The sequence below is a fragment of the Homo sapiens genome, chromosome 6, assembly GCF_000001405.40.
Source record: "Homo sapiens chromosome 6, GRCh38.p14 Primary Assembly".
Lineage (NCBI taxonomy): Eukaryota > Metazoa > Chordata > Mammalia > Primates > Hominidae > Homo > Homo sapiens.
In genome coordinates this window covers 27,156,638-27,640,506 of record NC_000006.12, presented here as the reverse complement: position 1 = coordinate 27,640,506, position 483,869 = coordinate 27,156,638, and the positions used below count along the sequence as shown (strand labels likewise).

Below are 483,869 nucleotides of genomic sequence, written 5' to 3'. Positions count from 1 at the left end.
GATGGAAAAGACTATATTTATGCTCTGGATAAAATCACTTAGGGGAGCATTTTAAGGATACAGATCTTCTCAGTTTATACCAGAAATAGAAATGGAAATAGGGGTGAACAAAAGTAAACAAACAATAAAGAAATCCAGAAGATCAAAATGGAAAAAAAAAAAAAGAGGGAGAAAGAAAATTTTTCTACTATTGAAATTATATTCCATAAATAATCTAAAAAATTATTGGACTCTGGCCGGGCACGGTGGCTCACACCTGTAATCCCAGCACTTTGGGAGGCCGAGACGGGCAGATCACAAGGTCAGGAGATCGAGACCATCCTGACACGGTGAAACCCCGTCTCTACTAAAAATACAAAAAATTATCCGGGCGTGGTGGTGGGCACCTGTAGTCCCAGCTACTCGGGAGGCTGAGGCAGGAGAATGGTGTAAACCCGGGGGGCAGAGCTTGCAGTGAGCCGAGATCGCACCACTGCACTCCAGCCTGGGTGACAGAGAGACACTCTGTCTCAAAAAAAAAAATTATTGGATTCATTTTCACATGAAGATAAAAATTTTAAAAGTAGAATACTTAGCCCCTTTTGGTGGTGGTGTGATATCTCACAGTAGATGTTACCCAACATGGGGACTAAAACAAACTCATTTCAAATTCTAGTTGTTAGCCAAGCATATATATCAATCTTTCATTTGGCAGGAGTATATGCCAAATCTAGGAGAACCTTGGAGTTTTTAATGCTTAAAATTTCCAATATTCTCATCTGGAATAACCAAAAAGAGATACATTTTACATTTTTTTCCCCTTCTCATCATCCACATCCAAATCACCTTATTTTTTCCTCCTTTCCTTTCTATTCTTCTTATCTCTCCCCATAGTTCTGACTTTACTCCGCTGTACTGTTTTGACCTTCTAAGAATATTTTTGAGCATCTACTAAGTATCATTACATTGGACTAATTATTTGAAAGGTTTTTTTTTGTTTTGTTTTGTTTTTGTTTTTGTTTTGAGACAGAGTCTCACTCTGTCACCCAGGCTGGGGTGCAGTGGTCCGCTCTCAGCTCACTGCAACCTCTGGCTGCCGGCTTCAAGCGATTCTCCTGCCTCAGCGTCCCGAGTAGCTTGGACTACAGGCACACGCCACCATGCCCAGCTAATTTTTGTATTTTTTTTTTTTTTTAAGTAGAGATGGGGTTTCACCATGTTGGCCAGGATGGTCTTGATCTCTTGACCTTGTGATCCACCCGCCTCAGCCTCCCAAAGTGCTGGGATTACAGATGTGAGCCACTGCACTCAGAAAATCATAAGCGTTTTTAAGATGCTTTTCAGATCCTGAATTCCAGCAGAAAGGCCAACACCAACTAGCGCTGACATTCATAAAGGAACTGAATCAGTGTGAAAATGCAGTTTCAGGCAGAGCACAGTGGTGCACACCTGTAATCCCAGCACTTTGGGAGGCCAAAATTGGAAGATCACTTGAGGCCAGGAGTTCAAGATCAGCCTGGGCAACATAGGGAGACTCTCTCTCTAACAATGACAGCAACAATTTTTTAATTTTACAAAAAAGGGCCAGGTGCGGTGGCTCATGCTTGTAATCCCAGCACTTTGGGAGGCCAAAGTGGATGGATCACTCGCGGTCAGGAGTTTGAGACCAGCCTGGGCAACATGGTGAAACCCCGTCTGTACTAAAAATACAAAAATTAGCTAGGCGTGGTGGCCATGGTGCCACATGCCTGTAATTCTAGCTACTCAGGAGGCTGAAGCAGAAGAATCACTTGAACCTGGGAAGCAGAGGTTGCAGTGAGCCAAGATGGTGCCGCTGCACTCCAGCCTGGACAACAGAGTGAGACTCCTTCTAAAATTAAAAAAAAAAAAAAAAGAAAATGCAGTTTTTTCATCTCCTCATCCCATGACTTTACCCTACACGTTTTTTTTTTTTTTTTTTTTTTTTTTTTGGAGACAGAGTCTTGCTCTGTCACCCAGGCTGGAGCGCAATGGCGCAGTCTTGGTTTACTGCAACCTCTGCCTCCTGGGTTCAAGCAATTCTCTTGCCTCAGCCTGCTGAGTAGCTAGGATTACAGGCACCCGCCACCACACCCGGCTAATTTTTTTGTATTTTTTTTTTAGTAGAGAAGGGGTTTTACCATGTTGGCCAGGCTTGTTTCGAACTCCTGACCTCAAATGATCCTTCTGCCTCAGCCTCCCAGAGCACTAGGATTACAGGCCTGAACCACCACGCCTGTCCCACCCAACACTCTTGGGCCAATCAACGATCCCCACTCCTTGATCCACTCCAAATCCCTTAAAATCCCTACTTCAAACTCCTCAGGGAGGCAGATTTGAGGTTTTCCTCCATCTCCTTGTTGGGCTGTCCATGATTAAACCTATTCCTCTGCTGCAATCTCATGTCTCAGTGTATTGATTTGCCATGCACTGGGTAACGAATCTGATATGGTTACATTCTTCTTGATAAGCAAACTAGTAGGAAAGGCAGTTCTATATATAAATATATCTTTTTTTACAGTGAGATAAATGTGAATTAAGTGTAATGAAGTTGTTGTTGTTGTTTTTTTCTTTGAGACAGAGTCTCACTTTGTTGTTCAGGCTGGAGTGCAGTGAGAGTGATCATAGCTCACTGCAGCCTTGACCTTCTGGGCTCGAGGGATCCTCCCACCTCAGCCTCCTGAGTAGCTGAGACATGCCCAATTAATTAATTTAGTTTTTGTAGAGATGGGGTCTCCCTGTGTTGCTCAGGCTGGTCTCAAACTCCTGGGCTCAAGGGATCCTCCAATCTAGGCCTCCCAAAGCACTGGGATTACAAGTGTGAGCCACCTGAAGTATCTTATAGTAAAAAACAAGAATTCATTGATTTTTTTCCCCCCGGACTATGAAAAATGAGTAGAAATCTGTTGTGTAGACAAGATGAAGAGCATTCTAGGTGCAGAGAAGAACTGGAGACAGCGCGGCTACTGCTACTTTATTATCTGCAGGAGGAAGCCCCTTCTCTGACCTTTGACCTTCACAGTCTTCAGTGAGAACCTACACGATAGACAACACTCTCCTTTAATATTTATTTCTCAGTACCTATGCTTAACCTTTAGTTTGCTAAAAATAAATAAAATTGGCCGGGTGTGGTGACTCACGCCTGTAATCCCAGCACTTTGGGAGGCCGAGGTGGGCGGATCACAAGGTCAGGAGATCGAGACCATCCTGGCTAACATGGTGAAACCTTGTCTCTACTAAAAATACAAAAAAATTATCCGGGCGTGGTGGCGAGCGCCTGCAGTCCCAGCTACTTGGGAGGCTGAGACAGGAGAACGGTGTGAACCCGGGAAGTGGAGCTTGCAGTGAGCTGAGGTCATGCCACTGTACTCCAGCCTGGGCGACAGAGCAAGACTCCGTCTCAAAAAAAAAAATAAAATAAAAAATAAAAATAAATAAAATTAATGTTCATCCTAAGAGGTGAAAATGGGGGAGACAAAAGATGTAAAGCAGTGGTCCCCAACCTTTTTGGCATCAAGGACCAGTTTAGTGGAAGACAATGTTTTCACAGCCTGTAGGGGGCGGGGGTGGGGTATGGTTCTGGGATGAAACTGTTCCACCTCAGATCATCAGGCATTAGATTCGCATAAGGAGCCTGCAACCTAGATCCCTTGCATGCACAGTTCACAATTGAGTTGGCACTTCTATGAGAATCTAATGCCCCGGCTGACCTGACAGGAGGCAGAGCTCAGGCAGTAATGCTCAACCGCCACTCATCTCCTGCTGTGTAACAGGCCATGGACCAGCACCACTCCGCCGCCCAGGGTTGGGACACCTGGTATAAAGGGTGCAAACACTTCCTGATATCACAGGTAGAGAGAATTCTGAGAGTTACAATCCATTCAGAGTCAGAAATTGAGCTTGGTACTTAAGAAACAAACACAATTAAGATATCATCTTTTTCTTCCCCACCAAAGAGCTCATGATCCAATAGATGAGAGAGTGAAGTAAAAAGAAGATTGAAATAACATATCAAGTACCTAGCACAACAGATGAAGCTCACAGGAGTGTGTCTGATCCAAACTGTTGGATGTGAAGTTCCCACCATAACCTGAAGGATAAGCAAGTGATCACCACTGGAAGAAATGGAGGCAAACAAAGAGAAGAAAAGGGGAAAACAAAAAGTTCTGTCCCTCTGGAGAACCCTGACTAATACAGATTTTTGTACCAGGAGTGGTTCTAGAGGAACAGAATATTAAGGATGGAGTTCTTTCATTGGTTTTGGAGTTTCTGGAGTTGGCTGCTTAATATGGTTCAGCCCAGAAATGCTAAGGACTCTACTTCTGATAGTATGGCGAACACTGGTAGTCCTTGGCATGAACTGTTTAGACAGTTATGCAAAATAAATACATTTGACACTCCTGATTCACCACTCCTGAGAAGCAAGTTTAGCGACTTTATACGTAATACCTTTGACCATATGTGGAGAACCAAGGAACATAATGAGACTGGTTGGTTGCTTCTAAGTTCAGTGGACAAAGTGATGAAAGAAAATGATGAACTCAAGGATTCTGTCTCCCGGCTTCAGAAGCAGATACTGAGCCTCAAATCTGCTAAGATTGCCCTGAGTGAGAGTCTTATCTCCTGTAGAGAAAGAGCTGACATTGTGGAAAAACAGACACAAGCTCTTACCATGCAAGTGGCTGACCTGCAATGAAAGATGCATGCGTAGCCTCACCAGGTGTCTACTATTAAAGTGACAGCATTGACTGGAAAAGAATGGGACCCTGAAATTGGGGATGTGTAAGAAGACCCTGATGAAGCTGGGGGCACTGAGTTTGTAAACTCTGATGAAGCCGGGGGCACTGAGTTTGTAAACTCTGATGAACCTATTTTGCCAGAAAGAACAGCTTCTCCAGCCCCAGTAGTGGCAACATCCCCTCCCCGACCCATGCTGCCATCAGCCTTTCCACTTTTGTCTGAGGAAATAAACCCTGAGCTGCCTGAGGCAATAGGTGGCCTCCCCTGAAGCAGTTGCCAGGCAAAATAATGTTGATTCTCCTCAGGAGAACCCCCAACACCCCTGTTTGCTTCTGGACCTATAACTAGACTAAAGTCCTGGTAGGCCCCTGGAGGTGAGATTGAGAGTGTGACCCATGAGGAGGTGCACTACACTTGTAAAGAACTGTTTGAGTTATCTAATTTATATAAACAGAAATCTGGAGAACAGGCATGGGGATGGATATTTAAAGGTATAGGATGATGGTGGAAGGAACATAGAGTTGGATCAGGTGGAATTGATTGACTTGGGTCCACTAAGTAGGGACTCTACATTTAATGTTGCAGCTCAGGGAGCTAAAAAAAAAAAAAAGGGTTCTAATAGTTTATCTGCTTGGTTAGCTGAAATATGGGTTCAAAGATGGTCCACTGTGAGCAAGCTGGAAATGCCTGATCTCTCTTGATTTAATGTAGAGAAAGGGATCCAAAGGCTTAGGGAGATTGGGATGGTGGAGTGAATTAGTCACTTTAGACCTACTCATCCCAGCTGGGAAGGTCCAGAAGATCCACCCTTGACCATGCTTTGCAAAATAGATTTGTGAGGGTAGCACCTGCATCTTTGAAGAGCCCTATAATTGCTCTTCTCTGTATGTCGGATCTAACAGTGGGAACTACAGTCACTCGACTACAAAACTTAAATACAATGGGAATAATTGGATCCTGAGGTGGCAGGGGCCAAGTGGCAGCACTCAACTATCAAAGGCAAGGTGGACATTGCTACCATAATGGACAGCAGAGTCAAAGCAGCAATCAGAATAGTCTGACTTGTGTAGAGCTCTGGCATTGGCTAATTAATCACAGTGTTCCTAGAAGTGAAATTGATAGGAAGCCTACTGCATTCCTATTTAATTTATACAAGCAGAAAACTTCTAAGTCGAATGGACAAAAGATTAATTTGAATTATAAAAACCAGAATCATGGCCCCTCAATCAATTTCCAGACTTGAGCCAGTTTACAGACCCAGAACCTTTTGAATGAAGGTCCCCTCGAGGAAGGACCCCACTACATTACTGACAAATTATGCAGTGAATCTTTCTCCCATCCTTCCTCAAGAAGACCCCTCGCCTTTTACCAGGGCAACTGTGCATTGGGGAAAGGAAAATGATCAGACATTTTGGGGGCTACTGGACATTGGCTCTGAGCTGATGTTGATTCCAGGGGACCCAAATCGTCATTGTGGTCCTCCAGTTAAAGTAGGGGCATACGGAGGCCAGGTAATTAATGGAGTTTTAGCTCAGATCCGACTTACAGTGGGTCCCTGGACTCATCTTATGGTCATTTCCCCAGTGCCAGAATGCATAATTGGCATAGACACACTTAGCAGCTGGCAGAACCCTCACATTGGCTCCATGACTGGTAGGGTGAGGGCTGCTATGGTGGGAAAGACCAAATGGAAGCCATTAGAGCTGCCTCTATCTAGAAAAATAGTAAATCTAAAACACTCAGTCATCAAAGGAAAGGTGAGTGTAGTGACCCTGATGAACTGAGGAGTCAAAGCAGCAATTAGAATAGTCTGACTCTCATAGACCTATGGCTTTGGCTAGTTGATCATGGTGTTCTCAGAAGTGAAATAGATAGGAAGGACACTAAATTCTTTTTTTTTTTCCTAGCAGAATGATGTTTTTATTTTACCATCATGCATAAAAGGGAAGATAAATATGCCAATGGTGCACTTCTAATTTGTCAGAGCAATTTCACAATATTTATGCAATTTAGGAATGAGACACATCAGTTATTAAGTTGTTACTAGGGCAAATTATCAAGTAAGACAATCAACTACTTGATCTGTATAAACAGAAAACTACCAGATCAAGTGAAAAAAAGTCTAACTTGATAAAAACAGAGAGTCATGGCTTCTCAGTTCCCAGACTGCCACAGTTTGCACGGTTACTACGGGACTGAACTAAGGAGGATGAACACAGAAATGAAAACTTAAAACAAAAGAAACTGTTGTAAAGAAGGGATCCAGGGAAGAAGAAGAGAGCTCCTTGCTTCTAGTGAGCAAAGGCAGCCCTGAGCTTCTACAGCCCTTCGTATTTATTGGGTAGAAAGAGCAGGGAGGAGGAGGTAACGACTGGTCAGCTGCTTGATGAGTCACAGGTTCACATTATTGCTAACAGGCTTCAGATGTGCCTTATCACAAGAAACACTGTGCTTGGGGTGTGACTGCCCTCAGCATTCCTCTGGGTGGCAGACACAGCTGTCAGCTTGCCAACATTCTGCATTTATGAGAACAGTTTGCTGTTTGCTCATATAGCCTCCAGTGGTATACTGAGTTGATCACGACCCTCACTCTTTCAGCTTGCTACACCAGACTTGAGCCAGTTTATAGACTCAGAACCCTTTGAATGGAGTGGCAGTCGGGTCTTCTTGAGGAAGGACCTGGTACGCTACCAAAAATTTATACTATTAATCTTTTTCCCAGCCTTCCTCAAAGGGATCTACCATCTTTTAACAGAGTAACTGAGCACTGGGAGCAAGGAAATAATCAGACTCATTAGGGACTATAGTTCTGAGCTGACATTGATTCCAGGAGACCCCAGATCACTGTGGTACTCCAGTCAGAGTAGGGGCTTATAGAAGTCAGGTGACCAGTGAAGTTTTAGCTCAGGTCTGACTCACAGTGGGTCCAGTAAGTCCCTGAACCCATCCTGTGGTTATTTCCCCAGTTTCAGAAAGCATAATTGGAATGGACATAGTTGGCATCTGGCAGAATCCTCACATTAGTTCCCTGACCTATGGAATGAGGGCTATTAAAGTGGGAAAGAACAACTGGAAGGCATTAGAACTACCTCTACCTAGGAAAATAGTAAATCAAAAGCAATACTACATTTCTGAAGGGATTGTAGAGATTAGTGCCACCATCAAGGACTTAAAAGATGCAGGGGTGATATTTTTGCTTTCCCACATCAGAGCTCCCTCCAGGTTCTCAGGCCTTCAAAATCTGGGACTCCAGAGGAGTCTCCCTTCTCCCTGGCCCACTGCTTCCTCAGGCTTTGGGATGCAGACCTAAATCACACCACTGTTTTTCCTGATTCTCTAGCTTGCAGGCAGCATATTGTGAGATTTCTCGCCTCCACAATCCTGTGAACCAATTCTCATAATTCCTCTTATTTACCTTTATATATCCTAGTGGTTCTGTTTCTCTGGAGAATCATGACTAACACAGAATGCGTATATCACTACATGTGTGGAAAGCTGAGGACAGAACTGGGGGAATATCCATATTTAAGGAACAGGAGGAAGATTCTACAAGACCAAATGAAATCCAGGAAAGACTGGATAAAAGCACAGCCACCTGGAATCATGTATTTCAGACACCAGCATCAAGATGAATGTGTTTTTCCAAACAAGGCAGTTTGTTTACTTTTTGATGAAATTAGGAAGAAATACATACCCAGCCACTTATGTCTGATGTTTCACTGCTGGGGGAAAATTAGCATTTCTTGTTTTCTAGTCAGGTTTTTGTAAAGTAGACAGTGGAGCTCTACACAGAACACATTTAGGTTTCACAGGTGGAGTTCAACAACTTCACTGCCAACCTTGTAGATATCAAAGCTAAGGTACCTGGGAGCACTTTCTGCACATTGATGAACCCCGGTGACAGCTACACAAATCACAGAGAATAAAACCCAGTTTTTCCACCTCCTTGCTCAGTCCCCAAAGAGCTGAAGAATAGTTTTTAAGTGGAGGAGCAAGGGAGGGAGGAAGCTTCATTGAAGCTGTACAGCCTGGCTGTGAGGCCTTCTGACTGAGGAGAAATGAGTTTGCTGGATGAGTTCAATTTGGGTCTTGCTGGATTTCTTCCCTTCTCTGAAATCTGCCAAATATCCCTCCTTGATCAAAGGAATTTTTATGGGCTCACCATGGAAAATTTATCCATTTTAGCTTTTTACTTTAAAGATAAGGGAAAAATGCATTATCGTGAAATGTCTGAAATCGCAATTGGAAGAAAACATGCTCCAGGTGAGGCTCGAACTCACAACCTCGGCATCACCCGCACATATACTGTTGTATAAGTACCGCGCGCTAACCGATTGCGCCACTGGAGCATGCTTTCCTTTGCTTGGCCATGCGCACTCTACAGAGCCATGAGCTACTGAAGCGCTCGACCCCGGCCTCGCGCCGGAGCGGCAGCGCGCTGAGCTGCCCGAGATCCTCCCTTCGCAGCCCCTCGCCTCTTGCATAAAACACAATTTGATCAAGATATCTCCATCTCTCCTGGAAGATGAATGTGATCCTCCCCCATGCCATCAGGAGCCAAAATTTCCTGGGAATATGCAGGTGCTCTTTTCAGAAAGCCCGAGAAAAGCCGAGGAGAAAAAGGAGAGACTCCGGCTTCTCCTTGCCAACGTTCTAGCAAGAACACGGTTTTTGTAGAAGACGCGAGCTATTTGGCTTCTTCGTAGCTTCACCTAGCACCGCCCCGCTGGCCTGTGGTTGCTTTCAGAGCCAGGACGCGAAGAAGCGGAGCCCGCCGCCTGCCCCTCCCTCTGCGTGTCTCCCGATACCCGCAGCGCTCCTGGCGGCCCTCCCAGCCTCGCCTGCAGCGCGCCTGCATTCGCAGTCCAGCATCTCTGGGCTGTCTTTCGGGATTCCCCAAAACTCTCCCAGAGCCTGCCTGAAAACTGTATTCGAATTCACAGAGCCAGCTGGTCAGGCACCTCTTCAGGGAAAACTGGCACAGCAACCACTCCTTATTTGTGCAGCAGGTTACAAAGGTCAAGGCGGTGTTCACCCCCAGCGCTCCTCCCTCTGTCTTGATGTTCTTTTCCAATTCATTGCAGAAAGTTTGGCTCTGTGACATATACCCGCTCAGTAACCTCATCTCTGGGGCCTCAATTTTAAGGCCAACTTTGTTGCTTGATTGTTCGATTTTGGTCTGGGGGAAAAGGCAGCTGCCAAAGTACACATACACACAAGATATGAAGTCTGTTGGCTTTTATAGAATAATTTCTGTCAACCAGAAGAATTGTGTAAAAGGAATAGCGTGCCTATTCCTGACCACGGAACACTTAACAAATAGGACTGAGAGTAACGGACCAGCGACTAAGTTTCTCCATACTTTTAAAAAAAAGGGGATGCTTCCATATCTTGATGTCTATTACATAGCTGTTTTGAGATCATTTCATGTGTTTAAAATAACACCTTAAGGTGAGGAGCAGGGAGAAGCAACACAGGCTCCTTGGTAGATGACCACCTCACCAGAGAAGCTCCTACATTCTCACTACACAGTCCCAGAGGGAGCAACAAAGCTCTGCCTGAACCTCTAGAGATTGCTCCATCTAAATAACAGTAGCTCATAACAGTAGAGCTTACCATAGTGCTACGGTTTGAGTGTTTGTGTTTCTCCAAAATTATATTGAAACTTAACCTCCATTGTGATATTAGGAGGTGGGGCCTTTTGGAAAGTAATTAAGTCCTGAGGGTTCTGGCCTCCTGAATGGGATTACTGCCTACGTAAAAGAGGCTTCAGAGGGCTGCCTGGCCCTCTCATATCTTCTGCCCTGTGAGGATGCAGCAAAAGGCATCACCTTTGAAGCAGAGAGAGCATCCCTCACCAGATACCGTATCTACTGGAGCCTTGATCTTGGACTTCCCTGTCTCCAGAACTATAAAAAAAAATTATATTCTTTACAAATTATCCAGTCAAAGGTATTTTGTTAATATAGCCCTAAAGTACTAAGACACAAGGGTCAGGCACTGTTCTCAGTGAGTTCTATAAACCTCATAACAATACTAATGATTTTATGTTCCAAAACCAGATCTAGATATGAAGAACCAGCATTTGGGGAATTATTGTTCTTAAGGGATGAAAACTTATAGGACTCACAGTATGTCACTGGATATTAAACAACTCTTATCAGGAGGCCAGTCAGTGACATAATATAGGATTTATAAGCACAAAATTATGATCGGAGAAAAAGGTGGATGGAAAGCTGAATGTTTTGAATTGTTGATGTTAAAAAAGTGACTGTCTTCAGTTCTCTACCCACTGTGCCATAGAAAACTGACCTGTTACGATCTACACCAATAGACACCCCGGGCCTCTGGCTTCAAGTTGAATTTTTTTTTTTTTTTTTTTGAGACGGAGTCTCGCTCCATTGTCCAGGCTGGAGTGCAGTGGCAATCTCAGCTCCCTGCAACCTCTGCCTTCCAGGTTCAAGTGATTCTCCTGCCTCAACCTCCCAAGTAGCTGGGACTACAGGCACGTGCCACTATGCCCGGCTAATTTTTGTATTTTTAGCACAGACGGGGTTTCACTGTGTTGACCAGGCTGGTCTCAAACTCCTGACTTGTGATCCACCCACCTCGGCCTCCCAAAGTGCTGGGATAATAGGTGTGAGCTACCATGCCCGGCCTCAAGTTGAATTTCATTAGTGGGAGCACAGCATAAGATCAGAATGAGATTGGAGAAAGAGGCTAGAGTATTTATCTGAATCTCTTTCTGTGGGTCAACTCTGGCTAGTTCATCAAAGTGGACCTTTCCTCCAAATTTCAGTAATGGTTTTTTCCTCTCTCCTTCAGGTCTAGGGGTGTAGACCACTCTGCTATCAGTAACCCTAGAGTACTGCCCTCTTCTTTCTCCTTCCCCCAGCCTGCCCATACCCTTACTAGACACCTTTATTAAACAGTCCCTTTATTAAATCCTTCTAAAATTATTGCAATTAGAATAAGACATCTGTATTCTCTTGAGATCCTGACTGATAGAAATCATGATACTATTGATAATGTCATTATGAGTGATTAGAAGTAGTTTGGGGAGGCCAAGGAGGGGGTGGCTCACGCCTGTAATCCCAGCACTTTGGGAGGCTGAGGTGGGCGGATCACCTGAGGTCGGGAGTTCAAGACCAGCCTGACCAACATGGAGAAACCCCATCTCTACTAAAACTACAAAATTAGCTGGGTGTGGTGGCGCATGCCTATAATCCCAGCTACTCGGGAGGCTAAGGCAGAAGAATCGCTTGAACCTGGAAGGCAGAGATTGCGGTGAGCCGAGATCGTGCCATTGCACTCCAGCCTGGGCAACAAGAGCCGATCTCCACCTCAAAAAAAAAAAAAAAAAGTAGTTTTGGGAGTAGTAGTTAATATTACGTTTTGGCCAGTTTTGGGATGCCGGGTGGGGTGGCTCAGCCTGTAATCCCAACACTTTAGGAGGCTGAGGCAGGAGGATTGTTTGAGGCCAGGAGTTGAAGACTAGCCTGGTATGGTGAGACCCCATCTCTGCAAAAAAAAAAAAAAAGTTTTAATTAGCCGGGTGTGGTGGCAGTCACCTGTGGTCCTAGCTACTCAGGAGACTAAGGTGGGAGGATCACATGAGCCTGGGAGGTCGAGGCTGTTGTGCGCTGTAATTGTGCCACTGCACTCCAGGCTTCCAGCCTGGGCCACAGAATAAGATCTTGTCAAAAAATATGTATATATATGTTTTAAGTAGGGGAACAAAAACATGAAGGTAAACATGCTGTTTTTGCAATAGTTATACAAATATAGAAAAATTACAAAGTCTTTACTTTTCAAGGAGATAGAGATCTGGTAGCAACTGATATGTCCTATTTAAACTCATCTCAAACAGCAACCATAGGTAATATACTCAAATTCCCTCTCAAAAATATTATGCTCTGTGCAACAATGGCAGGGAATTTTTTTAAAAAAAAATTATTTAAAAAAAGATGATTCTCAAGGGTCCAAGACTCAGTGCTCTAATCATTTTGTTCCAGAATCAGACATGGCGGTGCCTCCTTTGCCATTTGAGAAAAGTGATAAACCTTTTTACAACCTGAGAAAAATGGTGTTTACCTTTTGGTGTATTCCTCATCACAAATATTTAAGGATATATTAATAAAGTGAAAATGTTGAAATAGTATTTTAAACATTTCAGGGTGTACAAAGTTTTTTTTGTTTTTGTTTTTTGTTTTTCACACTCTGTCACCCAGGCTGGAGTACAATGGTGCAATCTCGGCTCACTGCAATTTCCGCCTCCCAGGTTCAAGCGATTCTCCTGCCTCAGCCTCTCGAATAGCTGGGATTACAGGCACTGGCCACTACGCCTGGCTAATTTTTCTATTTCTAGTAGAGACGAGGTTTCACCATGTTGGTCAGGCTGATGTCGAACTCCTGACTTCTGGTGATCCACCCACCTCAGCTTCCCAAAGTGCTGGGATTATAGGCATGAGCCACAGTGCCCAGCCCAAATTGGAGGATATTAGGGCTTGTTTTCAGTTTTTTGTCTAATGAATGCTTAAATGCATTCATTTATAGAATCAATGTATCACCTGAGAACCTTGAAATATATGTCAATTCTTCAGAACTTTTTTTTTTTTTTTTTTGAGACAGAGTCTCACTCTGTCACCCAGGGTGGAGTGCAGTGGCGCGATCCCGGCTCACTGCAACTTCCACCTCCCGGGTTCAAGCGATTCTCTTGCCTCAGCCTCCCAAGTAGCTGGGACTACAGGCGTGTGCCACCACACCCGGCTAATTTTTGTATTTTTAGTAGAGATGGGGTTTCACTGTGTTAGCCAGGCTGGTCTCGATCTCCTGACCTCGTGATCTGCCTGCCTCGGCCTCCCAAAGTGCTGGGATTACAGGCGTGAGCCACTGCACCCGGCCAATTCTCAGAATTTTTATTCTAGATTGTTGCCCTTAATAGTTCATTCTTTGGGTGATTCTTTCAAATTGTATGTATATGTTGGGGATTAGAAAAGGATACCCCAAAGTATGGTGCTTGGGCATGCTGAGTTCTTAGACTTAAAGGAAACTGGAAGGCTCTTAGAAGCGGCCTCAAAATTAGGGTCTCTCTGGCCTTCCCTTGTTTCTCCCCTCCAAGAGCAAGTGCAGGGAGGGGCTGTATCTGAAGTTCCCCATACATGACTGAAGGAAGTTCTTCCAAAATGAATGCAATTGTCTTGAACTTTTTTCCTAGGAATCTCATCAAACAACCAGAGAAAATTAATCACTGAGAGAAGAGGAGATTAAAAGTCACCATGGCCAGGCACGGTGGCTCACGCCTATAATCTCAGCACTTTGGGAGGCCGAGGCGGGTGGATCACCTGAGGTCAGGAGTTCGAGACCGGCCTGGCCAACATAGTGAAACGCTATCTCTACAAAAAGTATAAAAAAATAGTGGGGCATGGTGGCACATGCCTGTAATCCCAGCTACTTTGGAGGTTGAGGCAGCAGAATTGCTTGAAGCTAGGAGGCAGAGGTTACAGTGAGCTGAGATTGTGCCATTGCACTCCAGCCTGGGCAACAAGAGTGAAACTCTGTCTCAAAAAAATAAAAAATAAAAAATAAAAAAATTCTCCACTTTGGTGCTTGGAATGAAAATAAATCTCAGGACCCCAGAACCACTAAGACAAAGGGAAAAGTCAAGCTGGGAAATGCGTCAGGCAAACCTGCCTCCTATTTTAATCCCAAATAAGATAACTACAAAGATGAAAAAGCTACATACCTCCCTCACAGTTTTCCCACAAAAAAATTCCTTGTGGGCCTCAAGATCTTTACCCTAAAACAGTTCTGTTGAATTTTATCCTGGCAATGTAAATTGATAGCTTATCTTCACAGATGTGAGACAGAAAGTCATCCCTCTGCTCACCTGGGACAAATGCATATCTGATTGCTTCCTCTGCCCTATTGTTTATGTAAAAATGCAGTTTCCCTGAGTGAGACTAAGGCATAAATGACAATTTGCTGCCCCCAGGTAAATTGTGTATTCAGTGAATTGAGTCCTTGATCAAGGACTCAAAAGAATGCAACTGTTTGTCTCTTATCTACCTATGACCTGGAAACCCCCTCCGCTCAACTCCTTCAAGTTGTCCCTTTCCAGACCAAACCAATGTACATCTTACACATATTGATTAATGTCTCATGTCTACCTAAAATGTATAAAAGCAAGCTGTACCCTGACCACTTTGGGCACATGTCATCAGGACCTTCTGAGGCTGTGTCACAGGCATTTTCTGAACCTTGGCAAAATAAGCTTTCTAAGTTGATTGAGACCTGTCTCAGATATTTCAGGTTCACAGGTGGTATGTACACTGTGTAGGGCAGGGGGTGAGGGGGTAGGGGGAGGAGTGGAGGAATGCAGACCAGGAAAAAGTTGCACAGTATCTCTCTATACTAGAAACCCCTCTCCTGCTACACTAAAAAGGGGTACTTGTCACAAGATAGAGCTGTCAAACTTCACTATTTTGGCATCTCCTCTCTGTAGGATACAGTTAGGAGAGTCTCTGGGAGTGATTTTGGAGTCTACCCAGAATGAGTGATCTCCAAGAAATAATCAAGGCTTGGCAAGACACAAAGAAAAAAATAAAATAATGTGGAAATAGGGGTCAGTTGCCACAAAGATGCCCAGAAAGTCACACTAAAGCTCCCTCTCATCACTGTGGAGTAATTAGCGTCATATAGAAAGCCAAGTATTAGTCAGGATTCTCCGAGAAACCAGACGAATAGCAAATAGATAGACAGGTAGATAGATAGATAGATACTAGATATATGAGAGTAGATTTATTCTGAAAATTAGCTTGTGAGGTTACAAAGGTCAAGAAGTCCCATGATCTGCTGTCTGCAAGCTGGAGAGCCTGTAAAACCAGTGGTGTAATTCAGTCTGAGTCCAATGTCCTAGGACAAGAAGGGAGGCTCTAGTGTAATCCTACAGTCTGAAGATCCCAAAGCCAGGAGCTCCAATGACAGGAGAACATGCATGTCCCAACTCAAGAAGACAGAGCATTATCCCTTCCTTCACTTTTTGTTCTTTTCAGGCCTTTAATGGATTGAATGATGTCCAGGCACACTGGTGAGGGTGGATCTGCTTTACTCAGTCTGCTGATTGAAATGCTAATCTCTTTCAAAAACACTCTCACAGACATCCAGAAATGACATTTTATCAGCTTTTTTGGGTGTTCCTTACCCCAATCAAGTTAACACACATAATTTGCCATCACAGACCGTAAGAACACTAAATCCACTACACCTTTCTCTCTCCAGAAGGAAGGTGAGGCTGGTGATCGGAAAAGATAGGGTTAGTGGAAGGATATGGTCCTAAGGCTAATTATTTCTGACAACCTCATGTTAGAGTAGGCACTAGGCAGACATGAGCATGGCATGTCTGCCTAGCTGCCCCAATCCCCTGCCCCAAGAATGTCAGGTCACCAGCAGGTGATGATCAGGGAGTTGTTAAACTGTCTCTCTGGAATAATAATTGGTCAGCTGGGCGCTGTGGCTCACGCCTGTAATCCCAGCACTTTGGGAGGCCGAGGCAGACAGATCACCAGGTCAGGAGATCGAGACCATCCTGGCTAACACGGTGAAACCCCGTCTCTACTAAAAATACAAAAACTAAATTAGCAGGGTGTGGTGGCAGGTGCCTGTAGTCCCAGCTACTTGGGAGGCTGAGGCGAGAGAATGGCCTGAACCCGGGAGGCAGAGCTTGCAGTGAGCCGAGATCACGCCACTGCACTCCAGCCTGGGCGACAGAGCGAGACTCTGTCTCAAAAAAATAAATAAATAAACAAATAATAAATAAAATAAAATAATAATTAGTCATAGCCAGCACCAGGGAAAGGCAGTCTCCCAGTAGAGGCAGTCTCCCAATAGATAGAAAACATTTGGTGTTGGTGATCAGCAGCTTCCCAGTAAGGTCTCGGGAGCTGGGCGAGGGGGTCAAGCATGTGCACTAAGAGGCAAAATGATGGCGTTTAACCAGTGTCTGACCTTCCTCTAGGAACACTAGAAACACTAGACTGCTAAGAGAAAACACCTCAAATGAGCATGTGCACAACTTCAGTAAACACACAATGCATGTGGCCCCTCCCAAGGGCTGGCAGGCCACTGAGCATGCAGATAGCCCACCTTAAGGGAAAAATCAAAAGAGGAGAAACAGAAACCCCGGAACCATGCCAATGTATAAAACCCCAAGGCAAGGGCCAAAGAGCACACGGATCTCTCAAGTTGCATGCTTGGCCTTCTTCCAAGCTCTAAAACTTGCCTTGGTCTCTTACTCTACCTTATGCCCCTCGGACAAATTATTTCCTGCTTGGAGGCAATAACTGAGTTACTGCAGACCCGTATGGAATCACCACTCCAAACACTCAGACCAACAATTTCACCTAAGCTAGAAGAACAATTTAAAACTGGCAAGTTAGAGTTCTTCCGGTATGACAGTCACTTTGAAATGGCTAAACCAGCTCTACTAGAAGTACATAAGGCATTCACTAAAGATTATAAAGTAGTTCATAGAACACCTGAGTAAGCCAGAACACCAGGCTTGTAGACTATACAGCTAGAAACAACACCCAAAATCACACTACAGAACTGCTCACACTGTTGCCACTACAAGGCAATAGTTCATGGCTTTTACAGGAAAATGAACATATTGGCTACTACCACCACCAGAATGGATGCCTTGTACTGTCTGCTTCTTTATGTCCACAATTTCATTTCTTTTCTTTCTTCCTTCCTTTCTTTCCTTTCCTCCCTTCTTTCGTTTCCTTCCTTCTTTCTTTTCTTTTTTTTTTTTTTTAGATGGAGTCTCACTCTGTTGCCCCAGGCTGGAGGCGCAGTCTCAGCTCACTGCAACCTCCACCTCGCGGGTTCAAGAGAGATTCTCCTGTCTCAGCCTCCCGAGTAGCTGGGACTACAGGCGTGAGCCACTACACCCAGCTAATTTTGTATTTTTAGTAGAGATGGGGTTTCACTATGTTGGCCAGGCTGGTCTCAAATTCCAAACCTCAGGTGATCCACCTGCCTTGGTGGCTGGGATTACAGGCATGAGCCACTGCGTCCGGCCTATGTCCACAATTTCTGAATCAAAACCTGATGTGGATGAACTTGGTTGGTGAATTCTTTGTCATATGCTTATGCTCTGGATGCAAAGAAAATGAGTTCAAAGACAAATGAAGGGGGCTTTGTGCTGTGGCTCACGCCTGTAATCCCAACACTTTGGGAGGCTGAGGAGGAAGGATCACTTGAGGACAGGAGTTTGGGATCAGCATGGGCATCCTACTGAGACCCCGTCTCTACAAAAAATTTTAAAAATTACCCAGGTGTGGTGTCATGCACCTATAGTTTCAGCTACTGGGGAAGCTGAGGTGAGAGGATGGCTTGAGTCCAGGAGTTCGAGGCTCCAGTGAGCTATCATCACACCATTGCACTCCAGCCTGGGTGACAGGGAGACCTTGTCTTAAGAAAAGAAAAAAAAAAAAGACAAGTGAAGGGGATCAAAATATGGCATCTCAAAATATGCTACTATAGCATAAGAATTATTTTTAGCTGAAGGCAACTGAGTGAAACACCAGATGCCAGAAATGCTCTCTACCTTCCCCCTTTCTGTCTAAGAGCAGAGCATAAATTTACTTTTGTGAAGGTCTTCCCTCTCCCCTCTCACATACTGGGAAGAGGAGACAACTGTTATCATTGGAAATGCATCATCTACAATCTGCTTAAACAAACCTTATTTCCATTAACATCTTCCCCCCATCTGTATATTTACCTTACCTTACCTAAAAGCCTAAATGCTTTTCATTTGTCTTGTCAGTTCTCCAGAATTTATCACCCTTTGTTAAATAGTGCATAAGTTCTCAAGCCTAAACACTTCTTTGGGTTTTTACTTTCTTTTCTGTGAGATCCCTGTGTACACATTAAAATTAAAATAATAGCATCAAACAAAGTTTGTATGCCTTTTCTCCTATTATTGTTTTTTGTCAGTTTAATTTCCAAGACTCCACTCACTAAACCTAAGAAAGTCAAGGAAAAAGTTTTATTTCCCCCTATAGAAGATAACAGAATTGAGTGAAAGCAGAGATTGAAGAGCAAAGAAAAGAGTGTGCTATAACAGTAGCAGAATTAACAAATTAGAAACAGCAAGTAAAGGAGTTTGTGGTCCTTCCCCAAAAAACCGAGTGGCAAGAAAAGGTTAGTGAAAATTTCAAATAATTCAAAGAAAAAAGACAAACATATAAAAAGTTATAAATTTTATTGAAAGATAATGGATAACTAAGCAAAATCAGGTAACGTGTGTCTGAAGTTGAGAATAACTTCAGTGGAAAAGGAAATAAAACTTCAATAGAAATATTTGTAAATATTTATAAAGAAAGCCATGTTCCATGAAAAACAAGTACTTTCAATCCATCAAAACCGATACCTTGGCTGGGCTCTGTGGCTCATGCCTGTAATCCTAGCACTTTGAGAGGATGAGGTAGGCAGATCGCTTGACGCCAGGAGTTCAAGACCAGTCTGGCCAACATGGCGAAACCCAGTCTCTACTAAAAATACAGAAATTAGCTGGATGTGGTGGCACACGCCTGTAGTCCAGCTACTCAGGAGGCTGAGGCACAAGAACCTCTTGAACAGGGGAGGTGGTGGCTGCGGTGAGCCGAGATTCCCCCACGACATTCCAGCCTGTGTGACACAGTGAGACTCTGTCTCAGACAAACAAACAAACAAACAAAAACAAAACTGAGATACCTTTTAGGTCACCCCAGAATTTAGAAAAAACAAATAGATAAACAAAATGGAGACACATCCTCATGGTTACCAAACTTCTAAATGTAATTGCCCAAAAGGTTCGTCCTGCCAGCTGCCCAGGTGGAGCTGATTTATCAAGACGGGGAATGGCAATGGAGAAAGAGTTTAATACACATAAAGCCAGCTAAATGGGAGATTGGAGTTTTACTGTTACTCAAATCAGGCCCCCTGAAAATTCAGAAGCTACGGCTTTTAAATGATAGTTAAAAATTAAATTCCTCCCAAAGTTAGTTCCACCTACACCCAGGAATAATAAGGGCAGCTTGGAGGCAAAGGCCAAGATGGAGTCAGGTCAGATCTCTTTTATGGTCATACTTTTCCCACTGTTATAATCTTTGCAAAAGTGGTTTCAAAAATACAGAAAGAGGCCAGGCGCTGTAATCTCAGCACTTTGGGAAGGCAAGGCGGGCAGATCACCTGAGGTTAGGAGTTCGAGACCAGCCTGGTCAAAATGCTGAAAGCCCATCTCTACTAAAAATACAGAAAATACCCAGGCATAGTGGCGGGCACCTGTAATCCCTGCTACTTGGGAGGCTGAGGCAGGAGAATAGCTTGAACCCGGGGGGCGGAGGTTGCAGTGAGCCAAGATCGCGCCACTGCACTCCAGCCTGGGTGACAAGAGTGAGACTTCCTCTAAAAAAAGAAAAGAAAAAATACATTATTATTTACTAGATATTATTCAAATATAATAAAGGAGTGCAAATGGTGCTATGAAAAAGCATCTCTCACCTAGATTGAGGGCAAAGTGATACATTATTTGAAATCTGAATTAGTAGGACTTAGCTAGAAGAAGGGATGAAATTATTATTGCATGCAGAGAAAGCAGTATCTATGAAGTCATGGAAACATAAAGTACCCTGAGGGCTTTCAGAAAGGAATGATAGTCCTAATGTGCAAGCAACTAAAAGCTGCTCTGGCGGATTTTAGTGGAAATGAATAATCTGTGCCTGTCCTGATTCTTAAGCAATTTAAAGTAGATTTTCCAAACTTAGTACAACAAAAAGTGTTGGATTATTTCAAGAATCCAAATTACCATTTTGAGGAGTGTATTTGTGGCTTGTGGACATTATTATGTTATTCAGTATTTAGAACAAATGTGGTGGAGAGAAACTCCATCATTTTAGTCTCTGATATAGATTACTGATTTTAACAATTTATGTGAGCCACTCAGATGTTATCTTTGGGTGTTCAATTTTGCAGGCAGCTCAATTCCGATTCTAACGCATAAATTGAGACCAGGAGGATTGGTCACTTTACATTTAGGTAGAATCTTTATCAGGGCTTGCTGTGTTGTTTTCTTTGTTCTATATTTGCTGACTTTGATTTCTCAGGCTTCAGGTAAATTTTCTACCTCCTGCGGTATTTACAAACTCATTACATTCTGATTGTCTCTTTCTTTCTTTTTTTTTCTTTCTTTCAACAGGGTCTCAGCTCTGTCACCCAGGGGCGTGACCATAGCTCACTGCAACCTTAAACTCCTAGACTAAAATGATTCTACCTTGGCCTGAAATTACAGGCTTGAGCCACCGTGCCCAGCCTGGTTGTATTTCTTTAGCTGTGCTTCATTCAAGAAACTGTTACTTAGCAGAGACCAGGGTTCATACTCTGCAAGGCTCTGAGATACAATATTAAATAAGATATGATGCCTGCTATCAGGGAGCTTACAGTCCATTAAATAAGCATCATAAAATCGATAATTATAATGTGGTTTCTTTAGGCCTACAATGACTAAATTAGTGGGGACTCCTTAGGTTGCAGGTGACTGAGATTTGATACAAATTAGTTTATCAGAAAGAGACATTTATTAGCTGGTTTATATTGCCACTAATTCTTGTATTGGTAGATCTTCAAAGATTCCCACAGCTGAATTTCGTGTATCATCAACAGTTCAGATAGCACAGCAGTTTCATTTCCATCTGTTATGAGGAATTTTAATTTTAGAATTCCTTACGTTTGGTGATAATTTTGGTGCTGTGTATTTAGTTTTGGTTTTCAGTAGGAAGCAGTGAAGCCAGCTTGCTTCTGCCATTTTGGAACCAGAGTGTATTTCTAGCATTTCCTACTTTTGCTACCAGTACATTCCTGTATTCTGAGAAGGTGGGCTAAAATGGGTGCTTATCGATTTGAATAATTTCCAGTTTTAGGTTTTGGCATCTAATAAACGCACCCTTCGGCAGGGCGCGGTGGTTGACGCCTGTAGTCCCAGCACTTTGGGAGGGCGAGGCGGGCAGATCACTTGAGATCAGGAGTTCCAAACCAGTCTGGCCAACATGGCGAAACCTTGTCTCTACCCTAAAACACAAAAATTAGCCGGGCTTGGTGGTGCAGGCCTGTAGTCCCATCTACTCGGGAGGCTGAGGCGGGAAAAAATCGCTTGAACCCGGAAGGCGGAGGTTGTATAGAGCCGAGATGGCGCCACTGCACTCCAGCCTGGGTGACGTGAGCGAGACTTTGTCTCAAAAAAACATAAAAATAAGACACAAGAAGTGTAGGTAAACACCAGAACCCAAAGGGCAGTCTGTTAGGCCCTGGTGAGATTTGAACTCACGACCCCTAGGTTTACGAGACCAGCGCTCCAACCGCTGAGCTACAGGGCCACGATAGAATTGAACTTAATTCCTCTTACTAAAGCTATTTTCACTCTCGACCCAGTTTTGTTGCTGATTTTTCATTTTTCTCCCTCTTCCGATTTTCTGGCTTATGGTCAAACAACACAGATCCCTGCATTCTCTAATAATTTTAGCCTCCCCTCCAATTAGCTTTCGGCCATTGTTAGCCACGCCCCACTGTCTGCAGTACTTTTCACTCTGCTTAATGCCCAGGTATTCTGAACTTCAGTTCTTAGCGCCTTGGGGGAAAAGTGCCTTCATCTGTCTCAAATTCCCCCAAATCATAAATCAAAAGAGCCACACTGACAGGTGAGGGTAAGGGTGAGACAGTAAAGAAAGGGGCAGTGAAGCACCTCCCGGGGACAGAAGCCCAAGAGAGGCTCCGCCTGCTCCAGTCGTCTTTAAGATTGTATCATTTTGGATCCTCCACCCAGGGAGTAAATCCTTGCCATGTTTCTACTTCTCCACTGAGCGACACCGAAATCCAAATAAAAGAGCTCCATCCAACGGCGCTGTAGCAAAGAAACCAGAAATTTGTTCTCTTCCACAAGGGGAAAGGGGCCGGGAGGGGCATGAGAAAAGCTATTTGAGATTCGGCTCGGACAAGCAGACCGGGGTAGAAAAGTAAACTAAACCATAAATCTGAAGTCTCCTGTCCCAAGTCGGGGGCCCTGTGCTCATAAAGAAACAATATCCCTTAAAAAAATAAAATAAATAAAAACTTAAAAAGTCCTCGACTACTGACAAATACAAGTAACATTAAAACAACTCAGAAAAAAATGCGAGCCACTGGTTGGGAAGCGGGGAATCCAGGCTCTATGCGCCTGTCTTATCCCGAGGACGCAGCTCTCCCTTCCAGAAGACAGGCTGTGAAATCTGCTGTTTAAGAGCAATCCAGCCAGCTGTCCCAAAGGTCTTAAAGGGTAAAACAATCACATATTCCGCATCCCCACCTTCATCCCCCAAAGTCATACCGGCAAAACAATGCCCGTGTGACCGGAAGTGGTATAAACGCAAACAATAGGAAAACAAAACAAGAAATGGAAGGGCATATTAACGCGGCAGAGAGTGAGAGCGGAGAGAATGCAAGGTCAATTTTATCACTGTTCTCCATCCTGAACTTCTTAGAATCAATGGTTCGCCTCCCAGAGGAGCCAGTTGTTTGTTTCTATTTTCCAAAATCCTAAACTTGCCTGGGTAGAAGGGACCCTTTCTCCTGAAGCTCCTTGTCATCACCCGAGTACCAGAGAAGAGGGGGATGCAGGTCCAAGAAGGATCGTGAAGTCCCAACAAGCCTGTGCAGGGCAGTTTTTGAGAATGTCGTTTTATGTTTAGGTACAGTGTTCGCCTCCTGATTTCTAGTGCCTAAAGAAAAGTATAACCTCAGTGAAACACAGGTCTATTATGTTCAGAGGAATCGCTTGAACCTAATTTTTTTTTTGGTGTGTTTTTTTAATGCTCTTAAGGTATCTCAGTAGGCTCTTTTTCTTTCCTTGTCTGCTGAGATTAAGACTTCTGATTCTTAAAGGTATTCATTTAATACAGTATTCAGTAAAGCATGAGCAATCATGGGAAAGGTACTGTGGATGTCACTTCTTTATCTCAAGGAGTACACAGTAGTTAAGAGTAGGCAGGGCATGCATTCAAATCTCTACCACATAAGGCACTTGTGACACAATAGTTAACCTGCAAACACACTATTATATCGCAAGTGTTTTGGCAGCTACGCGAGGGCCTGCAAGGACTGAAATTCTGGAAAAGTACCAGCCTTAATATCTCTTACTTCTCACTTCATTTTCCACAAGTCAGCAGAGGCTTGCACCAGGGAACTTACATGGAGGGTGTCTGGAGCCAAAAGATAAAACAGACCTTCAGTTCTTGATAAAATTAGGTATGGCCTCTTTTACAGAGCTTTTCTCAACTTGGGCTCCTTCAGAATTAGAGAAGACTCATAAGTTAGGGGGTGGAGGGAAGGGGACAGTGGTGAGAAAACAGAGACATAAAGGAAAAATAATAAAGATGAAAGGGAGAATGCTGAAGGGGCGGGAATTAGGAGTGGATAGGTAGCCTGTTCCTATACACATTTCCTCTACCAAATTTGTTAGCCACATTCCCAAAGATGCCCTGACTCCACTGCCATCTCCCAGGCTCAAGTCTCTGGCTGTGAATCTGGATTTTAGAAAATAGGTAATGAACCACTTTTCAACTTATGAACACCACATTATATACTATATACTATATATAGGTATATGTAGGTACATATATGTGTATGTGTATAGGTATATATTGTATATGGAGCTTGTGCCAGAAGGCAAATCAACTATATCACTAATCATCTTTAGTTCCATTGACTCACTGATTGTAGGAAGAGTTCCTCAGTAAAGGCAGCAGTGCATTTAATTATACTTTGGTGCAAGCTTATCTTACCATACCATATCCATATGGAATATCATGCAGCTCTTACAGGTTTTTAGAAGAAACCGGCATTTAATAATACAGAGAAAGTTCATGAACTACCATTGAGTGAACAAAGCAGAGGACAAAACTTTATGAATGATCACAATTTCATTCTCAGTGTATTTGCAGAGCAAAATCTTAGAAGGAAATAAATCAGCATACTGATGGCTATTGGTTGACTTTTGAATTTATCTATAAGTCAAATGATTATATTGCAATACTTTCTAAATTATAAAAAAATATGCAAAAGTAATATTTCTTTGTATTTGGTTTAACCTTCAAATAAATGTGATTTGAGGAGCTGAATAATTCAGGATTTAGTAAATGTAGGATCTGTCCCTTTGACTCTGTGACACTAAATTAAACAATTAACTTTATTGTTTTTATTGTTATTAATTTCTACTTCCGGTAGGAAGCAGTGGCTCACGCTTATAACCCCAACACTTTGGGAGGCCAAGGCGGGAGGATCACCTGAGGTCAGGAGTTCGAGACCAGCCTGGCCAACATGGTGAAACCCTGTCTCTACTGAAAATACAAAAAATGGCCGGGTGGTGGCTCATGCCTGTAATCCTAGCACTTTGGGAGGCCGAGGCGAGCGGATCACGAGGTCAAGAGATGGAGACCATCCTGGCCAACATGGTGAAACCTCGTCTCTACTAAAATACAAAAATTAGCTGGGTATGGTGGCGCGTGCCTGTAATCCCGGCTACTCGGGAGACTGAGGCAGGAGAATCGCTTGAACTCGGGAGGCGGAGGTTGCAGTGAGCTGAGATTGCCACTGCACTCCAGCCTGGGGACAGAGCGAGACTCCGTCTCAAAAAAAAAAAAAAAAAAAAAAATACAAAAAATTAGCCGGACGCGGTGGCGTGCTCCTGTAATCCTAGCTACTCAGCAGGCTGTGACAGAATTGCTTGAACCTGGGAGGCAGAGGTTGCAGTGAGCTGAGATTACACCATTGCACTCCAGTCTGGGTGACAAGAGTGAAACTCCATCTTAAAAAAAAAAAATCCTACTTCTATTGTAGTATATACCTTTGCCTAATTAGAATGTTTTAATGAATGTTTTCAGAGCACCCGTTATATTGATTTCTAATTTCAGAGTTATCTTTAAGAGGGAAAATCACAAATGCAGGGAAGTTACTATTCAGGCCGTGGACCTTGATGCTCTTATAGACTCCATCTTTCTTTTTTTTTTTTTTTTTTTTGAGACGGAGTCTCGCTCTGTCGTCCAGGCTGGAGTACAGCGGCGCGATCTCAGCTCACTGCAAGCTCCGCCTCCCGGGTTCACGCCATTCCCCTGCCTCAGCCTCCCGAGTAGCTGGGACTATAGGCGCTCGCCACCACGCCCCTCTAATTTTTTGTATTTTTTAGTAGAGACAGGGTTTCACTGTGTTAGCCAGGATGATCTCGATCTCCTGATCTCGTGATCCGCCCGCCTCGGCCTTCCAAAGTGCTGGGATTACAGGCGTGAGCCACCGCGCCCGGCCTAGGCTCCATCTTTGAAGCGCCTCCCCACACTGCGGTCAGGAGAGTAAGGATCAGAAGTGGGCTTGGGTAAATCTGGTTATATTCATCAGGTGGATTGAGGAAAGATTATTGGAGGGCTTCTTTATAGAATTAAGGGAACCAAGAAGATGTGAGGAAATCTTCAGGGATCAGAACAGTGGGAATCTTCACTATTCCTAGGCATTAAGGGAAAAGAGAAGGGGCAGAATTGCCAGAATTTGGCAAGAGTTCCAGCAACGGGAGAGGAACCACCCACTAGGAGCTGTGCCCATGGGAGGAACACAGGCTGTCAGGGAGCAAGTAGGAGAAATACTGTACATGCATCTGCCTCTCTTCTTTGTGCCCTCTTATCTCCTGCTGCTGTCTTCCATTGGCTGAATCCAAACGGGAGCCAGGGGCCAAGTGATTTCTTTCCAGGGAGAAGAAAGGCAGATAATGGATCTGGAAGTGCAAATGCAGAATAATCTGCATTATCTGATTGTTCTTATAATTATAGTGATATCTTCCAGGAGTTTGTTGGGTGATGAATTTCTGTACTTTTTTTTTTTTTTTTTTTTTGAGACAGAATCTTGCTCTGTTGCCCAGGCTGGAATGCAGTGGGGCGATCTCTGCCCACTGCAACCTTTGCCTCCCGGATTCAAGCGGTTCTCTTGCCTCAGCCTCCAGTGTAGCTGGGATTACAGGTGCCCACCACCATGCCCAGCTAATTTTTGTATTTTTAGTAGAGACAGGGTTTCGTCATGTTGGCCAGGCTGTCTCGAGCTCCTGACGTCAGGTGATCTACCCGCCTCAGCCTCCCAAATTGCTGGGATTACAGGCGTAAACCACCGCACCCGACCGATGCTTCATAAACTTTGAATGATAGGATAAGTTGAAGCCTGAGTAGCTGATAAAAAATAATATTTACCTCAAGATATTTTTTATTTTCTCACATTGGGAGCACCACCACTGCAAGGAAGAGTATGAATAGGTTTGCCATAAACTGCTATGACGGAGGAAGTCTAGGTTCTTCCCAATAGATGCATCTCAGTGAGACTAGTATATAGAAGGCTCACCTTCTGTCAAAAAAGGGTGAGGAGGCATCTGGCCTGGGGAAGAATGCGATGCAGCTTCTGGCTTTAAGCAATAGCTTGGTTCATTCTAAATAGCCTGATAAGGCTGCAGTGATATTTTCTGGCTTTGTTATCCCAGTTTGTTTTTCTTGGAGACTTCATGAACTATATAAATAATATTTCATAAATATTTTTCTAATTATACCAATAGAATGAATTCTCTTTTAAAAATACATATGCTGGGACAGGCACAGTGACTCACGCTTGTAATCCCAGCACTTTGGGAGGCCAAGGAGGGTGGATCACGAGGTCAAGAGATGGAGACCATCCTGGCCAACATGGTGAAACCCTGTCCCTACTAAAAATACAAAAATTAGCTGGGCGTGGTGGCATGCACCTGTAGTCCTAGCCACTCGGGAGGCTGAGGGAGGAGAATTGCTTGAACCCGGGAGGCAGAGGCTGCAGTGAGCCACGATCTCGCCACTGTACTTCAGCCTGGCAACTGAGCGAGACTCCGTCCTAAAAAAAAAAAAAATGTTGACTTCCATACAAGTGTTGGAATATCCCTCTAATACTAGTGGTGTGCAAAACTGTGCAGGGAACACAAGTTACTGGTCTACAAAAAGACAAGCTTGCACCAAAGTATAATTAAATGCACTGCTGCCTTCACTAAGAAACTATTCCTACTATAATCAGTCAATGGAAATAAAGATGCTTAGTGATATAGTTATTTGCCTTCTGGCATAAGCTCCATATCTTGAAACAGACCAGACTATTAACTAACATTTATAAATTAGCACTGGGTTGCAGACCACGCTTTGAGTGGCTGTGCTTTACAGTCTTATGCCTCATAGTTATTTACGCCAAAACAGAATGTATCCACTGACAATATCTACATACATTAGTACTACCTTGGATCAGTAGACAGCTAACTGGTTCTGTTGGACTAAGAGTTTACATAAAAAGCAAAAAGAAGATTCTGATTTTGTAAATTTTGGTGGCCAGTGCCTGATAAACAAGACTCAACTAAAATTCATAGCATTTGTCCTTACAGCTAATGCCTGATGAGGCTATTGTAATACTAACTGTGTTGACCTTTGAAATACCTAATAGGTAAAATTTTGTGGAACAAGTACTTTTGCCTCCTTCTTTGTAGGATGAAAAGGGGGCCGCAGGAGCCGAGGAGACATAGATGCATTTCTAGCCAGGCATAAATAACTGAAACTAGGGTGAGGCGTGGTGGCTCACACCTGTAATTGCAGCACTTTGGGAGATCCAGGCGGGAGGATCACTTGAGGCAAGGAGTTCAAGACCAGCCTGGCCACTATGGTGAAACCCTGTCTCTACTAAAAATACAAAAAATTAGCCAGGCTTAGTGGCAGGCACCTGTAAGGAGAATCGCTTGAACCCGGGAGGCAGAGGTTGCAGTGAGCCAAGATCTCACCATTGCACTCTAGCCTGGGCAACAAGAGTGAAACTCTGTCTCAAAAAAATACAAAAATACAAAAGTTAGCCAAGCATGGTGGCACATGCCTGTACTCCCAGCTACTCGAGAGGTTGAGGCTGGACAATTGCTTGAACCCAGGAGGCAGAGGTTGAAATGAGTGGAGATTGTGCCACTGTACTCCAGCCTGGGCAACAGAGTGAGACCCTGTCTCTAAATAAATAAATAAATAAATAAATAAATAAATAAATAAAATAACTGAAACTGGGTTCAAAGAGCTTGGAAAGTAAAGTGGTTAGGGAAGTTCATTGGCAAGAATGTCAGGGATTCTATAAATGAGGCATTTTATCTCAGTTCCAAGAAAAGTCAGAACAGAAGAGCAATTGGGCCATGAAGCTCACTTGTATGGGAAAGAGACTGTCTTTATAACCTGCTTAGGTAAATAAAGAGAAATAAGTACTTTACCATCCAAAGAGGAGGCTGATGGAGCCTCCAGCACATGATTATGGTGGAGGAAAGTATGCCTAGCTCTCTGCTTTCTGTAGATATCTAAACCCCAAATTTATATCCCACCCCACTCCAGGCCATGCTTGCATGTAAGGGGCAACTTGTACAGAATAGAGAAAAATTGTTAGCCCAAGCAGTCTGTAGTTGGTTCCGACTCCTCACACTTATATCACATAAACAACAAACATATGGAAAGACATGGAAGTTCTAATCATCCTCCAGAAGAACAACAAAGAACTCAAAGTTATCAGTGCATACAGAATGAAAGGTACAGAACAAAAGAATAGAGCAATAAAGTCATGCCCTTGGCTTCATCTTTAGACCATGTTTTGCTGACAATGCCTTGGGTCTGATGTTTTCCTAGAAGACTTTTTTTTTTTTTCCAGCTAATGTGCCGTGGCAGAAGCCTTTTCTTTTCTTCTCTCTTTCTCTCAGCAGAATCAAAGCCTTTTCTTAATTACAGCATTATCTGTCATCTTGACAGGCTGGTAATGAGAAGCAGTTTTATTTTTGAATATCCAACAAGTCCTAAAGTATTCTTTCTTTAGTTTATCTCCCTGCTCTCTTATTTTACTATAGGCAGCTAGAAAAAGCCAGGTGGCATCTTCAATATATTGCCTGGAAATAACCTTAGCTAAATAAGCAAAATCGTTAGGTATATTTTCTACTTTCCACATTTTCTTTCTTTCTTTCTTTTTTTTTTTTTTTTTTTTTGATATGGAGTCTCACTCTGTCACCTAGGCTGGAGTGCAGTGGCTTGATCTCGGCTCACTGCAAGCTTCACCTCCCGGGTTCATGCCATTCTCCTGCCTCAGCCTCCCAAGTAGCGGGGACTACAGGTGCCCGCCACCATGCCAGGCTAATTTTTTTTTGTATTTTTAGTACAGACGGGGTTTCACCATGTTAGCCAGGATGGTCTCGATCTCCTGACCTCGTGATCTGCCCACTTTGACCTCCCAAAGTGCTGGGACTACAGGCGTGAGCCACAGCTCCCAGCCTCTTTCTTTCTTTTTTCTTTTTCTTTCTTTCTTTCTTTCTTTCTTTCTTTCTTTCTTTCTTTCTTTCTTTCTTTCTTTCTTTCTTTTCTTTTTTCTTTCTTTCTTTCTTTCTTTAATTCATTAGGTATATTTTCTACTTTCCACTCTTTCTTTCTTTCAAATTCATTAGGTATATTTTCTACTTTCCACATTTTCTTTCTTTTCTTTTCTTTTTTTGAGACAGAGTTTCACTCTTGTTGCCCAGGCTGGAGTGCAATGGTGTGATCTTGGCTCACTGCAACCTCGCTCCTCACCCCCATCAGGTTCAAGCGATTCTCCTGCCTCAGCCTCCTGAGTAGCTGGGATTACAGGCATGTGACACCACACCCAGCTAATTTTGTATTTTTAGTAGAGACGGGGTTTCACCATGTTAACCAGGCTGGTCTCAAACTCCTGACCTTAGGTGATCCACCCACCTAGGCCTCCAAAAGTGCTGGGATTACAGGTGTGAGCCACCGCGTCCGGCCTACTTTCCACATTTTCACAACAGTGTTGCTAAACTTTCTGTCTCTAGATAACAAAAGTCCGGTTTCTTCCAGCTTCTAGTAACATTTTCCACACTCTCCATTAAGCATCACTGACTTTGGGACTTAGTGACAGGCAGCAGTTGTCTTCAGGTGTTTTTACTCATATTCTCCTCAAGGTCTTTTCAGTTTCCACTTGCTGTCAAGTCCCAAAGTCACATGGTTCAGAATTTATTAATTATGGCAGTATCCCATTTTTAAGTAAGAAAATCTGCATTTGCTTGTACCCATTCAGGATTTATTGCCTCTCAGCTCCAAATTCACCCTTTTTGCCTGCTTCGTGGAAATGAATCTTGAGTCCTTGGTTTTCTTTTGCCAATTGGCATTGAAGCTTTGTCAGTAGAGGGCAGTGGAGAGACATTGCGGAAGAAAGTGAGTTTTGCTTCTTTCTTCCCATGTATTACTTGGCCTGCTGCTTCCCCAGTGCCTAGCTCCTACATCACGCATGCCTTTCCCCTGCATCAGTCTCCTGCAGCACCCAGCAACAACTAATTTTCCCTGGCATCTTCTTTGAGTGTTTTGTAGTAGAGTGCCCTCAGTGAGAGACCTCTCCACGAAGAGCTTTTCAAGAAACCCTTGAAGATTAATTTCCAAAAAATTCCAGAGGACAGATTTCAAGCAAATTCTGCTGGCATAGCACCATGAGCATTTCTCTGCTATTCCGTGAGTCACAGCCATGCTCTCCCCAACAAGGTCTGGATCTTAGCCAGGGGTGGGGTGAGAGGTAGAGGGCACTTCTTTTAGTGCTTTGTTTCAGCCCCAGGTGAGGTCACTTCTATGTTCAAATAACTGTGTAATTTCTCTCTCCTGATTGCACCAAGACTGATACATACCTAACTATTGTTACATAACAAATCATACTAAAATGCAATGGCTTAACTTAAACAACAATTATCATTTATTCTCTCTCACAGATGTGTTGGTCAGGAATGTGAGCAGAAAACAGTGGGGACAGCTTGTCTCTGCTCCATGATTTCTTAGGACTCAACTGGAAGACTATAAGGCTGGTTGCTGAAGGCTGGGCATGGTGGCTCACACTTGTAATCCCAGCACTTTGGGAGGCCAAGGTGGAAGGATCCTTTAAGCCCAGAATTCAAGACCAGCCTGGCCAACATGGCAAAACCCCATCTCTTCAAAAATTTTTTAAAAATTAGCTGGGCATGGTGGTGCATGCCTGTAGTTCCAGCTACTCAGGAGACTAAGGTGGGAGAACTGCTTGAGCCCAGGAGGGTGAGGCTGCACTGAGCCATGTGCATACCATTGCACTCCAGCCTCGGTGACAGAGCAAGACCCTGTCCCAAAAAATGGAGGGAAGCTGGTGGCTAGAAATAATCTGAAGAATCATTCACTCACATGCCTGGCAGTTGCTGCTGGCTATGGACCGGAGGCCTTAATTTTTCTCCATGTGTTCTGCTCCTATGTCCTAGTTTAGGCCTTCTCAGAGCGCCATGACTGAGTTCTGAGGGCAGATGTCTTGAGAGAAAGCTGGTGGAAGCCTCTACCACGTTTTATGACCTAACATTGGAAGTCTTGGTGTATCACTTCCATCATGGTTACAGGCCTATCCAGATTCAAGGGAAGGGAATGTAGACCCCCACCCCTCAAGGAAATGTGTCAAAATTGTATTAAAATAAGACAACGTGTGATGAGATATGTTGGTGTGGCCATCTTTGGAAAATACCGTCTGTCTCAAGTATTTTTTTATGGCTGAACCCTAACCACTCAGAAGCCCCTATCACTTCAGATTCAATTTCTTCCTAACTTGTAAAGAAAGATTAGAGAAAATAAAATAAATATTAAGGAGGTTTTTAGAAAATATACTGCCCAGAAGTTCATGAAACATTGACTATACTGTGCCTCACAAGAAGCAGTGTATAAAAGACAATTGGATTAAGACATATTTCAGTTGCAATTTCAGATTCACATTACATTTTTATATTATTCACTGTCAGGTATCCCAATTTTTTTTTTTTTTTTTTTGACACGAAGTCTCGCTCTTGCTCCCCAGTCTGGAGTGCAATGGCACGATCTTGGCTCACTGCAACCTCCGCCTCCTGGGTTCAAGCGATTCTCCTGTCTCAGCCTCCCGAGTAGCTGGGATTACAGGTGCGTACCACCATGCCCAGCTAATTTTTTGTATTTTTTAAGTAGAGATGGGGATTCACCATGTTGGCCAGGCTGGTCTTGAACTCCTGACCTCAGGTGATCCACCCACCTCGGCCTCCCAAAGTGCTGGGATTACAGGCGTGAGCCACCCCACCCGGTCTATCTCAAATATTTTTAACCTACATTTAGAGGTTTTCATTTCCACAGAAAATGTATACATAGACTTCAACAGGAATAGGGAACTACTAGTGCAAATATTCAACATGTGCATATATTAAAATATATACTGCCAATTTTGCATATGATTGAATTGCACTTAGTATATAGGAAAAGTATAGTTGCATTGAAAAGATTAAAATCTACAAACAGTAATCCAATTTTAAAAAGAGATGTTTCCCGTTTAATTTTAGAGTAACAGATGAGGAAATTACAAATTTAAAAATGATAACTCTCCAGGCCAGGCGCGGTGGCTCACGCCTGTAATCCCAGCACTTTGGGAGGCCGAGGTGGGCGGATCTCTTGAGACCAGCCTGGCCAACGTGGTGAAGCCCCATCTCTACTAAAAATACAAAAATTAGCAGGGCATGGTGGCAGGCGCCTGTAATCCCAGCTACTCGGGAGGCTGAGGCAAGATAATTGCTTGAACCTGGGAGGCGGAAGTTGCGGTGAGCCGAGGTTGCGCCGCTGCACTCCAGCCTGGGCAATAGAGCGAGATTCTTCAAATTTGTGTACCATCCGTTTAGGCCCTTATAGTTTAATTATAGAAACTCAGTGGCACTCCTTGCTACTAGAATTTTAAATTGTTTCTCTCTTTCACAGTTCAATCCTAGAAAAACCATTGCAACAAGGTTCTTTTTCTTTTTCTTTCTTTTCTTTTTTTTTTTTTTTTGATGATTTCATTTTCACAGTCCTAGAAACGTATTTTTCAGTCATAAAATGTACACTCTTATCTTTAGAAATAACTGTTGCCGGCCGGGCGCGGCGGCTTACCCCTGTAATCCCAGCACTTTGGCAGGCCAAGGCGGGTGGATCACCTGAGGTCAGGAGTTCGAGACCAGCCTGGCCAACATGTTTAAACCCCGTCTCTACTTAAAATACAAAAAATTAGCTGGGCGTGGTGGTACGCACCTGTAATCCCAGCTACTCGGGAGGCTGAGGCAGGAGAATCGCTTGAACCCAGGAGGCGGAGGTTGCAGTGAGCCGAGATCGCGCCATTGCACTCCAGACTGGGGGACAAGAGCGAGACTTCGTCTCAAAAAAGAAATAGCTGTTGCCTCCCACAGTGGGTAATATTTGCAGAAAAGCATCTGAGAGCTCTAGAGAGAGGAGAGACAGGATTATCACTATAGAGCATAGGCGACCCTACAGGGCAGAAGACAGTGATGTTTACTGAACTGTGTAACGAAATGAAACATGTAAGGATGACTTCCGGTGGTGAAATCACAGTTCGGATAGTCTGAGGAGAAGGGGGAATGCCTAGAAATCCATGTACAGAACAGCCCCACTCTGTTGCTATGGCCTCCTCTTGTCCAGAAAAGTTCCCACTGGCCCTGGGGCAGCATCAAGTTGGAGCTACTGCATCAGGACTTAAGTCACAAAGAGCAAAGTGACCCCACAGGGTCAGGGTCGTAAGCAGAGGTCTATGCGAGTCAGGAGGCCTGGGTCAGAGGGAGAGGGCAGGGCCGAGAGCGGGGAGTTACTGGAGGAAGGGGAGAGGTGACGTGGAAACGTCTCCTTCATATCTTGTTCCTCAATTCCCATCTTGGTCTCCAGTACTGTAAGAATTATTCAATTCCGCACTAACAGTTGTATTCTTCTACCTTTCCATTCTGTAATCAGTGAGTTCGGAGCTCCTGTTTAGTCGGGCAAATTCCAGAGAGAACTTTTGCGGCTGGGATTCAGCCAGAAGGCGAGCCGTAAGCCGTGATTACTCATCATGTATAGTTTCAAGGATTTTTGTCACAGTGTCAGGATGGCCGAGTGGTCTAAGGCGCCAGACTCAAGCTTACTGCTTCCTGTGTTCGGGTCTTCTGGTCTCCGTATGGAGGCGTGGGTTCGAATCCCACTTCTGACACAGCCTGATCTTTTGTTTTTCCCTACCAGATTTGTACCGAAAGTTTCGCCAAGGAATGCCACAATAGTTCAGCCGTTTCTACCTCCAAGATTTCCCTCCCCAACCGATGTTCGCCAAACAGGGTCTCGCAAAGAGAGAGGCATCTCTCTTACATCAAACCAATCGACAAAGGAAAACCCCACATTTACAGAATCCTGGGATATTTTCAGTGCCATTTGGACGCAGTCCCGCAGCACTGTTGGAGATCATTTTCTCCTGCGAGAAAGTAAGCAGCGGATTTCCATCTATTGGTCTGTGAATCCGCTAACATAAAAATTAAACAAACAAAAAAAGAAAAGAAAAGAAAAAAGGCACGAGAAAAAGGTCTCCGTTCTCAGAGAGCCCTGTAGGAATGTTCCAGATTCCTGTATATCGTCTGTCTCTCTGAAAGGGGAGTCGGACATTGATCTGACCAGCAACTGTCGTAAACTCACACCGCTCTAGCAACGACGGTAACACCCAGTTCTTTTCCTTAGCCGTTCAACTGATCAGTCAACTGATCAGTGACTAAAATCTTCACTGCTTTTCTGCACACGTAAAATAATCTGTTACAAACTTCTACCAAAAGATTTCCTAGGTTACCTCTAAAACCTAAGAGGAAAGAACCCTCAAGATTATGACACTGCTGAAAACAAGTTTGGGTCATCAATAACAAAAGAAATAATCATCCTGTTAAAAAGAAACTAAGTTTAAAGCTTCTTCTGAGATTGCTTCTCAGAATTATCTGATTTGGATATCCTTTCTGTCTCTTGTTTTTGAAGATAAAAATTGCATTATATGAAGTATACATAGATTGAAATCTTGGGCTGAAAATCAGGGTCTTAGGTTTTTTTTGCAATATTAACATTACCTGGGTTATCCTCCTGTATAACTTTTAAATTATTACCCAGCAATTCCACTTCTAGGAATCCACCTCAGTGAAATTCCAGCTCAGCTCCATGATTGACCTTGCCAAGTACAGTCCTTCTAGCATTTTGAGGTAGCAGATTGTTAGAGGCAACCTAGATGTCCATCAGGTATACTGCCTATGGTTTTCATACTATGCAGCAGCCACAAGTGACCAAGCAGGTGTACATGTAGCAGGATGAGTGGATTTTTCAAACCGTGTTGAGTAAAAGAAAAGAAGTTAGGATTTATTTTTTTTTTTTTTTTTGAGATGGAGTCTTGCTCCCTTGCCCAGGCTGGAGTCCCATGGCGCAATCTCGGCTCACTGCAACCTCCACCTCACGAGTTCACGCCATTCTCCTGCCTCAGCCTCCGGAGTAGCTGGGACTACAAGCACCCACCATCACGCCCGGCTAATTTTTTGTATTTTTAGTAGAGACAGGTTTCACCGTGTTAGCCAGGATGGTCTTGATCTCCTGACCTCGTGATCCGCCCGCCTTGGCCTCCCAAAGTGCTGGGATTACAGGCGTGAGCCACCACGCCCGGCCAGAAGTTAGGATTTAAATCACGCAAATCAACAACGTATTTTTCAAGGATAGTTTATTATAATTTTGTCCGGGCGCGGTGGCTCACGACTGTAATCCCAGCACTTTGGGAGGCCGAGGTGGGAGAATCACTTGAGGTCTGGAGTTCGAGACCAGCCTGGCCAATATAGCGAAACCCCATCTCTACCAAAAACACAAAAATTAGCTGGGCGTGGTGGGACGCGCCTGTAATCCCAACTACTTGAAGGCTGAGGCAGGAGAATCGCTTGAACCTGGGAGGCAGAAGTTGCAGTGAGCCAAGATGGCGCCACTGCGCTCCAGCATAGGAGACAGAGTAAAACTCCATCTCAAACAATAATAATAATAATAATAATAGGCCGGGCGCGGTGGCTCACGCCTGTAGTCCCGCCCCTTTGGGAGGCCTAGACGGGCGGATCACTTGAGGTCAGGAGTTCGAGACCAGCCTGGCCAACGTGGTGAAACCCTGTCTCTTCTAAAAATACAAAAAAAATCAGCCAGGCATGGTAGCGCGCGCCTGTAGTCCCAGCTACTCGGGAGGCTGAGGCACAAGAATCGCTTGAACCCAAGAGGTGGAGGCTGCAACGAGCCGAGATCGCGCCACTGCACTCCAGCCTGGGTGACAGAGTCAGACTCTGTCTCAAAAATAATAATTTTAAATATTTTAGAGAGGGTGCCTGTATGTTGGGAGAGAGGAAAGGGCTGTATGGTGGGCATGACAAAGAAAAACAACATAACAGTAAAGGAAAAAGAGAGAGAGAAAGAGAAAGATTTCATTGACCGATAACAAAAATGAGCCATGGATAGTTTGATTAATTTACCTCTCCAAACCTGACGCCTCTTCTTCCTTTCTTACCCGCCTCCATGATTAATTCCACTTTTTCACTCTTCTCACCTCTGCACATTCACAAGCACCTACCACCCTTTCTTGCTCCAGGAACCTCTTAAAATGATAAAATTATTAATTATTTTTCTCCATTCTCCACCTTCATCTTTTCCAACCATTCTTTTGAATTGGGGCAGTTCATTTTTCTGTTACTGATTTTATTTCTGCTTCAAAGTATTCACAGTGTATTTTGGGCTAGGTGGGGGAACCGGAAAAGTAAAAATAAAAATATTGCATGACTTTTGTTTCTCTCTACAAAGCACCTGCTTAGGACGCTGAATACTGAGCTTTGAGGGTCCCTCTAGCCAGGAAACTGTTACGGAGCCAGATGGTAACTTAGGAAGCACTGTTCTGAGTATTTGCCACTTTCCCTATTGTTTCATTTCTGAATTAACCCGAAAGATAGCAACATAAGGTATTTTGATGATGCTATGTTTAGCATCATTTAGAATAGCACCGGGCAAAATAATAAATACCGTTGTGAAAACCAGGAGCGTACGCCACCCATCCGAGGTCTTTTCCTCCTTTGTCGGAGTCAGCGTCTGCTGACTACGAGTTACATAATGAAACTTAAGGAGTAACAGTGCGTGTCAGGATGGCCGAGTGGTCTAAGGCGCCAGACTCAAGTTGCTACTTCCCAGGTTTGGGGCTTCTGGTCTCCGCATGGAGGCGTGGGTTCGAATCCCACTTCTGACACAGCTATTTTGCCCCTTTAATCCTAGGATTGGGGGACTGGGTGCCGTGGTTTACACCTGTAATCTCAGCACTTTGGGAGGCCAAGACAGGTGGATCACCTGAGGTCAGGAGTTCGAGACCAGCCTGGCCAACATGGCGAAACCCCATTTCTACTAAAAATACAAGAATTAGCTGGGAGTAGTTGTGGGTGCTCGTAATCCCAGTTACTTGAGAGGCTGAGGCAGGAGAATCGCTTAAACCCGGGAGGCGGAGGTTGCAGTGAGCCGAGATCATGCCATTGCACTCCAGCCCAGGCGACCAAGCAAGACTCCCTCTCAAAAAGCCAAGAGGAAAAAAAAAAAAAAAAAAAAAAGCAAAAAACCACTAGGATTAGGGGACTAAGCGGGGAGGATTGTTTGAGCCCAGGAGTTCCACCCCGTCTATAGAAAAAATGAGCGGTGCTTGGTGGCGCGCGCCTGTAGTCCCAGCTACCTGGGTAGGAGAATGGCTTGATCACTTGAGCCCAGGAGCGCGAAGCTTCAGTGAGCTGTATGATCGCGCAACTGCACTCCAGCCAGGGCGACAGCGCGAGATCGTGTCTAAAACAAACAAAAACAGGAGAAAAGGGCTTGAGATGTAGATTTTACCAAAACCATTTTGCAACTACCACCTTTCAGGAGCTTTCCCCAATGCTTCCGACCACATTTTAACTTAACAAGCCCGTGAGTGGGACTTACGTATTCCCTGTATAATTATTTTCAGCATCTTAATGGTTTCTGCGAGGGTATGCGATAGGCTGGAGTATTATTGCACAATCGTCTGGTTTCCTTCCTCAAGGTCAAACCACCACCACCACTTCCCCCCACCCCCTCCCGCCTTTCTTCTTTCCATGTTTCCCCGTTCTTCCTCTCCCTCGCTTATCTAGACCCCCTTTGATTCTTTCTTTGGTGATGGGAGAAGGGATGTGAAGTGAAGGGACAGGATGTAGGTTATTACGGGACGCATGTAAGAGAAATATAAGACCATGATGGATGAACAGAGAGATCTTCGTCTTGATTTAAAACTCTACCGAGTAATATATATATATATATATATATATATATTTTTTTTTTTTTTTTTTTTTTTTTTTTTTTTTTTTACAAATCCCTCGTTTTGTTAAGGTGGGAGACATACATCCAATATTTACTTTCCATTCTGTTCCGTAGTAATGTTTTCAATTACTGCCCCAAATTAGCAGCTTTCAGAAACTTCATTTCCTACAGAAATGAAACAACGAACATACACGCAGAAGACAATCCAAACATACTCGAATGTACTGGCAAACAGCTATTGCAAGATCCTATTTTATGTACCCAACGATCAGGGGTGAATTGTTTTTTGTTGCTGTTGTTTTTGTTTTTGGTCTTCAAATGGAGAACTTCAAATGTTACCGGGAAGTGCAAAGTCCTCCGTTCTTGTTTTTTGGTTAAAAGAATTTAAGCAAGAGACAAACAACAACGAAGATAACACCTTAAGGCAGTTTATTGCAAAAACGAAAGTACACTGAAAGCTGAGTCAGAGCAGGCTTCTTGAAGATGAGACAGCGCCAGCTGGCACTGGGGCAATCCCCTTTTTGGGATTCTTTTTTAATTTTATTTTTATTTTATTTATTTATTTATTTGGAGTGCAGTGGTGCAATCTCGGCTCACTGTAACCTCCGCCTGCCAGGCTCAAGCAATTCTCCTGCCTCAGCCTCCGGAATAGCTGGGACTACTGGAAAGCGCCACCACACACGGCTAATTTTTGTATTTGTAATAGAGACGGGGTTTCACCATCTTGGCCAGGCTAGTCTCCAATTCCTGGCCTTGTGATCCGCCCGCCTCGGCCTCCCAAAGTGCTGGGATTACAGGCGTGAGCCACCGCACCCGGCCGGGAGTCTTATATGTTTATTCAAAAAGTGGCAGGCAGGAGGAGGTGTGACTAGTAAGCATGTTTTGGGTGATCCTCTGGGTGCACATGCGCTGTGGCTATACATGCTAGTACATCCATTGCATGTCTCATTAACATCTTAAATCTCCACCCAAGGGTATGTTTTTTACTATTATAATGAGCAAAAGGTTACTTTTGGGGCAAGCAAAACTGGAGCAAACTATACTCCTCTTGCCTTCTTGGGGTGGAAAGTCCCTTGTGGTGTTAGTTCCTGCTTGAGCCAGATAAGTTCAACTGCAAGAAGGGTCCAAGGGCTCTTGAAGTCTCAAATGCGGCTGATGTGTTACAACAGTCATGGCCCCCTTCCTGGGTGTGCCAGAGATGGAGGCCAGCCTGGAGCCCACCTCCCTGTTCATATTTAACTGTTGTTTATTATTATTATTTTGAGACAGTGTCGCTCTGTCGTTCAGGCTGTAGGGTAGTGGTGCGATCTCGGCTCACTGCAACCTCCGCCTCCAGGGTTCAAGTGATTCTCTTGTCTCAGCCTCTCGAGTAGCTGAGATTACAGGGTGCCACCACCACGCCCAGCTAAAACCCGACGGGGATTCACCACCTTGAGCAGCCTGGTCTCCAGTGATCCCGTCGCGTCTGGATCCAAAATGCTGGGATTACAGGCGTGAGCCGCCGCGCCCGGCCAAACACAGCATTGTTTTAAAGGCAATGTGCAATAGTAGCAAACATAAGCCTCTTGAATCAGATATATGTGTTTAAATTCCAGCTCCATCACTTCCGAAAGTAAAATGTGTGGTGTTTTATATTATTTAGATCATTTGTGAAACTTTTCTTCATCTGCAAATGTAGGGAAAATTCTTCAAAATTCTTTGGGTATTGGCCGGGCGCGGTGGCTCACGCCTGTAATCCCAGCACTTTGGGGGGCTGAGGCTGGCGAATCACCTGAGGTCAAGAGTTCGAGACCAGCCTAGTTAACATGGTGAAACCCTGTCTCTACAAAATTACGAAAATTAGCCAAGTGTGGTGGCGTGCGCCTGTAATTCCAGCTAGTCTACTCGGGAGGCTGAGGCAGGAGAATCACAGGAACCCGGGAGGCAGAGGCTACAGTGAGCCGAGATCGCGCCATTGCACTCCAGCCTGGGCCACAGGGCAAGACTACGTCTCAAAAAAAAAAAAAAAAAACTTAAAAAATCTTTTGGGGATTAAAAAGAATTTGAGCAGTTACTCAAGAGACCATTCAGCTTCATATTTCTATTTACTGCCTCGGGCATTTTTACCGATTTGCAACAACTCAAATTCTCTGCTCCATCGCCATTTCTGGACCAAGGTGTCCTACCTTCCAAACACTTCAGAAAATGTGCTCGGAGTACCTTTTTCTCTGACAATTAAAATCTTTCAAACTTATACCTCACACCCCATCATGTGCTCGTCATCCAGCATTTGACTTCCCTGTCAGGACTTCTTTCGTCCTCTTTTGAGCTCCCAAAATGTACTGGTGTTGTCAGTCACATGAAAAGCCGAAAACCTGACTTTCATACAAATATAACATGAATGTAGTGTTTAAGATTTCATATATCTCACTAATTACTAAGTCAACTGAGAAAACCCCTTCAAAGATGAATTTGAAGAACAAACAACACACAATAGAAAGGCTGAAAATTGTATCTCAACTGAGTAAAATCTTAGGGTTAATGTAAACATGAATCACTTGCGTTATTATCACTTTTCTATAACTTAACTTCTACCATCACAGAGCTTAGCCTAGTGAATAGAAAGTCAAAGATGCATAGCTCTAAAAAAATCAGACACTTGCTAGAGGGTCTGCCAGACAATGCCAAGCACGTCACTGAAAGGAAGGACCCAGTAATTTCTGTTGTCGATTTTTAAGTCTGACAATTCTTTCTGACACATATGACATGTTATAAAAGTTGCTTTGAAGTAAACATGGGAGATTGTTAAAGGAGATGGAGTCTTGTTGTTTGTTTGTTTGTTTCTTTGGAGGTTATTTAGTTCTGACCTTGGTCTTCAGTTTGCCAATTTATACAACTAGGTGTGTAGATATTTAATTTTAATATTTGACGTCGGGCGGAACATTTAAAAATCTTTTATGCTTTCCTTGGTTTACATTCTTTCTAATGGACTCTTTATATTTCCAACATGAATAAAAATGAATGTATTATTTTACTTTTGTTCTAAATCTTTCTTCTATATCTCCCTACTTGATTATTTTTATTTAAAATGTCAGCTGTATTATGTAGTGTAAAGGGACTCCAAAATCCACAAAGTCCAAATAAGGTATTTCTTAGGCTCAATACAATGTGCCAGTCAGTTGAGATGGTCAAAATCTAGCAGACCAGAGATATTCTCAAGGTTATTAAAGAGCCCAGAATTTGATTCAAGTAACTAACTCCATATTAATCTTTTCGGGGAAATTTTTGAAGCTTTCACTTGTAAAGATGTCTTTTAGGGTAGACAGCAGTAGCAATATATTTTCTACAAACTCTATCAATGCACTTGAAAGAAGTCATTTTAAGAGCTCCTGAAGAGACCCTTTATACCATAAAAAAGGCAGTTTGTGATGGCAGCTGTCTGTGCAAAAGTCACATAATTGTCTTGTAAGCTAGGGGTCAATGGAATAAAAACTCTGATGCCCACCGGCAACCAAATCCTATGAAATCAGTTTGTCTGGGGGGAGGGGGGTAGAAGCCTACAAAAATTAGTACAGTTAGCCCTCCATGTCTGTGGGTTTTACATCTGTTGATTAAACCATTGTGGATCAAAAAAATATTTTTTAAAAAAAAGGATGATTGCGTCTATACTGAACATTACAGATTCTTATATTCTTGTCATTATTCCCTAATCAATACAATATAACAATTATTCACATAGCATGGACATTGTATTTTAGGTATTATAAGTAATCTAGAGATAATTTAATGTATACAGGAGGATGTGCATAGGTCATAAGTGTAGGGAAAAGAGAGATCAGACTGTTACTGTGTCTAACTAGAAAAGGAAGACATAAGAAACTCCATTTTGACCTGTACCCTGAACAATTGCTTTGCCCTGAGATGCTTTGCCCCAACCTTGAGCTCACAAAAACATGTGTTATATGGAATCAAGGTTTAAGGGATCTAAAGCTGTGCAGGACGTGCCTTGTTAACAAAATGTTTACAAGCAGTATGCTTGGTAAAAGTCATCACCATTCTCTAGTCTCGATAAACCAGGGGCACAATGCACTGCGGAAAGCCACAGGGACCTCTGCCCTGGAAAGCCGGGTATTGTGCAAGGTTTCTCCCCATGTGATAGTTTGAAATATGGCTTCATGTGATGAGAAAGATCTGACCGTCCCCCAGCCCGACACCCGTAAAGGGTCTGTGCTGAGGTGGATTAGTAAAAGAGGAAAGCCTCTTGCAGTTGAGATAGAGGAAGTCCACTGTCTCCTGCCTGCCTCTGGGAACTGAATGTCTCGGTATAAAACCCGATTATACATTTGTTCAATTCTGAGACGGGAGAAAAATCGCCCTATGGCGGGAGGTGACACATGTTGGCAGCAGTGCTGCCTTGTTATTCTTTACTCCACTGAGATGTTTGGGTGGAGAGAAACATAAATCTGGCTTTCGTGCACATCCAGGCATAGTAAACTCCCCTTGAACTTAATTATGACATAGATTCTTTTGCTCACATGTTTTCTTGCTGATCTTCTCCTTATTATCACCCTGCTCAACTACCTCATTCATTTTGCTGAGATAATGAAAATAATAATCAATAAAAACTGAGGGAGCTCAGAGACCGGTACCAGTGCAGGTCCTCCGTATGCTGAGTGCCGGTCTCCTGGGCCCGCTGTTGTTTCTCTATACTTTGTCTCTGTGTCTTATTTCTTTTCTCAGTCTCTCGTCCCGCCTGTTGAGATATACCCACAGGTGTGGAGGGGCAGGCCACCCCTTCAATAAGCAAATACTACCTCCTTTTACATAAGGAACTTGAGTTTGCATGGATTTTGGTATCCGTAGGAGATCCTAAACCAATCTCCTACTGATACCAAGGTACGACTCTATTTTTAAAGATCCTGAAGTGTGATTCTAATGTGCAAAGTTTGAGAACCACTGTTCTAGGCTATTTCCGTATCATTGGTTACCCTATTTTTTTAAAAAAAATGTGGAATGCTTCGCAAATTTGCATGTCATCCTGCACAGGGGCCATGCTAACCTTCTCTGTATAGTTCCAATTTGTGTATATGTGCTGCCGAAGTGAACACAATTCTAACTGCTGCTTGTATACATATAGTTTTTCATTTTATATATAAACAATCAAAGCCAATTTTTATAGTGTAAAGAAAATCCCTTATCATATAGTATAAATCATATTTAACACTACCCTCTAACAACGATTAAAGTAACTGTGTTTCTCCTTCACATCAAGAATGCCAAAATGGGACAGGTGCAGTGGTTCACGCCTGTAATCCCAACACTTTGGGAGGCCTAGAAGGGCGGATCACCTGAGGTCAGGAGTTTGAGACCAGCCTGGCCAACAAGGTGAAACCCCATCTCTACCAAAAATATAAAAAAAAAATTAGCCGCGCTTGGTGGCTGGTGCCTGTGATCCCAGCTACTCAGGAGGCTGAGGCAGGAGAATCGCATGAACCAGGGAGACGAAGGTTGCAGTGAGCTGAGATCACGCCATTGCACTCCAGCCTGGGTGACAGAGCCAGACTCTGTCTCAAAATAAAAATAAAAAGAAAAGAAAAAAAAAGGAATACCAAAATGTACAGCGAAGATAGTGTTTTAAATCTCGCCCAGGCGTGGTGGCTCACGCCTGCAATCCCAGCATTTTGAGAAGCCGAGGCAGGCAGATCACCTGAGGTCAGGAGTTCGAGACCAGCCTGGCCAATATGGTGAAACCCCATCTCAATCAAAACTGCAAAAATTAGCTAGGCGTGGTCATGGGAGCCTGTAATCCCAGCTACTCAGGAAGCTGAGGCAGGAGAATCGCTTGAACCTTGGAGGAGGAGGTTGAAGTGAGCCGAGATTGTGCCACTGCACTCCAGCCTGGGCAACAAGAGCAAAACTCTGTCTCAAAAACAAACAAACAAACAAAAACAAAAAATACTTATAAAAATATGAATATTTTCATTGGCATCTTTCTTAGCTCAAATTTATTAAATTATGTGTTATTTATATATAAAAAGCAAAACACATGGTGTTGGTGTTAAGGAAAACATTATTCATGGCAATTGTTAAAGACAGTAAGGAAAACTTTATTAGAGAGGGATTTTGCAGTAGGTGAGAGAGACCGGGCTCAACTTTGCATACAACAAGGAAAAGCGGGAATTTATAGCCAAGGATCAGAGTGGGGAGATGAGGTCACTGGATAGAAAATTACTGAAAGGAAACATCACAGGTAAGGGGGTTTCTGGCTAACCTGGCCTGATAGGATTCTTGAAGGCAGGCCAGGGTGATTACATCACTGGAGCATGGTGGAGGATGAGGAACCTGATCAGATATGAAGGGTGATCAGATAATAGAGGATGAGGGATTCTGGCTAAACTGACTTAACACGATTATTGTTAAAAGTGCGCAATGCAGAGCTACAAACATTTAAGTCCAAAAGTCAGAGCTTTTGTTGAGAAGAGCCTTCAGAGGAACCTGACTAGAGTTTGGTCATGAAGAGAATCTTTGTCACTGTTCAAAAAATGTCTGATAAGTAATTAAATTATTAGAGATTAGTTGATATATTATCTAAATGTGTTAGTAATTTAAATGGTTTGGCATCTTTTCTGACTTGAATTTTATAATATTTAGATAATGTAAAAATAGAAACTTATAGCAGTATTAAGCATTGGGGTTTCAAAATGAAGCCTCCAAATTCTTCCCTTGAGGACTCCAAGCTCCATCTTTAAGAATCCAGGGTCTGATGTTTCTTTCTTTTTTCTTTTTCTTTTTTTTTTTTTTTGAGACAGAGTCTTGCTCTGTCGCTCAGGCTGGAGTGCAGCGGCGTGACTTGGCTCACTGCAAACTCCGCCTCCTGGTTTCAAGCAATTCTCCTGCCTCAGCCTCCCTAGTAGCTGAGATTACAGCCATGCGCAATCTCAGCCATGCCTGGCTAACTTTTTTGTATTTTTAGTAGAGACGGGGATTCACCGTATTGGTCAGGCTGGTCTCGAACTCCTGACCTCGCGATCCATCCGCCTCGTTCTCCCAAAGTGCTGGGATTACAGACGTGAGCCACCGCGCCCGGCCCCCAGGGTCTGATTTTTCAAGTATGAGAACAAGATAGTAAAGAAGCCTGAGGGGAGCCCAGCAAAGAGAACCAAACACCACTGAAATTTGGGGAGCAGAACCAGCTATATATTTTGCAGGGCCCAGTGAAAAATTAAAATGAGGGAGCCCTTGTTCAAAAAGCAGGAAGACAATGCTGTTATAATTATGAATATATACTGATATGGGTGTGAGCTGCAGGCTCACTCCCACCAAGACACCCTCCTAACTCACCTGGGCTCTGCCAGTCTGCCAGCCAGTGTCGGGAATGACAGCCATTATGCCACACCCCAGAAATCCCGGGATTAGGCTGCAGGAACTTAATCCCTCTTCTGTAGACCCCCTAGGGGGCTTTACTGCTGGAGGCAGGTGGGGAAGAGGGGTCGGGAAAGAGAGTGGGGAAGGATGTCAGTTAGCAGGGCAAATTCGTTGCTGAAAACCCATCCAGGGGAAGCAGAGCTCTTGGGAGTCAACTCTTCGGCAGAACTCTTGGGAGCCAACAGACCCCCATGCCTAAGCATGCTACATTGTCATGTTGGCTATAGCTTACAAAACATAAGTTTAAGGATAAAACTATTGAGAACTTCAAGAGAGTCATTACAAAACATTAAACCCCAAGAGTAGGACTGGGTGTGTGTGTGTAGGGGTGCTCGGGGGATGGTGGTAAATTGTGCGACTGCATAGATCTCAGGCCCATGAAGCTCACCCCATTGGGGAGCTTAAATTATACACAGAATCTTTAAAACAGCTTTGCGCAATTCCTTGGCTGGAAGAACCAAGACTGACAAAAACGGGTCCACAGACGCACCTAGAAAGCGATCTGAGCCTCAGTTTTCCGACCCAGTGTCCAAAGGCCAAGTGGACAACACACACACGCTCTCCTTGTAGTTAGGAATACCCATTATGATCTTTGTGAAAGAAGTTTCATTGTGGTGGGGACACGGAAAACTGAATCTTCTTTGAGTAGGCATGTCGTCTCCACGTCTGCCTCAATTCCGCGAGCAACGATTTTCAGAAGTACATGCATTTCCTTCTCTTCCGTTCGCTGCATCTTCAGTTTCTCCTTAGTCCCTCCAACCTGGCCGAGGACAGGGCCACAGGACCACACAGTGCCCTTGTCTTACCAGGGACACGGAGGAGTCAAGGTGTTCCAAATGCAGACAGTGAGTGCACTATGGAAGGCGTGGGAAGCAAGCAAGCAAGCAAACAAACAAGCAAACAAACAAACGAACAAGCCCTGAATTCTAAATCCAACCCTAGAAGTCGGTGTATGAGAGCCTAACGGTTTGAAAATCAAGTTCCTGAGAAAGGATTTCAATCGGTTTTCTTAAGTTGCAAAGGAGCAAACAACAAGTTGTAGGTGACTATGTTGAGAAGGAAACGTGAGACAACTCGAGGATGAAAGACAGAGACTAGAGAAGATAAATGGATAAGGAAGAAAAAAATATTGACGCAGCTGGACAGCGGTGTTAGGAGATGTTTAAGTTACTTGGAGATAAGGCACAACAGCTGAAGGGGACAGCAGAGTGGCGCAGCGGAAGCGTGCTGGGCCCATAACCCAGAGGTCGATGGATCGAAACCATCCTCTGCTAGGTGCCTGTTTTTTTCCTCCAAAACACTGCATCTTGCACTTGTTAGAGGTGCTTTAACACCTCTCATGAATGACTGAAGACCTACAGTGACCGAGGGAGTAAACTCTGTTTTAACTGCCTGGTGCTTTCTGAAACCTAGTGGTTCACTTTCAAAGAACGGAAGCATAAGCGGAGAAATGAGTGAATCTGCAAATGGGAGGTCTGAAAAATAAGGCGGTAGAGGAGCAGAGACCGGTGTGAAGAAGGGAAAGACTGAGGAAGAGGTGAAGAAAAAGAGAGCGAAAGATGAAGACTAGGTTGGGCGACCGGGAAAAAGATATTATAAAATTTTGACGTGTGTTTTGAAGAAGGTAATTCCCCAGACAGAAGCGGGTGTCACTTGTGTGTTGCTCTGGCATTACGATTCCAGGAAACTTCATCTCTTAAAGAGCTAGGAAAACACCGGAGGAAACAACGGGAATTGAACTGCTTCCCTTGTGACATAACAATCTTTCTTTACCCAAATGTTTGATACTTCTGAAGTTTCTTCCCACTTATCGAAGTCATTGTTGAAATGCGTACCTTCTGCCTCCAACCTTCTGGTAAGCTGATGAAGAAGCCTGGGCGTCCGCTCTAAAGCCGCCTTTACCAGCCAGCTACGATCTCTAAGGGCTGCTGTTCGCAATAATGAGCTGCGGGATTATTCACTACCGAAGGGGTCCCACTCTATTCTGAGCCCGATTTTCTTCGTCATTTCCCCTGTAATAAATACTACACAATAATTTTATATTTAACGAATAAACAGTTTGAGGTTGAAATGAATGTTCAATATAATAAAGCTCGGCTGCAGTGCTGAGGCACAGGTATATGACCAGAACGCTTGGAAGAACCTAATAATTACTGAAATCATGAGCCTTATTAGCACTTCTTAGTGAGTTAGAGCCCAGTGTAGAGAGCCTGGATAGCTCAGTCGGTAGAGCATCAGACTTTTAATCTGAGGGTCCAGGGTTCAAGTCCCTGTTCAGGCGAACTTCAGAAGTTTTACTTCAGTTAGGTCTAAACCCATCCCATTTGGGAACATTTTGTGAGGAGAAGGAAATATCACAAAGGCCGAAACAGACAAATGCATCGCTTTCTTCACTAAATTATGCTTTCCCAATATTATTTGAAACGTATCCCCAAGATTTCAAGAGAAGAGGAAAAGGACATGATATAAAAATAATAAACTGGTGATGGAATGACTGGGAAATGGACCATTTTAAAACTCCCTTGAAATGGCTCATTAATCCAGGCATGGGGGAGCACTTTGGGCAGTCTTGATTAAAATCCAAAATCTTTAAGAGCAGTGACCTTTGCATAGCCTGTCTCTGTGGTTCCTTGGAGTTTAGACCAGCTCTTCTTTCACAGAAAATTTGACCACTTTGCAACAGTTCCCAGTTGAAAAACTCATTTCCAAACACTTTTTGAAATAGTATTTTCTGTGTTTACATTATTTCTGTCATTATCCTGGGATTTGGATTATGGTTAATGACCCTGATCATGGGCTTCTAGTGCATGGCTTCTGTGGGCAGCACGCTAAACAACGCCACTATGAAACAAAGGTACCAAGAGTTCAACGTTGTTGATAGTTTTTTTTGTCATGTCCCTTTTGTCTTGAGCCTGACAATATTCAGTCCAAACACTGCATTTGGATCCATTTTGTAAGGTCTCGCCCTTTCTTTTTCAGTTATGTGATTCATTTGAAGTAATCAGGTCCATTTTGACTCTTTCCCCTGACCTTGTTTATTTTTTTATTTTATTTTATTTTTTTGAGACGGAGTTTCACTCTTGTTGCCCAGGCTAGAGTGCAATGGCGTGATCTTGGCTCCCTGCAACATCCACCTCCCAGGTTCAAGTGGTTCTCCTGTCTCAGCCTCCCAAGTAGCTGGGATTACAGGAGCGCCACCATGCCAGGCTAATTTTTGTATTTTTAATAGAGACGGGGTTTCACCATGGTGACCATGCTAATTTTGAACTTCTGACCTCAGGAGATCCGCTCGCCTAGGCCTCCCAAATTGCTGGGATTACAGGCATGAGCCACTGTGTTCAGCCTATTTTATTTTTTGTACATACTTAAAACATAACATCATTTTAAAAGTTAAACTGTGCAAAAGAGACATACTCGAAGAAATATCACTTCCCTTCATTGCTTCTTTTTCTTTCCTTCTCCAGCTTTTTCAACTCATTCTCATCTACCCCCTATAGGTAATCCATTTTACCAGTTTCTTTTTTATCCTTCCTGCACCTCCTTTTGAATAAGCAGGCAGACACATACTTATTTATTTATTTATTTGTTTGTTTATTTATTTTTAGACCAGGCTGGGGTGCAATGGCGCGATCTCAGCTCCTGCAACTTCTGCCGCCCGGGTTCAAACGATTCTCCTGTCTCAGCCTCCCGAGTAGCTGGGACTACAGGCGCGCGCCACCAGCCCTGGCTAATTTTTCTATTTTTAGTAGAGACAGGGTTTCACCATGTTGGTGAGGCTGGTCTCAAACTCCTGACCTCGCAATCCACCCACCTCGGCCTCCCAAAGTGCTGGGATTACAGGTGTGAGCCACCACGCCTGGTGATACATACTTTTTAAAATGTCCTCTTCTTTCTCAGACGAAAAATATTATACTATATTGTATATATATTGATTTACAGTATATAGATATTGATTTGCTTTATATATTGTATATATATTGATATCTATACAGTATCTATAGATATATACATATTGTATATATAGTATCTATAGATATATACATATTGTATATATAGTACCTATAGATATATACATATTGTATATATAGTATCTATAGATATGTACATATCTATAGATAGTATATGTATTGATTTACAGTATATAGATACTGATTTGATTTACTTTTTTTGTTTAGCAATATATCTTTGAAATCTCTCCATGTCAGTTCACAGAGATCTTTTGTACAGCTGCATAAGTACTCCATTGTGTGGAAGTAACAATCTAATCATTCTTTTATGCTTAAGCATTTAGGTTGTTTAAAAAATTTTGCAATTGCAAGCAATGCTGCAATGAGTAAATATGCTGATGTATATTTTCATTTTGTTGGATGTAGATTTTCAGGGTAAATTGTTAGACTTGGGATTTTTGGGTGAAATGATTAATGTATATATAATTTTGTTAGACATAGTCAAATTCCCCTTCATAAAGATTATATTGATAACAATGTGCTTCCTTACCAGAAATCAATGACACTACCTGTTCCTGTATGCACTGACATACTTTTTAAATTTTTACCAAGCTGATAGCAGAGAAACAGTATCTTCATATAGTTTCAATTTGCAATTTTTTATTACAGAATTTAAACATATTTTCATATGTGCAAATATATATATTAATTATCTGTTAATTTTTTTTGCCCATTTGACTATAAAGTTTTGGCCTTTTTCTTCAATTGTTGAAAAATGTTTCTGTATTAAGGATATTAACTCTTTATCTGTGATACACATTGCAAATAGTCTCCCGGCACCCATTCCCACCATTTGTTAACTCTGTTTAGAGTCTGTTTATCATATTTTTTTGTACCATATTTGTAGGTACTTTAAGATACTAAATTTTCTTTTATTATATCTACAGTTTAAGTTATAATTAGGAAACTTTCTATATCCAGGCTACAAGGGAATTCACACATGACTCTTTTTAATACTTGTAGGTTTCAGTGTTTGCACTTAGATCACTGATTCATTTGGAATTTATTCTTGCATAAAGAGTGAGGGCTGAATTTCATTTTAGCTCTAATTGGCTAACAAATTTTTCCTGAACTACTTGTCAAAAAGTCCATCTTTGCACCTATGGCTTGAAATATATGCTTTATCAAATATTAAATACCCATATGTGATTTTGTTTACTTCTGGACTTTGTATTACATTACTAGACTGTTTTTCTATTCATTTGTGAATGCTATAGTGCTTTAATTATAGATGCATGAAGAGTATATTTTAATATCTGATAGGGCTACCCCTCTCCACAGTATCAAAGCTCCATTCTCATAGCTTCAAGGAGTGTTGACTGCTAAAGTGTCATTTCGCCTCAAGGAACAGCGCCCCTGCCAAAGATTGCACTCTCTCAGGACTAGACGCTCTCTCTGGGGCAAACAGTATCCAATGACCACATTTTTGCTTCAATTTGGGACAGTTCTGAAGGGCATCCTACCAGAGCTCCTGTGGCTTGGCTGAAGCCTCTGCTGTAACTGCTTTGCAGTTTTACTTTTTCATCTCTCCAATTCTGCTTTTCTCTCATTCTTCTACATTTTCTTCTGTGTACTCTAATAAATTTTGTGCACATAATCTCTGTCTCAGGTAATCTGTTTCTTGGGAACCCAAACTAAGTCACTCTCTGAGACAGAGTTTTGGCTTTAATATTATTTCCTTTTTATTGGTAGAAGTATTGTTTCCTTTTTATTTTTATTATTATTTTTTTTTTTTTTTTGAGACTGAGTCTCGCTCTGTCGCCCAGGCTGGAGTGCATTGGCGCTATCTTGGCTCACTGCAAGCTCCGCCTCCTCGGTTCACGCCATTCTCCTGCCTCAGCCTCCCGAGTAGGTGGGACTACAGGCACCCGCCACCACGCCCGCCTAGTTTTTTGTATTTTTTTAGTAGAGACGGGGTTTCACCGTTTTAGCCAGGATGGTCTCGATCTCCTGACCTTGTGATCCGCCCGCCTCGGCCTCCCAAAGTGCTGGGATTACAGGCGTGAGCCACCGCGCCCGGCCGTTTCCTTTTTATTAAGTCTACAAGTTTTCCTTTGATTACTGCTTTAGTGTTATCGTATGGAGTCCGCTACGTAAGATTTTCATTGCCTTTGTTGTATAGAAATTTTATGCTTTTTGTTTATATTTTCCCCTTGGCCCTAGTTTTTTGTTGTTGTTTTTTTGTTTGGAGATGGAGTTTTGCTCTATTGCCCAGGCTGGAGTGCAATGGCGTGATCTCGGTTCACTGCAACCTCCACCTCCCGGGTTCAAGCGATTCTCCTGCCTCAGCTTCCCGAGTATCTGGGATTACAGGCACCAGCCACCATGCCCGGCCAATTTTTGTATTTTTTAGTAGAGACAGGCTTTCTCCATTTTGGTCAGGCTTGTCTCGAATTCCTGACGTCAGGTAATCCACCTGCCTCGGCCTCCCAAAGTGCTGGGATTACAGGCATGAGCCACCGTGTCCGGCCGGCCCTAGTTTTTAAAAGAAAGTTTTATAATTTTCAAGGGTCAGAAAATGTTGATTTCTACTATTTCTACATTTTAGAAAATATTGAGGATTTTTTGTGGGATTAGAGCAGCTAATACATGAATAATTGTCATGCATATATTATGCATACCCCATGGGAAATTTTCTCATTTCAGAGAGCAGACTTCAAAAATCTTTGCATCAGGCCTTTCACACATCAACCAATGAGCATCTGAGTTGTTTCCAGGTATATTTAATATTGTCAACAGTTCTATGAGCAATTATGCACATGTGGCATGGTACAGAGTTATAAGTACTTTGAGTGTGTGTGTGTGTGTGTTCCTAGAAGACAAATTGTTAATTTGTTACATTTTGTAAATGTTTAACTTTTTGAGATAATGACAAACCATTTTCCAGGGCTGTAAAAATGGATGCCTCTCTTGGCAATGTATTAGGGATACTACTACATATCCAAATAGTCAACTGCTGTTATTTTTGCACATTTCATTTTAATTTGATCAAGTGGAGGTTAATAGTATCTTGTTGTAGTGATGGTTTGTATTCCTTTATCACAATGAGGTTGAACATATCTACATATGTTTGGATTTGTACCTTTGAATTTTCTTCTAAATGTCAGTTTATTTATCTATTTGATTATTTCGTGTATATATTTGATTTATTTACATGTGGAAGTCTTGCTACATTTTTTTATCTTCCTCCTTATCTAATCATTCCTTGCAATTCAATTATTTGAATGCAGTTTAATCTTTCTCAGTGTAACTTGTGTTTTCAATTTAATCTGTAATTACTTTCATAAATATCAAGGTTTTCTTAAACCTGGAGCATTTTTGTGTCTTGTTTAACCAGTGTTTCCAATCTTTACTTCTTCCAATACATATTCTCATATATGTGGTAACCACTGCCTCTTGCTTCTCAAATTCTTTCTTCACCCTTCTCCTGCACCTTTTTCCCACATCAAAGGGGGCTGAACTCAGACTGTATTTCCCAAGCCTACTTCACATTTATCTGCAGCTCAGTTTAGTCAACAAAATGCAGTGGTGGGTGATAGGAGAGTAAAAGAAATAAAGAAGTCAGATAATTTCCACCACTGTCTGCCTGCTTTGGGCACCCTCTATGGGAACAGCTGCATGTTCTCCTTCACTTTAGCTCTCACTGGACAGGACTAGTACGATTAAACCTTAAGCCAGATAATTTCAATTCCTAGGCTCTAATAATGCTGTCTCTTCCAGAAAGTGTGATGGTACTTGCTTCTCTTTTCTGGGGGAGTTTAAGGATCTCTTCATGTACAGAAAGCATTAGTTTTTAAATGTGAGTTACATATTGGTAAAATGCCGAGATTGGATGTTGAGTAGCAAAAGAGGTAGACTTCACTTAGCTGTTTTTGCTCAGACTTATTCATCACCCATGCTCTTTTGTGCTCTACACTGCAATGACGTTGTTGTAAACTGCGTTTCCCAGACTCCCTTGTCAACTGACTTCTGGCTGGACTTAACCAATGTTAGGCACTGAATGGAGATGAAAGGGAAAAAGAAAAAGTGGAAACAGGGTATTGCTCATCCCTCCTGGGTTTCTGCTACATCTTAATGTGTCAAGTGCCTGACGGGTAAGCCTGCTGTGGCTTCAGGTTCTTCCAGGTGGCGGAGGCTTTTGGCCTTTAGTGATTTCCCGTTCTTGCTAATCTCTGTACCATTTGTCATATCAGTTTCTCTACCACTAGTGTAGCCAATTTATTGTATTAAATGTCCCAATCTTACTACCTAACTAGTGTACACAAGGTCCTGATTGATTTGTATAAATACTACTAAGAAATTGTAAATTTTGTTTTTGACATTTATGTCCTTGATCTTCATGGTGTTAATCTTTTTTTCTTTCTTAGACGGAGTTTCTCTCCTGTTGCCCAGGCTGGAGTGAAACGACATTATCTTGGCTCACTGCAACCTCCACATCCTGGGTTCAAGCGATTCTCCTGCCTCAGCCTCCTGAGTAGCTGGGGTTACAGGCACCAGCCACCACGCCCAGCTAATTTTTTGTATTTTTAGTACAGATGGGATTTCACTATGTTGGTCAAGTTGGTCTTGAACTCCTGACCTCAGGCGATCCACGCTCCTCGGCCTTCCAGAGTGCTGGGATTACAGGCGTGAACCACTGCGCCCGGCTCACGATGTTAATCTTTACTCAATTTCATGTTTCCCCTCTATAGGAATATTACATTCCTGGCTTCATTTATTAAATACCCCCAACTCTCCTCTGATCTGGCATAACCCTCTGTCGATATACCAGAGTTTATATATGTATGGGCTTTTTAAATGAACTCTTTTCATATTTTGTCAACTCAAGATTTTATATCAGTACCTGTTTTAATATACGAATTTCTGGAATGTCTAATAAGTCCTGCAAGTTTGTTGGCAATTCTCTCCTTATTTTTAGTAAGTGTTCTTGCTATTATAGTTCCTATGCACTTCCATATAATTTTACAACCAGTTTATCAAGTCCTTGGAAAAACACTTTTGGAATTTATGTTGAAATTACACTGAATCAATAGATTAGTTTGGGAAGAAATGATATAGTTGAGATATTAAGTCTTCTTTTCTGTAAACATGATATAGTTTTCCACTTATTTAGGTTTTCAGTTTCTATTTTGAAAACAAGCTATTTTGTCATTCTACCTCTTCTGATATTTTTAGAAAGTTTATAGTTTTTAATCTATTAGTTATCTTCATCATTACATTATTATTTAAGGGTTTGGTTATTGTGTTTCTTTGGACAATCTCTTTGTTTCCTTACTTTGAACAATAACAATGCAAGATTGCATATTCTTCCTCCCTACCTCGCTTCACTCTCACCTACAGCTAATTTTAGTCAGTAATTTTGCAGCTCTTAATGTTTACTTTGGTGTAGTTAATTAAGCTCATGCATATAACGCTTCTTCATTCTTAGTTGTAGTGGATTAAATAATGTTGCCCCCAAGTTTGTGTCCATCCAGAACCTCAAAATGTGACTTTATTTGAAAATAGGGTCTTTGCTGATGTAATTAGTTAAGATGAGGTCATACTGGATTAGGGTGAGGCTTAAATCCAATGACGCGTGTCTTTATAAGAAGAGAAGGCATACAGAGACACAGAGAAAAGGCCACATAACAACAGAGACAGAGATTGGAATTACGCAGCTACAACCCAAGGTACACTAGAGGTTTCCAGGAGCCACCAGAAGCTAGGAAGAGGCAAGGAAATATTCTTCCCTAGAGCCTTCAGAGAGGGTGACTGCAGACACTTTGATTTCAGACTCCTAGACAACAGAACTGAGAGCAAATTTTTATTGTTTTAAGCCACACAGTCTGCGACATGTTATGGCACTGCTAGAAAACTTGCTGATTTTCTCTCAGTACACACTCAGATTTCTGATGCACATCAGGTTGCCTTTAATTCCCTGTTACATCAAATTGGTACAATGAATATCTTATTTCTGTGAAGCCACTTATTGAGCTCAGCTGGAATTTCACTGAGGCACATTCCTGGGAATGGGATTTCTACTACTAAACGGCTATGCAAAAATAAACACGCATTTAATGTCACCGCTGCAAAATCTAAAACCTAGACTTTAAGATCTTTCCTTTATGAAAGAAAATGTAGAAATTCATATATGTACGATTTTTATCATGGTAAACAGAAGCAGAGGAAGGGCATCTAACTCACATTGGTCCGAGAAAAAATCCTGGGGGACGGTGACCTTGAGGTAAACCTGTAACGAATAAACTTGAGTTGAAGAAGAAAGGAGGATATTTCGAGCAGAGGAAGCTTTTTAAGTTTACTGTACTCCTTACTATTAATGAACATTTCTTTGCTATTCATGACCTAGAACTATTTTCAGCAAAGTCATAATCTTTTGCAGAACTGCCGTTTTCAGATTTTCGAAGCAACATGGGAAATCTGTTTCATAGAATCTTATAACAACTTTTTAATATGAAGATTAGCATATTTTTAGGAATTCTCTGCCAAGAACAAATTCAGTAGCCAATGTATAAATGCCATTTCAATTGAGTTTCTTTTCACGATTTTTTTTGTTAAGTCTTCCTCGTTAGTATAGTGGTGAGTGTCCCCGTCTGTCACGCGGGAGACCGGGGTTCGATTCCCCGACGGGGAGACGAAGCAGTTGCTTTTGATTACAACATAAACAATACCAATCTTATTGAGGGACTCAGGCCTTAATAAGGCCAGTCTTAGAAAGCAGCTCTTCCTGGTTTTGTTTTTATTATTTATTTATTATTATTATTATTTTTGAGACGGAGTTTCACTCTTGTTGCCCAGGCTGGAGCGCAATGGCGCGATCTCGGCTCACTGCAACCTCCCCCTCCCGCCTCCCGGGTTCTAGCGATTCTCCTGCCTCAGGCTCTGGAGTAGCTGGGATTACAGCTATGCGCCACCACACCCGGCTAATTTTGTATTTTTAGTATTGATGGGGTTTCTCCATGTTGGTCAGGCTGGTCTCGAACTCCCAACCTCAGAGGATCCGCACACCTCTGCCTCCCAAAGTGCTGGGATTACAGGCGTGACTACCGCGCCTGGCCCTGGTTTTGTCATTTGAAGTCGGATTCCGGCGTATTGGTTTATCAATGGGTTCACGCAGCAAGCGATCATCTGATGGAAGTCCACTGCCACTTTCTCTCTGGGAAGAGAGATCACCGAACGCGCCAGGATTCACAGTGTTTTCAGCTGGCTCTAGAAACACGCCAGGATCTCTAACTGGGAATTTTCATTCCTCGATTGTTTGGTTGGGAGCAAGAAATGCGTTTTTCTTTGCCTTAGTGTGTTCCAAGCGTGCTAGTTGTTGAGAATCGTTTGAGGCCTGCCTCCCACGGGAGTGACTTTGAGGCAGAAAGGGCTGAACTTTTGGAGCGGGTAGTGAAGTTTACATTTAGGCTGCATCACTTGCAAATTGGGCGATGTCTTGGGTTATTTTGTCCTCTCCTTTCATCTGTGAATTTAAGATAATTTGTATTTTAGGATTCTTGGGGAAATTAATAGGTAAATGATATGTGGAAAACTGATTAATAATCTATACAGGACAGGCCGGGCGCGGTGGCTCACGCCTGTAATCCCAGCACTTTGGAAGGCCGAGGCGGGCAGATCACGAGGTCAGGAGTTCGAAACCAGCTTGACCAACTGGTGAAATACCGTCTCTACTAAAAACACAAAAATTAGCCGGGCGTGGTGGCGCGCGCATTAGCCGGGCGTGGTGGCGCGCGCTGGTAATCCCAGCTACTCAGGAGGCTGAGGCAGGAGAATGGTTTGAATCATCCCAGCTACTCGGGAGGCTGAGGGAGGAGAATGGCTTGAATCTGGGAGGCAGAGGTTGCAGTGAGCCAAGATGGCCTCACTGCACTCCAGCTTGGGCGACAGAGCGAAACTCTGTCTCAAAAATAATAATAATAATAAAATAATAATAATAATCTATACAGGACAGTAAAATGTAATATCTGGGGTACAGGAGAGTAAAATGTAATATCTGGGGTTATCTTTTCTACTGGAAATTAATTATATTTCTATTAGACAAAATTTATTTGAGTTGGTATGGTCTAACGTCATTTGCATTACTATCAGTTATCTACAAGTCAACTTTTCTCCTGTGGAGTCCTCGAACAGTTTAACAAATAAAAATTTGGTCAAAAGTACACACTCAGAATCAAGTAATTTCCGGAAGTCCATTAGACAATGCCCAACACTTCACTGAAAAGACACCCAATCATTTCCATTGCCCATATCCAAGATTCTGACAATTTTTTGTAACACATGAAACTTTAAGTTGTTATGCACTGTTTCAAATCGAGTTAATGAGGTGTTAGCAGAGACAGAGACACCTTTAACCAGGTCACTTAGTTCTGTCCCTCTGTTTATCCAGTTGTAAATCTGGTCAGTGTATGTTTTTAACTTTAATACCACAGTTGGATGGGATATTTTAAGGTCTTACTCTTTCCTTATACTGTTTCTTAAGGATTCTTCATATGAACAAAGATGAGTGAAAATAAATGCATTCTCTGGCAGTTCTACAAGATCTTTCTTCCATCACTCCCTACTTGCTCTCCCTCATTTAGAAGATCTGTTGTTTGTGGTATGAAGAGACTTCAGCAGGCATCAGTAGATGCCATTAATATTTCAGGATGCATGTTGCTTCTGTTGCCCAGGTCTAACAAAAAGTCCACTGAGTCAACTGAGACAGTCAAAATCTGCCAGTACAGAGATATAGCCAATCTAAGGCTCAGCAATCCAAGTGACTGAAGGAACTCACACTGCAGCCTCGACCGCTTGGGCTCAAGCAATCCTCCCACCTGAGCCTCCCTAGTGGCTGGGACCACAGTCATACGCCACCATACCTAGCTAATTTATTATTGTTATTTTTTGTAGAGACAGGGTCTCACTATTTTACCCAGGCTAGTCTCAAACTCCTGTGCTCAAACAGTCCTCCTGCCACGGCCTTCCAAAATGCTGCGATTGCAGGCATGAGCCACTGCACTTGGCCCTCATTACTTTTTATAGCTTCATATTACACCATTATGTGTGAAAAAATAGTTCATTCAATAAATATCCTATGTTTGGTAGTTTAGGTAGTTTCCAGTATTTTGCAGTTTCAAATAGTCTTGCAGTTAATGTGTGTAGATAGTTTAATATTGTTGGAAATGTATTTTAACTATAAATATTTCAAAGTGCGAGTGCTAGGCTGAAGGATGAGTAAGAAAGCAAGACGTTGATTGGCCTGTGGCTTGAGGTGTCTGTATTTTATAATGCTAAAGGACTATCCAACTATTCTTAAGAGTGTCTTAGAAAGTGGTAATAATTTTGTCAAAGTTCAACATCTAATAATAAAGGAGATAATTATACAATTTTACTTTTGCACATGAGGGGCAATGGCCCATCCCTTTATTGTGAGGTCCTTTGTGAATGTTTGTATGCCTTTTTTTTTTTGAGACAGAGTTTCACTCTTGTCACCCAGGCTGGAGTGCAATGGTGCAATCTCGGCTCACTGCAAACCCCTCCTCCTGGGTTCAAGTGATTCTCCTGCCTCAGCCTCCTGAGTAGCTGGGATCACAGGTGTCCACCACCATGCGCAGCAAATTTTTTTATTTTTAGTAGAGACGGGGTTTCACCATGTTGGCCAGGCTGGTCTACAACTCCTGACCTCAGGTGATCCACCCGCCTCCGCCTCGCAAAGTGCTGGGATTACAGGTGTGACCCACCGCACTTGGCCAAATGTTTGTATGTCTTGAATGAGTGTGTGTGTCAAATAAGTCTCCGCAGAGAAGAATGTCATCAATGTAATATCACACCTGTATTTCTGGAGAAAATTGGATGCAGTTAAGATCTTGCCAGCAAAGATTATGTGCTATGGCAAGCCACATGAGATAACCCATGGTAGGGAGGTAAAGGTGTACTGTGTTCCCTCACAGATGCAGGCAAACTGAGAAGTTTTGAGGCATTGAAATAGCCACTAAACAAAACATAGTAGGCAAGTCTATGACTACAGAGTATATACCAGTTAGCAATTAGATGGAGTCAGTAATTACAATAATATTTGGTATAAGGACTTTAATGTGTGGGACCATGGAATTAAGGTTGCAATAATCTTCCATTAGGAGGCATTCATGCTTTTCAAGTTTAATAACAAGCTAACCTGGGCTGTTCAATGAGAAACTGTAGGGATAATCACCCCTTCTCTAAACAGAGCTTATACAATGGGCTCAATACTTGAAAGTCCTGTTTTAATTTATATTATACTGTATTAACTATTTTAATTGACAGGGGTAAAGGGGAGGTCCACTGGGTCCCATTTTGTCAAGTTAATTGTGACAAAGTCTTAATTATCTTATCTTAATTATTACTCATTGGCAAGGAGTGTGCATGCCTACCATGGACTATTTCAAGGCAATGTGTGCTATAAGCATAGAGAATGTAAGCAAAGCAATAGTTCTGATGGTTAAAGTGAGGCATACCTGTTTGTCTGCTATTTTACGTTTAGTAACTCCCCTAAGAGTATAAGGCAACTTGTTTAAATTTAATGGGATTCTCAGATATGGGGTACCTTGTTTTCAGTTAGTGGCATAACTGTAATTTGAGCAATATACTAGAGCTGTAGTAAGTAATTTAAGAGGAGCACTGGGTAAGAATGAATACAGGATGAGGGAAATGCAGTGCTTCCTAAAGAAGGCAAGGTGAAACAAAGACTGCAAGAAGTCTCTTTTACCCAAACATTTGTGCCTCCCCCAATAATGCCACGTGGCATAATATAAATAAAATTTTTGACAACACAGAATTTAAACCTAAGTTTTCAAATTCTACTAACAGATTAATCACCTGAACAGTCAAATATCCCATTACATGTAGCATTTTTAAAATCTCTTTTCTACCATCTGTTAATACTGATAAAGCAATTTCCACAATACTCACTTTGACAAGGCAAACGCTTACCTGAGCAGAAAAAGCCAGAGAATGTAAAATTTGGGAAGGAAGAAAAACCTGAATCTAGTGTTCCCAGGCTACAGAAAACTCATGAAATCTTAAAATTAACTTGGGTTCCATCTCCCTTTGTATAGCTTTCACCCTTACATGCTCAGAGCTATGCCTATACTCACCCTCACATCCATCTCATTCTTTGGCCAGAGGTTGCTAGTACATAATATTCAGAGAAGAAAGAAATGCAGGAGACTCGTGGGATGAAAGGGAGGGGAATGGAGGAAATGGATGAAAACAGAAGGAAAATAAATCAAGAATGAAGAATAAAATTGTACTTCTGTGTTGAGCTGAACCAATTTATGTGAATCCATAGGACTGTTTTCCTGGCAACTTATGCAAAGTCAGATTGCACAGCAGATGCATGCTGGACCTACAACACAGACCTCGATGGGTGAAACCATACTAACATTTTCAATACGGCACTTGTGGACTCCAAAATTATTCTGTTTTCCCCAACTCTGAATCCTCCAGGAGAGAAGAACAATGCAGTTTAGGTAAATCACAGCCACTGCTTTCTGTTTCCTGCCCTGTCCCATACTTGACAAAATCTAGCCTTTCATCATTTTCCATGGTTTTTATTTATTTATTTATTTAGAAACTGACATTATTGCGGGAAACATTGTGAAGTCTCTTGTTGTCTTGGTTCTTACCTCATTGCTTCCTTTTTTCTTCTGCAAAGGTGCTCAGCCATGTCTCATGCATGACTGAAGGCTGAATATGACTGTGGCAGCAAATATTACTTTTTCAACGTCTAGGTCATTCTTGCCTTTGAATGAGATGGAACTTAAGATGTGATGAAATGTATTAGAAGAGGACATGTATTAATATGGAATCTCTGATGTTCAAGGTGGTGCATTACCAAGTGATTCATTCAACTTTGCCCTTATGGATGGGAAAGGAAACACTTAAGTAGCAAATGAGAGGTAACAGAGAATGAAAGGTAGAAGAAAAGAGAAGACAAGAGGGAAAAGAAGAAGGGCCTAGGGAAAGGTGAAGGAGAGGAGAAAGGAAAAGTTAGCACTAGGATGGGTGTGCTAAAAAGGGAGAAGCACAAGAGACATGGGAGGTGGTCTTCTACGCCTGCAAAACCTTTGGAAGTGGGCAGTCATTCCACTTCCCACCCCCACCCAACCCTAAATAACCCAGGAAATCCCAACTGTGAAAGTGCAGAAAAAATGTCGAAGGGGACAACAGATTTAAATCCTCTGTCTTGTAAGTTATAACTTTCATTCTTCTTTCCCTATCTTTTATTTTTATTTATTTATTTATTTGAGGCTGAGTCTCACTCTGTCACCTAGGTTGGAGTCCAGTGGCGTGATCTTGGCTGACTGCAACCTCCACCTCCCAGGTTCAAGCAATTCTCCTGCCTCAGCCTCCTGAGTAGCTAGGACTACAGGCGCGTGCCACGACGCCCAGCTAATTTTTGCATTTTTAGTAGAGATGGGGCTTCACCGTGTTGGCCAGGCTGGTCTTGAACTCCTGACCCCAAGTGATCCGCCCACCTCGGGCTCCCAAAGTGCTGGGATTACAGGGGTGAGCCACCGCACCCGGCCTCTTTCTGTATCTTTTAATTCCTCTGAAGAGGAAACCTTGTTCACTCCAGTCATTACTAAATTGGACACATCTCCTCAAGTTCAGGAAGAAACATGAGTCCCCAGGTGATTGAGACACGCTTTGGGAGACCCTGAAAGTCTTTGAAAGCATGAATTCCTCTCACTCTTCTTTTTCTTTTCTTTTTTCTTTTTTCTCTTTTTTTTTTTTTTTTTTGAGACGGAGTCTCGCTCTGTCACCCAGGCTGGAGTGCAGTGGCGCGATCTCGGCTCACTGCAAGCTCCGCCTCCCGGGTTCACGCCATTCTCCTGCCTCAGCTTCCCAAGTAGCTGGGACTACAAGCGCGCGCCACCACGCTCGGCTATTTTTTTTTTTTTTTTTTTTTTTTGGTATTTTTATTAGAGACGGGGTTTCACCGTGTTAGCCAGGATGGTCTCGATCTCCTGACCTCGTGATCCGCCCACCTCGGCCTCCCAAAGTGCTGGGATTACAGGCGTGAGCCACCGCGCCCGGCCGCTCTCACTCTTCTTACAGATCTCATCCTTTGACCAGCTGAATTAGGACCTAAGAGAGAGCTGGAGGTTCAGTCTGGGGAACAGCAGACTTTTGACCTTTCAATACCTGTTTCTGCTAAAAGAATACTTTATTTTTATGTCAGGTGCATCCAGGGACTGACGATTCCTGCTGCCCTGCCTACTGAAGGATTTCTGAGGTCCACTTTGAAGGCGGGAAAACTTCCACAACTTTTCAAATACAGGGTTTCTCTGATAGAAATCTCGTTAGCTCTACTCCTCTTCTCCAGGGTACATATGACTTAGTGAAAATGAAGGAACCAGTGATAAAGAATATGCACTTACTATGCTCACAGTATAAACCGGGTAAAAACCTTGACTTTTTGTCCAAAACCCATTTCAAGTCTTATAAAAATCTATAGAGCTGTACACAGAAAAAATGCACAAAAGCCCATTTCTGGGTTTTTTTTTTTTTAATAGATTATATCTTAAAGTGAGGACAGTAGTTTTGTAACGAAAGCGCAAAATGGATGACTAACAATTTCGAAGTCTGTCTGGATTTTAGTTTATAAGTGTTTCTTGCAGGGTTTTGTGTACTACCAACTCTCAGAGTCTACATGCTACTAGGGTCCTCCCAAACTGCAACACCCTCTAGAATGAGGTTGTTATCCCCCACCAGGTAAGGGAATTTGAAAGTGGCTGTCCAATAACTCCAGTGCAAGTTACTTGTTATCTTTACCATAATCCTAGATTTGCTTACAAATATGTGATTTAGTTAGTCTCTGGAGGGTATAAGTAAGTAAAGCTAGTAAAGTGTACGGCTGTTTTGCCGCATGTGGCAGAAGTTTTCTGTTTTGACTTCTCTATGTGGCAGAAGTCAAAACTACACTCAACGCCTGGACAGGGACTTGAACCCTAGACCCTCAGATTAAAAGTCTGATGTTCTACCTACTGAGCTACCCAGGTTCTTTTGCGAAAACTTTGTTCATTCTTTAAATAATGTAATCCCATCAGTAATTGGATCGCCAAGAAAAGCTGCAGGAAATCCATGGTTTCAGAAACTACCAGGGTTGTGGCTCAATCACCTAAGCCATTTTAGCACCAAGCAGATAATTTAACCTCCACACTGTACTTTCATTAAACAGCCTATTAATGTGCACAATTGCAGGGAGAATGAAGATTATTCCTATATTGCCAAAGGGAGTTCGTTGCTCTGGGCAGAGGGATCCTTGGAGACCGAATTTGCAGGCTCCCTTGCCATCTTGGAGAGAGGAACCAGGAGGAGGAGACCGTTTTAAGGAACGATTGGCCTAATTGAGGAGAATGCTCGAGAGAATTAAAAAATGTGGAAAGAAGATGAAGGTTCTCTGTTGCCCCATTTGGTATTTTTCCCACACTTTCAGAAATGGAATGTCTAGGTTCTTCAGAGCTAGGAGGAAATAAAAATACAAGTCCTCCTCTAATTTTCTCTTCGCATTTTGTCTGGAGCCCCAACTCATTCAAAGACAAGAATGGCCTGAGAGTTCAGGAAATAGTGCTCATGGTTCGTTCAGTATTCATTAATTCGTGAGACACTTTGAGCACCTGTAAAGAGGGACCATGGGGACAGAAACCCCACAGCAAATGTGGCAGAAGAGGAAGACAGGAAGAGAGTTGTTCCATGAGGAGCTGTGCCAGACCTGGGACTGCCTAACCCAGGACTATTTATTTTTGAATCAGTAATTCTATTATTTAAAACATTAGGCCGGGCTCAGTGGCTCACGCCTGTAACCCCAGCACTTTGGGAGGCTGAGATGGGTGGATCACTTGAAGTCAGGAGTTTGAAACCAGCCTGGCCAACATGGCGAAACCCGGTTTCTAATTAAAAAAAAAAAAAAAATTAGCTGGTCTTGGTGGTGGGCACCTGTAATCTCAGTTACTCGGGAGGGTGACGCAGGAGAATCGCTTGAACCCAGGAGGCAGAGGTTGTAGTGAGCCAAGATCGCACCATTGCCCTCCAGCCTGGGCGACAGAGCGAGACTCCATCTCAATAAACAAATAAATAAGCTTTTCTTTTCTCTTTTCTTTTCTTTTTCTTTTTTTTTTTTTTTTTTTTTTTTTGAGACGGAGTCTTGCTCTGTCGCCTGGGCCGGAGTGCAGTAAAGCCATCTCAGCTCATTGCAAGCTCCGCTTCCTGGCCTCCTGGGTTCAGGCCATTCTCCTGCCTCGCCCTCCCAAGTAGCTGAACCTACAGGCGCCCGCACCACTCCCGGATAATTTTTTGTATTTTTTGAAGTAGTGGGCAGAAGGGGAGGCTGAGGTAGGAGAATGGCGTGAGCCCGGGAGGCAGAGCTTGCAGTGAGCCTAGATCGCGCCACTGCACTCCAGCCTGGGCGAGAGAACAAGACTCCATCTCAACAACAACAACAAAAAATTACCCCCACTTCCTGACAGTATCCAAAGCATGGCAAAGCCCTACTTTCTTAAACCCTCTCCCAAATCACCCCGCCAAAGTCTAAATTTTATAATTTTTTTTCTAACACCCTATTAGTGAGACACCCGTGGTTTCCACGGTGTGTGTTCTCCCTCACTGCAACATGTAATAAACCCAACTTGTTCAACTCCAGGTGTATCCCTGGAGGCCTTTGATGAGAGTGCGTTGGCACCAATTAGTTTGATGTATTTGTCTGTCTCCCTCCACTGCTCTACTTCTGTATCTTTGGTACCAATTACAGAATCAGAACCTGGCTATGCATTCAACAAATATTTGTGAAATGAAAGAATGAATGAATGAATGAACAAATCAATAAATTCAGCTTTGCCCACAGGAAAGCAAAAGGCTACATTCCTGAGCAGGGCAGGCCAAGAAAGCAGCAAATCTTGCCATATGCCTGGCTTCCAGAAAGGTTGGGTTAGCGCAGCTGGAATAAAGCAGGCTATCATTAGAACATTGCCCTTCTTTCAGCTCTTTTTGGACCAGTGTGGTTTAGAAATCCTTTCCCTCTTTCTTCTTTCCTCTGTCCTTTCAATAAAAATTACATATTTACAAATTTCTACATGGAATAATAGTAATAGCTCAGTCTTAAAATCTAGGTCTTAAAATATAGATAAGGAGAGGACTATAAGTTCCTATTTTCAGTCCTTTAACTTCTCTGTGAGAGTAAGTGGCAGGCATTTTGAGAATTCTTCCATAATTCTGCATGTCTTACCGTCTCCATTGTCCTCACCAGACCTTCTTCTTTTTCTTCACCTGCTGGCCTTTTTCTTTCCTTCCTCACATACCTTCTCCCCATCACTTTACTCTACCGGCCTAGTGGTATGGTGGGTGAAGTAAAGAGATCGATGTGATATATTCTAAGATAAGAGAGATGTGAGAGGCAGAAGAACAAGAACAGTGGTTCTCAACTAGGAGTGATTTTGCCAAAGTCTAGAGACATTTCCAGTTGTCACACTGAGGAAGGGTGCTACTTGCATCTAATGATTAGTTATCAGGGATGCTGCTAAACATTCTACAGCGCATGGGACAGCATCTGCAACCAACTCAGAATTATCTAGCCTAAAATGTCAATAGTGCTGAGACTGGGAAACCCTGGATTAGGAAGAACCTCTCTCTTTGTTTTATAATCACTATTGAGTAATAAGTCATTTATTTGTTTCCTTTGCTATTGCAACAAATTACCACAAACTTGGTAACTTAACACAAATTTATTCTCATACAGTCAGAAGTCCAAGATCAAGCAGGATTTTGTTCCTCCTGGAGGCTTCAAAAGAGAATCTGTTTCCTTGCCTTTTCCAGCTCTTAGCGGCCACCTGTATCCCTTGATTCAAGGCCCAGTCCTCCATTTTCTTTTTTCTTTCTTTCTTTCTTTCCTTTTTTTTTTTTGAGACAGAGTCTCACACTGCCGCCCAGGCTGGAGTGCAATGGTGTGATCTCGGCTCATTGCAACCTCTGCCTCCCAGGTTCAAGTGATTCTCCTTGCCTCAGCCTCCCAAGTAGCTGGGATTACAGGTGCCTGCCACCACGCCCAGCTAATTTTTTTGTATTTTTAGTAGAGATGGGGTTTCACCATGTTGGCCAGGCTGGTCTCAAACTCCTGACCTCGTAATCTGCCTGCCATGCCTTCCCAAAGTGCTGGGATTACAGGTGTGAGCCACCGTGCCAGGCTAGTCCTCCATTTTCAAAGCCCATACATCACTCTATCCTCTGGTTGCATCGTCACATATTCTTTTTCTCTCTCTCTCACTCTTGACTTCCCTTTTATTATATTGGGCCCAACTGGATCATCCAGGATACTTTTCTCATCTCAAGATCCTAAACTTAATTACTTTGCAAAATCTCTTTTGCCATGTAAGGTAACGTATTCACAGGTTTCTGGGATTAGCATGTGGACATCTGTGAGGGGCCACTATTCAGCCTATCACAAATGGTTTCCTGACTTAAGGTGAAAGAAGTTCATGCACTGGTCATTTTTCATACTAGTATTTATTAGCTTTCAGAGGCTTTCATTTCCCAAGAAAGACAATATAAATATTATAAGCAACAATTGGCAGTCGGGTATCTAATTTTACCTATTTTGTGTGTGGTTGGTGATCTGGTGGTGTTTTGTTTGCTTAGTTTTGCCTGCTTAATTAAATTTGTTTGTTTCTCAGATAGAATACCCAGAATATTACTTTGAAACAATGTAGAGAAGTAATACCATGAGAACTTTGAGTCAAATATCAGGAGTTTGAATTCAAGTCCCCCAAACGAACTCCTCTAAAAGGTAAAATATTCTTGTTCCTAGAAATGTTATCAAATTCCAGTAGCTGACAATTTCAACTATTCCTGCCCTACTTCATATTACCCTAGTCCAACATGATCTATGTTATGAGTCAGCCAATGTTTTCTGTAAAAAGATCAGATGGGTCAAGAGGAAAACTCAACGGTATTCTGTAAGTTTTATATTGTAAGAGAAAAAACAACATTTGTTTGTTTGTTTGTTTTGAGATGGAGTCTCACTCTGTCGGCCAGGCTGGAGTGCAATGGCGCAATCTCAGCTCACTGCAACATCCACCTCCCAGGTTCAAGTGATTCTCCTGCCTCAGCCTCCTGAGTAGCTGAGATTACAGGCACCCACCATCAAGACAGGCTAATTTTTCTATTTTTGTATTTTGTAAAGACAGGGTTTCACTATGTTGGCCAAGCTGGTCTTGAACTCCTGACCTCAGGTGATCCACCCGACTTGCCCTCCCGCAGTGCTGGGATTATAGGTATGAGCCACCACGCTCAGCTGAGAAAACAACACTGTTAACAAAATTTAAAATATAACTATAGAATTGAGCAACATTTTTTCTAGTATAGGCCTACTAATGAAAAGAATGAGATTCTTTTGGAGGGAATAATGTTTCAGTTACTTGAAATTCAAAGTTAGCACTCCCTATTATCAAGTAAACTAAGTAGTATTGGTAACATCTATCCATCTATCCACACATCAAGAGCCAGGGGAAATCATTCAAAGGCATTTGCCTTTGTTGCAATTGACTACTAACATTACTCACAATGTTTTCAGCTCTTAGCAGAGCTCTGTTCTAAAGGGTGGCTGTTCAGGTTTCTATTGGAACTAACTCATAGGATAGGATTGCTTTCTCTTCTTTCCTTCTTTCCATCTTATTTCCAACCAAATTTTAGTGTCTCTCACTCTTTGCTTTGGTTCAGTTAAATAATCATAGGCACAGAATATTTGTCACTCTTAAATAATACTTTTTATCTTAGTTATTAGAGATTGTACAGTGAACTTAAATTCTGCAGTATTGCTCCATACTCCTTCAAATTTTTAGTTATATCATCTCTATATTGTCATAGCATATACCATTTACATTTTCTCTAGTTACTGTTATCTTTCTCAGTGTTTTGGTAATCTGCAGTTTAATATATTCAGTGCCCCATGTTAATTCTTTTGTTGTAATTTCCCCAGTCATTTTATTTGTTTGTTTGTTTGCCTAGAATACTTTGTGTAGTTGTTTATTGAAGGAAAGTCTATGTGATCAATATATCCTGACCTCTTGCATTTTTAAGTGGTTTATCCTGAATATTTGACTTAAAAATGCAGCTTATCTGAATATATACAACCCCTTATTCACCCTATATTTCCTTAAGTGTATAGTAGGTGTTGCTCTACTGTCTTTAGGTATTTGATGCTGTTGTAGAGAAATCAGATGCCAATACGATTTTCTTTCCCCTGGTGTTGACTTGACATTTGTAGCTGCTACCCAAATATTTTTTTATCTTCAAAGTCAAATAACAATACTAGAAATTATCCTATTTGAGATCAATTTTCTCTGGTATGCTTTGTGATTTTTCAATAGATATATTCAAATTTTCTTTTAGATTATGAATATTTTATCATGTAGTGCAAATTCTGCTCTGTTTCAATAATTCTTATCTTGGAGGGGGGAATTCCATTTATGTGGGTTTGTTGTTGTTGTTGTTGTTGTTGTTCGAGACAGAGTCTCACTCTGTCGCCCAGGCTGGAGTGCAGTGGCGAGATCTTGGCTCATGCAACCTCCACCTCCCGGGTTCAAGCGATGCTCCTGCCTCAGCCTCCCAAATAGCTGGGATTACTGGCGTACACCATCATGCCCAGCTGATTTTTGTATTTTTAGTAGAGAAGGAGTTTCAGCATTACGGCCAGGCTGGTCTCAAACTCCTGGCCTCATGTGATTTGCCTGCCTTGGCCTCTCAAAGTGCTAGGATTACAGAGGTGAGCCACCAAGTCCCTCCACACATCCGTGTATTTTTAAAATCTCCCTTGCCTATATTCTGCATTAGTAGTTGGCAAAATTTTTCTGTAAAAGATCAGATAGTAAATATTTTAGGCTTTGCAGGCCATATGGTCTGCAGCTACTGAACTCTGGCACTGAGAAGGGTAGTATGAAAGCAGCAACATATAATATAATAGCACATGAATGAGTACAACTGTGTTCCAAAAACCTTTATTTAAATAAAGCTTAATTTGAATTTTAAACTGAAAATAAAATTTTATATCATTTTTATACGTTATAAAATTCTTTTCATTTTTTGAGCCATTTAAAAATAGAAAAAACATTCTTAGCTCAAGGCCACACAAGAATAGGCGGTAGTCTTGATTTGGTCCACAGCTGTAGATCATCAACACCTGCTCTATATCTATAATTATTTTTATAATTAATTTGATTACATTTTTGTTGTTCTTCTATTTTTCATATCTATTCTTACTATCCACTTACATGTTATCAGTGGTACCCGCCTTGCGCTTTTTGTAATTTTAGTCTTCAATCCTGAATATTTTTTTCCTTTGTCTCTATGAGTTCCGTAATTTTCTGTTTCACAGTCTTTATTTTTCTTGTCATGAAATATTTATTTCTGGCAATGTAGTTCCTGAATTCTTGTGTTTCTGCTTTGTGTTTTTTTCTTTATAGACATTATTGCTTCTGTTTAACCCAAAAGTATCTGAGACAGGTCTCGATCAATTTATAAAGTTTATTTTGCCAAGATTAAGGACACACCCGTGACCCAGCCTCAGGAGATCCTGACGACATGTGCTCAAAGTAGTCGAAGTACAGCTTGCTTTTTTTTTTCTTTTGAGAAGGAGTCTCACTTTTGTTGCCCAGGCTGGAGTGCAATGGCGCGATCTCGGCTCACCACAACCTCTGCCTCCTGAGTTCAAGTGATTCTCCTGCCTCAGCCTCCCAAGTAGCTGGGATGACAGGCATGCACCACCATGCCCGGCTAATTTTTTATTTTTTGTATTTTTAGTAGAGACAGGATTTCTCCATGTTCGTCAGGCTGGTCTCGAACTCCCAATCTCAGGTGATCTGCCCGCCTCAGCCTCCCAAAGTGCTGGGATTACAGGTGTGAGCTACTGTGCCCGGCCGTACAGCTTGCTTTTATACATTTTAGGGAGACATGATGTTACCGGAAAGGAGTCCCAATCCAGACCCAAGAGAGGGTTCTTGGATCTCGTGCAGGAAAGAATTCTGGGCGAGTCCATAGAGTAAAAAGCAAGTTTTTAAAGAAAGTAAAGGAATAATGGCCACTCTATAGGCAGAGCAGCAGCATAGGCTGCTCTGCAGCTTATTCTTATAGTAATTTCTTGATCATATGCTAAACAAGGGGTGGATTATTCCATGACTTTTGCTGGAAAGGGGTGGGCAATTCCCGGAACTGAGGGTTCCTCAGATCATACAGACCTCATAGGGTAACCTCCCGAGGTTGCCATGGTGTCTGTAAACTCATGATGCTGGTGGGAGTATCTTTTTGAATGCTAATGAGTTATAATTAGCCTATAATGAGCAGTGAGAACGGCCAGAGGTCACTCTCCTCGCCATGTTGGTTTTGGTAGGTTTTGGCCGGCTTCTTTACCGCATCCTTTTATCTGTGAGGTCTTTGTGACCTGTAACTTGTGGCGACCTCCTCTCTCATCCTGTAACTAAGAATGCCTGAACCTCCTGGGAATGCAGCCCAGTAGGTCTCAGCCTTATTTCACCCAGCCGGTATTCAAGAGGGAGTGGCTCTGGTTCCAATGCCTCTGACAATGAGCCATCAATCAGTATGTGTAAGATGTATATTGGTTCGGTCTGATAAGGCAGGACAACTAAAAGTAGGGGGTTAAAAGTCGGTAAGAGACAAAAGGTTGCATTATTCTGAGTCCTTGATAAGCCTTCCGCTGAAAACACAATTTAGTCTGGCTCAGTGAATCTGCATTTTTACGTAAACAATAGGGCAGATGAAGCAATCAGTTACACGTGTCTCAGGTGAGCCTCAGAGGGAGACTTTGAGTTCTCTCTGTTCTTTGTCCACAAGGAATTTCCTTGTGGGCAAATTGTGAGGAAGGTATGTACCTTCTTATCTTTGTACCTATCTTATTCAGGAATAAAACGGGAGGCAGGTTTCCCTGACATAGTTCCCAGCTTGACTTTTCCCTTGGTTTAGTGATTTTGGGGGTCCTGATATTTATTTTCCTTTCATACCTTCTTATAATTTTTTATAAATTAATCATGAATTATGTTATTTTATATTCTTCTTTGTAGCCATATTTTTGGGCAAACTTGTATATAGAAAGATCAGATTGCAATTTTTGTATTTATTTTTATTGCAGCTATCCGTGGATACCAGCATACTTCTTTTGTGTGTGCGTGTGATGGAGTCTCACTCTGTTGCCCAGGCTGGAGTGCAATGGCACCATCTTGGCTCACGGCCACCCCCACCTCCTGGGTTCAAGTGATTCTCTTGCCTCAGCCTCTGAGTAGCTGAGGTTACAGGTGTGCGTCACCACACCTGGCTAGCTTTTGTATTTTTAGTAGAAATCAGGTTTCACCATGTTGGCCAGGCTGGTCTTGAACTCCTGACCTCAGGTGATCCTCTTGCCTCAACTTCCCAAAATGCTGAGATTACAGGAGTGAGCCACTGCGCCCGGCCCAGCATACTTCATTTTCTGTTCAGATATAAGTGAGACACATTTTCCTGAACTGGTAGCATAGGCCCCTGTGAGAGCAGAGAAGGCAGGGTAACTGTGTAGACTTCAGATGTCAAAGATTCTCTATTGTGTTGTTTCAATAAAAGCCTGAGGCTGGCACCTCTGCAATCATGCTTCTCTTGGCTTTCAAAACCTAGCCCAGGTCTGGAGGGTTTTTGCCCACAGCTCTGAAATACTTAGACTTCTTTTTACGGACAAAAGTAATGAATGGTATTGCCTTGATGTTTGAAGACGAAGTACCAATTCAAACACAAGCATTTTTTTTTTTTTTTTTTTTTTTAAAGAGACGGAGTGGAGTCTCCTTCTGTTGCCCAAGCTGGAGTGCAGTGGCATGATCTCAGTTTACTGCAATCTCCACCTCCTGGGTTCAAGCAATTCCCCTGCCTCGGGCTCCCAATACCTGGGACTACAGGCGCGTACCACCACGGCCGGCTAATTTTTGTGTTTTTAGTAGAAACGGGGTTTCACTATGTTAGCCAGAGTGGTCTCGAACTCCTGACCTCAGGTGATCCATCCGCCTCAGCCTCCCAAAGTGCTGGGGTTACAGGTGTGAGCCACTGTGCCCAGCAACACAAGCACTTTATAAACTTTCCTACCCTCCTTCAGCCATGACATTGTCTGGTATAATCTCAGTTCTATTTGCAGAAATTTCAGCTCAGGGTTGGTTCTCTCCTTCTAGAAGAGAGAGGCAGCTCAATATTTCTGAAGCCTGCTCCCTATCAGATTCCTCTGCGTTTCCTCTTCTCTGGGGACTAACTCCATTTGACTGCTATTTGGTTTCCTAGGCATGCATTGTGAAGTTATCAGGCGTTTAAGGTGTTGTAGATTCACTATTTTGTTCCTACGTAAAAGTTCTTTGTGCTCTTTATGATATTTCGGTGGGGTATCTGAAAGATTTCAAGCTAAGCGGCTGCCACACCCCTCCCAGCTACTGTCCTTGGACCCAGGCAAGCCAGGCTCCTGCTCTTGTCCCTCGCCGGAGGGAGCGCAGCGTTTTGGAACACCTTCCTCGAAATTCCAAGTCTGAGACTCTAGTCTTTAGCATAGTCCCGGCACTGGGGTGGCGACCCGATCCGAGAAAGAGACCCAGCGCGTGAGTCGCTCCTATTGACAGGTGTGGCATTTCTTACATGGGATCGTCAGAAATTTGGCCGCCAAAACGGAACTGACGCACTGATCTGGGGTGACCTTCACTCACATCGGACACAGTTTGGGTCTCTGGGCTACCGATGGGCTACCGCCAATTCTTGACCTTCAGCCGCAGTGTGGATTCATGCGGCGGCTCTCACCACCCGTGTTGTCACCTGGAGGCTACCTCGTGTCTGCACCCGACAGCAGAGGGGGAGCTGTAGCAGGAGTCTTTTATACCCTGTGCTCTATCCCCACTTCCGCCCCTGGCCCCATGGCGGTCGCCCATCCCCGCGACTGGCTCCACACCTAGTGTCAGGTTGTCCCCAGGGAGGGGCAACACCTCTCTTTCTCTCGAGGACTCTTGAGACCGTTGCCTCACAGCGCCAACAGGCCCATATGACTGATGTCCCCTCTTGACGCCAATCAATGTGATGACATCATTCTAGACAAGGGCAGACATTCCTTGCATGAATAGGACCGCTCTTCTAACTCCACCTTCAAGACCTTTGCCTTCTAGTGGCCATGTATGGAATGCAGCGTGTAATGCAATCAACAACGGAAAGAAATCACATTTTAAGAATGTAAAACTTTGTTCTTCGTTTTCGCATTAAAATTCTGACAAGAGATAAATGTAACTCGACCAGAAAAACGAACAATTGTTCATATTATCCTGCATATTCTGGGTAAGACTTGCCTTAGTGGTCATTAACAAAGCACAGTAACAACCTTTCCGAGAGTCACTGTAAACTGGTATTTATTGGTAACAGATGGGCACACTCCTTCACTGGAGGTCACACCTCCTTTTAAGGTAGTGCTCAAGACTCTATCCTCCCGGGTTCAAGTAATTAAACTATCCCCATGCCTTTTCTTATACAGGGGCGATACCCCTACTGTTACTTGTCCTGGAGAACTATCCCTGAGGGTTTTTTCCTACCTTGTAACATCTTTATAAGTACTCCCAACATTAAAAATAAAAACTAATGCATTCTGTATGTCTCACTAGAAGTTCCTTTAGTATCCCTGTAGTAGTTTAAAATGTACAGTATTACTAGAAGGTTTGCTGTGAAATACATAAGCCTCACTGTCCCCTGATTTCTTACGTCACCCTAGGTAGATGCCAATGAAATTAACATTTGTTTTTCTTCTTGGATTTACAGACTTGTAATTTCCTAAATAATATGCGTAACTGATATTATTAATTGATTTAGACAATTAATTGATTTAGACAATTTAGGCCTAACTGGCAGAGATCTGAGAAAGGGTGAGGAAAAAGTGCTAATCTCATCCAGAAATCTCCTCACAGACATACCCAGAAATAATGCTTAATCTGGGTATCCTGTGGTCCATGCAAGGTGTCACATAAAATTAATCATCACAGATATATACTATGAGGTATTGATTTTGGCATTTAAATGTTAGATAAATAAAATAATGATGATTGTGGGAAAAGTCAGAAATGGAATGATATGTACTTAAAATATAATTTATAGAATATAAAAAGACATGCACAAAATATCATTACATATTCTTCTAGAAAACATTATCATAAAATGTAAACACTTAATTCATTAGAATGGTTTCGTATGAAAAAGAATGATATAGGGAATAGGCTATATAGATAAAAATAAATTAATCAATTGATTAAGATAGTCAGATTAAGTAATCAAAAAATTTAACAAAATACTATGAGATATTCAAAATAATTGGTGATCTCTGTGGTGCTTTTTTTTTTTTTTCTTTGTGACAGTCTTGCTTTGTTGCCTAGGCTGGAGTGGTGCAGTGGCACAATCTCAGCTCACTGCAACCTCTGCCTCCCAGGTTCAAGCAATTCTCATGCCTCAGCCTCCCAAGTAACTGGAATTATAGGCATGTGCCATCATGCCCAACTAATTTTTGAATTTTTAGTGGAGACATGGTTTCACCATGTTGCCCAGGCTAGTCTCCTGAGCTCAAGTGATCCAATAGCCTTAGCCTCCCGAAGTGCTGGGATTACAAGCATGAGCAACCTCGCCTGGCCCGTGGTGCATTTTTTGAAAATGAAAATTCTGCTTCCACTCGTGAAAAATGAATTGCTAGGAGAATTGTCCCCCGGCTATAAAAAAATTAGAAAAATAGAAAAAATATATAATACAGCTCTTAGATACCAGTGTTTTGGAAACACAATGCCAGCTTGTAATATTTGAGAGAAGAGAAACAGAAAATGTGAGCCGGGTGATTACATCAGTCAAGAGAATTTTGAAGAAGGAAAAGATAGTGGCATTTACCACACTAAGTATCATGACTTATTAGAAGTCTCAAGACATTCAGAGCATGCATTGTTGGTGCAAGGATAAACAAAATGTCATAGAACAGAGAGCTCAGAAATCATCTGCACATATGTGTAAATTTAATACATGATAAAGTTGGCATTGCAGCTGGAGTAAGAGAGTATAATTTACTGAGAACTCTATACAGGAATAAATAGGGGTAAGAAGCTGCGAATCTATCACAACCCCTTTCATTGCCTGACCTGACTAGATGTAATTTATATCATAAGAAGAGGAGTATGTAGTGGATAATAAATATTCTACATATGGTGAGTCATGACATTAGCTGATCTTAGTGAAATGGTACATCATTTCCAAATTGTTGTGCAAGGTGGGGGGAAAATCCACCATGTCAAATGGCATGTTTCTTTGTTTGTTTGTTTTGTTTGTTTGTTTTTGAGACGGAGTCTCTCTCTGTCGCCCAGGCTGGAGTGTAGTGGTGCAAACTCGGCTCACTGCAAGCTCCGCCTCCCGGGTGCACGCCATTCTCCTGCCTCAGCCTCCCGAGTAGCTGGGACTACAGGCGCCTGCTACCAGGCCAGGCTAATTTTTTTTTTTAATGTATTTTTAGTAGAGACGGGGTTTCACCGTGTTAGCCAGGATGGTCTCGATCTCCTGACCTCGTCATCCACCCGCCTTGGCCTCCCAAAGTGCTGGGATTACAGGCGTGAGCCACCGCGCCCGGCTTGGCATGGTTTTTAAAAAGGGCTTTATTGGGGGATTTATTCTGTTAAGCAAGCAAAGGCACAGGTTGATCAATTCTCTCTTTATTCCACATGGGAGCATGCCAGGCACAGGCATTGCTGGAAATACAGCAGGTCTGTGGTCGACAAGAAGGTATCTTTCCTCTATTTCTCACCCTCCACAAACAGAAGAGCCTTTTCCAAGAACTGTCAGTGACAATGGGCCAGACCACCTGATGGCAGGCAATCTGGATTTAAGGTGCGACGTGTTTGTAATATAATGATACAATCCATGCTATGGCATATTATGTAATTCATATAAAGAATGAAATAACACTACATATGTTAAATGATATCACTTCAGTCAAAGATGAGTGGAGATATACATCTATATATGTATATATGTGTGTATACATATATGCATATATATGCATCTTCCCAGAAATATATTACATATTATTAATGTTAACATACATATAAAATTTCTGGGAAGATGCACAGGATACTTGAAACTAGGCACCAGTGGAGGAAATTAAGGAAGTAGTGTTCTAGGATGAAAAGGAGACATTTTCCAGCTCTATTTGTACAATTGGGTGGGGGAGGACTTTTACCGATCTTTGTTTTGGATCAAAATCGGTGCTGGACACCCTCATCCACAATATTTCATTTAAAAGCGAATTTAATTTTAATTAATTTCTTAGAGCTGAAATATTTGCACTACCAACGATCGCTTATTGAGGTTCAGGATGAGATGAAGAGCAGACTTGAGTTTTGAGTTTTCACCAGCTAGAAAACAGGCGTGTTTCCAAATGGAAGCTGCAGAATTCTTACAGGCACAGTTTAGAACATCTGCCAGCAATTCTCAAGCAGAGGCTGGGATAACAATAAGTTTATCTGCCCCAGAAAGTTGTTTTTCATAAGGAAGAAACAGTTACTGGTATTCATTTTAATATCCAACTTTTATTATTTTCCCTTTGATTTGGTCATCTAGTGACTGCAGACGTCTATATGTGGCAACGTTTCTGAAGAAGCTCCTCAGATGTTAACACTACAAGCAGAAAATAAATTACAGGAAAATGGGATTCGCTGACTGGGAAAAACGTCCAATTAATTAATATAAGGAGAAATTACTGGTACAGGTATCCACTCAGATCACAAAATGCAACATGCGACTCTGGAGGGACTCGAACCCGCAACCTTTGAATCTCTTGATTTAGGCTAGAAGTCCAATGCGCTATCCATTGCGCCACAGAGCCTGCTTGAGCTCCCCCCGTTTTGTCCTGAGGTTGCTAATTAATTTGACTATTCATATAATAAGTCTCCTGAAAACATTCTGCTCCAGTCACCGTGAAAGTTCAATAAACACAAAAATGAGACAACACAAGGGATACGCAATCCCTGACACGGAGGAGTTACTGAGCCTTTCAATAACTATTTTCACTTGTGCCAAGAAATAAAGAATAATTTAGCGAGATTCCGTCTCAAAAAAAAAAAAAAAAAAAAAAAAAAGCGAGACTCCGTCTCCAGAATAATTGGAGAGCTTCCGGACAGCTGAACATGTGGAGGTTTCTGGAGGGTGGCACGCCCAGAGAGTGCTTGGAAGCTCGGCGTCCCTTCTCCCATACCTTGCCCTGCGTGCCTCTTCATTTGTATCCTTTGCGATATCCTTTATAATAAACCAGTAAACCCTATAGCCTGGCGCCCGCAACATGGGAGGTGCAGGTGGCTTGCTCTGAGGATGTGGACTTGCCCTGCACCGTCCCCTCGGAACCGCAGGTGCCCTACATGGTCTCCTAGGTCAAGCTATTGGAGGGCGGTGAAGAGAGGGTGCAGGCACCCCAGGAAGATCTGCGCCTCAGAGGACAGCGCTATCATCAGAAGGGCCAAAATGGCTCTTCTGGGGTCCCAGTGAAAGATCCTATTCCCTGAAGATCCGAAACACTACCAGCTGCAACCCGTGGACATACAAGTGCACTCTGCAGGCACCGGAAGGGCAGAGAAACCTAAGTGGCAAGGTGATCCTGAGAGTGACAGGATGTCCTAAACACCGTAGAGAATTTTAAGAAATACAAAGCTGGAGCCGGGCACGGTGGCTCACGCCTGTAATCCCAGCACTTTGGGAGGCCGAGGTGGGCGGATCACTAGGTCAGGGGTTCGAGACCAGCCTGCCCAACATGGTGAAACTCCATCTCTACTGAAAATACAAAAATTAGCCGGGCATGGTGGTGCGCGCCTGCAGACCCAGCTGCTCAGGAGGCTGAGGCAGGAGATTCGCTTGAACCAGGGAGGCAGAGGTTTCAGTGAGCCGAGACTGCACCACTGCACCCCCAACCTGGGTGATAGAGCGAGACTCTGTCTCAAAAAAAAAAAAAAAAGAAAGAAAAGAAAAGAAAAGAAAGAAAGAAAAAAGAAAAAGAAACGCAGAGTTGGGATTTTGCTGTTGTTGTCTCTGGTTGTTTTCTACTTAACACTCATCATTTTCACTTGTAAGTTTGCATGACTACGGAGTATTTACTCAGATTTTTCTAAACCCGGCATGGAATGAGCTTTTCTCCCAGTTACCTCCCCGAATAAACATTTGGGGCCAGTAACTCTTTGCAAGACAGAACTTGTATAAGTAGGATTTCTACGGATTTTTTTTCCTAAAGCTGAGGACTCAGTGGTGTGTCTGTCACACTGGAGAAGAGAATGAGTTCTACACTGAAGAAGTGTGAAGTCCTGTGAAGTCCTTCATCTGAGTGAAAACACTGGGAAGTGGATCATCCCATCCCATTTTTCTATGAGCAGGCCTTGAAAATCATCACATGACCATATAGCTTGGAGTCACCACTATTTCTCCATGGCTATCTTTTTAGCGATTTATGCAGCTATCCAGTCATATAAAAGCTATGCTGAGATGCAGCTGGAAAAGGGTCTTGGGGAAATACGAAAGCCCCCAGCTGGCCCCGTGACAGATCCTGAGGACAGCTGTCCTCTTCTACATCTGGGGAACATCTTTTTTAATGTACTGTGTTTTATCATACCAGCCCAGATGTTTTATGTCTGGGAAAAATTGACAGATCAAGCTGTGAGACAGTGGGAAATATTTAGCAAATAATTTCCTGGTGTGAGGGTCCTGCTATTACTAAGGAATATTCTGTGTACAAAGAAATAACAGTTCAATGGATTATTCCCCAGCAGGACTGGGGAATTATTCCGGCAGGATTATTCCCCAGCAGGGTGTTTTCATCTGGGAAAGACATCCATAAACAAGCAATAAAGAAGAGTGCCACAATTATTTTTGCATCTTTATGTACTTGTCAAAGAAGGATTTGTATTTTTCTCCTTTTGAAAACTATATAGTTAGATTGCGTTGTGAACTGACAAGCAGCCTGGATATGGAGAGTGAGAAGTCCGAGAAGGTGACAACAGGATAGAGAGGTATTTAGTGATGGGCTGGAAATGCTGGGCCAACCATGCACTGTGGATGCTCGCCCCACTAACTGGCTGTATGATCTAAGGCAAGTTCCTTATGGTTTCTGCTTTCTTTGTTGTAAGTCAAAAGGCTATTGCATGGGCTGATTAAAATACCATACATGAGGCCAGGCGCTGTGGCTCATGCGTGTAATCCCAGCACTTTGGGAGGCTGAGGCGAGCGGATCACCTGAGGTCAGGAGTTTGAGACCAGCCTGGCCAACATGGCGAAACCCAATCTCTACTTAAAAATACAAAAATAAGCCGGGCATGGTGGCGCATGCCTATAGTTCCAGCTACTTGGGAGGCTGAGGCAGGAGAATCGCTTGAACCTGGGAGGCGGAGGTTGCAGTGAGCGGAGATGGCGCCACTGCACTCCATCTTGGGTGACAGAGCCAGACTCCATCTCAAACAAATAAATAAAAAATAAAATAACGTGAAAATGCTTTGAAAAAGTATGAAGCATTATGCAAATTTGAAACTTCCATCTTAAGTTTATTAGAAAAAAAACATGTACATGTTAAGGTTATTAGAAAAACATAAAAATACAATTAAAAAAAGAAACTCTATTGAGTCATTATCCTCGCTATTATGGTGGTGTTCTGGGGATGAGAGGATACCTTTCACTTCTCATGTTTTCCATCATTCCAAACAAAGAAGATCACAAAGAAGCTTTTCCCATAGTCTTCTGCAGGAATTCCTTTGGGGGAAGCTAGGAGGCTAGGTCCATGGTCTGTTCTTGAAGCACCAGCCAAAAGCATTCCAAGGTATGGACATATGGGAGCCACTGGCAGAAGAGACTTCAGTAAATGCTGCACTGCTATTTTAGCAATTGCTGGGTTTCTCAGATCAAGCTTGGGCCCTTCCCCTCCTGTTTTCCAAAGACATTTTATTGCTTTAGTTGTGTGTTCGTTGCCCCCACTAATATTAGGGTGTAAAAGGGATACTAAGTTCATTTTGTGTTTTTGCATCTTTCATAGCTTTCATGTTATTAAATGTATACATGGGGGGAAAAAAGGAATAGTTTGACTAAGGATCAAAATCCATATCTCATTTAATCTGGTCTCTCCAACTCCATGCTTGGGACAGTTGATTTCACAGAATGGAATCTGAGGAACTTCCAACATTTGACAATGGATGGTATTTTTAATACATAGCCGAGCCCCCTAAGTCCCTTTCCTCTAGCTCCAGTCCAGAGTTTTCTCTCGAAAGATAGGCCCTTCTTGTTCGTTCTTTTTCATATCTGTGTTTTTGTTTATGTTTAAGAAGGAGTTTCGTGAGTTTTGTCAACAAGCTCACAGAGCAAACGATGACATTGTGGCACAAATTTACTGCGTCCAGGTGGCTTTAGAACTCTCCCAGGTTTTGTAACTTGGGAATTTTCTTTTAGCGGCTGTTTGGACTGAGATGTAAAAACGCCATTTTCTTTGCTTTTCCGCCTTTCAGTGAGACGGTGTGGCCCAGCGGTACTTGCTCCGTTAGGGGCGGTCAATTAAGTGGCTTCTTGTCGTCCTGGACAGAAAGGAATGAAGTCGTTGAAAGTGACGCTCAAGCGCGGGAGAATCCAAGTTTGGCGAAGTGAAACTGGCGACCATTTGTGGTCTGAGAAACGGGAGGAGAATTGTGGAGGGAAGAGAAGAAATCTCAGGTGATCTGCGACCCAAAGATGGCTTGGTGCAATGTGACAGAAACAAATACGACCGTCACTGGAGGGTTGGAATCCATGCCTCCACGGCGAGATCGAATCCAATGGTTAAGAGCTTTAAGGTCATTCATTCGTCCCTATACGCTAGTTAACTATAGACAGTGAGGAACTTCTCTGGCCCGATGACATCTCAACTTTATATCGCATCCAGAAAAGAAAATACTGTAATTAATTCTGAAATTTGCAGGAAGCAAAACAAAGCAAAATGCGAGCTCTGAACTGTTTGCAAAAACGCAACGCAGAAAGGAGTTTTAAACCGGAGCTGAAGATTGAGCTGGGGGGAAAAGTTCTTGCATCCCTAGAGCCTCGAAGCCCAGGTTACTTATCACGGGTTTCGGGGCACACTCGCTTCCCACTCCCCTCTCCCCTCCTGGCCGGCATCGCTTTCTCAGAACTTGGTTTCTTCCACGGACCACACTGTCCACGGAGACCTTAGTTCCTTGGAGAGGAACCACCCTTCCTTCTTCAGAATTGAAAACCAGCCAATAAGCCTCCGAATCTCTTTTTCTTTTTACTGAGTCTTTTATGAAGCCCACAGAAAGGCTCTCATTCTCTGACGTGAAGGAAGAGGTAGGGAGGGTACAGATTACATCAAAGAATTTCCCTCTGTGGTCTCTACGCTGCACAAGGGAGGCATTTGACATAATTCTTACTAACATGAAATTTGAGGCCAGGCGTGGTGGCTCACGCCTGTAATCTCAACACTTTGGGAGGCCGAGGAGGGAGGATCACGAGGTCAGGAGATCGAGACCATCCTGGCCAACATGGTGAAACCCAGTCTCTATTGAAAATACAAAAATTAGCCGGGCTTGGTGGCCGGCACTAATAGGGAGGCTGAGGCACAAGAATCGCTTGAACCCAGGAGGCGGAGGTTCAGTGAGCCGAGATCGCCAGTGCACTCCAACCTGGCAACAGAGCGAGACTCGCGAGACTCCGTTTCAAAAAAAAAAGGAAAATAAGTTAGAGCTATCTAATTTTTAGTGGATTCACTTTTGCTTGTAGATTTTTAAAAATCCAATTTCTTTCCAATTAAGTGTGGTTTGACTCTCATTTCTCATCAACTTTGGGACTATGACTCTGATGGCATTAACCTGGGCTGCTTCTTCCCAGCTCAAAGGATTACTATGTATTCAAAAGTGCAGTTGAGGCCGGGCGTGGTGGCTCACGCCTGTAATCAAAGCTCTGTGGGAGGCCGAGGGGGGCGGATAACTTGAGGTCAGGAGTTTGAGACCAGTCTGGCCAACATGGTGAAACCCCATCTCCACTAAAAATACAAAAACATTAGCTCGGCGTGGTGGTGCGCGCCTGTGATTCCAGCTACTCAGGAGGCTGAGGCACGAGAATCACTTGAACCCGGGAGATGGAAGTTGCAGTGAGCCGAGATCGCGCCACTGCACACTCCAGACTGGACGACAGAGTGAGACTTCGTCTCAAAAAACAAACAGACCAAAAAACCCCAAAACAAAAGTGCATTTGAACAGGAAAGCCGGCAGAGTCTGTGAAGAGCTGACCAGAGGAGCCTAACTGAAAAAGGAGGATTCTGTGACTGTCTCTCCTTCAGAAAAAGTTCACGCTCTGCTCCTTAGTGAAGGAGGGATGGGTGTTCCAAAGAAGTCTCTTTCCAAGGGAGGGAGGACATAGGAGCCAAAAGAAAACGCACAGTCCCAGAGAACAGGTTTTCCAAGAAGCTAGTCTAGCTCTGTTTTTACTCCTTCTAGATAAGATCTGTTAAGCTATCTAATTACAGAATTCCCCACTGCTTTCAGACAGCATCTAATCAAGAACAATCTCTGCTTCTTTAAAACTTCCCCTAAAATCACCTAACACAAGATATGTAGATCCTGTAAGTATTAATACTTTATAATAATCTTACCGAGGTGCCCTACGCTTCCTTATGGTGTGTGTTCTTGCTTGCTGTAAGGAATAATAAACCTAATTTATTCAACTACAGGTGTATTTCTGAACATTTTTGGCTGGAGGATGTTGGCACACTTTATATTCTATATGACTTCAAAATATGGGGAGAGGAGGAAAAGAGACCAATGTGCTACTATTGCTGGTTTCGGGGAGGTGGGATTATGAGTGTTCTTTCTCCTCCCCTCCACACCCCCAAGTGTGAGTTAGCTATCATTACGCAAGATTTCTTTTTCTTTCTTTCTTTCTTTTTTTTTTTTTTAGAAGGAGTTTCGCTCTTGTTGCCCAGGCTGGAGTGCAGTGGCACGATCTCGGCTCACCGCAACCTCCGTCCGCCTCGCGGGTTTAAACGATTCTCCTCCCTCAGTCTCCCGAGTAGCTGGGATTACAGGCGTGCGCTACCACGCCCAGGTAATTTTTTTTGTATTTTTAGTAGAGATGGGGTTTCTCCTTGTTGGTCAGGCTGTTCTCGAACTCCCGTCCTCAGGTGATTCGCCCACCTCAGCCTCCCACAATGGTGGGATTACAGGCGTGAGCCACCGCGCCCAGCAAATTTTTCTAATTAATTAAGATTAAGACCGGGCGCGGTGGCTCACGCCTCTAATCCGAACAATTTGGGAGGCCCAGGCGGGCGGATCACCTGAAGTTGGGAGTTCGCGACCAGCCTGATCAACATAGAGAAACCCTGTCTCTACTAAAAATACAAAATTAGCGGGGCGTGGTGGCGCATGGCTGTAATCTCAGCTACTCCGGAGGCTGAGGCAGGAGAATCGCTTAAACCCGGGAGACGGAGGTTGCGGTGAGCCGAGATCATGCCATTGCACTCCAGCCTGGGCAACAAGAGCTAAATTCCGTCTCAAAAAAGAAAGAAAAGAAAAAGAGAGAGAAAGAAAGAGAGACATTTATTTCACATATTGACACAAGAAAGATGAACCCTCGAAATGTAGATCCAAGGACTTTGATGTCGTTGAATGTTTTCCTTAAGTAGTCCTTGGTTTGATCAACTGTCTTGTTCAGTAACTTTCACAATCATATGCTTTTTGAATTTGTTAGTTACTGAAATAATTCCTCTAATGAGCATGTTACCTCTAATGAGCATTTAGAGGTTTGTAGAATTCATGAAGCCTTCTTTGTCCTTCTCACCTGAGAATATTTAATAGAACTTTAAACATTATTTTGCATATATATTTTGATTAAAAATTCTTATAAACTTTTTATTCATAACAAAAGATTGCGACTTTCAAATAATTTTTCAGAAACCCTCATGACAGAGGCCTGCTCCAAAAATAGTCCTAAAGGGACAGGCAGAAAATAAATAAATATTTATTTATGTATTTATTTTTGAGAAGGAATTTTACTCTAGTTGCCCAGGCTGAAGTGGCTGGAGTGCAATGGCTCAGTCTCGGCTCACTGCAATCTCCGCCTCCCGAGTTCAAGTAATCCTCCTGTCTCAGCCTCCGGAGTAGCTGGGATTACAGGCATATGCCACCACGCCCAGCTAATTTTTGTATTTTTAGTAGAGACAGGGTTTCATCATATTGGTCAGGCTGGTCTGGAACTCCTAACCTCAGGTGATCTATCCGCCTCGGCCTCCCAAAGTGCTGGGATTACAGGTGTGAGCCACCGCGCCCAGCTGAAAATAAAGATTTAAAATACATTATACAATCTTTTAAAGCAAATGACTGCACGTTTTCCAAAGATGGCCAATAAAAAACACATTAGTAATGCTCTTGTTCGATATAAACATCTATATATAGAAAGTAAGTGTGATGCATTCTTACTTTCCATGACCACATTTATTCTGTTTATCAGTCATGACATAATTAACTTTCTCTAGGTACAGATAAAAGGAAATTATTTGATTTTGAAAAAGATTCAGTTTTCTGGAAAAAAACTTTCTCCGTGATATATGAATTAAATAGAATGCTATGTAAAAGGCACTTTGTTACTTCCGGTTAAATATAATATATTAAAACCAAACAATTAGCTTTCTCAAGATGCATCAAATTCATTTTGTCGATTAACATTTTTCTGACCATAAAGTGGGATCTGTACATCTATGCATCTTGGGATCTGGCATCCACATTTAGAGTTCTTTGTTTTTTGGTTTTTTGTTTTTGTTTTTTTCATTTCATTTCATTTCTATAGAGCATCTGGACATTCTGCTAAAGGAACTGGCGAGTTACAAACGTAAAAAGGAGAACTGGACATGTGCTTTATTGGTTAAATTGGTTTGATCAACCATTGCATTGTTCAGAAAATTAAACCAAGTGTTCAATTTTTTAGAAAGTAACTAGGGTCTGTTAGGATCTAGGATTTTCCAGGAAAAGAACTCACGGGCCGGCTTTACTTGCAAATTTCTTCTTAACCCGTCTGGAAAGTGAGAGCGCGTTGTCATTTGCAAAACAATTTCCCAAACACAATGAGATAAATATTTTAGGTTTACATTTAGGGGCTTAGGGACACCAAGTGAGAAGATCCAGAGGTTTTCTGTATCGTTTTTCTCTCCCTCAGCTTAGCTGAGGGAGCATTTCCTTTTCTGAAATCCATTAAGCAACAGTGTCATTCAGTGAGGAGAGGTTGGTCTCCTGGAAGTTCTAGCAGAAGGTCCCATCGTCTAGCAAAAGGTCCCAGGTTTAAAACTAGGATTAAGGCCGGGCTCCACCTCCGTGGTGAGTAAATTTGTTTTCAGTTTCGAGGACTCCAGCAACCAGCACAGAGCCAAACTTGCCCCCAGGGGAGCTGGTTTCTGAATTGACCCGGTTTGTTCAAAATAAAGATGCTCCTGTGGTGGATACACTTATCTTAGTGCTTCCGAAGTTCTGTCATGTCTGTAGTTGTGCTGTCATGTCTGTAGTCATGCTGTCATGTCTGTAGTCGTGGCCGAGTGGTTAAGGTGATGGACTAGAAACCCATTGGGGTCTCCCCGCGCAGGTTCGAATCCTGCCGACTACGTTTGAAATTTTACCCTAAAATGGGGTCAGGTTAATATAATACGGAAAATACAGGAGAACTTGTATCATCTTTCACCCCTCTGGTTAATGTAAAGCGGAACGAACAGGAGCACTTATATCATCGTTAGCCCCTCTCTAATTCTGCCCTGGCGGTGTATGTGTTTGCTGTCAAAATGTCGCTGAGCTGCCCGAAGTAAATAAGCTAGTAACCACAGTAATCCTCCTTCACTGGCAACGTGCAGTGCTCCAGGGTCTCACCGGGTTTTCTCTCCTCCAAACCCTGCTCAAAATAAACTCTTTCAAGAGCTCGGTGAAAGTGTTTCTCACAGAAACCATGGAGAAGGTACAGTCTATGCCACAAATGGGAGCTATCTGTATTTTTAAAAAGTATTAAGTAAAATTGACTTTTAAAAAGCACTTACATGTATATACACATACCCATTACCATATCAGGATACACACCAGTTCTATCAGTCCATAAGCCTCCCTAGCACTGTTCCTTTATAGTCTCATCCTAATCCCACACATAGCAGCTGACAATCATAAATACTCTTTCCATTTGTATATTTTGGCCTTTTGGAAAATGTAGAAATGGAATCATACAGTATGTAACTTTTTGAGATCAGCTTCTTTTGCTTAGCATAATGCCTTAAGATTTACCCAAGTTGGCTGGGAGCGGTGGCTCACGCCTGTAATCCCAGCACCTTGGGAGGCCGAGGAGGACGGATCACGAGGTCAGGAGATCGAGACCATCCTGGCTAACACGATGAAACCCTGTCTCTACTAAAAATACAAAAAATTAGCCGGGCGTGGTGGCGGGCGCCTGTAGTCCCAGCTACTCGGAAGGCTGAGCCAGGAAAATGGCGCGAACCCGGGAGGCGGAGCTTGCAGTGAGCCTAAATCGCGCTGCTGCACTCCAACCTGGGCTACAGAGCAAGACACCGTCTCAAAAAAAAGAAATAAATGAAGATTTTCCCAAGTTGTTACAAATATCAAAATTTCATTCCTTTTTGCTCTTGAATAGAATTCCATTGCACGGATGTACCACAGTTTATCCACTCATTGAAGGACATTTGTGTTGTGTGACATTTGTTTCCAGTTTGGGGCAATTGTGAAAAAAAAAGTTGCATTTCATAATGGCTAATGATGTCAAACATTTTTTGTGTGCTTATTTGCCATCCTTATACTCTGTTTGGTAAAGTGTTTATGCCTTTACCCAATTTTTATTGGGTTGTTTTCTTATTGCTGAGTTTTAAGGATTCTTTATATATTCTAGATAAAATTTCTCTATCAGATACATGACTTACAAATATTTTCTGCCAGTCTTTATTTTTTTCAATGTCTTAACAGTTTCTTTTGCAGAGCAAATGTGTTAAAAGTTGATTAAGTCCAATGTATTTTTTTTTCTTTTTTGGAAAGTGCCATATCTAAGAACTCATCACCCAACTCAAGGTCATGTGGATATTCTGTTATGTTTTCTTTTAACAGTTTTATAGTTTTATGTTTACATTTGCATATATGATCAATTTTTTAGTTAATTTTTGTATAAATTGTTAGATTTATGTTAGGATATCTTTTCTTTCTTCCTTCCACTTTTCCTTCACTTCTTTCTTCCACGCCTTCCTTACTTTTTTTCCTTCCTTTCTTTCTCTCCTTTTCTCTCCTTTCTTTCTTTCCTTTGCATATGGATAGCCCATTGTCCCAATATTATTTGTTGAACAATTTTAATTTCTTCATTTATTTTATTTGCACCTTTGTCAAAAATCAATTCGCCATATTTGTGTAAATTTATTTCTGGAATCTCTGTTCTGATCAATTGATCTACATGTTTATATTTCTGCCAATACTTTACTATCTTGATTACTGAAGTTGGTATTAAATCTGAAAATCAGGTAATGTGATTATTCACTGCATTTTTTCAAAATTGATTTAGCTATTCTAATTCTTTCATCTATCCATATAAAGTTTAGAATCAGCTTTTCTCTATCTCCAAAAAATTCTACTGGAATTTTGATAGCAATTGCATTACATCTATACTCAATTTGGGGAGAACATATAGGATAATTCTGGTGTTCTTTTTCCATCCTTACACTCTTTTGTTTACTCTTTTATTATCAGAGTCTTCAAATAGTTATTTCATGCATTCTGCCCATAACTTATAGTTGTGTTTGATAGGAGAAAAAATGTAAAACACACTTCATCTCACCTGGAAATAGTAACTTGGGGTACTATCTTTTTATGATAATGAAACAAGATCTCCTAGAAATAAAGAATAAAGTAGCAGGGGAAAAGAAAAACATTTAATGAAAAATTTGGAAGTTACAGTTTAGAACTACTTCAAAAACAGTAGGAAAACATCAAAGATGGAAAATAGTAGTGGAAAGAAAATTGAACAACCCATTCCAGAGATTCAATATCATCTCATTACTGGGAGTTCCAGCAAGACAAAGGAAAAATGGAGGATAATTTTACCAAGAAATATAAGAAAAATTCTCAGAACTGAAGGACTTGAAGATCTAGACGGGAAGGATTGCCCTTTATGACTAACGCTTTTAGCATCAAGTCTAGAAAATATTTCCTTGGGTCAAAGTCATAAAGATATTCCCCGATGTTGTATTCTACAAGCTTTGTTTGCTTACTTTTATATTCAGATCTACAGTCAATCTGGAAATGGCTTAGAGGATAATGTGAAAGAGGTAAATTTAATTTTTTTCCTTGTAGATAATTATCTGATCACTTTTTTTTTCTTTTAGATATTCACCATTTATTCAAAGACTGGATTCTACGTCGTGGTATTGTCTATCTTTGGGCAATGTCATGTTTTTAAAAATTATGTTACCTTTCTATCTTTCTGTTTGGTAAAGTAAGTCTGCTAACTTTGCTTTCCTTTTTCAAGATGAGTTAGGCTACTTTAGTCCTTTTCACTTCCATATTATTTTTTAATGAGTTTATCAATCTCTTTCCAAAAACCTGATATTATTGTTACTAAAAATGCAGGGGAAATGGGGACTTATTGGTTAACAGGTATAGGGAAGATGTAAAAATTTCTGGAGATAGATGGTGGGGATGGCTGCACAATAATGCAACATACTTAATGCCACTTAACTGTACACTTACAAACGGTTAAAGTTATAACTTTTATGTTTTGTGTATTTTATCACAATAAAAATCAAAAAAGATAAAAAGATGGCCACTTTATTGACGTTGTTGATCATCTCTATTTCGTATTAATGTCTGTTGTTTGCATTAATAATGCATTAATATCTGCTCTTTGCCTCATTATTTCTTTCTCTAAAATTCTCTTGGGAGTAAATTATTGATTGGTCACTAATTTCATGTAATACATGCTTAGATCACTAATCTTATTTTATTTATATACTATAGTATTTAAGGATTTCTTAGTGCATTTCTAGCTGCATACTACATATTTTGATATGTACTATTTTTATTATCATTTATTTCAAAATAGGTCCTAATTTTGATGGATATTTTTTCTTTAAACCATGAATTATTTAGAAGTGTTTTTATCATTTTGCAAATAAATACAATTTTTAATTTTTATGTTTTGATTTCTGACACAGTTTTATTGCTGTGAAATAATAGCATGTATCTAACCCTGTTATGTTTTTGGAGCATTGCTTTATGGTCCGGTAAAATGTCAAATTTGAGATAATTCGATGTATGTTTGAAAAAAGTTTGAATCCTGAAGTCGATATGTGCACTGTTCTCTATATATGTATGTTATATGAACTGCATTATTTTGCTTTACAGTTATTTTCCATTTATGCTTTTATTAGTTTTTCAGAGAGGCATATTACACTAAAATATTACACTATAATTGTGGTTTTATCTGCTCCTCCTTTTACTTCCATGAACTCCTGGATTTTTTTTTTCTCCATCTCTTTTTTTTTTTTTTGAGATTGAGTCTCGCTCTGTTGCCCAGGCTGGAGTGCAGCGGCGCGATTTTGCCCAGGTTGGAGTGCAGTGACACTATCTCGGCTCACTGCAACCTCCGCCTCCTGGATTCAAGGGATTCTCCTGTCTCAGCCTCCTGAGTAGCTGGGATTACAGGCGTGCGCCAGCACGCCCGGCTAATTTTTGTGTTTTTAGTAGAGACGGGGTTTCACCATTTTGGTCAGGCTGGTCTCGAATTCCTGACCTCGTGATCCGCCCGCCTCGGCCTCCCAAAGTATTGGGATTACAGGCGTGAGCCACCGTGCCCGGCCTCTTCATCTCTTTATGTCCTAGAAGCCAGAAATTCTGGATGGAGAATGACTTATGTAACAGCTATAATTTGGAAATCCCGGACACTACCTCCAAATGAGCAACTGCAATAAGAAAAGCCTAGGAGAAAAAAATCTTGAGTTCAATTTTTACAGGCTTTAGAATATCCACTGGGACTTTAAATAAATACTGTTACTTAGACATACTTTTACATGTTTCCTTCCTCAAAACAAATTATGAAAATATAATTCAAATACAATTTATCTTATGAGAAACTCTGGATGATGCTGAGTAGAAGTTGCAGTAAAGGTTCCAATCAAACCCTGCTTTAAAATGAGCCTCGTTCTTTTTTTTTTTTTTTTTTTTTTTTTTTGAGACTGAGTCTCGCTATGTCGCCCAGGCTGGAGTGCAGTGGCGCGATCTCAGCTCACTGCAAGCTCCGCCTCTTGGATTCACGCCATTCCCCTGCCTCAGCCTTCCGAGTAGCTGGGACTACAGGCTCCCACCAACACGCCCGGCTAAGAGCCTCGTTCTTAACCTAGCTGACTCCACCTGACCTAGAAATGGCTGTCTATAGTCTCCCAAAATTGTATCATCATAACCTCTCCGAGACCAGGGAGACACAGGGAACCGGTTTGACCAGAATTATAGCTTCATGCGTGGGTGCAGATTTGCCTCCAATTTACAATATTGAGGTTAGTGAATCACGCAGCCTCAATTTAAAGAGTTTTTTTTTTAGCAGCTTTATGCTTAATTTCACTTGAGTAATTTTTTTTCTTAACTGTTACAACTAGTTTTCCTGATAGAGAGAAGGCCAAATTTAAATAATTCTCAGTCGATCGCACGGAACCTTCAATTATTTTGTGAATTCCCTGGAATCAAGATATTAAAGGTTGTTTTCCTAGAGGCAATAAACCTGATAACTCACCTATGTGGAGAAAAATATCCCGTGTCTGAAATTGAGTAGAGTTGCAGATAAGACATGAGTTCTCCAAGACTTAATTTCCCCGTTTTTATGGGGGACTAGAAGCGTCCACTTAATCTAGCTTTTAAGCATTAAATTGCAGAAAGCATAGAAGAAGTTCGGTCCAGTTCAGGTACGTATAAAAGTCGCTCAATTTTTCTTAATGAAGAAAGCAAGGCTCAGGACCACCAAGTTTCTGAGTTAATTGAGGGTTAGGGGAAAGGGAGACTTTATGGATCAATGTAATCGGCAAAAATAAATAAATAGATCCCCCAGGGTTTTCTTTGAAAGGGTGTTCTGAGTGGGCATAAACTAAGGATTTTTGCTTTGATACATTAAATGCGTTTAGTAGAATGCCTATAACCCAGCATGAGCAATATTTGGGTGAAGCGTACCAAGAGGGGTTCCATGGTGTAATGGTTAGCACTCTGGACTCTGAATCCAGCGATCCGAGTTCAAGTCTCGGTGGAACCTGCTCGAAGATATATGTATATATCCTCTTCCTGGACCTTTTGTTTTCCCCAGGGAAAACGCTCTCTACATAAATTACCAAAATCAATTTTCGGCCTGATATATTCCATGAATTCCTACAACTCCCGATAGCACACTTGATCTTAGTCAAACGGCCTAGAAGCTATGCAAGTCCCAATATATCTGCCTCTGGGTAAGGAGGCGGAATAGAATCCACTTTCCGGGATCACAGCTCACTACAGCCTCGACCTCCCCAGGCTCAGGTGATCTCAGGTAGCTAGGACGACAGGTGCGCCCCACCACAGCAGCGAAATTTTTGTTTGTTTGTTTTTTGGAGGGAGACAGGGTTTTCGCTGTTATGCCCAGGATGGTCTCGAACTCCTGGGCTCAGGCTATCCTTCCGCTTCTATCTCCCAAAGTACTGGGATTACAGGAGTGAGCCATCGGGCCCGTCCTGAAGGGATTGTTTCTTTCAATAATTTGTGAAGTCCACGGAAACATTTTGTCCCCTGAACATGATGGAGGAAGTAGGAAGTGCTGATAAACAGAATCTGCTCTTTGGGTCTTTATGCAGGAGAGCAGAGATTTTAATTACTACGAATGCAAAATCTGGGCAACTTTGTAATTCTTTCCTTTGTAGAGTTGTTTTTCTTTTCTTTTTTTTTTTTTTGTCGTTGTTGTTTTTACCTCACTTACTTCTAATATATGCAGCATAAGTACAATTTCTCTCCATCTCTGTGGCGAAGATAGTCTTTTACCTTTCTGTCAAACCAGTCGTACTGTGCATCCAAATGCTGTTGGCTGAAAAAGTATTTTTTGCTATCAGGCTTTAGTGTTCAGTAGCTTAAATGGTCTAATGTTGGCAAGCTCTTTATAAACTGTTAAGAAACACCCTACTCAAAAACAGACAAACTCCCGTAGACTGATGAGCGGTACGCCCTGCATCAAAGTATCGTATGCAAATCTGTGATTATTGGCAGTGTCATCTCTGAGAAACAGATAAATAAAGTTTATTTACGATAGATAGATAGATAGATAGATGGATAGATAGATAGATAGATAACTCAAGCGTCAAACACCCCATGGGCAGCAATATTACACCCCAGGCTAAACCCAGCGGCTTAAATCATACCACTTTGTGGACTCATTACCAGTAGAGACAGGATGAAGTCAGAATAGTGAACCAACTCTGAATGATAGGAGGTAGGTGGTGTTAATTCCCAGTACAGGTAGAAGACTGAGACGCCTGTTGGGTGCCGGGGTCTTGGAGCCAAAATCAAGAGATGAATTCAAGTTACAACTTACTGCCCTCTCGCTGTGAGACCTTGGCCATATGTATATGCCTGTGGACCTTCCAGTCTGTATAATGACTATGTTGTGAGGATTTACAAATTATAAGCCATGTAAAGACCTTGATGGTGATGTGTAGTAAGTACTTGAAAAATATGACCTGCTATTTATCCGTTTTGGGTACTAATAAATCTAACCCTGAATCTGCTAACAACTTGATAATTTGGGGGGTGCCCCCAGTGGAATTTACAAAACTTGAATTCACGACCCCATCTGGAAGTCCTCAGTTAAAATATCATTTCATTGTGCAGCATTGGGTAGTTTCTTCATCTGTAAAATGCAGATAAAAATATGCTGTTGGTGCTTAACTCATATCTTGGAACGTACTAAGTATTTAATGAAAATTACCTGTTAGTGGTAAAGCTTTTTGTGAATCCTGACTTCTTTTGAGTTGACAGTAGTTATGAGTATACCAAGGCGCTATTTGGTGCAGGAGAGGCTGAAGTCTTGCTGGCTGTGATCACAGGGATATATACCAGTTTTGAAGTAACGGCAACATAAGGTAGTCTCCATTCACTGAGTAAAGAGGATATTATCTGAATATGCAGTGGGAGGATTGTGTAGGAGAGCAGCAAATGGAGTACAAGAATTTGGGTAAGTTTTGAGGAAAGGCGGGAACTGCACCTGGTAAAACCGTAGTCGGCAGGATTCGAACCTGCGCGGGGAAACCCCAATGGATTTCAAGTCCATCGCCTTAACCACTCGGCCACGACTACCTACCTACGCCATCGCTGACGGCTGGGGTGAACTTATAATGGTTGAGTGGAGCGCTCGGAAATAGTTGGTCTTCAGTCTCGTCAGGGCCTCTGCTCACGAACGAAAGAGCTCATTCAGAGCACATCAATAACCAGAACATAGTGCATAGTGTTGCAATTCAACACAGGACTCCTAGACAAGCGACTCAAAGTTTCTGGGCGCTGGAGCTTGCCCGCTAGCTGCTGAAATCCGCGGACACCACGTTCACACCTAATTCTCACGAACCCGCAGAAAGGGAGTATTGAATTGAGAGTCCAAGCAACCTCAAGCCTCTGAATACCCATGGGAGAAGCAACGGGAATTAAATGAAGGCACGAGAGTGGGGGGTCATCTGCGTTTACGTACAGTTAAAATCTAAATCAGGAGCTTCTTCGATGACATTCAACTGACTTACTCTTCCGAAGGAACGGCTAAAACCGGACTGGAGCGGGCGTGCTAGCTGAGGAGGGAGCTTGTTTCTGTCCTAACTGGAAAAGATGACTCTGAAGAGGTCTCTGACTCTTCAGGTAAATATAATTCCCGTCAGTTCTGGTGAAGGACGCGAGACCATTCCCAAGAGCCAAGGCCTTCAGCCACCCGAGCCCGGGGAAAAGGAAGAACTCAGAACACAGGTTTCCAAATATCTTAGGGAGAGTCCAGCACAGAAAAACGCAAAAAGATGGAAACAAGTAAATGTCAGGATAAATCTAGCTAAATTAATAAGGTTGATTCTTGCTTCAGATACTACAGTATTGTCAGAGTGGAAAAATAAGGGGTAGACTTGAATCAGATTCCTTTTTAGACAAAAGTTAGGGGGAAAGTCTCGGAATTCTGGGAATGGAAGTGAGTCGGCCCCGCAGATACAAAGGGAAAGTGACCTCCATGACCGAGGCCGGCAATGTCTCTGATAGTGAAAGCGCGCCCACATTTGTTTTTCCCTCTAAAATAGTAAGAAATGTGTTCCCTTCGTTGGACTCTTGCAAATATTATTTGGTCTTATTACTGGGGCATTTGCTATATCTTCAATTTAGGTTAGAAACGGTTTGTAACCTTTGAAACAGTAAATTTATTTTCAAGTTATTTGTCCCTGGGCAGTCTTCGCAAAGTTTTGTCCTCTTACAGCAGCTTGTGCACCACCTGGGAACTTAGGAGAAATGCAAATTCTTGGGCTTGAACTCAGATCTCAGAATCAGAAACTGGAGTGGTGTGGTTCGTGTGGGGGGCGGGCGGGGCGCGGGGGAAGAGGAGGGTGTCTAGCAGTCTGTTTTAACAAGCCATCCTTCCGGTCGCGGAGGCTCACGCCTGTAATCCCAGCACTTTGGGAGGCTAAGGCGGGTGGATCATGAGGTCAGGAGATCGAGACCATCCTGGCTAACATGATGGAACCCCGTCTCTAATAAAAATACAAAAAAATTAGCCGGGCGTGGCGGCACGCGCCTGTAGTCCCAGCTACTAGGGAGGCTGAGGTAGGAGAATCTCTTGAACCTGGGAGGCGGAGGTTGCAGTGAGCCAAGATCGCGCCACTGCACTCTAGCCTGGGAGACAGAGTGAGACTCCATCTCAAAAAACAAACAAACAAACAAAAAACAAGTCATCCTGCTGGTACTGATGCCCACTGAAGTTTCAGAACCGCTCTCCTAGAGAAATAATCTTTTTATTTGTTTGTTTGTTTTATATTTTATAAATAGAAATGCGGCGCCTCACTGTGTTGACCAGCCTGGTCTTAAACTCCTTGTTCAAACCCCTGGTCTCAAGCCATTCTTCCATCTCCGCCTCCCAAAGTTCTGGGATTACAGGTGTGAGCCACTGCACCCAGCCAGGAAATAAGCTTAACCAAAGGAAGACATATACTATGCAGGAATCTTTATTTTTATTTCTAATTGTGATAGTGAAAAATAGATATTAAAATGAGAGTTGTTTATTATTATTATTGCTCCATCTGCCTAATAGGTCATTACCAAGCCACTAGAAACGACATGCTGGAAGACTGTAATAGTTCTGGGAAAATGCTTGTGACATAATGTTCACTGACAAAAGTAGGAGGCAATAAGCGTGACTTAATCTACGCAAAATTTTTGCAGGTAAAATCCTGCGGTGAACTCATAATGGATGCGTGGAGCGCTGAGAAGCAGTTGGTCTTCACAGTCTCGTGCAGGTCTCTCCTCATGAGTGAAAGAGCTCTTTCAGAACACAACAAGAACCAGAATATTGCACTTAGTGTTGCAATTCAATACAGGACTCCTAGACAAGCGACTCAAAGTTCCTGGGCGCTGGAGCTTGCCCACTAGCCACTGATATCCGCGGACATCACGTTCACACCTAATTCTCACGAACCCGCAGAAAAGGAGTATTGAATTGAGAGTCCAAGCAACCTCAAGTCTGTAAATGCCAATGGGAGAAGCAACGGGAAATAAGGGAACGCATGAGAGTGGGGAGTCATCTGCATTTAAGCACAATTAATATCTAAATCAGGAGCCTCTTCGATGGCGTTCAACTGACTTGCTCTTCCAAAAGAACGGCTAAAACTGGACTGGCGCGGGCTTGCGAGGTGAGGAGGGGGGCTCGTTTCTATCCTAACTGGAAAAGATGACTCTGGAGAGGTCTCCGACTCTTCAGCCAAACATGATTCCCGTAAGTTCTGGTGAAGGACGCGAGACCATTCCCAAGAGCCAAAGCCTCCAGCCACTCTAGCCCAGGGAAAGGGAGGAATTCAGAACACAGGTTTCCAAAAATCTTAAGGAGAGTCCAGCACAGAAAAATGCAAAAAGATGAAAACACATAAATGTCAGGATAAATCTAGGTAAATTAATAAGGTTGATTCTTGCTTCAGATACTACAAAATGGTTAGGATCAGCTAATTTTCCCCCAGTTGCATATTTCATATTTGTGGAGTACTCCTCCTTAAAAGGTAACATCCTGGTACATAGAGAAATGACAGTTTGGCTTACTGACAAATATTGGATGATGACAATTGCCTCGCCCTTTTAAGGCTTACTGTTGGCATACACTGCTTACCGGTTTAGTTTCATAAATGGATACCTGAGAAACATGTTTAAAATCTTGTTGATTTTGCTCCTGTAGAGCACTTAGAAATAATGCTGAAGGCACAAATAGAGTCCATGAGCAAAGAGCAGTGAACATCATCTAAGAGGTGTAGGTTACTGATCTAAATCTAATTCTCAGGTGCTGTGTAGGTTTGCATTCTCATCTTAGCCCCTCATTTCCTTATTTATGATGTAAAGACTAAGTGAGGCCAAATATATAAATGAGGGTATTTTGCAAAATGTGAGGTCTTATATACATGTCAGTGACTAACATTATTTTGCTAAAAGTATATCCTGGAGTACATTTCACATAAGCATTATAGAAGTGCACCTCATTCCTTTTATCAGTTGCAGAATCTTCCATTCTATGGATCTTCCAAAATTTATTTTAAAAGTCAAACATCAATGGCCATTTGAAGTTGTTCAAATTGTCGCTATAACTCAGAAATTTGCAGCGAATGTTAGAGCGTGTCCCAGTTGTTGCGGGTGTCTCCTGCATCCCCATCCCCTGAAGGAGCAGGAAGCTTGATCTCTGGGAATGCATCCTGCTTAGTCTCCTTCTGTCAGAACGTCAGAATAAGGGGTCCTCCCAGGTCTGAGGATAAAGTGTTACTTGTCAGTTTGAAACAACAGCATGATAATCATCTAACTAATGCCAAAGAATAAGAAACATTGACAGCAAATACAATTTCTGGCAGAAAATTTGACCTTTCCAAGAGAGCTAAAGTTCAGTACAGTGACTTATGCTAATGGGCAAAGCATTCTTTGTGTAGTCGTGGCCGAGTGGTTAAGGCGATGGACTAGAAATCCATTGGGGTTTCCCCGCGCAGGTTCGAATCCTGCCGACTACGATAACGTTTCCCTTTGCAAAAGGGATATAACACCTTATCAGATGGGATATCCTGACTTTGTCTTCCAGGAAGAAGCCTGGTTGTTCCAACCTGATCAGACTTTTTCTCTTTATATGCCCACTAAAAATACTCCGCCACCTTCCTGAAACAATGAGGAAAATGTGTACTTATTTGAAAAAAAAAAAAAAAAAAAGGTAATTCCACCAGAGTCTTACTGGTGTTTTACCCCCAAGAAAAGCCAAGGTGATGCTATCATGTTTCCTGCAATCGATGCCCTGTTTTGAAGGCAGCTTTCCTTAAAAATTGTTGCTAGGAGTGTTTGTGTCTCACAGAATTGTTCCCTTGTTAGGGATCTACTTCAGTAAAGTAAACATCCTCATTCATACAGAAAAGGAAATTCCAGGAAATCCAGGATCAAATACAAGTGAAAGCAAAGACTCAGATATGGTCGCCAAGATGGGAATAACTTGGGCTTTATTAAGCAAACAACTAAGCAATTAAATATATTAAGTAAGGCAATTTTCCTTGAAATCATATAAAAACGAACTGACGACGTCAAGCCAGACTGGCTTGTCCAGGTGTCCAGGACGATGATGAGGCAAGAGGTACTGAAAAGAAAGTGAGGGTGTTACTATATTCAGAGCACGGAAAGATAATCAGCTCAGGTGCAGAATCACATTGTGTGATTAACAACTATGGTTAAATAATGCATTGGAATTATGCATTATAATTAATTATGGTTAAATAATGCAAAGGAATGCTAGCCACAGTTGAGTACTTTTTAAGGAATTCCTAGGGGAATTCTATCACTGCCTTGGAAGCTTAGTGGAGCTCATCCTCACTTCTTGCCTTGCTGCATCTTCTTTTTTATTTGTTAGACCTCCCATTCTCCATTTTCTATATCAGAGATCAGTTACTTGTGCCTTCTTGGATAAACTCAATCAGTTTAGCCAAGCATTTTGCAACTTTATTAGTTATTTTTTTCCAAACTAAATTTTGGCTTTTTTTTTTTTTTTTTTTTTTTTTTTTTTTTTTTTTTTGCTTATCTCCATCTTATGTTTCAATTTTATTGCATTAAATCAGCCATTTTCTTCTTCATTTCCTTCCCTAAGATTTCTTTGGATAAAATTTGCTAATTTCTAATTTCTTTCAATGGATCTCAGATTATTGATGTTCAGATATTATTTTATTATTAATTATGTATTTAAGAGTTTAAGCATCCAAGTGCATTTTGGACTGCATGAAACATATTTCATAAGTATTATTTTCAATGTCATTCTTTTGAATATAATTTTTATTACCATTTAGATATCTTCTTGGAACCATACGCACATTTTCTTTCTTTCTTTCTTTCTTTCTTCCTTCCTTCCTCCCTCCCTCCCTCCCTCCCTCCCTCCCTCCCTCCCTCTCTCTCTCTCTCTCTCTTTCTTTCTTTCTTTCTTTCTTTCTTTCTTTCTTTCTTTTCTTTCTTGTTTTTTTTGAAACGGAGTTTCGCTCTTTTGCTCTTCTTGCCCAGGCTGGAGTGCAATGGCACAATCTCGGCTCACCGCAACCTCTGCCTCCGAGTTCAAGCGATTCTCCTGCCTCAGACTTCCAAGTAGCTGGGATTACAGGCGTGCGCCAGCACACCCTGCTAATTTTGTATTTTTAGTAGAGACGGGGTTTCTCCATGTTGGTCAGGCTGGTCTCGAACTCCTGACCTCAGGTGATCCGTCTGCCCCGGCATACGCAAACTTTTTAACTTCTAAACATAACACAATTTTTGATTTCTAATTGATGTCTAGCAAAATGTACTGTGGCTAGACCCTAGTATTTATCTCTCAGACTGTTCAAATTTTGGAAACTTACTTGAAAATCGGCAAGGCAAAAGTTTTTTTTGTTTTGTTTTGTTTTGTTTTTAGTTCCATGTATACTTCAAAAAGAAACTTGTCTTCGGAAGTTGAGATGCCACTGGGCGCGGTGGCTCATCCCTATAATTCCAACACTTTGGGAGGCTGGAGTGGGCGGATCACTGGAGCCCAGGAGTTCCAGATCAGCTTGGGCAACATAGTGAAAACTCGTCTCTACAAAAAAATTAGCCGGGTATGGTGGCAGGCGCCTGTGTTCCCAGCTACTCCGGAGGCTGAGGCGGGAGGATCACTGAGCCCGGGGAGGTCGAGGCTGCAGTGAGCAGTGATCCCACCACTACACTCCAGCCCGGGCAACAGAGTTAAAAAAAAAAAAAATTGAAGTGTGTAGTGTTCTTCGTATGTAAGTTAGGTAAAATTCAGGAATAGTTTTGTTTAAAACTTTTACATCTTTACTGTTTTCCTTCCCTCTTCTGCTTTTTGATTAGTTTCTGAGGGATATATATTGTGTTAAAATTTCTAAGTATGATTGCGGCTTTATCTGATTCTTTCTTTCTTTCTTTTTTTTTTTTTAGACATTCCGGCTCTGTCGCCCAGGCTGGAGGGCAGTGACGCGATCTCGGCTCGCTGCAAGCTCCGCCTCCCGGGTTCTGGCCATTCTCCTGCCTCAACCTCCCGAGTAGCTGGGACTACAGGCGCCCGCCAGCACGCCTGGCTAATTTTTTGTATTTTTAGTAGAGACGGGGTTTCACCGTGTTAGCCCACCGTGTTAGGATGGTCTCGATTTCCTGACCTCGTGATCCGCCCGCCTCGGCCTTCCAAAGTGTTGGGATTACAGGCGTGAGCCACCGAACCCGGCCTTTTTTTTTTTTTTTTTTAATTTTTACCTTATATATTTTAGGAGTTCCTAAATTTTACCTCGTACAGTTTAGGAGCTTATTTTTTCCCTGTATCTTTTTGTTTTCCAAAGCAACAAGAAATTCTAAACAAAATGCTGCTTATGAAATATTTATAAATCGGCAATGGCAAGTATCACCTTCAAGTGGCACAACAAACAAGATAACACTCAGTGAAAAAATCTGGGCTTAAATTACACAGAATTCAGAATACTCATAAAGTGTTAAGAAAAAGAGCATTACTTTGCTTTTGTCTCCCTCTTGCTTCTTTTCTCAACAAGAAAGGAAAAATATCCTAAATTGAGGGCTTCCTCTGAGTGGAGGTCTCACAGTAAGGGTTGAAAAGGAATTTAATCATCCCTTAACCAGCCAGGTTTTATTTTATTCCCTTCTGCTGGACCTATATATGTGTCATTCTAATGTCCCAAAGGGTAATGCGAGGAACCAGCACTCATAAGCTCCCTCAGAAAAGAGAGAGAAACTCAAAGAACTGGTTTGACTAGGATCTCAGCTTTGGGTGTGTAATTTTGGCCTCCTAATTTACAAGGCTGAGATTAATGAATCATATGGCCACAATTCAAAGGTTTTTTTTTAATTCAATTTTTTTTTTTTTTTTGAGATGGAGTCTTGCTCTGTCGCCCAGGCTGGAGTGCAGTGGCACAATCTCTGCTCACTGCAACCTCCAGCCTCCAGCCTCTTGGGTTCAAGTGATTCTCCTGTGTCAGCCTCCCAAGTAGCTGGGATTACAGATGTGTGCCACCACGCCTGGCTAATTTTTGTATTTTTAGTAGAGACGGAGTTTCGCCATGTTGGCCAGGCTGGTCTTGAACTCCTGACCTCATGTGATCCACCTGCCTCGGCCTAACCAAAGTGCTGGGATTATAGGGGTGAACCACTGCAGCCAGCCTCAAAGGTAATATTTTTAAAGCAGCTTCATGTTTAAGATCATGTTTGGTGATTTTGAACCTTTTAGTTAAATTCAATTATTTGACATGGAAGGAAATTCAAAAGGCAGGTGATTCCCTGCTCAGCATCCATGGTCTTCCACAGTTTTTGTGAACTCCTTGATAATGATTTCTCCAATTGTTTTGTATCAGGGGGCATGTAAAGTGAGAGAGTTCATACCTTTTTTCCTATTTGGCTTGGACTTTTTATTTTTCTTTTTAAAGAGACGGGAGTCTCTCTATTTTGCCCAGGCTGGCCTCCAACTCCTGAGCTCAAGTGATCTTCTTGCCTCAGCCTCCCAAGAAGCTGGAACTATAGAGACATGTAGTACCTTATCTGGCTGTGCCTTGGAATTTTTAAGAATTTAAAAATCTCTTTCCCAATAACTTCATGACCATGAAGTGGAAGAGAGAATTGCCAACTGCTTTTTGTTGTTTTGGGAAATGCATAAAATACATATATGAGAGATGTCTCTAATTGTTACAAAATTCTCTGAGACAGGCCAAGCATCTGTTTCCCCAGTGGCAAAGCTATACTCACTACTATACCAAGGTGAAAAGGGTTATTGGAAATTGCTGTGCTCAGTGCCATGGTCCAAGTATATTTCTGATATTCACAGACCAATGCAGGCACATGCATACCTAAAGCATATGACTTTCCAGGCTTTATCTGAGCCATGCTGCTAATTTCGTTGCTAAACTTAATCTTTCCCTTTTCTTTCATGTTGTGGCCCTCCAGAATTAATCATTCTCCTTTAATGATCAAGGCCCACAAGCATAAATCTTGTACCCGAGAAATGGTAGACTCACACTTTTCCCCAATCAAACTTTCTAATGCTCATCCACCTGGAAATTGCAGTTTTCATTTTTATTTGTGTATTCCACCCTCTTTGTGCCATTATGCTGCTGGCCACAAGCAGTTTCCTTAAACTCTCCCTGTGTGGGCTTGTTTATATTTGTAGAATATTCCTCCTAATAGACACCAATCACCATAAGGTCAGCAACTGTGCTTGTGTTTTGTTTACCTTTGTGTCTATAGCACTAAGCACAACACCTGGCCCACCACAAAAATTTAATATTTTCTACTGTGTGTGTTTGTGTGTGTGTGTGTGTGTGTGTGTGTGAGACAGAGTTTCGCCTTGTCGCCCAGACTGGAGTGCAACGGCGTGATCTGGGCTCACTGCAACCTCCGTCTCCTGAGTTCAAGCAATTCTCCTGCCTCAGCTTCCCAAGTAGCTGGGATTACAGGCGCCCGCCAACACGCCTGGCTAATTTTTTATATTTTTAGTAGAGACGGGAGTTTCACCATGTCGGCCAGGCTGCTCTTGAACTTCTGACCTCAGGTGATCCACCCGTCTTGGCCTCCCAAAGTGCTGGGATTACATGCATGAGCCACTGCGTCCCGCCTGTTTTCTACTATTTATAGAAAGAATGACCTTCTCAGAGCTCCTAATTGAATGTTTAGTTCACAGTAAGAACCTAGTTTAGTATATTGCCTTACTTGAATCTGCTGATTGTTTTAGTCCAAATTCTTACTCATCTCATTCTTTGTCCTCCTTCTAAGTTATATTCTCTGTTAGAACAGCTCTAAGCCAGTCAAGTGGCTGCCCACAGGGCCACTAGCTATTACTAGGTCTGAGGAGGCAGTTCAATTACTGAAGGAGAGAAAATTGTATTCCTCATGTTGCAATTTTAAATTTCTCTAGTTTTTAAATTTCTATTGGAGAAATTCTTTTCCTTCTCTACATTCTTGGTCTGTATTTATGTAGAATAATGTTTCCTTGATTTGCTAGATCAAACCTATTTATATATTGATTGCAGAGAGTCCAGAGCCTATCCTGTGTAGAAGGTGATGGTTGTAAGCATGTCAGAATTAAATTTAAAATTCACTGTAACCTAAAACTAATGTTAAAATTGATCTTTATATGTTTTTCTCTTTGAGTCTGTGGGTAAGAATGATTAAACTCCTTTGTTTAATATCAGCTTTTTAAAAAATCCCACTTACCAGAACGTCTTCTTTCTACTGTCTCCCTCCAAGTGGGCAAGTGGGCCAAGGTGCTCTGAAGGGATGTATGGACTCTCCCTGGGGTGTGGGGGTGAAGGTCAAGAAGTGGGGTAGGGGAGGGAAGACAGTGACATTTTCTTCTGTTAAACCGGTGACCACTATCCATCGAATCACAGAATACAAATTTCTTTTTGCAGCATAGGTTTTTTTCCAAACAGTCACAGACAGTTGAACACTTGGAAATGCCTCCTTTAACAGTTGAAAATTTACAATGCAATAAAATCGTCTTTGCATCATGGCTATGGCATACACTGGAGTCCAGCTGGGTAGGGTCAAATTCTGAGACCTGTGATTCTTTACTCTAGTAAAAGCCATTTGCTTCTCCCCACTGCCCTTTAGGGTAACAATCTGGGATGGCTACTCTCTCCTACCTTTCCTTTGCCATTGATGGTACAATAATGATCAGTTCTTGGTATATCTTCTATTCTTCTTGGTACCAAGGAAATTTTTTTTTTGCAGCAGAGCTTGGAAGGACCCTGTAGGAGCTGCCTAGCAGTTCGGATCACAGAACACTGTTCCCAAGTAAGTTTCAAACTATTTTAGAAAAGAACTCTCCATAAAACCTGAAATATGAGAATAGTATTTTAAACTCTGTGTTTTCCATGGCTCTTTCTCTAATGCTTTCCCTTTAAGGGTGATGTCCTTTTATCTTGACATCATCACACTCAAAAGCAGGAACACTGTAATCCCAGCGCTTTGGGAGGCCAAGGCGGGAGGATCACGAGGTCAAGAGATTGAGACCATCGTGGCCAACATGGTGAATCCCTGTCTCTACTAAAAATACAAAAATTAGCTGGGCGTGGTGGTGCGCGCCTGTAGTCCCAGCTACTAGGGAGCCTGAGGCAGGAGAATCGCTTACCTGGGAGGCCGAGGTTGCAGTGAGCTGAGATTGCGCCACTGCACTCCAGCCTAGCAACAGAGCAACACTCCATCTCAAAAAAAAAAAAAAAAGAAAAGAACAGAAAAGAAAAAAAGGCAGGAACAACCAGGCAGTTGAGGAAATGACATGTGAAGCCATGGTCTGATTCATGAGCCCCTCTAGTGAAAATCAAGCAAGCAGTGAGGGAGTCCACAGTTGAGGTGGAAGACAAATAAAACCGGAGAGTGTCTTCCATTATTCTGTGAGCTTTGAAGATGGAGCAATGAAAAGTCAGCTTATAGAACTAGATCCCTAAAGCGGTACTGTTTGTTCTCAAAATATAAAAAATATGAAAGAAAAAAATAAAAATAAGTTTGACAATACCCTTAGCAGTATGGGACAGGCAAGGCCTTGAAAGTTATTTGCTTTAGGTAAACATGCACCTGTTTTATTTATTTTTGTATTAATTTTACATGTTCATGATTTATTGACAATTTTTTAGTAGCCAAGAATTCACAGAAGGGAACAGTGGTTTCACTTTATTTTTTATTTTTTAATCTTGTTTTTAATTGACACATAATAATTATACATATTTACAGAGTACAGTGTGATGATTTGTTACATTTATACATTGTATAATGATCAAATCATGGTATTTAGCATATACATCTCAAACACTTATCATTTCTTTGTGGTGAGAACATTCTTGTCTGTTTATTTTGTAATATACACTATGTGGCTGGGCAAGGTGCCTCATGCCTGTAATCACAGCATTTTGGGAGGCCAAGGTGAGAGGATCACTTGAGGCCAGAAGTTTGAGACCAGCCTGGGCAACACAGGGAGACCTCATCTCTATTTCAATTAAGAAATTTTTTTAAAGAGATATACACTACAGTATTATTTACTATGGGCACCATACTGTGTTTCCTTATTTTTCTGCACTGACTGTAACACTGGTTTTCATGACACTGTCCATCAGTGTGTCTCGTTTTCCATGTTACGTTCTTGTCTATAAGACATCTTTTCTCTTCCTTAGTAGTAGGAAGAGAAACAAAACAAAACAAAACAAAACCCTTCTAGAACTCGATGGCATTATTCAGAAACTAGATCAAATGCTGTTCTTCTACAAGGCAAAATTCTGTAAGATCAATCCTTGCTCAAGATCTCTGCTCCAGCCCCAGAACCTGAACTTGAGTCTGCATGGGCTTTCCAGAAAAAAGCATCCAGAAGGAGAGAAGCTCCTATTTATGCTACCAACACTCCTCTCTAAGATATGTTTCTGTTGTTATCATTGTTAAGACGGAGTCTTGCTTTGTCCCCCAGGCTGGAGTGCAGCAGCGCGATCTCGGCTCACTGCAACCTCCATCTCTGGGGTTCAAGCGATTCTCCTGCCTCACCCTCCCACGTAGCTGAGATCACAGGCACACGCCACTATGCCCGGCTAATTTTTGTGTTTTTAGTAGAGACGAGGTTTCTCCGTGTTGGTCAGGCTGGTCTTGAACTCCTGACTGCAGGTGATCCACCTGCCTCGGTGTCCCAAAGTGCTGAGATTACAGGCGTCAGCCACTGCGCCCACCCATTTAAGATATCTTTTTGAACAAATTTATATTTTCAATTTCTGATCATATATGTCAGATGGAATACTTAACTCTACTATTAGGAATTATTTCCTCAAAAGGGCTTTAGCATTTCATTAGCTTTCACATTCTAGAATTCTATTAGATTGTTTTTCCGAATCAAAGGAACCTGCATGCTGGATGTGGGAGAGGGTAGGAGAACTGATCAGGCTCCTCCTCTGGAAACCTGAATCTCCGTACACTGAGACAAGTCTTGTTCCTCCTGCCTGCACTGCTCAGTAGAGGATTTGTGGCAGTTTACTCTCACTGCCCCACTAATTTTGAAATGCAGTGCTCTAAAGAGACACATAAAAGAAGAAAGGATCTGGTATTTTATCAATGAACAGGGCCGGCACTCTGTTTATGAAAAAATATTAGAATCATTCTTGGATGAGGTAAAATAAATCACAACTCTTTGAAGATTTGCAGAAGAGAGGTGAGGACAAGCTCCACTTAAGCTGCCAAGGCAGTGATGCGTGAATTCCCCTAGGAATTCCTAGGAAGATACTCAGCTGTGGTCAACATTCTTTTGGTCAATGCGTTAACCCATAATTGTTCATCACAATGAGATTCTGCATCTGAGCTGGGGCTCTTTCTGTGCTCAGGATATAATCGCAACCTCACCTCGGTTTTAGTCACTCTTGCTTCACCACTGTCCTGGACCCCAGGACAGGCCACTCCACTTGACATGGTTGATTTTTTTTTAATTGGGTTATGTAAAAAATTGCTTTACTCAATAATCTTTTATTATGTAGTGGTTTGCTTATAAATGCCCAATATAGATTCTCATCTTGGTGACCATGCCTGTGTGCCACTTTCTCTTGTATTTGATCATGGATTTCCTGGAATTTCCTTTTCTACGTTAAACCAGGGCATTTGCTTGACTGGAGAAGATCCCTAATAAGGGGACAATTCTGTGAGACACAAACACTCCTAGCAATTTTTTTCTCTAAGGAAAGCTGTCTTCAAAATGGGGCATCTGTTTCAGGAAACAGAAAAACATCACCCTGAGCTCTTCTTAGGGCAAAGGAAAACATCAATAATACGACTGTGATAGAAGTACTTTTTTTTGTATGACTTTTCCTCATTGTTTCAGAGACATGGAGTATTTTTAGTGGGTCCATAAAGAGGAAAAGCCTACAGGTTGGAACAAGCAAGCTTCTTCCTGAGAGACAATAACAGACTTTCAACCTGGCAAGACACCGGACTTTCAATCTGGCAAGGTGTCAGTAGACTCCCTTTCCAACAAGAAAGGGACCGTAGTCGGCAGGATTCGAACCTGCGTGGGGAAACCCCAATGGATTTCTAGTCCATCGCCTTAACCACTCGGCCACGACTACGTGAAGGACACTTTGTCCATTAGCATAAGTCACTGTACTGAACTTTAGCTCCCTTGGAAAGGTCAAATTTTCTGCCAAAAAGTGTATTCGCTGTCAATGTTTCTTATTTTTTGACATCAGTTAGATGACTATCATGCTGTTGTGGTAAACTGACAAGTAACACTTTATCCTCGGACCTAGGAGGACCCCTTATTCTGATGTTTTGATGGAAGGAGACTACGCGGGGAGGCATTCCCAGAGACCAAGCTTCCTGCTCCATCCGCTTCTGATGGTGTTCCAGGAAACACCCGCAACAATTGCGACAAGCTCTAACATTTGCTGCAGAATTTTGAGTTATAGCAATGATTTGAACAACCTCAAATGGCCATCGATGTTTGACTTTTAAAATAAATTTTGGAAGATCCATATAATGGAAGATTCTGCAATTGATAAAAGGAATGAGATGCACTTCTATTTACTGAAAGGAAATGCACTAGTATTTCAGTGGTAGCCCAGTAAGAGGCTACACTTAGTAAGAGGATACACTAGAAATCCACTTATTGTCAGTTTGAGAGCCTGGTATTGCCTCTAAGAAACTTCATCTTTTCCCCTTGACAACTCCCCCTTTGACCTCCAGTAAAGGACTCCCCCTGCATCTCAAATCAAAGGTAGATTTTTACTACCTTTTTTTTTTCTTTTTTAAGTCCCCACTTATTTAAATGCCCTTTGAATGCTTATCTGAGCTTCACTAACGATTCTGGGAAACAAAAAGTAGATTTACTCACTTAGTGTGGTTTCCAGGTAGAAGAAAGAGAGATGAGGAGTAAACTCAAGGTCTTAATTCCTTATTCTGTCAGTTTTGGTAAATCATCTCTTGAAGGAAATCTGTCCTAAATTGTCAAATCTATTTACAAAACATTGTTCATACTGTATTCTTAGTATATTCTTGATGTCTATATACTAAAATGTAATGTTATCCTATATTTATTCCTGGTATTAGTATTTTCTGTTTTCTCTTCGTTTTGTTGAACAATCCTTGATTTAGAACAATAGTTTTGTCAATCATCCCTAAATGCCTGTTTATGGCTTTGTTGATATTCTCTGTTTGTTTGTGTGTGTGTGTGTTCTATCTTTTTATAATCTTGTTTCTAACATTTTAATTTGCTCTTTTCCTCTAAATTATTGAGAAAAAAGCTTTAACATCAAATATTGAAACATCTTTATTCTAATATATGCAAGTAGAACTATAAATTAGACTTTGGGCACAGTTTAGCTGCATTACACAAATTTTTATATATCTTATTTTATCTTTCATTTTAACTAAATGTGATTTCTTTAAGCTATGGCTTTGGATGAGTGTTTTTTCATTTAGTAACATTTTGGGGTTTTCCATTTTATTTCTGATATTGATTTTATTTTTATTATGCTGGGCCCACAGAATATATTCTGTGTCATTTCAATCCTTGTACATTTTTAAAGACTTGCATTAGGGCCCACCAAGGGTATTTAAAAATAATATGTAAATCAACATAAAAAAATCAGTAGCATTTCTATATAAACATAATGACCTAACTGAAAAACAAATCAAGAAAACAATCTCACTTATGATAGCATCAAAAAATAAAATACTTAGGAATAAATTTGACCAAGGAGATGAAAGATTTTTACACTGAAAACTATAAAATGTTGAAAGAAATTAATGACAACATAAATAAATGGAAAGATATCCAATGTTCATGAATTAGAATAGTTAATAATGTTAAAATGTCCATGCCATCCAAAGCAATATACAAATTCAGTACAGTCCTTATCAAAATTCCAAAGGGACATTCTTCACAGAGGTAGAAAAAATAATCCTAAAATTCATATGGAATCACACACACACACACACACACACACACATGCACCAAATAGCCATAGCAATACTGAGAAAGAAAAACAAAGTTGGAGGCATCACACTTGTTGCTTTAAAATTATATTATAAAGCTAAAATAATCAAGACATATTGTTCTGATAGCAGCATAATCATTCCTGAATAGAAACAGAAACAGACCAATGCAACAGAATAGACAGCCCAGAAAAAAACTCAAACATATACTGCCAACTAATTTTTGATAAGGGCATCAAGAGGACACAATGGGGGAAAGAATAATCTCCAGCCGCCCCGTCCGGGAGGGAGGTCGGGGGCAGCCCCCGGCCGGCTAACCGCCCCGTCCGGGAGGTGGGGGGGGGGCCCCGCCCGGCCACCGCCCCGTCTGGCAGGTGGGGGGCGCCTCTGCCCGGCCGCCCCGTCTGGGAAGTGAGGAGCTCCTCTGCCCGGCCGCCACCCCGTCTGGGAGGTGTACCCAACAGCTCATTGAGAACGGGCCATGATGACGATGGCGGTTTTGTCGAATAGAAAAGGGGGAAATGTGGGGAAAAGAAAGAGAGATCGGATTGTTACTGTGTCTGTGTGGAAAGAAGTAGACAGGGGAGACTCCATTTTGTTCTGTACTAAGAAAAATTCTTCTGCCTTGGGATGCTGTTAATCTATAACCTTACCCCCAACCCCGTGCTCTCTGAAACATGTGCTGTGTCCACTCAGGGTTAAATGGATTAAGGGCGGTGCAAGATGTGCTTTGTTAAACAGATGCTTGAAGGCAGCATGCTCGTTAGGAGTCATCACCACTCCCTAATCTCAAGTACCCAGGGACACAAACACGGCGGAAGGCCGCAGGGTCCTCTGCCTAGGAAAACCAGAGACCCTTGTTCACATGTTTATCTGCTGACCTTCCCTCCGCTATTGTCCTATGACCCTGCCAAATCCCCCTCTCCGAGAAACACCCAAGAATGATCAATAAATACTATTAAAAAAAAAATTAAAAAAAAGACATAGAGAATTAAAAAAAAAAAAGAAGAAGAATCTCCAATAAATGATGCTTGGAAAACTGGATTTCCACATGCAAAATAATGAAATTAGACTCTTATACCATACACAAAAATCAACTCAAAATGGATAAAACACCTAAATGTAAGACCTGAACACAAAACTTCCATAAGAAAACAGGGGGAAAGCTCTTCGTCATTGGCCTTGGCAATAATTTTTTTGGATATCATGCCAAATGTCCAGGATACACAACAAAAATAAATAAATGGGACCACACCAAACTACAAAGTTTCTGCACAGCAAAGAAAACAATCAACAAAATAAAAAGGCAACTTACAGACTGGGGAAAAGGAGTTAATATTCAAAATTTATAAAGAACACTTATAACTCCATAGCAGAAAAACAAATAACCTGATTAAAAAATGGTCAAAGAGACTTACCTTCTGAGCACAGCTGGCAGCACTACAGTCTCATGAAAAATGTGCAAAGGATCTGAACAATTTCTTCAAAGAAGACATAAAAGGGCCAATATGCATATGAAAATGTGCTCAACAACATTAATCATCAGGAAAATGCAATATTAAACCACTATAAGATATAACTTTACACCTGTTAGGATGGCTATTATCAAAAAGACAAGAGACAACAAATGTTGGCAAGGGTGTGGAGAAAAGAGAACCCTAGTACACTGTTGGTGAGAATGTAGATTTGTGCAGTCATTATGGAAAACAGCATGGATGTTTCTAAAGAAATTAAACATAGAACTACCATATGACCCAGCAATTCCTCTCCTGGATATAAACCCAAAGGAGATACAATTACTACCTCGTAAAAGACATCTGTACTCCCACATTCACTGAAGCACTATTCATAATAGCCAAGATATGGAAACAAACTATGTTTGTCAATAGATTAATGGATAAAGAATCTGTGTGTGTGTGTGTGTGTGTGTGTGTGTGTGTGTGTGTGTGTGTGTGTGTGTGTATAATATTACTCAGCCTTAAAAAAGGAGATTCTACCATTTGCCACAACATGGATGACCCTGGAAGATATTATGCTCAATGAAATAAGCCAGACATAGAAAGAAAAATACTATGAGATCTTACTTATATGTGGATATATATTTAAAAAAAAAAAAAGGTCAAACATACAGAGAGAATAAAAAATTGGTTGCCAGGGGTAGCTGAGGAGAAAAGAAATAGGGTAATGTAGGTTAAAGGATACGAAGTAGCAGATATGTAGCATGAACAAGTCTAGAGAGCTAATGTACAACATGGAGACTCTAGTGAATTGAATTGTATTATATTAGGGATTTTTGTTAAATGAGTAGAGTTTAGATGTTTTGTCCAAAAAAAATGTAACTATGTGAGATGATACATGTTAATTTGCCTCATTGGAACAATCATTTTACTATCTACATATATTTCATAGCATCATGTTGTAAGCATCAAATATACACAATACAATATCTTTTAATAAATAAATAATATATATTTTTAGTTGAGTGTAGTGTTCTATATTTGTCATTTAGGTAAATAGATTTGTTTAAATAATCTTTATCTATACTGAAATATCATTAAATGTGTATTGTAAAATTTCTGTGGCCATGGAGGTGCGCTGCTCAGATCTTCCTTCAAGGAAGAACTTGTTTTCAGTTGCAAGAAATGCTGTCAGCTGACAGCCTCCAAGGCACTTTTACCATCTTCAGCTACAGCACTTTTACCGTCTTCTACAGTGTTCAAACTGAGGTTGTTTTCTTCTTGGTGAGCAGAGTGGGTGTACGCTAAAGCCTGGCCATTTCCGCTTGACTGGGGTCTTATCTATGAGCAATTTCTATACCAAAGCTGGACGAGACTTTCTCAGAGCTGTGCCAAAACCTCAGGGTTTTTCTACCCAATCCTACTTTCTTCCTTCTCTAATTTTGCCCATGCCAGACCCACATCATGGTCTGAAATCTCTTACTGCATTCATCTTTCCTTCTCCTCTTTGTTTATTGTTATGGGCATTATTGTCAATAACCCCTTGCACTTGTAATGCATCTTAGTGTTTGCTTTCCAGCGATCCCAAACTTTCACAGCTGGTATCAGAAGAGGTCTGTGAAAGCAGATGGTAAAATGTGATTTGACAACTATATTACTCACTGCCAAGCTGGCAAGGAGGACCCCAGCTTGAGTGGTATGAGTGCTCAAGGAGTCTCTGAAACAAAGTGACATATAATTGCTAAAAATTTCTGGTTTTTATATGAGTTCTTGAGATAGATGTTTTAAAAATCTCTATGGTGCGGATGACGTTGTAAAATGTTTGTGTGATGATTCATGTGTTTTTAAGTTGAAAACATGGGTGACAAGCCATACAATAATGATTATCTGGCTATGTAAGCAGAGGGGGCTTAACCTACAGAGCTGTGAAGATAGTTAATACAGCATAGTGTCCCTAAGGGTAGAAAAGGCAGGCCGGGCAGGGTGGCTCACACCTGTAATCCTAGCACTATGAGAGGCCGAGGCGGGTGGATCACGAGGTCAGGAGTTCAAGACCAGCCTGACCAACATGGTGAAACCCTGTCTCTACTAAAAATACTAAAATTAGCCGGGCGTGGTGTCCTGCACCTGTAATCCCAGCTACTCAGGAGGCTGAGGCAGGAGAATCACTTGAACCTGGGAGGGGGAGGTTGCAGTGAGCCGAGATCGTACCACTGCACTCCAGCCTGGGTGACAGAGCGAGTCTCTGTCTAAAAAAAAAAAAAGAAAAGAAAAGGCAGTGAATGTTTGTGCTGCATAATACACAAAATCAAAATAAGCAAGGGCAAATGAACAGGAGGCTGAGAACACTTCCCTAATATAAAATAATCTTTTAGGCCGGGCGCGGTGGCTCACGCCTGTAATCCCAGCACTTTGAGAGGCCGAGACGGGCGGATCACGAGGTCAGGAGATCGAGATCATCCTGGCTAGCACGGTGAAATCCCGTCTCTACTAAAAACACAAAAAAATTAGCCGAGCGTGTTGGTGGGCGCCTGTAGTCCAGTTACTTGGGAGGCTGAGGCAGGAGAATGGCGTGAAGCCGGGAGGCGGAGCTTGCAGTGAGCCGAGATCGCACCACTGCACTCCAGCCTGGGCTACAGAGCGAGACTCCATCTCAAAATAATAAGAATAAGAATAAGAATAAGAATAAGAAAGAATAAGTCTTTCCGGGCGCAGTGGCTCACGCCTGTAATCCCAGCACTTTGGGAGGCCGAGGCAGGCGGATCACCTGAGGTCAGGAGTTTGAGGCTAACCTGATCAACATGAAGAAACCCTGTCTCTACTAAAAATACAAAATTAGGCCGGCGTGGTGGCATATGCCTGTAATCCCAGCTACTCGGGAGGCTGAGACAGGAGAATCGCTTCAACCCAGGAGGCGGAGGTTGCGGTGAGCTGAGATCATGCCATTGCACTCCAGCCTGAGCAACAAGAGCGAAACTCCGTCTCAAACTAATAATAATAATAATAATAATAATTATAATAATAATAATAATCTTTTAATGAGTTATTGGACCAAAGCCTGACTCCCCTTTTTTTTTTTTTTTTTTTTTTGAGACACTGTCTCGCTCCGTTGCCCAGGTTGGAGTGCAGTGGCGCGATCTTGGTTCACTGCAAGCTCCGCCTCCCGGGCTCACGCCATTCTCCTCCCTCAGCCTCCAGAGTAGCCGGGGCTACAGGCGCCCGCCAACACGCCCGGCTAATTTTTTGTATTTTTAGTAGAGACGGGGTTTCACCGAGTTAGCCGAGTTAGCCAGGATGGTCTCTATTTCCTGACCTCGTGATCCGCCCACCTCGGCCTCCCAAAGTGCTGGGATTACAGGCGTGAGCCACCGCGCCCGGCCGAAGCCTGACTCTACTTCTAAAAGTTTTACATTTTTAAAATTTTTGTTTTGTGACTTGTTATTTTTTTTTAGCTAATTTTGTGTGTTCAGTGGAGTTACAAACTCCATTTCTACGGACTTCTGCTCTTGGGAAGCTGGAAGAGGAAAAAAAAAAAAAAAACAACTGTCGTCCAAACCTTCACACACAACAGCAAAGGCAAAGTGGGGAATCTAGACTTCCATCAAGCTGTAACAAGGTGCATTCCCTCTACCTCCAACACACACACACACACACACACACACACACACACACACACACACACACACTTCTCGAAGAAAGCAGAACAGGGAGCTGAGACTTTCATTGCCCCAGGCTGTAAAGAACCCCCTACCCCCATCCCAGAATGAAAGTCAAATAGCCAGATATCTACTTCCATGTTATTTCTGGAATCCTTGAGCCTAATTTTTTTTTTTTTTTTGAGTTGGAGTCTCACTCTGTCGCCCAGGCTGGAGCGCAATGACAAGATCTCTCCTCACTGTAACCTCTGCCTTCTGGGTTCAAGCAATTCTCCTGCCTCAGCCTTCTAAAGTGCTGGAATTACAAATGTGAGCCGCCGCGCCTGGCCCGGTGAACTCTTTTAATGGTGAACTTCAAGTCACAACAGTAACTATCAGTTCAACTACACCAAGGTTACTGAAGATAATGGCTTCTCCACCCAAGCAGGTCATATACAAATTCCAAATAGAATGTGGCATCACCCTGAAGGAATTCCCTTCACAATGTTGGGGAAATTTACCAAGATGGCTTCAGAGTAGACTAACTTTACATAGCACATTTTTCAAAGAGACACATTTATTCAGAGTCATGATTAGACTATTACATTTGGCATCCAACAGCCTAGGTGCAAAAAAAAAAAAACACACTATATTAAAACCCTTTGTTGAAATGATTTATACTTTCCTCAGAACAGAAACTAAAATAACCTATTATACAATTAGTCATAAATACAGTCCTCAAGTTTTTTGCCCATATACATGAGTATTTGTCTAATACATGTCTTCTTTGTAGCAGTTAGGCCCTTCCACCACTGGGCTTGGCTGAGTTCACAAATCGGTTGTAATCTGCAGCTTCCCTGTCACTTCTTTGACTCTCCTTTCCTGGTAAGCTTTGTTTCCTGGCAGTAATTAAAATCTTCTACCACTGCCGTAACTACTGCTGCTACGGAACTGCCATAGCCACCTTGGTTTCATGGTTTGGCAAAGTATTGGCTTCCACCACCATAGGGACCAGAGCTTCTGCCTCCAAAGTTTCCTCCCTTTATGGGTCCAAAATTTGAAGACCGATCGTTGTAATTGCCAAAATCATTGTAGCTTCCACCACCTCCAAAATTGCTTCCATCATTATCAAATCTGTTATAGCCATTCCCACTGCCACCCTATCTACCACCACCACTTCTGCCACCAAAGCCAGCACAACCACTGAAGTTTCCTCCACGACCGAAGTTGTCATTCTCACCAAAACCACCTCCAACGCCACCACCAAAGTTTCCAGAACCACTTCGATCTCTTTGGCTGGATGAAGCACTAAACATCTTTTGCTTTGACAGAGCACTCCTAAAGTCACAGTTGTGGCCATTCACAGTGTGGTATTTCTGAATGACAATCCTTTCCATGGAGTCATGGTCATCAAAAGTTACAAGGCAAAGCCCCTGTTCTTGCCACTGCCTCGGTCAGTCATGATCTCAATCACTTCAATTTTTCCATACTGTTCAATATAATCTCTTAGTTTATGTTCTTCAGTTCTTCTTTAACATCTTTATCACAGTTAAGTGGGCACCTGGTCTTTGAGAATCTTCTCTTGAAACAGCTGTCTTTGGTTCCACAAATCTTCCATCCACCTTGTGCGGCCTTGCATTCATGGCTGTATCCACCTTTTCCATACCGGCATATGTGACAAACCCAAAGCCCCTGGAGTGCTTGGTGTTTGGATCTTTCTTTACTACACAGTCCGTGAGCGTTCCCTATTGCTCAAAATGGCTCCTCAGGCTCTCATCAGTTGTTTCAAAGCTCAACCCTCCTGGCCAGGTGCAGTGGCTCATGCCTGTAATCCTAGCACTCTGGGAGGCCAACCTGGACAACATAGTGAAACCACGTCTGTACTACACACACACAGACACACACACACACACACACACACTTAGCCAGGCGTGGTGGTGCCCGCCTGTAGTCCCAGCTACTTGGGAGGCTGAGGCAGGAGAATCACTTGAACTCAGGAGGCGGAGGTTGCAGCGATCCCAGATTGCGCCACTGCACTCCTCCAGCTTGGCGACAGAAAGAGACTCGTCTCAAAAAAAACAAAAACAAAACCGAAAAAAACAAAATTCAACCCTCCAATGACAATGAAAAGCTTCAGCAGCTGTTCGGGCTCTTTAGGAGACGCTGACTTAGATATGATGGCAGTGGGAAGAAGGGCGTTTAACAGTGCTTCCTCAGCAGTGTCCACAGGCGGAAAAGGCCAGGTTTACTTTTAGTATCTGAATAGTATAGTTGTCTTATTTTATTTATTTATTTTTTAGTACTGTTATTGTTTAGTACAAGAATAAGAATTTTAGCTATTAAGCATAGAGTGAAAATCTTGTGAGCTTTGTTAAGATACTGTCAATCATTGAAATATGAATGGATTTTTACTATTTTAGGGATAAAATGCTTCAATAATTAATAATTTGTGAAAAACTTTATATTTTATGTAATATTAAGAATTAATAAAATTGAAATTAATATAAGGAAGTTAATATAAATATAAGAGTTCTTTAGATTGCTGTATAGGAAGAACATCACATACTTTTATTCTCAACAAATATTATAAATATTTACATTAGAATAAAATGAAGAATAATAAAGTTGTAATTATATCTTAATTCTTCATTTCTAGAATATTTAAAAATACCTTCAAAAACTATTTTCTATATTAGCCTTGAGTCTTTAAACAAAAGTTCTATTTGACAATTTTTTTCATTTTGTCAAAATAACTTAAAAGCAAAATGTCTATTTTGTCACATTAAACTTTCACAAGGGGGAAACGTTCCAAAATTTTGTATTATATCATGACAAATCTTTGTTTATGCAAGTATAACAAAGTCTTTGAAGAAAAGAGGAGATGTTTAGAAGCAATGAAGTCCATCTAAGTTAAAAGTGGGCATCTATTTTTTGGCCCAGCTGTGCTGTAGGGTGACTGAAGAAAAATCTAGTAAATGATATCAATACACAATAATATCAACCTTTGAAATTTTGACTAGTAAAGTTTTGATTATAATACAGTTCTTATAGTAATATATTAATATAAAATATAATACATTAAATATAATGCTAATAATAATTAGTTTTTCAATAAAATTCTTAAATTTTTACATCCTGGCATTTTATTCACAGCAAAGAGGCACTACTGCGTAGCTTTGGCCATGCCCTCAGACAAGTACTAATTTCATAGTCATTCGTTCAGCATTTGCATGAATTATAACTTCAGTAAACAGTTCTAAAAATTATCTTTTATTATGATAAATGACTCCAGTATAATTTGATCCTTATTACAACATCCCATTTTGTGTATTATTGTTATTCATCATTTTAGTTCCATTTTGTTTCTACATCTCAAAATTTAGTAATTATTAACTAATATTTTAACAGATTATTTAACAAATATTAGTTTTGTAGAGACAGGGACTCACCATCTTGCTCAGGCTGGTCACCAACTCCTGGCCTTAAGTGATCCACCCACCTCACCCTCTGAAACTGTGGAAACTACAGGCATGAACCACTGTGCCCGGCCTATTTTAACAGATTCTGTGGCTGAATCATAATGAAAGAGAAAATTGATGGAAAAAGAAAAGTTTAGGAAGAAAAGAAATTATAGATAATCATATTGATGAACATAGTGGTCTAATATGCCTAAGACTTCATATGACTAGGGAGAATTCTCTACCAATGAACTGTGCATCCTCAATGGTTCTGTGATAACTAAATTCCTGCTATGGACTGAATGGACTCAAATGCATATGTGGAAGCCTCTCTCTCTCTGTTTCTCTCTCTCTCTCTCTGTCCCCCCAGTATGTGAGGATAGAGCAAGAGGACAGTAGGCTGCAAATCAAGAAGGGAGGGCTCACCAGACATTGAATCAGCTGGAACCTTGATTTTGGGTTTCCCAGCCTTCAGAATTGTGAGAAATAAATGTTTGTTGTTTAAGTCAACAAACATTATATAGTTATAGTAGTCCAAACTGTCTAAAACAATTTCTTAGGCTTCTATGTAGCTAGGATGGCACGCATGTGCCCTAAGTTTTCCAATCAGATGTATTTCTTCTTTCAGAAGAAACATGTATATAAACAAGGGAGAAAAACTCCAAAATTATGTATTTTATCATGATGCATCTTTATGCAAGTATAATAAAGTCTATGAAGAAATGTTTAGAAGCAAATTAGGTCCATCTAAATTAAAGGTAAGCATCTATTTTCTTGCAACATTTGCCTTGGTAAGGGTAATGAATAGATATCTGCTAAATGCAGGTAGATATTTAAGCTTTTAGAGGCAGTGGTGGCATAAGGCCTAGCAAAGGCATTCCATGCTGGGGAACATAATGCTGCTAGCAGTTAACACTAGAAAATGCATGAGGAATCAGAAGGAATGGGTAGTACAATATAAAAGGGCAAATAATCATTATGTGTGGAAGCATTTGGAAAATGAAAATGACAATTCAAAGTTATAAATTCTCCATTAAATGTATGGTTGCAGAATCAGGAATTTCCTCTGCAGTAAAATAATTTTTAATTTTTGTGACCCAAGAATTGCCATAATTCAAAATCAAATTTATATTATAAACATCTCTTGGTTTCCCATTAATGGAAAGATGAATGAATGAGCTGTGGCATGTTCATATTACACAGCAGCTAACATGAAATCAATGAATGAATGGTAGCTACATACAACAAAAGAGATGATTAATTTTAGCAATATAAGATTAAATGAAAAAAGATTATAACATATAGCCTGATACCCTGTATCCACAATTAAAAGACACAATTTTATAAATACTAATAGATAAAATCAAACTAAGGAAAGCACTTTGGCCTTAATTCTTCAGAGACCCAGTAACTTCTTTGTCTTTCCTTAAGTTGTGACAAATCCAAACATTTACCAGAAAATAAACTAACTTGCAACAAGAGACATTTAGTTTTATGAAGACAAAATAATCACAGAGGCATCCTAGGATACAATTTTAAAGCTCTATCATTCTATGGGACGTATTCAGCATTGACAGCAATTCTGTGTGGCGGGTTAATGTCACAGAAATGACCAACAGAGCACTTAGAAGGTGTATCTGGATATTTACTTACCGTGTTGACAGTGATTGAAGTTACCATGTGAGGATCCAATAGTGTTCAAATACCTAAGAGAGTTTAAGCAATTTTTATTTAAAGTACAGATTTATTTTCACTAATCCTTGTTTCTCAGTGGCAAATGAAACACCTATAAATTCTAGTGATTGCACCTAAAAGGCATTATAAAGCCTCATTCTCTTGGGAAAAAGATACATACAAGAATATTTCTTTTCCCTCAAATCTGTTGAGTCCTTTTTGTCCTCTGAAGTGAATTAACTGCATTTCATAAAGCAATAAATCAAGTAAAAAGTTTAACTCAACTCGAATTATTTTGGGTATTAGAATATCTGTTAGGTGGTGGTGAGGAGGGTAGTAAAATGAAGGAGGTATGAGGGTCTCCTGCTCTGAACATAGAGCAGAGAGTCAGTGGGCCCCGTACAGAGTCCGCGTCATACTTTGGGTTCACATGAACTGGAGATTCCTGCCAATCATATCTAAGAGGGAAATTTATTTTAGAAAGAAAAAAATAGTGAGGAAGCAAGAAGAAACGACAGGTTCCACCGAGATTTGAACTCGGATCGCTGGATTCAGAGTCCAGAGTGCTAACCATTACACCATGGAACCTCGCAATAGCTCGTGTTTTTAACAGGCCTTCCTGAAGGAATATATCTTCATTTCCGAACTCAAGCTGTCTTCCCTTTAAGAACCTAAGTTTCTACCCTAATGTTCGTTATCTGCCGCCATCACACAAGTTCCCTTTTCGTTTCTCACAGGGCTCTTCGTGCAAGATCCAAGAGCAAATCTGTTTCCAGGGGCAGATAAGGTAAGTCCGTGCCTCCCCTGGACTCTTAGCAACAGCCTGCGGGGCTCCCCAGCCTCGGTTCTGCGGCCCTAAGCCGGGCTGCCCCGATACAGGGGGAGAGGGCACCAACCTAGCCGCGCTGACAGATTGCGTTGTTGGAAGAACCGCGAGGCTCGCCGCCTCCCGAGCGTTTGTCCGGCGTTCTTTGCTCCTAACGCTAGGAACACTTTTGAAAGTTCCATTTCGTAACGTATAAATTATGGATGACTTAAATTGAGGCGGCGTGTCAACTAGTCCTGGCACCCGTGGCGTTGCCGAGGGTAAAAAACAAAAAACAGGACACCAAAAGATGCTTTCTGCTTCCCGGGAAGGCTCCACCTCGTGGATACCAAAGAGTAAAGCACTGTTAAAAGCTCGAATATTTGCAAGGCAGGATTTTGTAATTAGTTTCTCACTGATAAAGCTTTAACTTGGTCTTTCTCAATGGGATTAACTGAGAACCTCTCCCAAAATATTCAGCAGTAAAAATTTACTGATACCAAGACCCGGACATGACTTGTCTAGGAGTGTTCATTGCAGGAGATAAAAGCGATCTTATGTTGTCAAACAGAAAGGCTGAGGAAGGAGGCAGAGGGTCTTTAAGAGTAAATAATCTCAGGTGATAGGATCTGAACCTTCCCAACAAGATCACATGAGAGGTATCGGCATCTGCCAAAATTACTTTATTGCTTAGAGACGTCTAGTGTCATGGACAAAAATCCTTCCTGCTTCAATGAGGCGGCACTGTCACTACCAGGTTAAAATGGGTCCCGCCCGTAGGGCCGTGGGCTCTGCGGCAGGAGCTGCAATGGCCGCTGTACAGTGGCAAAGAGAATATCCGTACATATCTCATCCAGTCCATCTTCTCCCAGCCCTATGACTTTCTGATCCACTCACTACCAGAAAGCAAGACAGAATGAAACCCTCTTACCAAACGGGATAACTAAAGGTGGTTTCCAGGAGCCTCGGGAACAAGAAGCATGAGGATCCTAAGCATTTTCAATAAAAATCTAGCCCACTGGAGGCTTTTGAAAAACTGAAGGTCCATGTAACAAATTTAAGATGAGCATTTCTAAGGGCTAGGGCTTGTACCAAGTTCTGTGCTCTCTGAAAAAAAAAATTAAAAATATATGCCTGTAATGGTCAAAGCTGAAACAATTTGAGAAACAATAAATAGAAGACTTCAAACCAATCCCTACAGCTTCCCTGATGTGCAACAAATCTCAGTTTTTCAAGGAATCTCCTGAGCAGAATTCCAGATAACTCCACCCCTTCATTGTGGGCTCTGCATAGTGATTGCTCTACAGAATACAGTATGAAAAAGGGTGGGAAAGTAAGCAGTGAATAAATCCCAAAAGCATTACACCAGCAGTGATAAGCCATGTTGATAGTATATTGTCTTGATATAACGTGATAAAAATGGCGCTTTAGGTCAAGCATGGTGGTTTATTCCTGTAATCCCAGCACTTTGGGAGGCCGAGGCAGGTGGATCACTTGAGGCAAGGAGTTCGAGACCAGCCTGGCCAACATGGTGAAACCCTGTCTCCACTAAAAATACAAAAATTAGCCAGGCGTGGTGGCAGATGCCTGTAGTCCCAGCTGCTCATGAGGCTGAGGCAGGAGAATCGCTTGAACCCGGGAGGCGGAGGTTGCAGAGAGCCGAGATGGTGCCACTGCATTCCAGCCTGCGTGACAGAGGGAGACCCTGTCTCAAAACAAACAAACAAACAAACAAAAACCCTCCACTTTACCTCTGCGGTCTTGCTCCCTCGAACCCCTAACTCCGATCTAATGATGAGAAAAATATCAGACAAATCCTAGTTGAAGGACATTCTACAAAATGCCTGCTCAACACTCTTCAAAACTGTCAAGATCATCAAAATCAAGGAAAGTCTAAGAACTACCACAGCCAAGAGAGCTTAGGGAGTCATGATGACTAAAAATAACATGGAATTCTGAATAGGATCCTGGAACAGAGAAAGGAAATTAGGTAAAAATGAAGGAAATCTAACATATTCATTTTAGTTAATAATAATGTATACATATTTGTTAATTGTTTGTAACAAACGTACCATACCAATGTAAGATTTTAATAATAAGGAAAACTGAGTGTGGGGATATATGGGAACTCTCCTTTATATCTTCCCAATTAAATGGAAACTATTGCTCACGGGAATAAGAACAAAAATGTGACCAAATGAAGTTACTTCTTCAAAATGAATTCAGAACTCTGGCTTGCAATGTGCATTGGTACAATTCTCTCCTGTTTTTGCTTAATGAGCCACATATCAGACCTAGTGGTACAGCTTGCACAGCCTACAACTGACCTGAGAGTATACGGACTTGAAAATAGGAAGGACAAATTTTTGTGCCACACCCACTGCTGCCCTTAGTGCTGTGGACACAGAATTGAGCAGGACACTAAGCACTGGCCCTGCCTGTGGAGATTTCAGTTTGTAGTGATGAGATATTGGCTAAAAACAGTGAATAAAGTAACACCCACACAGAGAAAGTTAGGGAAAACTGCAGGTGACTGGAAGCTAACAGCCTAGATAAACTGAGAAGCTGAAATAAGCTGGATATTTGAGTTTAGGCAGGGATTGAAGATGGTATTTAGAAGACGGTGTTGGCCCAAACCTTTTCACATATTGTGAGATACAAGATAAGGGCGTAGTCTGTGGACTGGTTGTCTGGGTGGCCATACCATAGTGGAAGTAAAAGAAGAGCTGAGAAAAAGTTGAAGGATAGGCTGAGACCATAGATCAGGCCAGGGCTTCAAGGTTGTTTGTTTTAGGAGCACAAGTATCTGCTTTGAACTGTAAACATCAGGGAGCAACAGAAGTGACTTTGAGGAACTTAGGAGATTCTCATTGTCCTTTTGCCCTCAGTATAACTGAACATTTCTTTGTTCCCTGCCATGCTGAAGTTGGTTCTGCACCAGGAGCTACTGGTACCAGTCTTTGGGAATTGGTTTGGGAATTGTCTTCATGTTTGCTCATAGTCATTTTATTTATTTCCCAAAAAACAAAAAGCTGATGGAAAATTCCTCTCCCTCAAATTCCCAATGTCAAGAAGTTAGTAGAGCAAAGATTTGTACAATATTTTTTTGCTCTGGACTCCAGATCATATTGAATAAAATCTAGGAAATCCCTTTCTCAGAAAGATGCCCCTAGATACACACATATACCATTTTGAAAACTATCTCAAGGTGTTCGTGAAACACTTGAGGTCCATGGATCTCAGGCTAAGAATCCTCTGCATTTGATATTCCTCTCTATGTCATCTAGCATAATTTATAACTAATAAAAAATGAATTCTATAAGCAGAAATTAAGCATCATACTACTGAAGTAAAATTGTCTTTTAATTGTGCATGAACATTTAATTAATCTTGGTCTTGTAAATTAGGTCACAGGTGCACCCAAAACAAGCCAAAATACTAGTTAAACCAGTTCTCAGAGGGCTCTTCGGGTGTATATTCCTGACAGAGCAGTTTGGGGATACTTGATGCAGACATAAGTAGGTCAGACAGTGGAGAAGAACAGGCGCATATTTATCACAGGGTTATTGGACCTCTACTGAGATAATTTGTTATTGAGAATTGTACTGGTTTCTGTTTAGTGCTGATTCTATCCTGTTCAAACAAGGAAAGTATAAACTTCAAAATTGCATTATATACATTTATTCATTAAGGACTAATTCTCAAACTTTGAACATCAGAGAGGCAGTCTCTTCCAGGTGCAACCCTCATGACTATACTATAGCTGATTTTGGACCCCATTCTCCCAAATTACTTCTTATGTAATTATTATCATTATAATAAATGTGCACAATACATTATTTTATAAGCCAAATGGATTGGCAAGATGTTTTTGTTTTGTTTTGTTTTGTTTTGTTTTCTATCAAAACACAAAGAAGCAGGGGACTGGACGTGTCAGGGCTGACTCGCGGGCTGTGTAGGGCTCAGAGGGCCAGGGGACCCGGGTCTGGTGGATGGGAGGGCGCGGTCCTGGGGCCTTGGCGGCCGAGAGTGGGAGATGGCGGCGCGATGGAGCAGCGAGAACGTAGTGGTAGAGTTTCGTGACTCCCAGGCAACTGCGATGTCTGTGACTGTCTTGGGCAACATGCAGTGCTTTCTGGCGGCAGATTCTTATACATCGTCAATCTCGATGTCGCTTTCGAAGGTCACCGAAAGATCTGTCGCCAGAGCAAATGGAACATTGGAGCTGTGCAGTGGAAACTTCGTGACAGCTTTGTACACTATTTTTCAGCTTCGGGGCGGAACCACTCTACAGACTGTCTGAGTCTGTTCTTGTCAGGAAAGGCAGTCTGCAGAAGGAAAGCGTCTGAGCAAAGAAAGAAGAGCAACTTCGTTGGCTTGAGAAGGAACAGAAAGCCGCCCTTCCCAGCCATTTCCAAAACAGGGTCTGACTTTTAACCATGGATGTCCGAGGTTGCACTGATTTTCAGGGCTATTCTGAAAGAGAAAGGGAGAGACAGTCTCCTGCCTTTCCACTCTCAACCTCTTTCCTGGGTGATAGAAGGGAGCTCTTTTAATCGGTTTATACCTCAGTGCCCTTATTCCCCTCTCACCCTCAGCCCCTGATCGTCTACTGCAGAGATTTTTAACCTTGGCACTACTGGCAGGTTAGACCAGGTCATTCTTTGTGGTGGGGGTTGTTCTGTGCATTGTAGGAAGTTCAGTAGCATCCCTGGCCCCTACATACTATATCTCAGTAGTATCCTCCCCACCTCTTGTTATGACAATCAAAAATATCTCTAGACCCTGTCAGATGTCCACTGGGAAGCAAAATCACCTCTGACTGGGAACCACTGATTTAGGCTGACACCTCAGTACTTATACTCAGTGGATTAACACTGCCATTTTTCAGGAGTGCTAAGGAAGACAGCCTTTTTTTGTTTATTTGTTTTTTCACAATTTATCATTTTAAAGTGAACAATTCAATACCCTTCACTACATTCACAGCGTTGTGTAACCACCACCTTTATCTAGTTCCAAAACATTTCTATCCCTCCAGGGTAAAACCCCTTACTCATTAAGCAGTTTCTCCCCATTCCTCCCTCCCTCACAACCCCTGGCAACCACCCCAGTCTGCGTGCTGTCTCAATGGATTGACCTATTCTGGATCTTTCATATAAATAAAATCATAAGAAAAACAAAGAGGCACAGCATTTTCCCGTTCCAAACTCTCTCTAAACTGAATTTAGGTTTCCTAGTGGCAACTGTCCAGTTGCTTTTCACTCCTAGTTCTATGACCTTGGGCAAGGAACTTAATCTCTCTGTGTTTTAGTTTCCTCAACTGTAAAACTGGAATAAGAAGAACGCTTACGGGTTATTGAGAATTCAACGAGAACTTTGAACAGTGCCTGACACTTCATAAGCACAACTGATTGTGGTTATTATTGTTGCCCTGCTCTCTCTTTCTCTCTTTCTCTTTTTTTTTTTTTTTTTTGAGACAGAGTGTCGCTCTGAGTGTCACTCAGGCTAGTGTGATCTCAGCTCACTGCAACCTCTGCCTCCTGGATTCTAAGCCTTTCTCCTGCCTCAGCCTACGGAATAGCTGGGATTACAGGCACGCACCACCACTCCCGGCTAATTTTGTATTTTTGGTAGAGATGGGGTTTCACCATGTTGGCCAGGCTGGTCTCAAACTCCTGACCTTAGCTGATTCACCCACCTCAGCCTCCTAAAGTGCTGGGATTACAGGCATGAGCCACCGCACCTGGCCGTCTTGCTATTTCTTGATTCCTCAATTTTAGACCTTGTGCTGTGTATCATCCAGGTACCCTGGCCCCATTCTGCATCTTGTTGCCTGCCCTGGCGCTGATCAGTATGGACATTTTCAATGGGCTTCTTTATCCTCTGACTCCTGCTTGAGTTTGGCCAAGAGAATACCTATGAGAGATCCAGAGGGAGGGTGAAGAGTGAGGCTGGTATATTTATCCTCTGGATCTGTTGGCTGCAGTCTGAATCCCCCAGGAAATGTCCCAACATCTGCCAGGAAGCCTCTCTACACAGCCCTCTCCAAAGAGCTGTAGGTCCCAGGCTCCATCTTATGCCCATCAAGCTCAAGGGTAGTGCGGATTACTAGCTCCAGTAATCCGCAAAACCCTTGTTATTGCCCTACATGCTGCCCATTTATTTGTAAATAACAATTTAAATAAATTATCCTCAACTTTTCTAGTTCAAGTAAACATTCCACTTCCTGCTCATGTCCTGATTGATACAGATGTCTAAAGACTTCCCACTCTGAAAGAAAAGATACATAGTTCTTCTATATAGCCTAAAACAAATACACTTATCTACCCTCATCTTTCAATGTATTTGTATCATAGTATTGTGGCTAAAAATGTTAAGTGTTTTCCTTATTATGTCCATGGAAATATTGTTCACTGCAGGATCACTTGTATACTGTAACTACATTCTCTTGTTTTTCCTGATTTGAAAATACTGCCTCTTTTGTTTGTTTGCCTCCTTTCTGTGTTTCTAATACTAATTTGTCCTGCAACTCTCTTCCAGTGCTGCAAAATACTTCTGAATTTGGTCATTTTTCAGTTCCTTTTTTTAAAACTTGTCCAACCTGAGCTGGTTAATCTCTAGGTCTGCTTTATAGAGATCATGCTGATGCTTCTCCATCGGCTGAAGAGGCAACCCCTTTACCGCTCACCTGTACTGAATTGTTTTTTTGTTAAGTCACAAATCTCTTGGTTTACTCCCTATTTTTGGTGGAGAAGATCCTCCAACAGCTTTCTGAGAAAAGAGAAATTTTTTGAGATTTTGCATTTGGCAATCTCAAGCCTGTTTGTGCTCAGATGCATTCCTAGCCACTCCCTTGGTCATCTCTGTAGTGCCAGTGTCTGGTCCCTGCCGCTGCATTTCCACTGATGGCTGCTGACTTCTGCCTGAGTTCAGCCAATAGAAGACAATGAAGGAATATTGAGAGGTAGAGGGAAGAAGAAGTCAGGATATTTCTTGCTTTCCCTCCCTGTTTCTTGCAGCATTTCTGGCAGCAGTTGTGTCTCCTCCATGGCTCCAGATCCTCCCAGACCTGCCTGCTCCTGAGGGAGATCCCACCCCTTGGGTTCAGATTTCTACCTCCCACCCCAACTGGCTTCTTTGATCTTCCACCACCTCTGTAACCAATTCCCTGCATGAAAGACACTGGAGTTTAAGTCCTCATGAGGTCTCTGTTTCCTGCTTATGATCTAAAAAATATGATGCATTTCTGAAAATATATTTATTCAAACTTCATAAATGATTTTAGTTTGGTCAGGTAGGGATTTCTAGTGTGAAAATAATTTTATCTTAGAATTCTGTGAGCATTACTCCATTGTGTTCTTGTTGTCAGTGTGGTGATGAATTTAAATGCCATTCTAAAATAGACACTCTGGATAATTCTTGGTTTTTTGTTTTGTTTTGCTTTTGTATTTGTTTTGTTTTGTTTTGTTGTTTTTGTTTTTATTTGTTTTGGTCCCTTGTGCTGGGCAGTAGGTGGATCCTTTGGATCCTTTTTAGGTTTTGAAAATTTAAAAGGCCAGGCGCGGTAGCTCATGCCTGTAATCCCAGCATTTTGGGAGGCCGAGGTGGGCGGATCACCAGAGGTCAGGAGTTCGAGACCAGCCTGACCAACATGCAGAAACCCCGTCTCTACTACAATTACAAAATTAGCTGGGCGTGGTGGTGCATGCCTGTAATCCCAGCTACTTGGGAGGATGAGGCACAAGAATCACTTGAACCCGGGAGGTGGAGGTTGCAGTGAGCCAAGATCACACCATTGCACTGCAGCCTGGGCAACAAGAGCAAAACTCAAAACTCCATCTCAAAAAAATAAATGAAAAAAAAAAATGAAAAAAATTAAAAAAAACAAAGAGAAAAGAAAATTTTATTGCATTCATTAATAGTTTTCCCTATTTTCTTTGTTGTCTTTCCATGAAACTTTCAATCACGTTGTTGAAACTTCTAGACTTGTCTTCTAATTTTCTTATCTTTTATTCTATTTTTCCATTTTTCTTTTTTGTCCCTTTTTGTGGGAAATGTTCTCAACTTTGTCTTCTAACCCTTCTGTTAAACTTTTTTCTATCATCATATTTGTTATTTTCTTTTCTCTTCTGAGATAGGGTCTTACTTTGTCACCCAGGCCAGAGTGATCTCAGCTCACTGCAGCCTCAGCCTCCCAGGCTCAAACGATCCTCCTGCTTCAGCCTGTCAAGTAGCTGGTACTACAGGTGTGTGCCAGCACGCCTGGTTAATTTTTTTGTATTTTTCGTGGATATGGGGTTTTGCCATGTTGCCCAGGCTTCTTTTCCTTTTTTTTTTTTTAAATATTATTCTTTAGAGATATTTATTTAGGATTAAAAGGAAGGATTTTTTTAAAGAAATTAGAATGGTGGCCAAAGGGAAAAGCACATTTCTTTTGCTCCTTTAGATGTTGCCCTTTGATGTAACTGTAGTACATTCAAGTGGACCTGTCCACTAGGAGGATTCAGGAGAGAAGTCGGGCTTGGAGATAAAGATCCAGTTGTCATCTTCATGGAGATTGCCAAGGAGGGGAATGATGGAAACATGAGAAAAAGGCTGCTGACAGTCTTGGAAATAACTTAGTGGTCTCAGCTTCTGCCTGCAGCAACTTGGGGGTTCCTTTCTGGTCAGACACCTTCTGGAAATTTTTGTTTTTAATGAATTGAGATTTTACACCTTCACCTTCAATTTGCAGTTTAATACCTTCAGCATGGGCAGGGTGATCAATATACCCTGTAGATTCAAACCACAGTGGCGTGCTTACACAGCCATACTCTCAGAGCTTCCCTAACACTACATAATTTTCTTGGCTGACATACTCCTGCCCCATGCCCATATTTGTTATTTTCAAGGGTTCTTGTTCCCTTTAATGCTCTTTAAAAAGTAATAGCATCTTAGTGAGCTATGACAGCACCACTGCACTCCAGCCTGGGCCACAGAATGAGACCCCGTCTTGAAATGATAATAATAATAACAGAATAGTATCTTATTATTCTCATATATACAGAATGCTTTCTTATTTCCCTGAGGATGTTTTCGTTTTTTGCTTCTGTTACCTATTTATCTCTATTTCCACCAGGCTCTCTTTCTTTCATTTGTTTGCGTTGGTACCTATCTTTTCTCCAATTTCTGGTGGCACATAGCAGTTCAGTCATATTTAGGAGGTAGACCCCTAAACCTAATTGGTACTATGGGCATGGTATGCCAATAAATAGGCCTCATTCTAGAATGATTGTGTATGATAGGCCATTTCAATCCAGACCCTTGATATGTCCATATCTACGGGTCAGTTTTCTTATGATGGTCCATTTTCTTGGGGAGCAGAATCTTTCAATCTTCTGCATGTTTAGGGCTAGAGGTAGAGAAAGCTTAGCTGTCCATACTTTCTGAAACAGAAAGGGAGCTTCAGGTGTCCTAAAGAGACTTTCATTCCATCTCCCAATTTTCAACATGCGCTTCACTCCCAATTTCAATTATACCTGGTATCCTTAAGTCAAGAGCATCTCCGGAGCTTTTTTTCCCAAAATAAACCCTCTATGAAGGAGGGGCAGTACAGACTAATGAGCCTAAGGTTACATGATTCTAACAACTCTTTTTGTTTGTTTGTTTGTTTGTTTGTTTTTGAGATGGACTCTTGCTCTGTTCCCCAGGCTGGAGTGCAATGGCACGATCTCAGCTCACTGCAACCTCCGCCTCCCAGGTTGAAGCGATTCTCATGCCTCAGCCTCCCAAGTAGCTGGGATCACAAGCGCACGTCACCACGCCTGGCTAATTTTTGTATTTTTAGTAGAGACGGGGGTTTCACCATGTTGGTCAAGCTGGTCTTGAACTCCCGACCTCGTGATCCACCCACCTTGGCCTCCCAAAGGGCAGGGATTACAGGCATGAGCCACCGCGCCCGGCCAGTTCTTCCAACTCTTAAGCCTTTCCAGGAATCTGTGATGTCAGCTTCGTTATTGTCGGCTTCCCACCTTGCAAACAGTTAGGTTTCAGCTTTATCCACTCTAATTCAATTACTATTTATCCAACTCCCTTCTGTCTCCCAAATTTTGTTGATAACTGTGGTATCCACCTAAATTCATGTTTCCTCCTCCATAGTACACTGTTGTCTGTGGGAATAAGCTACCCAGCCAAAGTCTGTATTTACCAGGTCTCCTTACACCTCAGTGAGGCCATATGATTAGTTATAATCAATAAATCATGAATGCAAGTAGCTTGTTTTTCTCCAGGCCTTTAAGAAGTGTGCACTTTCCCAAGCTTTAGGGGATAATAGATTCATAAGATGGAAGAGGCCTGGAACCTTGAATCACCACAAGGACACAAAACAGGTTCCTCTTTCTTTGCTGACACAAAAATCTGCAATCGACTGTTACATGAGTAAGACATAAATCTCAGGCCGAGGCGGGCGGATCACCTGAGGTCGGGAGTTTGAGACCAGCCTGACCAACATGGAGAAACCTCCGTCTCTACTAAAATTACAAAAAATTAGCCGGGCGCGGTGGCGCATGCCTGTAATCCCAGCTACTTGGGAGGCTGAGGCAGGAGAATCGCTAGAACTCGGGAGGCGGAGGTTGCGGTGAGCCGAGATGGCGCCATTGCACTCCAGCCTGGGCAACAAGAGTGAAACTCCGTCTCAAAAAAAAAGACAGAAATTTCCATTGCATCAAGCTACTTTAATTTGGGAAGCCAACAATGTTTTTTACTGTCTGTTATTTGCTTTCATGCTCTCTTAATCATTGTAGGTTTACACATTTTTGAATTGCTTTTACTGTCAACTTATGGGCATCTTAAGAAAGCAAAAATAAAGTCCTGGGTTTCACTACCATTTTAACCAGAAGTCCCCTTGAACAATGTGACCACTTGAGCCAAATGTTTGACTACTGAGTAACATCAAAGTGCTTGTGTCTAGGGACTACCTTTTCCCTGTTCCAGCAATAAAATACTATTTCTGCCCCTTCGTTTTTAAACCTGAATAATGATGTTTGCTTCACATAGTAGAAAAACAAAGAAAAAAACCCATTATGATCCTACAACCCAGACACAAATGGTAATGCATTGGTGTATTCTCCCACACCTCCCAAATACGTATAATGCAAAAATTTTACTTGAGGTTATACAATATATGCATTTAAAAAATTCTCCTCTTTTCATTTAACATTATATCACATGCTTCTTGCCTGAACTATCACAATCTTTTCGAAAATACTGTTATTTATTTATTTATTTTTGTTATCCACTAGTAAGAGTTGCAAAACATCGTTTTTATTGGCTTTGTAGCATTTTTCCAGGTAGATATAACCTATATTATGTAATCATCTTCCCTCCCATTGTTGGAAATGTTTGTTATTTTAATTATTTCATTATTATAACAAAATATCCTAAGTGTCTTTGAACATAAATGATTTCTTTTAGTTTGGATTGTTTCGCTAAGTGAGTTTTCTTCAAAATGAAGTGAGTCAGCTGGGCGCGGTGGCTCACACCTGTTATCCCAGCACTTTGGAAGGCCGAGGCAGGCAGATCACAAGGTCAGGAGTTCAAGACCATCTGGCCAACATGATGAAACTAAAAATACAGAAAAAAAAATAGCTGGACATGGTGGTGCATACCTGTAATCCCAGCTACTCGAGAGGCTGAGGCAGGAGAATCTCTTGAACCAGGGAGTTGGAGGTTGCAGTGAGCCAAGGTCCTGCCACTGCACTCCAAGCCTGGCGACAGAGCAAGACTCCATCTCAAGGAAAAAGAAAAAAAGAAGTGAGTCACCATTTGCACGAGCTTCCTGGTGGAATGGAGAAGTGCTAAGGCAGCAACAGCAAGGATCTTGTTCCAAGAACATGGGTAAGGGAGCTGATTAGTTTCCTAAGACTGCCCTAACAAATTACTATAAACTGGGTAACTTAAAAAGACAGATTTATTCTTAAGATTTTGGCCGGGTTGGTTGTTTTCTAGGTGCTCTGAGGGAAAATCTGAGACCTCTTTCCTTGCTCCTGATGGTTGAAGAAAATCCTTGGCATTCTTGGTTTGTAATTGCATCACTCCAGTCTCTGCCTCCCTCTCAACATAGCTTTTGAACTAGTGACTATGTGTCTGTGTCTCTAAATTTCTCACTTCCTATAAGGACAGCAGTCACTGGATTACTGGATTTAGAGCCTACCTGAATCCAGCATGATCTTCTCTTAACTTGATTAAATCAGCGAAGACTGTTTTCAAATAGGTCACACTCACAGGTACCACAGGTTAGGATTTCAACATATCTTTCTGGGCAACACAATGCAATTCACTTCAGGAGCAACTGCCTTTTTGTCTGCCCTAAACGAAAATGCATGTGGGAAAACTGTATCTGCAAGAGAGTTCGAGGGTCTCAGGTGTAAAAGAGATTCTCTCGTTTGTATCTGAAAGTCTGTCTGAATCTACTTGGTGGTACTTTGGCCAAGCATTTCAATTCCCAGAACTCAAAGCTGTAATCCCTGAGATTCCCCATTAAAGAATAAACAATAAAAGCCTGGTTCTGCAGTGTTTTCCTGAACCAACAGTCTTTAATCCTAGGGGGTAAAAAGGTATTAATATAGCTAGATTTAATGTGGCATTCACAAGCTCTTTTACGTTAGGAGGGACAGACAATGTTCTCAAGCTGCAAAATTTTGGAAAACATGTTATCTAAGCTTCTCCATATTCCCCTGGCTCCTGGGACTGCCTGCTTCCCTCCCTGGGGAAGGTGAAAAGGAGTGAGTTTTCCTGAGAGGATGGAGACCTTCCCATCAACTTTTTCTTCAGAGGGTCCACGAGGGCTAGGTCTTCCCTGCCCCTTCTCATCCTGCACCCCTGCTCAAATTGGGTTTCAACGAATTCTTTAAGCCAGAGAAAGGACAAAGCAGTTCAAAGCTGTTGAAGATATTTCTGGTTTAGTATTCAATACTGAAAGCAAAAGCAAATGACTCCAAGGTCATAATTCCTTCAAATTTCCTCTAGCAGGTTTCCTGTGCTATTGTCATTTGAGGCTGTGAAGCTACTAGGATCAGACCCTCAGCTCCAAACTCCCTTTCTGCTGGTTTCTCACAAATACCTGTGAACAGGTGCATCAACCGTGACTAGCAAGTGGAGTTCTAGGGGGAGAGAAAATCCAAGTCTCTTGTCTCAGAATGCTCCTTTGAACTCCACTTTTCTCAACTGAATTCCAATTCAGTATGGATGACTTATTTCATCTAAAAGCTGGAAGCTCTTAATGCACCTAGAAAATTCTTTGTTACTAGACTTAGTAACCAGGCACCAAAACATCTTTTACTGTAGTATCTACTTACCATACTACCCAAGAATGGCACACTGCTCACATCTTCAAAAGCTTAAACCAAGAGCACTACACAGGTGCGTAGTCGTGGCCGAGTGGTTAAGGCGATGGACTTGAAATCCATTGGGGTTTCCCCGCGCAGGTTCGAATCCTGTCGGCTACGGTTTGGTTTTAGCCTGACTTCTCCCAAATAGTTTCCTTCTAATTGCACCCCAAAGGCAACTGAGTCTCCTGGATTACAATTGTGTCATCTCCTTTGGTAACACTGCGTTGAACTCTGCATTCTAGCTGTCATCATCATTATTAACCCTGCGTTGTAGTTTACCTCTTTCTCTGAGTCCATTACTTTCCTCCTCCTCCAACATCCGAGACAACCGTGTCTCGAGTAAGAGAGAATCTATTGCTGTGGTGTAAACACCACCTAACGTTAATCCTGATTTGAGGAAGGCAATTCTCTTTTCCTCACCTACAAGCTCTGAGAATCGAAGTCAGACTCCATCGAGTTTTCTCTGTAGATAAGTCTAAGTTGCTTGTCTGGTGTGTGAAGATTTTGCCTATAGTGTATTAAGTGTTTTGTTAGCCCAAGTTTAGGGACTGTCATTCAACAGCAACAAGGCATTACCTGTTTTGCAGCAATAACAATGATTGTGATTGTAGCTTCAATATAAATTCGTTGGTTTGTAGACAGTACCACACACACTGTATCTTCTCGGCCTAAAAATTCGAGAGCCCAAGAATGGGAAAGGTTTATTAAACCACAGGAAGTGGATGTTAAAGCTAGCCTCTGGCTGCCAAGCCCTTATTATTTTTATTCTATTGATTTTGTTAAATGTCTTCATCTTACAGCTTAGAAAAATTCAAGGTGAAGTTCTCTGGCCCCAGTCTATTCTTCCTATCTTCTCCAGCACATTCAAAGACCAAGAACACTTATCTGGGCTTTACAGTAGATTCAGGAAACAGTGTAACTTCAGACACTCAGTACTTTGGTTCTCATACAGAATAAAGTTGGGAAGAAAAGGTCGAGGGAGAAGACGAAAAGATGTGGAAAAACAAGAAAACGGAAGAGAGGAGAAAGGCCAGGAGATTGAAGGAATGGAACAAAAGAGAAGCTAGCAGGGTGCCAAATATAGGAATGTTCTCACCCCTCTTGCCCACTTTTATTCTGAGTTTCCTCTGTCTTAGCAACCCCTAAATGCCCTTGCTCTTGCTCTGACAGGCAACTTTCCACTATCTCCACTCTTTGAAATCAGCCCCTGATGTCAAGGCACTTCTTAAAGTCCAATTCCTCCACAGAGGCATTTGTATTGTTTCCAGTTTGGCTATTATAACTAGTGCTGCCATGAATATTCTTGTACATGTATTTCAGTGAATATAAATAAATATTTTTGTTGGAGAGATATACTTATGGGTGGAATTACAGAGTCACAGTACATGTATACATTCAAGATTTAATATATAATGCTAAGTCATTCTCGCAAGTGATTGAGCCAATTTACACCCCCTGAGCAAGTATCACATTGTCCTGATTGCTATGGCTTTTTAAGTAACCCCCCCCCCATTTCAGGTAGCTCAATTTTTATTTTAAATCTGACATACATTCACTAACACATTGCCTGAAGCTTCAGATATTGTTGAAAGCAGCAGTGTTGACATTCCTCATGTGCTCCTGAAACTTGGGAATCTCCTCAAAAGTCTGTGGCCACTTTGTCATCTTCCCTCATACATTTGATCGACATCTTGTGGATTCTATAGTTTGGAGTTGCCCAGGTCAGCCATTGCAGCTGGGGCATACACGAGCCCCCAGCTGGGCCTTGTCGATATCTTCATTCCAAGATTTGATGTCTAGAAGGATGGAGGACTTGAACATTTACATGAGCTTTCTGACCATGCAAATAAGAGGCAGATGCTAGACAACTGTATTCTCGTTAACTTTTAATGAGTACATTTTGTGTCATTTAAACCTAGATTCTCCTATGGGCCTTAAAGTAACTGTGACTTTGAGGTTTCAGAATTGACTGGAATGTTTCTCTGATCAGAGCAGCGGTCTTAGGAGTGAGGAAAGTCGAGAGGGTCCATTGGCAGTTAAGGAGGAATGGCAGAGGGGTCCCACCGCAGCTCTGCTCTCAGAGCCAGGTAGGGGCCATCAGTGGGCAGAAGATGCAAAAAGCAACTTTTCTCCCCGTCGGGGAATCGAACCCCGGTCTCCCGCGTGACAGGCGGGGATACTCACCACTATACTAACGAGGAAGAACTCTGCGTCAGCGAGTTTTGACTACCTCTAATAAACTTAAGTATTCTTGCCCACTTTTTTAAGTCTGTAAGTTTGTATTCTACTAAATTGATTATACTTGGCGAATTTACACTTTAATCTGCCGCCTAAGCCAAAACGACGGGGTCTGTCAGGACAGCCTGGTCTTTCGATTGTGGTGGTGTCGAGATCTCTGACAGTGTTTCTAGTCATTTGCAACCAGCGAGACCGGGTGACCAAAGCAGTTGAACCATTGATTCCACAGAAACTGATAATTGACCAAAGACTTGGACCTCTGACTAGGACTAAATTTCCATGAAGAGGAAAGCACTATCAAGACTTGTAACAGGTATAGGCTTCAGGAGGGTTTGGAAGGCAGGGAAACGAGAGGCGTCCCCAAGAACCGTACAAAGGTACCGCTAACGGGAAAATGACTAGGTATCTGCTAATTAAGGTACCCATAATCTTATGAAAATAGTAGGTATTCAGTAACTTCCACCCTCCATTGTTGTGGGGTTTCAGGATCGGGGAAGTACCAAACAAATTCAGTTCGCAACACGTGAGTTGGCTTAAATTTCTTTCTTCTAAATTTTCTGTTGTTAATTATCTAAAACCTCGAACTCGTAGTCGGCAGGATTCGAACCTGCGCGGGGAGACCCCAATGGATTTCTAGTCCATCGCCTTAACCACTCGGCCACGACTACACAGAATCACAACGTTTTTTTTCACGGTATAGACATGAGAAAATGCAAATCAGGATAATTACTATCTAGGTACAAGAAAATGGGCTTTGTGAGTTGAACGCAAACTTTCAGGTACAACGAGAGTTTGGTTAAAAAAAAAAAAGCAAAAAAAGCCAACCTCCTGTGCCACCTGGACAAGAGCACTGGAATGAGAGTACTCCCGCGTGAGGATGAGCATCATCAGCGTTCCAAACAAAGAATACAAACTTCACGTTAGTAAACAGTGAGCGAGCTCCCGTCGGCGCCCGGAAGTAGGCTGTGGTCTGAGCTCTGGCAGTGGAGTCTCTGCAACTGGAACTAAACTTTGCTAATTAACAAGTGGACTGAGACCCTAACTTACGGCCCCCACTTATCTATTGCCTTTGAACAGCCTGTCTTCCGATAGCCCTGGACACTTTGGAAGATTGCATAACTTGTGGGAAATCAGCACTTTGATCAAAGTGGAAAATGGGCAGAAACAGCTGGTGATTTACATGATTTACATAGTTACGATGCAAGGATGTCCACTGTGGCATTGTTTGTATATAGCATGTAAATATGCTAACTAGTAAGGGAATGGTGTGATGCATTCCTATCACAGGGTACTATGCAGCTGTTAAAGAATTAGATTCTTATCGTTTTACTTGGAAATGTGTGTAAACTTTAATCCACAAAATAGCGAACATAAATAGTTCTATTTATATCGAATGAACCCCCAAATTAAAGTCCATTAAAAACATCCGAAGGGACGCTCACCAATCTAACAAAAGAGCAAAATGGAATGTAAGTGAGAGATTAAAATATCAATTTCGATTACTTTTGTATTCTTTACATTTGTCATAAAAACAATCTGCATTATTTATATAATTGGAAAATTAAAAATGGAAAAACAGACTGCATTAATTATATAATTGGAAAATTAAAAATGGAAAAACAGGCTAAAATATGCCATTGCATACTTACGCATTTAAAAACTGGTTGTGTAAAAACAAAAAAGTTAATACTAATTTATCTGAGGTGTTGAATCATAGCTCCTCATCGTTTTCTTCTTTTAGCTCTTCTCTCTTTCAAATTTTCAAGCAAAGTATATGTATTTATTTGTATTTTTACTTGAAGTGTTCCCACTCTTCCTTAAGACTACAAGATGATTGTAATACCTTGTTATCTGTTTGAAGAAATAAGGAGTGGTATGGCATTGATATTGAACCAGTAAAAATAATGCTACTATCTAACTATTCTAAATTTCACATTTTAGAAAATGCCTTCACATTCAGGATCTCATGTAACTCTCAGAACAGTTCCATGAGGTGCTGCCACCCACTTTTACAATAAGAAAAATGTCCGGATAAGAGAACTTTGTACATTCACAGGGCTACTGAGTATTGAAATCAAAGCATCTTACTCTGTATCAATTACTCTTTCCTTATAGAGATGGAAAATGACACCTTTAAGAAAAGAAAGGCACAGTCCTCTCAGCATTCAAAGGATAAATCCCACTTGGTCGCAGCATATCACCCTTTTTAAAAATTGCTGATTCAATTCGCTAACATTTGTTAAGAATATTTACACCTATTTTCATGAGGAACATTGGTTTGTAATTTTTTTTTTTCTCAAACTGTGATCTGGTGTTTGTTCACTTTGTTTTTGCTGAGGTAGGGCTATTTCATTTTTTATTTTTTATGGTAGCTTATTTTATTGAGGTAAAATATATATGTTTAATTTACCATCTTTACCATTTTTAAGTGTACAGTTCAGTAGAAATAAATACATTTATATTCTTTGTTTCCCTTCATCCCTCCCAAGTTTTGATATCAACTAATATTCAATTCATAAAATGAGTAGGAAAGTGTTCTCTACTTTTCCAGTTTCTGGAAAAGTTTATGTACACATGATATTATTTCCTCTTTAAAGGTTTGGTAGACTCCACCAATGAAGCCATCTAGGCCTGGATTTTTCTTTTAGAGAGGTTTTTAATTATAAATTATATTTTTAACAGTTATATTACAATTCAGATTATTTCTTGAGTGGGTTTTAGTAGTTTCTACCTTTTGAGAAATTGATATATTTCATCTAATTTGTCAAATTAATTGGCATATTATCCAAAATATTCTTTTATTTTTTGTATAATCTAGGTAAATGTCCCCTGTTTCTTTCCTGCTACATTTATTTTCTGAGCAGTCCGACTGGAGATTTATCAATATTATTCATCTTTTCAAAGCACTGGTTTTTAGATTTCATTGATCTTCTCTATTGTTTTTCTATTTCATTCTCTTTTGCTCTTTAATATTTGTTCTCTTCCACTTACTTTGAATTTAATTTACTCTTATTTTTCTCGTTTGTTAAGGTGAAACTATAGATGATTGATTGACACTTTTTTTTTTTTTAAGGGTCTGGCTCTGTCACCCAGGCTGGGGAGCAGCTGGGGTGTAGTGGCACGATTTCTGCTTGCTGCAGCCTCCACTTCTCCAGCTCAAGCATTCTTCCCACCTCAGCCTCCTGAGTAGCTGGGACTGCAGTCACCCGCCAGCCACCAACCTGGCTTGTCCCTCCCTCCCTCTCTTCCTTCCTTCCTCTCTCCCTTTCTCTCTCTCTTTCTCTCTCTCTCTCCCTCCCTCCCTTCCTTCCCTCCCTCTGACCTTTCTTTCTCTCTCTCCCTCCCTTCCTTCCCTCCCTCCGACCTTTCTTTCTCTCTCTCTCCCTCCCTCCCTTCTTTCCATCCCTCCTTCCCTCCTTCTCTTTTCTTTTCTTCCTTTCTTTCCTTCCTTCCTTCTCTCTCCTTCCTTCCCTTCCTTCCTTCCTTTCCTTCTTTCTCTTTCTTTCTCTTTCTTTCTTTCTTTCTCTCTCTCTCTCTCTTTCTTTCTTTCTTTCCTGTTTTCCTGTTCTTCTGGTAGAGATGGGGTCTCACCATGCTGCCCAGGCTGGTCTCAAATCCCTGGGCTCAAGCACTCCTCCTGCCTCAGCCCCTCAAAGTGCTGGGATTACAAGCATGAGCCACAGCACCTGACCACTTTTTTCATAATAAGCTTTTTTTCTTTTTTCTATAAAAGCTTTTTTCCTATGAAAAGCTTTAGCTGCATTTTGTTATATTTTGTTACCATTTTTATTTAGTTCAAAATAATTTAAATTTCCCTTGTGATATATTATTTGGTTTTAGATTATTTTGTTTAATTTCTGTTAATTGATTTCTGGTTTAATTCTGTTGTGGTCACAAAATATACTTTCTGTAATTTCAGTCCTTTTAAGCTTACTGTGACTTATTTTTTAGTCCAAAATAAGGTCTGTCTTGGTAAGTATTCTATGAGCGCTTGAAAAGAAAGTTTTCTGTTATTGCTGAGAAAAGCGTTATATAAATGTTAATGAGGTCAAATTTGTGGTAATGTGGTTCAAATCTTCTGTATTCGTACTGAATTTTCAGACTACTTGTTCTATCAATTACTGAGAAAGAAGTGTTAAAATTTCCAACTATTAGCCTGGCTCAGTGGCTCACGCCTGTAATCCCAGCACTTTGGGAGGCCAAGGGGGGTGGATCACCTGAGGTCAGGAATTTGAGACCAGCCTGACCAACATAGTGAAATCCCGTCTCTACTAAAAATACAAAAATTAGCTGGGTGTGGTGGTGGGCACCTGTAATCCCAGCTACTCAGGAGGCTGAGGCAGGAGAATCACTTGAACCCGGGAGGCGGAGGTTGCAGTGAGCCGAGATGGCACCACTGTGCTCCAGCCAGGGTACAGAGCAAGACTGTCTCAAAAAATAAATAAATAAATAAATAAATAATAAAAAATATAATTTCCAACTATATTTGAGTAATTTTTCTATTTCTCCTTGCAGTTTAGTAGGTTTTGCTACACATATTTTGAAGCACTATTTGTAGGTGCATACATGTAGGGTTGTTGTGGCGGCTTCTTGGTGCATTGACCTCTTTATCATTATTAAATGTTCCTCTTAATCTGATTATAGGCAGTAAATAGGGCAATTTCTTTCTCATTTTTTCCCTTTTCCCAGGTATCAAAATTAGTCACTGCCTATTGTCTATCTGAAGAAAATTGTTATATATACTTTGTACAGTTTTCCAGTTGTTTAAGGTGGTAGGGTAAGTCTGGTTTCTATTACTTTACCATGGGGAAGAAACAGGAGTCCTTTTGGCACTGGTCTTAAAATGACCAATTTCACTTTAATCCTGGTGGGATATCATCCTTTCCTTTGAGTTGTGTTTACTGATCCTCTTCCTCCATGATCCTTTTCTTGACTATACACTTTACTGCACCTAATTTTATTCATAATTAACATTGTGAGAGTCAACAATTGCAACAGGTCCATGAAAAATAATTGGTTATTAGTTACATGGATATCTTCTTTTATAAAATGTTTATTCAAGTTTTTGATCATTTAGTTGAGTCATTGATATGTAGCAGTCAAGATTCAATAAAAGAAGCAGAACCACTGGGATGCACTTCAAGCTTCAGCGTTATAAAGACTGTGGGGCAGGTTATCAAGAAAGGAAGAAAGAGGTAAAGTGGGGAATATTAGAACAAGCTGGAACCCACAAGCATGAACTGGATCCCCACAGGATGAACTGAAATCTGTGTCAGCTCTTGTTGCCTCTCCTTGGTGTTGTAGTATTCTACAGAAGACAGGGTCCTTTGCTTGAAGCTAAACACAGACATTTGGCTCAAAAATTACAGAGGTTGAAGGAGAACCCACAGGAAGGTGGGGTAGTTGCAGGCACAAATACTGCCATGTGACAAGATAAGTCAGCAGGTGAGTTAGCATGAGCTACAAAATGACTGCTACTTAGCTTTCTTTCTCAAATCTTCTGCAAGAATATCTCTTGGGGACCATCCTAACCAGAGACACACAGAAAAAGAAATTCTGGGGAATGTAGTTCAGCCTGGCCAAGTTGATACCATAGCAGTGAAGATAATGTTTGGTATCAATTAAAAATAAAATTTAAATTTAAAAAATGTGTTAATATTTACATACATAATTAATAACACTTAATTGTAGGTTTGCAATAAGTCATGATATACATGTTGTATAAGTCCTCCAACTTTGCTATCTTCTTTAATCTTTTCTTGTTTTTTTTCTATTTTTTCTTTTCTTTGAATCTGTAAACTAGAGATTTTCTTTTTTTCTAAACTTGCTTTACCTTTAAAATATATTTTTGAAACTGCTAGTTAAACTTTAAAAAATACAGGCTCAGAACTTGACTAGGATTCATTGAACTTATTGATTAATTTGGAAATAGTTTTCATCTTGATGAAATTGAGTCTAACAAGACATACTTGTTATTTTTCCTCCACTTCCTCCATTTAATTTCCACCAGCAACGTTTTATAGTTTTAAGTGTAGATTTCTTGCATATCTTGCTAGATTTATTTTTATTTTATTGTATTATTATTATTTTTTGAGACAGAGTCTCGCCCTGTCGCCCAGGCTGGAGTGCAATGGCATGATCTCCGCTCACTGCAACCTCCACCTCCTGGGTTGAAGTGATTCTCCTGCCTCAGCCTCCCGAGTAGCTGGGACTACAGGTGCATGCCATCACACCCGGTTAATTTTTGTATTTTTAGTAGAGACGGGATTTCATTCACCATGTTGGTCAGACTGGTCTTGAACTCCTGACCTCGTGATCCGACCCCTCGGCCTCCCAAAGTGCTGGGATTACAGATGTGAGCCACTATGCCTGGCCGTTAGATTTATTGTCAAACTTTAAATTTTTTGCTGCTATTGGGAATGGAATATTTTAATTTTAATTTCCACTTATGCATATACACATTTTGGATATGGTCAGTAAAGAAAAGAAGAAACAGACAAATGATGTTCAATTATAGCTGAAAGTGAGCATCTATGTATTATTTCAAATGTGAGGTAGAGTGACTGAAGAAATAATTGTGCATAACTCTGCTGCACAATAATATCAATATCAATATTTTACATTTTAAACACTAACATTTAAATAACATAATGGTAATAATTAAAAATTAAATTAAAATGTTGATTAACATTTCAGATTTATTTTATATGCAAGAAGGGTATTCCTTGATTACAGACTTCAACGGTGGCTTCACAGAAAAGCTGATTTAACATTCAGAATTCAACGCACTTCTTCAATTTCTTCTTCCTTTAACTTATACTTTTCAAAATAACCAAATATAATGCAAAATAAGTAAGCTGCATAAATCACGTAATGAGTAATACAAAAGGTAAGTTGACAGTGGAGAAACTTAATAGACATCATCTTAATTCATCACAGTTAACATACGAGTATCAGTACGAATTAACATCATGTGCCACTGGATTTGAAGAATGGTAAAGGACCTTGCTTCACTTCTGTGGTATTGCTGCCAAAATAATCTGAATATAACTCGGAGGAAATAGCAGACAAATTCAAATTGAGGGATTGAGGGGGCTGACCTACCTTTTTTTTTTTTTTTTTTTTTTTTTTTTTTTTTTTTTTGAGACAGAGTCTCGCTATGTTGCCCAGGCTGGAGTGCAGTGGTGCAATCTTGGCTCACTGTAACCTCCACCTCCCGGGTTCAAGCGATTCTCCTGCCTCAGCCTCCCGAGTAGCTGGGATTACAGGCGCGCGCCACCACGCCTGGCTAAGTTTTGTATTTTTAGTGGAGACGGGTTTCGCCATGTTGGCCAGGCTGGTCTTGAACTGGCCTCAAGCGATCCGCCCACCTCGACATCCCAAAGTGCTGGGATTAGAGGCGTAAGCCACCGCGCCCAGCCCTACTTCTCCAAGTGAGACATATTTGTGAACACAAAGATGAGAGACACCTTATGAATATAAACATTCGTTTTCTTCCCGGGCGCAATTCCGTGAGGGAAATTCGAGGCAGGGGGTTCGAAGACAGGAAATGAGGCAGCATCGCCAAAACCTGCGTTTTGCTCATAGAGAATATTGCTTATTTTTAGGCAAATAAGAAGTAATGTTGGGATCACTGGCACGCTGGGAACCCAGTGGCAGTAGAGGTTTGAATGAGCGAGGCATCTGGACAAGTCAAGTCAAGAAGTTTGCACCCTTGTGGTAAGAAATGGGTGGTAAGGATTTCCTTGTTAGGTAATTTCACACTGCCAAACAGATGGGTTAAGTTAGCTCACTGGGAGCAAAAACCACCCCGTAGTCGGCAGGATTCGAACCTGCGCGGGGAGACCCCAATGGATTTCTAGTCCATCGCCTTAACCACTCGGCCACGACTACAGCTGTGGAACTTCACCCTTTGATAGATTGGTGAAATGACGTGTCAGGTGACGTGTGCAAACTTCTGTCTTTGGTGAGTTTTTTTGGAAATGCTAAGGTGAAATGAGAATTCTAGGAAAGGAAGTCAGGCTATCCTTGGTAATTGAGCGCCCTGCAATTAGAGAGAGTCCTCATCGCACAAGCATTAACGTTTCCAGCAAATATCCAGTCAGTCGAATAACATCCAGCGAGCGCCTGCCTGCCCCGGGACCGGCCAGGCTTCTGTACTCGCCATAGCTGGCACCAAACCCAGCCGGTACCGACGGGGAGTCATGGCCAACTCTCCTCTGATCCGGGGTGTTCGGACTTCCAGGAGCCCAAAGCTCCTCGGTGAACGACGGTGTTCGTAGGGGATTCCAGGCACGGAATCGCTTCCGCTGATTTGTGTCTTAGGTGGAGGGAGCGAAAAATTATGTGGAAAAGTCTCCTCTGTGTCCCTTCGTTGTGACATTAAGTCTTTTAGGCTCAGAATCTGGTTTGAGTTTTGGCCGACACAAGGGCTTCCCGCGTTGCTCTAAATTTAGTCAACTTAGCAAGTTTTCTTTTTCTCCCTCTTACATTTTGACCTTAATATCTCAATAACAGTGTTTTCCTAAGACCTGAGAGTGATTTTGTCTACCCTGCTTAGAGAATCTTAATCTAATTTTCTAAAGAAGAAAGAGAGGTAGAGGAAGAGGAGAAAAGGGAGAGTGGGCAGAGGAGGAGAAGAGAACGATGACAGAGGGGTCTATTGTGACATCTGAACGGAGGAGAGGAGAGGGGTGAAGAGAAGAGTGAAGGCAGGGTAAGGGGGAGTGAAGAAATATTGCTTTGCTATGGAAATATTAATAAAACCAACTATAAGAAATCCCATGGTTTAACGAAAGGGAGTCTGCTCTGAGGGGAGTATTAAGCTGAGTTTGGAGTAAGAGAACCAGATTCCGTATTTAACTGAGGAGTCTGTTATTTAAACTTTCTTGTTAAAATGAGTATCAGTCACATAAACCTCCTTTAAAAATCGTGTCAAGTTATGAAATGACTAAATACAAATTTAAAGGAAAATATAAGTTGTGATAGAAGGTGTTTCCATAGTCATATCATATGCCTTTTATTTGGTCTACACATTTTAACAAGCATATAACATTTTAATTAGATTCCTTCAGAACTCTAGTTTGAAGGGAGTTAAATACTGAAGAAATAACAGACTTTTCATGCTTAAAAAAATCATTAAAAAAGGAAACTTGCTTTGATTAATATTAATATGAACTGAATTTATTGAATCAATTCTTGTTTTGCTTAGAATAAAATGAACAGAGACTTGTGATAGCTTCAATCGTTTTTTTTTTTTTTCTCCTCATTCATATGTGTGGACCAAAGCATGGCAGAATAGATTCAGGTAAAACAAATGAATCAGGGTTCACTTGTAGGAAACAAAACTATTCTAGACATTTTAGTCCCAAACTGAAAACAGTCCAAAGTCCATCAACAATAGAAAAGATAGTTGTTTTTCATACAAAGGAACAGTAGAGCAATAAGAACAAAGAATTTTCAATTACACACAAATTGGAAGAATCTCACAAACATAATATTGAAGTGATGCCATACACAAAGGCATACATGCTTTTGTTTATATGTACTGTAGCTCAAAACAAACTAAACAAATCTGTGGTGTTAGAAATCAGGAAGGTGATTGTTGAAGGTAATTACACTGAGAAAGGCCATGAAGAGACTTGTTGGAGATCGTGGGGATGGTTCTATTTCTCAGTCTGAGTTCTGGGTTCATAGGTGTGTTCACTTTGTGAAATTTCTTGAGCTGTATAATTATGATACAGATACCTTTCTGTATCAATATTGTGTTATATGTCAATTAAAAATGTACTTAGGCAAGGTGTGGTGGCTCACATATGTAAATGCAGCACTTTGGGAGGCCGAGGTGGGAGGATCACTTGAGGCCAGGCATCCAAGACCAACCTGGGCAACAGCCTGGGCAACGAAGCAAGACCCTTATCTCTACCAAAAAAAAAAAATTAATTAATTAAATTAATTGATTTATTTATTTTATTTTTGAGATGGGGTCTCACTCTGTTGCCCAGGCTGGAGTGCAGTGGCACAATCTCCGCCTCCTAGGTTCAAAGGATTCTTCTGCCTCAGCCCTATGAGTAACTGGGATTACAGGCACACGCCACCACGCCCAGCTAATTTTTGTATTTTTAGTAGAGATGAGGTTTCGCCATGTTGGCCAGGCTGGCCTTGAATTCCTGACCTCAGGTGATCCACCTGCCTCAGCCTCCCAAAGTGCTGAGATTATATGCATGAGCCACTGTGCCCGGCCAAACTAAATAATAAAAAAACTGTACCTAAGAATCAAAACCTCTCAAACTATTTTAAATAAAACGGGATTAATAAAGAATATAGAGGCTTACAAAATTTTTAGAAGAGAGGGATGGAGGAAGGTATCAGTTCTAATTTGATTCTGCAGGAATTGTTCCCAAAATAACCTCGAAGAAATAGTCTCCATCGAGGCTGTTGTTGTTCCCACAATCAAGAAAGTAGGAACTCAAGATGCTTTCACTAGAATTGTTCATTTCAGGTAAGTCTGTCAGTGATTTGTGCCCAGGTCTTAATTTATAAAGATGATGGAGTGAAGACAGAGAGGTCAATGCCATTGAAAGAAAATTATAATGTTATTCACAGTTTCCCTAGAAACGAGAAGTGCAGCACACCATGCAGGGCCACACTGGGAAGTACCAGTGTCACCCAGGAGGCAGAAAGGAGTGAAAAGGAAGGCATAAATTAAAGTCTTTGTTGGGGTTTCCATGGGAAAGGCAGGGCAGATCAGGGTAAACAGTTTAGAATTGGCTAGTTTGAATAATTCTGGCAGGCTTTGGATATAGAGGCTGTCCCTGGTTGTCTGATATTTGGCCCTTAGTTGACTTACCCCAGGGGAAATATTGGCTTAGTGTGTGAGTTAGATAAAGGAGGTCATTCAAAGTATGGGCTCTGGATAGCAGGAGAAGTAAATAACTTTGGCTATAGTTTGGCCCCTCTGATCAACGATGCCAAATGGATCAATGGATGCCAAATAGACAAATACAGGCTCAAAGAAAACACAGAGCAGTCAGAAAGCAATTTACATTTCTAAACAAGTTGCCAAATTCTGTTGCTGCTGGTCTGGGAACCATACTTTGAGAATCACATTTTGCAGAGCACAGCATGCCTCCCAGATGTGAATGAGCAAACTGATGCTCCTTATGTTGTGTTCCTCTGCAGAAAACCTCGAGTCCATGACAATGCTTGTGAACATAAAAAAACAGAAACAGAAGGCTCCTTATTTCCATATTTGAAAATCCTGAGGCAAAGCTTAAATCACACCCAGAACCCTAACTGCAAGAGTTGGAGAAATGTTGTTCTCTCTAGCCTCTGGTCTAGGAAGGCTCACTTGAAGGAGATGGAGATGGTTACTACCAATCTACTATACCCTGTACAGATGTTGAAGCTGAAATGTTTTGCCAAAATAGAGGGCCTTCCCAGAGGATTAAAAGTAATGTCAGTATTGCACTGAGGAGGAACTTTCACTGTCCTTGAAAGAGGACCCAGTGTAACAGACTGGTGTATTAGTCCATTTTCACATGTTCCAGGGCAGGAAGCATCCAGCATGGGAGAAAGATGTGGGCTGATGGGCTAGGCCCATCTCGTCCCTTCAAGTTTTTCTGCCTGCTTTATATTCGCTGGTGGATAATTAGATGGTGCCCACCCAATTAACGGTGGGTCTGCCTTCCCCAGCCCAGTGACTCAAATGTTAATCTCCTTTGGCAACACCCTGACAGACACACCCAGGATCAATATTGCATCCTTCAATCCAATCAAATCGACACTCAGTATTAACCATCACACTAGACATGAATCCTTTGTCATAAATATGTATTACAAATATCTTCTTCTATTCTGTGCTTTGCCTTTTTACATTGTTGATGGTGTCTTTGGATGACTGAAGTTCTGAAGTCTAAAAGAAAGTCAGTTTATCAATCTGTTTCTTTTATAGTTATTGCTTTTTGTGCTTATTAAACAGGAAGTATTTGCCAACCCAAAGTTCATGAAGATAGTTCATTGTTTTCCTTTATAACTTTTATTGTTTTAACTTGGACATTTGGATTTTTAATCTATCTTGAATTTTTTTAGGGAATAATTTAAGGAAGACGTCAGTGCCCACATTGTCTTCCTTTGTATATCCTGTTGATTCAGCACCACCTTTGGAAAAATCTCTCTTTCCCTGATTGAATTGCATTGTATGTGGTTTTACATAGGTAGATCCATTTTGTTTCATTGGTCTCTATCTTTATGTCAGTAACACTCTTTCTTAATCAGTGTATCTTCAGAATAAAATAAATCTCATTATGTGGTAGTGAAAGTCCTTCAGATTTGCTCTTCTTCTGAAAGATTTCCTTGGTGATTCTAGGTCCTTTCCAGTTGCACATGTGTTGTAGAAACAACTTGTCAATTCTACCAAAAGTCCTGTTTCAATATTTTATTTCAATTACATTGAATCTGAGCCTTTCAATCAATGAATACGTTATATCCCTTCACTTATTTTGATATTTAAAAACTTCTGTGCACAGTGATTTGTAGCTATTAATGTACCACTCACATATTTTTATTACATTTATTATTGTATTTATTATTAGGTTATTGATAGTGTTCTTGATATTGTAAATCACAGTTTTAAAATGTATTGTCTATTTTTTCAAAGTATATATGAATACAACATATATTTGAATATTGGTTTTTGTACCCAGCAAACTTATTTTCACTTAATGATTCTAATGATTTGTAGATTTTAGAGATTTTTCAAATACATAAATACATTATCTGCCAATGATGGCAGTCCTATTTCTTCATTTCAATTTTAATATCTTTTAATATTTTGTCTTATGTAATGGCCTAAGATGCCCAATACAATGTTGAATAGCAGTGGTGATAGTGGTCATGCTTGTCTTGGTCCCAATATCTGGGAGAAAGTGTTAAATATTTACTATAATTAGGATATTAAATGTAGGATTTTGTATATATGCATTCTGGGATTAAGAAATTTCCTTTCTATACATAGATTGCTTTTTTTTTTTTAACCAACGTGGTGTTGAATTTTGTCAAATACTTTTACTGCATCTACTGATATGATTATTTGGTTTTTTCTCTTATACTTTGTGGTAAATTTAAAGTGATTGATTTTTTATATTAAAAAATTTGTGTTACTGAAACACACATTACAGCTTAACATTTGACTGTTCTTTCTGCATATTACTGGGTCTGATTGCTCTTACAGTCTTTAGTGGTTTTATATCTAGAATGTTTAACACAAAGATTGACTTGTAATTTCTTCTTTAGTAATTCCTTGTCAGGTTTTAGTATGAAGATTATGCTGGCCCTATAAAAAGAATTGTGAAGAGTTTTCATTTTTTCTATTTTCCGAAAGAGTATGTGTATATTAGATCTTCCTTAACGTTTTAAGATTTCAGCAATGAAGCCATTTTTGCATAGTGTTTGCCTGCTTTGTCTGAAGGTGTTATAGGCTGAATTGTGTCCCCTCAAAATTTACCTGTTGAAGTCCTAACCCCCAGTACCTCAGAATATGACCGTATGTGGAGATGGAACCTTTAAAGAAGTGATTGAGTTTAAATGAGACCATTAAGGTGGGCCCTAATCTGATCTGACTGGTGAAAAATAAAGATAATTTAAGTCAAACAAAAGTTGAGGCAATATCTCATTAACAGATGTGTATTACAAGACATAATAAAGGTTTTGTTTGTTTTTTGTTTTTGTTTTTTTTTTGAGACAGGGTCTTGCTCTGTCACCCAGGCTGGAGTGCAGTGGCATGATCTCGGCTCACTGCAGCCTCTGTCTCCCGGGTTCAAGTGATTCTCCTGCCTCACCCCCCTGAATAGCTGGGATTACAGGGGCCCGCCACCATGCCCAGCTAACTTTTGTATGTTTAGTAGAGACAGGGTTTCACTATGTTGTCCAGGCTGGTCTCGAACTCCTGACCTCAGATGATCCGCCCGCCTCAGCCTCCCAAGGTGCTGGGATTACAGGTGTGATCTACCACGCCCAGCCAACAAAGGGTTTTCTCGAGGCTAAAGTAAAACGAAAAATCTGAAAGTTGGAATTAATAAAAGAATTGGCATGGTAGCTGGTTTCATGATCAAGATACAAAAATTCAAATGTATTTGTATATTAAAAACAAACAAGTGAAAATTAAAAATTAAAAGTTTGGCTGGGCGCGGTGGCACATGCCTGTAATCTCAGCATTTTGGAGGCCAAGGTGGGCAGATCACCTGAGGTCAGGTGTTCGAGACCAGCCTGGTCAACATGGTGAAACCCCATCTCTACTAAAAATACAAAATATTAGCTGGGCCTGGTGGTGTGCGCCTGTAGTCCCAGCTACTCGGGAGGCTGAGGCAGGAGAACAGCTTGAACCCGGGAGGCAGAGGTTGCAGTGAGCCAAGATCACACCACTGCACTCTAGCCTGTCAACAGAGGGAGACTCAAAAAAAAAAAAAAAAAAAAAAGTGAAAGAGTTGCATACAGTGATTGGAATAAATGCTTAGGCTGGGCACAGTGGCACATGCCTTTAATCCCAGCACTTTGGGAAGCTGAGGCGGGGAGATCATTTGAGGTCAGGAGTTCGAGACCAGCCTGGCTAACATTGTGAAACCCTGTCTCTACTAAAAATACAAAACTTAGCTGGGCGTGGTGGTATATGCCTGTAATCCCAGTTACTCGGGAGGCTGAGGCAGGAGAATTGCTTGAACCTGGGAGGCAGAGGTTGCAGTGAGCCAAGATCGTGGCACTGCACTCCAGCCTGGGCAACAGAGCGAGATTCCATCTCAAAAAAAAAGAAAAAAAAAAAAGAAAGAAAAGAAAAGAAAAGAAAATTAGCTGGGTATGGTGGCACACACCTGTAGTCCCACCTACTCAGGAGGCTGAGGCAGGAGGATCTGTTGAACCTGGGAGTGGGAGGGTGCAGTGAGCCGAAATTGTGCCACTGTGCTCCAGCCTGGGCGACAAAGTGAGAACCTGTCTGAAAAAAACTAAAAACACAAAATAAAATAAAATAAAACAAAAATAAGTAAATTAAAATTAAAAGTTCCAGTTTCAATATCATAAAAATTGTCAACTGCCTAGGGGCAAATCTTAAAATGATGTGCTTATGGCTACGTTAAACATTTTATGTATAAATAAAAATTAATTCAGGAGAACAAGAATAATATAAATATTTCTCAACCTAAAAAGAGGCAAGAGAGAATCAGAGAAGAACATATTGCTGAAATTAAAAGGATAGCAAGATGGTACACTTAAACTCAACTAAATATGTTTTGAATATACACAGACTAAATATTTCAATTAAAAAATAGATTGGGCCGGGCACGGTGGCTCACGCCTATAATTCCAACACTTTGGGAGGCCGAGGTGGGCAGATCACGAGGTCAGGAGTTCGAGACCAGCCTGGCCAACATGGTGAAACCCTGTCTGTATACTAAAAATACAAAAATTAGCTGGGCGTGGTGGTGGGCACCTGTAATCCCAGCTACTGGGGAGGCTGAGGGAGGAGAATTGTTTGAATCCAAGAGGCAGAGGTTTCAGTGAGCCAAGATCACACCATTGCACTCCAGCTTTAGCGACAGGGTGGGACTCTATCTCAAAAACAAACAAAACAGATTGGGCCTGGTGCAGTGGTTCCTGCCTGTAATCCCAGCACTTCGGGAGGCTGAGGCGGGTGGATCTTGTGAGCCCAGAAGTTAGAGACCAGCCTAGGCTATACAGGATATTAATCTAGATATTAATTATTTGATGGCTTCAGATATAGATATAGATATAAATATAGATATTGTAAATGCCATTTCCATTCCTTGGCTGTGTTTTCACTCTTTTAATGCTGTCTTTTGCAGCCAATAAATCCCTTATTTAAAATAAGCCCAATGCATCTTATTTTATGATTTATGTTCCTAATGTACTGTTTGAGAAATCTTTGCCTAGCCCAAGATCATGAAGATGTTCTACTGTGTTTTCTTCTAGAAATTTTATCTTTTTTTCTATCACATTGATGTCTATTATATAATAAAATAATTTTGTTTATAATGTGACATAGGGGTCAAGGTTTATTTTTACTCTATGTGATTAAAAAGATCATTCTTACTTGACTGAATTGACCTACGTATTTTGTAAATTGGCAGCATAAGTTTTCAAGCTTAGTTAATCTTCTACAATATTGACATGATTTTTCAAATTCCTTTGCATTTACAAAAATATACTTAATTTCCACAAAAATACATGCTGGTATTTTGATTGGGATTTCATTGAATCTATTGATCAATTTAGGAAAAATTAATATCCTAACAATATTAAATCTTCCTAATTATAAACCTGATACATCACTTCATTCATTTAAGTCTTCTTTAATTTATCCCAGTAATGTTTTTTAGTTTTTATTATAGTTTTTTTGCACATTTTTTTTACATTTATTAATGCTGTTGTAAATGGAACTTTTTGTTGTTGTTTTGTGAAACAGTATCTCACTTTGTCACCCACGCTGGAGTGTAGTGGCATGGTCATGGCTTACTGCACCCTTGACCTTCCAGGTTCAAGCGATCCTCTTACCTCAGCCTCCCAAGTAGCTGAGACCACAAATGTGCACCACCACGCCTGGCTAATTTTTTTAAACAATGTTTTTGTAGAGATAGGCTCTCACTATATTGTCTAGTCTCAAACTCCTGGGCTCAAGAGACTTTCCTGCCTCTGCCTCCCAAAGTGCTGGGATTACAGGTGGGAGCCACTGCACTCATCCTCAAAAATTGACTTTTTAAAATTTCATTTTTCATTTGTTTGTTGCTAGTATACGTGAGCATATTTGATATTTTGTATGTTGACCATGAAGTCAGTACCATGCTAAATTTACTTACTAATTCCAATCATTTTTTAGATTCTTCTCAGTTTTGTACACTCATAATCAAGTTCTAATAATGAAGGCTGTATTTCCCAATATTAATATCAATCATTTATTTTTCTTATTTTACTGCAGTAGCTACTATTGCCACCATAGTATTGAATAGAAGTGATAATCGTGGGCATTCTTGTCATGTTCCCAAACTCAGGTTCATCGTAGGTGTTTTGTAGTTAAGATTTATTAGACTAAAGAAATTCCCCTTTATTCTCATTTTGAGAGTTTTTAATCATGAATTATTGAATTTTATCAAATGCTTAGTCTATGTCTACTAAGATGAAAATTTGGTTTTTATATTTATTCTATTAATGTGGCAAATTACATTTTAAAAAGTTAAACCCCTCTCCCTCTCCCTCTCCCTCTCCCTCACCCCACGGTCTCCCTCTCATGCGGAGCCGAAGCTGGACTGTACTGCTGCCATCTCGGCTCACTGCAACCTCCCTGCCTGATTCTCCTGCCTCAGTCTGCCGAATGCCTGCAATTGCAGGCACGCGCCGCCACGCCTGACTGGTTTTGGTGGAGACGGGGTTTCGCTGTGTTGGCCGGGCCGGTCTCCAGCCCCTAACCGCGAGTGATCCGCCAACCTCGGCCTCCCAAGGTGCCGGGATTGCAGACGGAGTCTCGTTCACTCAGTGCTCAATGGTGCCCAGGCTGGAGTGCAGTGGCGTGATCTCGGCTCACTACAACCTACACCTCCCAGCCGCCTGCCTTGGCCTCCCAAAGTGCCGAGATTGCAGCCTCTGCCCGGCCGCCACCCCGTCTGGGAAGTGAGGAGTGTCTCTGCCTGGCCGCCCATCGTCTGGGATGTGAGGAGCCCCTCTGCCTGGCTGCCCAGTCTGGAAAGTGAGGAACGTCTCCGCCCGGCCGCCATCCCATCTAGGAAGTGAGGAGCGCCTCTTCCCAGCCGCCATCACATCTAGGAAGTGAGGAGCGTCTCTGCCCGGCCGCCCATCGTCTGAGATGTGGGGAGCGCCTCTGCCCCGCCGCCCCATCTGGGATGTGAGGAGCGCCTCTGCCCGGCCGAGACCCCGTCTGGGAGGTGAGGAGCGTCTCTGCCCGGCCGCCCCGTCTGAGAAGTGAGGAGACCCTCTGCCTGGCAACCACCCCGTCTGAAAAGTGAGGAGCCCCTCCGCCCGGCAGCCACCCCATCTGGGAAGTGAGGAGCGTCTCCGCCCGGCAGCCACCCCGTCCGGGAGGGAGGTGGGGGGGGGTCAGCCCCCCGCCCGTCCAGCCGCCCCATCCGGGAGGGAGGTGGGGGGTCAGCCCCCCGCCCGGCCAGCCGCCCCGTCCGGGAGGTGAGGGGCGCCTCGGCCCGGCCGCCCCTACTGGGAAGTGAGGAGCCCCTCAGCCCGGCCAGCCACCCCGTCTGGGAGGGAGATGGGGGGGTCAGCCCCCCCACCCGGCCAGCCGCCCCGTCCGGGAGGGAGGTGGGGGGGTCAGCCCTCCGCCCAGCCAGCCGCCCCGTCTGGGAGGTGAGGGGCGCCTCTGCCCGGCCGCCCCTACTGGGAAGTGAGGAGCCCCTCTGCCCGGCCAGCCGCCCCGTCCGGGAGGGAGGTGGGGGGGTCAGCCCTCCGCCCGGCCAGCCGCCCTGTCCGGGAGGGAGGTGGGGGGGTCAGCCCTCCGCCCGGCCAGCCGCCCCGTCTGGGAGGTGAGGGGCGCCTCTGCCCGGCCGCTCCTACTGGGAAGTGAGGAGCCCCTCTGCCCGGCCAGCCGCCCCGTCCGGGAGGGAGGTGGGGGGGTCGGCCCCCCGCCCGGCCAGCCGCCCCGTCCGGGAGGGAGGTGGGGGTGTCAGCCCCCGCCCGGCCAGCCGCCCCGTCCGGGAGGGAGGTGGGGGGGTCAGCCCCCCGCCCAGCCAGCCGCCCCGTCCGGGAGGGAGGTGGCGGGGGTCAGTCCCCCTGCCCGGCCAGCCGCCCCGTCCGGGAGGTGAGGGGCACCTCTGCCCGGCCGCCCCTACTGGGAAGTGAGGAGCCCCTCTGCCCGGCCAGCCGCCCCGTCCGGGAGGGAGGTGGGGGGGGTCAGCCCCCCGCCCGGCCAGCCGCCCCCTCCGGGAGGGAGGTGGGGGGGGTCAGCCCCCCTGCCCGGCCAGCCGCCCCGTCCGGGAGGTGAGGGGCGCCTCTGCCCGGCCGCCCCTACTGGGAAGTGAGTAGCCCCTCTGCCCGGCCACCACCCCGTCTGGGAGGTGTGCCCAACAGCTCATTGAGAACGGGCCAGGATGACAATGGCGGCTTTGTGGAATAGAAAGGCGGGAAAGGTGGGGAAAAGATTGAGAAATCGGATGGTTGCCGTGTCTGTGTAGAAAGAAGTAGACATGGGAGACTTTTCATTTTGTTCTGCACTAAGAAAAATTCCTCTGCCTTGGGATCTTGTTGATCTGTGACCTTACCCTCAACCCTGTGCTCTCTGAAACATGTGCTGTGTCCACTCAGGATTAAATGGATTAAGGGCGGTGCAAGATGTGCTTTGTTAAACAGATGCTTGAAGGCAGCATGCTCGTTAAGAGTCATCACCAATCCCTAATCTCAAGTAATCAGGGACACAAACACTGCGGAAGGCCGCAGGGTCCTCTGCCTAGGAAAACCAGAGACCTTTGTTCACTTGTTTATCTGCTGACCTTCCCTCCACTATTGTCCCATGACCCTGCCAAATCCCCCTCTGTGAGAAACACCCAAGAATTATCAATAAAAAAATAAATTTAAAAAAAAAAAAAGTTAAACCAAATTTCCATTTCTAGAGTAAATCTGATTTGAATATAATGTTTTGACTTTTAAAATAATATGCTTTATTTACTTTGCTAATATTTTGGTAAAAAGTTTTGAGTCTATGTTTAAAAGAAATATTGGCTTGTAATATTCTGTTCTTGTACTCTCTTTCTGGGTTTTGGTATCAGAATTATGTCTGTGTAGTTAAATTAGCTGAACAATGTTTTCTCTTTTTCAGTTCTCTGAATAGCTTTCTGAAAGACTGATATTATTTATCTCTTACTTGTATGTGGGAATTCACAAGTGAATCTACCTACGCCTGGAAGTGTATATGAGTGGCTCTTTAAATTATGGATTTAATTTTTCCAATAAGTATAGGGCAATAAAGATTTCCTATTGCTTTTGGTGTCAGTTGTGGCATATTGTTTGTCTTTTTTTCTTTCTTTCTTTCTTTTTTTTTTTTTTTTGAGACGGAGTCTCACTCTGTGGCCCAGGCTTGAGTGCAGTGGCGCGATCTTGGCTCACTGCAACCTCCGCCTCCCGGGTTCAAGCAATTCTTGTGCCTCAGCCTCCAGAGTAGCTGGGATCACAGGCATGTGCCACCACGCCTGGCTAATTTTTGTATTTTTAGTAGAGAAAGGGTTTCACCATGTTGGCCAGGCTGGTCTCAAACTCCTGACCTCAGGTGATCCACCTGCCTCGGTCTCCCAAAGTGCTAGGATTACAGGCGTGATCCACTGCACCCGGCCATATTGTGTTTTTCAAGGAATATATCTATTTCATCAAATGTTTCACATATATTGACATAAACACATTTATAATACCTCTTTCTTGTTTTTAAAATATCTTTAGGGTGTATATATGTGTGCATGTATATATATATATATATATATATATATATACACATACACACACACACATACATATAATCTGTTTCATTCCCAATGCTAGTATTCATGTGTTATCTTACCCTCTTTTTAAAATCAGTCTTATTCAGGGTACATTCGTTTTATCAATCTTTTCAAAGAACCAAACTTTTACTTTGTTGATTTTCTGTGATGTATGTTTGCTTTCCATTTTATTGATTTCTGCACTTATTTTTAATAGCTCCTTGTACTTTTTGCATTTAAATTGCTGGCTTTTTATAGTCTCTTGAGTTAGATCATGGATTTTCAATCTTTCTATTGTTGTAATACATGTAGTTAAAAGTAAAAATTGTTCTCTATAAACAGCTTTAGATGCATTAGACAAATTATGATACGTCTTATTTTCATTATCTTTCAGCTTAAAACATTTAAAAATTTATATTGTGTTTTCTTCTTTGACCTGTAGAGTGTAGGACACAAACTGCTTTATTTCCAAACATTCAGAGTCTTCTGGTAGTTTTTCCCGGATACAACAAAGACTGAAGCTTTGTTACAATTTGTCTAGTTTAGTTTTTCCTTGCTGTGAAGGCATAGCCTTACTCCTTTTATGTGGTCCTTACTTTAAAGGTTTATCACTTAGTGCTAAGGGTTAGTATTTCTGAAGTCTCAAAACAACAGCCATTTTACCAATGGGGCTCCAACTGGGAGAGGCATGAACATCAACCTCTGTCTCCCTAGAACCATGCAGCTACTGGATCTCTACAGATCATTAGCCTTCCAGTTGCTCTTTCCTGTACTGGAACATCTTCCTGTGTAGGTACAACTTAGGAATTAGCCAGTAATATAAGGAGAATTTATAATACAAATTTGAGATCTTTCTCTGTGGTTCCCTCATCACTTGAATTTTGACCATCAAGTTCTATGCACGTTGGTAGCCCCAAACTCTGACCAGTATCTCCTTAGTCCAGCACAACTGCCTCTTTCCACATGAGGTCTATTCCACAATGGTGCAATACGGGACACACCTTCAGGAGGAAAGCACTTTCAAATGTGCAAACTCATATAATGTGCTTCCCTTCTCTCAAGGATTGTAGTTTGTCAAGCCTTGCCTGGGTTGACAGCTTATCAGTGCCTTCAAACAGTTGCTTTAAGTCGGGCTTGGTGGCTCACACCTGTAATCCCAGCATTTTGGGAGGCTGAGGCAGGTAGATCACGAGGTCAGGAGTTCAAGACCAGCCTGGCCAACGTGGTGAAACCCTGTCTCTACTCAAAATACACGCCTGCAATCCCAGCTACTCGGGAGGCTGAGCCAGGAGAATGGCTCGAACTCAGGAGGCAGAGGTTGTGGTGAGCCAAGATTGCGCCATTGCACAGCAGCTTGGGCGATAGAGCGAGACTCTGTCTCAAAAAAAAAAAAAAGCCAGAAACAAACAAACAAACAAAACAATTGCTTTATAGTTCTTATCCACGATGAATCATTTTTCTTCTAGATTAAAAAAGAAATAATAGATTAAAAGGAAGTAATAGAGACAAACGAGATTCAATGTTAGGTGAAAAGGATGAGGCATCAATCACTCTACTGTTCAATAGTGTTAACGAAAAAAAGAATCCATTGGCTGAAAGTGTTGCACAATAATATTAACTTTTAAATTTGATGGCCAAAATTTCATGACAAAAATGTTAATAATAATTATTTTTCTTTTTTTTTTTTTTGGAGACAGAGTCTTGCTCTGTCGCCCAGGCTGGAGTGCAATGCTGCAATCTTGGTTCACTGCAACCTCCGCCTCCCGGGTTCAAGTGATTCTCCTGCCTCAGCCTCCGAGTAGCTGGGATTACAGGTGCCCGCCACCACACCCAGCTAATTTTTGTATTTTTAGTAGAGATGGGGTTTCAGCAGGTTGGCCAGGCTGGTATCGAACTCCAGACCTCAGGTGATCCACCCGCCTCAGCCTCCCAAAGTGCTTGGATTAGAGGCATGAGCCACCTCGCCTGGCCAATAAGTATTTTTAAAACAAAATCAGACATATTGTTATATGCTGGAAGAGTATTCTTTCATTAAAGAAGCAATGCTGTTGGCTTTGATTATGGCTCACAAAAATATTGCTTTTAATATTCATCCATTCAGCGTTGGTCGAGGGTATATACTAGGTACACTTCTAATTCCTACCTTATTATAAAGGAGCTTAGAATGATTTGGATTTCGCCATACCTTTCCATTTTATATTGTCGTTGCTGTTTTGAAATTTAGTACCATTTGTTTTCATATTCCAACATGTAATCATTACGAAACAATGTTGTTTCAGGCATTCACTCTTTATGTAGCTTTTGTCACATGTTATGAATTTTCTTGCTCACTTATAACATTTTGAATCCCACTCCTTCATCAGTTCTAAATTCCTATTCATTAATGTAGTCGTCACTCTTGTCATATGCATTGTTCAAAATTGTATATTTGCCCTTTTACATTTTAATTCGTATATTTTCATTTATAGTTTTATTAGGCTTTTCTCCTTTTAACTTTCCATTCTGAAATTATTTTAGACTGACAGACACAGTACATGAATAATACAGATAATTCCTGAGCACCCTTCACCCCAATTCCCTCAATATTAGCACATTAAGGATATTCCTATATTTTCTTTTCCTTCTCTCTCTCATATATATACATAAATGTATATTTCTGAACTATTTGACAGTGAGTTTGAAGACACATACCTCCCCTTACCCTTAAATACGTATTTTGTAAATAGGTGTGAATTTTCTTAAAGACATTTTGTTCTATAACCATAGAACAATTAATACAATCAGGAATTCACATTCATAATATTATAAAATCTATAGACTTTATTGAGATTTCACCAACTATTTCAATAATGTCCTTTAAGATAAAAATTCCAGACCATATGTTGCTGTCATATCTTTAAGATCTTCTATAATGTGGACTATTTAGTCAGCCTTTCTTTGTGTTCTGTAACTTTGTTATTTTATTTATTTGTTTATTTATTTATTTATTTATTTATTTATTTTTCCTCCCTGCTTGCCTGTTACTAGGTTGATGCAAAAGTAATTGCAGTTTTTGAGGCGTACAAGTCAGTTATTTTGTTAAAATCTCCCTCAATATGGGTTTGTCTGATGTTTTCTGATTTAGATTACATATTTTTGCCAAGAATACCACAAAAGTGACGTTGTGCTCTCATGAGCACATCCTGTAAAAAAGGTATATAATGTAGATTCGTCCCAATACTGATTCAATCACTTGGGTAAGATGGTATCTACCCGGTTTCTCCACTGTGATGGAGATTACAGTGCAGAGTGGAAATTTTCTTGCTATTACAGAACCTCATGATTTCTACAGCTTATGGTTTTTGCGATCAGTATTTCGTTGGTTTGAAAGAACTCTGCTAAAGAAAAAGAGAACCCAACATTTGCCCAGAAGACTAGAGACTGTGTTTACCGGAAGTGTGCTTTTCTAAAAAAAAGTTTAAGCCTCCTCCCCGTCGGGGAATCGAACCCCGGTCTCCCGCGTGACAGGCGGGGATACTCACCACTATACTAACGAGGAATTGACGTGAAAATGGAGCTCTTAGGAAATCCCTGTGAAGTTACTCGCTATTGTCCATCTTTCTTTGCTCTGTAGTCACACGTTTCCCCTACCAAATATACGCAAGGCAATTCAGCGAACGTGTCTCCGCCCAACCGCGAATCCTCTCCAGTTCCTCCTTCATTCCTCGGACGCTTTGTCAGACCCTTTTAAAAAAGAACTCTCGCTAGCCTCCTTTGTGACGCACTGGTTTCCGTCTATGTTCAACCATGGTTGGAGCCCTAGCTAACATAGGAGTTACAAATCCCGAAAGGTGCATCGGTTGGTTTCAAAGACAGGAAAAGCAGAGGTGGGACCAATACCTGCGCTCCGTTGAGGTAAAATAGATAAAGAGTCTGCAGATGTATTTTTAAAGTTCAGGATGCGTCAAGTGGCACGCAGAAGCTTTATCACGAGTTCCCTCGCCCCCAAACTGAAAGCAAATATGACATCGTATTTCCTCTCTGAAGTAAATACGATTCCTCTCTGTTCTCAGTAAAACATCCCGAAGTCGGCAAAAGTTCAGGCTGCGTTAAGTGGCACGCAGAAGCTCTATTACGAGTTCCTTTACTCCCAAACTGAAAGCAAATATGACATCGTATTTCCTCTCTGAACTGTTCTCAGTAAAACATCCCGAAGTCGGCAAAAGTTCAGGCTATGTTAGGTGACACGCAGAGGCTCTATCACGAGTTTCTTTACTCCCAAACTGAAAGCAAATGTGAGATCCTATTTCCTCGCTGAACTGTTCTCAGTAAAACATCCCGTAGTCGGCAGGATTCGAACCTGCGCGGGGAGACCCCAATGGATTTCTAGTCCATCGCCTTAACCACTCGGCCACGACTACACGAATGGAGAAGGCTCCCTTCACATCTTTAAACAGAATTTACACCAGCTAACTGACAAGAAACGGTCAAAAGAACAAAATACGGTAAAAATGGTTTCCTGGGCAAGAAACTGGAGTCTGCGAGTTCATTAGAAACTCTAACGTGAAGTGCAAGTTGGATAAGACAAGCCAACCTCTCTGGGGCAGCCGCAAGGAGTCCTTGCCCTATCAGCAGTACCGTTTCCAGAAAACTAGAGACCACTGTACCTCTCTCACCTGGACCCAAACTGACCCCGCAAGGAAGTGGAATCAGACCCTCACCGTAAATCTGGGCCTGACACATTTAGTTTTTGTTTGAAACTTCCTCTCATTGAGGCTCCTTGATGAATGCTAATGGCTTTCAAGAAGGGACTAACTTTTGATTTGTGTCTGAACTGGAGGGCCAGAAAATGATGCAGAAAAGCCTACTTGCACTTTCTTGCTCTGATGAGGTCCCTAAGTCTCTAGGCTCACACCAACCCAAGGGAGTATATCTACCCGGTCTCGTTTGCACGGCATTTTGCATTTCACAATGCGCTTCCACGCTTCAGTTGGGTTAAGAAAGAAATTTATAGATTGTTCATGAGTTCCCATGGAACCAGGTTACCTATCAAAAGGAAGATCCTACTTTGATTTTTGGCCAAGGCAGACGCTCCTTCTCTCAAAATCTAACCCACGCAGTATGTTTTCTTTTCCTCTTATGCTTCCGTCTTGAAGTCTAAAGCTGCCGGTCCTGGAGTTTCCCTGAGCCCTTTGGATGCACAGATTATTGTAATTGGCTTTCATCTACTTCTTGGAACCATATACTAATCTAAGAAAAGAGGGAAACAATCGCAAGCTAAGAAATCATGTCGACTAAGTAGATAAATGAGGAAGAGGGACAAGAAGGAAGAGGAAAAGAAGAAAGTGACCAGAAAGGAGAAGAGAGAAAGGAAGGAGGGACAGGAGGTAGAAAGAAGAGGATGAAGGAGAAAGAAGAGGAGGAAGAGGAAGAGGAGAAACGAAGGAAGACCGGGAAGGGAAGAGACAGAGATTTTCTGAGGACCCTTGTTAGAGCTCAGAAAATGATACCCCAAAGTATGGCTCTTGGAAGTGCTGAGTACTTTGAACTAAAGAAGCAACCTCAGAATCAAAGTCTCTCTGACCTTCCGCAGCCCCACTGCCTCCTGATCCTCTTTCTTTCTTGAATGGCAGGGAGGGGCTTTCACTGAAGTTTCCCTTATTTGACTTACGGAGGTTCCTCCAGAAGGAAAGAGATTGTCATGAACCCTCTCCTGGAATCTGTATTAACCAGAGAAGATTAACTCAGATCCCAGGAGAGAAAACTAAAGGTCTCCATGCCCGGGACATCTCGCCCAGCCAGACTTCAATTCTTTTCTTCACCACCTATTCTGAGGGCTGCTACTTGAGAGACTTTATCTGTATAATAAGACAAGCTTTGTTCCCAGAGCTGTTCCTGCCCTGACCCTCACATTGCTTCTCGCCACCACCTTCCAGGAGCCTTCAAGCTCCTATTTCTTTATGTAGCTCCAAGTCCTATTTAAGCTTCAACCATCTGCCCCTTCTTTGAGTCTCACTTACACTTTCTGGGACCTCTGTGCATATGTGCATAATAAATGTGTATGCCTTTTCTTCTGTTAATCTGTCTACTAGCAGCTTTATTTCTCAGACTCAAATATCCAACCTCCAGAAGGGAGAAAAAAGATTCTCTCACCCCTACAGGCTCAAAAGAAGACTAAAAGAAATTCACTAGTTTTATGGAAGACCATAATTTGAGGGAATAGACATGAAGCAGTTTGATGGGGTAGCCAGGTGTCCATACAAATATAAGTTGTGCTATAGATTGTTGTTCATAGTTAATGCATATCACATCCTTTTTATTTGGTGGACATATTTTTATCAAGCACATCTTTATTTTTTTTTGCTGAAATCATTTGCAACTCCAGCTTTGAATAAAGTTAGATACCAAAGAAATATCAAATCTCTTTTAAGAAATTTAAAAAAATTTTAGAATCAGGGTCTTACTCTATCACACAGACTGGAGTGCAGTGGCACCATCATAGCTTACTGTAACCTGAACTCTTGGGCACAAGCCATCCTTCTGCCTCAGCCTCCAGAGTAGCTAGGAATAGAAGCATGCACCACCACTCCTAGCTAACTTTTTTTTCTTTGTAGAAAAAAAATGTATTTTCTTTGTATTCCTTGTATTTGAAGAAAAACTGACAATTTGCCTTTTTAAGTATAGAAGGACATTTGATTTGTTTCCAATTTAGGGCTAAAGTAGAAACTGGACTGGTTTTTGTTTCCTGCAACTAAGTCCTGACTCTCTACCTTTACTGAGATCCATTCTACTATGTTTTTGTTTTCAGCCCAGTAAAACAAGTAAGATTGCAGCTGTGGCCAGTCCCTAGTCATTGTTACAGTAAAACAAGCCAAAGTTGATTAGTAATTTCAGTTCAAATATATCACTAGTTGCTTTGTATTTTGCTGAGGTGTTTTTTTAAGCACAAAAGGTTTCTGAGGGCTGGGTTCAGTGGCTTATGGACTGTAACCCCAGCATTTAGGAAGGCCGAGGTGGGAGGATTGCTTGAGGTCAGGAGTTGGAGGCCACTTTGTGCAACATATAGAGAAGTCACTGAAGACAAAAATTATATCTTTCTGTGTCCTCAACATGTATTGAAAGCCTCATTTGTATAAGGTATGGCTAAAAGTTTTCCAAATCATGAGTGCTGGTTCCTTTGTGCTGAATAGTTCCTTCCTCAGTTTATTTCTTTCCTCATGCATTTCACCATAAGCAGCAATAACTAACCAGGTTGCACATTCCACATTTTACTTGGAAGTCTTCTTAACTAAATATTCAAGTTCATCATGTACAAATTCTGTTTTCCACCCAAATATAGAATACAATTCAGCCAAGGCTCTCCCACTTTATAACAAGATAACCATTCCTTCAGTTTCTAATTGCATGTCATTAATTTCCTTCTGAGACCTTACCATAAGCATATTTAACATTCTTATATTTTAAATTTAATAGAACATTTTGGGAACAGTTTTAGGTTTATAGAAAAATTGAGCAGAAAGTAGAGTTTCAGTATACTCCTTCCTTCTCCCCTCCTCCCCCAGTTTCTCTATTATTAACATCTTGCACTAGTGTGGTACATCTGTTAAAATTGATGAGCCAATGTTGATAAATTATTATTAACTAAAGACCATAGTTTATATTACGGTTCACTCTTTGTGCTGTATATTCTATGGGTTTTAACAAATGTATAACAACATGTATTCGCCATTACAATATCATACAGAATAGTTTCACTGCCTTAAAAATCCACTGAACGTCACTTATTCTTCCCTCTTAAAATCCACTGAACGTCACTTATTCTTCCCTCTTAAAATCCACTGAATGTCACTTATTCTTCCCTTTTTCCCTCCCCCTAAGCCCCTGGCAACCACCAATCTTTGCTGTTTCCATAGATTAGCCTTTTCAGGAATGTTATGTAGATGGAATTATACAGTATATAGCCTTTTCCAGATTGACTTCTTTCACTCACCAATACGCACTTAATATTCTTCTGTTCTTCCTTTTTGGTAGCTTGATAGCTCATTTCTTTTCCTTACTGAATGTTCCATTGTCTGAATGTACCATAGTTTATGTATTCATTCATGTACTGAAGGACATCTGGCTGCTTCCAAGTTTTGCCTATCATGAACAAAGCTGCTATAAACATTCTTGGGCACGTTTTGTGTGGACATACATTTTCAACTCCTTTGCATAAATACCAAGGAACACAATTACTAGATCATATGGTAAGAGTATGTTTAGTTTTGTAAGAAATTGTCAAACTGTCCTCCAACGTAACTCTAATATTTTGCATTCCCACCAGCAATGAATGAAAGTTCCTGTGCTCCACATCCTTGTCAGCATTTGGTATTGTCAGGGTTCTGGATTTTGGCCATTTTGACAGGTGTATAGTGGCATCCCATTGTTTTAATTTGCATTTCACTGAGGACATATGTGGAGCATCTTTTCATATGCTTATTTTCCATCTGCATATCTTCTTTGGTGACATCTGTTAGGGTCTTTGGCCTATTTTTTTAATCGGTTTGTCTCCTTATTGTTGAGTTTTAAGAGTTCTTATATATTTTGGATATCAGTTCTTTATCAGATATGTACTTTGCAAGTATTTTCTCCCAGTCTGTGACTTGTCTTTTCATTCTCTTGAACATTTTTTTTTAAACCAATGTTCTCTTCATGGCAATATATGCATTCTCTAAGATGACCGAAGCTTTCTCTATCATGTTCCCTTGACTGTAATTGTTTTTCATACACTCTGTTAGGATTTCCAGGTTTAATGTTTGTCAGCCAACAGTCTGAGAGACTTGACCTTGGCCCCTTATCCAAATGCTGGGGATGCACGCCAGCATAATAAAATGCAAGTGCCATGTCTTAAATATAAAAACCTACCGATTTGTTGGATTCTTTTTTTCTGCCAAGGACACAGTGACAGACTGGCCATGGGCTACACTTGCAGCTATGTGCTCGCTGACACAGGCATATAAAATGCTTTACTAAGTGGCAAAACATGGGAATATTATCTCCGGGTTTCCTTAAGCATTAGAAAAACATGTTGGGGCCGGGCGCAGTGGCTCACGCCTGCAATCCCAGCACTTTGGGAGGCCGAGGCGGGCGGATCACTTGAGGTCAGGAGTTCGAGACCAGCCTGGCCAACATGGTGACCCCCTCGTCTCTACTAAAAATACAAAAATTAGCCGGGGATGGTGGTGCATGCCTGTAATCCCAGCTACTCGGGAGGCTGAGGCAGGAGAATCGCTTGAACCCGGGAGGTGGAGGTTGCAGCGAGCCGAGATCGCGCCATTGCACTCCAGCCTGAGCAACAGAGCTAGATTCCGTCTCAAAAAAAAAAAAAAAAAAAAAAAAGTTGGTCGCCACTCATTTGAGAGTCGTGAAAACAATTTTAATGGGTAACTACCAGTATTTTCAAAACGACAAAAGAGTAGAACAGAAAATAGAAGGTAGAACATGTAATAAAGGTAACGATTGTTTGCGTTTTAAAACTGTGTGTAGACGTGTATTTCTTTTTTTTCTTTTCTTTCTTTCTTTTTTTTTTTTTTGTTGTTTTGTTTTTTTGAGACGGAGTCTCGCTCTGCCGCCCAGGCTGGAGTGCAGTGGCGCGATCTCGGCTGACTGCAACCTCTTCCTCCCGGGTTCAAGCGATTCTTCTGCCTCTGCCTCCTGAGTAGCTACAGGCGCGCGCCACCACGCCCGGCTAATTTTTGTATTTTTAGTAGAGACGGGGTGTCACCATATTGGCCAGGCTGAGTCTCGAACTCCTGACCTAGTGATCCACCCACCTCGGCCTCCCAAAGTGCTCAGATTACAGACGTGAGCCACTGCGCTCGGTCAGTAGACGTGCATTTCTTATAATCAGTTCAGTCAGACAAGTTTACAATGCACACGCATACCTGAAACAGGAGCAAAAGACTGGCGGCGAAAATGTGCGGCCCATCGCAGGGCGAAAGTACACGTTAGCTAAAGCCTCTGGGAAATGAAGTTCAGGAACACCTTCGCGGAGTGTTCTGGGAACGCTGGTCCAGTGTGCCCGCCCGGCGCCGGCGTGCGGGGCGGGGCTCGCTCGTAACGACCGGAAGTGACCGTTGAAGCCGGTTGTAGGCGTGGAAAGAGGTTGGCGCGCTGGAAGTCCAGTTGCTTCGGCTCCCTGCGTTAGGTCTGGTGGCGGTCAATGCGCTTCCGGACCCGGGATCAGAGTGTGTGGATCGCTATAGGGGGAGGGGAGCTCAGGTATCACCATGGCAACAGCCAGCCCTCCGGACTCGTGACGTCACCCTTCTGATTTCGCGCTTAGAGGCCTCTGCAGGAGAAAGCTGGGGAGTCCTCGAAGGGGGCGCACCTCGCCTCCTTCTGTGCGGGGCGGTCCCGCCCTGATCCCTTGGAGGGCTTTGTTCTTTTGTTCTGGCCTAAGGGGAAGTCGGGTGCCGGGCCCCGCCCTGTTTGTCCACCTTCCAGCTTTAACGCTCTGCAACAGGTGTGTCTTCGTGTTATCCGAGCTCGCAGGGGTGTGAGTCACAAGTGTGCACAGAGGGAACACACCAGGTCTGTGGATGCCCCGGCCAGATTCTAGGGTGGGCACCAAGGGTTTTTTGGATCTGAAGCAGAACCCGCGTACCCGATCTCCACTCTGTTTTGTTCATCGGAGTGCCACACACCTCTCTAGTGCTCTCTTGGGGCACTTCTCTTGTGTAGCACCTCTTGGTCACTTTGCAAGACTCTGATGTGTGATTGTGTGACGTATGCTGCTGACGCCATCCTGTGTCTTTTAGGGTAGACAACCTCAGCGTGTTGCAGATTCCCTGCAAGGGGAGTTAGACATCTGAGTCCTAGACCGAGATACCAGCTGAAGGAACGCTGCCTGGCGAACCCTGGTGTTCAAGTTCCAGAGGAACGGGATGAGCTCCTGAGATGGAAGGTAGTGGGGTCGACTTGGGGGAGAGCGGGGTGATGGAGGCTTGAGAACAGTCATGACTGGAGTATCAAATACTTGAGATCAGAGCAGGAGATTTGGAAGGAAGGAACGGTATGCTTAGGGATTAGCAAAGAAACCGAATTACATTGTAGGGAGAGATTCTGTTTTATAGAGAGATACTTGGGAGAGGAGTTTATTTTTTTCTTTCGTTCCATTGGGGAATGAAAAGACATAATCATTCAGAATATCTGTGATCCCCACATGACTTCTGAATATTAAATATTAAAATTATAATCTTGAAGTCAGAAGACATCTTGGCAATTATCCCTTCAATGAAAGAGTCAGTTTTGAAATCTCCTTGGCAGACGGCTGTCTGTCAACCCTATGCCCGAACTAGTGTGGCATTAAACTCGCCATTTTGGGTGCAGACTATTCCCTTGTTGGCTTTCTTTTTTAGTTTCTTATATTAAACAGATGTACTTGTCCCTGTAACTTTTGTGTTGATCTTAGTTCTTAGTCCTCCAAAGAAAAGGAAACTGTCTGTTCTTTCTTTCACACTGCTGCCCTTAAGATATGTGAATTCAGCTGTTACAACTCCTCCTCATAAATTCTTTTCTAAGCAATATAGCCTCACTTCTTTTGATTGGTCTATGTGATGTATCTAGACCTTTCTCTGAAAACTCTCCTGCTTGTCAGCATTTTTCTTAAAATGCAGTGCCTAATGGTAAACATAGCTCTTTGGATGTGCTTTGAAAAGTACCTGAGAGGATAATGTACTACTTCCTTTGACTCGGATTATACTTCCGCTGTTTGGCATTAGATCACATTTGCTTTAAAAACTATCAGTGATGTACTGTAAACTTTAGATCTTTTTTACATAAACTGCAGTGATCTAGATTTACACCATTTTTGTGTAATGGAATTATTATTATCCTTAATGTCATGACTTACATTTATGACTGTTCAATTTTTTGGTCACATGTTTTAGGCTTTCAGAATGATTATGAATCCTAATTTAGTTATTCAGTGCCTTAACTGTCCTTTCTAACTTAATGCCACTAGCGGATTTGATGAATATTCCTTCTATTTCTTCCTACCTGTCATTGAACAGATCAGGGTAAGGATAGAGGCTTATGACATGTCCCTATGGAGTTCTCTCTGCATTGGTGTTGTCTTTACATTCTTTAGGTATGGCTGTGCAATCAAGTTTGGTTTGACCTAACTATTATCATGCAGTCCTTTTTTTGCCTTTGTTAAAGATAATATCATTAGAAGTCTTAACATTATTCATATTAGTCATGTGAATAATGTAGGTTTGGTCCATACTTTTCTTCAATTTTTTGTACTTCAAGTCTTTTTTACAGTGGATTTTTTTATATATATATTCTAAGTTTCTCAGAATTAAATCAGCCAAAGTAGTTTCATTAAAAGCCTTTGTATTTTCTTTATTTTGTGGATTTCTCACAATTTTATCATTAGGATTAACTTTACTGAGCCTCTGTTCCTTGTAATCATAACTTTTGTAGCACATACTGAGCATTTACTATGTGCCAAGCACACAGTTGGTTTCTGTAACTGTTGCTGTTTTTGGTTCTGTTGGTTGCTGTTATTTGGAATAAAAAGCATCTTACCTGAGACATTTCTCTTGATTCTGTTTTCCTAAAGTCTTAGGTACCTGTCTGTGCATTTAGAACATTTTCTTTCACTGTTAAGAGCTTCCAAGATAATATCTTCATTTTTTTCTTAAGACTTCTGTTACAAAACAGTTTTTCTTTACTGGTCAAGATCAAGTTGAGCATAATAGTTCCCTTTATTGCTTCCTCTACTTTCTGAGGCATGACACCATTAATATAAATTAAGAATTTCTTGATTAATACATTTTTTACAAAATGAAACTTACATACTTAGCCAAACAGTTGAAACTGCTTTTCTCCATATTATTCATCACCCCCACCTGCCTAAGCTGTCTATGGCACACTGTTGCCAGCATGGTGCTACTTTTGTTTTTTTTTTTCTTTCTTTCTTTCGATTTATCTACAATTTCTATCAGGTTTCACACTCAGGATTATTGCATCACATACAATAATCCATCTCTTAGTCTGTCTGTTTATATCAGATCATTTTGCGTAAATTTTACCCAGCTCTCTTTTAAACAAGGCTTGGTCATAAAACCCACACTAGGCCAGTTAGCTGTCTCTGGAATTTGAATCTTGGAACTAAAATTAGATGGCACTGACCTACCCTAATGGTGGTATCCCAAAGAGATTGCCCTTGCACCTTAGTGGTGCAATTTAGATTCCCTTGGGTTCTGTCCATTTGATTGTTTAGCTTTTCTTTTTATTCTTCATGTTCCCCACTGTCTTTATATTTAGTCCCTTAGTTGATTTTTTTTTATAGTTTTAAGGTCTTATGTCTTCCAACCCAACAAGCCTTGGTTAATGCCTAAAATATTGAGTTTCCCTTCTTTTTTTCAGGTGTACATTCACTTGGCTTATTGCCACTATCTCACACATCTATGTGTGGTCATAAATATCCATCTTGACCCTTACCTGTTTGATTGTTTTTTCTTAGTTTTTACCAAGCATCTCTTACAGCATTGCTAGTCTATTTCATACCTCATGTCTCATTCAAATTTTTTTTTTTTGTTTTTGAGACACTGTCTTGCTCTGTCGCCCAGGCTGGAGTGCAGTGGCATAATTTCGGCTCACTGCAACCTCCCTCTCCCGGGTTCAAGCAGTTCTCCTGCCTCAGCCTTCTGAGTAGCTGGGATTACAGGCACACGCCACCACGCCTGGTTAATTTTTGTATTTTTAGTAGAGATGGGGTTTCACCATGTTGGTCAGGCTGGTCTCTAACTCCTGACCTTGTGATCCGCCCGCCTCAGCCTCCCAAAGTGCTGGGATTACAGGCATGAGCCACTCTGCCCAGCCAGTCTCATTCATATTTTGTATCCAGAGACATCTTCCCTCACTAGTCTTTCTGCATACATTAAATTTCTAAGAGGAGAAAATTCTTCTTGTCTTACTTCTTTGTGGAAACAGGTGTGCCTAGTTTGGTTTTCCTCACCACTATCTCCTCTTCAAGAGGATTTTGAAAGGTATGTTTGTCAGACATTCGCCTCTAGTCTTTTAAAGATGAGGAAATTGAAGCCTAAAGAAGACAAGGGACTTGCATAATTATACATAATTAATTACCAGACGAGTCATTTTGAGAATCAGGCTTTCCTGTCAACCAGTACTCTAAGTGGATTCCCCCAAGAGCAAAGCTTTTTTTTGTTTTGTTTATTAAGGTATAAGTTATATACAGTAAAGTGCACAAATACTGTACAATATATAGCTTTTCAAATTTTCATGTATGTATAAACTAGTATAACCAAGATATGGAATGTTTCTAATGCCCCAGAAGTATCTTGTGCCTCTGCCCAGTCAGTTATCCCTCCAGAAGTACTATTCTAACTTTCATTACTGTAGATCAGTTTGGTTGGTTTTTAAAGTTAATATAAATATAGTCATACAGTATGCATTATTTTGTTTTGCTTGTTTTGCTCAACATTATGTTTAAGAGATGCATCCATGTTGTTAATTATGTTAGTAGCTCTTTCTTATATTTTGGAATAATCCATTGTATGAAAATACCATGGTTGTTTATGCTGTGTTCTGTTGAAAGGCATTTGGGTTGTTTCTAGTTCTGAGATATTATGAATAAATCTGCAGTGAAGATCCTTGTAGAAGTCTTTGGTGGATATAAGCATTTCTATGGATGTAAGGACAGGAGTGGAATTGCTGAGTCATAGGATAGTCATATGTTTAGCTTAGTATAAACTACCAGTTTTCATAAGTGGTTGATAAATTTATACCATATACCAATCTAAAAAGTTCTAATTGCTTTATATTCTTGCCAGCAATTAGTATTGACCATGTCTGTTTAATTTAAGACATTCTGTTGGGTGGGTAGAGTAAGTAGCATATGTCATTGTGATATTTAATTTGCATTAATAGCAAAGTTTTCAAAGGGCCTATGAAGGCTTTTGGAAAGTAATCGGATTACTTCTTCATATTTTATATGTAGCAGAGAAAGGCCAGCAGAAATAGTTTGCCTCATTTAATGAGGAACATAGATTGAGTCATATAATACATATGACTTCTAAGTGTCTAGGTACAAAACTGAATCATAAAGCAATGCTTTACCTCCTGAGCCTACTGAGGAGGGTACCAGGGCCCCAGTTATCTTGTAACTTTTTTTGCATTCTAAAATATAAAGGAAATGGCATAGTTTCTGTTATTTTCAAATAGAAGAGTAAATGGAATTTATGGATTGCTGGGAATGGCTAAATTGAACAGAAGTCATATGGCTCCTGCTTCTCCCCCTAGATCTGTCCTCTCCAGACTCCACCCTTCTCCAAGGGGGACATAATCTACTCTCATCAGCCAGTTTTCAGGTAAGATGTGGTTTCTTGAAATGCCATTTTATTCTTTAGAGGGTGATTGTGGTTTTTTGTTTTGTTTTGTTTTTTCTATTTATCCAAAAATCAATGTTGGCAGTTCATTCTGGGCTCTCATCTGTCTAGTAACCGCATTCCTAGCTGTGCCTCTCCAGCTTTAACTAATACATTCACCACTTACCACTTGCTTAGTATCTTGCTATGCTCCAGGGATGGGAGAGCAAAAGAAGTACAAAACTGGATCCTTTTTTTTTGAGATTGAGTCTCCCTCTGTCGCCCAGGCTGGAGTGCAATGGTGGTGATCTCCGCTCACTGCAACCTCCGCCTGCCGGGTTCAAGCAATTCTCCTGCCTGAGCGTCCCGAGTAGCTGGGACTACAGGCCCACACTACCACGCCTGGCTAATTTTTTGTATTTTTAGTAGAGACGGGGTTTCATCATGCTGGTGATGCTGGTCTCAAACTCCTGACCTCATGATCCATCCACTTTGGCCTCCCAAAGTGCTGGGATTGCAGGTGTGAGCCACCACGCCAGGCCCCAAAACTTGATCCTTTAATAGGCCAAAATGACTGCTAGAAAATAAAACAGGTAAATGTAAGAAAGGTGAAATGAGTAATGTGGATATTAGAGAATGGAAAAATGTATGTGGTCTGGAGGGATTAGGAGAGTTTCATGGAGGATGGGGGACTTGGGATGCCTCTAAAACAATAGGTGACATTTCGATATTTGAACAAGTAAGGTGGTGGGGCTGGAGGTATGGATTCTAGGTATAGAGAAGATTATAAGCAGAAGTTCATAAGTAAGGATTAACAGATGTTACACAGGATTCAGAAAAATTTGGAAGAGATGGATTATGGCAAGTGGTACACAAATGATTGAATGAAGTCAGAATATGAAAGCCTTGAATACCTGGATGAGAAGTTGAAGGCTTTATTGTGTAGGCCATTTATGAACCATTAATGATTTTTAATGGAAGAAAAGTGACCTGGACTGATTGAGAACTTAGACAAAAAAGGTAACAATTGCTCACCAGCCATAATCAACCTCAAGCCCTCCTCCTTCTTAAAATTTCCCCCCTGCTTAATTCGTGTTCCATAACTGAATTTTCTTAACAAAGAAATGGTACCAGTTCTTCCCACTTTCAGCCGAAGTACTTTTGGTATTTTTTTTTTTAATTGGGGGGTATACTGTGACAGTAAACTGCACATATTTAAAAATATATAATTTGATAAGTTTTGTCATGTATACATTCATGAAACCATTACCACAAGCAAGAGAGTGAAAATATCCATAATCAGAGAACATACCTTGTGTGACTTGAATCCTTTCAAATTTATGGAGACTTGTTTTTTTGTCCAGAATGTGGTACATCTTGGTAAACTATCAGTGAGCACTTGAAAAGAATGTATGTTTTGCTATTGTTTTATAGAATGTTCTATAGATGTATTAGTTTTCTATTGCTGCTATAATTAATTGCCATAAGCTTAGATGGCGTAAAATAACACAATTTACTCACAGTGTTAGAAGTCAAAAGTCCAAAATAGGTTGTCAGGACAGCATTCTTCTGAAGGTTCTAGGGGAAGAATCTATTCCTTGCCTTTTCCAGCTTCTAGAGGCTGCTGTGTTCTTTGTCTACTTATTCTATCTTCAAAGCTAGTACTGTGGCATCTTCAAATTTATCTCTCTCTCTCTCTCTCTCTCTCTCTCTCCCTCTGACTCTGACTTGTCTTCTGTCTTTCTGTCTCCTACTCTGATATGCTTACCTCCCTCTTATAAAGACCCTTGTGATTACTCTAGGCTCACCTATGTAATACAGAATAATTTCCCCACTCAAGGCCCTTAATCTGATCACATTTGTAAAGTCTCTTTTGCCATGTTAGGTAACAAATTCACAGGTTTCAGGGTTGGGACATGGACATCTTTGGGAGGGCTTTGTTCTGTATACCACAGATATCAGTTTGGTCAACTTAGTTGATAGTGTTCAAGTCTTTTATATCCTTACTGATTTCCTGTCTGCTTGTTTTATCAGTTATTCTGAAAGGGGTATTGAAATCTCAGACTGTTGTGGGTTGGTCTGTTTCTCCTTGCTGTTTTACCAATTTTCGCAAATATATTTTGAAGCGCTGTTATTAGGTGCATAAACATTTAGGATTGTTATGTTCTCTTAATCAGTTGACTCCTTTATCGTTGAGAAACAGTGTTTTTAATGCCTGGTAGTATCTTTTGCCTTGAAATTTACTTTGACATATGGTATATATTTTTATATATTTTTGCTTTTAACTTATTTGTATCTTTATATTTAAAGTGAGTTACTTACAAGCAACATGTAGTTGGGTTTTGCTTTTTTTTTTTTTTTTTTTTTTTTTGAGATGGAGTCTCTTTCTGTTGCCCAGCCTGGAGTGCAGTGGCGCGATCTCAGCTCACTGCAAGCTCCGCCTCCCAGGTTCATGCCATTCTCCTGCCTCAGCCTCCCGAGTAGCTAGGACTACAGGCACCTGCCACCATGCCTGGCTAATTTTTTTGTATTTTTAGTCGAGACAGGGTTTCCCTGTGTTAGCCAGGATGGTCTCGATCTCCTGACTTCGTGATCCGCCCGCCTCGCCCTCCCGAAGTGCTGGGATTACAGGCATGAGCCACCGCGCCCTGCCGGGTTTTTCTTTTCTTTTCTTTTCTTTTCTTTTTTTTTTAAATAACAGAACTTTATTTCTCACAGTTTTGTAAGCTGAGAAGTTCAAGATCAAAGTGCCTGTAGATTCTGTGTCTGGTTCGTAGATGGTGCCACCTCCTCATGTCCTCACATGATAGAAGCTCTATTTTTTTTTTTTTTTTTTTTTGAGACAGAGTCTTGCTCTGTCGCCCAGCCTGGAGTGCAGTGGGGCGATCTCGGCTCACTGCAAGCTCCGCCTCCTGGGTTCACGCCATTATCCTGCCTCAGCCTCTCCAGTAGCTAGGACTACTGGCGCTCGCCACCAAGCCCAGCTAATTTTTTTGTATTTTTAGTAGAGACGGGGTTTCACCATGTTAGCCAGGATGGTCTCGATCTCCTGACCTCGTGATCCGCCCACCTTGGCCTCCCAAAGTGCTGGGATTACAGGCATGAACCACTGTGCCCGGCCGGGTTTTGCTTTTTTTATCCAATCTGGAAATCTCTGCTTCTTGGGGTGTTTAGACCATTTGTATTCAGTATGATCTTACATGTAATGTGTTACATTTAAATATAATGTGACTTTTGATATGGATAAGTCTTTTACCTTGCTGTTTGTTTTCTATTTGTATTGTCTTTTTTCTTTTTTTCCTTCTATTCTTACCTTCTTTTGGATTGAATATGCTTATGATTCTATTTTATCTCCTTCATTAGCTTATTAGCCATAACTCTTTGCTATTTTACTTGTTGCTTTAGGGATTCATATTTGTTTTAATCACCATTTACTTTCAAGTGATATTCCATTTTACTTAGAATAGTGTATTTCCATTCCCCCCACCACAGTTTTTATGCTATTGTTGCCATACATTTTACTTGTTACATATGTTATAAATCCCATAATACTTTGTTGTTATTTTCTTTAAGCAGCCAATTATCTTTGAAAGAGATTTAAGTAATAAGAAAATAATTGTGTATAATTATTACAATGCTCATTGTGTAATGATCATTTTCGGTATTCTTTATTCATTTTTATAAATCAGTAGTTCACAATCGTGAGTGATTTTGCTCCCCAAGGAGCAACATTTGAGAGTGTTAGGGAACTTTTTTGATTGTCATGACTTGGTAGGGAGTGCTATTAGCATCCAGTGGGTTGAGACGAGTGATGTCTCCATACACAGGACAGGCCCCCACACTTTTCTAAGAGAATCATCTGGTCCAAAATATCAATAGCGCCAAGGTTGAGAAACCCTGGTGTCGAACCATATTTTCATCTGGTTTTTTTTTTTTTTAATCTGGTCGAAGGACTTCCTTTAACATTTCTTGTAGTGTAGGTCTGCTGTGAATAATACTTTCAGGTTTCTATGTCTAAAGAAGTCTTTATTTTGCCTTTGTTTATTAATTCTAGTGTGACAGATTTCTTCTTTTCAGTATTTGATATTGCTCCAGTGTCCATTGTTTCTAACAAAAAAGTTACTGTTGTTTTTATCTTTGTTTTTTTATATTTGTGTGTCTTTTTTCCTCAGATTACTTGTAAGATTTTTTTCTATCACTGAGTTTAAACTATTTGATTATGATGTATTTTGGTGCAATTTTTTTGTGGTTAAAATCAAGTTTGGAAAATAATCAGCTGTTATTTCCTCAAAAATGATTTCTGGTCCCCTCTCATCTTTCGCCTCCTGCCCCAGTACTCCAATCACACATAAAGCAGGCAACTTAAAGTTCTCCTAGAGCTCCCCAAGGCTCTTTTTTTAAAATTATTTTTTTCTTTTATTTTGAATAGCTTTGATTTCTGTGTCTTTGAAGTTACTAATCTCTCTTCTTCAAAGCTTACTCTTCTGTTAATACTAACTGGTGAATTTTTTTAAATCTCAAAACATTCTCATTTTCAGCTCTAAGAAGTTCCATTTAGTTTTTTTTTTTTCTTTATTATTATTATACTTTAAGTTTTAGGGTACATGTGCACAATGTGCAGGTTTGTTACATATGTATACATGTGCCATGTTGGTGTGCTGCACCCATTAACTCGTCATTTAGCATTAGGTATATCCCCTAATGCTGTCCCTCCCCCCTCCCCCCACCCCACAACAGTCCCCGGAGTGTGATGTTCCCCTTCCTGTGTCCATGTGTTCTCTCTTTTTTTTTTTTTTTAAATGTCTTTCATATCTCTGCCTAACGTTTTGAACATTTTGAACATATGGAATACAGTCATAAAAACTTTTGATGTTCTTGTCTGTTAACTCTAACGTCTCTTCTGGGTTGGTTTCAGTTGATTGACTTTTCTCTTTATTATGGGTTATATTTTCCTGCTTCTCTGCATTGCCTGATAATTTTTTTTTTTTTTTGAGACAGAGTCTCACTCTGTCGCCCAGGCTGGAGTGCAGTGGCACAATCTCAGCTCACTGCAACCTCTGCCTCCTGGGTTCAAGCGGTTCTCCTGCCTCAGCCTCCTGAGTAGCTGGGATTACAGGCGCTCACCACCATGACTGGCTAATTTTTTTGCACTTTTAGTAGAGACAGCGTTTTGCCATGTTGGTCAGGCTGGTCTCAAACTCCTGACCTCATGATCTGCCTGCCTAGGCCTCCCAAAGTGCTGGGATTACAGGTGTGAGCCACTGTGCCCAGCTGCCTGATAGTCTTTGATTGGATGCCACACACTGAATTTTACCTTATTGGGTTCTGAATATTTTTATATTCATATAAAATATTCTTGGCCAGGCGCAGTGGCTCACACCCGTAATCCCAGCACTTTGGGAGGCCAAGGCGGGTGGATCACGAGGTCAGCAGATCGAGATCATTCTGGCTAACACAGTGAAACCCCGTCTCTACTAAAAATACAAAAAAATTAGCCGGGTGTGGTGGCGGGCACCTGCGGTCCCAGATACTCGGGAGGCTGAGGCAGCAGAATGGCGTGAACCTGGGAGGTAGAGCTTGCAGTGAGCCGAGATCACGCCACTGCACTCCAGGCTGCGCAACAGAGAGAAACTCCGCCTCAAAAAAAAAAAATTCTTGAACCTTATTCTGGGATGCAGTTAAGTTACTGGAAACAGTGTGTTCCTTTCAGGCCTTTTAAGATTTGTTAAGTGGGCCCAGAACAGCATTTAGTCTCAGCCTATTTATTCCTGACCATAGAGGCAGGACCATTGAGTATTCTACCCAATGCCTCATGAATTATGAAGTTTTCCATTTTGGCTAATGTATTTCTAACCCTTTTTGAGTGCTGGTTCTGGTCCCTTGACTCCTTTAGGTGATTCTTTCACTGGCCTCAGATAGTCTCATCACACCCATGCACAGATTGGTACTTTTCTGAATACTCAAGAGGGAACCTCTGCAGTTTTCCTTGCTTCTCTCTTTGTGTAGCTCTCTCCGCTCCAGTACTGTGTCTTGTGAACTCTAGTCACCTTGATTTTCCCAAACTCTCAGCTCTATCTCTTGAGTTCCAGAAATCTGCTGGGCTCCTCCTAGGTTCCACCTCCCTACACCAGTGTTTGGAAACTCTCAAGGCAGTAAGCTAGAGCAATTGTAGGGCTCACCTCATTTGTTTCCTGATTCTCAGGGATCACTTTTCTTTGCTACCTGAGGTTCAGTGTGATGGAGACTTTTGTTTCATTTTGTCTGGAATGTATTGTTTATTTCATGTAGGAGAGTAAATCCAATTATTGTTAATTCCATCTTGGCCACAGCTTGATTCTATTGACATTTGTATTTTAAACTGTAAGCATTGTTAGGGCTGATCTAGTGTAGCCTTACTCTAGGGCTGTGTTTCAGGGACCCATGACCACGCTTTAGTTCAGTGATTTGTTGGAATGATTCATATGACTCAGTAGCATAAATCATGGCTAACAAATATTACAGCAAAGCATACAAAAGAGGATCAGAAGGAAAAGGGTATTCATAATCAGAGTCCAGAGAAATCAGGTACAGGCTTCTGAGTCCTCCCTCTGTGATGATTATACAGATACACTTTCTCTGTTACTGTGAGCCACAGAAACATGAAGAATGTCTACCCAGGGAATCCTGCTTGAGTCTTGGAGTCCGAATTCATAAAGGTTGCTGATCACATTGGCCTTTACCTGCCATATGACCAGCTATAGTTTAGACCCCACACTCGGCACCTGGTACACTCATAAATTTCCGTGTTTCTTTAAACGATGTTGACAGTTTGGTACATCTTGTCCCAGTGCACTGGGCACACAGAATAACGTCATTAATCAGTGACTAGGCACACAGAATTATGTCGATAATTAGTGACCATGGAAATGTTCAAAGGTTTAGTTTTCAGAACTTGTTCAAGGATCAGAACCAAGGATCTAGGCATCCCTGGAATTTAGCAAGGAATGAGCCAACCAGACCTGCTGCTTATATTCTTTCTTCACAGTCTAGACTTGCCCTGCTCCTAAAGTGTCCTGGAACTGTTTGTGGGGGCCGACTGTGCACATAACTTCTCAACTCTATTCAGTTATGTCATGTTGGTAACTTTGCATTGCCCATGGAGATTGTATTTACACCAGATTTGTGGTATTCCTTTTCTCTGCAGCTCCCTCCTCTCCAGTATCTATCCTGCAAATTCCCTGCCTCAGTAGTTCTGAACTTTCAACTTTGTCTCCTCAGCTCAGTAAGACCACTGCTTTGGTAGAGCTCTGCCTCCCTGCTCTGCAGTCTGGACAGTGCCTCAGGCAAAAAGTTAAGGGGATTCTGGGGCTCATGTTAGTGTTTCCCTTCTCTCCGTATCACTTCTGTCCTGCCTGCTGTTCAAAATATGAAAACACTTGTTTCAGATATATTGTTCAGTTTTATTTATATTGGAAGAGCTAGTCCAGTTGCTTTGTCATGGTTAGAGGGAAAAGTCCTAATGATTTAATATATTTATAGTTTTTAAACAAAGTTATTGCTCTCTCACTTAGTTTTAAATACATAGCAATAAAAAAAGCAGGAAGTTGCCTGCATTGCCTATAGGTCCCACTACCCAGTCCCACCAATAGTATTTGGTTGAGTATTCTTTTAGATTTTTTTCTGTTCATTTACATATAAACGTTCTTCCTATTCATAAAAAGAAAAGTAGGATTATACCCTAGAGTTCAGTGGTATGATCATAGGTCACTGCAACCTCGAACTTCTGGGTGGAAGCAATCCTCCCACCTCAGCTTCCTGAGGAGCTGGGACTACAGGTGCGTGCCACCACGCCCAGCTTATTTCTATTTTTATCTTTAGTGCCGATGAGGTCTCACTGTGTTGCGCAGGCTGGTCTTGAACTCTTGGGCTCAAGCAGTCCTCCCACCTTGGCCTCCCACAGTGTTGAGATTGCAGGTGTGAGCCACCATGCCTGTCCTCTTGTGTACATATTTTCTAATGAGTACGTATAGATATACATCATTTGATAACTATCTATATAAAGTGTTTTAGTATGGGTGTACTATATATTTTTTAACCACTATCCTATTAATGGGCATGTAAGTTTGATTTTTTTTCCTTCCACACAAATGATGTTGAAATGGCAATTGTACATATGTCTTTGTACCTAGAAGTGTTTCTGAATAATAAATTCCTAGAAGTAGGAAGACCAGATCAAATGGTGTATCCATTAAAGTTTTGATAGATCTTGTCAGATTGCCCCCCAGATAGATTGCATTTGGGTTCTGTTTCCACCATAGGACACATGAGCACTTTAGCAGTGTTACCCAGTCTGATATTTTACTGTTTAACTATATTTTTAGGGGAGGGGAGCATCTTTTCATGGTTTCACATTTTCCTCGGTGACTTGCCTATTTGGGTTGTTGGCCTTTATTGTTGCTATTGTTGTGGGTAGTTGATCTTTTTTTTTTCCCTTAATTTTTAGTTGACATGTAATAATTGTACATATCCATGGGATACAGAGTGATATTTTGGTACGTGAATACAATGTGTAATGATAAAATCAGGATAATTAGCATATCCATCACCTTGAACATTTATCACTTCTTTGTGTTGTGAATATTCCGAATCCTCTCTTCTACTTTCTTGTAATTATACACTAAATTATTGTTAACCATATTCACGCTATAGTGCTATAGACACTGGAACTTATTCCTTCCATCTACCTGTAACTTTGTAACTGTTAGCCAGTCTTTCCCTAGCCTTCCCTCCTCTACCCTTCCCAGCCTCTAGTAAGCACAATTCTACTCTCTATGAGCTCGTTTTGTTTTTGTTTGCTCCTACATGTGAATGAGAACATGCGATATTTATCTTTCTGTGCCTGGCATATTTCACTTAACATAATGTCCTGCAGGTACATCCATGTTACCACTAATGACAAGATTTTATTCTTTTTTAAAATGGCTGAATGGTATTCCCTTGTGTATATATACCACATTTTCTTTATCCATTCGTCTGTTGATGGACATTTAGGTTGATTCTATATCTTAGCTGTTGTCAGTAAAGCCATAGCAAACATGGGGATGCATGTGTCTCTTTGGTATACTGATTTCCTTCACTTTGGATAAATACCCATTAGCGGGATTGCTGGATCATATGGTAGTTCCATATTTAGTTTTTTTGAGACAGTGCCAAACTGTTTTCCATAATGGTTGTACTAATTTACATTCCCACCAGTGTTGTATCCTTGCCAGCATTTGTTATTTTTTTTTTTGTCTTTTTGACTAACTGGGGTGAGATGATATCTTATTATGGTTTTGATTTGCATTTAGTGATATTGAGCATTTTTTCATATATTTGGGTGTTTATATGTCTTCTTTTGAGAAATGCCTATTCAGATACTTCACCCACTTTTTAATGGTATTATTTATTTTTTTGCTGTTGATTTGAGTATATTCTGGATATTAGTCCCTTGTGAGATGAATAGTTTGCAAATATTTTTGCCCCTTCTGCAGGTTGTCTTGAACTCTGTAGATTGTTTTTTTTTTTTTTTTTTTTTTTTTACTGTGCAGAAGCTTTTTAAATTGCCTTTTGTTTATGATGTCTTATAGATGTTTTACATTGTTATGTGGTTATATCTATCGATCTCTCTCTCCATCATGTAAATTTTGCCTTCCAGATTTCAAGCTTATACAAATATTTTCCTGTTTTTTATTCTATTTTATTTTGACTTTTTCTTTACGATTTCATCTTTAGGTTGGCAGGAATTTTTGTGTGTGTTGTGAAGTAAGGATCTCACCTTAATTTTTTTTTCATAGACAGTCGTTTGTTATGGCATGATTTAGTGACTAATCCATCTTAACTAATTTCACTTTTAACTTACTTTTAATTTAACTAACTTTTAACCAATTTGAAAGCTGCTTAATGCCTTTTAACTCTTATAAATATGAATCTGTTTCTGGATTTTCTATTTTATTTCATTTTGTTTTATTCCAGACTAGGCCATTTTTAAATTACTTTATCTTTTGAAATGTATTAGGGCAAGTCTTTCCACCTCTCTTTTTCAAAAAACCTTTGGGTGCTCTTGCACATTGTAGGTAGTAAAAAATATTGATGATAATAGTTAAACCATTAATACTTAGCGGACCTTGGAACACAGAGATGATGATGGTAATGATGACGATGAAGGACAACAACAATGGCCATATTGACTGAGCACTTATTATATGCCAGACGTTAAATTAAGCATTTCACATGGAATGTTTTATTTAATTCTCACAATAACCCAATGGATGAGGCACTGTTTTTACATTTATTTCATAAAGGAGAAAATGTCAAGATTATTTTGCAGACATCCTATAGACTGCCTTACTTCTGTCAGTATTGCTAACTTTACCCCTTTCCTAAGTAAATGCTTATGGCTAAGCAGAAATATGTTTGGTATTTCAGGAAGCGGTGACTTTCAAGGATGTGATAGTGGACTTTACCCAGGAAGAATGGAAACAGCTGGACCCTGGCCAGAGAGATTTGTTCAGGGATGTGACATTGGAAAATTATACACACCTGGTCTCTATAGGTAAGGATAATTTCTCTGAGTTAATATCAAGGGGTGTGCAGGAGGAGGGTTCTCTCTTGTGCTCAGGGGAGTTTGCCTTTAAGTTTAGTAACCAACCATTTCTAAATTTCTAGTTTTTGAAAAGGTTTCTACCATCCTAGCAAGCAGAGGGACAAAATAATAATTTTCCTGAACCCCGATCAGTTCCCAAATTATACTCCCACCATGTCTGGGAACTGGTAACACTAAAGCTTGATATGCTATCCACTCCCATCAGGTTTTTACTACATATCATTTCTTCTAAAGACAAAGTGGTGATTGAATTCTGATATGGTACTTTCCCCTTACTGCAGGTTTCTTTCTTTTTTTCCCTAATGAACAGGACTCCAAGTTTCTAAACCTGATGTGATTTCCCAGTTAGAGCAAGGGACAGAGCCATGGATCATGGAGCCAAGCATTCCAGTAGGTACCTGTGCAGGTAAGTCATGGATGCCAGCAGATGAATATCATTAACTCCGACTGTCAGCCTGATAAGAGAGGATTTTATGTCTGAAGTGTAGATGTACTTTCTTCCCTTTAAAGTATTTCCTGTGGAGAAATGGGAAAACATCTGTTTTCTGGACTTTCTTATGCTTTGTTATGTCACTAATTGTTGCAATATATATTCTATGTTATGCCCCTTTTTGAGGAGATGTCCTTCCTACCTTTCTATGAAATCCACCTCTCGAACTGGACTCTGAATTACATCTCTTTCTACTTCCTTTAGGACCATGATCTCATAATTATCACCGTACTTTTCAGTCCTTACAATTTTTTATTTTGGATCTACGGGCTCCATTCCCAGTACTTTTAAATAGAAATACATAACCTATATTTCCAAATAGATTTACTCCACAATATGAATCTTTATGGCCACCATTCAGTTTATCTTTTCTTTCCCAAGCAAACTCAACAAAAATGAATTCCATAACTGCAGGCTTCGTTTCTTTATCACCTAATTCTTACCTAGTAACATGTATAGCTTCTGATTTTTTTTTTCTTTTTTTGAAACAAAGTCTCATTCTGTTGCCCAGGCTGTAGTGCAGTGGCGTAATCTTGGCTCACTGCAGCTTCTGCTTCCCAGGCTTGAGTAATCCTCCCACCTCAGTCTCCCGAGTAGCTGGAACTACAGGTGCACGCCACCATGCCTGGCTAATTTTTGTATTTTTAGTGGAGACACGGTTTCGCCATGTTGCCCAGGCTGGTCTTGAACTCCTGGGCTCAAGTGATCTACCCGCCTCAGCGTCTCAAAGTGCTGCAATTACAGGTGTGAGCCACTGCACCTAGCTAGCTTCTGATTTTATCACTTCATCATACAGTTTTTGAAATTATGAATAACTTTCTTCTAAATCATCAGTTTCCAAACTGCATGAAGTAACCTAAGGATCTGACCCTGGAAAAACAAACAAACCTAGTCATTCTAGGTAAGCGATACGTCTCTAGAGTTAATGGGATGTAGGTGAGGTTCTTCTTTACGGGGGAAAAATGTATGCCATGTTCAAACTTTAGCAAGTTTCTAACTGGAGTACCACTCAGAGATTTTTTTTTTAAATAGGCAGTTAGGTGTTATGAATGCTCAACAGGGTTGCATAGAATGTAACATCTCCCAACCCCCGCCCTGCCTCCAACAATGAATACTTTTTTTTCATATCACATCTGTAAAATCTTTCTCTTAGAATGGTTTCATGGAACATACTTTAGAAAGCTTAATTAAAAAAAAGAAGAAGAACTTTAATAACTGGGGCTTATGGTTAGTTAACTTTTGGAAAAAGCAAGTTGTCAAGTTTTATTACAAATTAAAAATGAAATTTTACTTGACCAGATAGAAAACCATTTTAAACCATTAAAATGTACATTGAAAAACTTAGGCTTTTCAAAAACTACTTTTTACCAGAAAGATTTATTTAGGCAAAAATAATAACCCCCACCCCCATGTTGCATAGATAATTTTTATAGTTCCACTTACCTGGTCAGTGAACAGAAGGCAAGCACTTGAGATATTTAGCTCCATTCTTTTGGTTACTTTTTATTGCTGGAATTTGACCTGATGATGATAGTCTTGGTAAATCAGCCCTCAAGTCTATCTTTATCAGCATCTAGAATAGATTTATTCTTAGCTGGTGAGTTGGCTGCTTTTGTCTTTATAAAAATGTCGTATAGTTTTGTAGATATCTTTACAGCTAGTGATATTGTGACAGTACCTATGTTGAGTTTGGCCACTAGCCCTGGGCCTAGTCTACCTAATTTCCCTCATCCTCTTTATTGCCATCTTCTCGGAGCTGTCTTGATGATCTTGACCCTCAGGATCATGATCTATAACCCTGATATGTATCTGTCTCACTGGTCTATCTTGTTTTCTTGTCCCCTGGTTGTCAACACCCTCGATTACTTCTCCACACATGGGACATCAGAATAGTATAGTCAATGTCTGTAGACTTTGTTTGTAGTAAAGGGAGAATTGCTTCTGCAATAGGGATGGTATTTTTCAATCTGGTCTTTGGGAACTTTCTCCATCCCTTCATTTTTTGCCCTGCCCCTTATATTCTAGTAATTCTGTTGGTTATTGAGTAGAGGACATGACAATATAGATAACATTGGCCATGGCCTGTTTCATGTTGCCTTTGAGTGGAACTCCAACCAGGGTTGGAGATCTGCCACTTCCATGCACTGTTCTTTAACAGCATCAGACTCCATGGTCTCCATATCTTTCATTGTGAAGTACTTCCAGAGGTATTCTTTATGGCTACCTGCTTTGCAAACATACCTTCCTTGGTGTCATTTCTGTTGATGAAAACATATTTATTTCTTGAACAATCGGCTGTTTCCAAACCCTGTATTGTATTGATGTCGTCCCTCCTGTAGAAATTCTACTGCTGTGAGGCTGCCTACACTAATACGTGCTGTGCTGTTACCTGTAGTGCCAGGTGTGGAGGGGATGCTAGGCAGCTCTGAGGTCTGCCGCACTGCTCATGCTTGCGGTGATAGTGGTAGTGGTAGTGATAGTGACTGGGCTTGCAATATGGGAAAGATTCAGGATCCTCTGGGGTCTGCTGTAAACTCCTGATACCATTGAATCTGTTCTTTAAGAATATTGCCAGCATTGACTACCCTGCTTCTTTTAGTTGTCATCTCTTTTGTTTTGGGCAACAGTTTACTTCCTGATTATGTACTTTCCTGGTTATGTTTCTTCTGTTGTTTTATGTGTTTGCTGATAAACTGCTTTCTTTCATTGGTATATTTTATTAATTCTGTTACCCTGACTATTCTCAAGGATCTTCCCTCTGCCTCTGCTCTTTTTCACATATATTTCTAAGGCTTTAGCTATTCTTGTCCTTCTTTTTTTGAGCTGATACTTTCCATCCTACATTTGAACATCCTTGTTATTCTGATGTTGGCATCTTTCACTTCCACAAACGCTACTATAGTCCAGCTCTCCATTTCTTTTCTTAATTCTCAAAATGCCTAGACTTGAACTTGTTAGTTTCTCCCTGCTAAATTATTTCTCTACTATTTACAACTCTTCCCATATCTAGCAATGATGTGATTATTTCTTCAGTGTTCCAGGCTGAAACACATGGGGTCTTAGCTAATAAATCTTTCCTGTTTGTTCTGTCTTTAAATCATGGTTCTTGGATTTTTTGTTTTGTTGTTTATTAGCAAGGAATCCCAATTCAAACTGCCCCCTTCAGATTCAGTTCATCTCTGTCTACTCTTAGCCATCTCTGTTGTCACCTTTTTAGTCAACTATTACCTTAAATGTATTTCCTTACTGGTTCTTGAAGATTATCTATGAAATTGAATTAGACATTCTTTTGCCACTTTCGTATTTTATTTATAATTCTCCTTAGCTCCTTCCAACTTTCTCCCCAAATAATATGGCTATATATTTGAAAACCATTAGAATTTTCTGAGAGATTTATTTTTCAGTATCATTATATTATTCCCACAATAGCAGTTTATTTTTTCTCTATTCAGAGAACACTGGAATTTTCTTTTTCTTTTAGACTGGGAGACAAGACTTGAAAATAGTGTGTCAGCCCCAGAGCCTGACATTTCTGAAGAAGAGCTATCTCCAGAGGTAATAGTGGAAAAACACAAAAGAGATGATTCTTGGAGTTCCAACTTGCTAGAAAGTTGGGAATATGAAGGCAGTTTAGAGAGACAGCAGGCAAACCAACAGACACTGCCAAAGGAAATAAAGGTAACCGAAAAGACAATACCCAGTTGGGAAAAAGGCCCTGTAAATAATGAATTTGGGAAAAGTGTCAATGTGAGTTCAAACCTTGTAACACAAGAACCATCTCCAGAAGAGACCTCTACTAAAAGAAGCATCAAACAGAATTCAAACCCAGTTAAAAAAGAGAAATCTTGTAAGTGCAATGAATGTGGGAAAGCCTTTAGTTATTGTTCAGCTCTTATTCGCCATCAGAGAACACATACTGGAGAAAAACCCTACAAATGTAATGAATGTGAAAAAGCCTTCAGCCGGAGTGAAAACCTTATAAACCATCAAAGAATTCATACTGGAGATAAACCATATAAATGTGATCAGTGTGGAAAAGGCTTCATTGAGGGTCCATCTCTTACTCAACATCAAAGAATTCATACTGGAGAAAAACCATATAAATGTGATGAATGTGGGAAAGCCTTTAGTCAGAGGACCCATCTTGTTCAGCATCAGAGAATTCATACTGGCGAGAAGCCATACACTTGTAATGAGTGTGGAAAAGCCTTTAGCCAGAGAGGCCACTTTATGGAACATCAGAAAATTCATACGGGAGAAAAACCTTTTAAATGTGATGAATGTGATAAAACCTTCACCAGGAGCACACACCTTACTCAACATCAAAAAATTCATACTGGAGAAAAAACCTATAAATGTAATGAATGTGGAAAGGCCTTCAACGGGCCCTCAACTTTTATCCGTCATCATATGATTCATACTGGTGAAAAACCGTACGAATGCAATGAATGTGGGAAAGCCTTCAGCCAGCACTCAAACCTCACTCAGCATCAAAAAACTCATACTGGGGAGAAACCCTATGATTGTGCAGAATGTGGAAAATCTTTTAGTTACTGGTCATCCCTTGCTCAACACCTGAAAATTCATACTGGAGAAAAACCTTACAAATGCAATGAATGTGGAAAGGCCTTCAGTTACTGCTCATCCCTTACTCAACATCGGAGAATTCACACGAGAGAAAAGCCCTTTGAATGCAGTGAATGTGGAAAGGCTTTCAGTTATCTCTCAAACCTTAATCAGCATCAGAAAACTCATACTCAAGAGAAAGCTTATGAATGTAAAGAATGTGGGAAAGCTTTTATTCGGAGTTCATCTCTTGCTAAGCATGAAAGAATTCATACTGGAGAGAAACCCTATCAGTGTCATGAATGTGGGAAAACCTTCAGTTATGGTTCATCCCTTATTCAGCATAGGAAGATCCATACTGGAGAACGACCTTACAAGTGTAATGAGTGTGGGAGAGCATTCAACCAGAACATACACCTTACACAGCATAAGAGAATTCATACAGGAGCCAAGCCTTATGAGTGTGCTGAGTGTGGTAAAGCCTTTCGACATTGTTCATCTCTTGCTCAACATCAAAAAACTCACACAGAAGAAAAACCCTACCAGTGTAATAAATGTGAAAAGACCTTTAGCCAGAGCTCCCATCTAACTCAGCATCAACGAATTCACACTGGGGAGAAGCCCTATAAGTGCAATGAATGTGACAAAGCCTTTAGCCGGAGCACTCATCTGACTGAACATCAGAATACTCATACTGGAGAGAAACCTTATAACTGTAATGAATGCAGAAAGACTTTTAGCCAGAGCACATATCTCATTCAGCACCAGAGAATTCATTCAGGAGAGAAGCCTTTTGGATGTAATGATTGTGGAAAATCCTTCAGATATCGCTCTGCTCTCAACAAACATCAGAGACTGCATCCTGGCATATGACAATTCTAGGAACATCATAAATTTAGGGGAGATATTTACTTTAGTTTGTCCTTTTGTTAAGTACTGAAGAATCAGAGTGGATTTAGAAACTGCCTTGAAATCTTTTAAATTTTCACTATCATGTTATGGAATGGAAAGTACATTGGGCTGAACTAATCCAATTGTTATTAAGCCACTCTGTGACATTAGAAAACTCTACTGTTTTAAGCTTTAGTTTCCTTTATGGAATGAAGGATTTGGAGTAGATTATTTCAAAGGTAGTTTGGAGTTTTATAATCAGTTTTGTATATTTACAATATTTTCTTGAATGGGTTTACTATACATCAGCATTTTGCTGTGTTGCATCTAGAATGTGTATGTTTATGCATGTTTTGCCAATAGAATTTGTGCTTCAGTAACTAGATCGGGGATCTAGTATGCTCCTGGTCTAATGCATTTACATTGTTTAGGTAACTGGTTCCTAATAAAAAGAATTATAAAATACCCTCAAATTAACAATTCAATTGCATATAATAGCCTAACTCAGTAAGAATATTAAAACTTACTATTATTCTTCTTCTAGTCTGTTTTTAATATTCTAGGAGTTTACCACAACTATAGAATTCCACTTCTACAACTTAAACTGGTGTTATTTTACCCTGGTTGCATATTGGAGTCACCTGGTGTCTTAATTTGTGCTGTTATGTTAAATTACAATAGACTAGGTATCTTAAACAATAGAAATTTGTTTAAAGCTGGAAGAGGCTGGGAAGTCCAAGATCAAGGTACTAGCAGATCCAGTGTCAGATGAAGGCCCATTTCCGTTTGCAGACACCTCTCTTCTTCTTGTGTTCCTACATGGTGCTAAGCAGAGACAGAGCAACCTCTCATATCTCTTTATAAGACTACTAATCCCATTGGTGAGGGCTCTACCCTTATGACCTAATCACCTCCCAAAGGCCCCCCTCCTAATACCATCACATTGCAGATTAGGCTTTCAACATAGAAATTTGGAGAGAACATATTAAGTCCATAACACCTGGAGAACCCTATAAAATTATCTTGCCAAGGCCCTACAACTCCAGAGACTAATTGCCTTAGGAGATAGGACCCAGGCATAAGTGTTTTTTCTTAAATTCCTAATGTGTACACTGGAAAGAAAAATTGGCTTGTATTTGTTTTGACAGTCAGTGAGATTACAGAAGTTCACATGATCCTGGTTTTTGTATCTCCTTTTTGTGTTTCTCAAAAACATCTCTACTAGCTATTCCAGACCACATTCCTGTTTCCCAAAGCAGGTGGATTTACAATTGCTCCTTTTGCTCAGACATATCTATCTAACTACACTTTGGTGAACTAAGTCACATATTTACCATTTTTTCTCCTTACCTCTATTTTAAGAGCAGAGGGAGGAAGTTATTTTAAACCATTTCTTGGTCTTTTTTTTCTTGATTGTAATATACAAGTCATATATGCCATAAACATCTAGTATAATACCAACATTAGTTTCTTAATATTTACCATACTGAGAGAGTAGAGCAAAGTTAAAATCTTTTTTTTTTCTTTAATTTAAGAGACAGGGTCTTGCTCTGTCACCCAGGCTGGAGTGCAGTAGCATGATTATAACTTACTGCAGCCTCAAACTGGGCTTAAAGGATGCTCCTGCCTCAGCCTCCCAAGTAGCTGGAACTATAGGTGCATGCCACCATGCCTGGCTAATTGTTTTAAATTTCTGTAGAGATGGGGTCTGGCTATGTTGCCCAGGCTGGTCTCCAACTCCTGGCCTCAGGCAGTCCTCCTGCCTTGACCTCCCAAAGTGTTGGGATTACAGGTGTAGTCACCACCCTTGGCCCCAAATTAAAATCGAAGGGAGAATTGGCAGAAGTTATAAGTTTTTCCTTGAAGTTGTAATGAATCCAGAAAAATAACAGAGGGATTCCCTTACAGGTTTAACATTTGCTAACAAACTGACCAGAAATAAAAAGACCTCGGAAGTTATCAGTAAAGCCAGCCAGTTGTTTATGAGGCAAGGAATTGTCTACTATTAACAAAAAGTTCTAATACCTTCATGTGTAATTTATTTGGATGTTTCAATGTCCAAGATTGGGCATATAGAGACTAAGCATTTTCCTCTAGGTCCTAGATTGGCACTTTCCATGTCTGCCAGATTATAGATATTAAACCACTTGAGTAGTTTTTGCTAAATGACTGTGAGGGAAGCAGAAAAGAGAGAAAATGTCACGTAACTTAGTCATTCATCCTTAAACATTTAAGTCTTCATTAAAAATCATTCAACCACAGCCAATGCTTATGAGGTGGCTGAATTAATTATATTTGCAGGGGTTCAGAAATAGACAAAGCCAAATATTCTGTTGCAGAGCTCACATCCTATTATAAAGAAAGTTGTAAAATGCCAAGGGTGGTAAACATAGATAATAAAGCAGGGTGAAGGGCTTGGGCAAGACTTCCATCATGGGTTGTGGTGGTGCTATTGTAGACAGAATGGTTAGGAAATGCCTTTCTTGGGTTCACATGCTTGATATGGGGGAAAAAAAAAAAGGAAATGCATTTCTAATGACTTGTCATTGGAGCACACACTTGGAGGTGGTGAAGGAATGAACTAGGTAGATATCTGAGAGGATAACATTCCAGGCAGAGGTACTAGGAGCCACAAGTATCCTGAGATAGGAGCATTTGGCAGTTTCAGAAACACTGGCTGGATTGTAATAAGTGAGGGTAGGAGATGAGGTCAGAGAGAGAGCTGGGGGTGTAGTTCCTCAGGACTTTCTTGGCTATGGTAAGGATTTAGCATTCTATTCAGAATGAGATGGCAAGTCATTGGAGAGTGTCGGGCACAGATTTGAATTGTTTAAAAAGGGTCACTTGCTGTAATGTAGGGAATAAATTATAAAGCGTTAAGAGTACAGGCAGGAATTTAGTTGGAATGCTAGTAGTCCAGGTAAGATCGAATGGTGGCTTAAACAAAGATATTGTTGACAAAACGATGGGAAGTAGTTGGACTGAGGCTGTATTTTGAATGTACAGCAGGTAAGGTTTGCCTATGGGTTAGCTATAAAAGTGAGAGAGAAGTTAGGGTGGCTTTAAGGACTTCAGCCTTAGCAACTTGAAAGGATTTACCATGTACTGAGATAGAGAATACCAAGTATGCAGTAGGTTCACAGAGGGGATGAGGAATCAGAATTCAGTTTGGGAACTTTTTAACTTAATAAAAAACAAAAGAACACAAAATATAAATGTGCAAAGTGAATATATCTGTAAACTTATCATCTAGGTCAAGAAATGGAGCACTACTGGCATTCCAGTAATGCTATTTCACCCCTCAAATCACAGCCTTTTTCTTCTTCCCCAAAGGTGACTATTATCCTGAGTATTAATTCCAACAATTAGATATGGTGAGGGCCTTTGTGCTACATCATCTGATGGCAGAAGGCATCACATGGTGAGAAAGGGTGAAAGTGTGTGAGACAGAAAAAAGGGCCAGACACCCATGATAACTAAGTCACTCCTGTGATAATGGTATTAATCCCTTTATGAGGGCAAAGCCCTTATGACTTAATCAGCTTTTATTTGTTTTTTTGTTTGTTTTTTTGAGACAGAGTTTCACTCTTGTCACCCAGGCTGGAGTGCAATGGCATGATCTTGGCTCACTGCAGCCTCTGCTTCCTGGGTTCAAACGATTCTCCTGCCTCAGCCTCCCGAGTAGCTGGGATTACGGGCGCCTGCCACCATGCCCAGCTAATTTTTGTATTTATAGTAGAGACGGGGTTTCACCATGTTGGCCAGGCTGGTCTTGAACTCCTGACCTCAGGTGATCTGCCTGCCTCGGCCTCCCAAAGTGCCAGGATTACAGGCATGAGTCACTGTGCCCGGCCGACCTAATCACCTTTTAAAGGTCCCGCCTCTTAAAACCATCACAATGGCAATTAAATTTCAACATGAATTTTGGAGGAGACATTCAAACCATAGAATTTTGCCCCTGACCCTCAAAACTCATGTTCTTCTCACATAGAAAATACATTCATTCCATCCGAGTAGCCCCAAAATTCTTAATTCATTCCAGCACCAACTCCAAAGTCCAGAGTCTCATCTGAATCAGATGTGGGTTGTAGTCAAGGTATGATTTATCCTGAGGCAAATTCTCTCCATTCATGAGCCTGTGAAATCAAACAAGTTACCTATTTTCCAAAACCCAACAGGGAAAACATTAAGACTTTTTTTTTTTTTTTTTTTGATTGCAGTGGCACAATCTCCTGCCTCAGCCTTCTGAGTAGCTGGGATTACAGGCACTTGCCACCGCGCCCAGCTAATTTTTGTATTTTTAGTAGAGACAGGGTTTCACCAGGTTGGCCAGGCTGGTCTTGAACTCCTGACCTCAAATGATCCACCCGCTTCAGCCTCCCAAAATGCTGGGATTACAGGCATGAGCCACTGTGCCTGGCCAACATTAAGTCCTAAAGTGGGAGAATAATCTCCTTTGACTCTTTGTCCTACATCTAGGGGTTGGGGTTGGGCAGCCAAGGCCTCAGGCAGCCCTGCTCCAATGGTTCAGTCCATGCAGTAGCTGTCATGGGTTGGAGTCTCGTATCTGTAGTTCTCCCAGGCTGGTGTTGCATGCTGTTACCCCCACAATTCTGGAGTCCTAAGAGTGGCCCTACTTCCATGCTCTACTAGGCAGCCCTAGTGGAGACTCTGTGTCAGCTCTGACCCCGCATTTCCACTTGTCATTGTCGTAGGGGCTCTCTGCAGTGGCTGTGTCCCTGCACAATTCTCTGCCTGGGCCCCCAGACTGTCAGCAACATCCTTTGAAATCTAGGTGGAGGAAGCCAGGTCTTCACAGCTATTGCATTGTGCATGCCTGCTGCATCAGCACCACATGGACACTGCCAAGCTCTACAGCTTGCATTTTCTGGATCAAGCCATACCTGGGCCTAATGAGCCATGGCTAGGGTGGCCACAGAGTGCTGCTCTGGAACCCCAGGAGCAGACCTGAGGCAGCTCTGAGCTGAGTCCATGGAGGGTGCCTTGGGCCTTTCCCCTAAATCATTTTACCCTTTTAGAGTTCTGGGCCTGTGATTGTAGGGGCAGACTTGAAGATCTTTGAAATGCTTTATGGTCTGTCTCCCATTGTCTTAATGAATAGCACCTTCCTTTTGTCCATGTTTATCTCCTTAGTAAAAAGTCACTTAGCCACACACTTAGTTTTCTCTCCTGAACATACTTTTCTATTATTTATATGGCCAGGCTATACATTTTCCAAATATTTCTACCCTGATTCTCTTTTAATTATAAATTCCATCTTTATTTCTTTCCTCTCACATCTCATTGTATGCAGTTAAAAACAGCCACACAGCAGTCTGAATGCTTTGCTGCATAGATATTTCTTCCACCAGATATCCCAGTTCGTCACTGTTAAGTTCTGCACTTTATAAGGCCCTAGAACGCAGACACAATCCCCCAAGTTCTTTGCAACTGTATACAAGGATGGCCTTTACTCTAGTTTCCAATACCTTGCTCCTCATTTCCATCTAGGACCTCATTAAAATAGCCTTTACCAATTTTCTGTTTTAGTCTTTTTTTTTTTGCTATAACAGAATACCACAGACTACATAATTTATAAAGAATAGAAGTTTATTTGGCTCATGGTCCTGGAGGCTGAGAAGTCAAAATGCATGGCACCAACAAATGGTGAGGGCCTTCATATTGCATCATCCCATGGCAGAAGGCATCATGTGGCAAGGGAGGGCAAGAGCACTTGAGACAGAAAAAGTGGGTAGAACTCCAATGCTAACTAACCCACTTTCTCAATAATGGCATTAATCCATTCATGAGGGCAGATCCCTAATAACCTAATCACCCTGGTAAAGGTCCCATCTCTTATTACCGTCACAATGGCAATTAAATTTTAACATGAGTTTTGGAGGAGACATTCAAACCACAGCAATCATACCCTATACATTTGTGTCTAGCATTTTTTACCTACTGTTTGTGAGATTTATTCATGTTATTGCAAATAGCTGTGGTTCATTTATTTTTGTGGGTGTTGTAATATTCCATTATATGAATGTTTCACTATTTACCCACTTTGCTGCAGACAGGCATTTGGATTGTTTCCAGGTGGAGGCAATTATGAATAATGCCATTGAGAACATTCTTATACATGTCTTTTGATGTAATGTGTACTCATTTCTGTTGGGTATAAACCTAGGAGTAAAATTATTTTGTCACAGGGGTATACATATGTTCAGCTTTAGTTGACATTGACAAATGTTTTGCCAAAGAATTGCACCAATTTACACTCCCACCACCCATGTTTGAGAGTTTCCATTGCTCCAGATCTTTGCCAACGTTTTCATTGTGATTTAGCTATCTAAGCAAAGTGTTTTAGATGCCTATTAGACCTTCAAGCTGAGATATCAAGACTGTTGGATATGCAAGTCTGGGGTATGAGGAAGAGGTCTTAAAAAAAAGAAATCAGAAAGATGAAGATCCATGTGTGAGGTAGGCAGCATGTGAGGTAGTAAGATAATCAGCAGAGTGTGGTACCCCAGAAGCTGAATGAAAAAAGTGATTCAGGTAAAACACTTCTGAGAGGTTTAATAAGATGAAGAGAGAATTGACATTGGATTTGGCAGTGAGAAGGTCAGTGGTGATCTTAGGAGCAGTTTTGGTAGAGTGGTGGAACTAAAACCTGATGGGAGGGCTTAATATGAGAATAGGAAATAAGACACTGGAGAACACAAATTTGAATACTTGAGTTTTCCATAATGGGAAAAGAAAATTGGGGTAGTTGCTAGAAGAGGACATGGAGTTGAGGATTTTTTAAATATTCAATGTTATAGTATGTTTGAATCCTATTGGGATTGAATGAATAGAGAGAAAAAAACTGACAATTCAGAAAGGAGAAGGGATAAATAGGTTGGAGTTTCTGAGGAAGCAAGATAAGATGAGCTTCAGGCCACAAGCAGAAGGGTTGGCCTGAAAATAGGAGCATAAATAATATGGTGGTTAAAATAGGAGGGAACAAAGAGTATTTGGCTATGGTTGCAATGGGTTGGTGGAGGATGGATGTGGAAGTTCTGTCCTGATTGCTTCTATTTTTTTCATAGAAATTAGATCATAACCTGAGAATGAGAAGTAGGTATAAAGGGATGTTAGAAGTTTAAGAAGAGGAGATCAGGTCACCTCCTGTAGAATGAGAAAGTGAATTGACTAAAGAAATGTAGGATTGGAGGGTAGTACCAAATTATCTCAAAGGGTATCTCCTTTCAGATAATTGGGTCGTGAGTTCAAAATGAGACAAATCATCATCACTGAGTTTTCTTTAGCTATGTTCAGGTACATGAGAGCAGGAGTGGAGTAAGCTGAAAATTGGATTTAGCTAGAATTTTTCCAGAAGAGTGTGACCCAAGAGAGAGGGGTAAGACAGCAAGGGTGCTTATGAGAAATAAATTATAGTGATGTCCTGTGGAATTCAAAGTGAGAAGAAGTGAAAGTAAGAGCTAAAGTGGGGGTGGAGGGAGGTGGGAAGGGAGTTAGAAAAGCAAAAATAAATCCATAATTTTATTATTTTAGGTTTTGTTGGGGCTGAAAAAATTATAGTTGAAGTATTAAAGGGAGGAGAGTAAGTTGAAAAGATAGGGCCTGGTAGTTTGGAAGTGGAATGCTTGAAACTGAGGTTTTGAGGAGTGTGCTTATTGGTAATGCCACAAGGTCTAGGTTGTTGACTATTGGTGTGGATGTCTGAGGTGGAAGGGAAAACAAGATCATTGGAAGAGAGGAAGGCAAAGGCCTGAGAGCCTGAGATATTGAATGGATTGATTACATACATATCGAAATCACCAAGTATAATGGTCTGAGCAGTCATGGGAAGTGTGAGGAAGGTGCTATCATCTCCCACAAATGAAGAAGTGACCGGGAATTAGTAGATTACTTCAGCAAGGGGTAGTAAGTGGTTTAGTTTGATAGCAGGTGTCTTAGAGGAGCTAGGGGGCTCTAGGGAGAGAAACAATGGCCTGAATGTGGCAATGAGGAGCAAAAAGGGCACCTACCTCACCCTCCAGGCCCAGTTAAGTCAGGTGTGGAATACAAAGCAGCCACTGCTTACATAAGAGAGATGCAAGAGAAGAAGAACCCGAAGGTGAAGGAAATGTTCCAGAAGAGGTGCCAAAATTATTTGGAGAATTGTTTTCAGAGTCTGTAATGTATTTTCTTGTGAATTCCATCATTGTGACAAATGCAAATGAGAAAGTGGCTTTGATAATTTGGGAACATTTTGAATCAAAAATAGTGAGCACAGAGTCTGGGCTCTGAAATGTTACAGTAAAGAGGCAGAAGAAAGGCAGTGGAAGAGGGCCAAGCCCCTGGACCCACTACCTCATAATGATGGGCTCTTTTCTTTTTTTTTTTCTTTCTTTTTTTCTTTTTCTTTCTTTCTTTCTTTCTTTCTTTCTTTCTTTCTTTCTTTCTTTCTTTCTTTCTTTCTTTCTTTCTCTTTCTTTCTCTTTCTTTCTTTCTTCCTTTCCTTCCTTCCTTCTTCCTTCCTTCCTTCCCTCCCTCCCTCCCTCCTTCCTTCCTTCCTTCCGTCCTTCTTTCTCTCTCTCTGTTTCTCTCTCTCTTTCTTTCTTTCTCTCTCTTTCTTGCTTGCTTTCTTTCTTGCTTGCTTCCTAGTGTACTTGCTTTCTTGCTAGCTTACTTGCTTTCTTGCTTTCAACAGGGTCTGGCTCTGTTGCCCAGGCTGGAGTGCAGCCTCGAACTCCTGGGCTCAAGCAATCCTTCCACCTCAGCCTCCTGACTAGCAGAGACTACAGGTGTGTGCCACCATGCCTGGCTAATTTTTTTTATTTTTTGTAGAGACAGGGTCTCACTTTGTTTCCCAGGCTGGTCTGGAACTCCTGGCTTCAGGTAATCCTCCCGCCTTGGCCTCCCAAAATACTGGGATTACAGGCATGAGTCACCATGTTTGGCTGACCCCCATTATTATTTAAAATTGCATAACTGGTTGAAAGGTAAGTACGGCAAATACATTATTGGGGGAAACGACTTCAGTTTTCATCATAATTATCCTATTGTTTTAGGAGAAAGTAATCACGGCCCAAGTCCCTAGGTAATATACAGAATCCAGGCTGTAGAGAATAGGAAATGAAACCAAGAAGAGGCTGAGAAAATAGAAGGGCACGGGGCCCATGAAGGAACAGTGCCTAGATTAATTAGGAGGCTTAAAGAATTAGAGGCACATATGACAATGTTGGTGTGATCTCTATCAGGTTATTTTAGCATGATCAAAATAATTTGAATCACACATCTAACTTCCCTTGCACTAATTTCACATTTTTTAGGCTGATTTTCTCCTATACACCCTTCTTTTCTGATAACAAGTTGGTTTACCCTATAGGTATGACTACGAAAAGAGAATGCAATGTTTGTGTTCACTAAGTATTTCAGTCTTCATAATAGTTGCAGTTCTCATTGTTAATTAATAAATTAGCATTGTTTTATACATCAGTTTCAAGTGAGTTTGGTTAATGTGAATCAGCCTATCAATTATTTTCTGACAACATCTAGTTTCAAGGCCCTGGATTATGACTATAGCAATAACAATTACCATTTATTAAATAACAACATGTCAGTAAGCTTAACATGCTTTATCTCATTTTTAAAATAAGAATCCTAGGAGATTTGTGTCACCATACCTATTCTTATAAGTGACAAAGTTGAAATTAAAATGGTAAGTAACTTTCCTAAGGTCAATCATATAGAAAGTGGTAGAGTCAGCATTCAGATTCTGTTCTGGCCAGATACAGTGGCTCTTGTCTGTAATCCCAGCACTTTGGGAGGCCAAGGCAGATGGATTGCTTGGGCCCAGGAGTTTGAGACCAGCCTGGGCAACATAATGAAACCCTGTTTCTAGAAAAATTACAAATAATTAGCCAGGCGTGGTGATAGGGCTGTAGTCCCAGATACTCGGGAGGCTGAGGCGGGCAGATTGCTTGAACCTGGGAGGTGGAGGTTGCAGTCAGCTGAGATTGTGTCATTCACTCCAGCTCCAGAGCAAGATCCTGTCTGAAAAGAAAAACAAACAGAAAAACCACATTCTGTTCTGACTTGCTTCAGAGTTCATGCTTTTCCACCTCATCACAATGCCTATCAGTAAATCACCAAAGGTAATGCTATATCCTGAGTGGTCAGCCAACTGGGTTTCTTTTAGTAACAAGGACACATAGCCAAGTGCCTCTTTTAAATTTCATGATAGTTTGCACCTTCTCTTTTTCATTTTATTTATTTTATTTATTTATTTTTTTGAGACAGAGTCTTGCTCTGTCGCCCAGGCTGGAGTGCAGTGGCGCGATCTCGGCTCACTGCAAGCTCCGCCTCCCGGGTTCATGCCGTTCTTCTGCCTCAGCCACCCGAGTAGCTGGGACTACAGGCACCCACCACCACGCCCGGCTAATTTTTCTGTATTTTTTATTAGAGACGGGGTTTCACCGTGTTAGCCAGGATGGTCTGGATCTCCTGACCTCGTGATCCGCCCGCCTCGGCCTCGCAAAGTGCTGGGATTACAGGAGTGAGCCACCGTGCCCGGCCTGCACCTTCTCTTTTATACACCCAGTGTTCTATCCTCACTGAACTTCCCTTGTTACAAAGCTCCCCCCAAACCCAATGTGTCGTTTTCTTAAGAAAATCATAACTTTGGTGAAGTTCCTTGTCAACACCTTTACAAATCTAAACAGATCACATTATCATGATCAAGGTAAAATTTCTTCATTGTGTCAGTATACCAGAGGATTGCCAGTGTACCCTCAATTAATTTAAAAAAGCAAATGATCACTGCTTATTTAATGAGTGTCTGTAATGTAGTGATCATGATGAAATGAACAGAGTACCATTGCTGTTTACATCCAGGCTCAAATCTCAGGACTACCGCTTACCATAAGTGAAACTTTAGGTTTTTAACTTCTCTGTACATCAGAGAGCTACAGAATTATAAAATGAATATTGTTAGACTCTCCAAAACTGACTCTCTTGGGTGCTTGAGCAACTTTACACTACCTCTCAATAGAGCTTCACTTTTGTGGAATCAGTAAAATCCATAAATCAATTAGACAAAAATCAATGAATGAACAATTAGCTAAAAATCAGTTCATCCACTTTATCGATTTACCAAAAACGTGTTTCTTTAACTGGAAAGTATGGGCAAAAGGAGAAAATAGGCAATGATAAGAGTGAAAATATTGGATACATGAGTTTTGATAGTTTTAAACATTTCTTTAAAATTTCAGCTGCCCAGTTTTTTTTTAGCATATAAAGAAATGTTCAACTTGGAGAAAGTTAAGGATAAGAAGTCAGTTTCATCTCCTAATAAATAATGCAAAAAGTAAAATTGCACTCAGTAACAAAAAAATTTTCATACAAGATTAGTATTACAGTTGTCCCTTCTTATTCACAGAGGATACATTCCAAGACCCTCAGTGGATGTCTAAAACTGTGGATTATACTGAACCCTATACATACTGTACTGCTTTTCCCTACACATACATACCTATGATAAAGTCTAATTGTTATAAACTAGGCACAGAAAGAGATTAACAACAATAATAAAACAACTATAATAGTATACTGTAGTAAAAGTTATGTGTGGTCTCTCAAAATATCTTACTGTATTGTGCTCATACTTCTTGTGATGATGCGAGATGATAAGATACCTATGTGATGAGATGAACTGAGGTGAATGATGTAGGTATTGTGACACAGTGCTAGGCTACTCTTGACCTTTTGACAATACCTCAGAAGGAGTTTCATCTGCTTCAGGTGATCCTGGATCATGAAGCCATGGCAATGTCCATGGTTGGATGTCAGGAGCAGACAATGTCGTGGATGTGCTGGACAAATACATTCATGTCCCGGGGGGATGAAACCGGATGGCATGAGATTTTGTCATGCTACTCATAATGAAGCACAATTTTAAATTTACAAATTGTTTATTTCTGGAATTTTCCTTTTAATATTTTCGAACAGTAGTTGACATCAGGTAACTGAAACCTTGGAAAGGGAAACTACAGATAGTGCAGGGGCTACTGTACAAATCTGGTAGACATGGACCATAAATTTGCCAAGAAACATTCTAGGGCGTTGCTTCTCAAAATTTAAAGTACTTATGAATCATTCAGGGTCTTGTTTAGGAGGTCTGGAAAGAGGTCTAGGATTCAGCATTTCTAATAGGCTCTTGGTGATGCTGCTGATCTGCATACTACACTCTAAAATACTAGTTACTACAGTGACTTCTTCAATATGAAATAACGAAGTTTTGGCTATGAATTTTGAGAAATAAAAAATTAAAGCGAATGTGCCATTTAAGACATTGATAAAATAATAGTGAAGCTTTTAGAGATTGGCAAAATGAAAAATAACTTTGTAAAAAAACTCAAAATTGGCCAAAGAAATCCCATCACACATAGAATGCTAAAATTTATAATTTTGGCTGCTAGAAATACAAAATTTGAGGAATTGAATAAGTACTAAAAATAACTAACATTATATTTAAAAGGTGATATTTAGAAGCATCTAAAACAGAAAAGAAATGGCCCCCAAATTCTTAATTATAAAGCTCTATAATTTTCATTTTAATTTGCTAATATTGGGATATTTCAAGTTACTTGGTTTGCAGAAAGATCTGACATGGAAGAATAAAATTACTGAAAGCAGTATAAACAAAGTCATGATGCCTAGAAGAGATTACTTTAAAGGACAGTATGATCTGTACTGCCTCATTTGTGAGCTGCCATCCTGTACTCCTAGCTGCCTACTGGACATTTCTACTCAGATGGCATGTCCAATTAAAAAAAGCATGTCCAATGCTCCACTGGCATGTCCAATTAAGTACTCCTACAGTGGAATTTATCACTTCCTCCTCAGAGAACAAATCCAGTATTTCCTTTTCCTGTAGTTTTTCTTATTTATTTAACAAATGTTTATTGAGCACTCATATTTCTTATAAATTACAGATACAAATATAATATAATTAGTTCTCAAGACTTCACAATCTATTCATGCATATAGATGGAACAATTAAAATTATATAATGAAATGTCACCTGTACTAAAGATGTAAACAAAGTGATGTACTTGGCTAAGAAACAGCAAGCCATTTTACTCCATGGTAAACTTCCCAGTAAAGGTAACATTTTAATATGGGCCCTGATGAAACTATTCAAGCAAAGAAAGGAAGGAAGTGCATTCTGGGAATATAAATCAACATGATAAAAGGTTTGAAGGTTTATGGTGAATTCCCAAAGAGTTTGTAGTCTTATAATTGCTGTTGTGTGGGATACATGGCATAGAGTGATAGAAGATGATGTTGTGTAAGTGGATTTGACCTAACTACCTAGGAATAAAATGGACATTGATACCAGCAGATAATTATTCCTACAGAGAATAAAAATTACTCTTTTGATCTCCTTGTTCAAAATGTCCAGGATAAGTAGAAGCCCAAGGCCACTGCAAGACACAGCCTCTGATTCTGATTTCTCTCAGCCTTGAAGATTGCTTCATATTTTTTAAGAGGTTAAAGAAGCTGATTTAGTTGCAAAGACACCAAAGCTAGAAATAATGTAAGTCAAGACAGTTCAGATGACAGCTGTAATAGCTTTCTATTGCTGCATAACAAATTCCTACAAACTTTGTGGCTTAAAACAACACAAATTTACAGTTCACAGTTCTGTAGGTCAGAAGTCTGGGTAGGTTCAATTGGTTTCTCTTTGTAGGGTCTTACAAGGCTTAAATCAAGGTGTTGATCAAGCTGCATTCTCATCTAAAGGATCTGTAGAAGAATCTGCTTCCAAGCTTATTCAGATCATTGACAGGATACACTTCCTTGTAATTGAAGGACTGAGATCCCCATTTTCTTGCTGGCTATTGACTAGAGGTTGGTCTCAGCTCTAAAGGCCCCTTTCAGGTCCTTTCCACGGAGTCCTCCTCATCTTCAAAACTATGAACCACAGTCAGATCCTTCTCATGCTACCAGCTGGAGAAAGCTCTCTGCTTTTAAAAGGCTCATTTGACCAGGTTAGGCCCAGCAGGATAATCTATTTTAAAGTCAACTGATGAGTAATCTTAATTACATCTACAAAATTTATTTTGCCATGTAACCTAGCATAATTATGTAAGTAATACTAGAAACGGAAGGGTCCATGGGAATCATCTGACAATTCTTCCTACCACAATAGTTGACTATGAGTATTGACATACACTTGTATAATATATTTTATCAGGCCACAAAAACCTGAAGGTTAACACAGAATGTTTATATAGTCCTGTCTCTACCTACTTTGTGAAAACTATGATCTTCTCAAATTCCTCCTACCTCTGAGATTCCTTAGGGAGAATTTTATTTGTGCCTCCAAAGGTACCCACAAATGCCTTTTTCATGTCCTCCTTTTTCAGATGTTTCATTGCCAAATTGCCATTTCTTGGCAGTCAAGAAAAATGTACTGAGCTGGTCACGATCCTAGTTGTAATAAACAAAGCAGTGTTCCTTTTCTCCAAGGAGCTTACATTCTCAAGTGACACATACATATATAAGTGAGATAATGCAAATACTGAGAAAAATTATGAAGATCAACAAAATACTAACTTAGCAAACCAAATTCAGCAACATATTAAAAGAATTATACACCAGGAATGAGTGAAATTTATTCCTGGAATGTATGAATGGTTTAACAACTGAAAGTTAATGCGATACACCACATTAATAGAATGCAGGAAAAAAATTACATGATCGCCTTCCTTAATACAGGAAAAAGCAGTTGAAAAATTCAATATACTTTCACAATAAAATAAACTCATAAGGCCGGGCACAGTGGCTCATGCCTGTAATCCCAGCAGTTTGGGAGGCCAAGGCAGGCAGATCACCTGAGGTCAGGAGTTCGAGACTAGCCTGGCCAATATGATGAAACCCCTTCTCTACTAAAAATACAAAAATTAGGTGGGGGTGGTGGCGTGTGCCTGTAGTCCCAGCTACTCAGGAGGCTGACGCACAAGAATTGCTTGAACCTGGGAGGCGGAGGTTGCAGTGAGCTGAGATCGTGCCACCTGGGTGACAGAGTGAGACTCAGTCTCAGAAAAAAAACAACAACAAAAAAAACACACACATACTCATAGACTAGGAATCGATGAAAACTCCCTTAACATGATAAAAACCATACATAAAAAACACACAGCTAACGTCATACTCAATGGTGAAAGACCAAAAACCTTTCCCTTAAGAACAGGAATAAGATAAGGATGCTTACTTGGGCCCACTATCTATTTAGCATATTCTTTAATTTAGGATCGTTAAGCTGGAGAGCACCCCCTTCAATGATTAAGAGAGACACAAGATGGAAATAAAGATTTTATCTCTTGCAGGTCCTGACAGGTACATGGCATGACTGAAGGCCATACCATATGACTGAAGGCATATGAAGGTCAGGGAATGCAGGTAGCGGGAGAGAAAGAGGGACCCTTGGGCCAATACCTTTACTGGGTCTACAGCATTATTGAAACAGATTTCTCTCAGGGAGTTTTAACTGATGGGTTTAAAACAAGCAGGTAAGAGTTCCGAGGTCATGCAACATAAAATCATCAGAATTTACAACACATTATTGGAAGTTCTAGCCAGAGTAATTAATTAAGAAAAAGAAAGATAAGTTACACAAATTGAAAAGGAAGAAGTAAAATTATCTCTGTTTGAAGATGGCTTGATTTTATGTGCAGAAAACTCTAAAGATTCCACAAAAAAACCTAGAGCTAATAAAGGAATTCAGCAAAGTTGCAGAATACAAAATCAATACACAAAAATTAGTTGCATTGCTATACACTAACAAGGAACAATCCAGAAGGGAAATTAAGAAAACAATTGTACTTAACAATTGCATAAAAATAAAATACTTAAAAATAAATTTAACCAAGGAGGTGAATGATTTGTACACTAAAAACTACAAAACACTACCAAAAGAAATTAAGACATAAATGAATGGTAAGACATTGCATTGGATTGGAAGACTTAATATTGCTAACAGAAAAACGTCATCCGAAGCAACCAACAGATTCAATGTAATCCCTGTAAGAATCCTAATAGTGTTTTTTTTCTAGATAATAAGAAAAACTCATCCTAAAATTCACATGGTATCTCAAAGGACCCCAAATAGCAAATAAATAAATAAATAGACAAAGTTGTAATACTTTCTGATTTTAAAACTTACTACAAATTTACAGTAATCAGAAGAATGTGATACTGACATAAAAACAGATATATAGACCAATGGAAGAGACTAGACAGCAAAGAAATAAACCCTCACAGGTATGGCCAATTGATATTCAACAAGAGCAAGCACCAAGACCATTCACTGGGCAGAGGACAGTCTATTCAACAAATGGCTCTGGGAAAACTGCATGTTCATATGCAAAAGAATGAAGATGAACCCTTACCTACACCACACTAAAAAATTCACTCAAAATGGATCAAAGACCTAAATGTAAAAATATACAACCATTAGAAGAAAACATAACCCCTACAAGAAAATCTTCATGACATTGGATTTGGCAGTGATTTCTTGAATATGATACTGAAAGCATAGGAAACAAAAAATAGGTAAATTGGACTTCATCAAAGTTTCTAACTTTTGTGCATCAAAGGACACTATTAAGAAGGTGAAAAGGCAACCCACAGAAAGGGAGAACATATTTGCAAATCATATATCTGATAAGGGATTAATATTCAGAATATATAAAGAACACCTACAACTCAACAACAAAAACCCAATTCGAAAATGGGCAAAATATTTGAATAGAAAATTTTCCAAAGAAGATATACTGTATAAACACATAATAAAATGCTCAATATAAGTAGCCATTAGGAAAATGCAAATAAAAACCACAACAAGGTACCACTTTACACCCATTAGGATGGTTACTATTAAAGCAAAGGAAAATAGCAAGTGTTAGCTAGTATGCAGACAAATTGCAACCCATGCTTTGTTGGTAGGAATGTAAAATGGTGCAGATTATGTGGAAAACCATTCAGTAGTTCCTCAAAAAAGTTAAACAGGATTACCACATGATCCAGCAACTCTATGTCTTGGTATATACCCAAAAGAATTGAAAGCAAATGTAGTCTTAGCTACTCAGGAGGCTGAGGCGGGAGGATCACTTGAGCCCAGGAGACTGAGGCTGCAGTGAGCTATGGTTGCACCACTGCACTGCAGCCTGGGTGACAAAGCAAGACCCTGTCTCAAACAAAGAGGAAAGAAAGAAAAGAGAGGAAGAAAGAAAAGAGAGGAAGGAAGGAAGGAAGGAAGGGAGGGAGAGGAAGGAAGGAAAGAAGGAAGGAAGGAGAAAAAGAAAGAAAGAAGAAAGAAAGAAAAAGAGAAAGAAAGGAAGGAAGGAAGGGGAAGGAAGGAAGAAAGAGGAAAGAAGGAAGGAAGGAAGGAAAAAAATTGAAAGCAAGATCTTGAAGAGATATTTGTGCATCCGTATTCATAACAGCATTATTTATGATAGCCAAAAGGTAGAAGCAACCCAATTGTCCATTAATAATTGAATGGGTAACAAAATGTGGTATACACATACAATAGAATATTATTCAAGCTGAAAAAGGAAGGAAATTCTGATACATGTTACAACATGAATGAACCTTGAAAACATTATGCTAAGTGAAATAAGCCAGACACAAAAGGGCAAATATGGTATGATTCCACTTAGGTGAGGTATCTAGAATAAGCAAACTTACAGAGACATAAAGTAGATTACAGTTTCCAGCAGTTAGGAGGAGAGGGGAATGGGGAGTTATTATTTAATAGACAGAAAATTTCTGTTTGGAATGATGAACAGTGGTGATTGCTCAGCATTGTGAATGTACTTAATGCCACTGAATTGTACACTTGAGAATGGTTAAAATAGGAAAGTTTATGTTATGTATATTTTACCACAGTAAAAAATATAAAGAAAATGAAATAGGGTAATGTGATGGAGAATGACTGGTGCATGTGATTTTGGTGAGCAATGTCAAGAAAGCCTCTGAGGTGACATCTTAACTGAGTTTCACTTACTACAGCTGTATAACAAATTATCCCAAAACATAGTGGCTTAAAACAATCAGTTATTATGGTCATGCATTTGTGGGTCAGGAATTTGGACAGGGCACAGAGGGCATAGTTTGTCTCTGTCCCATGATGTCTGTCTGGTGCTCAGTTGGAAGACTTGAAGGCTGGGGTTGAAGTCATCTATAGGCTCACTCAATTACATATCTGGCAGTTGACACTGGCTATCTGCTGAGTCCCTAGTTTTGCCATAGGCCAAAAGATTCACAGGTTGTCTCTCCAGATGGCCTGGGCTTTCTCACGTTATGGTGGCTGGGTTCCAAAGGTGAGCATCCTGAGAGAGAGTCAGGTATCAGATGACATCTCACTTGTTATAACCTAGCCATGGAAGTCACTCACTGGCACTTCTGTCAAATACTATTCATGGATGCAGTAAAAATATCCCACCCAGGTTGGGAGGTGGAATGGGAGAATAGCCTTCACTTCTTACCAGAGACTAGCAAGGTTCTGGAAGAACATTTGGGACTGCAAATATTGCTGTGGCCATTTTTGGAAAGTAGAATCTCCCACAGTCCTGAAGGATGAGAAGAGGAAACCACAGAAAGATCTGGGAGAAAGAGCGTTCCAAGAAGAAGGCACAAAAAAGACCCCTCTCCCTGCAGCCTCTCCTATCTCAGAAAAGGCCTGTCATCATCTCTTGAGATCTTTTGTTACTTGTGCTACAAAGCAGGGATGTTCCCTTTGCCTTAAACGGCTAATAGAGATTTTTTTTAAGAAGCAGCTCTTTAATTAAGAAATTTTCCTTAGTCTTTATTACTGTTCCTTCTTTCTGCAGTTCAGGCAGCTGAGAAAGAGGATTGTATAAATATCAAACAGGATGTGGATATTCAAAATCATGCTTTACTTCAGCTACTGGCCCTCTGTCCTTCACACTTGCTACAAATCCACTTTCACGTCTTTTCTACAAGTTATTGGCCCATCATGCAGAAACTACCTGTAATTGTCTGTTTCCTTTTATGATAGTTGACTGCCGACAGCTTTCAAGCCAACCCTTCTTCCTTTCTGTACCACATCTGGACAGCTGATAAGAAAGTTTGGATGCTCTCTCCCTTGGTGTCCTAGCAAGGTGGGGGTGGGAGTTGTTCAAACTATGTAAGCCCTGCCTTGCATGGGAAACCCTTATCCCAGTCCCATCCCCTAACCACCATAAAACTCCAAGCTAGAAACCTCTCCCTGCTTTCTCTCAATACATTTTCGGACTAGTTTGGGAGCCTGCCATACTTTACCTGTGAGTCTCATTGTGTGAATAATAAACCTTCTTACTCCTTTAGTGTGTGTGGAGTCATCAGTCTTGACATCTAAACCAAATTTGGGGTGGTTGTGGGGCATCCATCGTGCCTTTGTGGGGTGCCATCCCAGCACCCCAATGTGAGTCCTTGATTAAGCACAACTCATTATTTCAACTGGAAATCTTCACACACAGATGTTAGGAATCAAATTGTTTCCCTATAGAAATTCTGGCTCTACTATGAAAGCACAGTGTAAAATTAAAACCATGCCTACTTGCTGGATTGGAACAAGACATACTGTTACTTATGCTTCCTGTTCTTTTATTCTGTGGTCTATCAGTACTAGAGAGTGTTGGCAGTTGCTAAAGGTTTAAGAAATATTGCAGAATAAGTTAATGCTGAGAAAAAAATCAATCCATTAACATTTCCTCCTGTCAACTATAATTATTAAATTTTTATTTCTGTCCAACTGATGGTAGAGAGTTGTTCCCAGGAAAAATAGTTTGATACAAAAGAAAGGTCAGAGACATGTATCTATCTCTGGATTTGTTGCTGTGAAGATAATGTGGTGAGGGGAGGGAATGGGGGACCAACATGAATGACCTCACAGTGGGATGGGACTTGTATCTAGATCCTGTCTTGAACACATCCTTTGCCTCAGATAGGCCCCTCCAGGTCATGGATGAACCCATCCCTGAATAGAGGTGAGGGGATTCATCTTGATTGTGGCCTCTGAGAAATGTAGTTCTGAGGAGAATATACAGGGCCAAGGGAAATCTGGAACAACAGTTCTGAGGAGCTGATGGCCCCAGCACTGCCCAAGAATGAAAATTAAAGGATGGGTCTATTGGTGAAATAAGGTATTTTCAGGGACCTCTTGTTGTTTGTGCCTTTATTTTCTTCACTGCATCTCTTGGCAGAGTCCCAGCAAGAATGAAAATTAAAGGATGGGTCTATTGGTGAAATAAGGTATTTTCAGGGACCTCTTGTTGTTTGTGCCTTTATTTTCTTCACTGCATCTCTTGGCAGAGTCCCAGCAAGAAAGTGGTACTACATTAATTGAAGAAAGTATAAACAAAGGTCAGTGGGACGCGAACTTTTAGCAATTGTAGTAAAACATGAACACTCCTGACCCTGAAAGAGCAAGGGCAAAAGAAGAGTATATTTGTTTCCTATGAACACTGCAATAAATTGCCACAAATATGCTTGGTTAAAACAACAGAGATTTATTCTCATTAGTTCTGGAATCCAGAAGTCTGAATTAAGTTTCACTGGGCCAAAATTAAGGTGTTGGCAAGTTCCAGGGAAGACTATTCCTTGCCTCTTCCAGCTTGTGGTAGTTGCCAGGATTCCTTGGCTTGTGGCTGCATCACTCCAATCTCTGCCTCCATTGTACCCTCCTCTTCTGTGTCTGTCAGCAAATCTCTCTCTGCCTTCCCTCTTACAAGAATACATGTGCTTGCTTTTAGAGTCCACGCTGCTAACCAGGATAACCTCCTTATCTCAAGATCCTTGACTTAATCATGCCTGCAAAGTCCTTTTTTTGACAAATAATATTCACGGGTTCCAGGGGTTAGTGTAAGCAGACCCGGGGGTGGGTGGGTGGGGAATAATACCATGACTTGTCTCTTGTCCCACCTATGCAGTTAAAACAGTTCAGAACATACCATCCTAAAATATGCTACTCTGGGATATTGACTATTTTGAGTTAAAGGCATTTGAAATACAGCAGGTGCATAAGATCACTCTGACCTTAAATGCAGAAGATAAAATCCCCGTGTGAAAGATGCCCTCCCTATACAGGAAGGAAAATTTAATTCTTGTCATCAAGAATGAGAAGTTGAGGCTGAGGGAAATCTGTACAAACAAACCCTGTTAAATTAACTCTTATCTTCCTAGTCACTTCTCCACCCAATTAACTTCTCTAGCCCAACCCCCTTTGCCTTGTCACATTTTCACAAGTTACTACTCTTTGTCCAATTCACTATATAAGTTTTCAACTTTAACTGTTTCTTTGGGTCTTTATTTCCTTATGAAGGCTCTGTGCCACAAAAAACTTGTATTAAATAAGCTTGTATGTTTTTCTCCATTGATCTGACTTATGTCAATTTAATTCTTAGGCCGAGCCAAACAAACAAACAAATACACTAAGAGAATAGAAGTAAAAGTTTGCCCCCCTGCCCACAGAGTCCATAGAGATCAGCCTTTTGCTGGGGCTCAGAGGAGAGTAAAGAATGCACATGGAGGGGCAAAAAGAAGAGAATAGTGCAAAGCTGTAACTGGGTGTGTAAGGAAATGAGGCACAGTGGGAGTGTCAGGAGGCAATCATCCATCAACCATTCACTCATTTACTTAACAATATTTATTAAACCTTCAGGTTGGGGGCACCAGGCACCAGAGCACCACTGACTGATGAGAGCTCAGCCCGCAAGAAGCTAACAACATAATCTGAAAAAGATAAGCACAAACACAGGGCACCAAAAGATAGAGGATAATAAGCATCCAGAGAGGGACATAGGTTAACATTGCTGAGTGCAGAAAAGAGGGGAAGAACTTGCAGTGAAGCTGAGAAAGAATGCTTTAGACCAGGCTGCTTCTCTAATGACTGCCAGGCTCTTGCCAATATGATGAATACAACAAAGTAGAAGCAAGTTTGTCGCAAAAGGAAGAGAGGCAAAGAATGTGACCTCTAATGTGTAATTGTGGAGACAGAGATCCTAACCCTATTACTTCTGTAGGTTCATGTACATAAGTGTGTGCATTCATAACCACAATAACCAATGGATGGAGGTATTCTGTGTAAGTGACCAAGAAAGAAAGCAAGGAGGAAACCACAACACCTTTTATGACTTAGCTTCTGAGGTCACAGACTTAGCTAATATTATTCTTCCAGTATCCAGTCCAGGCTTTCCCGGCAAGTTCTCCCTTATGTGAGGAAGTTCCTGAAATTTGAGAAGAAGAGACCCTTTGTGTCTGCTGCTGAGGCGGGAAGGAGTACACAGCCTGCTCACTCACCAACACTTAGCCAGATTTTATGACTTAAATGAAAGTTGGGGGAGTGTTTGCCTTATCAGTATATCATAACTTTATTCATTTTCTCATATTCCCACAGGAAGACTTGGAGTATTATCTCCAATTCTGCAGATGAGAAAAACTGAGGCTCAGGTCTCATTATGTAATATCGTATCACTAGTTATAACTGGTTAGTAGTACCACAGAAACTAGAAACGTGGGTTTCCTGAGCCTGCGGCCTTTTTCCAGACCATGCCAGTTGGTGAAACTCATATTTTAGTTTCACATACCTAATTAGTAAGTTACTTAGCATTTGGTTTCCTCAAATGTCTCTTGAGTCAGGGAGGTTTTAGGAAAGAGTGTCTTCCATTTACCAGTGGAGTTTGGGTCGGATGAGAATAGATACAGAGATTCAGCAGACATGTCTTGTGTCCCAGACTTGACCTTTATTCATTGACGCTGGATGCTATGTCCTTGGTCCATCTTTAAGTCCCAGAAGGAGGTGAACCTTGATCTTTGTAGGGAAGAAAGGGAGATTCCAATAAACGTGTGCATGGTGATTTTTTACATGGGAATCCTAGTAAATCCTGAGTAGGACCAGTTATTTCTCATGACTTCATCCCTTTCCAGAAGAGAGTAAAGAGACAGTGGAAATAACTGCTTTGCCCACACAGATTAGAAGTGGAGAGAAAGATGAAAAACTGGGCTTTCATGCTAGAGCTTGGGTTATATTGTTTATTGAAGAGGGTCATGATCAGATGTTTTGGGGGAAGAGAACTCTGACAGCAATGTGAAAGTAGGAAAAGGAAGATTCAAAGCAGAGGCCAGTTTAGAAAGCTTTGACAAAGTTGTAGCTGAGAGCTCATATTTGAATTAAGTCAGTGACAGGAGCAAAGGGGAGGAGATATTTCAGAGATAGAATCTATGGGACTTGATGACCAACTAAATATGTGGGTAAGAAAAAGAGAAGAGTTGTAAATGACATCAGATTTTGAACCAAGAGGTTGGTATAGATGGTGAGGTAATTACCCTATTGGCATTTACCAGACTTTTTAGGATGTTTATCATCATTGACTTCTGCCCACTAAATTTGAGTGGCACTCCCAGCTATTGTGACCACCAAAATGCCCTCTTTTGGTTAGGTGACACCACCAAACGTGGTAGCCAATAGAAAAAGCTGGATTGAAGATGATTAGCTCCTTTTTGGACACATTAGTTTGTGGTGCCAACAGAATGCTGATATGGATCTGGAGACAACTAGGAAGTAGCTGGAAATGTGGGTCTTGAGCTCAGGAGGAAGGCCCTGTGCAGAGATGTAGACCTAGTACACAGAGGTAATGGTTTAAGTTGCAGCAGAAAGAGATTAGAGAGAGACAGATGAAAGATGCTAAAGACAGAACTTTGGAAAATGTCTGCACTCAAGAAACAGAAGAGTCAAAGAATGAGAAGTAAGGTAAGTCAGAGAAGTAGGAGGGTAAAGCCCTCAAAAGCTAGATGAGGAAATTCCAAGGAAGGATTGGTGGTATAGCATGCTACTGAGTTAGAATTTGTACCAGGAAGAATAGCTTTACCAACTAGGCGTTAGTGCAGTTCTCAGAAAAGTTAAGTTTTTGAATAAATATGAACAGTCATGTGGTTCAAAAATCATAAAGTACAAAAACGAAAAATTTGTCACTCCTACCCCGTTCTCCATCTGTCTAAGAACCCCAAGTAACCACTTTAATTATTTTGTTCATCCTTCCAGAGCTTTGGTAAAGACATAAGCAAATATAAATACACTTTCTTGTTTTAATTGTTTTTTTTTTTTTTTTTTTTACATAGAGTGTTATAGACCTGGCTCTTTTTCACTCAATAATACGTTCTAGAAATCTTTTCATATAGAGAGTTGCTTCATTCTTTTTCATTAGCTGTTTGCCATTTAGGTTTCTGTAGAGAAATTTGTAAGTTTGCCAGATATTCATGGGCTTATTACCCCTACCATCAACACATGAAATTCTTTCTCCACAGTCTTGACAAAGACTATGTTGTCATATTCAGGAATCTTTGCCTATCTGACTGGTGAAATGTTATCAGTGTAGTTTTAATTTTCCTTTCCCTAAGATAGGACATAATTGAGTTTCAGAGAAATAGGTCAAATTTAAGAGGCTATGGAATAAGTGGATGGCAAGGAAGAGAATGAAGGAAATAGTAATAGTCCAAAGGAACTGAAATCTGACTGTATTAAAAGGAATTAGCTTGCTGACTAATAGCGTGTGGGTTTAATGAAGATGTTTTTAAATAGTAGGGACTTATCTAGACCTGCTTAAAATGATAATGAAATAAGTCACTAGAAAAGGAGAGATTGAAAATTGTAGAGTTTGAGGGCAAAGTCACACAGGAGGCAGAAAGAAATGGTATCTCTGGCAGTTGGGATGGATAGGAGCTAAGTGGTGGGTGTGAACACTGTGAAGGACAGAAGGTTGTGGGTGGGGAGCAGATGGCAGGCACCTTCTAAAGGCAGAGGAGGAGGAGGACTTTTGGAACAAGAATTAAAAAGAGAAGGATTAGATTCACCAGTGGGAGGAGAAAAGCACAGGCCGCAGATGCTGCATCACTCACAGGCGTGGGGATTCCTGCCTGCCAGATCCCAGGGATGCAAATAAAAAGCGAATGTTTGCTGGATGATTCATACACGTGGATATTGATTGATTCAATATTTACTGGGCATCTACTCTGTCAGGCACATTGATGTCACTCAGGATTAACTGAGACATGAGATAGAGTGGAAGGCTATAAGCCAGATGACAGAGGTATGCTAGATGTATGTATGAGGGATTAGGAGTTGTATAGGTGATGGTGACAAGGGGAGATAAGGGGTACAAGAGCCAGATGGTTTGTTCCTTATTGTGCCTTGTACCTCAAAGGAGATGTGGTTTTAGAAACCTGTAGTAGAAATACACCAGTGTGCTTGAAATTGGTAGAGGCAATCTATGGGATACCACCACAGTCTTTGGACTCAGGAAAATAAGAACTCTGATCTTGATAAGGAAGCAGTATCTGAAGAGAGTGAGATCTGGGAGACAGCCCGAAGATAGAAACGGTGTTCTGGGAAGAGTTAAGATTTATATAGTTTCAGAGGTACTGTGGAAACACTAGGAAGAGGATGGGTCCCAGGGAAAAGAATCACTGAGTAGTAAGAAGATGACAGCGGAGGTGAAAATTCATTTGAGCAGTGACCAAGAACGACCTGAACGTGAGGCAGGAAAGAATTAGCTGGTTTCACTTGTTCTAAGAGGAATGCTGGTATACATTTTTTTTAAGTTTATTGCAGAAAATTTCAAATAGACACAAAATAGAACAGTATGGTGAACTCCTGTGTATCCTTCACTAACATCAACAATGATAAATACTTTGCCAATCTTGTTCAGCAGTCCCTGCCCCTACTTCCCACTTTCATTTATTCCTGAAGTATTTTAAAGTTCCAGACATTTTACTATTTGACTTGTTAGCATGTAAGGATTTTTTCTTCCTTTAAACATAACTATGAGGTCATTGTCACAGTGAGAGGTGACAGCGTGCTGGCAGTCCTCACAGCCCTCGCTCGCTCTCGGCGCCTCCTCTGCCTGGGCTCCCACTTTGGCGGCACTTGGGGAGCCCTTCAGCCCACCACTGCACTGTGGGAGCCCCTTTCTGGGCTGGCAAAGGCCAGAGCCGGCTCCCTCAGCTTGCAGGGAGGTGTGGAGGGAGAGGCGCGAGCGGGAACCAGGGTTGCGCGCGGCGCTTGCGGGCCAGCTGGAGTTCCGGGAGGGCGTGGGCTTGGCGGGCCCCGCGCTCGGAGCAGCCGGCCGGCCCTGGCGGCCCCGGGCAATGAGGGGCTTGGCACCTGGGCCAGCGGCTGCGGAGGGTGTACTGGGTCCCCCAGCAGTGCTAGCCCACCGGTGCTGCGCTCGATTTCTCACCCGGCCTTAGCTGCCTTCCCGCGGGGCAGGCCTCGGGACCTGCAGCCCGCCATGCCTGAGCCTCCCACCCCCTCCATGGGCTCCTGTGCCGCCCGAGCCTCCCCGACGAGCGCCACCCCCTGTTCCACGGCGCCCAGTCCCATCGACGACCCAAGGGCTGAGGAGTGTGGGCGCACTGCGCGGGACTGGCAGGCAGCTCCACCTGCAGCCCCAGCGCGGGGTCCACTGGGTGAAGCCAGCTGGGCTCCTGAATCTGGTGGGGACGTGGAGAACCTTTATGTCTAGCTCAGGGATTGTAAATACACCAATCGGCACTCTGTATCTGGCTCAAGGTTTGTAAACACACCAATCAGCACCCTGTGTCTAGCTCAGGGTTTGTGAATGCACCAATCGACACTCTGTATCTAGCTACTCAGGTGGGGCCTTGGAGAACCTTTGTGTCCATACTCTGTATCTAACTAATCTGGTGGGGAGGTGGAGAACCTTTGTGTCTAGCTCAGGGATTATAAACGCACCAATCAGCGCCCTGTCAAAACAGACCACTCGGCTCTACCAATCAGCAGGATGTGGGTGGGGCCAGATAAGAGAATAAAAGCAGGCTGCGGGGCCAGCAGTGGCAACTCTGTCGGCTTTCCTTGTACCCTGTGGAAGCTTTGTTCTTTTACTCTTTGCAATAAATCTTGCTGCTGCTTACTCTTTGTGCTCACACTACTTTTGTGAGCTGTAAAAGTCATCACAAAAGTCTGCAGCGTTATTCCTGAAACCAGAGACCTCACCGTGAAGAACGAACAACTCCAGACGCGGTGCCTTAAGAGCTCTAACACTTACCGCAAAGGTCTGCAGCTTCACTTCTGAGCCAGGGAGACCACGAACCCACCAGAAGGAAGAAACTGAACACATCTAAACATCAAAAGGAACAAACTCCAGGCGTGCCACTTTAGGAGTTGTAACGCTCACCGCGAGGGTTCGTGGCTTCATTCTTGAAGTCAGTGAGACCAAGAACCCACCATTTCCAGACACAACAACTAATAAAATAATTTTACAATGTTTCAACAAGAGCAGACTCAAGCATTTGCTAGAGATTCCAAATAAACAGAAAGCCTGCAAAGAAATGCTGATACGTGGTATAAGAATTCAAAATTACATTGTAAAAGAATATTAACATCGGAAAAAGTTTAAAATGAATATGTGAACATTTTGTTAAGTATAAATTATAACATTTTTGTTAAGCATAAACCTAATACACATAATCTTTCTTTGTATATAGATATATAAATATCTAAATTGTAAAAGGGCTGGAAGTATATACTAACATGCCCAGGGATGATCTGAGCGGTGTTTTGTTTTTTGTTTTTTTGGCTTTTCATCCCTTTATGCTTTTCAGGGTGTGTATTTGTGCGTATTGCTGAGAACAGAGAAAGGGAGGGGTTAGCAAGGAAAATGTTGGGGGAAGGATCAAGCCGCCTTTGATGGGCTGAATTATTATAATGATAGTGAAAACCTTTATCTAGTGGCTCATCTTTCTTCAAACTCACAGCCCACAAATCAGAAATGTAGACGAATGTAATAGGCTTGGAAAATACATGTGAATAAAATCTAACAAAAAAAGGACAAAGGTAGCATTCTGAATTATCACTTTGTTAGAAAAAGAAATGAAAAGAAGCTATTCCTGTTGGACAATCCCCGCAAAACGAGACCCACTACAGAGACAGCACTTTACCCACCCAGCTAGCCTTTAGATTCTTAGGGTGAAAGCCGATGACCTCACACGGGGTTTCTAAGGCGCGTGGAAATCCTAAGACTTCTGGGGAATTGAGTCTAAGGTACTGTGACGATAAGCAGCTCGGAGATTTCTGGGAATTGTAGTTCGCAGACTGAGGCCGCGTACGCGACTAGCATCCAAGAGGCAGCGCAAAGAGGAGGACGCGGTTGCTAGGCCTCCCTCCGAGGCCACTTCCGAAGTTCAGCCTCTTTTCAAGGCCATTTCTACTTTGGGAGAAGGGACCTGAGTCTCTGCGCGCCCTTGCCTGCTATTAAAGGGGATGCGGGACCTAGGATCTCGATTATGAACCCAATAACGACAGACACTGAATCCGGCGGACGAGGGAGAAAGCTGTGTATAACCGGGTGCTGTATACGAAAGTTCCTGTGTGTCAGACTCTGAAACTAGGTTTGGAGCCCTTGTTTGACAATGGGGAAAAGTGCAGCTCAGTGTATCGGGTTTGGGCGATACTGCGGGGAACAGATAGTAACTGTATGGCGTTCATAGTGCTGATTTGCCTCTGGGAAACAGGAATCTTTTCCAGGAAAAACAGACCTGACCTAGAGCTTTTCCAGCTTGAGATTTTGGGAAACAGGAGAATCACATGAGGAACATATCCAAAAACTGCTGGTATTGAAGCCATTTCTGATTGCTTTACCAGGGAAGATTAGGATTAAGGTAAAACGGCAAAATCCTCCATAATTATCAAAGAGGTGGTGAGTGGTAGATTTTTTTTTTGTCGTTTTGTTTCCAAGCCTCACAGAAGGATATGGATTACAGAAAGATAAGGTTAAAGGGAAGAAGAAATCAATCTTCAAAGGGCAAAAAAGCGAAAAACAGACATCTCAGAATCCTTGAAAAGAGCATCGAAAAGGAACATCTCTGTTGCTTCAGGCTGGGGTATTAGTGGAATGTGTGGAATCTATACAGTCACCCCCAACATCAGGTCGTCCAGACCATTTGTCGTTAGACTCTGCTGTATGTGCCAGTGTGGTCTCTGAATTTCTTTTCTTTTCTTTCTTTCTTTCTTTCTTTCTTTCTTTCTTTCTTTCTTTCTTTCTTTCTTTCTTTCTTTCTTTCTTTTTTTTTTTGAGGTACGGCCTCGTCCTGTTGCACAGGCTAGGGTGTAGTGCCACAGCCATGGCTCACTGCAGCCTCGACCTCCTAGGCTCAAGCGATCCTCCCACCTCAACTTTCCCAGTAGCTGGGACCACAGGCATGTGCCACCAAGTTCCTGGGCTCAATCGATCCTCCCACCTCAGCTTCCTGAGTAGCTGGGACCACAGGCATGTGCCACCAAGCCTGGCTAAGTTTGTAAATATTTTGTAGAGACAGGGTCTCCCTGTGTTGCCCATGCTGGTCTCAAATTCCTGGGCTCAAGCGATCACTTCCCGCTCAGCCTTCCAAAGTGCCAGGATTTACAGGCGTGAGCTACCACACCAGGCCTGCTCTCTGAATTTCTAGAGAAAATGCATAGTTGCCTCGGACGGTTCAAGGGGACCACGCAATCACCAAACTCCATCTTTCAGTTTTTTGTTGAATTAGCTGGGTTGTCATATAGTTTCCTATAGCTGTACTGTATTTTGTTAGTTATATTCCTCCAATGTCATTTAACATATATCTTTGTTCATGTTTCCTATAAATTAATAAATTCAAGGGGCTTGATTAGCGTCATATATCTGTACGTGGACAGATACTTCATAGGTGGTGTCATATACTAATATTGGGAGGTATGTAATGGTTATGCTGTCATCCCTTGATGATTATTGCCTTGATTAATTAATTCATCTCTTTTTTCTTTTTGGTCCTAAGATTGGATAAATATAGACTTTATTTTTTATAGCAGTTTTAGGTTCATGAAAAAACTGTGGAAGGTATAGATATGTTCCATATACCAGCTGCTCCCAGAAAGGCATAGCCTCTCCCATTATCAACTTCCTTCAATGGTACATTTGTTACAATTCATGAACTTATATTGACACATATTACTACTCACAGTCCATAGTTGAGATTAGGATTTATTTTTGATGTACATTCTGCAGATTTGAACAAATGTATAGTGGCATGTATCCACCACTGGAGTATGGACAGAGTAGTTTCACTGACTTAAAAATCCTCTGTGCTTCACCAGTTAATCCCTCCCTCCTCATTAACTCCTAGTAACCACTGATCTTTTTACTGTCTGTTTTTGCCTTTTCTAGAATGTCATATAGTTAGAACCATACAGTATGCAGTCTTTTCAGATTAGCTTCTTTCACATATTTATATGCACTTAAGTTGTCTCCATGTTTTTTCATTGTTTGATAGCTCATTTCTTTTTAGCACTGAATAATCTTCCATTGTCTGGATGTACTGCTGTTTATACATTCACCTACTGAAGGAAATACTGGTTACTTCCATGTTTTTGTAATTGTGAATAAAGCTGCTCCTTTGTATTGATGCCAATGAGTGCGATTGCTGAATTGTATAGTATGTTTAGTTTTATAAGAAACCACTGACCTGTCTTCCACAGTGGCTGTACCATGTTGCATCTCTACCGGCAATGAATGACAGCTCCTATTTGTCCACATCCTTCATCAGCATTTGGTGATGTCAGTGTTCAGGATTTGGGCCATTCTCATAGATGTATGATGGTATCTCATTATTATTTTAATTTATATTCCCCTGAGGACATATGGTGTGGCGGGACATTCTTCACAGACACCAGCAACTATTAATGATGTGCCTTTCAACCAGGGTAGCTAACATTGGGCATGGAGAGACAGTAGGGAGAGGAGGGATTAAGGAGCAGGGCTTGGTGCTCACAGACTGCACAGTTGTGGCCAGAGAAGACTGTCATGGTGAGAGTAAGGGGGAGTTGAAAGAAACTGACTCTTAGCCACCTAGCATAGAGGAATAGACAGTTTTGGGGAAAAACTAATGAATTTTGAACAGGCTGAATGTGAAATGCCTGAGAAACAAAAGGAAGTATTTAGTAGTGGTTGCTTCATTCATTAAACAAATGTTTGTTGGGTACCTGGGAATATTATAATCCATAGAAGCATTTATCGGATACTTAGTAATTTAGAGGGCAATAAATGCTATGGAAAATATGTAGAGTATCAAGACTGGTTGTGGAGAGTAACCAGGGTTGCAATTGCAGTGTAGGCTTCTTGAGAAAATGCTATTTGAGCAAAGATTGACAGGCAATAAAGCATTTGTCCATGCACATGTGAAAGGGAAAAGGATTCCAGACAAAGGGAATAGTGGCTTCGGGACCCAAGGAGTGAGCATAGCCAAGTGAGATGTGGAGCCAGTGCAGGCTTTGGGACAAAGAAGTGACACAATCGGACTCAGTTTTAGCAGGAGTTTTCTGGCTGCTAGCTGAGATGAGACTGTGGAGGGGCACGAGGGGAAGTGAGAAAGCTGGGAGAAATGCAGTGCAGGAATCCAGGTGAGAGATAACAGTGGCCCAGACAGAGGTAGTCATAATGGAAGTGGTGAGAAGTGGTCAGATTTTACATATATTTTAGTGGATTTGCTGTAAGATTGTTGTGGAGCATGAGAAGAGATGAGTCACTGATAAATCAAGGATTTTGGGTTTCACTGTTGAAGGTATGGAGATACTAGCCTGGGCTTAAGAAAGCTTTAGACATCATCTATCTATCTATTTATGAATCTATCTATCTATCTATCTATCTATCTATCTATCTATCTATCTATCTGAATATTGAAAATAGATATGTACCCTGCAGGGAAAGTATACAGAATCACAAAACAAGGTCTGAATTAGGATCTTCAAATCTTAGGAAGATAATGAATATCTCTAAAAAAGTGGTAGGCAACTCTGGGTGTGGTGGCTCACACCTGTAATCCCAGCACTTTGGGAGTCCAAGGTGGGTGGATCACTTGAGGTCAGGAGTTTGAAACCAGCCTGGCCAATATGGCGAAACCCTGTCTCTACTGAAAAATAGAAAGAAATTCGCCAAGGTGGTAGTGCAGGCCTGTAATCCCAGCTAATTGGGAGGCTGAGACAGGAGAATAGCTTGAACCTCTGGGAGGCAGAGGTTGCAGTGAGCCGAGATTGTGCCACTGCACTACAGCCTGGGCAACAGAGCAGAGTGAGACTGTCTCAAAATAAATAAATATATACTAAAATTAAAATTTAAAAAGTGGTTGGAAAAATTAGCCGTGAATATAGAAAAAAAAGTTCATCGCCTTACTCAATTAACAAGATAAATATCAGATGGATTAAAGGTTCTAAGTGTGAAGAAACAAACTTAAAATATATTTTAAAATATAGGACACTAGATTTACATTTTTGGGGTAGGGAAGACACCATGAGACCAAAAAAAATAAAAATACTCATGAATTAAAAGTTGAAAACACTCATGACTACATTAAAATTTAGCACCTTTGTATACAAAATGACAGAAGCCAAATTAAAGCATATATTACAGACTGTGAAGAGAATGTGGAGCAAATAAAGGCATAATACCCAGACTATATAAGTAATGTTTATAAATCAATTTTAAAAAGGCACATAACCAAATAGCAAAAAGAATACAAAATATAAATTAAAATTCAGAAAAGAAAAAAATCTGCAGTAAATTTATACCATGATGTGCAACTCCCTAGGGTCAGAAAAATGCAAGTTAAAATTACAATGAAATACCATTTTCCCTATTAGGCAGAAAAAATTAAAATTATTGTCAATATCAAATGTGAACAAGTATGGAGGAAAACAGGCACAAATACATACTGTAAGTCGAATACAAATTTACCTAATCAATGAATTGAAATAAAAATGAAAAGTTGAATGTGCCAATCTCAGGACAAAATATATTAAACAAATGGAGATGGTCATCATGGAGCCAAAAACCCTGGAACTCAAGGACTGGGATCTGCCAGGTCCTATCCAGGGCTGGAGAGATGTGGAGTCCACCCAGGAGCATATTAGTCACTAGCAACGTGCACTGTGTTATGGCACGGGGACACATAAACATGCCCCTGTGGCCTGAATAGGCTCTCCCTCATGACTACCTTTTCCCTGGCCTCTGACTCAAGGATCAACAAGCAGTCTTCTCTCTGACACCTTAAAACATGGAACCCATGAATTATTTCACTGGAAAGATACAGCCTCCATTAGCATTCAGCAAAATATATTTAGGAACTGTCTTTTGTGAGGTTTGCTATTGTGAGTTGTCCCCAAGAGACTCTGTAACATCAGTGCCCTGAAAAATACCCAGTTTCTGGACCTACGGGGCTGAGGTTCACAGCCCACGAAACTTGGTTTAGTTGGTCAGCCCCTGTCCATATGACACTAGTGAGGCATCTCCTATAGTGTCAACATGAAGCAAAATGAAAAGGTTGTAGATTGTGGAGTGCTCAGTACATATAAGTTGAATTAGTAAATTATTTTGTTTTACATAGCTGAAATTATACTACATACATAGTTTAGTGTTCAGGTTTTCTATTTAACAATATTCTTATGAGCATTTTCTCACTTCACCATTAAAGCCCTGCTTGTCTGGAGGAAGTTGTCCTGCTTAGACTCTCAGAATCAGAATCGGCCTCAAGCAATGAAGTCCATCCAATCTCTTTATTTACACATGGGCAAATTGAGAACCAGAAAAGAAAGGATGTGTGCATGATTATATAGTTTGGCAAGCAGAGGCTGTCCTGGACTCTTCTCCAGGATTTCTCAAAGTTCTGAGCCAAGGTCAGAAAAAGAAGTGGAAAGCCAGTCTCCCTCCTCTGTCCAACACCAGTTTGGGAGGCAGTCTCATGAGACATGGGAATTCAGAAAATGGGGGATAAAAGTCCAACATCCCTGGAACCCTGAAAGGATTGAGGAAAAAAAAAAACCAGAATTGTCTAGAGAGAAAGGGAACGAGCAAGCAAATGAAAAATTAGGCTGAAATAGGGTTTTGATAAAGAGTTTAGGAAGGAGATAGGAAAAATGGGGATCAAAATCAGAAAGAGGTGTGAAAAAATATATTTTTTGACATTTTTGCTTTGCAATGTGCAGTAATTTCCTCTTAGAGTCACTTTGAAACTAGAAAATACTTATTTTTCAAAGCATTTTGGAAGTGTTTTTTTCTTTTTGCTATACTGCCTTAACTCTTTCATGACCCCCAGAATTGGGATAGGCATGGACTAAATGCCTGGGGGATTGGTCTTCCCATTCTAACAAGGGGATGTTCCACTAGTTCAGTCTTAGGCAAATGAGAAGACAAAGTAACCCTCAGACACAGCAGGATAATGCAAAAAGCACTCTACTCAAGAGTCAAGGGACTAGATTTTGATAATTTGGGATTTTTCTATCTGTGTCATCTTGTTCAACTAAATCATCTCTCTAAACCTCAATATTATTATAAAATGGAATGATAATAACCCTACTGCAATAGGATGCTGTGAGGCTTAAATAAGACAAATTCATAACAAAATTACTTTAAAAATTCCAAAGTGCTATGTAAATGTGAATAATGAAACTCTTATAGCAGGGGTCAGTGAGATCCAAATAAGAGAAAGAGTTGTCTAGGGTCACCCTGGGAATGACTGGCAAAGGCTGACACTCAGCTCTCCTAAAATACCCAATGATATTTGAAGGACCTGATGCCTTTTGAATATTGTCCCATGATTGGGAAAAATAAGGGGAGGAGAGATTCAAACAGAGACGTATACTTATCCTCATACCCGAAACTAAAGGCAAGTCCTTCTCATGGTTGTTAGGATATTGTCATGATACCAGAGAAGTGGGCAGTAGGCTTGTTCCACAGAAGATAGAAAGGACTAGGAAGCATGATGAGCCAAATCTGCCCTGGTAACAGATATCCATGCTAGATGATCTGCCTTTCAATTTAGGTTTATTCATTTTCCCAAGTCTACATAAGTAAACCTTACCCTCTATCCTTTTGGGTAATTGTTATAGACTAGAAATTATTCTAAACATATGCCATCTCTTAACTCAAAATTCTCTCACGATAGTCCTATCAGGCAGCCATCACCATTCTCATTTTATAGACAAGGAAACTAGGACACTGTTATATGTTTTATTGTGTCCTCCCCAAAAGATGGTGAAAATAGACTTTGCAGATAATCAGGTTAAGATGAGGTCATTAGGATGGGCCCTAATCCAGTATGACTCATCCTTTAAAAGGGAAAATTTGGACACAGAAAGAGACAAGTAAAGAGGCAAGATAATGTGAAGATACGGGGAGAATGCCATCTACAAGCAAAATAATGACTGACACTACCAGAAACTAGGAGAGAGGTCTGGAACAGATTCTCCCTCAGAGCCATCAGCAGGAAGCATCCCTAATGGCACCTTCATTAGGGACTTCTAGTTTCCAGAACTGTGAGACAATACATTTCTGTTGTTTAAGCCACCCAGTTTGTGGTACTTTGTTATGGCAGCCCTAGCAAACTAGTACAGACACAGAAAGATTAAATAACTTGCCTGAGGTCACACTGCCAATATATGACAGAACCAGGATTCCAACTTCAGAGCCCACTTTTTCAACCGCTATAATGTCTTGACTCATTTTACATGATAAGAGAAGCCTGGAACAGCTTTTTAGTCCCTGTATTTCAAAGGAAGTAATGGGATTTCTGAGGTAAGAAACGTTCCAAAACATAAAGTATATGGTAGACCTTGGCAACCTGAGACTAACTCCATGTTACAGTCAGTCTCTTTAATTCCTTATTGCATCCAAGAAAAACCTCCTCTCCTCATATACTAAACTCTTATACCAATAATTCTCAAACTCATGTCCTTAGAACACTGAAGTTCCTAAAGTTAGAGAAAAGCATTTTTTTCTTGAAAGTTCCAACAGTGTCAGTCTTTTCCAGTAACAGAAATATAATTACAGAAGGTTTTCTACATTAAAATTTTTCTTTGATAATTTTTTTTTTACTAAAATGTGGCTAGCTGAAAACCAAGATAGAGAAAAATAGAGTATCATATAACCTTTCTAAGCAACGATTACTCATTAGAAGCATAAAGTTGATGTCTGACTCAGGACTTATGTAAGAGTCCTTTTCTCTTTGGGCTTCCTGAACCAACTGTAGAGTAGCTCAGCCCACCAACAGCCCCCACTGAGTTATAGCCAGCTCATCAATAGCCTGAGATTACAACCAGCCCATTGTATACTCATTACAGATGGTTACTGCTCATTACAGACTTTTCCTGTCATTTCATATTCCTCTCAAAATATCCCTGTGAGGTAGGAAGGGAAGATACTTTTAACAACATTTTACATTTTAGGAAACAGCCTCAAAGAGATTAAATGATTTGCCCAGGGTCACATACTATCATGAGGCGTGAGCCCATGGGTGTTTTAGGTAATTTTCCTGTACCTTACTCACTTCCAAAGGGTAAAGGCCAGGAGAGATCATTTAAAGTTGCATTTAGATAACACTATTGTTTGCTAACCTCCCTTCCTGCTTTTGGGGAACTCTCACTTGTGTCTCACTGAAGGGGGAGATAATAAAATCTTTAAAAAGTATAGAGTATATACTATGAAGAAAAATAAAGCAAGATAGGATACAAAACACCAATGGGATATGTATCATAATTTTAAATAGGGTAACAAGAAACAGCTTATTAAAAAGGTGTCATAGAAGGTGAGAGAAAGAAAGAGCCATCTGGATATCTGAGCAAAAGCCCTGCAAGCAGAAGGAATAGCGTATGTGAAAGTTCTGTGGCAAGAGTGGCCTGGTATGTTTAAGAATAACAAAGAGGCCAGTGTGGCTAGAGTAAAGTGAAAGAGAATAGAGCAATAGGAGATTAGACTCAAGAGGTCATGAAGGACCACACTATGTGGGGCCTTGTAGGTCACCGTAAGGACTTTGGCTTTTACTATGAGTGAGAGGAAAAGCTACCGGAAGATTCTGAGTAGGAGCAGCATGATTTAACGAACAATTAAAAAGGATTCTTCTGGCTACTGTGTTGAAAATAGGCTGTATGAGCGATGGGGGTGGTTAAAAGGGACAAGGATGAAAACAAAGAGATAAGTTAGGCAATAGTCTAGCAGAGATATGGTAGCAGCTTAGTTCAGGGTGAAAATGGTGGCAAATGGTTTGATTCTAGAACAATTTTGAAGTAAAGCCAACAGGATTTGCTGATGGTTTAGATATTTTTAATTTTGGTTTCCACATGTTCATTGTTCAATGAGTAATTTTAGACTATGAAGTTGTGAGGAAATTATCAATGATGGCACCAGGCTTATCAGAGAAGATGCATAGTGAACAAGATTATTAGAAAGTAGTTCTTGAGATCTCAAATCTCCAGCTCCCCAGCAGGAAGCCAATGCTCTGAAGGATCCATTGAGTTCAGCTAATGCAGTTCTACTCCAGGATCTGAATAGAAAAGGTGAGAGTCAAATGGAAGAAAGGTCCAGTTTCAAACCCTAAACTTAGCATGGATCCACATCCAGACCCAGGGCTACCTTTGTTTCTTCCAAATTTCCCAAACAGAAGATGTAAGTCAAGTTATGTTTTATTTACAAAATGAAGGGTATACCAGGAATTACTGTTAATTTTGTTAAGTATGATAGTAGCATTTTGGTTAGGTAAGAAATTGTCCATGGTTTTTAGAAATGCATAATGAAATATGTAGGAATGAAACTACATGATGTCTCAGTTTTATTTAAAATATCAAAAGAATAAAATGAAGAAAAAAGGGACAAATAAAACAAATGTGGCAAAATTTTGATAGCTGTTAAACCTGAACAATGAGCATAGAGGAGTCCATTTTACTAGTCTCTCTAATTTTGTGTATGTTTTAAATTTGTCATAATTAAAAATGAGTGAACATTATGTTTTATCAATTTAAATATTTCTGAGAGAATATTAAAATGAATTTGACTGGTTTTATAATCTGAGATAAAAATTAAAGCTTTTCCCCAAACCATAAAAGGTATGGATTTAACTGTCTTGAGTTCCCTCAAACTCATTTTCTTAAATCTGTTTTTTTTTCTTTCTTTCTTTGAGACAGAGTTTCACTCTTGTTGCCCAGGCTGGAGTGCAATGGCACGATCTCTGGCTCACGACAACCTCCACCTCCCAGGTTCAAGTGATTCTCCTGCCTCAGCCTCCTGAGTAGCTGGGATTACAGGCATGTGCCACCACGCCTGGCTAATTTTGTATTTTTAGTAGAGACAGGGTTTCTCCATAGTAGAGACAGGGTTTCTCCATGTTGGTCAGGATGGTCTCGAACTCCCAACTTCAGGTGATCTGCCTGCCTCGGCCTCCCAAAGTGCTGGGATTACAGGCATGAGCCACCACGCCTAGCCTCTTAAATCTTATTATCCTATGATTATACTTTCTATCTCCTTCATATCCTTTGCCATATAATTTTTATTTATTTATTTTCAGAGACAGGGTCTTGCTCTGTCACTCAGACTGGAGTACAGTGGCATAAACATAGCTCACTGAAGCCTCAAACTTCTGGGCTCAAGTGATTCTCTCACCATGTATGACCTGGAAGCCCCTGCCTTTCCCAACCAAACCAATGTACATCTTTCATGTATTGATTGATGTCTTATGTCTTTCTAAAACGTATAAAGCCAAGCTATGGGCACATGTTCTTAGGATGTCCTGGGGCTGTGTCACAGGCCATGGTCACTCATATTTGGCTTAGGATAAATCTCTTCAAATATTTTAGAGTTTGACTCTTTTCGTCAATATTTACAATATTTACTGACTTATGGAGTGGCTTATGCCTGTGTGCCCATAGCTCTGACTACAGAGTGAAGGGGAAGTACTAAGGAGAATTGCCACCTTGGGAACTGCATGTAGCTCATGACTTTTGTGACTGGAATAGCATTAGTAAAAGCCTGACATTGTGGAAAGACACACATGCATGGACCTGGTTGTCTCTAACCCTACACTGCTCCTGACAGTAGGGAAGGCGTGCTGACCCAACTGGCCCAGCTCTCTGCTCTGAGCATTTGCTTCACCTCGCTGATGGTGGCCTGGGGCAACTCCTACCAACTGTGGAACCGTGTGGCCCTGAGCGTGCAACCTCGCAGACTATGTTTCCTAGGAGATGCTGGCCAGTTCCAGGACACCAAGCTCTTCTTGCTCTTGGCTGATCTTATTTTAAATACCGCCCCACCCAACACCCACGGCTCCACCCAAAAGCTGTCAAATGGAGTTTGTGGCAGTTGCCGGCCCTCATCTTCTAGGAGTGCCCACAGCCACCATGTTGCGGTGGTCCCAGCCAGCCTACTGGGGGCGTGACGGGCCAGGAGCACGTCCAGAGAGTAGTGCCCAGAGGCTCCTCATCCACCCCGCAGTATTAGCTGTCATGCCCCTCCTCACCTACTGGGATTCCCACCAAGGGATGGGCTAGGGGCCCTGGGCAAGTGAGGAGGGAGGGCGGCTGGCCTCCACAGGGGCCTTTCTCTTCCTCCACCTGCTGGCTGACAGAAAAGTAAGGGCCCATGCCAAGCACCTAGATATAGCCTCCTTGTAAAACAGGAGATTATTTTGAAGATGTTCTACTTAAATGTGAGAGCCAAGTCACAGTAATTTGGGCCACATTAAAAGACCCTTAATTTCTTCTCAAAATAGGTCTGACTTCTCTGGATCACTGTTACCCTCGGGCCTTCTATCCGGACTTCCTCACTGCAAACCCCAAAGTTTCTGGTTCTACTTATTGACTTTGTATTAAAGATATAGGCTATTTTCATCAGACATTCAACCTACATTATGCTTTGTGTTCATGACTGCTGAGTATATGTCAGAAATCCCCCTCTGCACACCCTAATAGCTTACATGTAAGTTAAGTAACAATACCACTTTAAGGAATGTAGCCACTGGTCCCTTGCCCGTATCTAGTCACCAGTTTCACTGGATCTTTCTTTTTCTGTTTGCTTTCGGAACATCCCCAAAATTCGTATATTGAAACTTAATCCCCATTGTGGTGGTGTAGGAGGTGGGGTCTTTGGGAAGTGATTAAATCATGAGAACTCATTCCTCATGAATGGTTAGTGCCTCATAAAAGGCCTGGAGTTTTAAGCCTCTTTTGCCCTTCCGTCACTTCCCCTATGTGAGGCCATATAGCATTTGTCCCCTCTGGAGGTTGTGCAACAAGGCACCATCTTGAAAGCACACAGAAGCCCTCTCCAAATACCAACCGGTCTGGTGCCTTGACATTGGACTTCTAGCCCCCAGAACTGTGAGAAAAAAATTTCTTTATAAATTACTCCACACAAGTTTTTGTTGTAGTAGCACAAAGACACCAGTTTCCTCATCTGTCCACTTCTGTTTCCCAATACCGCTGTTTTAAGAACCCCAGCTTCCCACCTAGTTTCTGCCTACCATCTCTCATTTCTGAACCATACAGTCTCTTCTACCAGATTAATCTTCACCCTCAAGCCAGACTTAACCACCATGATCAAAAACCTCCCATAGCTGGGGGCAGTGGCTCATGCCTGTAATCCCGACAATTTGGGAGGCCAAGGCAGGTGGATCACCTGAGGTCAGGAGTTTGAGACCAGCCTGGGCAACATGCTGAAACCCCGTCTCTACTAAAAATACAAAAATTAGCCGGGCGTGGTGGTGCGCACCTGTGGTCTCAGCTACTCGGGAAGCTGAGGAGGGAGAATCACTTGAACCCGGGAAGGGGAGGTTGCAGTGAGCTGAGATCGCACCACTGCACTCCAGCCTGGGTGACAGAGAAAGGCTCTGTCTAAAAAAAGAACCTCCCATAATTCCTTTATTGCTTAAAAGATGAAATCCAAATGCAACCTAATACTAAAGGCTGCCATCATGTAGCTATGAAATTCCAAATCACCAATTTCTTTTCAACGAACCCTCTGCCATAAGCAAGTCAGTTCACCTACTTAAACTGAGAACATTTTCCCACCTCTCTGACTTTCCTTACACAGTTCCCTTTCTTTCTCAGATCTGCTAGGATCCAGCTTAAGAGATCCAGTACTGGAGTCGGCAGAACTGGAGTAAAATCCTGGTCCCTGTGTAAGTCATTCAACATCTGTATATTTTAATTTCCTCTTCCCATAATGTGGTGAATTAAATTACAGTCATGTCACTTAATGAAAGCAGTATGTTCTGAAAAGTGCATCATTAGGTAATTTTGTCCTTGTAACATCATAGAGTATACTTTCACAAACCTACATGGTATAGCCAACTACACACCTAGACTATATGGCATAGTCTCTTTCTTCTAGGCTACAAACCTGTACATCACGTTACTGTACTGAATACTAGAGGCAATTGTAATACAATGGTAAATATTTGTGTATCATAATATATCTAAACATAGAAAAGGTATAGTAAAAATTCAGTATAAAACATTTTAAAATGGCACACATATATGGGGCACTTCCTGTGAATAGAGCTTATAGGACTGGAAGTTGCTCTAGGTATCAGTGAATGAGTAGTGAGTGAATATGAAGGCCTAGGATATTATAGTTCATCTCATGAAGACTACACTACTGTAGACTTTATAAACACTGTACATTAGGCTGCACTAAATTTATTTTTAACGTATTTTTCTTCAATAATTAATCTTAACTTACTATAACTTTTTTTTTGTTTCATCATTTTTATTGGTCATATATCCAGAATTCATTACATAAATCTTTCAGAATAATGAGATATTACAAGAATAGTTTACAAGTTAGCTCTGACTGTACAAATACTTGACACTTGGTCATTTTTACAAATATATATATTTTTTGTTTGTTCGTTTGTTTTGTGTTTTTTTTTTTTTTTTTTTTTTTGAGACGGAGTCTCACTCTGTCGCCCAGGCTGGAGTGCAGTGGTGCGATCTCGGCTCACTGCAAGCTCCACCTCCCAGGTTCATGCCATTCTCCTGCCTCAGCCTCCTGAGTAGCTGGGTCTACAGGCGCCCGCCACCACGCCCGGCTAATTTTTTGTATTTTTAGTAGAGACAGGGTTTCACCATGTTAGCCAGGATGGTCTCGATCTCCTCACCTTGTGATCCGCCCGCCTCGGCCTCCCAAAGCGCTGGGATTACAGGCATGAGCCACCTGCGCTCAGCCATGTTTTCTTATAAGAATACTTTAAGAAAGAAAATAAGTCTCTATCTATCTTATAGCAAATTTTATGCAGTCTCTTTTTCCCATTCGATCATCCTTTCAGCATGTCCATCACATCCAATAAACCAAATTACCATCTGTTACTTCTTCTCATTTTCACATACTATTAAGATTCACACTGTTAAAAGATTTTTAGGGTTCCTTTTCTAATCTTTCCTGATTTGAAAAGAATCCATGTATTCAGGCTAAAAGAGGTAATTTAAACAATATTCCTCCTGAATAGAACTTCTATCAGGTTAATCATTGTTTGGTGAATTATCTTTTCACTTCCTACTTAGGCTAGGCTAGTTGGTAGTTTTACCCCTGCTGATAAAGTCCTGACATTCCTAAAAGTTCCTAAACTGCAAAAAAGGAAACCCTAGAAACAAGAGTGAAATAGAAATATAAAGAAAGCTAAAATACTATTGATTAGAAAACATTTAAATTCAAGATCTCTCCCAGGTTGAAGACGACAGAAAAGTAATAAAGTATAAGGATATGGCAGTAAGTTGTATAAAATACTGAAAATCTGAAAAAGATTAATCACTTAAGCTAGCAGTGTATCATTTCCAAAATGCTAGAGGGCTGGAGGATACAGAATCTTAGACTCTGTGGCTAGGCTGAACTCAATATTTGATATTCTTCTTATGCTGTGTCTTTGAAATAGTCTAATAAATATCCATTTGCCCAGAGCAAGTAGTCTTTTAGGACAGGGGAACTTTAGAGAATACTGACCATGTTTAACTGAAGAGATAGGAACCACCAGGGCAAATATTTGGCATTCACTCCACTCCTTCACTGTTACTGAAAAACGTCCAATTGGCAAAGCCTGTTGTTTTACTTTTAAGGTAACATGAATTAAAATTAAGAAACTAGCAGTATTCTACTACAGTGAAGCTCCTGAGTTCTCAGCTCCAATTATTCAATATTCTTGAAAGGATGCTTTAAAAAGCAAGCCCTTGTCCAATAAGGTATTTAATAGTGCTTAGGGACTATTAGATGTCCCATTTCTCCTCTCTTTCATTTCTCTTGATCCCTTCTCACCCCAGTGTAACAAACTGCTACAGGTTTTTACCAAAATGCTGCAGCAGTAGTTAGAAATGAGTTAATTTGCATTATCAAAGTATTCAATCACATTATCCCAGGTCACATTTGCATATAACCAAGAGATGAACAAATAACATCTACTGCAGTGATTTTGCAAATTCAGCATAGTCAATGTATCCATCATTGTTCTTGTCATCATCTCTCAAAACACCATCTCTTATGTTAATCAGCTCATCTTCACTCATTAGTGGTGCCTGTTCACTCCCTTTCTCCTTATAGATATGAGTGATGGCTGTGGAGATTTCTAAACCATCAAGCAAATAATTGCCATCATAATCGTGCATTTTGAAGTAATGGAGCTGCAAATCTTGTAGTGACATCTCCGCCTCTGGTTTGTTGATGACATCTTCTGTAAGGTACATGGATGTGTTTGGGTCAAGGAATAGGCCAAGGTGGACATCCAGGCTTGCATGACTCAGCAAGTTTGGCGTGCAGGCACACACCTCCACTTGTTATATAACCTGTTTGTGTAAGTTCATACTTGGCTCTGAGCCACTATTGTCTGTAAAAGGTATAATTGTCCTGCTGACACTGTGCATAGGGCTTAGCTTGACATGGCTCTTGTGCAGGCGCTGCTGCCCAGAGAGAGAGTGAAGCTACTGGCCCCTGTAAGGAAGAATGACCAACTGGCAGATGGGCAGGGGGAGCCGGGAACCAGCTCGTGCCCATAGAGAGAAAGAGTTAAGCTGCTAACTCTGAAGGCAAGGAAGAGCCAGCCCTGCAGCTGTGTGTGGGAGCAGCTGGCTCAAGCAGCCGAGACAGGGTGGACAGTGTGAGAGACCTGGTGTAAGTGAGCTATGTGAGTAAGCTGATGATGAGAGCTGCTGCTGAACAAAATCATCTTTCACCTGCCTACGTCCCCCACAAGTGTTCTGTTATCTATTTGCCCAGGGACCCACTCCCTTGTACCTCAGCATGGGCTGGACCCGAACCCTAAACCTAACAACTGGCAATGAGAATGGGATGAGGTGAGTAGGTCTTCAGCCCCTGAGGGTTCCTGGGTTGGCTATGTGGCTGCAGCATGGGCTGTGGTAGCCAGTGGCAGCTGTGCTGCGAGGATGGGCTTCAGTGGAAACATGGGAGGCAGTGGATGGGTCCCCCGCAAGTGTGGAGAAGGCGCTGAAGCACCTGGAAATGCACAGCACTGAGATGCAGCATGCTTTTACCGCCAGTCAGATGGATGTTTGTGACTTTGCTGCAGGAAGTGCCTGCCCAGTCCCTGAGGGATGCACACAGGGAGGAAGAACCTCCGTTACAGGTTCACCCAATGGTCTGCCAGAAAATAGAGCATGAGCAGCTGTTGGGCCCCAAGGGTGGGCCAGAGACCCCCTACTGTGGTGGAGCACACTTCCTATGTTGTCTGTGCCCCTGCTAAGTTGTAGGAGTTAAGCAAGTAATGTTGGCACTCTTGTACAGACTTGGTGCAAGTCATTTGGGAGAAGGATGTTGCTGCGCAACCTGGTCCTGCCAGAGTGTTCCAGTTCAAAGAGTACCTGCTGCAGTTGGTGGAAGTATAAAGCATTTTCTGTTTGATAAGAGAACTGGCCAAGGTGCCCGGCTTGGTAGGGGATACCAGACAACCAAAGGCCATATATGGACTTGGCAATCCACTGGTCCCTGGACCCGGATAAGTTTCCAGGGAAGGCTGCATAGACAGCTATGAAAGCTGGTCAGTGAAAGTGAAACCTGTGTCTTTGCACCTGGGCATCAGCTGCTTGGCTCTCCACTTATGCACTGTGTATGTCTCTTGCATGCCTGAGGACATTCTTGGGGGTGGATGTTTTGCAAGACTTGGCAGCTGTGCCACCTGTCATGGACTTGATGGACCGTTTGACAACAGAACTGGGATGGTGCCACTGTGTGGTGGACTTGACCAATGCATTCTTCTCAATCAGCATTGCTCCAGAGAGCCAGGAACAGTTTGCCTTCATGGGAGGGCGACAATGGACTTTCATAGTGTTGCTGCAGGGCTATATGTATAGCCCCATTATATATCATTTTCTTATTAATGATGTTATGTTAACCTCTAGTTCTTTTGCTGGTTTGGAGGCCACAACACCCCTCTTGCCTGGGATTGGGATGATGAGGCTGAAACAGCCCTTCTGATGACATAAGCCCTCTGGGTGGTTAACCAGGGTGCCCATTTAAACTAGATGTGCATGTAACCACCAATAGAGTTGGCTAGGGCCTATGGCAGTATATGGAGTGCTTGGAAGCGCCAGTCAGCTTTTAGTCCCAGCTATGGAAGGGAGCTGAGCCCCAGTGTTCATTAATAAAGAAGCAGTTAGTAACCATATATGCTGCCCTTCAGGTTCATAAGAGCGTGGCTGGATGGGTTACAGTCGTGTGGATGGCTTACCCCATAGTGGGATGGGTGCGTTCATGAGCAATGACCCCCCCAGACTGGGACAGCACAGACATCCACTTTAGCGAAGTGGGGCACCTACTTAGAGCAGTGGAGTACGCTAAGTATAAGTCCCTTAGCAGCAGAGTTGCAAGAGGTCTTGGAACCTGTAGTCCTAATGCAAGATAAGGCCATGGGGCCTGGGGCACCCCTAGACCCCGAGCCTTCACTGTTAGAAAGGGTGTTCTTCCATTCCTAATAGGACATGGTACACAGCTATGTCTAGTTGGGGTGCCACTGCTGCCTGGACTGCTGGTGCAGTCCAGCCTAGTACTGACACCATATGGTTTGAAACCAGGTGTAGACAGCGGGGCAGTCAGGATTATCAATATCACTGTTTTACAGCTTCACATCTTAGCTGACTGGAAAGCCTTCCAGGAGCAGTAATATGCATGGAGCTGTCATCTCCTATGATAACAATGCCTTCTTCTGGAATACCTTCTGTAGGATCTGCCTGAGGCTGTTTTACAGTTAACTTTTTTTAAATAAGTAGAAGTACACTCTAAAATATTAAATTGGTGCAAAAGTAATTGCCGTTTTTGCCATTGCAGTTACTTTTGCACCAACCTAATAACAATAAAAAGTAAGGTAAATACACAAACCAGTGATATAGTACTTTCCTATCAGGTATTATATAGTGCTATTTTTTTTTTTTGAGACCGAGTCTCACTCTTTACCCAGAATGCAGGCAGTGGCATGATCTTGGCTCACGACAACCTCTGCCTCTCGGATTCAACCGATTCTTGTGCCTCAGCCTCCCAAGTAGCTGGGAATATAGGTGTGAGCCACCACGCCTGGCTAATTTTTGTATTTTTAGTAGAGACAGGGTTTCATCATGTTGGCCAGGCTGGTCTTGAACTCCTGACCTCAGGTGATCCACCCGCCTTGGCCTCCCAAAGTGCTGGGATTACAAGCGTGAGCCACCACACTAGGCCTTTAGTGCTATACTTTTATATGATTGGCAGTGCAGTAAGTTTGTTTACACCAGTATCACCACAAACATATAATTGTGCTATGATGTCACTAGTTAATAGGCATTTTCCAGCTCCATTATAATCTTATGTGATCACTGTCATTTCTGCAGTCCATTATTGACCAAAATGTCCTTGTGTGGTTCATAACTGTACTCAAATATCTACAAAGAGAGTTTCTTCTGGTACCCAGTAAATATTTCATTACTTAATATACTCTCCCCCCTGCTCCTGCGAACCTCACTCCATCCTAAGAACAATCTTCGCATCTGCCTTTCTGGACTTTCTGCTATGAACTAAATATTTATTCACCAGAGAAACTGCTGTATACTAGGTGTTATGAAATATAATTTTTTTTATATCAAAGACATTGTATAATTACATGAAGACCAATGGAGTAATTCATCTTAATTCTAAGTATTAGAAAAGCTTTGTTTTCCTTGAAGAATGGACATATTTTTTTCCTTCTAAAACAATGTAAGCAAATGACCTTCTCATTTTGGTTGCCAGAATGCTCAGTTTGTATCCCTAACTGACTGCCTGTGTAGGTTATCATAACTTGTCCTGATCTCCTAGTGCTCATTTGTATGTGTTGTTTTCTATTTTACTGTATCTTGTTCGCCATCTTGAGTCATTTTTTTACACACAATGGAGTTATAATAAAATAGCTATTGCCTATTATGATAAAAGAAATACCTTCTAGCTTATTTGATTGTGATCCTAGTTTTCCATTTCTAGTAATGAAGTTAAAGGCTCTGCAGGGAATAAAATAAAAAGCTATAGGCAGATGTGAATCACTAGAATCATAACAATTAGAATTTATTGAGCATTTACTTTTGTCAGGCACTGTTTTACTACTTTACATGAATGAACTCACTTATTCTTTACAATAGTCTCATGAATTGGAAAGCCAAGAGGTCAGCATCCCAGGAGATCTAAAGGAGTCAGTCTAAATAGTCAGTTATATATGTAATTCAAGGAAAAACAAAATGGGCCAAAATACCTATGAGGTTACCTCATCATTCAAAAGACTAAAAAGATTATGCTGCTAAATTAAACCCTATGTATTTAGATTAAAACTAGAGTCCAGGCTGGCATTGTACTATGTATTATATGAGGCTTATAAAAGATTTAGGATGATTTACAACTTCAAAACAGCTTATGTAAAAAAGTACTTGTGAAAGAACCAGAAAACAGTAAAGAAGGTGTCTAATACAGGAGAATAATGCAAACCATCACTACAAAGGATTTCTAAGAAGGCAGGGGACTGAAAGTGTCACAGAGCCAGGATATGAGCATGGCCTTTAAAAAAGGGTGGATAGGGTTTCTGGAATACAACGAAGAAAGTAGGACATGTAGAAGTGCCAAGGAACAGTTTGAAAAGAAGAAAAGTGTGAGAAGAGGGTATAGTAGGGACAAAACAGGCCTGCCCGCATGTATTATCTTTGAGAAGAGAAAGGAAGTAAGTAAGTAGATCAAACTATGAAAGACCTTTAGGTTAAAGAAGTTTACATTTGGGGCAGAGGTCACTGGGAAACGACTATTTTTTTTTAACAAAGTAGTAGTTTAGTAAGGAGCTAGATAATGGTAGTGAGTCAACAGTGATCAATTTAGTAATCTAGGCACAAGGTACCAAGAACTTGGAAGCAGCAGTAGAAAGAGAGAAAGAAATCAATTATTAATCCATATCAAATAAAGTCAAGTTGATTGATTACAGATAAAGAGGAATCAGTGAGCAATAATTACAGAGCATTTAGTGTCTACTCAGTACTTTGTGATGTTTTATATCAATCAAAAACAAGATTTCTGGCAGGTGTGGTGGCTCACACCTGTAATGTCAGTGTTTTCGGAAGCCGAGGTGGGAGAATTGTTTGAGTTCAGGAGATGGAGGCCAGCCTTGCCAATATAGTGAGATCCTGTCTCCACAAAAAAACTTTAAAATTGTGGGTGTGGTGGTACACACTTGCAGCCCTAGCTACTCAGGAGGCTGTGGCAGGAGCCCAGAAGTTCAAGGCTACAGTGAGCTATGATTGTGCCATTGCACTCCAGCCTGGGCAACACAGCAAGACCTTCTCTCAAAAATAAAACAACAAACAAACCAAGATTTCTGTCTTCAAGAAGTGTATAATCTAGTTGCACTACCTCAAGTTTTATAACTTGATAAAATGAGATAATTCTGGCCTAACCCTTGCCCCAAATCACAGAGCTGATCATTGACAATCAAAGAAATGCTGAGAGGTAGGAAAAGTGTAGATCAGCACAGAATCATGGATCCTGAAAGAAGCTCAAGATTTAAGGCATAACAGTGGCAAAAAGTGCCAATTCTGCAAATGTCAAGTAGAAAAAGGACTGAGAAATAGGCACTGGGTTTGTCCTTGAGAGATCAATCTTCCAAGATTGGTGAGGGTCAAAGCCACAGAATATAAGTTTCATGAAATCTGTAAATGAAAGAAAATTAAAAACAAACAAAAAAAACAGCACAGCATTTGGCAACTTTTTTTCCCAAGATCATGGAGGAACGTCTCCAAGATTTTTAGAACATTCTTGGTAAAAATATGATAAAATAACACTAGGATTAGTTAGGCGTTAGTAAAAAAATGAGTTGTACTTTGAGGAAAAATGCTACTGCAAAAAAGGTGAGAGAAGGAGGAAGATGAGAAAAATCTGTTTTTGCAAGTCAAGAGAATGAATTTGCCTCAACACTATTATCCCCAGACTGGTGAGAAGTTTTCAGTCCTGCTCTGAAGCCAGATCCCTCTCTTCTGGTACTAGAGCCAGCAAGTATGAAGACACACACACAGGATTTTCTCTTCATGTGCAGGGGCTGATGTGGTTAGAAAACAGAGGAGAACCTGGTGGTTCGGGGACCCACGCTTGAAGGAATAGATTAGCAGAGAAACTACAAGGTGTCAGATAGCTTTATACTCTAAAGTTGGAGCCCTTCAGAATATTAGATTTCATATGTTATGTTTTTTGAGTCATCCCTTTGTTTTATTGTGAACTTATTTGAGAAAAGAGAAAGAAAGAACAGGGAGAGGGAGAAAAAGTAGGAAGGAGGGAAGGAGGGAAGAAGGGAGGGGAGACGAAAGAAGGATAGATGGATGGAAAGAACGAATGAAAGCTTAAAACGGGTATAGGTATCTAATAAAAGAAAATTAGAACAAGTATATATATACTTGAAATATATATATTTCAGTGGTGGGAGGTTAGGTATATGTGTTCTTATGCTAACATTAATAAAAGCTCAGATATTACTCTTTAGTATGAAGGTGCTGATGTCTGATCAGAGTTGAACTCTGACAGAAGGCTTTTCCACAGTCATTACATTTGTACGGCTTCTCCCCGGTATGAGTTCTCTGATGAATAATAAGGGATGAGCTTCGACTGAAGCCCTTTCCACACACTCTACACTCGTGAGGCTTTTCTCCACTGTGGATTCTCTGATGTTCTGTAAGAGACGAGCTTCGACTGAACACTTTCCCACATTCACTGCACTCATAGGGGTTCTCCCCAGTGTGTGTTCTCTGATGTTCAGTAAGCGATGAGATCCAACTGAAAGCTTTTCCACATTTACTGCATTCATAGGGATTCTCTCCAGTGTGTATTCGTTGATGCTGAATTATGGTTGAACGGTCACCGAAGGCTTTCCCACATTCATTACATTTGTAAGGCCTTTCTTGAGTATGAGTTCGCTGATGCTGACTAAGGTTAGTGCTTCGGCTAAAGGCTTTTCCACATTCACTACATTCATATGGTTTTTCTCCAGTATGGATTCTCTGATGTAGACTAAGATGTGTGCTCCGGCTAAAAGCTTTTCCACATTCATTGCATTCATAAGGTTTCTCTCCAGTGTGAGTTCTTTGATGTTCAATAAGGTGTGTACTTCGGCTGAAAGATTTCCCACATTTGTTGCATTCAAAAGGCTTTTCTCCACCATGAATTCTACTGTGTACAAGAAGGTCTGATTGGTAACTAAAGGCTTTTTCACATTCATTGCATTTACAAGGTTTTCTTTGTGAGAAAAGTCTTTGGTGTTTAATTAAGTCTGAATTATCTTTGGAGTTTTTCCTAGATATTGGGGATCCATGTCCCTTTGGAATTTTCTGTTGTGCGTCAAGGTTTGGGCTTAGACTAAATTCACTGGATTCAGGGCCTTCCTCCCCTGTGAAAATTTCTTTGAGTGTCACTGACACTTTTCTGACCACTGTGTTCTCAAAAGAGGATTTCTTCTGTGCAGGACATTTTGTTTGCCTTGATAATTGGCCTTCGTTTTTATAGTCTTCTTCATTTGTAGGACCCTGAGCAGTATTCCCTCTGAGGCTTTCCATTGCTGACCCAGAAAACTCTAGTTCTTCGGAAACAGTCTGATTGGTGTTGATGCTTTGGTTCAGCTCAAATCCCCCTATCTGAAAGACATTTAAAGTGTAAATGTCATCTGTATCTACTATGGAGAGCAAAGAAAATAAACCAGCAGAGAAAAGACAACTAATTTGAATTCATGCATACTAGCAACTTTATATGAGGAGTAAACAAAAAAGGATAGTGGAGGAGAACAAAGCCAGAAGAGATAACAGGCAGAATTTTTGCAGTGGGCATGGTGAACACAGAGACATCAAGAAATAGGGAAAGAGTTATTGGGTAATATGCTAACCCAAACAAATGGAAATGAGCAGGTGTACCAGCTGATGACAGAGAGTTGGGGATTAAAAGGTAAAATGACCTATTATGGTAGTTGATTAATCATGGAAAATGAGAGCAAGGAGAAGGATGAGAAGAATCAAGACTCTCAAGTGTAGAAAAAAGAAATGGAAAAAAGAAAGATGACTTGATCAAGTTTGAATGCAACCATTTTCCTGGGATTGAAAGAGAATAAAAATTTCAGAAATAGTAACGACCACACTGCTATCCCCATTTGCCTCTCAACCCTTCTTCCAATTATTATACTTCAGGTATTCTTCTAAAGAAGTCTACAGTCCTAGACTATCAGAGATTTAGCAGAACTTAGACATCATCTAGGCCAACCCACTCATCTGACAGATAGAAAACAGATTGAGTCACTTGCCTACATGACCCAACAAATTGCAAGGGCTTGGACTAGATCTCATCTTCTCAACATCAAATTGCTGGTCTTCTTATGACACTACTCACCAAGACAGGTATTTCTGGGCACTGCCCTCTTCAGCTTCCTGAAGATCCAACATCTACTATTATTCTTCCTTCAACTGGGTGATCAAGTTCAATTAACATGCTGGGGTTCCTGCAGATTAGAAATGATTTAACACAAGGCTGCTGGTGCTGAAGACACAGAGCTATTCAGAGCTCAATCTCAGTGTTTTTATCTATAGAAAAGGTAGCGTGAGCTTTCACAGGGTCTATGGCAGGAGGGGCTGGAGAAAATGAGTCTCTAAAAGGGACTAAAATTAGATGCCAAAAGACGGGTTACATACACACACACAGGTTACATACATACACACATACACATCAGAATTACTTATGACACTTGTTACTCCAGATATCTGAACCTTGCTTTGGACCCAGCAAGTCTGATGGGACCCAGGCATTTGTATTTTAATACGTTCATGTGACTTGACAAGTTGAATGTCCAGAAAGAGCCTTAGAAATACAGTCTAGGTTGCTTGAACAAAGTGCTAACTTGGACTATCTTCTGACCCCTAACATTCTTCTCACAGCAGGCGGGTATAAAACAGAAACTCAGCTTTCCATAGGACAGGAGGCCCCTTCTCTCTACAGAGGGGCTGAAACTTACCAAAGATCTCAAGCTTCCCAGGTACTAGACAGCTAGCTTTCCCAGATGACTCTTGTTTTGTTTTGTTTTTTTTGAGATGGAGTCTCGCTCTGTTGCCCAGGCTCGAGTGCAATGGCGCGATCTCGGCTCACTGCAAGCTCCGCCTCCCGGGTTCACACCATTCTCCTGCCTCAGCCTCCCGAGTAGCTGGGACTACAGGTGCTCGCCACCACACCCCGGCTAGTTTTTTGTATTTTTAGTAGAGACGGGGTTTCACTGTGTTAGCCAGGATGGTCTCGATCTCCTGACCTCGTGATCCACCCGCCCCAGCTTCCCAAAGTGCTGGGATTACAGGCGTGAGCCACTGCGCCTGGCCAACTCTTGTTTAAAAAGCAAACACCTCACATTCATATTGCCTGGCACCAAGTAGTGTGTTTATGTCCACACTGACAATGTTGTTTTTCACTTGTATTATAAGAAGGGAGAGCAACAGGGCAGCAAGGACCTCTCCTGGAACACCAACCTATCAGAGTGTCCAGCAGAGTACCCTGGCTCCAGCAGCCTTTGTCAGGAAAATAGGAAGATCTGGGAACCTGTGCCTTTTCTTCTTGCCCATCCCTGGACTCTAAATTTCCTCATTAAAGCTTGTTTAACCCCTCCTCTTGTTAATTCACTTGGAGTCCTTGTGTATTAAAGGAGGCAATGAACTGTATAACAGTTCCCCAAATATTTCTGCTCACAGCATAATTTGATATCCATGAGATTAGGGAGTTAATCTGGCTTCATAAAAATCTTTCCTTTCTCATAGACTGGGACCTCTCAGATGTGGAGGTTAGCCTTGGAGGATATGTGCCAAGAAGCCATGCATGGAGAACCTCAAGTAACAGGATGATGCTGTCTGTGTTCAGCTTTGCCAAGAACATGGCTTTCAACTGAAAACAGGGAAGATAAAAAGCCCTGCTACTGGGTTGATGCAGGAGTCAGAATTTCTTATTGTAGAATCTCAAATTAAGATCCAATTGCTGGAGGGCGCAGTGGCTCATGCCTGTAATCCCAACACTCTGGGAGGCTGAGGCGGGTGGATCAGTTGAGGTCAGGAGTTTGAGACCAGCCTGGCCAACATGGTGAAACCCCATCTCTACTAAAAATACAAAAATTAGTTGGGCATGGTGGTGCATGCCTGTAATCCCAGCTACTTGGGGGGGTGAGGCTGGAGAATTGCTTGAACCTGGGATGCAGAGGTTGCAGTGAGCCGAGATCGCACCGCTGCACTCCAGCCTGGGCAACAGAGTGAGATTCCGTCTCACACAAAAAAAGATCCAATTGCATACTTTATGATGCCAACATTCCTTAATAGGAATTGGCCTTACTGCTACCTTGGCTGGCTTCCATTCTTGTAGCTCAGATCCTTAAGCTCCTCCATTGTTATTTGATATGGTTTAGATATTTGTTCCCTCCAAATCTCATGCTGAAATGTGATTCCTCCCCAGCCTCCCCTGAAAAAAAGAAAAAAATGTGATTCCCAATGTTGGAAGTGGGGCCTGGTGGGAGATGGTTGGATCATGGGGGCAGTTTCCTCCTGATTGGTTTAGCAGCATCCTCTTGGTGATAAGTGAGTTCTTCCTCAGTTAGTTCATGTGAGATTTAGTTGCTTAAAAGTTTGGGACCTCCCCTCCCTTGCTGTCTCTTGCCCCTGCTCTTACCATGTGACATGCTTGCTCCCCCTTTACCTTCCACCATAATTGGAAAGTTCCTGAGGCCCTCACCAGAAGCAGATGCTGGAGAAATGCTTGCACAGCCTGCAGAACTGTGAGCCAATTAAATCTATTTTCTCTATAAATTACCTAGTCTCAGGTATTTCATTTCCATAGCAATGCAAGAATGGCCTAACACATTATTTTATTGTCAGTTCACTATAACCTCTCTCTTTTATTACAGTGCTCCTCAAGATGGCATCCTAGGGAGACTCTGGAGAATTTGTGAGGTTATTTTGGGTTGTCACAATGATTGGATAGTACTATTAGAATTTAATGGGGGCCAGGGATGATAGACATTCCTGCAGAACAAAGAACTGTCATTTATCCTACCTGACTTTCAAAAAAGTTGTTAATAATTACCTGAAACTAAAACCTAGTAACACTTTATGCATACATACAAAGTATTTTGCATAGCTTTTATATGTATTGGAAAATCAAGGAAATATACATTTTTTTTCTTTCTTTTTTTGAGACAGGGTCTCACTCTATCACCCAGGCTGGAGTGCAGCGGTACAATTACAGTTCACTGCAGCCTTGACCTCTCCAGGCTCAGGTGATCCTCTGACTTCAGCCTCCTAAGTAGCTGGGACTACAGGCACACACCACCATGTATGGCTAACTTTTAATTTTTTTTGTAGAGATGGGGTTTCACCAGGTTGCCCAGGCTGGCATCAAACTCTTGGGCTCAAGTGACCTGCCCACCTCAGCCTCCTAAAGCGCTGGGATTACAGGCATGAGCCACCACGTCCAGCCAAAATATACATTTTTTTGTTTCAATGTTATTAGGAATTTTTCACCATTTCAGGGAAATAAAACCACTTATGGTATTAGATTCACAAATATAATTCATAAATCAGGCTGCATTTGTAGTTGTATTCAGTGATTCTAATAGGTGTAAGCATCTATTTCATCCAGTCATTTACATGCTGAAATGCATATTATTCGATTATAAATCACTTTCCTTTTCCTTCTCCTTCATATTATAGTTAAGGTAACATATTGATACTTTTGAAATTATTTCATAGGTAGGTAGGTAGTATTATCTATGAATTTTATTTCAGAATAGTAAAGGGAATAGTAGGTCTGAAGGGTAGAGAAATACTTCTCTAGTGCAGTGGAACTAAAATATTGACAATTACATGACAGATGAATACTGCATCTCCCAGTAGGTAAGTTACAAAGCCTCTAAAGCTACTAAAGCAAAAGTTCTTGTCCCCAACAGAAGTCTCTGAAGATTTGAGAATACCCATACTGCCATAAGGTAATATGAGAACTAATGGGAATGTTGTACTTAGTGGAATATTATTACATTATTAAATACTATATCCCATTCTGGAGAAGAGAGATTGTTAGGAAATATTTAGTTTTTGGAGGCATTATGAAACCAAGGAGATCCAAAATTTGAAGATTTTTGCAACTTGTCTCACTAGAAGAACCCTGAAATATAGGATATCTAAAAGTAGGCAGAATATCCTGACAAGAGAAAGAACTATGACAGAGTTCTTGGATATGGCCAATTTGAAGTTCACTCTCATGCTTATTAATATTTTAATGATTGTTAAACTGTGCCAATTTGATATGAGATTATCTATAATCAACTAATGTGTATATACTATGTATTAGGCTGTTCTTGCATTACTATAAAGAAATACCTGAGGATGGGTAATTTATAAAGAAGTTTAATTCGCTCACGGTTCTGCAGGCTGTAAAAGCATGGTGTTGGCATCTTCTCAGCTTCTGGTGAGCCTTCAGGGAGGTTTTACTCACAACGGAAGGTGAAAGGGGAGCAGGCATATCACATAGGGAAAGCAGGAGCAAGGCAGGCAGGGAGATGACACGCTTTTACACAACAGATCTCATGAGAACTCACTCATTATTGCAAGGACAGCACCAAGCCACGAGGGATCTACCTCCACCATCCAATCACCTCCCATCAGGCTTCACCTCCAACATTGGTGATTACAATTCAACATGAGATTTGATGGGGACATATACTCAAACCATATCATTCTGCTCCTGGCCCCCAAGTCTCAAGTCCTCACATTGCAAAATACAATCAGTATTTTTAGGGGACTGCTCAATAGTCCCCTAAAGTCTTACATCATTCTGGCATTAACTCAAAAGTCCCAAGTCCAAGTCCAAAGTCTCATCTGGAGATGAATTTCTTCCACCTATGAACCTGTAAATCACAATTTATTTACTTCCAAGATACAATGGAGGTGCAGGCATTGGGTAAACACTCCCATTGTAAAAGGGAGAAATCAGCCAAAAGAAAGGGGCTATAGGCTCCATTCAAGCTTGAAATGCAGCAAGGCAGTCATTAAATCTTAAAGCTCCAAAATAAGCTCCTATATGTCCCACATCTAGGGCACAATGATGCAAGGGGTGGGTTCCCAAGGCCTTGGGCAGTTCCACTTCTGTGGCTTTGCAGAGTTCAGCCCCATGCTGCTCTCCCAGGTTGTTGAATGCCTGTGGCTTTTCCAAGCACAGAGTCTAAGCTGCTGGTGGATCTGCCATTTTGGGGTCTGGATGGTGGCCCCCTTCCTACAGCTCCACTAGGCAGTGCCCCAGTGGGGACCCTGTGTGGGGCCTCCAACTCCACATTTCCCCTCTGGACTGCCCTAGTAGAGGTTCTCTAAAGGGGCTTCTGCCCCTTACAGCAGGCTTCTGCCTGGACACCCAGGCCTTCTCATACATCCTCTTAACTCTAGGCAGAGGCTTCCAAGCCTCCTTCACTCTTGCACTGTGCATATCCACAGGCTTAACACCACATGGAAGCCACCAAGGCTTACAGCTTCTACCCTCCACAGCAGCAGCCTGAGCTGTACCTGGGCCCATTGGAACCATGGCTGGAGCCTGAGCAACCAGGATTTAGGAGCAGCCTCCTGGAGTGGTGCAGGGCAGTGGGACCCAGGATCTGGCTCTGAAATCCTTAAGTCCTCCTGGGCCTCTCAGCCTATGATGGGAGGCATCGCCTCTTAGATTTCTGAAATGCCTTTGAGGCCTTTTTCCTATTTTCTTGACTATTAGCACTTGGCTCATTTTTAGTTATGCAACTCTCTATAGCAAGTGGTTGCTCCATGGCCTGCTTGAATTTCTCTGCTGAAAAAGCTTTTTTTTTCTTTCCTCTGCAAATTTTCCAAACTTTTATGCTCTGCTTCCCCTTTAAATATAACTTCCAACTTTAAATCATTTCTTTGCTTCTACATCTGAGGACAGATAGACTGTTAGAAAGAGCCAGGCTACATCTTCCTTTGCTGCTTAAAAATTTCTTCTGCCAGATACCCTAAATCAACACTCTGAAGTGCAAACTTCCACAGATCCCTAGGGCAGGGGCACAAGGCAACCAAGTTCTTTGCTAAGGCATAACACACATGACCTTTGCTTTAGTTCCCAATAAGTTCCTCATTGCCATCTGAGACTTTGTCAGCCTGGACTTCACTGTCCATATCACTATCAGCATTTTTGTCACAAACATTTAACCAGTCTCTAAGAAATTCTAAACTTTCCCTCATCTTCCCATCTTCTGAGCCCTCCAAACTCTTCCACCCTCTGCCTGTTACCCAGTTCCAAAGTTCCTTTCACATTTTTAAGTATCTTTATAGCCAAGCCAGCTCCTCAGTACCAATTTGCTGTATTAGGCCATTCTTGCATTGCTATAAAGAAATACTTGAGGCTGGGTAATTTATAAAGAAAATAGGTTTAACTGGCTCACAGTTCTTCAGGCTGTACAACCATGGTGATGGCATCTGCTCAGCTTCTGGGGAGGCCTCAGGGAGCTTTTACTCATGGTGGAAGGCAAAGGGGGATTAGGCACATCACATGGCAAAAGCAGGAGAAGAGGTGGAGAGGTACCACACACTTTTACACAACCAGATCTCATGAGAACTTATGCATTATCACAAGAACAGCACCAAGCTCTGAGGTATCAATCTGTAAGATCCAATCACCTCATTGTCAGGGTTACAATACAACTTGAGATTTGGTGGAGACACATATTCAAGCCATATCATACTGTACAGTGCAAGAGTCTCAAAGTGTAGTTGTTTTTTCATTTCAAATAAGCTCATTATATATACAACTGTATTATGCATTAGATGTGTTTGTGCATGTGACACATATGATAGACACATACAAACTCCACTAGGGAAACTTTCTACCTAGAAAAAATGAAAAAAGAACTTGTGAAAGGAATCTAACTTGGAAGTAGTCTCCAGAAATGGTCTTTCTTTGGGCCTGCCTATTCTAAGAATTGTATGAATATTGACTCATTTATTGTTCACAATAACTCTGAGGGGAATTATTATTATTCCTGCAATACAAAAAAATAGTGTGAAGTACAGAGAAGTTAAGTAATTTGGCACAAGGCCAAGTAATAAATCCTAGATTCAAACTCATTATACTATACAGTATGTGTTGCTTCTCAACAGACAGGGAAAGAATGCCTGAATCACACTTTCTGTTTAGCGGCCTGTAAATGGCCAAGAAACTAAACTCCACTGATGTCAGAAGGTTATCAGCATGATCTTGACTTCAGAGTGCTGTAGGGGTATAGAGAGTGACTGCCTCCCAGACCCAGTCCCTGAAAGGCTGCAGTAAATCTCAGCCTCACTAACAGCCCTATCTATGTAACCGATGGAGTAAAGTCTCTGGCTTTGGCTCATACCTATAATCCCAGCACTTTGGGAGGCCGAGGTAGGCAGATCACCTGAGGTCAGGAGTTCGAGACTAGCCCAACATGGTGAAACCCCATCTCTAATACAAATATAAAAATTAGCCAGTCATGGTGGCACACACCTGTAGTGCCAGATACTCAGGAGGCTGAGGCAGAAGAATTGCTTGAACCTGGGAGGTAGAGGTTGCAGTGAGCCAAGACTGTACCACTGCACTCTGGCCTGGGCGACAGAGCAAGACTCCATCATCTCAAAAAAAATAAAATCAATAAAGTCTCTGGCCTCCACTGAAGTGCAAGTGGCATCCTCAGCACAATTCAGGGAAACATCAGATAGAGGCCCAGAGCTATAGGCACTGACTAGGTAATCTGGATTTTGGTTATAGCTCCATTGGTAGCTATATAGAAACCAGGGAAAAATAAACAATCTGGTTTTATGTCTCCTCACCTGCAAAATGAAGATGCTGGACTTGATTGGTCCAAAGCTATCGGATACCTAGTAGTTTAACTTTAGATCCCAAACTTTGAGGCACATAGCCATCTGCTTAGACTAAGGGGAGAGAACTAGAATGAATCTACTCTTTTTCAAATCCTCGGAGACATGTAAGATCTCAAGGTCCGTGTTTCAGATGAAACCATTCAAGAAATAGGCCAAAAAAAAGCCTGTGTTCATTAATCATCTAATGATGAATTAGAGTGAGGGAGTGTTGAAGATATTAAGGACAGTCAACAGGCAAATGAAGAATAGTCCCCTTGGCAAAATTTGGCAGACTCATCTAAGAACGGAAGTTCCTTTAAAAGAGAAATAAATGTGTCTCTGGTTGGTATGATGAAACACACGTTCAGAAAAGAGGGAAGAATACTTAACTCATGTGGAATATGGATCTTATGGAGAGGTAGACAGTTGCCTTTCCATCTTCTGCCTCCTCTTGGTTTTATTTTTAATGAAAGGCAGAAATGGGCAAAGGTCATAGTCCAAGGCATCCAGAACCTCTGTCTAGTAATGTCCACATCTAGCCTGTTGAATGCAACCCTAAGGATTAAGAAGTAATGATTGGGAGGCCAAGACAGGTGGATCACCTGAGGTCAGGATTTCAAGACCAGCCTGGCCAACATGGGGAAACCCTGTCTCAACTAAAAATACAAAAAAATTAGCTGGGCGTGGTGGTGGGCACCTGTAATCCCAGCTACTTCAGGAGGCTGAGGCAGGAGAATCGCTTGAACCCAGCAGGCGGAGGTTGCAGTGAGCCAAGATAGTACCATTGCACTCCAGCCTGAGCGACAAGAGCGAAACTCTGTCTCAAAAAAAAAAAAAAAAAAAAGTACAATGAATGCCCCAAAGTAATCCCATCTCCTCTCAGATATAAAGAAAATGACAATGGACAGTTATGTCTGGGTTTCAAGTTCATCTTTTATGATAAAAGACAGATCTGAGCCAATTCCAAACTTTCTCTAAACCCTTTAGGTGATCCAGCCTCTTTGACGTTCTCTTCATATGGGGTATGAGTTCAAAGACACTATGGCACTAGTCCCCTTACTTCTTCCTGAGGGTCAAAATAGAAGACAGATGACACTGCTTACAGCTGCACTTCCTTGGTCAAGTCACTTTTCTGAAAAATCTCGTCCCACATTATAAAACACCATTACTAGCATGTGCTTGTCTTTTCTTACAAAACTTTCATCAATACTGCAAGTTAAACTATGGCAAAACATTTACAATAAAGAATATCATATATAGTATAAGGGAGATGATGCTATTGCTGTGCTCATCTCACATCAATGAATTTGAAAACTGTGATGGTGTATGTTTAAGGAAAGATGCTGTCAGAGGATTTATGAGTCTCCCTTCAGCAGCTGCTGCTCTAGAGCATGGAGAGATGCATTCTTTTTCCTGGCTTTGGAGGATGTATGTAAGATGGGAAAAGGAAGTCTAGCGGATGTGACAAAAGTTTCAGGGATAGCCCCCAAACATATTTCAGAGATGCTAGGAGGTTAGGGCTATACCTTTATCCAGAGTCCATCCAAGGGATTCCTCCACCATAATGTGGAAAGTTGCCTCTCCTTTTCTCCTTTCTTCCTCATACTTTCATTATTTGAGTCACCTTACTGCTCTCTGGATACTGTATCCCTACAAAATCATTATTCTCTTAAGTGGTCACAACATGCTGCAGCCCTAGCCAACCTGGTGGTTTGCTATTCCTTTATGTGACTCAAACTTTTTAGCACTAACAGCGCTGGCCACCACAGTTACCCTAATTATCTAAAATTCTTTTGACATTGCTTGTCTCTCCTATAATCAATTCCTGATCCAGGGATAATTCTCCTTTATTTTCTACCCCCTTCAGAAGGAAGAAGGTTTTGAAGGGTCAGGAATAGGGCTTCTCTGGGTGCTTTGTTTTGTGGCACTAGGTTGATTGCTTCCTGGAGCCTTTGCCAATCCACAAAGCAATCAGCAGAACTGCCTGGGCAGCCTCAGTTTAATCACAGAATAGAGAAAATCTTGTCCTACCAAAGGTGATCTTCAGGTAACAATGTTCCCAGATATTGGCTCAAAGCACAAACTCACACATAAAGCACAAACTCAATGATCCACAGTAACTGTCAATACACCCACAACAAATAATTAACAACTACTTTATTCAAGTACCAACCTTCATCATCAGAAACATAAACTAAGGACTGGCACTCAAGCAAGTACTTCTCTTTTTTGGGGGGGAGGGGCGCGGAGTTTCACTCTTGTTGCCTACGCTGGAGTGCAGTGGCGTGGTCTCTGCTCGCTCCAACCTCTGCCTCCCGGGTACAAGTGATTCTCCTGCCTCAGCCTCCCGAGTAGCAGGGATTACAGGCGCGCGCCACCACTCCCACCTAATTTTTGTATTTTTAGTAGAGAACGGGTTTCACCGTATTGGCCAGGCTGGTCTCGACCTCAGGTGATCCGCCCGCCTTGGCCTCCCAAAGTGCTGGGATTACAGGCGTGAGCCACTGCGCCCGGCCAAGCAAGTACTTCATCTCTGTGTGCCTCAATTTCCTTATCTGTAACATGGGCATAATAATAGTACATTACTTCATAGGGTTGATGCAAGGATTAAATGAGTTAATGCAGGTAAAAACTCTTGGAGCAGTGCCTGCACTCAGTAAGCACCTGGGAAACACCCCAGTACCGAAGACCTCCCTCGCCCAGCTAGAGGGGAAGCAGGGAGCAACCCTGCTCTTTTTCATCTCCCAGGGATACACCCGGGGAAAACCACTGGCTGTCACTGCCGCAGAGGGACTAGGCTGGCCCGCCAGTGAGACGAGCGCTGGGGGCTTCATGACCCCACGCCACGCGGCGTCCCAACCGTGGAGGTGCCTCCTGACCCGACCTGCAGCCAAACCACACGCGACCCTTTCGCCCGTTTCCTTCGAAGAACCCGTGTTTCCGCTTTCCAGAACCTCTAAGAGCACCCACCTTGGTCCCGGGGCCCTGTAAGCCTCACTCACCGGCCGCCTCCGGCCGAGTACCCCCGACACACCCCGGGCGGGTCCCGCACTTGGAGCGGAACCTGAGTGCGCTGGGCTTGGGGAAGTCGGAAGGATTAAAGAGAAACCCATGCGTCGAACCGCTGCTCCAACGCCCATCAGGTTCCCTAAGATCACAGGCACTCTTCCACTCAGACTGCTGCTGATCATGCTCTGCTCGGTATGCGGGACCAGTCATTGTCTGGGCAGTCGCCTGGACCTAAGTCTCCTGACGCGGACGACCAGTTGCAAAACAGAGACCACACTGAGACTGAGCAACGTATCAGCAGCGGTCGCAGCTCTGCGCTTGCGCCTGAGAGCCAGCTACAGCAGGGCTGTGCTGGGATTCACTTTCGTGGAAGGTTTTGCAAAGCCCCTCCCCTGGTATGCGAGAGGCTGAGAGGTTGGCGCTAGAGGCAAGAGGAAGGGGGTCTGCGAGAGGTGCCGAAGACCACCTTAATACACTGCAAAGTATAGCCTAGACCGGTGGTTCACAGAGTTTTAAATAGCGTACACAAATAAATCACCAAGTGAGCTTGTTAAAATACAGCTTCACAAGATTTACACTCCGAGATTGACTCGTTGGCCCGGAACATTGCATTTTCAAGGGGCACCCCAGATGATTCTGATGCAAGTGGTCTCTCCAGCCTGTCTGGAGAAACTGGCTCCGTTGCACAATCTAGTTGCTTAAATACTGTTAAATGCAAGACATGTCTCAAATTTCACCAAAAGAAAAAAATGAATAAAATCAGGACACTACCCTAATCTAGTAGATTTTTTAAAATTCCAGATAATTTTAATATAAGGTAATGAAGTTGCACAATGTGCCCTGGGAGTTCAGAGCAGGGGAAACTTATGGAACGAGGGACACTGGAGTGGTTTGACTAATGGAAGATTTAATGGAAAACATAAAGGAGGGCAACCTTACAAATAGTTGAGGAACTAGAAGAGTGGAAAGCATGTGCAAAACTGCAGGTCTGATACATGACAGCTGTGCACAAGTACCATAGAAACATCAAGTAAGTATAAAGCATGAGCCATGAAGTACAAAGGAGCAGGATCCAAATTATAAAGCTGGAAAGAATTAGATAAAGTCTAATTTTATCATTTCCTATTTTTAAAAATTAAAAACACTTTCAAACTGTGGTAAACTATGCACAACATTAAAGTTACCATTTTAAAGTCATACAGTAAAGTTTTTAGCGTATTCACAACAGCACCGTCACTATCTAATTCTAGAACATTTTCGTCATCCCTAAAGATGCCCATTGAGCAGTCTCTATTCCCTGCTCCCCACAGTCCCTGGTAACCTTTATTTTACACTATGTTTCTATGAATTTGCCTGTTCTAGATATGCCATATAAGTAAAATAATACAATATTTGTCTATTTATGTCTGGATTATTTTTAATTAGCATAAAGTTTTCAAGGTTCATTCATACTGCAGCATGTATCCTTCATGCCTTTTAATGGCTAAATAATATTCCTTCGTGTATATGTGTGTGTTTATACACAAACAGTGTATAAATATACATACATAATATTTTGTTTATCCATTAATCTCTTGTTGAACACTTGGGTGGTTCCTGCCTTTTGGCCATTGTGAATAATGCTGCTGTGAACATTGGTGTACAAGTATCTGAGTCACTGTTTTCAATTCTTTGGGTATACACCTAGGCATTGAATTGCTATATCATATGGTAACTCTGCAATCAGCTTTCTAGAGGAACCATCAAACTGTTTTCCATAATGGCTGCATCGTTTTACATTCCCATCAGCAGTGCAGGAGGGTTCTAGTTCTCCACATCTTTGCTAACACTTGTTAACTTCTGTTTTGTTGTAGTTGTAGTATTATAACCATCATAATGGGTATAAGCTTTATCTCATTGTGGCTTTAATTTGCATTTCCCTAATGGCTAGTGATGTTGAGCATCTTGTCATGTACTTATTTGTGTGTCTTCTTTGGAGAAATGTCTGTTCAAATCCTTTGCCTATTTTTGAATTAGGTTTTGTTGTGTTGCATGAGTTTTTGTATATTCCAGATATTCTTCTTCAGATATGATTTGCAAATATTTTCTCCCAGTCTGTGAAGTTTTTCTCTCTTTTGATAGTGTCCTTTGATGCATAAAACTTTTTAATTTTGATGAAGCTCCATTTATTTATTTTTATCACCTGTGCAATACTTGAAAATTACATTGTCTAATAAAGATTTTTATGTTTTCTGCTAAGAGTTTTATAGTTTTGCTTCTTAAATTTAGGTCCTTGATCCATTTTGGGTTAATTTTTGTAGATGGTGTAAATACTACAACTTTATTATTTTGCATTTGGATATCCAGTTTTCCCAGCACCATTTGTTGAAAATACTGTCCATTTCCCATTGAATGGTCTTGGCACTTGTTGAAAATCAATCAATCAACCGTATATGTGAGGTTTATTTCTGGGCTCTCTTTTCTATTTTATTGGTCTATATTCCTATTCTTATTCCAGCACCACACTCTTTAGGTTACTGTAGGCTTGTGTAAAGTTTTGAAATTATGAAGTATGTGTCTTTAAACTTTATTCTTTTCTCCAAGGTTTTCATTGGTTATTCAGGGTAATTTGATTTTCCATGTGAATTTTAGGATGGGATTTTCTATTTCTGCAAACAAATGTTGAAATTTTTATAAGGAATACATTGAATCTGTATATCAAATTGTATTATCATCTTATCAGTAGTTAGTCTTCCAACCCATGAACATGGGATGTCTTTCCAATTATTTAGGTCTTCTTTAATTTCTTTAAGCAATTGCAGTATTCAGCATACAGGTCTTTCACTTCCTTGGTTAAATTTATTCCTAGGTATTTTTATGCTATTTCTAATATGTATATATTCATTGCCATAAATTCCCCCTAAGCACTGCTTTCACAGCATTCTATAAATTTTGATAAGTTGTGTTTTCATTTTCATGTAGTTTGAAGTATCTTTTAATTGCTCTTGGCATTTCTTCTTTGACCCATGTATTATTTAGAAGTGTATTGCTTAATCTCCAAGTATGTGGGAGATTTTCCAATGATCTTTCTGTTATTGATTTCTAGTTAACTCTAATGTCATCTGAGATAAATCATTGTATGATTTCTATTCTTTTAAATTTGTTAAGTTATGTTTTACAGCCCAGAACATGGTCTATATTGATTAATGTTCCATGTGAGTTTGAGAAGAAAGAGTATTCTGCTGTTCTTGGATGAAGTCTATAGATGGCCATTATATCTAGTTGATTGATGATGTTGTTGATTTCAACTATATCCTTACTGATTTTCTGCTTCCTGGATCTGCCCATTTCTGATAAAGAATTTTTGAGATTTCTGTGATAGTAGATGCATCTCTTCCTTCTTGAAGTTCTATCAGTTTTTGCCTCATGTATTTTGAAAGTCTGTTTTTAGGTGCATACATATTAAGGATTATGTCTTCTTAGAGAACCCTTTTCTCATTACATAATTCCCTTTTTTATCCCTGATAGCTCTCCTTGCTTTGAAGTCTGCTCTGTCTGAAATTAATGTAGCTACTTCTGCTTTCTTTTGATTAGTGTTAGTATGGTATAACTTTATTGATTTACTTTTAATCTATATGTATCTTTATCTTTAAAGTGAGTTTCTTGTAGACAACATATATTATTTCTTCACAATCTCTGCCTTAAAATGGTGCATTTAGACCACTGATGTTGAAAGTATTATTGATATAGTTGGATTAATATCTACTACGCTTAACTGTTTTCTATTTGTTGCCTTTGTTCTTGTTCTTATTTTTGTCTACCACTTTTTCTGACTTTTTTTGTTTTAATTGAACCCTTTATATGATTTTATTTTTCTTTTTTATTAGCATATTAGTTACACTTCTTTTTTCTAAGTGGTTAATCTAGAGTTTGCAATATATATTTACAACTAATCTGAGTCCACTCTCAAATAACACTATAAAGCTTCATGGGTAGTATGGCAAGTACCTTATAATAAAAAAAATCTTTTTTTTTTTTTTTGAGATGGAGTCTCACTCTTGTTGCCCAGGTTGGAGTGCAGTGGCGCGATCTTGGCTCACTGCAACCTCCACCTCCCGTGTTCAGGCTTCTCCTACCTCAGCCTCCTAAGTAGCTGAGATTACAGGCACCCGCCAACATGCCCGGCTAATTTTTGTACTTTTAGTAGAGATGGGGTTTTGCCATGTTGGCCAGGCTGGTCTCGAACTCCTGACCTCAGGTGGTCTGCCTGCCTCGGCCTCCCAAAGTGCTGGGATTACAGGCATGAGCCACAGCACCTGGCCAATAACAAAATAATTCTAATTTTTTCTTTCTGTTCCTTGGTTCATTGCTGTCACTCATTTTGCACATACAGAAGAATACATAACAGTGTGTGTATATGTAATTGAATATATATATCATTGAGTAAATACATTATTGTTATTATTTTGAGCAAACTTTTAGGTCAATTAAAAATTGGCTGTAGTACATCAACTAACAATAAGAAAAATGCTTTTATTTTACCTTTACTTATTCATTCTCTCTCTCTCTCTCTCTTTTTTTTTTTTTTTTTTTTGAGATAGAGTCTCACTCTGTTGCCCAGGCTGGAGTGCAGTGGTGTGATCTTGGCTCACTGCAACCTTCACTTCCCAGGTTCAAGCAATTCTTGTGCCTCTGCCTCCTGAGTAGCTGGGATTACAGGCATGTACCACCAAACCAGGCTAATTTTTGTATTTTTAGTAGAGACAGGGTTTCACCATGTTGGCCAGGCTGGTCTCGAACTCCTGGCCTCAAGTGATCTGCCCACCTCAGCCTCCCAAAGTGCTGGGATTACAGGCTTGAGCCACCACACCCAGCCCATGTTCTTTATGTATATATATTTCCAAGTTTTAACTTCTGTTATTGTCCTTCTCCCTAAAGAAGTTATATTAACATTTCATGCAAGACAAGTCTACTGGCAACAAATTCCTTAAACTTTTGTTTCTCTGAGAGAGTCTTTATTTTTCCTCAACTTTTGAAGGATGATTTTTCCAGAGTATAGAATTCTAATAGGTGGTTTTTAATCTCTAAACATTTAAATATTTCACTCCACTCTCTTCTTGTTTGCATGGTTTCTGAGAAGTCAGATGTAAATCTTATCTTTACTCCTCTATATATAAGCTGTTTTTTCCCCTGTATGACTTCTTCCAGGATTTTTCTTTAATTTCGATTTTCTGTAGCTTAAAAATGTTATCCCTAGGTGTTCTGGACTAAATGTTTGTGTCTCCCCAAAATTTATAAGTTGAAACCCTACCCCTCAATGTGATATTATTAGGAGATGAGGCCTTTAGGAAGTAACTAGGATTAGATGAGGCCATGTGGGTGGGGCCCTCATTAATAGGATTAGTGCCCTTATAAGAGTCATGAGAGAGCTTATTTCCTTTCTCTGCTCTCCACTATGTGAAGATACAAGAGTTTGGCAGTCTGCAACCCAGAAGAGGGCCCTCACCCAAATCCAAATATGTTGTCACCCTGATCTCAGACTTTCAGAACCCAGAGGTATAAGAAATAAATTTCTTTTGTTAATAAGGCACCTTGTCTATGAGAATTTGTTATAGTGACTCAAATTGACCAAGCCACTAGGTGTAGTTTTTTGGGCATTTATTTTGCTCAGTGTTCTCTAAGCCACTTTGATCTGTGGTTTGATATCTGACATTAATTTGGGAGAATTCTCAGTCATTACTGTTTCAAATATTTTTACTCTTTCTTTATTCCTTCCTTCCCCACCCCCTGTCTTTGTCTCTCTCGGTGTCTTTCTTCTTTTTTTGGTATTCCTATTATACATATGTTATACTTTTTGTAGTTGTCCCAGTCCTTAAATATTCTCTTTTTTCAGAATTTGTTCTCTTTGCTTTTCAATTTTGTGTTTTGGTTTTTTTTTGAGACAGGGTCTGGCTCTGTTGCCCAGGCTGGAATACAGTGGCACAATCTCGGCTCGGTGCAACCTCTGCTTCCTGTGTTCAAGCGCTTCTCCTGCCTCAGCCTCCTGAGTAGCTGGGACTACAGGCATGCACCACCATGCCCAGCTAATTTTTGTATTTTTGGTAGAGATGGGGTTTTACCATGTTGGCCAGGCTGGTCTTGACCTCCTGACCCCAAGTGATCTGCCCACCTTGGCCTCCCAAAGTGCTGGGATTACAAGTATGAGCCACCGTGCTCAGCCTGCTTTTCAATTTTGATGCTTTCTATTGGGATAAACAGCAAGATCAGAGATTCTTTTTTTCCGCCATGTCTAGTCTACCAATAAGGCCATCAAAATCATTTTCATTTCTGTTGCAGTGCTTTTGATCTCTAGCATTTCTTTCTGGTTCTTATAATTTATATCTCTGTGCTAACATTACCTATCTATTCTTGTATGGTGTCTACTTTACCCATCAGAGACTTCAGCATCTTAATCATCTTAATCATCATTGTTTCAAATTTCTGGTATGAGAATTCTAACATCCCCACCATATGTGAGTCTGGTTCCGATGCTTGTTCTTCCTCTTCAAACTGTCTGTGTGTATTTGTATTTGTTTTGTTTCATTTTGTGCCTTTTTCGTATTTTCTTGTATTTTCTTGATATATGGAAATGCTGTGCTGAGTAAAAGAACTGCTGTAAATAGACCACTTTTTAAAAACTTCTGTATTTATTTATTTATTTTTTGAGACGGAGTTTCCCTCTTGTTGCCCAGGCTGGAGTGCAATGGCGCTGTCTCAGCTCACTGCAACCTCCGCCTCCCGGGTTCAAGCGATTCTCCTGTCTCAGCCTCCTATAGTGATAAATCAGCCTCCTAGGCAGCTGGGATTACTGGCGCCCATCACTACACCCGGCTGATTTTTGGTATTTTTAGCAGAGACGGGGTTTCACCATGTTGGCCAGGTTCCTCTCGAACTCCTGATCTCAGGTGATCTGCTTGCCTTGGCCTCCCAAAGTCTGGGATTACAGGCGTGAGCCAACGCAGCCGGCCTTTTTTTTTTTTTTTTGAGATGGAGTCTTGCTCTGTTGCCCAGGCTGGAGTGCAGCGGCCCCGATCTCGGCTCGCTGCAACCTCCGCCTTCCAGGTTCAAGCAATTCTCCTGCCTCAGCCTCCCGAGTAGCTGGGATTACAGGCACATGCCACCACAGCCTGGCTAATTTTTGTATTTTTAGTAGAGACAAGGTTTCACCATGTTGGCCAGGCTGGTCTCAAACTTCTGACCTCAGGTGATCTGCCTGTCTTGGCCTCCTAAAGTGATGGGACTACAGGTGTGAGCCACCACGCCCTGCCTAAAACTTTTTTTGAGACAGAGTTTTGCTCTGTCACTCAGGCTGCAGGGCAGTGGCACGGTCATGGCTCACTGCAGCCTCCTCCTCCTGGGTCAAGCAATCCTCCCACCTCAGCCTCCTAAGTAGCTAGTGAGAGGTGACAGCATGCTGGCAGTCCTCACAGCCCTCGCTCGCTCTCGGCGCCTCCTCTGCCTGGGCTCCCACTTTGGCGGCACTTGAGGAGCCCTTCAGCCCGCCGCTGCACTGTGGGAGCCCCTTTCTGGGCTGGCCAAGGCCGGAGCCGGCTCCCTCAGCTTGCGGGTAGGTGTGGAGGGAGAAGCGCGAGCGGGAACTGGGGCTGCGCGCGGTGCTTGGGGGCCAGCTGGAGTTCCGGTTGGGCGTGGGCTTGGTGGGCCCCGCACTCGGAGCACCTGCCGGCCCCGGGCAATGAGGGGCTTAGCACCCGGGCCAGCGGCTGCGGAAGGTGTACTGGGTCCCCCAGCAGTGCTAGCCCACCGGCGCTGCGCTCGATTTCTCGCCGGGCCTTAGCTGCCTTCCCGCGGCGCAGGCCTCGGGACCTGCAGCCCACCATGCCTGAGCCTCCCACCCCCTCCGTGGGCTCCTGTGCGGCCCAAGCCTCCCCGATGAGCGCCGCCCCCTGCTCCACGGTGCCCAGTCCCATCAACCACCCAAGGGCTGAAGAGTGTGGGCGCACGGCGCGGGACTGGCAGGCAGCTCCACTTGCAGCCCTGGTGCGGGATCCACTGGATGAAGCCAGCTGGGCCCCTGAGTCTGGTGGGGACGTGGAGAACCTTTATGTCTAGCTCAGGGATTGTAAATACACCAATGGGCACTCTGTATCTAACTCAAGGTTTGTAAACATACCAATCAGCACCCTGTGTCTAGCTCAGGGTTTGTGAATGCACCAATCGACACTCTGTATCTAGCTACTCAGGTGGGGCCTTGGAGAACCTTTGTGTCAACCCTCTGTATCTAGCTAATCTGGTGGGGACGTGGAGAACCTTTGTGTCAACCCTCTGTATCTAGCTAATCTGGTGGGGACGTGGAGAACCTTTGTGTCTAGCTCAGGGATTGCAAACGCACCAAAAAGCGCCCTGTCAAAACAGACCACTTGGCTCTACCAATCAGCAGGATGTGGGTGGGGCCAGATAACAGAATAAAAGCAGGCTGCCCGAGCCAGCAGTGGCAACCCCTTCCACACTGTAGAAGTTTGTTGTTTCACTGTTTGCATTAAATCTTGTTGCTCACTCTTTGGGTCCATACTGTCTTTGTGAGCTACAAAACTCACCGCGAAGGTCTGCAGCTTCACTCTTGAAGCCAGCGAGACCACGAACCCACCGGGAGAAACGAACAACTCTAGACGTGCTGCCTTAAGAGCTGTAATACTCACCGCGAAGGTCTGCAGCTTCACTCCTGAGCCGCCAGGCTATGCACCCACTAGAAGGAGGAAACTCCCAATTCATTGGAACATCAGAAGGAACAAACTCCAGGCACGCGGCCTGTAATACTCACCGCGAGTGTCCGCGGCTTCGTTCTTGAAGTCAGTGAGACCAAGAACCCACCAATTCCAGACACACTAGGACTATAGGCACATATCACTCTACCTGACTAATTTTTCTGCATGGACGAGATCTTACTATGTTGCCCAGACTGGTCTTTAACTCCTGGGCTCAAGCAACCATCCCTATGCCTTTAGAAATGTGGTATCAAGGTATAGGGGAAGGGGAAGCATTCTATAGTTCTCTGAGTAGGTCTCAGTCTTTTGGTCAAGACTATATCTCTGGATTGGGAACTTCACACCTTTCTCAGTTTCCCCTACCCCCTTTGGTGGGACAGGATGACTAGAGTGGGTTAGAGTTGGGTATTTCCTTTCTTCCATGTGGGAGGCTAGAGATGACTGAAGTTGGGTATTTCCATTTCCTAAGGTCTGTTAGGCCCTGATAAAAGCCCAGCAGGTTAGGCTCTGGTTAAATAGATTGTTTTTGAGGGCTGACCTTGTTGAGAAGTACAGAATGCTGTGGCATATTTCAAAATGGTTCCTTTTCTCATTCCCTCTGCTAGAAGCATGAGAGGAATTTTCTCTGATACTCATTTTGCTGAATTCCTGGAGGTAAAACTCACAAAAGTATGGGGGGGGGTCCCCTGGTGACTGGGTTCTCCTGGAGTTTTTTAATCGTAGTTATTCACATTAAGTGAGATCATGTCATTTTAAAAGACTGACTGGGCTTTAGATTAAAAGGTAAGATAAGGATAAATCAGTTTCCTTGAGATACCTACAACATAGGAGGAAGAGAAATGACCTAAATATGGTAGAACTGGAAAACTTGATTTATTCTGCTTTCCCATCACAAAAAATACTGTGCTCTTCCCTTTATATTTATTTTTGTTTAGTTTTAGGTGACTGTTAATCAGTGTAAGTTCAAGTCTAACAAAGTATACTCCAAATTATATGGCACTGCAACAAGTGTAACACCACCAAACAGACATAGCAATAATATACTGAAATTATTTCTCTCTACTTTAGGTGACAATAAATGGAAAATACAAATAAAATTTACAGTGACAATAAATGGAAAATACAAATAAAATTTCATTTCATCTATTGTTGGGTTAATGACCTTGTAGTTTTAGCACAGCTGTAACAACTGGCATGTGAAGCAGTTTGAGTATGTAAAGGTCAGTAATGCTGGTTTTCATTTGCAAAATCAGTTGTTACAAATACCAAGAGCAAGGGTTCAAATAAACTACAACATAAATTTTCATTGTAGAATCTATGATTCATATGAATATAGAGAGAGGAATATACACTTTTTTTTTTTTTAGAGACAGAGTTGTGCTCTTGTCACCCAGGCTAGAGTGCAGTGGCACAGTTATAGCTCACTGCACCTTCAAACCCATAGGCTAAAGAGATCCTTCCAAATAGCTGGGACCATAGGCACATGCCACCATGCACAGCTTCAAATACATTTTTAATAAAAATGTTCTTATTTGATATACTTAATAGGAAATCACTAAAATGTTATATACAGGAATATTGACTGTCAGGCCTCTGAGCCCAAGCTAAGCCATCGCATCCCCTGTGACCTGCACGTATACATGCAGATGGCCTGAAGTAACTGAAGAATCACAAAAGAAGTGATATTTAAATGGCCTGTTCCTGCCTTAACTGACGGCATTCCACCACAAAAGAAGTGAAAATAGCCGGTCCTTGCCTTAACTGATGACATTACCTTGTGAAATTCCTTCTCCTGGCTCATCCTGGCTCAAAAATCTCCCCCACTGAGCACCTTGTGACCCCCACCCCTGCTCACCAGAGAACAATCCCCCTTTGACTGTAATTTTCCTTTACCTACCCAAATCTTATAAAACGGCCCCACCCCTATCTCCCTTCGCTGACTCTCTTTTTGGACTCAGCCCACCTGCACCCAGGTGATTTAAAAAGCTTTATTGCTCACACAAAGCCTGTTTAGTGGTCTCTTCACACTGACGTGAGTGAAATTGACTAAAAAGGGGTGCCAGGGAACTTTATGGGAAGAAACAAATGTTCTATATGATGACTGGGGGTGGTTTTTACTCAGGAACATATATTCGTTAAAACCCACCTGTATACTTCAAAGTTATACATCAATTAAAATATTTGGAAACAAGTTATATAAATAGACCATTCAATATTATTTCTTCTTCAGATTATGCAATATTTTTCTTTAAAACATGTACACAGTCTTGTGAAGTTTGTAAATCTATAGGATCCAGATCCAAATTCAGTAGCATTTATTTTTCTCTATATATGTAAACACACACACAAATATACATATACACGTTACACACACATATATGTGTATATATATTTTTCCATCTCTTGCTGCATCATTGAAGGTTGTGAACTTAAAGCAGGAACCACTGAATTTCTTCTTGGACTAAGATAGCTATTAAACACTGCGAACCCAGAAAATCTGAGACAGGTCTCAGTTAATTTAGAAAATTTTTTTCCAAGGTTGAGGATGTGCCAGTGGCACAGTCTCAGGAAGTCCTGATGACATGTACCCAAGGTGGTCAGGGCACAGCTAGGTTTTATATATTTTAGGGAGACATGAGACATCAATGAATATATTTGAGAAGTACATTGGTTCGGTCTGGAAAGGTAGGACAACTTGAAGCAAAGTCAGGAAGACATGAAGCTGGGAGGGAGCTTCCAGGTTACAGGTAAGTGTTACATAAACAGTTACATTTTTTGAGTTTCTGATTAGCCTTTCCAAAGGAGGCAAATTAGATATGCATCTATCTCAGTGAGCAGAGGGGTGACTTTGAATAGAATGGGAAGCAGGTTTGCCCTAAGCAGTTTCCAGCTTGAGTTTTCCTTAGTGATATTGGGGGCACAAGATATTTTCCTTTCACAGCACTAAATGGTTAATGAGACTGACAACACCAAGTTGCATCAAATTGGCCTTGTGGTCGGAGTTCTGGTTAATTGTCTCCTCTGTTGTTTCCAATGAGAAGCTACAGGAGGTTTCTGCTTTCTACTAGTCTTTCATTAATCTTGCCTAGTTTATTTGACAATGATTTTCTAATTTTTAATTTTCCAGATTGAATTGTTTATATTTTTCCAATCCTGCTTTATTTGAATCCTCATGGCAATTTTTCGTTTTGGAGCACTGAGGTTCTAGGTACTTAATTCTCAGTTCCATCTGACTCAGTTGTTGACAATTCCCTTTAGATGCTCCTTGTGTCACTTGCCAGGTTGTGTTCTCACAACCATTACATTATTAACTCATTTAATATTCATAACAATGGGTGGAAGGAGCCACTTAGGAATAATCTCAAGGCAGGAGGCACCCAAATACCTAGTTTTACAAACTTCACAAGAATGTGTACGTATTTTATTATTTATTTATTTATTTTGAGAGGGAGTCTTGCTTTGTCGCCCAGGCTGGAGTGCAGTGGCGCAATCTCGGCTCACTGCAACCTCCACCTCCTGGGTTCAAGCAATTCTCCTGCCTCAGCCGCCGGAGTAGCTTCAAGCGGCTCGCCATTACATCTAGCTAATTTTTTTGTATTTTTAGTAGAGATGGGGTTTCACCATGTTGGCCAGGCTGGTCTTGATAAGGTTATACCTTATCAATGGGTGGAAACTGATTTCGTTTCTATTTTAAGTATGAAGAGACTGGATCCCAGAGATGTTGTCATTTGCAATACAGAGATGTATACAAGATCAGGCAGAGGAGTTAGAGAGCACATACACACATACGTCCCAATCCAAAAAATACCACAGTGAGGTAGTATAAGGAAAAAGACTGAACTGGGAATAGAAAGGGATTCTAATCCTAGTTTTGCCATTTGCTACTTGTGAAACTTTAATAACATCTTGGGCCTGTTTCTACAGCAATTAAGAATATGTGCTCCTGTAGCCAAATCAAGTGAATGACCTTGGGTGAGTTACTTAACCTCTCTGTGACTATTTACTCATCTGTAATGTGTTAATAATAATTCATTAATAATTCATTCATTTCAAATAGCAAAATTCTTGACAATCTTATGATTTCAGCAAACAATATTATCTTTTTTTAGTGAGAGTAGCAAGACAAAGGTGGGCATGTCATTGATAAGGAAACAATAAACATTTAAAGAGAGTGATTATTGAGGCAGGAAAATAGGGCCTGGAGGCAGGAAACATACAACTGTTTCACACTTCAGGTATAGCAGGAAATATCTTCTCCATAGGGCTTACACCATAAATGACTTTGTAACTTTACTTCATCCTCTCCATTTACATAGGGCGAACCCGAAGTAACCAATTGAATCCTCTAGGGGGTATTTAAACTCCCAAAAATTCTGTAACGGTGTCTTTGAGTTCCTATGCTCGGCCCCCTCCCACACTGTGGAGTGTACTTTCACTTTCAATAAATCCCTTTGTCCCTTCCTTGCTTTGTGTGATTTGTTCAATTCTTTGTTCAAGACGCCGAGAACCTGGACTCCCTCCACCTTTAACAATTATGACACTTTATAGCTGCTACAGTATGATTTTGGTAGAAATATTGCTTGATGTTAACTTTGCAGCAGCCTGTCAGTGTCATTGAGTCTGGTTAATAGCAGGGCTGATTTTTGCCTTCTCAAATGCGATAAAACATGTAAAGTACTTAGAAGAGAGCCTGACATACAGTGTGTGCTTAATTGGCTATTTTTATTGTAGAATAAAGGTGTCTGATTTTTCTGGGACCCTGTGATTTTTAATTAGTGGTTTAATGTTTGTGTGTTATAAAAGAGATAATAAGAACCTGTTTCTGTCCTTTGCTTACTAGAGATCTGTCAATGATGTAATGCAGAGGAACTTTACTGCATACAAATTATTCACGTTATACCCTAGTCACAGTGGAGGTGTCACATAGATCAGACTCTCCAGCCGCCATGCCTACACCTCCCAATTAGGACCTCAGGCCTGTGCTAGCCACGCCCCAAACCCTAAATCTCTCCAGCCGCAGACAACCCTGGGAAATGTAGTCTGCGGACAAGAGCCAGCCGGCCCACAGCCAGAGCCATGCAAGCGCAGTTCTCTTCGGACAGGTAAACCCTTTCTCAGCGGGCTCCTCCGCGCGCTGAGTGTCAGTTGCACGTCTTACCTGATAGGTGGGTAGGCACTCGCCTGTGGAGGAGCCTGAAGCTTCTAGGGGTGCCTTGCTCTTTCAGGAGAAAGCGGCCAGAAGGAGCGGGTGGGGAGCCCTGGAGAGGTGGGAGTGGAGGCTCTCTTTTATACCTGCGTCTGTCGCTGATTCCAAAAGGCGTAGGGGAGCCCGGGACGCGCCCTCCAGGCCACTGGGCGGGCAGTGTATCCTGCGGGAACCCGAGCCTGCTCGGGGCTCTGTGGGGTTGAGGGTCGTGGAAGGCTTCTAGGCGCAGGAGCGGCGGCGACTGTGGCTACTGACATTAAGAAGGGTCCCCGGGAGTTTTGCGAGAAATTAGAGGGTGACGACGGCCAGCGGGCGCTGGTCATAAAATTCCGGGCTCAGCCCGGCCTCCAGAGGTCAGAAATAGGTGGTTATCTGAGAGGGAGGGACGAGGCGAACTCTCCGAGAGCCACAAACTGGAGAAGCCGCTCCCGCTGGCTGGGACCAGGGACTCTCCTGCAAGAGGCCTAGGGTCACTAAGGAAACATAACCAGCGGTAGTGCAGGGAACGGAACCTGCGTGATGTCACAGCGGCTGGAGCAGGTAAGGTGGAGGATACGACTTTGCCTGAAGAGAGATAAGAAATAGACCAGCTCAAGAGCGAGTGTGTTCTGGGAACTGATTTGAGAAAGGAGAGCTTTCCCTTTCCTCACCTGAAGGCTGAGGAAAACACACACACACACACACACACACACACACACACACACGAGTTTTCGTGTGAGAAAGTGGGAAGAAAGCGAAATTTCACGCTTGTGTAGTAGGGGCTGTATGAAGACGACCAAAACCCCTCTCTGGGTCACTTCAAATGTACGTACCCCTTTCTCCACTCCAGCCTTTTATCTATCATAGTACAATGGAAACAGCCTGGTTTAGTTAATTTTAAAATTATCATACATAAAATTGGCATGGTGGGGCATACTGTTCTAGAACATGTTTAGATTCCGGTAACTACTACCACAGGATGCAGAGCTGTTTCATTCACTCCAGAAAACTTCCTTGTGCTACCCCTTTATATTTACACTCTTTTCCCACCCTTAACCCTGGCAGCCACTGATTGTTCTCCATCTCTATAGTTTTGTGTTTTCCAGAGTGTCATATAAGTGGAATAATACAATATGTACATTTTCACACTGGCTGCTCTCCCTCAGTATGAAGCCTTTAAGGTGGCCACATTATTGTGTCACTTTCTTCTTTTTTGCTGAATAATATTGTTATTGCTAAATAATATTGTATATAGATGTATCAGGTTTTAAAAAAAATCTCACCTTTTGAAGGACATTTGTATCATTTCCAGATTTTAGTAATTATGAATGATGCTGCTGTAAATGTTCACCTACAGGTTTTTGTGTGAACATACATTTTTCTTGAGCCAGGATTTTGAATCCAAACAGGTCTGAATTTGAATCCTGGCTTTGAAACTTATTGGCTCTGTGGTAACCTTGGGCAAGTTATTTAACCTTTTCGGGGGATTTAACTTTCATAGTGGGTTGTTGTGAGGTTAAACGACCCAATATATCTCAATAGTTTTCAACTCTTTCAGACCAAGCGGGCTCTTTGTATAACAAATATTTTGTAATGCCCCCATTTCTATCCATAAATAAAATTCATTAAATTGGCAATAAGCTTAACCTACCTATTTTAAAGCCATATGATGCCCTAATTCTACAATAAAGGAGAAATAAAAGAGAATACACTGCAACTCAGGCTGATAAAATGATCGAATCTCAGTAAAATTCAGAACAAAGTACCTTGATTTAGACCATAGTTGTCCTTATAGAAAATCATCATATATTAGCACTGAAAAAAAAAAAAGAAAGAAAGAAAAGAAAAAGACTCTGTGGTTGTGTGTAAAAAAAGAGTTAGGTTCTAGTCTCTGATAATTATCAATAGAATTTTTACCCATCTGAATGTCCTGCAAAACATTAAAAAATTGTTTGGGATTGTCCTGTGCTGAAGGACATCTGGGATCCCTGACTCCTACAAATTAAATGCCAGTAGTTATTTCTTCCACTCAATACAAGGACCAGGTCCTGTCTGCTGAGTTCCTCTGGTTTATGTGAAACATTCAATATAATAACTAGCTCATGGCCGGGCGCGGTGGCTCACCCCTGTAATCCCAGCACTTTGGGAGGCCGAGGCAGGCAGATCACGAGTTCAGGAGATCGAGACCATTCTGGCTAACATGGTGAAACCCCGTCTCTACTAAAAATACCAAAAAAAAAAAAAAAAAATTAGCCGGACATGGTGGCGGGCGCCTGTAGTCCCAGCTACTCGGGAGGCTGAGGCAGGAGAATGGTGTGAACCCGGGAGACGGAGCTTTCAGTGAGCCGAGATTGTGCCACTGCACTCCATCCTGGGCGACAGAGCGAGACTCTGTCTCAAAAAATAAATAACTAAATAAAAATAAAATAACTAGCTCATGGCAGCTGCAAGCAATAACATTCTAAACCTCCAAGAGGACATCCTCCATTGCTTAGGTCTTTCAGGAGCTGGCTTTAACAATTTCATTTTCTTATAAACTCATGCTTCTTAAACTTGAGTATGCATCAGAGTCACCTGGAGGATTTGTTAAACACATTGCTAAACTCACCACCAGAGTTTTTGATTCAGTAGGTCTGGGGTTGGGCCTAACAATTTGCATTTCTGGCAAGTTCCCGGGTGATGCTGGTGCTGCTGATCTACGGACCATAGTTTGAGAAGCAGTGTCCTAAACCTCTTCCTTCAAATGTTTAAATTCAGAGGATCTTTTTAAAATCTTACATCTTTCTTATTCCCTACAAAGTTCTGTAAAACAAAAGGAACAGATACTCTTATCCCTATTGTTTTGTTACCGAACAAACAAAGATTCAAGGAAGTTAGTGACTTGCTTAATGCTGTACAGCATTTTACTAACTCAGATATTAGAATTCAGGGTTCTTCAATCCCAGTGAAGTGTTTATTCCATTAACCAACACTGCCTCTGATAATAAGGGCAGTATGCCCTATGTTGAAAGGATTTGCCAAGTAATTTCTCCTATATCCTCGAAAAAACCAAGGGCGACAGCATTATTTTATAGCACTTAATGATAAATTCCTCATTTTTACACTCTATTAGCTTATGTTGGCCTCCTTGTTCTTAGAGCATGACAAGGATATTCCAACCTCAAGATTTTGTTTGCAGACTTTGCACTTGCTGTTTTCTCAGTCTGCCCAGAGATATCTTTATGGCTTACTCTCTCTTTTTACACAAATCCGATAAAAATGTTTCCTTCTCAGAAAAGCTTTCCCTGGCCATGCCATCTAAAATAAAGGTCTTGTTTATCCTTTTATTCTACTTTTTTGGGGATATGTTTGTAACTACTTGAGTTTATATATGCTTGTATGGTTTGGTTTAGTTTTGCTTTTTTTTTTTTTTTTTGCTGGCCCTCTCATAGGGGCTTTATTCTGTCTTGTACTTGTTGCATCCCCAGTGCCTATAAAAGTCCTTATCACAGAGCTGAATGAATGTGAGAATTCAATATGTTAAAATCTAAATTATGAGTTTGACACAAATTTTAGCCTCGTCTATTCATTTCATCAAACATATCAAGACTTACATATATATGCCAGGCACAGTTTTGTTGTTAGGAATATAAAGATGGGAAAATCTTGATTCGTGTGTAGGGGTGGGGATGGCAAAAGATACTCCAAAAGATAATTTCAAAACAGGTAGTAAATGCTATGATAGAGTCTAGGTAACTGCTCTTGTTATCTGGAACCTACTTAAACCATGGATGGTGTCTTAGACTGCTTCTATTGCTGTAAAGGAATACCTAAGCTGGTTAATTTAAAAAGAAAAGAGGCTTATTTGGCTCATAGTTCTGTAGATTATATAAAAAGAATGGCTCCAGCATCTACTTCTGGTGACGGCTTCAAGTTGCTTCCATTCATGGTGGAAGGTGAAAGAGAGCTGGCACGTGCAGAGATTACATGGCAAGAGAAGAAGAAAGCGAGAATGGAGAGGGGGACCAGGCTCTTTTTAACAACCGGCTTTAGCCTGGAGCGGTAGCTCACACCTGTAATCCCAGCACTTTGGGAGGCCGAGGCGGATGGATCACGAGGTCAAGAGATTGAGACCATCCTGGCCAACATGGTGGAACCCATCTCTACTAAAAATACAAAAATTAGCCGAGAGTGGTGGCGGGTGCCTGTAGTCCCAGCTACTCAGGAGGCTGAGGCAGGAGAATCGCTTTATCCCGGGAGGCGGAGGGTGCAGTGAGCCAAGATTGTGCTAATGCACTCCAACCTGGCGACAGAGTGAGACTCCACCTCAACCAAAGTAAATAAATAAATGAATAAATCAGCTCTTGCAGGAACTAATAGAGTGAGAACCTTACTATGGGGGACAATACCAAGCCATTCATGAGGGATTCACCGCCGTGATCCAAAGCTTCCCATTAGGCCCACCTCCAACATTGGGAATTGAATTTCAACAAGAGGTTTGGGAAGGCAAACATTCAAACTATTGAGAATGCAATGCCTGTGGCGTTTCTGTGGTCATGAGGTGGCAAGGAATGTTTGGTTGCCTTTACTTCCTGGAGCTGAAGATTCAGTTGGTATGACTTCAAAAACATACCACATATGTGGATTTCTAGACCAGTGCTATGCAATATAACTTTTGTGGATATTTTTGATGTATACATTGCTCGGTACAGTAGCCACTAACCACATTAGCTATTGAGCACTGAAATGTGACTATTGCAATTGAAGAATTAAGTCTTTTATTTAATTTTAATTTAAATAGCTACATGTGGGGAATGGCTACCATATTGGAGAGTGTAGTTCTAGAATATCAAGTGGTTGCTATAGACACAAGCTGACTTCTTCGTAGCTCCTCTCTCTTCCCTCAGAGCCACTGTCTCAAGACTCTGCCCTTCTTCAAGAGAAGAGCCCAGAAGAAGAGAGAATGACTGCTAGGCCCTTTATGGCTGGATTCAGGGTGAGCTGGATTTTCTTTTCATTTCCTGAAATATCTTATATTTTCTACTTTCATTCTGGTGGTTTGGGGCCCAAAAAAACTTCAATTCAGTCACTTGAATTCCAGATATTTTATTTTCTAGGAACCAAGGCCTATTCTCTTTGATCATGAATTTTATAAGATTGGTTGTCTATTGCCACCTGCCTTCCCATAGTGTTTTTGTTTTTGTTGTTTGTTTGTTTGTTTGTTTCTGGTAACTAGCATAGCATTTAGTAACTAGCATTTGATAACTAGCATAGCAGGTAGGCTCTCAATTAGGCATTGTCTGTGGTATTCAGTTCTTCAGCAGCCTTGTCTAACCAAGGAGTTAAGGAAGAATTCAAGGAAACACACACATCCATTTTAAGTAGTAAAGAGAAAACATCCCATAGGAGTTCAGAGAAGGAGAGTGTGATTTGGAGGATTTTATGAAGGGGTGGAATTTTGGTGTGCACTGAGATATGGTTGCAATTTTGTCAAAGGAGAACTGAGGGATTTTAAGGGAAGAAAATATAAGACAAAACTTAGAGGTAGAAGAGACCGTGTCTTCTATGGGCAATGGGTAGTAGCCATATATTGAAAATTTTAAGGGTGAAATTTGCTGTGCTAAGTAGGACTAAGGGTTTGACTTTGTTGTAGAGCTGATTGTGAATTATTAGAAACTTTGGGAAAAAAAATGCCATGACACAGCTTGTTTTGGTAAGGAACAGTAATGGTTTGGTTTAGATTTAGGGGATGAAAGAGAAAGGAATTAAAAGTAACTCCAGTTAAGAGAACCTAGAATATCTAAGAGGAATAAGGTGCTTTGGAAGAGACACCAGTGTGCTGTGGAGGGGACATAGGTGGGATACTAATTGGGGTGAGTTAGCATTGTAAATAGATTATGTTAAGGTAATAAGACAAGTTGAAAATGTCATAGGATCCTTGGGTTATTGCTTCGCCAGCCAGAAGCCTCTATGGCCGGCAGCTCCTTCTGCCTGAGTAATTGAGTATTGGTTTTACCACTGGGCTCGTTCCACCCACTCAGCCTGGCAGGCTGTGCTCAACTCACACTACTGTCTCAGATCCCACATCTGCCAAGGGTGAGCCACACAGCAAGGGGTGTGTGGGCAAGTGAGCATGGGGTCTGGCCAGTGAGCACAACCAAGCATGCTGGCTGCTGTGGTGGTGCAAGCAGCTCTGCACAAGGCTGCAGCTGGAACAGATATACCGCATGCAATGGAAGTACTTCCACTGTGGGCACCCATGTCTGGACAAGGGGAAAGCAATGGCTTCTGGAAGCTTGGAGATGCCAGGAGCCACAGAGCCCCAAAGAGGGTGTCATAGTGCTGGCTCAGGGAGTCTCTAGATCTAGGCTCACTTAAGGGCTACAGCTCTTCTTTTCATTGCCTGCAATGTGGCAGATGGAGAGGCGTGTTTCAACCCTGTTTGTGTTAAAGCTTTTTCAGTCCTTCCATTTGGCAGGTCCCAAGTTTTTGGCCCATGCTTGGTCCATGTCCAGGAAGAATGAGGTATGTGGACAACTGGAGGGTGAGCAAGGTGGAGAGGAGCTTCATTGAGTGACAGAACAGCTCTCAGGAGACCCAAAGTGGGTGGCTTCTTTCCACAGACAGGTTGTATCCATGAGTGTCCAGCTGTCAGCAGAGAGGAGACCTGCAGTGGGTAGCTCGTTTCCGCAGTTAGGTCCTCCCCATGTCTGTTTGAATCTGACTGAGTCTGAGGTTTTTATGAGCTCAGAAGGGAGGAAGTGCGTGCTGATTGGTCCACGGTGGCCACGGGTGGCTGGAAGAAGCACCAGAAGTTCTCACTTAAGGCCAGGCTGTGGATTGCAGCCAGAACTGACAGCCCAGCCCCCATGTGTTAGGCCATCCCTGGCTGGAGGGTGGGGCTTCAAAGGGGACCCACCCCTTTCCACCCAGGAGCCTGTATGCCTCCTGTCACCATCAATTATGTCCTCCATGGTGCCCAGGCTGTTTGTGCTGGGCCTGAAGGCCCACACTGAGCCACCCTCAACCCGGCTCCAGCCTCCTTCCCATGCTCTTCAGTGCCCAAAGTCTGGAGGGGGGAAAGGTGGCAGGGGCTGGCATGTCAGCGCTGCCCTGAGCACACCTGGTCAGGTCGTGACTGCACCCAGGCTCAGCCTCAACTTTGCTGTAAAATCAGAGTGGATGCCAGGACCAGGGAGATGCCAAGCAGTGGGAGCAGGCACTTTGGAGCCTGTGGAGGACAGGGCTTCCAGGGCCCGCAAGAGCACAGGGATGCCCAGGTTCACAGCCACAGCTGGGCAGCTGCAGCTGTTCCTGGAAGAGTGGGGTTCCCGCCCCACCAACTTTCATGTTGAATTATAATCCCCAGTGTTGGAGGAGGGGCCTGGTAGGAGGTGATAGATCATAGGGGCAGATATCCACCTTGCTGTTCTTTTGATAGTGAGTGAGTTCTCACAAGATCTGGTTGTTTAAAAGTGGGTGGCACCTGCCCTCTCTCTCTCTCTTCCTCCTTCTCCAGCCATGTAAGGCATGCCTGCTTCCCCTTCACCTTCCACCATGATTGTAAGTTTCCTGAGGCCTCCCCAGGTGTGCTTCCTGTACAGCCTGTGGAATGGTGAGTCAATTAAATTTATTTTCTTTATAAATTAACCTGGTCTTAGGTAGTTCTTTGTAGCAATGCAAGAACAGACCAATAAATAATATACAATGTATTTATGTAGCGAGTGTATTGTTTGTCTTTCTTACTATGGAGTATGCTCTATGTAGGCAGAGTTTTTTTCTTTTTGTTTTGTTTTGTTTTTTAGTCTCTTTCACTGTTATATCACCGTGCCTAGAGTATTTAGCATATAGTACTCATTAAACTTGTGTTGAATAAATGTTGAATGATTTAAAACAATTAAAAGTTTATGCTCTCCAACCTCAAAATGCCTCCTCGATAATCTTGGCAGTCCCTAACACTTCTGTGGAAAACTTAATTTGCTATATTAATTTTAATCTTCATATGGCTGAATTTTAAGGTTTTCTCTTAAAAATCTTAAATTTTCTTACAGACTTTTAAACTACGTTTTTAGTAGCTGCTCTAGGGATTACAATATATATCGTTACTTCTTCACAATCTTCTTAGATTTAATGTGTCACTTCACAAAAAGTGGAAGCCTTGCAACTATATGTGTTCAATTATGACACCTCGTTCTTTTTGTTCTGCTTGTTGTTCTGTGTGTTACATCTACATATGTTATAAGTTGTTCAAGAAAATGTTATGTATATATTTTAAATAGTTATATATATTATAAAGAAATAAAGACAAAAGCAGCCAGGCGTGGTGGCTCATGTCTGCAATCCCAGGACTTTGGGAGACCAAGACAGGTGCATCGCTTGAGCTCAGGAGTTCAAGACCAGCCTAGCCAACATGGTTAAACCCTGTCTCTACTAAAACTTAAAAAAAAATACCTAGGCCTGTTGGTGCATGCCCGTGGTCCCAGCTACTTGGGTGGCTGAGGTGGGAGGATCACTTGAACCCAGGGTCAGAGGTTGCAGTGAGCCGAGATTGTGCCACTGCACTCCAGCCAAGATGACAGAGAAAAACCTGTCTCAAAAAAGAAAAAGAGGAAAAAAAAATAAAGATAAAAGCAAACTTTTAAAAACAAATTTTAATTTGCCCAATGATTTCTAAATGCTCTTTATTTCTTTATTTCTTTTTGGGAATCAGAATTTCTATCTGGTGTGATTTCCCTTCATCCAGAACTTTCTTAATTATTTCTGCATTAATCAAACAAAATTCACAGTGGCACTCCATCCATTTAGCCACTCTAGCCAGAGTCCAGAAATCCATCTTTATAGTCCCTTTCCCTTCATCTGTGTATCCAGGTTGCCATCAAACCTTGTCAAATTTATTTCCAAAATATATTTCAAATCTATCACTTCTTTCTATATTTACTCACTTTATCTTTAATTCATGTCCTTATCATTTCTTGCCTAGATTCCTGGAGCATCCACACAAATATTTTCCCATGTCTATTCTGGCCCTTCTACTTCTACTTACTCCACCTACTGCCAGAAGGGTCTTTTGCAGCTCTCAAATTTGATTTTGTCACCTTTTTGCTTACGACTCTTAAATGGCTCCCTAATGCTGTCAGGATAAAGATGCCATACTTTTTGCATGGCCTGTGAGCCTCATGTGGCTGGCCTCTAATTTTCAGTCTCAGTTCTTCCCCCTTTCTTCCTGTATACCTTCTTTGCTCTATTCACATTGGCCTTCTTTCAATCTCTCTTCCTCCCCATTCCCCCTGTCATGATGGTGCCTTCACACTTGCTATTTCCTCTGCTTGGTGTGGTTTTCTTTACTTTTTTCACCAAGGCAATGCCTATTCATCCTTCCGAAATGAGTTCAAGTAGTGCCTTCTGATATGAACCTCCACTAACACAGTGACCAGGTCAGATGCCCTTATTAAAGGTTCTCATGAAATCATGTGACTCTTTTTTTTGAGACAGAGTATCACTTTGTCACCCAGGCTGGAGTGTAGTGGCGCGATCTCGGCTCACTGCAGCCTCTGCCTCTCGGGTTCGAGCAATTCTCCTGCCTCAGCCTCCCAGATAGCTGGGATTACAGGCACGCGCCACTATGCCTGACTAATTTTTGTATTTTTAGTAGAGACGGGGTTTCACCATGTTGACCAGGCTGATCTTGAACTCCTGACCTCAGGTGATCTGCCCACCTCAGCTTCCCAAATTGCTAGGATTACAGGCGTGAGCCACTGTGCCCAGCCATGTGACTCTTTTTTAAAAGACATTTGTAACAGTTACAATTTTATATTTGTGTGTGATTGTTTGGTTATCACTTACTAGACACTCAGCTCTATGAAATCATGTGCTATTTCTGATTTTTGTTTAGCATTGTATTTTCAGTGCCTAGCACAGTGCTCGATAAATACATGTTGAATGAATAAATGTTTATTAGTTCAAAACAAAAGTATTATTCAAAACAAAAGTATCCTAAAAACGCTTTGAGGGAGAAAACTAATCAGTAGGCATTGCAATAACTGTAAAATTTGCTTTTTTATAATAAAAGTGATCAACTTTAAATATAAATACTTGACTCTATTCAACTTTGTACTCTGTAAACTCAAGAATGCTTCCCAGGAAAAGACTTTTCTCTGTTTTTCAAAATTTGATAATTCACATACTTTGTCGATCTATCTTCCTTTAACAAACCTTATATTTGCTTTATAATAATTGATGCATTTGAGTATATAATACATGTAATACCTGATACTTTGTAAATTCTTTTGCATTACATGAATAATGTTTGTGTTTAAAAGAAAAGGCTTTGCAGCATATTTTAGATCCTACGTTTCTGCCCCAATAGAGACTAATGAAGAGTCACGTATTCATCTATGACTTATTGTACCCATACTATGTACCAGGCACTCAAGCATGTCAAAACATTATTATTGAATGACAAATAATGTAATTCAATATGAATAGCAAATAATATCATTCAATATGAATAACATTCTTGTTATTCATTCTGCTCTTTCACTAAAAGTAATGTTAACTTTTAGATAGTGCGTTCTATATTCTTGGCTCTGTTCTAGGTGCTTTACGTTAACTCATTTAATCCTTGTAATAAGCCTGAGATGTAGGACTTGTTATTGTCCCCATTTTGTAGATGAGACAGAGTTTAACTGGCCAAGATTCTATAGTTGGTAGGTGGTAAACCTGGGATTTGAATCTAGGTCTAGCTCTAGAGTCTACACTCTTAAATAAGGTTTACTACCCACTAAACAGATTTCTTGATCTCTTCATGGGTCTCCCTAGAAGTTTAAAAAAGACTACTTATGGGCCGGGTGCAATGACTCAGGCCTATAATCCCAGCACTTTGGGAGGCCAAGGCGGGTGGATCACCTGAGGTCAGGAGTTTGAGACCAGCCTAGCCAATAGGCCAGCCTGGCCAATATGGTGAAACCCCATCTCTACTAAAAATACAAAAATTAGCTGGGCATGGTGGTGGGCACCTGTAATCCTAGCTACTCAGGAAGCTGAGGCAGGAGAATTGCTCGAACCTGGGAGGCGGATGTTGCAGTGAGCCAAAGATTGCACCATTGCACTCCAGGCTGGGTGACAGAGCGACTCCGACTCAAAAAAAAAGACTGCTTATGATCTCTTTTGAAGTCCTTCTTGTGTTCTATTTCCTCTAGGAAACCTTTCCTTATTCAGGCTGTTTTACTTTAATGTTAGCACTTATTGTTTTAACTATACTATTTGTCATTGGTTTATATTATTATATTATTTACCTACTTTATGCATACAAATCGTTTTTCTTTTTTCTTTCTTTTTTTTTTTGGAGATAGGGTCTCATTCTGTCACCCCAGACTCACTGCAGCCTCAAAATCCTGGGCCCAGGTGATCCTCCTACCTCAGCCTCCTGAGTAGCTGAGACCACCCATGTGTGCCATCATGCCTGGCTAATTTTTTGTATTTTTTGTAGAGACAGGGTTTCACCACCTTGCCCAGGCTGGACTCAAGTGATCTGCCCACCTCGGCCTCCCAAAGTACTGGGATTACAGGTGTGAGCCACCATGCCTGGCATACAAATCTTTTTTGCCCAAAATTTTAAGATAAAAAGCAAGGATAATGTCTCAAATTTATTTTATAGTGCCAAGAAAATTAGATTATAATGTGTAACACACAGTGAGTGCTCAACAAATATGTGATGTAACTTGATACTCTTTCTTTCATTTCCCCCAATTTGGTTACCTTCATCTATTACTTTGGATGCAAATCAGTATAATTGCTTCTGGTGTTAATGCAAATATATTTGGTTTTTAGTTACCAAAGACGTTGGAAGAGGTGGCTATGGACATCACCTGGGAGAAGTGGAAGCAAATGGACACTGTTCAGAAGTCCATATACAGAAACATGTTGGAAAAATATAGAAACCTGGTTTTGCTAGGTAAAGGTTAAAGGTTACTTTCTTTCTGCATGTTAGAATATTTTCATGCAGTGTTTTGTCATCTTTAGTTGTTAATAGTCATGGCAAGCGTAATGTGGTGGCTCAGAATGTGGGTTTTGGAGAGGAGACCTGAGTCCAAGTCCTGGCTTTGCTACGTTAAAAACCCTTAGGGTTTTAAAAACCTTTTGAGGCCATTCGCCATATAAATAGGGCTAAAAATAAAATATTGTAAAATCCTAAAAAAAAAACTGTTTCTTCAGGATTTCTTGTAAGAGACAGAATAAAATAAGTGGTTGGCATAAAAGCCCTGATATAGTATAAGGACTTGGTAAATGTTAGCGTTGCTGCTTTTCCTGTTATTATTGCCACTATTGTGTTTATTATTATTTGCATACTTTACTGCATTTGGCTTGGATTTGAAGGATCAGGTTCATTTCTGAGTTCAGAAACAACTGTTTCTCCTCCCTGTTTATGACAAAAGGTGTGACCCATGCAGATTTGGAAAGTGATTGCTAGGATTTACTTTACTTTCCTGAATTCTGACCCTGTAATTTGTGTTTGTCTCTCACCATTGTATTGTAAATATACTTATGAAGGACATGACTCCTTTTCTTTGAGAATCTGAGGACCTCTTCTTAGCCCTCTTTTATCTTTGCGGGTAAAATTGATCCAGTTCACTGTCTTTTATGAAATCATCTTTTCATGATGTGCATGACAGTGTAAAGCTCTGATTCATCTAATCTCCTAAGAACTCCATGGGTTCCTTTCATAGTTTTTGTTCCTGCCTCTTAATATTAGATGTCTATAAAATGTCATCTCTATAGTGGTTATTTCAGTTTACAGGTTGAATATTCCTCTTAGTATTTATGTCTATAATTATTTAAAAAGTAGATATTCACTATCAAACACTTAGTTTTCCAAATATAGGATATTGGCTTGACCAACATAGAGAAACCCCATCTCTACTAAAAGTACAAAAAATTAGCCAGGTGTGGTGGTGCATGCCTGTAATCTCAGCTACTGGGGAGGCTGAGGCAGGAAAATCACTTGAACCCGGGAGGCGGAGGTTGCAGTGAGCCGAGATGACGTCATTGGACTCCAGCCTGGGTAACAAGAGCGAAACTCCATCTCAAAAAAACAAAAAAGATCACATTGTCAGCAGTATGTAGTACTGAAAAGGCACCAAACAAGAAGCCTACCCCTTATGTCACACACATAGTAGGACTTGGGATTTAAGCTCAGGATATTCTGAGTCTCTAGCCATTATCTTTTTACTATATTGGACTGCTTCTTGGGGCAGCAGTAGAGACTAAGAGTTTGGACTCTGGAGTTTGACTTATGTGTACCTTAGACAAGTAACTTCAGCATTCTGAACCTCCCTTGAAATTGACATTCTATTATCTCACTTATAGGCTTGTTAGGAAGATTTGATATGTTGATCTTGTAAGTCAGCCCAGCATAAACTCAATTAATATTAGCTATAAACCAAAAACTTCATCAAAGTTCTTTCCCTTTTTCTAAGACATGAAATGATAACTTTGAAGACAACATGTGCAGACAGGAGAAAATAGATAAAGAATGTACAGCACTGCTATTAAGTGCTAAAATTAGAAGTTAAAATAGTAAGTAGTAGGAAATCAGGGAAACTGGAGAGTTAGGAATGTTGTGGGACTAGTGTCATTTGAGTGGCGCTCCAAAGTAGTGTCAAGAATTAGATGGGCAAAAGAAAGAAGAAAGGGCTTTTTGTGCAGGAGAAGCAATAATGAAGTATTGTTTGTTGTTATTGTTTTTGTTTTTGCTTTTCTTTTTTTTATAGACCAGTGTGATAAATAAATTAGAGTTAAAATGAGAAATGAGTGTTGAATGTTAGGAGTACAGCTAATAAAATCATTAATTTTTATGTGTAATATATGCCAGAATCTAGGGGACACATTGAAAACAGATGGTTTAGTAAAAATCTACATATTGAATGGAGAGACCCTCACCTCAATTTTTCCTTCTACTGGACTTCTACATCCTACTCCCTTTCAGGTAGAAGGTTAAAGTGATTCATTCTGGGGAAACTAATCAGCCTAAGATAAAAGAACTGTAGGTGCCAATATTTGGGCATCCTCTAATAAATCAGCCAGGTCCCTTCCCAGTCATCCTGCAATGAAACCCATTATAAATCATGACTTTACAAACAATTTTCAGTCATCATATTAATACAATAACTCTCTCTGAAGAATAAATCCAGAGTGAAGGACTACTTTTTAACATGCTGATGAAGAAGAGCTATCCTTTTTTCCCTATGCTTTATGTTACTTGCCTCTTTATCCATGACTGAAAGTGAAAAATAATGTAGATTTGTCATTAGAAAGACCTAATAATTATTTTTTCATTTCAAAAGAGTAAATTTCTCCCTTTTCATCCTTTCCTTTGTCCTTAAACCTAGAGTTTATGGTCTTTTTATATCAAGTGTAAAGCAATAACAGCAGTTACCTGACAAAGAATAATTAGCTAAAAGTATTACTTTGTACAAGTACTAAAAAATCTAATATAAAAGCTTATTGAAAATAAAAAGCTCTTAGTATTTTTTAAGATAATAGTTTCAATGCTGAGTAAGTAGTTTTCTCATAGGATAATTTCTAAAAGACTATTTCTTTCTGATAACAGTTTTCATTTCTTAATCCCTGCTCATTGTTTCTCTTTTCTAATATTCGCCATTTAGTTTTTTCCCTAATCATTCTTCTCACCTGACAGAATGTTTGCTTCATTCCCATTGATTGCGTTATGCTCTGTATCAGACACTTTCACTCCACTAGTATTTCCATCTCACTCCTCCCTAGATTACTATCTTATAGTCCCAGTATTTTATGTTCTCAGTATCTGCAATTTCATTATTCCATTCCTAATATACCAGCTTCTTTTCTCCCAACATTTGGCACATAGTAGAGTCATATTTTTATGTCTTTTAGATGGGAAGCTTGAACGTGGGGCCAAGACATCAAGAGTAGAGCAGCAGGACATTTCAAAAGAAGATTAATCTCAAAGATTAGAGATGGAAGAACTTGCAAAGAGAAAGTCTGTACCGGAAGAAATCTGGAAATCTAGAGGCCAGTTTAAGAATCAGCAGCTAAACAAGGAGAATAATCTAGGGCAAGAGATAGCTACCTGCACAAAAATTCCTACCAGAAAAAGAGACATAGAATCTAATGAATTTGTGAAAAATTTTACTGTAAGATCAATACTTGTTGCAGAACAGATAGATCCTATGGAAGAGAATTGTCATAAATATGGTACATGTTGAAAGATGCTCAAACAAAACTCAGATTTAATTATACAAAGAAAGTATGATGGAAAAAAAAAAACCTTGTAAATATAGTGAATGTGGGAGAACCTTCAGAGGCCACATCACTCTTGTTCAGCATCAAATAACTCATTGTGGAGAGAGACCCTGTAAATGTACTGAGTGTAGAAAGGGATTTAATCAGAGTTCCCACTTAAGAAATAATCAGAAAACTCTTTCAGGAGAAAAGCCCTACAAATGCAGTGAGTGTGGGAAGGCCTTCAGTTATTGCTTAGTTCTTAATCAACACCAGAGAATTCACAGTGGAGAGAAACCTTATGAGGGTACTGAATGTGGCAAGACATTCAGTCGTAGTACATACCTTACTCAGCATCAAAGAATTCACACTGGTGAGAAGCCCTATACATGTCTTGAATGTGGAAAGGCTTTTAGTCAGAACACACATCTTACTCTACATCAGAGAATCCATACTGGAGAGAAACCTTATGAATGCAATGAATGTGGTAGGTCCTTTAGTCAGAGTGCACATCTTACTCAACATCAAAGAATGTATACAGGAGAAAAACTCTATGAATGTAATGAATGTGAGAAAGCCTTCCATGATCACTCAGCTCTTATTCAACATCATATTGTCCATACTGCAGAGAAACCCTATGAATATCATGACTGGGAAAACTTTCAGTTACTGTTCAGACCTCATTCAACATCAGAGAATGCACACTGGAGAGAAACCATACAAATGCAATGAATGTGGGAATGCCTTTAGTGATTGTTCATCCCTTATTCAGCATCAAAGAACTCACACCGGAGAAGAGCCTTATGAATGTAAGCAATGTGGAAAAGCCTTTAGCAGAAGCACATACCTTACTCAACATCAGAGAAGTCACGCAGGAGAGAAACAGTATAAATGCAATGAATGTGAGAAAACTTTCAGCCTGAGTTCATTCCTTACACAGCATATGAGGGTTCAGACTGGAGAAAAACCCTACAAATATAATGAATATGGAAAAGCTTTTAGTGACTGCTCAGGACATTTTCAGAGAACTCACACTGGAGAGAAGCCCTGTGAATGTAATGACTGTGGGAAACCTTTCAGTTTCTGTTCAGCCCTAATTCAACATAAGAGAATTCATACCAGAAAGAAGCCCTGACTGTACCTTCATACCAGTAAATGCACTGACTGTGGAAAAGCCTTCAGTGATTGGTTAGCACTTGTTCAACATCAGATAACTCAACACTGGAGAAAAACCGTATAAATGTACTGAATGTGGAAAAGCCTTCAGTTGGAGTACAGACCTCAAAAATCACCAGAAAACTCATACTAGTGAAAAATCCTATAAATGTAATGAATGTAGAAAGGCCTTTAGTTACTGCTCTGGTCTTATTCAATGTCAGGTCATTCATACTATAGAAAAACCTTATGAATACGGTAAATGTGGCAAAGCCTTTAGGCAGAGGACAGACCTTAAAAAACATCAGAAAATGCATACCGAAGAGAAACCCTATGAATGTAATGAATGTGGGAAAGCCTTTAGCCAGAGCACATATCTTACAAAACACCAAAAAATTCATAGTGAAGAGAAATCAAATATACATACTGAGTGTGGGGAAACCATTAGACAAAACTCTTCTTTTTTACAACAATAAAAACCTCACACTGGAGAGATTCTCTGAATGCCTTAAGAATTTGGTTAATATGGAGACCCTTCCCAGGGAAACAGAAGGAGGATCGTGAAAACTGTTGACTACTTAGAATGATCACATGGTTTAGTGGAGAGAGCATGATTCTGGGTTTTAAAAGTCATGGATCTCAATCTCAGCTCCTATTACTAACTAGATCTTTTACTTTGGGGTAAGTCACTTCATATCTTTAGGCCTTAATTTCCTCATCTGAAAAACTGGAAGGCCTGACTTGTTGAGCTTTAAGATCCTCAATTATTATATTTACTAGGAATTCAAGTTTCTATAGATGTGGTTCAGAATTGTGACTTATTTATTGTACATCAGGTGTGATTCACAAGTGAGCTTGTAGTAGTTATTAAGGAGTCAATAAAGATATGATATAGAGCACGTGTCATGTAGCTGTTTATTACCCTTGCATTACTTTTCTAAAATACATGTCACAAATATTGAAGAAAACTAAGAGATAAAGTGGTATAAGTTCTATGAATTATTACATTAGGGGTTTGAGATCTTTTCTTGATTAAGAATATGGTATTAGATAAAAACTGAGAAAAAAAGAATCAAATTGTTGATAGATAAAGGCTAAGTTACCTGGATTTCATTCAAGCCCAATCTTGCAATATAAACCTCTACTAAGTTGAATATGGCAGTCATCATGTTCCAGCTGAGAAGGGGCTGGAAAACATGACTTAATCAAGTATCTAGAAAGGGTGAAATTGGAAAGTGCATTTGTTATTTCCACACCTAAATATGTAAAGGCCATGTAAATGAGAGTACATTTTGAGATCTAATATGTCTAGAAAAGTCTGTTGTCTTTTTCTTATGGTTACAGAGACGATGGCCTGAAAATATGAAGATTTAGCTCAGAAGCCTGTAATTTACAATTGATCATCTAGGGACAGGAAAATCCACTTGTTATGGAACTTATCCAGTGTGTGGCTTAGTGCAGACTTACTGAGTTTGGAGTTGGTTTTGGTGTCCAGGACAACTGCTTACACATAAGGATAAATAATGATGAACCTGCTAGATAGTCGTTGAGAAAACTTAAAGCAGTAGTGTTTAAGCTTTTGTGAATTTATATGTCCCTCTGAGAACCTGTTACTTCCATAGACTTTCTCACTGGAATAATGCATGGCACATTCATATGATTTTGTGAACAGCTACAAAATGAATATGTGTAAAATTGGTAGTACTATATACACATAAGTACTAATAATTTGAAAGCATAATAGAAAAAATATTCACAATAGCTGTAGAAATATGAAATATGGGAATGAGTTTAATAACAAATATGCAAGACAACAAAAATTATTTAGAAATTTTTATAATGAGAAAAGGCTGATTTCATACATGAGGAATTATGTACCTTTATGGGATGAGTGAATACAATTGTCAGTTAAAACCATATTTGTAAGCTAAATTTAAGATGATTCTAATTTTAGTATGAAAGAAAAAAAGGGTGATGAGTGGGCAAAATATTTCCAAAATATGATAATTCTGAGTTAGCATGGCAGGGGAGCTGCAAAACAATTGATACATCAGTAAAGCACAAGAGAAAACACTAATTTTTTCAGTACATGAAATAATTTAGCATATGAAATTCTAAATGAGGAGTGGTTGGATAATTCAGTAAATTTTCAGAGAAGTAGCTAATTGTTATAGCAAATACATTTCCCAGATGGTTAAAGATTAAATATAAAATTGAAATTATAAGAGAAGTAAATATATACACACAAATACTTAAACACTCTTGGGATTGTGGGAGCTTTCTGAAATATTCACAAAAAATAATTGATAGCTATCTCTACCAAAAAACACTAAAATTTATGTTTCTAAATACCTTAAAAACTGAAAAATCAAATGACAGTTTGAAAAAAGCACTTTTCTGTCGTATATATGATAGAAAAGAGATGTAATGAAATAAACCCCAAAAGGAAAGAGTTAAAGATCTCACACTGAAGAAATGCAAAGTGACCAATAAAATGTGAAAAAATATTTGGCCTAATTTGTTTTCAGAAAATCGTGGTTTAGATGTGGGGTTTGAGTATATTAATACTGTTATGAATCCCATATTTATTGGTACAATATTTCTGGAGGCAGTTTGGCTATATGCAACATGGGACTTAGAAATATTTACGTTGGTTAACCTAGCATGTTCATTTCTGGAAATGTATTTTAAGGAAGCAGTCTTGGATATACATACAGACTTACCAATGATGATTTATTTAGATTAACTTTTACTGCTAATAATTATATGTATTTATGAGGTACATGTGATATTTTGATGCATACAATATGTAATCAAATCAGGATATTGAGGATATTCACTTCAAACACTTATTACTTCGTCTTAGGAACATTTTGAATTTTCTAGCTATTTTGAAATATAGTTAGGTGTTACTTAATGACATGGATGTTTTCTGAGAAATGTATCATTGATAAATAGATTTGGATGTGCAAACATGATGGGATGTACTTACACAAACCTAGACGAAATAGCCTATTGTACACCTAAGCTAAGCTATATGATATTATTGTTCCTAGACTACAAACCTGTACAGCATGTTACTGTACTGAATGCTGTAGGCAATTGTAACACAGTGATATTTGTGTATCTAAATATTAAAAAGGTACACCTAAAGTACAGTATAAAACATAAAAAATGGTACGCCTATATAGGACACTAACCATGAATGGAACTGGCAGGCCTGGAAGTTGCTTGTGTGTGGGTCAGTGAATGAGTGGTGAGTGAATGTGAAGGTCTAGGACATTACTGTACACTACTGTAAACTTTATAAACACTGTACACTTAGGCTACACTAAATTTACTTTATAATTTCTTCAATAATAAATTGATCTTATCTTACTGTAAACTAAACTTAGTTTATAAACTTAAAAGTTTTTAATTTTTTAACTTTTAACTCATTTTAATTTTTTGACTCTCGTAATAGCATTTAGCTTAAAACACAAACACATGGTATAACTGTACAAATATATCCTTATTCTGTAAACTATTTCCTATTTTTAGCTTTATAAAAAAAACCTTTAAAACTTTTTTGTTAAAAACTAAGTCACAAACATATACATTAGCCTAGGCCGACACAAACTTGGGATCATCAAGACGTCACTCGATAATAGGTATTTTTCAGGTCCAGAATAATCTTATGGGACCACCATCATGTATGTGGTCCATCATTCATAGAAAAGTTATTATGTGGTGCATGACTATATACAATAAGTTATTGCTAACTATAGTCACCCTATTGTGCTATCAAACACTAGAACTTACGCCTTCTATCTGTGTGTAGCCACTGACCAACCTCTCTTCATTGCCTCACCACTTCCCAACCTCTGGTGACTATTACTCTACTCTACCTCTATGAGGTTGGCCTTTTGAGCCCCCATATATGAATGAGAATTTGCAATATTTGTCTTTCATACCTGGGTTACTTCACTTAACATAAACACCTCCAGTTCTATTCACATTGCTGCAAATGTCAGAATGTCACTCTTTTTATGGCTGAATAGTATTCCATTTATGTATATGTATCACATTTTCTTTATTCATCCATTCATGGACACTTGTTGATTCCATATCTTCACCTTTGTGAGTAGTACTGCAATAAACATAGGGTGCAGATATCCCTTTGATATACTAATTGATTTTCCTTTGGATAAATGCCCACTAGTGGGATTGCTGGATCATATGGTAGTTCTGATTTTAGTTTTCTAAGAAACCTCCATTCTATTGTCCATAATGACTGTACTAATTAATATTCCCACCAACAGTGTATAAGAGTACCCTTTGGTCTGCATCCTCACCAGCATTTGTTACTTTTATTTATAATAGCAATTCTGAGGTGAGATGATACCACATCATGGTTTTGATTTGCATTTCCCTGATAATGAATGATGTTGAGCATCGTTTCATATACCTACTGCACATTTGCACATCTTCCTTTGAGACATGTCTACTCAGATACTTTGTCTACTTTTTAATAAGATTATTGTTTTGTGGTTTTTCTTTTGCTCTTATATGAGTTCCTTGTATATTCTGGATGCTAATCCTTTGTTGGATAAATAGTTTGCAAATATTTTCTTCCATTCTACAGGTTGTCCCTTTGCTCTGTTGGTTGAATTTTTTGCTGTGCAGAAGCTTTGAGTTTAATGTGGTTCCGTTTGCTTGTTTTTGGTTTTGTTGCCTGTGTTTTTGAAGTCTTAGCCATAAAATATTTGCCTAGACTAAAGCCCTGAAGCATTTCCACTGTGATTTATTTTAGTAGTTCTATAGTTTTGGGTCTTATGTTTAAGACTTTAATCTATTTTGAGTAGATTTTTGTATATGGCAAGAGATAGGAGTCTAGTTTCATTCCTCTGCATAAGAATATCCAGTTTTCCCAGCATCATTTCTTGAAGAGGTTGTTCTTTCCCAATGTATGTTCTTGTCATCTTTGTTGAAAATCAGTTGGCTGTAAATATATGGGTTCATTTGGGGATTCTCTGTTCTGTTGCATTGGCCTATGTGTCTGTTTTTATACCAGTACCATGCTGCTTTGGTTACTACAGCTTTATAGTATATTTTCAAGTCAAGTAGTGTGATGCTCTCCAGCTTTGTTATTTTGCTTAGTATTGCCTTGGCTATTTGAGTTTTTTTTTTTTTTTTTTTGTGGTTCTATATGAATTTTAGGATTTTTTTTCTATTTCTTTGAAGAATATAATTGGTTTAGGGTTTGCATTGAATTTGTAGTTTGCTTTGGGTAGTATGGTCATTCTAACGATATTAATTTTTCCAATTTATGAGCAAGTGAGTCTATATTTGTTTGCCCTCTTCAGTTGTTTTTCATCAGTGTTTCATAGTTTTCCTTGTAGAGGTCTTTCAAGTCCTTGGCTAAATTTATTCCTAGGTATTTTATGTTTATATTTTATGTTGTAGCTATTGTAAATGGAATTTTTTCTTGATTTATTTTTCAGCTAGTTCATTGTTGATGTGTGGAAATGCAACTAACATTCGTATGTTAATTTTCGTATCTTGCAACTTTGCTAAATTCGTTTATCAGTTCTACAAGTTTTTTGGTGGAGTCTTAGGCCTTTCTAGATACAAGATCATGATGTCTGCAGAGAGGTGCAATTTGACTTCCTCTTTTACAATTTGCATGACTTGTCTTTCTTTTGTCTAGCTACTCTACCTAGTACTTAACAATACTAGGTTGAGTAGGAGTAGTGAACACTCACCTTTTTGTTCGGGTGATCAGACCCAACACCAGGTCATGGGGACTACAAAGTCCAGCAGAGTCAAAGGAATGAGACAAGACAAGTTAAGAGTACATAGGGTGGGTCCAGGGGGCCAACACAAGTATGGAGGCTGTGAAGGCCCCCAGCTCTGGGAACCCACACTGTTTATTGGTAATCAAAGAAGCAGGTGGTGAGGACATGCAGACGTGGGGGTAGACAGGTGAGGACGTGAGGACGTGGGGGTAGAAAGGTAGCGGTGCATCAAGCGTAGCTGTGACAGTTTAGCATATGCTCTGCTACTTGAGATAAGGGAGAACAGTTCTTCTAATTCAAGATACAATCAATTTATGATCTTGGGAGAGCAAGGAGCAAGGGGCCAGCGAGTCTGGACACATTCCAGAGGCTAGGAGGGGCCCTGAGCCCTGGGTTCTCTCCAAGCCACAAGGGGTTTTATGCCCTGGGCTTAGATTGTAGTGGAGCAGGGCAGCCTTCCACCCTTTGGCAGAGTTTGGTGTTCCAAAGGCCACAAGGGGTTTTAGACCCTGGACCCAGGACATGTTCCAAGACTCTTTTACATTATGTCAGACAAGTGAGCCTTGCCTCAGCCCTTCCACCAACACTTTTTCTGTGTCAGTTCTTAAAAGAAAGGCTTTCAGGTTTTCCCCATTCAGTATAAGGTTAGCTGTGGATTTGTCATATATGGCCTTTATTATGTTAAATTATGTTCTTTCTACACCTAATTGGTTGAGAGTTTTTATCATGAAGTGATGTAGAATTTTATCAAATGCGTTTTCTGCATCTGTTGAGATGATCATATGGTTTTTGTCCTTCATTCTCTTGATGTGATATATCACATTTATTGATTTGTGTATGCTGAGCCGCCATCTCTGCATCCCTGGGATAAATCCTATTTAACTATGATGTATTTTTGATGTGTTGTTGGATTTGGTTTCCTAGTGTTTTGTTGAGAATTTTTGTATCTATGATTATGTGGGATATTGACCTATAAGTTTGTTGCTGTGTCCTTGTCTGATTTTGGTATCAGGGTAATGCTAGCCTTGTAAAATGACTTAAGAAGAATTCTCTCCTTCAGTTTTTTGGAATAGCTTTAGAAGAATTAGTATTAGTTCTTATTTATGAATTTGGTAGAATTCAGCAGTAAAGCCATTTGCTCATAGGCTATTCTTTGTTGGGAGACTTTTTCTTATTGATTCAATCTTGTTACTCGTTGTTGGTCTGTTTAGGTTCTCTGTTTCAATCTTGGTAGGTTGTATGTGTCCAGAAATTTATCTATTTCCTCTAGGCTTTCTACTTCATTAGCATATAATTGTTCATAGTAGTCTCTAATGATCCTTTGTATTTCTTTAGTATCAGTTGTAATGTTTTCTTCTTAGTTTCTGATTGTATTTATCTGGATCTTCTCTTGTTCTTGGTTAGCCTAGCTAGTGGTTTATCAATTTTGTTAATCTTAAAAAACTTTTTGTTTCATTGATCCCTGTGATTTTTTCAGTCTTCATTTCATTTAGTTCTGCTCTGATCTTTATTATTTCTACTAATTTGAGATTTGGTTTGTTCTTGCATTTGCTATCCTTGAGGTGCACCACTAGTTTGTTTATTTAAAATCTTTCCAGTTATTTAGGCATTTAGTGCTATAAACTTGCCTCTTAATACTGTTTTTGCTGTGTCCCATAGGTTTTGGTCAGTTGTGTTTCTATTTTCATTTATTTCAAGAAATCTTTTTTCTTCTTAATTTCTTCACTGGCCCAATGGTAATCCAGGAGCATGTTTAATTTCCATGTATTTTTAGTTTCCAAAATTCCCCTTGTTATTGATTTCTAGTTTTATTGCATTGTGGTCTGAAAAGATACTTGATATTTTGACTTTTAAAAATGTGTTGAGATTTGTCTTGTGGCCTAACATGTGGTCTATCCTGGAGACCATACGTTCCAGATGCTGATGAGAAGAACATGTGTTCTGCAACTGTTGGACGAGATGTTCTGTAAATGTTGTGTTAGGTCCATTTGGTCTGTAGTGCAGATTAAGTCCAATGTTTGTTGATTTTCTGTCTGGATGATCTGTCCAGTGATGAAAGTGAGATGTTGAAGTCCCAAACTATTATTTTATTAAGATCTCTCTCTTTAGCTCTAATAATAATTGCTTTATACATCTGGGTGCTCCAGTGTTGGGTGCATATATATTTACAATTGTTAGGTCCTTTTGCTGAATTTATCCCTTCATCATTATATAATTATATAAACTATGTACATTCAAGGTTATTATTGATAGGCGAGGACTTACTCCTGCCATTTTGTTTGTTGTGTCCTGATTGTTTTGTATATTCTTTGTTCCTTTCTCTTTTATTCTTTACCTTTACAATTTTTTTTGTAGTGGTAACTTTGACTCCCTTCTCATTTGTCTATCCATTCTACAAGTGAGTTTTATACTTCTCTGTGTTTTCCTGATGGTAGACAGTGTCCTTTTGTTTTCAGATGTAGGATTCCCTTAAGCATTTCTTTAGGACTGATGAGTTCCCTCAGTTTTTGCTTGTCTGGGAAAGACTTTCTTTATTCTACATTTTTAAGGATAGCTTTGCTGGGTATGGTAGACTTGGCTGACAGTTTTGGATTTTCTTTTCCCTTTCAGCACTTTGAATTTCTTATCCCATTCTCTCCTGAATTTCTCCACAGAAAAATTCCCTGTTAGTCTGATGGTGATTCCCTTTTATGTTACTCGATGCTTTTCTTTTGCTGTTCTTAGAATTCTTTGTCTTTGACTTTTGACAATTTGACTATAACCTGCCTTGGGTTCAGTCTATTTGGGGATCTTTGTTCTTTTTGTACCTAGTTATCTATATCTCTTTCAAGACTTGGGAATTTTTCAGATATTATTTTATTAAATAGGTTTTCTGTGCCTCTTTCCATGTTTTCTCCTCTTAGAATTCCCAGAATTCAAATATTTGGTCACTTTATGGTGTCCCATACATTATGTAGACTTATCATTCTTTTTAATTTTATTTATTTATTTTTTTGGTGTGCTGGGTTATTTCAAAGGACCCGTCTTCAAGTTCAGAAATTATTTTGTCTGCTTGACTTGATCTGTTGTTGAAGCCCTTGATTGTATTTTCAATTTTAGTCATTGAATTCCAGGATTTCTGTTTGGTTCCTTTTTATGATATCTCTTTATTGAATTTCTCATTCAGGTAATTAACTGTTATTCTGATTCCTCTGTATTGTTCATCTTTTTTTTTTTTTTTTTTTTGAGATGGAGTCTCGCTCTGTCGCCCAGGCCAGAGTGCATAGCACAATCTCAGCTCACCGCAACCTCTGCCTCCCAGGTTCAAGCAATTCTCCTGCCTCAGCCTCCTGAATAGCTGGGATTATAGGCATGTGCCACTATGCCCAGCTAATTTTTGTATTTTTAGTAGAGACGGGGTTTCACCATGTTAGCCAGAATAGTCTTGATCTCCTGACCTCATGATCCACCCGCCTCAGCCTCCCAAAGTGTTGGGATTACAGGCATGAGCCACCGCGTCCAACCTCACTGAGTTTCTTTAATATCATTATTTTAATTTTTTTTAGGCATTTCAAAGATTTTTCATTGATAACTATTACTGAATAATTACTGTTTTCTTTTGGAGATGTCATGTTTCTTGCTTTTTTTATGTTTCTCATGCCCACGTCGATATCTGTGCATCTGGAGTAACAGTCACTTCTTCCAATTTTGTGGATTGCCTTTTGTAGGGAAAAAAACTTTTTCCTTTAAAGGCTATCTGTATTGTTGGTTGGGTATCGTGCGTTGGTGTTGATTCTAGATGGGCACAGTAGTATAGTTTCTATGGCTATAATCAGTGTCAGTAATGTCTATGATTTTCTCAGTGGCTTATGTTGCAGTTGTTAATGAAGGCTGTGGTGAGGCTTTGCAAGGGATGGAATGCCAGGTGGGCTGGTCCTTCAGCACCAGTGTTGGTGGCAGTGGGCTGGGTGTGCCAGTTCATGGGCCCTTGAGTGGACCAGTGTTTGGGCCTCCAGCTGGCTTGCTTGGGTGCTAGCAGTGGCAGCAGTGGACTAGGTGGGCAGGTCCTTGGGCCCTCACATGGTGTGCGTGGGGTCACTAGTGGCAATGATGGTAGACCAATCTTTGGACCCCAAGCAATGCATGTGGCACCAGCAGTGGCACCAGCAGACCAGGTAATCTAGTCTCCAGGGCCCTGGGTGGCACATGTGGGTGACTGCCAGTGGCTGTGGTAGTGGCAGGCTGGGTGGGCTAGTCCCTGGGCCCCTGGGAGGCATATGTGGACACTGGCAGAAGATGAAATGTGCATGTCTTACACCTCTGGATGGCACACATGTATGCCAGTAGTGGTGGGCAAGGTAGGCCTATCTCCAGGCCTCCAGACAGCTTGCATGGACAGCACTGACAGGCAGGGTGGGTCAATCTCCAGACCCTTAGATAACATGCTTGGGCACCAGTGGTGGTGGTGGTCAGCTGGGTAGACCTGTCCTCAGGCCCCTGGATGGCACACATCACCACCAGTTGCAGTAGGCACGGCAGTTTGATACACAGGCCTATAGATGGTGCACTCAGGCACTGTTGGCAACAGTTGGAGTTGGCCTGTCCTCAGGCCCCAAAACAGTATGTTGGTTGACCATTCCTCAGGGCCCTTGAAGGTACATGCAGATGTGTAGTGCCCCAGCCCTGAAGGAGATAGGGTTGCTGTCAGTGGCAGCAGCCCTAAGTAGGTGGCTTTCATGATCTAGGGAGTACATGGTTCCGCTCCTTTTATTCTGGGGTCACTCTCTCTAGTTTGTTGCACTGCCCACTTCCCAGGGTGTAAGACACTGTGAACAACAGTGCTGGGGACCTGGCTGCACTGCTGGATCCATCCAGCATAGTGACACTGAAGCCCTCTGGGTGGGCATGAGAGTATGTTAGCAGGGCTTTAGGGATGTGGAGATGCGGGGGCTGTGGAGTCCCAGGGCAGGATGTAGTCCAGCGGGGGCTGGGCTCTCAATATAGTACCATGCTGCAACTGCTTGGGTCTCAGAAGCTTGGTGGGACCCAGCACAAACTCCTGTGGAACAATGCCATTGTGTGGACTCCAGGCAGCTCCCTATACAAGTCTCAGGGCCTGTGAGGGCCAAGGGGCTCTCTTGTGGCTGGTTAGGATTCCAGGAGTCCATGGTGGGAATACCGACTGTTGGCATTCTCTCCCTTACTTTCCCCTACTCCTCCTGCAATGGGGACTTCCTCCTGGCTCTGAGCTGATCCAGCTTGGCCAGCTGCTTTCCTTCCCTCTTCTTTCATGCCTCAGAGGTTCCCTGTCACTTCCCTGCTGAATTCCAGTGTTCCCTCTTAGAAGCTGTTATTTTATATGTTGTTATCTACTCACTGTTTTAATCCTTCTGTGTAAAGAGGCAAGTGCTGGGTGCCTCTAGTCAGGGATCTTGAAGCCCCCTCTTAATGAGGATTTTTTTTTTTTTTTTTTTTTTTTTTGAGATGGAGTCTCAGTCTGTCTCATAGGCTGGAGTGCAATGGTGCAATCACAGCTCACTGCAGTCTTGACCTCCCTGGGCTCAGGTGACCCTCCCACCTCAGTCTCCCAGGGAGGCTGGGCCTATAGCTGGGACTATAGGCATGTGCCACCATGCTCAGTTAATTTTTTTATTTTTGGTAGAGATAGGCTTTTTCCATTTTGCCCAGACTGGTCTCAAACTCCTGGACTCAAGCAATCCGCCCTCCTCAGCCTACTAAAGTGCTAGGATTATAGACATGAGCCATTGCCCCTGGCCACAACAAGGATTATTAATTTAACTTTGCTACATGGATGAAAAGCTAGAAACAACCAATTTGTGTTTCACAGTGGGAAATTGGTTAAATAAGCTGGAATATTATAGAATCTTTAAAAATAATAATATAGAATATTTAGTAAAAATTAATATAAAGCAAAAAAAGGTTAAAACTAAGTACAGTGTGTGTGTATATATATAAATAATTTATATAATCACTCGAATTATATGCAACAAAATGTGGGATTTTATTGGTTATCATTTTATTTTCCAATCTTAGTGCACATGTATTGTTTTATATGCAAAGAAACTTTTTTTAAAAAAAAAATGGAACTTGATAACTAAGCAAATTTGATGGTCTTGGAATATAAGAATACTGTAGTGAATTATTATGCAATGGATTTTTAAAGTATTAATATTAGTTAAATGTAAGATTGTCATGCACCTATAATCATATGGCTTTTTTGTTGTTGCTGTTTCAACCTGAGAAAATTCATTTACTGAATTCCCCATACAGCAAATACCATCCTACTCACTGAAACACATTTCAGTCACTTTCACTCCTACTTCCCAACACTTTTACCATGTGCTAACTGCAACTGGAATATCCTCCTTTGTTTTTCTTACTCCTACCTCTTTCAAGCTTCTCATGGCCGGCCTAGCACATACATAGTTTTAGTTTATTATTATTTGCCTTCATCAGCTCCATTCAACACTCATCTCTTCTTTTTTTGAATTTCTGTAGTGTATATTCTCATGGTGTTTAGTACGTATTGGTACTGTGATGTTCAGTAACAAGTTCTTTGAGGGTAGGATCCATACGTTAGAGTTTTAGAACTTCACAGAAGCTAGGTAAAAGTAGAGATTTAGTAGATGCTCAGTGAATTTTCATTGACCCAGGAAGAGTGTTGTAATATTAACTGCATAAGGGAGGATGCTTTAGTAACATTGACTGAAAGTGAGTTCTGTAATAACAAGAGCATAAGGAAGGCATGCACTTTATTTGGTTTGCAAGATGAGTCTTAGAACTGTTTGGTTCAACCCACAAATATATAACCACATCTACCTTTCACTATATATTTATATATTTAAATATATATACTTATATATATATTTATATATTTAAATATATATACTTATATATATATTTAAAATGAATTAAATCAAAATTTACAGTGATTACTCAAATCAAAGTTGATGCTATCCAGCAATCTTTTATTTCTTTAAATAGACAACTAAGGTACAGAAATGGTATGGTCCGAATGTTTGCATCCATACAAAATTCATATGTTGAAACCTAATCCCCAATGTGATGGTATTAAGAGCTGTATCCTTTGAGAGATAATCAGTTAATGAAGGCTACACCCTCATGAATAAAATTATTCCTTTTATAAAAGAAGCCTGGGGGAGCTTGTTTGCCATTTGGGCCATGCAAGGACACATAGAAGGCATCATCTATCAAGCAGAGAGCAAGCCCTCATCAGACACCAAATCTGCTGGCACCTTGATCTTGAATGAAATTTCCAGCCCTCAAAACTGTGAACAATACATTTCTGTTGTTTATAAATTACCTAGTCTAAGGTATTTTGTTATAGCATCCTGAATAAACTAAGACAATAGATGTCGGTCTCCATAATAATTTCTAACTCCTATACTTAACACAACTGTCTTGGAATTTTTTAACTTGATATGCTCAATTATCTCTAGCAACTGACCACCAAACTCCAGCTATGGATACTGGACCTTCATGCATAATTTATTCTGGCATGTTCTTCCATAGCTTATTCAAAAATAACTTTGGAAATAACTCTCCCATTGAAATAGTGAATCACTTAGTTGGTTTGGTCTTCATGAAGTATCAATTTGGTTTTTCCTGTTTATGAGAGGAGCCTGTTAGTCTTTATTAATGTAAAATAACTTCTTCCATTTCTCTTTACATGCATGTTTTAATATACTGAGGTTATTTGTTATACCTACTTGATTTCCATTCAGGTTTGGCTCTGTACTCAGAGGTTGTTAGTATATAGGAATATGTCTTAGACTCAGAATATCAGTGGTTACACAAAGTCTAAGGACATAAGCCACCCAGAATTCACAGATATAAGAAGTCCATAATAGCAGGAACATAGGATCTTGCAATCTCATTGCTCCATCATCTTCAACCTATGCTTCCATTTTGAGGTTAAGGCATCTTGCCTGTTTTCAAGCTGGCAGGAATTGAAAGATGACATTTTCCCATTAGAGGCATGACCTACAGGTTTTGTGCAATATTTTAATATATATTCCATTGACCATAAATGAGTCATATTACCTCATGTGCCTGTGATGAGAATAAGGAAAGTTTCAAATGGCTTTAAAGGGAAGCATGATAATAAGCAGTCAGCAGAGGTCTTAAATTGATTGTATCTCTTACCAGTTACATTTCAATAGAAAATGACCTGGTTTCAGCTGGGTGCATTGGTTCATGCATATAATCCTAGCACTTTGGGAGGCTGAGGAGGGTGGAAAACTTGAGCTCAAGAGTTTGAAACCAGCTTGGGCAACATGGCAAAACCCTGTCTCTACAAAAAAAATATATAAATTAGCTGGGTGTGGTGATGTGTGAAAAGAAAATGATCTGGTTTCATCATAAATTCATCGATCATGAATTCAGGCAGGAGGGTAGGTTGGTAGGTTAGATGTCCCAGTAGGTTAGCACAATCTTTGGAGAAGTGAAAAGGCTGAGAGAAAGTGCCTCTATGGGGCAGGTACATGCTCAGAAGGTACAGCCATGTTCAAGATGTGGGAGATTGGCCTTTTCCCAAAACGTGGTTTTGAGCTTAATCTTAAATTATCAACTATTAATAGACCTTTCTTCCCAAGTGATGTGCCCAAATCTGGGCAGCAAGCCGAATACGAGCACCTCCAAAGCAAACATATTACAAAGGAAATCTAAATCATGCTTCAAGAAAGGTGAAGGTTTGTTGCTTTCTTAAGTACCCACGTACTCTCCACCCAAATCTGTCAGGGACGTTGGAGCATTTGTTTTACTCTAACTTACCTGGAAATCAAAGTCAGTTCCCTTCAGTCTATTACAGACATGAAACTTGTTAACCAGACTCAATCTGGTGGACCCCCCCAACAGGATAATGTTGAAGAGTATATCCATTATCTTAAATGGAATGCACATTTGCGAGAAGCAGTATAGAAAATGTTTAAGGGCAGGCCAGGCGCGATGGCTCACGCCTGTAATCCCAGCACTTTGGGAGGCTGAGGCGGGCAGATCCCAAGGTCAGGAATTCAAGACCAGCCTGGCCAACATGGTGAAACTCCATCTCTACCAAAAATACAAAAATTAGCCGGGTGTGGTGGCACGGACCTGTAGTCCCAGCTACTCGGGAGGCCGAGGCAGGAGAATTGCTTGAACTCAGGAGGCAGAGGTTGCAGTGAGCCAAGACCCGGCCATTGCACTCCAGCCTGGGCAACAGAGTGAGACTCCATCTCAAAAAAAAAAAAAAATGGTTAAGGGCACCAGTTTCTCCACTTGACAACTGAGTAACTTTTGGTCAGTTAATATAACCTCTCAGAGGTAGTTCCTTCATCTGTAAAATATGCATGATTACCTACACAGAGTTTCATTAGGGGTTAAATGAGATGATATAAAGTGCCAGATACTTTGTGGGTATTTTATTATTATTGTAATTATACAATATAATAATGAGGCCTGGGTGCGATGGCTCATGCCTGGAATCCCAGCACTTTGGGAGGCCGAAGTGGGTGGATCACCTAAGGTCAAGCATTCGAGACCAGCCCGGCCAACATGGTGAAACCCTGTCTCTACTAAAAAATTACCAAAAGTTAGACAGGCATAGTGGCATGCACCTGTAATCCCAGCTACTCATGAGACTGAATCAGGAGAATCGCTTGAACCAAGGAGGCAGAGGTAGCAGGGAGCCAAGATCGCACCATTGTAATCCAGCCTGGGCAACAAGAGCGAAACTCCATCTCAAAAAAAAAAAAAAAAAAGACTTAGAGAAACAAAAGTACATATTCATGAGTTGTAAAATCCTACAATATTGTTAAATATCTGTTCATCTAAAATTAATAGATTAATGTAACTCCAACTAAAATCTCAAAATTTTATTGAGTTTAATAAGCTTTTCTAAATATTTTAATGAAAATGTAAAGAGCCAAGAATAGCTAAAACATTCTTGATGAAGAAGGAACTAAGAGAAAACTTGTTCAACCCTGTGTGAAAACTTCATTTAAAGCTTTGTAAACTGACAGTGTGGTATCGGTACAAGGATGGACAAATGGACCAATGGACCAACAAAAAAAAAAGCACATTTGGTGGATAATAAATGGGATACTGTAGAAGTGTAAGAAAAGAAAGAACTATTCAGTAAATCATGCTGACATAATTAGATATCCTTATGGAAAATATATCACACACATCAAAATTTCAGGTGCAGCATTTAGAAGAGAATATAGAAAATATCCACAGGACTTTTGGATAGGAGAGGATTTCTTAAACAAGGAACAACACATAATGATACTAAATATTAGGGGAAAAGATGAATTCAATGACATTAAATTTGTAAGTTAAGAATAAATGAAATAGGCCGGGTGCGGTGGCTCGTTCCTGTAATCCCAGCACTTTGAGAGGCTGAGGCAGGCGGATCACGAGGTCAAGAGATCGAGACCATCCTGGCCAACAAGGTGAAACCTCATCTCTACTAAAAATATAAAAATTAGCCTAGTGTGATGGCAGGCGCATGTAGTCCCAGCTACTCAGGAGGCTGAGGCAGGAGAATCACTTGAACCTGGGAGGCAGAGGTTGCAGTGAGCCGAGATCATGCCACTGCACTCCAGCCTGGCAACAGAGTGAGACTCCATCTCAAAGTAAGTAAGTAAGTAAATAAATAAATAAATAAATAAATAAATAAATAAATAAAATAAAGAACTATATTCATCAAAAGAAACTGAAAGTCACAGGTCAGAGAAGTTATTTGCAATATAAATAATTTACCCAGAATTGACATGAAAACACAGAATATATAAAGAACTTGTATCAGTCCATGAGAAAAATATAGACAATTCAATAGAAAAATGGGGAAAAACAGAGACTTCCCACAAGATGAGATCCAAAATGGTCACATTGAAAGTTAATAGTTCTGTTGGCTGGGTGCGGTGGCTCACGCTTGTAATCCCAGCACTTTGGGGGGGCCGAGGCGGGCGGATCACGAGGTCAGGAGATCGAGACCATCCTGGCTAACACTGTAAAACTCCGTCTCTACTAAAAATACAAAAAAATTAGCCGGGCATGGTGGCGGGACCTGTACTCCCAGCTTCTTGGGAGGCTCAGGCAGGAGAATGGTGAGAACCCGGGAGGCGGAGCTTGCAGTGAGCCGAGATCGCGCCACTGCACTCCAGCCTAGGCGAAAGAGTGGGACTCTGTCTCAAAAAAAAAAAAAGAAAAAAAAGTTCTGTTTATATATTAGTTATGAAACAAACCACTCTAAAAGTCAGTGGCTTAGTATAACATTTATTTTGTTCACAAACTTGCAATTAGATCTGAGTGCCATGGGGTCAGCTTGTCTTTGATTCACTGTGCATGAGCTATGGCTGCTTGAAGTTGGGCTCAAATTATCTGAAGATTCCAGCAATTAAATGTCTGAAGGTTGATTCTGGCTGTTGGCTATAACCTGAATTTGGACTCTGATAGGATCAGCTACATGTAGGCTCTCCACACTGCTGCTTGGCTTCCTTGCAACATGGTGGCCAGATCTCAAGGACAAGCTGAGAGAGAGAGATTGGGGATGAATGAATATGTGAATGCATCAGGCAGAAGGTATTTTGCCTTTTATCATTTAGTCTGCGATTTCAGGAATGGTGTCACTTCTGCTTCACTCTTTTTGTTAAAAGCAAGTCATTAATTCCACTCCATAGTCAAAGAGAGGGGAATTAGACTCTACCTTTTGATGGGCAGAATGCCAAATAATTGGTGGACATATTTTAAAACAACTACAGCAATCACCCGTATTAGAAATTAGGAAATTGCAAATTAATCCTGTAATTAGATACTACTGATCTTCTACCAGAATTGCTAAAATTAAAAAGACAAAAAGTAATCATTATTGGTAAGGATGTGAAGTAGTAAGAACTTTCTTTTTTTTTTGAAACGGAGTCTCGCTCTGTTACCCAGGCTGGAGTGCAGTGGCGCCATCTCGGCTCACTGCAAGCTCCGCCTCCCGGGTTCACGCCATTCTCCTGCCTCAGCCTCCCGAGTAGCTGGGACTACAGGCGCCAGCCACCACGCCCGGCTAATTTTTGGTATTTTTAGTTTCTCCGTGTTAGCCAGGATGGTCTTGATCTCCTGACCTGGTGATCCGCCCGTCTTGGCCTCCCAAAGTGCTGGGATTACAGGCGTGAGCCACTGCTCCCGGCCCAAGTAGTAAGAACTTTCATCACTACTACTGAGAATCTAAATTGATAAAACCACTTTAGAAAACAGTTGGATATTATTCAGTAAGTTAAGGATATACATATCCAATTATCCTAGATATATATCCAAGAGAAATGTTTGCACATGTGCAAATATGTACGAGAATGTTCATAGTAGTATTGTTTGTATAACCAAGAACTAGAAACAACCTGCGTGCTCATTTACAGAAATTGGATAGTGTTGAATGCAAGTCAACAATGACAACGGACAGGTCAGAGATATGTACAATATGAATGAATCTTATAAAAATAATTTTGTGAAAAGGCGACACAAAAAGAAAGTATGATTATACTTATGTAAATTTCAAACCAAACAAAATTATGTTGTATTGTTCAGGGATATATGTGTAGGTGGTAAAATGTATTAAAATGTAAATAAATGGACTGGGCACAGTGGCTCATGCCTGTAATCCCAGAACTTTGGGAGGCCGAGGTTGGCAGATCACCTGAGGTCAGGAGTTTGAGACCAGCCGGGCCAACGAGGTGAACCCCTGTCTCTACTAAAAATACAAAAATTAGCCGGATGTGGTGGTGTGTGCTTATAATCCCAGCTACTCGGGAGGCTGAGGCATGAGAATCACTTGAACCTGAGAGGCGGAGGTTGCAGTGAGCTGAGATCACCCCAATGCACTCCAGGCTGGGCGACAGAGAGAGGCTCTGTCTCAAAAAAACAAACAAAAAAAAAGAATGTAAATAAATGATTACCATAAGTCAGGATTGTGATTTTCTGTGGGAGTGAAGAGAGTGTGCAAGGCAGAGGTTGTGAATGGAAGAGGCATGACAGCGTTGCTCTATTTATCCTGAGTTATGGTTAAACATGTGTACACTGTAAAACTACTTTTCAAAGCTCTACACGTAGGTCTTATTTACTTCTCTGTATATTTCACAATAGAAAAACATAAACACGGAAGCTTTTTATATATTAATGTGGAAAGAGTTCCAAAATATATTGTGAAGTATCAAAAGCAAGGTCCAGAACATATGAATCTATATTTGTATTTATATGCAAGTAGATAAAGAAGAATAGACAAGAAATTAATAATAGCAGAAACCTCTGGAGGATGAAGGAAAGGGTAGAAACCAAGTAGGTAGGTGACGGATGGGAGGAAACTTTTCACTGTAACTATTTATTTGTCTTTTAAACTCTGTGAGTGTATTACCTTTTCAAAATATAAGCCAAATTAACAAACAAAATCTCTTAAAGCCCTATAAGAGACCTCAGAGAAAAGTATGTCTTCTTAGAACAGATTCCCACTCCCTCAAGGCTTCATGTGTTATCTTCATTCTTAGGAGCCAGGAGCTCAGGAGTCAGTGTTTGTTTCTGGACAGAGAAAAGGTTTGGAAAGAATTAGGGATTACGCGGATCAATACCTGCAGCTCCCCAGATGGGACTGTAAGTCTCAGATGCTTAGTCCTACTGCAGGGTCAAGCTTTAACTTCTCATACAAGCACTGACCAGCATGGTGGATCAATGTGATTAAACAGCCCTGTGGTTAGCAATTTGGTCAGGTTTACACACATAATCACAACAGGGAGCTATACAAACAGAGTTCAGAACATTTAGCAATGAACAGACCATTCCTGTCCCCTTTCAGGAAAAACTTATGTATTGAGTGTTTCCTTGTACTCTGGTGAACCATTTATTTAACAAATTATTAATGAGTAGCTGCTACATCACAAGTACTCTGCTGGGCACTGGGGCTATGGCTGTGAATAAAATGGGCAAAACTTCCTCTCCTCATGGATTTTGTATTCTAACGTGAAATGCAAAGAAATGAAATGAATAAGTAAAATATGTAATATACTAGATAGTGATAAGCATTACTTAGAAAAATAAAGCAGGAAAGATAATAGCAATGGCTGGTGTTTTTTTTTTTTTCAATGTTTTGTATTTTTAAAGATGTCGAACAGGAGAAGTCCCCACTGAGAAAGTGATATTTAAGAAAAGACCTAAAGGGGATAAGGAGAGGAACAGGGCACATATTTGGGAAAAGGAGTTTCCAGGCAAACAGCAAGTGCAAAGGCCTGAGGCAGGAGTATGCCTGACATTTGAGGAAGAGCAAGGGGGTCTTGTGGCTAGAGGGGAAGAACAGGGAGAAGAGCCCTCACAGGCCACTAGAAGCACTTTGGCTATTAAATTGAATGAGAAGGGAACCCTGGGAGAGTCTTGAACAGAGGCACTGCTGCTGCATTTAGAATACATAGTAAGAGGGCGGTGATAAATAGAAGCAGGGAGACCAGTGAAGAGCATATTGTGAAAATCTGTGTGAGATGTGATGATAGATTTTCTAGCATGGTAGCAATGGAAGTGGTAAAAAAAAAATGGTTAGGTTATGGATATATTTTGAAGGTAGAGCTGATGGGATATAGGATCTGAAGGAAAGAGCAATCACAGATGATAGCACGGATGGACTGGCTGTTTATTGAGATGGGGAAGATTCTTGAGAAGCAAGCCTGGAAGAATAACCAGGAGTTTATTTTTTTGAAAGGTAAAAAATGCTTGTCAAAAAAGCAGCTGCAGACCAGGCACCAAGGCTCACACCTGTAATCCTAGCACTTTGGGAGGCCGAGGTGGGTGGATCACCTGAGGTCAGGAGTTTGAGACCAGCCTGGCCAATATAGTGAAACTCCATCTCTACTAAAAATACAAAAATTAGTTGAGTGTGGTGTCATGTGCCTGTAATCTCAGCTATTCAGGATGCTGAGGCAGTAGAAACGCTGGAACCTGGGAGGCAGGGGAGGTTGCAGTGAGCTGAGATCGTGCCACTGCACTCCAGCCTGGGCCACAGAGCAAGACTCCGTCCCCCCAAAAAAAAAAAAAAAAAGGTAGCGAGTCTGGTGTGTGAAGCAGCATTCCAAGATGGAAAGAAGCATTTGTATATATATGGTATTTAAGGACTGAGCCCTGAGTATGCTAATATTTAGGGTAGGATCAGGTAAGCGATCATTTAATTTATGCATATAATAGTAAGTACTATTAATATAACTAAAATAATCTCAGGAATCCTGTGTATATTCCAGGAGCTTCTAAAACCACTCTTGGGGAGTCAGCAAAAACTTTCAGAAAGAGGTAATGGGTTATGTCTAAACTGAGATCTGAAGGACAAGTAGGAACTGGCAAATAAGAAAAGGGGAGGACCCTCCAGTGAAAATGCAACTGCAAAGTCCACAAGCAAGAGAGGACATGAAACAATCAGGAATTTCACTGTCCCTTCCACTTCAACTTCTCTGTCACACTTGTTCTGTCGGAGGAACGACTACAGGAGTTTTTGGAAAGTTAAATTGTAGAGATTTAAAATTGGGGTTTGGTGGGCAATATTTATGTGGCTTCTAGTCACTTCTGTGTGGAAGAAAATTATTTGGCATATAGTCAGGTAACTCCTAGAACATACCAACTCAGAGGCAGCCTCAACAAAAGCCCAGTTGCCTGAAATAAGCTCCGGTTTTCAAACACAGGAACTCCTGGTTCCTGTCAAAACGGATCCAAACGTTATCCAATCAGAAATGAAATTCTGAAAGTCTGGCTCCCTTCCATGCAAAGAAAACCCTTTGAGATTTTTGATAGGAGGTGGTTAAGACACTTGCTCCCTGAGGCAGAGGTGTTAATTCCATAGCTCCCCCGGTTCTTCTCAAGCAGGGTTTCCCGAGGGCTTTGCTTGCTGGGCTCCTCCTGGATTCTCTCTGTAGTTCCTCCTCTGAGCTCAAGGAAGCTTTTGAAGAAAGGACTTCAAAGGTCAAATATTTGACAGATTGGGACTGCGTAGAGATGGAGGGACTGAAGACACCTGCTTCTTGAAGGGGCCAATTTTAAAGAGGCAGAAAAAGGGAGGAGTGAGTAAGGAGGAAGGAATGAAAAAGACTCAGGAAAACAATGAAACCATCTTCATGTTGGAAAAACAGTAAAAATTGAACGGAATATTAGCAGTGCTACCTATTCGTAAGCAGCGTGGCACAGTAGAAGCCTGCTGGGCTCATGACCTCAGAGACTGAGAGATCAAAACCATCCTGGCCTACAGGCAACTCAGAGTTTAAATCTACTTCTGTATTTTCCCTAAAAGTCTGATAATCAAATCAGTGATGGCACTCCATGGAAAGATATCACTTGATAAATTTCTGGTAGTTGTTTGCCTATGACACATTGCTCCAGGCCTAAAAATTCTCTCCTCTCGAGCTCCCAACATGGAAACAATTGGGAATACTAAGTTAGAGCCTCCATCCATCGAGGTGGACTTGCATATTGTGTACAATTTCTTGGAGGAAAGGGGATGACAAATTCCACATTGACTTCCATTACACCTTTCAGTAAAGGGGCTTTAAAATTGTTATTTACCTATTATGTTTTGATTATGTACTAGCAGTAGATGCAAATATAACACAATCCAGAAAAACTATTTTTAACACACATTTTGGGTAACAGGAAATAACAATGGACTTCAATATTTATACCTATATTTGGTCCAAAGAAGTATCATAGAAAGATCAAGAAAAAACTACAAAATGACATTGTACTGGGATAAAAATTCTATAAGAGACAGGCAATGGCACTATGAATGCAGAGAAATAAAGGATCAATGTAAAATCTTCCACAATTAAAGAGGTAGCAATGTTCACCTCTCTCTTTTAAAAGGTTGCTGGTAAGTATTAAATTACTGTGGTTTTTAGATTCCTATGATACAAGTCACTATATCCTTCAGAAAAATTTAAACTTAATGAAAAACGTTAGATGTCCACTGAAAAAATTGTGGTAGGTATCACGTTTGTCAAAATTCTTTTAGACAGGCAAGAACACCCCAGAGCAGTGAAAAGTACAAAGTAGGCCCATCACAGTCACCACGACATTCTCTTCCTTTTTAATGACTTGCTTTTTTCTTGCACCAAGAAAAAAATAATGGGAGATTTTATGAGATTTGTCAGGCTCTTACCATTGCTTTCCACTGGTTGCTTCCCACTTTTTTTTTTTTTTTTTTTTTTTTTTTTGAGACGGATTCTCGCTCTATCACCCAGGCTGCAGTACAGTGGCGCGATCTTGGCTCACTGCAATCTCCGCACCCCCCGGCTTCAAGCAATTCTCCTGCCTCAGCCTCCTGAGTAGCTGGGATTACAGGCATGCACCACCACGTCTGGCTACTTTTTTTTTTTTTCTTTTGTATTTTTAGTAGAGGCGGTTTCACCATGTTGGCCAGGCCGGTCTCGAACTCCTGACCTCAGGTGATCCGCCCGCCTTGGCCTCCCAAAGTGCTGGGATTACAGGCGTGAGCCACCGCTCCCGGCCAACTTCCCACTTCTCTTGTTTTTGTTTTTTAATTGTTTCTTTGTTCCTCTTTGTGTCTTTTTTGGTTATTTCTTGTTGCGCAGTAAATATGACACTGCTGACGGATTTAACTAAACATTACATAAATATTTATTAGGGGCAATCAGTTGTTTTCTTGTTTATTTTTCTTTCCACGAACCACACAAATAAGAATTTGGTTTTTTGATGTTGCTTACATTTCTTTTCTATCAACCTGAAGAAAACATAAACGAATGGTGGTTGAACTGATTCTGTGGAACTTCCACTGAATTACTCTTTTCGCATGTAAGATCACTGAACCGTGATAATCATTGATCCTATTTGTAGAACTGTATGAAACAGTTCCCTAAGGAGCCTGGGTAGCTCAGTCGGTAGAGCATCAGACTTTTAATCTGAGGGTCCAGGGTTCAAGTCCCTGTCCAGGCGCTAAAAATGCAACTTTTACTTGCTTAGAGTGAGGAAACATCAAGAAATGAGTTGAGTTTGACCTTAGCCAGTAGCAAAGATTTGAGAACAGAGGGCTAGGTGAAGAGTTATCTTTTTTTTGGGACAGAGTCTCACTCTGTAGCCCAAGCTGGAGTGCAGTGGCACCATCTCGGCTCATTGCAACCTTCGCCTCTGGGGCTCAAGCGATTCTCCTGCCTCAGCCTCCCAAGTAGCTGGGACTACAGGCGCGCGCCACCATACCTGGTTAATTTTTTTGTATTTTTAGTAGAGACGGGGTTTCACCATGTTGCCCTCGGTGGTCTCCAGCTCCTGAGCTCAGGCGATCCACCCGCCTCGGCCTCCCAAAGTGCTGGGATTACAGGCGTGAGACATCGCTCCTTGCCTGAAGAGTTCTTAGACATGACATCAGAAATAATTCGTGAAAGAAAAGTTGGTTAATTGTGTATGTGACTAGCAATTCGATGAGAGTCCTCGGGCTCCAAGCCCGAGTGGCGAGCACTTTACCAAGGAAAATCAAAGAGGGCAGTCCTTCAGTCTTAGTGTGGACAGGGAGATAGAGTAAATGAGAAAAAAAAAATACGAGCATGCTAGCCTTAGCCCATGTTCCATCATCATCCAAAAGCTTACATTACTAATGATAAAACATTTGCAATATTCCAGAATGACCCTGTCTAGCGTCATCATAAAGGAAGCTACAAACGAGAGCTGGTGTTCAGGGACTTCCTAAAAGCTCTGTTCCCTGATTGATATAAGCTACAAGAAGAGGAAGATCTTATCTTTATTAGTTTATTATTATTTTTTCGTGTTTCTGTCAAAACGGCGCCAAAAGGGATCCAATCGAAATTGCAGCTGTCATGTAATAATTTGAGCTACACATCAGGTTTATCCTCTTTATTTCAGGGGCACCGTTTTTGTTTTGCTTAAAATCTTGTGCCTTTGCAAGCAAATGAAAAAACTCTCATTTGATCATTACATATTTATACATGTATCGAAATATCACTCTATATCCCATATATACGTACAATACTTACTGTCAACTAAACTTCTTAAAATTACACTGCTATCACGAACAATTTCATTAAAGTCAGAAGTTGGAAGTTGTCAAGCTCATGATAATGGATACAAGTTTTGCAACATTCAAATTTTTTGCTAGAAAGCCCCAATCTTATCATTGGTCACAAATACTGTCAGTTGTTTTCCTTGAAGTGGCAGGCTCACTTGGTTAATTAAAAATTAAAAAAAAAAAATCATGTCTGTCAAATACCAAGTCTTAATAACCATAGCTTCTTAATCATTCTTTCAAATAAAAATGGTGTTTTCTGAAAAAGCCACTAGTTATGCTTGCAACGGAATAAGTTGGAGGAGTGCTTTTTCGGGAGATAACATTGTGCTGAGGTATGCAACAGAAGTCCTTTATGTATACTTCCCATTTCGTCACACAGAACACACACAACTCGAGTTGAACTTTAATAAAATTAATCATTTTTACTGCATCAAGGGGAAAACATCTCTTCTACGGTTGTCTATGAAATTTTTTGACAGAAACAAATAAGACTGTTAACACGATTCCTCTCCGGTGGCAGCTGCGTTCGCTCCACGACTGCCTGGATTCTACTCGAGAAGACTACACCTAGTGTTTTGCTTGGCGCCCTCCTCCTAGGCTCGCTATGATAAACGAGTGCTTGCTAAGAGGCTCAGACGATCTTTGGCAGGTTGGAAAAGCACAGATCTGGAGGTTATGACCTGAGGCCATCTGATTATCGGGTAGCGAATCTTCGACTTGCTTGGCAGAGATAGGGACAGTGTAAACGATCAGATACAAAATGAAATAATTAGACAATGAAAATTTTGTCGGTACTGAAAGGTGATTTTGATGATTGAAATTAAGATCAGTGGTCTTCAGAAACCGCTTAGCAGAGTGGCGCAGCGGAAGCGTGCTGGGCCCATAACCCAGAGGTCGATGGATCGAAACCATCCTCTGCTATGAGTTTTACAGCTAAATCGACACGCAAAAAACAAAAACCAAGTCCCTAGGTTTTCATGCATTCAACAGTTTCTGAAAACCCTCATTTCTGCTTCTGCTCTTTGTTATGTGTTTCTTTCCCACCTTTGAAATCTCACCATTCTCCCAAAACTCACCTACTTCACTGATCCACACCGTCCTACATTGGAAAATTCCTTTCCTCCCAGGTGTCGGACAAACAAAAGCATACGCTCAGCTGAGATGCTTTTTTATTACTACGTTGTATAAACCCACATTTACTTCTGTTAATTGCCAGGACATTCTCTTCCTTTATTAATTATTTGCTTTAATAAGTATTTGACAACATATAATAACTTTATTGTTTTAAACTAGTTGCTCTCCACCTCTCTGCCTTTGTCATTAGTTTTGTTGTTTTTCTTGGTCACCAGAAAAGTCTTTTTTTGGGTGCGAATGTTAAGTTCAATAACTATTTGCTGAAGGCAATCAGTTGGTTCCACCTCTTCAGTCTTACCTTTTACAAATCTTAGGTAAATGAGTAAGGACTGTTGTATTGATCCTATTTACATTAATCCTATATAAACCAGTTTGATTTCTTAGACTTAGTGCAAAAAAAAAAAAAAAAAAAAGAAAGAAAAACAAACAGGTAACAGCTCACTAGCGAATACAAGTAATGTTCAGAGTACATGAATACACTTCTGTTCAATGAATTGACTCCATGGAATTCAAACCACCTCCTTAGCTGTCTTTTCTGAGTCCAATAATTCATTTACAATACCAGTCAACATTAGTGATATGTGCTAAAATCATTTCTCAATATGAATAAGCATATCTTCTTAGGACCTATGTGGCTTGGTTGGTACAATACCAGACTTTTACTTTGAGAGTAAAGGGGTCAACCTCTTGCCCAAATGTAGTGGCAGACCAAGTGCAGTGGCTTACACCGGTAATTCCAGCATTTTGGGAGGCAGAGGCAGGTGGATCACTTGAGGTCAGGAGTTCGAGACCAGTCTGGCCAACATCATGAAACCCTGTCTCTACTAAAAATACAAAATTAGCCAGGTATGGTGGTGCATGCCTGTAGTCCTTGCCACTCAGTAGGCTGAGGCATGAGAATCGCTAGAACCAGGGAGGCACAGGTTGCAGTGAGCCGAGATCATGCTACCACACTCCAGCCTGGGCAACAAAAGCAAAACTCCATCTCAAAAAACAAAACAAAACAGATGTAGTGGCGTTTTCTGGTTTGTGCAGTAAGGTTTCTCTCTATGTATTTGAGTGGGCATACTTAAGAAACCATACCCGAAGTGTCTCATACATACTTGGATGTGATTTAAATGCTAAATTCTGGAACCCTTAGGCCCTTTTGGAAGGTGACGAGTGTATTTTGTGAGAGAGACTGGGGTCATAGGTGGACAGAGGTCCTATCTGGTAGGCAGCCTCTAAGATGACCCCCAATAATCTCTACCTCCTGGTATTCTTGCCCTGGTGTAGTTCCCTATGTACCAGGGGTGGTCTTTGTGTCTAATGTAAGTGATAGATAAGCTCTAGAGGGAAGCCAGTTACTATGTCACCAGCAGTCCTGTTTAGTAGCCTATTTGGGGAGGGAGTGAGCCTTCCTGCCAACACCCACTAGGGAGATTGGAAGAAGATCCTCCAGACACAGTCAAGCCTTACGATGACTAGAGCCCTAGCCTGGCATCTTGATTGCAACCCCAGGAGGAACCCTAAGCTGGAACTACCCAAATACAACACTTTGATTTTCAAGTTACAGACACAGTAAGATAATAAATGTGTTGTTTTAAACCACTACATTTGGAGTTATTTGTTACAGCAATTGATAAGCAATACAAATCTCAAATAAGTTAAGTTTATAACTTAAGGCTCCCTGGACTATTCAGGAAATGCACTTCCAGGATGCCGATCTACTGTAGGTCACCTTTGTGGCTTTGATTTATCAAGATGAAGATATTTTCTACTTCTTTTCTTTACTTGGTGCATTCCTAAGTGACAAGACTACTTTTCGGGCAGTTCACTAGGGATGATAGTTGAGTTTTCTCTCTAGATTATTATTAATCTGCATGTATGACACTGAGGACGTGTAGAGTGGTTCTCCATTTTCAGCAGGTCCTAGTGACTTCGGTTTTCCTCAATTTAGAAGCTGCCAAAGCATAAGCCCAAATTTGCCTCCATGAGCAAGAGCTCTAAAAGCATAAGCAACTGGTTGTTGTGGTGCTCTGCTTATCTGTGTTCTCATTTCCTTTTACATTTGTTTTACATGTCTCTTAGGTTTCTTTAATGTTTTATCACTTCATTGTCTAAAACAAACCTTTAAAGAATTGATTTAGAACATATTTTAATAAAAGTACAAATCATATGGGTATAGGTAAATGACTTTTCACACAGGAAGCCTATGAGTAACCTCCATCTAGATCAAGAAATAAAATATTACCAGCACCTCAGAGACTCCCTTTATGCTGTCTTTCAGTCACTTTTGCCTTCTTCCTCTAAGGTAACAACCATCCCAACTTCTAACAGCAGAGTTCACTTCTTCCTATCCTTACAACTTATGTAAATGGAGTCGTATTGTTTTCCCTCTTTTGTATTTTTCTTTTACTCAAGTATGCCTGTAAATTAATCATTGTTACTAAATGTAGCAGTAATTTCATTTTCATGGCAGTACAATGTTCATTGTATTTTTACTAACCAATTTATTCTATTGCTGATAGACATTTATGCTGTTTCTATTTGGGGGCTATTACAAATAAACATCAAAAAACAGGAACATTTTTGTATATGTCACAGTGTACATATGTATTCATTTTGTTAGATTTATACACAGGAGTGAAATACTTTCACCTTTCACATTTACATTTAAAATCCATCAATATTAACTTTTGTTTATATAATTTATAGGTCAAAACTTATTTTTCCCCATTCGATATCCAAAGAATGTAGTATGACATATTAAAAAGACCACCAATTCCCTCACTACTATACATTGTTTTTTTTTCATAAATTGTGTGTACAAATATTTGGTTCTGTTTCTGGATGCTGTATTTAGTTACACTTCTATTTTTATATCATTATGAAAATTGCCTACTATCTTAATTATCATAGCATTATAATAAACTTTGATATCTATCTGTGTACATCCTCTCATTCTATGCTTTTCAAGGTTGTCTTGGCTATTCTTGGATCTTTGCCTGGTTATAGAATGTTCAGAATGAGCTTGTCAATTTTCACAACAATAGTGTCTTTTAATTTAGTTGCATAGACTTTATAATTTATTTTAAGGAGAATTGTAATCTTTTATTCTTGCATTCAATTAATACAGTATATCGTTAGAATAATTTAGGTATTCTTTACATTCTTTTGGCAACGTTTTATTGTTTTCTGAATAGAGGTCCTGCACAGTTTTATAAGAGTTATTTCTAGGTTGAAAATGTTTTTTGGAGATATTGCAAATAATATCATCTTAAACATGTTATCGAGGCATAACATACACACATAAAACTCCACCTGTAAGTGTAAACCTTGATGAAGTTTCACAAACTGAACACACTCATGTAAACAGCATCCACTGAATCAAATTATAATGTATTATTAATGTATTAAGGAGTGTAATCTCAGGGAAGGCTATTTAGGGGAAGAAAGTGGGAAAAATTTATTGGTCACGGCTGGACATGGTGGCTCATACCTGTAATCCCAGCACTTTAGGAGGCCAAAGCGGGAGGATCAGTTGAGCTCAGGAGTTCAGGACTAGCCTGGCTAACACAGTGATACCCATCTCTACTAAAAATACAAAGATTAGCTGGATATGGTGGTGCACACCTGTAATCCTAGCTACTTGGGAGGCTGAGGCAGGAGAATTGCTTGAACTGGGTAGGCAGAGCTTACAGTGAGCCAAGATCATGCCACTGCATTCCAGCCTGGGTGACAGAGCAAGACACATCTCAAAAAAAAAAAAAAATTATTGGTCAGCTACTATATCCAACTGATCAAAGTTTTGCTCCATAGAGCATTAATAGCCCTACATATAGAAGTTGGGCATGTGCAGATATCAAAGATCGCTCAGCAGCTCATGTTTCAACAGCAGCAGAGAAGCCTTATAGCAGAAGACGAGAAGTTCAACAGAGGTGAACAGTGAAGTCCTGTTGTTTTCTGCACTCAGAGGAAATTGATTGCCATGACTATTGGGGTAAAACAAGTTGCAAGGTAAGATGGCAAGAGAATCAGAGGTGGCACATAAGATATGTCTGATACCCAAGAGTATGCTTGTCTTACAAAATATTTTAGGAAGTGTTCCTTTCTCTCTATTGCTTGAGAGTTTGTGCAAGATTCATGTTATTTGTTTCATAAATATTTGGAAGAATTCACCTTTGAAGCAGTATAAGCTGGGAGTGTTCTCTGTAAGAAGGTTTTTAAATTACTGATTCATTTGTTTAATAGCACTATTTAAATTTTCTATTACTTCCTGTATCAGTTTTTATAACCTGTGTCTTCCTAGGAATTTTTTCATTTCATCTACATTTTCAAATGCATTGCCATGTTATTATTTATAATATTCTCTCATACACTTTTTACTGTGTGCAGGGATGTATAGTGATGTCCTTTTTTATTTATTTTTTATTTTTTAATTTTTATTTATTTATTTTTTTGAGATAGAGTTTCGTTCTTGTTGCACAGGCTAGAGTGCAATGGCACGATCTCGGCTCACCGCAACCTCTGCCTCCCGGGTTCAAGCAATTCTCCTGCCTCAGCCTCCCAAGTAGGTGGGATTACAGGCGTGAGCCACCATGCCCGGCTAATTTTGTATTTTTAATGGAGATGGGGTTTCGCCATGTTGGCCAGGATGGTTTCAAACCCCTGACCTCAGGTGATCCGCCTGCCTCAGCCTCCCAAAGTGCTGGGTTTATAGGCATGAGCCACCACGCCCAGCCTATTTATAATATTCTCTCATATACTTTTTACTGTGTGCAGGGATGTATAGTGATGTCCTTTTTTTGTTTCTGATATTAGTAATTTATGTGAACTCTTATATATAAGAATATACCTAATCAGACTTGCTAGGTAGTTATCAATTTTGTTAGTATTTTCAAGTAACCAGCCCTTGGCTTTGTTTATTTTCTTTATGTTTGTTTTCCATTTCATTTTTCTGCTTTTAACTCTCTTGCTTTCTTCTTTTATGACCTAGAACATTATGGTTTCCTGTTCTTTCTAAAAGCCCTTAAAAGTTTATTTTTTTTTAGCATTTTGTTTTTTTAAATGTATTCAAGACTATACTGTTGTCAACTGAAAAATCATGAGATGTATAAATTTGGAAAGAATACTTTACTTTTTAAAAATAGTTACAGCCTGTAAGCTGGCTATACTGACAGGTTGGAAAGTGTAGCTTCCAGCCAAAGCCAGAAGGAGACACTTTGAGGGAGGAGGGGTTGGGCAGGAGTTTTATGCTGAACAGGTTTGCTAAACATACATATTTAACAGGTTATAGGAGGAGTTATGAATATTTTCAAAGGGGGAATGTGCATATACATGATAAGTAAACATGTAAGTTACATGTCACTTATGTTTACTATGTTACTATGGGGTTGAGACTTGATATTTAAAAAATTACAATTAGCCCCTATATGTCAAAAGGTGAAGCAGGGACACGGAGGTAAAGCAGGGACATGAAGTAGCCTTTGTAAACTGGCCAGAACCAGTCTGTGGTTGGTGGTCTTTTTATTAGGAGAAGTTACTGAAACTAGTCTGTTGCCTAATCAAAGCTGTAGTTATGGCTTGTGAAATGGAGGGGTCAGTTAGTCAGTGTTTGATGGGTGGTGAGCTGTAACTTTTTTTAAGTATTATTTATCTTGAAGCCAATGTTTGCTTAGCTGTTAGAGAAAAAGGAAAAAAATTAACCTTGTGGCAGTTAGAATACAGTTTATTTTTTAAGTGTATGGGTGTGTGACTTAACTCTTGTCTGGCATGGCCTTAGGTGTTGTTTATAATTTGCTATCATATTGCCACAAACAGTCTCTCTCTCTCTCTCTCTCTCTCTCTTTCTTTCTTTCTTTCGAGACAGAGTCTTGCTCTGTAGCTGAGGCCGCGGTAGCACGTTCTCGGCTCACTGCAACCTCCATCTCCCGGGTTCAAGCGATTCTCCTGCTTCAGCCTCCTGAGTAGCTGGGATTACAGGCGTCCACCACCACGCCCGGCTAATACGAAGAGTTCATTTCATTAGTCTTATGATTTCTATTTTAACTTTAATGCTGGTCAGTTGTTGTGTCTAAATTACAAAATAGAGGAAGTATGACGAGGTGTATCTAACTTCCCATCCTGTAATCTCCCTATATTTGAATCCTTTGAAATTTGCACAATCTTATGTCCATGTGTCTATTTAGAAACAGAAATAAATTGTGTTCCATGCCAAGCATCTTTTGGGAATCCATGAATCTAATCAACTCTATAAACCCAATGCAAAATTTGTGCAAATAAATGGTTTACAAATTTGAGAAATATACCAAGAAAGTATAGAAATAAGAGCAAATATTGTTTATTTTAAACTTATTTACAGGGCATTTTGGACATATACAGATGTGAAGTACTAATAAACATATAAGTCAATTCAGGAAATAAAAGATTACAAATGAAGGTGAAGTCATCTAAATTCCCAAATCTTTTCACATGTTCTTCCAAACCCCTTAAAGATAACCACTACTTTGAATTTGAATTTTACCATGTCCTTACATTTCTTTATTTTTACTACATTAGAATTTGCATTGATATAACTTTTCATGTTTTTAGAATCTGTATGTATTTTACACTTTACGTATTCATCTGCAATGTGGACATTTATGCTTGAAGAAACTTTCATAGATTGAGTCACAATGGATTATTTTTTCTCAAATTTTTGCCTAGGTGCAATCAGGACTAAATTTATTTTTTATTTTATTATATATTGTTTCTCTTCAAGTATGACAGCCAAATGAATAAATTTCTTTTTCTTTTTCTTTTCTTTTCTTTTTCTTTTCTTTTTTTTTTTCAGACAGGGTCTTGCTGTCTCCCAGGCTGGAGTTCAGTGGCGTGATCTTGGCTCATTGCAGCCTGGACCTCCCAGGCCAAAGGACTAAATTTCTAAACTCAGGAAAGTTTAAAAACACATTCTCTTGTGGTTAAAATAATTTTTATCAGGATTTCTTTGATGCAATAGAAAGCTGTGTGGTAAGCAGGGGGAAATAATCATATTTAAAATGGCACAGGTTAATCTGGAAACTTTATTATCATAATTAATCAATATCAAAGTACAGATAATTGGGTAGGAAGATGAAACAAAACTAGTAATGTTCTCCAGGATTAGGCTGTTCTCATACATGGAGCTAATATAAGTGGAAAGACACACGTTAGTCCCATAAAAGAAAACAAAGCGGCTCACCAGCAAGAAGAAAACATGACTGGCTTCTGTTTCAGGAAAAGATTGTGGAGACAGACTGATACTGTGAATATGAAAGACCGTCTTTTGATGCCTTAAGAAAATAGTCACCATGTAGAAACTAGTCCAAATCATGAGGAACAAGAAGAGGAAACCTTGAGTAAACATGGCACTTTGAAATATCATTGCATGGTAGTATATAAACAGTCTTGTTTTACAGTATATCAGAGAATATACAAGTCCAACATTAGTGGATTTGCTGGTGGCTACGGTGCTTATAATGACCCACATATTGATTAGCCTGTTGTTTAGGAATAAATCAATAAGGGAAAATTTATGGGGAGATTTGAGGTTTGAGCCATGCCCACTTGGAATGACAAGGACAGATGATAACAGCCTGAAATGTACTCAGGAGAGAAGAAGTACATACACAAATGCCCCATGTCATTTTATAAATGTATAGCCCTGTTTTACAACCAGTATCAACAAAAGTACTTCTAAGTCTGAAGGATGACATTATATATGGAACACCCCTGATGATAACTGTTATAACATTAGCCAAAGTTAGGTGCATGAGAATCACATCTAAGGGGTTCTTCTGATGGGGCCAAAATAAGAAGATGTACATATATGTAATGAATAGCAATAAGTTCCCCATGAGCCCAATGCCACTTTGAAAGACAGGTAAGATTCCCAGTGTTGTGTCACTTGAATACAAAATATTCATGGTTTTCTTGGATCTTTTGATTGAAGCCAGCACAGCCTAAACAGCAGCATAAATATATTCCACATATGAAAGTTTAGCAATCACTGAATTCTTAGAAAGAAATTTCAGTTTTGACATGAAAATGATCATGAACGAGGGACAAATCTATCATGAAAGAGGGACAAATACTCAACTATACATGAATTCATTACATTTTTGTGGGATTTCCAGAGGCTGGATGCCATGTATTGTTCAAATATCTAGAGAACAGAGTAAGTTTACGTGGCAGTTGAGATTTGCATACACATTTTTACCATTTGTTCTAGCCCGTTTTTCAGGAGTAGTCTGTTCTATTTTAAAGACAATTTCCCATGTAATAAAAAACAATTTTATTTCAAATTCTAGTATTGTATTTTAATTATAAACTTATAACTTGAAATATTTTTTACTTTTTATACACAGGTAATATTTATAACCTATAAATAGCAATATATGAATATGAATCCACTTTTCGGAGTGCTAATTGTACCACACTGTTATTTTATGAATAATGAAATGTATTTATAGAATATGGTTAACTACTGAGTAATTTCTGTCATTAAATGCTAAGTTTGCTTGTTCTGAAGAACATTCTTTGCTTAGGAAGCATATTTAATATTTTTACAAATGTAGTAAAGGTTTAATTGAAGTTGATAAAGTGATCAAATGTAATAAGGTATTAAATCAATTTACTTTCCAATTAGCCAACAGGGTTGATGAAGTCTTTTTCATTTAACAGATAAACAGCCCTTCTCCTGACACTGAATTACCATCTAGTTATTACATAACTTTTTATGTTTCCTTACAGCAAGGTATATTATAAACTTGGTCTCCAGCTTGCCCTGCAGTATTCAGATTACTGTACACATGCACACACATCCTATTGATTCTGTTTCTCTGGAGACCTCAGACTTAGACACCAGGGAAGTGGAAATGCAACCTGCATGCCCAGGGCCAGATGCATGCTCCAGAAAGTCCTAAGAGTACCTTTGGCTTGTACCCCTGATTGATCTTTGGAGTCCGTGCAAGCAGAAGATGATAGCTAAGGCAGAGTTGCAGGTGGCCTGGCTTAGAGATAAGGAGTACACCAGCTCAGAGCCCATCTGAAAAGACCAGAGTGTTGGGTTTTTTCTCCCTCTAGGTATTTATGAAAATCTTTGTCAAGTCACTGGCTGACTGCTAAGGTAACAGAACTTCAGTGACAACACATGACAAGCAATATAGTCTTTGCAAAAATAGTTTGCGAAACTCACTAAAGAAAGAGATGACTGAAATCCTCAAACATCAAAAATCAACTATAGTAAACCCTGTGGAGGAGAAAACATCTGATATCCAGAGTTTCCAGATTATAATATTCAAAATGTCCACTTTTCAACAAAAAACTACAGGGCATAAAGAAACAGAAATATGTGGCTCATTCACAGAGAAAAAAAGAAATGGAGAGAAACTATCCCTGAGGAAGCCCAGACATTGGGTTTGCTAGATAAAGACTTTAAATCAACTGTCTTAAATATGCTCAAAGAGCTAAAGGAAACCATGAACAAAGAACAAAATGAAACCAAAAGAATGGTGTATAAGCAAGTAAAGAGAATATAAACATAGAAAGAGAATAAAAAGATAGAATGTTAAAATGGAACCAAATAGAAATTATAGAGTTGAAAAGTATCATAGTTTAAAAATTTACTAGAGGTGCTCAACAGCAGATATGAGGATGCAAAAGAAGGAACCATTGAGCTTGAAGATAGGACAATTGAAAATATCCAGTCTGCTCATGCCTGCAATCCCAGCACTTTGGGAGGCAGAGGAAGGCAGATCGCTTGAGCCCAGGAGTTCGAGACCAGCCTGACCAATATGGTGAAACCCCATCTCTACTAAAAATACAAAAATTAGCCAGGTGTGGTGGTGCGCACCTGTAGTCCCAGCTTCTCGGGTGGCTGAGGCAGGAGAATCGTTTGAACTAGGGAGATGGAAGTTGCAGTGAGCCAAGATCGTGCCACTGTACTCCGGCCTGGGCGACAGTGAGACTCCGTCTCAAAAAATAAAAAAAAAAAACTCTTCACAATCTTGTGGTAAGAAAAATTTTCTTAGGACATAGAAAACACTAACAATAAAAAATGTTAAATGCAATTTCATTAAAATTAAAATCTGCTCTTCAAAAAACACCATTAATAAGATGAAAAAGGGCAGCCAAAAATTGGTAGAAAATATCTGTAATACATATATCTGACAATGAACTTGTATCTAGGCTATATAATTTACCTCACAACATCACAACAACATAATACCTATAAAATAAGGAGCAGCTGGGTGCGGTGGCTCACGCCTGTAATCCCAGCACTTAGGGAGACCGAGGCGGGGGAATCATTTGAGGTCAGGAGTTCGAGACCAGCCTGGCCAACATAGTGAAACCCTATCTCTACTAAAAATATAAAAATTAGCCAGGCATGATGGTGCGCACCTGTAACCCCAGCTACTTAGGAGGCTAAGGCAGGAGAATCGCTTGAACCCAGGAGGTGGAGGTTGCTATGAGCTGAGATCGTGCCACTGCATTCCAGCCTGCGTGAAAGAGTGTCTCAAAAACACAAAACAAAACAGAAAGAAAGAAGCCAGACAGAAAGGAAAAGTTACTCTATTACTCCATTTATAATAAATCTTATGAGTCACAACTAATGTAATAGAAATTAGAGCCGTTGGTTGACTAGGCCCAGGTCGTGGGTGCACTGATTGCAAAAGAACATGTGGGAAATTTGGGGAGAAGAAAATGTTCTGGTTGAGGTGGTTGTGACATTGTGTGTGTGTGTTGTGTGTGTGTGTCAAAATGATGAAACTGTATAACTTAAAATGACTCTTTTGTACATAAGTTATACCTCAATAAAGTTTATGCACACACATACACAAAACAAGAAAAATAGGATTAGTAAGATAGAAAATTCAAAGTATATTGAATTAAATAGAAAGAAGATTAAAAATATATTAGATGCAATAAACAACAAAAAGGGAAGCGAGAAAAAGTAGGTAAAGAAGGAATAAGATGAAGAATTAGTATCAATAAAAAGAAAATCAAAAAGGAAATATTAGAAAGAAAAATAATTAAATTACTGAAAGATAAGTATTGGTGATGGCTAAAATATAGAAAAGTTGTGAACACACTTTTAGAATAAACAGCAACCAATAAGTGAGTCAGAGAAAGTACTTGAAGAAGAGAGAAAGGTTATAAATTAATATCCAGATATGCAGTGAAAGAGGAAAGAGAACACAAATTAGTATGACATTTTATTTACAGCATGTTATGTAAAATCCTACAAAGGAAAGTTTGGGAAGAAGAAAGTAAAGTAATAAACCAACATGAAAATAGCAATGTTTACAAAAGGAAAATGATTTTACTTTAAGGCAGTCTAAAATATCAAAGAGTTTAAAAAAATAGAAAAATTAAGCAAAGACATCAAGGAGGGAAAATATATTTTTTAAAATGATACCTGAATTGTTAAATATTTTTCTAAATTATCGATACTAAAAATTAAAAAAATAATTAAAAGCAGTGTTAAAATAAAATCGGAAATATTGTTTAACAGAAGAGGATTTAAAAAAGAATATAAACCTGAGGTCAGGAGTTCAAGATCAGCCTGGCCAACTTGATGAAACCCCGTCTTTACTAAAAATACAAAAATTAGCCGGGCGTGGTGGCACACGCCTGTAATTCCAGCTGCTCCGGAGGCTGAGGCAGCAGAATCGCTTGAACCCAGGAGGCACAGGTTGCAGTGAGCCGAGATCGCGTCATTGCACTCCAGCCTGGGTGACAAGAGCAAGACTCCATCTCAAAAAATAAAATAAAATATAAAAAGAATATAAAACGTTTTGAACTTAAATATAAAGATGATTTTTAAAAGAATATAAAACATTTAATAAAATAAGACAATATGAATAGAGAGGGAATAGAAATTGAGGGGGAGCAGTAGAAAGAGAAAAAGAATGAAGAGAGAGAAAAAAGAAAAATAAGATATGAAAATCAGTGAAAAGAAAGTGTACAATAAGACATAGACACTATAGGCCGGGTGCAGTGGCTCACGCCTGTAATCCCAGCACTTTGGGAGGCCGAGGCGGGCGGATCACGAGGTCAGGAGATCAAGACCATCCTGGCTAACACGGTGAAACCCCGTCTCTACTAAAAATACAAAAAATTAGCCGGGCATGGTGGCGGGCGCCTGTAGTCCCAGCTATTCGGGAGGCTGAGGCAGGAGAATGGCGTGAACCGGGGAGGCAGAGCTTGCAGTGAGCCGAGATTGTGCCACTGCACTCCAGCCTGGGCGACCGAGCAAGACTCTGTCTCAAAAAAAAAAAAAAGAAATAGACACTATAGTAATGAAAGAAACAATACTAAAAGAAGATACAGAATGAGAAAAAAAGAATGCTAGAATTTGGAGAGTTTTGTGTGAAAAATTGTTAAAGGACAGCAAAAGAATAAAAGTCATATAAATCCACTTCTGAAGTTAGAGAAACGCAAAACCACCTGAGGAATGTTGTGAGCTTTAATCATAGAAAGAAGAGCTTTGTAGAGAAGTGGTTGTAAGAAAAAAATATAAAATATCTGGAAACTATGCAAAGCATTTCAAATATAAATTTGAAAGCATTTCAAATGTGAAAACATAGACCAATACAATATAAAACAGAGAAAAATAAGGGAAGTTATAACAGTAAAGAAGAAGAGGTTATCCAGAAAGGAGCAGTAAAGAGAAATCCATAATTGGATTTTTAAAAAGTTACGTAAGGTATAAAGTATAGAGAAAAATGATGGAAGAATAAAAATGCCGAGGAGATGTAACACATGAAATTAACTAAAGCTTGATTAAATAATATCAAAATAGTATATAAAGTATGGAGAGAATTTTTAAAATAAAGAATATCAAAGTAGAAAATGAAATATATAGAGAAAGAATATAAAGATAAGGTTACTTATTTAATAAATACTCGCTGAGGACTTATGTGTCAAGCAATGTTCTAACACTTTGCAGATACTTAACATAACTAAACCTCACAAAATCCTGTGAGGTAGATAAAATTATTGTTCCAAATTTACAGATGAGGACAAGAAGAGATTGAGTAACTTGCCCAGGTTCTCACAGCTCATATGTTGCAAAATTGTACTTGACCCAGGCAGTGGAGCCCATCCTGTTAACCACTACTGAGAAAATAAGTAGCAGAGAAGAAAAAGAGAAATGAAAGAAGAGAGAAAAAAATTTAAAAAAGAACAAAATGTAAAAAGTCAGTATTTGGTAACCAAAATTAATGAAATAAGACTGAAATAGAGGAAGGAAAATACTAAGGTTGAATTACATTAATTTTGGAAGAGAAAGAATAGGAGTTGTACTGGCTATTAAATTTGGGGGGACCAATGCAAAATGAAAACACGAGGGGCCTCTTGTTAATAAATTACTAAGAATTTCAAGACAATGACAGCAGAACATTAAATCGCATATGGGGCCCTTCTATACATGGAGAAATAAGACAAGGAAAAACTTTCAAGAATCCTTAAACCTCCTTGGAATTCTCAGAGCAGGGGCCTTTGAAGAATATTTACCACAGGAGATTTCTGCTGCCCACAACTGCAGGCAGATGCTCTCGTGCTGTGCAGAGAGGCCAAGGCTGGCTCCTTCACTTATAAGGAAGGCTCATCTGCATTTTGACTTGTCATCCTTAGTGCATCTGCCTTTGTGGAGGGTGGATTGCTCTGATGTGTCCAGAGAAGCTGCAAATAGCTCTTCCAGATGCCAAGTATCATCATGGTGAATTTATTAGAATTATTAACTGAAGGTGCAAAGCTACCATCTGGAAACACACACTTTTTCCTGCCTGAACAATGCAATAGAACATTCTGCTGCATTCCCCAAGGCTCTAGGACTGTGATGGGAGAAATTAAACAGTTTAATTTCACTCAGTCAATAAAATTACCATGAATTTTGCTATTGCTTAGGCCTTGTTGCATCTTCCCAGAGAATATTTTTTCCCTTAAGATGCTGCTATGACTTTTTTCATTTGGAGCAGGTTTATATTTCTGAAGTTTCCTTAAAAAGCAAACTTAATACTGTTCTGTTTAATGAGTCAATTCAATTTTTAATTGAATTCTCAGTACCTATATTAGTTGGTATGTACAAAGTGATTTTCCTAAGATTTAAAATTTTTACTGTATTTTAATTGCTTCCAACAACTTGTGTTAAATGTTATAAAGTATATTTTACTGTGAAAATTTGAATGTACATTCAAATGACATACACACAAAAATGCAATATATAAAAGTAAAAATACTTTTTTGCAAGCACAAATTTACCCAATAAAACTGAAGAAATAAAATATTGCCAATACTTTGAAGCCCTAAATCTGCCCTTCCCAATCTCTTCTTCCTTTCTTCCTCTGCAGAATAATTATTTTATATTTATCATTCTTTTTGCTGTTCTCAATTGATTTGCCACATATCTATGCATTATGAGAGAATATGTTAAGTTTGCATGTTTCTGAACTTTATATTAATGTTGTTCACACTTCTACATTCTGCTTTGTGAAGCTGGGGCTGGGACTGCAAACCTCACCCTGTACCCTCTCTTAGACTTTGGCAGTGGAGGACTCTAGAAGGACACTGGAAGGCTGGAAAAGAGAGAAGAAACTCTCAATTCTGTTGTTCTCTTCCTGTTAGCATCATCCCAGCAGCACTTCACGCTGTAGTAGCAGTAAGTTCCAGCAGCAATTAGTTCACGTTTTCAGGGTTGTTTTCCACACTCCCAGAACCAGCCTCATCATATCCTCTCAGAGTTCACAGCACCAGCTGGCCAGTGACCCCTCCTCAGAGATCTGGCTTCAGCACTGAGTCTCTTTCTCTAAGCTTCTAGCTTCTAATAACCCCACCTCTTGCACGTGTGTTTCCTCAGCTCTTGGGGTAGTAGCTGTTTCATGCTGTCACTACTGTTTCTTTTTGCCTTTTTAGTCTTCCAACACCCATTTTACCAATTCCATCTAGTAATCCTGTTAAAATAATCAGTGTGATCTCTGTTTTCCTTACTTGATACTAATACACCTCATGTGTATGAATCAAAAGACAAAATGTATTTTCCAGTCTTTGAACTTTATATATATACTGTCTTTTTATTCTTTGCCTGCCTTCTTTTGCACAACTTTTGGTTTGTGATATTCATCCATGTTATTGAATGTACCTGGAGACCATTCAGTTTACGTTGTGGTATTGTATTCCCCTGCGCAGGTATATCACAATTAAATTCTCTGGTGTTCGTTTTTGTGAATACACATTCAGATACCTTCCAGATTTTTTATATTCTAAATAATACTGCTATAAACATTCATGTATTTGCCTTGTAGTACAAATGTATAAGCTTTCTATAAGGCAGTGGTTTCCCAAATATTGGGTTTTATAGTTTTAGCTCTTATATTTAGCTCTTTAATCCATTGAGTCAATTTTTGTATATGGTGTGAGGTAAGTGTCAAACTTTATTCATTTGCACATGTCTGTCAATTTGTCCCGGCACCATTTGTTGGAAAGACTATTCTTTTCCTACTGAATAGTCTCAGACTCTTGGAAAAAGTCAGTTGGCCATAGACATATGGGTTTATTTCTGGCCTCTCAACTGTAGATTCCATTCATCTATATGTTTATGCTTATGGCAGTACAACATTGTTTTAATTACTGTTGCTCTATAGTAAATTTTGAAATCAGGAAGTGTGAGTCTTTCAACTTTGTTCTAGTTTTTCAAGGGTTCCATGCAATTGTAGGTGCATTTTTAGGGTTGAAGAAATTCCCTTCTATTTCTAGTTTGTTGAGACTTTTTAACATGAAAGAGATCTTTTGAGATGGTCATGTGGTTTTTGTTTTTTATTCTGTTGACATGGTGTATCATATTAACTGATTTTCAGAATTTAAAACAATCTTGCACTTCTGGGATAAATCCCACTTGGTAATGATATCTAGTTCTTTTTATATGTTGTTGGATTCATCTTGCTGGTGTTTTGTTGAGTATTTTTATGTCTGTATTCATAAGAAATATTGGTCTGTAGTTTTCTTTTCTTGTGATGGCTTTGCCTGGTTTTGGTATAAGGATACTGGTACTGGCCTTGTAGAATGAGTTGAGAAGTGTTTCCTCCTCTTCTGTTTTTTGGAAGAGTTTGTGAAGAGTTGGTATTAATTCTTTTAAGTGTTTGGTAGAATTCAACACTGAAGCCATCTAAGTCTGGACATTTATTTGTATATAGTTTTTTTATTACTAATTTATCTCTTTACTTATTACAGGTCTAGTCAGATTGTCTATTTCTTCTTGAGTCAGTTTCAGTAGTTAGCATCATTACAGGGATTTGTCTATTCCATCTAAGTTATCTAATGTTTTGGCATACAGTTTTTCGCAGCTGTCCTTTACAGTCTTTTTATTTCTATATGGTTAGTAGTAATGTTCACTCTTTCATTTTGGATTCCAATAATTTCAGTTCTCTTTTTTTCTTGGTCACTCTATCTAAAGGTTTGTTAATTTTATTGATCTTTTTGAAGAGCTAGTTTTTCATTTCATTGATTTTCTTGACATTTTTCTATTATTAACTTCATTAATTTCACTGTTATCCTGAATTTTGCTTCTGTTTAGTTTGGTCTTTTTCCAGTGTCTTAAGGTAAAAACTTAGTTTACTCATTTGATATTTTTCTTCTTTTTTAATATGGGCATTTATAGCTATAAATTTTCCTCTAAACACTAATTTACCTGAATCCCATAAGTTTTGGTATGTCGTTTCTTTATTTTCATTTATCTCAAATATTTTCTAATTTATCTTAATATTTCTTCTTTAACCCACTGGCTATTTAGAAATTTAATTTCCACTTATTTGTGGATTTTTAAATTTCTCTCTGTGTTTGATTTCTGATTTCATTCCATTGTGATCAGACAAACATACTTTGCATTATTTCTATCCTTTTCAATTTATTTGGATTTGTTTTATGACCTAGCATAGGATCTATCTCAGAGAATGTTCCATATGCTCTTGAGAAGAATGTACATTCTGCTGCTGTTTAATGGAGATTCTATAAATATTTGTTAGGTCTAGTTGGTTTATAGCATTCTTCAAGTCTTGTATTTCCCTACTGATCTATTTCTTAGTTGTTCTATTCATTACTGAAAGTGGGGCACTGAGGACTCCAACTATTATTTTTGCATTGTCTATTTTTCTCTTCATTTCTGTCACTTTTGTCGTTATGTATTTTGGTGCTCTTATTAATTGCATAGATGTTTATAATTGTGATATCTTCCTGATGGATTAGCCCTTTCTGTCCTTATTTGTCCCTAGTAACATTATTTGTTTTAAAGTCTACTTTGTCTACTCGTATAGTCATTACAGCTTTTTTTGGATGAAGTTTGCATGACATATGTTTTCCATCCTTTTACTTTCAATTTACTTGTATCTTTAAATGTAAATGGTGTCTTCTCTAGACAAAAGATAGCTGAATACTGTTTCTTTATCCACCCTGACAGTCTCTGCCTTTTGATTCAATTGCTTAATATATTTACATATAACATTATTATTACTGATATATTTGGATTTGTCTGGTATTTAACTTTTTATTTTCTGTATGTCTCATGCCTTTTTGGTTCTTCCATTCCTCCTATATTCCATTTTTGCATTAAGCAAATATTTTATACTGTAGCATTTAATTTCTTTGATGATTTTTCCACTATAAATTTTGAATTATTTCTTCAGAGGAAATAATTCAATAATTCCTAGGACTTATTTGTCATATACCTTATCAGAACACTTTCAGATTTATACTAACTTAATTCCAGTGAGATATAAAAATCTCAATCCCATATAGCTCTTTCTCCTATTTCTCCCTTTTAATCATATTATTGTTATAAATATTACAACTATAAATATTACAAACCTAACATTATTACAATTATTAATTTATATAATTTTATGTGTTTTAAATAAGGTGAGAGAAACAAAAGGAGAAAAAATTGTGTGTGTGTATATATATATAGCTTATTCTATATTAATCTTATTATTTATCATTTCTGGTTTCTTTATTTATTCCTATAAATTTGTCTTACTATCAGGAGTTATTTCCTTAGCCCAGTGCAGCTTTCTTCTCACCCACCTCCTTTGTGCTGTTATTAGCAGATATATTACATTTCTATACGCTATAGGCCCTCATAGCATACGGTTTTGTACATAATATGCATATTGTTTTGTACAATTACTTTTTGAATCAGTTAAGATAAGAACACATTTATACTGTCTTTTATAATTGCGTGATTACCTTTACCAGTGCTCTTGTTTTAAATGTGTGTTTGAATTACCAGATGGTGTCACCTTCAGTCTGAATAATTTCCTTTAGTATTTCTAAGGCAGGTCTTCTAACAACAAATTCTCTGTTTTTGTTTATGTGGGAATGTCTTTATTTTGCTTTCATTTTTGAAAGGTAGCTTTGTTAGATGTAGAACTTTGGGGTGACAGTATTTTTTGTTGAACACTGAATATCTTATCCCACTGCCTCTGGCCTCCATTGTTTCACATGAGAAGTCAGTTGTTAATTTGTTTAGGGTTCTTCTGTAAGTGATGAGTCATTTTTCTCTTGTTACTTTCAAGATTTTCTCTTTGTCTTTGTCTTTCAGCGCTTTTACTTGACATGTCTGTTTGTGGAACTCTTTGTATAATCCTATGTAGAATTTGTTGCGCTTTCTGGACATGTAGATTAATGTTTTTCAATTAGATTGGGAAGTTTTCAGCCACTCTCTTTGACAATTTTTTCTACTCCTTTCTCTCTTTCCTTTCCTAGTGCTTTCATTTTGTGTATGTTGGTGTGCTTAATGGTATCCCACATTTCTTTACCACCTCTCCTGCAACCACGGTTGCACTCTGTTTGCTATCTCTATTGTTTTGCCTTTTCCAGATTGTCATATATTTGAAGTCATATGTAGCCTTTTCAGATGGTTCCATTCACTTAGCAATATGGATTTTAGGTTCCTCTATATCTTTTCGTGACTTGATAGTGCATTTCTTTTTAGTGTTGAATAATATTCCATTGTATGGTTATGCCACAGTTTATTCATTTGCCTGTTGAAGGACTTCTTGGTTGCTTCCAATTTTTGGCAACTATGAATAAAACTTCTATAAACATTCACATGCAGGTCCTTATGTGGACATTCACTTTAAGCTCATTTGGATAAACACGTGGATTGTGGTGGTTGAATTGTATTGTAGGACTGTGTTTTAGCTTTGTAAGAAATTGCCATACTGTCCTCCAAAGTGGCTGTACCATTTTGCATTCTCATCAGTAATGAATGAGAGTACCTGTTACTCCACCTCCTCCTTAGCATGTGGTGTTTTGAATTTTAGCCAATTGAATGGTGTGTAGTAATATCTTACTGATGTTTAATTTGCAATTATGGTATCTTACTGATGTTTAAATTGCAATCAGAAGTATTTACTGATGTTTAGTTATATATAGCTAAATATTGACATATAGCATATGTCAATGATGTTTGGCATCTTTTTATACTGTTTACCATCTGCATATCTTCTTTGGCGGGGTTTCTGTTTAAATATTTTGCCCATTAATTTTTTACCTTATTATGAGTTTTAACATTCTATGTATATTTTGTATACCAGTGCTTCAGCAGATACATACGTATTATGCAAATATTTTCTCCAGTCTGTGGCGTGTCTTTTCATTCTCTTAACAGTGTCTTTCACAGAGCAGAAGAGAACAGGAGGTGGCCTGAGCAAGGGACTGAGCCAAGTGCTTGTGGAGGGCTCAGGTTCTGGGCCGTAAGATGCGATTTCCCATTCGCCCACTCCGGATCTCTGAGGCCACTCCTGACGGCAATCTGCATGAGTTCTCCAAGTGCGAATAGGAAGGAAACCTGGATTCGGCCGCTGGGAGACACAGGTGGATCTCAAAGGTGGCTGTGCGGCAAATGACTGACACCTACTGGCGGCGTCACGATCTGCAAAAAAAGAGAAACGCGGAAATCCTCAATCAGCTGCTTTCCCGACTGCTAGTGCCACAAATGCCATCCGGGCGGCACAGCCACCGGTCCAGATCTCCAGTCCTGAGCACCTGCGAAAGCCGCCCGCACTCACTCTACGGGGTGCGGATAGTGCTCCCCACTCAGACTCCGGGGATCCCGCGGGCCGACAGATCTGCGCCGGGGCCCTGAGCCGCCTGAGCCTGTACCTTCGAGGCCAGTAATAGTCGGAGCCTGGAAACTGTGCACCCACTCGATTCCAGCTCTGCGCCACTTGGTGAATCCGGACCACAGGGTCCCAGACAGCCGCTGCCGACGCCAGGGGCGAGGCGCAGTGAGCTTCCTCTCGAGTTCCTCTCCCCGCGCCAAGTACTGCAACTCGCTGCGGAGACAGCAGAGGTCTGACCGCCCCGCTGAGGTCTCAGAACAGCAAAGCAAGTTACTGGGACTGCCGAAGTCCCGCGTGTCCCCCGTTCCCGCGGGTGCCGGGCCTGGAGAGTGCTAAGCACCCTGAGACTCGCGCTTTCCTAGCGCGTGAATCCCAACCGTCAACCGAACACTGCGCTCTTCGACTCTGTCCGATTCTGCAGACGTCCGAAACCTCGGAAGCCAAAACCGTGCTTGAACTCACTGCCCGCGCCTCATCTCTCCTCATGGGCAGTTTCCTGAGCAAACTGGAACTTTCGCCCTCGTCCCCAGCCCAGGTGCGCACCGACTTGCCCGAGAGGCCCACGAAACGCCGGCCACCTCAGCCCCTTCACCAAGTTCATCGGGTTCAGTTCGTCCACCGCGCCCACCCTGCCCCACGGTATAGACCTGTGAGGAGGCGGCCAAACCTGGATCCTGCCAATCCAACCACGTGGCTGGCCAACGAGGCCTGGAGGCGCTTTCCCATGAAGAAGTCCCAGAATTCCCCCCTGGGGCCTCTCCCTTCAGACTGGTGGGAAAGTTACTTAAAGCGGACTATTTGGTCTCTTCGACATCCCAGGCCAATTTGGAGCCCAGTGACCATCAGGATCACTCCTCCTGACCAGAGAGTGCCCCCTTCCACTTCTCCTGAAGATGTAATTGCCCTTGCAGGACTCCCGCCCTCTGAGGAGCTCGCAGATCCATGTTCAAAGGAGACAGTGTTGAGGGCCCTCAGAGAGTGCAGAAAAGGGAAAGGGAGGTTGGAAGAACCACTATTCCCTGAGAGTCTGGACAGTAAGAGAAGGAGTCCAGAGACCAGACCATCGGCATTTAAGCCCCTGATGAAAAATGGAACCCTCACTTCTTTTGTGCCCAGGCCTGGGCCGCTGAAGAGAAGTCTCCACTCCTGGGGCTCAGATCACAGCTTGACTAAGAGGCCCAATTGCTCCTCCATGAGCTCCTTGGCCAGCATATACAGAGGTGGCACCCTCAGCTCCAAAAGGAATGCTATTGGCAGCTCTTACAGCTCTTGCAGAAATTTCTCAGACCCTTGGAAGAGAAGTGTTCCCAGTGTATCATTCGAGACACCAGAGTGGCCAATAAAAAAGGAAAAAAGTTGTCATCGGCCTTCCTCTCCAGTCCCACTGGTATCAGATTTTGAGTCCCTAGGAGGATCTGAAAGTTCTGGGCAGCAAAACCAGAAGATTCCACAGCTGCCGTCTAGCCCTGAGAACCTGGTGTCAGAGATCCCACCTCCCCAGCTTGGTTATGCAGTCTCTGATGAGAACTTGACTTTGGGGAAGAAAGCTGAGCTACAGGTAAGCAACAACGCAGGAGAAGATACAACTGAGGTCAACACAGACCCTTTCCCTGAGACTTGGCTTGCTATTCAGCCTTCCTTGTCTCTTGCTCTGCCTTCTTCAGAAACAGATCTAACCCAGGGAGCAAATCCTCAGTTGGAAAACTTAAGAAAAATGCAGAAGTCTCTAGGTCCACTGGCCTCTCCACAGTCCACGGGAGAGGCAACCAGTGTGGCCCATTCTCCTTTGAAGACACCCAGCCTACCGACCCCACCTGGGTGCTCACAGTCAGAGCTCCTTCCAGGCACCTCTCCAGACTCAAAGCCCACAGCTACTTTCATCCTGCTGACCCCCACCTCTCCCACATTACCAGTTACTGACACCACCTGGCCGCCTTCAACCTCTCAGGCTGACAGGTCTCCCATGCCCCCAGACCCACCTGCACCACCCACCATCCAAAGTACTTTGCTTGGAATGGTGAGTAGCCCAACATCCCATCTTTCTGCATCTGCACCTCCTGATGCAACTTCTGCTCACCTCATGTTAAAACCGATTTTGGGGCCCCTGCACAACAGCGAGATTGGAAGCTCCTCATATTCCAGAATTTCAGTCACAGCTGCAGCATCTTCAATCTCTTCCCTTTCCACAATTCAGGGTACCTTAACTCCTACCTTCAAGCCTATCTTTGGCAGCATAGATCCACTTAAAACTACGCCCATGATAGCTCCTTTCTCCTCCAAGCAGACCCCTCCTCCATTTACTCATGCTTCTACCCATCATTTCCATGGCCTGGTCAAGGCCACCTCTGTGGTCATGTCCACCACCCTAGCCAGCACATCTAAAGACTCTGTTTTTAAGCCACCTTTGGATTTTGGTGTAGTGAATGTCACCAGTGCCGTAGGCAACACTTATTCTGTCCCTTCCACTTGCGACACTTTCCTGCTTGGGACTGCTCAGGCCTTCAGGGCCGACTTCACCCCAGCCACAGGATTCATTTTCCCACCACACCACCATCCTACAATTCCTACTGTGCATACAGTCACCATGTTTACCCAGGTCCTTTCCAGTGTTGTACAGATATCCCCTAGAAGCAGCACTGCTAATTTCAGGGGTATGGGCAGCCCTCTGCCTGCCTCTGCCCTAGTATCCACAAACTGGCTTGCATCAACCCCCAGCATCTCCAACCTGACTCCAGCAATCACAAGTCCCTTGGGATCAAGCTCAAGGCCACCTTTCCCACTATCCCAAGGAGCTAATCCCCAGCCTGCATTTGGTGCCACAAATGGACAGAAACAAGGGCCTTCCCAGCCAGCCCTTATGCCAAGTGTCAGTAGTTCTTTTCTTTTTGGGAGCTCAGCAGTGGCATTGCCAACCCCCATGCCAACTCCAGCTCAGCCAGCCTTCATTAGTACCACACAGTCAGCCTTGGGGTGTTTGACACCCTCAGCCTCCACCTCTCAAACCCCTGCCAGCACCTGGTCAGGCATTGGCGGCATTCCAGCAGGTTTTCCCATTAGTCAAGCTAGTACAACTGGGTTTAGAATTGTAATTCAGACCCACCAAAGTGGGGCTTTTGGCTCAGTGTTTGGCAGCAGAGCTCCACAACCTTTCACTTTTGGGGGATTCGTGACCCCTATGGACTGTGATGAGTCTGGGATCATAATGACTGGTCCAGACATGAGCCCCACCTCTGGAGCTTTCAGCATTGGAGCATTGCCTAGTGGGACCACTAACACCATGATCCCCTTTGGAAAAGGCTGGAGCCAGAACACTGAAGGCCTGCCCAGCCACCGCACAGCTTTTTCCTTGGGGAGAGGCAGCATTTCTGCAAGAAAGACTATGGCCCCCATTGCTCAAAACACCCCAGTCCCTGGACAAGCTAAGGCAGGCAGCAGTGTTGGCTTTGGGATGCCTTTTCCACCTGCCCAGGGCTCTGTTGGGAGAGGACCTTTTAGATCATCAGCCTCTTCATTTTCCATTGGCGCAAAATCAAAAACCCCAAAGAATCGGGAGAAAGGGCATTCCCGAAGGCATCATGCCTACAAGAAGTAGCCTGTGTTCCCTGTCACTTGCACCCTGATTTAGACCTCAGTATTGTTTTTGAAAAACCTCAGTGTCTTCCAATTTTCTAAAGTAAACATACTCCAGATCTAAAACTGGAGCTTTAGATGTTCACACTGTGTGTCCTAATCTACATCCTTGACGAAAGTGAAGGACTAAACCATCTAGTGCTGATTGCAGATTGAGGCCAGGTGGAACCAAACCCATTGGACTTGAACAGAACCTCGCCTTCCCCTTCCTGTCCACTCTTCTCTGTGTCAGGTGTGCAGTGTGCACAGCAGCAGGATCTATAATATCCAGACTTTCCAAATAAGTTGAATGTCTATCAATTAGAACATCTTTTCGTACATCCTGCCATCCCTACTGCTGGTAAACACTAACATGTTCTCTGTTACTCACTATAGGTTGTCTTTTAGAGAGTGTCACTTAAATGGAATCAAACAGTATGTAACCTTTGGAGACTGGCTTCCTTCACTCAGCATAATGCCACTGAGATTTATCCAAGTTGTTACTTATATCAATAATTTATTTCTTTTATTGCTGATTAAAAATCCATTTTTAATTGTGTTCAGTTGTATGAGTATACCACAGTTCATTTATCCATTCACCTGTTGAAGAACATTTATTTCCATTTTTTTCTCAAAAATAAATAAAGTCACCAGAAACATTCATGTTCAGGTTTTTGTGTGAACATATGTTTTCATTTCTCTAAGAAAATTTCTGGGAGTGGTATTGCTGGGTCATATAATAAGTGTATATTTAACCTTATGAGAAACTGTCAAACTATTGAGTTAATGACAATCCTATGAGGTAGGCACTGTTTCAGTCATTATTTTGCAGATGGGGACAGAACAATGAAGAAGCCAAGTAGCTTGCCTAAAGACACACAGTGAGAAAGTGACAGAGGCATGAATTGTGTCTAGGGTGTTGGCAAGGATGCAGAGAAAACATTGTATGTTGGTGGTAGAAATGTAAATTAGTACACCCATTATGGAAAATGGTATGAAAGTTCCTCCAAAAACCAAAAATAGAACGGCCATATAATGCCCCAATCTCACTTCTGGATATATATTCAAGGAAATTGAAGTCAATGTGTTGAAGGGATATCTGCACTCCCATGTTTATTGCAGCATTATTCACAACAGCCAAGATATGGCATCAACCTAAGTGTCCATCAATGACTGAATGGACAAAGAAAATGTGGTATAGATACACAATGAAATATTATTCAGCCTTAACAAGAAGGGAATTCTGTCATTTGCAAAAATGTGTAAGATGAACCTGGAGGACATCATGCTAAGTGAAACAAGACAAGCACAGAAAGCAAATACCACATGATCTCACTTACTTGTGGAATCTAATGTAGTTGAACTCGTAGAACTAAAAAGTAGAATGTGGTTACTGGGGTTGGGGGAGAGGAAGGGAATGAGCTGTTGGTCAAAGGGTACAAAGTTTCAGATAGGAGGAATAAGTTTTGAAATACATTGCACAGCAAAGTGACTATAAGTCAACAAAAATGAATTGCCTATTTCAAAATAAGAGGGTAAATTTCAAATGTTCCACCATAAAAAATAATAGGTAATTCAGCTCATCTGGGTATGAAAAAATAAAAGATAGGCAAGGGAATATATCCAGCATGTGATTTAATTTAATTAACTAGCTTGATTTAATCTTCCATACTGTACACATATATCAAAACATCAAAACATCACACTGTACCTCATAAATGTAGATAATTATGATTTGTCGATGAAAAATAATATTAAATTTTTTAAAAAGAATTGTTGCTAGGTAGTTTGGCTCCAAAGACTGTGCTCCTCACCCCTCACTATGGGACTTTCCTGGAGTGCAGGATAGTGGTAAAAGTATACTATAGTCCAAATCTAGGCTGACATGTAGCTCACCTCACATAGGAAAGTTTCTCAACCACTCTATGACTTTTACCTAATTATGAAGACAATAATAGAGAATAGCTCATAGGAAAATTAAGCATGTTAAGCCCTTAGACTAGTATTTGTACACAGGGAGGAGACAATGCCTCTCAGCTGATAGTACATTCCACGGTCCTCTTTCTGGACACCCAACACCTGTGATGTCTTTAACTTTCCTCAGTGTAGAAAGTGTGATATAAATGTGGACGATTTTCAATCTACACCTGGAAGGCAGTCATTTTCCTAGTCAAGAGTTCATAATCTAGGAATGGTCCAATTGCTTCAGCTCTCTTTTCTGGATCAATAGCAGACACTAGCTAGTTAGTCTAAAGAATGTCAAAAATGTGTTTACAATGGTAAAATTAGTGATATATTAATCAATGGACATTGAAAAGAGGTCATGATAAAAATATATGGTATACAAGATGCGGGCTAGCTACACCAGCCATAGTCCAACAAAATATAACACAAGCCACAGATGTGAGCCAGGTATATAATTTTAAATAGCCTAGAAGCCACATTAAAGAGTAAATAAATGGGTGATATGTATTATCTAATATACTCAAAATATTATTTTAACATTTAATTAATTTGAAAAAAATTATCGTTGAGTTTTTTTTCACATAATGTGTGCAAAATCTGTTATGTATTTCACATTTACATCACATCTCAATTAAGTCCAGCCACATTTCTTTCCTTCTTTTTTTTTGGTTAGAGACAGGGTCTCACTCTGTCATCCAGGATGGAGTGCAGTGGTGTGATCTTGGCTCACTGCAGCCTCGACCTCCCACGCTCGGGTGATCCTCCCACCTCAGCCTCCCAAGTAGCTGGGATTACAGGCATGCTCCACCATACACAACTAATTTTTTTGTAGAAACGGGGTTTCACCATGTTGCCCAGGCTAAGTCTAGCCACATTTCATGTGCTCAATAGCCACTGCAGATAATAAGTACATGAATAGTGCAGGTCTAAATGTTTTAGAGATGCTTCTTATCCTGCATCAGCACAGCATAAGAATATGGCAAGACTTACAGCTTGCTCCCTTAAGGAGGGCACCCCAGGTTCAATCCTCAAAGATTCTGTGTTCAGCAATTATATTACAAGTCTTCTTATTGGCTGGTACCCTAGCATAAGGAAACAGAATAACTCCCCTTGAATGTTGTTGTGTTTACTTCAAGTGAAAGTTTCAAGCAAGATATGACTGGATTCTCTAAAAGAGAGAATGCTGGAATTTAATAAAATTAAAGGACTGGTTAAAGAATAGCTATAAATTGTTTGGTGCCTTTTTATGTATGTCTGTATGTCTACCTATCTGTGGGCTTGTGCGTGAGCATCTGCCTTTATGTGTTGATTTCCCCACCAGTAGTTTTAACTGACTTCCCCACCATTGCCCCAGAAATAGTCTGACTCTCTTTACTCATTTTCCAGGGACCTCAAGATATAGTCTCTGCTCCACTCCTGGACTCTCATAGTTAGTACTGCACTTGCCCAACCACTGACAACAATGCATAAAAGGAAGCCAAAAAGGAAAGTATGCGGTTGGCCGGGCGCGGTGGCTCACGCCTGTAATCCCAGCACTTTGGGAGGCCGAGGCGGGCGGATCACGAGGTCAGGAGATCGAAACCATCCTGGCTAACACGGTGAAACCCCGTCTCTACTAAAAATACAAAAAATTAGCCGGGAGTGGTGGCGGGCGCCTGTAGTCCCAGGTACTCGGGAGGCTGAGGCAGGAGAATGACGTGAACCCAGGAGGCAGAGCTAGCAGTGAGCCGAGATCGCACCACTGCCCTCCAGCCTGGGCGACAGAGTGAGACTCCGTCTCAAAAAGAAAAAAAAAGAAAAGCATGTGGTCTTCATGCAGTAGTTGCAGCCAGCCACAGAAGAGACCTGTGCCCACTGGGGAGATCTTTCTTTGCCTCTGAAGTCTAGACCTATGGTCCAAACAGACACGTTTTCCTGAATATTGAATGAATTAGCACCTCAATTAAACAAGAAATATTTCTTAGTTTTCTGGAGCTCCTTTTAATTTCTTTTTTTTTTTCTTTTGGAATTAATACATTAAAAGGAAACTTTCTTCTTATTTGGGAGAATGCTTTCAAAATCTATCAGAGCCAGTACCCCTATTAGGTCTATCATTCTGTCATACATTAGGGGTTATAAACAATCCTGCCTTCCTGGGAGGAGAACAAGGCTCTGCGAAATAGTGTTTTGCATTGAGGGAGTGTTATCTGCGGAAGGCAGAGCTCAGCGTACTTTTTCCAAACAGTGCTAGGAATTTCCTCCTGCTCCTACGGACCACTTCATGGCTCTACAACTTTGTTTAGGAAGTTGTCCTCTGGTCACTTTTGCCTTAGCTCCCTGAAGTATATTAGAACATACTTCCTTTTTCTTGCCTTCTTTCTTTCCTTTCTTCATTTCTGCTTTCACTTTTTTCAGTACTTTATTGAAGTATACTTTACATACAATAAAATGTAAAAAAAAAAGTATAGATAGAGCTCAATGAATTTTATATATGTATAATTTCATGTAATTATGAAATTACACCATCCAGATCAAGATTGAGAAAATTTCCAAATTTCGTTGTGTTACCTTATCAAGTCAATACTGCATCCTGTAAGCTAAGTACTATTCTGACTTCTATCACCAGATGTTAGTTTGCCTGTTCTTGAACTCGACAGAAGTGAAATCGTAGAGTATATCCCATAGTGTGGCATTTTTGCACAACATTATGGTTTTGAGATGTATTTATGTCATTTTAAGGTTTATTTGGGTCGGGTGCGGTGGCTCATGCCTGTAATCCCAGCACATTTGGAGGCCGAGACGGAAGGATTGCTTGAGCTCAGGAGTTCAAGACCAGCCTGGGCAACATAGAGAAATCTCCTCTCTATAAAAAATACAAAAACTTAAAAAAAAAAAAAAATTAGCCGGGTGTGGTGGAGCGCGCCTGTAGCCCCAGTTACTCGGGAAGCTGAGGCGGGAGGATAGCTTGAGCCTGGGAAGCAGAGGCAGAGGTTGCAGTGAGCCTAGATGGCATAGCTGCCCTCCAACCTGGGTGAAAGTGAGACCATGTCTCAATAATAATAATAATAATAATAAATAAAAACATTTATTTGTATTAAAAGAGTACTTGTATTGTCACAGAAATTCATTCTTACAGCTAAATAAGATTCCATTTTATAAATAAACCAGAATTTGTTGGTATGAGGAAATATGAGCTTATTGATTATCATCTTAGGAAGAAAAGTAGAGTGTTTTCTCCGTGGGCAGAGTGGTGCAGCGGAAGCGTGCTGGGCCCGTAACCCAGAGGTCAATGGATCGAAGCCATCCTTGGCTAGGGTGTTTTTCTTAATGATCACCGTTTCCCGGTACCATGATATAATTAAGAAAATCAGATTCTCAACGTCTCCTTACTTAACCTCTTAAAATTAGTTACTACTCCACTGCCCAACTTTTATAAAGGCGTTAATCGTATTCTTTTCTCATCTGTTCTTGCAATACCTTCCCTTATCGCTCATTTCAAAAGAGAGATGACAAATTTAACTTTAATTTCCAACGGATCCGCGTTCTGTCTTCCAGTGAATAGAATACACACCTATCTTTGGTATGTTATGGTTTTATAATTTTCGTACACGCGAAGGAAAAGCATTTTTTACTTCTGCTCGATAACTATACAGTCGTCCTTTGGTATCTGTGAAAGGTTGGTTTCAGGACCTCCTGCGAATAGTAAAATCTACCAGTGCTCAAGTCCTTGATATAAAATGATCGAGTATTTGCTTATAACCTATGTACACCTTCCGGCATACTTTAAACCATTTCTAGATTATTTATCACACCTTATATCAGGGGTCCCCAACCTCCCGGCCGCGGATCAGTACCGGTCCCGTCCGTGGAAAAATTGTCTTCTACTAAACCGGTCCCTAGTGCCAAAAAGGTTGGGGACTGCTGTCTTACGTGATGCAAATGCTATGTAAATAGTTGTTATATTGCACTGTTTAGGGAATAATGACAAGAAAATTTCTGTACATGTTCGGTATAGACGCAGGGTTTTTCAAGTATTTTAGATCAGCAGTAGGTTGAATCCATTGCATGCAGAACCCATGGTTACGAAGGGCCAGCTGTTCTGCATTTTTACTTGGGTTAGACTCTCTTGCTCACTGTCACTCCTTTATACGCTTCCGCACATGATTTGTAAACTTTAGATAAAGTTAATGAGAAAGCTTTGTGAATTCTTCTCTAAAGCAATATATGTTAATCATGAAGACACCATTTTTATCCCCATATACATAAACTAGAGTCATTTGGACTTTATGGGGAAAACAGAAACAAGTTAAATTTGAAATGCTAGGAAGGAAAATGGAATGTCGTAAAAATTTTTTAAGTTTATGCTTCAGGATTCAATAGCAAAATCGGAAAGGGGAGTCTTGGTAAGATATTTGCAATTTTTGTTGTTGTTGTTGAGGAAATGGGGTATTTGGGACTACAGGCGCGCACTGCCACGCCCACCTAACTTTTTTTTTTTTTTTTTTGAGACGGAGTTTAGCTCTTGTTGCCTAGGCTGGAGTGCAATGGCGCGATCTCGGCTCACTGCAAACTCCGCCTCCCGGATTTAAGCAATTCTCCTGCCTCAGCCTCCCGAGTAGATGGGATTACAGGCAAGCGCCACCACGCCTGGCTAATTTTGTATTTTTAGCAGAGACGAAGTTTCACCATGTTGGTCAGGCTAGTCTCCAACTCCTGACCTCAGGTGATCCGCCCACCTCGGCCTTCCAAAGTGCTGGGATTACAGGCGTGAGCCACCGCGCCAGGCCTATGTTTTGTACTTTCTGTAGAGACAGGGCTTCGCTATGTTGGTCTCGAACTCATGGACTCAAGCGATCCGCCCGCCTCGGTCTCTCAAAGTGCTGGCGATTGCAGGAATAAAACCCCCGCGCCCGGCCCTAAGAAAAAAATTTAAATTAAAGCCCTCTTTAGTGAGTCGTTACATATGGCAAAAGCAAACAAAAAAACAAAAAAAGTATATAAATTATTCTAAACAATGAGCACCCTAATTAATGAGCATTTACACACAAAAAAATGAATCGGACAAACGGAAATAAGATGATGAGGGGAACATGTTTTGTTCCTTTAATCTTGCTGCTTTGAAGATGTTCTTATCTGGAGACCCCCTAGGCCTACAATCTTCAATTTATTTTTACCCACTGACTCCCAAATGCATTTTGACTAAATGTCATAGGAGATTAGTTTATACCTACAGTGCGTGTACACATGGGGATACTGTGAAACAGAGTGAATAGGGACGATATCTATTAACTTATACGGAGCAATTTCCAGAAGACATTAAATGAAGAAAAAGCAAAATGCAAAGGAGTATTTATAGTACTATATTACTTTCTGAAGTGCAAGAAAAAAGGGAAAATAAGAAGGCAGACATGTAGAAGGAGGATAAATCAGGAAGCAATGAAGTCAGTTATCTAGAAGTGTAGTGGTTGCCGGACGCAGTGGCTCACACTTTTAATCCCAGCCCTTTGGGAGGCCAAGGCGGATCCTTGAGATCAGGCGTTTGAGACCAGCCTGAGAGAAAGGGCAAAATCCTGTCTCTACAAAAAAATACAAAAAATGAGCTATTCTGGAGAGGTGGGAGGGTGACTTGAGCCTCAGAGAGGTGGAGATTGCCGTGAACTGAGATCACGCCACTACATTCTAGCCTGGGCTCATACTCAAGTGAATACCAAACCATAGTATACAAAAAGAAAGAATCAGACCATGTTACTTTTAACTTGGGGCAGGACGAGAATTACAAACAAATCTTGGACTCTTTTTAATCGATTTTGTTTTCTGTTGTAATGTGGACAAAGCAATTTTGAAGCAATTTTAGGTGTATTATAGGATAGGGCACATGACTAAATGTGTTGATTTACTCGTTTGAGTAAATCATTTCAGCCGCTATTCTAATTGCAGAAGAGGATTATACAAATAGGTGATGGTGGGAAGGCAAAAAAAAAAAAAAAAAAAAAAAAAATGCTCCTCAGGGGATACATTAGAATTGTAAATATCCGGCCCGGCGCGGCGGCTCACGCCGGTGCCGGTAATCCCAGCACTTTGGGAGGATGAGGCGGGTGGATCACCTGAGGTCGAGAGTTCAAGACCAGCCTCACCAACATTGAGAAACCCCATCTCTACTAAAAATACAAAATTAGCTAGGGGTAGTGGCACATGCCTGTAATCCCAGCTACTCGGGAGGCTGAGTCAGGAGAATCGCTTGAACCCGGAAGGTGGAGGTTGCGGTGAGCCGAGGTCGCACCATTGCACTCCAGCCTGGGCAACAAGAGAAAAACTCCGGCTCAAAAAAAAAAAAAAGTAAATATCGTTGGGTACTCATAATTATTAAAATACGCATATGTATGTGCATAGGCATGTATATGTGCACATGTACATATATGTGTGTGTGTATTTACATATTATGTATGTGTGAGTATACACGTGTTTCCTAGATATTGTTGATAAAATGTTCTAGAAGCAAAGGTGCCTTAGAAACAGTAAATACACCTAGACCCTGGATATTGGTCTCTAATACATTCCTCATTAAAAGAGCACCACTAAGAAATAGGAGACTTCAGGACTGGGACAGGGTAAATGCAGTAGAGCCTAGAACAATTTGTTATGCCAGAAATTAAGAAAGTTTAAGAAATATGGTGGAAGAATGTCAAAAGGACAGAGTACTCAGCTTGAAGGGTCTGCCTCTGACACAATCTGGGTTATATGGACTACCAAAGTTATTAAAGGCAATAATGGAATTGTAAACCACTGAAAAATAAGATTTTATAAGTCCATACTGATAATAAATACATAAATAGATGTTAAAGGGGGACTCTTTTTATTTATTTTATTTTATTTTTTTGAGACAGAGTCTCACTCTGTCACCCAGGCTGGAGTGCAGTGGCGCAATCTCGGCTCACTGCAACCTCCACCTCCCAGGTTCAAGCGATTCTCCTACATCAGCCTCCCGAGTAGCTGGGACAACAGGCTCCCACCACAATACCCGGCTAATTTTTTTTTTCTTGTATTTTTAGTAGAGATGGGGTTTCACCATATTGGCCAGGCTTGTCTTGAACTCCTGACCTTGAGATCGGCCCGCCTCGACCTCTCAAAGTGTTGAGATTACAGGCGTGAGCCACAGCCCCCGGCCAAGGGGGATTCTTGATTACAATAGAATGCCAAAGTAAAAACTGGTAAATGTGAAGAAAATTCTGGAGTTGAAAAAAAACACCATTTTGCAACCATCATAGTAAATATGGTTCAAGTAGGAATTATCAATAGATGCTAACTCTAGAGGAAAATTTTGATGGGGAGCAAGTTATTTGTATGATCTTTAAGCATCTCCCGCAGATTGCTTATTAGTTGCAAGGGGGAAACTATACACATATATCAACTTGACTGTGTGATTGGAATTAACCTCAGCAATGAGGGGCAATGAACATTGCATGTCTCCAGATTTAATAGTCCTGAGAACGACATGCCATGTACATTCTATTCTCTGGGATGCATAATGTGAACCCAATTATGAGGGTAGAAAATCACGCAAAGCCCAAATAAGAAATGTTCTATGTTTTAAAAATGTGAGCAGTTACCAGGTTCTTCAAAAAGTCAATGTCATAAAATACAAAGAAAGATGTGAAAATGTTCCAGGTTAAAGGAGACTAAAGGGATATGGAAAACACCCAATTCTAGACAGATTCCTGAACTGGAGGGGGTAAATACTATAAAGGATATTACTGGCCAATTGAAAAAAATGGAATACAGGTTAGAAAATTCATAAAAAATTATATTAATGTTAAATATACTGAATTGGTAACTATATTATGGCTATAGCACAAGAAAATATTCCTTTAGGAAGTACTCACTTAAATATTTAAGGGCAAAGGAACATAATATATATAATTTACTCGTAAATGTTCTGGAAGACACACACACAAACATACACAGATATAAACACATACAGAGAGAGAGAATGAACGTTAAAAGTGAATCCTGATAAAAGGTATATGGGTGGTCTTTATACTATTCTTATTCTTAATTTTTTCCCTTAAGTTTGAAATTATTTCCGGGTGAAAAGTTTAAAAAGGCTGAGCGCAATGGCTCACGCCTGTAATCCCAGCACTGTGGGAGGCCGAGGTGGGTGGATCACCTGAGGTCAGGAGTTCGAGACCAGTCTGGCCAAAAAGGCAAGACCCTCGCCTCTACTAAAAATGCAAAAATTAGCTGGGCGTGGTGGTGGGCGCCTGTAGTCCCAGCCACTCGGGAGGCTGAGGCAGAAGAATCGCTTGAACCAGGGAGGCAGAGGTTGCAGTGAGCCGAGATGGCGCCACTGCACTCCAGCCTGGTCGACAGAGTAAGATTCTGTCCAAAAAAAAAATATATAAAAAACATTTTAGTAAAAATTTGAGGAAGTAAAAAGATTTAGTATAACGAACATTCAACTTCCCATCAACCAGCTTAAACAATTAACAACATTTTGTAATGTTGTTTTCTCTGCTGCTCTCCAACACCAACTAGTATTTTGAAGCAAATCCAAGACAGGAGATTCCAAAGCACTTTACTTGGACAATAAGCAAAGGTACAAATTACTCGTTCATATGTAAATAGAAAGGAAGGTGACACACAAACTTCTGTTAATTGTTCGGAGAAGGAGAGGTTATCAGTGTCTGACCAACGCCTTTGGTTCTTTCGCTTTGCAACATGAGGCACTATGTGAGTGGAGCAAGGGATCCATTGCACCATGCGGACATCTTGGCTAAGAGCCCTTCAGGTGCAGGCAATGCCCGCAGCCCACGTGCCGGATGTAGTAAATTGTAATCTAAGAATGGAGAGTAATTCCACTCAGATCCTCAAGAATTCCTTTGAACCTCAGGAGGAAATAAAACTGATAGATGGTCGAGAGAAATGAGAGGAAGCAAAAGGAGGAAAGCTGTAGATAATCTATATAACTTTTCTGAGAGCAACTCAGACCTGCGACAAAAACCTGGTTACCCTCTTAAAGAAAACGGTCGACGAAGGTGGGATTCGAACCCACGCGTGCAGAGCACAATGGATTAGCAGTCCATCGCCTTAACCACTCGGCCACCTCGTCCTTCTGGGGAAAATGTGTTTTTGGGATACTCCTTTAAGGCTTGCTTTTGACGAAGACTTGCAATTTAATTATGGTGATATGTTGATATGTATTGTAATGTCCTTCAAACTGTGGTCTCCTTAAAGAATTCTTACGCAAAACAAGTTCTTTCCACCTTCATATGGAGAACCTTTTACAGTTTAATGATCGTGCCCAGCGCCCGTGTGTCCAGTCTTGAGTGTCATCGTTCCTCCGTATCCATTCTAGCTTTCCAACTACAGTGAATTTTTTTTCTCCCCAAGCTCCATGCTCTCCTTCTCATTTTCCACCCTCAGCACTCTTTTAACTCTTCTCTTTGCCCTCACTTCACCTGCCTTAGTTCATTACTCATTCCTCAGATCTCATGTTAGGCCTTACAGTCCTTCTTACTGAAGGCTAAGCAGCTGAAAATTGAGGCGGCGGGGTGGGGTGGGGGGAATCCTTTTTCTGCTGCCAATGTATTTCTTTTCTGTTTCTGCCACAGAATTTTATCCCAATATTATGTATTTTTATGCTTAAAAACGCTATCATAACTGACAGCAACGGAAAATACTTATATAAATTGAAACCTCTAATTTTTTTTTTATGTCCATTGACCATAAATCCCCAAGAGTTTCACCGTTTTTCTTCTGGTTTGAATTACCTTTACATTCAATGGTGGCACACAATAACAAACACAAATCAACGATTTTGGTAAGTAATTTAGAATACACGAAAAGTAGAGTTGCATTGGAAATGCATCTTTTAGTGAAATGGCTGTTAATATTTTTTTCTCCATCAATTCATTGTCCGCGGATAAATACTTCTTATAGCCGGAATAAGAAAGGTTCAGTGGAATTAACAACAAAAAGATCAGTAGATTGTGGTTTTGAATAAGTCCGAGCCTTCCAAAAGGTGTTTTTATGATTATTTAAGGTGCATTATTTAAAGTGGAATCTTCAACACATTCTCATTACGTTTATCTAAATTTAATAAATAAATTTTAGCAATAAATAAAAGTGATGGCGAGCAGGAGATTTGGGAGGACGTAAAATATATAACTTTACGGATATCCATATTTGTATTTGTATTCATATTTGATAAAAGTCCAAGAATTTTCCTACGAGTCTCAATAATTGTAAAAAAAAATGAAAACACTAACTTTCCATGGCCCAATATGTACGTTCCGTTTTGTTAAAAATGGAATGTTATTAGTCGGAAGTAAATGAGGAATTTGTCAGTTCCTTCATAAAATCGTGTAAAATACGCAATTGAGACACACATCTCTGTGTCTTGTTTACAGAAGACTTTGGAGACACCAGCATTTCCAGTTGTTCTGTCACGGTAAGATATTATCTAAAAGGCGAGAATGATTTGCAGGGGAAGATGGAAGTAGGGAGCATTCACATCCCATAGGGAGCTAGTGCGCGGTAGGGGAGACACATATGGGGAAATGTTTCTTTGTAGCCTCTAGGATCTCGTGGTCTCCGGCCCAGCAACCCTGTCGCTAAGCTTCTCGGCTGCACCGGGCGCTGGCTTCTCTGACATTCCTTAGCGCAAGAGCTTTTTCCTGTTCACATTCCCTGCCTTCTCTCCTCGCTCACAGCTTTCTTCTTTCGTCCCCGCCTCTCTCCAAAACCAAACCGCCCCAGCAATTTCCGGGTGACTGAACTTCTACAATCTGTCTAAGAGGGTCCGAGCTCTGAAACCCCTTCTTCAGGAGCTTGTCCATGCCCAGACGGAAATGCCAAGAAAGCCGAGTTGCTGAGCGCCCAGCAATGAGCTCAGGGAACCCTCACTAGGAAACGCTGCGGGAGGTTGGTGGCTGGGGAGATTGGCGGGGAGAGGGCGTAGAGTAAACTCTGTTATCCTGGGAAAGGGAGTCTTTTCAGCTCATTTCCCCCTCTTCTCTGTCCAAGTAAAACTTGCTTGTGCAAACTCGAAACAGCATCTATCTCTATTGACTATTGACTATCGCCAGTTGTATCTTTCCCGTCACCTGTTCTATCTGCCCAGCCCTCACAAGTTGAGCTTCTATCCCCTTGTGGTCTTGTCTGAGGACAGTTTTCTCTCGGCTTCGGCGACTGTCACCTCTCCCAGACCCATTTAGTGGGTAAGTCCTTTCCTCAGTTTCCATCCCAGCTTTTCTCTGTTCGTGACTATCACCAAATTTCCTTTCTCTCTTCTCACTAGCCTCCTATCTATTGTCTCCTCACTTGTTTGCAGATCTTTTCTGGAGACTTTGATTTGCAGTTCCAGCAGGACTCGAGCGACTGCCTCGTGCATTTCCTTTTGAGGCTTCTCTCTTTTTTCTCCAAAGAACAAATTGTGCGCAGCAAAAAGAAAGTTATTATTTGGTTGGCAGCTAAAGATACTCCGCTCAAGAGATGTGACGTGGAAATACCAGGAATAAAATTTGGTCGAGTGATTTGTATGAGCAACAGTATAGATTGTGGAGAGACGATGGGGATTTGACTGCAGAGGACTAAATCCAAGGTTCCACCGAGATTTGAACTCGGATTACCGGATTCAGAGTCCAGAGTGCTAACCATTACACCATGGAACCTGAAGCTGAACTAGCATTTCCTAAAGTCATAGGTGACCTATTTCTCCACTTTAGGTTCCTTCCCTCCGCCCCATAGTTTGGGTGATGGGTGCATTCTGCTTTTCCTCTTGGAGGATTAAGTCAAGAAGACGCTTACCTGCCACATGCCTACATTCAACACCTTTTACACCACAGTCTTAATGGAAAACGTTGACTTCCAACTGTCAGGAGTCCTCTAATCCTAAACCACTCCTTTCAAGTGCTTTAGGAGCTTGGCGCCCCGGGCCTCGGCCTCTATTTCATCAATGGTAGACAAGTGAGATTGTTAAACAAGACTGTGTGCCAGGTGCCAGGCACACAGTATGCCAGGTTACCGTGTGCCAGTTTTTGTGACAAGTGTTTTCTATTGTTACCTTACCTGTGAGGCTCACAACCACGCTGTGAGATGGGACCCATAATCTCTATTTTACAGGTGAGAAATTTGAGTCAGATACCTGAGATGCTTTACTCCTTTTCGTTATAGATCTAATTATTTTCTCAAAAATCGTTTTTACCAGGGTAACATGTAGCGTTTTTAAGGACACGTTATGGAAAGATTTTACCGAAGTCACAGGGGAGCCACTTTGCTGTTTACAGAAAGCTGAAATAAATGCACTTGAACTACTGGGTTAGAGGAAGATCCCAGCAACCCTAGGATAGCAACTCAGGGAAAGAAGGGGAAGGGTAGACAAAGGTCCCTCTGGAGTTTCCCAGGACAGTGCATAGCTCCCCTGGTCCTTCCACTGCCCTTCACCAATGAGAAATATGTGCAGGGTAAACTTCCAAACGGACACAAAGAAAACTCCCTGCTTCTCCCTCGCATATCCCTTTGTGACACACACAGGAGCCCATGTGAAAACACAAACACAGACACACACACACACACACACACACACACAGAATCGGTTTCTGTGAACAAAACAAAACAAAAAGTCTGTGTTCCTTGTTTAAAGTGATAGCTTCCTCACAGGACAATGTCGTCTGTCAGTTAAATTCGAAAGGGTTTTCAGAGACACATATCCACAACCTTCTAAGGATTTATTCTCTTTATCTTGTGTCTCTACAATTTGAGAAAGAAGGTAGGTTTCAGGACTAATTTGGAAGGAAAATCTGAAATCAAATAAGCTTTATTTTTTTAAAAAAAATGCCAGTTATTTTTCCACTCCTTGAACTCTTCCCCGCCCCCCCCCCCTTTCATTAAGCAGGCTCCCAGTCTTGGAGGTCTCTGCTCTGAACAGCTTTCTGTCCCCAACCCTTATTCCTGGAGGAAACAGAAAGAACATTTAAAAAAAGAAGAAGAAGAAGAAGAAGATTATTACCTGGGGAGATGTAGCATTTCAGATGATTCGGAAACGAACTTAGGTTCTAGGTTCGTTAAGAAATGGGGACGGTTAATTTGAATCATCTTAGAGCATGAAAACCAAATTTCTCGAGGGGGGAAAAAGCCAAAGGCCCGTACGGGGATCGAAACCTCGACCCTGGCATTAGTAGCAGCACGCTCTAACCAACTGAGCTAACCGGCCGACCGCAAATCTGTGCTTTTGTTATTCATCTCACCCGCATCCTCGCCCCTTCTCCGTGAAAGTATTAAATTCTTCAACGTAATTCCTGTTTGTCTTACAGGGAGGAACAATTTCTTAGTTGCTTTAGAGTCTTAATAGAAATAACGAGAAATTTCCTCTTAACGCAAAAACAAAGCAAAATGGCTGTATTCGTAGACTTGAAAGAGGACGCTTAAACATTTCAAACTGTGGCTAATGGCCCAGCAATTTATGGAAATATTTGCTGCCTTCTGAATGTCTAGTCAATACATGCAGACAATGAATCAGATTCGGTGAAATATTAATGAGTCTTTGCTTCGTAAAAGCCGCTCACTAATACAACATACAAATTGGTACTTGAAGGATATTCCCAACGAGTCTGATTCTCGATGGTCCCATGATCGAGATCGTCCCAGGTTTCTTATGTCTAGATCCTCAATTTGGGAGTCTTCCTATGTGTTCCTTCAGATTCCTAAAGTGACCTCAAATCAAAGGTCGCTTCGAAGACCTTGGTATTGAAAAATGCTAGAAATGTGGTTCTAGTCACCATTCCAGGGGCCGTTAAACCCAATCGTTGTCTACTCAGCCATTGTTTCCCAAAAGCTTTACCATTGTTTTTAATGTCTTGTTTATCGTTCCAGAGATTTTGAATACATAGACAAAGTTACACAAGTGTTTTCTTTTTTCTCTTCATGAATAGTGGCATTTTATACACTTTTTAAGTCCCTTGCCTTTTTAAATTTTTACTTACAATGTACTTTTGCAAACTTTCCATATCAGAATAGACAAGTTTTCTTCATTCTTTTAAAAATATGTATAGTATTACATATACTATACACGTGTATACCTATGTAACAAACCTGCATGTTCTGTATATGTACCCCAGAATTTAAAGTATAATAATTTAAAAAATATATGTGTAGTAGTTGGCCAGGAGCAGTGGCTCACGCCTGTAATCACCGCACTTTGGGAGGCCGAGGTGGGCGGATCATCTGGGTCAGTAGTTGGAGACCAGCCTGGCCAACATGGTGAAACCCCATCTCTACTAAAAATACAAAAATTATCCAGGCATGGTGGTGCATGCCTGTAATCCCAGCTACTCAAGGGGCTGAGACAGGAGAAGGTCTTGAACTTGGGAGGTGGAGGTTGCAGTGAGTGGAGATTGTGCCACTGCACTCCAGCCTGGGCGACACAATGAGACTTCATCTCAAAAAAATAAATAAATAAATAAACTAGTATAGTATTCAATTATGTTAGTATATATCATAGTTTAATGGGCAGTTAGTTTAGTTTTCCATCGGCTATTGCAAACTCTTTATATCTATGAACATACACCATCTCTGATATCTGCCATGATACCTTGCATTCATGTGGAAAAGCTGCATCAAAGAGTAGTGCATTGGCAATTTTGACAGCCATTGTCCACCTGTGCTTTAGAGGGTTGATCCCAATATTCTTTTTCCTTGCTTGTTTGTTTTAACTATATTGAGCATAAATAGGACCCTGGGCACATTTCTACCCCTCCTTCTTCCTGAATTACAATCAGTGAAAATGTAGAGAAGTCATACTGGGGAATGTTTGTTTCTGGAATATCACCTTCTCTCAGTTAGGCGAGACTTTAGGAATGTGATAGAATCAGGTGGGAAAAGGAAGGGGCTGAATGGAGAGCAAGGAGAAGGGCCAGCAGAGGCCTTCTTTTCTGCACCTCAGAGAGAACAACATGGCCAAAACACCTGAGGGGAGAAGAGCTGAGACAGCGTCAGTGTGTCTGGTGATTAAGACTGAGCTGCAGAGTGATGTGCAAGTAGTAGGAGATGAGGCCTGAGGAGGAGAGAACATGTGCATGGTGCAGGACCCTCTAGTAGATTGTTATAAATAAATCAGGTTACTTTACTTGATGGTAAAGAGGATGGCGCACTAAAATTAACAGGCATGAATTGATCTATATTGAGTCTAAACTAAGAACTATGATTACTATGTATAGGCCAAGTTAAAGATTTTTGAATTGGCCCTACCAACAATGGGAATCCATGGAAGGATTTTAGGCAGAGAAGTCTCATGAACAGATTTGCATTTTGAAAAGATCTTTTTAAGTTCCTGTAACAGACAAGCCCATTGTTACTGGGCCCATGCTTAGTTTCCATCGCTGACATTAGGCTATTCAATTCATGTAATCAATCTGCCAGCACTGTAGTGGCTAATTATTAAAGCTAGCTGACAAAAACTGGTAGAATCATTCCAGTTAGTTAGTTGTTTAGTTCTTCTCTGGTGGACGCACTCTGGTTAACTTAACATGTGACACAAACATCTTCACACTTTGTGCCCACACATCTCCCCGTCTAGGATCCTTTCGAGGACCCCAGTGTATGTACATGCCGGGAAACACCCTAGCTTTACCCCATATCCACCTGGAGCGTCCTTAAGTGGAACTTTGCCATGCTTCGGAGGGAGCCAGGTTCACAGCAGTGAGTGAGCAACCAGAGCCCAGCCGGGACCTGGAGAGGCGGGTGCGGCCTAATGTTCCATGCAACGCTAGCTTCCCGCAAAAGTGCTACTACGCATTGACCCGCATTGGAAATGCTCCAAGCCAAAAGGCCATTAAACAAGGCGCCTGCGACCCTAATCCCTGACGTCTTTGTGGCGATCGGGACCATCAAGGGAAATGATCGTGGAGAAACAGGCGACGCAGTAACGTCTGCCCTAATTGAGCTCTCCCTGCAGAATCTTGTCTTACACATATTCCCTCCCCATTTTCTCTTCTTGTCTTCTCTAAAAGTCATGTGATTTTTGAAAATATTGTCTGACAATAAATGAATTGCTGGAGACTGGTAATGTTCACTCAAGTGGTCAGGGACTCTTGGTCTAGAAGCGGAGACTTTACTTACGGAAATCCCCAAGAGCCTCTCCTTGAATAAAGCCAGCAGGCGACAGTTCGCATTAGGAAGAGAGCAGAGACCCCTCCACCCCAATCTCGCCCCCTTTAAAGGCAGGGATCTCCTCCTATTCAGAACACTGCCGACAACATGCAGAGAGAAACACCTAATAGAACAGTATTCTGCTTTTGAAAGCTGAGAGTGATCGAGAGATCGTGCGATGGTGCCATTGTAAAGACGTCCACTGTCAAGGTCAGCTAAGGGAATCTTGGAAAACAGAAACACCCCGAAAAATTGCAAGTTGTTTCCGCTCGGTTTCGACCCGAGGACCTTTCGCGTGTAAGGCGAATGTGATAACCACTACACCACGGAAACCTGTGTGCTGCGTTGGCTTCCTTCGTTAAGGGAGAATTAAATTTTTCTGTTTCAGCTTTGGTAACATCGAGTTGATTGGCCTTTCCTTTCAGTAAATTATCAAGGTTACCATGCTTTTCTTTACTACAAAGTCCTCCATTAAAACTTTTTTTTTTCAGACGTGACTGGAGAATTTAAGAAAATTTCCCCTCAGATGCGAGGCTTGTTACTGTGGACGTTGATTTTTTTTTCTTTTTTTTTTGTTTTCACGGGGCAGAGGCAGGAATTCAGAAGAGTGTGATTTCGTTGTTGTCGATGTTTATGGATAAAAATGTAAAGAGATGTAATGTAGTAGACAAAAGTCTACATAGTGTAAAAGGAAGGGTTGCGGTGGCCAGAATATTGTGAACTTAAGTTGAGGCTCAAAGTGAATGTATCTCCTATCTTGATGACCAGATGTCTGCGTTTCCTGTCTGGAGATCTTCATATTGTTCTGGATATATCACGAGGGTAAGCATGTTTACAGAATTTGGGAAGGGCAGAGGACTATCAGGAAAGTGGAAAGGTTCTATTGTCTATCAAATACCTCTCTATACAGCATTCAATTTGTGTGGTTAATTAGTGTCTCACTGTGATGATTGTAAAAATCCTGTTCAAAGACACCAGTCTGCATTTTTCCTTAAAGATGTTGACCATGAAGGCCATTGTTATTTTCTGTTATTTTTAAAGGGAAGAATTCAATTCCTCTTTCCCTACTGATTACACAGTTTCTGCAATTGAGTCTCAAATCCGAGAAAAATAGGAAATAACTCTTTTACTAATTCTGCAATTTGGACAATTAACTATTAACCTCAGTTCCTTGTCTCAAAATAAGTTTAACATTTACTTTGTAGAATGGTATGGGTTCACATATTAGTCAACTAATATTTATTGTGTGTCCATTGCATATATGGGCATTGCAATGGACTGTAGGGTTTTATTAGTAAACGAAACCAGGCACTGCACCTGTCTTCTTGGAAATTATATTCTTGTGAGAGACAGACAGTAATCAAGTTATCATCCAAATTAATGCAGCATTTCCAAGAAAAGAGAGACATATAGTGCTCTCATTTAATATATATGAAGATTAATTTAGAAAGTTTAGGGGAAGAGTTCTCTGAGAAAATAATGATGCTCAAGTTTAAAGGTTGGGGAGATGTTAACTAGATTTAAAAGAGTGTTAAAGGCAAAAGAAATCTTATGTACCCAAACCCATGGTAAATAAGAGGGACCGATTTGCAAGTAGGACAGTGTGGTTGGAGAGAAAGGGGCGGTGGGGTATGAAATAAAGCTGAACACATGAGAGTCAGCCATGGAGAGGATTTCAGGTCATAATATTAAGGATTACCTTATTAAATAGCTATAAAATGTGTGATAATCGGTTCTTTTAAAATGCCAGTTTCTACCCTTTATCCTTTTGTCCTCTCAAAGTACACAGGATGTGAGACCTAGTGTGACCTAATCTCTAAGTTAAAACCAGCTAAATTTTCCCCCAAACAATTTGGGAATACTCAGAGAGATTCAGATCATGTGTATACCCTTAGCCAACTAAGAACAAATGCGATGGTCTCAGCTGAGAGCCTAGCAAATTTGACTCCCCTACCTAGAATTCCAGTTCTGTTCTCTCTCCGCCCCCACTCCCCTCCCCCATCCGGTGCTGGGCTCTGCAGATGCACTAGGATTTAAGACATTGAAGTGTAGGTGGACTAGGGAGGTTGTAGCACTTATTTTCTAGCCTTGTACTCAATCAGGCAGAAATCCTGCACTCCATATTTCTCATTTTTTAAAACCAAAATCGGTGACTAAAATACACTCCAGTAACTCAATATACCATTAAACCATTTCCTCCTCTCCTTTCTCATTTCAAATTCCTCAAACATCCCGGCAAATCCAGAGCCCGCTATGCACAGTTCTGATTCCGGGGGGAGTAGGGCTCCTCCTTGCAACCAGGACGTCTTCGTCCCCACCTTGAGCTGAGCCGGATGCCGAGTCCTTGGCAATATCCTGCACCGGCAGCTGCCAGTCTAGATACCCTGCCTGCGAGGGCCCCAATGCCCGATTTCGTGTCTGTCTGTCCCATAGATCTATTTCTAAATCACACACTCAAGTAAACTCATCCTAAGCCCACCTCAACCCAGGCAGGACTTTTCTGTGCCTAAATTAAACTCGCTGGAGCGGCGGCTCTATTGACAGTTGGATAACTGACAATCTCTGGCAGAGAGTGGCCGCCTGACCCAGGGAAACCTCCGCCTGGAAATACAGGTCGGAGTCCCGACCCCCGCGCTGCGCCCGGGATTCCTAGAAAGGTGAGACTTGGAGTTGACCCTGTTGCGGAAACACCTTAGCAGAGAGACGCAGATCAAGTTGGGCTGCTGACCAAGTCCCTGGAGGAATTGCTGGTGGTAAGAACAGGGTCGCGGCCGCAACCGCGGCGAAGGAAAGCAGAGTGAGGTTAAGTAGTCATCTCTATCCAAAGAGATCTGCCGCAGTTCCAGACAGGAAACTTTTCTTAGTAATCTTCTCCATTCCCTACTTCTTTCCACCCCACCCCCTCCACGCACGAATCTCCTGTGGAAGGTTTCTGAAAATAATTCTGTGAAGGAAAAAACAACAACAATAAATGTTTGCCAGAAATGGAAGAAACCTGGTAGCCTCGCCTCTCGTTTTTCGTTTATTTGCTTGTTTAGACCCTCTTCCCTCTTTCTTTCTTTCTTTTTTTTTTTCTGATTGCAAATTGTTCAGTTGCCATTTGGCCGTCTTTGTGAAGCGCCTGTTCAAATTTTTCACCCATACACCTTAAAGTGAAAATGAAAACAAAGCCTATTAAAGAAAATTTAGAAAAATCCTTTTTGCCTTTGCGATAGTCAAATGTTTTGTAGATTTGACAAAACAAGTAAGCATTTTTAAAAAGATTGAAACTATGGACTTCATCCAAACTAAACATTATCTTCATCAAAAGGCTATTGAGAGAGAAAACGCCAGCCTCAGACTGGAAGAAGGTATCCATGAGACAAATTTTTTGGAAAAGCTGTTGTTTCCACTGGATTTAAAAACCAGAATCCTTTCACATGCTAGGCGGACATGCTAATTATTACATTACAGAAACTCCCTGCTACAATCAGGCCTTTCACAACAGAATGAGATGATGATTCTTTAGATATACTCAAACCTAATAACTTTTAATGTTTTTCTTTTTTCTTTCTCTCTCTCTCTTTTTTTTTTTTTTTTTTTTTTTTGAGACGGAGTTTCGCTCTTGTTGCCCAGGCTGGAGTGCAGTGCTGTGATCTCAGCTCACTGCAACCTCCCGGTCCTGATTCAAGCAAGTATCCTGCCTCAGTCTCCCAAGCAGCTGGGATTACAGGCAGGTGCCGACACGCCTGGTTAATTTTGTATTTCTAACAGAGACAGGGTTTCACCATATTGGTAAGGCTGGTCTCGAATACCTGACCTCAGGTGATCCACCCGCCTTGGCCTCAAAAAGTGTTGGGATTACAGGCATGAGCCACTGCCCCCAGTCATGTTTTTCTTTATATTTTTATCCACTGTGTGTTTCTTTCCTTCATACTTTCTTTTTTTTTTTCCCCCTTTTTCTTCCCCCTGCCCCCACCCCCCCGAGATGGAGTCTCACTCTCTCCCTGGCTGTAATGCAGTGGCACGATCTCGGCTCACTGCAACATCCGCCTCCCAGGTTCAAGCAATTCTTCTGCCTCAGCCTCCTGAGTACTGGGATTACAGGTGTGCGCCACCATGCCTGGCTAATTTTTGTATTTTTAGTAGAGACAAGGTTTCACCATGTTGGCCAGGCTGGTCTCGAACTCCTGACCTCGTGATCCACCGGCCTCGGCCTCCCAAAGTGCTAGGATTACAGGCGTGAGCCACCGCACCCCACCCGGCCCTTTCCTTCATACTTTCTATTTGTTAAAATTAATGCTGTAGAAACTCCATGATTCATAACCAAATACAGCTCATAACTAGAGTCTAAATTTCTCCCCCAAAGCTAGGCAGAGTAAACACAGGGAGTTGATTTCAAGGAACTCTTTGATGTTTTCCTATGGCTTTGATTTCCAAGTCTCTTCTTGACCTTGAGGAGCCAGGAGGATCCAACACACTGAGATCTGGAGACCACTCAAGCTTCTGCAAAGTCAATGCTTGTCTGGAGGACAGTGTTGAGCAGGGGATGTGATGGGGGAGGGGTGAGCTGTGCCCAGTAGACTGTCAGAAGGTGATGACAAAAGAGGTGGCATCTGGGAATTCATGTGACTGGGAATTCATGTGTGGTGAGTGTATCTAGGAGTCATCGGTCATTCTATTGTTTGTGTCACTCTTACTGGTCTGGAAAGCACATGCTCAGTGATTATGTCAATCTGTTTAATGGACAGACGATGTACAACATTTGTCTATTTTTTATTCCTTTTCCTATGTCAACTGACAATTGTCACTGTCTTTTTTCCTTTTCCAGCATTTCCCGGGTATCTGGAAGGTGCTCAACAGTGAGATGGTGCTCTTCCTCCAAATCTGTTGACATGACAGGACAGTGCCGCTTATGAATCTCTGACAAATAGCAAAGTGGAAAATTCCTGCTCTTGGCAGCTAAAACTTGGATTGATCACAATATTTCAGGAAACAGAGAAGAAAGACAGTATTTCCCAGTTAGCAAGATCTTGAGTCTTATGATTTTTTTCTGACATTAAATCTGCAGCATAAATGGCATGAGTTTATTATTTTCAACAATTTGATTAGACATTTATTTCAAAGAAATTAATGAGTAGCCTACAATGTGCCCCATCCTGAGCTAGGCTCTAGCAGTAACAGATATCCTGAAAAAATGGACATGCCTGAGGTAGCAAAGGGCTCAACACTGATTTTTCATAATAAAATTACCCAAAACAGGGTGGTTATATTTTAAATTGACAAATGAAACCACAGAGATAAATACTCATGCACTATCATGGAAACATAGAAAAGGAGCAACTGTCACTCTAAATAATGAGGAAAAGCTTTCAGAAGAAGTGATAACTGATCCTGTAGCAGTATGAGCCGCAGACAAAACCTCTCAGACACTGAGTTGTAGAAGGAAGGGCTTTATTCAGCTGGGAGCATCGGCAAGCTACTGCCTTAAAATCCGAACTCCTCAAGTGCACAATTTGTGTCCCTTTTAAGGGCTCACAACACTGAAGATTTCACATGGCAGGGTCGTGATTGATTTGAGCAAGCAAGGGGTACTTGACAGGGGCTGCATGCACCGGTGGTCAGAGAGAAAGAGAACAGGGCAGGGAGTTTCACAATGTTTTTCTCTACAATGTCTGGACTCTATGAAAAACATCGGTTTCTAAGTCATGAGTTGATTTTTAACTACTAGGTTTAGGCCAGGCAGGCCCAGGTCTGGTTTGGGGCCTGGCGCCGGGCTACCTGTCTTTGATTTCACTTCCTTCTTTTTTTCTTAAAACAGGTACTGAGTATAAAACAATATAAAACAATATGAGAGGGTCTCTCTCTTCCCTCAATCCAAGACTTAATAGATGAAAAGTAAGAAATCGGCTGATGAGAGATGGAGGGGATAGGGGAATCTGGAATTAGAGGCAGCATGGAGAAATAAGTCAGTGTTTCGGGAAACTCCAAGGAATTCTAAATTTGAGGCAGGGAGTAGGAGAAAATAAGACAAAATGAGAAAATAAGGGTTAGACCAGGAATAAAGAGGACGATCTTTCACTTAACACTTTGGTGTGATGTGCTGTGGAGAGTTGGGAAAGTTTGAAGAAGAAAAATTATATTTTCCATTTCAAGCTAAAGTCTCAATGGCTGCTATGCAAATAAGAAATTTAGGGAAACAAATATGGAGACAAAGGAGCAAGGAAGGTTTTTCTGCATACGGTTAAGGTAAGGCCTCAGAAAACCTAATACTTTAATTGGATTACCTCAAAGAAAGAAAAGAGTCAATAGAGTAGATGTAATCATTGAAACGATTAACCAAGGAAAGTTTCTATAAACAGAAGCCTAGTATCAGACTTCTGAGCAGTAATATAAAAAATTAGATCAGCATTAAAAAATAAAAATAAAGTGTGAACCAAGAATTACATAACAAGCCAAGCTAATCTTCAAGAATCAAGATTATGGAAAATAACTAGGGAGGCTGAGGCAGGAGAATCGGTTGAGCTCAGGAGGCGGAAGTTGCCGTGAGCCCAGTTGTGCGATTGCACTCCAGCCTGGGCATCAAGAGAGAGACTCCGTCTCAAAAAAAAAAAAAAAAAAGATAGGACGACAACTAAACAATATCCTTTTTTCAAATTAAGGTATTAAGTGTTACTTAATACCCCCTCTAGCAGGTGGAATTATCTTGATGACTGCTTGGGTTCAGCGGTGACGATCTACAGTTTGTATTCAGACATATTTGTTGCGTTCACAGCGTTCACAGATGATTGATATAAATGATGAAAAGCTAACACCCACTGTGGCCCGTTCGGGGATCCAACCCGCAACCTTGACATTATTAGCACCACGCTCTAACCAATTAAGTTAACCGGCCACGACGCGAAGTTCACTTCCCTCTTAACAAGATATAAAAAAATAAACGATTTTTTCCCTCTTCAACTTTTTTTTTTGAGACGGAATTTCGCTCTTGTTGCCCAGGCTGGAGTGCAATGGCGCGATCTCGGCTCACCGCAACCTCCGCCTCCCGGGTTCAAGCGATTCTCCTGCCTCAGCCTCCCGAGTAGTTGAAATTACAGGCATGCGCCACTATACCCGGCTAATTTTGTATTTTTAGTAGAGACGGTTTCTTCTTGTTGGTCAGGATAGTCTACGAACTCCCAACCTCGGGTGATCCGCCCGCCTTGGCCTTCCAAATTGCTGGGATTATAGGCGTGAGCCACCGCGCCCGGCCTCAAGCAATTTTCTCATTCGAGTTCAAAATGGATCATAAAGCAGCGAAGACAACTCGCAATATCAACAATGCACTTTGGCCCAGGAACTGCTAATGAACGTACAGTGCAGTGGTGGTTCCAGAAGTTTTGCAAAGGTGAGAAGAGCCTTGAAGATGAAGAGTTGTAGTGGCGGGCCATGGGAAGTTGACAAGACTAATTGAGAGCAATCAGCGAAGCTGATTCTCTTACAACTACGAGAGAAGTTGCCAAATAATTCAACGTCGACCATTTTACCGTGCGGCATTTGAAGCAAATTGGAAAGATGAAAAACCTTGGTAAATGGGTACCTCATGAGCTGAGCGAAAAAAAAAAAGGGCCGTTCTGAAGTGTCTTCTTCCTTTATCCTACGCAACAAGGAACCATTTCTCCATCGGATTGTGACGTGCGATGAAAAGTGGATTTTATACGACAACTGGCGACGACTAGTTCAGTGGTTGGATCGAGAAGAAGCTCCAAAGCACTTCCCAAAGCCAAACTTGTACCAAAAAAAGGTCATATTCGCTGTTTGGTGGTCTGCTGCTTGTCTGATTCACTGTAGCTTTCCGAATACCCGTGAAACCATTACATCTGAGAAGTATGCTCAGCAACTCAATGAGATACATCGAAAACTGCAATGCCTGCAGCCAGCATTGGTTAACAGGAAGGGCCCAATTCTTCACAACAACGTTGACTCGACTGCACGTCGCACAAATAACGCTTCTGAAGTTGAGCGAATTGGGCTACGAAGATTTTCCTAATCCATCATATTCATCTGACCTCTCACCAATCGACTACCACTTCTTCAAACATCTCCACAACTTTTTGCAGGTAAAACGCTTCCACAACGAGGGGATGCAAGCATTTTCTGTCCAATCCCGAAGCACAGATTTTTACCCTCCAGGAATAAACAAACTTATTTCTTGTTGGCAAAAATGTGTTGATTGTAATGGTTCCTATTTTGATTAATAAAGATGTGTTTGAGCCTAGTTATAATGATTTAAAAATTCATGGTCCGAAACTGCAACTACTTTTGCACCAACCTAAATGTTAATTTTAACGAATTGAAAGTATGAAGGAAGAAACACACTGTGGATAAAAATATACTAAAAAGAAAAACATATTAAAAGTTATTAGGTTTGAGTATATCCAAAGAATCCTCCTTTCATTCTGCTATGGATTGCTGCACAGAAGAGAAAGTTTTTTGGGGTGTACTGGTTAGCACATCTGCCTACAAGAAAGGGGTCTCAGATTTGAAACTGATTAAAGCCATAGCTTTTCCAAAAAGATTTCTCACTTTATCGAGAAATACAAATATTCACATTCTCTAAATGCCAAAGTCTTCCCGTTCTCTCTGTTGTTCCAAACTTAAATATGAAAAGTTTTCCCAGTTCTTCTGGAAAAAGGACTCTGCCAGATTGGGTCTAGGCCATTTTGTCATTTAGGCAAAAGGTGCTGTTAAGTCTACATATTACCATTATACACACACACACACACACACACACACACACACACTCTGTGATCCTTCTCTGAAAACACTTATATGTTTTGAGGTGTTAATTTTGCCCACTTTGAAAACTAAAATAGGTAAACAATTTGTCAAAAGATAACATGTGTGTTTTAAATTTATATGGTTAATAAATCAGTTCCTACATTCCAACATTTAATGTCAATTATGATTTATGGAGTAACTTTATTAAATTTGTGCCTCCTTTCACCTTTACTGTTTGTTTTTGCACACTTTTAACTGCTGCATGATTTATCACACATTTTGGCCAAGATTCTTCCCCTTAGTGAGTTATGTCTTTATTCACAGTAGGAGGAAAACGTGATTCTACAGAAAAATGTATTTTCATGTATTTTATGATATTAAAATAATAGAGTGACATTAAATTTTAATTAAATAATATTTTATAATGTGACATATTATAAATTATTATAATAATAAATAATATAAGTAATAAATAATATTTAATATTAAATATTATTTTTAATAAATAATAAATAAATAATGAATAATTATGACATTAAAAATAATAGAGTACTCATTACTAATCCATGCACACATCAGTACACAATATAAATATATAAGAAAATACAATGAAACTGAAACTATGGTAGATTAACAGACTGCAAAAATTAGTGATGAGCTCACAAGTACACCAATAAAAATGTACACACCCATGATAAATTGGAAATGATACTTCCAAGGCACAGGGAAGCTAAACGCATTTCTCTATCCATTCATCCATTGGTGAACACAAGAATTCCATATCTTGGCTGGGCGCCGTTGCTCACGCCTGCAATCCCAGCACTTTGGGAGGCCGAGGAGAGCCCAGAAGTTCAAGACCAGCCTGGGCAACATGGTGAAAACGCGCCCCTACTAAAAATACAAAAAAAAAAAAAAATCAGCGGGGTATATTGGCATAGGCTTGTAATCCCAGCTACTCGGGAGACTGAGGCACAAGAATCGTTTGAGCCCGGGAGACAGAGGTTGCAGTGAGTCAAAATCGCACCCTGGGCGACAGAGAGAGATTCTGTGCCACCAAAAAAAAAAAAAAAGAAGAATTCCATATCTTGGTGGTATGCAGATAATCTCTTGGACATACTGATTTCACTTCCTTTAGCTATATACCCACTAGAGAGTTTGCTGGATCATATGGTATCTCTATTTTTAATTTTTTGAGGAACCACAATACTGTTTTCCATAATAAATGTTATTAGTTCTTTAAATAGTTGGTAGAATTCACTAGAGACGCTACAGGTCCTGGGCTTTTCTTTGATGGGAGATGTTTTTATTGCTGATTCAATTTCCTTATCTACTATTGGTATGTTCATATTTTCTGTGTCTTCATGATTCAGGCTTGGTAGGTTGTGTATGTCTAGGAATTTTTTTTTCATTTTTCCCAGTCCTTATCCTGCCTGGCAGACAACTGGACACACTCGACTCCCGGGCCCTCAGTTTCTTCCCTTCGAGCACCGCCCAGCACAAAGAGCGGGCCGTTTCCAGGGTTCAATCCGCTGCCTCCCGGCTATTTTCTTGTGGTAATTTTCTGCCTCCCAAGAGATGGAGATCACAGAGCCTTCTGCTGTTGGAGAAAGCCTAACAGAGGGAGTACTTTAAAAAAAATGTCCTCTACTGGGGGGCTGTGTAAAATTTCTGTGCTGTGTTTGAAAAGAAAATTTTCCCCAAGTCGCAGTATTTTCTTTGTATGACTCGTGAACTCCGATATTACTGATTTTAATAAATAGGAAAGCTTATCAACCTTGATAATTTCCTGAAAGAAAAGATCAATTCGATGTTACCAAATCTGGGATATCCAGAAAAATTTTCTTCTTCTCCTAGGAGAAAAACTATCAAATGTCAGGGCTTCTGTAGTGTAGTGGTTATCACGTTCGCCTCACACGCGAAAGGTCCCCGGTTCGAAACCGGGCAGAAGCAACCTGTATTTTTGAGGAATCCTTAGCTGAATTTCTCAGTGCACGTTTTTAGAATTGCACCCCCGCACCATCTTTAGCCGTTTAGGAGAGAAGGTTCTCCTTGTCACCTGTGGTGTGCATATAAACCGAAGTACACCTGCCGCCTTTCTCCCACCAGAGCCCTTCCTGTTTTCGACAAGGAAAAAGCCCTCTTCAAAGCCAAGTGTCCGTGGCTACTCGGGTGGACATGAACAGACCCGAGCAATTTTTTGCCGAACAAATTATTATTATTATAATTGATGCTCTCATCGCCTGATCCCCACAAAGACCTCAAGGACTTGGTTCGCAGGCAACTTGAACGATCTTTCCGCTCAGGAACATTTTTCCTGGAGGGTCAAGGCGAGGCCGAGACTTTGCCGAAAGCCACCCTTTCCGGGAGCACTGGGCCAGAACCGCCCCTCCAGGTGCAGGCTGGGCTCCAGTCGCTCACTCGCTGCTCGTAAGCCTCGCTCCATGGGATCATCACAAGGTTCCACTGAGACTCAGGACGCTACAGGAAGATTTGGAGTGGGATTAGGGTGTTTTCCTGTGTGTACATGTACTGAGGTCCTCGAAAGGAACCTGGGCTGGCAGATGTTCTTGCTGAGCTTTCCTCCCTACCGGGACTCAGAGTCCAGCTCGGAGATTACTGCACTCAGGCCAAGGCCAGCCCCTGTGGGTAAATGGAGCCTGCCGGCTCTAGATATATGGAACCGTTTGCGGACTTTTTTTTTTTTTTTTTTTTTTTTGAGGTATAGAAGGAGCCAAACAGCCACTTGCCTCTTTTACGATTTAGTCACGAAGAGATCAACCAGAATCCTAGAAAAGTTATTCCCAGGTGGGATGAATTCATTATATGAAGGAAGCGGCTCTGAGTAGAGCAAGTGGTAGACTGTAATGGATATGATGGTGTTCTACCTAGAACCCAATGGTTTTCTACATTGCCCAATGTTTTGTGGAGCAAGGTACTCAGACACCCAACATCCTGGAGTGCTGTTTGCTGCTAACTCAAAGCTCAGCTCTTCCCAGGAATTGTTCTAAGCTAAAAAGCTACCCTGTTTAAGGTTATATCTTTTCTCTGGGATCAGCCTACATCTAAAGCCACGTCTATGAGTGGGTACAATGACCCAGCTCCTTTTCCCCAATTCAGGACATTTCTAAAGGATCATTGTAGCTCCAGAGCTCCCCATGGGAATGGTTGAGTCCTCTTTTGTATATCATTCCTGGATACACAATAGACTTCCTTCATGAAAACTATATCCTGGAGTCTGTTTCTCATAGAATACAATAACCTAATGCAATCTTTTTTTTTTTTTTTTTTTTTTTTTTGAGACGAAGTCTCGCTCTGTCGCCCAGGCTGGAGTGCAGTGGCTCGATCTCGGCTCACTGCAAGCTCTGCCTCCCGGGTTCACGCCAGTCTCCTGCCTCAGCCTCCCGAGTAGCTGGGACTACAGGCGCCTGCCACCACGCCTACCTAATTTTTTGTATTTTTAGTAGAGACGGGGTTTCACCATGTTAGCCAGGATGGTCTCAATCTCCTGACCTCGTGATCAGCCCGCCTCGGCCTCCCAAAGTGCTGGGATTACAGGCGTGAGCCACCGCGCCCGGCTAATGCAATCTGAATATAAAACCGAATATAGTCCCCTATAGTCTATTTACAAAAGACCTACTAAAAGCAGTATTTTAAAGCATGTATCAGATTTGCCTCTCCTAAAATCAGAATTATACAATAGCTTCCCGTTCTACTTGAATTAAAGCCAAATTCCTAAGATCTCCTACAAGATCCTATATACTCCGATCCTTCATTTCTCTCTGATCTCATCTCTATTACTGTCTCCCTCTCTTGTACTCTGGCCACATGAACCCTTTTACTGTTCCTCAAACATTCCATGCAAGTACCCACCTTTAGACTTTTATAGTGGTTGTACTCTGCTTGTGACACCTCACATGTCAGGTGGCTTGATTGCTCCTTTTCTTCCAGTCACAATCTTATTAAGGCTATACTAACAACTCTAGCTTTCCAACCTACTCTCATCACTCCAGTTCTTCCTACCTGCCTCTATTTACCAATCACATTTAACACCTTCTTACACATTTTATAATTCACATTTTTATTATGTTTGTTATTTATATCTGTTTCCATACTCTATGAGGGCAGATATTTCATTGGCCCGGTACTAGTGATGTGTTGCTATAGTTCCCTGATGCCTGTCAAGTGTCTAGAACTGGACCTGTGCGGTTGTTACACAAAGTTAAAGAGATCTTTTTAAAACGTGAATCTGGCTGGGCGCGGTGGCTCTCACCTGTAATCCCGGCACTTTGGGAGGCCGAGGCGGGTGGAACATTTGAGGTCAGGAGTTCCAGACCAGTCTGGCCAACATGGCGAAATTCCGTCTCTACTAAAAATACGAAAAAAAAAAAAATGGCTGAGTGTGGTGGCGCATGCCTGTAATCCCAGCTACTGAGGAGCCTGAGGCAGGAGAATCGCTTGAACCCGGGAGGTGGAGGTTGCAGTGAGCTGAGATCGCTCCACTGTACTCCAGCCTGGGAGACAGAGTCAGACTCCGTCTCAAAAATAAATAATAAACAAATTTTAAAAATGTGAATCCGTCCATGTGACTTTTCTGCCTAAAATCCTTGCATAGTTTCCCATTGTTGTTAAGACCAATTCAAAAATCCTTAACTTGGCCTATAGTGATCATAGTTCTTAGTTTAGACTTAATGTAGATCAATTAACACCTGATAATTCCTTTTTTATTTTTATTTATTTATTTTAGACGGAGTCCTGCTCTGTCGCCCAGGCTAGAGTGCAGTGGCGCTATCTTGGCTCACTGCAAGCTCCGCCTCCCAGGTTCACGTCATTCTCCTGCCTCAGCCTCCCGAGTAGCTGGGACTACAGGCGCCCGCCACCAAGCCCAGCTAATTTTTGCATTTTTAGTAGAGATGGCGTTTCACCATGTTAGCCAGGCTGGCCTCTAACTCCTGACCTCAGGTGATCCTCCCACCTCGGCCTCCCAAAGTGCTGGGATTACAGGCGTGAGCCACCGCGCCCGGCCAATTTATTTTTAGTGCCCCATCCACTTACCATCAAGTATTCTGATTCATTTATAGTAATCTACTAGAGGGTTTTGCATCATGTATTGATAAATGTTCTTTCTTCCTCAGACTTCATCTCCTACTACTCGCCCTGTACCACTCTGCAGCTCAGTCTTAATCTCCAGACAGAATGACGTGTCTTAGTTCCTGTCCCTCAGGTGTTTCTGCCCGTGTTGTACTCTCCTAGGTGCACAAAATAAGGCCACTGTTGGCTCCTTCTCCGTGCTGTCCCCTCAGCCCCTTCCTTCTCCCGCCTGATTCTATCACATTCCCTTTACGTCATTACTTGTACCCCCAAAACAATGTTCCAGAATCTAGTATGCCCCAACTAGACAATCTACATACCGATTGCCTAGTTTCGCTTCGAATTTGTAGCAGGGAATTCAGGAAGAAGGTGTAGAAATGTGTCCAGGATTGGCCGGGCGCAGTGGCTCACGCCTGTAATCCCAGCACTTTGGGAGGCCAAGGGGGCGGATAACCTGAGGTCAGGAGTTCGAGAACAGCCTGGGCAACACGGTGAAACCCCGTCTGTACTAAAAGTACAAAATTAGCCGGGAGTGGTGACACATGCCTGTAATCCCAGCTACTCGGGAGCCTGAGGCAGGAGAATCGCTTGAACCTGGGAGGCAGTGAGCCGAGATCGCGCCATTGCACTCCAGCCTGAGCAACAAAAGTAAATCTCCGTCTCACCGGAAAAAAAAAAAGCAAAAGAAAAGAAATGTGTTCAGGATCATATTAGTGCTAAGTATAGTTAAAACAAACAAGCAAGCAAAAAGAGTATTGGGATCAACCCTCTAAAGCACAGTGTGACAATGGCCATCAAAATTGCCAATGTACATGTTCTTTGATGCAGCCTTTCCACATGTGCGAAGTATCATGGCATACATCAGATACGGTGTATGCTCATAGATACCAAAAATTTGCAATAGGAGGATGGAAGTCTAAGCTATGCCTATTAAACTATGGTATATACTCATATAGCTGAATACTATGCATATTTAAAAGAGAATGAACACTTTTCTGTTGTGATATGAAAGAATTGCAAAAATATATTCTGAGTTAAAAAAAAAGCAAAGGATTTAAAAAGTAGATAAAATGCCACTATTTGTGAAGAGAAAAAAGAAAACATTTGTTTAACTTTGGCTATGCGTTAAAAATCTCTGGAACGATAAAGAAGATATTAAAAACAATTGTAATATTTTTAGGAGACAATGGCTGGGTAGAAAGATCGGTTTAACCGTCCCTGAAGGGTGAGTAGAGCCACATTTCTAGAATTCTCCAATACCAAGGTCTTCAAAGTGGGCTTTGATTTGAGGTCACTCTGGAAATCTGAGGCAACAGGTAGGGAAACTTCCAAATGGAGGCTCCGGGCATGAGAAACCTGCCTGGGACGATCTCGACGGTGGGACCATCGAAAACAGACTCGTCGGGAATATCCTTCAGGTGCCAATTTCTGGGTTGTGTTAGTGAACGGCTCTTACAAAACAAGGACTCGCTAATATTTCACCGAGTCTGATTCATTGTCTGCACGTACTGATTACCAGACATTTAGAAAGCAACAAATGTTTCCATGGATTCCTGGACTATTCGCCGCAGTTTGAAATTTTTAAGCGTCCTCTTTCAACTCTAGGAACACGGCTTAAAAAATAAAATAATAAAAATAAATAAATAAAAAATGTTATTTCCTTGTTTTGTTTTTGTTTTAAGAGAAAGTTTCTCATTCTTTTTATTAAGAATCTAAAGCAACTAAGAAATTGTTTCTTCTTGTGAGACAAACAAGAATTATATTGCTGAATTTAATGCTTTCCCAAAAAAGGATGAGTGTCGAGATTAAGGGCGGGGGGTGGGGGGGGAAGAGCTGCACCCAGCGTCGGCTGGTTAGCTCAGTTGGTTAGAGCGTGGTGCTAATAACGCCAAGGTCGCGGGTTCGATCCCCGTACTGGCCACGTATTTTCCCCAGTAGTTTTTTATGGCAGTTCTGCAGAAACTCGTCGGTTTTCAGCCAGCGAAGGGCTACGGATAATTAACGATGCAAATCGTCGGTTTTCAGCCAGTGAAGAGCTGAGGGTAATAAACAATGCTCTCAGATGGTCCAAATTCGCTGCCATCATTTCTTAATCCATCTGAATTCTAACTCCATTCCCGAATCACCCAAATTTCTACATCTTCTCAGGTAAAGTTCTTATTCTTTTCCACTAGGTGTTAGGGCTGGGGACAGAAAGCTGTTCAGGGCAGAGGACCCAAGATTGGGAGCTCTGCCTAATGAAAGAAAAAAAAAATTAGAAGATTACTGGCTTTTTAAAAATTATTTAAATGAAGCTTACTTGATTTCAAATTGTCCTCCCAAATTGCTCCTGAAACCAACCTTCTTTCTCAAATTGGCAAGAGATACAAGATAGAGAGAACAAATTCTTAGGAGATTGTTATTATATGTCTCTGAAGACTTTTTTAGATTTAACTGACAGAAAAGATTGCCCTGAGAGGAAGCTATCGCTTTGAACATGGAACACAGACTTGGTGTGTTTTGTTTTGTTTTGGTTTGGTTTCTTGTTTTGTTTTTAGGAAAGGATGAGCTAGAAAGGAGTCGAATCTAGCCTCTTGTGATTAATAAACATGCACCTTGCATACTGCTTCCAACTTGAAAGGGCAATTCAATATTTCTTCTCTTTATCTTGTATCTCTTGTCAATTTGAGAAACAAGGTTGGTTTCAATAGAAATTTGGAAGGACAATTTGAAATCAAGTAAGCTTTATTTAAATAATTTTTAAGACGCCAATAATCTTCTAATTTCTCATTTTTTGTTTCCTTCGGCAGGACTCCCGATCTTGGGCCCTCTGCCCTGAACAGCTTTCTGTCCCCAGCCCTTACACCTGGAAGAAAAGAATAAGAACTTTACCTGAGGAGATGTAGAAATTTGGGTGATTCGGGGATGGAGTTAGGTTTCAGATAGATTAAGAAATGATGGCAGGGAATTTGTACCATCTGAGAGCACTGTTAATCACCCTCAGCTCTTCGCTGGCTAAAAACCGACGAGTTGCATTGTTAATTATCCTTAGCTCTTTGGTGGCTGAAAACCGACGAGTTTCTCTAGAACTACCGAGAAAAAGTACTGAGGAAAATATGTGGCCGATATGGGGATCGAACCCACGACCTTGGCGTTATTAGCACCACGCTCTAACCAACTGAACTAACCAGCCAACATTTTGGGTCTCTTCCCCCACACCACTCCCCCTCCCCATTAATCTAGACCCTCATCCTTTTTTGTGGTGAAAGCATTAAATTCAGCAATATAATTCCTGTTTGTCTCACAAGGAGAAACAATTTCTTAGTTACTTTAGACAATTCAATATCATATTACCTCTGATCATTCTGGGTAGTCTTTTCTGTCCTGTATAGGTTCCATACCTGCACATACTCATGAATATTAAGCTGAATACTTCAGAAGTTCTTTCTGGAGTTATCTCTTATTACAGCTCTCTTCTTTCTGGTATGCTATCATATTCACTCTAGCTGCCCCAGTCTCCCAGTCTATCAACTCCTCATCAACTCTGGGAGTCCACCAGGCTCTGCTTGGGTTCTGCCTTTCTGCATTGGGGCCTGGAAATTCAAGGCCTTAGTTAGGGGCTAATCCTACTGTTCACCTCCCCCTCTCTCCAATCATTCATTTTTTCCCCTGTGATTAGGGGTTACTATTCTTCCTTACCAAATACTGTATGTCTTGAAAAGTGTCATTTCATCTTTTTTGTTAGGTTTTGGTTCTTTACAGCAGGAATGTAAATCTGATCCCTGTTATTCCAACTTGACTGGAATCATCTCCCAGTTATTTGGAGGATGAAGAGCTATTTGGAGGAGCTATTTTCTGCTATGGGTTGCAGGCTTTTGGCACCAGAGAGGACCCTGTTATTATATAAGTGCAGCGGCCTGTCTTCCAGGGCTGTCCGGAGATCTTGGAGCCTCAGGGTTCTTGGGGCAAGCAGATGTTGAGCTGTGTCTCCAGGCTCCGACTGGGACAACATGTCTGAAGAGTTCAGGCTACAAGCCCCAGGGTGGCTAAATTGCCTGCTCTTCTTTTGGGTTTGCCCTGGAATGCTCTGTTTGACTGATTGGAGTGGGCACAGAGGTAGAGAGAGAGCTTGGGGGAGGGCAGGTTCTGGGACTAGGGGTCTGGAGGGTCAAATGTAACTAAAATGGGCATTCGGATCTCTGCTGGACATGAACTGGTACGTGGCATCCACGCACTTTTTCTTTATTTGTGCCCTGTAGCCACCAGTAGATATCCTTCACCTGAGGAAATTGGAACACCTTCGCCTCGGGGCTCTATGGGCATCTTCTGGTAAGCGAATCTGGGTGGTCCTCCCAGCTTCTGTACCTAGGAGTCCCAAGGGTGATTGCCATCTGGCACAGCCTAGGGGATTGCGAATGGATGAATGGGACCCGCCCAGAACCTGAGTTCCCCACAGCAAGTCCGCTCAGTCCCTGTCTTAAGCCATCCCTGTCCTTCCCCACAACAGAGGGTACGGAGACCAGTGATCTGTGTGAACTCGCTTGTGGACTAGATGATTTTTGATAAGTTGTTCGCTGATTACCTTTAAATTACCTTTCTTGTAAAAGTTACATTCTACCTCTATCGGTGGTGGTGTTAGAAAGAGTTGCTTGTGTACATCTTTAAAAGCTGTTTTGTTTGAAATTCTCAGGAGATTGAGTATCCTAGTTGCTTTTATTATGGCATAAATATTTAGCCACTAATTCAATTATATCTTATGTTATTTATACTAAAATTATAAAATCCTAGTAACCCTACAATTGTATCGAGATAAGAAGGCTTTTGTTCACCATTTCAAACAGTTAACGTTCTAATTTTAAAGTGTATTTGGAGAAATTGAATTTAGCATTTTTATTATATTCTCTGAGAACTTCTTTAGTTTCACTGAGAATCATTTCATGTATCTGATTTTGTAAATCAGTTACCCTTTTAAAAAATAACAATTTTTCACTGTATTTGTCTTTTTCGTTATTTTCTCTATGAACTAGCTAATACGTCTTATTTATTGGAAGTAATATAAAGTTTCCTTTTAGGTATAAATCCATATTCCAAGCACACTTGCATTTTTTTCAGTGAAAATTTTAAAAAGAGAGAACAGAAATAAATCTATATAAGAAATATGTGGGCCGGGAGCGGTGGCTCACGCCCGTAATCCCAGCACGTTGAGAGGCCGAGGCGGGCGGATCACGAGGTCAGAGGTTGAGACCAGCCTGACCAACATGGTGAAACCCCGTCTCTACTAAAAATACAAAAATTAGCGGGCCGTGGTGGCGTGCGGCTGTAGTCCCAGCTACTCGGAAGGCTGAGGCAGGAGAATTGCTTGAACCCGGGAGGCGGAGGTTGCAGTGAGATAGGCCACTCCACTTTCCACTCCACCACTCCAGCCTGGGCGACAGAGCAAGACTCCGTCTCAAAAAAAAAAAAAAAAAAGAAAGAAAGAAAGAAAGAGAGAGAGAGAGAGAGAGAGAGAGAGAGAAAGAAAGAAAGAAAGAAAGAAAGAAAGAAAGAAAGAGAAAGAAAGAAAGAAAGAAAAATATGTGAGTGGATTTAGAGAAATTATATTCTGTAAATCAGACAGTGGTCAACTTACAACTATTTTCCCAGGTGGTTGAGACAAAAACACTTAGATTCCACCTCTACCAAACAACTTGATTAATGCAAAAGAAAAGGAGAATGCCAACACAGGAACTCTGCCCAGAAACTAAATCAGCAGAGACGTCAGGTTAACAAACTGTTGACAGTTACCCACCTCCAAAAAAGAACTTCTCATTGTTATAAAGGTGCTTAAAATCTAAACATGAACCCTGTGCCTAGCCTACAATTTTTTCAAGAAACTGCAAAGAACCCTACACTAGTTATTAATATCAAGTTTCCACCCAAAATGGCCCAAGAATTTGTTTGAAATACTTAACATGTGAACTGAAATAAACTTGGCAAACTACAATTATGATGATTTTTGTTTTTTTTTTTTTTTTTTTTTTTTTTTTGAGACAGAGTCTCGCTCTGCCGCCCAGGCTGGAGTGCAGTGGCACGATCTCGGCTCACTGCAATCTCCGCCTCCCGGGTTCACGCCATTCTCCTGCCTCAGCCTCCCGAGTAGCTGGGACTACGGGTGCCCACCACTAAGCCCGGCTAATTTTCTTCTATTTTTTAGTAGAGACAGGGTTTCACCGTGTTAGCCAGGATGGTCTCAATCTCCTGACCTTGTGATCCGCCCACCTCGGCCTCCCAAAGTGCTAGGATTACAGGCGTGAGCCACCGCGCCCGGCCATGATGAAGTTTTATACCAAGAATTCAATGAGCCTACGCCTAAAGTTTCACCATTGTAATTTCCCAGGATGTCTTTCCTATATGGTATAGGAAAGACATCGAAAGATATCCTGGGAAATTACAATGGTAGTACTTTATATGACATATATGATAGACATATATGTCTATCATATATAGACTATATATATGATAGTCTATATAGGCTATATATGATATATCTCATATATATCATATATATCTCATATATGATATATATCATATATATCTCATATATGATATATATCATATATATCATATATATCTCATACATGATATATATCATATATATCATATATATCTCATACATGATATATATCATATATATCATATATATCTCATATATATCATATATATCTCATATTTGGTATATATCATATATAGTCATACATAGGCTATAAATATGATAGACATATATATCTATATATATCTATATTGTAAGTATAACACTGCCCACAAACCTTTGGATCATGATTGTGTAAGGGAGATGCTACACTTAACTTTAAGGCAGAAGAAATTAGCAGCAACTAGGACTCATATGTGACAACTTGTATCATAAGCACAATACATGGAATATATTCATGAGAGGCATCTGAAGTAATATGCTACACTCTGCAACAATTACCTAAGTTTCCCACATGGTTTTAAGACTTTTGTGCCTCGATTCTGTTAAAAATATCAACTAGTATAAACACTAAATCATATCCATTGGTTTTTTGTTTTTTGTTTCTTTTTGAGATGGAGTTTCCCTCTTGTCACCCAGGCTGAAGTGCAATGGCACCATCTCTGCTCACTGCAAACACCGCCTCCTAGTTTCAAGCGTTTCTCCTGCATCAGCCTCCTGAGTAGCTGGGATTACAGTCACCCACCACCAGGCCCAGCTAATTTTTATGTTTTTATTAGAGCCTGGGTTTCACCATGTTGGCCAGGCTGGTCTTGAACTCCTGACCTGAGGTGATCTGCCCGCCTCTGCCTCCCAAGTGCTGGGATTACAGGCATGAGCCATGGCTCCCAACCCACATACCCATTGTTTTTGCATAAACAAGTTAGAGGGCTGTTCTCTGAAATTCAATAGATATAGTTAATTAATACTACTACTGTGTTTTTAAGTGCTTAGGTTTCATGAGTGGACTGCAGGGCTATTTCAACTGCAACTAAATCAAATATGCTTTCATAAAATTGTCATTTAAAAAGACTTCAGAAACTAAGCAGGGGGAGAGGACCATTGGAAAGAGAAAAGGGTACTATGAATTGGAGGTTGTGGGGAGCAGAGGAGAAAACTGTAGGAGGGGAAAGTATAGCCAGCAATATTCGTTTAGTGATGCTCCAGAAACACATGTCTCTACTGAGATTTATCTTGATTGGAGCTTCTTATAAAGAGGCTGATTGTCAAGATTCTTGATGGAAGGTTTTTTTTTGTTTTTGTTTTTGTTCTTGTTTTGCTTCTTGATGGAAGTTTCTTATAAAACAGACTGATCACCAAGATTCTTAATTCAGGTTTCAAGCAATGACAAAATTGAAAACTTCAGCAAGAGAGATTTGAGAAGTGGAAGACAGGCAGTGAATTTTCCAATATTATGCTTGCATTTCAAATTCCTGTTTCAGACTTTTCAAGTAAGCATGCACATTCCCAAAGCCATTGTATTTGGCTAAATATTCAAGGACCCCAGTTTCCCACAGTCTATCTCGCTGCGAGCGGAAACTGCAGTTGCACGGCCTCGACAAGGCGGACAATGCCAGTTCGCATCCAGCAGAGTATTCCTGACCTCTTCACCACAAGGGTTTCTAAGGTCGGGGCCGCAGAACAGGCCTTGAAAGCCCCAACAGTCTGGGTTTCTGCAGTTTGTTTGATAACAATAGTTTTCTGGCGGCATTGATGACAAATAGAACCCAGCGAACGGTTATATATCTTCTCTTGAGAGTTGCTGCAGATGTTCTCCAAACCTTCCTCTGTAATTTCTTCCGGTGGCCGAATTATATGTGGAAGGATCATGGGTGATCTGGCGGGACGATTTCTGAGCATCTCAACTTCGTTCATGTAGCCGTCCACAATCTTCCTCTTTCTCACCAACATGTACTTAGCCTCTGTCTTTTCTTCCTTCTCTTCCGTAGGTAGAGCGCCAAGGGACCCGAGGATCCTGACCTTGACCTCTAAGAGGCCGAGCTCTCTCCATTCAGAATGTCTCCTTGAAGAAACATCCAGGAATGTTTACCTTGGGGTCTCCTTGATTGTGAGTTGGGGCCTGGCGGGGAATGTCTTCCGGGGAACAAACCAGAGAAGCTTCTAATACTGACATGCGTTTTACAAGCATTGCTTTGTTTTGCTTTATATTTCAAGCCCTTTCCTCAAACAAAACAAAACAAAACAAAACAAATTCATGGCACTTTCATCTTCTGAATCGGAATTGGAACCAGTCATAGAATTCCTTGAGGGTTTGGGGTACTCTGCTTTTTTATTGGCTGCTCCCCTGGTGTTTCGCCCTGGAAACTTCATCGCCTGCCTGAGAAGTCCAGAGTGTCTGCACTGGCTGCTGGTCCAGCAGCCTTCCTGGACTGACTGAAGCCTCGTGTTTGCAAAATTATCAGAAGCAAAGCTGTCATAATTGTCATGAGAGGATGACGAGGTTTCCATGGGAATCAACTTCACATATCGAATTTAAGATCGTCTTTACTCTGAGATCCTTTTGCGGCACGCGGAGAGCAGCCTTGCTGGCAGCGGAACTCTTGGTCTGCGCTTGGAGCCGGGAGAGCACGGTAGCGGCGCGCGTAGCGGTCACACAACAGGAGGAGCGGGAGGCGTGTGAAACTTCTTTATGAGAGAGAGAAAGTAGGAACCACCTGAATGCCCAACAAATGAGGTCTAGTTAAATAAATTATGCTACGCTATAGAATCAAATAGCTAAGATAAGGCAGACCTTTAGGTATAAGTGTGTTTGAAATGTGTCCAAGACATATTAAGTTTAAGGAACACATAACATCATGTCTATTGGGCTTTATTTATGCAAAAATATAATTACAAATATGTAGATAATTTCACATAGATGTAGATAAGGGTTGAAAGGATATAATCCAAACTTAATAAAATTATCTCTGTATGGTAGTGGAGTGGGTTCAGAGAGGCTCCAAAGATTATTTCCTATAAGAAACCATTTCAGCCTGGGTGACAGAGATCCTGTCTCAAAATATAAAATAATAAAATAAAATAAAATAAAACCAAAGAAAGGAGGAAAGAAAAGAAGGAAACCATTAAGATATCCATCATTTTTAAAAGAATGATTAAAGAAAGATCAGCGGCCGGGTGCGGTGGCTGATGCCTGTAATCCCAGCACTTTGGGAGGCCGAGGCGCGCGGATCACCTTGAGGTCAGGAGTTCGAGACCAGCCTGGCCAACATGGAGAAACCCCGTCCCTACTAAAAATACAAAAGATAGCCGGGTGTGGTGGTGGGCACCTGTAATCCCAGCTACTCAGGGGGCTGAGGTATGAGAATAGCTTGAACCCAGGAGGCAGAGGTTGCGGTGAGCCGAGATTGGGCCACTGCACTCCAGCCTGGGGAATAGAGCAAGACTCTGTCTCCAAAAATAAATAAATAAATAAATAAATAAATAAATAAATAAATAAAGATCAGTAAATGAGGATTTGAGCCTGGAGGCTGAAATATAGGAGAAGGGGGTTGGAAGAGCTCAGAGTGCTGGTCTATGAGTTCTCAGAAGGAATGTGGACCTCACACCCAGACCACAGGCCAAGTGCAGTGCAAAAAGAGAGGGTAGAAAATGAGAGACATATGGAGACAGCTTTAAGCATTTTTCTATCCATAACTAAAGTGATGATGTGTTATAAATACAGAGGTAACCCTTGGGTGTTAGCCAGGGACCATCAAACACCTGAGTTTGAGAGGCTACTGACAACTCCACCTATTACTTGCTGTAGGTACCTGAGTCAGTCTCTAATAAGGTGTTACACTTTTATCATTTTTAAAAATGTGGCTAATACATATGTCATAGGTCTCTGGTGTGTAATTATTTTATTATGTAAGCAACCATAATATAAAATTTACCATCTTAGCCATTTTTAAGTGCTCAGTTCTGTGGCATTAAGTACATTTACATTGTTGTACAACCATTATCACCATTTGTCTCCAGAACTTTTCCATCTTTTCCAAGTGAAACTGTACTTATTAAACACTAACTCCACATCCTTGCCTCTTTCTAGTCCCCTGGAAACCACCATTCCACTTTATCTCTCTATAAATTGTACTACTTTGGTACGTTATATAAATGGAATATAAAATATTCATCTTTTTGTGATTGGTTTATTTCACTTAGCATAATGTCTTCAAGGTTCATTCATGTTTTAGCATGTGTCAGAATTTCCTTTTTTTTTTTTTCTTGAGACTGAGTTTTGCTCTTGTTGCCCAGGCTGGAGTGCAATGCAATGGTGTTATCTTGGCTCACTGCAACCTCCGCCTCCTGGGTCCAAGCGATTCTCCTGCTTCAGCCTCCGGCTGGGATTACAGGCATGAGCCACCACACCCCGCTAATTTTGTATTTTTAGTAGAGACGGGGTTTCGCCATGTTGGTGAGGCTGGTCTTGAACTCCTGACCTCAGGTGATCCACCCACCTGGGCCTCCCACAATGCTGGGATTATAGGCATGAGCCACTGTGCCCAGCCAGAATTTCCTTTCAAGGCTGAATAATATTCCATTGTGTGTATACCACATTTTGTTTATCCATTAATCTGTTGATGGATATTTGGCTATTGTGAATAACACTGCTATGAATCTGAGCCCGTGTTTTAATTTATTTTGGATATATATGCAAAAATGGAATTGCTGGATCATATGGTAATTCTACATTTAATAGTTTGAGGATTGGCAGGGTGCAGTGGCTCATGCCTGTAATCCCAGCACTTTGGGAGGCCAAGGTGGGCAGATTGCCTGAGCTCAGGAGTTTGCGACCAGCCTGGGCAACACAATGAAACCTGGTCTCTACTAAAATACGAAAAAAATTAGCCAGGTATGGCGGCGTGCGCCTGTAGTCCCAGCTACTCAGGAGGCTGAGGCAGGAGAATTGCTTCAACTCAGGAGGCGGAGGTTGCAGTGAGCTGAGATCGCGCCTTGCACTCCAGCCTGGGGGACAGAGCAAGACTCTGTCAAAAAAAAAAAAAGAAAAGAAAATTTTGAGGAATCTTACTGTTTTCCACAGTGGCTGCTCTGCTTTTCATTTCCACCAGCAATACATAAAGTTCCTTACCAATAAATCCTTACCAATTTATTTTCTGGTTTTTGATAATAGCCATCCTAACTGGCCTGCAAATTAAAGTATAATTAGGAAAGTCATATAGATTAATGGAATAAAATAGGGACTCCAAAAATAGATGTACATGTATAATAAATTTACTTTCAACAAAAGTGCCTATGTACTTTATGAGGAAAGGATAGTCTTTTCAAAAATGGTGCAGAAACAAGGAGATAGCCATATGGAAAAAAATTAACTTTGATCCTTATTTTAGAATACATAAAAAAATTAACTGAAAATAGATCATAGGCCTAAACAAAAGTGCTAATTTATAAATCTCTGAGAAGGAAATATAGGAGAAAATCATGATTATGAAATAGGCAAAGATGTCATAGGATATCTTTGCATAAACATTAAGTCTGACAATAACAAATGCTGAGGAGGTTGTACAACTGGAACTCTCATATAATGCTTTTTGGAATGTAAAGTGAACCACCACTTTGGAAAACACTGGTAGCTTCTTATAAAGTTAAACACCCACTTACTAAATGACCAGCAATTCCATTCCTAGGTATTTCCTGGAAAAGAAGTGAAAACATATGCAATGGTTAATTTTTCGTGTCAACATGGCTAGCTCATAGTATTCAGATATTTGATCGAACACTAGTTTAGACGTTGATGTGAAGGTACTTCTGGATGAGATTAACATTTAATTCAGTACACTTTGAGTAAAGCAGATTGCTTCCTATCAGTTGAAAAATACTTAAGAGAAAAAAGACTAACTTCTCTCCCTAGGAAGAGGGACTTTTGCCAGCAGACAGCCTTTGAGTTTTAGCTGCCACATTAACTTTTTCCTGGGTTTCCAGCCTGCTGGCATACCGTGCAGAATCTGAACTGGCCAGACTCTACAATCATGTAAGTCCATTCCTTAAAATCACTGTCTACACACACACACGCACACACACACACACACACACACACACACTATTGGTTTTCTGTTTCTGAAGAACTCTGGCTTATATATGTCTACACAAAGACTTGTTACACAAATTTGCACAGCAGCCCTATTTATAATAGCTAGAATGTGAAAATAATAAAAATGTTCACCCACACATGAATGGAAAAACAAATTGTGGCATGTCTGTACAAATAGAATACATTTTACCAATAAAGTGCTAATAAATGGAATAAATTACTGATATGTGCAACAACATGAATGAATCTCAAAAATGTTCTGAGCAAAAACCAGGAACTAGAGTACATAGCATATAATTTAATCCATTTAGATTAAATTCCAGAAAAGGCAAAACCATCATGATGGAAAGGGCCTATAGTTGACTGGAAATTGTGTGGTCGGAGTGTGACTGACTGGGAAAGGGCATGCATTAGTTTCCTATTACTGCTGTGAAAAATTACCACAAACTTAATAGCTTAAAACAACACAAATTTATTATCTCACAGCTCTGGATGTCAGGGGTCTAGAGTGAGTCAGCAGGGCTATCTTCCTTCTGTAAGCTCTAGAGGAGAATCTGTTTCCTTGCCTTCGCCAGCTAGAAGAGGCTGCTGGCATTACTTGGCTCATCGCCCTGCAGCACTCCAACTTTTTTTCTTTTTTTAAGACGGCGTCTCACTCTGTCGCCCAAGCTGGAGTGCAGTGGCACAATCTCTGCTCATTGCGACCTCCGCCTCCCGGGTTCAAGCAATTCTCCTGACTCAGCCTCCTGAGTAGCGAGGATTACAGGAGCATTTAGTCAGGATTACTGGCTAATTTTTGTATTTTTAGTAGAGATGAGGTTTCACCATGTTGGTGGTGCTGGTCTCAAACTCCTGAGCTCAGGCAATCTGCCCACCTCAGCCTCCCAAAGTGCTGGGATTATAGGCATGAGCCACCGCGCCCGGCCTCATCATTCCAACTTTTGCTTCCACTGTCACATCTCCTTCTCTGACAATGATCCCTCTTAAAAGGATCCTTGTGATTACAACGCCCAATCCAGGTAATTGTGGATAATCACCTCATTTCATAATCCTTAATTTAATCACAGCTGCAAAGTTCCTTTTGCTGTGAAAGATAACATATTCACAGGTTTCACTATCACAGGCCACAAGGGAACTTTTTAGGATCATGGAAATGTTCTCTACTTTGATTGTGGTAGTTGTTACATGTATGTATAAATATGCCAAAACATCAAATTGTACACGTTATCATATATAAATCATCCCATAATACAGTTTTTTTTAAACTAAAAATCATAATCTTGCAAAACTGTTTTGGATTCTGTTTTTTCCACATAACAATATCTCATCAGCAACTACCAGACATAGAATAACAACTAATTATTGCATTCTAAAGAGTGGAGAAATCAGTAAATATTTGCTAAATTAATACATATTCATGTACGATTTTATGCTGTTAGGCAGAAAATGTGTTGTCCTCCTTTGCAGCAGAAAACTATAGCTGTCATCATCTCTCCGACTTTGAAGTTTCTCAAAGTTTCCTTCTTGTATGCATTCCCTCCTTCAATGATGCAAACAGAACATTTCAGGTTCAACTTCTGCTTAATATGCCAACTCTTTTGAAAATGAGCTCTGATTTTGCCAACTGTAAAGTGTTATTAGCTAGATTTTTAAATACTGATAAAATAGTGATTCCAAGTTACAATGTGAAGTGATGAAGGCAAATTGCAACACGATGTGTTCTTTTATAAAAAGAGATGGTCACAGTAACTCAACGCCTGTAATCCCAGCATTTTGGGAGGCCAAGGTGGGTGGATCACTTGAGGCCAGGAGTTCAAGACCAGCTTAGCCAACATGGTGAAACCCTGTCTCTACTAAAAATACAAAAAATTAGCTAGACATGGTGGCAGATACCTGTAGTCCCAGCTACTCGGGAGGCTGAGGCACAAGAATCGCTTGAACCTAGGAGGCAGAGGTTGCAGTGAGCCGAGACGGTGCCACTGCACACCAGTCTGGGCCACAGAGCCAGACTCTGTCTAAATAGATAAATAAATAGAAAACAAGAGAGAAAACAATAATTTGTATAAATATTGGAAAGGATACATAAGCAACTATGCATAGAGTTTACCTATGGACATTGGAAATGATTTCTGGGTGGATGAAATATAAGAAGAGACTTTTTACTGTATCTTTCTATGCTTTTTAACTTTGCAATGTGAGTATATTTCTTTTCTTTACTTTTTGAGACAGAATCTCGCTCTGTCGCCCAGGCTGAAGTGCAGTGTCGTGATCTCGGTTCACTGCAACCTCCGCCTCCCAGGTTCAAGCGATTCTCGTGCCCCAGCCTCCCGCGTAGTTGGGACTACAGGTGTGTGCCACCACACCCAGCTAATTTTTATATCTTTAGTAGAGGCGGGGTTTCGCCATGTTGGCCAGGCTGGTCTCGAACTCCTGACCTCAAGTGATCCACTTGTCTCGGCTTCCCAAAGTGCTGGGATTACAGGCGTGAGCCACTGTGCCCACCGTATTTCTTACCCCAAGATTAAACTTTAATTAGACGTTTACAAAATAATGTCTTTTACATGTCATTTCAGTTTAAAATGAAGTTTTTGGTTTCTTTTGTTTTTTTTTCCTAGTGTGTTGATGTTAATGAAAATTGTTCACATATGTCATTTAAAAATCCTATTTCATGTGATCCGGTGAAAACCCAAGTGTGGAAGTGATTGGAAGTGCAGATGGCTTTACAATTTCTTCTCAGATGGAGACAATTCACATAGGCCAATTTTCTATGTATGAAGATGGAAATAAAAGCAAAGACCTAAACTGTGAGGGAACAGCCATCGGATTCTACAGATTTATTGGGGACGTTGTTAAATCTTGGAGAGGACTTGCGAGACCACAAAGTGTTCTTAGGCAGGGACAAACGGGAATCTATGACCGAATTCTAACCAGTTGAGCTAACCAGCCACAGCAAATAGAATCTTTTTTTGTCTTTCACAAGTTTAATGTGAAACGATGTTTCAGAAAGTTTTGTCTAAAACAAAACTGGAAATTGTTTAACGCTAGTTCCCCTTCCCTTAGCACACACGCCTTACCTTACTCAATTTTACTTAAAAACAAAAATGAAGGCCTCCGTCTTAGCTCTCACATGTTACCTCTTCTTTTTTTTTTTTTTTTTTTTTTTCGCTCTTATCAGCTAGGCTGGAGTGCAGTGGCACGATGTTGGCTTTCTGCAACCTCTGCGCGCCGCCCCCCCCCCACTCCCCCCCGCGGGTTCAAGCGATTCTCCTGTCTCAGCCTCCCGAGTAGCTGGGATTACAGGCGCTCGCAACCACGCCCGGCTAATTTTTGTATTTCTAGTAGAGACGGAGATTTTACCATGTTAGCTAGGCTGGTCTCGAACTCCTGAACTGAAGTGATCCGCCCACCTCGGTCTCCCAAAGGGCTGGGATTACGGGCGTGAGCCACCGCCCTCGCCCACATTTCTTCTTTTGAAAGACTGTGTTTCCAGTTCAGTAGTGGCGATATAGAGCTTACTTTCGGAGAAACTGGAAGCAGAATTCACAGGAGATGTGATCAACAAAAGTGGTAAAGAACTAATTCTCCTCATGTGGCCGGTAAGAGGATCAAACCCACGACCTTTAGCGTAATTAACACAACACTCTAAGCAACCGAGCTAACCGGCCGGCGGGACGAGAATTGTGGCCCCTTCGCTATATGCAAAGGATAACAAAATGATTTTTTTCTCTGTTCTCTTTAACTCTTTTTTTCCTTGCAGGGAAAAAAAATCCCCAAACGTGAAACAACCAAAAACAATTTTTAAAAATCTTCACATTCTTCCTATTGCATTCTCTTCATCAAGAAGATAGAAAAAAGAAAAGAGAAAAGGTCAACATTTGGCCCAGAGAACCCTGCTTCTTACGTGGAAACCTAGTCTTTCTTAAACAGCCGATTCTTGGCTGGGTGCGGTGGCTCACTTGGTCTCAAACAACAACAACTTGCTGATTCTGACTCGAAAAAATTCAAGTTCCCGCGCAGGTTCCTTCTCCCATCCGGGAAAGGCCCGGGAGTAAACGCCAAGCTGCTCCAACTCTGAGACTGCAGCGAATGGATCAGGGAAGCAACCACGAAGCCACCGCAGAGTTCACAGGACCCGGCTCCCTCGCGCGGGGTGCGGATTCCTTTTCACTCTTGGAGACGCTCGCCCGGCAGGTGGGCTCTTCCCTGAGGCCTCGGAACCAGGGAATTTGCAGCCTCTCGCCGCCTGGACTCGGGGTGGTTCTCCGGTCACCGCGACCCTAAATGGTCCTGGGCAGATGGGTTTTATTTTTGTTTTTGTTTTTTGTATTTATTTATTTATTGAGACGGAATTTTGCTCTTGTCGCCCAGGCTGGAGTGCAATGGCGCGACCTCGCTCACTGAACCTCCGCCTCCTGGGTTCAAGCAATTCTCCTGTCTCAGACTCCCGAGTAGCTGGGATTACAGGCGCCCGCCACCACGCCCAGCTAATTTTTGTATTTTTTAGTAGAGACGGGGTTTCACCATGTTGGCCAGGCTGGTCCTGAACTCCTGACCTCAGGTAATCCAGCAGGTGGAGACGGCCTCTCTCCAGAACTCTGAGTTCTCCCTGTCTCCGGGCACGACCAAGACCCCCAAATCAATGCCAGGAGGAACTCGAGGCCAGGGCGCATCCAGAGTCAGGGGCATTTCCCTTAAGAGAAACATCAAGATTTGGGAAAAGGTGTAGGCATTGAGGCTCAAGTTGGGCAAATTCAGAGGAGGGAGGCAGGAGACACCTTGGCCCTGCCAGGTGCAGAGCAGCCTGCCCTTTTACTCTGGCTATGGAGATAATGTTTAAAACTGCCCCCGGGCCGGGCACGGTGGCTCACGCCTGTAATCCTAGCACTTTGGGAGGCCAGGTGGGTGGATTACGAGGTCCAGGAGTTCAAGACCAGCCTGGCCAACAAGGTGAAACCCCGTCTCTACTAAAAAATACAAAAATTACCTGGGCATGGTGGCAGGCCCCTGTAATCCCAGTTACTCGGGAGGCTGAGGCAGAATTGCTTGAACCCGGGCAGCAGAGGTTGCAGTGACCCGAGATCCACTACTGCACTCCAGCCTGGGTGATAGAGTGAGACTCCGTCTCAAAAAACAAAAACAAAACTGCTCCTGGGGATGGTTGGAGTTGATTCCCAGTGGCTGCAGAAAAATGTTTAATTCAGGAGGGATGCGAGTGTGTGTGTGTGTGTGTGTGTGTGTGTGTGTGTGTAATTTTAATTTTAACGAATTTGATGTTAACAAAGGCATGTACCACCAGGCAGGTTTTCCTAAGGAGAAATGATAGTCTTGAATTTGGTTGGCAGAAGACCCATAACTACAGCATTAGTTAGGAATTTTAATTTTTGAGAGTGCTTGACCTTGTATCAAAAAATTCCTCCAACCTCTTTGGCCAACACACACACATATGCACACACATACATGCCATGTGTTCCAGGCCACATTACAGCCCTAGTAGTGAAATAAAAGCTTTGAACATAAATTTAGATGAGTAGGTTTAAATATGAGTTTTATTGCCTTTGTTTCTGTGAGATGCTCAATCATCTGAGATTTCATCGTTCTCGTCTGCAAGCTATAAGAGTCTAGTTTTGCATTTTTTTTTTTTTTTTGAGAAGGAATTTTGCTCTTGTCGCCCAGGCTGGAGTGCAGTGGCGTGGTCTCAGCTCATTGCAACCTCCACCTCCCGAGTTCAAGCAATTCTCCTGCCTCGGCCTCCCAAGTAGCTGGTATTACAGCGCTGGGCACTACACCTGGCTAATTTTCTATCTGTAGTAGAGATGGGGTTTCACCATGTTGGCCAGGCTGGTCTTGAACTCCTGACCTCAGGTGATCCACCCACCTTGGCCTCCCAAAGTGCTGGGATTACAGGCATGAGCTACCATGCCTGGCCGAGATCTTCTTGTTTTAACTGTGCTGTTTACTTAAAAATACTCCAGACTGTCTCTTAAAAGTAACTTCCCACATTCTACAAGTACGGTAACTCACTTATCCCAGGTACAGGTAAGATTTCCATTTAAAGTCTCTGGAAATTGACCAAATTTCTACAAAATATTGAAAATCACTTAGTGAGTATTGGTAGAGACCATGGAAGTCTGCGGCACTTAAGCCAGGGGTTGCACCCATCTCTCCCCTTCCCAACATGTTGTAGAAGTCTCACTCTAGACATGAAGGGTAGTCTGTGAGGACCAGTAACTCTCATTGCTCCTGTGAGCCCCACTCCTACTCCTTGGCAAGGCAGTTCCACTCCAAGAGGGCCAGAGTAGGCCATGAGGACAGGAAGGACTGGTGGCTTCTATTCCCACTTCCCTAAAGCTCCAACTCTGTGTTAAAGAGGTTCTGCCCTAGTAGGTATGGCAAACCTTCACGACTGGCTGCTTGGGGCCCCTGCGTGAAGGGGTTGACTTTATTTGGAGTAGAACATGGAAAAATCTGGCCTAAGGGCAATGCTGAAAATAGAGGTCACAGTGAAGAGTAATCAGGGAAAGCTGACAGCTCAAGGATACTAACAGAAGCATGCAAGTTAATATATTTAATTTAGAAATCTACCAGAAATTTAAAAATGACATCTAGGGATGGCTGAAGGGCACCCTACCCTTGTGCATATGCACAGTCATCGAGACCACCCACTCATCTCTGGCGATCTGGAAGACTGAATACATGCATAAGGGTGGGCTTGCTCAGAAAAGACCAGAAAGGTTACTGTCTCTGGCTGAATGCACAGTAGACTTGTAAACTCCCTGAACTTAGAGAGCAATCCCCAAGCCACATGAGATCCAACAGACAAAGGTTGAGAATTGAATATACAAATGGATAATGGCCAAACTAAAAGTAAAAGTAGACTTCTGACCTACAACCTGCAGTAACCAGCCCAGAAAGCCAACCTACTATTACAGTAACCAGTCCAGGAAGTCAAGCTGCTATCTGTAGCAAACAGTAGAGGAAGACAAACAATAATACCCCTGTACCGATTGGCTCCAAATGGCCAGCACTTACTAAATATAATAACTCACAATTCCTTAATTTTTGTTCTTGCTTTCAACTAAGGACCAATGAGGGAAAGCCATACATGTACTCCCAACCAATCACATATGATGCCCCTCTTCTAGTTAGCCTGCCCACAGCTTCCCCATGCCACAGCTTCCAGTTAAGGCATACCTAGAACCTTCTCTTTTTTCCACTATAGCGCTTTCCCACTCCTCTGCCTGTTGTGAGTCTCTGCCAAACACAAGTGATGATGGTGGATTCTCTTGGTATAGCAAGTGCTGAATAAATAGCCTTCACTTGTTATCATGTTGGTGGTGGTATGGGTTGAACTGTGTCCCATCTTCTCCCCAAAAAAGATATATTGAACTCCTTATCCCCAGTACCTCAATCTGTGATCATATTTGGAATCAGGGTATTCACAGAGGTAACCAACTTAAAATCAGATCAACAGGCTGGGCCTAGCCCAAGATAACTGGTATCCTCATAAAAGGGGAAATTTGGACACATGGATAGGCACATGCAGAAGGAAGGTGATGTGAAGGCACACAGGGAAAATGGCCATGTGACTGGAGTAATGCATCTACAGGCCAAGGAACACAGGAATGCTGGCAAACACCAGAAGCCAGAAGAAGCACAGAAGCATTTTCTATTTGTCTTTCTAATCTCCTTCTGTTTCTCTGAATATCTTCATTTCTATCTCTGTGTTTTTGTCTGTTTCTCTATTTATCTTTCTGTCCTTCAATCTGTGTTTTCGTTTCTGGCTCTCCGTCAGTGTCTTTGTCTCTCCTCTCTCTCTTGCTCTGCCCTGGCTATTTCCACTGCTCTATTTTTGACTCTCATTTTTGGTCAAGGAAGGATTAGAAGGCAAGGAAGGATTCTCCCCTAGAGCTGTGAGAAAGAGAATGGCTCTGCTGACACCTTGATTTCAAACTTCTAGACACAAAAACATATAATATATACTGCAAGTTTCCATTTATATAAAGATCAAGAACAGGCAGAACTAAAGTGTAGTGGAGATTGACTTTGGTATGACAGCATGAGGAGGTTGCCTCTTACCCACAAGGAAATATGAAACTGGATAAAACTCTAAAACTACCATCTCTGTGCATACAAAGACATACAAAAAGCTGAGAAGTATTTATTGCTGAAAATAATTGATCTTTAGGAAAGAACAGTGCAAATCTATGGCAGGTTCCTGTCACAGCTAACATAGCCTAAGCAGGCACCCTTGGGATTAGCCCTATCCTCCCAGGCCCTGGAAGAAGGAATCTCCACCAGAATCATGAATCCCTAGAGTTGGAAGCTGGAAGTACCAGGGAGTGATATTTGATTGTGGGAAAAGATGGTGAGTGAAGGGTGTGGAAGGAAGACTAAATAAGAGAGATAGAGAAGGAAAAGATTAAGTGACAGGAAGAGAAATAGAGACACAGAAGAAGAGCATCAGAGACAGAAATAGAGCCTCAGGGAGACAGAGAGATTGAGGACACAGCAGAGGAGAGACAGAAATAGAGCCTCAGGGAGACAGAGAGATTGAGGACACAGCAGAGGAGAGACAGAAATAGAGACAGAGACAGAGTGAGAAAGAAAGTGACTAGGAGACACACAGAGACCAAAAATGAGAGTCAGAAATAGAGCAGTGGAAATAGCCATGGCAGAGCAAGAGAGAGAGGAGAGAAAAAGACACTGACGGAGAGCCAGAAACAAAAACACAGATTGAAGGACAGAAAGATAAACAGAGAAATAGACAGAAACACAGAGATAGAAATGAAGATATTCAGAGAAACAGAAGGAGATTAGAAAGACAAATAGTGACAGGGGAAAGAGAGAGGAAGAGACTGAGGGAAAGGGGTACAGTGAGAGAAACTGAGAAGCAAGGACAGGTTCAGGATCTAAAGTCCAGAAAAAGAAACTTACAGCAAAGCCCCTAACCCAGGAGCTGGAGTGGCAGAATTTGAACCAGAATCTGATCAGCAGGGCGAGGGCACCAGCATAAGTCACATTTGTTTGACATTTAACATTCAAAATACCAATATTTACAATGAGAATAATCATCCACTTATATTTCCATAACTCTCTGCAATAAAGCACTTTAAGTTGGGAATAAGGATGTTTGCAGACACATGCCAATTACGTGCGGAACAGGTGCTGAATTCCAATTCCTGGGAGTTTCTTCTTTCAAAACAAGCTGCTTTCTTTTGTTCAGTGAACAAGTATGTCCAGGACTGAGGTGACCATGCAGGGAGTGGAAAGGGTATGAGATTCAGACTTCACCCTTAATCTGGCTCTCCTTTGCCAGCTTGAGCCAGGTCTGTAGCTGCTGGAAGATGTTCTGTGGGGAGGTGGGAAGAATTTGAAAGTCAGATTTCAGCACCAGCAGAAGGAGGGAACATGCAAGTGATTATTCAAATGAGAATGCAAATGATTCAGAGCCTTTTTTCTCTTACCTGGCGCCCTAGGCGGAGGCTGGGGGAGTCTGAGGGCCTCTCAGGTGCCATGTCCAAGCAGTGGGAGCCAGTGCGGATAAGAAGAGTTGATTCTGAGGATCCTAAAGCCTGTGTTACACTTAGCACATGCCAGGGGTCTGTGTCCCCTGGAAAGAAAGGATAGGATGGGGCTAGGTAGATGGGTGCTGGGAGAGGATGAGGCTATGTTGAGCTGGGGCTAGGTGGAGGCTTAGCAGCCAGGTTTTGATAGCATGCTCACCATTAACAAACAGCACTTTGTTAGCCCCAGGGGTCTGGCCACCGTAGTAGGAGTTCGTCTGAGCCACAGCCTGGGCTACTGACAAGGCTGAGAGCCCAAACACCTGCTCACATAGGTCTAGCTGGGAGGGCAGTGCTGGGAGCTGGGAGAAAGGACATCTGGGATTCTCACAGGTGACATCTGTGTAGGGAGATACCTGTAAGTGTGGGTATACAGGCAGCCCACCACTCTCCTTCAATAATCATTTTCAAAGCTTTCCTCAGTGATGACCAGAACATTTCTAATACTCCCTTCGAGGAGTTTACAGTCCTGGCAGACAGACTCACACAGTCCCCTGACAGTGATAGCCCACAGTGATCAGGGCTGTGATGGAAAAAGGCCACAAGGCAGGGATCCCAGAGGAAACATGATGGGCTCAGGGAAAGCATCCTGCAAAGGATAAGACCTTGAGAAATTAGTAGAACTGAGCCAAACAAAGATAGAGAAGGAAGGCATAGTAAATAGAAGAAATAGCACGTGCAAAGGTCTGGAATGCTCGGAGCTCAAATTGTATTATGTCTGCCCTGCTTAAAACCCATAGCTCACTGTGCTTTCAGGGTAAAGATAACTTCTGTAACATCAGATTAATTCATCCCTTCCCTCCCTATTTGTTGACCACCTACCAGGTGCTCAGATAAATGTTGTACAATGTTGGGCACATGGTGGCAACCAAGACAGCTCCAGGCTCTGCTGTCACAGGACTCAGTCCAGAGGGGAAGACAGGCAATAAAAAATGTATTATGACAGGCTGTGTAAAATGCTAAGGAGAACACAGAGCTATCGAAGTCGGAGGTGGCAAGGCTGACTTATCTTGAGGGATCATGGCTTCCTGAGGGAGGCCACCCTATTGAGACTTGAAGATGAATAATCCAAGCAAAGTGAACAGCATGTACAAAGTTCCTAAGATGTTAGGAAGACTAATGTATTAAGAGGGTTAAAATATGTAAAGCCTTATAATAATAACAATAGCAAGAGGTTTATGGAATACTTACTGTAGACCTGCATTATTCTTAGAATGCTACAAATATTACCTCCTTTAGTCCTTGAAACAACCCTATGAGAGAAATATTGCTTGTATTCCCATTTTATAGATGTGGAAACAGGCATAGAGAAGTAAGTCACTTGCCCAAGTTTGCCCAAGATTACGAGTAGAAAATGGAGCTGGAATTTGAACATTTAATTTACCATATGTAGTATTTGGGACATGCTTATACTAAAAAAAAATCTGTTGTATATCTGAAATTCAAATTTAACTGGGCATCCTGTATTGTATCTGGCAACACTACCCTGGGGTCTTTGAGGAGCTGTGGTTTTGAGTACAGGAGGGACAAGGTTATATTTACAAGGATCTCTGTGGATGCTATGAAAAAGTTGGATTGTACAGAGGAAGTGAAAACCATGAGACCAGAGAAGCGGCTGGGAAGGGATCCCGGCAAGAAAGAATGGAGGTTCCCAGCAGGACAGCAGAGGTAGGCATAGAAAGCACAAGGGATGGACTACAGAGTTGTCCATGCAGAGTGAGGAGGACTCAGTAATTGACAGGCTAGCTAGAAAATGGGAAGGAAGCAACTAAAACAAGGCTCAAGTTTCTAGTCTGGTGGATGGGGAAAGGGGGCCATCCCTGGAATGGGGACACAGAGAAAGAATAGGCTGAAGGGAAGATCACTCAAGTGGAGACCTCAGTGTGTGCGTGAGGAGGCATGTGAGGGCCAAGCACATGCATACACTAGTATGGCTTCCACCTTCTCCAGCCCAACATCTGCAGGTTACACAGTGCCTGAGAGCTGGGTCGAAATGAGTCCAGACCACCTGTAAGATGACTTCTCTGGGCATAGTAAAAAGGTTGTTTGAGGGGACAAAGTTAGGGTTAGGCCAGTCACTTACAGAAGCCGAACTCGGTACATGTCTGATACAACCACTGCCGGTCACCCACACCAGACAGTTGAGGTTCTGTGCTCCTCAGCTGTGCCACTGTCTCTGCTCGGGAAAAGCTTAAACACTTCTGGCCCAGGCTGTGCAAGACAATCTAGGGAACAATGTACATACATAAGACATAAATTCCTCCTCTCTTCCCAGCAAGCCAGGGTGCAGAGGCCTATGTCCCCAGAGGTCAAAAGTCAGAAATAGAAGGGTGAGTTCCTGAGTTCTCCTGGGAGTCAGTGGTCAGAGGGGGTGGATGCCTGGGTCCTTGTGAGTTAGAGATCAATGCACTAGAAGACTGAGACCTTATTACCTGTGAGAGCTTGGGCAAGTGATAATCTTTCAGACTTCAGTTTCCTTTTCTGTAAGTGGCGATAATAATAGTGCCTATCTCTTGAGAACTTAATGAAATAATATATGTGAAGCACTTTATACAGCACTTGGTCCAGACAGTGCTGGAAAAGCGACAGCTGGATTGCAGTTGTGGATTTAGAGGCTGCAGTCCCAGGTACCTAGGAGAACCCTATCCCCAGAGATAACATTTTTTCATTCATTCTAAAAATACTAAGTGAGAATTTGCCATGTGCCAGGCACTCCTGCAGGCCCCCCAAAAGAGAACAGGACAGGATAGGCAAAATAGGTAATAATCGCAGTCTCTAACATTCGCACACTGTGTGCCAGGCTCCCAGCTGATTGCTCTACATGACCCGCCTCATTTCATCTTCCCATCGGCCCTGTGAAGTGTTATCCCCATTTTACAGATGAGAAAACGAAGTTTCAGAGAAGGTTCTCGCTTGCCCAAGATCACACAACGGAAGTGGGGCAGGAATCTTTGTCCGCTAACTCCTCCCAGCTGTGCCAGGGAGTGCTCACCTGCACCGCCCGACGAAGCCCGCAGTAGGGCGTGGAGTGGCTGCGGTTGCCCCCGCCCCCGAGGAGAAGTCCGCAGAGCTGTCGCACGCTTAGCGGCGCTCCCGTCTGCCCATCATACTGCACTACACCTCCCACCAGTGCCTGCAGCGCCCCCAACAGCTCCGCCTGGTTTTCAGCGCGGCCCAGGGGCCCGCAAGCGCTCAGCTCCGTCCGCAATGCTGCTTGAGCCGCCCCACCCGAGCGCAGCCGCCGCTCCACTTCAGCGAAGGCGACGGACACCGCCGCCCGGCACTGTGGGAAGCAAGAGGCGATGTCCGCCAAGACTTAGGCTGGGCCTCGGCTTTCCCTACCCAGGACCTGCGTCCTCCTTGGGTTCCCCACTTTCCCCTAGCGGGACTCAGAGGGTGCAGACCTAGCTCTTGGCCCAGGCCCCCGCCCCCAGGCCCCCGCCCCCAATCCCCTGCCTCGCAGCCCTCCTTCTCGGGTCTTCCCTGCAGGCCCCGTCCTCCATTGTGGCCCCGCCCCACCTTGAGCCTCACCTCCGGATAGGATTGTCCCTGCCCAAACCCCGCCCTCTCTGGGGAGCGCCTCTTTTCCTGGTGCCCCTCCTCTTCGTCAGCTCCCGCCTTCTTCCAAAACCTGCGTATTCCCCCGAGCTCCGACCTTCCTTAGACCCCGCCACGTTGCAGGTTTCGCCCTTCTCTGGCCTCCTCTTCCCTGGCATCCGAGGCCTCTTTTCCCTCCCAGTCCCCCTCGGACTAGGCCCCACCTCCTACCTCCAGGGACCCGCCGATCGCGGTGCTCATTAGGCTTCGGGATACCACCTGTGGGCGGACCGCAGAGGAAGGTATCCGGAAGTGTCAAGGGACTCCGCCCGCTGGGACCCCTCCCCGTCCCGCACCTGCTGCCCGCCATCCTTACGTCATTATACTCGGAGAAATCCAGCACGGCCCGCACCGGGGCGGAGGAGGCGACCGACGCGAAAATGAGATGGGGGAACTAAGGGAGGAGACGCCGTCAGCCTGCGGGCTGAGGGGTTGGAATCGCATATCTTTCTGCCTCTGTGTCACTTACTCGCTGTGTAATCTCGGGCTCTTGTGAGGACAGCTTGTGCAAAATTCTTTGGGCGCGGGAGGAAGGTAGGGGCGTGGTGGGAGGGTATTCCTATTATCTGAGACTGGGGCCCTGGAGTCCGAGTTCCCTCCCCCCAGCCCACCCGGAGGAGTCGCAGGACCTTCAGCCGGGCCCAGGCGGCCAAGGAGCCGGCATAGGAGCCTCCGAAGCAGATCCAGGGGCTGGAGGAGGAGATGTTAAAGAGGCGGGAAAGTGCCAGGCGGGCAGAGACCACATCAGCCAGCCTAGGGTCAAAGGGGGGACTCGGTCGGTCCTCATCGCTGGGAATCCCTGAAGATTTCCCCATTCTGGGGGAAACCCGGATCCAGAGACATGAATGGGTGAATCTGGCCAGAAACCAGGGCCGTTTTCTCATGACGTGTTTCCAAGTGTTCTCCAAGCCACATACACTTCCCAGAACATGTGTGCCTAGGCCAAGGGAGACCCTGTCCTCGTCCACTTTCTAGAAAGCCACCACCCTCTTTCCCTTCTCGTTTTAGGTAGGAGAGGAAAAATTTCCAAGTCAGTTTAGATGAAAACCTGACAAATGTAGGGAAGGGTTGAGGGCACTCAAGGAGGGCTACTAAGAGGAGAAGGAGGGGTCCTAACCTGATGAGTTGCAAGGTATTGGGAGAGAGAACAGACACAAAGAGAAATGGAGAGTGAAGTTTGGATATGTCTAACATCCTCTTTCTCCTCCCAAGGGCTTTCTTTCTTCCCTAACCTTTCTGAATGGCTTGCAGTTGGTACCATCCTGTTGCAGTTAGAAAACCGTTTCGCTTGTAGAAAAGATTAAGATGCAGAGAGACAGAGATGGAGACAAAGAGGCACAGATGTAGATACAGAGACGGAGAAAATGAGACAGGCAAACAGACTGTTACAGACACAGACAGAGATACCAATGAGGAAAGAAAAAGCTAAGTTCTGTAAGAATAAAGCAGATGAAAGAAACAAAAAGCAGGTGAAGTAAAGTTGGAAAAATGGTGGCGGTCGTTAATAGGAGTGAGATGCACTGAAGGAGGCTGGGGTGAGAGGCATAAAAACATCTAGGGGAAGGCCACGCCATGCAGAGGGATGAGTTCAAAGGCTCAAGGCAGGAATGTGCGTGTAAGTCTGGAGGACAGTGAGGACTTCAATGTAGCTGGAGCCCAGTGAAAGTGAGAGAGTATAGGTCAGAGTTAACTAGAGGCCAAAACCCACTGGACTCCATGGCGACTGTAAAAGCTTTGACTTTACTCTGAAGTCAAATACAGTCAAAATTGCTTTACTTCTGAAGCAATACAGAAGATGTCTGAGGGACTTAAGCCAGGGAGGATCATGTCCTGGTTTATGCTCTAACAGAATTACTCTGATTTCCACCTGGAAGTCAAGGGCAGAGCAGGAAAAATGGTGAGAATGCTGTGGCCGTAATCCAGGTAAGGAATGCTGGTGGTCTGCACAGTGATACAGTGGCTTACTTCAGACAGAGACGCAGAAATAGAAAGAACACAGGATAAGAGAAAGACAGATAGGGAGAGTCAGAGACCCAGAAATGGAAAGAGAAAAAACAAGACCCTATGAAACACAGAAGAAAACAGAGGGAACCAGAGACTCAGAGGTTGACTTCAGACAGTGGAGGAGAGAGACACAGATGCAGAGATGCCAAAGCACAGACATTCCTGTCCTTTGACCATAAACACTTTCCCTTCCTCCACTCACGCAAGGCGGCTGGACAAGAAGCGGAGCTGGGCCATTTCCAGGCCTCCAGCAGGTATACTCAGGCCATAAAATCTGTGTTCCAGGCTTATCACCAGGGCGCCCCAGGCTGGGGCCAAGGCTGCGGGATGGCCTGTGAAGAGTGTATGGGTGGGGGGTGGGGAGGTGAGATGCAAGTTGAGTTTAAGCCCTTTCACTCCTCAGGTCTCACAGCATTGCAATATGCAGCTCCCCTTCCTGGTCCCCACCAGCATCCCAACTCCTTTCCCCCAACATTGCCTCTTACCTCTCATCACTGAGCCAGGCCCAAGGCTGCCCTCACCCCCTAGATGCAGGAATATGGGTCCATCCTGGCCAACCCAATGTTGGTCATTCACCCAGTAACGCTGAGAGGTGGGATGGGGAAGAAGAAATGGCACTGTGAGAGTCCTGACTTATTCTCAATTCCTCATTTGTTCCAGTCTCTCTTCCTAATGGATCTTTCCTTATGTACTTAACAGTGTCTGAAATGAGCTTGTTTATTTACTTGCTCACTTTTCCCCTGTTCATCTCCTCATCTAGAATGCAAAATATACAAAAGCAAATTTTTGACCTGGTTTTTCACTCTTATATCCCCAGAACTGAGGGAGTGGCTCTCACATTGAAGGAACTTGCTATTTCTTGAAGTAATAATTGTAAAATAAGAAATAAATGCAGATGGATTTAGGAATAAGATCCAAGTGGGATGATATTTGGAGACTAAATACAGAGGAAGCACTGAAAAATGGCGAATTTGTTCCTTCTTTCGATAGATATCTTTGAGTGCCTGTTGTGAGCTAGGTCTGATTCCAAAGCTGGTTCAAATTTCTGCTACCTACTGAGACCTGGTGGTAGGTTTTGTGTCCAGTCTGGACAGGGACAAGGGGGTAGGGAGGAGCAGTGAATGTGAATGACAGAGAGAAAGAAATGGTGAAGGGCAAGATCTGAGGGACAAAACGAGTGGGACCCCGAGGAGAGGAGAGAGTAAGGCCAAATCTACAAAGGGCAGGAAAAGGGATACTGACAGCAAGCATAACATGAGATTCAAGCAGAGGGATGGGGAGAACTGAGGTGTGGAGAGAGAAAAAAGTGCAGACTGAGGAAGAGATGAGGGAGACTGAGGAGAGGGCAGGATGGTTAGTGGACTCCCCGTCTCCCGGCCTCACCTGTAGGAAGGATCGTCTGTCGGACACGTTGAAGGGGTCCAGCAGTTGCTCCAGCCACCCCACTTTTGGGAGGGCTGCAGCACCTGGCCCCAGGCTCAGGCCCAGGCCCTGGGCAGAGCTCTCCTGAAACTGCTGAATGTGCTCACCCAGGCGCCTAAGAAGGGAGGCTGTGGGACATGGAGGGAAGGAAGTCAGGCTGGCCCCCTTAGGATGCCCTGCTTGACCCTCAGCCTCCTCTTACCTGGAGCCAAGAGTCCCCAGAGGGAAACCAAGAGCAGAGGGCCCAGCCACTGGGCAAGCCAGACGGCCATGGTGTTCGGGACTCTGTTCTCCCCCAGGAGGACCTTTATCTTATCCTCAGCAGCCGGGCCTTAAATCCATCACCTTTCAGCAGAGGCTCAGGTTTCTTTCCTTTCCTGGCAGGTCAAGCGTCTGTAGGAACTGCTAAAGCGGGGCAGGGACGCCAGAGTCTGTACACAGAGGCTGCTGATGCAGCATCGGAACTCCCAGTTTCTTCTCTCTGGGCCTCTCAGTCTGTTCTTCCCTCAGCTCTCAGTAGCCCTCGCTGTCTCAGTCTCCTCCTCTCCGCTCTTCGGTCTACCTTCTCTTTATCTCAGATTCCTCCTTTGCATGCCTTATTGTCCTTCAACCTCTGTCTCTCCCCACCTCAGCACCTCCTCTGGAACCCCAGTTGCCCACTTATTCTCAGTCTTTTCTTTCTGCCCCTCAGCATATCTTCAGTACCCCTCAGTTGTTCCCACACTCAGTCTTTCCGTCTCTTTTTTCTCAGTCCCCCATCTCTTTTTCAGTCTTTCTCTCCATACTCATCTCTTTGTCCCCCAATCTCACCTTGTCTATTTTCCAGCCCCCTCACTTTCTGCTCTGCTTCACTGTCCCGAGCTTCTCTGACCCACAATCTCACACTGTCCATAGACTCCTTACAGTTCTTTGAACATACCAGGCTTGCTTCTGCCTTAGGGTTCTTATTCTTGTTGTTCCCACCCTATGGATTGTGATTTCCCTATATACCCACGTGGTTTGCTCCCTCACTTCAACTGGATCTTTATTCAAAGGTCATTCATTCAGAAAGGTCTTCCATGGTCAGCTTTTTAAAAATTGCCAAACCTATGGCCCTCTTCTATTCCTTTTCAAACTTTATTCCTAATTCTTTTTCATGGGACTTATCACTATGAGAAATATTGTACATTTAAAAAGTTATTCCCATAAATTTAAAAAATATATCCAGAATCTGATGACTTCTCACTACCTTCAGTGCTACCACTGCTGAGCCACCATCATCTCTGACTTGGGATATCATGGAAGGCTTTTAGCTGGTCACCCTGTTTCTGCCTCATGATTTATTCTACACTCAGCAGACAGAGAGACAGAATTAAATATTAGCCCAATCATTCACAATCATTCACTCCCTGGTTTAGAACACTTCCCTGATGCCCCATCTTACTCAAAGTAAATCTAAAGTTTTGAAAACAGTTTTTAAAACTCTGTATGACCTGGCCCCCTGTTGTATATACTGTCATGATTTCATCTCCTACCCCTCCTGGGTTCACTGCTCCAACTGCATTGGACTATTTCATATTTCACAAGACTCACTCCTTCCTTAGAATTTTTGCTCTCCTTAGGATGCTTTTCCTCCAAATATCTGCAAGTCTTATTTTATCACTTCCTATAGTTCCCCATTCATATATTTTATCTTACCAAATGGGTTTTACCTGACCACCCTTATAAATGGCACAACACCTGAGACCCTGTCCCCTGATCCTTCTGTTGTCACTCCCTGATAGTGATGACATTTTATTGCACTTCTCTCCCAAACCATTCCCCAGGAAGTAAGCTTATTCTGGGAAGCAATTTTGTCTGTTTTGTTCACTGGTGTACCCATAACACCCAAACTACTTCAAGGCACTTGAAAGGTTCTCAATGAATATGCAGTGAGCAAAAGGCTATATGGATAAATTGATTAATTAATGAATTAGTTTTCTGCTCAGGAAAGAATTCCCTAAGAATGTGACCTAAGAGTTGAGGCAAGGGAGTGAGTGGGGAGGGAGGAAGGCAGGGAAAAAAATACTTGAGGTAAGAATGAGGAGCCAGGGGGAGCATGAGGTTATCTGGAGTCAGAGGGTTTCTGGCCCAAGAAAGAGCAGGTGCAAAGACTCTGAGTCACAAACCTGCTTGGCACCACCAAGGAACATCAACAGTTAGTGGGCTGGAAAGTCAATGAAGGAATTTGAATTAGATGAGAAGAGAGAAGTAATCAGAGATTCAACCCTGCTGGCAAGCCATAGAAAGGGCTTTGGCTTTTATTTAAAGACTGATATATGGCCGGGCGCAGTTGCTCACGCTTGTAATCCCAGCACTTTGGGAGGCCGAGGCAGCTGGATCACAAGGTCATGAGTTCGAGACCAGCCTGGCCAACATGGTGAAACCCTGTCTCTAGTACAATTACAAAAATTAGCTGGGCATGGTGGGGAGGCGCCTGTAATCCCAGCTACTCAGGAGGCTGAGGCAGGAGGATCGCTTCAACCCGGGAGGTGGAGCTTGCAGTGAGCCGAGATCATGCCACTGCACTCTAGCCTGGGCAACAGAGCTAGACTCCATCTCAAAAAAAAAAAAAAAGGACTGATATGTTGCCGTAAGGGTCTTTTAAAACCTTAATACATAAGTGAATTTAAAGTTGGGTGTGGTGGTGCATGCCTGTATTCTCAGCTACTTGGGAGGCTGGGACGAGAGGGCTGGGAGTTCAAAGCTGCAGTACACTGTGATCGAGCCTGTGAATAGCCACTGCACTCCATATTGGGCAACACAGTAAGAACCTATATTTAAAAAAATGTATTAATAAATTTCTAAATTTATTTTTCGATAAATACGAATTTACTTAGTTGTTTTAATTGCTAGACTGGAAAGACAGGGATGTTTATCCCAACTCAATAATAAGACAAATAGCACAATTGGAAATGGAAAAAGGGTTTGAACAGGGATTTCTCCAAAGAAAATACACCAATGGCCAATAAGCACATGACAAGATGCTCAACATCATTAGTCGTTACTAAAATGCAATTATTATTTATTTATTTATTTATTTTTGGAGACAGAGTCTTGCTCTGTCACCCAGGCTGGAATGCAGTGGCATGATCTTGGCTCACTAAAACCTCTGCCTCCTGGGTTCAAGTGATTCTCCTGCCTCAGCCTCCCAAGCAGCTGGAATTACAGGTGCACGCCACCATGCCCGGCTATTTTGTATTTTTAGTAGAGATGGGGTTTCACCATGTTGGCCAGGCTGGTCTCGATCTCCTGACCTCAAGAGATCCACCCACCTCGGCCTCCCAAAGTGCTGCGATTACAGGCGTGAGCCACTGCACCCGGCCACTAAAATGCAAATTAAAACTATGAGATAATCCTTCATATTGACAAAAATGGCTCTGATAAAGATAGGCAATACAAGCATTGGAAATGTAAAAGGAAACAGCCACTGTAGAAGACTCTTGAACTCTTTTTTTAAAAAAAATCACTTTTGTTAGGTATAATTTACATACCATAATACTCACCTGTTTTTAAGTGTAAATTTTAATTTTTTAAGTAGATTTACAGATTTGTTTAACTATCAGCAGAATCCAGTTTTAGAACATTTTCAGTAACCCCCAAAAAGTCTCTTCATGCCTATTTGCAGTGAATTCCCATTTCTATTCCTAGCCATAGACAACCATTAATCTATTTTCTCTATATATTTATTTTCCTTTTTTGAACATTCCATATAAAAGGAATTCTACAATACATGCTTTTTTATGTCTGGCTTCTTCCACTTAGCATAATGTTTTTGAGGTTCATCCATGTTATAGCAGGTATCAGCATTTCATTTCCTTTTATGGCTGAATAATATTCTGTTTTATGGATATACTATGTTTGAGCTATCTATTAATTGGTTAATGTGCATTTGGTTTATTTCCTCTTTTTGCTATTATGGCTAATGCCACTATGAACATTTGTGTACTAGTCTTTTTGTTGAGATACATTTTCATTTCTCTTGGGTAGATACCTAGATGTGGAATTACCAGAGCATATATTAAAATCAAATTTAACTTTTAAAGAAATTGAACTGAACTGTTTTCCAAAGTGGCTATACCATTTGTTCATGTAATTTCTTAGACTCCAGAAACCTGAACCAAACAGGTAGAAAGTCTCCAATTTCGAACATGAACACGCTGGAAAAGTGAGAACTGAAATACGCCAGGAAAAATCATTGAATAGAGAGGACCAGAGGCTGCCAGATTATCCCTTCAGGCATGAAACTGAATCTTTTTATTGTGGGCAGTGGTGCCTGCTGCCTGAAGTTCAGCGGGTCAGACCCCTGGTGAGCATAGACATGATGTCCTTCAGGAGGGTCAGAAATTTCCGTGGATTACGCAGTCAGAAGCTGCAGGTTTGAAAACGTCTGCATCCTTTGTCTACTCCATGAGTAAGATTTAAAACCAAGTTTGTTTGTTTTAATCGAAAATAGATTATTCTTTTTATTGAGGCAGCGGTGGAAGGTGGGAAGGGACTTCTTTCCGGTCTAAGATTATCTACGAGAAGAATGTTGATGAAGTTAATGTTTTCGAAGCAAAGACAAGTCAGTGGAATGATTGGTAGCTTAGTTGGGCTTGAGTGTGGTTCTAGTGCCCAAAAAATTGTGGGTTTGCTTCCAGTACCCGTAACTTCTCTATGGTTTTTGTTCCTCTGAACTGTTCTTAGCAGAAGTCATCTCAATTTGAGCAGTAAAACAAGGGATAAATTATGATGCTCTAGGAAGCTTTAAATCCATCCCCTAGATTGTTTTGCCTTTTTAAACCATTCGCAGCCCAACAGATTCATGATCATCCGCAGGCAGGACACTAGGGCGCTCACTTATTTCAATCCCCCGCGCCCCATCCAGCGCGCTTTCATGAACTTCAATCAACCGTTATAAACAAATTGCGAAATCCACCTGATAACTAAGGGCATCTTTTGACTTGTGTGAGCGAGTTTCCACGTGATCTTGATTTCCTCTCAGCCCTTCACTCTGTCTCAACAGTCTGGACTTCCTGGCGCTACACAGAGAAAGGAGACCCATCTGTTTAAAGTGACACTGTCCAAAAGATATTTCCCATATCTTCCCTCCATCCTTGCCTTTTCCTTTGGGAGTTTAACTTTTTTCAGAGATCTCCTGCCCTCTTCTTGGGGCCACTTTCTTAGTCACTCCCTTTTGCTATGAAGCTGTTGCCTTCTTCTCCAGAACCTCAGGCACTAGTGGAAGGAATTTGAATTCAAGAAACTCCTGGTTATCTCGCTGTTTCTGGTCTGCATCTTTCTAGTGCCTACAAGTGACCTGAAAAGGAATCAAGACTCCCCAAAATGAACCTTGGAACTCTCATGACGTCTCTGCTAGGTTAGCTTCTGTCTGGGAGAGACTGTGAGGTTGAGACAGGTCCAGGTGTGCAGGTGGTAATGACGGGTAGCGTACTGGGGCCGTGGAGTGAATGCCCAGTGAGGATAGAATAGGTCTTTAAATGCCTTTCTGTTCTGAGTCAGTCATATGTTTGTTTCAGGTCTATGCTGTATATGTGAAAATTTCATTATTGATTAATCTGGTTTTTTAAAAATATAGTTGACTCGCCAGGCGTGGTGGCTCGTGCCTTTAATCCCAGCACTTTGGGAGGCCGAGGTGGGTAGATCACGAGGTCAAGAGATCGAGACCATCTTGGCCAACATGGTGAAACCCCGTCTCTACTAAAAATACAAAAAATAGCTGGGCGTGGTGGTGTGCGCCTGTAGTCCCAGCTACTCGGGAGGCTGAGGCAGGAGAATTACTTGAACCCGGGAGGCGGAGATTGCAGTGAGCCGAGATCATGCAACTGCACTCCAGTCTGGCGATAGAGTGAGACTACATCTCAAAAAAAAAATTATATATATATAGTCCCAAATCAACTGACATGCATTACTGTCCTTTTTCTTTTAAAATGTTTAGCTAGAAGTGAGCTCCATTTTCTTGCTTCTAACTGAAACTTATTTTCATGGCAGGGCAGACGCTCACAAAGGTGCTCAGAAGTAAGACTTTTGTTTTTTTCTCACAAATTCGAAATGATTTGGGATATCATGAAAAGCCTTTTCACATAACACTGTATATGTGCCGGGTCCGACCCGCAGACCCTGACTGAACATCGGATGAAAAAATGCACTCAGACACAGATATCCAATGAAAGAGCAGGCTAGGGGACCGGGCGTTCACAGAAGGAGTTGTTGCATCCTGCTTGCACACACAGAGGAGGGTGTTCTAAAGATTACGCAGCCCGGCCCTGACAAGCTGGCCCTGCGGGCATTTATTCAGTACAGATTTAATGGCAAAGGCTTTGAGTCAACACACTTGTGGCTAATTAATATGGTCACCCTCCCTGGAGAGAGCAGTCCTGCGGGTGATTAAAGGCCAGGGTTGGAGGCCTAAGTAAACTAACTTATCTAGATCAGTTTCTTTACATCTCCTTGTTATTTGCTTTATACTATTAGCTCAAGGTAAGAGGATCAGGCTGCCTTCAGCCATAAGCCTTTCCTAAAGCTTTTACAAAACCTCCTGGCGTTCCAAGAAGGTTTGCGTTTTTCCTATAATTTTCTCTTATAACTTCTCCCACCACCCTGACCGAAATCCTACATATATGTAGTTCATATAGCAGGTTTCTTTTACCCTGTTAATGCGCATGCTTAATATATTTCCTAGTGTTACTTAGAGTTTAGTTACATCTGTCCCGCTCTCTCCACTTCCTAGTGTTACTCGGAGTTTAGTTACATCTGTCCCGTTCTCTCCACTGATTACAAAGGCACAAATTCAAACATGTTTCAATTCTGATTTCCAAAGGCAATAACGGGGTGACTTTCATATGCCTTGGCTACTTATTAACCAAGTGCCATGCTGAAATTACTTAAACACTCAATAATACCTGTCCTTAAGGAGTATGGGTACCACAAAGTAGTGGGACATGATAGATGGTGAGTATCTTTTCAGAGAATGAGGTCCAGTGGTCTACTGCAGCAGTTATCAAATTAGGGTAATTTTACCCTTGGGAACACAAGAGGACCTAATTTTAAAAAGTGCAAGATCCGGCCGGGCACGGTGGCTCACGCCTGTAATCCCAGCACTTTGGGAGGCCGAGGCGGGAGGATCACAAGGCCAGGAGTTCGAGATCAGCCTGACGAACATGGTGAAACCTCATCTCTACAAAAAATACAAAAAAAAATTTAACCAGGCGTGGTAGGGCACGCCTGTAATCCCAGCTACTCAGGAGGTTGAGGCAGGAGAATTGCTTGAACCCGAGAGGCGGAAGATGCAGTGAGCCGAGATGGCACCACTGCGCTATCATCAACCACCATATAGATTTTTTTCTAAAATTGATCTGTCTGAGAACACTCCTGATATCAAGGTGTGCATTTTCTCAATGGCCTTTCTTATATTCAAAAACAAAACAAACAACAACAAAAACAAACAAACAAAAAAAACCCCGTGTTTCTCTCACTCTTCTCAGTATGACCAAGGTTCTTTAGCTCAAAGTGCAAAACACTCTGGGCTTCAACACAGGGACGATTGGAAAGACCTGGGTGGGAAGAGTCTTTCCCGGGTAATTGAATTGTTCTAATTGCTAATTAACTATCCTTTAGCAAGTCAGGAAGTTTCCAATTATTTGGTTTAAACAAATTAAGGGAGAATCTAGTCAAGTTCTCAACTAGCATAGAGTGTAAAATGTAATTATTTATTGTGGGTTACTATGTGATTTTTGGCAAATAACTTACTGTTAAATAATTCTGAGACATTTGTGTAACAAAATCTGATCTATTTTCATTTATTTGTATACTAAAATGCATTTTCTCAGTAGTTATAAATTGGGCATAAAACTAATATTGAAATGACTTATCATGGCAATGTGTACATTTATTTATCAACAATTACACGAACTAATTATAAAAGCCCAATTGTGTAATTTCGATAAATATCCAATTACTTTCACCTTTATACTCACTGATTAGTTTCCAAATTCATAATATTTTTATTGTTATGCTTGATTGTATATAAGTAATAATTTTAATGATAATTCAATGCAGAGGAACTCATAAAAATGAAAGCCGGCCAGGCGCAGTGGCTCACGCCTGTAATCCCAGCACTTTGGGAGGCTGAGGCGGGTGGATCACGAGGTCAGGAGTTCGAGACCAACCTGACCAACATGGTGAAACCCTGTCTCTATTAAAAATACAAAAATTAGTCGGGCATGGTGGCGCGCACCTTTAATCCCAACTACTCAGGAGGCTGAGGCAGGAGAATCGCTTGAACCCGGGAGGCAGAGGTTGCAGTGGGCTGAGATCGCGTCATTGGACTCCAGCCTGGACGACAGAGCGAGACTCTGTCTAAAAAAAAAAAAAAAAAAAAGCCTGCGCCATCCCCCAAATTGATTGTAATGTACATATATATTTTTGTTGTTGTTGCAGGTAAGTAGGCTATGGAAAACTTAAAATAATTTTAAGCATAAAACTATTACATTATTCAAAATTTATGATCTTCAACGTATTCAAGAATGATGCAACACTTTAATTTTTAAAAATGTCAATAATTATAATACAAAGAAAAACATCTGCTTAATCTTAAGATACATATTAATTTGTCAAAAATGTGTATGGGGGGACATAGTTTTAAAAAATTGGGGAGGACGGTGGGTAACAATATTTTGAAGCCTAAGGGCCCAACTTGGCTAACGACTAAGCTCTGTTAAATCTTCAGTTTTTATCTTGTGTCTATTGGAAACAGCCTCCAAATCCAAAGAGGGCCACTCAGACCAGATATTACAACACGGCCTCCCTCGAATTCTTGGGTTTTCCTAGATATTCAGCAGGGTCATGGAGGCTAGCGTTATCGTCTTTGTCCTCAAAATAGAAATCCGAGAAACCTCCAAGTGGCCCGAAAATTTAGAGCACTCGCTCGTGGATACCATTGTCACTCCAGAAATGGTCTGAATTCCTCTTTCCTCTCGAAATTTATTTGCTGGGCACCAAACTAGAGCCGGACACCAAACTAGAGCTGAGCCAGACTTAATTCCTGGGAAATCGTCCAGGAAAAAGAGCTGCCTGTTCGGGATCGTTGCTAGGGCTCTAGGACGCAGACTTGTCTATTTCAACACATGCATACCTGAACCAGCTCAACCCTGTTTGCATCGCCAGTGTGTTCCCTGTCTGAAAAGAACTGGGTGCTGACCTTGTTGAACTTGAGCACCCTTAGGCTGCCCGAGGCGCAGCGAATGTGTACCAGGAACCGTAGCCGCGCCCGGACAGGAAGAGGCGCCGAAGCCCGGCTGAGTGGAAGTCCTTAGTCTTCCAACAGCCATAGCGGCGGGAACTGGGAGAGAAAAGGTATGCACAAAGTCCTTTGTTGGAGAACGGAGACCTCCGAGCTGTTATTAAAGGACAGCTTTCTCCACCATCTTCCCATTCCACCACCAATGAGGAGGTAAATTGATTTCTGTTGAAAATATTGTTTTTTGGGGGGAAGACGTTGAGACTCCTGATGACATTTGCCTGCCGCCTAGAGGATCCTCGTGCTCCACTTCGAAGAATTGAAGTCTTGATAATCAGCAGAAATGACCTCTGCACACCTTTTCCCCATTCATTGAACTATTGAGCAGCTTACCATGCTGTGCGGGCACCCGAGGTACCAGGAGAATGAAGAGCAAGACAGCACAAAGAGTAACACAAGCAGTTAATTATAATAACGCGTAGTGGAGCAACAGACATACCACCGGGCGTTTTGAGGGGGCCAGAGAGAAGGAGTAACTCTCCAGTCCTTATGAACCCGCGAGGCATAGCTGCCGGAGATTTTCTTCCTTCCATTATGGAGCGGATTCCTCATGCCGCGATCCAAATCCACCAGCCATTCCGCGTGGTGAGTCAATTTCATAAGCAAACCATTTGGATGGAAAACTCAGAACGACCAGCTTCTGCTCCCAGATCGTCCCCCGGGTCTCTGGACCCCTCCCAAGGTCAAAAGGAAGGAAGCCCCTCTCGTGAATGGTTCTCTGTAGTATTTTCTCCGGGCGGAATAGGTGAGTTTGAGAAAATCTCATTTCCCACGGGAGAGGCGAAGTTCCTTTCTGCTGGAGGTAGAGTTTTTGGCCTTGTCCTTGTTTTTGTTTTTGTTTTCCTTCTTCCCTGCGGGAGTGCAGGAAGGGAAAATGCAAAACACCAACAGAAGTTTGAAGAAACAATATTACGTAGTCGCAATTAAAATTATTTTAAAAGACATCCCTTTGAGGAGAGGAAAAGAATTTCCTTTAGTGTTAAAGAAACACAAAAACAACAAACATTTTGCTTTTTTAAAATTGAAAGAACAACTGTTTTCCGGGTGGCCGGTTAGCTCAGTTGGTTAGAGCGTGGTGCTAATAACGCCAAGGTCGCGGGTTCGATCCCCGTACGGGCCACGAGGGTTCTCACCTTCTCTCTCCGATTTTGCCGCAGTCACTTCACATCCAGCTATACATCGGAAATAACAGCTTCTTCAATTTAAAGTCGGAATTAAATGATGCCATTTCTTCTTCAGCAGTCACACCTACCCATTTCAGTCTTGCACTCCTCTAAAGGAGCTTGGGAAAGAAAAAAGAAAATCTTATGGAACAAGTGACATGACGCCCTAAGACAGAAATTTTAGTGAAGAAAATGAGGGTGTTAGAGAGGGGGGTAGCACTGGGGTTGGATGTGTGTCTGATGCCCGCTGTCCATCCGAACTCCATGTTTTTTTGGTCCCTTTCTCAGGATCCAGCCTATGGAGTCTGCTTGTGCCTGTCACGTGCTTCCTCTACCTGATGGTCTGCTCACCCCTGGAGCTATCTTTGGACACTGTTGAAATTGATATTTTTTATTAAGATAATCACAATGGGAAACAATGCATACATATTTTGCTTTCCTTTTTTTCATATTAAATTCTCAGTCTGTTCTCATCAGAATTTTCGTCTTTGAGGACATAATTTTTTTCTTTTTTCTTCCAGATCACCAGGTCTCAGAATGGCTCTGAAGACAGAGTAGGCATTCGGTAAATATTTGTGGAGTGACTGTTGAAGACTCGCCATTAGAGTGTGTTTTCAAACATTGGGATTTTGTTTGCCCAGTCTGACTGATAAACATATATAAAGGAGCAAAAGCCTGCCAAGGTCTACATTTACAGCAAAACAAAGTGGTTGTAAAGATTATATCATTTTATAGAATACACAGAATTACAGATGTGAAAAATAAATGGTAAAAATAATCCCAGCAAGAAACGAAACTTAGACATTTCAGATCTGACAAAGGGTCATTTTCAAAGGATGACGAAACCACCGCTCAATACTTTAAAAAGACAAAATCAAAGCTCATTCGAGGGAGAGCTATATTGTAAAACACAGTCCCTGAAAACAGAACAGATGGCTGATCTTTTTTTCATTAGGTTGATATAATCTATGGGAGCATGGTTACTTGTCAGAGACTGCCATTGTTTGGTCGGCACTCATAGGTATGTTTATTGGAGTGAGTCCATCCCTGATCAGCTCACTTTCCGAAGCCAGGAGCAGACACTGATTGGTTTTCAAAAGTGTGTTCACAGAAGCGATTGTTACTGACAGATTGAACTGATTGAAAACCAGTTCTGGGCCGGACGCGGTGGCTCACGCCTGTAATCCCAGCACTTTGGAAGGCCGAGGTGGGCGGATCACCTGAGGTAGGGAGTTCAAGACCAGCCTGACCAACATGGAGAAACCTCGCCTCTACTAAAAATACAAAATAGCCGGGCGTGGTGGCGCATGCCTGTAATCCCAGCTACTAGGGAGGCTGAGGCAGGAGAATCGCTTGAACCCGGGAGGTGGAGGTTGTAGTGAGCCGAGATCGTGCCATTGCTCTCCAGCCTGGGCAACAAGAGCGAAACTCCGTCTCAAAAAAAAATTATATATATATAATGTTTATATATATATAACTAATGTTTATATATATGTTTATATATATATAAAACATATATATAGTGTGTGTGTATACACACACACACACACACACACACATATATATATATAAACAGATTCAGAATTTCACAAAACAACTATGGGCCGGGCGCGCTGGCTCAGGCCTGTAATCCCGGCACTGTGGGAGGCCGAGGCGGGTGGATCACGAGGTCAGGAGCTCGAGACTATCCTGGCCAACATGGTGAAACTCCCGTCTCTACTAAAAATACAAAAATTAGCTGGGCGTGGTGGTGCGTACCTCTAATCCCAGCTACTAGGGAGGTTGAAGCAGAAGAATCGCTTGAACCAGGGAGTGGGAGGTTGCAGTGAGCCGGGATCGCGCCACTGCACTCCAGCCTGGAGACAGAGTGAGACTCCTTCTCAAGAGAAGAAAAAAAAAAAAAAAAAAAAAAAAAAAAAAACAACCAAAAAAACGAAACTACGCTCTGTTTCTGCCCGGTTTCGAACCGGGGACCTTTCGCGTGTTAGGCAAACGTGATAACCACTACACTACGGAAACTCGCTTAGTGAGAGTGTTTTTCAGTTTTGAATTAGTTAAAATGAACTTTAAATTTATCCGTTCCGTCAGGGTATATCTTTGGCAGAGGGGTAATATTTTCCCCTACACTTTCTAATTCTTAGAATACATAGTTTAAAACCCGACAACTCGAAATCAAGCAAATGCTTCTCCTGAAGCTTCAATTCCTTCAGAAGCACAGGGCGGGGAAATATCAGGCAGTCTCTCGGGAAATTTTATTTCAGTTCATTTTTTTTTTTTGGTATGTTCTCTGCTCTCTGCTCTCATAAGACGCTCTAATGTTCATTTCTCGATGACTGAAAATTAAGCAGGATATTGGTGACCTCGAGTATTTTTTTCTTCATGCTAGCAGCCTGTCAGTGAGATTCATTCAAAGTCCCGCTTACTCCTAAATGAGACTCTTTCTTGAGGTTTGAAACAAAAGGCAGACGCAGTGTTCATGCAAAGGCGTATAACAAGAAATAAATAGCTTGGGTGTGTAAGGGGAAGTTTAAAATCAAGACAGAACAACCGTATTCATTAGGATCAGTTACCAATGAGCAAATATCTATATATCATACATGGTAATTGGTAATAAATACATATGTATATTTACACATATGTATATATATGTATATATGCTTCTCACACTATGTATTTTTTGCTGTTTTATATACATATATATATATGAACATGAGGATAAGCTTCCTCATCCATAATTATCTCATCCTTAGCATAGTGAAAAGCATCTAGTAGGCTAGATTTTATAAATCCTAAAGAAGCGATAGAGTTCTGCTAACTATGGTAAAAATTTTCGTCAAAAGATAGCATATTTGATCATCAACAGCTATTTGATAGGAATTAAAACATAAATTCCATGAGGAAAAGGATATTTTGTCTGTCGTGTCCACTGCTTTATTCCCAGCTACTTAATAGTCTCTGGCTTAGGACTTTTAGTAGAGAATTAATTAACATTTCTTTAGTGAATGAATGAATGAGAACAAGTAACAATCAAGAGTTCAGTTTTGGATATCTAAACTTACCTTTTTTCAGTGTATTGTAATTGATGGGTCTTTCAAACTTGTGCCAATTGAGATGCATATAAAATTGTTTAGCACTTGAAATACTCTCCTTACTTTATCTTGTAGTGAGACTATCCTTGGATTTTACTGTAGCCATTTTTTTTCTAGCATTTGTACCTGTCCTCAGCTATGACATTTTGTGTTAGTGTAGTGATTATCACTGTGTGTTATATGCAGAAGGTCATGGTTTTGCTCTGCAGGAGATCCAAAATAAACCAAGGACTGATCCCTTTATCCTGCTTTTTAAATTTCATAATAGAGAGACCAATGAATTATTTTACAATTGTTATCATCTGGTTGCCTGCTCCAGCAGACTACAGGGTTCTGGGGTCTGGCTAACATTTCCTCATTTTTTTCTGGCTTCCATAAAGGGCCCTCCACAAAGCCCAAGTGCTTACAATTGCCAAACATTCAGAATACCAAATTAACAGCTGATTTCTGAGACTAGCATGGAAGCTGTGAAAAATGTGGAAAGCTGCCAGCTTCAGCCAACAAAGAGTAGGCCAGGGATTCAGATGGCCTGAGAAGGTCTTGAGTCCAGAACCCCAGGAATAGAAAATGCCCAGGATATAAAGGCATTTGCGTCTTTCTAGGGCAGCTCATGTGGATCTGGCTTTTAGCTCTATATTTTGAAAAGTTGGAGCGGTAAGGAAGGCGGAATAGTAGTAACTGAGCCAGCATTTGTCAGAACTTAGGGAAAGTGGTCAGAAAAATAGCAAGCAGCTTGCAAATGAGGTTCTGTCCTGGATGTGATATTTGTTCTTTCAGCTTAACCTCAATAGACTGAAGTGGTGAAATGAGAGACAAGAAAATTTGACGTAAAATTTTATTTTCTAGACTCTTTGGTATTTGATCCCAATAAAATGATGGTTCCCTATCACCACAAGTGGATATCACCACACACTATTTTACCAATCCTTAGGATTCCATGGTGAGAAAAAATCATAGTAAGTCACAGATAGACCTAATTATAATGATGGCAAATTAAGCACAGCTTTTGCTTTCTCTTTATTCCAAACTACACTTATACAAAGCATTAAGGGTGTTTAAAGACATAAATACACAGGGACAAAAAGATGAGAAAATGATGAGCAGTAGCAAGTAGCAAGATTTTGAATGCCAGAGAGCAGAATGATTAGTGCTAACAGAAGGGAAAATCTTATTGTGTTAAGTATCTTTTTTTTTTTTTTTTTTTTTTTTTTTTTTGAGACGGAGTCTCGCTCTGTCGCCCAGGCTGGACTGCGGACTGCAGTGGCGCAATCTCGGCTCACTGCAAGCTCCGCTTCCCGGGTTCAACGCCATTCTCCTGCCTCAGCCTCCCCAGTAGCTGGGACTACAGGCGCCCGCCACCGCGCCCGGCTAATTTTTTGTATTTTTAGTAGAGACGGGGTTTCACCTTGTTAGCCAGGCTGGTCTCGATCTCCTGACCTCATGATCCACCCGCCTCGGCCTCCCAAAGTGCTGGGATTACAGGCGTGAGCCACCGCGCCCGGCCAAGTATCTTTTTAAAAAAAAATTTCTTTTTAAGATTGGTACATGCGGCCAGGCGCTATGGCTCAGGCCTGTAATCCCAGCACTTTGGGAGGCCAAGGCAGGCAGATCACAAGGTCAGGAGCTCGAGACCAGCCTGGCCAACATGGTGAAACTCCATCTCTACTAAAAATGCAAAAAAAATTAGCCGGGCGTGGTGGCGTGTGCCTGTAATCCCAGCTACTCGGGAGACTGAGGCAGGGGAATTCCTTGAACCAGGGAGGTGGAGGTTGCAGTGAGCCAAGATCATGGCATTGCATTCCAGCCTGGGTGAAAGAGTGAGACTCCATCTCAAGAAAAAAAAAAAAAAAAAAAAAGATTGGTACATTTACATATACTCTAGTACATCTCATAGTTGCATAATATTTAATATTATGTGTTTACCACACTTCACGTATCTACTGTTCAATGTTGGCTTCAAGGCTGAATCTGATTCTGGAAGAGGAAAAATAGTGAGGCAATTAACATCCACATATGATACAATCTATATCTTTGTGACATGAGGGGGAATATACACCTAGGAGCCGAATACCTAGGTCATTGAGTGTGTCAATCTTAACTTGAGTAAAAAGTATTAGACTGCTTTCCAAAATGGCTACATTAATATAAACTTCCACCAGCAGGATATGAGGGCTTCCATATTCCCATTTCTGCAATAATGGACACATCAAGCTTTCTAATTCTTCCAATGTAATGTAGGTTGAGTAATAACTTATTTTATCTTGCATTTTATATTGATAATATTAAATATTTAAAATGTTAATCTTTTCAGGTTCTTCTTATCATGGGTTTGATGAGGACCCTGTCCCTATTCTTTATATATTTTCTTTTCTTTCTTTTTTTCTTTTTGAGACAGAGTCCTGCTCTGTCACCGAGACTGGAGTGCAGTGGCACAATCTCGGCTCACTGCAACCTCTACCTCCTGGGTTCAAGCGATTCTGCTGCCTCAGCCTCCCGAGCAGCTGAGACTACAGGCGCCTGCCACCACGCCCTGCTAATTTTTGTATTTTTAGTGGAAACGGGGTTTCACCGTATTGGCCAGGCTGGTCTCGAACTCCTGACCTGGTGATCCGACAGCTTCGGTCTCCCGAAGTGCTAGGATTACAGGCTTGAGACACCGCGCCCAGCTTCTTTACACATTTTCTATTGAGCTTGCTGTTTGATCTTGCTGATTTTAATGGCTTCTTACTATATCATGTAGATTAAGTTATTTTCATTTGTAAATATTTCAAGTATCTTCTACTTTGGTTGTATTTGTCTATTTACTGTTCCATTGTGGCTTTCTTTGATTTGGGTGCAGCAGACCATATCAGTGTTTTGCTTTACTGTTTGTGGTTTTTTTTTTTTTTTTGAGACGGAGTCTTGCTCTGTTGCTCAGGCTGGAATGCAGTGGCACGATCTCGGCTCACTGCAACCTCCGCCTCACAGGTTCAAGCGATTCTCCTGCCTCAGCCTCCCGAGTAGCTGGGGTTACAGGCGCATGCCACCACCCTCGGCTAATTTTTGTATTTTTTAGTAGATACGGGGTTTCGCCATCTTGACCAGACTGGCCTCGAACTCCTGACCTCAGGTGATCCGCCCTCCTCGGGCTCCCAAAGTGCTGGCATTACAGCCGTGAGCCACCACGCTCGGCCTATTGTTTGTGTTTTTAGTTTTGTTTGTTTGTTTAATGTTATTCTGTCCCCTAGATAATAAAGCTATTTTTCTACGTTTCTATTATTTTTTTGTCTGTCATATGTAGGAATTTAAACTATCTAGATAAGTATATTTTACAAAATCCACAGATGATTATACTGTATAGTCCATGTTTTAAAAAATCACAACAATAGAATAATTAAAAACTCTTCTGTATGTCAATGTATGGGAGACTCTTTTCTCTGACATGTTCTTTCCTACACCCAGCAATCGCCTGAACCCGGGAGGCGGAGGTTGCTGAATCTTTAGGATTCAGCTCTGATCCTAGCATTGACAGGCGTGGATTTCCCTCAACACGCCTCATTTTAATGGAAGTCCAAGGAATCAGGGATGGTTCGTCTTTCCCTAACACCTAGCATAATGCCTGTCGCAAATTAGTGATTAAGTCATACTTTTGGAAATATATCTTTTCATTTGTTTATTTCCAAGCAATATTAGAAAGATTTATTAACTTTGTACACTCTTTTAAACATGGTCCTAGTTTTCGCGGATATAAAATTACTCATAATCTTCCAGAAACTACAAATTCTAGCCTAGTAAACGTTGACAACAAAACTGGCTGTTATCACCGGGATGGCTGAGTGGTTAAGGCGTTGGACTTAAGATCCAATGGACAGGTGTCCGCGTGGGTTCGAGCCCCACTCCCGGTAAGCGTTGGTGTGTACTTTGACGTTTGCGGTTTCTGCCGCAGAGTTGGAAGCCAGGTATGCTTACATAAAAACTAATATGACAACCTTCTCACTTTGCGTGTAAACGCTTCAAATAATAACGAAGGTTATTAAACAATATTCTGCCCAACACTACTTTTTTTTTTTTAATCTTCAAGGAAATTGCTTCGGTGAGCAGTATTAAGTAGGAGACGCCTCTTCCCACAATTCCTATGGCCTAACAGCACAGTGTATTCAAGTCTTGAATACATTCCTATCACTGTGGGATGTATTCAAGTACATTGACAAGCCTGTAATCCTAGCACTTTGGGAGGCTGAGGCGAGCGGATCACTTGAGGTCAGGAGTTCAAGACCAGTCTGGCCAACATAGCGAAACCCTGTCTCTACTAATAATACAAAAATTAGCCAAGGGCGGTGACGGGCGCCTGTAATCCCAGCTACTCGGGAGGCTGAGGCAGGAGAATCGCTTGAACTCGGGAGGTGGAGGTTGCAGTGAGCCGAGATCGCGCCATTGCACTCCAGCCCGAGCGACAAGAGCGAGACTCCGTCTCAAAAAAAAAAAAAAAAAAAAAAAAAATCAGCAGAGTGTGGCGGTGCACGCCTGTAAGCCCAGCTACTCCGGAGGCTGAGACATGAGAATCGCCGGAACCAGGGAGGCGGAGGTTGCGGTGAACTGAGATCGCACCACCGCACTCCAGCCTGGGCGACAGAGTGAGACTCTGTCTCAAAAAAAAGGAATTGTGGGAAGAGGAGAGCCTAAGTGGATGTTCTACCTAAAGAGACCTGAATTCTGCAGGCGATTCAGTTCCAAAAGAAGGGAAATTGTGAAATATTTTGCGTTTAGGTTCTCTTTGGCTCTGATGCAGGCAAAAGCGAATCCCACAAGCACTGCTTTTTTTTGTTGCCAGAGAGCGGGACTCAGAGAAGCCCAACTCCACTATTAAGGCTCTCAATATTCCTTACAAAAATCAGACTCAAGTAGGAGAAATTATCCCAAATGCGAGCAAGATTGTCGAATGCAAATAGTCTTTCAGACTAGAAATGTTCAGCTAAGACATTATAGGAAAACATCAATAAGTAAATAATGTGCTTTTAAATTTATTTCAACGAGCAGGAGATAATTGGCTAACCTAAATCAATCTTGACAGGAAAATGAAAGGAAATGATCCTCGGTGTGGTTATAGTTTTATAAAAGAAAAATATGTGTAATCCGACTGCTGTATATACTTAGTGAGAGACTATCCTTGCATCCGATGACTGCAACCAATTGTTGTTTGAGCCCTGCTATTTTTAGAATTCTCTCCTGTCCTTCTTCACAGTGATATTGGACCTTCATGTAGTGTTTATCACTTTTGTATTACAAGTTTCATGAGAAACTGCTGACTTGCTTTCCAAAGCAGTCATACTGTCTTAAATTTCCAGCAACAATTCATACCGTTTTAAATTCCCAGGAACCATATATTAGAGTTTATGTTCCCCCTCATTCTCACCAATGCTTGTTTTAAATTATGTTTTAATTTTTTAGCCATTCTAGCAAAAATACATTAGTATCTTACTGTGATTTTGATTTGCATTTCCCTAAAGATTAAAGTATATTTTCATAAAGTATATGTGTTTATCTGTTGGCCATATATAATCTTTGGCAAAGTGTGTGCTTAAATATTCGTTATTGTTTGGTTTTCTTATTATTGAGTTCTGAGAGCTCCTTATATTTTCTGAGCAAACTACAATAATCAGACATTTTATTTTTTGAGACAGAGTCTCGCTCTGTTGCCCAGGCTGGAGTGCAATGGCGCAATCTCAGCTCACTGCAGCCTCCGCCTCCCGGGTTCAAGCGATTCTCCTGCCTCAGCCTCCCGAGTAGCTGGGATTACAGGCGCCTGCCACTACGCCTGGCTAATTTTTTTGCATTTTTGGTAGAGACGGGGTTTTGCCATGTTGGCCAGGCTGGTCTCAAACTCCTGATCTCAGGTGATCTAGCCAGGATTACAGGCGTGAGCGTGAGCCATGGCACCGGGCCCTAATTGTTCATTTCTAATACAGTAACTGACTTACCATGGTTTGCCTTAAATTTTCTAAACTTTGTGATGGGTTTTTTTAGTGGGGAGGTACTAAATGCATTTTTGACTTATATTCTTTTTTTTTTTTTTTTTGGAGACGGAGTCTCGCTCAGTCGTCCAGGCTGGGGTAGAGTGCAGCGGTGCGATCTCGGCTCACTGCAAGCTCCGCCTCCCGAGTTCACTCCATTCTCCTGGCTCAGCCTCCGGAGTAGCTGGAATACAGGCGCCCGCCACAACGCCCGGCTAATTCTTTTGTATTTTTAGTAGAGATGGGGGGGGGGGGTCTCACCGTGTTAGCCAGGATAGTCTCGATCTCCTGACCTCGTGATCCGCCCGTCTCGGCCTCCTAAAGTGCTGGGATTACAGGCGTGAGCCACCGCGCCCGGCCTTGATTTATATTCTTAACTTGAAATAGGTTCGTTGGAATGTAGCCCCACCGTAAGTGGAGGTACCTCTGTACATAGAAATACAATAGATTTTTATTTATTTACCTTTTATCTCACAGTCTTACTATATTCTTTTATTATTCTATTTCAGATATTTTATTTTTAGGTTATATTTATTTATTTTTATTTATTTTAGGTTATATTTATTTTTTATTTTAGATTATTTTGCATTCTCTGTATAGACAATCATGTTGCCTATGACTAGAGTTTTATTTCTTCCTTTACAATCTAATCTGTGTGCTTTTATTTATTTGTCTTGTGTAATTACATTAAATAGGACTTCTAAAACAATGTTGAATAAGAGTGGTAAGAGGCCGGGCGCGGTGGCTCACGCCTGTAATCCCAGCACTTTGGGAGGCCGAGGCGGGCGGATCACGAGGTCAGGAGATCTAGACCATCCTGGCTAATACAGTGAAACCCCGTCTCTACTAGAAACCCCGTCTCTACTAAAAATACAAAAAAATTAGCCGGTATCCGGGCGTTGTGGCGGGCGCCTGTAGTCCCAGCTAATCCGGAGGCTGAGGCAGGAGAATGGCGTGAACCCGGGAGGCGGAGTTTGCAGTAAGCCCAGATCGTGCCACTGCACTCTAGCCTGGGCGACAGAGTGAGACTCTGTCTCAAAAAAAAAAAAAAAAAGAGTGGTAAGAGCAGATATTCTTGTCAGACATTCCCTATCTTGAGAAGTCATTCAGTCTTTCACCATTAAGTATGATATTACATTTTTTTTGCAGATGCTTTTTATCAAGTTGAAGAAGCTCCTCTCTATTCCCAGTTTACTAATTTTTTAAAAATCATTAATGGGTGTTGAATGTTATTGAATGTTTTTCTATGTCTGTTGAGATGATCATGTGGTTGAACCTTCCCGCCACCAGAATCATAAGCCAAATAAGACTCTTTTCTTTATAAATTACGTAAGCTTAGGTATTCTGTTATAGCAACCCAAAATAGACTAAGACAGGCAGACTCTGTGATCAGGGTCTCTGAGGTCATTCTGCCTGCTCCCAGAAGTTGACATTCTCTGATATTCTGTACCTAATACTCCCTTGAAGTAGAAATTTTCATTCTTTTTTACTTTCTTCAGCTCCTGTGAATTTTCTGCTCTCTGGATATAACCATGTTTGCTGCTACTCCGTAAGTGCTTAAGCTTTCTTTCTTTAGGGACAGGCTATTCTCTCAGTCCTGTTCCACTGAAAGGGGCTTTCTCTGATCTCTTGCCCTGCTCCATCATTTCTTATGAGCACGGGTTCTACATCTGTAGACTCAACCAACCAAGGATCAAAAATATTTGAAAAAAATAAAAACAATGCAACAATAAAAAAATACAGTATAGCAACAATTTACATAGGATTTACATTATATTCGGTATTATAAATAATCTAGAGATGATTTAAAGTATACAGGAAGATGTGCATAGGTTATTTTATATAAGGGACTTGAGCATCAGTGGATTTTGGTATTCTTGCGGGTCCTGGAACCAATTCTCCTGCAACATGGAGGACAGCAGTACTATGAGAATTGTGAAGAAAAGCCTGCAAAAGTGTGAAAACTCTTCTTGAGTACTTGATCCTAGGGGTTCTAGAATTTCCTTCTTAGACATAAACACTTAGACTAAATTCAGCAAGTCATAAAATATTGAATTTTTGCTGAATTTTTCTTACCCTCTCGCATGGAGGCCTCATCATCATCCTATTGCTATGGTTGAGCCAGTATTCATTTCTCATTTCTACTTGGAAGCACATATTTTTCCATAGATTTCAGGCTACGTGGTTGTCTGAGACCTTAACTTTTTCGTGGGTTCAAGGAAAATTATGCTTCTCTAGACTATGTGGACTTTTCTTTCTTTTTTCTTTTCTTTTCTTTTTTTTTCGAGATGGAGTTTCACTCTTATCGCCCAAGCTGGAGTGCAATGGCTCCATCTCGGCTCACTGAAACTTCCACCTGCCGGGTTGAAGCAATTCTCCTGTCTCAGCCTCCCGAGTAGCTGCGATTACAGGCATGAGCCACCATGCCCTGCTAGTTTTTTTTGTTGTTGTTGTATTTTTAGTAGAGACAGGGTTTCACCATGTTAGCCAAGCTGGTCTCAAACTCTTGACGTCAGGTAATAGGTGATTCGCCCACCTCAGCCTCCCAAAATGCTGGGATTACAGGCGTGATCCACCGCCCCCGGCCTATGCGGACTTTTTCATTGTTAGATTAGGAGCAATATTCTTTCCAACTTTCTATATTCTAGGTGGAGGCTGGAGTCCCTTTAGGATTTTAATCTGAGCATAAAGGATAGCATCCTTTTCATTGCCTACTGTATTATTTTGTTAATCCTCTGAATATCAAGCATTATGAAAAATCATAGTAAGTTAGAAATAGACCTGTTTACAATAATCGCGTATTGAAGACAGGCATCTGCTATCTTTCTAGCCAAAAATTCAGAGAGAGAGAGAGAGAGAGAGAAGAAAGAGAAGGAAGGAAGAAAAGAAAGAAAGAAAGAAAAAAGAAAAAAGGAGAGAGAGCCGTTCATAAGTACAAAAGGACAATAATGGGAAAGTAGAAAGCAGTAGCAAAATTCTGAAAACCAAATAACAGAAGGACTAGTGTGATACACAAGGGAAGTTTCACCTTAAGCCAGAATTGGGAAAAGCCAAAGAATATAACTTACCTTGTGAAAGCCAGCCCCCAAAATTTCAGGTATTGGTGGCGTTTGTGTACATGTAGTGGATAGGGGAGTGAAAATAGATCTCGTTTTAATGCCATTTTGAGGAAATTTAGAGTTATATAGCCCCTTGCTCTGTTTCAGAATATGGAGGAAATTTATAGCAGGATATTTAGAAGACGATTCTATTAAGTGAGTAATATGGAGGCTCACTAGCCTGGAGGAGACTAACAAATTTGAAAGGTGTACAACATCCTACAAAGCAATGGAACTTTACCTTATTTTGTCTCCAATTCATTTTTAGGACTATGATCTCCGGGTTGACTGGAAGTTGATTTCTGGAAATCTGCCCAACCCTCTTACTGATCCTTACTGATTACTTACTGTCTCCTGACAGTGGAGGTTTCTCCCAACCACGGTGTCCCAGCCATATAAATCAAAAGTTATTTTTCTCTTTAAGAACCACACTCAAGTGCTCTGAGCTTCCGATCAGGCTGGGGTTAGCAAGTGTGAAGATGGCAGTGATACTACCAAATAAGGTTAAAGATCTCAGTTCCACAATTGGCCTTCTCTGAAACCACCTCAGCTGCTGGCCAAAGGTGAGAGTTTGGGCTACCGACTGGGCCTTTCAGGTGGAGAATGAGGGAGTAGGGATATTGGAGTTCAGCGTTTTCTGTAGTGTGCTGTTGGAATAGAGAATTATTGTCTGTAAGTTTTGTCTTGCTAGGCTGCTCTTTTTCTTGTCATTTGGCTAGAGAAAGCTTGCTTTTCCTGTGGCTTTTTTGTCTGTGTTGATGGGTTGTTGGCTTCTCCAGCACTCAGTCCAGGATACATGAAATTAAAAAAAAAAAAATTAAGAAATTTACCAACGTGTCTTTCCTCAGGTCGAAAGTTCTCCCACCAGTTTGCCTTCTCTCCACTTTTCGAAGTCTTCTTATGTTTGTTTTATATATGATGTCCAGGGTTTTTAACTGTGTTTAGTGGGAATGATAGGAAAAATATGACTACATTGTCTTCTCAATCAGCATTTTATTTTATTTTATTTTATTTTTTGAGACAGAGTCTCACTCTGTCACCCAGGCTGGAGTGCAGTGGCAGGATCTCAGCTCACTGCAACCTCCACCTCCCGGGGTTCAAGCAATTCTCCTGCCTCAGCTTTCTGAGTAGCTGGGATTACAGGCACGTGCCACCACAACCGGCTATTTTTATTTATTTATTTATTTATTTTGTATTTTTAGTAGGGGTGGAATTTCTCCATGTTGGCCAGGCTGGTCTCAAACTCCTGGCCTCAAGTGATATACCCACCTTGGCCTCTCAAGTGTTGGGATTACAGGCTTGAGCCACCATGCCCAGCCTCAATCAGCATTTTAGTCTCCTATTCTTAAATATATGTGTCAAAGATTAATATGTGTCCTCCCCTCTTTACCAAATTCATATTTTGAAGTCCTAACACGTACTAATTGAGAATGTGACTATCTTTGGAGATGGGGCCTTTGAATGAGGTGTTTAGAATTGACCATAATGCAGTATGACATGTCTTTGAAAGAAAAGATTAGGACACAGACACACCCAGAAGGAAGAGGATGTGAGGACGTGGAGGAGATGGCTATCTGCAAACCAGGGAGAGAAGCATAAAATAAACAAACAAACAAATCCTGTTGACACCATAATTTCTGACCTCTAGCCTCCAGAAATGTAAGAAAATAAATGTCTGTTGTTTAAATCACACAATCTGTGGTACTTTGTTATGGAAGTGATAACAAACTAATACAACGTGTATAGTGCAAGGATCACCAAATATATATAGAGAGAGAGGTGGGGGAGAGAGAGAGATGGAGGGAGGGAGGAAGGATATAAAAAGAGATTTTTAAAATACAATTTAAGGACACAGACTGCAGGAAAAACTTTATATCATATATCATATTATATCATATCTCACTAATATCTTCAGAAGGGAGAGAAACAATACTGTATCCAATAACAAGGACTAGGATCCAATGAAGAAAAGCTTTCATAAAACCAAAAAAAAAAAAAAAAAAAAAAAAGCACGGGCGCGGTGGCTCACGCCTGTAATCCCAGCACATTTGGAGGCTGAGGCAGGCGGATCACCTGAGGTCAGGAGTTTGAGACCAACCTGACCAACATGGAGAAACCCCGTCTCTACTAAAAATACAAAATTAGCCAGGCACGGTGGCACATGCCTGTAATCCCAGCTACTCAGGAGGCCGAGGCAGGAGAATCACTTAAATCCGGGAGGCGAAGGTTGCGGTGAGCCGAGATCGCGCCATTGTACTCCAGCCTGGACAACAAGAGCAAAACTCTGTCTCAAAAAAAAAAAAAAAAAAAAAAAACCACAAAAACAAAACAAAACGAAAAACCAAAAAAGAGGTTTTGGAAATCAAAATTATGTTAATAGGAAATAATTTAAATATGAAGTAAATGTGTTTGACGATAAAGTATACAAAAACTACATGTGGTGTTTCAGGTTCAGTCAGATTGGCAACTTTAAAGGACATATATGTGGCTTAGCCTGAAAAAAAGAGAACTAGAGGAGGAAAGGGTAAACCGATCATCCAGAAATATCTAAAGTGAGTTGAAAAGAACAGAAGAAGCTGGGCGCAGTGGCTCATGCCTGTAATCCCAGCACTTTGGGAGGCCGGGGCAGGCGGATCATTTGAGGTCAGGAGTTCCACACCAGCCTGGCCAACACGGTGAAACCCCATCTCTACTAAAAATACAAAAATCAACCAGGCCTGGTGGCAGGCACCTGTAATCCCAGCTACTTGGGAGGCTGAAGCAGGAGAACTGCTTTAACCCAGGATGTGGAGGTTGCAGTGAGCCGAGACTGTGCCATTGCACTCCAGCCTGGACGGCGAGAGCAAAACTCTGTCTCAAAACAAACAAACAACAAAAACAAAAACAAAAACCACACAAAATAACAAGCGGGGTGCAGTGGTTCACCCCCGTAATCCCAGCACTTTGGGAGGCCGAAGCAGGTCGATCACCTGAGCTCAGGAGTTCAAGACCAGCCTGGCTAACACATAGTGAAACCTCGTCTCTACTAAGAAAAATACAAAAATTAGCTGGCCATGGTGGCGGGTGCCTGTGATTCCAGCTACTTGGGAAGTCGAGGCAGGATAATCGCTTGAATCAGAAAGGCGGAGGTTGCAGTGAGGTGAGATCCTGCCACTGCACTCCTGCCTGGGTGACAGAGCAAGACTCTGTCTCTCAAAAACAAAAAACAAAAAACCCAAAAAGAACAGAAGAAAAAGACAACAGCACATATATGGATCACTCACTATTTAAAAGTGCATAATTGATGGTACCTACTTAGCAGTTTTCAGTGTGTTATGAGTTGGAAGATACTGTTTGGGGGCACTGCTCTGCGATCTTGCTCATTATGGAGCCATCTGTGCGCATGATTGCTTTTTTTACGTTTCAACCTGCAATTCATCCTTTTAGACTGCTTTTTGAAATGGGATCTGGGCCCTTTAATTTTTTTTTTTCTTGTGCCAGCTGGCACTGAATTTTGTCAGGTGTGGGTGCTGGAGAGACTTTGCAGGAGGAAAAGAGTTTTGCTTTCTGGTTCCAGCAGCTCCTGCAGACCTCTCAACTTCTCCAGTGTCCAGCTCCATTCTATTGACTTCCATGAAAGTGGAGAAAAGAAAGTGGAGGCGGGTGCAGTGGCTCACACCTGTAATCCCAGCACTTTGGGAGACCAAGGCAGGTGGATCACCTGAGGACAAGAATTCGAGACTAGCCTGACCAACATGGCAAAACCCCGTCTCTACTAAAAACAGAAAAAAAAAAATTAACTGGGTATGGTGGTGGGCACCTGTAATCCCAGCTACTTGGGAGGCTGAGACAGGAGAATCACTTTAAATCCGGGAGGCGGAGGTTGGTTGAGCTGAGATCGCGCCATTGCACTCCAGGCTGGGGAACAAGAGCGAAACTCCCTCTCAAAAAACAAACAAACAAACAAACAAAAAAAAACAATTTTTGTGGAGATCATACAAAATTGAAATTTTGTAATTGAAAATCATACAAAATTGATTTCCAGTAACTACTGGAGTTCTTATTGCGTGTTCTCAAATGGTAAAGTCATAGATAAAAGACAAAATATTCAATGATTGCAAAAGAAATCATTGGTAATCTTATTGTATAGGACAAGGAAATTGTCATCAGATGAAAACACTAATTTTTTTTTTTTGAGACAGAGTCTTGCTCCCAGGCTGGAGTGCAGGGGCTGCCATCTCGGCTCACTGCAACCTCTGCCTCCTGGGTTCAAGTGATTCTCCTGCCTCAGCCTCCTGAGTAGCTTGGGATTACAGGTGCCCACCACCATGCCTGGCTAATTTTTGTATTTTTAGTAAAGACAGGTTTCACCATGTTGGCCAGGCTGGTCACGAACTCCTGACCTCAAGTGATCCACCAGCCTCGGCCTCCCAAAGTGCTGGGATTACAGGCATGAGCCACCGCACCAGACCTGAAAATTCTAAAATTTTTTTGTTCCCAATAAATAATTGACAGTGCTTTAGTCATGCCATGTAGGGAATGATTGTTCATGCGGCTTCCATCATGTAGCATATTCCATCCAGTCTTTCCTCCTTTCTTCCTTAAAGACTTCCTGCCACCCTCAAAAACTAAATTGATGAACTAGACCTCAGGCTTTTTAGTTTTCCACAGCATATAACAAATGAATAACACAGATGTCATCAAGAATGAATTCCTTAAACTGTATGCAACAAAGATAGAGCTACACTTGTAAAAATTACAAAGCCTATAGAAAGCCCTACCAAACTGAAATCCAGGATCTTCAGTTTACTAAGCAAGCTCTTTAGCCAACCCATAGATCTCTCTTGAATGAAAAAAGAAAATCAGGAAAAGAAATTTAGTATGAGGAGTTTACCATTTTTGCACCCTAGAAATTGGTTTAAGAGAGGCTGGGCACGGTGGCTCACATCTGTAATCCCAGCAATTTGGGAAGCTGAGGCAGGTGGATCACCTGAGGCCAGGAGTTTGAGACCAGCCTTATCAACATGGTGAAACCCCATCTCTACTAAAAAACACAAACATTAGCTGGGAATGGTGGTGGGCGCCTGTAATACCAGCTACTCGGGAGGCTGAGGCAGGAGAACCTCTTGAACCCAGGAGGCGGAGGTTGCAGTGAGCTGAGATTTTGCCATGGAGTGCCTGGGCGACAGCAAGACTCCGTCTCTCTCTCTCTCTCTCTCTCTCTCTCTCTCTCACACACACACACACACACACACACAGAAAAAAAGAAATTGGTTTAAGAGAAGAACATATGTATTTATTGATGAAAAACAAATGCAATATGACAGCATTATAGAGTCTGGAGTCTGCTCAAAGGCACTGTGCCCCTGGTAAATTGATAGCACTTTACTGATGTTACCACATCAATAACCACAAGAAGATATGAGTTAACATATAATATCATATAGTGGGTAATTTTAAGTTTTCTAGTAATACTAAGAAAGTAAAGTTAAACAAGTGAAATTAATTTAATTTTATTTTTTTTAAGAGAAGGGGGCTCGCTGTATTGCCCGCGTTGGTCTCAAACTCCTAGGTTCAGGAAATTCCCCTTTCCACAGCCTCTGGAATAGCTGGGATTACAAGAGCATACCACTGTGCCCAGCTACTTCTAATATATTTTAACTCCAAATATTATCATTTAAACATGTTATCAAGAAAATATGAGAATTCTTTTTTCTTTCTTTCTGTTTTTGTACTATGTTTTTGAAATATGTGTGAGTGGCTGTTGTGGACAGTGCTGCTCTAGAATACTCAGGAGAAAAGAAAGTATTTTATCTTCAAATACAATCTCTGTAGTTTTTTCAGTGGAGTGGGATGGGGTCCCAATCTGCTTATCATATCAAAGGTCAAAGGCTTCTTTTTCTTAGTATAATATTTTCAATGTTCATTCATGTCATAGCTTGTATTAGAATTTCATTTCTTTTTATAGATAAATAATACTTTTTTTTTTTTTTGAGATGGAGTTTCGCTCTTATGGCCCAGGCTGGAATGCAATGGGGTGATCTCAGCTCACTGCAACCTCCGCCTCCCAGGTTCAAGTGATTCTCCTGCCTCAGCCTCCTAAGTAGCTGGGATTACAGGTGGCTGCTACTACACAAGGCTAATTATTGTATTGTTAGTAGAGATGGGGTTTCACCATGTTGGCCAGGCTGGTGTCGAACTCCTGACCTCAGGTGATCCACCTGCCTCAGCCTCCCAAAGTGCTGGCATTACAGGCGTGAGCCATCGCACCCCGCCAAATAGTACTCTTTATTTGATTTTTTTGAGTTGTCTTTCCAGAGATCTCTTTCAGCCAACCCCTTTCTCAGTATCAGTAAAAGAAAGGAGATTAAGAGAATGCATTTTCAGAAGAGAATGTTTTGTTTAAGGGGGAGATGTTGTCTTTTTCAAAAAAATTGTGTATTTTATTGGAGACGAGGGTCTCATTCTGTTGTCCAAGTTGGCCTTCAATTGCAGGCCTTAAGCGATTCTCCCGCCTCAGCCTTCTGAGTATAGTTACAGAGTCACGCCACCATGCCCAGGTTGGTGTTGTCTTTCTATGAAAAAGCCGCCACAGAACAGAACAAAACAATGCGACGAAATCTACACGTTTATTAAACACGAAAACAAAAATAAAAATCTTGAAAGTAGAAGGGAATTACCTCGGTTGGTTAAAGCCCAGTAACATAAGATTGTGAGTCCCACTCCCGGTAGACGCTCAATTTTTCACCTTCTACCGTGGAAGTTCTCTGTTGGTGTTAGTTGCAAAAAGTGGGCGATAAAAGAAAATGCACGAATACAGTGCTACTTACAGTCTGGTCGGCATCACCCAGCTAAAAATTAATGGGCCTCATCAAAGAATCGACGTAGAATCACTGGAGGTAAGTCCCGGAAAACTGGGTATAATACTCCTTCTCAGGGATTCTCCAGCGCGCTAAATAAAGTTTGAGTAGCATTTTAAGGAGCTCCGAATCCTTTGGACCGTCCTCCACATCCACCCCTTTTTTTTTTACCGGCTCACAGCCCAAGAGAAAGTGGATCCAATGAGGTCTAGGCGCGTGGAGAGTTCGTTAAGTTCCCAGCACCCATCACATCGCACATTGTCTATCGTCGATACACTTCTGTACGATAAATATTGAGTATACTACAAATTAAGGTATCTTTTGCTTGTGCGTGTTCTCTTTCCTGCGACACCTTGATTTCCTATGCAAGTTCCTCCACGATGCCCCAGGCGTCGGGGATCAAATTCAGAAACACCTGGAAAGGAGAGCCATCTGTTTTATCAGACACCGCCCCAAGGATTCTCTTCCTTACACCCTATCCCTCTTGTTGCATGTTTAACGTTTGTCTGGGATCCCTTTCAAGTCCGGTTTCTTAATGTCAGTATGTAGCAGGAAGGCTCGCAAGCTCTTCTTGGTGCGATCGTGGGACTGGACGGGGATATCGAGGCTGAATCGCGTTAGCAGGCATGGGACAGGGCATTACCAAGATCGCCGAACTGAGAGACTAAGGGAGACACTGATTTCTATTCTTCACAGCCGCGCCTTTCTTAATTCAATATTTCTCCAGACGATGTCCCTTCTTTTACGTCCAGGACCTATGCTCAGGGACAAAGTTGTGCAGGAAAGGGTCTGAAGAGTGGAAGCCTGCCCAAGGCGGGGGAAAATAAATGAAGAAACTGTCTGGGTAAGCATAGGCACAGAAGAAACAAACAAACAAAAAGATACTTGATTTAAAATACTAAAAAAAGTGGTTGGGCGGCGGCTCACGCCTGTAATCCCAGCTCTTTGGGAGGCCGAGGCGGACGGATCACCTGAGGTCAGGAGTTCGAGACCATAATGGCCAAAATGGCGAAACCCCATCTCTACTAAATATACCAAAAATAAATAAATAAATAAATAAGAAATTAGCCGAGCGCGGTGGCATACTGCTGTAATCCCAGCTACCCGGGAGGCTGAGGCAGGAGAATCGCTGGAAATCGGGAGACAGAGGCTGCAGTGAGTTGACATCCTGCTACTGCACTCCAGTCCAGCCTGGGCAACAGGGCAACACTCCGTCTGAAAAAAACAAAAAACCAAAAAAACAAAAACAAAAACAAAGTAAAAAAAAGAAAAAAGAAAAATGTCGGTCGGTCGCGGTAGCTCAGGCCTGTAACCCCTGTACTTTGGGAGGCTGAGGCGGGCGGATCACTTCAGTTCAGGAGTTCGAGACCAACCTGACCAACATGGCGAAACCCCGTCTCTACTCAAAATTTCCTTCCTTCCTTTCTACTTTTTTGTTTTGTTTTGTTTTGTTTTGTTTTGTTTTTGGCGGGTTTCGCTCTTGTGGGCCGAGCTGGAGTGCAGTCGCGCGATCTCGGCTCCCTGCAACCTCTGCCTCCCGGGTTCAAGCGATTCTCCTGCCTCAGCCTCCCGGGTAGCTGGGATTACTGGCGCCCACAACCACGCTTGGCTAATTTTTGTATTTTTAACAGAGACAGGGTTTCACCACGTTGGTCAGGCTGGTCTCAAACTCCTGACCTCAAGTGATCCGCCCGCCTCGGCCTCCCAAAGTGCTGGCATTACAGGCGTGAGCCACCACGCCCCGCCTAAAAATACAAAAATTAGCCGGGGGTGGCGGCGGACACCTGTAGTCACAGCTATTCCGGAGGCTGAGGCACGAGAATGGCTTACACCTGGAGGCGGACGTTGCAGTAAGCCGAGATGGAGCCACTGCACTCCAGCCTGGGCGACAAAGGGAGATCCAGACTCAAAAGAAAAGAAAAAAAGTCGGTAGGTCAATATTGTTTTTTAAATTTGGATTTAAAAAATTAAGATATAATTAACATAACATAAAATCCAACTTTTGAAGGTGTACAATTCACTGCTTTTTAGTGTATTCACAGACTTGTGCAACTATCACCATTATCTAATTTCAAACCATTCTCATCATCCCAAACAAACTCCGTACTCATTCCCCTCTTTCTCCAGCCCCTGGCAAATATTAACACTTTCTACCTTTACAGATTTGTCTATTCTAGACATTTTCTATAAATTGAATCATACAATATGTAGCTTTTCGTGTTTGGCTTCTTTTCCTTAGCATAATATTTTCAAGGTTCATTCACTTTGTAGCACGTATTGTAACTTTATTTTATTTTATTTTATTTATTTATTTTGAGACAGTGTCTCGCTCTACAGCCCAGGCTGGAGTGCAGTGGCGCCATCTCGGCTAACTACAACCTCCACCTCCCGGGTTCAAGAGATTCTCCTGCCTCAACTTTCCGAGTAGCTGGGATTACAGGCGCGCATTACCATGTCTGGCTAATTTTTGTATTTTTAGTAGAGCCATGCTTAGTAGAGCTGTGTTGGCCAGGCTGGTCTCGAACTCCTGACCTCAGGTGATCCGCCCTCCTCGGCCTCTCAAAGTGCTGGGATTACAGACGTGAGCCACCATGCCCGGCCTAGAACTTTACTTCTTTTTGTTGTCGAATGTTTGAATTTTTTGAGTTGTCTTTCCAGAGATCTCTTTGAACCAACCCATTTCTCAGTATCAGTTGGGAAAAAAAAAGAAAGGGGAGATTTAAAAAATGCAATTTCCAGGCCGGGCGCGGTGGCTCACGCCTGTAATCCCAGCACTTTGGGGAGGCCAAGGAGGGCGAATTGCCTGAGATCTGGAGTTTGCGACCAGCCTGGGCAACACGGTGAAACCCCTGTCTCTACTAAAATACAAAAAATTAGCCAGGCCTGGCGGCGTCAGCCTGTAGTACCAGCTATTTGGGAGGCTGAGGCAGGAGAATTGCTTGAACCCGGGAGGCAGAGGTTGCAGTGTGCCGAGATGCAGCCAGTGCGCTCCAGCCTGGGCGACAGAGCGAGACTCCGTCTCAAAAAAAAAAAGAAAAAAAGCAATTTCCGAAGAGACTTAAGGTCTCAAATTTCAGTTTGATACTTAACTTTAAACCAGACTTAAAGGTCACGATTGTGATGTGCAGCAGTACGGTGCAAGGTGAAGAGCCAGATCAGATGAATTTTCTTTCAAAGGACTTTAAGAACCGGTTTCTGTCATCAGTTTGAAAACACACAGGATATTTTTCTTAAAAAAAAAAAAAAAAAAAGCCAAGATTAACACCCGAGCCAGCCAGGAGTCGAACCTAGAATCTTCTGATCCGTAGTCAGACGCGTTATCCATTGCGCCACTGGCCCTCGGTTGCGCTTTTGACTACTGGCCACTCAGTCTGCGTCTGTCGATTATCTATCATTGATGTACCCGCTTTTTGTTTTTGTTTTTGTTTTTTAATGAGACAGAGTCCTGCTCTCTCGCCCAGTCTAGAGTGCACTGGCGCGATCTCGGCTCACTGCAACCTCCGCCTCTCGGGTTCAAGCGATTCTCCTGCCCCAGCCTCTTGAGTATCTGGGATTACAGGCGCGCGCCACCACTCCCGGCTGATTTTTGTATTTTTAGTAGAGACGGGGTTTCACCATGTCGGCCAGGCTGGTCTCCAGCTCCTGACATCAGGTGATCCGCCCGCCTCGGCCTCCCAAAGTGCTGGGATTACAAGCGTGAGCCACCGCCCCCTTGTGTCTATTGCACTTGTGAAAGCTTCATTAATTTATGCAGTCGGTGCATCTGCTCATTCATTAAATAATTTCATTTTTTAAACATACTTGTGTTGGATACTGATGCTTTGTGTGGAACAGTGATCAGAGATCCAAATACTTTAAAAATTTTGAGATAATGAAAAAGAAAATGGAATACTTTCTTGAGGTACACATCATATGTTTTCCATTTCATTCTCCAAAGAACCATAACAAAAGAAACATAACCAAAGAATCCTTACAGAGAAAATAATTTCATACTTTATGCAACAGAAAAGACATTAAGAAACATCTCCCAGGCCGGGCGCCGTGGCTTACGCCTGTAATCCCAGCACTTTGGGAGGCAGGTTGATCACTTGAGGTCAGGAGTTCGACACCAGCCTGGCCAACATGGTGAAACCCTGTCTCTATTAAAAACACAAAAAATTAGCCTGGCGTGGTGGCGCGCGCCTGTAATCCCAGCTCATCGAGAGGCTGAGGCAGGAGAATCGCTTGAGCCGGGGAGGCGGAGGTTGCAGTCAGCCGAGATCGCGCCACTCCACTCCAGCCTTGGTGACAGAAGGAGACTCCGTCTCATAAAGAAAAAAAAACGAAAAGAAAAGAAAAAAAGAAAGAAGTGGGCACATCAAGTAAACAAATGTCAACGACAGTAACTCTATTATGTACATGATGTTCCAAAGCAGAAAATTTCTTTATAAATATAAATATCTGAAGGGAGTGAAACTTATTTAAATTGACCACAAAGACAATCGCGCTTTGCTAGAATCCACAGTCTTGTTCAATGTACGCCTGGTTGTATTGCAAACCAACTATTTTCTTAGTGATCCTAATGAAGAATAGATAATCGAGAGACCCACAACGACGGGCCAGTGGCGCAATGGATAACGCGTCTGACTACGGATCAGAAGATTCTAGGTTCGACTCCTGGCTGGCTCGGAGGCTTATTTTCTTCCCCCCCCCACACACGAATTCTCGCTCTTGTCCCCCAGGCTGGAGGGCAATGGCGCGATTTCGGCTCACTGCAACCTCCGCTTCCCGAGTTCAAGCAATTCTCTTGCCTCAGCCTCCCGAGTAGCTAGTAATACAGGCGCCTGCCACCACGCTCGGATAATTTTTGTATTTTAAGTAGAGACGGGGTTTCACCATGTCGGCCAGGCTGGTCTCGAACTCCTGACCTAAGGTGATCAGAGCGCCTCGGCCTCCCAAAGTGCTTGGATTACAGACATGAGCCACCGCGCCCGGCCTTTTTTTTTTTTTTTTTTTTAATTTTTAAAGAAAAATATCATCCTGTGTGTTTTCCGTTTTTTCTTTTTTTTTGAAATGGAGTTTCGCTCTTGATGACCAGGCTGGAGTTCAATGGGGCAATCTCGGCTCACCGCAACCTTTGTCTCCCGGGGTCAAGCGATTCTCCTGACTCAGCCTCCCGAGTAGCTGGGATTACAGGCATGCGCCACCCACGCCTGTCTAATTTTGTATTTTTAGTAGAGACAGAGTTTCTCCATGTTGGTCAGGCTGGATTCGAACTCCCGATCTCAGGTGATCCGCCCACCTCAGCCTCCCAAAGTGCTGGGATTAGAAGCGTGAGCCACCGCCCCCTTGTGTCTATTGCACTTGTGAAAGCTTCATTAATTTATGCAGTCGGTTCATCTGTTCATTCATTAAATAATTTCATTTTTTAATATACTTATGTTGGATACTGATGCTTTGTGTGGAACAGTAGAGATCAAAATACTTTAAAATTTTGAGATAATGAAAAAGAAAATGGAATAAAATACATTCTTGGGGTATACATCATATGTTTTCCATCTCATTCTCCAAAGAATCATAACAAAACAACCATAACCACAAAACCATTACAGAGGAAGTAATTTCCTCTGTAATTATAAGACTCTATGCAACAGAAAAGATTTTAAGAAACATGTCTCAGGCTGGGTGCGATGGCTAACGCCTGTAATCCCAGCACTCCAGGAGGCCGAGGTGGGTGGATCACCTGAGGTCAGGAGTTCGACACCAGCCTGGCCAACATGGTGAAGCCCCGTCTCTACCAAAAACACACACAAAAATTAGCCGGGCGTGGTGGCACATGCCTGTAATCCAGCTCGGGAGGCTGACGCGGGAGAATCGCTTGACCCCGGGAGGCAGAGGTTGCAGTGAGCCTAGATCGCGCCATTGCACTCCAGCCTGGGCAACAAGAATGATACTCCGTCTCAAAAAAAAAAAAAAAGAAAAAGAAAAAGAAAAGAAAAAAGAAAGAAAGAAACATCTTCCTTCCCCAAATTAGGTAAATTGATATAATAATTCAAGAAAGGTAAACATTTTGGCTGGGCACAGTGGCTCACACCAGCACTTTGGGAGGCCTAGGCGGGAGGATCGCTTAAACCCAAGATTTAGAGAACAGCCTGGGCAACATAGCGAGACACGGCGCTGCTCCCCACCCCTCCCCCGCCCTGCCCGTCTCAAAAGAAAAAAAATGGTAAACATTTTAACAACAAAATTCATTTAGCAACCTAGAAACTTGGAGTTAATATAAATATAAAGTTAAATTATAACAGTCATCATTAGATAAATTGGCTAAATATTATTTAAGGACTCAATGTAGGCGAAATAGGCATGTGAAAATGCAAAAGTATTTATAAACGGGGGTGGGTGGTCCTCTCCTCTGAAAGTGAGAAGCTCGGTAGTTTTGGGCCCCATTGCAGCCACAGTGCACAGCGCCTTTATCCCGACTCCTTCCTTGTAGCCTTGGCTAAGTTGTGTATCCGCCTTTTGTCTCAATTTCCTCATTTCTATTCACTGCTTTTTTTGTTGGTTTTGTTTTTTTGTTTTTGCTTTTTTTTTTGGACAGGAAGTAGGATTTACGGCGAGTATTAAGAGGAGGCAGCACAGTGGAAGCCCTCATGAATGCAAAGCCCTCCCTTGTCCAGAGGGCCACGATCGGGGATGTACTTGATCCCACAGCCATCTGGGATGAGCTGCTTCTCAGCCACCATGTCTTCAAATTCATCTGCATCGAACTTGGTGAAGCCCCCCTTCTTTGAAATGTGGACCTTCTGGCGGCCAGGGAACTTGAACTTGACCCTGCGAAGGGCCTCAATCACATGCTCCTTGTTCTGCAGCTTGGTGCGAATGGACATGATAACTTGGCCAATGAGAATCCTGGCCACAGTGCCCTGCGGGCTTTCCAAAGGCACCTCCCATACCTGTTTGGAGCCTGTCAGTCCCAGCACAGGACAACATCCTGTTGATGCAGATGACGTGGAAGGGGTGCAGCCGCACTCGGATATGAAAGCCATTTTTGCCACAACTTTTTACTATGTACTTATTGGCACAAATTTGGGCAGCCACCAGGGCTTCAGAGGAGAGCTGCTCATATTCATCTGACGCCATGTGACCAAAGAGAGGAAACTCATCCACTTTTGCTTGCTTCCCAGGTCTAAGATGCGAATCTTGGCATCAGGGACACCTCAGCAGAAGCAAGACTTTGGATACGGCTTGTTTTCACAATACCGGTAACAACGGGCGCGGCGGCGGCCCATGGTGACACCAGGATCTTCAGTGGCACGCCGAAGGGAAAGAGCTCTATTCACTTTTTTTTTCTTTTTTTTGGAGACGGAGTCTCGATCTGTCACCCAGGCTGGAGTGCAGTGGCGCGCTCTCCGCTCACTGCAAGCTCCGCCTCCCGGGTTCACGCCATTCTCCTGCCTCAGCCTCCCGAATACCTGGGACTACAGGCGCCCGCCACCACGCCCAGCTAATTTTTTTTTTTTTTGTATTTTTAGTCGAGACGGGGTTTCACCGTGGTAGCCAGGATGGTCTCGATCTCCTGACCTCGTGATCCTCCCTCCTTGGCCTCCCAAAGTGCTGGGATTACAGGCGTGAGCCACCGTGCCCAGCCTGTTCACTCTTTTTAAGAGTGCCAGGCACACACATACTAATGGATATTTATGATCTTAGATCTTTTAAATTATCATCAGCCTGGTTTGTTTTTAATACCACAGAACTACTTAATGATGCTTACCTACATTTCTATTATCAGTACAGGGAGTTTTTGTTGTTGTTGTTTGTTTGGTGTTTTTTTAAATTATTATTTTATTTTAATTTTATTTTTTTCTCTTTCTGTCACCCAGCCCCAGGCTGGAGTGCAGTGGCGCGATCTCGGCTCACTGCAACCTCCGCCCCCCGGGTTCAAGCAATTCTCTGCCTCAGCCTCCCGCGTAGCTGGGACTACAGGCGCCCGCCACCACGCCTGGCCTCCGAAAGCGCTGGGATTACAGGTGTGAGCCACTGCGCCCGGCCTGGGGAGTTGTATTTTTATTTTTATTTTTTATTTATTTTTTTGAGACGGAGTCTCGCTCTATTGCCCAGGCTGGACTGCAGTGGCCTGATCTCGGCTCACCGCAACCTTCACCTCCCGGGTTCAAGCAATTCTCCTGCCTCAGCCTCCCAAAGTGCTGGGATTACAGGCGTGAGCCACCGCGCCCGACTGAGGGGAGTTGTATTTTTAAAGCAAAATTTCCTCTTTGCCGTTAGAATCTGTCGCTGCTTTCCCATTTAGCAATCTCAAAACAAAGTGAGCAGCTATTGTGAAAGCCCAAGAAGCCCCAGGCTTCCTGTGGACTCTGAGGAGTAGGTAGATCTTTGATGGAAGCACCGCCCGGGGCTCAGGGGTTCACTGAGGCTCAGCTGGGAGGAGCAGGTCCGGGTGCTTAGGGTAAAGGTGGGCGGTCCAACACAGAGTTCGAGATAGGACGCGGCCCTCTTCTCAGTTTGTATGTGAAATAAGATGAAAGACTGAGAGTCACAGCGATTTGTGATTTAGAAAAAAAAGAGAGAGAGAGGTACCGAGAAGCGCTGTGAGCAGGATTTGAACCTGCGCGGGGAGACCCCATTGGATTTCGAGTCCAACGCCTTAACCACTCGGCCATCACAGCCCTCTAAATGGTTACTATTTATGCATCAAAAACACATACGCATAGGGCCCTGCATGCTGTAATTCTCACTGCTAGCCTCTCTTGTTTATTTGTATGTGGGGCTGTGGGGCTGCAGCTGTTTACTTTCAAGTGGTGCCTGCATATTGTACAGAACATACAGAACATCTATAAACCATTCTTGAGTTTTTTCTTCTTCAGTCAACTGGTCATTTAGAACTCTTATGAGGCCATAGATGTAGATGTACACACACACACACACAAATAAACAGAAGGCAATATAGCAAGAGTAGATGCCATAAACAGCTGTGCCACTTCCTCATGCAACCTACTTGTGCCTTTAGGAGCTGCTCAAGCTTTATTTAATACATCCCATTTCCATTTGATAATGGAACGCTGCTGTGCATGTCTAAATTTATGGCTTGGTAACACACACTATCCAGTTCAAGATCTGCATCTGAGGCCATATGGTAATGTGGTGGTATGTGGTCAAGCATTCAGACTGTACTAAGAACCTGGTTAAAAAAAAAAAAAGCTGGTAAAAGCTACTTGTCTAAAGAAGAGTAGTTACCCACAGAGGATGGCAAAACTTTGCTCTGAAATTCTAAAGTTCTGTGCCGTGATTCACCTGTAGAAATTTGCCAAAGCCTCCAGATAACATCCCTCTTCTCTGACACTTGAAGAAAGATCAATTCTTCTGGTTCTTATGGTCCCAGTGGCAGAGTCGCTTGAGCTGCAACGTGGTCCTGTTGCAGAACCATTTCCTGTTCTAGGCCCCCACTCAAAACTGGGATATTTTCAGGTTACTTGATAAATGGTTTGGTGTAGCGTGCCCAAATGTTGCCTCCCAAATCCAAAGAGTTCTACTCAGTATGTTCTACTCAGTATTGTACCACTTTCTTTCTTTCTTTTTTTTTTTTTTTTTTGAGACGGAGTCTGTCGCCCAGGCTGGAGTGCAGTGGCACGATCTCGGCTCAATGCAAGCTCCGCCTCCCGGGTTCACGCCATTCTCCTGGCTCAGCCTCCCGAGTAGCTGGGACTACAGGGGCCCGCCACGCCCGGCGAATTTTTTGTATTTTTTTTTTTATTATTAGTGACGGGGTTTCACTGTGTTAGCCAGGATGGTCTCGATCTCCTGACCTCGTGATCCGCCCGCCTCGACCTCCCAAAGTGCTGGGATTAGAGGCGTGAGCCACCGCGCCCGGCCACCGCTTTCTTAATAAGAAAAGGTATCAGATGCAGCAACTCATAATGTTGCAGACAATTGGACACCTAGAAATTTCACTGAGGTAGTAAGGCTCTGATTCTTTGTGAGGTTTATTTCCCACCGTCTGGCATACAAATGTCTTACCAATGTTATAGAGTAGTTGCTACCTTCTTGTCACTAAAAATATAATTAATGTAAGAGACCAGTATGATGTTCTATGGAATGGTAAGGTGATAAAACTCCCTGTGGACTAGTTGGTGACACAGGGTTAGAGACTCAATATATCCCCAAGGTAGTGAGACAGCCAGGTGGGAGGGGGTCCCTGGATTCCAACCAGCCTACCCACTGAGGTGGAGCCTCAGGAAGTTCATGATGTTTGCAGCTGGGAGGATCCTGGCCCTTCCTCTTCCTATGTGGAACCTGGGATTCCAACTGCTGGGCAGGAAGTAGAAGCGCTCTAGTGGAGGGACTCTGGCCTTGCGAGAGTCCCTGTTTCCCCCTTTTTCCCTTTTCACCCAATAAAACCCTGTCTTACTCACCAAATTGTCTGCAAGCCTGAATTTTCATGGCTGTGGGACAAAGAACCCCATCTTTAGCTGAACTAAGGAAAAGTCCTGCAACAGTAGGGCAGATAAGGTGTACTGCTGGCCTTGCCAGCTAAAAGACCACTGCTTCTGATGGTCTTAATGATTAAGTATAGAGAAAAAAGAACTAACCATATCAATAACAGCATAGCAGGTACCAGGAGATGTGTTAATATTTCCATTAATGAAACCACATCTGGAATAGCAGATGCAATTGGAATATTTACCTGACTAAATTTTCAATAATTCACCATCATTCTCCATAATCCATTTGTCTTCCGCAGTTGAATAATGAGTTGAATAGAGATATGCTAAGAACCACCAGCCCTGCATCTTTCAAGTCCTTGATGGTGCCATCCTTTCTGCAATCCCTCCAGGAGTACAATATTCCTTTCGGTTTATAATTTTCATAGGTAGAGGAATTTCCAGTGGCTTCCCCTTGGCCTTTTATACCATAATAGCCTGCACTCTATCACTCATAGAAACAATATAAATATTCTGTTTGGAATTGGGAAAATAACTACAGAGTAGGTTCAGGGATCTGCTGTGCCTATAGTGAAATGCACCAGAGGCAAAATTTCATTGAATGTCTGACCTCTCTGAGTCCCTAATTTGCCAGGTGGACAATAGTGATGCTTAGTATCTCTAGGAATTAATGTCAGTTCAGGATCTTTGTTTAGTAATTCCTGAAAAGTCTGCCTATTTCCCCTTTCCCAAAGCACAGTCACTCTGGTAAATGGATACAGGCCCCTTTAGAGAAGGGAGGAAGAATAACAGTATAAATTTGTACTAAGCTATGAGTATTCTTTCTCAAGAGAAGCTTACCTTCTCCTCAGTCAAAGCTGGCTCATATCTGGGAATTGGTTGGGAGGCCATGATTCTCTGTTTTGCTGATTCAGGTCAGACTTCTATCTACTAGACTTTTCTGCTTATATAGATCAAGTAAGATATTAATAAGTTGCATACTTATTTTAATTCTAGGGATGTTATATAGTATAGTCATCAATGTCAAAGATCTCTGAGTCAGACTATTCTGATTACTGCTTGTACTCATTATAGTAAACACACCTGTATTAGTAAACTTGAGCTGCCATAAGATACCACAGACTGAGTGGATTGAACAAAAATTACTTTTCTCACAGTTGTAGAGGCTACAAGTCCAAGATGACTTAAAATATTTTGCCTTAATATAATGTGTCCAGTACAATTGTGCTAGAAAGAGCATAAGATTCAAAAGTTAGATGAACTATAATCTTGTTTTGATTCTTGTCTTCAATGGCTATACCTTTGGGCAATAAGACAATAGAAAAAATATATCATCATGATCTTATAAGGAAGACATTACTAGACTCTGATTTCCTTGGGGGCAAAGACTGTATCTTTTTGCATTTGCTTTCTGTAGCAGAGTTGGTGGTGTTCTTTGCATGTTTCATCTGCTTCCCTATATTTCCCAGAAGCCATGACTACTTCTAGTTATTTGACTGCAAACAAAATGATGAGAGCAGCTATGGCAGAAAGTGCTGATGGCCTCCAATCATCTCCTGGTCTCAGGTCGCTCCTTCATGGTTTTCCCAAAAGTCACCAAGATATGACTATCGGGGCGGGTTTTGCAGATAAAGAAACGTGCATAGACAGCATAGGGAGGTCTTGAAATAAAATTCTGTAGCATTCCGTTCTAGCTTTCCATGTTTGAAATTTGTGCGGGAATTGGAGCCCTGGGGAAGCTTGGTTATGAATTGCTTTTCTTTTCGAAAACAGTAAAAGGAGAGAACTGCACCACAACGATCATTTTCTAAACAGACGTATAAGGCAGTCCAGGCCCTTCAGGCAAAGCCCTCTTAGTTAAGCGGCGGGGTGGGGATGGGGGCGGGGGGGATGTGGGTAACCCTTTCCCACAGTTGTTTCCGTAGTGGAGTGGTTATCACGTTCGCCTCACACGCGAAAGGTCCCCGGTTTGAAACCAGGCGGAAACATTCTTTACTCGTTTGGTAGATTTTCTACTCCATAAAAATATAAATGTTTAAGAAAAATCAAACTGATAAATTTGCCAGACTTTGAAAACAGGAGCTCTCCCTGAGAAGCTCTCGCAGCCACGTGGTTTCGCCACTGTAAAAGAGCTTTCCCCCTCTCCCTGTCACTTCTGCGGGGTTTCCTCTAGGTCTAAAAGGGGTCCTTGGAAGAGTGTAAGAGAAAGGAACCGGGCCACGGGCATGGTTGTTACTTACTTTCGGAATCTGGATTTCTTTGAAATGCAAGAACAGCTCCGCCTTTAAACCAAGTGGCGACTACCCGGGCGTCCGGCAGTGACATTAGCCGGGCAATTCATCTCTTGCTGGATAAATATTTTCAACCAAAATTTACTTACCACCTGCATGGTGAGAGGGGAATGTTGCAGTGGGTGGGAGAGTGCTGGAGGATAATGCAAAGCACCTGTCCTTAAGAACTGACAAGGACCTCGGGCAGGTAACAAGAATCCTGTTAAGTCTGTTTAGCCGGAATGCCCCTTATCCTTGATGCTGCCTCTTAGCCCAGGACGCAGGTGGCAGCGGGCTGCGATCTGAGGCTCTTCGGTTAAGGACACTTATTAAATCATGGTAAGAGAGACTTTATTCAGGACCACCATGGTAGGTAATAGGGTCCACAAAGGAGTCTTGCAGTAGAGAAGAGATTGGGCTCAACTCTGAATACTGCATGGACAAGTGGGAATTTATAGCCAAGGATCGGGGTGGTGGGTGGTCAGTGGATGGAAAATTACTAAGAGGAAGCATCAGGGGTAAGGGGATTCTGGCTGAACAGACCTAACAGGATTCTTGCTGAAGACAGGCCAGGGCCATCAGACCTTACCTGGGGGATGGTGGAGGATGAGGAACCTGATCAGCTATGGAGGGGGAGCAGATATCAAGGGTAGGGGATTGTTGTTAAACTGATTTATCAGGGTTCTTGCTAAAACTGGTTTTACAAGGAAGAACACAGATGGGCCCTGGAGACAGTTCAGGAGCCTGACTAAAGTTTGACCAAACAAATAATCTTTGTCAACCTCCACAGTTGTGTGAACCTATGCCTTAAAATAAATATCTTTCTGTATATACACACCTCCTATTGGTTCTGTTTCTCTGGAGAACCCTGATTAATACAACTGTTACTATTTTTTAAAAGTAGCTCTTCAAGAGATAGTAAAGATCACCCAATTCAATTTCAACAGCAGCATTCCAATCTAAGTGGTTTAAAAGAAGTTTCAGCCGGGTGCCTTGGCTCACGCCTGTAATCCCAGCACTTTGGGAGGCCCAGGTGGGTGGATTACCTGAGGCCAGGAGTTGGAGACCAGCCTGACCAACATGGTGAAACTCTGTCTCTACTAAAAATACAAAAAATCAGCCAAGCGTCATGGTGCGTGCCTGTAATCCTAGCTACTCAGGATGCTGAGGCAGGAGAATCGCATGAACCTGAGGGGCAGAGGTTGCAATGAGCCGAGATCACACCACTACACTCTTTAGCCTGGGTGACAGAGCAAGACGCTGTCTCAAAAAAAAAAAAAAAAGAAAAAGAGTTTCGATCCTGCAATTTTATGAGAAGAGGGTCCTATGAAGAAGACTATGACAAGTATCAGAGGAATAGAAAGAAAGTCAGGACAACTGATATTGCAGAAGCCAAAGGAGTAGTTCTGGAATAAACAATAGTAGAGGTAATTCAAGCAAGTGATCAGAAATGCAAACACTACATAGGAATTTGTGGCAAAAAGCTCTGGAAATATAGTTATGAATAAAACAGAGTTCCTGTTTTGGGGAGCTTTCTTGCAACCACCAAGTAAATAACTAAATAAGATAATTCAGATGATGGGGTTCAGAACATGCTACCCCGAGATATGACATCTTGACATTTGACAAAACCACAGAAGCAAGTAGGTCACTCTCACTTTTCCGTAGCCCTTCTCCCCTAAAGCAGGTCAGGAGATCTTCATTCCAGAGGTGCCCTTCCTATAACTGGAGGAAAGGAACATGTTTTTCTCTGAAGACACAGGGACACACAGAAGAACCTGAACAAGTAAGCCTTGCTAAATTCCCCCAGTTTATTATCCTTACATCACACCCTCTTTGTACAATTATACTTCTGCATAACTATCTTCTCTTCGTCAACCTATCATAAAACTACAAATGTTTCCCTGTTTCTTTAGGTCTTCATTTCTAGTCTCTCATATCACACAAAGCTTATGTTAAATACACTTGTATGCTTTTCTCTTGTTTAATCTGTATTTTGTTATAGAGGCCTCAGCCATGAACTTGGTGAGAAAAGATGTTTTTCTCCCTTGCTTAGGCCATAAGGATAATGTTTAAAAAACAGATAGCTTGCAGAGGATGAAGTTTAGCCGTCTTTCTTTCTGGCAGCTGTATACTAACTTTGCAGGATGAAGGAAGAGTGGGCTTCCTTTGCTAAATGACTCTGTGGGCTTATTAAAAATGTTTTAAGGCCGGGCACGGTGGCTTACGCCTGTAATCCCAGCAATTTGGGAGGCTGAGGTCAGGATCACCTGAGGTCAGGAGTTCAAGATCAGCCTGGCTGGCCAGCATGATGAAACCTCGTCTCTACTTAAAATACAAAAATTAGCTGGATGTGGTGGTAGATGCCTGTAATCCCAGCTACTCAGGAGGCTGAGGCAAAAGAATTGCTTGAACCTGGGAGGTGGAGGTTGCAGTGAGCTGAGATTATGACACTGCACTCCAGCCTAGGCAACAGAGTGAGACTCCATCCCAAAAAATTAAAATTAAAATTAAAATGTTGTAAGTACTTTGACCTTAAAATAAAAAGCTGTAAGTGTCTATGTGTTTCCACTAGTTTTGATCCTGCTAATTTCTGGATTGTATAAATGAATAAGTATAAGAGAAAAATCCCCACAGTCTTCTGACAAATAACTGTCTTCAGAAATAGCTCACAAAAGGAGTAATCAGCCTTAAGGACCAATAAAATAAGAAAGAAAAAACTGCTTAAGATGCCATCTTTTGTTTGATAAATGTTTTGCCTAAAAATTGGAAAACTGGGCAAATGTAAAATGTAAAATACATTTGAAAATATGTCCTCAAGGCTGGGCATGGTGGCTTACACCTATAATCCCAGCATGCTTTGGAAGTCGAGGCCGGCAGATCGTTTGAGCTCAGGAGTTTAACACCAGCCTGGGCCACATGGTGAAACCCTATCTCTACAAAAAATTAGCTGAGTGTGGTGGAGCACTCCTGTAGTGCCAGCTACTTGGGAGGCTGAGGAGGAAAGAGCACTTAAACCTGGGAGATGGAGGTTGCAGTGAGCCAAGATCACTCCACTGCACTCCAGCCTGGGTGACAGAATAAGACCCTATCTGGAAAAAAAAAAAAAAAAAAAAAAGGAAGAAAAGAAAAAAAGAAAAAGTCTTCATATTTAAAGAATTAGTGAAAATAGAATGAGACATCAGACTACCTTAAATCTCTCTTTTTGAAAGGTGTTGTCAGGAAGTGAATATTTTCATGTTCTGCATGGTTTGGCTTTCTGGGCAAGGGAAATTGACACATTAGTGAATGTTCTGGTTTCCCTAGACCAATTTGCTTCTCACATTTCAAAAGTGTTATCTCATTTGAAGGATAATACAATTTCTCTCTCCTGGAACCATGGAGACATTTTAAGGCTTATAAACACGGAGATGCTTATCTTATCTTCCACTCTGGAGACATTTATTTACATCCCAAGAGTATGAATCCTGAGACTTTTCCTCTCTCTTTTTATAAGAACTTGTTTAAGGCCAGGCTAGGTGGCTCGCGCCTGTAATGCCAGCACTCTGGGAGGGCGAGGCGGGCTGATAACCTGCGGTTAGGAGTTCGAGACCAGCCTGGCCAACATGGATAAACCCCGTCTCTGCTAAATATACAAAAATTAGCTGGGCATGGTGGCAGACACCTTTAATCCCAGCTCCTCGGGAGGCTGAGCAGGAGAATCGCTTGAACCCAGGAAATGGAGGTTGCAGCAAGCCGAGATCTTTCCATTGCACTCCAGCCTGGGCAACACGAGCGAAACTCTGTCTCAAAAAAATAAAAATAGGCCAGGCGCGGTGGGTCACGCCTGTAATCCGAGCACTTTGGGAGGCCGAGGCGGCCGGATCACGAGGTCAGGAGATGGAGACCATTCTGGCTAACATGGTGAAACCCCTTCTCTAATAAAAATACAAAAAAATTAGCCGGGCTTGGTGGTGGGCGCCTGTAGTCCCAGCTACTTGGGAGGCTGAGGTAGGAGAATGGCGTGAACCCAGGAGGCGGAGCTTGCAGCGAGCCAAGATCGCGCCACTGCACTCCAGCCTGAGTGACAGAGAGAGACTCCGTCTCAAAAAAATAAATAAATAAATAAAGGCTGACAAAGACAGCACAAAAAAGAAAACTGCAGACCAATACAACTCATCAACACAGATACAACAATTTTTAACACAATATTATCAAATAGAATACAGTAATAGAGAAAAAGAATTATACACTATGACTGTTATTGGCTGAATTGTGTTCTCCCAAAATGTATATTCTGAAGTCCTAACTCCCAGTTCCTTAGAATGTGACTATATGTGGAGATAAGATCTTTAAAGAAGTTATTAAAGTAAAATGAGGGAATATGGATGAGCTCTAATACAATATTACTGGTGTCTTTATAAGAAGAGATTAGGGGCCGGGCGCAGTGGCTCATGCCTGTAATCCTAGCGCTTTGGAAGGCCGAGGCGGGCAGACTACCTGAGGTCAGTAGTTCGAGACCAGCCTGGCCAAAATGGCGAAACTCTGTCTTTACTTTAAAAAAAAAATACAAGATTCAGCCAGGCCTGACAAAATTAGCACACGCCTGTAATCCCAGCTACTCGAGAGGCTGAGACAGGAGGTAGGAGGCTGAGCGGGAAGCAGAGGTTGCAGTGAGCCGAGATTGCACCACTGCACTCCAGCCTGGGCGACAGAGCGACACTCGGTCTCCAAAAAAAAAAAGAGATTAGGACACAGGCAACACGCAGACTGAGTGGTTAATCATGGGAGGACACAACGAGAAGGCAGCCTTCTGCAAGTCAAGGAGAGCTACCTCAAAAGGAATCAAACCGGCTGACACCTTGCTCTTGGATTTCTAGGCTCAGCTGCGAGAAAATACATTTCCATTGTTTAAGTCCACCCATCTATGGTAGCCCTAGCAAACCAAGATAATCACCAAGTAGAATGCAGGGGTGGTTCATGGCCAGGCGTTGTTGCTCACACTTGTAATCCCAGCACTTTCAGAGGTCTGGGAGGCCAAGGCAGGAGTATAACTTGAGGTCAGGAGTTCTATGACCAGCCTGGCCCACGCTGGGAAACCCTGTTTCTACTAAAAATGCAAAACATTAGCCGGGCATGGTGGCATGTGCCTGTAATTCCAGCTACTCTGGAGGCTGAGGTACGAGAATCACTTCAACCTGGGAAGCTGAGGTTGCAGTGAGCAAAGATCTCGCCTTTGAACTCCAGCCTGGATGACAGAGCAAGACTCCGTCTAAAAAAAAAAAAAAAAAAGAATGCTAGGGTTGTTCAACATTTGAAAATTAGTCAACGTAATTAATGTACCATAGTCACACCAAAGGAAGAAAATCACATTATTATATTAATTGATGAGGAGAAAAATTCAATACCAATTCTTAATTAAAAGAAAAATTCTCAAAAATATAGGAATACATGAACTTCCTCAATTTGATAAACAGCATCTTTATAAAAACTCTATAGCAAATGTGAAAGGAAAATATCTTGGGCTCCCAAAATCACTAAGCTAAAGGGAAAATGGGAACTGCTTAGGGAAAACCTGCCTCCCATTCTATTCAAAGCCACCCCTCTGCTCACTGAGATAAATGCATATCTGATTGCTTCCTTTGGAGAGGCTAATTAGAAACTCAAATAAATGCAACCATTTATCTCTCTTTTTTTTTTTTTTTTTTTTTTTTTTTTTTTTTTTTTGAGACGGAGTTTCACTCTTGTTGCCCAGGCTGGAGTGCAATGGCGCGATCTCGGCTCATCGCAACCTCTGCCTCCCAGGTTCAAGCGATTCTCCTACCTCAGCCTCCCGAGTAGCTGGGATTACAGGCATGCGCCATCACGCACGGTTAATTTTGTATTTTCAGTAGAGACGGGGTTTCTCCATGTTGGCCAGGCTGGTCTCGAACTCCCGACCTCAGGTAATCTGCCCGCCTCGGCCTCCCAAAGTGCTAGGATTGCAGGCGTGAGCCACTGCGCCTGGTCCATTTATCTCTTATCTACCTATGACCTGGAAGCCCTCTCCCCCCGCTTGGAGTTGTCCCACCTTTCCAGACCAAACCAATGTTCATCTTACATATGTTGATTGATGTCTCATGTCTCCCTAAAATGGATAAAACCAAACTGTACTCTGACTACCTTGGGCACATGTCATCAGGACTTCATGAGACTGTGACATGGGTGTGCGTCCTGAATGTTGGCAAAATAAATTTTCTAAATTAACTGAGACCTGTCTCAGATTTTTGGGGTTCACTCTAACATTGTACTTATTGTATCAATTGGACAAACATAGGAACAAAAATAAAGCTTGCTGGGCGTGGTGGCTCACGCCTGTAATCCTAACACTTTGGGAGGCTGAGGCAGGCGGATCACGTGAGGTCGGGAGTTCAAGACCAGCCTGACCAACATGGAGAAACCTCGTCTCTACTAAAAATACAAAAACTTAGCTGCGTGTGGTGTTGCACACCTGTAATCCCAGTTACTCAGGAGGCAGAAGCAGGAGAATCACTTGAACCCAGGAGGCGGAGGTTGTGGTGAGCCAATATCACGCCATTGCACTCCAGCCTGGGCAACAAGAGCGAAACTCCATCTCAAATAAATAAATAAATAATAAATAATAAATAAATAAGTATAAAATAAATCTGACTGAAATCTTTTTATACAAATAATACATAAAAATGCATCACATACTTAAATGTAAAATGTAAATACAAGAAAAATTTTACAAAAAAAAAAAAAAAAGGAGAAGAAACCATGGGAGAAAATCTTCAGGATCTAGAGCTAGGCAGAGTTCTTAGATTTGATACCAAGAACATGACCCATAAAAAGAAAAACTTACAAATGAGATTCCATCAAAATAAAAAACATTTTGCTCTGCTGGAGAGTCTAATAATAGTAAGAAAGGACATGCTACAGATAGGAGAAAATATTTGCAAACAACATATTCAGTAAAAGACTAGTATCTAGAATATACTGTATAAAGCACTTGTCAGAGCTCAACAGTAATAAAACATATGAACCAACTAGAGAATGGGGAAAACATATGATGAGACGTTTCTTTTTTCTTTTTCTTTTTTCTTTTTTTTTTTTTTTTTTGAGACGGAGTTTCACTCTTGTTGCCCAGGCTGGAGTGGAATGGTGTGATCTCGGCTCACTGCAACCTCTGCCTCCTGGGTTCAAGTGATTCTCCTGCCTCAGCCCCCCAAGTATCTGGGATTACAGGTGCACATCACCACGCCCAGCTAATTTTTGTATTTTCAGTAGAGAGGGGGTTTCAACATGCTGGTCAGGAACCCTTGACCTCAGGTGATCCACCCGCCTCAGCCTCCCAAAGTGCTGGTATTACAGGTGTGAGCCACTGTGCCCAGCCAAGACATTACTTTTCTTTTCTTTTTTCTTTTTTTTTTCCGAGACAGAGTCTCGCTCTGTCATCCAGGCTGGAGTGCAGTGGTGTGATCTTGGTTCACTGCAACCTCCACCTCCCAGGTTCAAGCAATTCTGTTACCTCAGCCTCCTGAGTAGCTGGGATTACAGGTGCATGCCACCACGCCCATTTAATTTTTTGAATTTTATTAGAGATGGGATTTCACCATGCTAGCCAGGATGGTCCTGATCTCCTGACCTCGTGATCTGCCCACCTCGGCCTCCCAAAGTGTTGGGATTACAGGCATAAGCCACTGCACCTGTCTTTTTTTTTTTTTTTTTTTTTTTTTTGACGGAGTGTCAATCTGTTGTCCAGGCTGGAGTGAAGTGGTGTGATCTCTGCTCACTGCAACCTCCACCTGCCTTCTGGGTTTGAGCGATTCTCCCACCTCAGCCTCTCCAGTAGCTGGAACTACAGGCGTGGCACATCACACCTGGCTAATTTTTGTATTTTTAGAAGAGAAGGGGTTTCACCATGTTGGTCAGGTTGGTCTTGAACTCCTGACCTGAAGTGATCTGTCCGTGGTGGCCTCCCAAAGTGCTGAGATTACAGTTGTGAGCCACAGCGCCCGGCCAAGAAGATCTTTCATAAGGTAAAATAAAGATACTCCCTAGGTGGAGAAGACCATCTGGATACTTAAGCAATTATTAAGAAGTCATGAGTGCTCTGGATTTTGAGGTCTGGAAGAGTGGAGGAGAGACCACGTGTGGTTTGGGGGCCATTATGACCACAGTAAAGAATAGACTGGATCAGCCGGGCGCGGTAGCTCACGCCTGTAATCCTACCACTGTGGGAGGCTGAGGCGGGCAGATTGCCTGAGTTCAGGAGTTCGAGAACAGCCTGGACAACACGGTGAAATGCCATCTCTACTAAAATACAAAGTATTAGGTAGGTGTGGCAGCATGCGCCTGTAGTCCCAGCTACTCCAGAGGCCAAGGCAGGAGAATTGCTTGAACCTGGGAGGCGGAGGTTGCAGTTAGCTGAGATCGTGCCACTGCACTCCACCCTGGGCGACAGAGCGAGACTCTCTCTCCAAAAAAAAAAAAAAAGACTAGACTGGATCATGTCACGTTCTCAGTAAACATCTGTGTAATCAATGGACACTATTAAAGGTAACTTTCTGAAATGTAAACAAATGCTTATGTGACATCCTGTCACTCTTCATGTGACCAGCAGATTCATCTAGAAGTCTAAGTAAAGCTTAGGAATGCACTTGTAGGTAGTTAGCCGTTTCACTTCTTGATGTTTTTGTGTCATCATGTTGACATTATTTGTGACTTTGCATAACTTAAATATAAGAACAATAATGGCTATCTCAATATCCATTGGATCAATGAGGTGTGATTTAAAGTTTACCTAAAACAACATGCAAAGCACCTGGCATGAAGTGGACCCTCAAACGGTTAGTTTTCTAAGTGAGAGTGGCTAGGCTGTTGCTATGTATCTTAAAGGAAATAGTTTCAAGACATGACAAAAGGCATTTTGGCACAGAAATCAGGAAATGTATTTAAAAATACACCCCACTGAATTCCATTTCTGGTTAAGTTGTAGAAAATTGCAAGAGTCTGTTTCTCTCTATTTAATAACTAAAGCAAGAGCATAAGCTACAAAATAGTAGATTTTCTGAACCCACCAGGGAATTGATACAAAGGAATCTAATCAAATTCCACCTAGAAAGAGGTCTTCATATGAGAAAAGAGGTTTCTAGCTGCCCTTGTTCCTGGCAGATGGGCAGACAAGCAGAGGAAGAGAAACCCTTGAATACTAAATGAGGGAAAAAGCCATCAAAACTCCAAAAGATTTTTAAGATTTGCCTGTGGGCCTACTTGACCCAAGCACAGAATTCCAAGTAGCCAAAAAACCACTGCCAGTTGTCTCTGCTAGAGGAGAGCATCCCAAAAGAAGGTGAATGGGCAGGCTGGAAAGTGGAGAGGAATATCCACTGAGGCATCCTCAGGTGCAAAGTCTTTTGAAGTTGGTGAGCACAGCCACAAAACTAAGAGAAATCAATCTAGCGCACTTTGTATTTCTGCTGCCAAGTACCAGGACTGGAGAGCTGAGAGAAGCCCCTCCAAAGCTTTCTAAGTGGAGAGAGATCTTTGTTGGGGACCAGCCTCAACACCACCCATAGGGTAGTTAAAGTCTTTGTGGCGACGAAGGAATGAGAAGAGACAGGTTTAAAGTGTATAAAGAGTGGGGGCCAGGGGGCCAATTGCAAAATGGAGGCTGCAAAAGGCACCAAGCTCCAGTCTCCACACTATTTATTGAGTACAATCACTTACATCTAAGAAGCAGACGTTTAGGGCGAAACGGTGAAAGGGAGGCAGTGTGTTATAGGCATAATCTATAGCAATAGCGGTTTAAATGAATCTCCTTTGTGCCCAAACATCGTATCTATAACTTATCGGAGTGTAGCTAGTGGGAGCGGGCTTAACTAGGAGCCTGCACGTCTGTCTACATTCCAATGCTTCAAAGGAGTGTCTTTCTTCTTGAACACAGTGTTTATAGATAAGAGAGCAGGTTGCACTCAGAGCATGGGAACATAATGGCGATAAGAAGGCTTTCCTCTTCAGAGGCCTCTTGTGGCTTTCCACAACTTATTGTCTCATATTTTTATGGCCAGCTTATGCAGGCACCCCACAAGCCTTTTTCCCAATATGCCCCACTTTTTTTAAAAACCACCATTGTTATTAAGGCTTGTTCGTGGTGTCTGGTCTCTCTCTAGAGGTGTCTTCTGTATTTGTAGACTAAAAGCAAACAGTATAAACAGATACACATTAAAGCAAAATTTGCAATAGTTGATCCTCTAATGGTCTTAATCCATTTAAGAGGGTTTATGTCTGAAAGTCCATCAGTAGCTTCAGTGAGAATGTCAGTCCCAGGCAGGAGAGTTAAATGAGCCTGAGATGCTTTAAAAACCTGGTCTTTTAATTTGGCCTTATCTAATGTGGGCAGAAAGCCACCCAGGTGCTGAGGCAAGAGACTGAAGGCACAACCTCTTCCAGTATAATAAAGAAAATAATTATGATAAGAAAAAGTTATTTTAGAAATAGAATACAGAGGTGATTATAATGGATATTATTAATCATTAGTTTTTAGTATTAATCTTTGTATTATTATTATTACCAAAGAAAAACCAGGCCGTACAGAGTTAGGAGCTGAAGGGACATTGTGAGAAGTGACCAGAAGACGAGAGTGTGAGCCCTCTGTCACGCCCAGATAAGGGCCGCTTGAGGGCTCCTTGGTCTAGCAGTAGTGCCAGTGCCTGGGAAGGCACCCGTTACTTAGCAGACCTTGGTCTAGCAGTAGTGTCAGTGCCTTGGAAGGCACCTGTTACTTAGCAGACTGGGAAAGGGAATCTCTCTTTCCTTGGGGGAGTTAGAGAACACTCTGCTCCACCAGCTCTTGTTGGAGGCCTGACATTAGCCAGGCCTGCCCACAGTCATCCGGAGGCTTAGCCGTCTCCCTGGGGTGCTGTGCTTCAAAGGTCACACTCCTTGTCCACTTTCATGTTCTGCCTGTACACCTGGCTCCTCCTTTTAAGTTCTTAGAAGATAGCAGTAGCAGAATTAGTGAAAGTATTAAAGTCTTTGATCAATCTCTGATAAGTGCATAGAAGAAATGCTGATGTATGCTGTCCTCCCTCTCTGCTTTGGCTACCACAAAGGGAAAGGCCCCCTGTCACATGGACACGTGACTTGCTTGACCTTATCAATCATTTGAGATGACTCACACTCCTTACCCTGCCCCCTTGTCTTGTATACAATAAATAGCAGTGCGTCCAGGCATTTGGGGCCACTAATGGACTCTGTGCATCAGTGGTAGTGGTCCCCTGGGCCTAGCTGTCTTTTCTTCTATCTCTTTGTCTCGTGTCTTTATTTTTCTACTATCTCTCATCTCTGCACACGAAGAGAAAACCCACAGGCCCTGTAGGACTGGACCCTACATCTGGCACCCAATGAGGATTTCTCTCTCGCTGTGTTCGGGGCCACTTCCACACTCTGCTCGTTGGGGGTAGTGGTCCCCTGGGCCCAGCTGTCTTTTATTCTATCTCTTTGTCTCGTGTCTTTATTTTTCTATGATCTCTCATCTCCGCACATGAAGAAAAAACCCACAGGCCCTGTAGGGCTGGACCCTACAATCTAATGTTAAACTTTTATTTCTTTTTTTCTAGATGACGTCTAACTTTTTTTAAATGATGTTTAGTAGTATTATACGAACAGGGAGTTATGTAGAAATTAGAAGTATTTTAATCACATTGTATTTGTAATCGATGCTCTAAGCTCATTATATGATCTTCCATCTAAATAACAGTCTGTCTAAGATCATTTATTTGATTTGTCAATTGTTGGTCTATCCAGGTCTGAGAATTCCACTATTTTGAGGAATTTTTTTGTCAATTATTTATATATTTTGTAGTTTGAACAGAGGAGTGTAAAGCAATTTCACCAGCCGCAGCAGTAGCTGTGGCTGCAATAAGGCCCATAATTACTGCTATAAGGGTAAAAATAAATCTTTTTGTTTTGGTAAACACTCCTCAACATTTTTGTGACAATATGAATGGAAGGAGAGGCTTCCTAACGTCTATTGAGGGAAACCGGTAACCAAACTTCTTCTATAGCCCTCATCAGCAACACAGATGGCTTCACACCAAATGTGGAATCAACACAGGTGAAAAGGTGACAGTTTTGAGAAATAATAGTTTGAGAAGTAGGTTGAATATTAATATTTTTGATCATCAACATAAAAGGAGGCTTGACACAACTCTGAATGGGCACTGTTCGGTTGGAAGAAAACTGATACACAAATTGAAGTCTCTTACCTTCTCTATCAAGTTAATATTTTTCTTTTTAAACCTGAATATGAGATTGGGCCATTATTAACTTTTATAATTTGGGATGTTTAGGGCCTATTACTGGATTAATCATTTTTGGATGTGGGCCAGCCATACTAAAATTGGTCCAAATTATGGGAAAATGAGCACGATTTTTAGTGTAAGTAGTGTCGTTTCTTTGACAGTATAGAATTTGTTTTAGTTTTGTTTTGCATCTATTATTTTGATTGGTACAATTAACTGTAAAGGTCCCCTTAGGGGACCAACTAACGACGATTGCATAGGAATTATTTTAAATAATTGCAATTCTTTTAAATTAATATTTCTAAATCTTTTGACCATTGTGGAGGTTGTTGACACCTCTTTTTTTTGGGCTTAAACTGTTTCAATTGAACCAAACTCTGTGAATGATCCAGGCTCTATCCAGACAATAAATGATAGGATACTGGTCTTTGATTATGACCTGGAATTTTAACTAGCCAATGTTGTCAGTAGCCTTTTAGGCAACTGATAGCCAGCCCTAGGCAAAGAGGGGGGAACTAATAACCTATGGACACATTTATTAACATTTTTTTCTCTTTTGTGTGAGAGGGCCTATGAGTATCTGTAGGCTTAGGTATCCAAACACTATCATTAACATAAACCTCAACCGGGGGTTCCAACCAAGTGACAGGCCTAATTAAAGATGGAAATGGGACATCTGCCCAATAGGTATAATTTCGGTCTGTTGTAGCCACAGGTTTTTCAGGTGAGGAGTTCACTGCTCTTATTTCAGCTTTGCATCCTAGCATTAGTAAATAACAGAAGACAAACCTGAGTATAATTAGCAACATTTTTTTCCGGTCAAAAAGTGACCTGTAGTGTTACTTGGCATCTTAGTTCACTATATGTTATTAATGAGGAACCCCACTCGGGGTATGTTAATTTATTTTAGCCAAGCAGTTATGTTATTAGAAGCTGAGAAGGGGGTGTTTTTTAAAGTAACAGGGCAGAAGAAAGGCAGATTTAAGATATGAGCTTAATAGAGTGTAGCAGGTATAGGTAGTAGGCAAAATGAGATAATTAAAAACGAATAAATTATTTGGCTTAGTCTTCTGTTTTTTCAGCGTAATGTCTGGGGCCTGTGTTGTTTGTGGAAGTCACATTGTTGAGGCTGCAATTTCTGTAGAGTCTTTTTTAGGCTTGCTTGAATTTTTTTTTCTTCTTTTCATCCTTTGATGAGGACATAGTCTTTAGGCTGATACTAGAAATTTTAGGGGTGGTGCCTGCGCTAAGAGACTTTTTACAATCTTTAAAGAGCAGGTTAGTGTTTTAAGAAAAACTCGTGGGCTGGGCGCAGTGGCTCACACCTGTAATCCCAGCACTTTGGGAGGCCGAGGCGGGCAGATCACGAGGTCAGGAGATCGAGACCATCCTGGCTAACACGGTGAAACCCGTCTCTACTAAAAATACAAAAAAATGTAGTTGGGCATGGTGGCGGGCGCCTGTAGTCCCAGCTACTCTGTCTCAAAAAACAATAAAAATAAAAAAACAGAAAAACTTGTGTTTTATTTTAATGTTTAGTTTATAGAAAAAGTGGATGATACCTTTTTAACTTTAGCAAATGTGTTTACACACATAATTTTTTACAATTATCATTTTAAAACTTGCTTAGACCTTTATTTTTATTTTTTAATTTTTTTTTTTGAGATGGAGTCTCACTCTGTCGCCCAGGCTGGAGTGCAGTGGCACGATCTCGGCTCACTGCAAGCTCCGCCTCCCGGGTTCATGCCATTCTCCTGCCTCAGCCTCCCTAGTAACTGGGACTGCAGGCGCCCGCCACCACGTCTGGCTAATTTTTTTTGTATTTTAATAGAGACGGGGTTTCACCGTGTTAGCCGGGATGGTCTCGATCTCATGACCTCGTGATCCGCCTGCCTCGGCCTCCCAAAGTGCTGGGATTACAGGCGTCAGCCACTGGCGCCCGGCCTGCTTAGACCTTTGAAACAAAAATTATACAACCTTTTTTGCATAAATTTTTTAATAACATTTTTCACGACTTTCACAGACAATTTTTAACATGTCTTAAATTTTTGTTTTATAACTTTTTTTTACTAAAGGTACATTTTTATAACTTTCTTAGTTTTTTTTGTTTGTTTTGAGATGGAGTCTCGCTCTGTCGCCCAGTCTGGAGTGCAGTGGCACGATCTCGGCTCACTGCAACCTCTGCCTCCTGGGTTCACGCCATTCTCCTGGCTCAGCCTCCCAAGTAGATGGGACTACAGGCGCCTGCCACCATGCCTGGCTAATTTTTTGTATTTTTGGTAGAGACGGGGGTTTCACCATGTTAGCCAGGATGATCTCGATCTTCTGACCTCATGATCTGCCCGCCTTGGGCTCCCAAAGTGCTGGTATTACAGGCATGAGCCGCCGCGCCCAGCCGATTTTTTTTCCCTTTTTCCACTTTTTTTTTTTTTTTTTGAGATGGAGTCTTGCTGTGTCGTCCAGGCTGGAGCGCAGTGGCGCGATCTTGGCTCACTGCAAGCTCTGCCTCCCGGGTTCACGCCATTCCCCTGCCTCAGCCTCCTGAGTAGCTGGGACTACAGGCGCCCGCCACCGCGCCCGGCTAATTTTTTGTACTTTTAGTAGAGACGGGGTTTCACCGTGGTCTCGATCTCCTGACCTCGTGATCCACCCACCTCGGCCTCCCAAAGTGCTGGGATTACAGGCGTGAGCCACCGCTCCCGGCCTCTACTTCGTTTTTTTCACAGTCTTTTTTTTTTTTTTTTGCATCTTGTTTTGATTTTTGTCTCTTTTAGTCTTTTTTCTTTACTTTTTTCTTTTATTTTTTTAATGTGTAATAATTAGATGAATGTTGGTAACAATGGATATATGTACATATCTTAGTTTCCAAAATTTAGGGATGTGTTTAACATCTGTTTGCCACAATGGATTAGGTTCTAATCCTCTAGGGTTAACACCTGTTGAAGGAGGGGACGTGCTTGTGAGCTGGTAATCTGGGCATTGTAGGATAATTTGCTTAGCCAGCCTCTGTGTAAGTTGAAATTATTTAGATAAGTTTTTCAATTTTGGTGGGAAAATTGATGTGATTGGGTGACTTGGTCAAGCAGTGATGTCATAACCTGAAGGTCTGCTTGATTATTGCCGTAAGCCAATGGGCCAGGCAGAGAGCTGTGAGCTCGAATGTGTGTAATAAAAATAGGATGTGTATCTTGGTTTAGCAATTGCTGAAGTTGAAGAAAAAGAACACACAGACTGGGCTCCAGAGCGAACTTAAGGCTGTAAAAGTTCTTTAATAATTAAACAGAATAACCTTAGCTTTTTGAATGTTAGTAAATTCAGATCGAGTGATTGGATTATGTGGTCTCCACCAGACTGTCGCTTTTTTTAATGTTTACTAGACCCACCAGTAAAAACAGTCACAGCTCCTTCCAAAGGAGCATCACAAGGAATTTTTGGAAGAACCCATGTAGTTAATTTTAAAAACTGGAAAATTTTATTTTTAGGATAATGATTATCAATACATTCAACAAATTCTGTTAAATTAACTTGCCATGTAACTGAGTTAATAAATGCCTGTTTTACCTGATTTTTATTTATTGGAATTATAATCTTATTGGGCTCAGTGCCACAAAGTTTAACAATTCGTGACGAGCCTGTCCAATTAGAATTGCCATCTGATCTAAATATACTGTGAGTGTTTTTATGGTATTATGTGGCAAAAAAAGACCATTTAACTAAATCATTATTTTGAACAGTAACCCCCATTGGGGAATGTGAAGTAGGGAACACAATGAATTGTAAAGGCGAGTCTGAGTCAATCTTACTGACCTGGGCTTGTTGAATTTTTGTCTTCAATTACTTTTAACTCTTTTATGGCCTCGGTGTTAGTTCTCTGTTACTTTGTAAGTTGGAATTTCCCCTCAATATTGAGAAGAGATTAGACATAGCATAAGTAGGAATTCCTAAGGTGGGCCGAATCCAATTAATATCTCCTAACAATTTTTGAAAATCATTTAAGGTTTTTAAATAATCTTTTTAAATTTGAACCTTTTGAGGCTTAATGGCTGTATCCTGTACTTGCATCCCCAAATACTGAAAAGGAGTGGTTGTTTGAATTTTGTCAGGTGCTATACGCAATTCAGCGTTTGTAATTGCCTTTTGTAAAGATGAATAACATTGAATAGGTTGATCTCTATTTTTTGCTGCACACATCTGGAAATTGATCTCTAACAGGCTGGATAGTTCTGCCTACAAAAGTTTGACAGATTGTGGGACTGTTTAACATACCCCGGAGTAAAACCTTCTAATGATATCTGGCTGCAGGTTCTTTGTTTTTAATGGCAGGGACAGTAAAGGCAAATTTTTCGAAATCTGCCTCTGCTAAAAGAATTGTAAAACAAGGCAGTCTTTTAAATCTATAATAATGAGCAGCCAGTCTTTAAGGAGCATAGTGGGGGATGGGAGCCCAGGTTGTAAGGCTCCCATCGGTTGAATTACAGCGTTGGCCACTCGCAAGTCGGTCAGCATGTGCCATCTACCGGACTTTTTCTTAATTACAACTATTGGGGAATTCTAAGGAGAGAAAGTGGGTGAAATATATCCTTTTTCTAGTAGTTCTTTAACTATTTCATAAAGCGCCCCCAATTTTTCCTTAGGCCACTGTTCGACCCAGACAGGGCGCTGGGTCATCCATTTTAAGGGAAATTGCTCCTTCACTGTAATGAACTGCAGGGCGAACCTGAATTACCCCCTCTCCATAATGAACTGCGGGTCGGGCAATAATGAGCGCGGCCAGCCGAGTCTCGGCAGCGGAGTCTCAGGCTCCCTCCGCCTGCACTCACTCGGCTGAGGAGGAGGTGGCCATTCCGGACATTCCTCTTGAGGAACCCTGAGCTGAATGAGTTTCTGAATAGGTTTAGGAAGACTGGGGGGATTGGCATAAATTACTTCCGGACTCTCCTTTTGGCTAGTACTCGGTAGAGGCGTTTCAGAGTCCTGATTATCAAACTCCTCCTTCTCCTCCTCTGACTCAGCCTCATCATTTGTCTGAAATGGCTCCAGTGCGGCACGCACCAATGACCAAACTGACCAAACAGGCAAACGAATTTCCTTTCCTTCTCTACGTGCTTTTTAAAGGTCCTTTCCAACTCTTTCCCAATCTCTTAATTTCAAAGTTCCCTGTTCAGGGAACCAAGGGCAAAATTGTTCTACAGCATGAAATTAATTCATACGATTTTTTGTACCAACTTTTACGCCATCACGCTTCAACAGCCGCCCTAGCAAGCTCAAATACGTGGTGTACTTACTTTCAGTTTTCCCCATTGTGTCCCTGGCTTTCTCCAAGTGCCCTGCTTACCTGCAGAGCTTAAAAACTTTTTCGTCCTCGGGAGTCCTTCGTCCATCAGCCCTCCGTTTCACACGCTCGAGCATTCCTTCATCAGATTCTTTCGAGCCCCACGTTGGGCACCAGAATGTTGGGGACCAGCCTCAATACCACCCTTAGGGTACCTAAAGTCCGGTGGCGACAAAGGAATGAGAAGAGACAGGTTAAGAGTGTATAAAGAGTGGGGGCCAGGGGGCCAATTGCAAAATGGAGGCTGCAAAAGGCGCCCAGCTCTGGTCTCCACACTATTTATTGAGTACAATCACTTAGATCCAAAAAGCAGACATTTAGGGCGAAATGGTGAAAGGGAGGCAGCGTGTTACAGGCGTAATCTATAGCAATAGCGGTTTAAATGAATCTCCTTTGTGCCCAAACAGCGTATCTTTAACTTATTGGAGAGTAGCTAGTGGGAGCGGGCTTAACTAGGAGCCTGCACGTCTGTCTACATTCCAACGCTTCAAAGGAGTGTCTTTCTTCTTGAACACAGTGTTTATAGATAAGAGAGCAGGTTGCACTCAGAGCATGGGAACATAATGGCGATAAGAAGGCTTTCCTCTTCAGAGGCCTCTTGTGGCTTTCCACAACTTACTCTCCCATATTTTTATTGCCAGTTTATGGCCCCATAAGCCTTTTTCCCAATGTATCTTCAAGAGAATGTCCAGCAACCCAAACAGCTGACACCCTGTTGGGTCAGCAGAGCTCAATCTCTCAGGGTTTGGAAAGCTGCAGGAGGGGCAGTAAAGCACAAAGAGAAGAGAAGGTACCACCGAGAAGTACTGTAGTAAAAAAATAATTTTGGTTTTACCATTCATCTTCCATCAAATTTCTACTAGTCAACAAAGCAAATAAAGACAACTACTATTTCACATGGTAGATGCAGAAACAGAGTTAATGAAGTGTGCTAAAGATAAGAAACATGATCTTGTGTCTATCTTTTTTTGTTTGTTTGTTTGAGATGGAGTCCCGCTCTGTTGCCCAGGCTGGAGTGCAGTGGCGCAATCTCAGCTCACTGCAACCTCGGCTTCCCGAGTTCACACCATTCTCCTCCGTCAGCCTCCCGAGAAGCTGGGACTATAGGTGCGTGCCACCACGCTTGGCTAATTTTGTTTGTATTTTATAGAGACAGGGTTTCACCACGTTGGCCAGGATGGTCTTGATCTCCTGACCTCGTGATCTCCCCGCCGCGGCCTCCCAAAGTACTGGGATTACAGGCGTGAGCCACCGCGCCAGCCAATCTTGTGCCTATCTTTAAATTAAAAACAAAATTTACAAATTACAAAACAAAAATAAGTAAATAGTTGACCTGGCTCATCGAAAGATATGGCTCTCCTTTCTCAAAAACAAAACAAAAAAAGGGAAAAAATGTCCTTCAAGTATGAGATACATACCTGTATATAGACAGAGAGAGAGAGAGTAAATGAGTCAATAACTTCGGATGAATCAAAGGAGTAGAAAAGTATAAAAGAAATGGGAGAATTGTAGGGTCCACAAGACAGCAGGCACGGGGTGACTCCGGGGCTCTGCTGGCTCCTCTATGGGTTTACCACTGCCCACGGGTGGATCAGGCCCTGGCCTGAAAGGAACCCTCGCAAGGGCAGATATTTACCGCCTCCTCCCTATCGTTGGAAACAAGTGCTCATTGTAGCCCAAAGAAACTCACGCTTAGACAGAAAATTCCTCAGCAAGACACCTTTACTTCTGCAGAAGAGTGCTGCTTGCACCTGTTACAATCGCAAGAGCACAACGAACAAAAGCGGGAAGGAGTTTTTAATACTAACGCAGTTCCTGTTTCTATGTTCTTCCCCTGTTGGCTGGGGTTGGACTGCACAATCTAAGCTGATCCTGACTGGCTAAAACTTAAACTTTTCCAAATAGGGTAAACCCACCATTTGTGAAAAGAAGAGGTGGGGCGGGGGGGAGCGGGGGGTAGGATTGATTTACAACTTTTACAACTTATGACCAGAAAGTTGAGTCTTTGAAGAGCAACTTAGTTGTCCCAACCATTTCCCCTCTTCTGTTTTATAGTTCTTCCTCTTCAAATTTCTTCAACAGGATTTGTTTTTTTTTTTTTTGTTCTTCTTGATTATCTAAGAGCAAGAGCTTATCTGAATACAGAGGGGGAAAGGTGAGGGAGGTTTTTGTAAGAGCTGCTTCTATGAGCCTTTGGGTTAACCCACGAATACAAGGTATGATACAGCAGCTCACAAGGATGAGTACATCTGTAACAATCGCAAGGAAGGTAAAGACTGAGGTCATGAGTCCTTTCCATTTTCCAAACCACCTTTCCATCAGGCCCATAAAGGGGTCGTCTATTCCAGAGTTTTCCGCTAATTCACTTGCTAGGGTGGTAAGGCCTTGCAAGGCTTTTGTGATTGTCCCGTCAGGGGCTGTATTATTAGGAATAAAAAAGTACAACACTGGACCCCGATCATGACACAAAGTCTGCCCTTTTCAGCTAACATCATGTCAAGGGCTATTCTAGTTTCCCAGGCCATCTGGCTCGTTGGGTCTAACTGTTCAGCTATTCCTTTTATGGCATCTCTGGTATAATTGACAAATTGCTCCTGATTGTAGTATATATAATTTATCCAGTCTACATTTTTGTTAATAGTGGACCACCAGAATAAGATAGGCTCGAACCCGGTGGCTATTTGGTTTCAAGCTTTGAATTCATTTGGTACCCCCTGCGGGACCCCGATACTGTCTATGTAATGTGCAGGTCAAAGGACCCGTGAAAGGCTTCTCTTTTTCTTCAGGTTACTTGCTTCCTGTCTGGTTGATGAAATGCCAAGGTGAAAGGGATGGCTAATTGGATCAGAGCGCAAGTGCTGCTCCAGTTGCTTGGCAGTGTACCCAATGTTGGTCCCCCACAATACTGCTCAGGGATAGACTAGGTCCCACACATCTGCTTGGGGATAGACTAGGGCTGACTGAGTGGTTAGCTCTTAAAAAAGTTTAGGCCCACTACATCCCGTCAGGTTTCCAAGGTATGTCAAATGTTTCCCTTGCTGTGAGAGACACAAGGTAAAATTGGCATCGAGAGCTGGAGATTAAATGTCCCTTGGGGGCAGTTCCATAGGGCTCTTTACCTTTGGGAAAAGTAGTGAAAGAGTGGTGCATGACTTGTTTCCCCAGGCTGTGGGATGCTGGAAGAGGCCTACCATAAAATCCATGCCAAGTTGGTTGGCCCATCCATGTGGGAAAGGAACAATTTGGGTTTGTTGGCCTGCCCATTGCACAAGCGTAACCATTGCTTTTATTTAGAGTGCGAACAGAATATTTAATCCGTTCCAGCCAGGCATTTATATCTTGATACCTGGTTTCTATGGTTAGGGTTTGCTTCAAGTCCTTGACATCTACTATAGCTACTTGGTTTTGTCATTCGGCATGAAGCGAGAAATGGTTTAATTGTGTGGGAGGGGGTAATGGTACAAGATGGAGAAGGAGGAACCAAGCACATTTCAAAGAAGCCTATAGGGTCCTTTCCAGTGATATCTGCTCCTAGGCCATAAAAGCGCTCTAAAGTGGGTGCAGGGTTAGTGGAGGTAGGGGTATTAATAGAGATAAGTACTGGGTTGCAATGGTGAGATTGGCAATTAGAGGGGGTGGTTCCTTTGGTGAAGTGGAGGTAGGGTTTTAGGGCGGTGCAACCCTCTGAGGAGGTCCAGCCCTGATACTTGGTAGTCCATATAACATCTCCCCAAGTATAGCAAAACCACTAATGCCAGATTCATGCCCGTTCAGTGCAAGAGTCAGTTTTGTAGGCAGTACAGTCTATCTTAGAGGGACAAAGTTACTTTTCTGAAGAGGCTAGCTGTCTTTCACTTTGGACATCCCTGCAGGGCATGACAAGACAGGCATCAAATGTAATTGTTTTGGGGGAGGGTGACTGGGTTATACTGATGATAAGATATCCTTGGGTAGCTAAAGAAAGAAGAAAAAGACAGATTAAACCCTTTTGAATGTTAGTTTGGGGGCTGTCGACAGTCCATGACTTTGCAAGGGATGGGGCCTTTTTCACTCAAGTGTGGTGGGTCCATCCTTTTTCGGCCATTCAGATTGCTGTTTCGGTGGTTAGGAGTACTAGATAAGGTCCCTCCCATGTTGGTTCGAGCTTTCCCTCTTTCCAACTTTTGATGAGGCTGGTGTTGGTTAACTGGGAATTCGAGGGCAATGTAAGACAATGGGAAGGCATTTTGTCCATGGTAACCAGGTTTCAAAGATTAATTTGGTTAGGAGATTTTTTTAGAGTTTGATTCATTCTTTCTACCCTCCCTGATGAGGGCGGGTGCCAGGGAGTATGATATTCCCATTTTATTCCTAGTACTTGGGTTAGCCCCTTAATGATGTGTGCAATGAAGTGGGTCCCATTTTCCAGATGAACGTTCTCTGTTAGTCCAAACCTGCATATGATATGTTCCAAAAGGGCTTTGACTGCATTACTAGCTGTTGTGCTTGGGAAGGGGATGGCCTCTCTCCAGTGGGTGAGATGGTCTACTATTACTACTAAATACTTAAGACGGCCTATTGGGGGCGTTTCAGTGTAGTCAACTTGGATGCTTTGGAACGGCCTCAACCCTGGGTTTCTTCCCCCGGGAGGTTGCCTCTTTAGGGTTTGCTTATTAGTTTTTCTGCACCATCCGCCACTTGCCTAGTGAAGGTATATATCCCTACACACCCATAGACTCTAAGGACTGCATCGCACATAGCTTGAGGACCCCAGTGAGTTCCTTGGTGAAGCTGTGACAATATTTCCCTCATGAGGGGTTTAGACAGCATTTCCCTTCCATCTGTCCACACCCACTTCCCCTCTGGGCTTTCCTTAGCTCCTATTTTCTTGAGTTTCTCTTGGTCTGTGTGGGAGAAGATGGAGATCACAGCTGGAGGGGGAAGACAAGGGGTTAGATGGAAAATGGGTGCCTCTTGGGAATAGGCAGCTTGCTAGCTTGCTTAGCTACTTAATCTGTGAGGTTATTTCCCGGCTTTCAAAAGATGGGTTATTTTGGTGTCCTGGGACATGGACAACTGCAATCTCTTCCGGCAGCTGAAGATTTTCTAGCACTTGCATAATTAATTCCTTGTGGGCCAAATCTTGGCCCTTACTATTGATGAGGCCTCGTTCAGTCCAGATCTTTTCCGAAGGCATACTTGGAGTAAGTGTAAATAGTTCCTTCCTGATTCTGCAGGGATTTTAAGGCTTGGTTTAATGCAAAGAGTTCACATATTTGGGCAGACCACTTATTTGGCAGTCTTTCTGACTCTACCACTGTGAGGGTTTCCCTATCAACTATGGAGTACCCGTTGTGCCTTTTTCCTTCAATGACCTGGGAGGAGCCGTCTATAAAGAGGTGATGCCCTGTTTGGAAGGGGGTTTCATGCCTGGATGCGGTCTGACTCTAGTTTGAAAACTGATTAGATCTAAGCAGTTATGCTCACATTCCTCCTGGTTTGGATTTCCTGTTAGGAAAGCAGCGGGGTTGAGTGAATTGTCAGTGGTTAGTGTTAGGTTATCTCCCTCTAATAAGATAGCTTCATATTTTAAAATCCTTGAGTCAGTGAGCCATCTCCCTGCCTTCTGATTAAGAATGGTTCTGACTTGATGAGGGGCACTTACGAAGAGGTTTCCCCCAAAGGTTATTTTCCTGCTTTCTTCTGTTAGCAAGGCAGTTGCTGCTATGGATTGAACACATTCGGGCCATCCACGGGTTACTGGGTCAAGGATTTTTGACAGAAAGACTACAGGCTGCCGGTGGCCTCCATGTTTTTGGGTGAGTACCCCTAAGGCCACTCCTTTGCTTACATTAATGAAAAGATGGAATGGCTGTTCTAAGGAGGGCAAAGTTAGAACAGGGGCAGTTACAAGTAGGTGTTTTAATTCTTTTACCGTTGGATCTCTGATGGGGTCCAAAGGAGGGGGTCTGGTCCTTCTTGAGTGAGTTTTTGATATAGGGGCTTTGTTTTTAAGGCATAAGAGTCAGTCCACAGATGACAATATCCAACCAATCCTAATAATTTCCTAAGTTCCTGCTTTGTTTCAGGTAAAGGCAAAGACAGGATACCTTCAATTCGTTCGGATCCTATCTTTCGTTCACCTTTACTGATTAGGTGTCCTAGATATTTTACCTCAGATTCTATGAATTGGATGTTGTTCTTTGAGACCCGTAATCCTTGTCCCCTTAGGAAATTTAGGAAGTTAACTGAAATTGCTGTTACTTGATCCTTGTTATCTCCTGAAATGAGCAGGACATCTACGTATTTGAGTAGGCATATGGATGAAGGCAGGGAGAAGTTTTCTAGGACTTGCTCTAAAATATGACCAAATAGATTTGGGGACTCTGTAAACCTTGGGGCAAGACTGTCCATCGACCGGAGTGAGGGTCCTCTCACTCAAAGGCAAATTTGTCCCAGCTGTCCTCTGCTAAAGGGCAAGCCCAAAAGGCATCATTTAAATCTGTCACCGTGAACCATTGGTGGTTATGCGGGATTCTACTGAAAATGGTGTAAGGATTGGGAACAACAGGGTGGATGGTCTGAACTATTTGGTAAATAGCCCAGAGGTCTTGCACTAGCTGGTATGACCCGTCTGACTTCCTTACAGGCAATATTGGAGTGTTATAAGGGGACATACAGGGTTCAAGTCTTTCAATTACAGGTTTTAAAACTATCCTGGTTTTAAACCTATCCTGGCTTCCAAGGGAATAGGGTATTGTTTTCGTGGACAAGGCTTTCAATTATAGGTTATAAACCTATCCTGGCTTCCAAGGGAATAGGGTATTGTTTTTGTTTCACTATTTCCCCAGGAGTTTTTAATTTGACATGGATTGGAGGAACCCATCCTCGATTCCCTTCTTTCGACCATACGTTGGGATGGATGCGGCTTTCTTCTGAAGTGGTGAGTACGTTTAAGGAAGTAAGGAGTTTTCCTTGATTAACATATAGGCCTGTGCCTAACCTTAACATTAAGTCCCTTCCTAATAAATTAGTTCCTGCTTCAGGAATTAAGAAGAACTTAGTAGCAACCGACTTATTCTTATATTTGACTTCGGTTTCCTCTAGAATTTTTGCTCTGAATCCTTCCCCTTTAACTCCTGAGACAGTAAGGTCTTCGGCTGAACAGGATAAATCTGATGGGAGAAAACATAGGCAGGAGCCAGCTGCTCCCGAATTGACCAGGAAAGTGACTATTTCCAATTTGGGTCCCACCGTTAAATTTATCAAGGGCTCTTGGTGGGACTCAAGATGGAAGACGTAGAGCCCCTGAGCCCACTGTTCTTCAAATGTCATGAGTGAAAGGACTTTCTTTTCCCTCTCCCATTCGGGACATTTCCTCTTAAAATGTCCTGGCTTTCCACATCTGAAACATCTGTTTTTCCTTCTCCCCCTCCTGGTTCCCTGATTCTCAGGTTTCGTCCCTTTGCTTCCTGTATAGGGTCTGGCAGCCTGGTACTCAGAAGGTTTACAAGTTCTATTTCCCTGGGATGCCTGTTGAAAAGTTCCCTGTTGTAGGGTGGACAGCATAATTTTTGCCTTTTGCTTCTGCCTTTCCTCATCCCTCCGTACATATACCTTTTGGACCTCTCTTTAAAGTTCCTCTATGGGACAGTCTTTCTAATTTTCTATCTTTTATAATTTCTTTATAGTGTCTGGCCAACTATTGGTGACAAAGTGGAGCTTTAACATCCTTTGTCCTAGTGGGTCCTCTATGTCCAAACCTGCGTATTTTCTTATCTGTTCCTTAAGTCTGTTTAAGAATTCCATGGGCCCTTCATCTTTCTCTTGCTGTACATTAAATGCTTGGGAAATGTTTTGGGTTGGAGGAACTGATTCCTGAATCCCTTTAATTATCATATCCCTATCTCTCATGTTTTCCCGGTGAGCCGCACTGTTGTTATCCCATTGAGGGTCCTGGGCCGGGAATTTATGCTCTGCTGCAAGGACATTCTGACGAGGGGGGTGCTTGCGCTCCCAGGCTATCATAGCAGCCTTGCAGATCATGGTTCTTTCCTCTCCTAAGAAGAGAATACCTAGAATAGACATCAATTCAGCCCAGGTATACAGTTGTGGCCCCATAAATTGGTCAATTTGATCTGAGACTCCAAAAGGGTCATCTAACAGTGGTTTGAGTCTCCTTTTTAGATTTCTAACTTCTTCACTAGCTAAGGGGGGCATTTACGAAGCCAATATCCCCTCCTCCTAGTGGTACTTCCCTCAAGGGAAAAAAGGTTGGGGCAGACTTCTTTGAAGAGAGGAAAGGAAAGTTTTGAATATCCCTTTGGCATTGTTCTATTTGCCACTGGAGCTTTCCTAAGGGAGGGGCATGTTCGAGTGGCTGTCCAACGGGGGTGTGTGGTGTCAAGGCCCATGGGGCAGGGTTATATGGGGGAGGGACGGAGTTTTAGCTTGGGGCAGAGGGGTAGGTGCGGGAAGGGCTGTTGTTCAGTCGGGGCGGAGAGGTAGGCAGGGGAAGGTGGTCTAGAGGATCCCGTGCATCTTTGGATATAGAATATGACTTAGCTAGGTCGTCTTTGGGGGGTTTTGAGTTTGGCTTTGCTTTTTCGTCCTTTAAGGGATAGAGAAGGACAGGTCCTTGTCTCCAACATAGAGCATAATCTATCTCCTCTTGAGAAACTGGGCTTTTATCATTGACATACTGGATCAGGAGTTGGCATATCCAGTCCTCGTCCCACCCAAACTTTGGCCAAAAGACCGAAGGTCTGAGGATGGGTTCCTTAGTCCAAATAAAACAGCAGTACTTTATCATTTGCTGTCTTTTCTTGTGTTTGGTCCTTTCATTATCCTTCCAGTATTTTAACATTAGGCCTAGGGGACTGTGAGGGAAATTTTATTGTCTGCTTGGCCTTTTAGAGTCTCTGTCTTACTTGGGGTTATTTCCCATCCTGGAGGTTGGTGAGGCTTAATATATAATATTAGAGATCTCTTGCACTCCCGTGTCTTAGAGGCTCAACCTCCCCTTTTTCCACTGGAGGTTTCTTGCACTCTCGTGAGCACTCACTTCGTCCTTATTGGCTGCTTCCCTTGCGGGAATTTTAGGCACCTCTTAGCATTGGCGGGTAGGTGGAATCCCCTGATTGGAAAACCGCCCTAAGCCGTATGAGGTGACCACGGAACCAAGTCCGGACTCCGCACTCGCCTTGCGCCCAGTGGTATGTCTCACTCACACACTTTAAAACTCCAGAGACCCCAACCACCAAGGAAGGCTTTGCCGCCCCAATAGCAACGTTTCTTACCTTGGTCTGTGCACAGAGTTACCTGTGGTCGCCATGGAATTCTTTTTTTTTTTTTTTTTGAGACGGAGTCTCGCTCTGTTGCCTAGGCTGGAGTGCAGTGGCATGATCTCGGCTTACTGCAACTTCTGCCTCCCGGGTTCAAGTGATTTTCCTGCCTCAGCCTCCCAAGTAGCTGGGACTAAGGGCGCGCACCACCACGCCCGGTTAATTTTTGTATTTTTAGTAGAAACGGAGTTTCACCGTATTGACCAAGCTGGTCTCACAGAATTCTTAAGGATCCTCCCTACTGTCCGCGTTGCTGAGAGTCCGGATTTATTCGTCACTTCGGGCGGGACTCGATCCTCCGCTCCTGGGGCCACCACGAGGCAATGGGACGCGTCTCCCCATGAAAGATAATCGCTAGCCCCTCCCGAAGGAGAATGGGATCCCGGACGAGTCCCTAAGATTTACTGGAAACAAGTGCTTGGTGTAGCCAAAAGAAACCCTCACTTAGAAAATTCCTCAGCAAGGCATCTTTACTTCTGCAGAAGGGTGCTCCTTGCCTGTTACAATTGCAAGAGCACACCAAACAAAGGAGGTAAGGAGTTTTTAATCCTAACGCAGTTCCTGTTTCTGTGTCCTTCCCCTATTGGCTGGGGTTGGACCGCACAATCTAAGCTGATCCCGATTGGCTAAGACTTAAACTTTGGCAAATAGGGTAAACCCTGGATTTGCGAAAAAAAGGAGTGTATGTGTGTGGTGGGGGGCGGGGGGCAGGCAGGATTGACGTACAACTTTTGCAACTTATGACAAGAAAGTTGAGTCTTTGAAGAGGGACTTAGTTGTCCCAACACTCTGAGTTGCCTGACCCGGTCCTGGGCTCAGTTCCTCCCAGATACCGGCGTTTATCATTGGTGTAGATAATGGTGACTTCCCTTGTCTTAGATGTGGGTGTCTTGGTCTTCCCGGGACGGAAGGAGTCAGAGACTCTTGAAAGGAGCCGTCCCGCTGGTCCTTTCATTTACGCCGATGCCAGCCCGGCACTCGAGCATCACCAAGGGCCCGGTGCCCGGCACTGCAGGGCCAAGTCTGATTTTATCGTTTGTGGAGCTGCAAGCTTAGGACGCACAGCTGTGAATTTCGGGTCCTGGTGACTGCGGAACCACCGCGAGGCCAGGAGGCGAGACAGTGCACTTTCCCAGGTTCCCAGGCCTAAGAGCCCACCTGGCTGGAATGGTCTCAAGGAGCAGAGAGGAATCCGCACCCTCCGAGTCCTCCGAACCCTCCGATCCTGCGAACCTGCGGCGGCTCTGCGGTTGGTTCCGTGAGGAACTGGCCGCGATCGCAAGCTTGGAGCTGCTTTTTGGTTTGTTCTGAGTCCTTCACCTGGTGAGGGGAAGGAAGCCCTGCTTGGGGTCGTTGAATCTGAGTTTTCTCCAGTCAGAATCAGTGGTTTGAGATTGTTTTCCCTGAAACAGCATGGTTTTCCTGTGCCTACAGTGAGGAATTCTCCTTTTCTTAAAAAAAAATATATTTTATTAATAAAAGGGAAAGTAACGCTTCTATTACAAAAAAAAAAAAATTCAGCGGGCATGGATCAGGTATGATTTAAATAAACATAAGAAAAGACCCTCCCACCAAGGAGGCCGGTTAGCTCAGTTGGTTAGAGCGTGGTGCTAATAACGCCAAGGTCGCGGGTTCGATCCCCGTACGGGCCACTTCCGTGGGTTTGTTTTTTTTTTTTTTCTTCTTTTTCGTTTTTATTTTACACCGACCACACCTCGCTTGTAAACTTCGGTTTTACATCGAACTCCGTAGCCTCGCCTATCCATTTATAAATGTAGTTGCACTAGCTAGACAGGAATTTTTTTCTTTTTTCTTTTTTTTTTTTCTTAAATCGACCACACCTGGATTGTATACTACCGTCTTACATCCAACTCCGGAGCGCTGCCTATCCATTTGTAAATGTGGTCGCAATAGCTAGACAAGCATTAGATTTGCACGTTTTTTATTCTTTTGAAGAAATAATATACGAGTTAGGATGAAAAGGTTTTTCTTATTTGTTTGTTTTGTTTGTTTTTGAGACAGAGTCTTGCTCTGACGCCCAGGCTGGAGTGCAGCGGCGCGATCTTGGCTCGCTGCAACCTCCGCCTCCCAGGTTTAAGCAATTCTTCTGCCTCAGCCTCCCAAGTAGCTGGGATTACAGGCGTGTGCCACGATGCCTGGGTAATTTTTGTATTTTCAGTAGAGACGGAGTTTCACCATGTTGGCCAGGCTAGTCTTGAACTCCTGACCTCAGGTGATCCGCCTGCCTTGGCCTCCCAAAGTGCTGAGATTACAGGCATGAGCCATCGCGCCCGGCCAGGATGAAGATTTTTTAAAGGAAATTCAATGAGGTGGGTGGGTGATTTTAGAAAAGGGTTAAATAAGAATTCGATAATGTCTTGTATTATTTTGGGAAAAAAAAACTTTCTGAGATAATACTATTTTGACATATTTTAAGCTTTTGAAAGAGATCATATTGATTCTTCTCCTAGTTGATCACTCAGTTGGTTAAATTGTTGTGTTTGTAGCTTTGAGGGCGAGGGTTCAGTCTACGTGGGAAAAAGCCAGACTTGTGACGTTGCTTTCTGCCAAGCTCCAGACACTCAGCCACAACTGCTCAGTGTTAAAATAGATCCGTGGTTAGCCTTAGGCTTATATTTGACAGCTGTTCTCGATGTGGCCCATACCAAGCCATTTACGATGCGGCCCTTACCAAGCCATTTACAGTTCATTAAACAATTTTTGAACATATATCGTAAAAGCGATAGGTTTGAAATGTGACAAAAATGGAGTGCGTGGTGGGAGACAGGAGGGCCAGAGCCTCTGGGTCCACTCTAAGTCTTAGCACCTCGCTCTTTCTGTCCTGCGCTTTCTTTTTTTTTTTCTTTTTTTCTTTTTCTTTTTTTTTTTTTTTTTTGAGACGGAGTCTCGCTCTGTCGCCCAGGCTGGAGTGCAGTGGCGCAATCTCGGCTCACTGCAAGCTCCGCCTCCCGGGTTCACGCCATTCTCCTGCCTCAGCCTCCCAAGTAGCTGGGACTACAGGCGCCCGCCACTACGCCCGGCTAATTTTTTGTATTTTTAGTAGAGACGGGGTTTCACCGTTTTAGCCGGGATGGTCTCGATCTCCTGACCTCGTGATCCGCCCGCCTCGGCCTCCCAAAGTGCTGGGATTACAGGCGTGAGCCACCGCGCCCAGCCCTGTCCTGCGCTTTCTTGGAGTCTGGTCACTGGGTCCCCGTGTGCCTGGCACGTGTCTCATTTACATTTCTTCCTTCACTCTTCATCCTCCCAACATATTTTTACCCTTCTCTTATTTTAAAACATGGGTTGCTATGAAAATGACATTAACAATATTGATAAATAATGAGGTAAATAATGGCTCAAAAACAGCGCCAAGGACATAGTGGGCGAATCACAAAGGGAAGGGGCTCCCTCTGTTTTGCTCAGTGCTGTGATTTTTCACGTCAAAAACAGTAAGTAGCTCAAAGTCAGCGACTGAAAAAGATTTCTTTAGAATAAATTAATGAAGAGTACCTACTACTTAGTCCATTGTATATTAGATGATATATACAGATTTAAGTATAAGAAGGATTCCACAGGTAGTTGCTGACTTTGAAAACGAAGGGAGCCACCAGCCAGAGAACTCAGGCATCTGCTAGAAACTGTGAACAACCTGTAAACCGTTATCTCAGTCCTACAGCTGCAGGGAACTGAATGCTACTGACAACCTGAGTGAGTTTGAAAACGAATTCTCCCCTAGAGCCTCCATGAGGAACATGGCCGGGCCTGCTGACGTTTTGGTATTAGTTTGATGACACCCTGCCAGACTTATAACGCACAGAACTGTGTGATAATGAATGGATGTTGTTTTAAGCTATTAAATTTGTGGTAGTTTGTTAAGGAAGTAATAGAAAAACTAACAAAACAAGAAATTGTTAACCCACCCACACTTCCTACTATCTATCCTGGGTTATCTTCCTCTCTTCAGTGCAGTGTAAGATGAAATATGGTTTCAAAATGAGGGACAATAATTTTCAACATCAACACAGTAAGAATGAAAAAAAAGAGGGAGCTTCTTAGGATCCATTAAAAATTAAGGATATAGATATGCATATATATGAAAAGTTAATACATTCACATAAACAGTAACTAAAAGTGAAGATTTTCTTCTTCCTCATAACCCACATCTGCTCAGTTCTCAGCACTACCTCCTATATATGACAATTCTTCTTAGTTTCCTATGTATTCTCCTTAGTGTTCTTTGTGCAATAGGTGCAAATATACATAATACATTTTACTTTTCCTTTCTACTTATGTAAAATATAACATTATACACACTATTTTACATTCTGCTTTTTTCACTTGATATGCCTTGGAGATGTCTAATTTAGCAACACTTGTAATGCTTTCAAACAGCATTATATGCTGTACAGAAATAAAACTTTTTTTTTTTTTTGAGACAGAGTTTCCATCTTGTCGCCCAGTCTGGAGTACAGTGGTGTGATCTTGGCTCACTGCATCCTCCATCTCCCAGGCTCAAGTGATTATCCTGCCTCAGCCTCCCGAGTAGCTGGGATTACAGGCACCCGCCACCATGCCCGGCTAATTTTTGTATTTTTAGTAGACACGGGGTTTTGCCATGTTGGCCAGGCTGGTCTCGAACTCCTGACTTCAGGTGATAACCCCACCCCCACCTCGGCCTCCCAAAGTGTTGGGATTACAGGCAAGAGCCACCGCGCCCGGCTGAATCTAGACCATTTAAGTTCATCCCACAACTGAGGATAGGAAGTATATAAGCAGGATTGGAGAGAGAGAGAGAAGATTACACCTTTACTTTAATAATGTGAATAAAACTCTATATGAAGCCATGTGATATTCCAAAGAGTCTTCAAGTAGGGGATCCATAACACTCTGTTGATCAAAGGAAATTACATATTCATTTGTTAAAAGATGACTTTCAGAAAAAGCTAAATCCGTAGCTCTCATACAGATATAAAAATAAGCATACGATCGAAAAGAATAAAATGCTTCAGAATAAATTTAACCAAGGAGATGCAAGAATTGTACTCTGGAAAATACAAAACATTGCTGAAAGAGATTAAAGATGTTAGAGTGCTCATTGCAATTAAAACAAACAAAACAAATATCAACAAGGAGGCACTAAGCCTATTCTGACACCGCTGGTCTGTAGTACCAGAAGTCTTGTTGATGCAAAGTTTAAGTAAATTATATTTTAATGAAAAGGTAGATAAAACATTGTACAACAGTACTCTAGGCCACCAACAAAACTATGACAGACATCCAGGCACGGTGGCTCAGGTCTGTATTCCCAGCACTTTGGGAGGCCGAAGTGGGTGGATCATTTGAGGTCAGGAGTTTGAGACCAGCCATGGACAACATGGCCAAAACCCATCTCTACTAAAAATACAAAAAAAAAAAAAAAAAAAAAAAAAAAAAAAGCCAAGCATAGTGGTGTGCTCCCTTAATCCCAGCGACTCAGGAGGCTGAGGCATGAGAATCTCTTGAACCCAGGAGGCAGAAGCTGCAGTGATCCGAGATCGCGCCACTACACTCCGGCCTGGGTGACAGATATGAGACCCTGCCTTTAAAAAAAAAAACCGAAAAAGAAAAAGAAAAGGAAGCTGTAACAGACACACTAAAAGCCCTCCAGCTTTAACTTGTAACATAGCTTCATTCTCAAAGCTGACTTCTTTTTTCTTTTTCCTGAGTATAGAACAGTTAAAATTTCAAACAGCTCCTTGACACTGCTTTTCATGTCCAAACCAGACATTTTGTTGTAATTCGATAAAAGGCCTCTTCCCCTCCTCCCCTACACAAACACACCCCCACCACACAGTCTGACTCTTGCCCTCATACCCCAAGGTAATGAGTGAATTATGCTCAGGTCCTTGTAAAGAAAATCTTGGGATGACGAAGGGGCTAGGCAGCAAGAAACGAAACAAAACAAAACAAAACAAAATTTTGTATATGACTTTTTTTTTTTTTTTTTAGACAGAGTCTCGCTCTGTCACCCAGGCTGGAGTGCAGTGATGTGATCTCGGCTCACTGCAACCTCCGCCTCCTACGTTCAAGCGATTCTCCTGCCTCAGCCTCCTGAGTAGCTGGGATTACAGGCACGTGCCACCACGCCCTGCTCATTTTTGTATTTTTAGTAGAGACAAGGTTTCACCACGTTGGTCAGGCTGGTCTCGAACTCCTGACCTCAGGTGATCCGCCGCCTCGGCCTCCCAGAGAGCTGGGATTTACAGGCGTGAGCCATCGTGCCCGGCCTGTATATAACTTTTAAAACAAGAGGACAACACAGTATTTTTCAAAATTGTGTATAGCGCATATGCATGGACAAAGCAAGTGTGGCACGTATTTGCATAATGTTTAATTTTAAAAAATTATTCTTTAAAAATCTTCAGGATTATATCTATTTTGCTGTGCATTTTCTTTCACTTTGCTTTATCTTTCCAGGGTTGAGGTTGGGATAAAAGGTGTGTTGGTTTAGTACCTCTGCAAGCCCTAACTAGAGTTCTTTCACTTTCCTAAGGTAAGAACATTCTTAATTAGAATTAGGAAGAAACTTTTATTTTTTTAATAGGAAATTAAAGAAGATGTAAATAAAAGAAAAGGCATGTGTGTTAGTGAAGGTTCTCCCCAGAAACAGAGCCAATGGGATGTGTGTGTGTGTGTGTGTGTGTGTGTGTGTGTGTATGTATATAGGAGGGGGGATTTATTTTCAGGAATTGATTTCTGCAACTGTGGAAACAAGTTTAAAACCTTCATGGTGGCCGGGCGCGGTGGCTCACGCCTGTAATCACAGCACTTTGGGAGGCTGAGGCCGGCGGATCACGAGGTCAGGAGATAGAGACCATCCTGGCTAACACGGCGAAACCCCGTCTCTACTAAAAATACAACAACAACAACAACAACAGCAACAAAAATTAGCCGGGCATGGTGGCGGGCGCCTGTAGTCCCAACTACTTGGGAGGCTGAGGCAGGAGAATGGCGTGAACACAGGAGGCGGAGCTTGCAGTGAGCAGAGATCGCGCCACTGCACTCCAGCCTGGGTGACAGAGCGAGACTCCTTCTCAAAAAAAAAAAAAAAAAAAAAAAAAAAAAAAAACCTTCATGGTAGGGCAGCAGGCTGGGGACCCAGGGAAGAATTGATCATACAGCTGGAGTCTGAAGGCATTCTGCTGACAGAATTCTTTTTTCCTTAGGAAACATCAGTTTTTTTTCTCTTCAACTGATTGAATGAGGCCCATTCACATTATGGAGAGCAATCTGACTCAAAGTCTACAGATATAAATGCTTATCCCACCCAAAAAATACCTTTACAGAAATATCTAGAATAGTATTTAACTAAATGTTTGGGTACTGTGGTCTAGCCAAGTTGACACATAAAATTAACCATCACAATATCCCATGTTCAAAGATTGGAAGACTTAGTATTATTAAAATGGCAATTCTGCCCCAAAGCTATCTAAAGGTTTAATGCAATCCCTATTAATATCCTAATAACTTTTTTTTTTTGCAGAAATGGAAAGGCTGATTCTAAAATTCATATGTTATTGCAATCAAAAGAAAAACAGGCTGGGCGTGGTGGCTCGCGTCTGTAATCCTAGCACGTTGGGAGGCTGAGGTGGGCAGATCACTTGAGGTCAGGAGTTCAAGACTAGCTTGGCCAACGTGGTTAAACCCTGTCTTTACTAAAAATACAAAAATTAGCCAGGTGTGGTAGTATGTACCTGTAGTCCCAGCTACTTGGGAGGCTGAGGCAGGAGAATCACTTGAACCTGTGAGGTGGAGGTTGCAGTGAGCCAAGACCATGCCACTGCACTCCAACCTGGGCGACAGAGTGAGACTTCATCTCAAAAAAAAAAAAAAAAAAAAAAGAAAAGAAAAACAAAGTTGGAGAACTTGTGCTTTCTGATTTCTAAAGATACCACAAAACTACAATAATAAAAATGGTGCAGTGCTGGCATATATACATATAGATCAATGAGAGTTCAGGAATAAAGCCGTATACCTATGACCAGTTAATTTTTGACAAGGACCAGCAAGACAATTCAATGAGAGAAAGAATAATCTCTTCAACAAATGGGGTTGGAATAACTGAAAATTCACAGGTGAAACTATGAAAGTGGATCCCTACCTTGTACCATATGGAAAATCTAAATCAAAATGGATCAAAGACTTAAATGGAAGAGCTAAAACTACAAAATTCCTAGAAGAAAAAATAGGAATAAATCTTCATGACCATCAATGTGACAATGGCTTCATAGATATGACACTAAAAGCACATGCAACAAAAGGAAAAATAGGCACATTGGACTTCTTGAAATTAGAAACTTTTGTGGATCAGAGGACATATCAGAAGAGTGAAAAGGCAGCCTAAAGAATAACAGAAAGGCCGGGTGTGGTGGCTCACACCTGTAATCCCAGCACTTTGGGAGGCCAAGGTGGGTGGATCATGAGGTCAGGAGTTCAAGACCAACCTGGCCAATGTAGTGAAATCCCATCACTACTAAAAATGTAAAAAATTAGCCGGGAGGCAGGAGAATCGCTCAAACCTGGGAGGTGGAGGTTGCAGTTAGAGGAGATCATGCCACTGTACTCCAGCCTGGGCGACAATGTGAGACTCTGTCTTAAAAAAAAAAAAAAAAAGAATGACAAAATATTTATAAATCATATATCTGGTAAGGGTCTAGTGTCCAGAGTATATTTTTAAAAACCCTTACAACTCAACAACAAAAAGAAAACAAACCAATTAAAAATTGGGCAAAAGACTTGACTAGGAATTCTTTCAAAGAAGATATACAAATGACCAACAAGCACATGAAAAGATGATCAACATTATTAATTATTAGGGAAATGCAAATTAGTGAGATACCACTCCATACCTACTTGGATGACTAGAATTAAAAAATCAGGTAATAACAAGTGTTGGCGAGAATATGGAGAAACTGGAACTCTCATACATTGCTAACGGGAATGTAAAATGGTGCAGCCACTGTAGAAAAGTTTAGTAGTTCCTTAAAAAGTTAAACATAGAATTACCATATGAACTCACAATTCCACCCTTATGCATATAATCAATAGATTTAAAAGCAGGTTTTCAAACAAATACCTGTACATGAATATTTATAGTATTACTGTCACAATAGCCAAAAGGTGGAAGCAACACAAATATCCATCAACTGATAAAGGCACAAGGAAAATATGGTACATCTATACAGTGAATATTATTCAGCATAAAAAGTAATGAAGTACTCATATATACACAACACAGATGAACCTCAAACATTATGCTAAGCAATAGAAGGCTGACAGTGTATGATTCCATTTAATGAAATATCCAGAATAGGTAAATTCATACACACAGAACTTAGATTAATGGTTGCCAGGATTTGGGGAAAAGAACAATGGGGAGTGACTGCTTAATGAGTATAGAGTTTGCTTTTGAGGTGATTAAAATGTTTGGAAGTGGATAGAAATGATGACTGCACAACATTGTAAACATACTAAATGCCACTGAATTGTACAATTTAAAATGATTAATTTTATGTTATGTAAATTTTATCTCAATAAAAATAATGAATACAGATTAAATATCTTATTTTGCTGATTCAGTGAAGGAATCAGACAGATGTTATAACCAGTTTAAAGGGAAAGTCAAAAAACACAAATTTATATGGAGTAGAAGAATTACATTGGAAATGGAGAGAAAACTGGTTTTTCCACTGTGGGAGGAAAGTTGTGTTAGTCTATTTTGCGTTGCTATCAAGGAATAGCTGAGGCTGGATAATTTATAAATAATAGAGGTTTATTTGGCTCATGGTTCCGCAGGCTATACAAGCATGGCACCAGCATCTGCTCAGCTTCTGGTGAGGCCAAAAGGAGCTTTTACTCATGGGGAAGGTGAAGCAGGAGCAGGCGCCTCATGGTGAGAGAGGGAGCAAGAGAGAGAGAAGGAAAGTCCTGGTCTCTTTTTAAAGTCCAATCTGAGATTCCTCGTGAGAACGCTCAGGTTTAACAACCAGATCTCTCACACAAACTCATTACTGAGGAGAGGGCACCAAGTCATTCATGAAGTATTTACCCTCATGACTCAAACACTTCCTCAGGCCCCAGCTCCAACATTGGGGATCATATTTCAGCATGAGATTTGGAGGGGACAAACATCCAAACCATGTCAGAAATCAACTGAAACTGTACTGGACAAGATAGAATTTGCATGCCTATTAATTTACAAAAAACTGTAAAATAACTCAAAGATAATAAAAGGCTAGAACCTGATATCCCAGAAGCATATGCTGTATTTAGACGATGCATAGTTTTCATTTGAAACAAAATTATTTTCTTACAGACTTACCCTCTTTTGACCAAAAATAATCTCAAAAGAATATTCTTGTCAAAAAAAGGATAATATTCTTCGTCATAAAATAAGAATGAGGTCATTAATTTGACCTGATTACATCTGTGAAGCATATAGGCTGTCTTAAGTTTGCTTTGCTGGAAGTTTTCACAAGGAGTCACAGATTGGACTTTAAATAAAGACTCTTATTATTTGTTTTCGTTCTTAGTTGCTTGTTCAGAAGCCAAGACCTCATGACCAGATTTAACCTGCAGTACTTGTAAATTTGAGTGAATACCTCTCTTCTCAAAGTCCCTAAAACATTCTGAGTTTCTTGGGCCTGCCAGGAAATGTCCTTCTATAGACACTCACTTAGAAGGCTAGGAACACTGGAAACAAGGTATCAGGCTAGTTTCCTGGAGATTGCTTTGTAAGTCTCCATAACGTCAACCTTACTTTTTAAAAAATGTGTGGTTATACCTGATCAAATGAACACCATTTTCAAATGCGACATTTGAGGCAAAGCCTTGGTTGCATGACCAGTGTTTCCAATTATGTCCTAGTGAAAAAAAGGACAGATTCTTACTGAACCTATGCAAATACCTATAATGCCATGAAAATAAGAATACTTAATAAGAGTTTCCCAATTTTAGAGAGGTCAGGTAGGGACAATAAGATATTTACAAATGTTTAATTTTAGTTTACAAAAGCAAAGTCTGCTAAATTGTTATGAGTAAATGGCTCATAACATAGATAGCTTAAGAGGAGAGGCCGGGCGCGGTGGCTCATGCCTGTAATCCCAGCACTTTGGGAGGCCGAGGTGGGTGGATCCTTGAGGCCAGGAGTTCAAGACCAGCTTGGTCAACATGGTGAAACCCCCGTCTCTACTAAAAATACAAAATAAAACAAAACAAACAAACAAAAAATCGGCCAGGAGCAGTGGCTTACGCCTGTAATCCCAGCACTTTTAGAGGCTGAGGCGGACGGATCACGAGGTCAGGAGATCGAGACCATCCTGGCCAACATGGTGAAACCCCGTCTCTACTAAAATACAAAAAAGTAGCCGGGCACTGTGGCGCGCGCCTGTAGTCCCAGCTACTCGGAAGGCTGAGGCGGGGAAATCGCTTGAACCCGGGAGGCAGAGGTTGCAGTGAGCGGAGATCGCATCACTGCACTCTCAGCTACTTGGGAGGCTGAGGCAGGTCAATCACTTGAACTCAGGAGGCGGAGGTTGCAGTGAGCCGAGGTTGTGCCACTACACTCCAGCCTGGGCAACAGAGCGAGACTCCGTTTCAAAAAAAAAAAAGAGAGGAAAGAGAAAGTGCTTTTTTATGCATTCAGAAAATAGAACACTAAAAAGACATCAAAAATATTCTAAATAATAACTACAACCATCCCTCATAAATTCATGTAGTTCTAGGTAATTAATTCTGGCCCCACTGGATCTCCAGTTAGCAGTTGTAAGGGTAAATGAAAATTATGTTCTCCATTCATGTATGGCAAAGTGCCCATTTCTCTTTATAGAGTTTCCTTGTAGACATAGTGAGTCTGAGTCCTTATGCTAATCTTCAGCAGAGATTAGTATTTTTAAAGATTAGGCCAGGTGCAGTGGCTCACACCTGTAATCTCAACATTTTAGGAGGCCAAGGCGGGAGGATCGCTTGAGCCCAGGAGTTTGAGATCAGCCTCTGTGCAACATAGTGATACCCCCATCTGTAAAAGGAAAAAAAAAAATGCTTGGATGTAGTGATGTACACCTGTAGTCCTAGCTACTTGAGAGGCTGAGGTGGGGAGGATCCTTTGAGCCCAGGAGTTGGAGAATTTGGGGCTGCTGTGAGCTATGATCACGCCACTGTGCTCCAGCCTAGGCAACAGAGGGAGAGCCTATCTCAGAAAAGAAAAGAAAAAAAAAAAGATTAAACCTAGTCTCCAGATTTTGCAATGTAGGGCTATTTCCAAGCTGGTGGACCAAATAAACTTTAGATATGTAGAAAAGGTAGCTCTAGAATTAGGTCAGGGGTCTCTCTCAAAGATGAATGGGAGAGTGTCATGAGGTGCAGCTCTTTGCTTTTCAAGAAGTTAAGAGGAATTATTGTTCTTTTTTCAGCTTTGCTATGTAAGATGAGTGAGATTTTGTTCTAATTTTGTCATCACCTTTATGCTGCCTTACATACATGTACATCTGTTAATGCACACTCAATAAAGGATGTTCTTTCTTCTATTGGTACAGAAGGGTATTTTTGTTGGCAGGATTGTTTTATTTCCCTAGCACATTCTCATGAGACCATGTGTTTCTTGACTAGAGTTTGGAAATGCTGCCTTGGTAGAATGATATGGTCTTAAAGTTGCTTAAGTGATGCCCTCAGAAGCCTGTACCCAAAAGTACCTGGCATAGTCTTTTTCCATAAGGTTTTGAGAGTTCTTCTTTGTTGAAGATAAAGCACTCTGGCCTATAGCTAATTGCAAGGGCTTTCAATGCAGCATCAAAGTAAAACAAAATAACTATATGTAGATGACAAAAGACTTAAAATGGTTATAGTTAATCTATTACTTACAATTTTCAAAAGTGAAAGATCTGGCTGGGCGCGGTGGCTCATGCCTGTAATCCCAGCACTTTGGGAGGCAGAGGCGGGTGGATCACCTGACATCAGGAGTTCGAGACCAGCCTGGCCAACATGATGAAACCCCGCTTCTACTAAAAATATAAAAATTAGCTGGGCATGATGGCACATGCCTGTAATCCCAGCTACTTGGGAGGCTGAGGCAGGAAAATTGCTTGAACCTGGGAGGCAGAGGTTGCAGTGAGCCGAGATCACCACACTGCACTCCAGCCTAGGTGACAGAGCAAGACTTCACCTCAAGAAAAAAAAAAAGTGAAATATCTGATGAGAGTTCATAATACAAATAATGACACTAATAAGGAGTTTTGGTTTTTCTGTGGCCTGTAAAAGAAGACAATAAAGCCAATCCAAAATCAATTTTAGACAAAATAGTTATGAACATACTGATTAATTATATTTTCAAAGACAAGAGTAGACATTGCATTTAATTTATTAAAGTGGATGAACATAATTTTTACAAAGAAAAAAGTCTTAAGATACAACATGATATACCACAAAGATATTACCACATGATAAGATTATGCCAAGAATATATCAATAAAGGCTGGTGCAGTGGCTCACACCTGTAATGCCAGCACTTTGGGAGGCTGAGATGGGAGGATTGCTTGAGCCCAGGAGTTTGAGGTTACAATGAGGTATGATCATGCTACTGCACTCTAGCCTGGGTGACAGAGTGAGACCCTGTCTCTAAAAAAATAAAAATAAAAACATAAAAAATATATTAATAATGTCAAACGGAGATTTGGTAAGCTTGGAGTAGGTCCTAAAATATTTGCATATTAATAAAACTCCATAGGTAAGTGATGCAAATCTCCAATTGTAAACCACTGGCCTAGAAATGCTAGATTCAAATGAACAAAGTAAAGTTGTGACTAAGTTAACATTTAAATAAATAACTGAAATTATGGCTTATTGCATCTTGTTTAATATCAAATATATACTAATAATAAATACAAATAAAAATATGTGTTGGGATGGTTTGCTAATGGAACAAGCATGCCAAGTTTGTATTTTTAGGTACTTAAACCTTGAAGACACAGTTTAATCAATTCCTTATAAGGTTTTCAATAGCAGCATTCCAATTCGCGTGGTCCTTTAAATATTAGTCTTCTGAGAAGTGAATTGATGGCCACCGGAGAATTAAAACAAAGAGCAGAAAGCTTTTGAGATGAAATGCTCTGTGTGAAGAATGTTCTGCCTGCTCTAGAGTACAGAAAATTATTTAAAAAGTCATTAAAACATCATATTTCAAGATTTGATTTATAAATCGATATCTTTAAAAACCAAAGCTACTGCTCATAAACTGTCAGATATTTTATTTTCAAGTGTTTGTTTTTGTTTTGTTTTGTTTTGTTTTGCTTGAAGGCTTTTTTTTCTGAGACAGTCTCATTCTGTCACCCAGGCTGGAGTGCAGTAGTGTGATTTGGCTCACTGCAACCTCCGCCTCCTGGGCTCAAGTGATTCTCGTACCTCAGCCTCCCGAGTAGCTGGGATTACAGGTGCACACCACCATGCCTGGCTAATTTTTGTATTTTTAATAGAGACGGAGTTTCACCATGTTGGCCAGGCTGGTCTCAAACTCCTGACCTCAGGTGATCCGCCTGCCTCCCAAAGTACTGGGATTACAGGCATAAGCCACCAAACCCAGCAAATCTTTTGTTTATTTTGGTTTGTTTTATTTATCTTATCTTACTTTCTTGTTTATCTTGCTTTCTTGAATTCCTTTTAATCATTGTCTTTCTAAGAATATTTCATGTCACTATAAAAATTATTCACTGAATCTCTGTTATTTTGCAAAGCTTTAAATAACATTGACACCATATATTCTGTGTCATCTTCTGTCATTCCTCTTAATTTACTTCTCCCTTCTTTCATAAATATAACAGGGGGAAGGGAGAATTCTACTTCCTCATCTTTCAAAACCAGGCTGTGAGACAGTCTGCAAATATGTTAATAATGGAGGAAGCTTCCTTTCTTTTCTTTTCCATTTCTTTTCTTTTACTTTTTCTTTTTTTTTTTTTTGAGATGGAGTCTGGCTCTGTTGCCCAGGCTGGAGTGCAGTGGTACGATCTCGGCTCACTGCAATCTCTGCCTCCTGGGTTCAAGCGATTCTCCTGCCTCAGCCTCCTGGGTAGCTGGGATTACAGGCGCATGCCACCATGCCCGGCTAATTTTTGTATTTTTAGTAGAGACGGAGTTTCACCATGTTGGTCAGGCTGGTCTTGAACTCCTGACCTTGTGATCCACCTGCCTCAGCCTCCCAAAGTGCTGGGATTACAGGCGTGAGCCACCGCACCGGACCTGAAGCTTCCTTTCAATGTGTAGGTTGAGTTTGGAGTAACTGACAGGTGTCAGGTAGTGAGAGTTTGGTATGTGATTTGTGTGTTCCACTTAATATTTCAGACACAGGTTGTTTAGGGCCACTTAACTGAAATGTACCTGAGAACATATTTGTTCCTCTCTGAGCTTTTAGTAAGCGTAGAGCAAGAATAACACTATGACATGTAATATATAAATCTTAAGATATTTTCAGCCTTCTTTGAATTTAGTTTGCAAGAAGGAGAGAATACTGTAGTATTCAAGTTTGTATTTTTATACTTAAACTTTGAAGACATAGCTTAATCAATTGTTTACAAATTTTTCAATAGCAGCATTCCAATTTTCAGGATCCTTTAAATATCAGTTTTCTTAGAAGTGAAGCTGAGGCTTGTGACAATCTCTTTTGCTCACATTCCTTTGAAAGTAGGTGGGAGAGAACTGCTATGAATAAAATGAGAAAGCAGAATTCAGATTTACTCTGAAGTATAAATGATTTCAGGCACAGTGCAGGACTACTTTTACAGCAGTGAAAAGACTATGACTCTGGTAGAACTCTGATAATAACATTTGAAATCTCTTTAGATAAAACTGAGAAGCCTAATGAGTAGGCCAGTGCTGTAGAGGGTACACTTTAGTTTATGAACTGCAATGCCACTTAAGATTCAGGAAAGTCTTCATTCATTTGTGATTTATTTCCTCGAGATATCATTGAGTCCCTAGATCCTAGATGCACAAATAAGACAATTCTTAGGGTCATACAAAACAGAAATGGTGAGAATATAAATTGCACTGTTGCTCTCTTGTTTTCAAAAATCAAAGTGAATCAGACTCCAAACAAAATGCCATGACTTATTAATTATTTGCCTGACACTGATAATCAAAATCTATCATGTAGCTGAAAATGATGGCTATCAAGGTTAAGAGGCTGGAGACTGAACGTCTACAACAGAATTTGAAATGTTACTCTCTACTATGTATTACAAGATTTTTTTTTTGTACAACTTGTATATCCCCAGTCTTACCTGTCATCAGCAAACCCATTGCTTTTTACCAACAGAAACTTTATTAATTTTTCCCTTCATCCCAACCCTTTCATATTGTGATGCAGTTACCTGCAAGGGACTCTCCATAATTGTGCTAATCGCTCAATACGGATTTCACAACCTATAAATTCCTTAATGCATTTTCAACATATGTATTTGCAACATACTATTGAAAATATAAAATTGAACACGTAAGGCCCCGCTGGGATTCGAACCCAGGATCTCCTGTTTACTAGACAGGCGCTTTGACCAGCTAAGCCACAGGGCCCCTGTTGGGCATATGTTCAGATATATCGTATTTATAACATTTTTGTAAAATGTATCAATTTGACAAAAGTGTACTTAATTTTGTGACAAAGAAAGCACATCTGTGTTTCTGAACCAGCAACAAAGCAGCAATTCCAACACTAAAAAAAATACTTTTCTTCAATGCAAGATTTCAGAATTTATTTCAAATTGAAATGAGTGAAATTTCTATTTCATGGTGACTATCTCCCCCTACAGGAAATATTGGATATCGCAACATATTTTAAATTTATTTCTCTGTTCGTGCATTCATTCTGTCCACAAATGTTGAGTCATTACTGCATTTCAGGTACTTTTCTAGGTATTGGAGAAAGAACATTGAATAAAACAGCAAAATTTTCTTCCATTATTGAATTTATGTTCTACAGGGAGATAAAACAACAACAAAAAACACCCCAAAACAAACTAACCAACTAAAAAAATCCAACAACAAACAAAAACACAAGTGATATGGAAACCAATCTCTTTACCGCTGGGTTATAGAACCCACGACACTACCTTCTGAGCTAATTCACTGCAATTGAGTAAAACCATTATGCTTCCTTCTATTTTATCTAATCTGGCACAAGAAAGTGAGCCTAGACGAGGACACAGTGATGTCGTGGAGATCTGTGGTCACCCTGCTTCCCACTTACCCAAACTAGGCACCTTGAGACCCTCTGTTTCAAAGACAGCTTTGGTCTCAACAGGAGATCTGCTGTTAGAAACAATGAGTTAGGTGTACACAGGGAGTTCTCCTGGATGGATATCTTTGCTTCTGTCATAGTCTTGTTCTGCTCATTTGCCTGCTGGGTTAAAATAGACTCAATTTCTAGACCCACATAGATTGTAAAACTGCGTGGATGATACAGAGAAGTAGAGAACAAAGTAGAGTACAATGTGATAGCCCTCACAGGATGCTGTGGGAACCTCTCACTTGGGCCTCACAGAGTTGCATGACCTTTTATCTCAGGTTCTTTGTCAGTTTAATGAATGCAGAAGGAGTCATGGAATGTTTAGCTGAATGCAGCTTAGCATGGGGAAAAGCAGATGAAACCAATATCCTGAAATATTTAAATAACTGCCTGGTGCTTTGCATATGCATTCATTAAGCATCCACAAAATGCAAGACCCTGGAAAGATGAGAAATTACTTAGGTTGAGGTTGAGTTTTTATTTTTTAACCAAGCCTGGTGTTGCTTCTGATTTATTTCCTGTGGGTCATGAACCTCTACTCACTACCTAGCTAATCACAAAGCCAGGTTATACCAATTTTTCAGCTTTATTGGCTGAGGTTTTTTGTGAAGCTTAGTTATGTATTCCCCGACTTCTGTTTCTCACTGACAGGTGTTTCATAAATCTTGGTATGTGTAAAACCCTGGAAGAAAAGCCCTTTGTTTCTCCTTTTGGAAATCTTTCCAAGATACAAGCAGACATTTCAACATAAAGTAGGTGCTGGAGTGGTGTGGCTACAGATAGATTGCTGCACCCTTGAGAGAAATTAACACTACGAAACCCCTGCTTAAAGTGTTTCATCCGGATTTCTGCTGACATTAGAAGGAAAGTTCTTTTCCTGATTCCCTGACTTTTGGGGCTATTCTTTCTAGAACCTACCTTTTCCCACAACATCTGTGTCTTCCCTAAACTTATGGCCTATCATAGCAAACATTTTGGCCAACATCCGCCTTATAAAAAGCCTTGCTCAGATCTTCAAATAAGCCTCAATACTGAGGACAGACAAAACCCTTCTTATTATTGTTAGAACTACCTTATCAGCATCAAAGAAGCACAGGATTGTAGTCAAGTTAAATAGATGCTGAGTCTGGTACCAGTCTTTGCAATATTACTACTGCATGAAGGCCTTCCACCACTTAAGTAGCAATGATATTTATTTATTTAGCTCCAAAAATGGCTTATTTTATTATTTTGTTTGTTTGTTTGTACCTTACTGAGCTAGTGCCATCATGCATTTACCACCCTTAAATCTTTAGAACAATCTTAGAAGGTGGTAACTTTCATTAATTTCCATGGAGAGATGAGAATGATAAAACATAGAAATATTAAAAAGTCATTTCAAGACCATGAATGCCATAGGTAGAGTAAAACAGTTTTCTTTCTGAAAATGTGGTTGGCAGACTGTGTAAGATACTTCCATACCAATATTAGTGCATTCATAAAATGCAAGCTTTTAATCTCACAATTCCCCTGTTTATACCAGATTTCTAGCAATGCTCACTCAAAGCTGCAAAACATTATTGTGAACCAGAGAACTTCACACCTCTAAGATAAACATGTGCTTTGCACTGAGTATCATATGGTACACGCCAAGCAAGCTCTCTACTTTTCGAGCAAATCATACAGCATGGGTTTTATTGAGCCCTATTACTCACTTGTCACTACAATTTTATTCTGTAATAGATCTAGGACCCTAGCTCTCTCACTAAGAGATAGCCTCTGAGTCAGAGTCCATAGATTTCTGCTACTCAGGCCAGTAAGATCTGAGAAAATGTGTTCTGGAGAATTGCAAGATCAAAATGTTTATTGCTTTAGCAGTTTTATCATTCACTTGTGGCAAAATAATTGACAAGAACTGATCCTTTAGGGTCAATACATACTTGATCCCTGTCTTCACTCTTGTAAGACTGAGTCAAGATAAAATAGACTAAAAAGAAAATTGAAGTAGAATGTGATACAAGTGAACATGAATAACCACTACAAATGCTATTAAATTACTGAGAAGAGGCCTAGAACCTGACCTGTTGGAGAGATGATATCCTACAGTATAAGGCAGCTCAGCTCAATTACAATATCTCTGAGTTTCAGAATCCATGTCAGCTGGATGGACAGTTGGAGAAGAAATGGGGGCTATTTTAGCCCCAAGAAGGAAAGAACAAATCTCTTTTGCTGAAATTTTTGATAAGTTGCTAAAAGTATGAGTATTCTTTTTTTTTGAGACCGAGTCTTACTCTGTCACTCAGGCTGGAGTGCAGTGGTGTGATCTTGGCTTACTGCAACTTCCACTGCCTGGGTTCAGGCAATTCTCGTGCCTTAGCCTTCCGAATAGCTGGGACTACAGGCCTATGCCACTATGCCAAGCTAATTTTTGTATTTTTAGTAGAGACGGGGTTTCACCATGTTGGCCATGCTGGTCTCGAACTCCCGACCTCAGGTGATCTGCCCGCCTCGGCCTCCCAAAGTGCTGGGATTATAGGCATGAGCCACCACACCTGTTTGAATACTAACCTTCCACCAGGGCCAGGAGGGACGAAGTGCCATTAATGTGTTCTCAGAGTGCTGTGCTACTAACTAGAACTGGGCTCATGGAAGCGCCTCTGGGGATCTGCCTGTCTCCAGCCACCTCCTACTGGTCCTAGGTAGCACCAACTACTTCTTTCCAGCCACCTCCGTATCTCAGATCAGCTCTCCTCCACTCCCGCCTCACCCAGTCTACTTGGCTCTTTAGAACTCATTCTAGAAACTGAACGGGCTAGAAATGGGGGCTGTTCTTCTGGGCCATTATTCCCCCCCACCCAAATTCCTTCAATTACTCAAATTTCTTTAATTTTCTCCAGATGATCAAAGGTTACAGTTTTTCAGCATTGGTCCAGCTAGGATACTTAGAAACGCGTGATTAATAATTTGTCTTTTGTGTTTTAAGAAAGATCTCCACAACAAACCTGGATCCCCTTTTGAACAGTCCTTTCCTCATGCCTACCAGTGTTTGAAAGTAAAAGTTTTCCATTAAAAAAAAATTACCTCAGTTTCTTCACATACAGCCAATGCCAACAAGACTGTAGGGCTTGGGTAGGGTTGGGAAGAGAATCTTTGGAGAGGGGAAAAAAAAGACAAGGCAACAAGCGTAGACACTCTCTGCTTGGCTGACTGGTTGGGGCACCATGATGAATACTAGTGTTTTTTGTGTACAGATTAGATCGTAAGTCAATTCAATTTTGCAAGGGTTTTTCCGAGACTGTCTCCACTCCAGTATGTTGAAAAATTGAGGCGACGTCAAGGTACTGCTCAGTACGTTGAGAAATTGAGGCGACATCAAGGTACTGCCGTGACTCGGATTCGAACCGAGGTTGCTGCGGCCACAACGCAGAGTACTAACCACTATACGATCACGGCACGCCACCAGAGGCCGCTGCTTGTGGGGCTCTTCCTTTGCTTATTTCCCAGAAACGTCTGTTTTTGTCATCTAAAGAATGGTGCAGTCTTTCGTCCTTATTTACACACCTACCCAGTTTACTTCCTTATCCACTCCCCGTCCCCAATATTTTGCTTATGGCAAAGAAGCCAAAGGTAACACATTAAGTTTCATTATATGGAATTTTCCCAGCGTGGTGGTTGTTTTTGGGGGTTGGTAATACTGTGCTTGTAAACTCATTATTCTCACTTCTATCTCCAACCCACGCATGTTTCTTGCTCAGTTTAGCAGTGTGGTCCTCAGATCTTTGGCAACAAAAGGAAGAGGGCGCTGCTTTGAAGTGGACCTGCCAGATCCCATTTTTTGCCAAACTAGTCAGAATCTTCGGGGGCTTGGCATGGAATCTGGCATCTCGACAGGTGCCAGAAGTGAGTTTCTCATCACGAGGAACTATGTGGCTTCGTCCTGACCCAGGTACCTATGAGAAGCCAGTGAGGCGCTCGCGCACTCAGCCTGCCCACCTGAGCCGTCAGGAAATGTCCGGCGGCGCTCGCACCTCAGAGTGAAATTTCTTTCTCCCTTTCATACCTAGTTTGCCAGAAGAGGGAGATAAAAGTGCCTCTCCTGTGGCTCCAAAGCTCCGTGGGACTTCCCTCCTGCCCCGCTTGCTGTTTTAGGAACGTAGCCTCTAGAGTCAAGGTCCTGGTCGTGTTTTCCCCTTGATACCAAATGATTTTCTTTCTGTAAAATCATTCTGGTCTTAAACTCCTGAACTCAACTGATCCGCCCCTCTCGGCTTCCCAAAGCGCTAGGATTACAGGAGTGAGCCACCGCGCCCGGCCTCTTCTCTTTACCTGGTTAAATTTGTTTAATGCTTCAGCTTCAACTCAAGAAAGCTTTTCAAATCAAGGAAGCTTTTCTTGACCTCCCGTCTCCACGCAACACATGGTTCCTTGGTTTTTTTTTTTTCCTTCCCTCCCTTCTTTCCCTCCTTCCTTCCTTCCTCTCTCCCTCCCTCCTTCCCTCTCTCTTTCTTTTCTTTTCTTCTTTCCTTCCTTCTTTCTTTCTCTCTCTCTCATTCTCTTTCTTCCTTCCTTCCTTTTCTTTCTTTCTTTCTCTTTCTTCTTCTTTTTTTTTTTCTCAGAGTCTCGCTCTGTTGCCCAGGCTGGAGGGCAATGACACAATCTCGACTCATTGCAACCTCCACCTCCCGGGTTCAAGCGATTCTCCTGCCTCAGCCTCCCGAGTAGCTGGGATTACAGGCGTAAGCTACTACGCAGGGCTAATTTTTGTATTTTTATTAGAGAGGGGGTTTCACCATGTTGGCCAGGCTGATCTATAACTCCTGACTTCAAGTGATCCACCCGCCTCGGGCTCCCAAAGTGCTGGGATTACAGGCGTGAGCCATCATGCCCGGCCACTTGATTCTTTTTCACTTTTCCTTTAGTGCTCTTATATCAGTTTGTAATG

General features: G+C 41.6%; 5 protein-coding genes, 2 long non-coding RNA genes, 39 other non-coding genes and 10 pseudogenes across 66 annotated transcripts, besides 65 other annotated features; 22 read left to right on the top strand and 34 right to left on the bottom strand.

The window, feature by feature from the left end:
- Positions 8,876 to 8,945: an enhancer, noted in NCBI's record as "active region_24297". NCBI's record gives its function as "activates an Ori minimal core promoter by ATAC-STARR-seq in GM12878 lymphoblastoid cells {active_cell/tissue: GM12878}" and the evidence as "EXISTENCE:reporter gene assay evidence [ECO:0000049][PMID:35858748]".
- TRI-TAT2-3 (tRNA-Ile (anticodon TAT) 2-3) lies at positions 8,993 to 9,086 on the bottom strand. Its single transcript has 2 exons — positions 9,049 to 9,086; positions 8,993 to 9,028 (listed from the first exon to the last, which is right to left on the bottom strand). It is a non-coding gene; the product is annotated as a tRNA-Ile (tRNA).
- Positions 15,501 to 15,550: an enhancer, noted in NCBI's record as "active region_24296". NCBI's record gives its function as "activates an Ori minimal core promoter by ATAC-STARR-seq in GM12878 lymphoblastoid cells {active_cell/tissue: GM12878}" and the evidence as "EXISTENCE:reporter gene assay evidence [ECO:0000049][PMID:35858748]".
- Positions 22,078 to 22,151, bottom strand: TRT-CGT5-1 (tRNA-Thr (anticodon CGT) 5-1). The gene has a single exon. It is a non-coding gene; the product is annotated as a tRNA-Thr (tRNA).
- A 12,610-nt stretch (positions 22,152 to 34,761) lies between these two features.
- TRL-CAA2-1 (tRNA-Leu (anticodon CAA) 2-1) lies at positions 34,762 to 34,869 on the top strand. Its single transcript has 2 exons — positions 34,762 to 34,799; positions 34,824 to 34,869. It is a non-coding gene; the product is annotated as a tRNA-Leu (tRNA).
- Positions 34,870 to 37,831: 2,962 nt separating this feature from the next.
- Positions 37,832 to 37,938, top strand: TRL-CAA3-1 (tRNA-Leu (anticodon CAA) 3-1). Its single transcript has 2 exons — positions 37,832 to 37,869; positions 37,893 to 37,938. It is a non-coding gene; the product is annotated as a tRNA-Leu (tRNA).
- Positions 38,412 to 38,912: an enhancer, noted in NCBI's record as "NANOG-H3K4me1 hESC enhancer chr6:27569374-27569874 (GRCh37/hg19 assembly coordinates)". NCBI's record gives its function as "activates a minimal SCP1, AML or CMV promoter by ChIP-STARR-seq in naive H9 embryonic stem cells {active_cell/tissue: H9 hESC(naive)}" and the evidence as "EXISTENCE:reporter gene assay evidence [ECO:0000049][PMID:30033119]".
- Positions 39,816 to 39,988: a transcriptional cis regulatory region, noted in NCBI's record as "candidate enhancer chr6.1269 targeted for multiplex CRISPR interference". NCBI's record gives its function as "positively regulates expression of the H2BC11 gene with high confidence and the H2BC12 gene with lower confidence in K562 cells {active_cell/tissue: K562}" and the evidence as "EXISTENCE:mutant phenotype evidence [ECO:0000015][PMID:30612741]".
- RNU6-471P (RNA, U6 small nuclear 471, pseudogene) lies at positions 43,990 to 44,095 on the bottom strand (annotated as a pseudogene).
- Positions 45,863 to 46,157: a silencer, noted in NCBI's record as "tiled region #11926; K562 Repressive DNase matched - State 3:PromF". NCBI's record gives its function as "represses a minimal TATA promoter and a strong SV40 promoter by Sharpr-MPRA in K562 cells {active_cell/tissue: K562}" and the evidence as "EXISTENCE:reporter gene assay evidence [ECO:0000049][PMID:27701403]".
- Positions 47,561 to 47,650: a silencer, noted in NCBI's record as "silent region_17032". NCBI's record gives its function as "represses an Ori minimal core promoter by ATAC-STARR-seq in GM12878 lymphoblastoid cells {active_cell/tissue: GM12878}" and the evidence as "EXISTENCE:reporter gene assay evidence [ECO:0000049][PMID:35858748]".
- Positions 47,561 to 47,917: a biological region, named in NCBI's record as "Sharpr-MPRA regulatory region 6095".
- On the top strand, positions 47,615 to 47,686 carry TRX-CAT1-6 (tRNA-iMet (anticodon CAT) 1-6). The gene has a single exon. It is a non-coding gene; the product is annotated as a tRNA-Met (tRNA).
- Positions 47,623 to 47,917: a silencer, noted in NCBI's record as "tiled region #6095; HepG2 Repressive DNase unmatched - State 4:PromP". NCBI's record gives its function as "represses a minimal TATA promoter and a strong SV40 promoter by Sharpr-MPRA in HepG2 cells {active_cell/tissue: HepG2}" and the evidence as "EXISTENCE:reporter gene assay evidence [ECO:0000049][PMID:27701403]".
- Positions 47,891 to 48,100: an enhancer, noted in NCBI's record as "active region_24295". NCBI's record gives its function as "activates an Ori minimal core promoter by ATAC-STARR-seq in GM12878 lymphoblastoid cells {active_cell/tissue: GM12878}" and the evidence as "EXISTENCE:reporter gene assay evidence [ECO:0000049][PMID:35858748]".
- Positions 48,621 to 48,693, top strand: TRK-TTT4-1 (tRNA-Lys (anticodon TTT) 4-1). Its single transcript has one exon. It is a non-coding gene; the product is annotated as a tRNA-Lys (tRNA).
- An 8,285-nt stretch (positions 48,694 to 56,978) lies between these two features.
- TRD-GTC3-1 (tRNA-Asp (anticodon GTC) 3-1) lies at positions 56,979 to 57,050 on the top strand. The gene has a single exon. It is a non-coding gene; the product is annotated as a tRNA-Asp (tRNA).
- Positions 57,051 to 64,367: 7,317 nt separating this feature from the next.
- On the bottom strand, positions 64,368 to 64,440 carry TRK-TTT9-1 (tRNA-Lys (TTT) 9-1). Its single transcript has one exon. It is a non-coding gene; the product is annotated as a tRNA-Lys (tRNA).
- Positions 74,412 to 74,571: an enhancer, noted in NCBI's record as "active region_24294". NCBI's record gives its function as "activates an Ori minimal core promoter by ATAC-STARR-seq in GM12878 lymphoblastoid cells {active_cell/tissue: GM12878}" and the evidence as "EXISTENCE:reporter gene assay evidence [ECO:0000049][PMID:35858748]".
- Positions 74,602 to 74,651: an enhancer, noted in NCBI's record as "active region_24293". NCBI's record gives its function as "activates an Ori minimal core promoter by ATAC-STARR-seq in GM12878 lymphoblastoid cells {active_cell/tissue: GM12878}" and the evidence as "EXISTENCE:reporter gene assay evidence [ECO:0000049][PMID:35858748]".
- Positions 78,143 to 78,437: a silencer, noted in NCBI's record as "tiled region #7994; HepG2 Repressive non-DNase unmatched - State 21:Repr". NCBI's record gives its function as "represses a minimal TATA promoter and a strong SV40 promoter by Sharpr-MPRA in HepG2 cells {active_cell/tissue: HepG2}" and the evidence as "EXISTENCE:reporter gene assay evidence [ECO:0000049][PMID:27701403]".
- Positions 78,237 to 78,323, bottom strand: TRR-TCT5-1 (tRNA-Arg (anticodon TCT) 5-1). Its single transcript is given in 2 exon segments — positions 78,237 to 78,272; positions 78,287 to 78,323. It is a non-coding gene; the product is annotated as a tRNA-Arg (tRNA).
- Positions 78,755 to 79,876, top strand: CD83P1 (CD83 molecule pseudogene 1; annotated as a pseudogene).
- Positions 82,428 to 82,627: a silencer, noted in NCBI's record as "fragment chr6:27525659-27525858 (GRCh37/hg19 assembly coordinates)". NCBI's record gives its function as "represses an EF-1alpha promoter that drives an FKBP-Casp9 reporter gene in an ReSE screen in HepG2 liver carcinoma cells {active_cell/tissue: HepG2}" and the evidence as "EXISTENCE:reporter gene assay evidence [ECO:0000049][PMID:32094911]".
- Positions 87,013 to 87,094, top strand: TRS-AGA4-1 (tRNA-Ser (anticodon AGA) 4-1). Its single transcript has one exon. It is a non-coding gene; the product is annotated as a tRNA-Ser (tRNA).
- Positions 87,095 to 92,683: 5,589 nt separating this feature from the next.
- On the top strand, positions 92,684 to 92,755 carry TRQ-CTG2-1 (tRNA-Gln (anticodon CTG) 2-1). The gene has a single exon. It is a non-coding gene; the product is annotated as a tRNA-Gln (tRNA).
- Positions 94,671 to 94,800: a silencer, noted in NCBI's record as "silent region_17031". NCBI's record gives its function as "represses an Ori minimal core promoter by ATAC-STARR-seq in GM12878 lymphoblastoid cells {active_cell/tissue: GM12878}" and the evidence as "EXISTENCE:reporter gene assay evidence [ECO:0000049][PMID:35858748]".
- Positions 94,737 to 94,818, bottom strand: TRS-TGA2-1 (tRNA-Ser (anticodon TGA) 2-1). Its single transcript has one exon. It is a non-coding gene; the product is annotated as a tRNA-Ser (tRNA).
- Positions 94,901 to 94,950: an enhancer, noted in NCBI's record as "active region_24292". NCBI's record gives its function as "activates an Ori minimal core promoter by ATAC-STARR-seq in GM12878 lymphoblastoid cells {active_cell/tissue: GM12878}" and the evidence as "EXISTENCE:reporter gene assay evidence [ECO:0000049][PMID:35858748]".
- Positions 94,971 to 95,110: an enhancer, noted in NCBI's record as "active region_24291". NCBI's record gives its function as "activates an Ori minimal core promoter by ATAC-STARR-seq in GM12878 lymphoblastoid cells {active_cell/tissue: GM12878}" and the evidence as "EXISTENCE:reporter gene assay evidence [ECO:0000049][PMID:35858748]".
- Positions 98,624 to 98,673: a silencer, noted in NCBI's record as "silent region_17030". NCBI's record gives its function as "represses an Ori minimal core promoter by ATAC-STARR-seq in GM12878 lymphoblastoid cells {active_cell/tissue: GM12878}" and the evidence as "EXISTENCE:reporter gene assay evidence [ECO:0000049][PMID:35858748]".
- On the top strand, positions 98,651 to 98,732 carry TRS-AGA1-1 (tRNA-Ser (anticodon AGA) 1-1). Its single transcript has one exon. It is a non-coding gene; the product is annotated as a tRNA-Ser (tRNA).
- On the bottom strand, positions 108,218 to 108,299 carry TRS-AGA3-1 (tRNA-Ser (anticodon AGA) 3-1). The gene has a single exon. It is a non-coding gene; the product is annotated as a tRNA-Ser (tRNA).
- On the bottom strand, positions 115,970 to 117,060 carry HNRNPA1P1 (heterogeneous nuclear ribonucleoprotein A1 pseudogene 1; annotated as a pseudogene).
- Positions 120,896 to 120,945: a silencer, noted in NCBI's record as "silent region_17029". NCBI's record gives its function as "represses an Ori minimal core promoter by ATAC-STARR-seq in GM12878 lymphoblastoid cells {active_cell/tissue: GM12878}" and the evidence as "EXISTENCE:reporter gene assay evidence [ECO:0000049][PMID:35858748]".
- On the bottom strand, positions 120,907 to 120,978 carry TRQ-CTG1-2 (tRNA-Gln (anticodon CTG) 1-2). The gene has a single exon. It is a non-coding gene; the product is annotated as a tRNA-Gln (tRNA).
- Positions 121,336 to 121,625: an enhancer, noted in NCBI's record as "active region_24290". NCBI's record gives its function as "activates an Ori minimal core promoter by ATAC-STARR-seq in GM12878 lymphoblastoid cells {active_cell/tissue: GM12878}" and the evidence as "EXISTENCE:reporter gene assay evidence [ECO:0000049][PMID:35858748]".
- Positions 134,244 to 134,675: a silencer, noted in NCBI's record as "fragment chr6:27473611-27474042 (GRCh37/hg19 assembly coordinates)". NCBI's record gives its function as "represses an EF-1alpha promoter that drives an FKBP-Casp9 reporter gene in an ReSE screen in HepG2 liver carcinoma cells {active_cell/tissue: HepG2}" and the evidence as "EXISTENCE:reporter gene assay evidence [ECO:0000049][PMID:32094911]".
- TRS-TGA4-1 (tRNA-Ser (anticodon TGA) 4-1) lies at positions 134,598 to 134,679 on the top strand. The gene has a single exon. It is a non-coding gene; the product is annotated as a tRNA-Ser (tRNA).
- Positions 134,606 to 134,665: a silencer, noted in NCBI's record as "silent region_17028". NCBI's record gives its function as "represses an Ori minimal core promoter by ATAC-STARR-seq in GM12878 lymphoblastoid cells {active_cell/tissue: GM12878}" and the evidence as "EXISTENCE:reporter gene assay evidence [ECO:0000049][PMID:35858748]".
- Positions 134,786 to 134,865: an enhancer, noted in NCBI's record as "active region_24289". NCBI's record gives its function as "activates an Ori minimal core promoter by ATAC-STARR-seq in GM12878 lymphoblastoid cells {active_cell/tissue: GM12878}" and the evidence as "EXISTENCE:reporter gene assay evidence [ECO:0000049][PMID:35858748]".
- Positions 136,628 to 136,747: a silencer, noted in NCBI's record as "silent region_17027". NCBI's record gives its function as "represses an Ori minimal core promoter by ATAC-STARR-seq in GM12878 lymphoblastoid cells {active_cell/tissue: GM12878}" and the evidence as "EXISTENCE:reporter gene assay evidence [ECO:0000049][PMID:35858748]".
- Positions 136,692 to 136,763, bottom strand: TRD-GTC2-7 (tRNA-Asp (anticodon GTC) 2-7). The gene has a single exon. It is a non-coding gene; the product is annotated as a tRNA-Asp (tRNA).
- On the bottom strand, positions 137,387 to 137,468 carry TRS-AGA2-4 (tRNA-Ser (anticodon AGA) 2-4). The gene has a single exon. It is a non-coding gene; the product is annotated as a tRNA-Ser (tRNA).
- Positions 137,548 to 137,597: an enhancer, noted in NCBI's record as "active region_24288". NCBI's record gives its function as "activates an Ori minimal core promoter by ATAC-STARR-seq in GM12878 lymphoblastoid cells {active_cell/tissue: GM12878}" and the evidence as "EXISTENCE:reporter gene assay evidence [ECO:0000049][PMID:35858748]".
- Positions 137,778 to 138,057: an enhancer, noted in NCBI's record as "active region_24287". NCBI's record gives its function as "activates an Ori minimal core promoter by ATAC-STARR-seq in GM12878 lymphoblastoid cells {active_cell/tissue: GM12878}" and the evidence as "EXISTENCE:reporter gene assay evidence [ECO:0000049][PMID:35858748]".
- Positions 143,777 to 144,277: an enhancer, noted in NCBI's record as "H3K27ac hESC enhancer chr6:27464009-27464509 (GRCh37/hg19 assembly coordinates)". NCBI's record gives its function as "activates a minimal SCP1, AML or CMV promoter by ChIP-STARR-seq in naive H9 embryonic stem cells {active_cell/tissue: H9 hESC(naive)}" and the evidence as "EXISTENCE:reporter gene assay evidence [ECO:0000049][PMID:30033119]".
- Positions 144,523 to 144,722: a silencer, noted in NCBI's record as "silent region_17026". NCBI's record gives its function as "represses an Ori minimal core promoter by ATAC-STARR-seq in GM12878 lymphoblastoid cells {active_cell/tissue: GM12878}" and the evidence as "EXISTENCE:reporter gene assay evidence [ECO:0000049][PMID:35858748]".
- Positions 144,612 to 144,693, bottom strand: TRS-AGA2-3 (tRNA-Ser (anticodon AGA) 2-3). The gene has a single exon. It is a non-coding gene; the product is annotated as a tRNA-Ser (tRNA).
- Positions 160,721 to 160,780: a silencer, noted in NCBI's record as "silent region_17025". NCBI's record gives its function as "represses an Ori minimal core promoter by ATAC-STARR-seq in GM12878 lymphoblastoid cells {active_cell/tissue: GM12878}" and the evidence as "EXISTENCE:reporter gene assay evidence [ECO:0000049][PMID:35858748]".
- TRD-GTC2-6 (tRNA-Asp (anticodon GTC) 2-6) lies at positions 160,762 to 160,833 on the bottom strand. Its single transcript has one exon. It is a non-coding gene; the product is annotated as a tRNA-Asp (tRNA).
- On the bottom strand, positions 161,614 to 161,695 carry TRS-AGA2-2 (tRNA-Ser (anticodon AGA) 2-2). Its single transcript has one exon. It is a non-coding gene; the product is annotated as a tRNA-Ser (tRNA).
- On the bottom strand, positions 164,527 to 167,383 carry LOC105375001 (uncharacterized). The gene is made up of 2 exons (XR_926664.4): positions 167,198 to 167,383; positions 164,527 to 165,413 (listed from the first exon to the last, which is right to left on the bottom strand). It is a non-coding gene; the product is annotated as an uncharacterized LOC105375001 (long non-coding RNA).
- Positions 167,391 to 167,550: an enhancer, noted in NCBI's record as "active region_24286". NCBI's record gives its function as "activates an Ori minimal core promoter by ATAC-STARR-seq in GM12878 lymphoblastoid cells {active_cell/tissue: GM12878}" and the evidence as "EXISTENCE:reporter gene assay evidence [ECO:0000049][PMID:35858748]".
- ZNF184 (zinc finger protein 184) lies at positions 167,402 to 236,501 on the top strand. 7 transcript variants are annotated; one of them, NR_144688.2, is made up of 9 exons: positions 167,402 to 167,534; positions 168,074 to 168,219; positions 172,587 to 172,654; positions 183,098 to 183,224; positions 183,586 to 183,681; positions 230,171 to 230,241; positions 232,653 to 232,789; positions 233,325 to 233,401; positions 233,850 to 236,501. NR_144688.2 is itself a non-coding variant. In NM_007149.3 (6 exons), the coding sequence occupies exons 2-6, from the start codon at positions 168,213 to 168,215 to the stop codon at positions 189,202 to 189,204; spliced, it is 2,256 nt and encodes a 751-aa protein (NP_009080.2). In that variant the 5' UTR covers positions 167,402 to 167,534; positions 168,074 to 168,212; the 3' UTR covers positions 189,205 to 189,760. The 7 variants fall into 7 exon arrangements, 5 of the variants coding, with proteins under 5 accessions (NP_009080.2, NP_001334761.1, NP_001305820.1 ...); NR_144687.2 differs by having other exon boundaries at positions 233,635 to 236,501; NM_007149.3 differs by lacking the exons at positions 230,171 to 230,241; positions 232,653 to 232,789; positions 233,325 to 233,401; positions 233,850 to 236,501 and adding an exon at positions 187,247 to 189,760.
- Positions 167,611 to 167,710: an enhancer, noted in NCBI's record as "active region_24285". NCBI's record gives its function as "activates an Ori minimal core promoter by ATAC-STARR-seq in GM12878 lymphoblastoid cells {active_cell/tissue: GM12878}" and the evidence as "EXISTENCE:reporter gene assay evidence [ECO:0000049][PMID:35858748]".
- Positions 167,731 to 167,820: an enhancer, noted in NCBI's record as "active region_24284". NCBI's record gives its function as "activates an Ori minimal core promoter by ATAC-STARR-seq in GM12878 lymphoblastoid cells {active_cell/tissue: GM12878}" and the evidence as "EXISTENCE:reporter gene assay evidence [ECO:0000049][PMID:35858748]".
- Positions 168,151 to 168,280: an enhancer, noted in NCBI's record as "active region_24283". NCBI's record gives its function as "activates an Ori minimal core promoter by ATAC-STARR-seq in GM12878 lymphoblastoid cells {active_cell/tissue: GM12878}" and the evidence as "EXISTENCE:reporter gene assay evidence [ECO:0000049][PMID:35858748]".
- Positions 187,791 to 187,991: a silencer, noted in NCBI's record as "peak5743 fragment used in MPRA reporter construct". NCBI's record gives its function as "represses an SCP1 promoter by STARR-seq MPRAs in K562 erythroleukemia cells {active_cell/tissue: K562}" and the evidence as "EXISTENCE:reporter gene assay evidence [ECO:0000049][PMID:32103011]".
- Positions 188,551 to 188,751: a silencer, noted in NCBI's record as "peak5742 fragment used in MPRA reporter construct". NCBI's record gives its function as "represses an SCP1 promoter by STARR-seq MPRAs in K562 erythroleukemia cells {active_cell/tissue: K562}" and the evidence as "EXISTENCE:reporter gene assay evidence [ECO:0000049][PMID:32103011]".
- Positions 230,816 to 232,810, bottom strand: MCFD2P1 (multiple coagulation factor deficiency 2 pseudogene 1; annotated as a pseudogene).
- Positions 236,599 to 265,892, bottom strand: ZNF391 (zinc finger protein 391). 7 transcript variants are annotated; one of them, NM_001322288.2, is made up of 4 exons: positions 265,370 to 265,892; positions 245,412 to 245,490; positions 240,957 to 241,065; positions 236,599 to 240,214 (listed from the first exon to the last, which is right to left on the bottom strand). In NM_001322288.2, exon 4 carries the CDS (start codon positions 240,134 to 240,136, stop codon positions 239,060 to 239,062), a length of 1,077 nt encoding a protein of 358 aa, NP_001309217.1. In that variant the 5' UTR covers positions 240,137 to 240,214; positions 240,957 to 241,065; positions 245,412 to 245,490; positions 265,370 to 265,892; the 3' UTR covers positions 236,599 to 239,059. The 7 variants fall into 7 exon arrangements, with proteins under 7 accessions (NP_001309217.1, NP_001309218.1, XP_006715149.1 ...); NM_001322289.2 differs by lacking the exon at positions 265,370 to 265,892 and adding an exon at positions 251,432 to 251,748; XM_006715086.3 differs by lacking the exon at positions 245,412 to 245,490.
- Positions 261,675 to 262,203: an enhancer, noted in NCBI's record as "OCT4-NANOG hESC enhancer chr6:27346083-27346611 (GRCh37/hg19 assembly coordinates)". NCBI's record gives its function as "activates a minimal SCP1, AML or CMV promoter by ChIP-STARR-seq in naive H9 embryonic stem cells {active_cell/tissue: H9 hESC(naive)}" and the evidence as "EXISTENCE:reporter gene assay evidence [ECO:0000049][PMID:30033119]".
- Positions 265,133 to 282,684, top strand: ZNF204P (zinc finger protein 204, pseudogene; annotated as a pseudogene). 2 transcript variants are annotated; one of them, NR_024553.1, is made up of 5 exons: positions 265,133 to 265,313; positions 270,283 to 270,371; positions 272,895 to 272,990; positions 277,205 to 277,328; positions 280,286 to 282,684. The product of NR_024553.1 is annotated as a zinc finger protein 204, pseudogene, transcript variant 2 (transcript). The 2 variants fall into 2 exon arrangements; NR_002722.2 differs by lacking the exon at positions 265,133 to 265,313 and having other exon boundaries at positions 268,982 to 270,371.
- Positions 265,418 to 265,487: an enhancer, noted in NCBI's record as "active region_24282". NCBI's record gives its function as "activates an Ori minimal core promoter by ATAC-STARR-seq in GM12878 lymphoblastoid cells {active_cell/tissue: GM12878}" and the evidence as "EXISTENCE:reporter gene assay evidence [ECO:0000049][PMID:35858748]".
- Positions 267,446 to 267,608: a silencer, noted in NCBI's record as "fragment chr6:27340678-27340840 (GRCh37/hg19 assembly coordinates)". NCBI's record gives its function as "represses an EF-1alpha promoter that drives an FKBP-Casp9 reporter gene in an ReSE screen in HepG2 liver carcinoma cells {active_cell/tissue: HepG2}" and the evidence as "EXISTENCE:reporter gene assay evidence [ECO:0000049][PMID:32094911]".
- Positions 271,987 to 272,487: an enhancer, noted in NCBI's record as "H3K4me1 hESC enhancer chr6:27335799-27336299 (GRCh37/hg19 assembly coordinates)". NCBI's record gives its function as "activates a minimal SCP1, AML or CMV promoter by ChIP-STARR-seq in naive H9 embryonic stem cells {active_cell/tissue: H9 hESC(naive)}" and the evidence as "EXISTENCE:reporter gene assay evidence [ECO:0000049][PMID:30033119]".
- Positions 272,488 to 272,988: an enhancer, noted in NCBI's record as "H3K4me1 hESC enhancer chr6:27335298-27335798 (GRCh37/hg19 assembly coordinates)". NCBI's record gives its function as "activates a minimal SCP1, AML or CMV promoter by ChIP-STARR-seq in naive H9 embryonic stem cells {active_cell/tissue: H9 hESC(naive)}" and the evidence as "EXISTENCE:reporter gene assay evidence [ECO:0000049][PMID:30033119]".
- A 22,760-nt stretch (positions 282,685 to 305,444) lies between the features above and the next one.
- Positions 305,445 to 305,517, top strand: TRK-TTT6-1 (tRNA-Lys (anticodon TTT) 6-1). Its single transcript has one exon. It is a non-coding gene; the product is annotated as a tRNA-Lys (tRNA).
- Positions 307,447 to 307,526: a silencer, noted in NCBI's record as "silent region_17024". NCBI's record gives its function as "represses an Ori minimal core promoter by ATAC-STARR-seq in GM12878 lymphoblastoid cells {active_cell/tissue: GM12878}" and the evidence as "EXISTENCE:reporter gene assay evidence [ECO:0000049][PMID:35858748]".
- On the top strand, positions 307,451 to 307,522 carry TRX-CAT1-5 (tRNA-iMet (anticodon CAT) 1-5). The gene has a single exon. It is a non-coding gene; the product is annotated as a tRNA-Met (tRNA).
- On the bottom strand, positions 314,544 to 315,746 carry VN1R10P (vomeronasal 1 receptor 10 pseudogene; annotated as a pseudogene). The gene has a single exon (NR_045612.1). The product of NR_045612.1 is annotated as a vomeronasal 1 receptor 10 pseudogene (transcript).
- An 11,024-nt stretch (positions 315,747 to 326,770) lies between these two features.
- Positions 326,771 to 328,338, bottom strand: LOC105375107 (uncharacterized). The gene is made up of 3 exons (XM_011515048.2): positions 328,315 to 328,338; positions 327,893 to 328,184; positions 326,771 to 327,662 (listed from the first exon to the last, which is right to left on the bottom strand). Exons 1-3 carry the CDS (start codon positions 328,336 to 328,338, stop codon positions 327,295 to 327,297), a joined length of 684 nt encoding a protein of 227 aa, XP_011513350.1. The 3' UTR covers positions 326,771 to 327,294.
- Positions 327,883 to 328,177: a silencer, noted in NCBI's record as "tiled region #151; K562 Repressive non-DNase unmatched - State 7:EnhWF". NCBI's record gives its function as "represses a minimal TATA promoter and a strong SV40 promoter by Sharpr-MPRA in K562 cells {active_cell/tissue: K562}" and the evidence as "EXISTENCE:reporter gene assay evidence [ECO:0000049][PMID:27701403]".
- POM121L2 (POM121 transmembrane nucleoporin like 2) lies at positions 328,234 to 332,130 on the top strand. The gene has a single exon (NM_033482.4). It carries the CDS (start codon positions 328,337 to 328,339, stop codon positions 331,442 to 331,444), a length of 3,108 nt encoding a protein of 1,035 aa, NP_258443.2. The 5' UTR covers positions 328,234 to 328,336; the 3' UTR covers positions 331,445 to 332,130.
- A 10,299-nt stretch (positions 332,131 to 342,429) lies between these two features.
- Positions 342,430 to 342,511, bottom strand: TRS-GCT2-1 (tRNA-Ser (anticodon GCT) 2-1). The gene has a single exon. It is a non-coding gene; the product is annotated as a tRNA-Ser (tRNA).
- A 2,491-nt stretch (positions 342,512 to 345,002) lies between these two features.
- TRQ-CTG5-1 (tRNA-Gln (anticodon CTG) 5-1) lies at positions 345,003 to 345,074 on the bottom strand. The gene has a single exon. It is a non-coding gene; the product is annotated as a tRNA-Gln (tRNA).
- Positions 346,542 to 346,615, bottom strand: TRS-ACT1-1 (tRNA-Ser (anticodon ACT) 1-1; annotated as a pseudogene).
- Positions 348,651 to 349,296: an enhancer, noted in NCBI's record as "H3K4me1 hESC enhancer chr6:27258990-27259635 (GRCh37/hg19 assembly coordinates)". NCBI's record gives its function as "activates a minimal SCP1, AML or CMV promoter by ChIP-STARR-seq in naive H9 embryonic stem cells {active_cell/tissue: H9 hESC(naive)}" and the evidence as "EXISTENCE:reporter gene assay evidence [ECO:0000049][PMID:30033119]".
- Positions 349,809 to 349,881, bottom strand: TRV-TAC4-1 (tRNA-Val (anticodon TAC) 4-1). The gene has a single exon. It is a non-coding gene; the product is annotated as a tRNA-Val (tRNA).
- TRI-AAT10-1 (tRNA-Ile (anticodon AAT) 10-1) lies at positions 356,349 to 356,422 on the bottom strand (annotated as a pseudogene).
- Positions 360,165 to 360,237, top strand: TRV-CAC2-1 (tRNA-Val (anticodon CAC) 2-1). Its single transcript has one exon. It is a non-coding gene; the product is annotated as a tRNA-Val (tRNA).
- Positions 360,815 to 361,041: a silencer, noted in NCBI's record as "fragment chr6:27247245-27247471 (GRCh37/hg19 assembly coordinates)". NCBI's record gives its function as "represses an EF-1alpha promoter that drives an FKBP-Casp9 reporter gene in an ReSE screen in K562 erythroleukemia cells {active_cell/tissue: K562}" and the evidence as "EXISTENCE:reporter gene assay evidence [ECO:0000049][PMID:32094911]".
- Positions 363,855 to 364,025: a silencer, noted in NCBI's record as "fragment chr6:27244261-27244431 (GRCh37/hg19 assembly coordinates)". NCBI's record gives its function as "represses an EF-1alpha promoter that drives an FKBP-Casp9 reporter gene in an ReSE screen in phorbol 12-myristate 13-acetate-treated (for megakaryocytic differentiation) K562 erythroleukemia cells {active_cell/tissue: K562(+PMA)}" and the evidence as "EXISTENCE:reporter gene assay evidence [ECO:0000049][PMID:32094911]".
- TRI-AAT3-1 (tRNA-Ile (anticodon AAT) 3-1) lies at positions 365,223 to 365,296 on the top strand. Its single transcript has one exon. It is a non-coding gene; the product is annotated as a tRNA-Ile (tRNA).
- A 1,177-nt stretch (positions 365,297 to 366,473) lies between these two features.
- Positions 366,474 to 366,547, bottom strand: TRI-AAT9-1 (tRNA-Ile (anticodon AAT) 9-1). Its single transcript has one exon. It is a non-coding gene; the product is annotated as a tRNA-Ile (tRNA).
- CDCA7P1 (CDCA7 pseudogene 1) lies at positions 371,145 to 372,495 on the bottom strand (annotated as a pseudogene).
- PRSS16 (serine protease 16) lies at positions 383,887 to 392,806 on the bottom strand. Of its 6 annotated transcripts, NM_005865.4 has the most exons (12): positions 392,700 to 392,806; positions 392,459 to 392,625; positions 391,561 to 391,660; positions 391,278 to 391,407; positions 389,701 to 389,824; positions 389,388 to 389,465; positions 389,243 to 389,290; positions 388,467 to 388,757; positions 387,558 to 387,699; positions 385,635 to 385,814; positions 385,376 to 385,521; positions 383,887 to 385,260 (listed from the first exon to the last, which is right to left on the bottom strand). In NM_005865.4, the coding sequence occupies exons 1-12, from the start codon at positions 392,767 to 392,769 to the stop codon at positions 385,192 to 385,194; spliced, it is 1,545 nt and encodes a 514-aa protein (NP_005856.1). In that variant the 5' UTR covers positions 392,770 to 392,806; the 3' UTR covers positions 383,887 to 385,191. The 6 variants fall into 6 exon arrangements, with proteins under 6 accessions (NP_005856.1, XP_016865651.1, XP_016865652.1 ...); XM_017010162.3 differs by lacking the exon at positions 385,635 to 385,814; XM_017010163.3 differs by lacking the exon at positions 388,467 to 388,757.
- Positions 388,205 to 388,725: an enhancer, noted in NCBI's record as "H3K27ac hESC enhancer chr6:27219561-27220081 (GRCh37/hg19 assembly coordinates)". NCBI's record gives its function as "activates a minimal SCP1, AML or CMV promoter by ChIP-STARR-seq in primed H9 embryonic stem cells {active_cell/tissue: H9 hESC(primed)}" and the evidence as "EXISTENCE:reporter gene assay evidence [ECO:0000049][PMID:30033119]".
- Positions 388,226 to 388,425: an enhancer, noted in NCBI's record as "active region_24281". NCBI's record gives its function as "activates an Ori minimal core promoter by ATAC-STARR-seq in GM12878 lymphoblastoid cells {active_cell/tissue: GM12878}" and the evidence as "EXISTENCE:reporter gene assay evidence [ECO:0000049][PMID:35858748]".
- Positions 388,446 to 388,615: an enhancer, noted in NCBI's record as "active region_24280". NCBI's record gives its function as "activates an Ori minimal core promoter by ATAC-STARR-seq in GM12878 lymphoblastoid cells {active_cell/tissue: GM12878}" and the evidence as "EXISTENCE:reporter gene assay evidence [ECO:0000049][PMID:35858748]".
- Positions 388,996 to 389,365: an enhancer, noted in NCBI's record as "active region_24279". NCBI's record gives its function as "activates an Ori minimal core promoter by ATAC-STARR-seq in GM12878 lymphoblastoid cells {active_cell/tissue: GM12878}" and the evidence as "EXISTENCE:reporter gene assay evidence [ECO:0000049][PMID:35858748]".
- Positions 389,506 to 389,575: an enhancer, noted in NCBI's record as "active region_24278". NCBI's record gives its function as "activates an Ori minimal core promoter by ATAC-STARR-seq in GM12878 lymphoblastoid cells {active_cell/tissue: GM12878}" and the evidence as "EXISTENCE:reporter gene assay evidence [ECO:0000049][PMID:35858748]".
- Positions 389,706 to 389,755: an enhancer, noted in NCBI's record as "active region_24277". NCBI's record gives its function as "activates an Ori minimal core promoter by ATAC-STARR-seq in GM12878 lymphoblastoid cells {active_cell/tissue: GM12878}" and the evidence as "EXISTENCE:reporter gene assay evidence [ECO:0000049][PMID:35858748]".
- Positions 401,750 to 402,250: an enhancer, noted in NCBI's record as "H3K27ac hESC enhancer chr6:27206036-27206536 (GRCh37/hg19 assembly coordinates)". NCBI's record gives its function as "activates a minimal SCP1, AML or CMV promoter by ChIP-STARR-seq in naive H9 embryonic stem cells {active_cell/tissue: H9 hESC(naive)}" and the evidence as "EXISTENCE:reporter gene assay evidence [ECO:0000049][PMID:30033119]".
- Positions 401,797 to 402,086: an enhancer, noted in NCBI's record as "active region_24276". NCBI's record gives its function as "activates an Ori minimal core promoter by ATAC-STARR-seq in GM12878 lymphoblastoid cells {active_cell/tissue: GM12878}" and the evidence as "EXISTENCE:reporter gene assay evidence [ECO:0000049][PMID:35858748]".
- Positions 402,863 to 402,936, top strand: TRI-AAT5-3 (tRNA-Ile (anticodon AAT) 5-3). Its single transcript has one exon. It is a non-coding gene; the product is annotated as a tRNA-Ile (tRNA).
- Positions 403,087 to 403,166: an enhancer, noted in NCBI's record as "active region_24275". NCBI's record gives its function as "activates an Ori minimal core promoter by ATAC-STARR-seq in GM12878 lymphoblastoid cells {active_cell/tissue: GM12878}" and the evidence as "EXISTENCE:reporter gene assay evidence [ECO:0000049][PMID:35858748]".
- Positions 404,925 to 404,974: a silencer, noted in NCBI's record as "silent region_17023". NCBI's record gives its function as "represses an Ori minimal core promoter by ATAC-STARR-seq in GM12878 lymphoblastoid cells {active_cell/tissue: GM12878}" and the evidence as "EXISTENCE:reporter gene assay evidence [ECO:0000049][PMID:35858748]".
- On the bottom strand, positions 404,926 to 404,998 carry TRV-AAC5-1 (tRNA-Val (anticodon AAC) 5-1). Its single transcript has one exon. It is a non-coding gene; the product is annotated as a tRNA-Val (tRNA).
- Positions 404,985 to 405,034: a silencer, noted in NCBI's record as "silent region_17022". NCBI's record gives its function as "represses an Ori minimal core promoter by ATAC-STARR-seq in GM12878 lymphoblastoid cells {active_cell/tissue: GM12878}" and the evidence as "EXISTENCE:reporter gene assay evidence [ECO:0000049][PMID:35858748]".
- Positions 409,870 to 409,952, top strand: TRL-TAA4-1 (tRNA-Leu (anticodon TAA) 4-1). Its single transcript has one exon. It is a non-coding gene; the product is annotated as a tRNA-Leu (tRNA).
- Positions 415,544 to 415,603: an enhancer, noted in NCBI's record as "active region_24274". NCBI's record gives its function as "activates an Ori minimal core promoter by ATAC-STARR-seq in GM12878 lymphoblastoid cells {active_cell/tissue: GM12878}" and the evidence as "EXISTENCE:reporter gene assay evidence [ECO:0000049][PMID:35858748]".
- On the bottom strand, positions 421,746 to 422,841 carry LOC124901293 (uncharacterized). The gene is made up of 2 exons (XR_007059536.1): positions 422,639 to 422,841; positions 421,746 to 422,410 (listed from the first exon to the last, which is right to left on the bottom strand). It is a non-coding gene; the product is annotated as an uncharacterized LOC124901293 (long non-coding RNA).
- Positions 424,864 to 425,364: an enhancer, noted in NCBI's record as "H3K4me1 hESC enhancer chr6:27182922-27183422 (GRCh37/hg19 assembly coordinates)". NCBI's record gives its function as "activates a minimal SCP1, AML or CMV promoter by ChIP-STARR-seq in naive H9 embryonic stem cells {active_cell/tissue: H9 hESC(naive)}" and the evidence as "EXISTENCE:reporter gene assay evidence [ECO:0000049][PMID:30033119]".
- Positions 425,262 to 425,334, bottom strand: TRR-ACG2-3 (tRNA-Arg (anticodon ACG) 2-3). The gene has a single exon. It is a non-coding gene; the product is annotated as a tRNA-Arg (tRNA).
- Positions 426,591 to 426,663, top strand: TRR-ACG2-2 (tRNA-Arg (anticodon ACG) 2-2). The gene has a single exon. It is a non-coding gene; the product is annotated as a tRNA-Arg (tRNA).
- On the bottom strand, positions 428,566 to 429,304 carry RPL10P2 (ribosomal protein L10 pseudogene 2; annotated as a pseudogene).
- TRS-CGA2-1 (tRNA-Ser (anticodon CGA) 2-1) lies at positions 430,577 to 430,658 on the bottom strand. The gene has a single exon. It is a non-coding gene; the product is annotated as a tRNA-Ser (tRNA).
- Positions 430,659 to 434,346: 3,688 nt separating this feature from the next.
- Positions 434,347 to 434,419, top strand: TRV-CAC6-1 (tRNA-Val (anticodon CAC) 6-1). The gene has a single exon. It is a non-coding gene; the product is annotated as a tRNA-Val (tRNA).
- Positions 451,279 to 452,165: a transcriptional cis regulatory region, noted in NCBI's record as "candidate enhancer chr6.1221 targeted for multiplex CRISPR interference". NCBI's record gives its function as "positively regulates H4C8 gene expression with high confidence in K562 cells {active_cell/tissue: K562}" and the evidence as "EXISTENCE:mutant phenotype evidence [ECO:0000015][PMID:30612741]".
- Positions 451,505 to 452,070: an enhancer, noted in NCBI's record as "H3K27ac hESC enhancer chr6:27156216-27156781 (GRCh37/hg19 assembly coordinates)". NCBI's record gives its function as "activates a minimal SCP1, AML or CMV promoter by ChIP-STARR-seq in primed H9 embryonic stem cells {active_cell/tissue: H9 hESC(primed)}" and the evidence as "EXISTENCE:reporter gene assay evidence [ECO:0000049][PMID:30033119]".
- Positions 462,062 to 462,121: an enhancer, noted in NCBI's record as "active region_24273". NCBI's record gives its function as "activates an Ori minimal core promoter by ATAC-STARR-seq in GM12878 lymphoblastoid cells {active_cell/tissue: GM12878}" and the evidence as "EXISTENCE:reporter gene assay evidence [ECO:0000049][PMID:35858748]".
- Positions 462,303 to 463,380: a transcriptional cis regulatory region, noted in NCBI's record as "candidate enhancer chr6.1219 targeted for multiplex CRISPR interference". NCBI's record gives its function as "positively regulates H4C8 gene expression in K562 cells {active_cell/tissue: K562}" and the evidence as "EXISTENCE:mutant phenotype evidence [ECO:0000015][PMID:30612741]".
- Positions 462,472 to 462,571: an enhancer, noted in NCBI's record as "active region_24272". NCBI's record gives its function as "activates an Ori minimal core promoter by ATAC-STARR-seq in GM12878 lymphoblastoid cells {active_cell/tissue: GM12878}" and the evidence as "EXISTENCE:reporter gene assay evidence [ECO:0000049][PMID:35858748]".
- Positions 462,762 to 462,961: an enhancer, noted in NCBI's record as "active region_24271". NCBI's record gives its function as "activates an Ori minimal core promoter by ATAC-STARR-seq in GM12878 lymphoblastoid cells {active_cell/tissue: GM12878}" and the evidence as "EXISTENCE:reporter gene assay evidence [ECO:0000049][PMID:35858748]".
- Positions 463,164 to 463,313: a silencer, noted in NCBI's record as "silent region_17021". NCBI's record gives its function as "represses an Ori minimal core promoter by ATAC-STARR-seq in GM12878 lymphoblastoid cells {active_cell/tissue: GM12878}" and the evidence as "EXISTENCE:reporter gene assay evidence [ECO:0000049][PMID:35858748]".
- Positions 463,219 to 463,292, top strand: TRI-AAT5-2 (tRNA-Ile (anticodon AAT) 5-2). The gene has a single exon. It is a non-coding gene; the product is annotated as a tRNA-Ile (tRNA).
- On the bottom strand, positions 478,163 to 478,236 carry TRT-AGT6-1 (tRNA-Thr (anticodon AGT) 6-1). The gene has a single exon. It is a non-coding gene; the product is annotated as a tRNA-Thr (tRNA).
- Positions 482,220 to 482,269: a silencer, noted in NCBI's record as "silent region_17020". NCBI's record gives its function as "represses an Ori minimal core promoter by ATAC-STARR-seq in GM12878 lymphoblastoid cells {active_cell/tissue: GM12878}" and the evidence as "EXISTENCE:reporter gene assay evidence [ECO:0000049][PMID:35858748]".
- Positions 482,309 to 482,380, bottom strand: TRH-GTG1-5 (tRNA-His (anticodon GTG) 1-5). Its single transcript has one exon. It is a non-coding gene; the product is annotated as a tRNA-His (tRNA).
- Between the last annotated feature and the right edge of the window lie 1,489 nt (positions 482,381 to 483,869).

Excerpts from the sequence above, each read along its gene's own strand:
- ZNF184 (NM_007149.3), top strand. Across the intron at positions 172,655-183,097 it reads TCTCATCAGCCAGTTTTCAG|GAAGCGGTGACTTTCAAGGA; the intron begins GTAAGATGTGGT and ends TTGGTATTTCAG. Across the intron at positions 183,682-187,246 it reads TCCAGTAGGTACCTGTGCAG|ACTGGGAGACAAGACTTGAA; the intron begins GTAAGTCATGGA and ends TTTTTCTTTTAG.
- ZNF391 (NM_001322288.2), bottom strand. The coding sequence starts at position 240,136 with ATGGAAAGCCTCAGAGGGAATACTGCTCAGGGTCCTACAAATGAAGAA.
- POM121L2 (NM_033482.4), top strand. The coding sequence starts at position 328,337 with ATGGGCAGTTTCCTGAGCAAACTGGAACTTTCGCCCTCGTCCCCAGCC.
- LOC105375107 (XM_011515048.2), bottom strand. The coding sequence starts at position 328,338 with ATGAGGAGAGATGAGGCGCGGGCA. Across the intron at positions 328,185-328,314 it reads GGAGAGATGAGGCGCGGGCA|CACTCTCCAGGCCCGGCACC; the intron begins GTGAGTTCAAGC and ends CAGGGTGCTTAG. Across the intron at positions 327,663-327,892 it reads GACTATTACTGGCCTCGAAG|ATCGTGACGCCGCCAGTAGG; the intron begins GTACAGGCTCAG and ends CTTTTTTTGCAG.
- PRSS16 (NM_005865.4), bottom strand. The coding sequence starts at position 392,769 with ATGGCCGTCTGGCTTGCCCAGTGGCTGGGCCCTCTGCTCTTGGTTTCC. Across the intron at positions 391,661-392,458 it reads ACAGACGATCCTTCCTACAG|CGTTACTGGGTGAATGACCA; the intron begins GTGAGGCCGGGA and ends CCCACCTCTCAG. Across the intron at positions 385,522-385,634 it reads CAAAGTGCTGTTTGTTAATG|GGGACACAGACCCCTGGCAT; the intron begins GTGAGCATGCTA and ends CTTTCTTTCCAG.